The 576,716-nt window shown below is 39.4% G+C and overlaps 12 protein-coding genes and 4 non-coding genes across 28 annotated transcripts; 7 read left to right on the top strand and 9 right to left on the bottom strand.

The window, feature by feature from the left end:
* Positions 1 to 49,664: 49,664 nt before the first annotated feature.
* Positions 49,665 to 101,407, bottom strand: adamts9 (ADAM metallopeptidase with thrombospondin type 1 motif, 9). Of its 2 annotated transcripts, none has more exons than XM_088424018.1 (39): positions 101,311 to 101,407; positions 100,744 to 101,147; positions 97,303 to 97,453; positions 93,968 to 94,302; positions 92,541 to 92,624; positions 92,309 to 92,433; positions 91,690 to 91,730; positions 91,482 to 91,587; positions 89,670 to 89,816; positions 88,279 to 88,420; positions 87,198 to 87,302; positions 86,019 to 86,164; positions 84,900 to 85,081; positions 84,669 to 84,805; positions 83,755 to 83,872; positions 83,544 to 83,639; positions 82,258 to 82,424; positions 81,744 to 81,873; positions 80,408 to 80,534; positions 79,874 to 80,084; positions 78,727 to 78,891; positions 77,891 to 78,052; positions 76,358 to 76,477; positions 72,813 to 72,920; positions 72,570 to 72,737; positions 70,653 to 70,901; positions 68,709 to 68,870; positions 68,269 to 68,445; positions 59,793 to 59,963; positions 57,238 to 57,414; positions 54,918 to 55,088; positions 54,630 to 54,824; positions 54,373 to 54,507; positions 54,141 to 54,254; positions 53,028 to 53,122; positions 52,815 to 52,948; positions 52,226 to 52,317; positions 51,137 to 51,241; positions 49,665 to 50,548 (listed from the first exon to the last, which is right to left on the bottom strand). In XM_088424018.1, exons 1-39 carry the CDS (start codon positions 101,405 to 101,407, stop codon positions 50,459 to 50,461), a joined length of 5,841 nt encoding a protein of 1,946 aa, XP_088280144.1. In that variant the 3' UTR covers positions 49,665 to 50,458. The 2 variants fall into 2 exon arrangements, with proteins under 2 accessions (XP_088280144.1, XP_088280145.1); XM_088424019.1 differs by having other exon boundaries at positions 54,141 to 54,235; positions 54,378 to 54,507.
* Positions 101,408 to 150,601: 49,194 nt separating this feature from the next.
* On the bottom strand, positions 150,602 to 257,023 carry magi1b (membrane associated guanylate kinase, WW and PDZ domain containing 1b). Of its 2 annotated transcripts, none has more exons than XM_088422791.1 (24): positions 256,280 to 257,023; positions 215,896 to 216,012; positions 196,360 to 196,479; positions 194,961 to 195,200; positions 192,587 to 192,812; positions 191,770 to 191,852; positions 191,355 to 191,390; positions 187,952 to 188,009; positions 186,973 to 187,079; positions 185,499 to 185,612; positions 183,030 to 183,215; positions 182,224 to 182,886; positions 174,145 to 174,176; positions 173,704 to 173,748; positions 171,263 to 171,509; positions 167,431 to 167,522; positions 166,229 to 166,421; positions 164,553 to 164,930; positions 161,946 to 162,149; positions 158,722 to 158,815; positions 157,553 to 157,640; positions 156,802 to 156,945; positions 155,674 to 155,812; positions 150,602 to 152,482 (listed from the first exon to the last, which is right to left on the bottom strand). In XM_088422791.1, the coding sequence occupies exons 1-24, from the start codon at positions 256,578 to 256,580 to the stop codon at positions 151,278 to 151,280; spliced, it is 5,112 nt and encodes a 1,703-aa protein (XP_088278917.1). In that variant the 5' UTR covers positions 256,581 to 257,023; the 3' UTR covers positions 150,602 to 151,277. The 2 variants fall into 2 exon arrangements, with proteins under 2 accessions (XP_088278917.1, XP_088278918.1); XM_088422792.1 differs by having other exon boundaries at positions 161,946 to 162,113.
* A 5,901-nt stretch (positions 257,024 to 262,924) lies between these two features.
* Positions 262,925 to 274,363, bottom strand: pfkfb4a (6-phosphofructo-2-kinase/fructose-2,6-biphosphatase 4a). Of its 4 annotated transcripts, none has more exons than XM_088423381.1 (14): positions 274,192 to 274,362; positions 269,634 to 269,750; positions 268,942 to 269,038; positions 268,796 to 268,862; positions 268,634 to 268,708; positions 268,458 to 268,514; positions 268,267 to 268,388; positions 267,874 to 268,081; positions 267,643 to 267,789; positions 267,461 to 267,565; positions 267,118 to 267,247; positions 266,713 to 266,775; positions 266,571 to 266,635; positions 262,925 to 263,898 (listed from the first exon to the last, which is right to left on the bottom strand). In XM_088423381.1, the coding sequence occupies exons 1-14, from the start codon at positions 274,244 to 274,246 to the stop codon at positions 263,839 to 263,841; spliced, it is 1,368 nt and encodes a 455-aa protein (XP_088279507.1). In that variant the 5' UTR covers positions 274,247 to 274,362; the 3' UTR covers positions 262,925 to 263,838. The 4 variants fall into 4 exon arrangements, with proteins under 4 accessions (XP_088279507.1, XP_088279505.1, XP_088279508.1 ...); XM_088423379.1 differs by lacking the exon at positions 274,192 to 274,362 and adding an exon at positions 271,664 to 271,937; XM_088423382.1 differs by lacking the exon at positions 262,925 to 263,898 and adding an exon at positions 264,738 to 265,379 and having other exon boundaries at positions 274,192 to 274,363.
* Positions 274,364 to 280,329: 5,966 nt separating this feature from the next.
* mapkapk3 (MAPK activated protein kinase 3) lies at positions 280,330 to 293,258 on the bottom strand. The gene is made up of 10 exons (XM_088424602.1): positions 292,431 to 293,258; positions 288,601 to 288,740; positions 286,547 to 286,611; positions 285,635 to 285,714; positions 285,438 to 285,564; positions 285,183 to 285,258; positions 284,992 to 285,116; positions 284,649 to 284,734; positions 284,481 to 284,561; positions 280,330 to 282,383 (listed from the first exon to the last, which is right to left on the bottom strand). Exons 1-10 carry the CDS (start codon positions 292,734 to 292,736, stop codon positions 282,228 to 282,230), a joined length of 1,242 nt encoding a protein of 413 aa, XP_088280728.1. The 5' UTR covers positions 292,737 to 293,258; the 3' UTR covers positions 280,330 to 282,227.
* A 734-nt stretch (positions 293,259 to 293,992) lies between these two features.
* Positions 293,993 to 332,855, bottom strand: dnah1 (dynein, axonemal, heavy chain 1). Its single transcript, XM_088423174.1, has 78 exons — positions 332,679 to 332,855; positions 332,522 to 332,597; positions 332,055 to 332,223; positions 331,573 to 331,708; positions 331,355 to 331,487; positions 331,132 to 331,272; positions 330,592 to 330,847; positions 330,362 to 330,519; positions 329,289 to 329,500; positions 328,924 to 329,222; positions 328,689 to 328,839; positions 327,706 to 327,899; positions 327,398 to 327,623; positions 326,798 to 326,917; positions 326,548 to 326,630; positions 325,578 to 325,719; positions 325,306 to 325,461; positions 324,400 to 324,598; positions 324,066 to 324,319; positions 323,765 to 323,977; positions 323,519 to 323,683; positions 323,265 to 323,386; positions 322,807 to 322,912; positions 322,549 to 322,728; positions 322,333 to 322,473; positions 321,189 to 321,352; positions 320,998 to 321,111; positions 320,702 to 320,890; positions 319,946 to 320,051; positions 319,531 to 319,644; positions 319,319 to 319,468; positions 319,054 to 319,140; positions 318,430 to 318,616; positions 318,263 to 318,354; positions 318,041 to 318,195; positions 317,789 to 317,966; positions 316,430 to 316,624; positions 316,220 to 316,336; positions 315,915 to 316,073; positions 315,725 to 315,829; positions 315,363 to 315,503; positions 315,120 to 315,280; positions 314,329 to 314,486; positions 314,067 to 314,240; positions 313,895 to 313,924; positions 313,610 to 313,788; positions 312,460 to 312,690; positions 312,192 to 312,388; positions 311,447 to 311,582; positions 311,166 to 311,374; positions 310,281 to 310,452; positions 310,002 to 310,193; positions 309,751 to 309,861; positions 309,490 to 309,675; positions 309,232 to 309,423; positions 308,023 to 308,190; positions 307,737 to 307,928; positions 306,784 to 306,915; positions 306,041 to 306,166; positions 305,843 to 305,962; positions 305,415 to 305,564; positions 304,818 to 304,978; positions 304,165 to 304,390; positions 303,887 to 304,082; positions 303,597 to 303,748; positions 302,223 to 302,419; positions 301,998 to 302,142; positions 300,813 to 300,971; positions 300,583 to 300,711; positions 300,162 to 300,332; positions 299,890 to 300,069; positions 299,474 to 299,650; positions 298,496 to 298,666; positions 298,298 to 298,428; positions 297,936 to 298,080; positions 296,420 to 296,626; positions 295,096 to 295,330; positions 293,993 to 294,868 (listed from the first exon to the last, which is right to left on the bottom strand). The coding sequence occupies exons 1-78, from the start codon at positions 332,853 to 332,855 to the stop codon at positions 294,747 to 294,749; spliced, it is 12,582 nt and encodes a 4,193-aa protein (XP_088279300.1). The 3' UTR covers positions 293,993 to 294,746.
* On the top strand, positions 296,649 to 296,720 carry trnae-cuc (transfer RNA glutamic acid (anticodon CUC)). Its single transcript has one exon. It is a non-coding gene; the product is annotated as a tRNA-Glu (tRNA).
* A 5,204-nt stretch (positions 332,856 to 338,059) lies between the features above and the next one.
* Positions 338,060 to 347,878, top strand: draxina (dorsal inhibitory axon guidance protein a). Of its 2 annotated transcripts, none has more exons than XM_088423631.1 (7): positions 338,060 to 338,188; positions 344,601 to 344,989; positions 345,220 to 345,407; positions 345,951 to 346,071; positions 346,186 to 346,278; positions 346,352 to 346,441; positions 347,047 to 347,878. In XM_088423631.1, exons 2-7 carry the CDS (start codon positions 344,629 to 344,631, stop codon positions 347,157 to 347,159), a joined length of 966 nt encoding a protein of 321 aa, XP_088279757.1. In that variant the 5' UTR covers positions 338,060 to 338,188; positions 344,601 to 344,628; the 3' UTR covers positions 347,160 to 347,878. The 2 variants fall into 2 exon arrangements, with proteins under 2 accessions (XP_088279757.1, XP_088279758.1); XM_088423632.1 differs by having other exon boundaries at positions 338,063 to 338,188; positions 344,604 to 344,989.
* Positions 347,879 to 349,922: 2,044 nt separating this feature from the next.
* On the top strand, positions 349,923 to 358,799 carry agtrap (angiotensin II receptor associated protein). 2 transcript variants are annotated; one of them, XM_088423711.1, is made up of 5 exons: positions 349,923 to 350,071; positions 350,975 to 351,009; positions 351,168 to 351,276; positions 351,832 to 352,042; positions 357,312 to 358,799. In XM_088423711.1, the coding sequence occupies exons 1-5, from the start codon at positions 349,934 to 349,936 to the stop codon at positions 357,431 to 357,433; spliced, it is 615 nt and encodes a 204-aa protein (XP_088279837.1). In that variant the 5' UTR covers positions 349,923 to 349,933; the 3' UTR covers positions 357,434 to 358,799. The 2 variants fall into 2 exon arrangements, with proteins under 2 accessions (XP_088279837.1, XP_088279838.1); XM_088423712.1 differs by lacking the exon at positions 357,312 to 358,799 and adding an exon at positions 356,071 to 357,304.
* Positions 358,800 to 361,788: 2,989 nt separating this feature from the next.
* rnf207a (ring finger protein 207a) lies at positions 361,789 to 379,456 on the bottom strand. Its single transcript, XM_088423735.1, has 18 exons — positions 379,329 to 379,456; positions 378,302 to 378,492; positions 372,855 to 372,987; positions 372,598 to 372,742; positions 372,121 to 372,202; positions 371,936 to 372,011; positions 371,237 to 371,362; positions 370,897 to 370,943; positions 368,788 to 368,860; positions 368,517 to 368,585; positions 368,362 to 368,430; positions 367,491 to 367,597; positions 364,852 to 365,029; positions 363,890 to 364,075; positions 363,768 to 363,819; positions 363,469 to 363,586; positions 362,525 to 362,620; positions 361,789 to 362,361 (listed from the first exon to the last, which is right to left on the bottom strand). The coding sequence occupies exons 2-18, from the start codon at positions 378,490 to 378,492 to the stop codon at positions 362,301 to 362,303; spliced, it is 1,809 nt and encodes a 602-aa protein (XP_088279861.1). The 5' UTR covers positions 379,329 to 379,456; the 3' UTR covers positions 361,789 to 362,300.
* Positions 373,716 to 375,992, top strand: zpr1 (ZPR1 zinc finger). Its single transcript, XM_088423736.1, has one exon. The coding sequence runs from the start codon at positions 373,862 to 373,864 to the stop codon at positions 375,191 to 375,193; it is 1,332 nt and encodes a 443-aa protein (XP_088279862.1). The 5' UTR covers positions 373,716 to 373,861; the 3' UTR covers positions 375,194 to 375,992.
* Positions 379,457 to 380,581: 1,125 nt separating the features above from the next.
* On the top strand, positions 380,582 to 382,609 carry rpl22 (ribosomal protein L22). The gene is made up of 4 exons (XM_088423737.1): positions 380,582 to 380,666; positions 380,951 to 381,064; positions 381,833 to 381,957; positions 382,429 to 382,609. The coding sequence occupies exons 1-4, from the start codon at positions 380,655 to 380,657 to the stop codon at positions 382,568 to 382,570; spliced, it is 393 nt and encodes a 130-aa protein (XP_088279863.1). The 5' UTR covers positions 380,582 to 380,654; the 3' UTR covers positions 382,571 to 382,609.
* A 529-nt stretch (positions 382,610 to 383,138) lies between these two features.
* chd5 (chromodomain helicase DNA binding protein 5) lies at positions 383,139 to 415,964 on the top strand. Of its 3 annotated transcripts, XM_088423149.1 has the most exons (40): positions 383,139 to 383,309; positions 383,464 to 383,674; positions 388,313 to 388,461; positions 390,961 to 391,176; positions 392,485 to 392,603; positions 393,528 to 393,763; positions 393,908 to 394,020; positions 394,094 to 394,223; positions 394,473 to 394,639; positions 395,310 to 395,537; positions 395,685 to 395,894; positions 396,559 to 396,770; positions 397,730 to 397,861; positions 397,925 to 398,027; positions 398,101 to 398,292; positions 399,530 to 399,730; positions 399,810 to 399,947; positions 400,807 to 400,928; positions 401,015 to 401,188; positions 401,975 to 402,116; positions 402,181 to 402,312; positions 403,243 to 403,360; positions 403,452 to 403,576; positions 404,257 to 404,506; positions 404,714 to 404,886; positions 405,140 to 405,314; positions 406,107 to 406,193; positions 406,525 to 406,613; positions 406,734 to 406,867; positions 407,491 to 407,635; positions 407,716 to 407,875; positions 408,676 to 408,746; positions 408,823 to 409,039; positions 409,116 to 409,268; positions 409,595 to 409,703; positions 409,776 to 409,908; positions 410,941 to 411,136; positions 412,265 to 412,428; positions 412,499 to 412,625; positions 413,559 to 415,964. In XM_088423149.1, exons 2-40 carry the CDS (start codon positions 383,608 to 383,610, stop codon positions 413,675 to 413,677), a joined length of 5,928 nt encoding a protein of 1,975 aa, XP_088279275.1. In that variant the 5' UTR covers positions 383,139 to 383,309; positions 383,464 to 383,607; the 3' UTR covers positions 413,678 to 415,964. The 3 variants fall into 3 exon arrangements, with proteins under 3 accessions (XP_088279275.1, XP_088279276.1, XP_088279274.1); XM_088423150.1 differs by having other exon boundaries at positions 383,139 to 383,674; positions 406,128 to 406,193; XM_088423148.1 differs by having other exon boundaries at positions 383,139 to 383,674.
* Positions 415,965 to 416,968: 1,004 nt separating this feature from the next.
* On the top strand, positions 416,969 to 534,633 carry LOC148418779 (rho guanine nucleotide exchange factor 10-like protein). Of its 4 annotated transcripts, XM_088423867.1 has the most exons (27): positions 416,969 to 417,201; positions 430,854 to 431,105; positions 435,285 to 435,312; positions 440,392 to 440,486; positions 441,569 to 441,640; positions 441,718 to 441,848; positions 443,266 to 443,361; positions 446,122 to 446,230; positions 446,770 to 446,870; positions 446,999 to 447,076; positions 449,108 to 449,287; positions 451,381 to 451,497; positions 454,443 to 454,535; positions 454,818 to 454,988; positions 458,108 to 458,253; positions 459,695 to 459,867; positions 465,040 to 465,155; positions 466,569 to 466,696; positions 480,766 to 480,866; positions 491,705 to 491,826; positions 507,902 to 507,988; positions 517,727 to 517,944; positions 518,761 to 518,918; positions 522,977 to 523,119; positions 526,927 to 527,098; positions 531,309 to 531,431; positions 532,124 to 534,633. In XM_088423867.1, exons 2-27 carry the CDS (start codon positions 430,859 to 430,861, stop codon positions 532,636 to 532,638), a joined length of 3,720 nt encoding a protein of 1,239 aa, XP_088279993.1. In that variant the 5' UTR covers positions 416,969 to 417,201; positions 430,854 to 430,858; the 3' UTR covers positions 532,639 to 534,633. The 4 variants fall into 4 exon arrangements, with proteins under 4 accessions (XP_088279993.1, XP_088279994.1, XP_088279996.1 ...); XM_088423868.1 differs by lacking the exon at positions 443,266 to 443,361; XM_088423870.1 differs by lacking the exons at positions 416,969 to 417,201; positions 430,854 to 431,105; positions 435,285 to 435,312; ... (1 more) ...; positions 441,569 to 441,640; positions 441,718 to 441,848 and adding an exon at positions 442,703 to 442,843 and having other exon boundaries at positions 532,124 to 534,632.
* Positions 430,387 to 430,459, bottom strand: trnat-agu (transfer RNA threonine (anticodon AGU)). The gene has a single exon. It is a non-coding gene; the product is annotated as a tRNA-Thr (tRNA).
* trnat-cgu (transfer RNA threonine (anticodon CGU)) lies at positions 430,690 to 430,762 on the bottom strand. The gene has a single exon. It is a non-coding gene; the product is annotated as a tRNA-Thr (tRNA).
* On the bottom strand, positions 433,614 to 433,686 carry trnat-agu (transfer RNA threonine (anticodon AGU)). Its single transcript has one exon. It is a non-coding gene; the product is annotated as a tRNA-Thr (tRNA).
* Positions 534,634 to 576,716: the final 42,083 nt, after the last annotated feature.

Here is a 576,716-nt window from a genome sequence, read left to right as displayed (position 1 = left end):
AAATCAACTGATCCTTATCGAGAGCGCCTTGACCTAAACAATATGTGATCAATGCCTCAGATGGATCAACATGGCTTAGAACACTAAGTCCCAGAGAAACAAATACTAAGACAACAAAATTATGGTAATACATAAAATTTCCCTAGGGATATATGACTAAATTGATAAACAGTGTTGGAGAACTGTTTGTGATGACACAGCATGCATTTTCAGAGTGTAGATAGTACTGGTTGCAATATTTGAATCCTTCACATCTGGGAAACATTTTGCAGCCATGTGCAATGTATTACATATTTTTTTTTGTAGAAGAAGTCAAACTCAAGTCTGTAATCTGTTTATGGGAGTTTATTCCGACTATCCATTTTTTGGCCTGTTGTTCCATCTGCGTCATAAGCATGAAACATTGGCCAACTAATAGGTAATTAAAAAAGGTCTACTACAGATTTAGATTTAATAATAATAACAAAATATAAAAAAACAACAACAACAGAAACCAACCTTTAGTATTAGCTAGTATGCTAACAAGGTGAGCGCAACTCTCCCATGAGTAGGCTGCATTATGTCGCTTAAATCCTCAGCAGTAATTGGCTTTTTTAGAACTGAGGGGTGAAATTTGGCACACTCCTGGATGACAGGGTGAGTAAACTTTAGAGATCCTGTGTCAACTGCAGACCCATCATCAACTAGAGGAATCGCGATTAACTTGACAGCTAATAAAGTTTTCACTCTTAACTTGTCAAATTTAAAGGGATCCTTTACTTATTTTTCAATTTTCGGCAGTAGAAAGGTGATATTTTGTAAAAATAATCGTAACAATTATTCCATGAACATTATTTTAAAGTACTTTTTCAATTTACCAATAAAAAATAAGTTACCTTTAAGAACCCATTTTGCCACTTGCTGTCGACTGAAAATGACATCATACGTAGTGATGGGACAACTAAACTTCATGAAGCACTAGTGATATTTTTTACTCCACTTGATGGTGCTCTTGGTTTACACATACACACTGGTGCAGTGGAAAGGTATTACATGACCCTGCTTTTTGAATCGAGAGTGCCATCTAGAGGAGTGAAAAAGTGCTTTATGAAGCTTCATTTGTCCATCACTAATCAAAGGTGCTTGGAGCTCATGTCATGACCAGTTACTGCTCATCTGTTTTCTGATTGGTTACCAGAGCCCTGAACATATGTATCATTTACAGTTGACATAAAGTAGCAAAATGTGTTATTGAAAATATTAACGTGGACCTTAGGTGCTGAGAAAGAATAAATCTCTCTCTACGTTGTTTATCAAGAAAAAAGATTTTGGTTTTGCTGGTTGTATTAAAGCAAGCTTATCAAAGCTGGGGGAACATATTTGTTGAGACAGTGATTCTTGCCAGCAGGTGGTTTAGCCATGGCATTGTTGACAGCGTGCCTTGCTGCCATAGATCTGGAATCTGTGTGTCAATTTTATTTTTTTATCATATTCTGGCAAATGTGAGTCACCCTCACAATTTTCCGGTCAAAACCGACGATCCGTACTGCAGTTATCTCCACAAAACGGGTTTAACCACATTTATAAACTTGATTTACAGCAAAACACTATTGGATGCTAAATGTTAACATTTTTCAAAACACAGATTTATGATCAAAGTGATTATAGACAAAATGTTCACTTTTTACATCTGAAAATCTTAGCTTCTTAGTGATGTTATTTTCATGTGCATACATCAGAGAGAGCGACAGTATCCTCTCAGCTCTACAAATTGTTCTTGCCTTATAACGCCATTCAGCAGCATTAAAAATGAACAGCATGACTCCAAACTGCTGGCATCTACCGCCAACCCATGACTAGGGTTATAAATTCTAAGAGGCAGCTTAAAACACCAAGACAAAGTGAAAAGGGACTTTGATAAAGTCAGTTAACATGGTACTAAAAGATGCCCTCCCAAAGCCCATCTGAGCCCGAGTTCAAACCTCAAGCCAGCATGCTGCTCGTGACTCATTATTGTGCCAAATGGCTTTCTGGGCAGAGCGCTAACCATGCGGGCGGTGGTGGTGAGGCCAGTGGCCAAGCAGCCACTTGTTAGGTCTGCGGGATTAGACCGCCGCATGTCTGCCTGGACTCACACACAGCTCCACCTTGGTTTAGTTTTCCGCCAAACCTCAGAGGTTTTGGGAGATGACCAGGCAAGGGGGTGTATCCGTTTATGTGTAGAAACATCTTGCACTTCCATTCAGACAGACAGATAGGAATGTGTTGGTGATTTGAACGTGTTGTCAATCGGTCACACCAGAAATTCCGAAATGAAAAATATTTTCAACTTCGCAACAACTGGCAGAGGTCAGTTTCAGTAGTTTCGGTCTATTGTTAGAGTAATGTTTTAGAGTCTCTTTTCCAACTTAGTTTTAGAGTCAACTTTCCAAGTCTGGTTGCTGAGTCTTGTTTAAGAGTGTAGTTTCAGAATCTAGTACTCTCTAGTACTCTAGAATCTAGTTTCAGTTTCTTTTTAAGTGTAGTTTCCGAGTCGGTTTTCCAAGTCTAGTTCCCAAGACTCGTTTCAGTCTAATGTTCGAGTCATGTTTTAGAGTCTATTTTCCAACTTATTTTTAGAGTCAGCTTTCCAAGTCTAATTGCTGAGTCTTGTTTAAGAGTGAAGTTCCAGTTTAGTTTCAGTCTTTTTTCCAGGTCTAGTTTCCGAGCCTTATTTGCAAGTCTAGTTTCAGCGTAGTTTCGGAGTATAGTTTCACTTTCTCTTCTAAGTCTAGTTTCTAAATCTCATTTCAGTCAAATTTTAGAGTGAAGTTTCAGAGTCTCTTTTCCAAGTATAGTTTTTGAGTCAGTTATCAGAGTCTGGTTCCTGTGCCTTCAAAGTCTAGTCCCACGTCTAGTTTTCGAGTCTTTTTTCAGATTCTACTTTCAGTTTATCTTCAGAGTCTCGTTTCAATCAACTTTCCAAATCTAGTTCTTGAGTCTTGTTTGAGAGTCTAGTTCCAGTTTAGTTCTAGTCTCTTTTCCAAGTTTAGTTTCCAGGTCAGTTTTCCATGTGTAGTTCCCGAGTCTCATTTCAGAGTCTCTTTTCCAAATCTCGTTTCCAAGTCTATGTTCCGATGCATGTATAAAGATTTTCAAATGTTTTATTTATTTATTTTACTTCACTTCTGTGTCCTGTCGGCTTCTGGGTGCAAATCCTCTTCCTTGGGGGACAGGTTGTGTGTTCAGAGAAAGTTCTGGTTCAATGACTGCATTCTGTTCTTCACAACATGGTTCTTTTTCTCCTGCCATTTCCATTGACTTAATGAGTTACAGCGGGCCTTGAAGTACACAGGCTAGTAATTTTTTTGTGTCCGGAGACGAAGGAAGGGGGTGTGTGTTAACGTGCCTGGGTTCTGAACTGTATTACATTCAATCCATTAATTGCCTGAATCTGTTTTCTATCATGACATCTGAATGCTTGCGAGTGGGGGTCAACCACATGTAGCGCTGCGCGGGGTTGCGGTTTACTGCGATGACATCAGATGGAGGACTATTTTAAGGTCAGTCCCAAACAATGTCTTGCAGTTAAACGCGCAGACGGCATCCAGGAAGTTAGTCTGTGTGAATGAGATGTTGTGTGGGTGTATAGAGATAGAGGAAAGTGTCATCAAAATTTAACAATCTGGAGGTCATTGTTTGACTTCAAAGGACATGGCGCCCCACACCCCATCACACACTATGCACACACCAAGTTTTACGATATAGATGCTATCAAATAGCAACAGGCACCAGCTTGGATGGAATGATGGATGGACGGAGGTTAAGGGGGGGTGGGGGGGGGGCAGAGAGGGTGGTCGGGAGGAGAAAACCAAACTTTCCTCTGGCTAACATTGACCCAGTGTAAACAGTGGAGCCTTTCTGACTTGTTGGTGGGGGGCTGGGGGCTTCACACCAGTGGCTAATTTTACACCTAAATGTCACCAGAATTGGTGTTAATGTGTATGTTAGAGGTTCAGCAAAAAAATAAATAAATAAATAAAAAATAAATAACAGAAAAAAGCGAGGAAGTAAAAAGGATGAACAGAGTGGGGAAAGATACGAAGACATAACATTTCCGTTTTTTTTTTTTTTTTAAGTCGGACAGTGGGCGTATAAAGATAAGAGCCTTCCATGGGCAGCGACTGGAGCTATCTAATCTATGAGTAGTTGGGCTTCGTCAGAGACTGTGGGAACATTCAGTGGAAATGTGAAAAAATGTGACTTCCAATATAAACAGAAAATTGCAACAAGTTGCACCTATTCAAATATTACAGTAACTCATTCAATACCAGGCTTTTTCAGACCCTCTTTTACCCATGTGCCTTAAAGAATTCCTGGGAATGCATGCCTCAGCTATAGATATGGCTTCAGTGTTGCCTGTTTTAATAAAGGGCGAGTATCGATACCAGGTATTGGTATTGGACCGATACCCGGCCTTATTTTAAGGTATCAGTCCTCGTGAAAGTGGCTGATACAGGCCGTTTTACAAAAATAAAGGTATCCTTGCCTGACAGAAGCCCTTTAACTAATTCAATTACCGAAGGTAATTAAGTCATATATCAACCAATTATTTTATGTAATTAAGTACTAAGTTACCTTAGCATATTAGTACATTATTATTACCTAAGTTTAGGTGAATAAGTAATTGATTACTGTAATAAATAACTGATTACTTAACTCTTTTAGAAAAAAAAATAAGTATGAAAAATTACCAGTGGTATCAGTACTTTGTATCGGTGACTAAGGATTGAGCACTCGTTCGGGTATCGCTATGCAAAAATGGTATCAAACATCCCTGATATACATATTTACAATAATTGCATATTGATAAGCATATGTGAGGATTGACCATAATAGAATAATGTTTCCTAGAGAGCTGTGTTTATTTGAATTACTACAGCGTTCTTATCATTTCAATTCATAAATGTGCAGGTGAAGACAAGTATCTCATTGTTGAAGTCTTTACACGCTAAATTCCAGCACACCTTAGCGGATCGCGTATTATACACGGCGCCTTATCTTAAGTAATTTGTCAATTTGTTCACCAATAAAAACTCACAAAATACAGAGCAATTTCCACATGATGACCTGAATGTGTGTGCGTGTGAGTGAGACAGCTCTCTTAGCCCCATCTCAACAAGGTCTGCGCTAAGCATTTATGAGCTAATTATGGTCTGACCAGGACTGGAAAGCTGGTGATAAGCCCTGTCTTAGGCCCACGTATTAATGTTACATGCTCTGGGGTTTACACACACACACCATGTGCCGCCACATTGACTGACAGATGTGCAGGCGCACATACACACAACACAGTCAAGTCTGTCCTCCAAAACAACAGCAGCAGCACTATTCATAATTAAAAAAGCCTTGTAGACCGATGTCCCTGATTTGTGAGAGCGGGGATTCTTATTAGCTGAGAAAAACCAGAAAGGGAAAGCTCTGAAACTCTCATGCATGAATGTTTAATATGCAAACCCGCGACCCAAGTGAGGATAAGCGGTTGGGAAAATGGCTGGATGGATGAATTATATATAATACATTTACATTATGACTGGTTCTTAAGTGTACTGTATTCAACAGCTGCAACCATCTTGTCTCCCTAATTCCCTCCTTGAGATGTAGATTTCCTCTCCTGCATTCAGAAAGACTTAAAAAAAAAAAAAAAAAAAAAAAAAAAAAAGCTAAAAACCTCAAAGAGGCAGATACATGGCAGGCAATAGCACAGTTTGTAAAAATAGAGAAGCCAGAGAGCACTATGTGGGCTGGTGTGCTGGAAAGACAACTTGTTTGGAACTAAACCAATCCCTGCAAGTGTGAAGCCAAAATACACACCACACACACCTCCACTGAAATCAACCTGTCAGGCCGAGCGCGACAAACACTGTATGACCATGTAAACCAAAAACCGAAAAAATCCACACTGTTGTTGCTATTTGCCAGATCAAAAAACATTGACATCACACAGGAGGTTTTTCTGCCTTTCTATCAAGTTTTACTTTAGCCTAACATGTTGTTTCTCGGATATAAAATACAGAAATTGGCTGTGCTTTTCCACATTCAGCTCCATCAGCAGAAGTGCCAAGATTCGTTACACGTGATGTGTAAGCAATGTAAACATCACAGCGGGTGAAGTGCAGCACACTTCACAATAAGACATTTTTAACTATTTGCTTCTCACGCGAACACACACAAACTCCACCTGTCAGCAACTACTGTTTCTCTTAGAGTTATTCGTTGTGCAAACTACACCTCAATTAATCGTGTCTATCCAATTAAGAAGATTCACATACAAAATATACTTTCCTCAACTTGAAAAACTTAGTTTTGGAGTCATACTTTGAAGTAAGCAAATGAAATATCTGTTAAAATTCCTTTTAATTGTGATCATAAAAGTTAAAAAATTTGATTTAGCTCATGGGATGTAAATCATTGTTTTTGAGCTTTCAACGTTAAAGCAATTTATTGTGCTGGGGAAAAAAAGTCGACCAAATCAGATCAGTCAACTTTAAAAAGTTCCACTTAAGTTTAAACACGGAATACTGTATTGTTGAAGCATTGTCTGTAAGTGACTTTTTGGACAGTATTATATGTATAAGGTAGACCTAACAAAATGTCAGTCAGTGTTTGTTGACCTTACATTGTATTTGCTAGCATGCCAATGTTAATCGTGATCGCTAACCAGTTAGCATAGGCAAATTCTGTTGACGTCATGTTGAAAAAATGGGAGTTTATTCCATAGAACAATCAATAGGATAACTGATTGTAAAAAACATTCGATAGCCCTTCAATTTTATCACTTTGGCAGTAGCTTTGTTTAAGTGAGCTTATATTTCCCTTAACTCTGAATTTGAGAAATCTTCCACAATCACAGGTAACCCCTATTGCAAATCACTTCCTTAGGCTATTATTTAAAAGTAAAAAACAAAAAATGTCCAAATAACTCCAGATGCATTGTGCTTTTAACGGTCTTTTATCAAAAGTCAAAGCAGACACCACCAGACTTTTATTTCAACTCGGACACGCATGCGTCTCGGTTGCAAATTCGTCTTGGCCTTTGAGCTATGTGCGGACACACCCCTTCCCAGAAGACCTGTAGCTGCTCAGCAACTGCTATACACATGAGAAGAATAACTTTTGTGCTGTTATTCAGAACCTGAACAATACTTCAGTTCTGTTCGCCGTCTTTAAAGATGAAACTTCAGATTTACTAGCTCACTTGTGCGTATTTATGAATCGACTTCGGGACCACACACAAAGCTAGTTTTCTACCAAACCAATGCCGGAACTCGGAGGTGACCTCATAGAGTGATGTGTGATGTGTGATGAAAACAAACTTCTTGTTATCATCGTCTGACTGCACTTTGTTGTTGATGCTTTCAGATCTAATGGTTTGAGGGCAGGGGAAAATCTGAGGTATCAACACCCCGTTTGCCTCAAGTCTAAGGTTACAATAATGCAAAGGATCTTATTGCGTTTGATGATGAAAGTACAACGTTGTTACTAATGTTCCAATTTACAGTTCAAGTTTATTTCATGAAATTACAGCGTCGCTAACACAGGAGACCGATACTGGTGGCTTCCACAGATTCCTCTATGACACATCCGCGCCAATTATGTCGCACATTTGGGACCCATTATGGTGGTGACGTTTTTAGACAAAACCTCCAGCCCCAGCCACGCCTTACAGTTGGCGACATTTATTTAAACAGTCGTGGCCTTTAATTCCTACCTGGGCATGTGTGGGAACAAATATACAAAGTATAAAGTATAAATACAAAAATAGAAGTATTAAGTCATTATCATTACTAACTATTATGGAAGTTTCTTACTAAGTAGAGCAGTGGTTTTCAAATCGGGGTGCGTGTGACAGGGAAAGTGTGTTTTCTTTTCAAATAGAGAACAGATTAATTGGAACACAGTTATTGCAAAATCGTGTTACAGTGACTTCTTTGTAAAACGTTGTAAAGTTTTACACAGGTGAGCACTGTCATTAGTGATACAATTTTCCCACAAATGAGCCAGAAATAAAACAGATGATTTATCTTCTGGAGTTGCTCAATCAAACATGCGTAGAGATACCAGTACAGGTTTAGATTTATTATTATATCAGGCATGTATGGCTTATTTATTTAATTTAAAATCGCTTTGGACTGGTTAACCCTTGAGCGATATTTTGTCCAGTCCCTTGTTCTTGAAATCAAAGGCATTTTACTTTAATTTTACATTTTATTTTAAGACAAGAAGGAGCTGAAATTTCATCCAGATGGTGACAACATGTCAAAGTTCACCATGGCACGAACACTTAGTTATCACACTACCAGGAAAACCCAAACAATCGTAAATAAATAAATAAATACCAAGGGCTGAAAGTCTTTGGGAGTTAATAAGTTCATTTTGAATTGAATACCTTGCGCAGTATTTTGCCCAATTCTTTCATCTTTATATGAAAGACATTTCATATCAAAGGGAAAGCATTGAAAGAAGACACTAGGAAGCTGAAATTTCACCCAGATGGTAGCAACATGTTAAAATCCAATATGGCACAACCATTTTGTTATTACCACTACCAAAAATACTGTGAGAATGATGTGGAAGAAAATGACTCAAAATGGTTAAAATACTGCACCAGGGTAATGCATGTTTTGCACAAGCTATTATTGTTAACTTGATGTCAAACCTGATTTCAAACAGGTATACATTATTGCAAGATAAAATAGTTAATTACATTCCTCCAGAATGACTGGTGAGATTTTATTTTTGGACCACATCACCCAGACCTACTTCAAGAGTCACTTTACACAATTTAAAACACACCGTGCCGACTTTTTCAATCTGTCGAATCTTGCTTGCTTGTTTTCAACGACTCCAAAGTCCATGTAAGAACACAAGAAGCTTTAAATTGTTTGTGATTTTACACAGATGTTCCTGCATTGAACCATCACTAACAATAGTGTTTGGATTTTTCATAAGAGCTGCGTCTTTGCGGTTTGAGCCTCAGCACCGTTGGCGAAGGTCTCGGCCAAGCAGATGTCTGTACTTGAAAGAATGAGTCACAAGTTGCTCGGGAGACGGCTGGTTCGCAGGTCACGGTCCAGCCGATCACAAACAGACAGAGTAAATGAAAAAACAACACAAATGTCTTGCTAAGGTACCGAGCCATGTCAAGACACCAAAACAGTTAAGAGCACCTTGGCTTCGTGTCTGAAACTAAATGGAGGAATTCCATGGTTTCAAAAGACACTGCCTTATATGGGGGAGAAGAATATTGACTAAGTCTCCAATCCATGGAGTGAGGCATTGACAATTTAGTGGAGCTTACGGCTATTATGATACAAATTTTTCACTGAGACATAGGGAATCGTTTTAAGCCTACAATTCTTTCTTTGTAATCTATTTCTGCATTTATATATTGCTGCCATCAGGCAAAAGCCTCATAAGTCACATTTGGGGGAATTAATGTTTTTTTCAAACATTTATACTATTTGATAGTCCATACGTGTAGGTGTTATTTTAAAAGACGACTGAGTGAGCTTAAAGTGATGGAAATGGCTTTTTTTTCAGGCTTATGCTATAGCCCTTCCTAGGGAAATGGTAGAAGATGATTTTTTCCCCCTGTGTTTCTCACTTTCTTATCTATGATCTCAGCGAGCTGCACAGCGGCTTGCTGTTCTGTATTTCCCTGTTAGCTTAGTTTTTGTGTTAGTTTCGTTTTTTTGATGGGCCCTTGCTAGTCTAAACACACCATTCAGACATTATTGCATTTGTAGAATATGAGTTAAACAGCCAATTCCGCCCGTTTTTAAGCTCTCAGGCCATTTTGCCACTTGCGTTCGACTGAAAATGACATCACAATTGCTTAGGGCTAAAGTCCAATCATCTGCTTTCCAGGCTTGGTCATGTGACATTATCAAGCAGAGCTGTGATTAGTTGTTTACTCAGACGTCATTTTCAGTTCACAACAAGTATATAAGAATGGTTGGTACTAATTAAGCTGTTGATAAAGTGGAACTGACGAGTGACAACAACTTTTTTGCTGGGTAGTTTTCCTGTTCGGTATTTTTAAATTAAAATATTTTCTATTTTCATTCATTTCGTTTGTGTAGATGACATGAAAGGTGTGTTTTGAGGTACAAGCTGGTTTGTGGAATAAATTGAACTTGTAAGTCAAGCCACCAGTGTACCTCTCTATAAGTGTCAATAAAAACTAAGCAGCACTTGGATGTTACGACCACTGAAATGATCAGTGCATTTCCTGAGCTGAGCACTCAGCTTGTAGATGTGCAGTATGACTCAACCCTTGCAACAAAAGACACCTCTTTTCCACTGAACAATTGTCAACTATCCAAACTGAAGATGTATTGTTAGAAAGTGTCAGGCTGACACTCGGCTCATTTGGTGACAGCGGCGAAAACCACGGGACATGTTTACTGCAATAGAAGAATCTACCATTTGACATAACTTATGTCAGATGATTTTGTTTTTTTTCTGTGTGGCGAACCACATGTCTTGCCTGCCTTAGACAGAAGTAGAGATTATGCTACGAAACACATTTTTGTCACCTATGGGACTGGATGCAGAGACAGAAACTGGAGTCATGTTTAGCATGTGTTAGTCCTTGTGAGATGGTGATAAAGCGGTTGGTGGCATAACACCGATAATCACATCAGCCAAGGAGGTTATGCTCTCATGGGATGTCTGTTTATGTGCATTCCACTCTCTATGATTTGTATACTAGAAAGGCAGTAATCAGATTAGTTTGTTGTGCTTATTTTTGATTAGTATTTTTTTTTTTAAACACCTGAGTCTGTCACTTGTTTTTGAGGATCAGCGGATAAATACCAAGTCCTGATTCAAAACACATAGAAATTTGTGAATTGATGTTTTGTTTTGTTTTCTACAACAATAATGCCAACATGGCACCAATGATGGCCAGTGAAGCATTGCTTTAAATCAAGCAGTCTAAAACATTTGAAGGTCCCCCTACTGGCTGTTTACCTCTGCTGTGTCCGGCTATGTTGTGATATAGCGTATTGGATAAAACAGTAGCATGAGTAACCCTGGGGCTGCGTGAAGACACTTCAGGGGGTACATGGGATTTTAACAGGTCAGCAAATCAAATATAATGCTTTTAAATGCTATCACATGAACACTATGAGTTTCTTTTCAACTTGAGAGATAATTAATTAGAACATTGAGAAATGTCTTGCTCTACTGTTATAGACTTTAAAATAAATAAAATAAAAAGAAGTTTTCTTAAAACCCAAATCTTTCCCCCCAGTTTCGATCACGTGTACATGATTATGGGGCGTGATTTCCGATCACTTGATCAGGGTATCCCAATAAATCAGCGCAATTCTTTTGATTCAGGAACCTCCTTTTAGATCATCTGCTCAGTGATGAGTTGTGTCTGGTTTCAAAGCTTTATTCTGAAACCTAATTCAAATGTTGGTTAAACAATGTACATGAACGCATGTGCGTATCAAGCAAAAATCCCGACGTGTGTGTTCTATTTGCATGATTGAGCATGTCTCCTGGCCCTGTTGAGGCTGCGCTTATTCAGCCAGAGGCAGAGGAGCACACACACTCCATTATGGCCTCATTCATCACCTGCGGGACAGCTTGGCACCCACAATGTAAGAACTTCCTTTTTAGACTCCTCACTCAGCATCTCTACCAGTTTCCCTTCTCCTCATTGTCCCACCAATCACATTTCTTACTTTTTTGTTAACTGATTAACTTCAGTATTTCAAGATTACTTCACGTAGTCCTTCCTTGACTCTGCCCTCTTTTTTTAATCAACCTTCAAATCATCCATATCATGCTGTCTTGAGATACAAGCCCAACATTTTTTTAATTAAATCCAGTCAGCCATCCATCTTATAAACTTGGATCATTTATATTCCTTCTATACTCCCTCCTTTCTCTCAAGCATTTTCTGCAGTATTAACATGCTCTTGCCGTCTGTAACTCAAGATCCATATGTACTAAATATCAAAGGAAACGGCATTTGTGTATCTCAAAACTCAGCAATTTTTAAGACAATGTTCATCTAAAACGCTCAAACTTAGGACTCTGGCCTAAAGCATGATTCGAGGATGTGCTTGGCTTGTTTCACAAATTTTCCATTTCTCTTGAATTTGCACTGTTTGTCGTGTATGTGCGTGCATATGTGCGGACCACATGAGTGGGGAGCCCTACCTGTGGTTTCTTATAGCGGGCATTCAGCCTAATTAAAGCTTTTGTAGACCTAAAAAGCTGTAGCGTATTACCATGAGCGCCATTGCGCCGTACTTATGGAAACTTGGCGTTATAAACTAGGACACAAGTCTAATTTCTTTGAAGCCACTATAGAGACCAAAGAAAAACTTGAAGGCGAAACGGCAACTAAGCCTACAAAGTACGCTGCCGTGGTGACCTCATGAACGTAAATACCACCACTGTCTTTTCTATAACTTAGCCACCTGACAATAATGACAGGCAGTTCGGAGATGAAGAAGATTTGCGTTGTAATTTGCATTCTTGCCAGATACATAAACAAGACGGCTGTTTTTGGATGCTGGTGATTTTCCGAGGACTTTCAATACAGGCAAGTTACCTAGTCCTGCTTGTTGCTGTGAGAAACTTTTAAACAGAAGTTGCTGGGTGAAGAATAACCCAGGCCTCAACCCCATCACAGAGACTTTGAGTTATTGGTAACTATGATTTTTGGAAAATATCGACGAGAACTCTTCCCTGGAAAGTCCTAGGTGCTGTAGCTCATTTTATGGATGTACCCTTGCACTTACACTCAATGATACAAATGAAGAAAGACAGCTATACGGTCAACAAAATACTCCCCTGTAGGATTTGTCACTCCTTGTCCTCCAGCCAAATAACACCATATATCTCTTCAACAAGCTCATGGTGGTCCCCAGATGAAAACATACAAGAGTTAATCATTAAAACACAAGCTTAAGTTAGCTGGTTGACAAGCCACCCTCATTTTGCCTGTATAATGACCACACCCCCCAAAAATTACCAAGTGCGAAGCATCAATAAGGGCCAACATTTACAAGACCAAAATATCACCCATTCTTTTCACTTCATAATTACCCACAATTCCAACTCTAATGAGTTGTGTGAGGGCTGCAACTTCCTCCACTCACAGTGAAACCAAAAATAGCTACGTAATGTAGCACGTGGAGCAGACGGGTGGAAAACAAACCCAAATTTCCCCCGTAAAACTTCTCCGCAGAGGCTGCTGATCAAACATGATGGAAAACATGGGAGGTGTGCAAGCAAATCAAATTAGCTTTTCCGCTAATGCTATGGCTCAGCTGCACGTTCATTTCCTGATTAATCCTCGCAGGAGCGCGAAGGCCGCTCCACATCTCATGAATCTCCAACCCATCTCCTCCTTGTGTAATGAACGATACGAGACCGGAGGCCCTCAGCCAAACGAGCGCGACTCGGGCCACTTTCACAACAAAGTCAAATGATGGTGAGAGCAGATAGGTGAAAACGACATCTGGGCCTTCTTTGATCACCAACAAACCTTCGTGGGAGAGACAAAGAAAAGGGGAAAAAGTGAAAAGCCAAAAGCAAGCCTGAACATGTTTCTTTTCTTTTCCGTGTGTACACGGTATGCCTTATCGAGAACAAAAAAATGACTCAGGGGTGACGCTGTTGAATTTACAGCCCAAGCCACTGTTAATTTTCTTCTTTGTTAGCGGGAAAAAAGTTTAGGCAGATAGGAGGATACTGAGGCTTGTGGCACTTAGTAAGGACATACAGTATGCACCATACAGACACTTTAAATAGCTGAATGATTTTTTTACATTGTTGCAGAAAGGGTCAAACCCAGGGGTGGGCAATTCCGGTTCTTGAGGGACGGTGTCTTCCATGTTTTCCAGTTTTCTATGGTGTTGTTTTGAACCTCTACCTGTTTTGACAATCTATATCTATAATCTATATCGCTATCTTTTTTTGTTAGATGTGTCTAGATCAATAATCAAAATGGGGTGGAAATTGACACAGAGGGGTTAAGGTCTAAGCGTCAAACTCCATTTTGAGGGTCTATCTCCCATGTTTTCCAAGTTTCTGTTTGCAACACATCTGATTTAAATGATTACTTCATCAGCCGGCTCTGCAGGAACTTCAAAATGATCCTCATCATTTAAATCATGCAAAGATGTTGCATGGTGTGTTGCAAAGAGAAACTTGGAAAAAATGCAGAACACAGGCCCTCATGGACTGGATTTTGATGCTTTCAGGCCTTAAAAGCCAGGATGGTTTACCATATGCTGGCCAAAGAGCCGCTTTTGCATCATTTCAATATGTTTTTAACCTCTGGACTTGCATTGGCTCAGCTGGTAGAATAAATGATCAGGACAAGTTATGAATTACTTAGAAGAAAAAGAGGACTCATTTCTGGCATATTTGACAAGAATCTAGGGCTCAAAAGAATCCTGGAGTAATTGGAGTACCTCCGTTCAAAAAATGCTTGAGGCATTTTTTTTCTTGGCATGGATACCCACTTATTAGTGTACACATCAGGAAAAAAGATGCCAATAGCATCAACAGTTGTTAACGCTCTGCATGACAGGAAAATATGCCAGAAATGTGGTGAGAGGGCTAACTTCAAAACGAAGATTACTGTACCAAATACTATATGGACATGATGCTTCGGTTAACTTTTATTTTTAAGTTGTCACAGGTAAGATATTGTGGCGAATGATTCGCTGGATTTGTCGTCGCAAACTGTTGCACACGAGCATTCTGACATACCAATTATGGGTGGCAAAATGGTGGTAGCGTTTAACTTTGGCTTGGGCACAGTTATAGCTGCGTTTAGCAAAAATTTGCTACTAGACAGCAGCACACACTGGTGTGATAGATGTAAATGACCGCACATTTGGATGCTTACAGCATGACAGATTTGCTGCGCCTACTGATCACTTTTCAAAAAAACATGTTGACTCAATCATGCTATTTCAGCCAGCAAATGTGTCTCTCTGACCAAAATTTATAGGGAGAGAATTGTCAAATATTTAATATTTCTAGAGAGGAAAGTAGTTAAAATTAGAGTAAAAAAAAAATGTTGATCAAAATGTTGTAAAAGTTGAAATTGAAATGTGTTATCTGGTCTCTGATTTTCTTTTGTCTATTACTGCTTTTCTCCAATCAAAGAAATATGTTTAATTTCTCAATTTTTTAAGATATCAGAACGCCAAAAATACTCTATAGCTGCAGTCCTCCAGGAATATCAAACAAAAACGCATGACCTTCACACGCGTCCCAGAATATTAATTTTTCCCTTTTTCCAATTTTCCCATTTCCATTTTGCCATTCTTTTAATGAAACCCAGCATGCTCTGTTTTTCTCTCTGACCCTTTTGCTTTTTCCCAATTCAATGGCCTCAATCCTCTTATTCCCAGAACACTCCATATCTGTCTTCCTGCCTCTCCATCTTTCCTTCTCACACTCCTCGTCACTAATCACTCCCATCGCTCTCTTGTGAAGAGGGGGAAGTAAAGCTCTTATGTTTGACGGACGGGCCCTGAGTGCAGATGTCTCCCGTGGTCGCCCTTATCACTGACCGAGCTTAGCAACATTTGAGTGGCAACCCACTTTTACCGGAGGCACTTTCCACCTTGGGTAGTCTCCAGAGCTCTAACTTTGTGGAGTATAGTATGCAAATATGTATGTGTGGACATAATGAAATGTATAAGGATTTACTTCGGTGGCGCGGACTACTTTCACTGTATAATGATTGCCTGATGTTTATATGAAATACGCGACATATCAGCAGTGGTCCAAGATGGATGATACAGAAGGGGTGCAACAATAGAAAATTAATCAAGCACTGTCACCAGACAATATGTACAACATCTTGCTTGGCAAACGCAAACAAAAACACTACACTTCCCTGGCCCTAGCTCAGTTGGAAACAGACGTATTTTTTATAAGCCAGGCGTAGTCAAACGGGGGTACGTGAAAGCGCTATCTTCAGCAGACGGAACACGCCTGCATGTTTAGCACCGGCATATTTTCAACATAACACCCACAGAATACTGCAGAGTAGAGTAGTAGTTGAAACTCAAATCAATACGTTCCTAGCATCTTCTTCTGTCTCCCTTTATTGAATTGATTAATAATTTTATTGAACACATAACCACATTGCACGTAATTCACATATAAGTACATAGACATATACTGTATACACATTTCTAGCAAATGTACACATGACACACATTTGATTTACTGGTGGACTGCCCCCTGTTGGCTAGTACATAAAACTGCAGATAAGCCACAAAGGACTGACTAAAAGCCGCAGGGCTCAAATCATGAGAAAAAAGTCTGAATTTTATGGCGCTTAAACATCTTTTGGATTAAGATACTGATCAATGCAGGTCAAATTTTATGCAGAACTGCAAGACAGCTATTTGACATTCTGGCAGGAGGAGTTAGTCAAGGGGGTGGGTGGATGGATGAGAAGACCACTCACCAAATCAACTGCCACACTCGCTGCCTGAGGAGCAACTAAAGATCCACTTGCATTCATCATCAATCCCTCCACTTTCTACCCCCCACTCTCAAAGTGACATCAAACACTTAGCCTCTTTCGACTTGAGTGAGCTCAGCAGAATTTAGTCTCTTTTCCCTGGAGGAACACACAAGAGGTTTCTTCTGAGCTCTGCAAAGAAGGACTAATAGGATGACATGGCAGCTCTTCCAACAACTGCTAACAAAACCCTTTGTCAAGTAACGTGATTCCCCAAATATAAGATACAGGCGTATATAGGACGCACACTTAATTTTTGTATCAAATTCTTGTATTCTCTATGTTAGCGTGTATACGATGCACCAAGAGTTTGCTGACAATGTAAAAACGACAGCAAAACATAATAAATCTCATCTTTGTAAATTCTTCATATTATTTTGTATTCATTTCCGTAAGCTATATATATGTTGCTTTGGTTAAGTGTGTTTCAAACGTGCCGGATTGTGAGTGATCAGTGTAACATTAAAATGCGCTCAAAGAGGTTGTTTTTCCTTTTCCTCGCTACACAGCTCGAATTCATTTTGCTATAAACACCCTAAGGTGTGCACCATCTGTGTTCCACCAAGTTTATGATTGTGATCACAATTAATAAAAGATAATAAATATGTTTCTATGTTTTATAAATGGTGTACACAGGGTTCATACGTTGCCACTATTACTTGAATCAGATGGAGACATAACCTGAACTTAATCCTCTCCGTTTTAGTAATATTCCTGTGTGTGTGAACAAGAATGGACTCGGATGTTGGTTCAGTCTGCTCACTTCTTTTATTGAAAATCACGTTATAACAACCTCAGCTAACACAAGCTGCTGTTAGCTGCAACAGGCGCTTGGCTGCTAACAGCCAACTGACTCTCGCCCTTCAGCTCGCCCAGTTATGGTAATTACTGTAAGTAAGAATATAAAAATTACATCTGTGCATCAAAACTTGGTTTATGTGTCAAATTAAAAATAAAATAAAATCTTTAAGTTATAGGACACACCCATATTACTGGTATTCATTTTTGGGAAAAAAGTATGTCTTATATTGGTATAAGTACGGTATTTCAACTCCAGCGCTCATAAAAACACTGTTTGCATCCAAGGATCACATCCATTGCGCACTGGGTGAGTTTGCAGCCCAGGTGCAGAGTATTCGTGGGAGGCGCAGGAAGAACAAGATGCTGCAGGACATTCTGTATACCAAACACATTTTTTTCCAGCCCTTGGTAATCTTTTACCAGCTTCTCACACAAGGGTGCCAGCAACAAAGCTGGCAACATGTCTGTGTGGAATGCACTGGGGCAATTTACAGACACACGGTCAACAAAGATTGCTGAGCCAGCTCTGGATCTCGCACGTGTAAACTGCTCTTAAACTTAGCACATGTGACACGACTTGTGGCACAACGCACACAAGAGGCTTCACCTATTTGCTTTCCGAGATGAGTTACGAGATCAAAGTTGACATATGCAGGTGTGCGCTGATCCCCAGTAGCGACTAACGCAACATGCCAACCAAAACACAGACAATAGTGGGGACGGCGCCTCATATAAGCGCCTGGGTTAAAAATAAAAAAGGAAGGGAGGCATGTGGCACAGCTGTGAGATGCATGAAGTTTTGTGTGCTGTCAGCTTACTTGAATCACAACAGCTGAGATGACAAAGTGTCGCCTCTCAACTGTCTTTCTCTTATCCTTACTGCCATCCACTTGTAAACTTTGATGCAACAAATTATTGGACAACCCATGCATTTTTGAGTGTCTCCTTTATTCTCTTTTTCTTCCCTAAAACAGTCGTTCCCAACTTTTTTTTTATTGAAGTACCTAGTGACAGAGATGAAGCTTCATGAAGCACTTGTGATTTTTTTCATTCCTCTAGATGGCAGTCTTGTTTCAAAAAGGCAGTGGAAATTTTTGTATCGGTCCACTTGGTGAAAATGCAAATTTTAACAGCGACTGAGAAAAGGATGAAAAACCAAGAACTGATGTTGAATATATTGAAATTATATGCATTAATTTGTCACGCATTTGTCTATGTAATTCACTATTTTGTAGCATGTTTCCATCACGGCATTAAAAAGCAATCAATTAGATTTGCGGACACCCACAGAAACCCTGACAAACTCTCATACACCCCTGAAGGGCCTTCATGTACCCCCATTTGTAAAATGCTGGAGCAGCACAGACACAAGATATTACAGACACAAAAATAAAACAGCAAAACAGAAAAAAAATGAAAAGACCTCAAGGGTCTACATTTTCAAGCAACGTCAACATTGTCCTATTGAAAACAAATCAATCACTAAGACGATTATCCAGCCAAGGTGAAGGTGCCAAATGCTTCATTTATACCACCCAGGGGGCAAATCTTGGCACCCTGTCAAAAACAACTCCCTACCAATCATAGATTCAGCAGCCAGCCAGCGCAAATCAGCAGCTAAGAGGATGAAAATGTTCAAAAAGTTACTCACCGCTTCCCGCTTCCCCCCCTGACTGTGCGAGGAATGAGGACAAGAGGGGCCGGAGAGCGCAGCGGCAGCCCCGAGCAAACACTTTCAACGGCTTTCCCTAATTGAAAAAGTCTGTTTTCATGTCTCAAAACACTGACTATGAGAGAGCGGAGGGAAAAGAAATGACGGTTGACAAGGTTAAGAGAGGAACGAGCACAAGAAGGGACCCAAAAGAAGTTCAGGGGAACGGCAAGAGTTTTTGAGGTGACCACTAAGTTGGTTGCTGAGAGGGCAAACAGCATGGACCCCTCCCACAGCCTGCCAAGTGGAGTCAGCACTTTTGCATTAGAGCCCATTGGCCTTCATGCATTCAGCCCATAAAAAGTCTTGGCAACTTTTTTTGCACAGCGTGTACAACGTCATTTACAGTCAGCAACATTTCCACGAATTTTACACTTGTTTTAGTAAAATAATACAGGAACATGGCCTGGAGATTCTCAAATGGGAAATGTTCCTCATTAAAGTAGGCAGTTATGATGCACTAAAGTCGAGTTTAAAATTGCTTTTCGCAGGGATCGTTCTGTTACAGCGGGAAACTGGCATCTGCCGTGTAAAGAAAATCAGCAGTCTGCTGGCTATTGCAGATGGAGAATATTCACATTTAGCAAGATCTTTGATGCTGGTCAAAAATGGGACTGAGCCCATATCAATATTTGGTATTGGTAATTGTCCATCGTCACAAGAAAATGTATTAAGAAAACACATTTTTCTTAATTTACCACTATTGTTCATTCTGTATTGTTTAGTGGTAAAAACAACAAACAATATCACACAAAAAAGCACCGTTCCTGTACTCATCAAATGTTTTGAAAATGATTTGTTATTGTTTTTGGTGCTTTTACTGCTGTAAGTGAAAGCAGATGTTTGCAAAATGACTTATTTAGATCAAATATAAAAAAGCTAATTTGTCCGTTTTCATAAAAAGACAAAAACATCAATGAATACTAATGGAAGATTTTATTCATACACATTTTTTTAATCAAAAGACCTGTGTGACTATTGAATGATTTATTGTATCAAAATTGCTTTAATATAAAAATATTGTGTGACTAAAATAGCAGAGGTACGGGCAATCTAATACCATTTCAAGATACTTTCTGTAGATTAAAAAAAAACTATATTTTATTAAATATCAAAGATGATCAGTCCGTTTTATGAAAGACTACAAAAATTAATGAAAACTATTGCAAGGCTGAAACGGCCCTAAATGATTACTAAATTGTTAAAATACAGTAATTGTCATTTGATAACTTACTTTTTAAAAAACAATTAATGGCAATAATGTTCTTTTTTGGTCACAGGTGTAAGCTCAAACCACCAAGTGTTAGTCTACTTATTGAGCGTCACTCCCATAAAAACGATCAAAGATCTCGAGCCATCACTGACACGTTCATTTTATAGTTCTCGAAAATCGACTGAATGACTAAGATAGTTCGGATTGTATCCATACATAATCACAGTGTGTGTTCAAACAGCAACAGATTCTCAACGTTGAGGACAAGACAACAGCAAATGCGGTTGCGGTTGCCGAGAGACTCAACCATAATTACCTAATGTAACTTCTTTTTCAAATTTAGAAGGACCACATGAATGCCTACGCTTTTTTTTTTCTCGCAAAACACTGACTCATGCGGCGTTCTGCCTTATCCGCACTACAACGCAGTATTTGCACTGTTGTATGACTTTTGTATGTCAATGTTAAAACAAATGCGAGTTGACGGAAAATCAAGGACAGTACTTGTGTAGTATTCCCTCTATAGCAGTCAATCAGTCTTTAGCTTGACTTTCAAGCCGCGGGGTCGAAAGAAACATCTGCTGGAGTACTTGTAAAACTCAGGTGAACTGTTCCTAGGGTGGCAGATAAGTTAAATCAGGGCAAGTTTCGTTTGACCTTGTGATGAGTCTCTGGATGCAAAATCTGAAGCAAATGGCCAACTCCTCTTTCTGATAGGCCGATATCAGTTAAAAACAGACAGAGAAGTGGAGAGAGAGACGAATCTGTTCACCACAGGTACAAGATTGAGGTTACTGGCAGCGTTCATGACAGTGATTTGAAACGATTATGATCACATCCTCTGTGGGTTTTTCACTGCGAGACCACTGCATTTACGAGCAATTGGCAGACAGCGTGAAGAGCCTCGAAAGATATGTGGAGCGACGGCCATCTATTTTGGAAGATTTTATCCAAGCCGAACCACAAACGCATTTGCAGGATCTTTCAATGCAAAATAGTTGTAAGCGGGTTTTCGATTTTCAATTTGTTAGAAAGTAGGTTACTTCCTGAAAGTGCTACACAAAAAAAATAATCCTGTTTTAGTCTGGTCATTCCTGTTCTATCGCGGCCATAGATTGCTAGCTAATTTATATAGTAACTTTACTTAAAAGACATATATATATATATTTTTTTTTCACAATTGCTGTCCCAGCTCTTGAGATGGTACAAGCCAAATCTGGAGTCAAACTGGCCAGGAGTCCATATACAGTCACAATCATTTAACATTTCACTGAATTAATACTTACCAAAATATGAATTAGGATTTAGATTTTTCAAAATAAGCAATTTTTGCCACGATTAAACAAAAAGTGCCAGTGAATTTAAGTCCATTTTCTTTCATCAAAATTATCTGCACATACTTTTTAAGAAGATGTATATTCTTTTTAAAAACACATCTGGTTTCAGATGTTTGTGTTTTGTGCAATCACATATATATATATATATATATATATATATATATATATCTACACATACATATACACACGATTTTGTATTTTCTGTCTAAACCTGCACCTGTCAGACTATTGTTTTATTATATTAATAATAAAATACAATAATAATAATAATAATATTGATTCAGTTTGAATAAAAAATATACAGTGTGACTAAAAGACTAAAATGCAAAAGTAGTGGTGGCCTAATACTTTTGCAAGATACTTTCTGGAGGTGAAACGTAAAAAAATATATTAAATATTATTTTACAATACTCTTTTGTGCAAATGGCCAACTGCAGCTCACATCTTTCAAATATGTCAGCGAAATCTACAGTCGAACTAAAAATAGGATGAGAATCATCCAGCTGTGCTGGGGACGATTGGACTCAATGATTGAGCAGAAAATATAACAAATGAGTAAGAAAACGCCTCACCTGGCCTTCACACATCACTTTTCTAGCGAGCAACTTAATGTTTTCAAAAATTAGACCATTTGTCACTGTTGAAAAGCAGACATGTGTGAAGAGGACCTTCGGAGCTTCTAGCAAGTGGGGAAAAAAATATCGACCACTATTCCTCCAGCCACATGCAGAGAGGATATCCTGCACTCAACACCCCATTTCAGTAAGAAAAGAGATGTTATCAATCAACCTTACACTGGGACTAAAAGGACAAAAGACATTAAGCGGACCAAGCTGAAACAGCTCAAATACTGCAGGAACATGAACACTGAAAATGAATATTGGCTCCAAATAATAGTAAATAATATCTGTATTGGCACTAAAAAAAAAAAATCAGTCTATATTGAGTGTACTGTATACTACACTGTACATGTGAGGTCATAAATTTTGCATGAAGCGCCAAAGAAGTTGAGAATTTGCCTTGCAATCTGGGTCATCTGTTCAGCTCGCTCACTCCTCATCTCGCAGTTTTTGACAGTTAGTTGGCTCTGCTTATCTTTCTGGCTAAGTTTCTCGCTCTGACTGGGTGATGAGAGGAGCTACCATGAGTTGAGGTTCAGCCAAGAATGATACAGACAAAGAAAAACAAAAGGCTGCAAGGTTGAAAGCAAAAAAAGACAAGCAAGTTGCAATGTAGTGGAGGGGTGGGACGGGATGAAGATGTTTGGAAGTGCTAATCTTCTCTTTTCGCCTGGCGGTGATTCTCGCCTCAAAGAGGATTTTTTTTTTTTTTTTTTTTTGGCAAAGCACATCATCCGCAAAAGACAAAATTGCAAAATTTCAGCCCAGTGAATCAATAGTCAACGGAATCTGAGTTTATTAGCATAATTTTTGCAGCTGTTTCGGATCGCTTTGTGTTTTAGATCCGCAAAGAGGAATTGAAATGTGGGGAAAACAAAGAAAACGGAGAAGGCCAAGGAAGAAGAAAAAACATCAAAGCATCATTGAATGAACAGTTTTACAGATAGAGAATGCCTAACAAAATGGAGGCCGCTGATGTTTAATTTTGACACTGTGTTGATTTCTGATGGCATGCTATTAACAACAATGTTGTTCAAGGTCTCGGTAGTCTCCCACTGTCTGTAAAACTCCACAGAAACTTTGGAGGGCAAAGAGCAAGACATCCGGTTTCATTTAGTGGGCTAAACATTACAGATGTATCTGACGCAACTATCCATGCTTTCATCACTGCAAATTGCAAAAAGACCCAAAACTAAACCCTTTCTCAAGGGATACATATTGTCTCTAGTTCAGTCTTTGGTCAAATTTCACAACGTTGCCTTAAGGGTGGGTGACTGCATTTAATCCAATTTCGATTTCTCTTTTGGGAAATGTCTTTGATACAGAAACTATACTTTGTGTGATATTTTTCTTTTTAATCCAATAGAACACCAGGCTGAAATTTTAAGTTTAGTTTCATTGTCAACTTAATGGATCTGCACTGCACAAAAACACACCCACACAGACGCAAATATTTTCCTCTTAGTCAATCACTCTCCCTTATGAACTCTTCAGCTCACCTCCTTTTGAGGACACAACTTAATTACCATTACACAGTGGCTGTCAAACTAAATAGACAGATCATTAAAACACTGCAAACACCTACTGGCTATTTGCTGACATGGATTTGATAAAACCCTCACTGTATTTTTGACCGACTCAACCTCTTAGGAACACAGAGTTCTCGAGACGATTCACCAACTTGACTATTGTGACTAAAAAAGAAACAATTCAATCCCCTTGTGAAAATGTCATTTTTGTGGTATAAAAAATGAAACCAAGCTACATGATTTCAAAACGTTTCTGCATCATTGAATGAGCCAAATAAAAATGAAAAGGGTAGTAAACTCATAACTGCTGTGTTCAGAATTACCCAATCACATTCAAATTTAGGCCTATTGAAGACTTAGGCATGTGCCGTCCTAAAGTAAAATGTCTTCTAAGACAATAAGAATAGTCCAGTTGTGATGGATTCAATATCCTGTGGAAAAAAACAAACACACAATTTCTTACCGGGCAGCAATATCAGTAAAAATCTCTTTTTTCTGGGCGTCAGTGGTTAATATTTGAAAAGCATAAACCACAAAAGCTCTGTACATCCTGTAAAGTAGAACTGAACCACTGTCTGGACTTGCAGACAGGAATCTGATTTTCACATGAGGCATTGAACACACCACATCCTCAAATGAGATGAAGAAAGTGTATGTTGCATTCAGACACAAACAAATATATATATGTCTTGACCTGAGTGAACCCTGCCTTGTTTAGATTATCGATGTGTGGGGTCATGGAGTGTGCGCATGTGTGTATGTGTGTCATGCACACATAGTCACCACATTCTAAAACAGAGCGTCTCAGTGATGTAAGCATCCCCTGGTCTGACTGTTACTCATTAACTCACCGCATACTCCTAAACAGACTTTTTTTCTTAACTTAAAAAGGATTGCCTGTCTGCCATCTGTGTACAGTGAGCTCACCTGTGTCTGGATTTGGGTGCTTAGTGTTCCCTAAGATGCGATGTTTGAGTGACCAAAGCCACACGGCTGCAAAGATGACCATAGCCAAAACCTCTCCTTCCTTAGAACTCAGATGAATCAGGAAAATGATGGAAGCCTTTTTTGCTAAACGCTTCCAAGTGCAAAACTCCAAAGAAAAAGTACACAGAACACATGCTTGACTCTCGCATCTCATTCGCGAGCCATCTCATCACCGTGTCATGCATCCAAAGAAACACTGTCATAAACTAAGAGCGGGGTGGAAGGAGGAGAAAAAAAAAAATCGGGGCAACACATGATGGAGGCTCTCACTTATAGGTGGCTTCAAAATATAACATTGGTGGAGTGTTTCCAAAACAGGCGCGTGGCCCCCCGGTTTTGGAACAGCTGCGGCACAAACACACACATAAACATTCTCCGGGGATCTGCTCTGCATGCTACGCTGGCACAATCAATCAGTGGATATTGCTTTTATTGACAGTTCCCAGAAGAGCCTCCGTCTGTTTGATGAGATTTTGTCCTACGGCCTTTCTGGTTTTGGTTTGCTTGCTTTTTATTCCATCATTTTTGACCATTGAGAGAACATCCTAGTTCAGCTCATTACCATACACTCTGAAGCAAAGGCTCTCTCTTAAAAAAATCTGTTAACATTGCTTGATTTGATCATAAAAGTTAGAAAGTGAGGCCGTTTAGCACCTGTGATGTAATTTAGGGCCAGGAAAAGTTGACCAAGTCGGGTAGTCAACTTTAAAACTAGGTGGACTAAAATGATCTCGAAGCTCAGCTGGAACCAAGATAGCACCCCCATTTTCTACGCAGACATGTCTTGCAAACACACGTAATGTTGGAAAGGAGGCATGGGAGAAAAACTGCCCCCATAGAACACAGGATGATCACATGTTTGGGATAATTTCCAAAAAAAGTGAGAGACAACGTTAAAGTTCAGTTATTGTAAAGTGGAAAAGGCACACCAGAGCAGTGCTTAGTGGGGGTGCACGTGTACAAAGACCATCTTAATATATGGCTCTGTTGCAAGTCTTTTTCAAATTTTAACTAGGAGAGGGCAGTAAAGCACAAACCTGCCCAGTCTACTCGTTGAGAATAGAATAGAATGGAATAGAATAGAATAGAATAGAATGCATTTGTTGTCATTGCACACTGGTATACAATGAAACCGGGAACAATGCCCCTTTTGGTTCATATTTTCTACACGTGTGTAGAAAAATACCAGTATTTAGAGAAAATTATAAATAAGAGTAGGTAAATTCAGTTCATGTTAAACCTTAGTGGGTTATTAAAAACAAAAATGATGTTCAACCTTAGCAAATTATTAAAAATATAAATTGGGGGGAGCGAAGCCGATTACTCAAAAAAGAAAAGAAAAGTAATCCTTTGATCCCAATGCAATCAGACAAAACAAAGTCATTTTTTCCTTTGAGGGTGCAGGTGAGGTAAGATTGGGGACATGGAGATTCATGAATATTTCATCTACAATGATACACTTTCTGTTCCATGAATAATGCAGACGGTGTTTAAGGATGAAGACTGGGGGCAGGGAGGACCGAAGCTGTGGAAATGAAATGGAAACGTGAATGGCACCAGTCAACATTCAGTTTGCACACAAACAAGCAGCGGCCGCATGCAAAAGTTGACTTTTGAGCTATAAAAAGAAGGATCCACTGTTTGAAAGTGATTTGCGAGCCGTCGCCATCATGTGCGCTGTAAAAGATGACTCAACTGTCATAATGGAAAAGTGATTAAAGTCACACTAATTCTTGCTCCATGAGAACATTTGATGTAGCTATAAAATTCTGATGACAAATAATAAAAACCACAGTTATTTATGATTAGCTCTCAACTGTTTCTGATGGGCTTTCTTGTGACCGCGTCATCGAATCAACAGACCAATAAAGCGTGAAAAAAATATGTGAACACTTTTTTTTCCTTTTCTAAGTAATGCGAAGTAGCGCTCTTTCTGCCACAACTTGTCTGAATAGCAATGCGTAGCTGTTAGCTTTGCGTTAGCGATGCTAGATGCCAGCGACGTACTGCGCCAGTGACCTCTGCACTTAAAAAGAACGTTAACATTTAAAACACTGTTAAACAGGGTCAGTCTCTTCATTTTCTTTCGTGTCAAATTCCTCGACTTTATTGGGGGCGATTCAAATGTCATGAGGAGCCACTAAGTGGGATTATGAGAGGAAGAGGAGTCAAGTAGCCCGTCTGTCAGACACAAACAAGGCAATAAGCTCTTCTGGCAGCAGGCTGTCATTTTAACAAGGTTGATGCTGGCTTTCCTCCATTTCACATTGTATGATTTTTTTTTTTCCACATTAACCATCATTCTGCATCTTGCTTCTTTACTATACTGGTTCATGGGCCAAAAACATTTTGTTCAAACCTTTGATCTTTAAATCAAATGGAAGACATCAGGGAGCTGAAATTTCACTCAGACATCAGCGTTCGACATACTTAATTATCACGCTTCCAGGAGTGTGCCATCCCTTGGCTAAAATCCGGTGAGAATGATGTGGAAGAAAATGAACCCAAAATGGTCAAAACACTGGCAAGGGGTACATCAAGACCACGCCACACCCCTAACCTTCCAAAGGCCCAAATACATGAGGAAAACAAAGCAAATGTGTAATGTATTTCCGTCACAAGGGATGTCCACAATCCAATTCCAGCGAAGCAGATGTCATATATCAACCCCTCTCTGAGGGAAGCCACACTATGAAGGCAGGATGGGAGGGAGACGGGAGGAACAAAGGAGCAATCAGGGACCTTTAGAAAGGCAGCTCAAAGTCACACTCCATGTGATTCAATAGCAGCGAGCACTCAATAAAAAAATGAAAATCAATATCACCTACATCGCGTTCCACTTCTAAACCAAAAACTGACCAACCCCCGTTTTCTCTTTCTCAGAAAAACAATAAAATGTATTAGTGGTGAATGTACTCATGTTTCCAGTGAAAGCTAACACCACAGGCTATTTTTTTTTTTTTTTTGCTTTCAGGCTAAAATGTCTCGTAAAGCCTGTCACGGGGCCTCATTATGATTTGTTGGCGCTGAGCAGCAGTCATCATTTACAACGGAAGGTAAATGGGCTGCTCTTAGAATGTCATTGCTCTTGTCTTCGGATCATTTAAAAAGTGCTTCAGAACACTTCCACATGCACATTTATTGAGTAATGGCAATGGCAGGGATAGATTTAGAGAGCGCGGATGATGGAAAGGGTACCTTTGTGGAAATAAACATCACTTTAACAAACCACCGGGCAAGAAGTCTTAGAATTGTTGTTTTAGCGACATTGCAATGATCACAAATGACTGTACAATGTAACACGCCGAACCTGGAAGACTGCTAAAAGTCTATAGAATTGTGGGAATTTTGTTTATCGACGACAGGCTGAAATGAGTCCTCGTGTAATTCAAGTCCCTCATTTAAACAAAATTCTGGTGGCATTTTTCCTCGCCTCAGATAGGCGCTTATTAGTGTACGAAGCAGAAAAAATATGCTGGAAACTTCAAAATAAAGCTTAGTTATCCAAATAATTTACATACGCGAAGGTATGCTTTTATTTTGAAGTTGTTCCTAGCAGCTAACTGAAAGACTGTAGTCTTTCAACTTGACTGTTGCTCAGGACTCTTGATACAAACATCACAACGTTGTTCTGAAATGATGATTCATTATGCTAACATTGATGTAAATTCATCTCCATATTGATCTATCTATCTATCTATCTATCTATCTATCTATACTGTATAATTTTTTTTTTCCAATTCAACTACTCAATATTAATTTCAAATTTTCTGTAGGACATCCGAATACTAATGATAAGAAAACGAAGCTTCACGAAGCTTCTCTGCATCTTCAAATAAAAAGTGCCATCTAGGAGTCAGAAAATACCAAACCTCTTCATGAAGCTTCAACTATCCATCACTACCGAATACCAAAAATACTTGACAGTTGCCGCTCTTTTTGCCTTAAAACATATTTTGTCTTTTTTTTTTTTTACCTTCTGGAACAAATCAGTATTTAAATCTTAGTTTATTTATGTTGTTGGATCGGGAATTTGAAGTAATGTCGTTTTAATCATAATCGATTAATATATCATTAATATCAAAATAATCAACAGATTAATGAATGAATAAAAAAAAAATCAGTTGTTCCAGTCGCATTTAATTCCAGTTCCATTTAACTATTGTTTGGATTACAAGTTGGAAGACCATGTAGAAACCCTCAGCAAGAGCATTTTAGCCCGCGGACCGCATGTTTGACACGCAGCATATTCCGCAATCATCTATTTCCATAAATACCAACAACATCATAAAGCTCTTCCATAAGAATACAGAAGACAGATGGCGATTCCAAGGCAATCCTTCCAGGAGTTGACTGCAAATAGAAATATATAACGCTTATTAAAAAAGAAAAAATGACTGAAGCGCTGATCACAAAGGACAGAATTAAAGAGTCGAAGTGTGCATCTGTCAAAGTATGACAGTGATTATAATTCTCCCCATTGTTTCTCCTCCTCCCACCCTCACATTCAGCCCCCCACTGTTTCCTCCCTTCCACTCTTTTATCCTCCCCTCTGTCGCTCTCTTCATCCTCCCCTGCCTGTCTGTGCCGGTGTCTTGTCTGTGTCCAGGCTTGCTCTTCATGGTTCAGGGCCTCTCTCTTCCTAAGTGAGTCCCTTGTGGCCCCATGAAGCAAGATAGAGAGTGGAGGTGTAATCAAAAGAAAAAAAAAATCTCATTAAAAAAGGATCATTGGCTGTCAACTGTGCCAAATTTACCAAAGCCAAGCACTGGCACAGCACTAAGACAAATGTACATAAACGTAAGACTGATTCAGAATACTGCTATCATAGTTTATAGAGGGAGTATGATGCAAAACCTCTTGGTACTTAACTCATTTCATCCCAAAATACAGTAAATTTCGGATATAAATGGCCTTACAGTTCAGTGCGGCGTATCCATTTTTTTTACTAGGCTGTAGAGGGCAACCTCCCTATAAACAAAGGGAGACAGGAGAAGACACTATTGATGTTGAGTTTGAAGTGCAATTTTACTTACCACCAGGGCCACTCTCCACTAGTAAACACAATCAAGCGCGTTACTATTGTGTTGGTGCAGTATTTTAACATTATGCGTGTGAAGTGTGATTTTGAAAAAAAATTGGTGGTGCTCTCGTTTCTAAATGTGCAGGCATGTTAACGCTGTCTTGAAGGCATAATGTTGCTGTAATCAGGCACTTTGAATAAAAAGTTGCCAACAAAACCAAACATGGAAAAACCTATATGTAGCATTTTTCTGCGTAAATATTTGATGTTACAACCTGTGGATTATATTCCATTTAGGTACGAAAAATACAATAATCAAACATTTAAATGTTTATTGAAAGGAATTTCTGAAAATAGCTTATAGTTAATGAATAAAGTATTAAGGTAATCAAGTACTTTATGTAATTATCTAAAATACTAATCCATTACTTTCGGTAATTAAGTGCTAAATAAATTGATCAGTTTAGGTAATTAAGTACTACATTTAGTGATTATTTTGTGTGATTCAGTACTAACTCAAGTAATTGATTATATTAGTTACTGAGATTCTAAAGTAGTCGATTAATATAGGTACTAGAGTAATCGGTTACTTTAACACTCCACTAACTAAAGTAATTTATTATTTTACTACCTATAGTACTTAATCCAAGGTACTCCTATTTTTTCAATTTTCTGGAGGGTAAAGGAGGGTCTTAAAATGACTTGTATTCAATGAATCAAGTACTAAAGTAATCGACTACTTTAACACCATTACCTAAAGAAATCTATCACTTTATTACTTGATTCATTGATTGCAAGCAGTTTTAAGCCCCCCCAAAAGCAGCACAAAGCAGGAGCACCTGGGAGTAAATATCTTGACTCCTGAAAAAACAACAAAAAAAACGTAAAACTACGTTTTAGGATTGAATGGGTTAAAAAAAAAAGTGGACCACATCTACTAAGAGATAAGCCAAACTTATTTCGAAACAAAGGCATAATTTACCCGACTGTTTTTTCCCAGCCTTCTCGAACTCTTACTCTCTCATCCAACCCAGCCCCAATTGTTCTAATTAGTCACCCTTCACGTTACGTTTTTTGGGGAAGAAAAACAAGCCTTTGATCACCCAACTCACAGCAAAGTCCAACTATAATAAGTTTTAATTTGTATCCTTTTTTTTGCCAAGTCTTGCATGTTTGTTATTGTAGAAGAAAGTGCATCTTCAAAAGCCCCTCCAAAAAATCTTTCACAAGAGCCTTGCTGCCCTAAATTGTAAATGAAACCCTCTCCCCAAATTGAATTGCTAATTTTTACCTGACAAAGGTTGCCCTCATTCCAAAATCTTTTGCTCACTAGCATTAAAAACTCATTAGCAGATATTAAAGTGAGGGATCCAATTCAAACTTCAAAGCGATTTTTCCTTCTGGTGGTACATTGAGTCAACATTTTTATACAAAAAAAAAGCTCAGCAGCCACCTGGAAACCCGGCAAATATTCTCACACGTCAACACTCAACATGCATTTCCTTCGCTACTTCTCCGTTTTTGTGAAAGTGGAGGCTAACAGCCCTCCAGGGTTTAACCCACTGAAAACTTCTACTTCTGCGTTTTCTCAAAGTCCAGCAGTGATGAAGTGTATTCTCCTCCCTGGTGCCTCCCAGTCAGGACTCATTTCCTTTATATCAAAGTCCAACCCGTAAGCACTGTTCGGCTTGGACCAACCATCAAACTTCTTAGGTGGTTTAATCCAAACTGATGCTCCAATAAAGTGGACGCATTGTGTGGCTTTGGCAAGGAGAGCGCAGACATCTCCACAAACTCTGACATGTTTCCCACTTAAAACATTTTTTCCTACTGTAACCAGGAAACCATAAACCGCTCAGAGTTCCAAACAGGCCTGACAGCAGATGAATCCTTTGCGACTCATTACATCCAATCGCGCCGATAAACGCAAGTCGACGAGGACAGCCAACCGGGACCTTCTGTTCAAAACGACACGGCATCTAAGCCGGGCCGGCCAACAGTTTGTATTAGCGGCTTGACAAACAAGAGATGGGATAAAGACTTGGCACATTGGACTGTAAGCATAAGTGAGGCTGTGTGGGTTGAGCAATAAACTAACCATAGTGAAACTGTGTGTGTGTGTGTGTGTGTGTGTGTGTGTGCGCGCATGAACCATATGGAGAATACATCAGATAAGGCACAAATCACCTAGGAGTCCGCCCGCAGTTGGACTGGCCTTGGCCAGTTGAGTTGGACTGGCCTTGGATGCTTTTCCTGCTTTGGAAGGAGTTCAAGTGGAAGGCAGTATTACATGCATTTTACCCATCCATCAGATACATGTAAGGTAAAGTTAATGTATATATATATAAGGACGTGATTTTTTTTAAATGAAATACTTCTCCATTGCACTAGCATGTATCTTTAAACCACTGCTATGGACAAAAATTGCAGAAGGATGCCTAAAACTGTATCTTTTCAAACACTACCAAGGGAAAAAAAAAACAATATAAATCAACTTTCAGAGGGCCCGCCCCACATTTCAGAAGGGATGCTTTAAATCAAGACCACCATCTAGTAGAGTAAAATAAAAATCGCACATGCTTCATGAAGCTTCTGAAAATTCTTGAAAACTACTTTTTTTCCGCAGAAAACAAAATAATCCTTTTTCACTTAGGGCTGGGAAAATAAATCAATTATTTGACATTTTAAAATCGACAATTTGAAAGTTAGAAAAGTTAGATCGTTGACATACATTCTGATATGTGGTGAGGAAATAAAAGAACAGAACACATTTCACATCAAAATTAAAGAATTGAAAGAAGACACTAAGGAGCTGAAATTTCACCCAGATGGTGACAACATGTCAACATTCAACATGGCACGACCACTTTGTTATCTCACTATCAGCAGTGTGCCATCTCTTGGCTAACATTCTGTGAGAATGATGTGGAAAGAAATGACCCAAAAATGGTCAAAATACTGCACAAGGTTTAACATAATCAACTGCTATAACTTGGTGAAGTTTTTGTATGATTTGCAACTAATTTCAGTGAACACAACAACGCGGACCCCAAAAGTAGCAGTCTTTAGTGTCAGGGTTGCCTCTGGACTGAAATAAATCCCACATGTGCACCTTTGACAGGAGCACAACCTTATTAACCCCAAACAAGCTCCAAACTGGACCTTGCTAATGACCCCATCCACCGTCCCCCCACCTTCGCTTGTCTGGAGCTCGTGGGCTGACTATGATATGCACACACAAACAAACACTCCACATTATTGGGCACGCACACACACAAACAACCCACGGAGGCTGGGTGGTGTGTGATAATTAGGAAGAGGTCAAATAGCAGATGGCAGCCAGAGGATTAGTGCAAGAGTCAACTTCTAGTTAGGAACCCCCTTGACACCCAAACACATGCTTGTAATCAAAATTTCGGGATTATTTATATGCTGTAATACAAATTTCAGGTTGCCATGTAGCCAAAACGCCAAAGTACACAAAACAATACTCCGCATTCATTTCTCCCCTCCCTCTTTGAATTTGTTTACGCAGCATTAGCGCGTTGCTGCCAGGCGCCATTAAAATCTCAACTCCAGTGGGAAATTTAACAAAGCTTGAGATGACATGCAACTGTGACAGAGCAGACAGCGAAAACAAACATTGTCATGGGCATAAAAGTTAAAGTGATCGATGCCTGCTCTCGGTCACGGTCAGCAGATGACTTCAATCAAGCGAGATTAAATCATGGATTGAATTTAGAACTAAATTCTCTACAACTGAATCATATTGCGCAATAATGTCAAGTTTGACAACTAAGATCTGCCTGCTAGATCAACAACTTCTGCTGGATTGTTATGGCGGTGACAAAATGTCATTTCAGGAGTATCATAATCGTTTTGGAGCGACACTCATGTCAGAACAACACAAGAAATATTCGACGAAGAGTATGTGCGGGGTCAGTGATCCTTCTGTGGATCTTCGCAAGCTGTCAGAAAGACTTGAGAAGTCATGAGGAATATCATTTTGTCCTTTGTGGAAAGGAATTTCCAGCTCAGTGCCCACAAATGCATCGGGATTAGATGGCTACAGAGGCACCATCATGAGGTACTAGGACTAAGACAAAAGTAGCACCACCAGCCCTCCTATTCATTTTTGACTCTCTATCTATTTTTGTAAACAGTGTTGTAATAGTGCTTTTTTTATCATAGCTAGTTTTTAATTAAACTTTGCCATTTGGTTTTAAAATTCAATTATTTTTACTTAGCTTTTAGAGTGAGTTTTCATTTTTATTACCGTAGTCTGTTTTTGCAAATTGCGATTTTAAAAAACAAAAAAAAAAACCTTTTGCTTCTATTCATTTTAGTATTACTTTTAGTTTTCGGTATGAGTATTTCTGTGAAGGTTTAAAGACATTTTGCTAATTATAGTTAGCTAGCTATAGCAGGTAGTTATTACTAGCTAATTATATTTAGCGATAGTTAGCTGCATTGCTAAGTCAGTTTTATGCATAAAGCATACTTTCAATCATCCAGCAATAGTTAACAATAAGCTAGCTACCTAACTAGTTAGTCGTATAAACATAAAGCATACTTTCAATTCTCTAGCTATAGTTAGCTAGCTAGCTTCAAATCAAGTTAGCTAGCTAACTGCTGTTAGTTAGTTTTATAAACATCAAGTATGCATTCAATTATTTATGTTTTTTGTTAAACACTTTTTTAAAATTGTCATTTAATAGCTCACGGAGGTGAGTTTGTTTCTCTTTAGTAACTAGTATACTTACTTTACGGTCAAAGTATAAGCTAGGAAATCTGTGTCATTAAACATAACAATTTCCATTGGAAAGAAAAGACCCAGTGAATTACGGAGATCAATATTTTCCACTGGCTTGGTAATTAAAGGTCAGAACAAAGAGAGCTAGAAGGTCAAGTGTCGTCTTCAAGTAGACGCAAGATGCAATTTCCATCATACGCACTCGAGTAGCATAACAATTGGATCTTCTCCACATTTTGTATAGTGGCCATTATTGAACAACAGACTGGATATGAACCGAGGCACGCTTCATGGCTCAGGTGTCAAGCTGTTAAATATTGTAGCTTTCAAGTCCGCTGGGGTGCCCGTAAGCACGTGCGAGCGCATGTCCATATGGTTTTTGCCTGGGCACCTGCTTCTAACAAGTTAAACAATGTATCTTTTACATCTAACACCTGTTGCTGCACAAACACACGCAAGCATGGGCACAGTACATATGCCACTCGTCTGCATCTCTCATACGGACGTCATGTCAACAATGACCCCCCTATTTACATTACAACCCATCTAAGCTCATTTAGCAATCACGGACAAGGGAATCAACTTGATTGGCTGAACGCCACTTCAGGAAACAAATGCGGCAGATGCGGATCAAGACCAGTCTTAAAAGTGATCTAAGAAGATGAAAAAGCCCTTAAAACACATTCAAAGACAACCAGATGGGAGCTTAAATATATGCAAGCTCGATTCCCGGTTCCCACATGACAGGAGATAAGACGTTCCGTACTCTGCTGGGTCTCCCTCCTGTTTCATCGACAGAGCTGCAGGCAAACAATTTACATTTCTCTCCCAGTCTGCTGCCACGGCGCTCATTATATATCATTTAGTGTCTGCTCGGATAGCACATTCAAACGGCTCCATAATGAGGAAGAAGGGCTTTGGTTTGAGTAGATGAATAAATAAAGTCATTGATAAATGAAAGGGCAGGCTGGGAATAATTTCGGCACAATCCAATGAGAAAACAAATTACACCCCGAGCCCGCTTGTAAATATTGCGGGCTTTGATCTTTGCAGCAAATGAGTGATTCGCTCTGTTGGGGGAATGATGAGTAAATGTGATTTTGTGTGTTATCCTGCGTCAAAATCTTCAACAAAAGGCAAATGTGAGTTGATTGGAGAAAATCCATCATGTTGATGAAACTTCAAACTCGTTCTAACCCCAAAACGAATTCAAAGTCTCTTTACAGAGTCCAGACATTCAACCCCAGGAACTTATTTACATTAAAAAAAAAAAAAAATAGGTAAAAGAGGGTCTGAAAAAAAGCTGGTAACGAATGAGTTCATGTATTAGGGAGCACACGCGTTGCATATTGTCAAAATATGTACATGAATGGGTGAATTCTATCCCCAAACCATGATAGGTGAATGCTGATTTTTAAATCGCAATTAGAAGACGGCGAGAACACTTCAAAATAATTAGCCTAGATCAGTATTGCTCAATGTTTTTTCAATTCCCGTATTTGCACATCCGTATAACATTTCATAAAATATAGGCATACGAAATTGTGTAATACAGTCACTAGTCAATATGATAAATAAACAGTACATATACAAATATATATACACATACATACATATGTATACACATACATATGTGTATATATCTTTTTGTTTTTTATGGTGGCTCATAATTTACAATGAACAAAATTGACTGGAATGCATAGTAGCTTCATGTTCCAATCAATTTGCTCTCAATTTGAAAATGAACCTATAATGTAACGTAGCATTGAATTAGATTTGCTAATACCTGCGCAAACCCTGTTAAAATTTCATGTAGCCCCTGAGGTGCCTTCACGTACCCCCAGGGGTAGTCATAACCCCATTTGAAAACTCTTTTTCAGTTACTTCACGAGAAATAATGGAGTAAAGTGAGGTACAGAAAACAGTGGTCCAATTTGTCTGGTACTTGCAGAGCTCCTTGGAGTTCGGTTGTTCTGATAGGAGTTGTGTGATGTGGGAAACCCCTAGGACATTGGATTAAAATGGAGATCGGGGGATTTGCTGGTTTAAAAGTGACCTCTGACTTGAACATACAGCAGCCTTTTCATTCCGATTCAGTTTTCCCACACGGGGCTCTGCAGCGCCTCAAATGTAAGTCAAATTCACTGTCACGGCCAAGCAGGATGACGAGGCTTTGCATACAAATGTTGCGTGACAGCAGAAGAGGCCGGGATTGGAGTCACTTTGACATTCAGACACTTTTTTTGGGATTAGGTTTTTGTTTGATCCAGTTCAGTCAATTGGGAGATGCCTGTCACTATTTTTAAGGATCATAGTTTACATTCGTTGTGGATTATAACCCTAACTAATTCTATTTGTGCCATAGCTATAAAACGGTGGCTTGATATGATTTCTTCCTGTTCAGCTTGGCATTTAAGTCCCATTCTTTTATTTCACTCGTGAAAAGCCCCTCTGCTTTCAATACTAACACACGAACACGCGTTGAATAGATGGATCACAGCTCATTCTGTCAAAGATATTCAGCTTTGACTCATTCAGAGCTGTGAAAAGAACGAAGACGTCACGTCGCCTACACTGCAGACCATGAATTATAAGGTGACAGACTAAAAGGAGAGACGGGCAGGTAAAACATGCCCACGCTGATGTATTGGACAAAAAAGTGCAATGATGAATTGACAACTATTTTTTAAAACCAGCTTTGATACTCTTTGATAATTATTTAGAGGCATAAATGTGTCTGAAGACTCCGAATTTATTCAGGAAATATTGCCTTTTGTTTTTTGAGTTTCAGATGAAACTTATTGTTGTGTTTAATTAAAGTAGTGCTTCTCAAATAGTAGAACGGGCCCCCCTGGTTGGAAGTGAGGTGATGCCAAGGGAGGCGGGGATAACCCCAGGGAAAAGGCTTTTTTTTTTGTTAAGTGAAGTATAATAGCATTACAATTTTCATCCTTTTTTTTCTTCAAGCACTTTGATGCACTTGGTTATTTATTTCTGTTTTAGACTAAGCTGTAATATAAATGCTGTAAAAACTAAAAACAGTTGTTGAAAGTTGATTTATATATATATATATATATATATATATATATATATATATAATATATATTATTTTTTTTCTTTTATTAATGTTAAAAAGGATACAGGTTTAGGTATACTTATCTTAATCTTATCTATAGCCATAGTGTTGAGTAAGAGGGGCACGGAAATGTTTCTCTTTCATAGGGGGGGGCTTGACAAAATATAATGGAGAAGCACTGAATTAAAGGGATTTTTGCAATAATCTGCTTTTATTCGGGGGGAGTCAACAAAATCCTATTTTTTACCGTGTAATTTTGACAACTATATCTTGATGGATGCGAACATGCTTTTAAAAATGGGATTAATCGATTACTAACACCATTCAACCAACTGGATGTACTTTCTGATTCCGTTTGGAAGCTCTAATCAATTCACTCAATACTGGAAATAAGCCATGTTTTTGTTCTTAATGTTCTTAAATCTAATCACACTTCAGTATTAGTCTATTCTTTTTGGTCAATAAGATGATCAATTATAGGCACAATGTTTGAATCAATAAGTCAATCAACTATGTTAACACAAGTGACACATTAATTGCTTCAGTCACACTTTGGACAAATGAGTTTTTGCTTCCACTGGGATTTGGTGTCTTTAAAAGTAAGAGGATACACAATTGATTGGTGTGTGTGTGTGAGAGAGAGAGAGAGAGAGAGAGAGAGAGAGAGAGAGAGAGAGAGAGAGAGAGAGAGAGAGAGAGAGAGATACTCCTCTATTAGAGGACTTCTGAACAGTTCAAAGTTTCATAAGAAATATAATTACAGTACTTTAAATTGGCATTCACACTGATCAGTAGAGTCCCTTCAAATAGACAAACACAAGGAAATGTGGGGAAGACCGTCAGGAGAGCTTTTTGGTAGTAACGGACAAATGAAGCTTCATGAAGCAGTTGTGATATTTTATCACACCTCTAGATGGCACTCTCAGCTTGAAGAGGCAGTCATAATTGAACATATTTTCACTGCACTAGCATTTATCCATAAACCAAGAGCACCATCTAGAGGAGAAAAAACAATATAATCAGTGCTTCATGAAGCTTCATTTCCATATCACTGATTTTTGGTCTATAGCGTTTGAAACATTTAAGCTACCTTACTAAGTTTTACCTAATTTTGCTATCTTGCTGAGACAAATTGAACACAACAGTGGATACAAATGGGTACACGATAATATATTGCAGTTTCCTGCAAAGAACAAAATTGTCAATCATACCAAAGTTTGTGATTAGTGAGAAAATGAAGCTTCATAAAGCATTTGTGATTTTGTTTTGTTTTTACTCTTTTTAGATGGTTCTCTTGGTTTACAGATAAAGGCTAGTGTATATGATATGTATTACATTTCCCTAGCTTTATGAAGCAAGAGTGTCATCTGTGGAGGAATAATATATCACAAGCGCTACATGAAGCTTCATTTGTCTGTTTCTACTTTTGAATGGAACCAAATTTTGTCAAAGAGAAGCAAGGGGTTCTAAATTTCCCTATGGCGTTTTGCATTTTTACTAGATTTTTATAAGCCAGCTAATGAAGACAACATTAGTGGTATGTAAACAGACATTCGTCTTGTGTTTCCTAAGATGTTCTACTTATCGATTAATAGTGAAATCAGCCGCCCAAGTTTCTCCTGCTGCCTGGTTGTTGACGTTGATAAATGAATTTCTCAAAAGAGCCAATCCCAGTTGGCTCATCTCACTCAACTCATTCAATGGGAGAAACCGTGAAAACAAACTGATAAATGTAATTGCTGTGGCTGAAAGCTTATGCACCTGGTGGGAGAGCATTGGTGCTCCAACAACAGAATCAGAGTAGAAATGAATGCGAGCAGGTGTTTAAACAAAATGAAATCTGTGACGAAGCAGTGATAATTGCTTTTCAGTTTTGTTATTGTTTTTTTTTTGCTTTTTTAAATTCAAGGCGGAAACAAAATGCTAAATTATTACACAGCTGGAAAAAAGCGATGATATCAAGCCACCAAATGGTCTGCACATGCATTCAGAGAAGAAACAGCAAGGATGCCTTTCGGAAAATGACTCTCCTCACTGAGTTGCAATTGAAGGTCTGTACAGTACTCAATAAATGTCACCTTGCTGTGCAAATGTCACCGACGAGGCGGCGTCTATTTTTTCTCAATGACAGTTCAAAGGCAATTTATACCGCTAAGCCTTCATCAAGGCATGGATGAGCACAAGGGCAAAATCGAACCAAATTTGCTTTGCAAGTTATAGGGCATTGCAGAGGTGTCAACCATTCATATCAAGCCACGGCTATTTTTGTCATATGGTATCTTGTATATTGTATTATTCTTAGCATATTCTTATTTTCTTGTGTAAGTAAAAGCAAAAATCATCAGTCTGAAATAAATCTGAGGATAATTACTGATGAAAATTAAAAAATTTGTGGATTTGAACCATTTTAGATTAAAAAAAGAAAAGAAAAAAGTATGAGGATGCTTTTTTTTGATGACCAAAATAATTTTTTGATTGATTAACCGCTGTGGCGTTACAATACATAGTATTTGTTTTCAAGTTAACATGAGAAAAAGTAATTACTTTTCTTTTCCCAGACAGTCCAAAGCTGAAAATTCCCAAAACATAACACACTTATAGCTTTGCGCTTGGCGACTGCTTCTAATCCAAATGAATGAGCACCTGTTAGAGATGACCTTGATAAAGGCTGCTAAAAATGCTGGAGATGTGGGACGAGGTGACTGGAATTAATGCCGCAGCTTCCAGAGGCCATTTGAGAGCTTTACACAGCTGTCTGATACAATAAAGCTCAAGAGTGTCAAGAAAAACATGCTTAGTTTCATGGCAAATTCAAAACTGGCGCAGTAGAGATTCACCCCATTGTGTGCTGTATCCATGGATCCAATCGCGTAAGTGTTTTCCCTGACATGTAGGCAAACACATACAAAACATACTCAGATTTCACTTTTTTTCCAGCATGCTTTCTCATCACATTCAAAAATGCATTTTTATGTTCCCAGTGGGGAATTGCTGTATTATGTGGCAAGGTTGCAAATGTTAGACAACTTTGCCCCCTGCTGGTCATTTAAGAGGAAAGCAGAGCTGTCTGAAATCCAATGAAACCTGAGATGAGCCATAATAATGCAAAAGCAGATTCATATACGGTTTTTATTATATAACATTTTGAATGTAGTATTATCAATTTTGCAATGTGTTTGCTAATCATTTTCTGTCCTTAACACTGTTAGCATGGCTAGCTTGTCAAAGCAACAATTAGAAAATGACTAATGACACTTAAAGTAACCACAACAATTACAAGCACACAGCAGTGTAGTAACACAAAACTTTGACGGGTTTCTGGTTACAACTCTGAAGCCCCCTTGGTGTAAAATGATACTGCCCTATGTTGTGTAATCCAATGCAGAGCTACAGTATATAGCAAGCTGACACCATTGTTGTGTGGCGATACATTTCAATCAACTCACACCAAATTTTATGGGATGTATATATATATATATATATATATATATATATATATATATATATATATATATATATATATATATATATATATATATATAATTTATTGGAATTCAGAAACTGAATGACTGAACCCCGTGGCTCACCGAGGCTAACGCGAACCTTGTTTTCATGACAGCAATTGCATCATGCACTCATAGTACAAATCAGTGTTCTCTGTGTTCCCCTCTGAACTAGGAGATTCGTGATTTGAGATTCGTGATTATCAAACCACATATTAAATGATTTTCATCCCAATCACTTCAAACACATGTTCAGAATGCATCTCCTAGAAATGCCAAAGCACACCATTTAGACAACAAAACCCCCAGTTTAAAAAGCCCTTTTTCTCCTAACCTATAGATGTGCTGCCATGCTTTGCCAATGTTCTACAAGAGACGCCCTGGGAGGAGACAGCAGGACGCAGAGTGTTTTTCTCCCATTACAAGAAGAAACCATGCTACAAGGCTTATCGCCTCCTTGCCAACACACACACAGCTTTAGCTATAAATCTGCAAAGTATCTATTGTGTGGCGCCGACCACCAGTGGCTTCTTGTGTCTCCTCAACCACTGCCCCACCTCCTCAAACGGACTCTTCTTTTTTTGCTGCCGAATAGCTAAAAGCCATTCATAAGCCTTGGCGCCCTGACAGCTTTATTTGCCCAGCCATCTTGTTAACACAATGGATAGCGGGCCAGGCTGTGTTATGGAGATGGCGCTAGGTTACCGAGGGGACAGACATCAGGAAACCATTCAGGGTTGGGTTAAAGCTCAACCTCAAACTTCCAAGTGCTGAAGCAGTCGTCCTTCTCACTCCAGTAGCTCCTTTGAGGCAGTTTAACTTTTAGCTAAAACTATGTTGCATTCAGGGGCAGGCTTTGTCCAGGACCAGTCAGCTCTACCATCCGGAATCTGAAGTAAAACTGGGCTATTAAAACCGCCTGTTATGTTTGTTTGCAAGGAACAGCAATAATGTCCATGGGTCATTTTGACCCGGGGCGTCTTCAGTCACTCAAATGAGTCTGAAATGTGGATAACCCAAATACAATGGTTTGCTTTAAGCAGCGATTCATGTTAATTTCTCAACAGCAATAATGTCTGGGTCAATATGACCCGGAGTTGTGTGTATTTATCCAAAAGTGTCAAAATCTCAAAATGAAAAGCCGCTCACAAAGTAAAAAAGGCAGTACTGTACTTAATTAATATGTTTGTGTTACTTATCTTTCTCTGGAATAGTAATAGTAATTGGATATGTAGATTATACATATGCCAAACGGGGCTCCTGAACAACAATAACCGTCAGTCAATATTTGCTTAAACTTTCAATAGGGTCAGTTTGACCGACAAAACAACAAGACGGTTAATGAAAATTTTCATTGTGCTACAGAATGGAAGAAATGCCGAATGCAAAAACGGCAATATCTATTGAAGTCTGATTCATGCCTGAGCCTACCAAACGCTTGCCAACAATAAGAGCGCCCTATCCAATAGCATGTTCACCATGACACTTGTGGTAATAAACCTGGTAATGAGTCTCATTAACTCGGGCAAGCATTAATAATGAAAAAGGAGTGTTTTGTTCAAGGGAAAACTCCTCCTATTTCTAACCCGCCTCAAGCGGCCAAGTGAGCTTATTAAATTTCAATGACGCACATGCAAGCCTGGTAACAGAGATTCTACATCAGTTGGGCATCCCTTTTAGTAGTGACAGACAGATGAAGCTTCGTGAATCACTTGGGATATTTTTACACGCTGGATGGCAATTTTGGTTCAAAGAGGCAGTCAAAATTTAATACACTTCCATCCCAATAGCACCATCTAGAGGAGTAAAGAAATATGCATTATGAAGCGCTTGGTGATATACTATATAGCTATATTTTACTCTTGCCTCCTCTCTACCGAGATCAGATACCAAGATCAAAATCAAAAGTGCTTCATGAAGCTTCATGAATTTTTAGATGAACTACAATAACCCCCAATACAGGAATATTTTGTCTTTAACAAGATATGATCATGTATGGCACACTTGGTTCAAAAAGGAAGGGGGAATTTTATGTATATATTTTTCCTGTGCCTGCATTTATTGGTAAAACAGGAGCACCATCTAGTGGAGTAAAAAAATTTCCCAAGTACTTCATGACGCATCATTACAGCCTCACTAAAATTTGGTGTCACTACAATCAATAAATTAGTGAACGTATTTTTTAGCTTTTTACAAGAAAAAATAACAGAAAAAATGGTTTGCTTAATTTTGTTTTGTAATTGCCAATTTATGATCATTAATGAGCCTCGAGTAACTTTGTTTTTAAAAATGGTCAGCTGACAAATATTTGCGCTTTTGGTTGTGAATGTGGATGCTGTTCAATTAGTGATGGGAAAATTCATGAAGCACTTGTGATATTTTTTTCTTCTCCTCTAGATCGGGCTCTGGGTTTACAGATCAATACCGTAAATAAATTGTATTAAACATCCCATGCCTTTTTGAAGTAAGAGTGCCACCTAGAGGAGTCAAAAAATATCACAAGTGCTCATGAAGATTCATTTATCCTTCACTATTATTAATTGCAGTGACAGGCCCATAATTTTGAAAATCCTGTGACAGTTGTAGTAAATAACTAAAATATGTAAACCATAAAAAATGTATTGTTTGCTTGATTTTAGTGTGAATTACTGTCAAAGAATTTCAAAGTGGCCCTTGCATGCTTCCGTTTTTCTAAATACAAAGGTTTGGACACTCTGGATATAGACCAACAACAAACGTCCACTAACGTGGACACAAATAGGCTGGTATTTAAATAGCTCTCAGGAGGATATCTAACCTCTTCTGGGTCACATGAAGTCCACCACATTCCACAACACATAATTACACCAGGAAAAAAAAAACAACAAAAAAACCGACAAAACAAGTTTATGTTAGCTTGAAATTGGGTAATAAATTCTTTGGGATGCAAGCAACTTTTTTTTGTCTTGGACAAAAATTTGTTGGCGCTGTAAAACAGACAGCCAGCCTCCAAAAGTCTGTGTCCACAGACAGCATTGATCCCTGTTTGCTGGAGGGGAAAGACCTTGATTTCATCGTGAGCCGGCAAAGACGGGCAATTAAAGGCAACATTCCTGCGCCTGCTATTGCACCTATACCCGTTTGAATGATACCGACTATCTCATTCTATTGTGGATTTGACAAACTCAGAGCTGCCATATTTGTAAAGTTTTAGGCTTGGCATCACCAAGCTGTTTGTTTAGTGGCATGGGGACCAAACAACAACACAATAAAGAGCCTTGCCATACACATTGCCGGCCGCCACTTTCTAACCAGTACATTTTGCACTTCTGGGGTTTTTGTTATAGACACAAAGTGTGCTTGAGATGACACTTGAAAAACCCGCAACATTCTTCCCACAACATGAAGTTGAGCGTGTGTATTCTTGGCAGGTTATGGGAGTCAGCTGATAGTGATCAACGTCAGCGCTAATGTGATGCTTTGCGTTTTGCATTGCTAGAGCAGAACTAGACACATTAGTCACACTTTCACACACTAACCTGAACCACCTGTGCTTCTTAGCGGGAATCACCGTTTTTATTCTACAGTACACAATGCCTAAGTAAATGCATGCTTTTCCAATGTTCCCTCCTGTGGCTATTAAGAGGAAAACAATGGTCTTCTCTGAGTAGTGTAACTAGTTAAATGTTTTAGGGCCTTTGACGAATGCATAAGGGTCTAAATGAATTCAGTAATCGCCGTTGGGGAAGAATGTACAGTCACATGACAGTGCAAACAACGACTATTAGTTTCTTTTTTTAAACCATCTTCAAAAAGGAATTCCAGAATGAGTAATAAAGTTAGAGTATAATTAAAAGCTTAACCAGCCACTTGGTTCAATAGTGGGGAAGGGGAAATTATTATTTTAAAGGGGAAGTGAACCTGAAAATAATTATTTGCAGTAATATATTCTAGTAGTCTAAACACTGAGCTTTGAGTAATATTTTATTTGTGAAAAATGAATTAAGACGCAATATTCACACGTTTTTATCCATCTCAGGAAGTAGGAATTTTGACACTCCTGGTGATAGAACAAATGAAGCTTCATGAGGTACCTGTGATACTTTTTCACTCCTCTAGATGGCACACTTGGCCAAAAAGGCTGGAGGAAATTTAATACATTTCCATTGCACTAGTATTTATCTGTAAACCTAGACCACCATTCTAAAGGAGTAAAAAAAAAAAAAAAAAAAAAAATCACAAGTGCTTCATGAAGCTTCAGCTTCCCCATCACCGGAAAATTGCTTTTAATTTTAAGCCCTTTTAAAGAAAATGTCTATATTGGAATCATGGCTCATCTGTTCTCTGAGTTTGGTCAAGTGACATTTGCAAGCTGAGCCATGAATGTTTGTTACCTGAGCACTAAGGAAAAGTGCCGTCACTTTGAGTATTCTTTTCTGTTTCAGACTAACCTGTAACCTGTTTAACCCCTGTAAAAAGTAGTTAACGATTGTTGAAAATGTTGATTTTTTTTCCCTTTTATTAATATTAAAAAGTATACTCTTTTAGGTATACTTTCACCATTGCTATAGATCAGCGGTGTCAACGGAATAACAGTAAAGTCAAATCAATTTTAGAGTTTCTCTCACACTTACCTAGTTATGAAATAAGAGGTCAGTAAAAAATGTTCAAAAGAATGTTGTTTTTTACCCCAAAACTTTCAAAAGTTGAAAACAACTTGCAAGTTTGGTATTTTAACCAGAAACCAGAAGTCAAATCAGCATTTCGCGGGCCGCATAAAATGATGTGGCGGGCCGGTTCTGTCCCCTGAGGCTTGAGTTTGACACCTGTAGATAATGATCTTGTTTTTAGTCACCATGTTGAGTGGGGGGCGCCAAATGTTTTCTCTTTGGTGGGGGGGGGGCAAAAAAAAATAATGATAATTGAGAACCACTGTAATAAGTGGTGACGTAATGCAGATTACCTCCATTTGTGCAGGGTGAAGCCAGGACACTGCTCTTTAGAAGTAAGGCAGGACAGTTTGTTCTGGGGCTTTTCAGATGGCTTCAGCTTGAAAAACACATAAAATGATCCTTTGAATTTTTTTTAAACAACTCTTAATCGAAGTTACGTCCACCATAAAATTTTAAGGAAAAGCCAACATGAAAAGCTGAAATGCATTTGAGCAACTTTTCTAGATTAGATAGACAGATAGATAGATAGATAGATAGATAGATAGATAGATAGATAGATAGATAGATAGATAGATAGATAGATAGATAGATAGATAGATAGATAGATAGATAGATAGATAGATAGATAGATAGATAGATAGATAGATAGATAGATAGATAGATAGATAGATAGAATAAACTAATTGTACTTTGGGGACAAATTGTATTTTAAGGGTATGCTAGTAAACAGCAAACGTAATTTGATGCCACTACTATAGCAACGGGAAACAAACAACCTCAATATCTATTGAGTAGAATTATTTGATTAAAAAGTGGAGTGATTAATTAGTGAGCTATTTCAATTATGCAAAAAGGTGTCAAAGAATAGCTCGTTAATCATACCTGTTGTCTTTGAGAATCTCTCTTCTTCAAGCTGCGTCCAAACATGTCAAGCTGATTCCAAGTGGACAGTCGGGCAGACAAAAGACATACAACGGGAGAGTCAGGGTGCCTGATCACTTTACGACTTCCGACAAAAAAAAAAAAAAAAAAGGAAGAAAAAAAAGTTACATTACCGTCAAGGGGCAGCCTTCACAAAATGAAGTTGGGATGTTCCGCGTCGCAGCTCCACCCTGTGTGCACATAGACAATCAAGACAAAACAAAAAAAAAAAAGAAAAGAAAAAAAAAGAAAAGAAAAAAAAAGTAAAGTACTGGTCAAGAATGAAACTCATTACGCTGAACTGCTGGAATTCTGACATCGAGGCAAAAACAAAACAAAAAAGGTACTCTTGATATGATTCACTTCATCCATACTTATGATTTGTCTATTTCCTATTTTATCGGTCATTTCATTGCATAGCCAATGGATTCTGTCTCACAACAAACCTTTCAGCAATTGCCATGTTTGGACGCAGATCAGTGGCTTTCGTGCAAGATCATCTCAGTTAAGTAGCTCGAGATTAATGTGAGGAATGATGAGGACGTCTGACCCTTTGCCAGATTGCTATAAGTCCCCTCATTAACTTCGAATTAAGGTGTTTAAATTCTCCCCAAGGGAAAGAAAAATAACTTCAGGAAGTGGAGAGTTGTACACCCATCCATCTTTATGTCCATCAATCGTAGTGACGGACAAATGAAGCTTCATAAAACGCTTATATTTATATTTATACTATTAGTTCAAAAAGCCAGGGAAATTGTAACATATTCCCATTGCATTATCATTTATCTGTAAAAAAAAAAGCACACCATCTTGAGTGAAAAAAAAATCACAAATGCTTCAATTTCCCATCATTACGATTGACTAAAAATTACATTACAGTTGCTCAGGCCTCAGTTAACAACCAATCAGGGCTCACCTGTATTCTGAGTTGCATCATATGACATCCATCCTTCATGAAACTAAAAAGGAGCTGTTCTGCTTTACTTCACGTCGTCTCCACTGTCCCACTGGCTAAGTCTGTCAGCACTTATTGAAGTTCAAAGACCAGCATTCTGCAAGCTGGTACCCAACGTGACACTGAGAAAGTGTTGGGAACATCAAGTGCAGACTTCAGCAGCTCAGCTTTAATCCTTGTGAGAAGGTCCGCAAAAAAAAAAAAAAAATGGCACAGTCACAAGGAAGACAACTTCTTTCCTATATATATATATATATATATATATATATATATATATATATATATATATATATATATATATATATATATATATATATATATATATATATATATATATATATATATATATGGAGACATATATCCCAGCTTTACTTACACTTATTAAAAAAATAAAAGAAATATTTTGACATGAATTAATGGCAAAAAAAATAAATAAAGCTTGCAATACTATTTTTTAACAACTTACTACACAATGAATTTGAAACAAAAACCTTATGAAAAAAACATGAGATTTTCATTGATTGTGTGGAAAACATTTTATTTCCTTTTGACATTTTTATTTTGCAGGCTGTAGAAGATAAATCTATCTTCTCACATATGGAAATGCAAAATCTGTGTTTTAAAATAATTCAGAAGTGAATTAATTTTCAGGCTATGAAAAAAAAAAATCTCAATACTTGCATTGGAATTCAGTCAACTCCAAGTTCATATACTATACATTCACAAGGTTAAATAAATATTTCAATTTCAAATAAAGTATATATTATACTGCAAAGTATTTAACTGAAAGGATACTTTTATAGATACCTGATTTATAGTGATGGATAAATGAAACGTCATCAAGCATTTGTGATATTTTTTTAACTCCTCTAGATGGCACTCTTGGTTCAAAAAGGCAGGGAAAATTTCATACACGTCCACTGCACTACCATTTATCTTTAAACCAAGAGAACCACGGAGAGGAATGAAACAAAATCACAAATGCTTCATGAAGCTTCATTTTCCCATCACTACTGATTAACATGCAGCACATACATAAAAACAAGATCAATTCATTTCAGTATCACAATAATTCCCCATTGATGCGACCTGAGAGCCTGTTGGCTAAAGTTCATACAATAATACATACAATAAGAAGTGCAGAATATTGTATGTGACAAAATGTTTCTGTCCCATGTTTTTTTTTTTTTTTTGATATGATGGCAGACTTTAATTTTTCCATCTTAAAACAGTCAGTCACGAGTACATCTGTGCTACATTTTGATGCTATCTTCCCTTTATGGATTAGTTGAGGAATGGGTGATAGAAATAAGAACACAAAAACACAGTGTATCCTGATTGGTTCATAAAAGGGACAATTATTAAGAGGAACAATAGAAGATGTTGGACACTTACAATAAAGTACACAAGTGTTAACATCATTCAGGTGTAAAAATCTCACACTGCTGTGACTACTTGTGAGGTCTCTCCATGGACGGAACTGTGGAGAACATCTGCAGGGAATCTACCGTGCTTTTATGGGCTGGAGGTGAAATCCTTCTTTCAAGCTATATGAGTGAAGATAACCTGTGTGTTCTCTTAAGGCCCATTTTTTCTACATCTAGACACAGAACACTGAGGAATTTGCTGCACATTGTGTCTGGAAATGTCATCTTCAATTTTCTCTCGTCTGGTGTTTCTGTGTTGCTTAGAATTGGTGTGTGCCCCAATATATTTTACTACATGTGTCAAAGGTCTGCAACCCATGTCTCCAAAGCCACAGCCTTCTGCTGTGTCTGTTGATGACTTTAGAAAGTAATGGGTTTTTGTTGAAATTACAGCAGTTTGTTGATAGTGACAGATAAATGAAGCTTCATGAGGCATTTGTGGTATGTTTTTGTCATCTTGATGGCACTCTCAAATTAAAGATGCAGTGTAAAATTAACACGTTTCCACTGCACTAGTGGTTCTCTTCAAACCTAGCGCATCATCTGGTGGAGTAAAAAAAAAAAAAAAAAACATCACAAAGTGCTTCATGAAGCTTCAATTTCTCATCAATATGTTTGGCTTTGTGACATTAGCTGAGTCGTAAATGGTTCCGACCTAAACCCTGAGAACATCATTTTCATCATTTTCAGATGACATGCAAGGACGTCAACAGGAACCCTACAGAGGAGCACCAATAACTAGCGACGAACAAATGAAGCTTCATGAGGTACTTGTAATATGTTTACCACTCCTCTAGATGGCACACTTGATTTAAAGAAGCAGGAGATATAATGCAGTGGGATAATTCCACTGCATTTGGCTTTAATTTTAAACCAAGAGCACCAGCTGGAGGAGTAAAAAACAAAAACAAAACAAATCCACAAGTGCTCCATGAAGCTTCATTTTCTCGTCAGTATTTGCTGGTTTTCTAAATGTAATACTAAATGTGAAGATTATAGTTATAGCTTGAATGTTTTGACCTCTTAAAATATGTGATTATCTAAAAATAAAAGGTACTGCGGTGTCCAAATCCCTAAATTACATCACATTGAGAATAATAATAAATGAGGACTACAATAAATAAGACATACTGTGTATTCTACATATACATATTTACAGCAATTATAGCAAATGAAATAACACAAGGTAAACAAATAAACAAAAGAAGAGGTCGTGATGGATGGATTTGAGCCATGTGGTGTACTTAACACCAAAATGGAGGGATGTCCGGACATGAGCAGCTGCATGACATCATTTTTGCAGGCCCCGAACGGCAAAGAATGGTAAAAAAAAAGAAAAAATGGCAGAGGTAATATCTATTAAATGGTATAATGTATAAGTGCATATACCTGACACCAGAGTAGGATTTAAGACACTGAAATGTGCAGAATAGAAGGTGATTCTGGAGTACATTTGCCACAGTATCCTCCACACGTTCCTACCACTCTGCTGCCATCCTGTGGCCAAAAAAAGAATAAACTCAGTTATGTTTAACTGCATCCTAATGAATAAAAAATAAAATATAGTAACTGGGAACAGTGGGAGTCCTGTCTTGTCCTCTTTGGAATCCCCCACTCCCTCCTCACACAACTTGCCGTGATTTAAAAGTGCCTTCAGTGGCCAGATTGAAACGACTGGCTATGGATATAAAACTGTGAAGATGTCTTGGCATCTCAGCTGCCTTTTGCCAAAAAGGCTTGCCAAAACCCAGACTCCTAAGCTTGATTTTCATATGAAAAGAAAAGAGGGGTGGGCACTTGACAGAGCAGCTGCCTAATAAGGGTCTTTTCTCCACTTGTTTATGAGGACAAGCTCTTGGAATACAAAACTACTCAGATGCAGCCAGACCAAAAAGGGTACATGGAAGAAAATGGCTCAAAGGTGAAGCCAAAATTTACTGTCAAGGCTCATGCGTTTACATACCTCTAGGGTATGTAAACTTATGAGCACAACTGTAATAATAGGCATACTGATGTCTACTATTAAACAGCAGCTAAGTAACCCAAAGTTTCAAATAATATTCCCCATGTGACCCTGTAATATACCTGTGATTTCTGTATATCAGCCACAGCATAATTGCCTTGAGAGGTCCACAAGGTGTCTGCAGCGACTTTAAAACCTGTCCCTGAGAGGTTGATGTTGAAGCGCCCCTGTAAGTACCACAAACACAACCAGTAAATTATCCTTCAATATTTAAAGTTCTTTAAGAACAAATGTCTGGTTGGCCGTATGAAAAAACTATTTATATCTAGTTTTGCAAACAGTTTCACAAGAACATTTTATGCAGACAATTTTAGGTCAATCTTCTGTCATCTGGCGGTATTTAATGTCTCTGCAAGTCTCTTAAAGAATACTAAACGCATTTAACCATTTTGAGCTATAAAAAGTATATGTTTTGTTTGTAGTTAATATGAGAACTCAATTATTTTTCATGCACAGTTAAGACTGTTAAAATATAGTTCACTCTTGCTGTCAAACAAAAATGACAAAATGTGCTCAGACCTCAGGGATGGGCCAATCACAGCCCACTGGTTCTGGGCGTTATCAAGCTGATCCGTGACTGGTTGTTAGCAAAGCCCTGAGCACATGATGTCATTTTGAGCGGCGCTGACATGATAAGACGTTAATAGGAACCCTGCTGAGCGACACCATTGATTGGTGACAAATGAAGCTTCGTGAAGCACTTGTTGGCATCTTGCTTCAAATATCTGAGACGTAACAGCACCATCTACTGGAGTAAAGCAAATCACAACTCATTTTTCTATCACTACCATGACATCAGTGTTCAAAATTATTTTAGTTTGCATTCAGTTAAATGCATGCAGTTGAGATGTAATAAAATACGGTATTAAGGTATTAAGGGGTATTAAGGTAAGTATTAAGGGGTTAAACAATGTTGAAGGAAAAATGAGGCTTCTTGAAGCACTTGGGGTATTTTTTAGACCTCTACATGATGCTCTTGGTTTAAAGCTAAATGCTAATGAAGAGGAAATGTATTAATTTCCCCTACTTCTTTGAACATAGTATTTTATGAATTTAAGTGTTAGGGCCACGGGTGACATGGAACACATTCCATAGAATTTTGTGCACCTTGGAAATAAACGGCTCAGCTGAACAGCTTCTGTAGTTCTCACCTGCGGACACTGAGAGGCGCTGTAGCAGTCCCCCGCTGTGCCAAAAGGAACCTCGTTGCCTTCACGAGTCAACGCAAACTGCCAGTCTGTAGCTAAATGATTGAGAATAAAAACAATATGATGTGACAGGCTTTATTAGGACCCCCCCCCCCCCCCCACACACACACACACACACACACACACACTGTATTTAATTTGAATTCTCCTCACATGCACTCGACTGGCAAAAGTTGATCCCACAAGGGAAAAGCTAAGGTTATTTACTTCAAATCTTTAGTTTGCTCAGCACTTCTGCTTCTAGGGTGTGCAATATCAATGTAACAGGATCTTGGCCATCCCGGCCTTGTAATTGAGCGTTGTTTAAATGAACATTGAGGACATCTTGAGTCCATTAACCCTTCATGAGCATGGGTGTAATTAAATGGCAGGGGATGCTCTTATTTGAGAGTAAGGCAGGATGTTTTAAAGTTTTGATCACATATAGTGAGAGTGACGGTATACATGCCCTTAATTATCTCAGGATGTTGTTTTGTTTGCGCCACCCTCATTAAGAGCTGGGAAGCTTCACACGTGGGCTCGGGCAACTCACTGATGATATTCATCTTGCTCGGGTCCAGGCGGACCTTAGAGAAGGTGGTGAGGCCCGCAGCGGGGTAATCTCTGCGACAGTCACAGTCTTCTCTTCTGGACCCGTTGGCTGGACACTGGAAGGGATCATTAAGCCTGGAAACACACATACAAACGCACACACACACAAACCTGAGATCTGTTGTACATTTGCCGCTGTTAGCTTGCAGTTTACCTGAAGCCAAAGAGCTCAGAAAAATTTTCTCCCTCCCCTGTTGTCAAGGTGATATACTCTCGTGGATTCTCTGTCTGCATTCCTGCACAGTAGACCTGAGGATAAAAATGAAGAGTAATTGAGAAAACAAAATGGAGGGCAGAAGAGGCTAGCGAGGAATTTAAAACCAATAGCATGATAAAGGAATTGGATCTTCAGATAAGCACAATTGCTTTCTTTTCTAAAGAAGTCAAACAACTGGCCAGTCTGCAAAATGCATCCTGTGGTATTTCCCCTGACAGTGTTACAAAATATGGTCCAGCCAACAGTTATGAAAGAGGCAGATGCGCTGTTTGCAAACATATTGTTTTACCACGACTCAAAACAATCAATATCTATCATTAGGACTGGATAGTAACTCAAATTAACTCAATTAATCCATCGTTTTAAAAATTGACAAAATGATTGAAAATGAACTAAATTGTGAAATTGAGGATTTCCACAAGTGGCAGAATGCTAAAGTAGTTACTAAATACATCGTTTAGGCATTGAAGCAAGATGTGAATTTTAAGTTATGTTAGTTAAATGAAGCTTCATGAACCACTTGTGATTTTTTTCTCCACTAGATGGCGCTCTTGGTTTGAATATAAATGCAAGTGCAGTGGAAATTTATTACATTTAAAATATTCATATTTTTAAAATTCCTTATGGCACCTTTAAAGGATGTTTATGAATGAAGCTCTGACATTTTTTTCACTCCTCTAGATGGCACTCTTGTTTCAAAGAGAAACATATTTTATATATTTAATATATTTAATATATTTCCACTGCACTAGCTTTTATTTTTAAAGAAAGAGCACCTAGAGAAGTAATAAAAAACATCACGAATTCCTTATTGTGCTTTTTAATGAAAATGACATCAGTTTCTCAGAACCCAGGTAACGGCCAATCATGGCTCAGCTTGTGAATGTCACATGACCTCAGAAAACAGGTGAGGTGTGATTGGTTGAATGCTAAACATTAACATTTGTGTGATTATTGGAGTGACAATCTTACTGTATAATACTTACTCTGTATTTTCCTAATGTATGTATTTATTTATTTAATACAATTGAACAATATTAAACAATTTACCTTGATAGCATTTCCTTGAATATTCAATACATGTTCACCATCTGGGAGCAAGCCATTCATTTGACGTACATCTTGGCAGGTAGATGGCAAACGGCCTTGGGATGAAAAAAACAGGAATGCAACTAAGTACGATTGGTTTTAGGTATGAATTAGATATCATGCGTTCAAAAAACTCATTATAAAAACAAATTGGCTTTTGATGCCTGTCAATTTCTCTTCAGGGGAATTGGGACTCACAGCTTAAGGTTTTGCAAACTTTTCTGGCTTCTGGCATGGCATGAAGTGAGCATTTATTACTTTGCTGGCCATCTTCTTTCACACACTGCACCATCCTCTCCATCAAGCCATCTCCACAGCTGGCTGAGCACTACAAATGTGGTGGACAAGAGTACAGAAAAACGTGATCGTCTTTCATATTTTTGATTTTTTAAGATCTAGTTTTAGATTCGGTTTTGTGTGACGAGCTTCATGTTTATCGTTTTTACTCACTGCGCCCCATGTTCCAACCCTCCACTGGTGCAGAGGTGGACAAGGCTCCAGATGACAGGACATATACCTCTCAGGAGGTGTCCCTGGGCAGTTGGAAAGAGACTGATGACCATACTCATAGTTCTCATCGTCCATGTGCACCTCGCTGCAGGAAATCCGGCGCTGACGGTAGCCCTGGCCACAGCTGGCTGAACACTGAGAATTTTTTTCAAAAATGACTAGCATGAAAAAAGCAACAATATCAGCATGAACAATGGTTTACACGATGCAGGCTCGTATAACGCTCACCTCGGTCCATTCTCCAGTGATCCAGATGAATTCACAGGCTTGGACGATGCAGCTTTCGATATCTGGCGGTCTAATTTGGTTCACGCAGTACATTTCATGGACGTCCTGTTTGTTGTGGTCCACACATTGCAAAACTCGTCTTCTGTGACCTGATCCACATGATTTACTGCACTACAGTGGAGACAGAGGACAAATTGGGTTAACAACAATAAAAAAAAAGTACATTTTATAATCATCTCAAAGTATTACTGCAATAGCTTGTGGAAGGGGTTCTCAAATAGAGCAGCAAATCTAATTTAATGCTGTGACAGGAAAAGTACATTATTCTTTTCAAATTAAGAGCAAATTGAATAAAACATGAAGCAACATCGCAGAACTGTCTTATAGGGACTCTGTAATAAATAATTTTACACTGTAAGAAAAAAAAATCGCCTTCCCTCAATCAAAACAGATTACAAGCAATATTAATAATTAAATGTTAATTAAATTTGACCTTTAATAATCCGTATATAGACATGAAAAATATCCCAAACTAATTTATTAAATTTAATTAATTTGCTTTTGTTTTCTATTCAGAATTACTCATATTTAATGATAGTTGTTTAAGGTTTCGTTTAATTCCTAAGTACTCAATGCTAAAAAGTGAATTTTAATTAGTAATATTGCTTGTGATCTGTTGCCTGATTTGAATTGAGTAAATCTGATCTTTGTTTTTTTCTTACAGTGCAGGTCTTTATTTTGTTAGGTCTTAAATGATGTATAAAAGTTTAATAAATGAGACATGGATGGCACAGAACATTTTTTTTCAAGTGCAAATTGTGAAAAAAGTATAGAAAGAAATGAGTGTGTATTTTCAAGAAGAACCAAACTAGAGCGCCTGGTAATGATGGGCAAATGAAGCTTCATGAAGCAGTCGTGATATTTCTGGACGACTCTAGATGGCACTCTTGATTGAAAGAGGCAGGGGAAATGTAATATATTTCTCCAGCACTAGCATTTATCTTTAAAACCAGAGCACCACCTAGACTAGTAAAATAACATCACAAGTGCTTCATGAAGCTTCATTTTCCCATCACTAGACACGGCCGAGACCTGACAGATGTTTTCATAAATGCGTATTTATTCAACACTGTTAGTGAAATGTCTTTTATCTTCCATGATCTCGCATCAAAGGATGGATTTATGTTGCCGTTCGAACGTGATACGAGAGACTGGAGAAAGCTCAACTTGCGTCACACATACAGCTGAGGCTGATTCCAGCTGGGCTTCATCGCTTCATGCGCAGGACTCATGTCAAACAACTAAAATACCTGGAAATGTTATTAAGCTGTGCAGCTGTTGCGAGGAATGAGAATGAGCTAACCCTTTACAACACTAACCCTCTGGGTACTTAAATAAAAGTGACGGTAGACCAGTGATGAGTAAGAATAAGCTTTGAAAATATGTGTGATTATTTCATGATTAGTATTTTGGGCTTCAAAGCAAATTCTGCATCTTTTAGGTGATGGGGGGAGTATTTAGCAACATCTAATGAAGAATGAAAACATTATTCGTTTTAAAAACCCATTGAACTTCAGTAATATGCAAATAAATGTGTTGTATTTCCAACAGAACAACAAAGAATAAGAAGATAGTTTACATGCCAATCGCATATAAAGGAATGAGGAAGAGGAGAAAACGAAAAAAGATGGTTTGTATACTAATCGCAAATAAGGCAAGAAGGAAAAGAACAAAATGGAGAAGGAGGAGGAGCAGGAGATGGAGAAGAAGAGGAAGAAGGAGGGGTAGGAGGAGAAGAAGGAGGAGGAAAAGAAGAAAGCAAGAAGAGGAGGAGGAAAAAAGAAAGAAAGAGGAGAAGAAGAAAGCAAGAAGAGGAGGAGGAAGAAAGAAAGAAGGAGAAGAAGAAAGCAAGAAGATGAGGAGGAAGAAGAAAGAAAGGAGAAGAAGAAGGTAAAGAAAAGAGGAAGAAGGAGGATAAGGAAATGGAGGAGGAGAAAAAGAAGGAGGAGGAGGAGGAGAAGAAGAAGAATGACAATGTAGCTCCGCCCCTGAATACGCCACTAATTCGTTCCACTGAGCATGTTCGAACATCTTTGCCGATTAGGTGACCAAATCAGGCTGTTTTGAAATGAACTTTTTTTGGGGGGGTTTCCTATCAGTGAATAAAGCAAGGCGTAGCCCTCCTCCTTTTCCTGGCTGCCGCTGCTCTAGCAGACAAGCCCGCGGCCTCAAAACCGCATCAGAACTTTCTCCCCACAAGCTCCAATAGAAGACAAAAAAAAAAAAAAAACAATTTCCACACAGAAAATCTCTTTCTTACCGCCTGCCAGTCTCCTTCTCTCCACCAGTAGCGTGAGGGACACTCAGCGACCCGGCAGCTTTGACTCGACGGCGGACGCGAGCGCTCGGGGCAGTCGGTCTCGATCGGGCTCCTTCGGGTCCCGACCTGGCACGTGACCTCCCGTCGCTGGATGCCGTCGCCGCAGGAGGCTGAGCACTAAAGGCGGAACAGGTACCGCTTCATAACAACTTACACTTTGTAACTTTTCTGTGCGTGGCACAAATATATGAATAAAATATAAATATGAAAACAGAGTTCATGCTGTATTTGTGTTGCATGTTTTGTGTGCTGCTACTTTCATCTTTCTCGGCAGTATTTTTTACACACATTTATGTTTCACTTTATTAGGTACACCTGCCTTATTTAAAATTGAGACATTTGTTTAATGTGTTTGTTACTCTGGGGCAAATGTGTCTTTATTAAAAGCAAAGACAAGAATGAACAGAGCAAATGTGTGTTTCTTATTAACTTATGCAATAATTATGAAATAGGATTGAAAAGGTGTGAATATATTGCTGTATTGAAAAAGAGGCTATGATGATATATTATAAACCTGAGAAACCGCACAGAATCAATTATTCTAAAGTGTTTGAGCTACACTTGTTTCTGTAAATGTGTTACATCTGTCTCGATGGCAACTATTTATTTTTATTTAGGCTATATGAATAACCCGCTAGTGTAACAACAGGACAATTTGTATTAATTTATTGAGAGATTTATATTTATAATTTATGGAGAAGAAGCTGCAGGACTAGATAAATTTTTTGTACTTCTTCTTCTCTTTAGTATATAAATTGTACTGAGTGATACAGTATGTTTGATACAGTATTAAAATCATATTTTTTTCGGATTCTGTCTGCACAAAATTTGTCTTTATAAGTTAACAATAGTGATGGCTCAATGAAGCTTCGTGTGGTATTTTTTGACTCCTCTAGATGGCACTCTTGCACAAGCTTCATGACGCTTCATTTTCTCATCACTGGTTCACAATCACTCAATTTTTGAGTAGTAATGAACTCAACTATTACGCTGTCAAGTCAATATTGATTATATTACTCCTGAAAAAAGACATATACTTATGAACCGATGATGTATGTAAAACGGTAGCGAAAGTAAAAAGGACACAATGATTTGTTTTGTCTGGTTACTTCTCATCTACTCATGAACATTTCATTCGTATAATTTTTTATCAGAGAATTCAATGCGGTCTACTTTGTTCATTGATCATGTTCAATAACTTTGATCTATTTTTCTTTCCAAACAGATGCTGTTAATAACTCCAACTCACAACTAATAACTCCTTGAGTTCAACGTGGGTCCTAATACCATTATTCATTCATTTCACTTGTATTGATCAGGTGTGACGTTTCATCTGTCAAAGCAAAAAGCAGTCTCCTTTCAACCACGTGTTATCATGCTGAGAGGACAATGGAATATCATTTCCTCCTGGCCTCATTCCTGCGCTGCAGCTGTTCTGCAAAGACGCACATCCTTTCTGATGTACGAGCTACAGATGTGTTTCTGTGCTTGGATGCCTCTTGGCCAGTGGGGGGAATTCCAAAAAAGACTACACACGCAAGCGCTTGAAAAGATAGATAAACAGTTGTGTAGTAAAGAAAAGTGCAGCCTTGTTCTTGAACTAGAAGCAAGCAACTTGCCATATGTTTTCTTTTCAATAGAGAATGAAGAGGAGAAAATACAGACGGTTATGAGAGGTCATTTGTGGTTTTCCGAGTCTTCATGGCATTTAATCAGGCGATTAGAAGGACAATTTCAAAACAAACCTTAGTTTGGAAAATTACATATGGACACAGAAGCCAGAAATAAAAGCCAGAAATGCTTTTATTTTGAAATGGTCCAAAGCATCTTGCCGCCGCATGACAGCTTGACGGATCTATCTATTGCGCTAGATTCCCGATGCGAACAACACAAAGCTGTTCCAAAATTGTGTTAAATCGATAAATGAGGGTGCTAACAAACAACTTAGATACGCAAACATTTATATTTGACATCTGCTGCCTGTGTTTACTAGTGGCTCAGGCGCCAGCATAGTTGCATCTAGCATAAATTAGCCGCTAGCTAGCAGTGGTCTAGTGCTCCAGATAGGCTGGCATGATATTTGTAAATTACTCTGCACGCTTTGATGCTGACAACTTGACGCAGTTTATTCCTACTGATTACATTTTGGCCATGCTGACTCAAATGTGGTGTTTTAGCGGGCAAATTCTATTCAGACCAAATTTATAAGGAGAGATTTGTCTAAAATGTAAAGTTTCTAGAGAGGAAAGTAGCTGTTGGTTAGCACAGTTTAAATTTAGGTGAGCAAAAATGACATGTTTTTATTTTCGTCCGAATTTCTTCAATAGAGGCAAACCTTCACGCAGATTTTTACTACGCTGGAGTTGCACCTACCTTTTGTGGCATGTGCACTACATCTCTGCCTAAATTGATAGGCGCTAAATTTACAAGCAGGCAAAACTAATAATTCTCTTATTATGAACATTTATTTTTATGGGTGTGTGAAAGAAGCCTACCTCCTCCCAACTGCCAGTCTTCCACTTGGGACAGCGACCACCTCGGCAGCGCCTCTGTTTGCGAGGTTTGGGGGTCAAGTGATGGCAGTTTTCGTCTTGGACAGGCTGGCCTGAGCTGGTCATGCAGCGCACCTTGCGAGACTTGAAGCCTCGTCCACATGAGGCTGAGCACTGAAAGATATCAAGAAAATTAAAAAACAAACAAAAAAATACTATTTTTTTCACATACAATTGATACACTTGAAAATACATTTGTTTGACTTGCTGTCAATTAAAAATGACAACAAGACATGTTTACAATCGATAATATATACTGTATTTTGTCAATCATTAACAGGTCTAGTACCAGATATTTTTAGACACTCCGTCTTGAAGGTATTTTTTCAAAATATATAAATAAATAGCAGGCATTAAATGAAATGAAATAAATGGGACTAAAAACATAAAATTGCGTCATTGGGATTGAATGAGTTCATTTGAAAACAACTTTTTTTGATACTTACAATCAATATCATTAAAAACACAGTTTTTCACTTTTTGTCGACTGAAAACAACAAGACATGTTAGATACTAACTACTTAGTTGAGGCATTTAAAGGGATAGTCTAGCTATTTTTAGCAGAAAAAAAGTTAGTACAAAGTTAGTTTTAGTACTTGCCTTTCTCAGACACTACTTTAGCGTAACACTTGGAGATATTTCAAAAAAATATATAAATAAGTACCTGGGACAAATGTCTGCACTCCTAAAAACGTAAAATGACATATTTGGAACTGAATAAGTTAATTGGTTACCTTTTTTTTGTTCATAAATAATCAACACTTTCAAAATCACGTTATTTCACTTCACTTAAAACGACATCACACGCGCTGAATGCTCAGGTAACAATCAAACAATCACAGTTTAGTTTATGAGCATCACATGACCAGCAGGTGAGCCATGATTGGTGGTTTTGGGATCATGAAATATATTCAAGCACAACAGACGAGCTATTGCATTCCTGCATAACTTTAGCCGGCCAATGACAGTATGCGCCGGATCAACCCGGCAGAATTTCCTTTCACTTCCAGGTTCACCGAGTCACTGAAAGCCTAACTTGTTGTGACAGGCAGACACTCATGCTCACACACACACACACACACACACACACACACACACACCATGCAGTGTTACAGAGGGCTGGGAAGGGGGCTGGACTGAGCTCGGATAATCACAGGGGGCGTAGTACAGTATTTTGGGATGGATGAAAAGCGACAGGCTGAGAGTTGAATGAGTACGTGGCCCAGCGTGCAGTGCCGTCCCGTGCTGCAAGATAATGTACTGGACAGGAACGCCGTGTGACCTTTCACCTCATTTAGAACTCATTCATCAATGGAAAGGCTAATAAAAAATGTGATTTTTTTTTTGTGACAATAAAAGTATGACTTTCCAGAAATTTAGTGGACTGACTTCCTCATAAAACACAGTGACTTATTAATCTGATATTGCAGGTCAGTGTAACCATAAGACAATATTAATATTTCAGATGATGAGGTTGGAAGTGAGTAGAGGCAGAATGTTTCTGCAATCTAGGTCATCCCTCGAGTTTTATAACCGTTTTACGAGGGTTTTCTTTCTGTTGTTATGCATTGAAGTGCCCTCAGAATACCCTGAGACACGCAACCGTTGGCTCCAATTGAAACAACATGTGTGATAACTGTAAATGAGCACCCATGTGCAGGCTTTATTAGCTTCTCTGGAGTTCTGTAATTACTGTATACAGAGCAGCACACACAAATGCGTGTACTGTACATGTGACCTGTATGAACACACAAAAACCTCCGCACATCCTTTTTTTAATCTCCGATTTAAACTTTTCGTATGGTGATATATCGGTCAGTTACACCCTGAAGTGAACACTGATTAGCTGTCATTGTGATTAACTTTAAAACATTGCCCCAGCAACACCTTCGATAAAGGTAGAGTGATTCTTTGTAAGAAGAATTTTGATTTCCACAGAAGCAGCTCAAGTTGAACTTACCGCATCAATGCAAAGCAAAAAGCTGTGACTGAAGCCACAGCTAACGATAGCAACAAAGACGCTATTTTATTGCCATTGCATAGCTCTTTGCCCAACTTAAACTCGATTGCAAATACAGCAAATGCAGCAGAAAGTAAATAGTTACAACTGGTGATGGGAAAATGAAGCTTCATGAAGCACTCATGATTTTTTTTTTTTACTCCTCTAGATGTTGCGCTTGGTTAAAACATAACTGCCTGCACAGTGGAAATATATAAAACTTCCATTGCCTCTTTGAACCGAGTGTGCCCTCTAGAGGAGTATAAAATATAACAAGTGCTTCATGAGGCTTCATCTGGCCATCGCTAGTTAGAACCACATCTGTAAAAGAAACTAAATGCCTGAAGCCACAACTTAAAAAAACTGCTTGAGGGTTTTTCTAAGACATTTTTAGGTGAGATCAAAATGAGATTATTTAGATCAATTAGTTACAGATATTAATTAACTAGACTAATATTTCTAAATTCTTTACAGCATTAACTGTCTTTGGTCTAAATCACAGGTGTCAAACTCAAGGCCTGAGGGCCAAATCCAGGAAATTCTAATGACTATAAGTTTCTGACTAAAATACCCAAATTTACAAGTTGCCCTCAACTTTTATCTTTAACGTCCACAGACGTCAATGGTCGTGAATGAGTTTAAATTAAAACACGCTTCGTCCTCCCCTCTCCAAATCATGACTCCGGTTTCTCAGAAGTCCGTCAGTAGTATATGGGGAGGACAGGGAAGGGGCCCCGTTCCAGATCAAACGTGATCTTTGACCCTGCCAATACACCCTGGCATTGTCTTGCTGACGACCCGCTCCATTCCAGTCACTGTCACTGGCCCCCACATTTGTACACTGACTAGACCAGAGCGGAGGGGGCCTGACAGCCAGGGGAAAAGGACACTGGCGGCCACATAGCAGAGCGAACATCCGAATCCCGAAAGGGCATTAAAGTGAATAAGCACGGTAAATAAGCCGCGAGGTTTACGGAGGCATTGTCACGCAGGACAAAGATTTACCTTGATGGGAAGAGCTTTGAACGCCCCCGCCACAGACGGTAAAATCATGATCGTTCAGAGGGGTCAGCGGAGGCCCTGACCGCATAAAATAACAGTGAGATTGCTCAGTGATTTGTGCGGATTCATTCAGGAAAAACACGCCATTCAGTAGACTGCTCGGGGGGAGCTGGCTCGCTATTTGACCGGCATTTCTTTTGAAAACTTCTGTCCCAAGCTTTACATGAGATCTTATACTCTGAACAAAGTTGGGTCAAAAATAACCCAATTGAATGAGAAAAAAAAAAGACAAATTCATATTTCGGGGCTGTCTATAGTTGGGTTATACAAAGAAAACACATTTTGGGGGATTGTTTAGATTACGGTTCATTTTGTTGTGGTACAAAATCTAATTTAGGCCAAAAAGATGTCAACATGAAAACCCCACGAAACAACCTCAAACTGTGTTGTGTTGTCAGTTATTGAATTTTTGAATGCAAAAATTTGGTCAAAATGAATGACCTACAAAACAAATAAAAAAATGGATTTTTTGCAGGTGTTTCGTTTTCACCTACCGTTCTTTTTGACCCCCTAAAAAATGACCGAAAATTTTGGGTGAAAATGAATAACCCACAAAACAACCTGACTTTTGTAGAATCAAAATATTTTTCGGGTCGAGTCAACAAAACCCAAAATTGGCTTTTGTTTTGTAGGTTATTCCTTTCACCCGCATTTTGAGTCAAAATGTTCAGGGGGTCAAAAATAAAACTGTGTGGAAACGAATAACACAAATAGCCCATAAAACAATGTGAAACCAGGTTATATTGTGGCTTATTCATTTTCACAGATTTTTGCAGGGGTCATCAAATCATCAAAATCTTTTTGGGACAAAACGCATTTGGTCAGATTGAATAACCCACATAACAACCCAAAATTGGGTTGCCATATTCGCCCAAATGTTAAAAGTCATAAAAAGTTAGGTCAAAATAAAAAACCCACGGTGACCCAAAATTGTGTTGTAGATTATACATTTTGCATTTTAAAAAGTCATTTTGACCCAACTCAAAATGAATAAGCAATAAAACAACCGAAAACTGAGTTGGTCTGTGAGACAAAAGATTGTGTGAAAATGACACTAAAATTGCTTTCATGGCTTAAATTGTTGGATTTAGAGAATAACATCAATTTTGCCTCCATTTGGGTAACTTTTAAACCAATAGTTTTCGACTGTCCTATGTTCTGATAAATGCTGGAGTATCATTGCAAAAAATAATAAAGAATACTTAAATAATAAAAAAAAGCCTTAAACATGACCTCTACTTCACTTTAATTATAAAATGTTGTGGGAGTGAACAGAAATCCAACGAATCCATAAAAAATTAAATATTGACACAACATTATAATGAAGTAACAATAAATACAAGTAATTACATAAATGTACAGAAAACGCTTCTTGAAAAAAGACTAATACTGCCATTCATGGATGCGAGACAAACCAAACGCTTGTTTCAAGAGCCTGTGAAATTGACGACAGTGAAATGCTTCTATGTGCAGCATATAAACCAAAGTATCATCGACTGAAAAATTAAATAGGACAGAAATATATGGAAAATGAGCGAGTCGTGGTAATATTGTGTTCAATTTCCACCAAATTGCTAATAGGCAACCACACGTGTGAATCATTACGAGCAACAGCTCTCATTAGCAGATGATGTGCAGTACAAAATGTAGCCACTGCTGTGATAACAGGCCCTTAAAATAAAGGTGTGTGGTCACTTGAGACATTTATGACCAACTGGGTGGGCTGCAAGCAAAAGCTGTCCCTAACCGCAGATTGGATCACCTCTCACTGTCCGCAAAAAAAGTATTAGCAGGTGGGAAATGAGATGAGCCCCAATCTGTGTTTTGCGCTCATCAAGTCGGGTCGACGCGAGGGAGAGAAAGCTGTGGCATGGGGACTATCATAACAGAGACTGAGGTAGACACACTAGGTTGGCTCAGAGTCAAGAGCTCTGGATACAAATAGTATAAACTCCCCCTGTGGTCACATGGTTTATGTACTGTATTTCAAATGCACATATTAATAGGCCCTTGTTAGAGTGACATTCAAAGACACGTCAACATCATGATACTTTTGCACCTCTTTGTATTAATCTACACAACGCTTCACGACATGACGGGTCGCTTGACGCAATGGTTCATTTCTGAAAGGTTTGGAATCTCCCTTGTGTGGTCAGAGCACCATCTTAATTAGTGACGGCAAAACGAAGCTTCATGAAGCACTTGTAACATTTTTTTTCCCTCTAAATTACGAGTGTCCAATCTTTTTCTTTAGGGCTGCATAAAAAAAATAGGACGATGAAAGACTCGTGATAAAGTTTTTTTTTTTTTTTAACTGTCTCATTAACTCATTCGATACCAAAGACATATTTTTACGTTGTTTAAGAGTCAGCACATTCAATTCCAAGTACTTAGAACATATATTTTTTTCTACTAATCACGTCACATATGTGATGTTTTTCTCGAAGTGCTACGAGACATACGGGACAATGCGCCGCCTGTCAAGTCCCTCATTCGTAATAAAAGCCAAACGTTGTTAGAAAGCCAGCCAATCCTTCAAAATAAAGTGTATTTCTGGTCCGAGTAGCGTCTGACTCTATTGGCCTTGGAGGACGCTTTTATTTTAAGTTCCTCCCGGAAGCATAGTCACGACAACCAATGTTCAACCAACTTGATAATCGTTGGCTTCCAGAGTGAACGCCATGATTTTTTTTCTTGACTGATGTTCTTTTTTCAGCTGTTTTAGTCATTTTAAAAAGTGCTACGTCCAGACTTTCTGTTAAAATTGATGAGTAAATTAGTCCCCCTCCCACATTGCCTACCATCAAAACGTTTATTACTTTTTTAAAGGACATGTCAAAATGTATTTCTAAAATATCCCGTGGGTCCCAGAAATGTGGATAATGGACCCCAAATGGCCCCAGGGCCTTCATTTGGACACCTCTATGCTAGCCAATGCAAAGTGTTAAGTGCTTCATGAAACTTCATTTGCCCAACACTAATCTTAAGGTCATACTTTCATGGCAAGCTGAGTTTGTGATGGTTTCGCGTGAGGTATTGTTGAGCATAGCATTTTAGCAAATCCAAGTACTGTATAGAGCAAATACTGACATGGATACACTCGGAGCACCGTTGAAACAGAGATTGGAGTTTTACATACCTAAAGTCACACTAGAGAAAGTTGCGCCAAAGCCCTCTGCAATACTTGAAAAAAAAAATGGCTACGCGCACTTATGAGCACAAAAAAAAAAGTGACACTTTATTTCACAGCGCTGGTACTTTCTATATGGACATGCAACAGCACAACTATGTAAGATTAATACTACATTTTGGGTGTAACACTGATGCAATTTTAAACCGACTAATCAATTACCAAATTACTTAGGAATAATTTGAGAATCGCTTATTTGGACCTACAATTGTCCAAATGTTTTCATCATCGGAATTTCATCATCTTCATCTGTATGGCAATAATTTTCTTGAATCAAAATAAGATATTTGAAAACATTTACTTTTACCTTAGAAAATAATTATGACAAGCTGCGGCCAAAACTAGCAAACAAATCATTGCCTCAATCATTGCCAATGACGGCTATAGACGTCAAAGATCTATTTTGACTGGACTGGCAGTGAATATGTTAATTATTCACTATACATCGCTGGCATATATATGAACACTAAAATGCATTTCTTGCAGTAACTGGATCTGCCATTTGGCGGAAAAGCATTTAACTCATTCACTGTCACGCGTCTATCAATTTAGACATCGAAGAGAAAACGATGTTTTTTTTTTTTAAATCAAGGTTTTGAAATTCAAAATGTTTAAAAATCAGAATCATTGATTAATCAACAGATTATTGGATAATTAAAAGTATTGCTTTCTGGTTGGGGAAGGATAAATATCGTCCTGTGACACATCCTCTTCATTTGTCCACTGTATTGGACATTTGTTTTTGGTCTTTATTTATTTATTTTTATTTTACTCATTTGAGCTACCGATTTAAGTTTGAGTTCGCTCAGTGTGAAATTCTTAGAGGGACATCCTGAACTTTCCAACGACAACCCGGCCTATTCTTTTGTTTCCACTCTAGCAGGCGTTTGTATTTGGTGTATGTATTTTGTTCGATTCATTCAGTCCCAATGTGCTCGGTAGAGGACATCCCGGCCTTTCAAATGATGTCTCATGGATGGAATGCAATTTACGGTCTTACTGAGACAAAATGGTGGAGACAGACAAATGAAGCTTCATGAAGCATGTGTTTTTTTATTTCCTTCCTCTAGATGGCACTCTTGGGTCAAAGAAGCGGGAGGAATTGCACTAGCAATGATCTTCTAACCCAGGGCACCATCTTGAGGAGTAAAAAAAACAAAAAGTGCTTCATGAAGCTTCAATTTCTCATCACTACAAAATGGACAAAACAGTGGACACAAACGAATAGGCCGCAGGAGGAACTGTCAAGTTGTCAAATTGCATGTACGAAAGGAGAAAACGGTACTCAACTGAAAAATAAAGTGTCATCATAACCCATTATCTAACGAAGCACACGGGCCTTAAGATAAACTCACTTCTTGATAAAATAGCCATTTCGAATAGGCACACTTATTTAAAAAAAAAAAAAAAAAAAAAAAGTAAATATAGCACACAGCACAAATGGAGTCCCGGGTAAGTTGTTTGTTTAAATGCGCAAATCGGAACATCCAAATGTCAAATGAAGCACCGCACGTCTAAAAACACGGGCCATTCTTTGGCTAAAAATGAACAATGCATCATACTGTATATTCCTGATATACAAAGACATTCATCAGTATTTGCACATGGAAAAACAATTGGCAATGTATTCGAATACAAAGAGCTAAGACAAAATAAATCACTTTTAAAGTTAATGCTATGTACAAAATGATAAACAGGAGGAAAAAAAATATCTCAATAAATTATGTATTCCAAACAATATTTTACAAAACTAACTCTGTGATACAAAGTGATCCTGACGTCTTTCAATACTAACACACAGCCCAACTAGTGTTTTTAGAGGAAGTCGAGAAAAAGAAGGTTCTTCTGGTCACAGCTGTCACTGAAGCCTTTTGTAGTGATGTACTGTCTCTGGCAAATTGCAGGAGAGCATATCTTTGCCATGTAAGTGCAACACAAATGGATTTTCCAAATGTCTTGAGGAAACGTTGCAGGAGCGGGAAGCCGAGGGGACTTAAAAAGTCTTAAGGAGCGTGCAGTTTTTGTTTTGTTTTTTTCCCTCCAATGCAAAAGCACCACAGAAGCCCCTTTTCAGTACGATTGTGACCGAGTATCGCAACTGGCGAAATGTGAGGTTTAAAAAAAAAACAAAAAAGCGGCATAGAGTGTTTTGGTTTTTATGAGCGTACCGAGCTCCATGGGTCTGTGCTCCAGTGGGGGCCAGACGGGCACGGCTGAGTATTGCACTGCTCCCGATCCGGCGGCTTGTCGTGGATCTCGCAGCTCAGGTCGTTGAAACGTTCGCCGTTTGGACGTTGACAGACCACCAGTCTCGTCTTGATCCCGCCTCCGCACGGTTTGGTGCACTGAGGAACAGCGGGGATAGCGAGCTCACGTTTAAAAAGCCGCTTGACAAAAAAAAAAAAAAAAAAAAAACTCAACCGAACGCTCATGCTATCCCGTGGGAATCACAAAGAATGCGAAATTGAGCTTCAGGTATTTTCCGATGTCCTTTTTCTCATGCAACCTTCACAAACAGTCAAAGTAATTATCCAAACATAAGCATCCCAAAGTTTGGTTTTCCCACTAGCCCTTTTAACACCAGTAAAGCTGTGTCTGTCTGCCTTACCTCTCCCCAGTTGCCATAGATCCACTGCGGACATGGGCCCGACTCACAGGATCGCTGCTCACTGGGCCGGCTGCGATCCTCACAGCTGTTGGCAGGATAGCCGTTTTCGTCCTGGCACACTACCACCCGCCGCTGGAAGCCTCCTGCACATGTGCTGGAGCACTGTTGTCAAAGAGAGAGAGCCGGGGTAACCCCGCTGTCAAATGGCTTCCCGCGCGTTGAGCAACCGAGTTGCAGATATTCTTGAAGCGGTGCAATTTCAAGTTTGACAGAATATGTAAGCAGAAATGTCTCCAATGTCTCCCAAAATTGATACTCAAGGCGCAAATCGGTGACCATTAGAGATGCTACGAGGTCTAATTCGGCGAGATCTCGCTAGGTTGAAATGCCACAAAATTTCTCGACCCCGCATAGCATAAAGTCTACCGTAATTCCCCAACTATAGGACGCAACTGTGTATAAATTGCACCCTTAAATTTACGGTCGAATTCTGATATGTTCTATGTTACAGTTTGGCAATGATGTAAAAACTATAGCAAAAAAGAATCAATCTCGTCTTCCGAAATTCGTCACATTTTCTTGCGTTCATTTTCATTGATTGCATTATTTGTCGCTGGTTATGTCAAATTTCCCACATTGTGAGCGGTTTGTAAACGACTCGTCAGTTTTTTGTTGAACGCGCGCCAAGCTGTTTTTCATTTTCTCGCGACGCAGCTCGAGTTCATTTTGCCATACATACCCGAAGTTGTGCACATTTCTATTAAGTTTATGATTGTGTATATATATATATATATATATGCCAAAAGAACGCAATTAATAAACGAGTCAAATGTAATACCACTAAACGGTGCACTCTTAAATGAATCAGCACATCATAACATCATAACCCTTAAATGAGCCTCTTCATTTTAGTAATTTTCTGTGTGTGAACAAGGATGGACTCGGACGATGGTTCAGTCTGCTTGCTTCTTCTTCTTTTTTTTTTTCTTTTTATTTCAATAATGCCATAACAACCTCATCAAACACGAGCTGCTTTTAGTTGCAACAGGCACTTGCTGCTAACAGCCAACTGGCATGTACCGTTACGCTAATCATTCAAAGTGAGAATACAGCCGATAGAAAAACGCACATCTGTGTGTCAAAACTCTAAAGACTTATGAGGCCGACAGATCAATCTTCCTCAAACTTTGTCGGAAAAAAAAAATATCTGATTTTTAAGTTACTACTTATAGGACACACCTGTACTTTTGGCCTTCATTTTTGGGGGACAAGTAGTGTGTCTTATTTTTGAGGAATAATAGTAATTGCGCTGACATTTTATTGTACAGTGTTGAGGACAGCATCAAGCATTAATTAACCACTAGCTAACAGGACTCCTCTGCCAACAAGAGCAGTTGGATTAAATTTCAGAGGCAGTTTAAAAATCAAAACTACATTCTTCGTTGTTGACATCCTGAAACGGTTGCTGTTGCTACTGATAACTTTTGAAAATACCTGGTTGAGTCAAATGTGCCTTCAATGCATATGACATTTTTTTGTTGAACGAGTTCAGCAGCAGCTAAAAAATGAGGCTGTAACAAAAGTTTCATCAATTGTAATCAATTTGTTTAGTATGCTTTTCAAATATGTCTAGTTAGTAACTGTGAGCTTACTTTGCTCACTATATTTAGCAACATTAGAGAAGACTACAGTATATAATACAGGGTGTCCTCAGTTTATGACTGTGTTTTTAAAATGTCAAGGGAACCAGAATTTGTCCATTTATCTGAACTCTTGGAGCGTATGCTCAGTCAATAGTGAGTTCATGATTATAGTAAACCACTTGCAGGTCACATATCTAAAACAGCCAATAATAAAAATGGGAAATGTGCACGTTGAAACGTTATGGAATCGTAATAAAAAGAGCATTCCCTGTAGCCTGTAACTTAGCGACCGTTCACTCACCGCGCCCCAGGGTCCAGTCCGCCATTGGTGGGATTGGCTTTGAGGAATGACGTTCCTGGCGCTGCTGTTTGGCGAGGATGGAAGAGGTCTGGAATCACCCGAGTGGGACGGGCACTGAGACATGGCGCAGTCCTGTTCCGTGCTTGGCCGATCATCTGGGTCGCACTCGTTGGCGTTCACTTCTTGATCGCTGAAGTTGACACACAACACTTGCCGGGTTGTTTTCCCTTGACCGCAGGTTACTGAACACTGGAAACAGTTTCACATTGATATGTAACTACACTTTACATACAAAAAATACACACGCGAATAAATGCACACCATCACACATATTATCGGAGAACACAATACGTCTGCCTTCAGATCCACCAAAATCAAATTATACCGCCTGGGCCACGAATTGGACCTGCTTTCACCCTGATCTAAATCCTAATGTGCTTTCGGTCACCAAATTGTCAGGCGCATCGAGCTGTGTGATAGAAAACACATTTGGGCCGCCAACAATGTGTACTGTGATCTGCCAAATTTGCAAAAAGGGTAAACTAGACTTGCACAAGGATGAAACTGAAGAAAAATAGATGTGCATGTACAGTATTTTCTTTTTGTGACCAGCCTTTCAGTGGACCAGTAATACAAGTGTGCTGATGAAAACCATCTGTAAGCAAGGGCGCAGCCCCTTGGATCTTTCATCTCAAAAAATGCGTGCCTCTCCACTGCAACTCCACTACCAAGCACACACACAGACAGATACACACACAAACACACACAAAAGCAAGCTACTTAGTTTCTTTTTGGGCCACCGTCAACTAAGTTAGCAGACCTGGAGTACCTATGAAGTAAATGTTGGTTTTGGTATGTACTACACTTCACACAATCAGAATTTTCATTGCCGATCGCAATCGGCGATGAGAGGGTTTAAAAATAACCAATCACCGATCTGATCACAAGATGGGGTAAAATGCATAATTAAACTTTACTTACTGCATATACTTGTGTACAGTGTATAGAGTTTCAAGAAAAGCATATCAAGTATATCAAATAAAAAGGACTTGAGACAGAAATAATGGCTGCAACATCATGCTGTCATGAAATAATTATATAGTAATTACAGCCCATTATTGAGTTTGTAGAAAATTCCAAATATCGGTGTAAAGTCTAGCAAACACATGTACAAAAAAATAAAAACAAAAACACATGTTGACGGCGACGGCAATAAAAATTAGATTGTTGAATACCAATTTTTTCAGACCTATACCCGTACAAGTACTCAATTCTCGAGTAGGCACGATACCAAGTACCAATACCAATACTACTTTTGATACATAACATTTTCTGAAAAAGAAACCTGATTTTAAACCTCATTTTACAGACAGACAGACGGTATATATCGTTCTAATTTCTAGTTTGTATCGTATAAATGCCAATACAAATACTGATACCTTGAAATCAGGTAATAATGGTTCTAGATAAGATCAGATGTCCTGCATTACCCCTTAGATAGTATATGTTTCTACAGCCTGAGACCACCTTAGGATCCTTTCCCATCCTCTCCTTCTGGATCTAATTTCCATTCAGAATTGTTTGCACATTGGGGGATGTGTAAAGGTCTTCCTGCATTTGGTACTCGCCCATTTTTGCATTAAAAGTAGAAATGGAAGAATGAAGGTTTGTGAAGCGTCTACGATTAATTTTTTTAACTCCTTCTGGTTTAAAGATTAATGCTGGAAATGTAATTAGTTTCCCCTGTGTCTTTGAACCAAGGGTGCCATCTAGAGGAGTGAAAAAGTATCAAAAGTGCTTCATGAAGCTTCATTTGACCATTACTACAAAAGTGTCCTGAATTGGTATTTGATTCATTATGACACTTTGATGAATGTGTAGAAGTAAAAAACAAAAAAAATGGCTACATTTTCTTACCGCAGTCCACTCCAACACTTTCCACTGTCCACATGCAACAACGGAACACACTTCTCTGGCAGGAGGTTTTGGGAGCTGAGCACATGCCGACTCGTCGGCCACGCCACCGTGGTTGTCACGGCAACTGACATAACGCATCCGGGTCCCTTTGCCACAGCTGGCACTGCACTATTAGAAAGAAGAGAAAAGGTAAGATCATGCAGAAAAAGTACAAAGACAAATTGATGGTTTTTGATCACTAACCTGAGTCCATGAACCAAACCGCCACTGGGTTTTGTGACCTTGATGGGATGGGACTTTGGTCCCTGGGGGGACAGGGTGGTTGTTTGGACATTGGACCACTTCACAGTCCTGTGGAACAGCAGGTATACACATTAGAGTCCAAGTCAAGTCAAAGTTGACAAAGAGAACCTCGATTTTTTTCCCCTCCGGATTTGATCGGATTTCCGAATAAATGTTAAGCTTTTCATAGTATTATACTTTTCAGTGCGCCACGTTACAACAAACAAAAACCATACTTCATCGCCCGTAGATTTTTATTTCGAGATTAATCAGGCTTTCTTCACCCCATTTTTTGTCATAACTTGGGACAGTAGTTTTTCCACTAACTTTAGCAACAGTATAAAACGCTACATTTACTTCAGTAGATATTTTGGCTTTCCCTACCCTGATGGTAAAGAGAGCGAAAGCAACAAACACCGTAAAGATTTACGGAGTCAAGTCTTGAGTCTTTACTGGACGAGTCTAAGTCAAGTTGCAAGTCACCCCCCGAAAAAAGTTACTTAAGTCTCTCATGAGATCGAGTGCCCATCTTTGATACTCATGCAATGTTATAAATACGACAGATCCTCAAACATAAAACACTGGTGGGTAAATTATGCAGCAGTATGCAGCTGTTTGAGAGTGGTTATGTTTCCCATCAACGCGTACTAGCTTAGCCAAACAACATGAGGGGCATCTCCCTATCAGTTCAAACTATGGATTGTGGCAGTAAGCCACTCAGCATAAAGCCCTGATCCCTGTCATAACAGGTCATAGTGGAGTGGTATTCAGGGGTCCAATGCCCATGCTGGCATAGTTCAAAGCTCCGCCCCTTGTCCACCCCCTAGTCCCTAACCTTCCGCCCTTTTCCCTTTTTCCCTCCCATGCCCTGTTGCGCCCTCTGACCCCAGTCTTTAGGAATGAGAGCCTTAGTCAAATCTCGCAGGCTCCACATTCCACACTCATGGCCGCATGGAAAGCGGCTCCAGACATGCAAGCAGCAGACACTAATAAATGGTCAACCATCCCGACTAAGTGGCTAAAGTGCAACTGTCTTTAACCTTGCATTTAAAAAGACATCCGTCTATCTGCACCTCTCTTTCTAAGCTCAACTTGGTCGCTGCTGGGACCTGCAGCTCGATGGATGACTTTATGGCTGGTTGGTTAGGATCACAACAAGGTGGGCCGACCGCTTCGGGGTCACTGCTTCCGCTAACCCAGGCACCGGAATGAAGAACCGCTGAAACTTACAAGGGAAATGGCCTCATACGCTATGCCCTCAAAAAGTTTTCGTAGCAAAGTATAAAAAATATGAATACATTAAAGTCTTTGTTGACATGGAATGGCGGAATCAGAGGACAATTAGGTTATGCCAAAAGAAAAAAAAAGCATGTGTGATGTTTTTTCACTCTTCTAGATTATACTCTTGTTTCAAAGAAGCAGGGGAAACTTAATACTGAGAGCGCCGTCTAGAGGAGTAAAACAAATATCACAAGTGCTTCATGAAGCTTCATTTTCCCATCACTATAAAAAAAATGGCAATTTTGCATTGCTCTTTGGTGACTGTACAATCAGGATTCATTCTCTCACTCAAAAGCAGAGGTACTGTACGTCCCAACCTTTAACCGTTGCCCAGCTCTGACCCTTTTGACTCCCTTTCCTGGTGGTGATTCCTAAAGATGGATAAATGGAGCTTCATGAAGCACTTGTGTTATTTTTGACTGCTCTAGATGGCACTCTGGATTTAAAGATGCTGTGGAAATTTAATGTTTCCATATCACTGGCTTTCATCTTTAAACCAGAAACCATAAAACATTTTGCTTCATGAAGCTTCATTTTCATTTTTCATTATCTCTAGTGATCCCATGAAAAGGAGGAATCAAGATTTAAAATGTGCCCAGTCGGGCCCCATGGGAGTAGGCCTGGCCTCCAGGCTCTTGCCATTGAGCCCCTCCTCCTTCATGTCCTGATGAGGAATAATGGGTTCCAAAAATGGCCTTCATCCAAAGAGGTTTAGAGCTTTATTTTGTCTAGTTTCTCACCTATGACCTATTTGCCCAGGATGACCCTACCAGATGCATAAAACATCGGCTAAGATAGCTCCTACGATCAGGCGGACGGACAAACCCACCACACCATGATATATTTGTAATATTTTGCAGGGTCTTCCTCATATACAATTTCTTCACTCAATCTACGCCGTAGCATGCTCAGAATGTAAGTCTATTAATTTATTACTGGTCCATTATTACTGTTTATTGCGTTTTTACTGCCTTTTTTTTATTGCCTACCTCTTTATTTGCTTGATTATGGAATGCAGTCTGCTCGGGTAAGTGAACAGAAAAAGAATTTCATTGTGTGGTATTACTATACTATGCATATGACAATAAAACTCTTGAATGTGGAATCTATTGATAACTCAAGGTGGAGTCATTTTAAATTATGTGCAAAACACTGCATATTTGCATGCCCTTGACTGAGTCCCTAAGCTGGGCTAAAATGATCAAGCTATAGAGTTGGCTTGTTTGATTGCATTGCCTATCTCTGACTCCACTAGGCATGGCGTCAAATTTGGAATTCACATGAGACAGAGGCGCCTTGCTTAAACTGAGTAATTTCAACCATAGTGTCATAAATCGATGTTAAGTATTCCGTAATTCTTTCTCCTTTGTGTATTTTGATGAATAATATTAGAGCAGAGGCCTTTCAAAACCTGGGAACTTTTAGAGGCCACCTATACTACACATTCAAGTGGAGTTGATCAATAAATTGAATTATTTGATGAATTAAACACTAAAAATTAGAAATGTGAAAATAACAGTATTATTAACAATATTAATCGTGCAATTGAGGTCTTGCACAAGCAGGAGATTGCTTACTAGCTATGCACAAGTTATGAATGTTACGTTTACGTTAAAACTCATTCAAAATCAGGAAACAGCACTTTTTTGTTTCCAAACATTTTGTGCAGGGTTTATTTTTTAATAAATCAAACCTTAAGAGACCTATCCTTGAATGTATTACTTCCATTAAAATCAATTCAAACTGTAATTGTCAAGAATGACTGAGATAAGTCAAGATGGTATTTTTTGGCCTTATCGCTCAAAACAACATTCAAGACTCATATTGTTTCTTACATAATGCAGAACCATTTTAATAACATCCAGGAGAATCTGTCTGTCTGAGTGCTGTTTGACTATGTGGGACAATGACGTATACTATTTTCCTGCCTTTCTCTGTAGACTACACCAGATCAGACAGCTTTATTGAGACCAGGTGGCAATGATACAGTATGTTTCTGTCTGTACCGACAGGCATATGTGCACAAATATGGAGGATGTCTCCAGCTCCACTAGAAAGTCATTTTGGTCGAAAAACGTCTTAAGTGAAGAGAAATAAATTTCAAAATGCGACCATATGCACGGACACAGCACATTTAGCACACATAAAAAGAGGATTGTAGGAACATATGGGTTTAAGAATGGGAAAAAGGGAGAAAATGACAAAAAATATTCACCCAAACTTACCTGGGTGTCAGTGGGCCTGGTAGCAGCATTACATTCATTGTCTTCCATGACAGCACCATAAGCTCCAACAACACACTTTACAGCTCGCATCTGATACCCGGGCCCACATGAGGTAGTGCACTGGGTTCAAAAGACAGAGAAAATGAGTGATAGTGGATAGCAAAATATATAGCACATACTAGCCAACACAAGTAGTTCCACACTAAACATGGTCAGCACTGGAAAAGACAACCTTAGATGAGAATTTCAGGGGCACAAAACTACTTGACATAAATTAAACTATACAATAGCAAAGTCAAAGGTTCTATTTTGCACTCTTTTCTGCCTCACTAGCCCCACTGAAATAGGGTCAAACTTGTTTGGCAGACACTTCAGCTACCATTTGACCGCGCTTCATTTAACAGCTTCAAATATACCTTCAAGGCGAAATACAGTCAAAAATGTCTTTGCAGTAATATTTAATGCAAACGATTAATGTTTTGTTTTTAGACTTAGAAATGTTGTAGTAATTCATCAATGTGCAAGCAACGACATTTAGCGAGGAAACCTCATCAGTCAGGGGACCGAAATGAGTGAATTGACTTGACGATTACCATAGTTGCGGAGTATCACACGTTAGCACAATATTGGGAATGATTTTATGAACATCAGTCAACGAGATGTGCATCTTTTTTTAACTGCTTTTACTAAAGTTCAGTGAAGAGGAAGTCAGCTCTTTTTTTTAAATAAAATGTTCTATGCAGTCTCACTGATAGTAACAGACAAATGAGGCTTCATGAAGCATTTATGATAGTTTTTCACTCATCTCCATGATATGCTTGGCTCAAAAAGGCAGAGGAAATTAAATACATTTCCATTGGACTAGCAACAAAGAGCATCATGTAGGGAAAAAAAATATATATCACAAGTGCTTAACGATGCTTTATTTTCCCACCACTTCGCACAAGTCTAAACATGGCATTCCGATTAATAATTGCATTTGTGGAATATGATGTAAAAAGAAAATGCCACCTATTTTTTTCCATCTCTTGCACAACTGAAAATTTTTGATCAGGTAACAACCAATCATGGCTCAGCTTATGAATAACACATGACCAAACTCAGAAAAAAGCTAAGACATGATCGGCCATTACCTGAGACCTGAGCAATTGTGATGTCATCTTTAGTCGACAGCAGGTGACAAAACGGCGCCCCCGGGAATCGATCGAAAAGGCTTGATTTTGCTGCTTAGCTCAAATCTCAGAAAAGCAATATTGATCGAAACGACGTCTTGGACTAGTGGGGGTGCAAAAAGCAAAATATTGTAAAGAAATTTTTGGGGTAGACTTTCCCTTTAAATATAAACCAGTCCATCTGAAAAATTACATGCTCTGTCAACACAAGCACCACTTATTTTACAAATGGCAAAATCCTTACCCTCAAAAACACCTTTTCAGATGAATCACGATATTGTAAAGAACGGATTGGGGCGTCGAATGTGATCTTCGTTAAATCTGTATGTTTAGAAAAAGTACACTATTCAGTGGTTCCTACCTGTCCCCAAGGTCCGACCTGCCAAGAGGCACACTCCTGCTGCTGGCACGTCTGAACTGACTCAGGCTTTGATGAACCACAGAAACGGTCATCGAGACGGTCCTCACCGAACTGGCACCATGTCGGCCGGTGCTTGTAACCTTTCCCGCATGTCACAAGGCACTGAAAGCAAGATCATGCAGGAATCATTATAACACAAACTAGCAATACATTGCTTTGTGTTCCAAATGATTTGCTCTCAATTTGAAAAGAAAATTCCATTTGGTGTGCTAATACCTTCAGAAACCCTGCTAAAATCTCACGCATCTCTGAAGTGCTTTCACGTCTGTATGAGAGCGGCTCTTATAGAGAACCCAACAATTTTGCCATTGAAAGCAAGTGTATATTTTCCTGTCCACAAGGGATACGCATACTGCATGTACAAATACAATGTAGGGGAAGGCATATAGTACAGTGTAGTGGTTTGTATTTGGAGGCACCCACATGGGAGATGTAAAATATTTCTGGAATGTAACCCAAAGCTTTTCAAGCTCCTCGGTCTACAATGCGGAAACTGTGCGGTGGTCACTCGCAGACTATAGTTCAAGAGTTGAGTAAAGCAATGGGATTAAACATTGGAGTATGGCAATTAAAAGTATTTACAGCAGGCACGGGCGACTGCACGTGCGGCCTAGCGTGCCGAGATGCTAACCAGTTTCCCCACTTCCTCCACCCACAAAAAAATTGTTAGACTATATGCCCTAAGATCACAACAAAGGAAAAAAAAAAAAGGATTTGATGACAATGGCTGTCAATGGCAGGAATGAAGTAAGTGTTTCGCTAACTACTCAACGAACCTCAGACCAGTCTCCAGTCTTCCATTGTGGACAGAGGAATTCATTGCAAGGTTGGACGGCCAGCTTGTCCCGCTGACTGCACTTGCTCTCATCGTTCTCGGCGTCTGCCGCCTTTCGACAAACTGCCCCTCTCCTGCGTGTGCCCCCGCCACAACTCTTTGAGCACTGCACAACAAGCACATCAACATATTATGTCAAAACAAACGTTTGATTCGTTTTGACATGTCTTCCTGAGACCCAGCCTATTAATTTGTGTCCAATGTAGTGGACATTTGTTTTTGGTCTATATCTTTTGACTCTTCTGAGCTATCAGATTAAGTCCTTAGGTATTTTAGGGCAAAGGTCACGGTTCGCGGCCCGATGCCGAACACATGGAATAATGATAACGGTTCATTAATTTGTGCTTTGTTTAGCTTGATATTTGTTTTTTAGCGCCACCTCTGGAGGCTGTTAATATTACATTTTGTAGTGAGGAGGGAAGGTGTGGCTTCAATTTAGAGCTGTCACTGTTGGTGACGCACATGTTGTTCTGTCTCTCTGGAATTTGGCATACAAGTGTCTATAAATTGTACTTTTTTGTAAGAATGTTGTTATTTTTGATAATATGCCCCACATTAGTTTGTCTGTTGATCTAACAACTTGTGATTGTGGCGAACATGCTACCTAATGTTCTTATCTTCATTTCCGTTTAGTATATTTTAGAATATGCTAAGGTTTTGCACTGATAAATTCTCATTTGCATCTAATAAACGTTTTGCATCGAAATGAATAGAATTTGTAATTCAGTTATACAATTGATTTAATTAAAGTCATTTGTGTACATTTTGCACATTATTTTTTACAAGTATTTTCAAGACTCAAGCAACTTGAGGTTTCCCATTCGTTTGTCGTTAATGGTGAGCTCATATTTTATGTGCACCCTCCCCCGCTCCACAATAAAAATCTTAAGCATTGACCGGTCAGTGGTGATAAAAAGATTGAGGACCCCCGCTCTAGAGGACATTCTCATCTTTCCAAAGATATCTCACGTGTTCAGATGGGACGCAATTAACTTTGCTAGTGTCTTATGGAGACCAAATGGACACAACAGCCAACAACAATGAATGTGCTGGGTCTCAGGAGGATGTAACAGTATTTTGACGTTCACCTCTGACCAGGACGAGTACTCCCATCCTCCAGGGTTACAATCTCCATGGCAACCCTCCTTGTCCTCGGGTTTGCGCTGCCCGCTACAATAACGATCGTCGACCTTTTGGGTCTTTCCATCTGCGAGGCTGAATTTGGCACAGAATATATCCAGGGTGCGATATCCAACACCACACTGAGCTGTGCACTCACTCTTTCGAGCCACGTGCCACCTTCATGACATAGATAATCAATAAATAATCAATATGAGAATCAATGTTTACATTTGTCCCTCGTGCAGTATTTTGACCATTTTTGGTTCATTCTCTTCCACATCATTCTTGCAGTATTTTAACCGAGGGATGGCACATTCATGATAGTCTAATAACTAAATGGGTGTGCCATATTAAATGCTGTCACCTTCTGGGTGAAATATCAGCTCCCTACTGTCTTCTTTCACTGCTTTCCCTTTGATGTGAAATGCTTTTAATGCAAAATACCGCACAAGAGTTAAGCAGAAAACATGACAGGGACTCTTGAAAATGATGACACAAACCTCAGTTCACAGTCTGTGTTACAGGCCTCAGGGTTGACTGCAGGTTTCGGTACACCATGGCACCTCTGGTCTGACACCACCACTCTGTCGGACTCTCGGCTACAGAGAACTTTTCTCTTCCTCTCTCCTAAGTAGACAGCAGCAATCAGGTCGCTCGGGTGGATTGAAATTGCACATCTCAACAACTAAATCACATTTAACATGTATATCAAATTTCTAGACTGCCTAATCACGACTTATATCATCTGATCCATGTCAACAGCCCTCTTCTTACACATTACAGATTATAATCAAATCATTGTACATTAAATTGATATATCATGTACAGTACCAGCCAAAAGTTAGGAAACACTTTCAAAGTCACATTAGGACATCAAAACATTCTAGAAAATGCTCGATGATTGAGAAAAAACTAAGATGTGAAAAGCTTTTACAGAGGCCTACCTTGACGGATATAAAATATAAAACATATCTTGCTTTCAATAACTTTTTTAACTTGAAAACGACTGAGTTGCTGCTTCACAGACATGCAACTAACCAAAATTTTAACTCTATTATTTTGTTGATTATTTGATTGATTTAAATATTTTAGTTTCCTTTCATTTCTTCAAAAAGACGACATTATTTCAAACTCACTAAACTAAAATGAGAAAATATGATGCCATATCCCAAACCCAGGCTTAATACATTTGTTTTGAGTTAGAAAATGTGAATTTTCAACACAGATGTCCATTTTGGGATTTCTACAAAAACAACCTCCTTGGGTCTTGACTGTCATTTCCCAGCAATTGTAATAGAAGTGTATGAAAATAAGGGATTACTAGACGATACGTACCATAAGGAAATGATGATAAAACTGTTGAATTTTGCAGGGATTTAGAAACTTATGAGGTGTACTGCATATTTACTGGAATCTAAGTACAGTATTACTAGCATGGGCTCAATGGACTCAAACAACAAAGTCCTTTATGTTAGCATTTTTTTTTTTTTTTTGTAACCCAAAGCACTGAGATTTGACTCTTGCCATTTTCCAGACTTTCCCAATAAATCAAAGAACTGCTTGTCATTGTGTTTTTTTCAGGCAGGTCCGTTTCAAAAAGGGAAACACGAGACCGACAAAGCGCTGGAGCCATGAATCGAAACAAGTTTTGCCATCCGCCGCCTCACGCCCACGTATTCGCTTACATATGCGCAGGCATGGCACGGATAAGTAATTTACAGCATGTAACTCTGTGAAGAAGAGCCAAATTTCTGCACCTAATATAAGCTTGCCAAGTTTTGCTCTACCTTTCCCATCTATCATTCAAAGACCCGTTCACAGACTGCTAAGCCTCACCTTGGCACAGACGGCTGCACTCTTGCCACGGACCATAGGCGTCCCAGAAGAACTGCTGAGGTCGATCCTCTATGGGGATGTTGAAGGAGTACCTGACATCTGGGTTGTAAAGGTTCCCCACAGACAGTACCTACCGTGAAGACATACATTGTAAAAGAGATTGAATGCAGGATTTATGACCCTCCAGTTCTCACGGTCAAGAAGAGCTCAAAACACACCAAGGGATTTGAATTCACTAGATGAGACGATAGATGTAAGAATCCCGACACAACTGAGAATCACAAATAATTATTTTTCAGCTTCAAACAGGAAGCAGTTTTTGCATACCCTCCCAAGACCCAGCCTGTTCATTTGTTTGTGATCTATATCTTTTGGCCCATTTGAGCTAATAAGTCCCGATGTATTCAGTGGAGGACATCCAGCATCCGTTGATGTCTCATGTGTTAACTTTGCTTGCTGACGCAAAATTGACACAAATGAATTGGCTGTGTCTCACGGCAGAAACAAACTTTACCTGGACGACGATCTCCTCTTCGATGCGCTCAGTACAATTAATCCTCTCAATGACATGGTCCGAGCCACTGTATTCGATGACAGCATTCCCGACTTTAATTTCCCTTTTGAACATGCTGACTACAAAATCTCCGTTAAGCAGGAACTCTCCTCGGCTATTCGATATGGCTGCAGGGACATAGAAAAAAATTGGTCATGCGCCGCTTTATCCCAAGTGAGCTCAAACTAGCTTTATTTAACTTGCATAGTACAATTGCAGAAATAATGTTGTCTTATTAAAGTTCAACACGAGTTTGAGCTAACATAAATTGGTGAATAACTGCATTTGAAAATACGTTTCATGAAAAAAGCTAAATCCCACATATCCCAACCTATGCATGTCCAGTCCTGTTCTTCTAAAGCAGTCTGATCGCTGCACTTACTAACACTAATGCGATTATAGATTTGATTTCCTGCTTTTAATTTCCCCACAATTTCACACATTGCATTAATATGAATGCCATTATTTCAGGGACGCATATTTTGATTTCATAAAATAGCCTACAGAGCCCTATATCCTCCTGAGACCCACAGTATTCATTTGTGTCCACGGTTGTGGACATTTTGTCTCAGCAAGACAGCAAAATTAATTGCATCCCACCAAAACACTTAAGATACATACAAGATATAAAAATGAAGCTTCATGAAGCACTTAAAATTTCTTCACACCTCAAGATGGCACTCTTGGTTCAGAAGCAGGTGAGATTTAATACTTTTCCACTGCCCTAACATTTATCAGTAAACAAACAGCACCGTCCAGGCAGACAAATGTCCACTTTATTGGACACAAAGTAACAGACTGGGTCTCAGGAAGATATAAGCTGAATAACATTTTTTAAGGATTTTGCACAAGTCCATAACCTCCATATAATGCATATCATCAAGAAGAATATGCATCCATAAATTGTACTCTCATGCACACGGAAGACATGTTGATCTTGACAGCGCTTTAGCCTAAGGGAAGTCTGAGCGCTGGTTTTAGCATGCCTGTGACAGTAAGATAATTCCACATCCCCGCTGATGTGAAAATGGCCTACTCATTTATACCAACTCATCTAAAACTGGAAAATAATAATAACCCTAACCCATAAGCCTGCATGTTAATGAGAAAGCAGCAGAAAGTCAACTATCATATAACAGAACAGAAGAAAGTAATGATGGGGAAAAAAGCTTCATGAAGCACTTGTAATTTTTTTTTTACACTCTAGATGGTCTAGAATTCTCAATCAAAAAGCAGTTAGTTCGTACCGAGGTAGTTGTCATCCTCTGGTTTCCCTGAGTAGCTGTGTTGACGAACATCTATGTTTGTAGCACCACTAGGTATTCGCACGACTTCATTGTAGCCTGTGTATGAATGTACATTAAAGATATTATCTGCTAGTGCTACAGTAAACACATCTTCTGTACATAGGGAGACATTTAAAACAACAGCAACAAAAAAAAAAAGATTCTCACTTACCATAGCGTACAATGTTGAATGTGTTTGCCACAGTTTTACAAGAAGAGTTGTCACCACCACACACACCACACTTATCTCTCCTGGCTTTGGAGTTTAATACATGGTCGCAGCCAGCTTGCTGTTCAGCAGTGTGGTCAAATGAAGAGACGGGGACAAGTATACAGTATGTGTAAGAAAATATGCACATACTTATTACATTGATTATGCTGTGTAAGAAAATGTGATCATCCCAGATGACTCGGGATGAAATGTTCCCCGAACTGCTCATCAGTCAATCATAAGCTTCTACACCTACGGGCATATTGAATCTCCAGTTTGAACATCCATCCATCAGCCATCCATCATTGACTATGTAATATGCAAATGCTATTGCTATATTGACAATTACATCTAATTAAAAACATAAATTATTACATAAACACATAATTATTGAACACTTTCGTGTCTTTCACAAAAACAGATTTTAGAGGACTTAACAATGTATTTTTTGTTTTGTTTGATGAAAATGAAACTTTACCAGTGACAAATGTTTGCCATCAACCATTAAAGTTTTATATTGACTCATTTTGCCTTGCCCGGTGACATATACGCAAACATCCAGTGTACTGTATGGCACTTGACATATCTGACTCGTTCCAGTCTGAGCAGTCTCCCGTCTGAACTACATTTAGCCTGTAACACACCATTAGAGATGGCATATAAGCTGAACCACATGTAAGTGGTTTCAGCAAAACATTTTTAATATCTACAAGGATGTATGGTCTTAGCCAAGTAAAACGGGATCAATCAAACACCACTTGCCAAGACCAGTAAATCCATAGTCAAAGGCTCTTTAACCCAAACATTGTGTGCAGCTTGGACTTCTTCAGCCCACCGTATGATGTCGAAGTGCAACCGCACACCGAGGAGCTCACCCTGCACAAGCCTTGGACGCAGATGTCGTTGGTATCGGGTCCGCACGGCGTGCCGTCGGTGACCCGGTCCCTGAGCTGATAGTAGACCGTGCTGCCTGCTACCCTGCAGAACAGCTTACATCTGTCCTTCATCAGGACTGCCCACGGAGACAATAGAAAGGCGAATGTGTTTTAGTCAAACAATGTTATGAATTTAAAAAAAAAAAAGACTCCAGCAGGGACAAGACTCACTTCCACTGTATTTGGGCACCCAGCGAACATTAGGAGGTAGACCGTTGATGTTGAAATGCCTGCCGTCGAACGCAGCGCACTGCTCCTCTCGGAAGTCCTTCTTCTGCTTGGAGCACGGCTCAGAGTTACAGGAACGGAACTTCATCCGGCGACCGACGCAATACGGCCCTCCATTCCGTGGCCTAGTGGGGACACGACATCGGACAGGAAGAAGAAAGAAATATTTTGAATTCAATTCCATTTGCTGCCATTGCTAATGACATAAGTAAACTACCGGTAGTTGATTGATGACTTTAGCACTCATAATTCATTGAGTACCAGTCAATTTTAGAATTTCCTTAAACTTGAAATTTTGGGGAAAAAAAAAAATATAAATTTGCTTGGGATTAAAATAACAACAACAACAAAATGACTGAATTAAAGGAGTAGTCTGCCCATTTTTTTTTCAAAACAATACATTGTGTGAGCCATCACAAGTAGAAACACGGCGTTCTGATTAACATTGCATTTGCGGAATATGAATTAAACAGCAAATCCAGCCATTTTTATCCATCTCAGTCATCAACTCTCATTTCTTCTCATTTCTCGGATAACAACCAATCACGGCTCATCTGTTTTCTGAGTTTATTAATGTGACATTCACAAGCTGAACTGTGATTGGTTATTACCTGAGCAAGTAATTTTCAGTCAACAGCAAGAGAAACAAAGGCCGCCCTCTGAGACAAGGAAAAACCTTTGCTTCTTAATGCAAATTCAACAAACGTCACGTTTATCAGAATGTCTTGTTAAATATTGGGGCTTCATGTAACATATTCTTGGAAAAAAACAAACAAAAAATATTGGGTGGAAAAATGCATGCATAAAAGCAAGGATCGTTTCCAAAAAGACACTTCCACAAAAACATAAACATTCTCTGCATGCCTTTTGCCTAACTACTACAAGATTTGCGTATTTACCGGGAAGCAACTCTCTAAAATTGTCCCTCAGCGAAATCGCGGGTGAACATTACTTATGGCAAAAATTCCCTTAGGGTTGATTGATCTATGGAACATTGACTTTGGCATCTAAAATGGAGACAAGGTCCAGCGGGCATGCGTGACTACATAGAGGAGTGCTCACACGGGTCGGTTGCATTCGCGCTCTGCGATCTTGATGCCCCCGCCGCACGATCGGGAACAGGTACCGAAAGGGCTCCAAACTCCCCACGCGCCCTCCACAGGTGTTGCGTCATGCTCTTTGGCTATACACAGCCCGTGTTTGCAGTGCTGCAGAGGACACAAAATAAGGGAAAGGAAAATAAACAAGGATGAGAGAATAAAACTGAGAGGAAACCAGAGTGGGAGAACTACATGAAATTATTTTCTTGGAACAGGCCAAACATCTGCTTTGCTGGTCTTTGATGCTAATCTGAGAGAAATTATAAAGTCAAATATTTCATGTCTGCATCTGTCGGAATAGAAGACAAGAAATGTCAAACAAGTCAATGAACATCTCAGCTCATAATCGCGGGATAATCACACTCCATTAGACAAACGCGGTTTAAAAATTTCGTGTGGTCAGCATAAGCGTGGTATGCGGACGTGTCGAGGGTAGTGGTTCTCAAGCTTTTTTTTTCAATGATGTGAAATATTTTTCAGCCTAGTAAACCCCAAAACCAGCACAAAGCATTATTCTGTGAAAAAAAAAATTGACGGGAAAAAACAAAGTGCTGTATCGTGTTTAGTTTAATACACTTCAGAAGTGCATTTGTAGTGGTATGTCTTGGTGTATTTGACACAACAACAGAAGATAGAACGAGTAACAGCATTGCAACACTAATGACTAGTAAAAGACAAATGAAGCTTCATGAAGCACTTGTGAAATTATTGACTCCTTTAGATGGCACACTTGGTTCAAAGAAACATGGAAAATTGAGCTCATTTCCGCTACACTAAGATTTATCTGTAAACCAAGGGCACCATCTAGAGAGTGAAAAAATATCACGCGCTTCACGAAGTTTCATTTTCCTATCAGTACGAAAGACAATTCAGGCATATAACATTTTACAATTCACCAATACATGGCGTCAAATGTTCCAATCAATTTGTTCTTAATTTCAGAAAGAAAGATGTTCAAAAAGCATCAAATTAGATTTGCTGATACCGGCCTGTTCAAATCTCACATACCCCCTCAAGTGTCTTCCATTTACTAACATGTTAAATTTGTGTATGCATGTACACTTCTTAATCCTCCAATGAAAGTGATCTCATTAAATATATTTCTCATCCTCTATAATGAATGCTTGTACATCACATTTACCTTTCCTGGGGAGCAATCAGTGCCGTCAGCCCACGGCATGTGCTGCGTCCTGCAACCTCTCTGAGCGCCCTCTGGGCTGGAGCACCAAAGTCTTCGACACTGAGTCTGAGCACACACATATTACTCATTGCTAAATATTTGGTCACACAGTATAACTCGTCATATTTGCAAGGTTTTTAATTGCTAAATCTTTTTTTTTTTTGCAAGGTGGCTTCATAAGGCCCCTGAAATAACATCAAGATATTATAGGTGTAATACATGTAGGGCTGTTGCTATGGATTAATTTTCCCTAATGGATTATTCTACCAAGGATTCCGCCGATTAATCATCATGTTGATTAACTTATCATCATCATCATGTTGATTATTATTAAAATAATCACATATCATTCTATTGGCCGAGTGTTGTTAAAACTGTGTACGCCAAAAAAGTTTGAAACTGATTCGGTCACTAGTTCAGTCATTATTTTCAAAGCAAAAGCAGATGTTTGAAAATGTCGTATTTTGATTAACCCTTGTGCTGATTTTTTTTCCAATCCTTTCATCTTCACATCAAAGGCGTTTCACAAAGGTAAAGCATTAAAAGAAGACACGAGGAAGCTAAAATTTCACCCAGATGATGACAACCTATCAAAGTTCATCATGCCACGACTACTTATCACATTACCGGGAGTGCGCCATCCCTTGGCTCAAATAATGCGCGAATGACGGGGAAGAAAATACTGCACACTTGTTAAAAATAAAAGATCATTTGTCTGGTTTCATGAAAGACACAAAAATTTAGAAGCTGAAATCAGAAGAGTTGAACAATTTAAAGTTAAACAACGACTCTAAAGGATGACTCGATTATTTAAATTTCATAATCGATTAGTTTCTGATTAATGGAGGAGTTTTGACAAGTTAATTGAGGAAAAATAAGACGCCCTACCTATTTGATCCGTCAGTCAGAAGCAGATAAGTAGAGTATATAACGATGCTACGGTGCTATTTTTGTATACAACAAATGACTACACGGGTTTCAAATTTAGCACAGCCAGCTACACAAGCTGTGTCTACAGCATCACAGTTTAGACTCCACTTACCATGTAAGGGCACACCTGTGTTCCCGGCCCAAATATCAATTCACACTGTTTATTGACATTGTATATCCGTCCCGGCAGCTGCTGCGAGAGAGCGTATGGCCTAGAAACGGGCTCGTCCAGCAAGCACTCGCCATAGCCTGTGCTATTGAGAAATGAAAATAAAATGACTTGAAGAAATAAAAAGACAAAAAAGACAGAAACAGACAAAAAAAAGCACATCCATGTTATTTTTTTTTTGCACATGTATAAAGCGCCGCAATGTTTAGACCGCGTGTGCTTGTTTACACATTTCTGACTATTATTCCATTCCATCAGTGTGTGTTTAAGGGGGAAGAATAAACGTCAACTGACGGGGTGAAGGATTTTGGACCGTTGCCAAAGACGATTCCGTTTACTTTTGCTAAAGAGCTCTCTCATCGTTTTTATTTGTTTGAAGAAACAAGGGGGCTGCTACAGTCTTGAGGAGCCAAGGTAGTGTCATCAAGTGTATCAGTGCTCTCTTTTTTATGACGAGCACAAAACGACTACACTCACCCGCTGTCACCCCAGTAACTCAATCTGAACATTTTAGCAGCATCTTTACAGCCCTTTCTGTTAAACGCAAAACATCTGAAACAACATGCAACGTCGAATACGGCCTAAACTTGAGTTGTTGTTCGCGGTCTCCCCCGTAAATCACAAAAAGAACCAGCAAATCACAAGAACCACAATCCTGATCTTGTTGGAAGTAAGGCTGCAACAAGCGTTTATGTAAATAATCGACCAATCCGCCATTTTTTCTGATTGATCGATGAATTAAAAGCATGTTTGAATTTTCATCTTTTCTATTATTTTTTCCAAATTGACAATGCAAAAATATATTTTCTTATTATTGCGTTGCCTGTTTGGTCATAACTTGCCAGAAAATTGGCAAAAATGTTGTTCATTGCTCTCCAAAATAAAAAATGTGTTGGCAAAGTTTTATTTTGATTTAACACAATGACAGTCAATCTGCTTTCATAGAAGACAAAAAAAAAAAAAAGGAGAATGAAATTTGGACCATTTGGGCAAATTTAGGTCTCCAAACAATTAATCAACACTCAAAAAGAATTAGTGATCAACTCATTCACTGCCAGAGGAAACAGATCTTAATGGCAGTGAATGAGTTCTTCCATGTAATAGTAATTCAATCATGGACGGATTTTATTTACTGCAATAATTACACTTTTATTTTTTACATTTTTGTATTTTGCCAGTAACATTTTGTAGCAACTAGAATAAGAAATTAACTCACTCACTGCTACCCCAATAAAAATGTATCTTTGACGTCTATGGCAGTGAAATAATCGATTTCAGAATCACTGTCGAGTAATCATCGGGGGTGATCGAGGTAATCAAAGAGGGTGACATACTCAAGGAACTCTGTGATGTACTTCCTACTACATTTGGACCACATCCAAGGATTTGTGTTGTAGTTAAGTGTGGGAGCCATCACATGTTGCTGGACCTTTACGCCATCCTCTTTGCATTTATTGCTGTCATCGTGAGGCATGTTGAACCTGGAGAAGAGAACGCAGAGTGTGTTAGATAAATTGTGTACAAAGAAAACACAGATTTTGACAAATGCGGTGCCAAATCGTAAAGAGAGTTGTACATGCCAATTGAATAATTAGCACTGTGAAATGAATTTCTCTGTCAGCATTAAGCCTTATGGTCATGAATTTGGGTCAAAAAACAGACAAAAAAAGTCTTTATTCCTTTACTCGTGATTAATTCATTACCAACACATACCTTGGAATATTTCCGTATGCATTCATTTTTTTGTGATGCTAATGATGTTTTTTTGAAAAGACATTAACGTATTCACTGAAACAGTCAAACTGTTTGCACTAATTTGCACTAGACTCCAACAATTCACACTATTCTGTTTACACTGTTAACAAGCACCTTAAGTATACTTCTGTACTGGACTTATGTGTATCTTTGTGCATTTTATTTCTCATATTTTATATCTCGACTTGAGGATACTGCTGGAAATGTGAATTTCCCTACGGGGATGAATAAAGTATCTATCTAATCTATCTAATCTAATCTAATCTAATCTAAACTGGGTGGGTTTAATATAATTTGTTAGGAGTGTTTTACAGCAGTAGTGCTTGAAAATAGTATATCAGTTATAAAAGCTGTAACCACTGCAAATAACTGTTCTTTCAATAAAACCTTCTGCGTCACACCTAAATTTGTATCTATCTTAGGCCAATACTCATATTAAAAATTTCAACCTAGTTTCGCATCCCGCTCCAAAAAAGCCCCAAAAGGTTTCTGTATTGCGGTTGATATATTACCAACACATACCACCGAATATTTTTGTGAGCATGACTTTTTCTGTTGATACAGATGTCAAGTCCAAGATATTTTGATGGATTTGGTCATTAAATAAGAGCATCAACTCCTGAAAATAATCGTTTCATCAATAAAAGCATCACCGCTCGTACCCGTCGCCTTTACCTCTGTTGACTGCTGTCGCAAATTTGCTCCAGAATGCAATTTTTGATAATGCTATTAAATATAATATCACGATGCAAGCAATCACAATGTTGTGGCTGGTCACCAAACAGTACATACAGTTCCATCAAAGCAGACGTAGCAGGAGATAAACGCGACGAAATAAAAAAAATCACTGAAACAAGTACCAAAGCACTTGTCTAGTGAACACATAATGGTTGTAGTCAGTGGTGGACCTCTTACACGTTCACCCTCTGAGCTTCTCAACGGTCCACCCGACAGGTACCATATTACACTGCTAAGCCGTTGCTGTGCATGTTGTCACCGCTTGATGCGGATAAAAAATGGAATTCAACAATCCCGCCGTTTGTTATTGGTTCGAAAGAGCATTTGTTCAAGATGATGAGGGTCTGTAACAGTCTCCGCTGAAGTAGGCTAACGGGCCCGTGCTCTGGCTGACTCAAGACTTTGGACGAAAGGAGAGTTTGCGCAGGCGGTTAAAGGTCAACCGTTGTGCTTACAGTTTATGTAAAAAACAAACAAAAAAAACAAGCGGGGAAAAGTGATCTGTTGCGCAAAAAGCAAAGTGGAATATTTGGGGGAAAAAAAGAAAGGAGGTCCAGCTGTTGTGTCCTTGATCCCCTCCTTCACACGTGACTTCCTAGAAAGTGTTTGAAGTGTAAGGAGAACCAAACGGGCCGCTCACATGCGCCACTTACACGTGGCCGAGCTCATGGGCGATGGTGAACGCTGTGCTCAGGCCGTTGTCCTCGCTGATGCTGCAGCTCCTGTACGGATCGCAAACGGTGCCCAACTCGGCCAGTCCTCAAAGATAAGAAGATCAGAATTTATTAAATGTGCAGGTGAGGCTGGTAAATGGTTGCGTTTCGGTTTGTGATGTTGATTTAGTTTTCAATCGCTACTTACCTAAAGTGTCACACTTGTCCCTTGCTCTGCAGATATCTTGTCTGGGGAAAAGTAGAGGAATCTATTTTCTACAACTCTTGTAACATATTTATTGAGAAAAATCTTGGAATTAATGTACAGTAATTTAATAAAACTACACAATCTGATTCATTCTTACAGACATTCTTTTGAGTCTTCTAGTAGAACTTGAAACTTGAGGGGTGAGTATTGAGAGGTTACGCTAAAGTGTGTGAGTTTGGCTTTGCAAAATGCACAACATTTGTATTTTCCAGTAAGCAATTGAGCAACCTTTCAAATAATCGTTTTCTATTTTGTACCAATAATGTCCTCTAATTTTGGCTGCAAAGTTAGCAGAGCTCACCAGCAACAGGAAGTAAATAATTCCAAAGATAACTTTAGCTTTAACTTCGACATTTCTGATGGATGGATGGATGGATGGATGGATGGATGGATGGATGGATGATAGATAGATAGATAGATAGATAGATAGATAGATAGATAGATAGATAGATAGATAGATAGATAGATAGATAGATAGATAGATAGATAGATAGATAGATAGATAGATAGATAGATAGATAGATAGATAGATAGATAGATAGATGGATTTTTTGTGCACCTTGTGATAAGGATGGCAGTGTCATGGTGTGAGTGGTGGTTATCATCCAGGACATTTTGACCATGCTGCCAAATACAGAAGTTCTTCAAAGTGGTTTGTGCGTTAAAAGAAACAAGTGGTCCATCCTAAAAAAAAAAAAAAAAAACAATGACAAAAAAAGAACAAATCAAACTATAGGCAGAAAATGTTTTGTATGTGTTTGACTCTATGGATATGAATATTCAATATTTACCTGCTCATTGTTTATTATAACTAACTTCACAATCACAATGTTGATTAGATTGCCAATACTGGGGTCCTTGTAGATGGAAGACACCTGAAAGAAAAAAGAAATATAATAGAAAGATAATTATTTCAGATATGCAATATGGGCTCTGTGGTTGATACAGTTTATGAGAGCGTTTGGATGACTTGAAGATCAAGTTGATCATGGTTTAATTCACGAAGCAGCTTTTGCCAATATTGGTATTTTTTTTTTTAACATTCATCAAGGCTGTCAATTAGATACAGCTTCAGCCTGCCCTCTTTTCCCCTTGGCTGTTTGAAAATTGTGTTCATCTCTGCCCTAGGCAGTCCTTCTCACTCCAACAACTCGCCAAACCTCAAAGGCTATGTGATGGATTCATAGGGTAAAAGATGCGTTCAATTTACAGGGAAAACAAGTCAACACGCCCCTGTTTAAATGACGGGATTTTGTGATATACAAAAAAAACCCTCTCAAAAAAAAATAATCACATTACAGCTCTACAAGGAACGCATTAAATTCAAAATCAAGGTCAAGAGTAGTAAACAGAAACCTGCCACCATTTAAAGTGCATCTAACCAACCAAAAAAATGTAAATAAAAATAATAATAATAATATAATTTTAGTGCCATTATTGTGAGAATCTTGGTTAAAAAAAAACTTGGTCCAAAGAAAGCTTATTATACTGTGTATACAAGCAAAGAGCTCCCAAAAAGGTCAACATTAAAATTGAAGGAACTCCAGGAATTTCCGGCAAGTAGTAGTTATTTATCTTCTTCATATGTCTTGACTATGGAGTAAGGTGCCAAATCGGAATCTTATATTTTCCCAAAACATGCTATAAATTTCTCATTATATTCCAATAAAACCAAGGTTGAACCCTTTGGCCATAATTCCAAGTTATGTTTGATGCAAACATTGATGGAGCTAGGGCCTTAGTCGAGGTGGAGGCACTTATAAACGAACGCAAATAGCATGTTGACACAATAATAACATCAGGACTGTGTTAAAAGCAAAAGCATGTCGTGAAAAGCCCACTGGAACTTATGAACTTTATTTGGCATTAATCGGAGCACTTCAAAGGGTCATGCAGTAGATGAGCTTGTTTCACAAGTTTGAATGTGACTGGTTAATTCTGTCCACAGTCACTTCAGCAGTTAAAAGAGAGGGTACATACTTTTTCAACTATATTATCCTTGTTATTTTTACCAGGGAATGGGAAGTACCGATACAAAGTATTGTGTCTGGCCAATACCTGGCCTTATTTCAAAGTATTGGTACTGTACTCTCCATACCAGTATCAGGCTCTCTACTTGAGTGCTGTATTATGATCAGAAATTATAAATTACATCTTAGAACGTCTCAATATTGAGCTCATGCGATTTTCCTTTCAAAATTAAATGATGCAGACTTACTATGGACATCAAGGTGAGTATGTAGTGCTGCAGGTTTCCGCCGTGATGCTCCATCATCTTGCTGTCGGCCACCAACATGACTTCAACAAAACGCGGGAATGAGAGGAAGCGTTTGGAGCGCTTGTGAGGCGTCGAGTCATCACTTCTGCTTTCGTTTGCAGTTTTGGCGCCTGTACTGCTGCTCTCTGATGTGTGCAAGGCATCGTTTGCCAGGCGGCCACTCAGCAACTCCACATCACTAAATAAACCAGTCCGGGGAAGGTGCACTTTGTCCGAGGTTACCCCAGCTGTTGCCTGTTTCCTCAGAATGTGCCTCTTATGCCTATGTTTGTGTCCTAGTAAAAAAAAGAAACACACATACACACACACAGAGGAAAGGAGAAAAGTAGTGATGAGGAAATGAAGTTTCATGATGCACCTGTCTTTTTTTTAACTCATCTAGATGGCTTGATGATTTTTCTTTTGTCACAAATAAATGATCAAATGTTTCCATGTACCATCTGCAATGTGCTCGCGGACTAAACATTGTTTTTCGGTGCATTTAATTGGTATTTCTATTGATGTTGAAAATGTCCTACTTCTTAAGTGGGCTTTGAAAGCACCTCGAGTCAACGGCAAGAGCGAGTACAGTACTCGCTTTCTTCTACTTCTTCGTATAGTTATCGATTTTTGAATGCCCCTAAATGGACCAACTACAGCAGCCATGGTGGCTTTTCGATTTTAACAAAGTTTTAAATCCATCATTGTCACACATTTTGTGCAAGCCAGCTCGCTAGCGCTAAGCTAAAAACAAAAAACAAGGGCATTTCTGATCCAGCGTCCAGTTGCAAACTTTTTCCGTGCTAGCAAAGAATATTTGGCCAACTGCGGAATAAAGATGATGAAGACGTTGATAGAACACGGAGATGGCCTTCAATGACAATGAGTGCAAATTAATCATTTCCTTCCTGACAACATGCTATGACGCGTTTGAGTTGAAATGGGAACGTTCGGATTCAGCAGTTATTGATTCCTTCCACGCTCTCGCCCGGATACGTTGCTGTCTCTTTCCCTTTTCTTCATTTCAGCTCAAATTGTGCTGAATGCCGCCCGGAGTGCTTTTTTTCCTCCCCCTCAGAAGAGGGCAAAGAGTTCAGGTTAGGTAAACCTGGCATGAGGCCATAAAGACAGTAGCACAAGCTGGAGTTCACACACCAAAAGAAGACCAGTCCAACAAGGGTGTAACTTAACATTCTCAGCACAACTGGAAAATGATTTTAACATTATACTGGAACGAAACTGCAGAATTCTCAGCTTGCATTGTTGAATCAGAACCAACTCACCCTGTGGTGAAATCTCGAACTTCAGAAGACCACAATGCATCACAGTGCATTTAAGAATCCGAATCCAAGTCATAACTTCAAAACAAGTACAAGAATGACTTGAATACGTTACCTCTATCAAACACACACGTAGTACTGAGACTGACACTTAACATCTGGCAGAGAACAAAGATACCATTTAAATTAGTAGTAAACAGCAGCTGCGGGGGTTTCTTGCTCTTGATGGTGTTGTAATGCAAAACCGCAGTCGTAAATTTGTTTGCCATCACACAAGATCACAACTAACAAGCTTGACACATGAATTGAAATGTGAAACACTTTTAGCCGTTGCTAACATTATAGCGTCTTGCTTGAAATGTGCATTGTCTGATTGTTTAGGTCAATGGATCACAAATGACGGAACACAAAAATACTTGTAGGGGTACGTTAGATTGGAACAGGGTTTCTGTATGTATCAGCAGGAACGGTACATTTTCTTTTGAAATTAACTGGAACATGAAGCAACTTTAGGTCAATATTTCTCAACTAACTTGTGTTATAGTGACTCCTTTGCAAAATCTATGCTTGTATTTTGTTACGAACTGCATATTTTATTTTTAAATTGAGAGCAAATTAACTGGATTATGAAGCAGTTTATTGCTGTTGTAATTCTTGTAGTGACTCCTTTGCAAAATGTTGCATGCCTTGATTCTTTTTTAGGAACTGCATATTTTTGTTACAGGGTTTGTGCAGGATTGTAACAGGGTTTCTAAATGTATTAGCAGGAATAGTACATGTTTCTTTTCAAATTAAGAGCAAATTAACTGGAACATTAAGTGACCTACATGTTGCTAAATTTTGTTATAGGGACTCCTTCGCCAATCATTGTATGCTTTTATTTTGTTAGAAACTGCATATGTATTTTTAAGAGCAAATTAATTGGAACATAAAGCAACCTATTGTTATAGTGTTAACTAGTGTTAGTGTTAGCTTGTGTTAGCTAACACTATAGCTAGTGTTGTAGTGACTCCAATTTTATTGCAGATAAGCCAGAAAAAAAATCAGAAAATGCTCTGGTACGTAAGGGGTACATCATTGAAATAAGATGAGAATCGTGATGACCAAATGAAGTGTCATGATGCACTTGCAATACTTTTGTCTCCACTAGATGGCACTCTTAGTTCAAAGAGGCAGGGAACATTTCACACATTTTGACCACATTAGCATGGATTGGTAAACCAAGAGCCCCATCTAGAAGAGCAAAAAAAAATAAATAAAAAGTGCTTCATGAAGCTTCATTTTCCCACCACTGGCTCGGGTGTTCAACAGTGTTTATAATGCACACTCCTATGTCTTTTGGCTCTGCCATGCTAAATTAAAATTAGTCAAAATTGTTGCTTTAGTTCCTCAATTTTGATGATTTGACACTTTGGAGTCGGCACAGGTTTTCTTGGTCAACTCGACACTTGCATGTTCATGGTAGTGGGTCAACCCAGTTTCCTTATCATAAAGTGAGAGGAAGTCCAAGAGTCAACAGGAAGTTCAGACGGTAAACTGAGATGCGATGATACGAGGGGACAACTTCCAAATGAGTCTTCCTGTGTGAGACGAGGAAAACTCGGAGACACAATGACTGCCCACAGATGGTTTTACAAAGCAAATTCAATAAATGTATATTGAAATTAAACAAACTGCATGGCGCTTTTAGACCATAACCAGTGAATATTTTTCAATTTCATGGCTAAGTGGAAAATCCACACTTCTCCTTTACTTGCCATAAATTCCATAGCCAGATAAGCTACACATGTTATGATTACGCTACAATCTCCATTAAAAAAAAAAAAAAAACTCAATAGGCTCAGTTACTATTACATAATCATTTCCTGATACAAGTGATTGTGGGGACTTTGGGAATGACGCAGCTGCTGACATCTGTGGGAACTCACTTGAAGGTCTGACGTGACCCCACAAACACATGCTTGACTCCACGTGAGTCGACCGTACAGCATTAACTCGTCGTGTCATCTGCTTTACCTGAAGTGTCACATGATGATTTGTCTTTCTCAAGCGCGCTCTTCCTATACACAATATGAGGTTTGGTGTGTTCCTCTTCGTAATGTTCTCCTTGATAGCTGTGAAGGGGCTCCACAAAATACTCCCCTTCCGGAGATCTGAAGGTGCCAAACTGAGGAAAAAGAACACAAAACCGGTTAACTCGTCAATTTTAATGGCGCTAGCAATGTATGAGATCATCTCCGCCGTTTACTAGATAAATGAAGCTTCATGAAGCACTTTTGGTATTTTTATTCGACTCCTCTAGATGGCACTCTTGGGTTAGGGATACAACGGAACCATCTAGAGGAATTTAAAAAAAAATACAAGTGCTTCATGAAGCTTCATTTTCACATCACTAATAAAGACATAACATTTTGCAAATGTTTATATTAGGGCCTGAAAGATAGGCACTTTTTTTAGGCCGATATCGATTTTTGGCAGCAGGAAAAAAATGGCTCATTAAATTAGCTAATTACATTTTAATTACATTTTACATGACATCTCAATAGGGGTTAATTATATGCGTATGTTCACAATTTCACAAAGTTTGGCTAAAGAAGTGTCTAAAAATGGCTGGTACTAATCAATCATCTAATTAATTACTTTAGTAACTGATTAGTATTACATCAACTAATTTATTTAGTACTTAAGTACCTGATGAAATTTTTACTTCAGTACTTAAATAGTTGATTACTTTGGTACTTAACAACCCAAAATAATTGATTATCCACGACCAGTCTTTTATAGACTCTTCTTGGATTTTGATCGATCTTGGATTTTGCATGTTATGGATTTGTGTAATAAATAATGATGCTAATGTTACTTGTATCCAACTACTGTGATTACATGAAGGTAAAAGGTTAAAATAATCGACAAATATCAGCCATTTGCTGATGTTCGAAAGGCCATAATCGGCTGATTTAATCGAGCGATAAATCACTCAGTTTATACTCAAACCTCTCAACGGTAACGAGTGATTGACCCAATATCAAGATTTTGTCTAAACAACAGTTGTATCTGATTCAAAATATTTCGATTATACTTGGAATGGAGTTCATTAAACCATAAAACGTTTTAGAGGAATTTGCATGCACATCATAATTGTGCTATAAGTGGGACTAATGATGGTAAAAACCAAGACTGTATATTGTTTTGCGTTCTTGCCAAGCCAAGCCAAAGTGCTATTCTATGTATGAACATGGCACATTTAACGTGGTGGTCTCCGATGCACTCGATAAGGCACATGCCAACGCAAGCATTTTCCATGTGGCGTTCACTGACGTGCGAATGACTTGACGCTTCACCAAGTATGAACCAATTGTGTGTGACATTATGCATCTTTTCAAAAGTGCTTATCCTCAAAAGGGTCGCGGTTCAACTGAAGCCTATCCCAGCTGACTTTGGGTGAGAGGCAGGACACATCTCAGATTTGGACTGGGCCAGGGGAGGACGTACAAGCTCCACCCACACAGGAGGGCCTGAGCCAAGATTCCAATGTAGAACTTTTTGAGTGAGAGGACGACCACGGTGCCACTCAATCAAACTTACTGTACAGCGCTGATGCCAACTGATCCAATTGAATCTAACTCATTCAACTCCAAAGTATTTACACGTCTCTACAGAGTCCCTGGGGTAGATTTTGACCCAACTTGGGCTTTTTGATGTGTAATATAAAAGGAGAAGCATCCCAAAAAAAATAAAAAATAAAATACTAGGCGGGTAAAATATTGCATAGCTTTCTTTCAAATGCCATTTTGCCCCCCCAGTCCCTTCTAAGGGCAAGTAGAGAGGCACAGCCTATAAGTGTTAAATTTAGCCCATGTCAGGTTCATTTACTGCCATTCAAAATTGTAAATATTCTCAAATTTGAACATATTGAAAACCCAATGTTTTAACAAGCATTTCGTCCAATTTTTGCATTAATCCTTTCAACAGCAACTCTCGAACGGGCGCAATAGAAATGTTTGTGCTGATACCCCAAAACCATCGGGTGGCGCTAGTGGCCAACTTATGACATTTGCAGGCCTTTCAATAACTTAGATGACTGGCTTAGCCCGGACTCCCATAATGCAAAAGTCTTTAAAAGTCATAAAAATCTAATTATGACATATTCAATATTACCATTTTAATTTCATAAATATATAAATATACAGCATAGTTACTTTTGCTATTATCACATTTTTAGAATTTTTGTACACAATGGGGGGGCATGCCCTCCGCCCCGATACTTTGAATTTGTTAGGTATCATTCTGATACTGATACTAGCTCATTCCTGATTCTACCAATTATTAAAATAATCTTTATCTGGACTCCTCTTTGTTTCGTAGAGGTGTGCATCCCTCCACAATAGATGATTGAATACAGTTTTTGATATGTGGACTCCAACTCAGTTAACAGATGGTTTCAATTTGAAAGTGGAATGATTCACTTAGGTTCGACTCTATGGGGACTATGATATAGCTCAGTTTGAGAGGATAAGATGCAATTATTTTTGTTATCAGCTTTGCATCCTAAATAAAAGACAATTTCACACACATTTCAATATATATTTCAAAGTGGAATGATTGGATTTGATTCACAGCTTTTAAATCAAAAAAGACTTTCCTGGTTCGCGCCAGCTTATGATATACTTCTACAAACAATGTATTGTTGTTCATTTATGTATGCTGCATGAATGCTTTCGATTTTTCCTCGTGTAAAATGTGTGCTTGTGTAATGAATACAGTCCATTAAGGAGGCATGGGACCAGAGCAGGGTGGTTTCTATTTCCTTTTCCCATGAGAAGGTATCCTCCGAGGAGATCTTTTGTGAGTGTACTTTGATTGACCTTGGCCTCTCTGACAAGTGTCCTATAATAAATAGTTTGGGCCACTAGTGGTATTCCACGTTCAAATAATGTGCCCCAAGAGCTTTGGCAATGAATAACAAACTGTCAGGAAATGTAGCTCAATCCCATCAAATGCTTGAAATTCTTTAGTCGCCTTGGCCGATTTTTAGTCACCGCATCATGAATGGATTCGACTTTCGGGGTACTGTATACTCCAAATAGTTTTCTGGGAGTCTGGGGGTGGGGCTTAGAAGTTCTGACGTCAGAGGCGCGCGTACTCGCGCTGTAGTGGCGTGCGTAAACACGTCAGCGACTACCGGCAGTCGGGAGAGGAGACACAGACCAGAAGGAGCACTTTGCATCGGACAGGGAAAACGTGACGCATCTGCGCAGCCATTTGCTGACTTGGCATTTATTGCGCTGCACAGAAAAAAATAACTTAAATCACGTTTTTAAATGGTGTATTGATGCGCGCTTGCGTAAGGCAAAGATCGCTTATGAAAGTTAGAGCTGCCGGATTTTAAGACGTCACCCAAAATGAACAGGGAGTGGGGGGTCGCATTTACATAAAGTTGATTAAACTTAAACTCACCAATCCGGAGCACAAACTGATGACTGCGGCGTGTTCTGAGTTCGCATTTACAAGTCCTTTATAAAAGCAGTGTCTCAATTCGGTGTCCTCTTCCTCTTCTTCCTCCTCCTCCTCATCATCCTCCCTGACCGTCCCGTTATCTCCTTTGGGTACTCCAAGTATCGTCACAGTGTAAAGCGGAGCGATAAATCCCGAGTCCAACGTGAGGTTAAGGTGATAGTTCTGTCCAAAAGCAGAAATCCTGTAGTGAATATTTGGAGAGGCCCAGTGCTCCGTGGTGTTGTCGCGCGTCTCGTCCAAACTTCGCCGCTTCCTCTTGAAGTGCACGCCGCTAGGGAACTTGTCACCGGCTCCGTTCACTCGCACCGGTGTGACAATCTCATAGGCGCCGATCTCCTCTTTTACTGCGCATGCAAACGCAACATTGTGGAAAGTTAGAAAACGAAAAGGAAGAAGAAAGTTGACAGCGGTGGAAACTGCAGTGGTACCTTGACTCATTCATTCATTCATTCATTCATTGACATATCTTACAGTCATGAAGAAGGCCGAGTAATCATAAATACGTACCTGTGCTCGGATTTAATAACAGTGTCCTCGTGGATGCGTCTGCGGCTAATAAATCAGGGAATAGCAGGAATCCCAAGCCCCATAAGAGCACATGCATGATTGTCCACGTTCAGAGGAGAGCGGCAGCTTGGAGCTCCTCCTGTAATCCCAGTCCTAATAATAACACCGGCAATGTCAATGAGAATAATAAATACTAATAATCATCTATTCCCTTGGCCAGGCCAGCATTTCCGCCCGTGGTCCCCCCCTGTCACATCCAAGTGAGTGTGTTATCCTCGACTCCCGTGTGGATGTTCTCTTGCCGCCGAGGTACACTGCTGCTGGGACGTGAGAGCTCCGCAAGTTCCCAGGCCAACATGCATACTGCACAGAGGGGTGGGCTGCTCCAAAAAGGTCTGCTCTGCTACAGTGTGTGTGTGTGTGCGGGAGTGTGTGTACTGCAAGTCGGCACCAGCTCTCTCCCCCGGCGAGGGGCGGGATCAGGCAGCCAAGGTACACTTTTGCACAAGCCACTCCCGGAAACTGGACCGAAGGGTGGTCGACTCGCGCGTCCCTTTTGGCTCTCAGGTGGTAGCGCACTGTGCACAAGTGTGTGTGTGTGTGTGTGTGTGTGTTTTAATCACCGGCAGCCAGGGGTCCCCATGATCACACCGGGCCTAAAGGAATTCTCATAAGAAATTCAAATAATGGGATAATAACTTACTTTCAAAAGTGTGGGGTTAATCTGGTTTTAAAAGGAGTGGGAACTTGCAGCGGTGCAGAACAGTGACCATGACAGTAAAGTAGGGGCCCAAATAGAAAATACCTGCCCTGGAGCAACTGGTGACTTAATCTTAGCATGGCGGGAGACTTAAACGTTGATGGGAGTGAGAAAATGCAAACTGGCAAGCCGCAGCACCATATACAGTAGTGGTTGGGGGTATTAAGTAGGTGCTGGAAAAGGGATTGAGAGGGGGATCATGGTAATGGCTTTATGAGCTGGAGCCCCTTCAATGGGACAATACAGCCCGTATGGATGCCTTTACAGATGTTTTGTTATGTGGAGGATCAAAGAGCGGGCTCTCCTGCACCGTTCATGCAACCTGACAAGTAACCACACAGTCACACAAATGCAGGTACAGGCCTGTTTTATTTTGATACTAGTATAAAATAGTTTTTGTGATGAGAAAATGAAGCTTGATAGAATGCTTGTGATTTTTAATTTTACTCCACTGGGTGCTAGTTCAGAGGTAGTGAATTTCCTCCTGCCTCTTTGTGCCATTTAAAGGAGTGAAAAAAATATCACAAGTGCTTCATGAAGCCTCATTTGTCCATCAATTGATATTTTTATGTACAAGGTAAATTCATTCTATGATCAAACTCTAACCTATATATCTTGTACTCTTATAGATGTACATTTCTGTCAAATCTGCACTGAATAAATAAATAAGTAATCTGTACAGCATGGTATGAACCTGTGGTGAGGGACCACCTTATAAGAATATGCTTTTCTTGACATCTGTGTAGCTGACATAGATGCCAAGAAATAAGGGTTTCAATTTTGGTCATGAAAAAGCGGCTTTCTAGTGGCAACATTTTTTTTTTTTAGTTTGCTCCAAAACTGCTGTAATTTAAACCGACCGGATGGCGGTTTTGATTTCCTGAGCATTAAAATACACTTAGTGAGCTTGTTAGTCATGACAATGTAAATTATTTAATCCTTTCCAGCACCCTTAAAAATTATGTTTATCTATTTTCTGGGTTTTGTCATGCGGCATTCGCAAGCTGGAATCAGAAATTGTGATGTCATTTTAAATCCACGGCAAATGGAAAAATGGCTGACTAGGGATGGGTAAAAACAGGTGGATTTTGCCGCTAAATTTGTTTTTCACAAATGCAAGATTAATCAGAATGGTCTGGCTGGACTAGTAGGGTCACACAAAACATATTGTTGTCAAGAAAAATTTTGACTTGACTTCAAATGAGTCAAAAGATATTGCTCAAAAACAAATGTCCACTACAGTGGACGCAAATACATAGGCTGGGTCTCAGATGGATATGCACCCAAATTTCTGGTATGAAGGAGAAAAATAAAAGTACTTATGTTAGGGTTCTGGAATTCCAACATTCAAAATCTCTAAATATGAGGTTGATTGAGGTCGTGAAAACTGCCTTCATAATCAGCTTTTCTAACTCCCGAATCTGGACAGCTTTGTAAAGAGCTGGCTGCTTTCCTCATTGCAGTAGAGCGCTACAGGTCAAACCTTTTTAAATACTTTATCCTTCAGCCCAACTGATGCATTTTCTTTGAAATCGCCATAAGATATTTTACTGTGGATAGATGAGTAGAGATAGCAGGGATCAGTATTAGGCTCAGGCATTAATACCTGAGACATTAGCATTCTTTGTAAGAAGGAACTTGCTTACGACAGATGCAGTTTTAGTTTAGCCTACCACATAAATGTGAAGCACCAAGCTAGGGACTGCAGCCACAGATAACATATTGCAAAGATGTTTGCCAAAACTTAACAAACTAAACCGGAAAACCCCACACATTTGAGCATGTTTGCGATGGACAGGATGGACGATGTTTTATTTTGATGTTATTTAATGTCAGCCTGGCCTTTATATCACCCAACCTGGGCTGATGTTGAAAGGGTCGTGACATTGTCAAATTTGAAAATAGATTTACTTTCAACCCCTCAAAATAATCAGCCCTATCCATACTTATATACATTGTTGAACACACACACACACACACATATATATATATATATATATATATATATATATATATATATATATATATATATATATATATATATATATATATATATATATATATATATATATATATATATATATATATATATATATATATATATTGTTGATGGGGGGACCTTAATGTACAAAAATGGTAAAAATGCGATCATAGCAACAGTAACTCCGCTGTATAATATTTATGAAATTGAAATAGGAATATTCTTCATGTCATGATTAGAGTATTGTGACTTTTGAAAACGTTTGCATAATGGGAGTCCAGGCTAAGCCAATCATCAAAGTCATTCAAAGGCTTGCAAATCATAAATTTGCTGCTAGCGCCACCCGGTGGTTCTGGGATGTCAACACAAACATTTCTTTAATATTTTCAATTTTGAATGGCAGTAAATGAGCCCAACATGGGCTAAATTTGACACCTAAAGAATGTAACTCTCGTTTGCAGGCATTTAGAAGGGACGGAAGGATGCCATATTGGAAATTGTCATGTTTTGACAAGCTATGTAATATTTAAGCCTCAATTGTTTTTTCGTATGATTTCCCTTTGATATCACACATCTACAACATCAAAAAGCCCGAGTCGGGTCAAAATTTCCCCCAGGGGTTATAAAGACATCTGAATGAATTCTTCTTTTTTTTTTTTTTTTTTACGTCAAACACAAATAAAACCCACTAGCATTAATGTGAAAAAGTGGTATGAATCCACTGATTTTTATAACAAAAAAGGTCACAGGTTAAAAAAACAGTTAGGGAATATTTTCTAAGTAATGTCAAGCTGTGTTCAATTTGTTATAGCTGAGCCAGTTTTGACTTCCTGCTTCGTTGATATCAAAGAGTAAATATTTCCCATTTTCTCTTGGGTTGCCATTTCTTCCAGGAGCAATTTAGCGAGGTGAATAAGGGTACCTTTTTAACTTTAAATGTCACCATCTCCTTTCAGTTGACTCCCTTCCATGTTTCTCAATGGGGAAGTCATTACAGCTGTGTGTGTGTGTGTGTGTGTTCTCAATGGTCACCGAGGTCATCAGAGTCATCCCACTTACTTGTGTGCAGGCTACATCATTCAGGGCATTTATCAGCAGTGTAAACTTTACTTCCCCTTCAGATCAGATAATCGGTCCGCAGGGAGCGCAAAACTTGAATGAAGTGGCCAAGCCCGGCCTGGGATTTCAAAGAGATACACTTTAATTGTGCGGCTTTCAAAATGGCTTTTTACTCTCTCTCAGCCCCACCCAAGTTGATGCTCTTGGCCCAGTGAACTTGTCCTCATGACAAGGCCGCCTCTCTGTGCAAAAATGGCATATTCAAACAGGTAACTGAAAAAATAATCAGTACTCTTAATCACAGCAAAATCTACAGCAACGAGTTATTTATCAAAAGCCACTTCTACAGTAAAATGTGTTCATTGTATGAACGTTATTTAAAAATATTATATAAAAATATTATATAAAATATCTCAATCATCATGTTACTGACAGTAACAATGCTCCAGGCCACCGTTAGTTTATAAAAACTAATGAGAAAAAATTGTGAAAACATTTGTCAAAAAAAACCAACTGCTTTTTAAAAAATATTTGAAACCACAAGACTACAAAAAACTACAAAACAAAACTATTATTTCAAGCAAAAAATGTCCCTTTTGTTTTCGTTATTGGCAATTGATATAATCGGATGTTGTTTCGGAGTTCAATTTTATATCGGTATTACTTTTTGGTTATACAAGAGGAGGAAGGTGAAATAGTCTGTAAAGTGTAGCTTAGCAATGAACAAATCCAGCTTCACAAAGCACTTGTGATATATATTTTTTTACTTGAGAGTTCTTGTTTTATTGATAAATACTAGTGAAGTCAAAATGTATGAAATTCCCCCCACCTCTCAAGGAAAAAATATCTCAAGTGCCTCATCTGTGATCTCTGACGAATATCTCATATACAGTACTGTACATATATCCTCCTGAGTCGCAGCCTATTTTTTGCATCCACTGTTGTGCACATTTTGGCTCCCCAAGACAGCAAGTTTACCTGCATCCCATCCAAGTGCATGAAACATCATTGAAAAGGCACATTGGATTATGGGGCGCCCCTTCAATAAATGGCCTATTTTAAAACTGTTTCACTTATAAGGCGCACCACATTATAAGGCACATAGAATAGAAGCTACAGAAGCCACGAAACAAATCAATCAGATGAGTCACTCAAACCATATTAATAGATAATCAGAAAGGAAGAATAAAAATGATTTGTGGAAAGTACTGCCTAAAAAATATCTTGATTATATTAAAAAAAAAACTGTTTAGATCAATGCCAAGAAAAATCAAGAGTTTCAAGACCAAAATTATGATTCAATTAAATATTAAACATTTTTTAAAAATCAAATTGCAACTAAAAATCTTCAAATATATTAATTTGGTGATTTAAAAACAGTTTCTGGATTTTATAAAATTGTGATTTATTTTCCCCAAATTCATTTTTTGCACCTTATCCCAATAAAAATTGCTTCAAAATTGGAGCTTATATAGCATATCAAAATTTCCAACGGGGTGTTACAAAAACTTTAATTATAAAAAAAAATCATTTATAACTGAAATGCAGAGGTAAAAATTGAAAAATCTACATGGCAATTAAGCGATTTAATGTTTTTTTTATCCCTCAAAAAGAAAATTGAAGGCTTTTAGGTTGATTATAGTGCGAAAAATACGTTAATTAAAAAAAAAAAAAGTGTTGAAATGAGCTAAAAAACTTGAGTATAAGCCCGTCCCAGCCTGCGCCATTATCTGCCACATGCATGTAAGTGTGTGATGTCCTTAATGCTGTTTTTCATTCCATGTGTGTTAAAACATTAGTAATGTGGCTGTTCACTTAATAAATACATCATTTCAACATGTCAGTAATTGCTCTCATCCACAATGCTTCAGACACATACGGCTCCCCAAAAACCTCGCGGGCACAGACGTACAACCGCAGTCAAACACATACAGATGGGCGCCATCAAGCTACGACGCATGTCCTCATTCTAGTAACGAGCCCGCGCGAGCGCTTAGGGGCTTTCGTGGCGAGAACGCGGCCTGAGTCGCGACGGCCTCGGACAACTCAACATCTGAAGAGCAATTAGCGTAGCCGCGTATTTGAAAAGCTCACACGTCGTAAGAGAGGGTCCCGGCCGGGCGCAGCCGTCGGCGGCTCCCGCCCATGTCGGAAGCTTTCCAGATCGGCTCTCCGTGGATTAGACGTGACAGAGATCAAATTAATCAGTACTAGAGAAGAAGTCAGCAGAGCGGCGTGGCATGGCTTCGATATGACGTACGGCATGGCTCAGGCGCGCGGAGTTCCAGCAGCCCTTCAGTACTTCCGAGAACTCCTTTGTTTACAGCAGTAGAAGGCGAAGTGAGTCATCGCCTTCACTTGTTAAGCGTGTATGGCTTTCTTCATAACACATACATGTTGAGTGTAAGGTGACGGCTAGCCGATTAGGTTACAGGGAGTGGAGAACATTAGAGGTGAAAGTGCCCGTTTGCTTCAGTGATAGGACTGAGTGCAGATTCTTAGTGTCGCGATGCTGTTAGCGGCTAGCAGGCAGAGCACTCCGCTATTCCACTGATGCTGATTTTGAAGCTCTTTAAAGTCAACTGGTGACGAGGAAATGAAGCTTCATGAAGCACTTGATATTTTGTGCCTCTAGATGGTTGAAAAGGAAGCTTGTTTTTTTAACTGTATTCAATTTGACCCCTGGGTTAGAGTTAGGGTTATTTGCACGAAATACCGTAATTCACCAAATATACGATGCACCTACTTATAGGATGCACCCTTATTTTAGGGTAAAATTCTGGTATATTCTATGTTATCGTGTCTAAGACAAACAGTTTGGCCACAATGTAAAAACTCTCGCAAAACAGAATAAATCTCATCTATCTGAATTCATATTTTCGTGTGTTCATTTCCATAAGTTATCCACTTAAACCTGTGAACCTGGAAGGGGCCTCCTCCCACCTGTGGTCCCTTTTGAAGGTTTCTGATTTTCCCCAAATTGAATTTTTTGAGTTTTTGCTTCCCCTTCTGGGAGCTTTGACAAGGGATGTGTATTTATGATGACTTTTTTTCAAAAAAAGTCTCGACATGACCTCTTTTCATCTCTGAAGCCCTTTGAGACTTCGGGGATTCAGGGATATACAAAAAAAAAGATTGATTGATTGATTGATTGATTGATTGATTTGTTGTGGGTTAAGGCTTTCAGATTTCCCACGTTGTGAGCAGCCAGTGAACACTGCGCAAGTGTAACGTTGAATGCGCTCGAAGCAGTTATATTTTCCTTTTCCTCCTTGGATGGACTCGGACGTTGGTTAAGCCTGCTTGCTTCTTTTGTAGAAAATAATGCTGGAACAAGCTCAGCTAATACGAGCTCGTCTCATTACAATAGTTATTAACAATAACTATTGTAATATAGTATTAGAACTAATATAGTATCAGTATAAGTATTAGAACACTTCCTTGGCATGCAAGTAGGACATTTTTTTCTCAATCTCTTCAGCCATTAAATGAAAAAGCTCGGGCGCTCCTGTTCTATATCTTTGCATTGTTGGTATTCTGGGTCAAGAGCTCCATTTAGTGTTTGCCGAGGCTAGTGGAATATGTTGGCCTGAGTCCTGCTGTGAAAGGGTCACTGTGGAAATGGGTCATCTCGGAATACGAAGGGCCAACAAGTTCACAATAGCTGACAGGCACACACACGTCAGACTGCAGTACTACTCAAGCTGCTTGGAAGGGGATCCACAATAGTTGTTCAAGATCAAGACTTTCTGTTAAAGGTGATGAGGCAAATTGAACCAAGCTGTTGTTACTTTTTTTCTTTTAAACCCTTGTGCAGTATTTTGACCATTTTGGGTTCATTTTCTTCTACCTCTTTCTGAGAGTATTTTAGCCAAATGATGTCACAGTCCTGTTAGTATAATAGCTGAGTGGGCGTGTCAGGTTGAAATTTGATGTATTGTCACCAACTGGGTGAAATTTCAGCTCCCTAGTGGAGTGATTTTAACTAAGTGCTGAGCAGTCTGTGTCTGATTTATTAAACTTAGGGACTGTATTTGTGGTGGTATCTTGACATTTTATTCATCAAAAGAATCGTGTAACGTCATCTGTTTAATTTCTGGTTTATCTGATGAAATATTGAGGCACAAATGACAATATACCTCCGTGTGAGACTTAACAAAACAAAGGCAAACAATGGTTTTCAAAGGACTCACTATAACACAATTTATGTTGCTTCAACTTAATTTGCTCTTAATTTGAAAAGGAACAAGTACCGCCATGGCAATGAATCAGATTTGTTGCTACCTGTTAAAATCTCACATACCACCTCCAGAGCCTTTCTGTACCCCCATTTGAGAGCCACTGTTCTAAAGGAAACCATAACTACAATGGGGTGACATGAATCTGACACCCCCACAATGTAAATGTTCAAAATGAACATCAAGGCATGTCAAACACAGTGGACCACTGGACGAAGTAGATGGAATAATGTGGTCAGAAAAAAATACTTATTAATAAATAAAGTAACATACAGCTTGTTCAGTTGTTTTTATTTTCCCGAGGTCACCGCCACTGACATAAATCAGTCTACGTAAATGTCAGAAACATTAGCCCCTTGTTGCAAGTTTGTGCTCAGCATTTCAACAGTTCCCACCAGTCTGCATTTACAAATGGCAACATTCTGCTCCTGACATCATGATGTCACTTTACCGCCTTCTTGCTTTATCCTCAGGATCAATTTCAATCCTTTTAAGTGTTGGCTCCTCACAGATGAGGTCATACGTTTGAATTATCTTAAGCTTTCTCTTGTTGGTGTCTGGTGGAACCCTCGCATCTCCAAAATCATCAGCTTTTAGGAGAACCCCCCAAAAATGCCTTTTTTTTTAAGCAAATTGCACCGGATCGTATATACAACAAGTGATTTTAGATTGGTTAGTAATTTACTGATCACATCGGATTACTGTACTGATAGGTCATGAATTAGCTTTTATGATTTTTTTGCTGGAAATCCAACCCGGGCTGTGCTAAGAAAAAATTTGGTTTCATAACTGTCAAACGGATTATGTAGCCAGTGTGACGGGAAGTTACGAAAATGGAATATTCCAGACATTTTCAATAAGTCAAATTGATCAATTTTATTTAGCTATCTATGGAGGCGGGAGTGTGGAGTTCCTTATGAAAAACAGCCCAAAAAAGTCCTGACAAACGAGAAAGTCACTTTTTTGTTTGCTTGTTTTGCAAAGACACAGCGGAGTCACGGTTTCAAGCCAACCGTGCCTAACTAGCATGAAAATTCATCATAACCATGTGTGGTACCTCATTGTTAATCACACCCTTTCAGCACTGCGCTGCAAAAACATCTGTACAAGAATGTTTTAATATTACAGGAATGCAAACTTTGACACAAAACACAGTGTTAAACGTGAGAAGCAGCATGTGATTTGACCGAGTCTGAAGCAGCACAAAGCGACATTCTTTGGCTATGTGTGGGAGGCTCTGCTTTTGACATTAGTCGGGAAAAAAAAGTTTCATCAGGTATCTCACCCTAATATGTCAATACGGTATGTTGAACAATATTGTAGCAGGCTCAAAAAAAACACTAATGGCCTTCTAAATCAGTGAAGAACAACACTTTGATTTTGACACAGATGTGCCCTTCATAAACAACTGGATTGAGTTATTGGCAGCTCACGGAGAGTGAATCGAAGTTCCCACAAACACATATAACAGACTTTGGTAATACGAAGCAGAGACACTTATTTGAATGAGGAAAAAAAACACTCAACTTAAGAGCTGTAAAACTTAAACAGCTGCCTCTTTTAACAAAATTTTGTTTTGTGGTAGAAAAAAAAACAGCAATTTTGCTAGCTCTAAAAGATCCAGAGACAGTTTTCACATTTTGGTACTGTAGGTTTTGCAATGTCTGAAAAATCATACAAGTATGACTTTAGGAATCCATACTAGCTTAAAATTAGTACATATAGGAGTGACAGTCGTGGTAAATTTGGGAGAATCTTGGAAACAAACTCATTCAGTGCCATAGACGAGAATTCTCGTCTTTTAATATAGTAATGAAAGAAGAGATCTTACAATTCTGTGCTTTTTTATGGAGAGGAGCAGACAACCTTGACTAATGCTTACTTATAATCCAGTTGAGCTCTGTAGTGCTAACTGTGACCATTGGATGGCAGTGTTTCCACCCATACAGCACAGCTGTTGCCTAAATGCAAATGTAATTTAAGAATGGAAGTCAATCTATCAATGGCAGCCCTCATATTTACATGGACAAAGTACACGATATTCTGTTGGCCTTGAAAGGAGAGTGAGAATGCTACATCTACCGACCCTCGAGAGATTTCCTTTTCCATTTACACTTACTGCTGAAAGAGTTCAAATCAGCAAAAGGACAACTTTTGAAACAGGCAAAATTTGGGTTATTAATATATTTAAATTGATATAAAATTATGTATATATTTGTGTAATTTCATGTTATTTTGTATTAAATTGTGAACATATTTATTACTCTTCGATAAATTCAAGCAGTTTAGTATATTTTATACAATGTAATCATTTTGAAATTTGTCAAAATGTGTTTTGTGTTACAACTGCTCGCTAACGAGGCGATAAAGCCAGTAAAGCTCATTTTGTAATGCTCTTTTTGCCTAAATAATTGTAAATCGAGTCGAAACCGAGTCGAAATCGGAACTTCTGACCGGTATTGCATGTAATGGGAATTTTTCATATGTGATAATGAAGAAAAAAATGAAGCTTCATGAAGCATTTGTGATATTGTTTTTTGTCCTCTAGGTGGTGTTCTTGAGTAAGGGATAAATACTAGTGCAATAGAAATGTATTATATTTCCTCTTGCTTTTTGAAAGAAGAGTGCCACATACAAAGGAGTGAAAAAATATCAAGTGCTTCATGAAGCTTCATTTATCTGCCAATACCTAGAAAAACGGTTGGGTTAAGAATAACCCCAATTATGGGTCAAAGCTGGACAAACTTTATATTTGGATCAGTTTATTACAACTCATTTTTTTTCTCTCTCTACAATTTATGAAGTTGTTTTTTACAAAATGACCTAATTTGGGGGGTTGTTTTGCAGAAAGTTTGGTGAAATTGATGCAAATATTTGTTCAGTCCTTTTTTGACCTGTAATTGGGTTATTTTTAACTAAACTGTTTAGACATTGCACCACCACCACCGCCCACGTGCACACACAAATAAATGCACACACACACCTACATACACTCACACACACACACGCACACGCACACGCACACATATTTTAGTCGATACTTCCATATTCTGCTTCGTCAGAATCCATGATATTCTAACACAGTCCTGCTTACATATCTGATTGCTGGAGAAGAATCAAACATGCAACACATTACAGATTTCTTACTCCTTCCTGTGTGAGGAATTCAGATGTTTACAACTTAATTTTCCCAACTGAGACGTTGCTGATGTGTCGGAATTTTAAGCGACGAAAAAAAAAAACATTCTTGATTCAATTTACCCGACTTGAAACAACTTGGCGGCTCGTTTCTCTCCCCTTGCCGTGCAGGTTTCTGTTCTGTTCTCTCGCCATTGCTTGCTTGCAGTCTGTCGGACATCCTGCTGACACTATTTTAGCCCCTTTCACAAGGGTGTGCTGACCGCAGCCTGCCTTTGTAGTTTGTATACTAAATGCACAGCAGAGAGGGATCCCTTTTGGGGCCGTGGTTTCATGAAACAAGCCATCTGCAACTGCTCCACTCGCGAAACGTGGCCTGGGGAAAGGAGGATAGACCCAAATAAATTGGATTCATGAACTCAGCGGGCCTCAAAAAAGAGACGCTCCGACTGTGTTTTTTTTTAATCTTTTTATGGGCTCCGCTTGTGGTGAGGCTGATCTCAGTCAAAACTATTAAAAACCTTAATGCCACATTTAGCTCTTAGGGTTAGGGTTAGGGTATTTTTTTAAATTTATTTTTTTGTTAACATCTACAGAGCACGAGAGGTGTTGCTAGAGGCCTGAAGGAGATTGTATGCCCAGCATTCCCAGTATGGTTGACCAAAAGATTACCGTATTTTGAGCAACTTTTTTTCTCATGATTTGAGACTTGCGGCTCATAGTCCGGTGCGGCTTATCTGCAATTTTTTTTGTTTTGTTTTTTTTGTTTTGTTTTTAAGCTAGCCACCAGGAGACTATACACTGGTAAAGCAAATGTGTGTATTTGTTCAAGGTGTCAATTTATAGAAAAACTATGAAACAGAACTGAAAAGATGTTCTCAAAGAGTTTTTAAAAATATAGTATTAAAACATATGTACAGTATAAATAATGTTATTTATGTTTGAATGGAATAAGATCCGAATGAGATACGTATAAGATACGTATGTATGACTGTTTTTGAAAATTATGTGAAACGTGTTTATATGTTCACCAAAACAATCAAACAAAGGGAGACAGAAGAAGAAACTATGGAAGTAATCATTTTGATTTTGAGTTGAGTATATAAGCTGAAGCAGCAAGAATTGCGCAAAAAAAAACAATTTTTCTCACATTTTATTTTTAAAGACCTGCGTCTATGCGGTTCATCTGTGAGAATTTTTTTTTGTGCTAAATTTTTGCTGCTGCAGCTTATATACCCTTGCGGCATATAGTCCAAAAAATACGGTACTTGAAGTGAACTGCTTACAACTAGCATTTATGACATACCTTTTGTCTTCATGTCAATACAGGAAAAAATAAAATCCACTCTCAATCTCATCAGGCGCACACAAACGCTACTTGCCAGAAACGTGCTCAGCGAGGGTCCTCGTGCTCGTGTGACTGGATTCTAAATGTCTTTCAAATTTATTCTGCTCTTATTCCATGAGCCTGTCGAATTCCACGGTTATTCATTAAAAAGCATACCTCGAATTGTGAAGCAAATCCTATCATTTTGTTCAGCTCAAATTGAGATTTATTTGGAACATAACAGAGAAAAACACACAATAAGATGCGTGCAGGATAACAACTTGATTCTTTACCCAGCATTAAATGAAAATCTGAGAGTATTCCACTAAGTCAACATTGACCACAATCACATTATTAAAACGGCAAAAGCCGAACACACCGAAATCGGCTCTGTAAGCGACTGCGTTCATGTGTTATTCTTGCCAAGTCAGTCATGCTATACAGAGTCAATTTTAGCGACAGCCACAGTCCAGAAAAAATATACATTATCCACGTATGTGGTCAAACCAAACACACGCACACAAAAACTTGGGATGACTTAAGGTCATATGCTTTACTGTTTGAACACGACATGCATTACTCACCACATGGCCCCAATGGGTGCAAGAGATTTTGGCATTCTGATAGAACACAGATGAACCTAATTACATCATTTCCTACTCATCAGTTTAGGGCTTTTAAAACTTCAGTTTCTGCTTTTTATCTGGTCGCAGAGCCAACAAAGTGCCCTGTAGCGTCCGGGGCATTAAGAGCTGGCTCACCACCTAAGATTAGCCATCATGTTTCTGTCTGAGGTGGATGAACCTGAAACTCAGATGTTGACCCCACGTTTAGGCTATTGAGCAACGCTATATAAAGGAAAAGTAACTTTTTCGAGTGACATAAAAAAAAGTCAATTCTTCTTTGAAGGGACAGTATGTTCTCTCGTAAACGCTAATGTTTTTATCACAGATACTAGGAGGGTAAGAAGAATGTTTAGCAATGCCCTGAGGCATTATTAAAGGTTTTTTCTATTTTTCCTTTGAGAGATAAGCATTGTGATCGAGAACTACGCAATCCTCTTTGTAAGGAATTAAGCTCAACACCAAGACTTGCGCTGTTTTTAATTGAAAGATTAGCATTCTGCGCTTCATCAAAACTCTGTGAATAGCTAAACCAACAATCATGGACAGTTATTAAATCTTTTTGGGCTGGATGTGTTAATGTCACCTGCACACGAGAAGTTGGTGCTTGAAGCAAGCAAAGGGCTACGTATCTTGTAGTATTTACTTAGCACTTAGTATTCCATTTCGTAACTTGAAAATAAACGTAAGTCAGGGACGCCGTACCCCGGGGGTCCACTGTAATGCTAACTGCTAAGTTAACTTAAGATCGACCTTTGTTTTAACAGCAAAATTAAGTGCTTAGCTAATCAAATCACGTACATCTGATTTCAGCCATGCTACAGCAGAGCAAATCCAAACTTGAACAGCCATACAGCACTCAAATGAACGTCTAGACCACTGATTGGAGGAAAATTATTTCAAACTGATCCGAAAAGAATGGCCTATAATCTTGATGCTATACTATATTCATACAGGCATGGATATACATAACTCGTACGCAGGTACGCATGCACAACAGATATCATTAATGTGTAATGTCACATGCTTCACTGCAAGCATTTGCGTACCATACCGAACTTTCACTCATGACAACAACCGAGCCTGAGCTGAATATTTTTGTTTCCTGAAAAGGGATTTCATGATGTACCGTGGCTTGATGCACACTTAAATGTGATGAAAGTTTTAGCGCACGTGTCCTCAGCTAGCAGACAAAACAAGTGTGTTTGATAAAGGGTCAAAATCTCTCTGTCATCCTTTATTTGACAAGTATGAAAAGAGCATGTGAATGTAACGCAACTTATGGCTAGGAAACAAGCTAATCGAAAAGCAATAGCTAATCGCCATCTTGCTAAGTGGCGAGACAAACTGCAGGAACAACACAAACTCTATGTAAACAGTTGTATCTTTGCCTTTGATAAAGCTAAGCGCACAGAAGCTTTACATTTAGAGCCAGTACATTTGAAAATTAATGTTCAACTTTAATAATGATATTTTAGCATACTGAGTGTCAGTTATTTAGTTTTTAAATATGGCGTAATTTCATCTGTAATTAAATTAGGGCTGCTGTGGTGTACGTAAGGGTTACATTAAGTGGTGGTTTAGTACATTTGTTCAGGTCTACATACAAACCACATGTTTTTGAACCATGTAAGGAGCCACAAATCCCATAGTGAACCCACAAAAGCACTGGGAGAATATGCAAACGCTACAAAGAAAGGCTTTAAGCTACAATTCAAATCCTTACTGTTGTAAGGCGACAGTGCAAACCACCAAACCACCCTATCATAAACATTGTCAAATGTATTTCAAATTCATAGAAATTCTTTGATATGTGTCCATTCTGGCCTTATAACCTCCAAGAATGTGTTTATTGTGGCTTTCGTTTTAAGGAAACCAACTTTGAAAGTATTTACGTCCATTAACAGGAAAATACGAACGATGCCAGATGTAACCACACATCTCATGCTTTATCATGTGCCTTGAAAAATGAGCTTGGGTTGAACTGCACGTACTGGCAACATTTTTTGAGGGTCTTGCTGCAAAAAAATTAATGTTAATTCCCGATTTGATAAGTACTCAATTAGTTTTACTCAATTATATAATAAGTACTCAATTAGTTACTCAATTAGTAATTATTAAGTAATCAATTACTTTACGTAATTAAGTGCTAACGTAATCAATTATTTGATTCATTAAAGTAATAAATAGGATTTGGGTTTCTGAAGTAATCCATTACTCATGTACTTAACTCTTTCAGTGCCATAAACAAGAATTTTTGTCAAGTAAAATACTTAGGTAGTGTGTCACTGACAATAATTCTTATCAACTATGTTTTTTTTTTTTTTTAATGAATGGATAGATGCCAATTGAACACTGCTATAATGTTCTTATACACATACAGACACTCATTTTGCCATCAAAAACACATTTTCACTCTTTTTGTTCTTGTTTTATCAAAGGGAAGGACTGTTGAGGTGTTTCAGATGCTCCGAAAAAAATATGTGCCAAAGTCACTGGTGCGCACATCACACACGTTTTCCCAAAAAAGCTCATTTTCTCCTATTGTCCAAAATTGCTTGGTGTCACTCAAATGACCTCAAATGAGCTAGATCTAACATTCTTTTTCGAGGTAAAGAAAGGAATCTGATCTTTCATATGGTAGCGCCTATGTCCACATAGTCAAACAATAGAATATCGTCGGCCTTGAAAGTTGCGTCAAAACGCTTGAAATTAGCTGGCACTCGGGGTTGCCTTTTTCAAAGAACAAGAAAAAGTGTCAGACTACTGATCAACCAATCCCAAAAGCCAGATGAACTCCCTGCACTCAGCCTTGCCTGAATCATCACCTCCCTCGCCATGGTCCCGCCCCCGTTCCTTTTGGCAGCAGTGACAGCACTGCTGGTGAACAAATCGCTTCCAGCTCAGGTCATATTCGGGATGTTTAATCTGGGGGGGAAACCAGATGTGCTCTGTGAAGATGTACACAAGCAAACAACATTTCTTTGCTTTAATGACCGGTATCATTTTCCCCGTGACAATCACAGACAACAACGACAATAAACGCTAAATAGGCTATTTACTTTTATTATCGGCCCTGTTTGTTGCGTATGAGCACACATGACCAATTAAAGCAAACACTCAGCGATTCAAACTTCAATGGACAATCAAACGCAAACTCTTTCATTTACTTTTGAACTCAAGATCTTTGTCATGGCTGACGTAAGCTGCTAGCGTGATCCGCTGTTCGTGCCCTTGCTGAATTGCTAATGAAATGTGAAATAACTTTTCTCTTCAGAACTCCTGTCTCTCCGCTTTAATGTGAATGTAGACAAACTTCTGTGGAAATTTTACTGTAAGCACTTCTTTGAGTCTTTCTCTGTATTTCATCGTTCGTGCCCCCTCGTTGGCCTTTGGAGAAAGCTTTACTTATTAGCAGGAAAGAGGAGAGGAGAATTGTGTCATGCAGCACATTGCGGCTGTGACAAAGCTAGCTTGTTGCGAAAGACAATGCTTGCATCTCTTTCCATCTCCTCCAGGGTTTCCTCAAGGTCGCTAGAGGTTGCCAAAATGTCACCAAAGATCGCCGATAGGTCGCAATAGTTTACCTGCGACAAAAACAACATCTCGCGATCTTTCGGGGACCTGTGGTGGCCTTTTGGGTTCTTCTGGTGACCTTGGATAAAGCCTGGAGCAGATCAAAGGAAATGCTTCCTTCGCCAGCGTTCACCTCGCAGTGGGGCAGTGGCTCAAGCAATGTTTTTCTTCTTCAAATTATGCAATTTCTGATCACAGCATGAGCAGTATTAGTCGTCTCGACTACTCTTAATAAAAAACATCCCAAATCCGCTTTGGTTATAAAGGTTTCCCGGGAACCTTTTGTCTAATTCTTTTATGTTTAACGCTCGCTGTGTTCATAGTAATTACCAGAAAACAGCATGATATTCGTTTAACTATTTACTGTATGCCAGAAAGATAGTGTCAGCTTCACCTGTTGGGCATTTGTGAGGAACCACACACAAACAAGGAGAGAAGGCATTTTTTTCTTTCTCATGCATGAGGAGAACGTAGGAGGATTGCCCAAGGTCAATTCTACAGCGCTGTGAAGCAGCTCCTCTGAATTCTCTCTTTTTATTTGATTTTATAAGTCTCCAATTTACATAAAGGTCCCCACCCAAAAAACAAGATGGCTGGAATCCTGTACTCGTGTCTCTCTGTGTGTGTATGATGCGGCAACATCTTTTGTAGATAACAAGCAAAGTGACATTGATCGTGGCCAAGCTTGATCAGGCTTTCCCACGGCGAAGTTTGGGACAGCAACCGTCTCACAACAACCTTCTCGTAGCACACTTTGTTTTCATTTCATGCAGTGCATCTATTGCAAGCAGTTACATTTATGATATGGCAAAGCATTTCTTCATTGCAAGGAGTTGTATTTGCAAGGAGTTATATTTCTTATAGCAAAGCACTTTATTTATTCAATGTATTTACTATAACTCAAATGTTCTTCGGGGGTTAAAATTAAATCCATCAATTCCTGTACTTCTTATCCAGTTTCATGTTGTGGGAGGAGCTCAAGCTTATCCCAGCTGATAGTTAGGATCCTGGGATAGACAATCACAGGGCAATTATATGAGGGTGTTTATTGAGGTTCCAACCCAGCTTCAGGAAGACGGCTTCCACAAAACTACTAATTTCCATATAATCAGATCAAAGGACATATTCCAGTGGAAGTGTTTCTTGGAAAGGGGTGAACGAGGCTAATGAGCTCAAAAGCAGCACAGAGCCGAGCCATATGTGTCCCCAAATCTGGACAGTTCTTGTGGGAGCAGCAGTGTGTGCTCCCTGCAGCACAACTTGTGCCCCAGCAGCGCTGTGGATCTGCTGCACACATTCCCTCTCAGTAAATTCATGTCGAGTTATTGTTTTTCCTAAAGAAAAAAAAATACCCTGATTGAAATTGTCAACTTGATAGAAACATGGAAGTTAAGTTGGTCAAAACTCAGCATGCTTGAGTCAGAACACTGAAGGTTTAAAAACAGAAAGGCTCTTCAGACCCTCATTTCCTGAAAGATGTTTTCCTGTCATTCTTCTGCTTTGTGTCCTACCAAAACAATGCACAAGAAATCTGAAAGCCTTTCTGATCCCGAGTCGGCCAACTCTTTCACTAAGGTCCAATTACTGTGGTTTTATACATGTATTTCGAGAGAGACGCTTGATGATGGTATATTTGGTGTTTGTGTCAAACTGTTTACGTGCGGCTCGCCTCCATTTTGTGGATTTTTCTGTGTGCCCTAAACTCGAGCTTGTGAGACAATAGCTGGGTGTGGAAAAACAACTGAGCGTTGTCAAAAGAAAAAGCAGGGAAAGACCGAGTAGGAAGAAAAAAAAAAAACAGCATTGGCTGAGCAGATTTTCAAAATTAAAAACCGATGCACTACAATTTCACAGGCAATTAAATGCAAGAAGCGCACACTAGGAGTTTTTTTTTTTTTTAATAAAAAAATTAATCGCCTGTCCATCTGGTAATCTGTGATTTTTCCTATTAATTTAACTCATGGTCAATGCTATTCAGGGTGACAGTTCAACAGAGCTTAACAAGTCAATGCACTCAGCATTAGTCAACATTAATACAATAATAATAATAACTAGAGCTGCAAGCAGCTATAAAGGGCCCTCGCAGACCTGTGCACGTTGGGGTATGAACAGGTCGGGGTATGAACAAGGACTATGAACGATGAAAACTTAGTTGTAGATGACTTCAGTGCAGGACTCTTACCAAATTTGTAAACTTTAGACAAGGTGGGACAATTTGGGTTGAGTTACTGCAGCTTTTATTGTTACAGTTTTGTGACTCTCAATGCCGTATGGGCCACACCCACTGTGGAAACATCGTACTCATTTGTGGAGGGCATAAGGCATGGCCACTGGCTTTTCAGAAAACATTTAAGGGATATCACTTCAAGGGGCTCAGCAGAGTACATAAAAACGTTAAGGATTTGCTATATTTTTTGCTGCCACTAGGTGGCGCTCGTACTATGATAAAAAATAGGCTTGTAGGTGTGTTTCACATTGGACTCCCATCCCATATACGAAGTTTTAAAAATATCAGATCATCTAGGTCCAATTACAGCAACTTTTACCGTTTTCGCGAGACATCGAATTTTGAGTTGGCATAGAGGCCACGCCCTTTATTGAAAAGTCATAAAAGTTGAGAACCTTAATGTTCCAATGTGTCATAGCTTTTCTGACCATTTTTTAGTTCATTTAGTCAAACAGGCATTTCACAGTACATAAAAGTATAAAAAATGAGATTTTTGTCCGCCACTGGGTGGCGCTGTAAATGATTTGAAAGTTTATCACATAGCTGTATTAATGCATGACTTTTAAAGTCCCAGGAAAGTATCAGATGGTTTGAAGCTATCATAGCTGAGTTATTAAGATTTTTGTCACTCTTGGCGAAGGAAGTATTAAACATAATTTGAAGCTCCGCCCCCATCTTTTATGTCAAGAGATCTTCACGATATTTGGACTTTGTGTGCCCCTCAGTTGGATAATGATTCATCCCAAAGTTGAAGGTAATGGGGTGAATCGTTTAAGGGAAAAGGCACTAGTTTGAGACCAGCTAATGTCTAAGAATGGGACAAAACATCACATTAAAAAAATTCATAACATTTTTTTCTGTACATCCTAGCACATCACTTCTATTGACTTTTTTGTAGGTCTTACAGTCCTTCATTAGCCTACAAAGTTTCATAGCTGTAGGTCAAACCAAACAGGATTGACTGTAATCTTTCGACTAATGACTTTTTTTGCAGCCACTAGGTGGCGCTAGCTTTAAACTGGAATATATTTTTGTCGCTATGTTCAGGAGAATATTTTTATCCAATGTGTGAAATTGTGAGAAGATCAGATCATCTGGGTCAAATTACAGCAACTTTTACTGGACAGATAAAGCTTCGGAATGAAAATGGTCATAGAAGACACGCCCATTATCGAAACTTCGTAAAATTTGGTGGAGGTCAGCAAGGCTATCTAGAGGCTTGTCAGACTTAATTTCAGCGATATTACTTCAAAGGGCTCAGCTAAACACATAAAAACGTTTAAAGAATGCTATATTTTTGGCTGCCACTAGGTGGCGCTCGCACTATAGCAAAAAATACGTTGATAGGTGTATTCCGCATTGGAAATCCATCAAATATGTAATGTTTAGAAAAGATAAGACCATCTGGGTCCAAATACAGCAACTTTGTTCGTTTTGGCGAGACATCAGACTGACATTTTTGTTTGCCACTAGATGGCCTCACAAGCAATTGAAGATTTGTTTAACCACTTGTGTTTAGGGCTTGAGTCTCCATGTGTCTGTGAAGTTTCAGATTTTTCTAAGCTTGTAAAGCTGAGTTATAAAGGTTTGTTTCACATGTGGCAAAGTAATCATCAAAGGCATAATATAAAGCCCCGCCCCCAACATATTTGTTGGCGGATCGTCACAAAAATTTGAACAATTGTGCCTCACAGTCAGATAAAACATCACAGCAAATTTGAAGTCGATCGGGTCAAGCGTTTGGGAGAAAAAAGGAGCAGTTCGGGACCTGCAAATGAGCAAAAACGGGCCAAAAGTGCACATTCAAAAATTCATAACTCTCTTTCTGTACATCTGAGCACATGGCTCGCGCTGACTTTTTTGTAGGGCTCGAGGTCCTACATAAGGCTACAAATTTTTGTAGCTTTAGGTCAAACGGGCCGGGAGTGAGAGGCTATTTTCCACTCATAAGGCCATTTTGGGGCCAATTTCAGCCACTTTTTTCGTTTTGGCGAGTCATCTGACTTTGAGGTGGCGTGCAGACTACGCCCATTATCGAAAAGTCGTAAAATTTTAAAACCTTAATATTCCATGTCTTAATGATATTCTGACCAATTTTCATTTGTTTTACTCAAACAGACTGAGCACAATACATGAAAGTGTAAAAAATGACATTTTAATCAACCACTAGGCGGCGCTAGTAGGTATTTAAAAAAACTTTTTTCAAAGGTGTTAAAGACATAAGTTTCCATGTGTCTATGAAGTTTTAGATTTTTTTAAGCTAGTACATCAAAGTTATTAAGGTTTATGTCACTCTTGGCGAAGGAAAAATTGAACACATAATTTGAAGCCACGCCCCTATCATATATGTCAGCGGATCTGCACCAAATTTTGCCCACTTGTGCCCCTATGTGTGAATATTGACCACAGCAAATTTGAAGGTGATTGAGTAAAGCGTTTAGGAGAAACAAAGAGCAGTTTGGGACCTGCAAACGTGCAAAAATGGGCCAAAAATGCACATTCAAAAAATCATAACTCTTTTTCTGTACATCTGAGCACATGGCTCGCGCTGACTTTTTTGTAGGTCTCTAGGTCCTACATATGCCTAAAAATTTTCGTAGCTCTAGGTCAAACGGGCCGGGACCAGGTGCACTTTTTCGACCTTAGGTGGCGCTGCAGAGCCATTTTTTTTGCATTGTTTTGGGAAACACAAAAATATCCAATTTTTCACCGGGCCCGACAAATGTGCAAATTTTGGTGACTTTTCGTGCATGTTTAGGCCCTCAAAAATGGAAAAGCGCTGCACAGTAAATAATAATAATAACTAGAGCTGCAAGCAGCTATAAAGGGCCCTCGCAGACTTGTGCACGTTGGGGTATGAACAGGTCGGGGTATGAACAAGGACTATGAATGATGAAAAAGTAGTTGTAGATGACTTCAGTGCAGGACTCTTACCAAATATGTAAAATTTAGACAAGGTGGGACAATTTGGGTTGAGTTACTGCCGCTTTTATTGTTACAGTTTTGTGACTTTCAATGCCATATAGGCCACACCCACTGTGGAAACATTGTACTCATTTGTGGAGGGCATAAGGCATGGCCACTGACTTTTCAGAAAACATTTAAGGGATACCACTTTAAGGGGCTCAGCAGAGTACATAAAAACATTAAGGATTTGCTATATTTTTTGCTGCCACTAGGTGGCGCTCGTACTATGATAAAAATAGGCTTGTAGGTGTGTTTCACAATGGACTCTCATCCCATATACGAAGTTTTAAAAATATCAGATCGTCTAGGTCCAATTACAGCAACTTTTACCGTTTTCGCGAGACATCGGATTTTGAGTTGGCATAGAGGCCACGCCCTTTAATGAAAAGTCATAAAAGTTGAGAACCTTAAGGTTTCAATGTGTCATAGCTTTTCTGACCATTTTTTAGTTCATTTAGTCAAACAGGCATTTCACAGTACATAAAAGTATAATAAATGAGATTTTTGTCCGCCACTGGGTGGCGCTGTAAATGATTTGAAAGCTTATCACATAGCTGTATTATTGCATGACTTTTAAAGGCCCAGGAAAGTTTCAGATGGTTTGAAGCTGTCATAGCTCAGTTATTAATATTTTTGTCACTCTTGGCGAAGGAAGTATTAAACATAATTTGAAGCTCCGCCCCCATCTTTTATGTCAAGAGATCTTCACGATATTTGGACTATGTGTGCCCCTCAGTTGGATAATGATTCATGCCAAAGTTGAAGGTAATGGGGTGAATCGTTTAAGATAAAAAGGCACTAGTTTGAGACCAGCTAATGTCTAAGAATGGGACAAAACTGCACATTAAAAAAATTCATAACAATTTTTCTGTACATCCTTGCACATCCCTTCTATTGACTTTTTTGTAGGTCTTACAGTCCTTCATTGGCATACAAAGTTTCATAGCTGTAGGTCAAACCAAACAGGATTGACTGTAATCATTCGACTAATTACATTTTTTGCAGCCACTAGGTGGCGCTAGCTTAAAACTGGAATATATTTTTGTCGATATGTTCAGGAGAATATTTTCATCCAATATGTGAATTTGTGAGAAGATCAGATCATCTGGGTCAAATTACAACAACTTTTACTGGACAGATAAAGCTTCGGAATGAAAATGGTCGTAGAGGCCACGCCCATTATCGAAAATGCGTAAAATTTGGTGGAGGTCAGCAGGGCTGTCTAGAGGCTTTTCAGACTTAATTTCAGCGATATTACTTCAAAGGGCTCAGCTAAACACATAAAAACGTTTAAAAAATGCTATATTTTTGGCTGCCACTAGGTGGCGCTCGCACTATAACAAAAAATACGTTGATAGGTGTATTCCGCATTGGAAAGCCATCAAATATATGAAGTTTAGACAAGATAAGACCATCTGGGACCAAACACAGCAACTTTGTTCGTTTTGGCGAGACATCAGACTGACATTTTTGTTTGCCACTAGATGGCCTTATAAGCAATTGAAGATTTTTTTAAACACTTGTGTTAAGGGCTTGAGTCTCCATGTGTCTGTGAAGTTTCAGATTTTTCTAAGCTTGTAAAGCTGAGTTATAAAGATTTGTTTCACATGTGGCAAAGTAATCATCAAAGGCATAATATGAAGCCCCGCCCCCAACATATTTGATGGCGGATCATCACAAAAATTCGAACAATTGTGCCTCACAGTCAGATAAAACATCACAGCAAATTTGAAGTCGATCGGGTCAAGCGTTTGGGAGTAAAAAAGAGCAGTTCGGGACCTGCAAATGAGCAAAAACGGGCCAAAAGTGCACATTCAAAAATTCATAACTCTCTTTGTGTACATCTGAGCACATGGCTCGCGCTGACTTTTTTGTAGGGCTCAAGGTCCTACATAACGCTACAAATTTTTGGAGCTCTAGGTCAAACGGGCCGGGAATGAGAGGCTATTTTCCACTCATAAGGCCATTTTGGGGCCAATTACAGCCACTTTTTTCGTTTTGGCGAGTCATCTGACTTTGAGGTGGCGTGCAGACTACGCCCATTATCGAAAAGTCATAAAAATTTGAAACCTTAATATTCCATGTCTTATTGATATTCTGACCAATTTTCATTTGTTTTACTCAAACAGACTGAGCACAATACATGAAAGTGTAAAAAATGACATTTTAATCAACCACTAGACGGCGCTAGTAGGTATTTTAAAAAACTTTTTTTAAAGGTGTTAAAGACATAAGTTTCCATGTGTCTATGAAGTTTTAGATATTTTTAAGCTAGTACATCAAAGTTATTAAGGTTTTTGTCCCTCTTGGCGAAGGAAAAATTGAACACATAATTTGAAGCCACGCCCCTATCATATATGTCAGCAGATCTGCACCAAATTTTGCCCACTTGTGCCCCTATGTGTGAATATGGACCACAGCAAATTTGAAGGCGATTGAGTAAAGCGTTTAGGAGAAACAAGGAGCAGTTTGGGACCTGCAAACGTGCAAAAATGGGCCAAAAATGCACATTCAAAATTTCATAACTCTTTTTCTGCACATCTGAGCACATGGCTCACGCTGACTTTTTTGTAGGTCTCTAAGTCCTACATATGCCTAAAAATTTTCGTAGCTCTAGGTCAAACGGGCCGGGACCAGGTGCACTTTTTCGACCTTAGGTGGCGCTGCAGAGCCATTTTTTTTGCATTGTTTTGGGAAACACAAAAATATCCAATTTTTCACCGGGCCCGACAAATGTGCAAATTTTGGTGACTTTTCGTGCATGTTTAGGCCCTCAAAAATGGAAAAGCGCTGCACAGTAAATAATAATAATAATAACTAGAGCTGCAAGCAGCTATAAAGGGCCCTCGCAGACCTGTGCACGTTGGGGTATGAACAGGTCGGGGTATGAACAAGGACTATGAATGATGAAAAATTTGTTGTAGATCACTTCAGTGCAGGACTATTACCAAATATGTAAAATTTAGACAAGGTGGGACAATGTGTGTGGAGTTACTGCAGCTTTTATTGTTCAAATTTTGTGACTTTCAATTCCATATAGGCCACACCCACTGTCGAAACATTGTACTGATTTGTGGGGGGCATAAGGCATGGCCACTGGCTTTTCAGAAAACATTTAAGGGATATATCACTTCAAGGGGCTCAGCAGAGTACATAAAAACATTAAGGATTTGCTATATTTTTTGCTGCCACTAGGTGGCGCTCGTACTATGATAAAAAATAGGCTTGTAGGTGTGTTTCACATTGGACTCCCATCCCATATATGAAGTTTTGCAAACATCAGATCATCTAGGTCCAATTACAGCAACTTTTACCGTTTTGGGGAGACATCAGACTTTGAGTTTGCATAGAGGCCACACCCTTTAATGAAAAGTCATAAAAGTTGAGAACCTTAATGTTCCAATGTGTCATAGCTTTTCTGACCATTTTTTAGTTCATTTAGTCAAACAGGCATTTCACAGTACATAAAAGTATAAAAAATGATATTTTTGTCCGCCACTGGGTGGCGCTGTAAATGATTTGAAAGTTTATCACATAGCTGTATTATTGCATGACTTTTAAAGGCCCAGGAAAGTTTCAGATGGTTTGAAGCTGTCATAGCTGAGTTATTAAGATTTTTGTTACTCTTGGCAAAGGAAGTATTAAACATAATTTGAAGCTCCGCCCCCATCTTTTATGTCAAGAGATCTTCACGATATTTGGACTATGTGTGCCCCTCAGTTGGATAATGATTCATGCCAAAGTTGAAGGTAATGGGGTGAATCATTTAAGAGAAAAAGGCACTAGTTTGAGACCAGCTAATGTCTAAGAATGGGACAAAACTGCACATTAAAAAAATTCATAACAATTTTTCTGTACATCCTAGCACATCACTTGTATTGACTTTTTTGTAGGGCATGCAGTCCTTCATTTGCCTACAAAGTTTCATAGCTGTAGGTCAAACCAAACAGGATTGACTGTAATCGTTCGACTAATGACATTTTTTGCAGCCACTAGGTGGCGCTAGCTTTAAACTGGAATGTATTTTTGTCGATATGTTCAGGAGAATATTTTCATCCAATGTGTGAAATTGTGAGAAGATCAGATCATCTGGGTAAAATTACAGCAACTTTTACTGGACAGATAAAGCTTCGGAATGAAAATGGCCGTAGAGGCCACACCCATTATCGAAACTTCGTAAAATTTGGTGGAGGTCAGCAGGGCTGTCTAGAGGCTTTTCAGACTTAATTTCAGCGATATTACTTCAAAGGGCTCAGCTAAACACATAAAAATGTTTAAAAAATGCTATATTTTTGGCTGCCACTAGGTGGCGCTCGCACTATAACAAAAAATACGTTAATAGGTGTATTCCGCATTGGAAACCCATCAAATATATGAAGTTTAGAAAAGATAAGCCCATCTGGGACCAAACACAGCAACTTTGTTCGTTTTGGCGAGACATCAGACTGACATTTTTGTTTGCCACTGGATGGCTTTATAAGCAATTGAAGATTTTTTTAAACACTTGTGTTAAGGGCTTGAGTCTTCATGTGTCTGTGAATTTTCAGATTTTTCCAAGCTTGTAAAGCTGAGTTATAAAGGTTTGTTTCACATGTGGCAAAGTAATCATCAAAGGCATAATATAAAGCCCCGCCCCCAACATATTTGATGGCGGATCATCACAAAAATTTGAACAATTGTGCCTCACAGTCAGAAAAAACATCACGGCAAATTTGAAGTCGATCAGGTCAAGGGTTTGGGAGAAAAAAGGAGCAGTTCGGGACGTGCAAATGAGCAAAAACGGGCCAAAAGTGCACATTCAAAAATTCATAACTCTCTTTCTGTACATCTGAGCACATGGCTCGCGCTGACTTTTTTGTAGGGCTCGAGGTCCTACATAAGGCTACAAATTTTTGGAGCTCTAGGTCAAACGGGCCGGGAGTGAGAGGCTATTTTCCACTCATAAGGCCATTTTGGGGCCAATTACAGCCACTTTTTTCGTTTTGGCGAGTCATCTGACTTTGAGGTGGCGTGCAGACTACGCCCATTATCGGAAAGTCGTAAAATTTTAAAACCTTAATATTCCATGTCTTAATGATATTCTGACCAATTTTCATTTGTTTTACTCAAACAGACTGAGCACAATACATGAAAGTGTAAAAAATGACATTTTAATCAACCACTAGGCGGCGCTAGTAGGTATTTGAAAAAACTTTTTTCAAAGGTGTTAAAGACATAAGTTTCCATGTGTCTATGAAGTTTTAGATTTTTTTAAGCTAGTACATCAAAGTTATTAAGGTTTATGTCCCTCTTGGCGAAGGAAAAATTGAACACATAATTTGAAGCCACGCCCCTATCATATATGCCAGCGGATCTGCACCAAATTTTGCCCACTTGTGCCCCTATGTGTGAATATGGACCACAGCAAATTTGAAGGTGATTGAGTAAAGCGTTTAGGAGAAACAAGGAGCAGTTTGGGACCTACAAACGTGCAAAAATGGGCCAAAAATGCACATTCAAAAATTCATAACTCTTTTTCTGTACATCTGAGCACATGGCTCGCGCTGACTTTTTTGTAGGTCTCTAGGTCCTACATATGCCTAAAAATTTTCGTAGCTCTAGGTCAAACGGGCCGGGACCAGGTGCATTTTTTCAACCTTAGGTGGCGCTGCAGAGCCATTTTTTTTGCATTGTTTTGAGAAACACAAAAATATCCAATTTTTCACCGGGCCCGACAAATGTGCAAATTTTGGTGACTTTTCGTGCATGTTTAGGCCCTCAAAAATGGAAAAGCGCTGCACAGTAAATAATAATAATAATAATAATAATAATAATAATAATAATAATAATAATAATAATCTGGAGAAAAACAAGAGGGCTCTCGCAGCGGTAGCTGCTCGGGCCCTAATAATAATAATAATAATAATCCGGAGAAAAACAAGAGGGCTCTCGCAGCGGTAGCTGCTCGGGCCCTAATAATAATAATAATAATACAATGGAAACAATAATAACCGTTTTACAGTCACCTCCTGCAATGTTCTCATGTACTACACAGTACTGTGTGTGTTTTAGTGTGACTGACATGCAGATGGCCCAAGACAATTGCTTTGCTGGCGGATTTTTTTTCTAACAATTTTTAACGAAAAGTAGGCTAGCTCAATTTCACATTGGTTGAGCATTTGTGAAGATGAATCTTGATGGATGGGTGACTCGCACAGTTTATGATGGGAGGCAGCTGGGATAATGTGTCATACGATTTTACAGAATGTTGTGCGAGTGATGGCCACTGCATAGACATTAGGAACAAGTGGCACTATTCTGTCAGGAGTCTGATGTCCTGGATTTATCACAACAACAACTTAGAAACTTGTAGAATGATAACTAAGTATAAGGCATATTTGTGATTCTTATGAATTGTCATGAACGATGTCATGGATGCAAGAGTTTATTTCAATAAATAATAATTGATAGTTTTAACCATATCCGAGCGAGAAATTGGCATTGTGCCTACACATTGGCATTGAAACCTAATCAATACAATGCGACAGCTGAATAGTTTAGCATGGTATTGATTTTTGAATGAACAGAGACAATTGAACCCATTGCAAAAATGCCCCCCCCCCAAAAAAAAACAGCATTTGGTAAACAAACATCACATGAAAGACATGAAAACAAATGGGTACTGACAGTGGATCAGTAAACACACTCATGAGCACATGCACACACAATTTTTGGGGTAATAGATTCTATGTCACCACTATTTGTATGGTTTCCCCAGTTGATATATTAATATTGGTGAGTCAGGGGCATACTGGCATGTTAGTTACTCTTTTATATATATATATATATATATATATATATATATATATATATATATATATATATATATATATATATATATATATATATATATATATATATATATATATATATATATATATGAACATATTTTATTCAGCAGAAGAGAGATTGTATAATGTAGTTACAATATCATCGGTTTTATTTCTGGGTCATCTGCTGGAAAATTGTATCACTAATGACATGTGCGCATTTCTATGAAAACAGAACCAAATAAAGGCATGGCAAAAGTCAACCCTAACCCTAAGGAGTCATTATAACACAATTTAGCAATTAGTTGATTCATGTTCCAATTCATTTGCTCTTAATTTGAACAGGATATGAACTGTTCTAGTGGTGGCATTAAAAAGCATGAGATTATTAGAGTGGTCATTCTGTCTTGCAAAGCAGTCTAGTGAGGATCATGACGATTCTTTGCTCGTGTATAGAGCAGAAGCAGAAAGTCATTTTGAATCAAAACTCGATCAGAATTGAAAAGTGAGTATAAAATTCCCACTCCTAATAGAGCTAGTAACCTAAAACTTATTATCATTTTACTATCATTGAAAGGCACACTTGCTTGAGTCCTACTTAATTCTCCCCCGTCTGCTGACAACTTGTCAGACACAACGGGAGGAAGATATGTTCCTTGAGAAAGAGTAATGAGCTGATAAGAGTCGGGAAAGGGGCATGATGAACCTGTGAAATGTGAAGAGAAACAGGAGCTGTATTTACTCGAGGAATGAGCAGCTGTGCCTTGTGTGTGGAGAAATAAAGCTGGAGGAGGACGAAGGGAACACAGCGCAGTTAGATCAGAGATCATGTCTCATTCCTCAGACTTTGCCTTCAAAGTCCTGCAAAAAGAACAGAGAAAAAGTCACCAACAGAACTTGAGTTTTCACTAACTTAAGTCATTGTGGTAGTGATGGCCAAATGAAGCTTCATGAAGCATTTGGAAGAAAAAAAAATCACAAGTGCTTCATGAAGCTTCATTTTCTCATCAGTTGATCACAAGTGCTTCATGAAGCTTCATTTTCTCATCAGTTGATTGTTAATTTTCAACATTACAGGGCGGTACCGAGTAAAGGCCACAGTAATGGTAGGATAAATAAGAAAATATTTATTTTGCTGTTTCAGAGTCTTCATAAACGACGCCCATTTACGAACCCCTGCTCTAAAAACTTTCACAATACAGGAAAAAAAAAAAATTGAACAGAAAATTTAAAAAAAAAAAAAATGTGTACAGTGTATGATTGTTGCAAAATGTCAGAAACCTTGTTAAAATCTCAGGTATCGCCTGAAGCGTCTAGATTTAGCAATGGATGAATGAAGCTTCATGAAGCATTACTGTTATTTTTGACGGCACTTCTGATTGAAAGATGCAGTGGAAATTTAACACATTTCCGCAGCACTATCATTTATCTTTAAATCAAGAATCACAAGTGTTTCATGAAGCTTTGTTTTCCCCATCTCTACATTCTTGTCATTTGATCAACGGCTGCAGAAAAACAGAAGTAGTGTTGTGTTTTCTGAAGCAAAAGTAGCACTTGGATTCAAAACTTGCTGGAAGTTTTTATTTTTCCAGTCTTTTTTTTACTCTCAGCCCCCAAGCAGTATTCCCACAGTGCATTGTTAGTTGTTTTTTTTTTCCCGCATTCCACAAAGGTATTGTCTTATTTTGTGTGTCGAGGTACACACCAGAGATTTCCCACTAAGTGGTGTAATGAGCAGGGGCTGACAGGGGAGAATTACTGCCTGTGGTGTCTCAACTGAGAGCCAAGCAAGGCCAAAGCTTTTGTCTCCAGCAGCAGGCCCGAGTTCTGAAGCCATTCGCAGACATCTTCTTCTCTGGTGTCACTACAATAATCCCTTCATATGCTCCTCACAAAGCTTTTAGCCCCGTCTTGAGTCTGTGTATCATCACTCAACACTTTCCTCTGGAAATGGAGGGGGTGCCAAAAGTTATGCAAAAAACACTGCGAGCTCAAATCTTAATGAAAAATTACATTGGAAAGCAGGCAATACATCAAACCAGTCAGCCAGGATTAAAAAAAAAAAAAACTGACCTGGCAGTTACTCACCATCAGATATCACTTCCACCGAGATTAAATCTTCTAAACATCTTTTCTGGGATGGGAGGTAGAAAAGAAACCGGTGGTGTGGCAAAGGACCAGAGAGGCAGATAAAAAGCTTTGTCGGCTGATAAGGGATTCAAGCAGACTGGATGATGAGAAGCTATTCAGGAGAGTTGGTCGCCAATGGGGAAATAGTGATTGAAAATGGAGTGTTGTGTAGAAAAGGCATTGTATAGAATGCAGAGATGTTCATATCAACAGAAATGTCTGAAGCAAAAAAAAAAAAAAGTTTAGTGCATTTTTTTCACCTCCACAGCAAAATTTTTTTGGGGTGGAAAGTCAAACTTCCTAATAGCTAATTTTATTTGGTGCCCCCTCTATTGACAATTTACATACATTTACACAAGGCTAGCCTTAGCCAACGTGAGTGTGTCTTAATTTTACTCAAAATTCACTTTTTTTCCATAACAAATATGGCTATCATGGTTGTTTTAACATTTTAATTTTAAAAAATGTATCTACATCCTTACTTCTTTATTTTGACATTTTTTTAAAACAAAAATATTATTTAAACCTATGTTAATCAATAATGGAATCATTTCATTTTCATAAATCATTTAAAAATCAACTTAAACAAAGCAATTAACTCAGATTTTTGAGGATTAATTCAGCATCAGCTGCCACTCTGCCTGAGCAGGAACGTTGACTTTCAAATGAATTCACCGTGCGCCTCATTTTTAATTTCAATTTGAATTATTTTTTTGACTTGAAATTCAGTATTGATTCCGTCACGATTGAGTATTTTTCTCTCGATTATTTCATCGATTCATCAAATTGACAGATTATTTTTCAGTTTGCATCAAAATGTATTGCAAGACCATTTTTCCAATTTACTTATTAGACAATTACTGTTTTAGTATTGCTGAGTAGGGAGAAACAAGTATCAAATAAAAGTTCATTTTGCATTGAAGTGTATTGCAACACCATACTGTCCCAATAACTGTCTATTCACCAATTATTATTTATTTAGTTTTGTTTAGTGGAAAAAACAACAACTAAACAACAATCAAGCAACACGACAAGAGAGAGGTTGATGTATTCATCAAACTCTTTGAAGCTAATTCAGATACTAGTTTGGTCATTGTTTTCCAAAGTACAAGCAGATGTTGACAAATGCCTTATTTTGATTAAAAACAAAAGATAGTCCATCTGCTTTCATAAAAGATTACATAAATCGGAACATAGTTACAACAAAGGGGCTTAAATCAGAAGATTTGGACACTTATAACTGAAACAATTGCTCTAAATGATTATCCGCGATTATTGAAATAGTTTTCACTCAATTTGATAAGCAGAATAATTGATGATTGAGTTAGTTGAGCTCTTTACTGTAGAAATAGTTCGTTTGAATACATGTTGAATGTGAATTTTCACCTGAGTTTTGGCGTCCCCTAGTGTCTGGTGCCATTAGCATCTGCCTATCTCGTCAAACGGCATTTGCCAACCCTGCACTGATACCGATGAAAAGTACCGATTCCCCTCATATTTATGACATTTTATGAAATCAAAAGTTGTAATTTGATATCACAAATGTCTTGCTTGCTATTGTAAAACTGCTCCGCGGAAGCCATCAGAAGCACAGATAGCTTGAATTTAGGCCAGGTATCAGCCTTATAGCGATACTTGTACCAGTGCTTGAATCCAAGAAGCGTTATTGTTCAGGAAATAAAATGATGAAACATAGCCTTGATCTTTTTCTTATCTCTGCCTTCCTCTTGCCGCTCCGTCAGATCAGGTGTTGATCCTAAGAGAGTCGGTCGTAATGAGGGAGATGTCAAGACCAGGTCTGATTGCCATCACTGGAGCTTCAGGGAACCAATTTGTGACATGACACATCACAAAAGATCTGCAGCTGCATACAGTCTGTTTGTGCTGGTTGAATTCACCCGACATCCCAATTTAATGATTTTTGTTGAGGAAAAAAATAACACAAGTGCTTCATGAAGCTTCATTTATCCATCACATGAAGGCACTTCAAGGGGGTACCTGAGATTTTAACAAGATTTGCAACTATCTGCAACTAACCACGAATCTTGCCTAATGTTTTTTAATGCAGCGTCAAGAGCAGATCATGGTTTTCTTTTCGAATTGAGAGCAAATGACTTGGAAAATGAAGCAAGTTACTGCTCATTTTTGTTCGTGACTCCATGGCAAAACATTGTATGTTTACATTTTTAAGTTTAATTTGGATGCAAATTGTCATTGGTGGCATAATTTTCCGGCAGACGGGCCTGAAAAAAAACAAAAAAACAGATGAAATTGGTCAAAGCTGTGGTTTCACTTTTTAACAGATTTCCCAAGCTACATGAAACATATTTGAATTGACTAAATTATTCAGTTCAACTTTGTTATTCACCATAATGTAAGAATCTCACACAGATAATTCCAGCTAAACATTTTAGCATGCTGCCATGCGTGGCATACTGTAAGATACATTTTGGTCACTACCGGTGCACCAAAAAATCTGAGAGCTCCTGGCAAGCATCAAAACTGTGTTAAGAGGCTTACATTTAAAAGCCCTGTGCACAGGCGTGACTGACATCAAGGTCAAAGGTGATTGGAAAAAGCCTTGTTGAGCAAAACCACAAAAGAAGCACACACACACATTATATTACAGTGAGGCCTGGAGAGAGGGGATCTGTTCGTACTCAAGGGGGACTTGGTCCGAGCCGTGTAGGCGTGGGGGGTTGCTGATTCAGCGTGGGACAGCTTATTTGACTACTCTCAGTCTGATGGGGGCGCCCATTTGGTCAAGGCTTAAGCTGCTCCGATAGCGTGTTGTGATAACCTATGGCGACCTCTGTCCCACATTATTATAGCAAGGTCAAACAGGGTCAGCCCTGGGGGGGCGACTGTGTGTACAAGAATGGCGGATAACGCATGTTATACGACCAAGTAGAAATGCGTCGGGGGGTGAGTACTTTATAACGCTATTATACTAACTTCATTGTTGCTCAAAAGTAGTGCCGGCAAGTATAAAAATGATTATTTAAGAGCTGTGATTAATTGATATAATTCCTGTATTTTTCGGACTATAAGGCACCCATAAAATGCTTTACCTTAAACAAAAATTGTAAGTACGCCTTATAGTAAGCTGTGCCTTATGCATTGTTGTCAAGTTGAAGTTGAATAAAGTTTGACTCATTTGCCGTACTGTATTTTTGTGTTTTTATAGCCTGAATAACCTAAATCATGGACACAATTCAGACAAAATGAGAGTTATATTCCAGTGCGACTTATACATGGAAGTTTTCCAAAGACACATTTTCATTGGGATTTTGCCTTTAGGATCCGATTTACTTTACTGGTCCAAAAAATGGTATAGCAATCTTTCGTTTTTCACAGTTTGTCTCCCATCGCGTCTACCTAACAAGCTTATGAGAGTGTCTTGAGGTGGACGTGCACTCCTACAAGACACGTGACCACCGGTGCGACTACACGCGCTTGTTAGATCGAAACAATGGCATCTTTGTTGCTATTGTAAACTGTGGTTGCAATTGCTGATGGGTGCTTTGCATTGATGCGGTAGGCTGAACTTATAAAGTTTGACTCATTTGCCGTACTGTATTTTTGTGTTTTTATAGCCTGAATAACCTAAATCATGGACACAATTCAGACAAAATGAGAGTTATAATCCAGTGCGACTTATACATGGAAGTTTTCCAAAGACACATTTTCATTGGGATTTTGCCTTTAGGATCCGATTTACTTTACTGGTCCAAAAAATGGTATAGCAATCTTTCGTTTTTCACAGTTTGTCTCCCATCGCGTCTACCTAACAAGCTTATGAGAGTGTCTTGAGGTGGACGTGCACTCCTACAAGACACGTGACCACCGGTGCGACTACACGCGCTTGTTAGATCGAAACAATGGCATCTTTGTTGCTATTGTAAACTGTGGTTGCAATTGCTGATGGGTGCTTTGCATTGATGCGGTAGGCTGAACTTAAACTATGGAAAGCAAGCTCCTTACAAAGAATGCACATGCGATATTCTACTTTTATCAAAGGTAATCAGGGCATATTTTTCAAAGTGAAATTTACAATTCGTCGAGTAAACAACTCTCACATGATCTTCCATTTTCAGGTCTTCCTCTTTTTTTTTAATTTGGTGGCCCAACAAGGGTTTGATTGACCTTTATTGTGTAACACAAGAATTCTAAAGCATAAAAACGAATCAGAATAGAGAAATCTTAAAACTACACCTTAAAAATGAGTTTAGCGTGATATAAAAAAACATTAACACTTTCACTAGGACTGTAATTGATCACAAATAAAGATGACAGCCCTGATTAAATTAGTGTAGCAGTTTAACTAAAAAAAGGTCTTGTATAGTTCAAAACAATCGTGAACGTGAAGCTACTGCAGTGATAACATCCACCCGCTTCTCATGGTCATGTTTTGACTCAATGGGACAGCATAACAACAGCAATAAGCCGAGTGCACTTCTACTGACGTCACCGCACCCCGGCGCATTCGCAAGTCGGTCACGTCAGCAGATTGAAGCACGAGCGGGAAAGACGGCACAGACGTACTCTTCAGTGCCTGATTTGTCAACATAGAACTCACTTTGGGAATCTCGCAAGTTTGGGAAGATTCGCTGGAACTTTTATGACTCTTCCTGTACTGTACACAATGCGCTCATCTAACAAGACTTACTTGCATAATCGGGTGAAAAAGGGAACCCGACATTCTCTACTTAGTGACCCGGTCCGAAATCATGGACACAATTCGGACAAAATGAGAGGGACTCTATTTTCTGCAAAGGGTCCTCTGGGGTCCCTCCCTGGAACAAGCCACATAGGTCACGGAGCATGCTCAGTGCCATTTTCCCACAGAACCGGTGTGGTGAGCTTCATGTTCATGCCGTGCGACCCAAACTGTTGTCCCAATGACCTGCAAACTGGTTTGGCCTGCCCTTCTTTAATGATCCCTAAGGCCCAAGACCAGTGATTCCCAAACGCTGTTGGCCTGCGCAATTAGTGTGCTGTGACAGATGATCACGTATGTGGTGGGAAATCATTTCATTTCACATAATTAATCACCAAATATTGTAATTACTTAATTTTGACACATAATGTGTCTTTATTTCTGTGCAAATCAAAAGCCAATGATAAGGTTGAACAGGATCAAATTGATCAAACGTGAACAAATTAATGATAGCAATTGACCCTGGCAGTCTTATGAACTTAATGCTGCTGCAGGAAAAAAAAGCTGGCGCAACATGGTGCAATTGTCTCAAAGGAAAAGGTGGATTGCCCTGGTCACTGTAGCTATACTTTGCCATCAGCACAGAATACTGTGGAAAAAACTGAAAAGAAAAAAAAAAAGACACGGCTGCAGGCAATTGTCGCCCCATCATTCATTGAACATTTAGTACATATATCCAGATAATCATATATCCAGATATACAGTGCATACATGCATACAGATATATATATATATATATATATATATATATATATATATATATATATATATATATATATATATATATATATATATATATATATATATATATTGTATGTATAGCTATACATACATGTATACCAGATAACATACATATGTGTATACATATATACGTATATGTATGTATACAGATACGTCTTTTACAGGCAGAGTTATTATATTTGTGGATGCATCACCATTTATAAAATGCCCATCACTCGTGAGTTGAGTATCAGTTCATCCAAACCAAAAATTCAAGAGGACGTTTAATATGTGAGACATTTTACTCCACCCATCTCCACCCGCATATGAGCTCTACATTGTCCTCCACAGGATGGGGGACACCTTTCCTCTTATGAAGCAATTTTACACACCCACGGTCAGTGTTTGGTCACAAGTCTGAAACACCCTTTCACTCACACCCATCATTCATTATTTAGTAAGGAAAAAACCCGACCACATTCTCACTCATGCTTACTCACTCTGCCTTTCAAGAGGATGCAGTGAAGAATTCATGGAAGGAACACACGCACACCCACCGCTCTTTGCAGGTGGACGTCAGCGCCTGCTAAACTTTATTGCTCAAGAAACGTTACGAATCAACGCTTTTGGCACAAGATAATGCAGGAAATGCTCATGTTTGTTCTTCCTGTCCTTGTACATGTACTTTCTAACGTTCCCAACCACAAGTTACGGTCAATCCCTCCCTACTTCCAGTTAAATGCCAGGCCTTTGACACAAGCAGTTTCTTCCTGTTCAGTAGTGTCCGTATTGGAGTTTTACTGTAAATATAGAACACAGCGACTGAATATTCAAACAGACTACAGTTTTGAAATGTAAATGATAAGATGATTGTAAGATGATTGGACTTTTTCAAGGAAATTGTGACATACTACTTTTGATTATTTTTTCCAGCTTTCCTTTAACGACAGTCAGTTCCTTTTATTGGTACAGATTTGTGTTTGACATGAAAAGACAAATATGAAAGCAGGGAGTATCATTTGCACGTGCACAGACAGCACTGGGGTGGACCGATAGAATTTTTCTACAGCCAGATTCCGATTCTGATATATGAGACTATTTAGCCCAACTTTTAACTATTCATGTTAACTATTCCTTGCTAGCTAGCGCTAAGCTAACAAACAAAGTTTTCTCTGGTCCATGGTTAACTCCCTTGGTGCTTGCATCAAATAAGTGAGCAAGAACGAAACGAAAGACCTAAATGTCTGCCTAGATGGGCTTCATCAATTGATGTCCTTTCATTTTGATATAACGCTAATTAACGGCTAAAACATCAACACTTTTGTCTGAAAGCAATATGTTATGGCGCTTATGACTACGCAATTCGAATCAGCACTGCTTCAATACATGCTCTGGTAAATAGCAATATCATGTGAATTAGTTCATTTTGAATTAAATTAGTCAAGCATCACTTAGTGAGCCACCAAAAGTTGGGACATCAACATGAATAACATTTTTAGTCACGGAAATACACCATTATACACCACATCGTCTTTTCACATTTTTAGCAATTACGCTAAAAAAAGTTAAATATACTTCAAGACAAATCAACGAATGGCCTTTTATAAGGTCGTTAAAATGTTAATTTATGTATCCAAAATCCATGTTTTTTTTGGAGGGGGGGGGGGCTGTAAATAGACGGTGGGCTCCGCGTAGAGCAACCTGTTTTAGTGACTGATATAAATCTGAACAAAGAGGCGAAAATGGGGAACAGATTAAAAGATAAAAAAGACTTGTTGGCCTCATTCTTCTCTGGGTGTCAGCGGGAGAGATGAACAGGAAGAATACATTGAAGTACTTTGATGACGCTTGGGGAAAATGCTGTCGAACACATGGACAGAGCTGTGAAATGAAGGGACTGAAATTTATGGGGAGAATGCAACAATTTAATTAAAAGGCAGCCCCAGTCCACCTCAATATCATGACTTTCATTTAGTAGCCCTCGATACTAAATTAAAAAAATAAAATAACAGCTCATAAGGGTGCCACGTATATTGGCTGAAGAGGTAAATAAAAAATAAAAAAATCAATATTCATATAAAAACACGACAAAATCTTTTTTCCTAGTGGCCAGCAAAATAAATGATCATTTCCTAATCAGATTAAGTGTAATATTTTCAAACTAGAATACGGGCAAAAAAAATGAAATTAACAACATCAGTACACATACAAAAGCTGACTTTCCATCACAAAAAGACAGCAGCCCATTTAACATCACGACAGCTCATTTTGTTGTCAACTATAGCTTGTGTTAAATTATTACGCTGACACGCTGCTATTCGTGTGTTGGCTCAGCATATTTCTGTGCTCGGCCCACGTTAGAGGCTCTTTACCTCGTCCGTGAAGAGGATGAAAACGTAACACTTTGATGTGGTGATGCATGACGGCATGGCTAATGTGCACCATGCAGTGACCAGGTCGTAATTCAACTTGAAAGCGGCAAAGCCATGTGTTGTTTGTGAGCGCTGAAGAGACATACGATATAGTAAACGCAAGAATGTGGGTTATTATTTTTTTGTTGAATAAACTTCCTAACATCAGAAAATATACTTAGTGTATTTTTTTTTTTTTTACACCATTAGCAGAACTGAATTATTCGGTATCATACGATCGATGATTCATTGGGTTATAAGGCACAATATTTTGGTGAAGCAATGTAAGTTAAATAGACTTCGCTAACTGGACCGTGCATTTATTTGTATGGGGAAATGACGCTTCGTGAAGCACTTGTGAATTATATTTATAACTCCAATCGATGTTGTTCTTGGTTTAAAGATAAATGCTAGTGCAGTGGAAACATTTAATTTCCATGCCTTTTTGAACAAACGGGGTCATCTAGAGGTGTCACAGAACATTACAAGTGCTTCATGACGCTTTTTTGGGCATTACTATAATTTTTTTGGTAGAGTTAGCACTACTATGCTCGGTTCAGACAGGACATGAAATATTGGGTAGCGTCCCGTTTTACTTGCATTTGTGGGCTTGCTTACTGAATTCTATACTGACAATTAGAAGGAGTTCTGTCAATTTTTTGAGGAAACATAACTTGTAATGAAATGTGCTTTACATATATTTTATTTTCCTTATTAGTGTACCGTACACGTCAGAACATAACGTGTCAATATGCCAGTCGCAGCAACAATAGTAAATGCTCTGCATGAAGACAGTAAAAGATGCCAGAAACACAGTGTAAAGGCCAACTTCAAAATAAAATACGTACACACTTTGTACACTTTTATTTTGAAGTCGATCCCGTTAGTGTGTCGTTTTATATCAGCTCGAGGAGTCTTTCGATCTACTGTAATCGTTCCCGACTCTGATACAAAGAAAACAATATTTTACAGCAATTACGTTCAATCGCCAATTCAGGGTGCTAACAAACGACTTAATGATGCTGATGTTGACATACAAAACCTGTTACTAGTGTTTAGCAGTAGCTCAGGTCCTCTTATTGTATGGGCTAGCATAAATGGTCTGCTAACTCGCTAAATCACCATGACATTCACATCACAGTACAATTTAGAGCCGGGTAGTAATATGATGTTTACCATAAATCTTTCTGTTCATTTCACCATGTTCAACTCTCCAACTTAGGAGTAACTTTTTAAAGACAATGTGGCCTGAGTTCTGGCTACAATTTAAGTTATGTAGCCAGTACATTTGAAAAAAGTCTGAGAACGCTGACCTGCGCTGCCCACAATGCGACACTTTCTCAAGCTTGGCTAGACTCAATCAATATGCTAAGCGGGGCAATCAGTGGCTATCATTCCACTGTGACCCCCACCCCCCTGCACAAATACGGCACAAATTCCCACAGCTTGGCATATTGATTCCAGGTCCTTGGCCTTCTGTGCCATCTCATTTAGCAGCATCACTCATTTTGGGTGTGACTTATCACTGGGACGTGATAGCAAGGGCGATTCTGGGGTCAACCTTTAGGGGTGCTAATATTCAGGCAAGGTAAGGTAAGGCAAGGTAAATTGAACTATTTTGTACATTTTAATATGAATTTACAAGTTGATGGAAGCCAATCATAACAGATTTTGGACATGGGTATTCATCAGTTAACTTGTCAGCAGAACATTGATTTTAACATTTTAACAGCTAGCTTTTCCTATTTCTATTCAGAGGAGAATGGTGCTGAAAACAGTTTTTGGTTAGAAAAAAATGTCAGCTAACGCCTTCCAAACAACATGAGCAGTGAGCTAAAATGTATTTCCACAACAATGAGGAGTGATAATAATAACCGAGTACTGGTAAGGGTACTGCGTTGAAGAATGTAGGAAATTTTTCATGTAGCCAAGGTATTTACTAAGTATGTTATATATTACTGTAAGGTAATGAGTCATGCTTTTAGCTAACACTTTCTACATTGTCAATAAATCATCGAAAGGCACCATATTTGTCTATAAAAATTGGGCTGTGAAAAGTGGCAGGCGTTGAGTGGAAAAGACCATTTTTGAGGTGGGGGCCACATTGCAGTAATTTTCCCATTAAATAATGTATACAATTTCAGTATACAGTACTATAAGTTCATGGAAGTAGTTTTCGAGCTTGTTCAAAAAAGACAGATTTAAAAATAATCAAATTAAGGAGTTGTTGAGACCCCCACCCCCCCACCCCACCCCACCCCTCACCCCCCAAAAAGAGCTTGAAATGCCCAAGCATGAGAGAATGTGTCACAGGAAATAGAGAGATGTTTCACAGCTACAAGTCATCACACTGCTTGTTGACTTGAGGGTCAGGAGGGTGAAGATTATGACAAATACTCACCACTGGACGGCACTGTGGGACATGACGCTGCTGGTAGGGATGACTGCATGGATCTTGTAACACAAAATCCAGTGCAGCCAATCAGAGTTAGTCTTGAGAGCGGAGAGGGCAGGACGGTTCCTCTCAGTGCGAGCTGTGTGTAAATCAAGGTGGTGGCTCTTTGAAAACAGCAGTTGCATTTCACAAAGCCACACAGTGTTTCACTGTCAAAAGAAATGGATCATTTGTTTTGGATACCGTTCATCCTTTCTTCTTGACGGCAAAAACTGAAAAATGCTTGATTTTTAGTTTGTTAGCATCTTAGCCGGTAGGTTTTGTGTCAGAACATTTCACTTGGCTCAAGGTAACGACGAGACGTCATTGTTTGTTATGTTGTAGAATTGTAGACTCAACAAAATGTTTTTTTTTGTGTGTACTTGGTGTTGTAGTGGTGGCGTAGTTTGAAATCTTCCATGGCTGATGGTGTCTCGAAGCAAAACTGTGTAGAAAATCTGTGAACATACCCCCAAATCCAATTTGTACTAGAGATTGGCAAACGAAGCTTTGTGAAACACTTGTGCTTCACGAAGCTTCACTTTTACATCACTAATTTCGACCATTGATTGAAGTTCACAAAAAGACAAAAGAACCTTAATTTGACGCAAATTGGGGAAAATTGCATCATACTTGTAGACTTTAAGTGAGAAAATTGTTGGTGAAGTGACGATACTCCCATTTTTTTGGACCATTGCTCAATACATAAGGCAACGGGTAACAGCAGCTAATTACAGCTAATAATGAAGCATCATGAAACACTTATTTTGACTTCACTAGATGGGTTTATGGTTTAAAGCCAATGGAAAAGCCAATGCAATTCATTGCCACTGCATTCACATTTATGTTATGAATCGAGAGCACCATCTAGTGAATCAAAATATATCACAAGTGCTTCATGAAGCTTCACTTTCCCATCACTACCGACTCCATTTGAATACCCTACGTCTCCTGTCTACACTCCAGTTAGCGACCCGCAACATCACAAGGCTGTATTCTACAATGGCGGTATAATTAACTCATGTGTGTGTTTAAATTGTTTTAAATTTGGTAAAAAGATTTTGCAAATCGTCTCAAGCATGCGTCGTGTTTAGTGGACACTCTTGATATCACAATTTCCTGCAGCTGGAATATTTTTACAGCTAGTATCAAAATACATTGCACTTGCATCTGTGCTTTTAAAAAATATACAGTATATCATTGAAAGGGTTCGAAAATGCATTAAGGCTCCATATACAATATCTTCATGCATAAAGGCTTGGATGCAATATTGATTTTTACTATATGCTTTTGATCCCTGGCCACGTTCCCGTCAGGTTGCTGATGGAATGCAGCAGGACCTTATCAAAGCATCAATGCATTCTGCGGCCTTGGTGTGCCGCCAAATTCATTAAAAGCTGCTGTTTACTACTGATAACGTGGATTACAAGCGGCACTATTCAAGGTGACTTATTTATAGAAGACACCTTGTGAAATCAATCTTTTTGGTGAAGCAGAACTGTATATCTTCTTGAAACTCAAGTTTATTTGTGTCCACGGTAGTGGACGTTTCTTTTTTTGTTTATCTTTTAACTGATGAGAGCTACACTAATTTGTCACAGTGTGCTCAAGGGAGGGCATTTTGCTGAGACAAAATGGACAAAATAGTGGACACAAATCAATAGGCTGGATCTCAGGACAGGGACACTCCAGAGTGTTGCATCATTACAATTATAGTTAACGATTGAAGAATTTGAGTTTATGTTTGGGTAAGTTAGAAAATATACTTTCATGATCAATGTCCTATTGCGTCCCTTTTATGTTGCCAAAATAAAAGACTCAAGCAGCCTGCTTTGCTTGTCTTTTTTGAGCAACTTGAGAGCATCAATATTTAACCTGACATTGGTGCATCTAAAAAAAGAATTGCTTCGAACAAGGAATACCAGTGTGCCTCTAAACCTGAGCTTAACATCTGACTGATATTGCAAGGGGCGGCCATTTTGCCAAGACACTTTCGTGCTTGGAGCTCAGGTAACAACCAATCACAGCTCTCCTGAGTTAGGTCATGTGACATTCGCAAGCTAAGATGTGATTGGTTGTTATCTAAGCATCTGTCATTTTTTTTGTCAACAAGTGAAGCGAGAAAATGGCTGCCTCCTGAGATTTAATGAGTACATTTTGCTGCTTAACTCATTTTCCACTAACGCAATATTAGCCAGAATGTCTTATTTAGAATAGTGGGCCTTCAATGACGAAAAACTTTTCCCTTTAAAGCTCAAGAAACAATCTTCATTAACTGAAGTCCAGATGGATGCCACATAATGCTTGCAAATTATAAGATAGAACCCAAATACTCACACAATATAGTTGAATGTAATGAAAGAAAATGACTTTATGCCAGGAAGTCCTTATTTTGAATATAATTACTTTTTTTTTCAGCACAAAAGCAGAAATGTAATTTTCTGGACTGCTACATAAGACGTTGCCCTACAAAAGCTCCAAATGAATAGGACATTTCAAGCCAAATTAATTATGACCTCAAATCGTCTTCCTTTTATCTGCGAGTTCCATGTTCCTACACGCCGTAATCGCAGCGCAACCAGTTGAAAAAATGGCTACGGGCCAATGGGAGGAGACCGATTGGTGAAAAAACACATTTTACAGGGGGAGTGAGAAAAGGATATCGTGTAATTTTTCACGCTATTTTCTACAAAATTGACTGTTTTGAAGTAGTGAAATCCTGAAGAGAACTGAATATTACAATGCATTTCTTCTGTTTTGTCTTTTTTCTAAAAATGGGGGAGGGGGGGGGGTGGCTATGGAGTCGAAAAATTCATAGAAGAAATAAAAGATCATTTGGACCTTGGGTCTGGGGCAAATCTTTTCTCCATGTACAACCAACAAAATATACAAATGTAAATGAATGAAAATACTTTCTATACTAATTCATGTTATTTATCAAAATCAAATACATTTCCATACTAAATCATGTTACAATTGTGATTGATAATGCTCCCAATATTTTCACAGTTTTATAATTTTCCATGGTCTCACTTTAGCTGCTCACAAAGTTTTCTTTTCATATCTTGTTTTTCATAAATATTCAGGAAAATATTAATATTTTTCTTTCGGACAAGGGTTTTTCATATATTTTGGAACTGCCATTTCTTGTGAAATGACGTCTTATCTTTTTTAGTGATAAAAAGCACTTTATTTTTGTTTAATTGTATTTTATACTATTTAAGCTAAACAATTTATAGGTAGCTTCAAAGAGTAGCAGTAACGTGAACACGTTTTTGTGGGAAAATGCTTTTATAACATATCGAAACTTAATAAATGTAAAAAACAAAAAACAATAATAAAAAATTGGGAGACGGAAGATTCCTACTCATGCAATGTAGCATCAGGTTACTTCATACTACAATTAATTTGCTTTTAATTTGAAAAGGAACAAGTACTGATGCCGTTACGGCAACGTCATCTCTTAGTCACCAATCACAAACAACGTTCGGGAAAGAAGTCACTGTAATACAATTGAAGTGTCTCCATGTTCCAGTTAATTTGCTCTTAATTTGAAAATGTCCTTGCAGACCACTGCTTTAAAATGATTGGCCAAATATCGACACCTATAATTGGCACCGGCCTACCCCTCACACGGTGTCATGTGTGGGAGTTGAAAACGAAATGCGGCTGAGCTCTTCCCCTTGAGCACTTGTCAACAATTACCACACACTGTTCTCGAGAAATTACAATTGATCCACAGGCCACGTGGGAGTGACACAACAAGCTCTTAACTAAAGTTAACACTTATTTACTCGTGTGTTACCGGCCGCCTAACAGATGTCAGACGCCGTCATTTTTGTTCAATTTTAAAGGCACAAACTCGTCGGGGTCCATTTCGTTTCAATCTCTCAAAGTGCTAAACGGTCCTTTGCCTCTGTCAGCTGTCCGCCTGCATTTCACGGCGAGTACAGACCTCACACGAGGCTAAAGAAACAGCTTCGCTTCCATTCATGTGCGTATCCCTTCATTTTGTCATGATGTTTGGAGAAACACTTGAAAATATCAGGAAACTTTCCATTGTAGTTCCTGTTGATTTGAATGAAAACAATGATAACGTCATCGATGAGGCCTAACAATGGAGGGCCATTCAGACCTAGAATAATTGCTAGTCAGCGGTAAGCCAAAATCGCTTCACACTCATTGGCGTCTGCATGACATGTGCCGGTCTCATAGGCTTGCGCGTCAGCACTTCGCCAACCAACATGTTATTAAAACGACACAATACATCTGTGGAGCAGCCTCCCCGGCCCCACCGTGACAGAACATTGATGGGTCAAAAGGAGGGCATGCAGCATAATTAAGTGACGGGGCCCACGCACTTCTGCGGTCTGCTAAAGGAGTGTGAAAGCCGCAACCAAAACTAAACAGGCACCCTGAAACGCAATGTCATATTGATGATTTACATGATGATTTATATGATATATATAATTCCATCACTAATATATATACACAAGACATAGATAGATAGATAGATAGATAGATAGATAGATAGATAGATAGATAGATAGATAGATAGATAGATAGATAGATAGATAGATAGATAGATAGATAGATGGATAGAGCTTTGCTATGGCTTGCTACTTTAACGTCATGCTGGTATTGTTAACTATGGCTATAGTCCGAGCTGGGTGCTTTGTATTGATGCAATAGGCTAAAATGCTTCTTAAAAACAATGCACATCACTCACCATTTATCAAAAATGAGGTTTATAAGTTGAATTTACCATTCATCGGACCGACAACTCATGTTCTTCAGTTTTCACAACATCCCTAAACCCCTGAACTTATCCTCCCACCCACAAGGGGAGCCTATCAGGTAATGACAAACATGATGACAGCCAATCAGTGTCCACTTCAGGTTGGGACACTTGGAGGACATTTGTTTTCCAATCCACAACAACTCCAGAGCAAGAATCCTGGTGCATAAAAACAGATCTAACTAGCATACAGAAAACATAAACTTACATTTAAAAAATTTGATCGTGAGTTAAAAAAATAATGCTGTAACAACTGAATTATATTGATTGCAATGAACCAGAGATTTGATTACACCTGGTCTAGACACGACACATTGAAAAAACAATGCACATTATCAGCATGGAGCACCCAACATCATCGTTGAGGTCTCGAAACATGACGTGAAAACATGTTAACAACCCCGGCACGCGCTTCTCCCGTTTCTGCTTTTTTCCCTCAGCCCTGTTTACACATCTGCAACTTCAGTCTGCCCCTCTGAAGCACGAACCATCTGCATCAGCGTTTCCACGGCAACACGGGAGTCGAGAGTCTCCAAGGTCGGCGCGGGAGCACCTGGAGCCGAGCCGAGAGGAAAATGGAAGCTTAACCTGGCGGGCCGGCGCCAAAATCTTGTTGCTAGTAGACGTTTCATTAGAGTCTCTGCCTCCTGCCACGGGCCCAGGTGATAAATTGTCACCGCCTTCTGGTTGTTCATCATCTCTGGGGTCGAACAAGTAATAAAAAACAGGGCTCCGCATTTGATGACGAGGAGGAGCCGAGCATGTTCTGATAAAGAGGCAGGGTGAGATTTAAAGAGAGGGGAGGAGAGTGTTTCTGCACTGGAAAGCGTATTACATCCATTATTTATTTATTTGCTGCGCCTTCGAGTGTGTGTGTGAAAGCAAGAGGCACAATAATTTATATAAATCTGCATGACAAAATGAAAATAATAATCTGGTGGTGCAAAATTTACATCAGCATCTAAAAGTGTATTTACTATGCAAAAAAACCACAAATGTTTAGCCCATAGAGCACACTTGCGTCACTACTGAAGACTTTAAGAATCAATTATTCTAGCAATTATTTTATCAATTAACTGGAAAATCTGGTAATTACATGTTCCATTCAAGTGGATTGGTAAACTATTCTTTCTTGTAATTGCTGTTTATTAACCAACTACTGTTTATTTGGTATTTTTAGTGGAAAAAAAAAATCAGAATTTGATGAAAGACAAATCATGTGCATATTTGTGTATATACACACACACACACACGCACACACAGATATATATATATATATATATATATATATATATATATATATATATACACACACACACACACACACACACAGTATATACATACATATATATACACACACAGATACATTTAGTCTTAAAATCATTTGAACACTTTTAATACATGACCCTTGGAACAAAACATGTAACATTATTAGCATGGTATTGTTAGCTAAGGCTAATTTGTGCAGCCCAGAAAAGTCAGTGCAGCTTTGCTTACCTTTTGACTTTATTGTGATTGTAGGGGCTTCGCTCCCATGGGAGAATAGTGTGCAATATCCCAAAAATGTAAAAAGGAGGAAACAATGGTTGAAATAAAAAAAAGGAAAATAAAAATTCAAGTTCCAATCAAATGTTAATCTTTTATGAATGAATGAAGATATTTTAACCGGATAACTAGCGTAACTTTTAGGCAGATTTCATTCAAGTTGCATTGTGAATGATTTTACTGTGATATAATAATCGTTTTTTACATTGTTAGCATGCTATATTCATGACAAACTTCTCTCAACCAAGGTCGTTCACCACCTCACGAAAGCCTACACTGCACATTGCACAAATTGAAATCCACAACCTACGCTTTACATTCTTTTCCCCTTTGACGACTTTTTTTTGTGGAGATCTGCGCCACCATCTACCGCTTGATGATTTGAACAAAGCTTTGGCGATGATGGAGGAGGAAGAGGGCGAAGGGGCGCCGGCGCGCAAAACTAAAGTGAGCGGCGAGAGGATGTGAGCCTGACTGCACACACGTGAGCTTTGATGTGGGATAAAGATGGAAGCTCTTTGCTTCAAAGACTTTTATCTCCACAAACACGTTGGGCTAACAATGTCATCATCCTCTTTCCTTTGTCTTTGTGTGCTCAACTCCAGAGCTGGGCCAATATGGATTTTGACTAAAAGTATTGCCGTGTCCATCTGGTCAAAAATTAGTTATATATTAGAAACTACACAAAGGCAACTTTCCTGTTTTATATGAATGTGTTTTATATGAATTTTCAGTTGACATAGACAGGCGGACAACAAAAATAGATTTCCTATGAAGTAAAAATAGAAACCGTTTGAGTAACGAGTCTTTTTTAGCCTGTTTTGAAGCGTGAAGTCACTTACTACAGTGGCTTCAGATAAAAAGCTTTGTACCCAATTGTCAAAGTAAGGCGTGAATGCATTTTACTAGTGGTGGCTAAATGAAGCTTCATGAAGCACTTGTGCTATTTTTTATTTATTTATTTATCTCCTCTATGCTTGGTGCTGAATTTCACAAAAAAAAAAAAATCATGCCAAAAGTACATTAGATAAAAACCAAGATCACTTACATTTATTAGAGCTATTTTTGTTAATCAAAGGACATGTTTTAAGGTAGCTGCTAGCTAGAATGCTATTAGTGAACCACTAGCAAAAATGCAAGTAATTAACAGACAACACAAGTAAAAATCATTGACAATAACCACTACAGTTTATTAAAAAAAGTTTTTCAAATAAACTTCTTTATACTCTTGTAATTTATCTGTTCAAAGAAGATTGGGGACACTGCAATTGGTGTGCTTTGTGGGTTTTTTTTTTTTTTTAAATCACTGCAACGAGACTTTAGATAAAACTAAGGTAGCTCACATTTTTTGGAACTATCTTTTTTCCAACGAAGTACGATGAATTTTGAGGCAGCTGCAAAGAAGAATGCTAGTTGTGATCTGCTAGCTAGAATCCTAGTGGTGAGCCACTCGCAAGAACACTAGTAGGAAACAGACAACAAATGTAAAAAATTATTAACTCATAACAGGTGCTGGTTATTTTTTTTTTTTACTGATCAAAACTCAAAGGTGTAATTAACCCGATTTAAATAAATGGGTTTTAATACTGAAGGGAAACTGAAGCTTCATGAAGCCCTTGTGATACTTTTTACTCCCTTACATGGTGCTGTTGGTTTACAGATAAATGCTAGTGCAGTGGAAAATTATTACATTTCTCCTTCCTCTTTGAACCAAGAGCACCATCTAGGGAGTGAAAAAATATCACAAGTGTTTCACGAAGCTTCATTTGTCCCTCACTAGTTATCTGTATCAAGACGCGTGGGAAAGAAAAATCTGCAATTTTCACCATTTGTTGAATATATTATTTTATTTGAACATCACCATCATTATAGTTTAACTTTAATTTCCCCTTCATTCATTTAAAATGATCAGCTCTGAATGTACACATACTGCAAACTGTCAAAAAATATACAAACAAATGCAGGCTTGTGCTATAGTCTGGTCAAATGTCTATAAAACAGTGGCATGAGAAAGGGGTGTGGATCGGGGGTGTGGGGGACAGAGAGAGAGAGAGAGAGATTGAAAGAGAGCGCAAGATAGCAAGAGAGAGTGAAAGAGAGAGACCAGTAAAGACATGCACACCATAGGATCCTTGTGGAAAACTACAGACAATTCTTTTATCCCCATTTCATCATGTGCAGCACAAAACGCCTGCTGAGTATCAAATAAAACAAACATATGGTTGTTAATGGAACTTTTAGGCACATCATTGTTTTATGGTTTTACATTTTATGAAAAAAAAAAAAAAAGAAAAAGTCTGGATTGTTCTAAATGTAGAATTTCAATCCAAATCGAGGGAAGGGGGATACAATAAAAAACCGAATGTCTGTAACCGAACATTGTTACATCAATTTATCAAATCCGCGTGCAAGTGTTGTGTGTTTTTACGTTCAAATAGCTTCATGGGCGTGGATACTTCATGTGTATGATTGGTAGTGGCTGTGATTGGATGACTGCTGTCCAATCAGATGCTCAGGTCTCTGGGGTTGTCCTTGTAGGTCTTCTTGGGTTCCGGGACCACCGGTCTGTTAGAGCGACTGTTGTCGTTCTTGAGCGCGCTGTAGTACTCTCTCACCCTCTCCGCCACAAAGTTGTCGTCGTCCTCTTCGTCCTCAGAGTCTTCCCTTCTGGGACTCCTGATCGGGGAGATGTCTCGCCCCAGGCTGCGGGTTCTGTAAGGTTCCGGGGTGGATCCTCTGCTGGGGTAGTTCCTGTCCCTGTCCGCCCTCTCGGGTGACCGCCCCCTCAGGAGCGAGCTGTACCTGTGGTAAGCCAAGTCGGAGTCGGGGGTGCGCACTCTGGGCAGGGAGGCGTTCCGGTAGGTGTCTCTGGGGTTACGGGAAATGTCCCTCAGTAGGCTGTCCCCGCCGAAAGCTCTCTCCATGGTGGAAGCTCTGGTCAGGAGGCTGTCGTTCACCAGAGGACGCTCGTCCCCGGCCTCCCGGTTGAGGCGGGCCAGGGCGGGGGCTTCGCGCAGGACGCTGTCCTCAAAGGCGAGGCTCGGTTCCGGAGACCTGGACGGCTCCTTCAATACCGCCTCGACGGCGGCGGGCTTCTCGTTGCCGCTCTGCCGGGCTCCCTGCGGGGAGCCGTATCTGCGGTAGGGGTCCTGGGAGCGGGCGCGGTACCTGTCGGGGGAGCGGTGGCGGGAGCGATGGGGCGACCTGTAGCGGGGAGGCGAGCGGCGAGGCGAGCGGTGACGGGAGCGGTAAGGGGAGCGGTAAGGGGAGCGGTGACGAGAATGGTGGTGCCTCTCGGGGGAGCGTCCGTGGCGGCGTCCCCCGTGACGGCCGTCCAGGGCGTTCTCGGCGCTGCGCGAGCGTTTGTACCCCCTGTCGGGAGAGCGGTGGCGGCTGTGATGATGCCCGCTGGAATGTTGGCGCTGGCCGTGTTTTCCGTCCTTCTTCTTCTTGAACAGATTGATCTTCCCGGGAGATTTTGTCCTTTTGTGTCTTCCTGTGCTGGTTTTCTTATGAGGCGAGCGATGGCGGGAACGTGAATGGTGCTTGCCGGTGCCCGAAGAGTGATGGGCGGGCGCCTTCCTGGTCCGGGATGAGATTTGGGGTTCTGGGTTGTAGCTTTGCTCCGACGGCTCATTGAAGGGCACCGAGCTCACTTCCGCAGCGTTTTGTAACCCTGAGGTTGTGCTGCTGTCGTTAGGGGTGCCGTCTGCAACACAGTGCGACATTCAGACCGGGCCGGGATGCTCACGCATGCTTTTCAACCATTACAACGTCACCATGCTGAACGAAAGCCATTGGGATGCAGTTGCGGTTGTAGATGGCACAGCGGCAGATTGAAAGAAAGAAACGGAGCTGACGCGTTCAAATTAAAAGGCAAACGGCACATTTGAGAAGCCAACAACAACAAACCTGCTCCCAGGTCTACTCGGCCTGACCGGTGGACGTCGTTACCAGTTTGTTGCTTGTTGATGACTCAGCTTGACTTTGACCCATTAGCCATGCTCTGTCATGCACGATCATGATGTAGAAGAGGCTAATCAAAGCGAGTTCGGATCTGAAGACTCAATGAGGCGAGGGGATGTCATGATTGAGACGGTTATGTCCACTCTTAATCTTTTACCTCAGCCTGTGAGACAAAAACGTGTTCTCACAAGAATAAGTAGGGAGTCATCTTAGATGTACAGCTGTGCTTATAAGTTTACATTACCACGTGGCTAGGGTATGATCGCAACATTAGATCCTCCTGAGACCCAGTCAATTCATTTGTGTCCACTGTTGTGCCCATTTTGTATGAGCAAGACAGCAGAGACTGTACTTGCATCCCACCCAAACACATGAGACATCACTGGATAGGCCAGAATGTCCTCAAAGCAGCAAGTAGGACTTAGTAAGGTAGCTCCAAAAAGTCAAAAGAAGTAAAACAATAAAACATGCTCATAAGCATGTTAACTCAACACAACTGTACATTTACATGACCATCTGTACTTATACATACACGAGTTTATTCCATCAACAGTTATGCACTTATGTTTCTGAAACATGTCTGTGCATATATATTATATATATATATATATATATATATATATATATATATATATATATATATATATATATATATATCACACACACACACAGTTGTGCTCATAAGTGCACACCCTCTAGAAATCTTGTGAGAACAAGTTTTATTTGTCTAAAACCTCATGGATTTGCTTCTTAAGTACTCAGGAAAGTGTATTTGACGGCTTTGGATAATGACAAGAAAATGAAGCTTCATGATGCACTTGATAGTTTTTTTTTTTTTTTTTTTACTCCTCTAGATGGTGCTCTTGGTATAAAGACAACAAAGGCTCGTGCAAGAGAAATGTGTGAAATTCCCACTGCATCTTTAAATCATGAGTGCCATCGAGAGGGTTGGAAAAAATACGGCAAGTGCTTTATGAAGCTTCGTTGATGCAGCACTACTGTAGCTTTAGGTGAAACATGACCACAGCAAATAAGGTGGCACGGGTGCTGCCATTAGATTTTGGGCGGATGGAAGATGGGGCTAGAGCACAGGCAGGCGATGCCACAGCACACAGACTTCATGATGGATTGTGGATATGGGGGGGGCACTGGAGCAGAGGACAGTTACAAACCGTGGTTTGATTTTGGAGGACAGAAGCCTCCCCCATCTTGTCATTTCTCAAACATGCAGTGAGATGGGGAGCCACCACCCCTGAAGGAAGACAACAGCCCAGCGCAATACCACACCGAGGAGGATAGAAACAGATAAAAGAGAAAAAGAAGTGGGTTTAGATCACTCAGAAAAAAAAACAAAAAACCAAAACAAAAAGAAAGGACAATTACTGTCTGAATTGATTTTCAATGGAAAAAAACGTTTATTTGACCACCCAGTCGTTCCGATTAAAGAGACAGTCCAGGAAGTAAGCCAAACCCTTTAGTGGAAACCAGCATTTACAGAGAAAAAACCCGCAAACAAGTTCTCACATAATTCCACATACCCCTCCACCACGCACACACAAAGCCACAAGCAAACATTTGAACAAATAAGCAGCAAAAAAAAAAAAAAAAAAGTGACACCCGCACACACTCACGACAACGGCAATATGAAGCAGTTTTACATCACTGACAGGAATCAACTGAAATGTAGGCAAGGCTGTCAAAGCTTGTGTCGATGAAAAATTACAAAAAAAGAAAACAAAAGAAATACAAGGTCACATGATGCCATCGTTGCGCACGAACGGACGAGCACGTTTGCAGCGCAAATCAACTTCTCAAGACAGGCAAAGGTAGCGAAAGCAAACAAAAACAAAATACTGTACAATGAACGTGACTATTACGACAGCTCGAACAATAATAAAAAAAAAAAAAAATCCATAAATATTATGGAAAATAGACAAAAGGAAAAAGATCCAATTTACACTGTTGACAGGTTCATGCAGAAATAGACTTTTTCTCCGTTTATATGTGGCTTTGCTTCATGGTTCTGTACACGGAACAAAAATACTTGTAAAAATGCCTCTGTTTGTTCATCTCTGTACAAAACTCTATATAGTGGCAACAACTTACTTTTTTATGTGAATGGTCACAGGTTTTGATATTAACAGTGGGTGCAAAAAGATGAAATTAGTGAGTCATGTCAAGCAAGGTTGTCTCATGAGTAGTGATGAGGAAATGAGGCTTCATGAAGCACTTGTGGTCATTTTTTTTTAACTCCTCTAGATGGTGCTCTTGGTTGTGTAGTGGAAATGTATTGAATTTCCACCGCATCTGTAAATCAAGAATGCCATCTAGAAGACTGAAAAAAAAATACCACGAGTGCTTCATGAAGCTTCATCGTCACTGCTCATTAGCCTTGCATTTTGGTTCCCACTTAGAATCCTTACTTCAGTAGCTTACATTCACCTTCAATAAATATCATAAATATTTTGTGACACGTCCTGACAAAAGCTGTGTTCAAGAGTAACTCCCATGTTATTATGGGATGCATTGGTCAAGTTTATTTTGTCCTCCTCAAGCCTTGGTTAAGGTTTGATGAGGAGCCACCACAAGAAACATTTTTTTTTCCACTTTTGGCTCATTCAAACCTCGGAGACAGTTTGTCCGGTCGCATGACCGCCACCCATCTGCAAAGTCCCAGCAGAGAGCTTCTGCCCGAAGGTGAAAAGTGACAGTGGGATGACATGGGAAGTGGGTGTCAGCAGAGCGGGCGACGGCCCCCCGGAAATCCCGAAGCGCAAGCGTGACCTCCACCAGAAAGACACCAGACAACACCCGGCGTGTCCCTTCCGTCCCAAGAGGCGGGCCGAGGTTCCCAGGGAGGCGCGGCGCCGTCCGTGCCCCCGGCTCAGGGTGTGAAGATGGGGGAAAATGGAATGTTTTCATAGATTGACCCACCATATTCGGGCACCGAGCCATCGCCCCTCTTGAGCACCAGGTGGACACGTCGGCCTCCGTTCTTAATGAGCTCGATGGCTCGGGAGTGCTTCATGCCTTTGGTGCTCTCGCCGTTGATTTCCAAGATTTCGTCGCCGACCTGGGGAAGCGGAAAGAGGGGAAGATGAGAATACGAGTGAGTGGGAGGATGGCTGACGTGGTGTGACAAGCGGGCGAGGTGTGAATCAGAGCGAGGGGAGGCAGGAACAGAATAATAGCGTAAGGGGGAAGAACCTGCACAAGAAGAAGCTTGACAAGCTCAAAAGAGACGAGGGAAACAAAGAAGACACTCAGGTTACACAGCCAATAGTCTAAACTTGAATTCCTCATCCCAAAACAAGGCTTTTTTTTCCCCAAAAAGAAGCAAATGTGATGCAGAGAGAGAAGCGGGTAATAAAATGGAAACACATTTTTGGAATTCCCCATTAGGAACGAATGGGTATTTTTCAGTAAAAGTCAGGAATGCGAAAAATAATACCATGGGAAGTGTGAATTTTCTGAACGTGTTCAAGTTGGAATGGTTTGAATTGGGCAAGAAATGTTGAAAAAGTGGCAAAATATGGCGGAAAAAAGCTCCATTCTAAGTAGCAACAACAATAATTATAATATTAATTATGGGTGGCACAGTGGAAGACTGATTTGAAGGTTCCAGTGCAGAGGTTACGAGTTCGCCTCTGGCTCCTGTGCATGGGTTTGCATGTTCTCCCCATGCCTGCGTTGATTTTCTGCAGGTACTTCATAGTGCTGGGTGTTTGCGTCTTAAAAGTGTATTGCCCTCCTCCTCTGCGGCCATCTTTGCTTTGGCTTCACTCGAAAGGTAATGCACTGTAGCTTTTAACGTGGTGTTTTTGAAGCGCTTGGAATGATTTACATGTAAAACGCGATTCATAATATGACACAAATCACGATACGAAAGCCAATCCAGAGCGGACTGATTTAAAAAAAACAAGTTTCATGAAATAAAGCGCTTCAAAACCGATACACGATGTACTGGAAACAATGTCGCATTGCTACACGCGTAGGATTCCTTCTTGTGATGCTAATTAATGAATCGCCATTTTACCTTTGTAATGATTTGACCATACATACCCTCATTTTCCCGTTGCGGACGGCTGCTCCGTCCTCAGCAAGTCTGAGTACGTAAAGGTCCATGTTGTATTCCCTGCCTCCTCGCAGACTGAAACCAAAGCCTTTGCTATCTCTCTCCAGGTCTGCTGAGTAAAACTCTGAATCCTAATGGAGGCAGAGGAAAACAAAGTTGCATCAAGGTCACTTTTATCAATCAGATGCGAAAACTTTTTTTTTCCTTTTCTTTCAGGTGGTGTCCGTGGAACAAAGCCCACCCTCAGTCAGTCGGAGCACACCTGGGTGCGCGCTGCATGTGCGGGTATGTACAGGAATACATCAGGTGTAAGGATTGTGAATAATTGATGCGGCGAGCTGAAGGAGGGGAAGGAGAGCGGTGTCGCAGCGCACGGCAAGGACGGTCCGACAGCTCCTCTCCTCCTGGCAGCCTCCTGATCTTCTCTGCCGAGCGATCAATGCTATCTGGGGGAGCCATCTCAAAATGGCGCCGCATTAATTCAGCAGGGTTCAGCGCACTGAGGGGTTACTTTGAAAGCATGCGGGATTTTCGTAATGCAAAAAAAATATATATAAATACATCTGATACTGCCAGAAGGTAAAATGAATAAGTAAATAAAAAAAAATACACCTTGTTTGTCCTTGGGTTTGAAAGTAGAGGGATTAGTCGATATATACCGAGTTTTAGAGGACAAAATTGGCAGGAATGTGATGCATGGGGAGGGCACTGCATACTATAGGTGGTTTCATTTCTTACCTGGGCGGAAACTTGCGTTGGAAGCTGGGGGGGAGGCGCTTGAGGGGCTTTAAAGTCAAACGACTCCTGTTTTGGTTTGGTATTGTTTCTGAAACGGAAAGATTGCAGGCGTGATTGGCTTGGATTGTAAAGGTGGCAGTCATATTATAAAGCTGTAAAAACAAATCAACAAGTAATCCATTATCAAATTAATCAGGAAGCAAACTGTGAGAGAGTATGGTGTAAAATTGTCTTAGGTACTCGTATTTGACAGTCTTTCATTTTGATGAATTCATTCCAACGGTTAACAGGATAAACAATATGAATATTGGATGAATGGATCATTTTCTTATCCGTTTTGGATGGATCGTTTTTCATACTGTCAGACATATAGCAAAATTGCCTTTGTCATATTTCAATGTATTGGGTAGACAAGAAGATGTTTTTTTGTTTTTTTTTTTAAATGCGCTGGTGTATTTGATAAAACTTAAATAGGTGTGCAAACAAAGCAAAGAAAAGCAAATGAAAAGATCCAATAAAACTACAAATGTGGCCACTAGCGACATAGAATAAATGCCTGATTCATATTTGAATATTTTTGTAAACAAAAAAAAAAACATTTTCTTTTTTATTATACATCAAATAAAATACTTAACCAGGTTTGTAAACAAGCAAAACGAAAACAAAATAAGATCCAATAAAAATACCAATGTGGACACTAAAAATGGTGTTTTTCTTTGTTTACAAAATAAAAAAAACATTAAGATAGGAATGCCAATTATGCTACATGGCCAACAATACCCTGATACCATGATGTAATAATTTATTATAGTAGCAATGGCCATTTACAGCTAAAGGATACTCATTTACCAAACAAAAATAAATGCGGAAAAATAGTGTTTCATATTTGCCCTGTGAAAAAGATTCATTTTAAGACCTTTTTTCCTGGGAAGTATTAACGACGACTCCACTGAAAAGGCTTTGTTTTTACCATGTGAATAAAATAAGGATTGGATACTTTCAGGGACTTTGATGCACTTTTTTTTCCTTTTCAGTTTTAGACTAACCTATAAGCTGTAGAAACTACATAGCAATTGTAGAAAGTTGATTACTTTTTTCTTTTGTTGACGTTAAAAATAATACAGAAAAAAAAAACAATCTTGAGTGAGAGAACCAAAATTGACATCTACCTGGCCTCCGGTGTTGCCTGTTGCTGGCCCGTGTGAGTGGTGGTTATGGTAGCAATCTTCTCCGCATTGGTCAACAAAGATGCATTTGATGACTCTACAGGTGACAGCAGAAGACATTTGCAAACATATATAAATCTATAATTGGTCCCCAAAATGGAAGAAAGTTGCAAACGTCTAATAAGCAGCGCACGACAACTTGTGTTCATTTATTCTGCCGAGCTGTCTGTCAAATAGCATTTTATCTGCAAGAGGCGCATGTTTCACGCTCAAACTCTTCCTGCCAAGCGGTGATTGATACAACAACAAACATGCATTTGTATCCTGAGGAGACATTCAAGCTTTTCGGATTTCGCCCTGTTATAGTCGCACAGCGTCAATCACGATATGTTATCAGTGAATCCGAATGAGTTTCCACTTCAAAAACGGGGCGCCGCATCATTATTCTTGCGACGACAACAATGTCATCTTAATCAAGGGTCCGCAGGTAACCTATGATTGGAATTCTTCCCTCTTCTTCTCATTTCTTTCTTTGGCTTCAGTATTCATCTCCTCATCGCAATCTGTTGTCCTCACATCCAAAATGTATGAGATGAATTCTTCCGTTTGGTACTCGGCATGAGGTTCTGGCAGAAAGCGCCCAATGTACCATTTTCTGGCTTTGCTCTCATAAAATGGCCGCTCGTCCGAGTAAAGCCTCTTCCATCTGTTCGTGGCATCAATTTGACCTTCGATCCCGCCTTCTGTTCGGCTCGCCTCTCCCCCCAGCTGCCCAGGTGCTTTTTGTTCGGAAATTAATTGAATACACTCTCCGCGCTCCTCGACATGTTCTTCAAGCTGCTTCTCTCAGATGTCATTTACGTCGGCAGCGTGGAATGAGTGAAACAAAATAGAGGAGGAACAAAAGGAGGAGGAGACAACCGAAAGCAAGAAAAAGGGGCCCGGACTGCTATGGATTTTTATTGGCTGATGAATTTTTGGCAATTAATCCGCTGATTAATTAGAAGAAAGATGATGATTAAAATAGCAGTTGTTTCAATAAAAGCACTTCAATATTAGCGCTTTTTCACAATTCACGAACCGACCTGGTACCCACAAAAACAGAAATTATATTGTTTACAAAAAACTTGACTTTTTAGTTTACAGAATGCATTATGTGGTGAATTGAATAGCGTTATAAAGACAGGAATTCTTGTCATGTGTGTCGTACAGTCGTAGAATGGGTGTCATATATGACATATTTCGCCGAATGTATGTGTCACAGTGTGTGTGTGTGTTAAGAAAATTGTGACTGTGTAAAATAGTGCAATTCAGGTCAATTCTTTGACAAGTTGCTTGCTCACTTCATCGCCGCTTGTAAAAATTGAGATTTTCTTTGTTTTGAATGGCAGGCGAGCACAATGAGCTTATCACCAATTACAGTATATGTGTAATAATGACAGCAGTGTTGTTTAAAACTGCTGATTAGAATACATAAAGATAAAAAGTTGGGAACATTTTTCAAGTATTAGCTGATCTTTGAAGGGCCATAAATTGGCTGATTTAATTGGATGGGCCCTATGACAATGAGTTGTTTTTACAAGCATGTTATTCACAGGAAAAAAGGCAATACGGAACTATAGGCCATTTAGCTGATTATTTTTGCTGATATTTGAAAGGCCATAATCATCCAATTTATTCAGCTGGGGCCTATGACAATATAAGCTGTTGTTTTTACATGCATCTCATTGTTGAGGGAAAAAAAAAAAACATTTACTGGACATTTTGCCAATTATTGGCAGATGTTTGCAGGACCATAATTGGCGGCCTATACATGATAACACAATCAAAGATGCTGTATTTTTATCTATCTTAAATAGAAAAAATGCGTGATTAAATCATGCTGGAAAACAAAAAGTGCATTGCAAGTCTATAATGGCTGTAGGTGGTCACCGGGCACAAAAAAGCAGTCCAAAACGGCCAGTCATGAGCCAACGTCAGCAAAAACCACCCTAACCTCGATTATCTCAGAGGAGTCTCTTTGCTCTGCTATTTATTCACGTCAGAAAGTTAAGCGAAGTGAACAACAACAAAAAAAAAAAGACCTGTTCAACCATGTGGAAACAGAGAAAAAAATTCGACACCCTGTCCACAGTCTTCCCTCGATCGTCTTTATGTGCCGTGTCAGTCTCCACGTAAACGCCAACTTTTCAACAAAAACGAGCAGCCATTTTCCTCCTCACGCTTAGCTCCTACTTGTTTGTCTCCTTGGCAGAACAATTTTGGCTCACTGTTCTCATCAGCCCATCAGCAGGCCCCAAGAAAAAAAAAAAAAACCTTCAACCATTAGAAACGAGCTGGAAGTGAGTGGCGAGGAGACAAATAGCTCCAATTTATGGCAGCGCGCAGATTGACAGGGACTATTGGCTTCGTTGCGCTCACAAATACACTTAAACAATATTTGTATAGCATGCCAGATTTATCTGTCAGCGCAAAGTGAAGAGAACAACAGGCACAAAATCGACAAAGTTTCCATAAAAGGGGCATGCTTGAACTGAAAAAAAAAAGGTGCTTGGATGAAGGTCATGTCCATCACTTCCACAGTAAACCAGATCAAGAAGCACAATTGGTGTCTTGTGCTTCCTGAGACTGCTGTCCTCTTTTGCACTTTGAATGAAGCTCTAATAAAATTACTGCTAAGGCAGCTAATGATGAGCAAATGAAGCCTCATGAAGCATTTGTGGAGCAGTTGTGATAAAAACTAAATAAACGTTACGGAAATCTGATTTTTTTTTTAAGAAACAGATGAAGATATTTCCACAGTACTAAGAGAGTATATTATAATATATAACAAGAATATGTCTCAAATTTATTAATAAAAAATACATTGACATGATGCAAATCTGAAAGGGTGTTCAATAATCAGATTTTAAGAAAGATTTGGAGATTGGATTGCAAAAAATAATAATGTATAACATGGACACCCATATTTTCCTGTTTACTGAAAAACAAGTATCTGTTCCCAGTATTGATTATCAGTTTGTTTGCCCACCAATACTTGGTATTGGCCCTGAAAAAAACCCATTGGTCTTTCCCTAACTTATATTTTGGAAATTATTCTTTTTTTTTTTTTAACGTGTTCTCCTTTTTGTTAACAAATGTCAGGAAAATTCAATTCTAAGTGTTTTTTTCAGCCATGCTTACAATTGAATGAGCGAGGCCTGACCGAAATATGAAAATCTACTCACCGTCTCCGGGAATGATGCGTAGCGTGACAGTATTCCCGGCCTCCTTGATGAGGTTGACGATGTCCGAGTGGGACTTGTTGGTGATGGAGCAGTTGTTGACGGCCAGGATTCGATCTCCCACCTTCAGCTTGCCACAGCGGTCTGCGGGGCTTCCCTCAATGATGCGGCCTATTTTGTGAGGCATGGCCACACATGCATTGCCAGCTATGGTCATCAATGATCATGTGATGCACAGGTCAGGGTGTATGTATGGATTATAGTGGTGTGGGGAGGGGAGAACAAGATAGGTGGGAAATAGGGAAGGGAGCAGAGAGGGTTAGGCGTTAATTCACCGGAGCCAAGAAAAAAGCCAAAGACACAGAGGAGCTGATCAGAAAACTAGCAAAGCAGAATGCGATTGGCAAATGCAGAAAAATGCGCTCGGCAAATAAATCATCCCCCTATCGAAAAGCCTCTTTTCCGCACGCTTGCCTCGACATTTTAAAATGGAAATTTTTTCATGATCGTCTCTGCGGTGAAAATCTGATTATGAAAAAAAATAACCTGTGCGGAGAGTCTCACCTGCACGACGCAGGAGATGACAAACATACATCTGAGCTGAAATCTTCCCAACTGCCTTCAGGGCTCTCCGTCTCGCTTTTCTCTTTTTTCCTCACCGAGGTCTGACAGCTGTCACTGCAGAGTGCACTAACTCTATCGCCATCTTGCTTTTCATCAACCAATCTACATTTTCAGCCTGCTAAACGCGGGGAAAAACAACTCGGGCTGCAAAATGTCAAGTGGCTTCTGCATAGGAAAATCTGTTTCTACTAAGACCTGGACTTGCAGCCAAAATCAGCAATCATTGTTCTCACAATTTAATCACAAATCCATTCGAGCTCAAGTAATTTGCCAAAAAACACAGCATAGTTGAACAAAAGAAAAATCAAATGTGATCATAGTGGTAATTGGGGTGCACTTTACAACATATGTTGTCTAAAGCGCTTTACAGACGTCGCCATGTCAACCTATGGCAGTCCTTAAATAGTAGGTCAGGCCAATGGCTGTAAAAGATATACTTGCATTTTTATATTCTTACTGACAATAACAGGATGAGCAAGAGGACTGACATTAGTAGGCTTTGAGCACCAAGTGCCTGTTGCAGGTAACAGCAGCTCACGTTAGCTAAGGTTGTTCTGGCATTATTTTCAGAACAGAGGCGAGCAGACTGAACTAACGTCGGAGTCCATCCTTGTTCACACACAGGAATATTACTAATACGGAGAGGATAATGTCTCCAGCTGATTCAATAAAAAGTGGCGATGCTGCCAAGTGCTCCGGTTAGCTAGCACTAAGCCAACTAATGAGGTTATTTCCAATTTCAACTTTGCTAACGTTCTTCATGCTATCACAGATGCCAACTGCCAAGTAACAACAAAGGAATTCAACACTGCCTAGATGAGCGATTCATTGAGAATTTGCCTTATGGTTTACGAATGCTCATTAGCTGGTGAAAACATAAGCACCTCCTCCCTGCTGACTAAACACTATGACACATTTGAGTACGAAAATTCTTATTCAGACTTTAATTTCCCAATGCTATATTTGCTACTCAATACAAGATAGCGCAGATTAGCTCAAGTTTCTACCCACAGGAACTATTTATTGTGAAACCCTTCCTCAGCTTTCCATTTGATTTTATATACAGTACCTTTTAAAAATTAGATAAAGCTTTACAACTGGCCGGCATAAAAAATGTGGAGAGCTGTTCAGTTTTTTTTAGTCCACCCACACATAGAAGGCAAGCATGGAGAGCAGTAAAATACCTAAGTGGTGTAGACAGGAAATCATGACAGTAGGACCAAGAGTGTTACATAGGAAAAGAAAAACATTGCTTCTGAAAAAAAGGGGGAGGTAAGGTCTAAAATGATACCTGTCTGTCTCGAATCAAAGTAAAAGCTTGTGGAGCCAATAATTCATTTTGTTTCGGAAAAAAAACACACACAGTTCTTCTTACTATGTAGTCTTTGTATTTAGCTTGAGCTATGTAAGTTGGGCTGAATAATATAAGTGCCTTATGTAAGGCCCACTTTACTTGCAATCAATTATGAAGGTTGTGTGTGAATAAACCAGTAGCTGCAAGCGGAGAAAAGGTTGACAAGTTTGACTCATACATGACTGAAAAATTAAAATTTCTCTCGCTGGAACACCGTACTGTGGTTCTTTAAGGATGACAACTGCCCGTATATATATATATATATATATATATATATATATATATATATATATATATATATATATATATACACACACACACGTGTGTGTGTGTGTGCAGTATATACACACACAGTCATAAGCGCACCGCCTTTATGTCATGCCATGACTGACTTGATACAGAATGACGAGGTATATACAGTATATACACACACAGTCATAAGCGCACCGCCTTTATGTCATGCCATGACTGACTTGATACAGAATGACGAGGGGTGGTTAAGTTCTAAGCAAAAAGTGACTTAATTCGCGGGGCTGAACAAGATCGAGTATTAACAGGCTGTTAGACTGCTTCAGATTCAGACTGAGCGTGGGAGTGTTTTTTATATCAGTTCAAGTTGAAGCTTGACTTACCAAAGGTGGTACCAGCCTCAGGACGCGACACAGACGACACAATGACGAATCCAAATCCTTCATTTTCGCCGCGGCGGATCTCCACATCATAAGGCTGCAAGGCGGATGAGGCGTTGGCGCCGGAGTTGACGTTGGGAGGCTGTGACGAGGCGGTGGCAGCCGCGCCGGCCACCACGGTATTAGAGCTGCCCCCGGCCCCTCCGCCACCTCCCCCGCTGCCGATGCCGGAAGTGGAGCCGCTTCCGGAGCTGACGGTGTTGAGGGAATTCTGACTGCCCTGCGGAGTTCGCTTTCCGATCTCCTCCGTCAGGCTGGGGGCCTGCGTGCTGCTGTGGTGGGATGAGGCGGGCGATGGGGGCACATCTCCCTCAGTTTTAACTGCAGATGGTAGAAGATGCGACTTATTGATCATTTTCCAACTTCCTGACGTATTATGAAACAAGTCATTTATCTGTATCATTGTGCATTTTCTGTACTGTCGAGTGTAAATACTGTTTTACTTTTTTGAACAGGGAGAAAGCAGCGAGAATATAAACAGAATAATCTATGTAAAAAAAATGTTAGACACAGCCTTACTGTGGACACGAGAGAGGCTGATGACAAAAAGAGGTAAGAGCTTCAAGTGATTGGAAGCGCACATTGCAAGCTCAAATATCACCTACTGTGTGAGAGTGCTTTACCGTCTGTACCGTACGAAGATAAAAGCCAATACAGAGCCATTACCATCTTGACATGACTAATTTCTGCTGACAGTTGACCTCTTTGACCAGAAAAAAGAAAACGGCCGCCTGATGCATCTAGACATTTCAGTCCACTTTTCATTTCCTGTACAGCTTCAAACGGAGGGCATTTCATATTCTTGATGCCGGAAGGCAGATGCCGTTGTCATCAGACTTGGCCGGTCACTCCATCATAATTCTCAGCCTTTCTTTACCAATGTGCCGAGGAGCCGAAACTGACACACATATGGCCGATAGCAAACGCTGCTGGTTCCACTCATGGTCTTGAGGCCTGAGTGCAGCCATTTTCGGTGCAAATGGAACTGACAATTTCAGGTATTTTCATGCTGAAAACTTTTAATGCCGGAATACGTGTATGCAGTAAAGGGAGCCTCTCAAAGAGCAAACAAAAGTTTGCATTGAACAGAGTATATTATATCAATGTTCTTACTCATGATTATGTTTACAGTGACTCGTGATTAGGTTTACAGATTGCAGCATTTTTTTTTCCTAAGGGGCTTTGGTTTTATGGGGAGGGATTTGTGTTCAACATTTGTGCTTAAAATTATTCACACAATTTTCATGTGTTTTTGAAATCTATAAATTTGTGGTTTTCACCAGTGACGTGAAAATGAAGCCTTACGAAGCACTTGTAATCATCTATTACTCTTTAGATGGTGTGCTTGGTTTACAGACAAATGTTAGTGCATAGAAATGAATCCCATTTGGCCTGCTTCTTTGAACCAATAGTGCCATCTAGAGCAGTGACATCACCAAAGCTTCATGAAGCTTCATGAAGCTTCATTTGTCCATTACTAATGTTCACATTTTTTCAGAAGCACAAGCATACTTGGAATATTCACGAGGGCATCACCATCACAAATATATCCACAATTTTCACGTCGATGAAAAAATGAATTACAGAATGAAGCTAACAAATTTGCTGTGGATTCATACCCGCGTAACTGGTTTTGCGTCGCACGGTGAGGTTGACGTGACCCTGCTTGGCCGCCTGCTGCATGAGTTGCACCACCAGCTGATGCGACTTCCCCACCACGGCTGTGCCGTCCACGCATATGAGCTCATCGCCGGACCTCAGACGTCCGTCCTCGTCTGCCGCACCGTGTTTCACGATGTGGCCGATGTATATCTGAAAGATAAACATATACACCAAAAGATAGCACATCTAATTGCTTCATTTTTGGCTCTCATGCTGGAAAATTGAGTCACTAACAACTATATAATACTAAAGCTGTTAAATTAATCGATTAATTAACAACTAATCAATTGTAGAATAAATCAACAATTATTTTAATAGCTGTTTGACTTGAAATGGTCTAAATCTTCTCATTTTTAGCCTCTCGGCAGTGATTATTCTCTAACTTCCGTAGTCTTTCATGAAAGCAGTGATTCTTTTGTGTTCTTTTCAAAAAAAGACATTTGCAAACATCTGATTTTACTTTGGAAACGATGACAATGAGTTTTAAAAAGGTGAGTACATCAATCCTCACATGCGGCATTGTTAAATTGTTTGTTTTTTTTCCCCACTAAAAAATAATAAACACTGTTATAGAGGGGAAACAATGGTTTTGTAATGTACTTTAATGTAAAGTAAATTTTGTCTGAATATTTGATTAATGGATAAAATAAGTGATACAGTAATTGATTTTAAAAATATTCAGTGTTGACAGCCTGCAATACTTAACAAAATAAAGGCATAAAACATTTTGCAAAGGAGTCACTGTAACACAATGTCAAAATAGAATGCATCACGTTCCAATTATTTTTTTCTTAATTTGAAAAGAATTCACTGTTCCAGTTATGGCATTACACAGCTTTAGATTTACTGATAAATGCAGACACCCCCTTCAAAATCATGTATCCTATTAAGTGCTTTCACGTACCCCCAGGACTACTCATACACCCTTTTGAAAACTGCTATTCTATTTCTTTCACTCATTCACTGCCATTGACGTCAAAATGTCAAAGATCCAGTTGGACTGGGCCGGATGATAAATGAGTTCACTTTTTCGCTGACGGCCCAATCAAACGGACCACTGATGTCTATATCTGTCAACGGCCGTGAATGAGATAATAATCACTACCACGGAAAACTTAAAAACAACTCATTTAACTAACATAGAAAGTGATATACTCACAGGCTCTCCTTCCTCGTTCCCTCCGAGAATTCTGAAACCAAACCCTGTGTCCTTCCTCCAGAGGAAAATATCCTGCTCCTGGAAGTCTGGAACTGTAAAGATCGACACATCTTCATCAGCAATCTAGAACAACAAATTATTCTAAAAGTCAGCCGAGGGATGGATTTAACACTCCCATGCCTACCCCGCTTAATACAACTGTGACATGAATCTCAGGAGGGGAGGTTTTTCATAATAATAACGAATGCGGATATTGATCTGCCTATAAGGTAAGCAATGCTCACGGCGAGGAAAACCAAGCGTGCAAATAAACACCGTCAAAGCTCTGAGCTTTGTCAAAAAGAAATAACTTTGAGCAAACAAACTGTCTGGATGCTTTGATAAATATGCAGTCTATCAAAAACTGACGATCTAATTTAGATCTTTTGTCTCATTATAATAACTACCATGTTTTCATTCATGTTTATGAAGCTTTTTATGAAAGACAAGTCAGGACCGGAACCCAGTTTGGCAAAGGTCATGGTCCACACATAAGAAAAGAAGCTTGCAATGTTGTGTGGGTGATTACTACAAAGACTGCGCAACAATAGAAGGAATTGCAATGCAGCATCTGACAGCTCATTGTTAATTTAGAGTAAAAAAAAAAAAAAGATGGGAGCCTCAGGGCGTGTATGTCTTTGTGCTGTGTCCTCTCTGCATAAACAGTCATCAAATATATACATTCATGCACATAAACGCATATTTATGTACATGCGTTTATAAGGTTGGAGCTGCGCAGACTTTTGGAGGAGGACATTTCCTTGCCAAGGTCACCGATGCCAAGAAGAGACATTAAGGCGACAGAAGGCGAAAGCAGTCTGCTTACAATTCTTTCGAGGACGACGGCTAAAATCCCAGCGGAGTCCGGCGATCACTTTCAATCTATCGCCACGCAACAGTGGAGCGGAGGCAGATTCAAAGGGCTAACTGTCACGAGCTGCACCCGCAATCGCAAAAGGTCAACTCTGCAGTTACACTCTGCCCTTGTCCATTAGTAAGGACATAAATTAGCCACAACATAGGCAGCTTGGATCAGATCATATTTTATGTGAATGAAGAGCTTTTGCTTTTATAGCTAAAGGCTCACACGCTGAGCATGCGACAACTTCAGGGACTTTCCGAACTGAAAATATGTTTTAGCTAAATTAGCTTATATTGTTAATTGCAATCTACATATACAATTGATACACGACTAAGTTCAATTCTTCCAAATTGTATTTCACCGTTACAGTGGCCTATAATAGGTACAACTCGATATAAAAAAAATAACTAAGGTGTAAGTACAATTAAATGCGAAATTATTTGTAAAAGTGTGCACACCAACATAATCAGGGACGCGGCTGTGTTTAGAATTAATGTGTCGAGAAAATGAGCTTTCAAAAAGCACACGTTTTGTTTCTTTTACTCGCTAGATGGTACCTTTCGTCTATTATCAATAAAAAAAAAAAAAAATCCACAAATACTCGATGAAGCTGCATTTAGCCATCGCTAGAATTAACCAATTATGTTCAGGGTATATTAGTATGTATTTATCTTATTTTAAATTACTCTAATTTGTAAGGCGCGGCACTTTTCAATTGAAATGGTTTGTGTACCCCAATGCACTGGACGGGACTATATGTAACGACTGTATATTGATTTTTTTTTTTTTTGCCGGAAAGAGCAAAAAAAAAAGTTTACACATAGCCAAAAAAATTGTTGAAAACATCGTACAACAAATGAAGATAATAACAATTCCTCAATTAACCACAGATCTGAAATAATCTCTCATTTTTTAAAATCTTTTGCCAGAATAATAATGATAATAATAAAGCTTTTTATGAGTGACGGATTCTTTCCTACTAGAAGATCATTTGCTGAGATCTTGTTCACCAGAGGAAAAGTTTTCATTTCAAGGAACCTTACATCCAGAAATGTATTCGCTTCAGTAAATGTCTGAGCCTGACAGGGTGAATATTGCAGGATTTTCGGGCACAAAAAGCTCAATGCAGCGTGAGGAAAGCCAGGATTTTTAGCCCACTCCTACAGGCAGGTCAACTTCTATCCGCAACCTGCCTATGCTATCATCACTTTCCTTCCTATTCAGCATCCTTTCAAGGTCTGAGAGTTTCTACTGGGTTAATTGTATTTATAATTGCGTCTTTGTTTCTGATTCCTTCATCCCATTAGTTTTGTTCAACAATGTAGATAACAAAGCGACTCGCCAACAGGCTTGCACTTGCACAACTAGCCCATGGTCTTGCCCCTCTTTTCTTATTCGTCGTCTAAATAATGGAAGGCTTTGACAAGTGATGCCTTCCAAAAGGATTAGATGTTAACGTTGCTCAGCCCTTGAAGAATGTTGCTTCTTCCATCCCCCCATTTTTTGGGACACTAGATCTGAGGGCTTTTTAATTAGAAGTTTCTCCACGCTTTGGTAAGACAAGAGAGAGAGAGAGAGTGCGAGAGAGTGAGGCATGCAATCCACTGACATCCACTCCACTATTGGAACTAATTATACATCTGGAGAGAGACGGCTGGGACATCAGAGTCACTGACGGAAACTCAAGCACGGTCAGACCATACGTTCCAACAGACTGGACCGAGAACATCCTTAAGATCAATTTATACGGTCAAATTATAACAGCAAAGCGAAATATATGGAAATGATTGTAGTGGAAATCAAACAAGTACAAGTATGGACTTTATTTGAATGTAAATGACAGTTCAGAAGTGTCTGTCCATCAATTAAAAAAGGGATGGGCCCGCACTGACACCTGGCCTTATATGAAGACATTACAACTTGCGATGGCAGTCAATACTACTATCGCTCACTCTCTTAAAGCAGTTTTACGATCACAAACATAAAATCGTCATTATTTTTATGAAATTTCAAAGGAAAATGCAATCTTCTTCTGAGTGCCAGCCCATTTATTCATTTGTGACCCATTTTGTGTTCATTTTATCTCAGCAAGACAGCAAAGTTAATTGCATTCCATCCAATTAGAATGTCCTCCACTGAGGACATGAAGACCTAGAGGAGCAGCTCCAATGAGTCAAAAGAAATACCAAACAAATGTTTTGTGTATCAAAAGTATAAGTGGTGTTCGTACTTGAGTTTGGTGATTACTCAAGAGCTAAACACTCGCATTGTTATCAGTCAGAAAACCAATGACACACAAGGAAATGTTTGAACAACACAAAAAATTCAGCTCGCTGCTGTCTGTCAAAGCCATTCTAAATCTTACAGAATTTGCACAGATTTACCATATCCTGTCAACAGCCTGAGTATGTCGCTTAGAGGTTAGTTAGTCACAAATGAGTAGACTGGACTTATGTGTATCTCCTGGCATGACGAAGACCCCAAATTAGTGACTAATTAATGACGTTTCATGAAGCATTGGTGATATTTTTTCACTCCCCTGGATGGTTATCTTGTTTCCAAGGGTAAATGTAATACATTTATTTTTCAACCAAGAGTGCCAACTAGAGGAGTAAAAGTGCTTCATGAAGCTTCATTTTCCCATCACTGACTAATATAGGAACCAGCAGGGAGTTGACTTGAGATTCAGTCAGGGAGTTGACTGCTACGTTTTTTGACAAGTGCAAAGTTAAGCAACTCAAAAGCCATTGTGACCATCTCCAACTTGGAACAGGCACCCCCCCCTCGCGCTTTGCAAATATGAGAAAGGTACTTACATCCATAAGCATTAATCCTCATCCCAATTCCTTGCAAACCCACCGCAGGCCTCCACCAAGCCCCCAGATCTACATGCAGCACTCATCCAACCGCCACCAAAAATATCATACTTACGCCTACTTTCATACATGCTCCTGGACTGGGCCCAAATCTTAAAAGGATCCGGTTTTCTCTGGATGGTCCCGTCGGTCGTGGAGTCCTGGGGTGGAAGCCCCGGCAGGGGCTGAGACGGAACCGGGGGAGCGGCGCTCTCGCTAAGCGGAGGCGCCAGGGATGAGTGCAGGGGCGAGTCCGTGTGGGCGCTCCGGTGGCTGGAGACACTGAGCTGTGAGCTGTTCTGACTGTCCTTCCTTGACAATTGCTGTTGGGGAAGCAGATCAATATAATTGGCCTAGTAGACATGCTTGACAGGACATCGTAGACCACAAAAAAAAAAGCACGCCAGCAATGCCTTGGACTAACTGACAGGTAGGAGGGAAAAAAATGCTAGCAACTAAACAACAGAGGGGCCAGTGGGGCCACAATTAGGAGCTAATATAATATTAAAGCTACTGTCTCTGGGGGAAAATATCTTCATATTATTAAAATCATGCAGCTGCAGGTTAAAAGTGAATGAACACATTCCTTCCATTGCTTAACCGCAATGCAATAAATGCTGCCTATCCTGCGGCTTATGTAGAAATATTCACCAAAAAAAAAAATTAAAAAATCGCAAAAAAATGAAGGATTTTAGTGGCACAGCCACTAAAGGAGAAAACTCATGAGATTCCCACTTGCCTCCATAATATCTTGCCACCTGCTCAAGGATTTAAAGACAAAAACAATCATTCGTTATCCTCCTTCATTTTCATCTCATATCATAGGCCTGCGTCGTTCATAAAGAAACTCGTGAGTGCGAAAAGCAAGACATTGCATCAGACAGATAGCAAGTGACAGCAATTGCATCTCACTTAGTATGACCTCCCAGTTCTTTGACCGTGGAGGACAAAAACACATCACGGCAGCATTTGAAGTCGCTAACCCCTTTTTGTTTTTAAAATATGCTCAGATTGTGAGATCCTTCCATTTTACACCTCCATACCTGTTGATAGAGAATCATTTCTACAGCGGAACACTGATCACAAGAAAGAAAAACAACAAAAAAAAAAAAGAAATCCCTGGTAGATTTACTTTAGAATTATATCCATTCCTTCTGTGTATTCATAGTGGTCGCTCTCCAAAAGGCCGATAATTAACGAGCGAGAACATTGAGAGGCTGAGGGCTGGCTGGATGAAAACAAACCGATGGCTGACTCAGCCTCAGTCCCACTTTCCATCATCAAGGTCCATTTTACTTGGCTTGTATTCCAATGCAGCCTATCGAGGCGTTAGGCAGCGATCAACTTCTACGCCGCGTTCCAAATTATTATGCAAATGATTTCCCTCAGATTTTCCTAAAAGTCCACGAAAATGGATGTCGGCATAATTTGAGCCCCATATGTGATAGCAACTTCAGGTTTTGATTGAACCTGTGATCTTATACAGATTTTCTGCTTGAAATTCTTTGTAGGAAATTAGATTAACCACCAAGAGTTGCTGCTTGGATGGAAACCGCCTCCCACACTCATTTTTTTTGCTCAAAAATGCTCCATAGGTTCTCAATAGGGTCGAGGTCAGGAAAGCAAGATAGTTTCTCTCCTTTTTATATCTATAGCATCCAATGACGCAGAAGTATGACTTAAAAAAATATGAACTATAGGAAAATCTTAGAAGCGTCAAGTGCAAAATACCATGTAATCCTACAATAACTTCCCCAAAGACACCCTTAAGAAGCAGTTTTTTCTCCATACTTGTGCATACTGTACAAACTATGCTCCCCTGATTTGCTGGCATCCTTTATAACTTTGACGTTTCAATTGAATATTTGAAATCTTTTTGCTTTTTAGACAAATTTCTTCCCATTGATCTTTTCTTCCCATTTGCAAATTTGCTAGTTTAAAGAGGACATTTCAGGAACACTAGTTTGTTCAAAATTGATCAGTAGGGAAGTGTGCAGTCATTTACATCTATTAAACATCTTTTGAACAGTAACTAGCTAGCTGCTAATGCCGGGCAGGTCACGGAACACTGATACAAAGTCATTGCAATTGGTTTTGTAGCATCCTCATTCAGTGCCATTACTGATGATGGAAGTCAAAGATTAATTTTTACCGTGCGCCACTGAAGAAGTCAAAGGGGAGGGGGGTGCTCTCGTGACTTGAAAAATGCCAGCCATTACACTGTGCTATGGTGAGGGATTGCTTCATATTTCAGGAAAAACATTAAATTACATAAATTTGCCCCTTTTTAAACAACATCTCGGCGCTGGTAAATGCCTATAAGGTCATTTGTTTTCAAAATGAATTTGTGTATAATACAACGGGACCTTTTTAAATCATTTCATGTGGAAAAAACATGGAATTTATTCATGGGATCTACAGTAATCCGGAACACAAACCCATCACCATCACCTCTACCCAACACCATCATTAAGTCATCATTCCAAATACCCACTCCACCCAAATGACATGACGTACCCTCCTAGTGTAATCTCTGTACGGAGGAGCCAAGTCATAATCATCCTGCAAAACAAACATTGACAAACACGTCCGGTAAGAGCAAGTCAACAGGCTCCCTTCATTAATGCAGCACGCATCGCAGGATGAGGTCTTCTCTCTCGCCGTCATCACATATTCAACACTCACACAGCGCGCTTGGTACCATCAACAGAGTGTTAGCAACCCAGCTCACAGCGCATCAAAGCCCCTCATCCAAGCCCCCCGACGGAGAGGAGGAGGGGTGGCGGCTGCCAAGCTACAGGGATCCCACCCCCGCACAACATAGCATGTCTATAAACAGACACCTGACATCCAAACAACTTGTACCTTACGCAGTTAAGCGGAGAAATGGAAAGTGATGAAAGTCATAAAAATGGCACATATAGAACGGGAGAGCAAAAAAAAAAAAGGAAAACTTACCAGTTTCGGGCTCTTCTTTGCAGGTGCCACCCCTGTGAGGAGCAGAAAGAGGAGATAATTACCGACGCGGCTTTTCAATTGCTTTAAAATGATTTCAAAACAATATCAGAAGAGTGTAAAGTCTAGCTTTTGCAAATCTCCTCTTCTTCCCTGATGCCTTGCCTGACTGGCATTTAGTGAGATTGTGTGTAGTGGGAGTGCGGGCAGCACAATCTATCTGCATCACTGCCGCCGCCAGCGCTCGCTTTGACTGGTGCAGCGTAAGAGCGGGGCCAGCCCGGGGGCTAACCCTGCACTCTTTAGACCCTGGCTATTCGACAGAGGCGCATGCATGTGCGTGTGAAAGCAAGTGAGTTAAGAGGAGAGGACAGAATCCTGGAGAGCAACTAAGCTGGAGAAGAAAAAAAAGAGAGCGAGAGAGCAAGTGCAGGCGAGGAGCTGTGCTCTGGATTTCCTGGCCGTAGCATTACCCATGGAGAAGGAATCCAAGATACTGAACATTAAATTATAGGCAACCGTCAGTTCCCCTCTTACTGAGACCATCTTCCCGCGTCCGCTGAGCGCCACGCTCCACTGTCGAAGGCTCCAGCATCTATAGGCAGTTGCCGCGGCTTCCTCGTCTCTCCCTTTCCAGCCGCCTTTTCCTTTTTTCACCCGCTCTCTCTCGCTCGCTCGCTCCTTTCCTTGCGCACGGTCCTCCCTCAGCATCATCGGCCTCCCTCTCTCACGCCCCTCGACATCAGAGTCTCCCTCCCACCCCGACGTTCTGGTAAACATCCGTGCGGCTGCGCACGCCCCGTAGACAGCTTCATACACCGCTCGATGCACAAATCAAAGTGAGCTTAAAATATAACAAAGGGCCTTTTGCTGAATGATCAGTGACCAGAAATATCATCAGCGAAGACGAGCACACAAAGGAATGAACGGTACAAGTAGAATGCTAGCGCAGCCCAAGTCAAGCGGATAAATGTGCTCTTCAAATTGAAGTTGTGAAATGAGAACAAGAGATGTCAAAAAGAAAGTATGCGGAACAAGAAAATGTGGTACACCTCTGTATTAAATATCTAAAATGTGTGAAGCTTAAAAAAAGGGTCAATACTGTTGTTGAGTTCTTTAGATAAGATCTTAACCTCATTCGTGAACACTAACACCCCCTCCACCCCCAAACATTTCCCTCTGCCTCACTGTTGCTCAATCAATAACCATCCTGGAGTTACTGTACAGAGCAATCAGATGTGCAGCTCTGTAGTGTCAATCACACCACGGGCTTTCTCTCATCCAAGTCCCAAGCTAGCTTCGGATTATGCATCACTTAGCAGCGAGCGGTAGAAACAGCTGGTCATCACTTGGTCCCCTCTCCATGCTCTAACAATCCTCACATAAGTGACGCAATTCCCCATCAAGCAACATTCAAAGTGATTCAGCTAACCCTAACAGGATGTTTGGGGAAAATGACATTTCTTTTCATTCTGTTTCTTTTGACTTAGTCACTGCTAGCTAATTTAGAGCATTGTGATCTTTTTGCACAAGATAGTTGTGTTCAATGACAATTGTCATGGAAAAGAAAGATTCACTAGAACATTTTCTTGTTCAGTGACCACCTGGTTTTTGTTTGGACAAAGAATCTTTAACTTAACATACACCTTCTCATGTATGTCAACTCTTTCAGACTCAATACCGTATTTGTAGACAGACATTGAAATGTCTGTCACGACCATCCAATGTTGCTTTTAAAGCCTCAGCTCTTAAATGTAAAATGTTATTTTACTAGTCAAATCTTATTGTGTACAGTATAATGGACTATTCAAAATGTGGACCCTTTAGGCACTACATTTTATATATCTGATTTTTGGGATTAATGACCTATCAAACATCAGAACATAAATTCACTGAAGGCGCATCATAAAGTATGCAGTATATCAACATCTTGATAAGCTTGTTGCATAGCCTAGAGCAGTTGCTGATTTTTTTTTCCCCAGACAAGTGCCCGCTAACCAATGCAAAGCATTTTAAGATTTAAAACAAAACAAAAAATGACATGGAACGGAGTGCTGTGCCATCCATGTTTGTTTTTTTAAACTTTGAAAATACATAGTGATCAATACCTTTTTTTGTGTTATAATCAGCAACTCCAGAATATAGATTTGTGCATCTGTATAGAACTTAACAAAACAAGTGTGGCCGTATCTGTATTTGTCTGTATTTGGTACATGCTGCATCCACTTCAACCTGTGGGCCTGGAAGGGGGCTGGCTCCTCCCACCTGTGGTCCCTTCTGAAGGTTTCTGATTTTCCCCAAATTGGGGTTTTGGAGTTTTTCCTTCCCCTTCCGGGAGCTTTGACAGAGGATAATAAACCGCTGGCCCAAGGAATAGACAAAAAACATGTCACATGCAGTTTGTGACATCACTGATGATTAAAAGTAGCATTCGTATGAAATTACAAACTTGTGATATGACCGGCTGTCACTTAATTATAGTGAACCATGGAGAGTAGTAATCACCTGATGGGAGTAAATGTTAATAATCATCAAGGAAGTAAAGCGTTACACAATTTTGTTCAAGCCAAAGTGGCGCAGCGGCAGCCACTAATAAGCAGATTATGATGTGGGCTCACAGTGTCTATGTGCGCATATTGGCACAAATATTACAGTGGTCTCCAACAGCCAGCTCCATCTGTCACCATAGCAATCAGGGCCCGATTACTGCCAGAAGGTCTCCCAGCAACAGTTGTTGTGATAAGTTGCTCACCACTGCATAGTAAAGGAGTCAAAGGTTCCTGTCAACATCCTTGATGTCTGGATGTGACTGCTACGTTTTGCCAATTAGAGCCAAATTACACTATGGATTACTCTTGCATTTTTCTTTAGGGATCTATAAAGTAGAAAAACACTGAATTATTTTTGAAGGGGGAAGTATAGCTTCTTGCATGGCTTGTTTTTTTTTTAAAGGGGTGAAATCCCCCCCTCCCACATTCGCACACGTCTCCTCACCCGCGAGACCCAGCTGGAGATTAGCAGCAGAGCAATTGTCATGGAAACAAAAGATTTACGATTCAACCAGCCACTGTGGAGGTGCGAAGGCGGTGAGAGATTGGCCGGGCTGAGGAAGACTCACCTTGCCCTGCGCAATAAGCCGTGATTCACCAGCTCCAGCCTCCAGCATCCCAAATGAGCAGAGGTGAATTGCGAGCATCGAGTGGCCGGCCGGCTCCCCTACCGCTGCTTCTCACAACCGCAATGCTGTTGGTTATGGTGCCATTGGAAGGTGCAGTCAGCAGAATTTTTAATGCAAAGTGGGCAAGAACGATGCTTCCTGCCCGTACAGTGAATTGATTTCCTGCTTTGCTCTGCACAGGGGCTCATCATCTACATTTATCTCTTCGGAGTGCACTCCACTGTCCGCATTACACAGCTCTTGTGAATGGGCATGCCCGTAACTGTAGGCTTTTTTATATGGGTTATATAAAGTTCACGTCAGTGAGCACGCCAACGCTAGTTGTGTACTTGTCCTTCATTATGCCAATAAAAAGTGCGCAGGGAAAAGATCAACTTGTTTTCCTCCTGTTGAAGACACGCCTCCAGGACAGACAGAGAAAACACAATGTTTCCTTCCAGGGTGCAATCAATCTCTGTTAAAACGCACTTTACGGAAAAGTGGGAATAAGAAAACTAGTGATGGGGAAATGGAGCTTCATGAAGCCCTTTTGATATGTTTTTCCTTCTCCAGAGCAGTGGTTCAATAATGGGGGTACTAGTGACCCAGGGGGTACTTGAAGGGGTACTCGAGATTTTCAATAAAACGAACATGCAAAGATCCTTTAAAAATAATTATTGAATCAATTAATAGTTTCAGGAAAATAAGTTCACACAACAAATTTTATGTGCTAGAATGGTTTGACCCAACTTGTCACGTCCACCTCTCGTTACCTGTCAAGTTAATGATTTATTTTTGTCAACACATCTCTAATAAGATCTAATAAGATTTTGTGAACACATCTCTAATGAGATCCCAAAATAGGACTCTTTAAGTTGAATATACACACGCACAGTTCATGTTCCCTTATTTTCTTCCGTCTTTTTCTCAGCATTTCTCCATTACAGTGACCAGCCAGGGGCAGGGGCAGGGCCAGGGGCAGCTGCTGGAGCCAAGCAAAATTACCTTGAATTCATTGGAGAACCATAACCCTCATAGAAAAGCAGAAAGCAGAAACAACAAGGCTTCATGTTAATGAGTAATAATAAGCTTCTGGGATACTGAGAGGCTATACTTCAAGGAAACCCAAACAAGGTTTTGCTGACAAAGGGCTATTCTGTAGATGTATGTATCCGTAATAGACCCGCTAACTTTTCTATCTATGGTTAAAAAAGGAACAGAAATTTGAATTATCTACAATCGGGGGCTCAACAAGGCAACAAGTGATTTTTTTTTTTTTTTTTTGGTCTTCACCCCCCAGGACTTTGCAACTCAGACCTCCCAGTTCAAAAGGGTGTTTGAGTGCTAATCGGAGGTCGTAAAATTCCAATTTCCCACTTTCCTCGAATGCAGCATGTGATGTGAGTACTGATGGCTGAACAAAGCTTCATTTAGGATATATTTTCACTCCTCTAGATTGTACTCTTAGTTCAAAGAGGCAATGAAATGTAATACTTTTTCTCTGCACTAGTCTTTAGCTGTAAAGCAAGGGCACCATATAGAACAGTATATAAAGTATATCACAAGTGCTTCATGAAGCTTTATTTTCTCATCACTAATAAATAGCTACAGTAACAAGGCACAAGCCTTCGGGCTAAACGATGTCATTCTAAAAGAAATTTGGAACTTCGTTAACGCACCTTTCAATGGATAATTTCCTAAAGTTAAAGTTTTTAAATGTATTATCGGCCATCAGGATTTGTTGTTTTTAAATAAAAGTCCAATGCCATTTTTTGTCAAATGGAAAATATCTGAAACAATCGTCCGGGCTGATTTTTTATAATCGGTCTGTTAGTAGTACATTGCTGCTTCCAAATAGAAAACACGCATGACCATCCTAACTGCATGCTAACTGAACCAAGCGGCTACTAACACATCTATCCATGCTCAGATGGTTTTAATGAGACCAAGTAAAGATTGTGACCGTGAATCGTCCTTAGACCGATTACTGGAGGAGGAGGATAATCAGTGACACAGGCTGATGTGAGGAGTAAAAGTGAATGAGGGAGCACAGCACTGGCGCAGCCATAACGATCATGCCGCCCCCCATCTACTACGTGGGCGAATGTAGAATGTACATAACAGCAGAGGCAGGGACGATTGTACAGAAAGCGATCCATTAACTAAGACATTTTCGGTTGACCATCGCCGCGTTTTATGGTGTCGAACTGTGGATGCACACACATGCCGCAAGTGTTGCTCAATGGAGAAGAAATCTTTGATGGATGGAAGTGGAGAGCACCAAAACAGGGAGCGAGAAGAAGATGTGTGTATTTAATAAGCAAAGCTGACATCTGGACCCCAATTAGAAGCCAGCGTGCCTTGCTGCTGGTGGAGAGAGCAGGACTCCAAAGGCAGACAGTGGAAAGCAGGAATGTAATTAAGGCACAGTGATACTGTCACATAAATGCTAAACTGTGTAAGCACAAAATCTACAAAAACAGTTCATACGCTATGCAAAACTTGATAAAAAAAAAAAACATTCTATTAGGGCTGGAGGTAATGATTATTTGATTCGTTGAATAATCCGTCAATTATTTTGTTAATTAACTAATTAATCTGATTTGGAAAATTTATGAGACGTGTGTGTGTGTTTTTTTTTTCTTTTTCAATTTGGCAGAGCAGATAATTCACTTTTTCACTGATCTGGTCTGTAACATCAGAAAAAATGCAAAAATGTGGATTGCTGTTTCAAAAAATAAAGCTGGATTTTAATAATTTATTCAGCTCTTGAATAGGTTTGTTGACAAACCGATGAATGTGATTTCAACAACTATGGTTTAATGTTGATCCCTTAACTAAAAAATGTTTTTTTTTTCTAATATGTGTTACTTGTTTGATCCGAAACATGTGAGCATATATGCCAAAATGCTGATCATTGCTTTCCAAATTAAAGGTAGATTTTAAAAGATTAATCTGTCAATTATACTCTAAAAAAACATCTTTTATGTTGATCGCTTTATTAAAAATAATAAGGGATTTTTCCATTTTTTTAATAATTCTGCTACTGATTTGGCCCATAACATGTAATAAATATACAGAAAAATGTTGATTATTTCAAATGATAAAGGGAATTATTGATCCCTTTGTTGATTATTCTGTGGGTTTATTGATGAATCAGATTTGTGTTTTTTTTAAAGCATGATTTAATCTCTATCCTCTATTTATTTATTTTTTCCTTCAAATTGGCAGTGCAGAAAATGCTGGTTTGGTCCATAACAAAAAAAAAAAAAAAAAAGATCATTCAAGTAATTGCACAACTTAGTCAAACAAAAATACTGCAGTAAGCATTTCTGGTTAAAATAATCGATTTTAAACTGACATGCAATGCTGGTTCCATTTAAACGCATTTATTTCCCACATGGTATAGCAATCTTAATGCGCGACAAAAAAAAGAGATAAATCCAGTGTTTACACAGGCCCAGATAACTGCTACCTTGTGTATTGAGACTCCCTTCCTTTAGCACGTAATGATAAGTCATTCCCATCAGGTGATAGTGAACTGCTGCATGTTCACATAAATAGCACTGACAATGAAAATTCACAGTGAGAATACAAAATAAGATGAAAAAAAAGCATTTCATCCGACCAGCTTCTTCCATACACACTTACCCACACATACATACACAACAATATGGCATAGTTGGTTTAAGAAGCTCCAATAGCAAAGTATGGACAGCTTGACAGAGAAAATGGTCCAATTTTTATCACACAGCGATTTCAGGGCTGATGAGGTTTGAGAGAGTGTAAAAACGAAGATAAAATTCTGAATTTTACTCCACTCCCCATCACTGTTACTTTGTTTCCATTCACTGATTCCGTGTGAATCCCAGGGTCATTCAAAAGCGATGACAAAAGCCAGGTGTTGAATAGCTGCATTTACAAAACTTGTCACCATTTTCACAGTTGTCTACAACAGCAAGAAATAAAACGGTCACGCATTCCAGCGCAAGTGGCGGAAAGGGAAACCGAGATGCTCAAAAATGCGAGAAATGCTCTTAGAGGCAGACAAAGGACAGAGATAATGGAGGTGCGTTGAAGAAGACTTTATATGGAGCCGCAATCCTTGAAGCTCCCACATAAGCCCCAGCTTCTCTCAAGCTGAGACACTCCTTTTTAATGGTGCTTCACCTGCGATTTTATCTAGTGAACTGTTCCATAATGTCAGTGTCGTTCAATGCACAGTTCATATTATCTCCGAAGGTCTCTCCACACTTGGACAATTTCAGCAGTCCAAGCAAACCCAAAAGTGATCAGTCAGCATATTTATGAGCATGTGAACACACCAAAACGTGGGTCGCACATGCAATTTGGATTCCAATCAGACTAAGCTTCACTTTGTTACTCGCAGCTTATTTACTTTAAGATATTTTGTGTTGAATCACTGAGATATTTTAACTGAATTTTTTTGAGGGAAGTTAAAATGTTGTTGGATTCATAACACATTCAAACAAAACACATATTCTACAGTATATTTGACTGGTTAGCACGCACTGGTTAGCACGGAGGTCGTGGGTTCGATTCTGGCTCTGGCCTTCTTGGATGGAGTTTGTATGTTCTCCCTGTGCCTGCCTGTTAGCTCAGTGTACTCTGGTTTCTTGTCACATTCCCCCAAAAATGCATGATAGCTATATTGGACACTCCAAATTGTGTTTGTGGGTGTGAACGGTTGGTTGTCTCTGCGTGCCCTGTGATTGGCTGGCAAGCATTTCAAGGTGTTTCCCGCCTACTATCCAAAGACAGCTGGGATATGCGCCAGCGAGCTCTCGACCCTTGTGTGGACGAGCGGTTAAGAAATGAATGTGCGGATGGTTGGACATTTCGCTGTCTTTAACTTGGAAATAATGTTTCATGATTGCCAAAAAAAAAAAATCGTTTTCACTCACCTCTCTGCACCAGCATGGTGACCTCACTGCCTTTTGGACACTTGCTGAGCAAGTCCACCACCTGGTTGTGAGACATACTCTGTACGTTCCTCTTGTTGACCTCCACGATGATGTCGCCCTCTCGGAGGCCACGGCAGCGCGGGTAGTCCACGATCTGTTTGACCCTCTGCCCTCCGCCTCCCAGGCTATCTGCAATGGTAAAGCCGAAGCCCTTGTCTCCTTTCTCCATGTGTACGGTGATGAGCTCCGGTTGGGTGGCGATGGACGAGGCCAGAGTGACCACGTCGCTGGGGTAGCCGTGTTGGGACGCGGTGTCGGAGGCCGCGTCCGCAGAGGGGCTGTGAGGTCGCGGGAGGCCATTGAGGGCCGTCCCGCCATTGCTGGAGCCATTGTTGTTGTTCTGACTGCTGTGACTGGGCGGCAAATCGTAGGTATTGTTGGAGGCCTCTTGACCGTTGACAATGATGGGCTCTTTGTTGTCCAGGATGGCGACGGAGGTAACCAGGCTTGTGTTGGGGTCATCGGGGTCGAAGGGCAACGGGTAACCCCGGCACAGCTCCAAGTTGACCATAGAGCCGATGGGGATCGACTGGAAGATCTTCACAACTTGCGCGTGGGTGTAGCCGAGCACACAGGTGTCATTGACGCTCACGATGACATCGCCTTGGGAGGGGAGACAAGGGGGAGACATTGGCGTCAATCTTTGATCAAGTCGCGACTTTGCATTCGGACGTAATCGGCACCCGGAAAATCTCATTAAAGCAGCGTTCCGTCTGTGTGATCTTTGATCAATAGAGAACCCCAACCTGTCTCCATCTTGCCATCGAGGGCGGCAGGCCCATCAAGGACCAGACTCTTGATTTGCAGGAATTCATCTGGCTCGTCGCCTCCCACTACGGTGAAACCGAAACCTCTGCGGCTCTTTTTCAGCTTGGTATTGATGAAAGTCCCCTTTAGTTCAGATCGGTTCCGGGTAAAGAAAGGCTTTCCTCCTGAAAATAAAACATCGAGTTACCGGTAATTACGTTTCAATGGAACAGATGTAGCGCTGCAAAAGCGAAAAGTGAATTACTCGGCTTGGGATTCTATTTGTGTCATCCAAGCAAGACAAAAACTATTTTCTACAAGACATACTGGTTGACAGTTTGATTGATAATACACACATCCAAAGAACATGTACTGTAAAATAACACAAGAGTGACATAATTAGCCTGTCAATTCAAAGTAAAAGACAAAATGAAAACCCAACACAAGTCAACACTTACACACAATCTGGAGTAAGTGTGTCCAAACTTTTGAATGACTTTATATATCAGAGGAAAAGGCGAATGGAAGATGTGAACCAGTTTCCCTGAGAGTAATTTGCAGTAAACGCTAACAACCGGTGTCGTTTGGCGATGTCAGCGTAATTCAGTTGCAGTACAAAAAATATTCAAGCTTGTCACAGCTTGAAGGACACGCGTGCTGAGAACTAACTTCTAAGAAAAAGTCTACCAAAGCATTTGTGTCTATTTAGTATGTGGGAAAATAAGGTTTATTCTGGAGTTGGCCTTCTTACCGCATTTGCAGTGTTTTACCGCCATGCAGAGCATTAACAGTTGCTTTTTTTTTTTTCCAAATGATTTGCGATTGGTTTGATATTGTTTGGCTACACTAATAAGTAAGTATCCAGGGGGAGCAAAAACCAAGATTCTCAAATTACTAGAGGACTTGTTTCAGCCCTATTGTTCAACATCTATCGACGAGCAACGTGATAAGTGGCCGCTACCTTAGTGAAATTTTCGTAAAAACATGGAATGAACACGTCCAGTGCTTCAATTATAACCACTAACAAATAAATTTGCAAACGACAACAAACAATTGATTGTATTCCTACATGGCCTAATCGACAGCCCATGCTATTTTTTCTCGTAATAATAATGATCATAATCTGTTTTGGAGGAGAAGCGTTGGTACTTGAAAAATAATGTTAATTTTTGCCGCATTTGCATCTGTGAATTTGGCTTGCCCGATTTAGCTGAAACTTGTCAGGCACTCGATGGAAGACTGACTAGAAAAAGAAAAAAAGGGTGGAAGAAGAGATGAAAAAATTGAGAAATAATATAATCATACTGTGTTTGAACCAAATCTTCTTGAGCCATTATGACACAAAAACATTTTTTGAACACAACAAGGCTCAATTTGCCTACTAACTTTATCACAAACGTTTTTGTAAGCATCAAGTCACAATTGCTGTGCAATCACACATGAGTTCTGTCTGAAATGAAGAAGCTAACAAATGCTGGCGGCACCATTAGCCTCTGCAGCGCCAACTTGTCAGGAAGCAAGGCAATGTGAATGCAGCTAAAGGTAAAAGGTAGCTCAAAGAGAATGAAAGAGCAACACGGACAGACACAACGGTAGACAGAAAACCAAATGAATAAGCCGCAGTCACCCACAACAAATGTCAAAAGGAGAAAGGGAAGACCAAATCAAACAAAAGAGAAGGTGAACACTGTTTATCCTCTACAAAGGTTGCACGGAATGATGCAGCACCACAACAAAAACAACCGAGGCAGTGTGACATTGTGATCGAATTAAGCGTTGACAAGAACAGGAAATGCGAACGGAACCGGAATCACACTGAATCAAACCAGTCAAATCAGTATACTACTTTAAAATAAACCGTCCTTGAATTGTATAGCACCCCGTGGCTCGAGAAATTGTATCAATATTGTATTTTTTTGACAGACTTTAAGTGCACATATAATACTTTAGTTTTCTCAAAATTTGACAATGCGCCTTGGGTGGATATTGAATTTTCAGTTTGTCACCTTTATATCAAATTCCTGACTATTCCATCCGTCTTCTCAGTCTCACACAATCTCATTCGTTAGTTTATGTCAATGGTTTTGTCATACCGGAACTAGAACTAGCTCTTGTTTCTGTGTCTAAGAATCATGGGAAATATAGGATCAAGCTAACCTAATGCTGCGATCGACCCCACGCAAGATGAGCTTTGGTGGCCGCTTATTGTCGATGTTTACAATATCGGATTGGTGCAAGGTAAAAATAGCGTGGGACCAAGCAAAACAAAAAAACAAAACAAAAAAAACACACTAAATACTGGTGAGCATGTTGACTCGTTCACAGATGATGAACAGTCAACAGAAATAACATTTGCCCATCTGTGTGAAGATCCCGTCCTCTTCTGCACTCAAAGCATGGTATATATCAAATAAACATATATTAAATGAGGGGTCTTGTTTGGCCTGCTCATCAACAAATATACTTACGTTTTTGTCCCATTGGCACTGTGGGCCCAGTTGGAGGGTCCCTGTAGGTCTCTTGGTGGTTGGCAGTGTAACTTGTAAGAGGGGACCCAGCAAATGTTGAGTCTTCAATCCATTCTGTAATAGAGAGAGACACAATACGTTTTCTAGTAAAGTTTTGGGACATTGTCTTCCAGAACACTGAGCAAAACGGAGGCAAGATATACTGTATTTTACTGTAGGTTATGGGACAGGAACAAAGAGTAAAAGGCTTAGAGAAGGTGGTTTGAATAGAAAATGATATAATTATGTACATCTTAAATCTACAGTTTGATTTCCTGAGTCCCCACTGAGCAACATTTAAGTGCATATGTTCAGATTAAAATAGGCTGTTCAAATGTCATAAAATTTTGAACACTTGTCGTCTCTACGTTGAATAACAATGCATAAAAATGGAATGCCCCATTTCTTCATACCATCTTTGATTTATGACATTATTACTGTATAATGGCACAGGCTAGACTACTACCGCATTAATATTCCAAAAGCAAGGCAGTGTATAATCAATGGCGGGGTGAAAAAGTAGTTGAAGGTATTGAGGGTTGGTGGAGGGATTGAAAGTTTCAGATGGGAGAACAGCCAGCTGGTAATCGAGTGCAATCAAACATTTTCTGCTGAATGAGCAAAAGTCGGAGCATAATAGGACAGTTCCCATGCATATATAATTACTCGTGCTGTAAGGTGTCATTCAAATAAATAAAACAGCTTTAGTCAAATATTGACTTGCGTTACAACATCATTAATTAATGTGATGGATATGGATGTTTTGAGGCAGATGCTGATTTTTGACAGAAAAAAAAAATACCAATTACCGATTAATCGTCTGAATAATTTAAAAAAGTCATACTGAATAAAATAGTATTTGTCTTCTCCCAATGCATTTGCGTAGGTGTTAATTGTTTGCAAAGTTTCACTAGCCACAGGGCAGCCATAATAGCACAGGTCAACAATAAATTTGTTGTAAACCAACTTTCCTTTTCAGTCTACAGAATGCATTGCATGACAAAAATTATTGGAGTTTAAGTGCATTAACGTTTATTATATATTACTAGCAGTTGAATTGCTGTTCAATGGATGTTACATTTAGGTTGCAGGACGTATTTTATGATATATATATTTAAAACAGTGATACTTTTTTGTGTGTAAAGCAGTGACATCCAGGTCAGTTATTTGCATAACTTCCTTGCATTACTCACCTAATCATCGCTTGTAAAAATTAACATTAGCTTCAGGTCCGCAGAATGACCATCAGGCTTCATATGTCTTTCACTATATCTTTAACAGAACAGTAAAGTACCTGGCAACCAAATTGTATGTACCGAAAAATGAGTGAAAAGACGAGCAGAATCTCACGTGCGCATACAGATGCAATCACTCGCATTAATTTAAAAAAGAAAGGATGCCCATATATGGGCAAAAAATCTGAAGTCTTGTTCACCTTCAGGTGCCTGCTGGCTTTGCAGTTGAGGTTGTTGCTGCTCCACTTGTCGGCGCCGCTTGGCCTCCAATACGGGATTCTCGTACTGGGTCTTCCTGTTGATATGACTTCAAACGCAAAGAAAGAAGACACAGAGGTGAAAAGGTAATCATAATGTGTAAAAGACATACAAGAGGAGTAAATGACCAAAAACGAAGCTTCATTAAACGCTTGGGGTAATTTTTGCTCTTCCGTATCCTGCTTTTAGCAGAGAAACGCTAGTGGGATGGAATATATTAAATTCGCTCTGCCTCTTTGAACCATGAGTGCCATGTAGAGAGTGAAAAAATATCAAGTGCTTCATGAAGCTTCATTTGCCCGTCACTAATAATGACATGTAATATAAGAAAACTTCAAGAAATGTATGCTAACGGAACATTGCAGACTCCTACACATAACCTGTAAAGATACTATAATTGACAACAAAGATTAGGAATAAGTGCGACGAAAATGGCAGACGCAGGGGGGCCTATGAAATGTACAGTATGTAGTTGTGATGCCCAATAGCTATTTGATCAACATCACAAACGAATAAAACATATTCAAATTTATGCTCGTTCCCAAAGGTCCCACACAAGGGAAGCATGCAAGTGCAAGCGCACGCAGACACACACATTACCACTGCACATATTCCAAAATGACAAGGAGACAAAGTAAATGGCCTACATTCCAGAAAAACACCAAAATAGCTGACGTGAAATAAGAAAACAACGAATCTTTCTTCGATTAACTAGCGGTGGCCACACGAAGCTTCGTGAAGCACTTGTTTGTTTTTTTTTGTTTGTTTGTTTTTTTTACTCTTCTGGGTTCAGAGGCAGTGCACTACCATTTATCTTTAAACCAAGAGCATCATCTAGTGGAGTAAAAAAAAAAAAAACACAGGCGTTTAACAAGGCTTCATTTCCCCATCACTAGTATTTACTAAATGTGAGTTACTTACTCAACATAGTAGACCCCATACACTGGATCATCTATTTTCTCCCATCCAGGCGGAAGTTCTAAAAAAACAAGAACAGCCTTGTGAGAAAGGAAAAAAAATACATGAAGAAGTTAGATGACTTGTATTGAGTAGGGAACCTTTCTTTTTTTTTTTTCCCTGTGAATTGTATTTATGTGTCAGTCAGTCTCCAGGGCCAGAGTGACCCCTCAGCGTCTCATGCTGTCTGCTTGTCCCTATGTCCCTGCACACTGCTGACATTTCCACACATCAGATAACAAGTGAACAAGGCACCCTTGGGCAGATGGACAAATGGCGCAGGAGGCTGGGGATATGAAAGACGGTGGGGGGCGGCGTCGCGGCAAAGCGACGCTTCAGAGCAACAATGTCCACAAAGGTGAACATTGCTCAAAATGTCCGCACTTGAAAGTGTGTTAATACCTAATCATATTTGTTTTTTCTGTGATGAAGTGAAATGTAGATTATCACAAGATCTTTTATTAGCATCATGACGATGTGGAGGGAAAAAAAAAGAATCAAAGTTAAACGACTGACACATGATTATCTTATTTTGTGAGGGGAAAATGAAGCTTCATGATGCACTTCTGATATTTTTGTACTCGTTTGCAGAGAAATGCCAGTGCAGCGGAAAAGTATAAAATTTCCACTGCTTCTTTGAACCAAGAGTGCCACGTAGAGGCATGAAAAATATCACAAATGCTTCATGAAGCTTCATTTGTCCATCACTACTAATTACCATGCTGGACTTCACGATAATTAAAAAATATTGGAATGCAATTAGAGTAGTACAGAAATGAATTTAATTTATCTGGGAAAGTTGAGAAATAAAGGCTGTTATTCAATTATTCGTTGATTAGTGGATTCAATTCACTGATGAAGAATTTGTCAATTCACTGATGAAAAATTTGGTTTAAAAATGGCCACTCAATTCAGTCAAGAGGCACAATGACAATAGACAGCATTCAAAGGACTAAAAAATCTGAGACTATTTTCACTTGAGAGACTGAAACCCTGAGAATTTTGGCATACAAAGATTCATCGATTATCAAAAATAATTACCAATCAACAACTAATGGATAATTGAGATTCCATTTATCATTTAAAAGCCCTAAATTTCACTAAATCCTCAGAATTTGCATTTGTGACAAAGCCCACGTGAAGGTCAAAAACTCGGGGTTACGGCGCCGACCATGAGGCGCGCATAAATCGTGATCCAAACGTATTCAAGTGGAACATTAAACAGAATGCAGTGCAAAATTGTAATCACCCGTGTGATTTCGCACGAGTATATTTGTGCGTCGCTCGTTCACCATTTTCTCAAGGCGTACCTTTGTCCTTCAAGGCGCCACACACCATCTACTCGCCGTAAGTCGAGCGGTGATGAATTCCACGTTTTGCTTGCATCTCATTTCTCTTGATACAGTGGCGCGATTGATTTCTCTTGAGGAAACGTGCGCCTCCGGTGTGCACGCATGAGCCGCTGACATTCATAAAGTGCCAGAGATGGCTCATCTTCGCAGAGCTGCACTTAATTGCATTTCTTTGCCCACCTGTACTGGCTGGTGCTAATCGATAATTATCGAGTATGTTCATCGAGTCGGGGATGTCTCACAGGAAGGAGCTCTGATGATTTTAAGATGGTTGCTGCTGAAGTCGCTTAACAAAAGGAGCTGCACGCAAGACTAAAGTCAATTATCAGATTTCCCACTTTCCTTTTCCACTTTTGTTGCTGTTATTAATGAGCGTGCTGATGCTGAATGCATCACATGCAAACACAATAATAATTAAATGTCAAATTATAATTGGTTTCATATATATTGATTCAGCAGCTTCACGGGATGATGACAACATAAACATGGTAAAAACACAATCTTTTTTTAAAGGATGATTTAGTGAGGATCATCCTTAACTCCTTCAATCCCAAAGACACTTTTTTAGGCTTTGTAAGAGGAGACGTTCAATCCCTGGTTCACCATTTCTTTCTATTATTTTTTACCCAAGTGTTTGGCTAAAGGAGGGTTTAAAAGTGGCTGCTACAAAATGAATTATGTACTAAAATAACCAATTACTTGAGGTAATTGAGGACTCAGCTGATCGATTACTTTAGGCAATTGCCAAAGTATTTGATTATTTTAGGTAATAAGTGTGACGGTTAAGGATCACTTTATGTAATTACAAAAATATCACTTATTAGCTTCTAAAATTCTATTGTAATTGATTAGTTAAGTCCTTGATGTACTAAAGTAAGAACTCACTTCAGTACCACAAGTACTAAAACTAAGTAATTACTATTAAGTAATTACTCACTTACTTACTTTAGTACTCAATCAACTAAAGTAATTGATACTTTAGTACTGAATTCATTTAGTACCAAGCAGCTTTAGACCCAACATTTAGCAAAAATGAAAAAGAAAACAATAGTAAGTACCAGGTATTGAATGTTTGAACTCCTATAAAAATATACAAACACACACACACACACACACACACACGCACACACACACACACACACACACACACATGATTAATACAGTAAGTGCAGCTATTATCATTAATCAGAGCTAATCTAAAAGCATAGTCTCATGTTGAGTGTCTTCAGACACTTCCTATCACAAGTAGATGATAGGCTAGTATGCGGCAGTAGGTGTCAAAAGCAACACATGTTCCCATTTGCCTCAAACAAAACACCCATTAGGAAATTCCAATTAAAAATCGACTGCGTTTCCCAGATGAAGACTTTGATGTGTGAAATGATGACACGATCATTTCGTGTGCGTGCGTACAAACATGGCGAGGAGGTGGCACACTATCCAAAAGGCCATATTTGTAATGGCAAAGTGTGATTGTGAAATTCAAAATCCCACAGAGTGGGAGTAGAAGGTCAAGTGTGTGTGTGGCAAAATGTCTCAGCTAGTGACGTTATGATCTTTTCCAACCAGGTTTCCTGAATTATAAACGGAGATAGTGTCAAGATGCTAAACGATGGCAAAAAAAAAGGAAAAATATTGATGTGCATCTGTGTGGCACGATGATGATGATGATGATGATGTTCTTAATGTGTAACTTAATTTTCAGCTATGGCTAAAAACTCAGAACTGCATAAATAAGCAAAATTAAACAGTGGAAATGGACTTACTGTAGGTCTCCATTCAAGCTTTGACTACTGTAGCTTTAAAAATAAATAATTTTCATGGTATTATCTGCTATGACCTGATCTAATAATTCAGCTAATGGGATGAATAATATTGTCGTGCAATTGCTACATGGGTCTCAAAGTGACTTCACCAGCCGATTCATACATCTAACATTCAGAAATATTTTTGCGATGATGGATTTAATGTGTTTCAATAAATTCTAAACTGTGGAATGATACAATGATACCTACCAAGATCGTTGTCCAGTTCCTCTGTATGAACCCCTTCTACTCAGCAGATGGACACCAAAGCACCACCACACGTCCCAGAGAAAAGGACAAATTGATATAGAAGAGTATTAGTCAGTTGCAATAACAACATCTTGCCACTAGGTGGCAAGAGTCCATCAAAGCCTGTTGTGCGCAAAGCCTCTGTGCCAAACAAACATCCACAATCAAGCTTTCCTTCCTGAATGTTTGACATTTTGCTCAAACAAATACTGTAGAAAATGACACACAGAACAATTCTTCCTTGACAAAAGTCCATTAAAACTGAAAATGTGTCATTGGCAACTGCTGTGATACTGGAATGAAGCCCTGCTCTACATTGGGAGTCTGAAAGCAGAGTCCAATAACCAAAATAGCACAAAAGGACACAGATTCATACCGTCATCTTCACATTCTTCCAAGGGTTTCTGAGGTTTGTCCAGGCACCGAGGGTCTATCCAAGAGGTGGTCTTTGTGTTGTGGCTGAAAAAATACACACAAAATTACCCAGAGGAACACCAATAATGTAAAATGCTTATGAGGGCTTCAAACAACATCTATTATGATGATATATTACATGATTTAATTGAGGACATACTGTATATCTTCTTGAGACCCAGTGTATTTATTTGTGTTCACTGCAATGATCATTTTTTTTAAATAATAGTAAGATTTTATATAGTATTGTTATGGAATAATTTACATGTGAAAGACCTCTAGACCTCTAAAATTTTAGGACTGACCGATTATCGGCCAGGTTGTTTATCTGCTATTTGGTAGTAATGGACAAATGAAGCCTCATGAACTACTTGTATTTTTTTTTTTTTACTGCTCCAGATGGACGTGACTCACTGGAGCTACCCTACTAAGTCCTCATGTGCTCTGTAGAGGACATCTTGGCCTTTCCAATGATGTGTCAATGTGTCATGTGTTTGGGTGGAATGCAATTTAATTTGCTGTCTTGTTGAGACAAAATAGACAACAGTGTATACAAATGACTAGGGTTATGTCGTGACGTCCAATGAAGCTTCATGAAGCAGCGGTGATATATATTTACTCTTGGTTTACAGATGCTAGTGCAATAGAAATGTCTGAAATTTCCCCTCCCTCTTTGAACCAATACTGCCTCTTGAGGAGAGAAAAAAATATCACAAGTGCTTCATGAAGCTTCATTTAGCAGCCCTTACTATTTTGCTAGCGCAAGGAAGTGTCCTTACTCTATAAAATAGACCTCCCCGTTCTCAGTGTAGGCCATCTCCCAGTTGTCAGGCAGAGGTCCCTGAGGGTCCTCCGCGGGAGGATGGCTCAGGTTAGGGTGAGTCTGCTGAGTGCTCTCCGTGGTGGCCGGTGGTAAGGGGGTCGTCCCAAAGTAGGATGGGTCACTCTGGCGAGGGGTGAAGGGTCTCACCGAGCGATGGGTATCGTCAAATGCACTTGATTCTCCTGGTAAGAGTCCGGAAACACGATACGGTCAGTTTCTATTGTCATATGAATGTCTTCAGTTTGAGGCAGTTTGTATTTGTCACCGGCCACAGCCATTGACTTAAATTAAGACGCCTGAGTGGGCAGTTCACACGTTGTGGCAGGAGGCCCGTGGAGTGCTATCACCTTGCTTCCTGTTATCTCATTCTCACACTTGACTGGCACCTTCACAGCTCACACAGGCGCACAGACGGCAATAAACAACTTTGGGTGCCACCTCCGAACAACACATTGTAAAAACAGATTAAGGCTGGCTAAACTTTCACAAAAGGGCTTGACCTACTAACACATTAGATGAAATTGCACACATTTTCACAACACCGTAATAGCAGGCTAATTTAACTCATTCAATCCCAAACATGCATTTTTACGGGTTTTTTTTAAGTGCAGACATTCAGTCCTAGGTCCTTAGTTTATTTTTAATTCCTTTTTTTGCCTAAATGTGGATTTAAAATAACTGGTTCTAGGTAAATTAAGCTCTAAAGCAATCATTACTTCAATAATTATGTACTGGTGGAATGGAATAAATGGAATGGAATGGAATAAATTACTTTATTGGGTAAAAACAAAAACAAAAAAACAAAAAAAACAGTTCCATGCCAAAAAAGGACAAATACAATATTTGGGTCAATTTTAGGGGAAAATTTGACCTAACTTTCTGGGTTGTTTTATGCAAATCAACTGATTTTGGAGGTTGTCTAGTACAAAATATCACATTTTTTGTGCCAAACCACCCAGAGAAATGGCTCAAATGGACACACATATTAGGCTGGTATTTGTTTTTAACCTATCATTGGGTTATTTTTAGCCAAAATATTTTTGGTGTTATTATCTAAAGTAATTGATAATTTAGTACCAGACGTTTTTGGCCATCTTTTTGCCGAACACTGGAAAACAACAGGAAAAGAAAGAAAAGAAAACATATAAATAAGCACCTCGAATTGAATGTCTGAAGGGAAAAAAAACGTAAAAATATTTCATGTCAAACTAGAACTCGTGCTAATCTTATTGCTCTCGCATCATTTGAAATGAACCACAGATTAGCGACGCTAACCGGTCTGTCATTCATCCTCTTGCTGCTTTCCGCCAGATGGCAGTATTTCACTTTTTTGAGTGGTTGGCTCAAAACAAAGATTTAGCCAAACCAAGAAAAATCCTTCTACTTACCAATCAAAGAAGCTCTTCTATCTTTAAGTGCTCTGCCACAGTTCCTTTGCTTTATTTTTAAGCTTCTCCTCCCTCGTTGCCTCTACGCGACTCTGTAGTCACATTCTTTTCTCACGCCTTCCCAACCACTCCCACTTTTGCTTTCATTTCCTGCCACTTCTCATGATCGCCTCCCACTTTACCCATCAGTGCTCAAAACCTCCTGCTGATTCCTTCTCAGCGGAGCAGCGTGAAGATAAATCCCATTCTCCTGTCGGAGTCTACATTAAAGAGAGTAGACCATGACTTTTTGTCAAGTTCCTGTTGAAGGGGAGGCTTTTTTCCCAAAAGTTTGTGCACTCTAAGATTAAAGCTTTTTTTTTTTTTTAATGACAGCACCAACTCATAAATGTGGAATATCAAGTTAAGTGTGTGTTAAATAAGGTTATAACTAACAAAAGTTAAAAAAAAATAATAGTAAAATGTTTTAGTTGTCATTCCTTTATTTAAAAACTAGGGAAAAACATTTTATTCATTTATCATTTGGTTGCTGATTTGGTCTGGAACATGTCAGAAAATCAAAAACTGTAACATTGTTTTCCAAAATAAAAGCAAATGTTTACATATTTATGATTCTGATTCAACAAAGTCAAAAAAAAAAATAAATTCAGAGAATATTTTCAGTCGAGAGACTGAAATTCTATTGGGACAATTTTAGGGGTACTTATGAAAAATCAAAGATGAATTTGATAATCGATTTATGGCTGCGATTTATTGTTGCTCTGCTGATATGCAGCGAATACAGTGAAAGATGTATGAAATTGCAAGTGTAAACAGTTTTGTGGCTGTGTTTTGATTGGTGAAACGACTGACCTTTGTCACCTGATATGAACGCCCTACCAGCGTTTACGTTTCGCTATCTTTGCCGTTTTCACGCCTCGTTTGAATATTTGCCAGTCCTACCTGTAAAGCTACTGTTCATGTCAGGGAGGTCCTCGTCGTCCTCCTGCGGCAGTTCTCCAGGCACTATTCCAGCATTGTGCATGTCATTGTAGGACTTGGAGCGTCGGGGCGTGGAGTCTTGCGAGCCTGGCAGGCTACTGCTGAGCCCGTCTGGCCGTGGGGCATCACCGCCGCTGCTATTGATAATCACTTTCCCACCGGGGGGCTGCACCGGCGGCTTGGGTGTCCCATAATAGTTGCCTAGGCGACCAAGAAATGGGAAGTGAGGAGCGGGATTAAAAAAAAAGAGAGAAAGAGGGTAAGAGGGGGAAAAAATGAGGGTATTTTAGTGAAAGGACAACAGGGGAGGGGTTAGCGTTTTTGTTTTCCTGTGTGTGTGAAATTGAGCGAATGAGTAAAGGGGATTTGCCAAAGCTTTTGTATGCAAATATAGTTTTGAGATGGCAATCAATTTCAAGAAAAAACTTTTCTGAATTCTTTTAGCTCAGTTGCTCTCAAACTTTTTAAGCCACACCCCCGCAATATTGCGGGCACGTGCACTAGTGATGAGAAAATTAAACTTCTTGAATCACTTGTGGCATTTTTTTTTTTTTTACTCCTGTGGATTGCGCTCTTGGTTTGAAGACGAAGGCTTGTGCAGTGGAACTGTAAATATCCCCTGCTTCTGAAAATAAAGAGTGCCATCTACAGGCGACGAAAAAATACCACAAGTGATTCATGAAGTTTCGTTTATCCATCAGACTAATTTGCACCAGAGAATTAAGGGAAAAAAGCAACAACAACAAAACTAGAGGAAGCCTGTAGTGGCCATCTTTAACAAGGGAGTCAGCGGTCATCTTGCAGCCATTTCTTGCATTCATTTGTATTGAGGTAACTGTTTTCTTTCATCAAGTTCCCAATGTTCACTCATTCACTGCCATTGACGGCTAAATAAGTTCATTTTACCTGGGCCGCATGAAATGAGTTCATGGCACTGGTAATTTTGTAAAAAACTAACATTTGCATTATTTTAAACGTCAGATCAGCCAAATTACCTCATTAACAAATTTCATGACATATATTTCAAAATACAAGGTTAGTTTTAAGGATTTTTGCAATGTGTTGACCTGATAATCAACATGACACTAGTGTTACTTGTATATAAATGCAGTAAATGGTTAGCGTACACAAAGGTAAAAAGTTAAAATAATTGGAAATATTGGCCATTTGGCCAATTATTTTTGGCCGATGTTGAAAGGGACAGAATCGTCCTATTTAATTGCCTGGCTGAATACCACTGCAAACCTCACCACGGAACTGAACAGCTTAGAGGAAATGTAACCTTTGGAAAACTACATTATTAAAAAAAAAAAAAAAAAAAAAAAAAAACATAAATTCAACTAATTGATTTTAAACCTACCTTCATATGTTCCTATTTCCAACAGTGTTCCACTCTTTTCTAACTGCAGAAAGTCCTGAACTGAAAGGAAGTTGTAGTCCACACCAGGGACTTCTCCTTCACGAGGGGGTCGGGTTGTACCTGAACAAAAAAGAGAGTAGGACAAAGTCTCAATTTTCTCTCCAGTTGATATTCAGAATGAAATATGTGGCTATTCCGTTCACACAAAGTTGCAGGAAGCCTTGACATTGAATGAATGAAAACTAGCCGCTAACGCCAGACACTTGTGCCATATCATACAATGACAGTGTAATCAAACAGCAGGTTTCTTAGCGTGATTAATTATTGATTGAATATAATTTCAGGACTGCAATGTTTTTATGTGGTAATCAACCATGTGATTGCAAAAAAAAAATTTAATACGACAAGCCGAAATTTCGAGAAGACTAGTCAAGCTAGCCGTCACGCGATGAAAACATGAAACAAAAGCGATTTAATTTGCATCGGTGTTATTCAGCGAGCTTTTATTTTGAAGTTAGCCTTCGTGTTGGTACTATGTTGAATTTCCTTTTTTTTATTTGACATACGTGATTGATATTAGATGTGACTAACATAATCTGGGGATGGTATTAAGCTTCTCTGCTGCTAAATGGTGCCTTCTCATGAATGCGCACTTTTTAGTTTTTCTTTCTTTTTTTTTTTTTTTAAACCAATCCACAAAGCATGTGTAAAACAAACTGAAGCGCCAAATCTGTACGGATCACAGATCAGAGATATGCCATTGAACACTACTATTTACATGTACAAGTAATTACAAAATGACTTGCGATCAAATTAGGTGCCATGATACCCTGGGTGGGAATATTACGTTTTACAGCGTAGTACATGAATGCTGCGCAATGTCTGTTTACGTTATTCCTTTACACTGGCTCAGAATGTGAAGTTATCAACGTAGCACTCCCATGAAGGTGCTACATTTGCCATATGTGACACGGTGCAAGTGCAGTTTGGCATGTAAATAGTGCGACCTGGCGCTTCCCTTTAACAACTGCTGATAGCTGGCCAGTGTGGTGTCAATGGTAAACATGTTTAAACAAAGCAAAGCACACTAGTGGTGTTCTCTTAAAGGGGGCCGTGTCGAGAAAATTCAATGTTTTAGATATTTCAACTATGTCACAATGTTGATTTCTAACCAAAAACACCCTCAAATTGTCAATTACATTCATTGATGCATTTCTAAGCGTTCCTTGCTTATTCTGACCATACCAAACACTCGTACAAAACTAAACACACACTGATTTTATCCCGTTTCAATTTGGTTCCACAGAGAGACTTGGCACCGAGTCGGCCAAGTAAACAGCAACGTTTCATTTATTACAACGTTTTACTGTAGAAAATGTCAAAGTGATGAATATGTGTATTTGGGATCACACCGCCAAATCAATGACAAAAGTAATTAATTCACCCGCGGGTGGAACTGTTGTTGTGAATACTAGTTTCCCATGGGACCAATTTGATAGGAGGATTGGCTCTTAGTGAGTCACTGGTTTGCATTTTAATGGCATAAAACGCCTGTTTTGGCTACTTTCACTCCGCTGGGACAGGCTCCAGTGCTCCACCACCCTCATTAAGATAAGCGGTCAAGACGATAATTAGATGGATGTTTTGAACGGTGTCATGAAGACTGCAAGGCACCGAGATGGTGAGAAGTGCAGCTTCAGTAAACAAGACGTTTCACTCCTAGTTAGAAATAATGGTAGCATAAAAAAATCTATGTTTATTTCAAAATTAAATTGTCAATGTGTGAACGGTAATTTATAAGCATATATATGTAATTGATGTGCATAACAGTGCAATGTGGAAAAAAAAATACTATGATGTACAGTACTGTCGGTTCCTTAAATGTCATGTAGAATTTTTCCAAGTTCGCTTCGCAAAGCCAAATTTTCCTGTCTGTTCCATTTTTGTCAATGGTTAATAAATACAATTAGTAATGCAAATAAGGCAGCCCCAACCTCTGATTAAGCGGTCTCATATCACGATCACTCTGTTACAAGTGTGTTGGTAATAAACTGGTAAAAATAGATGTGTAGGGACTTTGGGACAGCCTCCCACTGCAGCCATGTTCAGTGACACAAGTGATTAATCACAGATGTGTGGATGCGAACTCTACATTAGGCCGAGGCGTGCAGCACATGCAAAGGCTTGCTGAATCTCTGTCATGCAGCTCACACTTTTGTCACCTTTACACATTCATTTCTATAAATCCATCATTTCAGAATAAGAATAGCTAGCCGCAGAGACAATCTTAGTTTTAGCTGACATCCTCTTATATGTCCTGTAAGACATCATGTTTGTAAGTATAGATGTTTGAATGGTTTATATTCATTCTTGGAGGATGACTAAGATCCATCCATCCATCTCATGTGTCCATTAAGTACAGTTTATATTCATGTTTATTTTACATTAATAATGTGAAGATTTGATCTCATTTTAGTTTAACTCTGTGTATGATATTTTATTTGACGCTTTGAAATGCCATCATTTCCCGCTAAAGAAATGCAATTTAATGTTAAAGAGCAACAAATAAATCCTGTTTTGGCAGTAACCGCATTCATTTTGTTGCTTAGGTAACCTATCAATTTAAGGCCTAAATCTAAAGTTTAATTCATTCTGTTTATGCTTTTTAGCATGTTTTTGTACTTGTCAATTCCTAAATTTAAAAGTTAAATGCTAAAAAAGTTATTTTAAAATCACTGCATCAGAGTGCAAGTATGGTTTGGCTGGTTGTATTAAATGAAGCTTTTAAAAGCTGGGAAAATATATTTGTCAAGACAAGCGGCACGCGGCCATACTTGCCAGCAGGGGGCGGAGACATGACACAGAATCATTGACGGTCAATCCTTCCTTCAACTGTCTTCCATTTGATTTCAGAATCAGAACTGATTGATTCTGGAAAATTGTGAAATAGACTCAGATTCATCAAATTATGACCAAAAAAATTACTCATGAATGCGAGGCAGCCAGACCTGTAATGAACAACGCCTTGCCCCCTTCAGGCAAATATAGCTGTCTGCATTTTGTCATGGCAAATACATTTCCCCAGTTTTTATAAGCTAGGTTTAAATAAATCAGCAAAATCAAAAATATGTTTGAATGCAGTTTTTCTTGGTAAAACACATATACATTTCCTTTGCAGCAAAACTTGAAGGGATTTACGAATTGATTTAGTGTTTATTAAATGCAGTAAAAATATATTGTCAAAAAATGTCCATTTAATTTGATATTTTTTTTGCCAAATATCCAAACAAGCATCTGCCTGAAAATTTCCAAGCTCAGTCAGACCCAAACTAATGTACTAATGCATACATACGCCGACTTAGACATTTCAGCAGACAAAAATGTATACTAATTCGATGCCACACACTACAACGCAAAACTAAACAGGAAGTGGAAATGTGAGCCAGTGTTTCAGATGGGATGAAAAAAAGTGGTACCTTGGCTTAGACCCCGGAGGGTAGACACTGTCATCTCTATAGACTTAATTAATTCAATGCACCCCCACAAAAGCTCCTTTGACCAAGCTGTTAAATAGAGTGTAGCGCAAAGACAGGTTGGGAGTCATGAGAGCCATGCAAGAGCGACGCCTGCTAAGATGGGCCCTGATCTGTCCGAAAGAAAAAAAAAATTCTTCATGAAGGATAAAAAAGCATTTGAGAGGCTTGTAACAATGCGAAGATGAAGCAGAGTTTGTGCGTGTGAGTCAGGCATGGAGGTCACGACAGCCTTTGTAAGTGGAACAAACTAACAAATGAAGTCTGGAGCAAGAGCGGCGTTGGAGACATTTGCTGGTAATAATAACTTTCTGTCAAACGAGCCACACAACATGACGCTGGGCTCTCGTTAATGGTGATCTTGTAAAATATCACAGGAAAAACGAGCTGAAGTGTCTGTCCTTCCTCCACTCTTCTAACAGCGGATCAAAATAGGTGCTAACTGCTTCACTGTGACAATTAAAGGGATGGTCTACTTATTAAGCCATTTTTGGCTGTAAAAGGTTAATATTTTATCAAGAATTAAGTATTTTAGTCCTTTTAGCCTAACACGTGAACATATTTGAAAAAATATAAATAAGTGCATGAGATTGAATGTCTGAACGCTTAAAAACCTAAAATTATCTCTTTGGCATTGAATGGGTTAATTAGATTTTTTTTTCCACATACAATAAAACTTGACTAATAATTTAATGAAAACACATTTTTTCCCAATGCTGTCGACTGAAAAATCCTATCGCATGTGTTGAAGGCTCTGGTAACGACCAATCAATTACAGTTTAGTTTACAGTTTAGTTTATGAACATCACATGACCAACAAGCGAGTCATGATTGGTTTTTACCCTTGAGCTTGAAGCAGAGGTGATGTCATTTTCAATCGACAGTAAGAAGAAAAATGTGTTTTAATGTATTAGTTGGACTTGAAAAATAATTTAGTAATCAAATAAATTATATAAAAAAAAAATTACTACTAAAAAAATGACTATCTTTATACAAGTTAGCACTAGTCACTATTTTTGTCTGAAAAATGTCTTCTTTTTTTTTTTTTTTACCATAAACCAACCCTTAAAACAAATGTTTGTTAGGTTTATTTCATCCATTAAAATCATAACTGTCCAAAATGATTAAAAAAAAAATTCTGTCATGTTGCCCAGCTCCACTAACAGCAGATGACAAGATACCATCAAAGAGTGTTTACAACTGGTTCATTTGAAAGCTATCTGCTAAACTAAGCTGAAATACTAGCTAAGTGAAATACATAGCTGTTTTCTTTATATTCACACGATCGATAAATAAGGCGGAAGGGGTATTTACTGTATGTACTATGGGCTTGCTTGTGGCTTTGCAACATTAACATCATCGCCGACATAGGTGGGTGGCGTTGAAAATCATCTGCATTTCAAAAAGTGGATCAGAGAATCCAGTGGTGAGATATTAGAGGTCATGCTGTGGCACATGGAGTTGGAAAGCTTCATAGAAATACACTCAAGATGCACAAATTCGGTTGTTTTCAGACCACTGCAGTCAAGAAATAGTTTACAAAAAAAACACTCGGTCATTTCTTATACACCTTATTCTCTTCTGCATCACATTTCAGTTTATTTGAATCTTTAGTGCACCAAATTTACTGTAGGTAGAATATGGTTAACAAGGCTAAAGTCATTAGAATAATTGTAAATATGGTGATTATACATTTGCTACAATCAATATAGCTGCTTGCATTGAAGACATGTTTTGCTGTGAGAAGGTTGCTGCAACAAGTTTGGCCAAGCTCAAACCGCAGAAAAATGTCACTTTACTTGTGATTAAAAATATATTGCAGAAAGATTTGCTCCAATATTGTGCCATACATGTACTAATCTTCCACCTACACATGCACACACATAGATGAACAAACACACTGGCTGTCTGGAACCTTCATGTAACCCAGGGACCTCTGAACCAAAGAAAAAGTGAAGGTTCGGAGACTGCTTTAGGACGCTGCAGAATTGTATTCGTGCAGTCCTTCTCCATTCTCCTCATGCAAGAGCAGAAAAGAATGCCTTTTCCCCTTCTTTGTTTATAGTTTTTCACAAATGTCTATCAGGTGAACCTGACAGTCATACAAACAGAAAACATGCATACGATTCCATGCTGTCCTTTGGCTTAACATAAAAATATGAATAATTTAGGCGCATGCATGACTCAAACCGATTGATACCCAAGAGAAAGCATACTGTATAAGCGATGCATACATGAAAAATGACAGAAAAATGAGAGCAAGTGAGAGGGAGAGATGCCGATGCAGTCTATGTTTTAAGAAAAATATTTAAATGTGGGGTTCAATGTGTGCTTATCGTGCAAAATTGATTGTGTGTTCTAATGAGGCAGGTGTTGCACTCATCCACAAACTAGGACTGGGCAATATGGGCCAAAAAAAAAAAAAAACATCTCGGTTTTCTTCAGTCATTCTAGACAATTATAATCTTAATCTGTTTTAAAGCGAGAAGTAAACCTAAACAAACATCTATTAAAATATTTTGAGTTGAAATGTTTTGTGTGTTACTTGCTGTCAAATGAAAATAATGTACGACCAATCACGACTCACCTTGTTAGCCATGTGACCTTCATAAGCTAAACCGTTATTGATTCAGCACCTGATGTCATTTTCAGTTGACAGCGAGCACAAAATTTAGTTTTTAAAAGCAATATTTTGACAAATCAAATAAACGTAGCAATGTATTTCATGTTGCCCCAAATCAAAGTGCATGTCCCAAAATGTCCTGTCTACCTTATGTTATTTTGATCATTTCAACTATCAAACGCTTTTATTTCATAGCGAGGGTCACAATAGTGAGAAGTTGAAGTTGACGATCCCTTATAGCGAGCGGAAACAAATAAGCAAAACAAAAACAATAACACCGTAAAATGCTTCCATTCCAAAATAAATATTAATAAACTACCTTTGGTGATCTAAGAATAACCAGGGGAAGACTTCAACCGGACCCACTTAACCCCTAATAAAGATCATTCTCTTGAGATAATCAAGGTCTCAAATATATATAACCTTTCAAAAACATAAACAACAAAAACACATCTATTGGGAGTGTACAAAGACCTTCATCACTTCCTTCTTCAAGCACCGTGTGCATTGCCAACAAAATCCAAGCACCTCATCTATATTTAACGCATGGTGGACTATTTTAGGGACGCGTATGTTCTTCTGTTGTAGATGTGCGACTAAAGTAAAACTCATTTTGTGAAAGCACACAAGTCTTGCATTAATACAACCAAAATCCAGATTTTGATAATGACGTGTTTTAAAAAAAAAAAAAAATCAATTAATAATATTTCCCCAGCTCTGACACATTGATTGGAAAATGAAGCTTCATGAAGCACTTGTGATTTATTTATTTATGTATTTATCTATTTATTATTTGACTCCACGTGATGGTCCGGTGAAAATGTATGAACTTTCCTCTCCCTCTTTGAACCGAGAGTGCCATCTAGAGGAGTGCAAAAAATATCACAAGTGCTTCATGAAGCTTCATTTGGCCAGCACTACTCCAACCTACATTTAATCGGATCCTGATGAACAATGTTGGGCATGACTCCTTGGATATTGAATTCATGGCCGGATGCAGAGAAGTTCTGCCTGTTACCTTATTAGATCCTGCTTGAAATTGTGAGCCAGCCTCGCTCCCAATATCGCCTTCTTTTCTGTCAAAACATGCGAGGGAACCAGACTCATACACCTTCCTAAAATTAGTTCCAGGCTTCTTTCTCTTTTTGCGAACTCCAAAACAGCCACAAGGCAACAGAGAGGAAAGGCTAAATGTGTCCATATGTTGGTAATCCAAAAGAAAATAGAGATCCAGGTCAGTGTGTCCAAACATTCTTGAATCTGATGACGACTTGAGCGGGAAAAAAGGAGGCCCACACTTAAATAGATTTCCGTTTACATCCAACTGATCAGATGAAAAACATGTTGGAACATTCACTTTTTCAGAGTTACTTAAAAAAAAATCTCTTGATGACTGATCCATGGGTGGAACTAGGGGAGTAACCTTAAGTTTGTTTACATAAAAAACTTGGGAGGAGGACCTCACTATAGCCCTGCGGCTCCCAAGATAATTGCGTATTAATGGTCGAAAGATAACTCCGCCCAAAGTAGGCTTTGCCACTTCCACGTAACAACACATGTGAGGGTGACAATGTTAGTCTATTCATTTATTAGTGCTTCAATATCACTGCCCTTCCTGCCCTATTGCAGTTTTTTTTTTTTTTTGTTTGTTCTTGTTATTGCCTACTTTATTATTATGTCTATTGTGTGGAATGTAATTCTGCTCGGGGAAGTGACCAGAATAATTTCATTGTGTAGTGTTGCAATGCATATGACAATAAAACTCTTGACTCTTGTATATACAAGGTAGGTCAAAGGTTTGGTTCTGTTTCACATTAATAATCACGGTTTGGATAGTCAGTAATACTGAACCTTTATTTTATGCTACTTGCTCCAGCATCCAAAATTTTATACATTTTCTAAATGTGTTTTTCATTGACAGGAAGCTGCACTGTGTCATTCGTTCTATACTGTAACGATTTTAAATTATTTTATCATACATTTTGCTTCTAAAAAAAAAAAAAAAAAAAAAAAGACAAATGTTTAAATGTTTGATTTTTTTTAATGAATTTCTTGAAAAATAATTGTTCAAAAATCTTCAGAAACAATAATGTATAATGATTTTTAGGGCTGAACATTATAGCCAAAAAATTAAATTTAAATAGATTTTATTTGAAGTAATAAAATCAAACATCATATTTAAGTTTCTTAAATGTCACAATTAACTTACCCAATTTCAAAAACATACTGTCACACAAAATGGATGGCACTGAATGAGTTAAGTAGTTAATTCTCGTAGTAGTAGTTAGCACTATTGTATGTACTGTATGTAACTACACATCCAGCATTCTGCCTTTTGTGTCAAATATCAATTTCACAATTTAGCCCGTTGTTATGTGTACCCTTGCCAAGAAGTCACTCATATTAAGTCGCTAAAACTTTATTTACCATTTGCAAACACTGTTTATTATTATGAATATACCCCTAAGAATAAAGTGATTAAAAGAATAAAACAGGTCTTGTCATCATCCTCTGCAGTCCTGCTACCAATACTATTAAAGTCCACTTAATCCAGCTCACCCTTAAATAGTGTGATACTGTTAGAGTCGGTGAAAATGCACCCAATCCTCTTGATTTACACCATTATCACAGGAGGAACGCATTACAACAGAAAATGTGGGATTATTTATTTTTTGAAAAGGTAAGTAGCTCATCTGTGAGGGTATGAGCTTGGTTTTGCATGTGTGTGTGTGTGTGTGTGTTAGTTGAATTTTCCCTCTTTTGGAATTCAAGATATGTCACAGCAAGACAGCTGTGTGATGCAAATGTCATAAAAGCACCGCTAACGAATGATGAGATCAAAACAAGAAGAATATCAAAGCTTCAGAGAAAAATAACTTTTCAAATCATACTTTAGTTTAGACAAAACTGCCAATTTCACGCAATCCTTCAACCTGTGACTATAGATGATATACAGTATATGCACACAAACAGATCTGTGTCCAACAACTTGAAATGTTTTTGCTCAGAAACTCAGGTTAGTGAATTTAGAGCTAAATGATAGCTGTCAAGGCAAAACTGCAAAAACTTGATTTGGATGATGCAATTAAGATTAGGTACTGTAACATTCTAACATAAGGAAGCCAAAGGAGTTTTTCTCGCTCCAACTCAAACACGTGTCATCGAGCCAGGAACGCTTTATATCTTCATTTTCACTTATAAACAAACTAACATCAAACAGCAACATTATGCTGCATTTGCTGTGGAAATTGATTTTTTTTGTAACATGTTAAATATGAGTCTGCTTTAATTAACTGGCTTTAAAGAGTTTGAGATAAAAATAAAGCTAGAGTGAGTCTAAGAATCGTTGCACTGTATTCAACCACCCAACACAAATCGGTAAAAAGAAAAATAACACCGCCGCAATGATTAAAAAGTAGGACATCACAAATGCGTTTGGCAGTGATTCATTATCATAATTGTTCTATAAATAGATACCTCTATTCTTATTCATCTTGTGTGTAGGCTTGCAGGTCATTCAGGACATGACTTATTTGAAAGAGTGCATTTTAAGCAGTTTGGGCTATGTGTGACAGTGCTCATAAATTTGCATGAAGACAAAACATAATCCATAACGTGTACATAAATAAAAGTTATGTGCAAAGTTATATAAGGAGCTGTTATATATAATTCTGGCATGAGTAAACATTTCCAGGAAAAGCACAAAGTGGTGTAGGACTGGTGAACTAACTAACTCCCAGGATATTTGATTCCATATTGTTGTCAGGATTTTTTGGGGCCTCTTCAACAATAAATTGCACTTGTATTAAATGACATTATTTCTATTTGATAACTGATAACTGCTATTGTGAAATCTCTAGATGATTATTGCATGTGCGATGGAGCTAAAGTGCCCCTTCTTTCATCATTTACTATTGGACGACTAACATGTACTGTGATTTAATCTTTATGTGTAGTGATTAAATGAATGGATGAGAGATTCAAAAGTTCAAATGCTGTTTATGCAAAAGGAGACAGTTACAAGTTTCTAATAGAAAACTATTAATAAAAACTAAAGCTGTGATAATGAATGGATGAATCACAACAAATCTATTATCAAATTTACCAGCCATTTTTGATATGGATTCAGCCTTTTTAATACATAGATTCATTTGAAATTGTCCAAACCCTGTGAAGTACATCATCTCAACTTTTTTTTTTTCTGACGTTACAGACCAAGTGCCATTTCACTGATTAATCGTGAAAATATACTTGTTTTGTTAAACTATCGCTGTTTGGTGGGTGGGTGTACGTACACGCATATCTATTACGGTCATTCAAATTCAGTAGCAAATTGGCCGTTAAAAATGAATTCTGAATACAAATTTCCCTATTTTGAATGAAATGTCATTGCATATTGTCATTGATGAAGAACGGTTTGTGTGAGTTTTATCAGACTTATAAACATCATATAAAACAATCAACCAATGCAGGTCTACGAGACAGTTTACCAAATCCTTTTTTGTTACTTTGCTGTTGGCCACTTACGACTTGTTAGAACAAAAAAAGTTTGCCAAACTGGGCATTGGACCAGAGAAAACCTTTGTGTGTTAGCATAGCGCTAGCTAGCTAGCATTACATGAGCAACACGGTTGGATTTAAAAGTTTACTAAGTTTGAAAAAACACTCACAGGGTTTTAGAGGTTAAACTAAGCAATTTTTACTTAAAAATGAAAACATTTGCTTCGTAAATTAGCACAATGGCCAGTGTTGGTACACTACAATTATGTTTTCGAAAAGTGAATATGACAGTTTGGTCAAATGCTTTAGACAACATATGGTATATATATAGTGCACGTGATTTACCATTATGATCAATTTGGATTCTTCATTTGTTCGGTTGACATTTTGGGGGGGAAAATTACTGATTCAAAAAGATACAGGATTTTTTGGTAAACGTCTTTGTGCAACGTGTGATTGATGATCTCGGGTGCAAGTATATAAATACATAAGTAAACATGCATGCAAAATGAATTTATATAAGGTTCAATTTAGCACAGGTGCAGTTGTCATAATTTGGGATCAGTCTAGAGCGATTTGCGGGCTAAAAAATAAAACATTCAAAAAAGTAAACTCTCCTTCAATGTATTCCACCATAAGTAGGTAAGTTAATGTATTAAATCCTTTAGTCAAATCCATATACGATGAATCTGACGGATTGTAAAGCAACATACTTCAACAAAGAAAATCATATGACCAAAAAAATTTAGATTCTAAATTTTATACGTGAGGCTGCCACTTATCAAAGGCAAATATGAAATATGAAAACACCACAGAACCAACTGTTGTGCGGAAGCTTTTACAGAAACAATTCTCTAAATAACCAAAATAAATATGCTTCATGGATAAGCGTGCCAGTTTTTTCCACATTCTTCAGGAGAATACTGAGGCATGGATACACACATGTACACACAAACACTACATGCAAGGGGAAGGCCAGCAGACTGTCATCATTCTCCAAAGCCAAAACAGATCCATCCACCATCTTGGCCACAGCTAGTCTGGCAGTTCTTTTGGTGGCTGTTTTTTTTTTTCTTCCCTCCTCCCTTGTGTTACACATGCACGCACATACCCAGGATGACAAGCTGACTGGGGTTTGTTTGCTCGGCAGGGGGATGAAGCCATCTGTCCCAATAAAGGGTTAATCCAAGCAAAATTACAGGCCGCACAATCCAACATTTTCCAGTCTCCTCATGGCCTTGCTTGTTTTACTTGTCGGGGAGTGGGGGGTCCGGACTATCACCATCAAATCTCACAGCTGCTTTAACCCCCCACCGAAACACCTGATACGGCAAAGCCCTCAAGAGAAGTCCCTTCATGGTGCTTGTGGAGTATTTGATATCAAAGTGGCTTTGGATTTTTGGACATTGGCTTGGAGTCGGGGGGGTGGGTCACTGCTCCGGCTGACCATGCATTCACACACGACCAAAAATTAGGGAGCAAAACAGGCCTTACACTGCTACATTTTCCTCTCATTTGCGTCTCCGTGACCAATGCTTTGTTTTCAAATGACTCCTATGAGAATAAGAATGAACGATGGGCCTAGTCGGAGGAAAAAAAGGTAGACAGATTAGAGAAACAAAAACCTGAAGGGCCAGTAGTGCAGAGTAAAGCTAAATCAGCCAGAAAGCTGCCGGAAAATGCAGCCCCCCCACCCCCCCATCTCAAATCAACATGCACACATGGCCTTTTGTCTTTTGATTGCACCCAGTAAAAAGCACCGTGGGCTAGCGGGATACCTCCAGCAACATGGAAATGGAAAAGAAAGGCTCTAAAATGATCCATTTAGAGGGGCGGGGAGCTAGTGGGGATGGATGGAGAGAGACGAGGAGGGGGAGGTCATGCAGTCATAAGACTGATTGTGGAGGAAAAAAAAATAGTCTGAAAAGAATAAAAAGAAAAAGGGAAGAACAGACAAACACAGATGCCGTAATCGCTTCCAATTATACATACCGTGTCAACAGAGCACATTTCTCACAGCCTACACAGAGGCTGGAGTGTTTCCAGAAGAAACGCATATGCATTAGGGTAGTGACACTTTCGTCTCGGGCATCTACCTGCGAGAAATGTTAAGACAGACAATACCTGCGAGGCGGCGCACACGCACAGCTTGAGTTTGACCACAAAACATCAGCCTCCATTACTGGCGGCAATGTGCCTGCGCCGCCGTCTCCCCCTGCTCACTCCTGATGCCTTCCGCCTGATGCACAGCCATCCTCCCCAAGCTCTCCATCCCAACCCCCAACCATTACACGGCAGCATCCCCTTTTCAAATCAAACACAAAGCAACATACCGCCGTCACTCAGCCTCCCTTCCGTCCCCTATCGTCCACACTGCGTCGACAGGAGACACAAGGCAAGAAAATCCATCCAGGTGCGGAGGAAGAAAAAAAAAAAAAGCGGCGCAGATTTGACGCCTCACCCTCGCCAGCGTCTGTCCTCTGTCCGGCTTTGTGATGCTAAGCTAAAGTGAGCTAAGCTAAGCGGTGTCCACACATTGGCGTCTCATTCCCAAACACGGCAATGCTAGGTCGGGCTTGTGTCTGTCTCTCTCTCACCGACTGAGCCCCGCTGTCTCCCGTCTCACGGGCACCCACATGCACCCGCCCACCTCCCCTCTTTTCCTCCCTCATTCTGGCCCACCCTCCCCTTTTCCTGGTTATTCACCCCCATTATTTCCTCTTGTTGGTTCTCACCGACCTTTCTCGTCCACAAAAACTCCCATCCCTCCCATCAAGGCGCAACAAACATCGTGGACCAATTGGTCAGCTCACAAAGACCGAGCCATGAAAAGCTGCAAGTTGGACTACAGAGTGCCCGTGTGCAAATACACAAAATGCAAATGTCCTCCCGAGACACAATCTATCAATTACTAATATTAAGTGTCCACTGTTATTTCCATGTGTCCAAGCGAATTGCAACCCACCAAAATTCATCAACGGAAAGGTCAAAATAGGCCTCTCAAAATAAATTTAAAAGCAGTACAAGGCCTTATCTTTTCATAGATACAAGTAGCAAAATATCACAGTGCCCACCATTGTGCCGAAAATATACATGAGTCAAAGTGACCTTTTAAATCTATACAATGAACTTTTGAGTCTTTTGAGGTTTGAGCTACATAACATTCGTGAGAACGGAAGTGTCAGAAAAGATTGTCCACACCTAGATGTAACCTTTGTAAGATGTATAAGTCATTACGGGCAAATTTATATAGGGAAAAAAAGTGGGTTATTGGCAGAAAAATGACAATATGTTGAAATGCTTGGGGTATCATACCTCCAATGCATCTAGTCCTATTATATTCTATATTCCACCAATGCATCTCCACAGATGTCGAACTCCAGTCCTGGAGGGCCGGTATCCTGCATGTTTTCCGGTTTTCTCTCCCCAAAACTCTTGATTCAAATGATTAGGATCATTTTTAAGTTCTTGCAGATCTTGCGAATAAGCTAATCATTTGAAACAGGTGTGTTAGGGAGAGAAAACATGCAGGATACCGGCCCTCCAGGACTGGAGTTCGACACCTGTGGATATGTCACACTTTATTGTGCAATATTAGCAATTCATAATGCATGTTGTGCCGTGGGGATTACGATCAGTTAATAAACCACATATAAGTTTGCACGATAACAGGTTTCTATTAGTGCAAGAATTGCTCGTAAAGTTTGTTGTTTATTTACTGAGTAGTACGAGATAGTGTGAGTACATGACTGTGTGTGAGTAGAGCTGATGGAGACTATGGATCTCGGGGTGCAGCTCCCATCATTCATTCTGTTTGGCAAGTTTCTTTTGATTCAATTTGACTGAAGGCGCTAGCTTCAAAGAACTTCCCTGGCCAGCATACAGCACTTTTGGGTCAACGACATCTTATGATTTTTATCATTCAAACAGAATTGTTTTAAGATGGGTATCTCTCTCGGCCTATGATTGCTACACAATAGATATGCATAAATGCTAAATGTATTGTTATTATTTAAAATAGTCATGTTTTATATCGTAATGTAATAATTTCATTACGAGAGCTCTAAACTTTAGGGACTGACCAATTATTGGCCGGCACAGTGATAGGTGCTTGATTTACTGCCAAATACCATGGGAAATATATACTTGTTTCGCTTGACTATTTTTTTTTTTTTAACTCCGTGAAGCTTTTGATATAAAATTACAACATGTATGTTGTCTAAAATCTGTTTTAAAGGATAAATACAAAAATACACAATATGAAGATCAGACAAAAATGTTTAGTAAATACTGTATGTGAACTAGTGAAGGATAAATGAAGCTTCACGAAGCATTTGTTTGTTTTTTTTAACTCTTCTAAATGGCGCTTCTGATGCAGTGTAAAAGTAATACATTTCAACTAGACTAGCATTTATCTTTAACCCAAGAAAACCATCATTACAAGTAAAAGAAGAAAAAAAAAATATCAAGTGCTTCATGAAGCTTCATTTTCCCCATCATGAATTCAATCCGAAGATCATTTACTTCATATTGCTTAAATGTCAGTTTTTGTGAGTTTCCTCAGTATTTTTGCTTCATTTTCATCACTAAATTCAACAACAGGAGTTTTTATTTTTGATTTAATTTTAATTTTGATGTCAATGTTTTCCCTTTAACTGCAAATGAATACCGGCTCGCTTGACGACTAATTATCGATATCAGCCCTGAAAACAATATATATCGGTCCATCTCTACTAAACCTTTTGAACAATCGCTACCCAACCTATTTATTTTTCTCCACTTTAGTGGACCATGTTGAAAGGTTTAAATCTTTTGACCCATTGGCGCTACGCTACAAACTCCTAGTGTGCTCAGTAGAGGACATTCTTGCTAAGAAGGACTAAGAAGTTTGATGTTAATGTGGGGATTCAGTTTACTGAAAGACAGAAATGAATAGGCTGGGTCTCAGGAGGATATATGAGCATTCACAAAGACACACTATGAGGCAAACATTTAAAAAAAAAGTGCAAAAAAAAACAAGTTTTATAGAGACTAAAAGGTAGCGCTGAAGTCATACTGAGCCTGTTTTATCTTTAGCTTTGATCCTAATTTGTTGCTCAAGTCCACCATCATTTCTAAATGAAAGAGCACTTTTGTTCAGGCGACACAACGAGCATGCTGGTGCAATTCTCAGCGGGCACACCACCAGCTTGTTGATGCTCACACAGCCGAGTTCAAATGTTTACCTTAGCGTTGCTAGCAAACTGAAGCCAGCATGCATTGGAGTATGTGAGAGTGTTGTCGCATCTCTCCATCTGTCTCTCCTCCTTCATCTCCCATTTGCTGCCCCCCCCCCTCCCTTCACACACCCAAACTCCACCCAACCCCCATCTCCATCCTTGCGGCTTCAGCGCCCCCCCCCCCCTCCCTCTTAGCTGTCCTCTTAGCCTATATACAGGCCGCCCAATCGTCTGCGCCACGATGCCTCACTCAGAAAAGCACAAGCATTCCAGTGTCTGCAAACATCTCTCATTTAAGAAGATCAAGCCACCCACATCCCTCCAATCGCACACCCTTCTCAGTTTGTCTGCAACAACTTAACAAAAGAAGGAAGAAAGCAGCCATCCCAAGGGAGAGAGGCAGGACAAGAAGCCCTGGTGTCGTGAGTTGGGGTCAAGGGTCATCAAAGAGAGCGGCGAGAGGGAGTGGAGGGTCGGCAAAGATAATGGGTGTGCTGAATGTGCATTTGGGGTGACCACGAGGGATGTTGCCTTGGATAATGGGGGAAGGGGGGCAGAGCAGTGACTTTTTATGTTGGAGAAACATCTGAGCTGAAAAACCTCTCGTAGCGATTAGAACACCTACTTGGCGTGCCTTTTAACTTTATTGCATGTCACTATTCGTGTCTTCAAATTAACCAATGTTACAGCATTAACGTTTGATGAAACTGCTGTAGTTTTCCAACTATAAGCCGTGCCGATGTTTAAGTCGCACCAACAAAAATGTGAAAACAGAAATGTTATTTTTGTCACGTACAAGCCACAGTGGACTACAAGCTGCATATTGTAACATCAGGTATTTATTATATTTCAAATATGATCTTAAAATTTGTGTTATTGTTTTAAGCTTTTGTTTTTTTCTGCTCGGTTACACCAACATCAATTCCTTCAACACAAACTGAACATTTAGAAATAAGAGCATCACTAACATATTTTAAACATTAAACCACTACACTCATATTGTTAGAATACTACACCAACACAACAGTATCATGCCAGATCATCTTTACGATTGGAGAGTGCACAATACTGGTGAGTAAAATAGCAGTTTGAACTCAAAATCAATGCTAAGTCTTCTTCCTCTCCCTTTGTTTACTGTGAGAATTCTCTATGGTGGCTATTAAAAAAAAGTCACAGGTTTCAAAATGTGAGAAAAAAAAGTATTGGCTTGTAGTCGGTAAATATTGTTGCATTAATCATATAATTACTCATGTTAGCGGTACATTGAATATTGATTTTGAAAGCAAATGTTCAAAAATGAGTGAGAATTCAACAACAACAAAAAACAGCTCAAAATATCACGTTCTTTGCTCCAAATATTTTGGAAGGAAACCATCTTTTATTGTGTTCTATATCGATTAACCAATCTATTCTTTCAATTGGGTATTTGGACAATAAAAAGGCCCATAAAACAATAGAGATTTTGCAAAGTTAAACGTATTTGTGTACATTCTTTTATCCCTAGTATATTTATTATTTTTATTTTCTCCTGTTATTTTGATTCCTTTTTTCTGTGATATTGTTTATGTTCCACTGGATTTTGCTTATTATTTATACAATTCCTGAAACTGTATTGAAATTTTTGCAATAAACACATTAAAGGTATTTAGCGTACGTGAAAAAGTATTTATTTATCAAAATAATTACAGACAAAATATTAACTTTTTGCCTCTGAAAATGGCTGAAGAAGATAAGTTCTAATAGGTAGTACTAACACTATAATGTGTGAAGAAGTGGTTTACATAGAGCAGAAGAATGTGGTGCATCCAGAGTTTTGGGTATTTTGAAAAAAATGTACTAGTCATTGTCCTAGGGTGTCATAAGACCAATATTATTGTTGACCCAATAGAAAAATGTCATATTGAGATATGGAAAACCATATTAAGTGAAGCTGCGAGTATGCTCTGGTGCAAGACTCAAAAGTAAACAAATATCTCACAGTAATTTTACAACCATTTGAAAAAACAAAACAAAAACAAAGTGAATAACAGATGTTCTTGCATATTTCCGCAGCTCCACAATAACACAAGAAGCAAATCCCCTCACTGATCAAGCGCGCAACATTTTAAGCAAATTGCAGGTAAAAAGGAAAAGGAACATCTTCGGTTCTTGTGTCATATACTTTTTTTTTTTTTTAATCACATTTTTGAAAAGGGACACCTCCACAGATTCTAAATGTGCTTTGTCCACCTGCTCATGTGCACTAATCACCAACAGAAGCCCATCTGACAAACGTCCACATTGACCTCTCACAACTATTAACAGCAATGCCATCACACTTAAGACCTAACACCGCATAAATGAACAGATGCTTCCTTTTATTTATTTATTTATTTGATTTACTTTGCCGGCCTTGTATGAAGCCTATAAGGAATAATTTATTTGGCGAGGGGATGCGAAATCTGCGATACATGTAACCGTGCGAAAGACGGTGAATATGCAAATGTTTTATGGCAAGACAATTGGATGCCAACAAAGCAATATGGCCCGGGGAACGTCTTTACACTTCGGTTGGAGCTAACGCCGGGGTTTTTTACGAGAGAGTCATAGAACACTCAGCGATTAAACTGGCCATTACAGCGAGACCCCCACCCGACACAAGCGGTGTCTGCCTGACATATGGCAGAGGATGTAATGCAGATAAAGTCTCCTCAACAAGCAACCGGAAAACAGTTAGTAATTTACCGTATGAGGCGGGCTGTGAATATCCTCAGGCTGGACAATAAATCGAATTAATTTGATAAAATCATAATTCTACAAAATCAACAATGTGAAAATGAGCTCATTTGCGAAATAGAGGTTTTGCATAAATGGCAGAATGTTAGATGGGTGGTTTAGGAGACATGTTGTCTACTTTGCTGATTTAATTCAAAAGATATATTTTGTTCCGTTCTTCAAGAATTCAGACATTTAACCCTTGGTGCTTGTTTAAATTAAGAAAATAAATAAACAAATAACTGTTTTTTGGCTAAATGGGGTCTAAATCATTCATTACCTCAAAAATCAACAATTTGGAAATGACCCAAATCATACAATATATGTTTACAATAGGTACTAACCGAGGGTTTACAAGAGGTCCTACCTTAATTAACTCATTCAATCCCAAAGACATATTTTTACGCTTTATAAGAGTCCAGACATTTATTCCCAAGAATTCATGCGTTCTGATTTTTTTTTCAAGTTTTTGGCTGAAGGACGGTCTAAAAATAAAAAATAAAAATAATAATTGCTGCTACTAAAAGAGTTTAGTCAATAATTACTTAAGGGTGTTTTTGCTGGTTAAGGTTGGATTTAATCACTTTAGCACCAAGTTATTTTTAGACCCTTCTTTAGCCAAATACTTGGGGGGGAAATGGGGTGAAAAACTCTTACTAAGCCATCATCATTTTCTCACAGAAAAATTAAATGACTTCTTTTGAATAAACAAAAAAATATAATGAAACAACTTTCACGAAGGACAAGACAAATCAGAATCACCACGGTTGAGAAGCTGAAATTTTAAACTAGACAACGATTTACTCGATTATTAAATAGTTCAGAGTCGATTCATTTGATCATCCATCATTCGATGAATTTCAACAGCTCTACAAACAGAAGAAAAGTACAAAAATCAAAGACTCACAAGGCACGGCGTGACGATAGAGGTTGTCTCGGATAATTTGCTGCAGTTCGTGGTCGGGTGAAGACTTCTGGAAGCGCTGGCTAAGATAATGCTTCAGATCCTTGTTCAGCTTATTTCCTGCCATTGTGGACACAAACAGGAAAACATGTGGTTACCGTTCCAAAACAAATCATACCAAAAAAAAAAAAAAAAAAAAAATCACTGTTGTAAAATTTGGCTGCTGAATAAAATAAACAGGTTGGCTTTGTTGTACTAAACATGCATTGTACACTTGCCATTACCACTTAAAAGAGAGGCAGATTCACCCTCAGCTTGCCAGCTAGCCAGAACTCTTACGGCTAGCATTACAGCTAGCAATGCGAATCAGTCATCCTACCGCTTGACCATCTGGACCCAAAAACACTTTAGCCCACTGAATGGTGTGAATGTGCATGCGTGCAAGGGTGTGGGTTTCTTTCCAAGTGCCTTTGTGTGACCGTCCACATTACTGACCATGCGAAACACGTGCAAAAGACAAAAACGTACGATGACAGGTAATAGCTCAGATTTTTTTTTTTTAATGATTGAGCTAATTATGGTGCATCATCTTGGAAGAATTTGCACCATATGTCTTTTTTGTCATCTTTGCATTGCTGTTGAGGCCGCCTTCGGTTTTCCTGGGCAAACAGCTATAGTCATAAAGGCCCAGGATTCTGTTTCCATGGAAACTGTGTATGTGCTTGTGTGTTTAATAACATGATTGATATTGTAAGCAGACTACAGGGAAGCATTATGCACTGAATGGAAGTGTAGAATATCATCAAATCTGCATGTATATCCTACCGGCGTGATATTTGACGCACCGGCTTCATGTATTACGTATACGTGCACCTGACTTTTTTTTTCAGTAAACCATGAATTCATTCTATCAGTTCCAAATTCATCCATTTGGAGGCAAAAGGTGGAGTCTGAGCCCCGCAGCCTACGCGACTCCTGAAAGGAATCCCCGCTCCTGGCGCCGTCCCATCCAGACAAATCGCAGTGTTGTAATCCTCACCACAGGTCACAGGCAAGCACTCGGGCCAACAGAGAGCGCGTAACACACATACGGCAGCCTGCTCTTGTAGACACCAGTTACTGGAGAGCGATGGATATTATACCACCAATAAAAACGTGGCTGTGTGGCCCAGACTGAATGTGAGGAATCAACAACAAAATTAGTCGAGTAGATCGAGTTTATTCTCCCAAACTACTTTACGTCAACTAAATCGGAACACGCCGTACTTTGTTGATTCTTGTGAGGTAAACACACTTGGCCTTAAGGATCGAAAACAGGACAACCTCCATCTCAAAAAAACATGCGGCTCATGTCCTCTTTAAAACAATTAGTCCATTCAAATGGCTGCCAAGTAAGTTAAGGCCGTAAACCAATTAACTACCACCACAAAACAATTACTGGACTACAACAACAACTGAATGGAGCACTCTGTTTTTGGTAGATCAAGAAACAGTAAGCTTGGCCTCATTTTCTTCCTCAACCCAATATACAGTCGGCCCCCGCCTTACGAGCACCCTGATTTACGAACAATTCGCCTTACGAGCGTGGATCAGGGGGATTTTAGTCCTCCGCTTACGAACAAACCTCTCGCCTTACGAGCATTCCGACAATCCAGCCATTGAGTATGTAGAAATGTTCTCGCTAAACTGCGTCATCAATTTCAACAGGTGCGTCATCTAAAATCATCAGTAGATACTTGTGGCGATTACGTGAACGCTATTGGTCTTACAACGTCACACTGACTGTCTCACTCACGGTGTCTAAATATAATTACCATTTAAGTGTAGTGTTTGTACAGCTAAAGGGAAAAACAGCTGACATGAAATTAAATGTGCCGATTGCAGGACAAAGAATTGTCATTGGTTTAAATGTGTGTTTTTTTAAAAATTAATTGTCAATACATTCCAACCGTTTAAAAAAAAAGTGCGAATAATTATCAGTCAGTCAAGGAGACGCCAATATGCTATTGGTCGATTAAGGTCACCCGGTCTCACTCACGGAGATGCTATTGGCCGGCGTCACACGTCAATCACAGAAATGCCGATATGCTATTGGCCGAACGCCTTTATCTAGCTTGATGGGACAGGATGGAAGGAACGAGAGAAAATGAGTGAAAAACGGAATGTTTTGAAGACTTTGCAAACTTTATCTGTTAGACATAGCTTCTAAAATTACTAGCAGCGGTAAAGGAAGAAATAAGAGGATGATGTTTTAGTATCTGCGTGATTTGCACCCTGACTGAAAGAGTTACTGTAACACTGTAAGACCAATAGCATATTTGCGTCGCCGCGTTGAGTCCGAGCGATGGTCTGCTCTCTTTTACGGGTGGTATTACGTTACCATCTAGTAGATGACTGACATAACTGCAAGTCATGTTAGTCGTGGAACCTCCCAACATGCTTTGAGGCAGCGACACTGTTGCAATACTATGAGCTGAACCGACCAGTAAATTGATGCTCGAACAAGCTGTAAGTGTGGTGGCTTGTTAAAACAACACACAGAAACCCTCCCCTCCGCCACCACCCAGCTCATTTGACATCGGGAAAAACAGCTGACATGAAATTAAGTGTGCCGATTGCAGGACAGAGAATTGTCATTGGTTTAAATGTGTGGGTTTTTTTTTTAATTAATTGTCAATACATTCCAACCGTTTAAAAAAAACGTGCCAATAAGTATCAGTCAGTCAAGGAGACACCAATATGCTATTGGTCGATTAAGGTCACCCGGTCTCACTCACGGAGATGCTATTGGCCGGCGTCACACGTCAATCACAGAAGTGCCGATATGCTATTGGCCGAACGCCTTTATCTAGCTTGATGGCACAGCTGGTTGGGATGGAAGGAAGTAGAGAAAACCCTGACTGAAAAAGTTACTGTGACACTGTAAGACCAATAGCATATCTACTTTCCAGTGTTGACTTGTGCTTGTCTCAGCTTAAGTCATGTCTTTCCAAAGGTAAAAGTCATTTTTCCTTTGCTGTTGTTATATATTGCAATTGTACAGCAGATAATGTTACTCAATATCATTATATGTATGCAGCGTAATGTGTTACCCAAGGCTTCTGCGCGCGTTGCACGCATTCACGAATTAACATGGGTTTGGATTGCCCGCTATACGAGCAATTCGAGATACGAGCGTAGCTGCTGAACGGATTAAGTTCGTAACCCGGGGGCCCACTGTATCTTCCTGCGAGCCAGCCTAATCGTTTGTGTCCACTATTGTGTCCATTTTGTCCCAGCGAGACAGCAAATTTAAACACGCGAGAGCACAGTAGGGCTTAGTAAGGTAGCTCTAATTAGACAAAACGTAAAGACCAAAAACAAATGCACTACAGTGGACACAAAAAAAAATCGTCTGAGGAGGATGTGCATACACACTGTGTACACAAGGGGTAGTGATGGAAACTTAGGGAGAGCGACATAAATTGTAAGGGGCCCACGTAAAATGATGCCAACACACAAACGTCCACCGAAAAATGCTCACATGTAACCTGTTACTCGTATGCACCTGTATTTAGCTTTTAACCCTGTTTGCTTTTTTTTTTCCATGTCATAAGATGTCATGCTACTACCTTTGCGATCGACCATGATCAACGAATTGCGCACAGCGGTGTACATCATCAAGCATAAAGCCAACAAGTGCTAACGCAGTGGATTGACTCATTTGCATCCAGCGATAATCCTCATGGCTACAATCTGAAATTCTACAAATCCAAGTGCAATTTCTAAATCATTGGTTTGAAAGTAGGCACAAGCTAGAAGAAATCCACCCACCCCCAATTCTTTTTGGAGGATGATAATTAAATAAGACATGTCTTTCAAATGCTGCACACCTGTTATACATTTTCCATAAAATGTGGGGAGGGGGCCAATAATCCATGAGAGAGCGAAAAAGAACTGATTTCGCTACAGAGAACACAACAGCCAGTCAGGCAAAACATGAGTGCATTTTTTGACACAAATTAAAAGTGAAAAGTTTTGTACTTAACAGGAATGTCCTATTGCAAATGCCAAGATCCCCCCCCACTACGCTCCCCACAATCACCGGGCCAAGGCCAGACAAGGCACCAGCCAGGCCTTCGCTGTAATTGGTCACACTTAAGGAAATGGAGACACCAGCCAAACCCTACACTGAAACTTGACATCTGTATTCACACTAGAGGGGGAAAAAAAAAAGTCCTCGCTGAAACTCTATCCGCAGATGGTGGGGATGGGTGGAAACCAACAGTTTGGAAGAGTTTTGTGTGGCTTTAAGCGCCAAACTACAAAATGTTTTAGAAGCAATTATAAATATAAATGCCCTTGGTAATGTTAATTGAACAAAAAAAACGTAGTTAGATATTGTCTAAGGTTCTCAACCATTGTTCAATGCTGGAGCCCATTGGAAATATTTTATAGCCAAGTGCTCGCTAAAAAATGTGTTTGGATTAAAAAAAATAACACCTAAAACAATGCTGTGCCATCAGGGTCAAATTTAATAAACTTTGAAACTACATTTGTATTTTATTCAATAGATAGTGTAACATCTTTATTTCTGGCTCATCAAAATTGTGACACTAATGACAATGTGCATCAGTATAAAACCAAAGTTTTGCAAAGGAGTCACTATAAGAATTTAGCACAATGTTCCTTAAGGTTCCATTTAATTTGCTCTTGATTTGAAAATAAAAACTAACTCTTCCTATCATGCCAGAATATGGTGTTGCTAAAGACAAAGCGCATGCATAAACAAAATCAAGTTTGGCAAAGGAGTCACTATAACACAATTTAACATTAAACTGTTTCAGTTTCCAATTAATTTGCTCCAAATTTGAATAGAAAAAAAATGTTCCTGTCCAGCCAGGAAATTATGTCTCTAAAGACAGTGTGCATCCGTATAAAACAAAATCAAATAGTTTTGCAAAGGAGTCATTATTACACTATCTATATGTTACTTAATTTTACAATTAATTAGCTCTTGATTTGAAAAGAAAGATTAACTTTTCCTATCACATCAGAAAATGGCGTCACTAATGACAACGCGCATCCATATAAAAACAAACAAGAGGTTTTGCTAAGGAGTCACTATAAGACAATTATCAATATGTTGCCTTATGTTCCAATTAATTTGCTCTTGATTTGAAAAGAAAAACTGTTTCCGTCTCACTAGAAAATGGTGTTGCTAACAACAATGCGCATCCGTATAACCCTGCACTACAGTTTGCCAAACTAGTTTGGCAAAGGAGTCACGAGTCCATGTAATATTACTAGCAACAACCATAATGTAGCACCAACTTGAAATCCAATAACATTTCCCCAAAGTAAGTTATGGCGAGAAAATAAGCTTCACGACCGATTGGATTTCTGCACTTCAATCCCTCTCTAATTTGAATTTGGTCTAACCGCACATTTTTCCAAGCTATGTCAAGACTAATCAATCTCTTAAGTGAAGACTTCATCCTGGGCTGCAGTTAATCAGATAATCAGGCCTAATCACCACTTAATTGATTCAACCAGTGGTGGCTATGTACAGTTAACATTCTGCATCATTCTGATCAGGGCTTAACCATATGTTCTAGTCAGAGAACAGGAGCTGAGCAGGAACTTCTGTGACACTTAAAGAGGGGAAATCTTAGGTCATACCCACACATACAAGAGTTTTTAATCGCCAATAGCCCCCCCCCCCCCCCCCCCTAAAATAAAATCTTAATGAGAAATGAAATTTCATTTGTAAGAGAAAGCAAAACGACATAATGAGATTTTGGGCGAGTATAGCTTTCCGATGCCGTATCTCATCTAATAGCTGAGAATTAATTCATTGTCTACGGTCATCTGTTAAGAAATTATTCAATCTCAGGTAGCGGTGATGAATTACAGATGCACAAAGCGTGACGCCTAAAACCACAAGGGCCCATCTTGTCTGGGATTGGAGGAAGGGCAGATGGCTGTGCCCTTCTGGGTCTCTTACACCTAAAACTGACTTTGCTATTCTGAATAAGCAGCTTCACAAACACGAGACAGGTATGCAAGCATGTCTGTATCTGAGATTATCACTGCAATGTAAATCCCTTTAATGTGTAGCTTATGTTGCAGTAATGGCGGTGCTCTGTATCCATGGCAACAGCTGCCAGATGCGTTAAAACAGTGGCAGGGTTATCAGCAGCTTCAGTCCATCATAGTCTGCTGCCACCCTCTGGACAAACTATGCATTACAAAAACAAAAGACAAAGAGGGCACATGACAACAGATTTGGGGGTGAGATGACGTCATCCTTGTGCACAGACCTTAAGCAGCGCCAAGGAATTCACTACGTGCTGTGCCTAAATGATGTTACGTTATCACTAAATGAGACTCATAACTACCAAGACAAAACTGGTTTTTATTTAGGAGGAGGTTCAGATGCCTCTCAGTCCACACACACACACACTCCAAAATGACAAATTTTGGTTTGTTATTTTGGATTGTTATTTTAAAGGACATTATGAAGGTGAAGTTAACAGTTATTAAAAAGCAGTAGCGCCTTCACTATCGAATTTTTTTAAATAGTTCTTTTGAATAATTCAATCAATTATTTCATGCCTTGACTGAATAAGCTGAGTACATTTTGTTGTGTATTACAAATGTATTTTTTCCTCTGTATTACTGTCTGTTCACCAGTGACTTTGTATTTAGTTTTGTTAAGTGGAAAAAAACAATTACAGACATGTTCCAAAATTTTGTGACAAGAATAATCACTAAAAGAGTTGGAAAACATTTGTGAACATTTGCGAGCTTTAGCAAATAGTAATGCAAACGCATATTTTACTACTTCTGGCAATAATTGAAAATGTTCGCCCCTTGTGAGCTTTTATTCAAATCTTGCTCGCAGCCAACTCAACTTTTTGGCCCCTCATTGACGTAGTCACAATATTCTGTATTGTACTTTATAAAATCTTAAACCCAGTCACCTAATTTTGAATTTCATCCTGATTACCTCCAAAGGATTCTTGTCAAGACTTACAAGAGGATGCGAAAGTATAGTAGCTTTGGATAAGTTCAGAAAAGCCGCAGAGGGAAAAGGCCAGCCATAATGATATTTTACATTTAACGAAAAAAATCCCCACAGACCGGTAAAAGCTAGAGCAAACCACGATTAACCTCCTTGATGCAAACTTACTGTCAGCACCAGCTAATGATGTGATTGTGGGACTGATGTATAGGCGAGTTGAAAGCCTGTACTTATAAGGTTAATGACGGCACCATTGGGGGCTCTTCACCGACAGACAGTATTTCAACGCCAACATATTAGTCTCGTGTGGCAAGCCATCTGATCGGCTGCCAGATTTAATGCAGGCCTCCAGCAAAAAACCTAGTTCAGCATTTTTACACGGAGAAAAACTGAAGAACAAGGCATGTCACAAAACAAGACCGAGCAATACCAACCTTGTCACAACCTTGGGAGTGGCATGTATTAAAAGAAATGCATTGAAGAAGATAAAAAAAGTCACAATTTCAGGGCACCTATTGAAATATTGCACGGCATGCCTCGTGAGGAGAAACTACAGAAAATAAATGTATTCAGGGTACGTGGTTGATTAACACTGCCACCAGGGGGGGTGTGTTGCTTAGTAGTTGGACAGTGGACCATCTCACAATTGTTTACTGGTGAATCAACTCCTAAATTGATGGTTTTACGGCTGTTCTAAGTAAAATGTGTGCAAAACGGAAAGACAGCACCCTATAACTGTCATTTTGGTCCACATGAACGTGGTATTTCATTCTCAAATGTTCACATTGCTCTTAGTTGAACTGAAACAACTGTGAACTCAAAATTATTTAATAATTTGATTATTGCCAAATTAATAAATAAATTAAATAGGTGTGTGAGAAAATCACATTTGCAAAGATGTGTTTAAAAAGATGTGTAAATATTAACTTAAATAAGATAAACAATTGAGACACACACGTTTACCCAAATATAAGGTTTTTATTATGACAAATTCCGCTAAGTAGCTTTTTAAAACAGTATTCAAACATTTATAACTGTTGAATGGCTAATAAGAGGATATGTTAGATCAGTGGTTCTTGTCTCAACCTTTTCTTCACTTATGTGGCCCCTATAGTGTTTTTCAGCATAGAGCCCCTTAACCAACACAAAGCATTTTGGGATAGATAAATAAAAAATAATAATAAATAAATAAATAAATAAGGGTGTTGTGCCATAACTGTCCAATTTGTTAAACCTCCAAACTTTTTTTTTTTATATAATGGTCTATCCTCAAATATTTAAAAAAAAAAAAAAAAAAAAAAGTGTCCTCCTTTCAGGACCATAGCAAAGATCTCAAAAAGAAATCAGACTTTATTCTAAACATATTTTTCAAACATTTGACAGGTGGCATATGACAGCTTGGGCAGAACCATTTGGATGGGGGGCCCTGGATTTATACAATTACAAAATTGAACTAGGGATTTTTGCATGGATTTTTCTAAAATATATTTTAAAATCTCAGTTACAGCGAAGGACAGTCTAAACATACACCTTGTGACCAGGATGAAAATGATAGACTCTGCAACCCTGATATAATTTTATAATTTACTGAAGCCCTTTATTTATTCACAACCAAAATTTCTCATCTCAAAAGTTGGGACATTTTTTGACCAACTGTCACAACTAATGGGTAGAAATCATAAAAAAAATTCTGATTATTTATAACATACAAAAAAGTTGTGGCCATGTAGGTATATTTTCATTCATATTTGCTGCAAACTATTAGCATTGCTTTAGGTCTGCTGGGAAATTAACTGGGATGTTTATTATGAGCTCGCGTGGTTTCAAATGTCTGACCAGTTCTATTTTCCAACTTAAAATTAAGTCCTGAGGAAGCCTAATCGTACTGCTGAGTCCAAGCTTCTCATCCTCCACTTCTTGCCTCCCCTCCACTTACGTAATCCCCTGCTAATGACCCCCAAACTCATTTCGTTTTCTCGGCAGCACTCTTTGAACCACAAACATTCACCTCGAATCATCCTCCCGCACATATCCACCTCCGTCATGCCGTCAAAGGGCACAACTGACCCATTTCTCAATCGTCCGTCACCCCGTCATACTGCTGACTCAAGACTCGCTCAAGCTGTTGTGCGAACACACACACACACACACAAATACAGCCTTGCTCATGCGCATGAGTACATTTGGCAACACATGCACACAAAAGGGACTCAACTCTGCACATCTGTTCTCTGATCTAATTTTAGAACGAAGATGGGAACACAAACGAGTACTCACATGAACAAGCATAAATGGGGATAAAAGAGAGCAAAACGTTTTTAAAAGGTGAGTCATTTCCACTTCATCAAAAGACCAGCCCCCCACTTGAGTTATTATCATCATATAATATTCGCAGTAGTGCATCTATTAACACTCACATCTTTCATCTGAAAGAGAAAAATAGCAAAACAAGAAAACTGACCAAAAAAAGCAACCATTAATTTTCACACACAAAGCTGTATGTTCCAGTGTTGTGGGCTAATGTGCGAGCAGTCACTGCTGATTACATCCACAGTCCTTTCTGGGTCAGCATCAGGCAACACTCATCCCTTGCATCCTTGCATCCCTCCGCAGCCGACTGCGGGTCAGACGCGGAGGCACGCGCGCACTCAACAGTTAGGCTGTTATATTCACTTAGAACCAAGACCAGTTGATGGCGGAGCAATATAATATATGAAAAAAAAATATACACACACACATTAAAATTTTTTTTATATATATATATATATATATATATATATATATATATAAATATAAGCTAACGGTGGAGGCTAACCACATGACCCCAGGGCACACTTAGGACCACCCCCTCATTTGAACAATATTTCATGTTGACATCTTCAGCAGGAAAGAAAATAAATGAGGAGAGTGTTTTTTATGCACTGATATTTAGTTTTGTTTATATTTTTGTCTCTATCTAGACATTTATTTTATTTTTATTTTGAAATGTCATATTTATTATGATTTATAGTTATTAATGTTGTTTTGTTGTTTATTACATTTATATTTATTTAAAATCCTTCTAATCTGTGATATCAAAATATAACCTGAATAAAACATCATGTGTATGATGTGCACTTGTAGTTATCGGGCTTGGTAATAAGTTGAATTAATTCAACTAATTTGTCATGTTAAAAAATTAAATATTTTAAAATTTGCTTTTAAAAAAAATTGCTTAATTGTGGCATTTTAGTTCTGCACAATAATTTTTTGTGTATAAACTACAAATAGATTTATATTAAAACAAATTGGTGTTAAATATTTTCCAGAAAATATATTTATTTCTGAAATCAAATTAGTGTCCATGACAAGCGAACAAGTTCAACAGAATAAACAAAGTAGTTGCTTGTTGGACAATTGGAATTCACCCAGGCTGATGCCTTCATCCCCACGGAGGCCTCCTCCCACCACGCCATGGAGACGACAATGCGACGGAGAGACACACCCATCAGTCACATTTTAATTCAAATTTACTCAGCAATCTTTAAATGACAGAAATAGTCAAGCATCATCAGATTCCACAATATTAAAAAGGCTTTACACAACATACTGCCTCATCCAGTTTCACGTGGCATTTTAGTCTGTAGTGGGTCTCGAGTTCTTTGTCATGCGTCCAACTTGAGTCACTTAATCACAAACCACAATATTTTCACTTGTTAGTGTGCCTGCCACAACCACAATGTTTGGTAGCCGGACCAAACTTGAACATTCTTACTTGTGTTGGTGATAGTTTGATTTTAAAAAAGACAAAATAAAAGCCTTTTCATTTTACTCACATGCTAGGCAACACATGAGCAAATGTGACCATGTTTTCAACTATACCAATAAGGAAAACTATTATCTGAGATTATCTCATTCACAACCATTGACGTCTATAGACGTCAAAGATCCAGTGCAATTGTTAACTCAGTCACTGCCATTCACAATTATTGTATATACAGTCATTCAAAACTAACTTCAAGACTCAAAACAAGCAATTTCTTGTTGCTGTACGCTTGTGTAAATTTTGGAATTTGCACCAAAATTGTTTTTTGGAAGACAGTTCATTTTTGTATATATATATATATATATATATATATATATATATATATATATATATATATATATATATATATATATATATATATATATATATATATACATATATATATATATATAAAAAGCCTTGAATTTTGTGCCAAGCGTTATCTGAAGGGCCAATCCCTCAAGTGCCAGATGATTTGTTCATTTTGATGCATTTTTCAAGCCCAACAGACTATTGTATGGTATGACATTGAGGTCCCATATGAAAGATTGGATTCCATTCTTTACCTAGAAAAAAAATGAAGAGTCTACCTTATTCCGTTCTTTGGAATCACAGTTTGAAGGTCTTTTGAGTGCCACTAAGCCATTTTGGAAAATGTGTGAAAACAGTGACTTTGACACATTTTTTTGTAGCATCTGAAACATCTCAACACCTCAATCTCAACTTCTTTTCGATAAAACATGAACAAAAACAGTGAAAATGTGTTTTTGATGGCAAAATAACAGTTTGCGTATGTATATTACTATATTACAACAACTGACATGATATTAAGAGTGCTGGCCACGGGTGTCATCTATCCATTCATTAAAAAAAAAAGTGGATAAGAATTCTTGGCACACAACCTAAGTATTTTACATGACGAAAATTCTCATCCATGGCACTGAAAGAGTTAACATGTCTGACAGTTAAAATGGGAGTTAAACATGTCCTGTCATCAGATTTCAAGACAGCAAATCAAAATTGAAAGTAAACAAACGAAGATAGCGGTGTCAGGAAGACACATATTTGTACTTGAATAATGCAGAGAAAGTCTTAAAAAAGGGAGGGATTGTTAAACAGGGAGTAACGTAAAGGGTCTGGGGCTGTTGCCAACGGAGGGGGTGCACCACAGATGTGCCCCGAGTCCTGCACCTGAGTGGGAATGTGCTTAGTGGACAGAAAGTACACACATGAAAAATGAGCTAAAGCCAAGTTTTCCATCATGCGGCACACTTTAATTCTACTTGTCATGCTATGGTTTGGGTGAGCCCTGTTTCCTGTAAGCCTGATGGCAATAGTTACGTCAGCTACAGTACATGCGCTGAGAAGTGTGGCTGGAACAACGCAAACAAAGGTCAACAATGGAGGCTTTCTTTGCATATGGCTACAAGAATTCTACAGTTAACCCTATTTATCGTGGGGGATATGTTCCAGACCCACCTGTAATCCTTTATACCCGCTCATGTGCAACACACACACCTAAACTCATTAAAACGCACTAAGCCCTTGTTGTCACATTTGCCTGTACAATTCTCCAAATAATACAGATTGCGTGCTTCAAGCTGCTGATGTCACGTCACGTTTAAATTTAAAGTAATACTAACTGCTATCGAACTAATCTAGACACGTTAATAAGAGAAAAGAGGCAAAATTCATCGTCATAATAGCAAGTTACACAAGAAGCAAAATACAAATAATAAGTAGTATATATAAACACCAAAATGTTTAACAAAATCACGTAATTTCATCTAACTTAATCCTAAAATTTAATGTGAAAAGCTACAGGTGAGTTAACAGAAATTAGCATAGATGCTACATAATTATAAACCTGAAGAACGACTACATTAAAGCACACAGCATACTAGCTCGTGGCGCTAGCTACAATAAAATTCTGTCTCTACATTCAAATATGCATTGTGTACTATTAAAAAAAAAAAAAATCACCCCAAAAAAACAACAACAAACAATCGCTTCAAAATCAGGTACGTATCCTCCAGTGGCACAAACAATGACTCAGATATGCATAATGTGCCTTTTAGCTAGCAAAATACAAAATATCAAATATTTGCTGCAGAAGGATCAGCCCGGATCAAAAAATTTACTGCAAATATTTACCACATTTAGTTGGATTTGAAAAAATATTTGAACATTTTCAGGGTGTATAAAATGTAGTGTAACTGTAAACAAAAAACACTTGTCAGGCTTAAAAAAATAGGCACCGTAGCAGGTTTTTAATACATTTTTATTTATGGTGTTTTTGTGTAGTAGTGATCGTTGTTTTATTACCTTTAGAGGTGTGGATGCATCAAAACGGTTACATAATACAACATAATCATATGAGCTTTTCGGAGACTAAGGCATTACTCCTGGATGAAAAAGTCCAAAACTGGAATATCCATGAGTTGAAAAAATGAAACCTGTCTTGCACTTTCGATGGCTTCCCTCTGTGAGATTTATCACGCTGCCATTTCACGTTAGCTGCATTTCTGGGCCTTTTGTGAGCTGTGAAGGCTAAAGCTTCACCATAGCATGGATATTTAGAAGATCAGAGGCATGGCAAACATACAGTAAAAGTCAGTTGTACTGTAGTGAGCTTAGTTGTGGGGAAATGCTTGCGGCTCAAGGGTTTGTGGCTGGTTTAACCGGTTGAGAAGCAAATTATGTTGGCGTTTAAACGCCAAACCCATAAAGCAATTTACCTTCACCCTGATATATTTGTAAGTACATCTTCTCACCATTGTATGTTCCTAAACAAAGAAAATGTTTGCCCTCTTAAAAATATCATCGTCAGCCTTGCTGACGGTTCCTGGACTCTTCTTACACTTACTGTAAAATAACCAGAAATCTGACAATGACACTTTGCTGTAAAGTTGTAATTTTTGTGGTGTGGAACAAGCACATTTATCATAAGAGACATCTTGTAAAACCAGAAGAGGAAGTATTCATCTTAGCTGACAGCATGATTCAAGTAGTCATTCCAAGAATCAGGACCACAAAATTGGAAACAGAAAACATGCTCGTAGAATCATGGATCAGTATTGTGAGAGTTTAGTTTGGATGGTTTTAGGGCTGTCATTTATATGAGGGTGTATTTTTTTTTAAATGAGAAAAATATTCAAAAATATTCAGGCTATTCAAAAAGAACGAGGATTCATTTAAAATCTCTGTTAATGTAACCTTAACATTCATATCTTGTGCATAGCTTGCTCAAAGGGATAATGCATTTGATTTCCCATTTTTAAGCAGTAAAAAGTGAATATCTTGTTGATAATTTATTTGATTACAAAATTATTTTTAATGTCCAATTAATACATTTAAAACACATTGTTGTACTTACCGTCGCCTGAAAATGACATCAGCTGTGCTCAAGACTCAGGTAACGACCAATCATGGCTCACCTGCGGGTCATGTGACCTTCGTAAGCTCTATTGTGATTGATCGTTCATTTCATTTTCACTTGTCATCAAGTGACAAAAAAGTGTCTGTGAAAGGATTAATTGTATGTGAGGAATAATTTTTGCTCATTCAATCCCAGGCACATAATGTTTTTTTTTTCAAATATTTGCAAATTTTAGGCTAATTGTGGGTCTAAAATTGGCTGGTGCTAGAGAAGTTAATTCAAGATGAAATATGCATTCAAATTAAGCAATTAATACACGTCTTGTAAACCACCTAGTCATCATTTAGCTACTTATTTAAAATCGAAATTGCACAATTTAATCTTCCATTTTTAACACGACTAATTGAATTGAATCCTTTACTGCCCAGCCCTAGTACGCATCATTATTAAAACTCTTTAAAATCCTCAAATGTCATATTAAACTGCAGTTTACTGTTTCCGATCGACATCGACGTTTCAAGCGATATTAACAAAAGAGCCGACCAAGAACGAATCCAAATAAATGAATATCAAAGAAAGGCAGAAGCTCAGTGGCCAATCCGCGATCAATACAGCGGACATTCTGTCCACCACTCTGACTGATGTGCTGACTGGATCTAATCACATTCACGTATTGACTCAAAAAAACTTGGATCTCCTTCAGCTCTAGTTAAGCCCACAGAAAAGACCACAATCAGCAAAAAAAAGCCAAAGCGTGCAAAGCTGTCAAATGGAGAAGATACAAAACTACCGGGGCAAACCATTACGTACGCTTGTAGACCAATATATGTCTTTTATAACTGATTGCAATTTTTGTATCCAAAGCAAAAAATTCCTAAGGGTCCACTCGGTATATCCAAAGTCAGAAGGTGAATTAAATTCAATAAATTCCACACAGCAAAACAGTTTCATGTTGTTGCAACAGGCTACAAGTCAGAAAACATCACAGATGAAAAATGTGGGTCACGATGGAAACGAGCCTTGAGTTAATTCTCCAGTGAGGGCTTATGGCGTTAGCGTTAGCGCTCCAGCAAAGTCCCGAGACCAGTCAGAAGCCGTAGCATTAAGTTCAGCAACATTCAACCCAAAGACCTAAAGCCAACTCTGTACGGCGTGGTTGCTGTGGCTTACGGGGTGTTTACCTTGGAAGCTGCTGTGGCAGAAAGAGAGGTGTAAAAAAGCCACGCTCTCAGCTTCTAAAAGAGGAAGATAAACACCGGGCCTCGCGAGCGCTGACGCCACATGAAAAGGCCTTGATGCAAACGTGCAGCCACAGTTGGAAATTGTATAGCTGTCTGGAAGCAATGATAAATGATGTAACACAAGTGAGGAAATGGCGAGGTAAAATGAAGCCAGATTTTATATATACTGTATGTATACCATGCAATCGTTTAAGTCCTATGTACGGGATTTGACCACTAGGGGTAAAACAAGTCTTTCAGTAATGTGCGTACTTGAAAAACATTTTTTTTTTTTTAGTTTCATATTCCTACAATTATATTTATTTGATGCGCGTCAATAGAACAACAGCAACATAACAAGCTATCAACATGCTAGGTAGGCTAACTCCAAAAGAAACACTCTAAATAATAATGCATGGATGACAATGCAATAGGCTAAGCAAGTTTGATTTTGAAGTTTTGACATTTCTGTTATGATTAGCATGAAACGTTCCCGCGATTCCTTTATGCCAAATTATCGCAATCACGTTACATAACACGGTGCCGTGAAAGAATCACATTCAATCCTGTTGTTATGTGGGTCAAATTGACCCATTTGAAAGTTAGATGTTGACTAATTTTCAGTACAACACTTGTGCTTGGCTTACATATAAATAACATATAATTTAAAAAAATAGCTTTGGTATGTATTCTTGTTGCAATGTTTTTTTTTAAATGTTTTAAATTTATGGAACTTTTTTGACAAATAAGCTAAGCCTGGGTCAAAATGACCCAAGAATATTTGGGTTTCTGATGGAGGAAATAAGGAATTAGACGATTTGTCTTTTAGCAGAATTGCACAAAAAATTGTTTGTGAAACTTTTGAAAAGTAAAACATGAGACCGGGTCAAATTGACCCAGACTGGTATTACTATTCCAGAGAAATAAACATAACATACAGTTCTAAATTAAGTATTTCCTTTGTTACTTTGTGAGAGTTTTTGAGACTTTAGGATACATGCACCTCGGGTCAAATTGACCCAGAGACATTTATAGTTTTTGGAGATTTTTAACATAAATCAATGGTTAAAACAAAATATTGGATTTAGATTATACTCATTTTGTACACGCGTTTGTGTGAGTAAATACACCCAGGGTCAAAGTGACCCGCGGACATTAATGCTGTTCCAGGAGAGTTAATGACGCTAAGAAATCCCTCATCAGTTAAACAAGTCATTGTATGCTATGGCAATTAACACCGCTAGCCGCTAACGTGAGAACGGGACATATGGTGCATTCAATGCAGTTGGACATTTCAAGGTCAGAAAAAAAGAAGGCCACTGATGCATTAAATATTATTAACTGGAGAAATCATCATCATTTGTTTAATTAAAAAAAGCAAACATTGCCTCAAGTCTGGAGACTTAACCTGCAAAAACATTTTCCATAAAAAATAGAAAATCTCTCCTGCCGGAGGAGTCACGTGAGTCACAAAGGGTGGGAGGAAAGGGTGTTAGTCAGGAAAAGGGAAAAGAGGGTGGAACCGGTTCGGGGGGTTTCCAAAACTTTATATTGGCATTGATTCACTTTACCCTCCCAAGCAGACAGACTTCAGAGGGAAGTGTGAAAAGATCTAAATTTCATACTATTCAAAGTTAGTTCAAAGAGATGATACATCCCAACAGATTGCTGTCAATCTGGAAGGCTCTTTTAAAACAAAATTCAATGTCAATTTATATGCAAATGACTTCCCATCAGTATTTGCAGTTTGGGTGAAGTGAGGTGTGCCTAACCCTCAATCCAACAGATTAATTTCTTTATGTATATTCGTTTCATAGGAGCGGGCAGGATGACATCTAGTAGTTGTCTACTCCAGTGGTTCCCAACCATTTTAAGTCTTGTGTACCCCTAAAACGTTGTCACAGCACCCTCTCACTCATACATGTAGATGATTCTCCAAAAATAGAACATAACCAATTCCTAAGTGAGTATTAGTTTTTAATCTCCTATAACCAATTCCAAAGTAATGTCGGTACCTCCTATATTTGAACATTTGAGCAATGCACATATGTATAAAAAAACAAAATGAGATAATACAAATGTTGTGAAAACGTGCTACATGTTCCAATTAATTTGATTTTAATTTGAAAAGGATAATGTAATGTTCCTGTCGCGACATTTAAAAAACATTAAATTAAATTTGCTTTCTGCAAAAACCCTGTTAAACTCTCACACATAGTGCTCTCCTTGTACCCACATTGAGAACAAAAGAAATAAATTTCATCTTAAAAATGATTACATATCACCATTGTTGAAATAAAAAATTTCAGACAGTATACGCATTCCATCTCATGGATCTCAAGAACATCAAACATTCTGAGAAGAATGATAGCATTGTTAGCGTACCTCATGCAGACAGCATACTTTTGACCAAAGAAAGTTAATCCTATAATGTTTTAGTGAACCCTTCAGAACCACAAGAATGGACCTCAAGCTGAAATCACAGGCGGCACAAGTTAAAGAATGCGGTGAATTCCAATGTAGAAATAAACACTAAAGGAGCGTATAATCCTTTTGATTGTGGCTTGGACGGAGCAGAAAAAGGTGCTTGGCTTCCGTCCCTTTGCAGCGCTCATTTGTGCATGCGTGCATGATCAAGTGTGCATTCCAGATGACTGAGGACAGAAGCACTCGAAGGCCAGATGATGCGGAACGGCCGAGACGTGAGACTTGTGCACGGTTAGACCGCATTACAACAATTAAAGAGCTGCACCCCCACAGCTCCCATAACGCCCCCGCCCTTCCCCACTCACTCCACCCTGCAGCCTATTGAACTCAAATTTGCTCTCCAAAAAACTGACAAACGAACCCCTCCCATTAGCTCCAGCTAATGTTGTCGATCGTTGTTTTTTTCAAGTGATCGCCAAATAACAAAGCTGTGTATAAACTGAAGCATTGATGATGGATGGCCCTTTCTGTTTTACATATCAACATAGACGTAGAAAAGTACAAGAATGTAGCCAATCGTGTGCCCCCCAAAAAAAAAGAAAGAAAGAAAATTACTTCATCTATGGGCCTGAGTTGAAGTTGCCAGACTAGCACGGGGATTTTCAAATGGGGGAACATGACGGCACCCTAGGGGTTCGTGACATTTTAGACAGGGTTTCTGCAGGTATCAGCAAATCTAGATGAATGCTTTTTAACTAGTCCTGGCCCGATAACTGAGTTGAAGGTTTACAGAGGTGTCAAAAACTCAATATTTATAAAACCATATACATATAGACCGGTAATATTTTTTCAGCCAAGTACACTCTGACTGTATTTAAAAAGGCCTTTAAAAGAGTCACTTTGACACAGTTTACCAATCTGCTGCTTAATGGTCCATTTAATTTGCTCTTAATTTGAAAAAGGTCTTATTTCATTAGAAAGAATTGAAGGTGATTTGCTAATATCTGCTGAATGTTAAAATCTCATGTACCCCCCATTTAAAAACTGATCTTTTAAAAAAATGGTGCACAAAAGAGTATATTTTAGATAGACAAACTATTGATAATGTGGCTTGCTATTCTGCACAACCCCCCGCATTCTCAACTAGCTAATTAACAGATGACGCCCTTTGCTGTTGATTTGAATAGGCTGCATTGGTGTTACACATAAAGATGGAGGAGAGTGTATAAAAATATTACTCGGCAGCCGCAATTGGTAGGGAAGGCTGGCAACTGACCAATCGTAATTCATTGCCTCAGGACAACACAAAAGTACACTCCAACATGATTCAGCATGCATCTGCATCATTCCTCTGTGTAATACATCTATCCTAAATGTTATTTTTGCACATTCCTAATTGCAATCTTGGCTCTCTCACTGAACAACCAAAGGAGGGAGTAATTTTACGGCCAAAAACATACACCAAACTTCACTGCATCATCTGCTCATCAAGTCCACTTTGGGCTGTTTTGAGTCTGAATTGACTTGCAGACCGTCAGCCCCGTACCCTCCTAATGAAGCTCTTTAATGAGTCGTTTAACATGCCTACTAGCCAGTGATGTTTAGCCTCTGCTCTCTCTGATCAATAAGAGAGGCCAGTTCTGTTTTTAACTCCTCTAATCATGTTTCGAGGGGGACAGAGAGACAGTTCTGGCAGATTTATTTCAGATGACAGTGTCCCCGGGAAAGAAACTGAGCATTACCTATAACGAGCATTCTTCACAAACATCATAAAACCGAGACATTTAAACTAATCAAATGAGGACAGCCAGCAATTGATTGGTGTAACTGTCGCGTGACATTTTCTATAGATTGTTCTCGCACCAAGCTTGTTGACAGTATTAAATGGCCAGCGGCTACAGTGTTCCCCATGTGATCAATTAAGCACAGAAATGACAGCCAAACAATTTATAAACATTCCTGTCCAAATAACCTCGGGAGGTACAGTTACTAGGGTTGTCCCACATTCACTTCTGTGAAGCCCCCTGAGAAAAAGCCTATTCATTTGTCCACTTACGTGGCCATATTGTCTCCCCAAGTCAAGAAAGTTAATTGCACCCAAACCTAAACACATACAATGGTAAATGCAGCACCTCCAGCTGTCCGTAATGAAAAAGGGTCTAAATCTTACATACGATCCCTTTAAGAGCAGATGTTCATTTTTGCTGCAGCTCACTCGGTTGATCTTTCAGTTTCTGAATTAGAATTGACAAGACACTTCACACGGACACATTTGCCAAACCGTTTATTGTCAAATCTTATACTAGGCCAAAACTGAGGCACCATATGTTGTCACTCACAGCCACAGGGTCCGGGTGGGCCCCTGTCCACCACAAATGGACACGCATTCAACGCTCACCTACTTTCGGCGACACAAAACTGAATTGTGAAATGACTGATTGCACATTAGCTTGATGAACACAAAAAAGTAAAAGCCCTCGGAGAGAAGAGCGATTGATCATTGCTCGCATTTGAATTCAAGTTGAACTTTGTTTGCTCTCAGCCAGGACGGTACAGGTTAATTTGCTGGCAGCTCATTTTAAGCTAAGTGCTGTGGAATATTGCCAAAAAACAAATTTACTGGTTTGATAGTGGTGATGAATAACAAGGCCTTAAACAAAAGGCTTCCATTTCTTTCTTTTTAACTTTTATTACTAACCTGAATTAAATAACCAGCCAAGAAACTATAAAAGTCTCATTTGCTACATATAGCCCAATGAACTTACTGCAACTTGTATCTGTTCTAAAGTTCATGACACTAAATTACCGCCCTCTGACGGGTTTGTCATTGTTTTGTTTGTATCTTTTCATATCTGCGGTAATTTGGGCTGCCCCTATCGAATCTTTTTCAAATTGCTTGTCCAATTGATTCTTCCAATGGGTTATCTAAAAGGTTTGAACATGATTGCAGATAGCATTAGGGCAATAAGCATTAGCATTTAAGGTCAACAAACACTAATAAGCATTTAGTTGACACAAATTAATGTTATAAGTACATTACACACGTAATAGTGTCCTTAAAGCCAATTAAGTAATTCGAGACTCGAGCTGCCAGTTAGCTACTCTTAGGTCAATAACTTCCTGTTCTTTTTCTTCTTTTTGACGAGCAGACATGTGCAGACTTGACTGTCTACTACTGCTTACAATTTCAACAATTAAAACCTATGTCCTAATTACAGATTGTTTTTAGTGACAGGTTATAGTCTCAGCTATTACAGCCCTGGTGCTTTTTGGAAGTTATTTCTATTAGTTTTGGAAGCTCTATGTGCTTATACTGTCTTTAATAACAACTACAACTAACTACTAAAAGAGTTACATTTAATTGAACCGACTTGACTTTTTACCCCCGGGTCTAGTGTATCGGGGGTAATGATGTATTGAGTATAATTAGTAAATTAAATACAGTAAATTAGTAAACCAAGAAAATTAAAATAGTGACTTACACTAAGTCAGTTGTTTCTGGAACATTCTTGTTCAATTATCACAGCTAGCAGTGCAGTAAGACAGTATTATAAGGAGAACAGAAAATTGTCTTTACTGTACCCAAAGCACTGATCATTGACAGATGGTAAATACAGCTAATGAAAGTTTTTATTTACCTCAGCTCATGCCCCAGGAAAATGTCAGAAAGTCTGACCTCACCCTCAGTCAGCCAAAAAGGATTCTTTGTGTCTCTGTAGTGTGGGAATTTGGGAAGAGATCAGATGACTTTCCTGCATTCTCAGCAAATCAGCAAGTGAACATGTGCAGGAGGTAAAAAGGTGGCTGGCAGTGTGTACAAAAAATAAAAATGGATAAACATACTCCTCTTTCCTGGTGGGAAGGGGAGTTTAAAGTATGAAAACATCATCCATGCCCTTTTAAAAGACAAACATGTCAGCTGCAATCAGGGACATGACTAAAGGTAGGTGGGGTTTTGTTTTGTTTTATTAATTTAAGAAAAAGTGCAGTTCTCGCAAAATATGTCTCCTGTTAAGTAATGTCAAGAGGTTGAGAACATACCATTCTTTGAAAATGTAAGTGGTGGTCTGGGAACTGAGAGCACATCTGTTGTTTGTGCAGCTATTTTTCCCCAAAGTTCATAAGAGCGGAATAGGAAAAAAAACCTTGAAAGCAGCCTCAAAATGCAGAAACACTTGATACGATGGAAGATCAAAGACGGCGCAGGTCAGGAAATTGAGCGCATGTATATATGAGTAGTGAAACTGAAGCTGGGCTGAGCAGTGTGAAGACAGAAACTATCTGTGTGTGACATCAGGCAACTAGCAATCTAGAAAAACCGGTCCAACAATAGACAGCACCTAACGTCAGCATACTTTACGTTTTTGAATTTTTTTATATAGTAAGCCATTTTTCTACCAATCACGGTGAAATAGCTTAAGTCCAACTTAGGGCTGGGTAGCAAATCAAATTCATTCAATTACTTTTTCATTTTCTAAGATTTGAAAAAAATAGCTAAATTGAGAGATTTTGCAAAAGTGGAAGAATGTTGAATGGATGGTTTACTAACTAAGAGGTACTAACTACTTAATTGTGACATTTAAAGAAATAGACCACTTTTAACTGATAAAAATGGTTACATAAAGTTTGTATCCCTTTAAAAATAGTCATCCAAACGTTTTCCTCGCATACAGATAAATCAAAAGATGCAAGGGTCACTGTTTTTTTTTTGTTTGTTTGTTTTTAACTGGCAAATATTTTCAGCATGAGCCGTAGGTCCTTTAAAAATGGACTGCTGACTACAAATCGCCCCCGGGCCAAAGTTTGGACACCAATTGTCCAGTAGAATCAACTCATTAGATGGCGTCTGAGTCCCTAGAGAGCAATAAATACAGTATGTGTCTCCTCAGGATATACTGTACAACACAGAAGACAGGTACATTAAATCTTCAACTAAATCTTATTTTGAAAGGCCCGATTCAAGTTTATTGATGGGGAAGTCCTCGTTTTTCCAACCCGTCCACAGGGGGTGATAAATGTGACGCTATTAGCTTACTAAAAGCAATCAATCAAAACCAGTGTGAACACAGTAGGTGGGGGGGGGGGGGGTATCAGACAGACATGAGCGATTAAAAGTGATTAAAAGCGTTTAAAAGAGGAAGACCACAAGCTCACAACCCCCCAGGAGAGTTCCAAAAGGGAAAAGAAAGTGGTGGTGGAGAACTGGAAGACACAGGTGGCATCAAATGAGACAAACACACACGGTTACCATCTGCTGGCTGCAGTGGTCTGCTGTGCCGTCCTCAAATAACCTTGCTCTCTAATTAAGCAGTGAGGGGAGACCTTGCGGTGAAGCGTGCAACAATGCAAAGCAGAAGTCCCCTAATTAAAAAGTCACACAGAAAATGTGTTAGGGTAGGGTCGATTCTGTTTCCTGATTCCTGAAAAGTAAAGCTTTTGGAGACAAGGGCTCCCAACGCCAGCAATTTTTAATATAATGTTCGTTCAGACTCATGCATATGTAGTTAAATGCCTGGCAGGGATTGTATAACAATTCATACATTTTTAAGTACTAATTTAATCGAATAAAAGAGGCTAAAACCAACCGTGTACTTACAGATTTTTGGTAGAGAGAAGACCAATCCAAACAGTGAACTAAAAGGGCACATATGAGTGAAATTCTGATTTGCATTGCATTTTTCAACCATTAAACTACAGGATACCTGCCCAATGCAAGTCAGGAATAATCCACCAGGGCTGCAAATAGTTCTTATTTTAATCCATTCATTATTTTGTAGATTAATAATTTGGGGTTTTAAAACAGTTTGACTTTCAATAACAGGACATTATTTCAACTTGACAGTGCGATTAAATAATTTAAGATGCAGCTAATTGTTCGGTCCCCCGGCCTACCGCCCAAAGTCAGCTGGGATGGGCACCGGCAAGCCTGCAACCCTTGTAGGGATAAGCGGATATAGAAAATGGATGGATGGATATTCGTTTTGTCCATAACATGCCAGCAAAAAAACAGACATTGATCATTAGTTTTTCTAAAGTATGAGCAAACATCTGCAAAATTGCTAGTGGAATTCAATACAAAGATAAGTCTGCTTACATGAAAAACGAAAGGGGATTTAGAGGGTTTAGACAATTTTACATGCTGATCAATAAGTTGTCAATTTGGGGTGGGCACTGGTCCTGATTCCAGCAGATACTAGTTAAGCCTCGTTGCGTCTCTCTTCGAGCAGTTTTATGATCACTAACGAGAAATTACGAATTAAAAGAAGAGAAAATTGCCATTAGTTTCACAAAATTTGAAGGTAAAATGCTACATTGGAATTGAATAGTCATTCTTAAAAACATGGGGTATTAGTGACTCAAAAGTTGAATGCTTACCATTGTAGCACTCTAATTTACTATAACACAAAGAATATACATAAAAATATGGGTTGTTCAGTATCAATTCCCGATTTAAATGGATGAAAAAAAATAGCAATACATCAATGTTTAGATGTGTGAATTTACAATGGTAAATTCGAGTGAAGAGGAAATGAAGCACCATCAACCACTTGTGATATTCTTTTACTTCTGTAGATGGTATTCTTGATTTAAAAAAGACAAGCTGGTACATTGGAAACGTTCACAAGCTTCATTTTCTCATCACTAGTAATTCATACAGTACAAATCCTTGCGGTCAAAGTACAGTACTACTGATACATATGCAATGTGTGGACAAAAGGGAATGTTAACCACAACACAAACCTCATATTTGAAAGAGGAAGTCGTTCACTGATGTGAATTACTGTTCATCTTCCTGATTTGAGTTATGGAGCAGCTAAGTCAAAAGAAACAGAGGTCTGGTATCCTTCAGTCGGCCCCTCTCTGTAAATACTAAATAAAAATTCAAATCACCATCAAGCAGGCGTTAAAACACTCTTTCTGAACAACTTCATCCTTTCCCACTATCACCCTTCTTTGACCTTTCCACAATCAAGCTTTGCCTGCTGTGTGAGAAAAAAAAAAAAAAAACTGACAGGTCCTCAAGAAAAATGTCAACATGGCCACTGTTTGGTGTGGGAACACAAAGAAAGACCAACACCCATGGCAAAGAGGCGGGGCCATGAGGTGACGCTGACCCAAGACACATGCCTGGGGATGAGGGCCAAATGGACTAGAGGATAATCTCCCTTCCCTTTAATAGTAGACGCAGTAGCTTTGAAGCTAGCATTCTTTCAAACCAACTTTGCCCTCATTAGATTGCAGCCACTTTTGAAGAAAGGATGATAAGTCAGGAATGAAAGATCCAGTTGCGGGAATCGAGGATAAAAGAGGGGGAGGCACCCAGAGTGGCAGGGATTGATTTCAGTTCTAATGGCGGAATGTGTCTCCGGGGAAGGGGGCGGTATTGGTTTGATAGGTGGAAACACCCTGATGGGAGAAGATTTTACTTGTTTTTAGCCTTTAGTCTATTACTACCAGCGCATCAATTTTACTTAAGCTTGCAATTAATGCTGAGTATACCTTTCATGGCCATGACGGCCAGAAACAAAGCTAGCGCTCTGAATGATATACAAGTGGCTTCTACCTCGATTTATTAGCGTACACGTCAAGCCAATCGCAGCAACAATTGTTAATGCTCCGCATGATAATATTTCTTACTGTAAATTTCAAAACAAACTTTAATTTACCAAATAACTTATAGGCATGAACAAATTGGTATGCTTTTATTTTGACATTCTTCACGACAGCGTGTTGCGGCGTAGTAACGTATTTCTCCCGACTTACGGTACACCGTTGTTCCGAAATCACGTTCAATCATCGGTTCGGGGCACAACCAACTTAATTATGCTGACATTGACATACGGCACTTGATGCCATGGTTTACGAGTAGTATAAGCTCCATTATAGCTGCATTTAACATAAATTGACTCCTAGCTAGCAATGCTCAAGTGCTCCATTACGCTGACGCTGACATTGACATACGGCATCTGTTGCCAGTATTTATCAGTGGCTCGAGCTCCTTTATAGTTGCATCTAGCATAAATTAGATGCTAGCTAATGAATAAAATGAAGCCTTATAAACCACTTGTGCTATTTTTTTCACTACTCTAGATGGTCCATTTTGTTTACAGATAACTATTAATGAATTAGAAATGTATTTTATTTCCGCTGCATGTTTAATTTAAGAGTGCCATGAAGGGAATCAAAAAATATCAGAAGTGATTCATGAGGATTCATTTTCCCATCACAACTAGCTCAAGTGCTCCATATAGGCTGGCGTGACAGAAAGTACCGACTCAAAAAAAAAAAAAAAATGCAGGTGCTTCATGAAGCTTCATCTTCTCATCAAAACTGAGTCAAGATTGGAGACGTGAATAGAAATCCACTACAGCCTGCTCCCATTTTCAGATATGGGACAAAAAAAAGATCTATCCATCTAATTTCTCATTTAATGGGTAGGGCCTAAACTGTTCATCAATAATCAAATAAAATGTTTTTCACAGCAGGTCCCTTTTAACGCATAACGCCTACATCCTTCTCATCCTGTCAGTTGTTCCACTAAAAATAGAGTGATTGGACATGACCCGGGTCCCATGTTCAGGTGGACTGAAATACCTCCAAGTGCAGCTGGCACTCAACTGGACGGAAACAAGCAGAAAAATGGATGGATAAGCAGACCCACTTATTAAACTTTTGAAAAGCCATCTTTTACCTCTAACACAGACAGATGGAAAATATGACGACCAGTTTGTTTATGTATCATGCACAAAGTACACCATGGTTAACAGTATACACAACTGCCCAAAGTTTGGGTGTGACCCTTTGGGGGCACAGAGCTTTTGCGGGAGGGGTGTACAGGTGCCAGATCCCTATCTGACCAAATGTACACAAACCAGGTCAGCAGTTGAGTGAAGATTAACAGAGTTTATCAAAGCCTTCTTTTAGAGTGGAGAGCAAAGCTATGACATTGTTTGTTTAAAATTTGTATTGAATTATAACTTCTCAGCATAAGTTTGCCTAGTGAAGGCAAAACCATTAAGGTAGTCCAACATTAAACTTTTTTTTTATTCATCTTAATTTTTCACCAAGAGGAAAAAAAATGCATTATTATGTTGTTTTTTGTTTCTTCTAAAATGATTAAAAAAAAATACACTTTCCTCAGTCTGTAGATGAAAATAAATTACCTGCCCTAGAGCATCTTGTCGCAACAGATTGTAATCTGCTTTTAAAGAACATAAACAGGGATTTCTCAACCCCCCTCCCATTTTTTTTTTTTTTTTTTTTGCACCTGAATGAATCACCTGATTTGGAGGACCTGCCAATACCAATCACCAATCTGATACCAAGTCCTGATGAGATACCTCTGTAATAGACTGAGGATGGAAAAAAATTACTACGTTTCATCACGAGCTGCATTTATTTCTGCTGTTCTTCTGCTGATTTCCAATCATGTGATCGGGATCACAATACATTCCTATCTTTTTCATATCACAGAGACCCAATTCACTAAGGCCGAACAGATTAATTGGCCGTCAGATTGAATCAGCAAATTATAGCCCTTCAAACATTTACTAAAAAAATAAAAATAATCAGCCAAATGCCCAATATTTACAGATGATCACAACTTTTTACCCTTATGTTGAAGGTGAAGTGTACACTATTTACAGTAGCTGTGTACAAAAAATACTGTTATTGTTATTGATTACATGTAAATCTATACCATAACCTTGTATCATTAAATAAACTGTATTTCATGAAATTTGTTTATGAGCTCATTCATAACAAAGCAATCCTTCATTTTTACAAGCAATAATTAGGTGAGCAATGCAAGGGGGTTGTGCAAAGAACTGACATGGATTCTTTACATTAATTTGCAAACAAGTTACATTTTGTTTGAAAAAAATATTAAAATATAAAATTCATAGTGCAACAAAAATTAAGCATTAAGTGTTAAAAATGACACTCATTCAACTATGAGTAATATAAACACATTTGGCAAGAATTACTTTCCTTATAACTTAACTATGCCACAAAATGCAATCTGTGAACAGAAATAGATTTTTTTATTATATTTACTTTTGACACGTACCCAGCACGCCTGTGAGTAGTCAAACCTCATATAATTCACGCCTACTGAAATACAATTGGAGGTAACAAATTTAATAATATCTGTACTTTCTTTTTCCGCCAAAAATCAGCATCAACCTGAAAAAATTCAGCACTAATTCTTTCCAAATTTCACGCTAATCAGAGCCATGCAGTGTTTATTTGCTGTAGATTTATATTGATTTTTTTTTTTTTTTTAAGAATGCCTTCCCGAAATCAACAAACTCTCCATTTATCAGTCAGTCTTACATCAAAGTGACGCTCCACTCTAACCAGATGTGGATAACAAGTCTGCTGTGCCTCTCTGTGCAAAGAAATGACAGGAATGTAGTCTGTCCATACTCTCAAACTAAACAAAGCTATCTGCCCGCAACATCGTGAGGCAGAAAGCTTCAATGTTTATCTACTGCTTCCCAATGTTATGTGAATGGGAGTGTGCACGCATCCCAGAAGGAGTTATTTAGTTATCAGCCGAGCCCCTGTAGATGACCGGCGCCTGTGGATTTAAGCGCTCGTTGCCGTGGAAACCAAAGGTCACCTGACACCAATCGCTATATTTGCACGCAGTAAGTTTCATCTATATAACAAGGATGGGGACCCATCTGCTACATCTGTCAAGTTTAACCTCCACTGATATTCTTATATCATCACATGATATTCTTAGAGTTAATTAAGAAGAGTTCATATTAATAGACCACAGATGATTGTTGGTGTGTGTGAGTCACCTTTTTCCCCGATAACATTGTAGCGCCCGTTTCCCCGCCCCTCCCCGCTGCATTCTATAGGCCAGTGCTGCCGCTGACAGGTGCAACAAAAATATGCTGCAGTTTCACTCCAACCTGTCAGACTTGCTTTGCAACATGGATATAAAACACTTCCACCAAACATGACGCGATGAGTGATCAGTTCCAAAAAATGGCGACTCCTTAATAGTTTAGCTCAAACCTTAATCTTAATTCAGTGTAATTAAAAAAAAAAAGTTGTTGTTAGACTAAGTAAGAGTACATACAACCTTGTTCTTTTCAGTTTTAAGTACAAAGGAAATGTTGTTGTGTAATAAAAGAGGCAAATAGGCACTTTTACTCCACATGTTGTTGATCAGGTGAATCGTTTTTGTGAGGGAAACTAAAAGACTTCAAACAAAGTGCAGTACTGTACATGTCCCATTCATTAAGCCTTGGAACTACATTTTTAGTCTCTAGGCATACTTCATTCAGCAGTTCCAGACAATAGATCATGTGACATCATCTGCTTTATTTGTGGCTGGTCTGCCAGAAATTTAAGTCACTGATGACAACGTGCATCCGTATAAAACAACAAATTGAAAAAAGTGCAACATTTTGCAATGGAGTTATAGCAAAATTATACTATAGCACAATGTAGCATTCATTCAGCCTTCATTTATATTCCATTCAATGTGTTCTTAATTTGAAAAGATGAAATGGACTGTTTAACGGAATTGAACAATATTGAATTAGATTTGCTGATACCTGAACAAACCCTTATAAAAATATCACGTAGCCCATTTGAGAACCACTAATAGAAAAACAACCTACATGTTAAGTCTTTGTTGGCTACTACTAAAGTTCATTTTAATAACCAATTGAATGTAAACAATTTTATCAATTAATTAGCTTTTTATATAATAAAAAGTTTTAATTTACATCTCTTTACCCAAAACAGAGGACTGTTTCAAATTGACAGTACAATAAGTAAAGATTCTGAAGAACAGGACAATAACATTGATAAGTTTTTCCAAAGTAAATGCAGATTTTGTAAACATTCCATTTTGATTCCAAACAAACAAAGTGAATGAAAACTTTTGAAAGACTAAAATAAGCTTGGCATCAACATTATTAATCACTTTCTAAAAATAGAAGTGCAGAATTTGTGTGATCATCAATTTGTTGCCAAAGATTTGTTGTAACTAAATTTCTTCCAAAGGAATATTTGAACTGAGCCAATGACAGTATAATTGTTGAACACTTTAGGCCTAAATGCTGATTATCCAAACAACAGTTGGGTAGAGTGTGCCTCAAAATCGTCTTTTTATTTGGGACGCAAATGGTGCGAGTAGTGACTTGAAGCTGTGAAAACGAGAAGCCTTTTTGCTATCGCTGAGTCACTCGTTTTATTATCAATACACAAACAACACCAGTCACTTTTCAAATGACGGCTGTGATGTGAGGAGTCACGATTTTGTAAGACGTCACATGATCTTACTGAATCAAATACTTTGTGTTGCCAGATAAGTGCAAGTATGTGTAAATAGTCCATGTCCTAACTGTGTGAAAACCTCCGCCCTGGCGTGCAGGAAATGCCATTGTGCTGCCTCCTGTGTAGGAAGAGTAGGAAGGCAACACAATGGTTTAAGGAAGCAAGGCAGGAATTGGGGGTGGAGATTTAAAAAAATAAATAACACTTGAAACTGCTCTCAAAATCTTAGACAAGAGGCTTGAAAAAAAGAAAATGACCCGTCTTATCACCTTCACACCTTTTTTTCCAGCTGCTGCCTCTGTTAACATTGTTTATGGGTATGGGGGGAAATCTGAGTGGCACTGGGGGAGCAACACAACCCAAGCATTTTTTTTTTTCTCCACTTATGAGGAGACATCAGCAGACAGCCCTGTCATGTGCACTGGTAAATCCCCAGAGTCGCGGTGACAAAGTACGACTACTACACGGTGACTCAGCACGCAACGACACAACAATCCAGCTCAAGCAATATTCTTATAAAGCTATCAACATCAACATGAATACAAATCAACTGCCCCTGAAAAGAAACTGTGCATCTCTGTGCCTGAAAGCCCAACAGAGAAATTTGATTTCTTGTCCAATATATGAGTTCCTAAGCCGAATGAGGACATTTAGAGACATCCATGATTTGTTCATCAAAGCGTTATTAAATAGGGAAGGGACAGAGCAAATTTCACGAGACGAGATGTCTCTCGAGATTGAGTTCACGAGAACAAGACGGGATGAAGTTTTCACAAAATTTGTAATAAATTGTAAAATAATGCCTCATGTAAATAAATGATAGTTTTCCTTTTTTTTTCTTTTTAATCAAACATAAAATTAAATTGCAAACGTGCAAATGTAAACATAATCAAGCATTCAAATGTAAACATTATCTGCCAGAATTTTACAATGCAAAACCAAAATATCGCTACACAGGGCATTTAAAAATAATCAAAGCATCCTGTATTTTTTTCTGTAGAGCTGCAGCTGTTAAATATTTTGGTATTCAGATAAAACTTTTTTTTGTTGCTGTTTTTGCTTGGTGAAAGATAAATATAAATACAGATGACCAAATAACAATTTAAACAATTATGAATGACCATTTTTTAATTTAATTTTTGTTTTTTTACAATCAACTTTTCTATATTACACATTAACTGAGATTTTAGACAAATTTCACCATAGGTAAGGGTCAATGACATAAAATGACGACCACAGGATACATTTGAGTCAGACTGGTTAGTTCAAAAGTGATCAGTATGAACAGTAACCGTCAGGCCAGACGATATTGAGCAATCAATTGCTGCTGGCTAGCGGCTAACTTGCCCTAACAACGCCAACAACATTGTGTTGACTCCCGACTCCTGTAGCAAATGTCTCCGAGTCAGGTAAATCATTGCCGCGACATGCTTCCAGGAACAACTTCAAAACAAAAAAAAACCAAGGTACTCATGTCATTTTATTACTTATTTTATTACTACATTACACCTGTATCACGCTCAGATTCTCTAGCAAATTGACAATGGGAGATGCTCAGGAGATGTCAGTGACACCCAGCAGACACCTAAAACAGTAAAACACTGACGTCGGACAGCACCGGCTGTGTAAACAGTGCATTCCTGAACAGTGCACAGCACAAGGAAAACGCTTTTGGTGTGTGCGTGCGTTTGTGTCCATGTGTGCTCTTTCATGCAAAGTTTGCATGCATTGTGGTTGCTTAGGATTCAGAGCAAAGACATCATTTGTGTGGTCATTCATCAAGATCGGCTACAGCTCCTGATTGAGGAAATGTGTGTGTGTGTGTGTGTGTGTGGGTGTGGGTGGGGGGGGGGCTATGTGTCAAATCATAACGCAGCTTGGCACCGTTTCCATATGGGTATCAGAGCGGACTTGTCATGCTGGCTACTCCCAGCAAGACACACATCCCCCATTCAGTCTATGCCACATTTGTTGCAGCTGTCACTTAATATTGTCCGTAAAGCCAAAGATAAACAACAATGGCGGCCGGGCGCCTATGTATGACATGGTGACTTGTGTCAAGGTTCATGTCTGGACTGAAACAAAGAAAAACCAAAGCAGTTTACACAAAACATTTTGACACAAAAACACATTTTTGAAAACAGTAGTGAAGGCCAAACGAAGCTTCATGAAGCACTAATATTTTTTGACTCTCCAGATGACACTCTTGGTTCAAAGAGGCAGCGGAAATTTGATACATTTCTGCCTAATTTCTGCATAATTAAAATAATTATTCAAATGGAAGGTTTTGTATCCGTTTAAATTTATGCCAAATAAGGTATTCATATGGGTGGTTTCATTCCAATTAATGTTGTTTACTGCTTTTCTTTTAAAGTACAGCATACTTGATTGACACGATTTCCACATGAGGCTAACCATAAGAGCGAGTGGTCATAAACAAATGCTACTTTTCAGCACCATACATAATTGTGATGCCCACAGCGTAGAGAAAAGATGCCTTCAAGTGACCTCAGAATCAAGACTCAATTAAGGTCCCATCCTTCCCCTGTCTTGACTAATTAGACGCCGCTTGTCTCATTAAGATTCTATCATTTGAGCCGTCACGCTTTACACACCCTGCGTCGGTTTACGAGAACCTGGCACGTATTTAAAGTGAACGCTTGGGTTTTCTGAAAATTAACAAAAGTATTTCTGTTGTAGCAATGACTGACAGCTTAATGTTTGTGGTTAGGCTGCTTGGCGTTACAAAGAAAATTCTTGCACACACACGACACTTGGAAGAAATATAAAAAAAAATATTCTTTTGCAAGACATTTCTGAGACCAATTTGATCTTATGTTGAAATGTACTTTTTAGACTGCACAAATTTTAAATGCGCTCTAAAAGTTGATACAGTCGATACACTGATGGTTTCCATGGTTGCCATTTGCACAGACAAGATTTGATTATATCCTCCAGAGAGTCTTCCTACCCATTTGTGTCCACGGTTGTGTCCATTTTGTCTCGGCACAACAACAATATTAATTACATCCTACCCAAACATGAGACATCATTTAAGAGGCCATTATATCCTCTACTGAGCACACAAGAACTTAGGAGAGTAGCTCCAATGAGTCAGAAGGTTTATAACAAAATCAAATGTCCACACCAATGGACACAAACAAATACAGTGGGTCTCAGGAGGACATTTGATTGACTAGATGAGTCCATTTCAAATTTGAATGCAGTGTTTTGCCTAAATGCAGTTGATTGGCTGACAAAGATAAATATGACTGATCTCAAACTCATACAATCCCAAAGACTTTATTTTACGTATTTTAAGACGTATGTATTTTAGGATTGATTTACAATCCTTACTTTGAATTGCATGTAAGTAATACCTGTTTTATGTGTGGAAACACTGCCATCCAATGGTCACAGTTGTCACTACAGTGCTCATTTGGCTTATATTTGGTAAGCATTAGCCAAAGGTCTCAGCTACCCTCCATAAAAAGCACATTTGATGAGAATTTTTTTTTATTATTGTTGTTACTATTTTGAAAGATGGGAATTCTCGTCCATGACAGTGAAAGAGTTAATTATCCATTTCTAGAGCCTTGTTTAGTCAAAAAAGAAGTACATGGGAATGAAAGTCTAGACTCCTTAAAAAGAAGTAAAAATATGTTATTGGGATTGAACGGGTAAATCATTTGTCACAAGACATATAGATGAACAATTAGGGTTGACAGCTTATAACTAGAGATGTTCAGAAAGTGTGCTCGGACCAAAAATGTCAACTGCAGTCTAAATCAGGAAATCATCCAAAAGATGGACCTTAAGATGAGACGTCACGCTACAGTTGAGTCGCCCTTCACTCCATACTCCGCTGCAGCTGATAGCTAACATATGTGGATCTGTCTTTCGTTCCCTGCTTCAGATCTTCGATGGCTTATTTATTTTACAGCTAACCTAACAAAGTCTCCCTTCGCTACCACCCACATGAAGATGTATAACGCATGTTGCTGTTCACTGTCAACCATACCAATTGTGAATGACTATCATGTTTCAAATCCTATTCCCATTTTTCAGTTTACATGAAACGAACATTTCACGTCAAGCAATCATTCGACTTTCTAGCTATGCCCGCTAAAAGCATAGCAGAGTTCTCAACTGAGTTTTTCAAGTCGCTGAGCTAACTCAAGCACTTGTTCACATTAGCTTGGCATTCTGAGAGCATAGCCGTATGATCCCATTCCTGAAAGGGCACGCTACACAGAACAGGAATGCTCAGACCATGTGACAGTGCACAATAAAAGGCTGTGAAGCGTCCACTGCTAGTTTTGCTAATCCATTTTCAAAGGTCTCGGTATTCAGGCTTTTTTTTTTCCTATTAACTGTCGAAATCCGCATACTTTGTTGGACGTGATGTCTGCGAAACAAAAAGTGGACTGCTTCATGATTCCAAGACTCAGTAACAAGTTCATATGACAAGAAGAAAAACTCGATTAATTGATTACCAAATCATGTACAACTATTTTTGATTAGTTGTTCACATAAAATAAAACTGTCCAAATGCTCAGAATTTCAAACTCTCGAATGGCAATAGGCACAGATTTTTTTTTTTAGTCCTGTTTGAAAACAGACAGAGTTGAATCAAAATAAGAGGTTTGCAAACAACTGCTTTTACACTGAAAAAGAATTATGACTATTCTTGACAAATTTCTAATGCTATGGACCAAATAATTAAAAAAAAAATCTGTAATGTAGAACTGGGAAATGAATCGAAATAATTCGATTTGTTTGTCTTAATTAGCTAAATAATGAATAGAGGTTTTATCATTTACAAGCTTTATTAACTACAAAATTGGGGCAATCAAGCAAGCTATCCACAAGCTAGGAATAGCAATTTTTTTTGCAAAGGCTATGAATAGGCTTATGTTAAAATTGATTTTACATCGGTAAACATTGTCTGAATATTTTGCATACAATTTAAAAACCATTTTTTGTTTGTTTTTTTTAACAAAACTTCTTTAAATAAATATTAGTTGGGTTGATTACTTTGATTAAAATCGTAATTGTCCTGACTTAAAAAAAAATTAATTAAATTAAATTAAAAAAATAATAATATTTTTGGACCATATTATCCAGGTCTACATTGATGTAAATTAAAAAAAAAAAAATCATGTTTATTTATACAATAATTATTAACTGTGGCATTTAAGCAAGGTATGCATACAAGCTGTAAATACAATATTTTTTTGCACAAGCTATGAACGTTGAGTTTGTACAAATTCTGGTTAAAAAAAGACGGTATACTTTTATTTAGTTCATTTGATTTTATTCGTGAAACAAATGCAATTTATTATTTATTTATTAGCTTTCTAGATTCTATTCCTATGCATTTTCTGTGAGTAATGCGATTTGTTTTTGAACAAATCAAACCTTAATAAAAGTTTGTCGTGTTTATTACTTAAAATAAATCGATTAAGATCCTACTCATCCAAAATCCATTTTAAAAAACGTGAATTTTATTTTTGGGGTCATATTTTGGTCTAATTTGATTACAATGCATTTTCACTGATTTGATACGTTAAGTGACTTGTGCATCCCGTTACCTTTTAAATGAAGGCTCCATCTATGAATCCCAAAACATGGCTACTTTTGGTCGAAAAAGTTAAAGCATTTTGAGAACTTGCGTAGTTTCAAAATAGGTTTTAAGGACAGCACACAAACGCAGGAAAAGGAAACTCTGGGTCTTCATTCTCCCCATCGTAAATTAGTTTGGCATTCTTCTCCTGTGACACAGTGTGTAACTAGAAGTGCCAAGCATGACCAACTCTTCTTCCTCCACAATACAATTGCCTCTAATTGAGCTAATTAGGGAAAAAAAGTCAATTCTTCAGCAAACGAGAGCTCGGCTTTGCCCGTGTACATCTTAGAAAAATGTGCGGCATTAGCGCAAGACCATTTGATGGTCTCTTTAGCTGAAAAGGAAGCCTCCCTCTCCTGTGCTGGATTTTAATGGGGAGCTTAAAATTAAGTGCCGACACACACTTTAGAGACAATTTCATCCTGAGGTAGGTAAGGCGCTTATACTTAACACATCTTACGTTTCTCACTCCCGTCCGCATGCTCACGTAAAATCACACGGACGGAAATTAAAGCCAGAGATCCATGCTTGGAATAAGGAAACGGGAGTCCTTGAACTGCGGTCAGAGGATACAAAGGTAGAAGAATTGTTTAGGGAAAAGAAGGGGTGCCTAACGTCCTCCTGAGAGAAAAGGAAATAAGCACTTCCATATGCAAACCCTGCCAAGAACATTGGCATGAGTCCACATACGAGTAACTAATGGAATTATCCAGAGGCGCTCTAATTAGCAAACCACAATTTGAAGAAGACAAATAATTTAGCCTTCGGGATGTTTATGGATAATGGGGTGTTCCACATCCTCACACCATCTTGGGAAAACACTCCCGTCAAGCTGTGGATTCTTCATTCCAAGTCTGGGATAAAACATGTTTGAGGTTACATGAAGACAGCTCATATTTTCAAGTGTAAAAGTGTGGTTTCATGTGTCAAAATGTTGAAGACTTTACACACACCACACACACACAAATTCCTTCCAGGGAAGCCACAAATCGTAGCGTCGTAGTTTTGAAAAGTCCATTTCACTTTGGAGCGATTTTGAACAGTTTGCCTCATGAAATCCAACATTTACACTTCTGCGAGCCGTCCGATTCATTTGTGCTCACTATAGAGAGAACATTTGTTAAAGGGCTACTCTGTGCTGCATACCTTTTTATACACGCAGTCCTACTAAGTCCTAGAGTCCTCAGTAGACATGCGTCCTTTCTAATGATGTTTCATGTGTTTGAATGGGATGCAATTACTTTGCTGTCTTGCTGAGACAAATGAACACATTAGTGGACACAAATTAATGGGCTGGGTCACAGGACGATATAACTATTATCTGTTATTTGATTGACTGATTTTGGTGTGCTCTGTAGAGTAAAATCAATTCAAATTGGCCGTAGAATCCTGTGATTTTTTTGCGTGTGGTCCTTAGAGGAAAATGTTTGGACACTCCTGGTCTAAACAAAGGCACTTCTGCTTGAATGTTTTGGCATTTTTACCCGCAAGCTTCTTCGTGTAAACTGGGCCTGATACGATATCGATATTGCAGCCTAGAGGTGTGTCTGATACAACATTGATCCGATATCAATGGAAATGATACATGCTTTCATTTATTTTCCAGTCTGAAATGTTAGAAGTGACTTCATCGAGCGATACCACAGTGATACTCAACAAAGAATGATATTCAGCAACAGTAGTTAGAAGAGGGGAAAAAAAAGCTCAATCTGGAATGGTCTGTGTGCTAAAAAAAACTCTGTATGTGTGCGTAAGCCACAAGAGAAGTTTTCTGTGTTGACTGAGTGATCCCAAACAATTTAAATGAAGTGTTGGGGTTTGTATTATTTAAAAAAAAAAAAACACACATTTTTACTACAATCAATATTCCTAAATTTCTTGAAATTAACATCTGCTTTAATTAACTGCTATTGGCCCCTTGACTACTGATAATCGGTAGTGGTATCAACCCTTTAAAAAAAGCATATCGGTCCATCTCTTATCAATGCTGGATGGGTTATTGGACCTAACTGGGACTAATAAGACTTTCAAATAGTCTGCTGGTGTTGACATGTTGCCAAGTTTAATCCTGACATGGATGTCTGCTTTCAAATGCAGACCAACGTTTCATCATACACATACAGTATGTACACTTGTAGCTATGAAGCATCACGCTGAGGTCAGTTGCCTGTTACATAATCTTTGTAGGATGAATACACAGTGAAATGGACTGCTTGTTCATGTGCTCGGCAGCATTGGAAGCATGTGAGTGAGACCCAACATTACACCTTCAACAAATCTCCAAATAGAGTTGGCGGTCAGCAAGCGCAGTTTCCTGAATAGTAGGAAGCCACCCCAGACGTATTCCCTCTCCACAAATCACTTGATTAAAGTGAGAAACTGGCACACAATCTGAGTAAAATTAGGTCAACCTGATTTTACAGATGGCCTTCATAACCAAGCATATTTTCCCAATTAAAAGCGATTAGGGAAGGAAATTCCCAGACAGCGTGAATTATTAAAAACTTCCAAATGGAATGAGATCACGTGACATTATATGGCAGTGACACCCAAAATTCACAGATGGGCCCTAGAAAAGATGCGGCCCGGAGCCACAAAGGTAAATTTTCTTTTCTCTATGTATAGTGCTCATCATCCTATGATTTTTTTTTCATGAAGAAACCAAAATGAAAACATTCTAAATTCAAAATGAATAGCTTTTGACGATCTTTTTTTTTTTAACACAAATGATAATCAGTCCTCTTTCATAAAGGTCAAAACAAATCTGAGACTATTTACTGATGAGAGGCTGAAATTCTGAGGATTTGGACAATTTTAGACTTCTAAAAGATTATTTATCAAAAATATTTATAAGTTTGATGATCGATTACTCGATTAATTGTTGCATGTCTAAGTATAGCAATACTCTCTAATGTTCGCTCTGTTTAACGTTTGAATGACATTGAAAGAAATGCCACAAAAATAGATGAAAGTCAAAGTTTTTGTACACTTCCAGTGTCTGTGTAAAACACACATTTGAAACAGAATCCAAATAAAACTGTGATCCGTATCTGAGCACAAAATGTATGCTGCGAAAAATAATTTCCGTGTTCATAAATTGTAAAAGTTGCCCTTGAAGAACTGTAGCTCTTGTGACTGCCGCAATATGAAGTTAGCATAATTCCGAGCGGAATCCCGCATATCCCTTCAGCACTTGCCATGCTTTGCTGGGAAGCTGTCACAACAGCTCAGTGTCAAAACCATTGGGCCCTGCCGGGTCAGGATGACCATGAACAAGACAGGACAACCACACTTAGCTTGCTGTTCCCTATTCTTGTTAAAAAAAAATGTCAAGTCTAGTCAGCTACTAACAGAATCCACAGGCCTTGGCTCTTTGCTTAATTAATCAAAGGGGGCAAGGAACAACGTGAACACCATTGGAAAAAGAAACATCTTAGTCAAGTACCTAGTGGTGCACTTAGATGGAAAAAAAAATTCTTTGTGCGATTAATCAGTCATTTTTACTCAAGTGGGACTTTAAAGGGTACGTCAACGCAAATATTTTTGACCATTATATATTCTATGACCCCACTAATCTAAACAATGATATTCTGATTATCATTGCGTTTGTAGAGTATGAATTAAACAGCAAAATCCAGACATTTTTATCCATCACAGAGTAAGTCATTTTGTCACATGTTGTCAATGGACAATAACCACGCAGTGTCACACATCTTTACCAAGAGACTGAACCAAAAGTCGCCAGTGCCTTGACCGAAACGAGTGGCACTAACATGGGGCGCAAGGACATCGAGAGCAAAGCAGCCTTGTCACATTTCGCAAACTCGCCACGAAAGCCACTGGGCCACGAATGTGAATGCAACTTTTCACTCTGTTGCAAACAAATAGGATTTGACTGGCATGGATCGGCCGATTGTGGCCGATAATGCTCCCAGGTACATAGATTAACAACCTTGCAAATGTTTCCTTTACATAACTGTTCACTTGAAAGTTTATTTTCATATCCTGTCTCTGATGAACCTAATGAAAAATAATCCTATTTTCATTTGTGCAATTTTTTTCACATATTTTGGTACTGCAACATCATGTGAAATGATAATAGATCTTGTTCTACCTAATTTAATATACAGATGCACTTTAGTCTCAAAGCTATACAATTTATAGCTAGCATCAAAGAGTAGCAGTTGTACACATGCAGTTTTTGAGCAAGATGGCCTTATAAATCAAAACTTAAGAAATATATGAAGAAATTATACTTTGTCTCATTTTCACATTCCGTCTTGCAAAGCCGACTGAAGTAGTATGATGGAGTTTTTTTTTTTTTTGCACTTCTGTAGAATGATGCTGATATCATTTTTAATCGAATCGAATCTTTTTGAATCGAAAATCGATCTTGGATCGAACCGTAGAGCCCAAAGTCGACAGTCAAATATCCCCATCGCTACAGAACAAAGATTCGTCAAAATAGAACTATTAAAGTGCACCACTTGATGAAAGGCGTTTGGTTAAACATGGAGGAGTGGCCCCAAGCCCAAATAACTAGCTTCGTCTCTGATGCACCATGAAAAAAAAAAAGTGTCATGAATTGTCACGGAAGGGAGCAACTTCAAACTTTCACGTGCACCGCATGAGCGCTTACCTGGCCTGACGGTTTTTAACCTAACGGGACCTTTGCAGCTCTTGATGAGGGTCTGCACATCGTACAGCGGTAATCCTGAGATGGGAAGGTTCTCCACCTCCAAAAGAAGCTCTCCTTCATTTAATTTTCCACCGGTGTTGTAAAGCACTTGACTCTGCTTGAGTTGCCCGATGAAAGCGAACTCTCCGTTCTCCGCACCGCCGCGCAGTGGTACGTTCAAGGCCCCGTGGGCATCTTTGAACACGGAGCACTCGTTCAGCCGGGAGGTCCAGTGGTTCTTCCTCAACGCCGGGTTGGACATGTTGGGGACAGCGGCGCCCGAGCCGACGGACGGTGCCGCTGGGGTGTGTTCAAAGAGTCACGAAACAGTGGCTTTATTTCCGAGTGAAGCGCAGCAAACTTTCTGTTGCGTCCACAGAAACATGAGCGCCTTTGGCAGTAGTTTCGCACGCAGCGAGGAATCAAGACATTCCCGTCCACCTGGAAGACATTTCTCACGCCGTGGACACTCTTGTGTCTTCTTCAAACATGTCTGTTGCTTTGGTCCCCCTTTAACGAGGTCATACAAACGTTACATCTGCCGCGATCCCTCTCAGCAATTACCCCACTTCCGTCTTCTAAACTCACTTCAAATTCGGTTTTCTTCACTTTAGACAGAAGCGACGATTGCCGTTGACTCCTCGATCCCGGGATAAATGCTGGTTCGACCAGGTACGACGCTGGTTCTGCTTCTGACTCGCAGCCCCGCACAAGTAGAGCACAGGGAATGTGCTCTGCTCGTGATACATTCATGTGCTGTGGGAAATAGTTGCTTCAAGGTGTGTGCGTCGGAAATGGTCATTGTGATTAGTCACGGGTAAAACAAACATTCGGTTTGAGTGGAAACACTGTGCATCCGTATCACAATTTTGTGGGTGTGTCATGCAAACACTCGTTATTCGTTCATTGTGGAGAAACCTCTTAACTTTAAGTCAGGAACTCTGCGAGTGACTAACGAAAACTAACGTGAATTTACGACGATTAATTGCGGTATATTAGACCGGAATATCGAGTGCTGTGAATGAATTTTCTTGACTGAAGCAGCATTGAAGTAAATTCTAATTAAATAAAGATATATATTCACAATGAACAGTGACATCTGGCGTTTGAGGTGACGTGTGGGGTTAATTGATCATTTTCATTCATTCCTTAAATCTTCATTCATTCTTATGATTTGCAATTGATAGCCCTTGAAGGCACCATCCGTGCAAATACGCATGCGTGGCAGGCGGTTCATATAACGTGCGAAGGGCATGTCAGTCGATATTACACTAATATAGTTGCCAATCTGGCCCAGTTATTTTATTGTATTTATTTATTTTTATAAATGTTATAGTCCATATTGTGTACACATTTCAATGATGTGACCAACGGCAGCATGGAGCAATTGGGAATTTATCCATTATTGATATTTGCATGAAGACCAAGTGGCACTCACTCACTGTGATCCTGCTTGACAAGATTGTTGCATTTCAGGTTGCACAAGTTGAAGTGCATTTTTCGCAATGAGTGAAACCTGCTGAGAGACACACGTCTGTCTCAACTCTACTTGTTGTGCCCTCTTACACTTGCTATGTTATTTAATGAACCGAGGAAAAAAGAATACTTTTTAAAGTCCTCATTGACATATTTTCTTATCTACATAAAGACAGATCTGCTAAGATTGTCACAACATGAACTGGTATTTGGCTGCCTCAAACTTGAAACTTCATATATGATATATACTGGTCTTTAAGATATTACCTACTAAATACTCACTGTATATGTGTATCGGTGACTACTACACTCTAAAACACTTAGGATGAATATAGCCCAAAAGGAACCCATTCAATAATTAGTGCAGTAGAGATTTATTAAAGTTTCCATGCCATCTTTAGACCAAGAGTGCAATCTAGAGTACTGGAAAAATATCACTGTTGCTTCATGAAGCTTCATTTGTTCGTCATGAGAAACGTATTACATCTCTTGTCACATTAATTTAAAACTCCAATGTGCCTGTGGTCATTTGTCTCCATGTGTCCTTGGTGGTGTTTGGTATCGGTTATCAGTAACTACTAGTGATGGACAGATGAAGCTTCATGAAGCATGTGTGATATTTTTTTCACTCTTTTAGGTGGTGCTCTTGATTTACAGATAGAGTGCCATCTAGAGGACTGAAAAAAATTACAAGTGCTTCATGAAGCTTCATATGACCATCACTAGCCTAATGATGGGGAAATGAAGCTTCATGAAGCACATGTGATATTTTTTCACTCCACTAGATGGTTTTCTTGGTTTACAGATAGGGTGCTATCCAGATGAGTGAAAATTAGCTTCACGAAGCTTCATTTGTCTCACACTACATTGACAGCTGAGACAGGCTGAAGCACTATACAGAAAACGGGTGGATGGCTAGTTAAAATAGAAGAGACAAAATGAGCTGAATGCTAATCAAATTGTGAGAATTCTCACCTAGGGAACCTCAGATGAGCTTTTCTCAAATCTGAAAATGCCACTGGAAGCATTTTTGGGGGGTTAGTGTTTGGGGGGTGGGGTCCAAATAAGGGTAAATACTAAGCGTTACAACCTGATCTTTAATCATCATTATCAACAGTTGGGCTATTTAATCATCATTTGAGCTGGCAAACGACCCTTTAAGGCAGCTTAGAAACAAATAGAAAATAACGATTATCGAGAAAGACACTTTGAGCATAACCCAAGGCGCAAGTATGATAAATTATGAACACCCTTGTTCTTGTGCAGAAGACTATTGTGTAAAACAGCACTTACTGGGCTCCGATGATGAAAAATACATCAAGCAGAAGAACTACAGAACAGTGCAAGAAACAAAAGCTTGTGTGCCAAATTGCAGTCACAAGTATCACCCAAATCACATCGACAGAAGAAGCCAGTGGCTCCAACGGTCTTCCTTTTCCACATCCATCACTCCGGATTTGTCAACATATTCTTTCTGGCATTTGCTGCCTCACTGACAGTCCGTGTCACGCCATCACCGTCTTTTACTCCCATGCTCGCGTTTATGAATTTCATCTTTGTGCATGCACATCTGCGCGTTAGGTCTTCCACGTGAATTACGTTAAGCTTCGGCGGTAAATTGCATGCTTAGCGTACGATTGGCCCGTATGTCAACATCTTCGGCGTGACACGTAATGTCGTAAATTTCACAAGTGAAACATCTGCAGAACGATCATATTAAAATGCTGCAAACCCGCCATGGAGTGTTGTCACTGAATAATAGCTTTCATATTGCCAATATTCAACCCGTGCAGTTTGGTGACAGCATAAGAAATGAGGAATTCTTGAATGGTTATCTTAAACTGTCCATCCGTTGTTTCCTTTCCCTTTGGCCAGTGGGACAAGAAGGAAACAGACAATTGTAATAAGGCTGCTTTCACATGGTTTTTTTTTTGTTTTTTTTTGGGGGGGGGGGGGGTGTAGTAAGCATCTACTATTTGCATCTACTATTTACTATTATTCATTTTAATTCTGTGACATTTGTGTCTACTATGGTGGACAGTTGTTTTGTTTTATATCTTTTGACTGATTCAAGCTACTCTACTAAGTCCTCGTGTGCTCACTCAGGGACATTCTGGCCTTTCCATTGATGTTTTATGTGTTTGAGTGGGATACAAATTGTTGTCTTGCTGAGACAAGACAGATACAAATGTGAACGCCAATGACCAGGCTGGCGCTCAGGAAGATAAATGTAACATTATGGTATGGTTTTAACGTCTAATAAAGAATATGTGTACGATTGCAGTAAATGGTTAGAGTGCATCAAGGTAAAAACAATGGGCAAATATGAAACGGGCCATCCACGTATTCAAGCGTATGTATTTAATGCCATAAGCAGGCCGTAGGCCCCACGTGACGTCGTAGTCAAAGTGGCGTGACTGTGCGCTGATGCACCATTTCGCACATCCTTAAAGCCGCATCTGCATCATTCATAAATAAGTCAAACCACGCAAATGCTCTTATTGCTGAAGCCTGTAGCTGCACTATAACATGACTCGACGTAAGCCCGCCCCCTCACCCCGTTCCAATCACGTGAGCCTTGTTGAAGTCACTCACCCATGATTTATTTGCTCATCGCTTAACACGAGCCCTGTAAATGAACAGAACTTTTTTTTTTATGCCTAAAATTTTACTTTAATCTTCTTTACCTCCGTGGCCAGATAATGCCTTATTCATTGTAATAGCCACAAAGCATTAGAGGGAATGAGAGAGGAGATTGGGAGAAAGAGTGCGAAATCCTTCTTTGAACCAAAGCACCGCTGTAAAAGCTCAGAACTGCTCGCTAAGATTAAGGATGAACCGCTCGGGCCATCAGATAATGAGAGTGGGTTGTCATATCGCCGCCAGAAACTGCAGGCCTTTTTTTGCGGCGATATTTCTACTATTGTAGTGTACTGAAATTATTTTTAGAAGTTGGCCTCACTGAGCTTCATCCCGGAATGAATTATGTGCATGATGCGCCAATTTTGATTACTTACATTCACGTTTGCAGACCTGGCAACCATTTCGGCAATAAAACTTCCATAGGAACTGGAAGCTGCACATATTTAACGCTTCCATTACTTTAATGAAGCGCAGAACAGCATTTTTTTTCTAATATGCCTAAATATTGTAAACCTGCACATGCTGTCAGTGGTTTAACCTTTGTGGAGTATTTTGTTCAATCTTTTGATATTTATATCAAAGGAATTTTGCTTCAAAGGGAAAGCATTGAGAGAAGGCACCAGGGAGCTGAAATTTTACCCAGATGGCGACAACATGTCAAAGTTAAACTTGGTACTTTGTTTTGAATGACAAGCTCACAGAATGTTCTCATCAGCAAATTTCATGATATGCATTTAAGGATGTTGCATGGAATTATGTGTAAGAAATAATGGTACCATACAACTGTTGTAAATGGTTAGTGTTAGTAAAGCGATAAAATAACGGACAAATATCGTCCATTTTTCGGCTGGCCAGATAATCTCAATTTAAAATTGATTTTAGTAAAGATACAATTCTTTAGTACTGCCTGCGGAACTACTGCATTTCATGAATGTTGAGTTTGATCTAGTTTTAGTGCAGTTAAGACTAATAAATGTACAGTATCTCGGTTGAACTGCGATTCGAACTGAACAGAATGTGAAACCAAGATCTCGTGACATTGTTTAACTGCTACTGTACGTTTGCACAGGGAGTTTTCTGTCTGTCAACAAATGATGGTTGTGTTCACATGTTCAGCCAAGGCACACCTACAGCGCATATAGTGATCTCACCCATTACACAGGGGCAGATTTGCAAACAATGAGTTTTGTTCTGGAAGCTAGCTAAACCTATCAGTTAATGAAAATAATTATTTAAAAGAATGTTTTTTTTTCAAATGATAGGATCCATGCAACGATACCAAAATATTAAAGGTTTGCTAGTAAGTTATAATAACACTAATTGAGTCACTAATGACAGTGACAAGAGCCCCCTTGTGGCCATGAGGAACAAAGCCGTGAAGAAACGGTCCCCCTGTATCCAACTGTCCCCACACATATGGCTTTGGATGTGCTCAGTTGATATTTCATCAAGTATTTCAAACATTGACACAATGATATGTTTTTTATAATTCGTGTTCATGAAATTGTCGCCGCTGCCTTAAAGGTGCAATAAAGATTTTTAAATGTTAAAAAAACAACATATATTCCAATACACGTGCTCGAACGTTGACTTGATGTCATTCGTCATTCGATTAGGGTGGGAAATTGATTCAATCTCGCTCGGATTTTGCCAGTTTCGACCTCTAAGCGTTTGTGGTGAATGTGAACAACAAAGAAAGCTGATAATGACAATTATTATCACTAGAAGTTTTATTTTGAAGTTGTTTTCTGACTTCGCAACGCGGACCTCACAGTTCAAAAGGGCGTTCAAATGCACTTTTGGCAGTTGGATGATTCACACTTCCCACTTTCCTCAAACGCAGCATATGACATCGTAGAGGCATTCATGGTGATGGTTCAGAACAGGTTTGAGTTTGAAAACAGACCCACTGCTGGTTTCACATTTACTCGAAGGGAAGAGGAGAAATTTACGCGACAAACAAAACACATCACCTGCACGTGATAAATAGACACATGTTGGTTGCAGTTACGCGTAATGCCTGAGGATGTCGTCGTTTTTCTAGCAAATTATAGCTTCATTGATGCACGTTTAAAGCACCATTTTTTAAGCGAGACTGAATTTCAAGTGAGGTGTTTTGTGCCCAAAACTGGCCTGCATGAGATTGAAAAACTACCAGTCACTGTGCCCCCGTTATTGATGTTTAAATAAAAACAAGGGTACGACGTTTTGAAGTACTACAATTCTTTGGTGGAATGGAACATCATAAAACCTTCAGTTATTACCCAAACAAATCCATTTGCTTGGGTAATAACACGTTTTATGATGTCAAAACAGCCTTCTGCTTCAAATATTAGCCGGGATATAAAGATAAATCCTCACACAAGACATGGGAAGGCACGAGAAGTAATTTATCAATTAATGTTGCAAAATAAATGTTGCTTATGAAATGAATTACAGTAACATGACGCAAGGCAATAACATTATTGAAGGTAACTGTCACATTCGTCATGATGTAAAAATAATATCTTTATTGTATTTCAGGGGAGATGCATTCACAACCTTGTTTTTTTTTTTTTTAACTTTTAGGACACACACATTCTTGACAATTTTCCATCTAGATGGGGAATAATAATTCATCATCTAATGGCAGTACATTTGCTTGAGGTGACACTTCATGACAAAAGACAAGTTAGTTTAAACAACCACGGTGAGTGATAGTTGTTCATAATAAGATTCCAGTCATTTCATTCACAAGTTTGTGAGAACTTCATAAAGATAAACAATTTCATAGTCTTGTCTTCCAGGTACAATATATTAGGAACCTTCAAATTGCACATAAAACACTGAGGACACTGTAACAAAAACAAAAATTGCACGTTTAAGCGATATGAAGTAAATGATCTCTGGATGGAATTCGTGATGGGAAAATGAAGCTTCATGAAGCACTTGATATTTATTTACTCCTCAAGTTGTGCTTCTGGTTTAAAGATAAATGCTCTCGCAGTGGAAATGAATTAATTTTTCAGTGCCTTTAGAACAAGAGTGCCATCTCAAAAACTGAAAATGAATCACATGCTTCATAAAGCTTCATTTGTCACTAAATGAAACCCATTGTGATCATTAAAAACAAACATAAAAAGAACATAGCACCTGATTACAACGTCTACTGCACAAAAAGTACAATCAAATGGACACACTGATACCATGCGGGGACAAACGTGACCACAATGTGCAAAACTTCAAATAGGCTGAACTCCTTCAAATCGGACCTAAAAGCTACAGAAGTGTGTTTATGTATCAGAGGAGGCACTTTAGCCTGGCCGTCAGCCGCGTGAACAGGAAGTGCACCCAAAGGAGAGGAAAGGCGACAACGGGGCACCTTGAAGGAAACGCGGGGTACACTGGGGGCCGCAGCAGGGTCAGAGGTGAGCAGGGACGGTCTGAAGGGCGTCCTCAGTGGTTCGATGGATGTTCACGTTCTGGAAAGAGCAACGCATCAGTGTCAGAGGTCTTCTCAACCTGAGTTGGACACGTATGTCAGCTATGATTGAAAGCATGATGGATTTTTTTTTCCTTACTTACAGTGGCTAGACTTCTGTTAACACATTCGCAGAGATATCTGAACGAAGCTTCATGAAGCACTTTTACTTTTTGAATCTTCTAGGTGGCACGCTTGGTTCAAAGAGACATTGGAAATTTGAACAAGCATTTATTTTTAAACCAAGAGCACCATTCTGATTTAAAAAAAAAAAAAAAATCACAAATGCTTTATGAAGCTTCATTTACTCATCACAACTCATTCATCACCAGCTAAGTAAATATGGATATGAAATGTATAGCTGTTAATGGCAGCCATTTAAAAATTGATGACACCTTTAACAGTCAGTGGCAATGAATGTGTTAATTGATTTTGTACATTTGGGTATTTTTGTGTCTTAACTTTATAAAAACATTTATTTCTTGTGGTATTGGTATCTCAAGTATTCAATTCAGGTGCAAGAGTAGCAGCGTTTGCAAATCAATTCATTAGATGTGGTACTGTTCGATATGTAAAAGTAGTTTTAAATAATATTGTGATGGGAAAATCAAGTTTCATAAAGCACTTGTGATTTTTGAACGCCGCTAGATGGTTCTCTTGGTTTAAAAATATTAAATGTTGGTGCAGTAAAAATATATTGAATTTTGATTCTTTGAAATAAACGTGCCATTCAGAGGAGTTAAAAATATCACAAGCACTTCCTGAAACTTCATTTTTTCATCACTGATATTTTATCAACAAATATGTTGAAAAGTATCAAGAAATAACTAACGAGTGGGCTTGTAGAAATGCTGAGTGAAGGAAGTTTATTTGGAAACAGTTAACATTGTCATTGTGTCAGTGATTTGAGGAAAAAAAACAAACATTTTCAAATAAATACTTTTAGCTAGACTTCAATGATTCGTAGCGTAAGAATGAGACATCCTACACATTTTGGTGAAGTGCAAAAAGTACAAGTACTTTGTAAAAAAAAAAAGAAGTAATACAGTCACATCATAAGGGGGAAAAATATGAACAAAAACTTGATAGGATGACGTACTAGTCATGTTACTTCACATTTGGGAGCCTTGATGTCCACAACAATCATTTCATTTGTTCTCCGAAAAAAGAGAGAACATTCATGACACGGGGTCCGTGTCATATTATTAGAAATAATCAAGAATGAACTGGATTCCAGTCAGCTATCAGCGTCATCTACCGTTAAAGGACGCACGAGTGCAGGAAGCGCAGATGAGGCTGGAGAGGAATAGCATGAGAGGAAGGTGAAGAGCAAAGAGCTTGGCAGGTGCAGTGTGCATCGGAAGGCGCACAGCGAGATGCGTGTGCAATGAGGGCTAAAAAAATAAAGGGGGGGGTAGTGCCTCATTGGTGAGCTGGCACTGTTAGCAGAGCCTCCTCTGACATCCGTGACACCTCTACGTTCTGTTCCATGGTGAGGGGGGAAAAAAGCACACACAAATGGGGAGGGATCAAAACGATGTGGGCAACATTCAGGGTGATATTTGCCTAACAACTGTTAGACTGGTAAGCCATGATTCCAACTTATTCGACTAAAAAAAAAAAAAAAAATAGTGGGGGGTGTTTTGGACCAAATGTCTAAGTGGACATTTGGCAAAACAATGGTATTCCCACAACACAAAAAGATGTTTAGTTTTAACCCCTCGATGCCAATTGTCACAAGAACTCGCCACCAACCCAAATACATTACCAAAACATACACTGGAACTTTTTGAAACCTTAAGTTTCTTTGGTTGGATGGACTGGCTCATGCTATGCAAACCTGTGTAATATATTTTAAAGTTCATGGAATACCAATGACAAGTATTTTTGAAAATACTTGATAGATTCGGTTTGATACAAAATCACGACAGTCAGCCACAATAGCTTTTTGACGTGCTCGCTATTAACGCTTTCAGTGCCGTAAGGATAGATAGCAATCTTTCATACGATACCACCCATATTTACACACATAGCAAACGATATTGTGTCAGCCTTGAAAGAGGAGTGAAAATACGAAATATAGTGGCCCTTTGGAGGTTTCCTTTGGCACTAAAAGAGTTAACAGTGAAAGGTCAAACTGAGTGTGAGCAAAGAAAAGTTAACTTGTGTTTTACAATAGTACAGTTGTTTTAAGTATTGTAATTCCTGAAAATAACTTTTCAAACAAAAACAAAAGACTATACATACCAAGATAGGAACAGGTGCCTTTTTTTTTTTTAAACAATCTATTACCATTGTTGCCTGTTCATTTAAATCTATTTTTTAAATCTATTTTATGTGCTATACTAAAACTAACACTCAATTTAGTATCTATTTGACAGCAAAACAGACCTTTTTTTTAAACTTAATAATTTTAGGTGCCAAATGTGCAGTTTCATTTTTTTTTTTCCCCCCAGATACACAAAATACACAGGCTTTGTGTGCCATGCACGGACAATTTTGTAAGAGCCATTTGTGTCTCCAAAGTGTGAAGTGTGCAATAAGGGAGTTTTTTAACCCGATTACCATGCCAAGTCTTGAAAAATAATCATGTTGCAGCTATTCCGTTTTGTCCAGTTGGTGTGGGTCATTTGGGGTGTGTGTGGATGTGTACGCATGAGCGATCGTACGTACCTCAGGTTTTTCTCTGTGTGTGTTAACCGCGTCTACATTGAGGCCGATGGACTCCACCTTACAGCCTGGCGGCAGGGGGTTAAACTTGTCAGAAGAGGGCTGGCTACGGTTACAAACGTGTAAATGTTTGTCAGAAACCTACCGTAAGCTACTGGAGTGAGCTTCAACACGGTGTGCAGTGGGCACTTCAGGTAGGGCAGCTCCTCTGTGTGAATACAAAACACACAGGGACACAATCATGAGACATGACACAACCACTTCAAAGACATCTTGACCTATTTTTTGAAGTTATGAGGTATTGCTTGGTAGAAATTAAAAGATAAAACCTAGTGCAGTGAATACATATAAAAGATAAAACCTAGTACAGTGGATACATAGATCATCTTCACTGCATCTTTAAATCAATAGTGCCATCTAGAGGAGTAAGAAAATACCACAAGTGCTTCATGAAGCTTCATTTGTCTATTACCAGCACTGTGTATTGAGTCAATCAAGTCAATATCAACAGTGATAAGCTTCCTCACATGGTCCAATCTACCAGACTGACCTGCGGTCTTGTCCAGGAAGTAAGCCAGCAAGCAGCGCATGACAGCCTGGTGACAGATGACCAGCACGTTCTCCTGTCTTTCCAGCTCCATGATGACCGGTTCCAGGCGCTGCACCAGGTCCTCGTAGGACTGAGTCAACAACAAAAACAATTACAGAAAACTACTCGTCCAGTGGGAATGTATTAAATGTCCCCTTCTTTGAACCAAAAGTGCCATCAGTGAAAAAAAAATATCACAAATGCTTCGTGAAGCTTCATTTGTCCATCACTAGTTTACCCCAAAGTCACGCATCCTATCATTCATGCCTACATCCACAATTGTAATATTTATGCTGCAACTGACCTCTCCTTTTGGGTAGCGGTAACGGTACTTGTCTTGGTCTCGCAGCGCAAATTCCAGCGGGTAATTATCTTGAATCTCCTCATACATCATCTCCTCGCACACACCCTGAAGCGTCACCAGAAACGCGCATTGACCAACGCTCTGCACCGAGCGCATGCTGTAAGCTGGAGCGCGGCACTCACGGCGTCAATCTCGTTGAGGACCTTCCACTGCTCGTACGGAACACTGAGAGCTTCTGCCGTCTGGATGGTTCTCTTCATTTGACTGGTCCATACCTTCAGGTCACTGATGCCTTGAGCCTGGATGAACTGGCCTAGCTTTTTGGCAAACTGCAAATCGGGAGAATACAACAGAAAAGTTGACGCAAACGGACGGTGACAGATTTCTACTTTTGGCGGGCGTGGCTTCATTACCTCTTTGCCTCTCGACGTGAGACCAGAGTCGCCCCCGATGCAACCCTTGACATTGAGCTCACTTTCTCCATGGCGACACAGGTAGATGGAGCGAGGCGTGATGTGGATGTTCATCAGATAATAGACGATCCGACTCTGGATGTGGTCCAACACTCGGTTGACCAAATAGCGCTGACCAACATCCATGATTTTGATGTAGGAAAGATCTCTAAATGGAGATCAGCAAGGAACATTGAAATCGCGAAATGTTAAATTTGTTAAGTTGGGGAAAAAATGGGATGTTTACCATAAACATATCTATTGTTCTTATTCTTTAGACAAGACCAGCAGGAAACTTGTCTGGTGTTTCGCTATGCACGGTTTGATACACACAATTATTCTGCCAAACCTCACCTGTCCAAGACCTCATCCAGAGTCTCATAAGAGTTTTCATAACACTTGATCCTCTTCATAAAGTCTTCCACCGCCTCTTCGGTATTACAGTTGGTGTAATCAGGGCTGCCCAGCTTCACTTGCTAAAAACACAAAATCCAATGAGGGCAACTCGCTAAACAGTAAAATGAATTCTAAATCTACATTCTCACCACAATGTTCTCCTGGATTACATCTGGGTCTTCACACACAGATTCCACAAAGAACACCTGAAGCAAACACGCAAGAATAATTGTGGATTATAATATGGATTTAAGACATTACAGCCAATCACAAACTATCATCCAATCGATTTAAAGCCTATTATTAAGACGGCTTTGCTGTTTACCTTGAAGCCATTCTGCTCAGCAAACTCAATGATGGTTTCCCTCCTTTCTCTGGTGGTGTTTGTTGCGTCAAAAACCTGTGCGCCACAAATAGAGAAGTGACAATGAAGGCACTGCACAAAAAACTGAGCAGCATCAAACGCCTAAGCCAACAAGGGACCTACCGCAACTTGGCCTCCTTCTTCTGTGAGGTATTGTCGTACATCGTTCAAAGCTGCCGAAGCACATTGTCTGCGAACGTCACACGTAAGACCATTTGATGAGAATCAAAGACTTGTGTGTTTTGAGAACAATGCTTTGAGACTCCTACCTTCTGATCTTTAACCCTTCCTCATTGTCTGGACGGAAGAACTCAAAGGACTTGTAGATCTTCACACACTCTCTCCTGTATTGTCCGACATTGAACTCTGGAAGAGTCACAAGGATTATGATCAACTTTACCATTGTTCCTATTCCTAATATAGTCTTCTTCAGCATTGTTCTTCGTTATCCTTTTGTAAATTCATGGGAAGGTAGAAATGAAGCTTCAGGAATTATTTGTAATATTTTTTCACACTTCTAGAAGACACTCTTGGTTCAAAGAGGCAGGTGAAATGTAATACTTTTCCACTGCACAAGCATTTATCTGTAAACCTAGAGGACCCTCTAGAAGAGCGCTTCAGGTATTTTTTGCAAAGACCCTTCCAAAGGAAAGGAAATATCTTCAATGTTTAAACCTGAAGAAAACGTTTTATATCACATTAATCATTACCGTGTTTTCAAAAAATCTTGACAGCAATTTAAAGCTTCTAACCCCTGCAGATTTGACAATGAGAGCGCCACAGCACCACTAGGAGGTGTACATGTGCAATTACACTACACAGAGCAAAAGCAAAGCCCGTTTCCCTGCGTTTCCCCTGGGGCGCTTCCCACCGTTTGAGAAAGACTGTTCTAGAAGAATACAATAAATACCATAGGTGCTTCATGAAGCTTCATTTTCCCATCACTAGCAGAAAGATGTACCTCTGGTGGGAACCCCTATCCAGTTGAGATAGCGTGTCAGCTTCTTGGAGATGTAGGTCTTCCCCCGAGCAGGAAGGCCCACCGTCACAATCAGGGTAGGACAGTTGGTCATACATACTGAAACGAAAGAGAAATTGGACACTTGATCATCTTGCTGCACTACGCCGCTCTTAAATTTGGTGAATCATCTCAATGTCATCTCTGTGAAGAACGCATCAGCATCAGGCATTGTGAAACAGCACTTTTACGATCCAACACATGTGCTCATCATTAGCAGTTGCCTAATCGGGTCAGCGTTTGCACAGATGACTGGGGCAGGGGGCATTGCAATTGTTCAATTGCTCCACCTCAAGACAGAAAATGGCTGATTAATGTAGAGATGCCAAGCACTTAAAAAAATACTTAGGCTCCCGTGCTATTACCTGCACTGAAATATAAACAAATCCAAGGGAACAATTGTATAGTTAAGATACAGTACATACCCAGATACCAGTGAATTGTCACAAGATAACATCTGTTTTCTAATAGTACTAATGGGACATCAATAACATGTTCCATGCAACCCCACAAGTCTAATTATGGAATTCTGATTAATATTGTGTCTGTGGAATTGTGAATTTCTTTTGAGGGGACAGGCATTTTACTTAATGATGTCAACTGAAAATGACACCACTCAGAACTTGTGAACGTCACATGCCCTAAATCAGAAGACAGGTGAGTTGTGATTGTTTGTTACGTGAGCAACTGTGATATAATGTACAGTCGATAGTGACAAAAAACTAAAGACAAAATGGCCACCCCTGAGATGGAAGAATGGTGGTTTTTACTGCTTAATTCATATTCCATAAAGACAATATTAGAATTCTACCTTTAGACAAATGTGGTGTCACAGAGCATATGATTGTAAAGAAAAGTGTTGGGTTGAAGACAACGTGAAAATTTTGTGTTTCAGCTTTGTGTTTGACGCCTGTGCTTGAGTTAGCTCAAAATATATTAAAAAGATACAACTGATTCATGAAGCATTTTGAAGCCTAATTTTCCCCTTACTAGGGCTAGCATAAATGTTTAAACAACTTGCCATAAGCGAGCTTCTATGGAGAGTTTAATTATTTTGCCATTTTCAGCAGTAAATACAGTCATATTTGTCAATAATTTGATGATTTCATTGTTACATTTAACACATGGCAAAACACAACACATTTTGCCCCTCCCCGTCGACTTAAAATGACATCACAAGTCGCCTCGATATCAACCAATCATGGTAAAGCTTGCTAATGTCACATGACGTCCACTTATTTAGCCATTTTTAACTGAAACGTTTAAAATTTCCCTACTATAATTTAATATTATTTATTTAAAAAAACTTCCAAAGTAATCAAATTAACTAATGAATTAATTAAAAAAAAAAACTTTTAAAACACATATTTCCACTTGCTGTCGACGTAAAATGACATCACAGATGCTGAAGACTCAGGTAATTAATAATCAAGGGCTTCTTGTGCATGTCACATGATCAATAGGAGCCTTTAGCGTGATGTCATCTTCCATCGACAGCAAATAGAAAAAAAAGTTTTAAAGGTATTATTCACATGAAAAATATTAAACAAATTTGTCAAATCTTAAGTTTTGGAGCATGTTATTATTATAATTATTATTTATTTTATTTTGTTTATAAATTGAATCTGGAATAAATGTTTGATGGTCTTATTTCTCATTCTAATCGTATTCAGACCCGTGGACAAATGTCCGAATCACACAAATAGACCACGTACTTGTGATTCACCACCGGTCGTCACGTCTCTTTTTTGCTCAGCCAAAGAGTCTGACGTAAAACGCAGTAGGACCGAAGGACCGCATTAGCAGCACTGGCGCTAACGGTTCTTAAGCTAGCAGCACATGACGCGACTCAAAGCGAGACTGACTGGTTTAGCGCACTGCGTTTAGCAAATTTTGCAAACGAAAAAGGAGCATTCTGAATTTAAAAAAAAAAACGTGGATCAAAACCACGCCGTCGCCATCGCCATACGCACCCCTCCTTTGAGAAATGTGCCTCTCAGGAAGGCCATTTTTACACGGCATCCAAATCTTCTTGAGGGGGTTTTGCGTGAGTTCCCTCGGATTCGGCGGCGCCGTTTCCTCCATTGCGTCTTGAGGAGACGAGGAGGACGCCGCGAGAGGGACGCGGGGTCTTTTCCCGTGATGCTGCTCGGAAGGCGACCGGGGTTTCATGGTGGAAGGCTCGACGAGGATGCAAGCCACCGACCGTCTCAGCCTCCCACTCGATCGCGCTATGTTACGTCACATGCAGTGTAGCCTCGCAGGAGACGGACCGACGGGGTCGTAATGACCGCAATGAACGCGCATTCATATTACCGTAATCACGACACGCGGATTATTGCTGTCGCGGGTCTGGTGAAAATTTTCACGAATCAAAATATTATTTCAGTTTAGTTTTTCTGTTATTTTCATTGTTGTTTGTGTTCGGGTTGATCACTTTTCATGCATCCTTGTTTTTAAAATGTTTTTCTGTTTAAATTATGTATGTCCCAGTCACATTTTTTGCAACCTAGTTTGAGATTTGATGTTGAGGATCTGCCAATACCGATACCTCGGCAGTGTATCAAGCACGAAGAAAAATATCCAAATTGCCATTTTAAATTTTAAATATATTTAAACATAGATAGATAGATAGATAGATAGATAGATAGATAGATAGATAGATAGATAGATAGATAGATAGATAGATAGATAGATAGATAGAAGAAAAGTCTGCTAAATCCTGCTAAATTGACATGTTTTGTATTGTACACATAAATATATCGTTTATTGTAGCAATATTAGTATAGTTTTTTGGTTTGTTTGTACTAGCTAATTTTAGTTGTTCTGTTCCTATACTGGTTACTGACCTAAATTCAAATATCCCCACAACTAATGACAAATGTTCTTAGTTCATATGTTTAAAATCAGGAACTTGCCACCATCTCTGGCTCGGTTGTCAGTACAATAAACGTTTTTTTTTTCTTTACACAGTACTGTAGTAAGTAGAGAAGCTCATTGTAAACATTGACCGTTAGATGGCAGTACTGTACTTTCTCCATGACACATTGCATGTTGATGCCGACTTGTTTAACATTAGCGTTGTCAGCGCATCAACCCAGAAATAAATTGGGCCAAAGTCCTATAACTATTTTTGATGTATTGTCTGCCTTTCAATGAAACACAATACCAGTAAACCATCAAATAAAGTCATATTCAATATTCGTTTACAGTTTTTTTTGCACCACAACTATTGCATTGTTTTACACATACGTACAGTGATAAATGATTGTTGTATTACTATAGCGCAACATGTTAAAATGCTTTTATCGTCTCGTTATATATTAAACTATGTGCGACCTATATATGACGTGATACCATAGACTCAAATGTGCCAGCACGCTAACTCTTGGCCAATTTTAGAAGATAGGATATAGGCCAACCCTATAGCCTCCTGGTGTTCAAAAGGGTGTCACAGCAAGACCACACATATATATATATATATATATATATATATATATATATATATATATATATATATATATATATATATATATATATATATATATATATATATATATATATATATATATATATATATATATATATATATATATATATATATATATATATTTATTTATTTATTTATTTATTTATTTATTTATATATACCAAAAACAAATGTCCACGCGAGTTTGACACCTGTGGTATAGCAAAAACTGAGTTTGCGCAGCGGCGCAAGAATACTTCCCCACTGAACGGTTATCGCCGGTACCATTTCCATTTGATCGTTTCACATTTATTATTTCGCAGTGCAGAAACATTACGAGTCTGCCTTTATTACTGTCGCACTTTTTAAGGCGTTTGGTCCTTACATCCACATTCCGATTAGCCTCGCGGTTATCGCCCGTACGGTTTTAACTTGATCGTTTCAAATGTATAACTGCGGTGTTTTTCTTACACGTTACGATTCTGACTTTACTACTGTCGGCACATCTTTTAGTGTTGGGTCTTTAGCCTCTCCCTTCCAGCAGCTAACAGCTTTTAGCCCAAGCTGGACCAGAGTCTCCAGTCCCCTCCTTACTGGCAATGAAAGCGAGCGACCGTGCCAATCATGCATTTCTATGTAAAACATGCACGAATTCCAGTAAGCTCCAAGCAGCGTATCACGCTACAAGCGACGCAATCAATGAGCCATCAAAATGAGCGAGAAGCTTTGCATGAGCAAGGCGAAAATCAAAAGCTGCAATCGAGTGTTAATACGGTGAAATTTCAACAACTACACGCACTGTCAAATATATGTGTTGGAATACGAAGCATTTCGCGCAACTGCGCGTGCGCTTGGCAAAAGGCAGCGTCGGGAGCTTGTTGTTGTTATGTAGGGTAAAGGTCTCGGTGACAGCGCCAGCGCGGAGACATCACGTCCACTCTTGTTTACGTCTACCCGCTCGCGCGCTTCTGTCCCACGTTTCGACGCAGCGTTACAGCCCCGCCGCTACAACGGCAAGCGGAAAGCTTCTTACCGGCTCTTCCCTGGTTCTGTGGCGGCTTGGATCGGCCGCAGCAGCCTCTCATCATGGAGCGTCTGTGTACGGATGGAGCCGCACTGATGCTTATTATGGGAGCGAACGCTCACGCGCACACGCGCACATCGAGTGTGTGAAGAGAGACGTTGGGCTTCCTGCAAAACTGAAAGGAATTAGGTAGCAGTACCTGCCCCCCCTTTGCACCCTCCCACAACACGCACACATGCACACGAGATACACACACCCTCCTACAGCCTCCAGGGAAGTGTCCCCACTATGATGACAGTTCCCTTGACAGTGATAGTTAAATATAGCAAATATGCATTGCAGGAAATATTGTATTGTATAAACATAATGGTTTAGTTATTAACTGCTAGCAACACAGTTGTCAACTAGTTCAGTTTTTTCCTCAAACGTGACCCTGAGACGCAGCCTTTTCATTTGTGTCCACCTTTATGTCAATATTCTCTCAGCAAGACAAGAAAGTTATTTGCATCCCGCCAAACACTCAAGACATCTTCGGAAAGGCCAGGATGTCCTCTACTGAGTACACTAGGACTTAGTAGGGTGGGCTCGAATGTGTCAAAATCTATAGGCGATGGATCTCGATTTTCTTCAATAATTCAAGACGATTACGATTTTAATTGAAGAATAAACTAAACAAACCTTTATTTAACCCTCCTATTATGTGAAACAACCATTTTCAAAGTTAAAGTAAACGTTTTTTTTCCTTACATCTGCTTGGCTTATTATGTTGCCAACATATCCATTAAAAATGGCATTTGTGGACATTTTTGTGAGTGCCTTTTTACAATAGAATGCTTTGAATTTTTGTTACAATTGTTTGAGGGTGTTCCCTGCCTACTGCCCGAGGTCATCTGGGATAGGCACCAGCAAGCCTGTGACCCTTGTTAGGATAGGCAGCTACGTAAAATGGATAAATTAATTTCTTTGCAACTGTTTTTTTGATTACAAAGCAAAACCCTGGTCAAAATGACCCAGAGATATATTATTGCTATTATTGCCCAGGAATATTAACCCCTGGGTGTCCGGGGATTTTTCACTAGCCTGGCCTCGTTATCACCCAATTTGGGCTGATTTTGAAACGGTCATAATTGCAAATCTAAATATATATTTACTTTCAACCCCTCAAAATGTTCAGTGGCATTAACCCTATCCATTCATTAAAAAAAAAAAAAAATGTGTGTGTGTGTGTGTGTGTGGGGGGGGGGGGTGTCTACACTGCTTTCTTTACAAAAATTGTAAAAATGTGATCATTGCAAAAGTAACTACGCTGCATACACTCAAACAAATGACATCGTGAAAAAGGCCAGGATTTTTTTCTAGAGCACACTAGTCGCTCAAATATGTCAAAAGAGAGAGACCAAAAACAAATGTCCACTACAAAGCACAAAAATGAATGGGCTGAGTTTCAGGAGGGTGTACCCTGTACCTCTAAGACAGAGCACACAGGTACTTGCGCATGGATATTAAGATTATTTTTTAGTGACACCGGCAGTGAGGGAGACATTTGACACTGTTATTACTGTAATTTTTCGACTCGCACCCACATTCCTAAAACGCATTGGGTTAATTGAAGCTGCTAAACAGCACACCGGTGTGAATGCTTCTGTTTACTGAACAATTACTTCCACCCAATGAAATGAATTCATTTAATGAATCCATTAATAATCAATAATTTTGTTGATCCCATGGGTATTTTTAGCCCATCTTGGAGGGTGCCCGAGCATTCGTAAATGCAAACCTAGCACCTCTAAAATTTAAGAGATAAGATTTTTTTTTCTATGCTTCAACCTGAGATGCAATCTATTTATTTGTGTCCACTGTTGCGGACATTCATTTTTCTTCTGTATCTTTTGACAATTTGAGCTACCCTACTAAGTCCTAGTGTCCTCAGTCAAGGACATTCGAGCTTTTCCAATGATGTATCGTGTTTGGGTGGGATCCGATTAGCCGGCACTGGTCCGAGCTTCCCTGCAGAACTGCTGTCATTCGGTAAAATATACTGTATATATTTTTAAAATCCGAAAACTTTGATTAGAATTTTCTGTAGAATATCCAAAGACCAAAAATGCCAATAAATCGATTATTAAAATGATTGTTATCTGAAGCCCGGAGTCAAATTGCAGTGCCTCATCAACGTACAAGAACTGCTTGCCTCTTGTACTAATTTGAAAGGGAGGCGGCCTGCTGTGTACACATCCACAACAGCGCAAACCGCCTGTTTCTAAATGCAACAATTTACATGCATCCGCGTAAATACCAAAACTTGGTTTTGCCTGGCCCATTTCCACACAATATGGCCTCACTTAGTGCCCGATGTGCTCAACCATTACAACAGGCATCTGCGCACGTCGCAAGACACGTTTCGTGCAGAGGAAAGGACAAATCAGTTCTGGAGAAGCGATGACATATATCGTCAGAGCTCCAAAGGCGCTTAACTTGACCGTAAACACATTCTTCCAGAAAGGCCAACATAACCCAGTCCCCTTTTCTCCCCCGCGCTTTTCACCCCTCACTCCCACTCGCCGCACACCCACGCCTAAGGCAGCAAGCCCCGCACACACCTACACACACCCACACAGACACACACCACAACATACCAGTCAGACCAGTCTCACTGTGACGTATCGTAGTCAAATACAAGGCACTTGTTTTTACCCAACATCGTCTGGACATTCTCACGCTTACTGTATGTGCCACCAGAACGCTAGTTAAAGAACATTCTCAAGTTACGACATCATTGTCATAGTTCGGATGACTGTCATAAGTTCGTCGAGCTTCTCTGACCCATGCTAGGCAGCGCGAAAGTCAGCAATGACACAGGAATAGGTCACTCATCTTTTTTTCGGTTTGGACTTCCACAACAGGTGACCTCCTGACTTAATAGCACCGCTATTAGCAGCGCTAGAGCAAAAAGCATATCATAGCAAAATATTCCTTTTTGTAAATTCCATTAACAGTCAATAAACATATTTACTAGTGACAGACAAATGAAGCTTCATGAAGCACTTGTGATATTTTTTCACTCCTCTAGATGGCACTCTTTGTTCAAAGATGCGGGGAAATCTTAATGCAGTTTCTTTGCACAAGCCTGTATCTGTAAACCAAGAGCACCATCTAGTCGTGACGGACAAATGACGCTTCATGAAACACTAGTGCTTCATGAAGCTTTGTTTTCTCATCAAGATTCAATGACTAGAAATAGTTTGAATGCTCCCAAACAAATGAGTTCTCAGAATAAATATCCATCTAATATCAAAACACTTTTGCAGGGAATCGATATCAGGCAGAGTGTTTAAACATTTTTTTTTTAAATTTTGAATATATATATATATATATATATATATATATATATATATATATATATATATATATATATATATATATATATATATATATATATATATATATATAATTGCCTCCCTATCAAACAAAGGTACTAATGCATTTTTAATTGAAAATGGTCTGATTTAATAAATATTAGAACTATATTTGTTGGAGCATCTCTAAACATATTTCATTCAGCAGCTCAAAAAGGTAAATTGCGTAACATCATCGGTTTTATTTCTGGCCCGTCTGCCGGAAAATTGCGTCACTATTGACAAAACGCTTCCTTCTAACATTCCTTATCGCAAAGTAAGAGCATACAACATTGTGCAAAGGAGTCACTATAACAGAGGGCAGAAAAAAATAAAAATAAAATAATAATAATACATGACAATAATAATAATAATAAAGAGTAGTTAAATATTTGTGGTGTGGTTGTAATTCACAATTTTAAAAAATGGAATGGAGTCCGTTTGTTCCAGTTGATTTATTATTAATTTGAAAAGCAAAACGCACTATTTATTCCTGTCTCCAACATATGAAAATGCAGCTGGATGTGGCATTAAATTTCTTTTGAGAGGCAAGAAAGTTATCAAGAAAATCCTTAGATTGACAGTATTAAAAAGTAGTGATGTGAAAGTAAAATTTTGAGATTAATTTAAATTCTATAAAGCGTTAACTTTTTTTTTTAAAGGTATTATTACAGTCTTTTTACTCGTTCAATGCCAAGGGCCTTCTGGAAATGAATGTCCTTAATGTACTAAAGTTTTGATTTAATACTTAAGTATGTAGTATTTAACGTCCAGACTAAAAAAAAAAACAAAAAAAAAAAAAACAACGTAAAAATATGTCCCTGGCATTGAACGAGTGAAAAAAGATCATATTTTTGATGATTTTACGTGAATTCCAAGATTGTTGTAATCAAATCTGTTAGAAACATCACAGAAAATATTTGTTGAAAATGTGATTCATCAAGATTGATTACAGATAATTACAGAAAATTTGGTGATTAATTGGAACATTTGAATGGCTTGACAGCCATATTAAAAGCATTCGCTGATACATGTAGAAACCCTGTTAATATCAAACATATCCTCAGAAGTGCCGTCACGTACCGCGAGTAACCCCGTTTGATAACAGCCTAAATAGAACATGCAAATTTGAGCCCCCAAACTCCAAATTGTATTTGAGCCAACAACGATTGGTCCCCATGCTAAGAGCGGGGAGTCCAATGGAATATTACAAGCGATAAATATGAAACATTTGTCCTTCCCGTTGGCGTTACAAATGTATGTCGTGGCCGGACTTGTCACGCAATACGTCTGAGTAATAACGGAAAAAATACAAAACCGAAAAAACCACAACGGTGACAAAGGAAGTCATGGGCAACATGCTGTAAAATTCCACACGTAACCAACAGCGGGCCTGCAACTTGAGTATCTTCCTTGGCAGGAGCGTCTCTGTGACAATGACTCGAAAGTGGCACACAACAGCTGAGAGCTCATGCTCTATTTGGGCCGCGTCTAATCATGGCCGACATCGCGTATTTACACCAGTGATGCCAAGTTAGTTTTAATGATCAGCTTACTCCCAACCCTTCCCCTAAATACTGCAGAGGACCATGTGATAAAAATGGGGGAAAGGTACTTAGGTTAAAGTAAACATGATTGCGTTGACCTTTTAGTAAACCGACTGAGCCACTGCCTAATTCCAAGCGCACAATTGAGAGCAATGGTTCTCAAACTTTTTCAATTATGTAACTGCCTATGCTTGATTTTTTTTAAATACGTTGTTGCATGTTCCATTTGATTTGCTCTTAATCTGAAAAGAAAACTGTAATGTTCCTATCACAGCACCAGGACATGACATCTTTCTTTCTTCCAAGTAACTCCAAACCATCACAAAGCGTTAAATAAAAGCTTTAATTTTGTTACATGATTTAGAAATGAGTTTTGTCATGTTCCTTATAATTTGCTCTTAGTTTGAAAAGAAAATGGTAATGTCCCTGTCACAGCAACATGACAGGACAACATGACATTTTTTTTACTTCCAAGTAGCCCCAAAACCAGCACAAAGCATTAAATAAAAGCATTAATTTTACAGAGAAGGAGTGACCAACATGATTTAGTAATGAGTTGTTTCATGTTCCATTTAATTTGCTCTTCATTTGAAAATGAAAATGTTCCTGTCACGGCAACATGACAGAACAACATGACACTTTTTTTTTTTTTTAATTCAGCCAAGTACCCCTTAACCAGTGCAAAGTATTAAATACAAGCATTCATTTTGCAAAGGAGTGACTGACATGATTTAGTAATAACGTTCCTGTCACAGCAACAGAACAGGACAACATGACATTTTTTTCCCTCCAAGTGCCCTACAACCAGTGTAAAGCATTAAAAAAATGCATTCATTTTGCAAAGGAGCAACTAACATGTTTAGCAATGAGTTGTTTCGTGTTCCATTTGATTTGCTCTTAATTTGAAAAGAAAATTGTAATGTTGCTGTCATGGCAGAAAAAGCATTAAAGTGTGTTCACGGCCTCCAAAAGGTGTTTAAATATCCACAATCTTAAAGCGCAAATAAAGAGCAACTGTGCAACCATCTTGATATGGGAGCACCCACTCTATTTACCTGTGTGCAACATTTGCACAAACACAAAACCCTTTTCTCAACAAAATGTCACAACTCACCCATGTCGCACAAGCAAACCACACCTGACTTGTGCAAAGCATGCTGGCGGCTGGCGTAACACTGGCAGGAAACACACAAGTCTTCCAAAGCTCACATTTTGTTTGGTCATTTTATTGATTTTTTTTTTTCTTAGGAAAAATACTCAGTCAAGGGTTCAGGAAAAGGACACACGAGTCAGACTTTGCGCTAATCTCTTTGACAAAGGCATTTGAACACAGACAACACAGCACAAGAGTGCTCCGGTTTCACAGTTTGTCCACACTTGGTTTGATAATAACAGTCCAACTTCCAAGGTCAAACAAAATCTGTTTTGTGATGCTGCAATTGCAAGAAATGAAGTATTGTGAATATTTTTTTTATTTCACAATGCGCTTGTCACCCATCTAGAGCCTTCAGTACCTGGACAGGCAATGGTTTGATCAACATTTTGAGCAAAGTATCGACAAAGAAACGTTAACCACTATAAAATGAATTTAATCAACAAATGGAAATCTGTGCAAAGCAAGACCAGTTGTATTGATATTTCATGATTCAATGTGCCTAAACCATAAAATATAAATCCTTAACCTGCCTGGCAATGATTCTTAATTACTAAAGCAGTTCGTGCATCGTCACAAATATATTGATTTAACTTTACTATAGAGCTGTAACAATTATTTGACAACTAATTGATGAGCAAAAATGCCTTTAATGCCAGCCATTAAAAAAGACAACATGCCAACCAATTTCAAACATTCTGACTGACCATGGCACATTTAGTTTATTTTCACTAGCTAAATGATCCAGAGTTGCACAAACCTTTTTTGCACCCCCACCCCCAAAAAAAATAAAAATAAAAAAATAAAAACATGTTCGACGTCAATTGACGTCAATGACACACGTCGGTAAGGTTACATTGACGTGATTTCACGTCAGCGGCGCTCAGTGTTAATCAAAAACTATTTTTGATGATCCACTCCTCCGCATCCCACCTAAACAAGTGAGACATCATTGAAAAGGCCAGTATGTCCTCTACTGAGCACACTAGGACTTAGTATGGTACATTCAATGAGGTAAATGATATTGACCAAAAATAATTTTTTTAAAATGGAGGAAATTATCCTATTTCTGAAGTCCTTCATGTGAAAAAAAGCAATCATTTGCTTTCAAATGAATAAAAAAATAGCAACATTTTAACTTTGTGCTTATTTTTTTTCTGACATTACAGACCAAAGCAGTAACCCAGTTTTAGATGACGCATCAATTTGAAACAATGTCCTGTTTTTGAACCAAGGGATGGAAATTAAATGTTTTTTTTTAAATCAGATTCATTGATGAATTCATGAAAAATAACAATCGATAATTAAAATTATCCTTAGTTGCAGCTCTACTTTATTGCTACTGAGCATGGCACAATGGTTAAAATGTCTGCCTCAACATTTTGAGGTTCGAGCTTTGAATCTTACCTCCTGCCTCCCTATGTTGATTTTGTAGGTTTTTTTCTGCTCTTGCATGTTTCAGCCGGGTTTTATGACTTCCTACCTTGACTTTGCCCAAAAGTCAGTTAGGATACTAACAAGGGTAAGGAGAATATTAAATAGCAGATAGCTACTGATGACTAATAAAACCACACAAAAAAAAAAAGCCAAAGAGAAAAATAAAGCAGTTTTTGAAGTTAATCCTTTTGACACCAAAGGTCCATAACATGTTGGAGGAACCACAAAATGCAAATCTTTGGAGGTTCCTCTGTATGTGAGCAATGCTCACTGATTAGTGCATGGTCAAAAATGACACCTCAAATATAAAACATACATTTTTGCACATTAGCGCTCAAATAAAGGGGCGGGGATCTTAAAATGTAATAAAAACCATTCACAAAAATATTGGCGCAAAACGGTACAATCAGGACAATTTATGTCCCGATGTGTTCATAATTGCGTAATCCAAATCTTTTAAAAATACTAGCAAGGAAGTCTTTGCCCTTTTTTTGTGAGGGTGATCCGCCGCCTTCACTGACTTTGGCAGACGGTGGCGCCGCCCTTGGCCCCTGCAGCAGCTTTTTTGCGCCTCTTCATGAGGAGCGGGTTGCTGGACGTGTCCAGGTCCTTGATCTTCACCTGGTCGTAGTCCACACGCATGGTCGCCAAGGCGCTGTTCATTTCCTCCTGTGACATTTCAGATACACAATCTGTTTACTCATTGGTGCATTTACACCAGCAAGACATAGTTTATGATTCTCAAATGGGGGTAGGAAAAACCCTGAGGGTACCTGAAGACACTTCAGGGGGATTTTAACAGTTTCAAATCTAATTGAACCGAACACATGTTTTCTTTTCAAATTAGGATCAGATTAATTAGAACATGTAGCGACTTCTTTTGTTTTTTAATTGTATTACATGGACTACTTTTGTTAAGTTTTATATGAAAAATAAATAAAACACATCAATAAAACACAACATATGATGTTGAGAATCTATTTTCTGGAATTGTTGAATAAAATGTCTAGTTCCCACTACAAATGTACACTCTTAAAACAGTTGGGTAAAAAAATAACCCAATTATGGGTCGTAATATTTGGATCAAATCTACCCAACTTCCTGGAGTGTTTCATTCACTTATCTTGTTTAGTGTTGCATTTTCTACTGAGCATCAATGAATAAACATTAATTAGGTAATTAATAGTAATAAGGGAAACTAATTGTTTTGCAATAAACTTGAATGTGAAATGACATTTTTATCAGCTTATTCTAAGAATTAATACAATTATTGATTGAACAATGAATTTTAATTATATTCAAAAGTGACAGACCTAGTGACTAGTAAAGGGAAAATGAAGCTTCATGAAGCACTTGTCACAAGTGACTTGTGATATTTTCGTACTCCTTAATTTCCCGATCAATGAAAGTTCAGTGGAAACATATTCCATTTCCACTGCCACTTTGAACCATCTAGAGCGGTGAAAAAATATCACAAGTGCTTCACGAAGCTTCATTTGTTTGTCGCTACTAGTGACTACTTTGAACATCAGTGATGTGGCATTGTCGCAAACTTTATTAAATATTTTCACTAAAGCAATTATGCCACTCAGCTCAAATATATATTTGATATATATATATATATATATATATATATATATATATATATATATATATATATATATATATATATATATATATATATACTGTATATACACACACATTCTAAAACCGTACTGGTCTGTCATGTTTGAATATGGGATGAAGTAAGAGTTTAGCCTGAGCTTTTTTGAGAAGTAGTTGAAAAGGGAAACATTTGCACAACCTACATTACACTATTGCAGAAGGATCCGCTATTGTGAGTCCATCATTGAAGACAATTGTATTTTCTGCTTGTTACGTCAGACTTCAGCTCTTGAGGACTGCTACTATTTATCCATGACTTTACTCACGCACAATTGCACCCATTGAAAAGGTCTGATTTCCTAATATAATGGTATGAGAGAAGAAAAAAAACGCTGTGTGTGTGTGTGTGTGTGTGTGTTAGACACTTGTATTGTACAGTATTTAGTTAGGGCCTATAGTCACTGCCCCCCTCTAGTGAACACAGGCGGTATTACGTGGGCGTCATGACGTCATGTGTGTGCGTCGGCACAGCTCATACACTTTAATCGAAAGTGCCTTAGAAATGGTGCAGGGGTAAACCTTTCTATTAAAATACAGAGCAAACAAGGAAACAGTACATTATATCATTTATTTTTCCTCTCTCTCTATTTATTTACCTGAATTTGTTCTCACCTTTCTTAGAAAATGCATATTAATGATGTAAAGGGAACAGCACCTTTTTCTTCGCAAATTGAGAGCAAATTAATTGGAACATGAAGCAACTTAGCTGCTAAATGGTGTTACGACTCCTTGGCAAAATGTAGGCCTTTAATTTGTCACATTTTATCCGGATAAAGATTACCATTAATGATGCGATTTTACAGATAATGTTACACAATATATTTCTTGAGTCCAAGCGCAAGTCTCCAAGTTCACGTGGATCATGCTGTCTTTGTTTTTGAACTGTATTTCAATTAGATCACAAAAAAAATCAAGCATTTCAATCATATTTTCAAGTACATCTTATTTTTAGAATTTCAGTCTAACAGATCTTTTATTGATATGAACTCCGGGATTTTTGTAAATAAATTGGAATTTAAAATCTGTCAGTCTAGAACGTTTTTTTTTTACTTGTAATTCCACCCAGTGGCCAGAAGAGGTCAGTGTTGTTGCGTTTCACACCTTAACGTCTTCCCACATTTCTCGGTCCTCAGTCAGTACCCGGGAGGTGTGGAGAGGAGTGGACGGGACCACCATGGCTTGCTGTACAACACAAACAAATAAATAAATACATTGGAAATAGTACCAGTTGTTTCAAAAGTGTGTTGTGTCTTGGGTGTGCAAACTTACACTGATCCAAGGGTGTTTCATAAACTGACTGATGGTCATTCTCTCGTTGGGATCTGTCTTCAGCAGCTGGTGAATCAAATTTTTGCCTATAGGAGGACCAATTTGCAAGTCTTTAAATTTGATTGAATAAATTGTCTTGAAACCAATCTTCTTCGAAATGATAGATTTTTTTTGCTACATCTTTTGTTAAAGGTTATACAGCCAATCAAGGATTCGTCAGGGTTATCAAAACACTTTGAAAACTTTAGTATAGCTGAAAAGTGACAAATATAATTGTAGTCAAATTAAAAAGGGCACTGATGTCCCGCCCACATGCCAATTTGTGAAGGGTAAATGAACACACCTTCATGTGAAACGTCAGCCCACTCCGGGTTGGGAAATTCATATTGCCCCATCCTGATTCGCCGCTTCATCCCCGGTGAAATGGCTTGACCCGTGTTGGAATAAAATGGAGGGAAGCCACACAATCTAGGGAAGAACAACACAGCGGTAATCCCTCCACTCTTTCTTCGGCGACAAACGTGAAATACTCACAGGATATACATGATGACGCCCAGCGACCACATGTCACATGACTTGTCATATTTCTCCGGACCCAAAACCTCTGGCGCTGATCCGCGACAAGAAAAACTGAATTAAGTTCAACTCTTGTATTTTGTCCGATCATTTGATCTTTACATCGAAGCCCTTTCACATCAAAGGGAGAGACTACGCCAGGGAGCTGAAATTTCACCCATATGGTGACAAAATGTCAAAGTTCAGGATATTTGTAAATAAAGAGGCACTAACCCACGTAGTAGGGTGTGTAGCAGGGGGTCTGAAGAGGGTTGTGTTGCGTGGTCTCCTTGGCGAAACCAAAGTCTGTGAGCTTGAGAACTCCATTCCTGTGCTTTGAGGTGTACAAAAGATTCTCAGGCTGTAAAAGGGGGGCAGAAAATGAGGTTACTATTTGTTTTCCAAAGCAAAATTGAAATTGTTGAGCTCACCTTGATATCTCTGTGTGCAATGTTAATGCTATGCAGGAACTCAATGGCGGAGCCGATGTCTCTCATAATCTCAGACGCCTCTGCCAAAGGGGTGCAAAGACACGGTCTCAAACCGGAAATCAATCAGATGTGCGTGTCACGGGGCGTGTCAAGAAACCAGATCTATATCCGCGGCATATCGCAAATCAAACTTGTGCAGAATGGAAAATTCGACATAGCCGTTTGATTTGTGAGTCAACTAATATATTTACAAGACTTTTTCGAGGACACTTCGAGGCTTTCTCTGTTGTAACCTGCTGATGATACTCTGACGCTGGAAATTCAGCGGCCACTTCCCTCTGATAACATCCTGTTTTGTGCCTCGCAGAGCACCAGGCATCCACTCGTGTATGTTTGAGGGGAAGCATTCATTCAATATTCTCAATATACTCTGTATTTCATATCGGTGGTAGTCAACTTTTTTTCAGAGATGTACCCCATGTGAAATATCTTTTCATCCAAGTAGCCCGCATTTTTGGGTTTAAAAAAAAATAAAACATAAGAACGAACTTTATTAATAAATATTGTTCCACAAAAAAAAAAATCAATGTTAAATGTCAGACCTGTTTGCAAAAATAAATCATTATTTGTCCACAGAAAAATATTCAACTTGAAGTGTCCTCTTATGAATGTATTTATTCAAGTTTAACAACGATGTACTTTGTCAGGAATAATTATTACTAGTAGAAATTTTCCTGTGGACGAGCATATGGAAACATGAATAAAATCCACCCACAGATAGCACTACAAATGTAGCTCCCGAAAGTCTATTCTGTCTATATATTTGTTCCAAATGGATGATGTACAAGTTAATTAACATTCCTCTATTTATTTCTTTGTTTGTTTACTGTATATATTCATATTTGATCTCACCTTTCTCAGTGAAAGCCTGGTCTCCTCGGGCCTGGATGCGGCTGAACAGTTCTCCCCCCTCCATACTGCAGAGCCACACGAATGGACACACACCCACACAAACTGAATTTTGACATTTGAAATGGAAGCATTGCGCTTAGGTTATTTCATTCATCAATGAATCCGTCTATTATTTTGTTGATTGATTTATGATTGCATTGCGGTGATTGAGTTGTACATTGAAGAACACTTTTTTCATTTTACATCCCTTAATTTAAAAAAAAAGACATTATTTCAAATTGAAATCGCACATTTTTGTCATAATTAGCCTGCTGGTTTGATCGCAAGCATTTCATACGATTGGTAAAAATGCTGATAACCGTTTGTATCATGAGTTTGCCTTCATACTAAAAAAAAAAAAAAATTTGATTTGATTAATTTTTAGTCTTAAAAATGATTAATCAATTAAAAATCCTTATCGATTAATTTGGCGAAAGATCAATTGTCGATTAATCGTTGCGCCTCAACTTCATATGCAATACAGGTGAAATTTCCGGTGACAAAATATGTAAATGGTCTTAGAAGTAAAATGGATGCCTTATCTTATCAAAAAGTTAGCAAACATGTCGTGTCCATTAAGGGTTTTACAAGAACATCTGCTTGGTAACATCTGTGCAAGCAATTGATGTTTAATTAAATGTCTTGCTCATATTGTACCGAGCAGATAGACGCTTTGTAACGCTGATAAGTGATAAGATGAACATTTTGTTGATCGTCACTAAATAAAAAGATAAGCAAAATTGAATTGTGGGATGAAGCTGATTTCAACCTCACATTTACCTAAGGTGGTAAATATAAAATATTTGACCTTTGACTTTCGATTTGATTATTTGATAGGTTTGGTGACATGTTTGCCAATGAGGATGTGTTCCCTACACCATTAGAGGACGGAGAGAGGAAGCGAGAGGAATAAACACGCTTTTGTGCTCGAGTGACAGAACTAAAATGTCGAACCCCGCTGACCTCCGCTGTCACAGGAAGCAGCTAACAGCAGACTGAGATCACTGACTTTCGCACACACACAAACGGTTACTACAAACACGAGAACACAAACACTGTTGCCATGCCAGTACATTTAGGCAATAAATAAATGACTGCCCCAAGATTAAATCCTCAATAATTTGAAGAGATCCGTTTCAGTTCACGTTTGTTTGTGCGGGGCCATTTTTTAAGTAGCTAGCTCTGCTTGCATGGTAAATTACATGATTAGCACACACAATCGTGGTTGTTTGTTGGGTCATTGTAACCTAATGAAACAATACAAATAAAGATTTGCGGGATTTGAAGGGGAGAGTCTTTAGAATTTCGTGCTATTTGGTGATGAGCTAAAAATTCATTTATTCATGATAAATTTCAATATACAAAAACTATGTTCTATCACATACATTTCTTTAAAGATAATTTTACATACACAAAGCTCATACTGCCCCTAATAGAGGGCTGACATGTTTTGCCGCCATATTTCGTTTCCAAATACCCAAAGAAGAACTATGCCATATTCGGCCTGCAATCCCTTTTTCAGGGGCCCGCGGGATAAAATATACAACAAAATTAGAATTTGATGGGCGAAAGGACGAAAGAAAGTAGAAGGGTGGCAAGGAGAATGAGAAGAGAGTATGCCCCCCCCCCCCCAAAAAAAAATGGTAGTAATGGCCAAATGAAGCTTCATGAAGTGCGTGTGATATTTTATCACTCGTCCAGAGGTTCAAAGGGTACTTTCATACATTTCCACTGCGCTAGCATTTATCTGTAAACCAAGAGCACCATCTGGAGGAGTAAAAATAAATCTCAAGCACTTCATGAGGCATCTTTTTCCCATCACAGCAAAGTGTCCCTTGCATCCTTCCGTTTTTTTGCATGTGGTCCTTAAATGCAAGTTTGGACACCAATACCAGAGTGTGATTCAAAATTGTTGCATTCTTCTAATTCACCACAAGATGGCACTAGATTCTACACACAGACCCTTAAATTATGAGTTGAAATGATACATAGCAAGCTAACAAGGTACACGTTACCACTCCATGATGATGAGCAGGCACTTCTTCTCATGATACAGGTTCTCATACAGGCTGAGGATTCGAACAATATGCGGACCGCCAGACACCCTCCAGTGAAGTTCCACCTCCCGCCTTGCTTTGGGGCTGTCATGGAGGATCTGGAAGACACAATAGGGAAAAGACAAACCACCATCACTTACAATTAATACAGTCCCATTATGATCGAATTGGGTTCTTCGTTTGTTGGATTCTGATATGTTTTTTTAATGGATTTGCTGGATAAACGGTAAGCAAACAGCGATTTGCCAATTTGGCGTACGAATCCAGGCCAGACAGCAGGTGGATGCTGACATAACATCCATGAGCAGTAAGTGCGTATTTTTGGATATGACAGCCAAGGAGTGATCTGATGTTAACAAGAAGGCTGCTCTGCTCACCGACTGGGAAAGACTGACTCATGGACATGTGAGCGAGACACACACATACGCACGTACACGTGCACGCAAACTGATTCTGATTATGAAGACGAGCAGCTTGCTTGTTGATTTATGACAATTCTATGTCACGGAAGACATTTAAGGAGTTTCTTGTAGTCCCATTGAAGATGTCAGTGACTGCTCTTCACTATGAGTGTGTGGATGAGGAAGTGATAACTGGAAGTCTCAGGGCACACTAAAAGTAAATGTGACCGAACGTGACTTTCACGAGAAACTCATTTATTGCTTCATAATGCTCATTACGTGCAGGGCACTGCCATAATAATAAAAGAGTACGAATGAAAAACGACAAGCAATATAGCGAGCTACAGAGACATTATGGCGACCGCATACACACACACTTGCCCCGATTCTGCTCTAAACCAATTAACAGCCTCCTCACACTTCTGCTGAAACCTCGTTTCTCTAGAAGTCACTGTTCACACGAAGGCTCTGTGCCTAAAAAACAGCCTCATGGAACAAAAAAGCTCATTATTTTATATATAATACATATTTAAAGACACATATTATTATGTAGACATATTATTTATTTACATTATTTCTGCTCCAGCAAGTGACAGCTCTGTATTAAGTCTGTTCATAAACGTGGTCGTATAAGGTGCACTATTAAATGTATTTAACCATTTAAAACACTATAAGGTTATTAATTTAACCTATAATTCATTTGATGAGTAAATTATTTTTCATCAACAAATGATTAAAAACACTTTTTTTTCCCACTTGCGGCCATGTGCTCAACACTAAAGCAACGGCTGATCATGGCTGGCCCATTTGGTCATGTGTCAATTTCTGTCGTGTTTTTAAAATGTATTCATTTTACATGAAAAATAATGTAGTTAATATTAACTTTTTATGTTGAAAATTGCTAACTAATAGTGACGGGAAAATGAAGCTCCATGAAGCATTTTGATATTTTCTTAACTGTGGAAACGGGGAAAATATCCCCTGCCTTTTTGAACCAAAACCAGTGCCCTCTGCAGGAGTGAAAAATATCACAAGAGCTTCATGAAGCTTCCTTGGTCCGACACTACTAAACAAGTTTAGTATTTTTCTAAAAGTGTCTTGTTTTTGTTACCTTACAATGATATTTAATTTTCATTTTCAACATACAACCAAGGTTACTAAAAACATTGTTACTTTTTTACATCTACTTTTTTCCTATTTTCCTTGAGCATTAATTGTAAAGAATGTTGTGAAATACCTTTTAATATGTCTATTAAAAATATATATTCTGGTCACATGACATCCTGGAACTTCAAAGTTCCAATTGGAGTCGTCTAAACAAGAATTTAAGCTTTAATGAGGGTCACTGGAGACTTATTAACTATTTAACAGCAGTGGTGGGTTCAAGTGAAGAGAAAAATGTTCTTGTCCCAAAAAAATTCAGGGTTTTTCTTTGATGGAAATTTTGACTGTCTTTAGGCTTTGCTAGTTAACAAACAAGCGTTTTTAATATTGTCAAAGGTTACGGAGGTCAACAATCAGACAAATGGGGCTAAATGGAATTCTGATGAGTGTAAATGGAGTGAATGGCATCCATCCAGCTCTGCTACAAAGTGGATTAAAGCTATACTCATCCATTATGTTTAGCACCCAGATGTCTCGCTAATTAAAAAGCTCACAAGGTGGTCAACTCCACTCAGCACCTTCCTTATTAGAACCTCCTTATCATGTCGCCTTTGGCTTTTTATATACCCCAATTGTTAACTTAATGACTTGGAGCGACAATAGGGTCATTTAAAAAGTCCACTGCGTCCAAGTCGGTTGTGATTTTTTATTATTATTATTTTTACAGCCAGGCTCACCATACAAGAGACAAACATCTTTTATTTAAACTTGTTTGAAAGAGAACTGATTCAATACGCGCACAGGAGGTTGACACACTCCCCAGGACAGATTGTGTTTGTTCTCAGAGGTTCCTCTCAGTTACACGATAGCTGAAATATGATCGTGTGGCCCCCTCTCACTTTTGACATGTCTCTCAGAGAGTGAACACAATTTCCTCTGCGGGATCAATAAAGTTTAGTGAATGTCAAGATAGGGACTGTTTACACTCAGGCACTTCATTAAGCTTCATTCGCAACCCAAGCAGATATGATTATAAATTGTATCAGGAAAAAAATAGAAAAGTCTTTTATTGTGTATTTATGCGGAAAGCATTAAAGTCAACGTACTAGTACATTGTCCTAACCAGTGAGAAAATTCAGTACACGAGTATGACTTCTTTGTGCTTCTAGAACATTTTTTGTTTCCATTATAAGTGACACTATTTGACTACAAGTATGTAATCATCAAAAGTTGCATTTTATTGTTAACTTTGGTTATCTGATATTTACATTTGTTTGACGATCATGGCTCGCCTGTTTACCGAGTTTGGCCATGTGACATTATCAAGATGGGGATGATAAAATTGTGAATCAGATTCTGAATCAGAGACTGCAACGAGGCAAAAAAAAAATCCTTTTTTTCATCTCAGGGGGCGGCCATTTTATCACTCGATGTCACCTGATGATGACCTCACTATTGCTCAAAGCTCAGGTGAGAACCAATCATAGCTCGGGTGTTTTCGGAGTTAGGTCACGTGATCCTATCAAGCCGGGCCGTGACCGGTTGTCACCCGAGCAACTGTGATGTCATCTAAAGGCGACAGCAAGTGGCAAAACAGCTGCCTCCATTATGAAGAAAAATGTGTGGATTTTGCAGCTTAATTGACATTGTTTGGAGTTGTGGAGTGATACCTATTCGAATTATTAACCGTTCAAATTATTTATAGTCAACAAATTAAACCCTTTTAAATTGTATGATGTAATTGGATTTAAAACAGCTCAAAATAATGTGTAAAGTATACATTAAATCTTGCCACGGTGTCCAAAAGCTGTTCAAAATTAGGGAGCGTTGTTACGTGCTAAGAGGCGTAGGCATTTTTATAAAAATAAAGACAAGAAAAAACATTAAAGGGACAATGTGTAAGATTGACCATTTTTCATTACGGCCAGCAGGAGGTGCTGCACGTGTTGCATTTACCATCGTCTGCAGCAATAACAACATGGCCGCCTCCGGAGGAGTGCCCCCCCCCCCCCCCCCCCATGTAATATCATTTAATGATAACTACACCTATGATTATATTTAAAATATACCGGTGGTCATTAAGAACACATTCATTTGCAAGTTATTGAAATTCACATGCATTTAATTTATTCCTTTTTAATGAAAAACGTTTGAAATCTGACACACTGTCCCTTGAAGTCACTAAAGTGTTACGAAAGGCCGTTCAAAAAAGGGCAGAGGGGCGCTAATGACCCCTTGGCCATAGTTTGGACAACATTGTTGCAACGTGCAGGTGAGTTGTACCTTCAGCGCACACTTCTGTCCAGTCTTCTTGTTGAAGCACTGCAGAACTTTGCCGTTGATTCCCAAACCCAAAACCTGGCTGGAGACCTTATAGTCTTTCGTCACTGCGTGCTTTTTGATATCCAGTCTGGTGTTTCCGGGCAAAGGGAATTGGGTGTCCTCGGCGGCTGCAGCGGCCGCCGCAGGGGGAGCCTTCGGCGGAGGGGGCGGAGGCGGTTGCAGTTTGGCGTCCCCCGAAGGCGAGTCGTGCTCGGGTTCGGCGATCGGCGCTCGCGGCGGGCTCTTCCCGTTGCCGTCCTGCAGCATGTTCGGGCGGGAATGATTCACCAAATCACGCGATAATTATCCGATATACGCGGATGGTTGTCCTGAACACCGCTGCAAAAACTTTTTATCTTCTCATTCCTTTGTGAAAAATCCAAACTAGTAAAGCTTCTCTGAGTTAGTTATTCCCCCAAAAGGAATCCAAATATCCCGCGGGTGCTGACATGGAGCCAAGCGAGTCCAGATAGCTTTGACATGGGATCGGCTTGAGTTCACATGGGCCAGTGTCAAAGTGTGTGGAAGTGGAAGCGCTCATAAGCGCCACCCTCCTTCCACTGACTGATCTCATTTCACAACTCGACCCCGGCGGCTGCTTTAAAGGTGCAGGAGCCTGGCAAATGTTGCCAATGCTAATGTACTTCAAGTTTGGACAAAAGGAAGATTGTGTTACAGCATGACAAGATTTTACAGTGCAAATGTCTTTGCTCACCATTACCCTCTATATAGCTTAGTTTTAATTTATTCCGTGCCAGTGATCTTGATCCAAACATTGTTTTCTCATTGAAGTAAATTAAAACGACTTTATAAATTCCATCCAACCATTTATGATCTTAACCGCGTATTCCCGCCACCCCCAAGTAACGTTATTTTTCTATCAATAAATCGAAAATATAACCCGTGTAAAATAGAAGCGCGATGTCACATTAAAGTCTTTGTGCTTCTGCCTTTCGCGTGCCACTGCTAGTAATTCAAATTTGAATTTACTAATGTAGAAAATGACCACTGTGTGCAGTAAATTATATATTTAGAAACTCTGTAATGGCTATTGGTAACACAAATAGAGCTCAGACAACTGGCAGTGCTGTCGCGTTCCGATCCTTATTCCAGCACTGGCAGAAGCTTGATCGGTTTTTACCAATAGTCATTAGAGTTTCTAAATACACAATTTACTGTACACAGTGGTCATTTTCTACATTAGTAAATTTAAGTTTGACTTACAAGCAGTGGCACGCAAAAGGCTCGGTGACTGACAGCATCTCCTGACGTAACTTACTAGCTCCGCCTCCCCAAAGGAGCATCGGACAATGGTGCTGGTTTTTGGTGGAAGAGCAACAGATGGGCCGTGGCAAGATGACGATCTTAAGTGAACAGTACCATCTGTGACTTATTCATACGCTCAAAGTAAATTCGTCTTTTCACATATCAAGACGCTCAACCAAAATGCATTTTCCGGGAATTCCTGATATATGATATCTTTCATTTTATTTTTTTTTGACTGTTGTAGAAGACACAAAAAATCATTTGGTGACCCAAACGAGAAGGCCTGTCTGGCTGCAGAGTGGAAATAAAGACCCGTCTCAATGATGGGTGGAGCTAAATGGTTGACTCCGCTCACACTGGGTCCAAACGCCTTCATTTCATTATTTATTTATTTATTTTTGGTTTGTTAAACTATTGCTTGGTGGTATTAATTAACCACATCTTTTTCAACGCTTTATTGAGCATTGGATATTACAAACTCAGCGTTAACTATACTGTTAGACAAAGTGGTTGTAATGGCCATTTAGACGTTGATTCTGGGTGTATAGAGGGTAGTGAAGCCACAGAAGCATGTTCAGGGGTCCTGGAAATGGGGTTCCACTTTGGTTGTGTGTGTAGATCATTGGGTTCAAAGGTTTGGTCAAAAGATGTCCTCCACATAGAATTGCATGGAATGGGTGCAATGCCACATGTCCCCAGCAGACAGCGCATTCCTTGAATGATTAAGGTTTGTACAGAATTTGGATTGGGGCAGTTCGTAATCTTTGAGGTTCAATAGTGTTAAAAATAAATAAAAGTAAACAAGCGTGACCACCACAAGATGGTGCATCATTAAGCCGCCAAGGAAAAAAGGAAGATGCTAAAAGTTGGCGACTCCGTGTGGGCGGAGTCAAACATTTAGCCTCACCTACCATTGAGCCACGCCTAAATCTGCACTCAGCAGGCAGGGCTTACTTGACCCAAGACTTTTGCACAGTAATGTACTATACATTTACGGCTCGGATGGTCTTTTTAATAGTCCAAAGCACAAATGAGGGCCACTCCCCGTTTGATCCAGTGTCCTGGCGTGAGATCTGTGGGCAGCTCGACCGCAATCACATAGTTGGTAGAATGCCCGGTAGTGGACAGGGTGCCTGAAAGAGCACATCAACACTTCAGCGTCGGCACAGCGCAAGGTGACGGCGCTGTGGAGCGGGTGGAAAATACAGAGCTGCACTTTCTAGGCCATGAAACATGATACTGTCTGACGTCAGTCTATTTTGGGTTGAGCAAAAGAACCGCGCCGCAAAGGACATTCAAATTCGGCAATACACGCACTTGTTTAACCTGAATAGATCACCGTTCGTGTTGAAATACTGACCGGCCCGCGTCAGGGTCTTATAAATGGGGCAGATGTAGATCCCGGAGGTGGGCGCTTTGCGGTTGGGCGTGGGGATGAGCCAGATGGCGGCCATTTCTGTGTAGAGCTCCTTCGCTCTGGACTCCGTGAGCAGAGCGGCGTCATTATCCCAGCGAGCGCCCTCGATGAATAGGCCATTGATGTAGCAGCCCGTGTCGGGCTTTTCGTGTATGTCGCATACGGCTTTCAGTACAACCTACAAAGACAAACAAGCCCGTGGTCAAATGCTTGCAAACAGATCTCCAGTATTGAAAAGTATTATTTAGTATTATAAAGTCATATTTTTTGACTCCTCTAGACCCAGAGGGTCCGTGGCCTGACTGCAGGAGGTCGGTGAAATAATTTGGGTTATTAACCCTTGTGGCATTATGTTACAAATGATGGAAATTCCTTTGATTTTTTTTTATGATATCATCAAAGAATCAATGGGGAGAAAAACACGACGGAGCTGAAATTTCCAGCAGATGATTAAACCATGACAATTTTTAAAATGCAATGATTTTGACGTCTCTATGTGATTGCAGCTGGACGTGCAACATTTTCTGTACAAACAGAATCATTGTCCAAATTTTGGACCATATAAAATCATTATAATTACAATTTTTGAGATTTATTTCAATATGATTTATTACATTGATTTTAGTGTGATTTTTGCAACATTCTGTTGAGCGGCAGTCAAACTATGTCAGCAAACAGAAAAAGTTTTGTTGACTTGAGTTTCACCTCAAGACAGTAGGTGGCGGTAGAGACCAGTTGAAGTGTCAACAAGGATACTTGTTGTCATCACCAGTTATCACAAGTGATTCAAGAAGCTAAATTTCCTCATCATTATTGAAAAGCCACTTGATATTTTAAAATGTCAAGGATCGATGCTGTTAAAAGATTAAAAATTGAGAGATTAATTATAGGCACCACCAGCAGGCCTGCAACCCCATTGAGGTTAGGCGGCTACAGCAAATGGATGGATGGAATTACTTGATGTAATTAATCTTTTTAATCTCTCCTAAAATGGATGGATGGACTGATGAAAAGACTGATATACAACAACGTGTCTTAAGTCATTTTGTTAATCTTGACATAAATTAACCACTGTAATTATTTACTTTCTGCTGTATTTGAGATTAGACTAAAATTATGTATACAATGTTTAGTATCAATAACTCTGCACGCTGCAGTTTCAGATGGGTGCTTCGCATTTATGTGGTAAACTAAACTTACCACATAAATCTGTGGTAACAAAGCTTCTTCTAACAAACAAGTACACAAGCAAAAGCTCGCAGCTGACCTCAAAGTCAAATCCAATGGTGTCAATGGAGATACCGAAGCGGCGGGCGTAATTCTGCAGGGTTCCTGTGAGAAACGCTTGAGGGAAATAGAAGCCGCTAATCCAGAAGACCGGCGGAATACCGTTGTTGACCCAGCCTTGGAGAAATCGGATCCTCTGCAAGAGATCCGACACCCAGGAGGCCAGGGGCTTCAGAGATGGGTAGGCCTGAAGGGGAAGTCGTAGTCAGTCCCTGGTGGTCTAGTGGTTAGGATTCGGCGCTCTCACCGCCGCGGCCCGGGTTCGATTCCCGGTCAGGGAAGCTAGCTTTTATTCTTTTTGAAGCATTTAATTAGTCAGCCGGCAATGGAAAATTGCCACTAAAAATGTGATTAGACATTGTGGCTCCCATGGAAGACTAGAAGTTATTTAAAAATGTAAACATGAGACAGTGTATTGTAGAAATAAACCGTTGCATATTCACTGTTCTTCCACAAAATGGCAAATGAAGTCATAACAGATTAATAGTAGTATTATTTAATTACTGCACATCATGCATTTTGTTTTTTGACCGGTAGACTATGTCGTTGGGTGATTGAATCCCAGAGATGTATTTTTATACAGTATATATTTCATGCTTCTAGGCATTCAACTAGAATGATTTATTTACATATTTGTTTATTTCATTATCAAGTTTTTGGGTGAAAAAAAGGTTTAGAAAATGTCATGCACTGATAGAGTTTAATTTACTGCCTTCCCAATAAAAATCTTTTGGCGTTTATATCCGTCAATGGCAATCAATGTGTTTTTGTTTCCGATTTAGTTGAAACATTGGGGATAATTACTGTAAATCTATAACATGAGCAATATTTTCACATAGACGAACATTATTATTATTAAGTCATTGGCCCCCATTACAGATGTCAAATTTGCATTTTTACTGGGGCGGCAGTGAATGAGTTAGCAATAATCTAATGAAAGGTTTTCATATTTAAGTCTTAAGGAAATGATGGTAAAGATGAAAAGACCTCTCATTTGTCTTGGTTATCTTGCACAGTAGAACAAGGTCAAATGAAGGAACGAGAAGGCGGAAATTAGATCCACCCACTGAATCATTTCCTGAGCACTGCCAACATGCCTTTGAGCAATGAGCAAAATCAGATGAAAAGTGGGGAGATTCTTTTTTTTTTCCGTTTAAGGCTAATAAAGATAATTTTTGTTTTTGTTTTTTGAGGAAGTAACTTTAGGGCGTGTTAAATTCAATCAACAGAGCAAGCTGCAAAATTCATTGTATCTTGCATTGTAATCTTCAAGCATTTTTTTTTTTTCTGAATACTGCGAAATGTTTTTAAAACCTAAAATAAAAAATCATCCAATCACGAGACAACAATTCATTAACTGTGTTTGAACCAAGTTACGCAACAAACACATGCAATGTGACCTTTGGAGCCTTATATCTTGCAGAAGATCAGAAGCGTTGTAAATGAGATGTGTGTGTGTGTGTGTGTGTATGAGTGTGCGTGTGTGTGTGTCTTGCCTTGGCCTTCCACATATCAGGCACACTATTGTTAAACAGGCTGTTGGCCATCAGTTCCAGTTCTGAAGACATCACCACTAAACCTTTCAGAGCCTTCACAATATCACGAAGACTCACAGCAATGACCGCCAGCAAATTGTTGTATCTGAAAGGTGGATAAGATATTTTTAAGTTATGTTTTTGCCTGTCGATGACCGGAATTAAAACGACTACTGGAGTTATACAATAGAAGCCTCATGAAGCATTTGTGATGGATTTGTCACTTTTTTAGGACACTTGTTAAAGCCTCGTTTGAGGTCCGCTCTTTTAGATGCTGAAATTTTTGAAAAAGATGAAAAGGGAAGACCGTCAGTCGGGCTTACCTGATGATCTCCTGCGTAAGCACTGTGTTCATGGACTCTTCATAGAGCACTGGGTACTTTTCCATCACAGCAGGAATATCAAAAGGTTGTGGGACCTTTACCACGATGCCTGCTACTATCTCCTCCACTATCTGTGGTTACATACACAGGTAGTGAAATCCAATGCTAGCATACTAGTGATGCGGGGTGGTGAATTACCTCCTCCAGGGTTTTGCCTCCAGCAGATGCCGTTCGAGGCTGGAGGCGAAGCAAACAACCCAGCAGCGCAAACGTCTCATTCTGGGCAAAGCTGATGTTAGCGTTGTCATGGAGACCAAAGATCTCAGGCGTATCATTAATGGGCAGACTGTGGACGTATGCCAGGTAACCCTAAGGTGAGAAAATATGCAGTCAGTATTCAGGACTTGATCGAGGTTTGTGAAGTCTAAGTAGCGTATTTTCCACGCTATAATACGCACCAAAAAGCCTTCAAATACCGCGAATAAACCGCAAAGTTTCAATTTTGGGGGATGAAAAAATAAATGACTTAATTGACATGTAAACCATTCAATTTTTACCTCAGTTATGAATGCATTTTTTACAAATACATTTTATATAACATCCTGTCTGAGATTTTGATATACAGTATATGCTCTAATTTTGAAGCAATTTATATGGGGACAAGTTTTTGGAAAAGAAGGTGTGGTTTTATAAAATAAATCCAGACACTGTTTTTAAATCAAAACAACTATATATTTTTTTAAATTTTTGGTTGCAATTTGATTAAAAAAATTAAGTTTAATATTTAATGAAATCCTAATTACATTCTTTCTAATGCCTGATTTATCTTGGCATTGATCTAAACAGTCTTTTAATGTTATTAAGTTATTTTTTTTCCCCATTCTTCAGCTATTACTTTCCACAGACATCTTTATTCTTAGTTTCTGATTGCAAAATTTGACTGTCTTATCTGCTTGTTTTGTTGACTTTCCCTTTAGCGCAGCTCCATCTAGTGGATGCATAACGCAACCCCAGCCACTATTGTAGCTTCTATTCTATGCGCCTTAAAATGCGCTGCACCTTATATATAAAAAAGTTTAAAATAGGCCACTCATTGAAGGTGCGCTTTACATCCAAAGCGCCTTATAATGCGGAAAATACGGTAGAGGTTTGAATTGCAAAACTGGCGTGTCAAACCTTGACATCCACATTTGTTTCAATCTGCCGGTAAACTCCAGATTCAGAGTAAATATGTTCCTCGTTGAGAACGGCAGGACAATAGAAATCTTCCAGCACACTAAGGAGACAGCGTCTGTCCCACTCATCTGTCACACGGCCCCCGTAATTGATCTCCCCTGCGGTGTATTTCAGCACCTAGATGGAAGCAGGGCTGTTAAAGGAGACTCAATGTGCACTAGTGGATAACTTGAATTTCCAGGAAATGGAAGGGTATTTTTTTTTTTTTTTTTTTTTTTTTAGAATCAAGTCTAGAAAATGCAGACGTAAAATGTTGAATTCTAAATGATTTTCTGAAGGTTCTTATGTAGATTAATGAGCAAATGTGACGTCATTTACGACCCTATTTATATTGATTTTTGATTTATCTAGCTTACCTTGTAAGGAACGTTATCGTACTCGTCCAGAAACATTTTGAGTTGGCTGATGCAGATGTTCAAATCACCGTCGGTGAACTCATAGGGAATATTAAAGCCCAACGGGCCAAACTTCCTTCGCTCAAGGGCAATTCCGTGGAACAAACACAGAGACAAGAGCAACGATTTCAAGTGTGAAACCTAAACAGAAGAAAACAGACATGATGATTTGTTTTTTTTCCTCAAAATAAACGGAGATTAATTATCACAAGAGGACAGAGGGAAAGCAGCACCTTGTTGGAGGAATTGATAAAATCATTTGTGAGCTTCAGGTAAGTTTTCTGTAGGTTGGCCTTGATTCCTTTGGGAAGCTCAATAGTCATCTTAGTCCCGTTTTGTAAAATGGACACTGGGAATCTATTGCTTGGGAGACTTGTTAGCCATAAACGAAAATCTTTGTGTACCTGTGACATAGCGAGGACAGTCATTTGAACAGGTAAATTCAGTGGGGTTAAAAGTATTTGAAATTCGTGATGGGAAAATGAAGCTTCATGAAGCACTTGTGATTTTTTTTTTTTTTTTTTACACTAATAGATTGGGTTTTTTGGAAAAAATTCTACTCTGGATGAAGATTGACATCTGCAGGAGTCAAAATGATCACAAGTGCTTCATGAAGCTTCATTTGTCCATCACTAGTTTCACCCCTCCAGATACCTTAAGGTCGATGTTCTCAATAAGACTCTCCAGTGTTGGCATCCAGCTAGGTGCCAAGTGACAATTCTGAAAGAAGACCCACTGACCTCTTTCCATTGCTGTTCGCATCAGAGCTTCAGCCAAGGGGCCCTGAAGTGCACATAAAGCAGAGAAGGACAATACAGCTGAACACAAGGTTATCACAGAAATTACGACGTGGGTTTTTGTGTGTATGTTTGTGTGTGTTCAACCTGGCCTTGGCCCAGAGAGATGGCAGTCATTTTCTTGGAGAAGTGCATAACATCAGCAAACTTGTAGAGGTCAGAAGCAGGGTCGGTTCCGGGAGACAAAACAAAGATGAGAGGGGAGGAAGGGGACGACTCCTTGAAGACCACCGCTAGGTCTGACGTCTAGAAAAAGACGTGGAAAATACCATCAGGCAACATCCAACAGGGCTGAACAAAAAATTAAAAGGTTGATTAAACAAACAAAAACAGTAAAAATGAAATTGGTTTGGATGAAATTGATTACATTAACCCTTGTGGCATTATGTTACAAATTATGGAAATTCCTTTGATATTTTTATGATAAAAGAATCAATGGGAAAAAAAAACCATCAGGGAGCTGGAATTTCCAGAAGATGATTAAAAATTGTAAAATGTCAAAATGCAAACATTCTGACATTTCTATGTGATTGCAGCTGGACAGGCGAGATTTTGTGTACAAAAATAATGATTGTACAAATTTTGGACCATATACTACCATTATAATTATATTTTTTAGATGCATTTTAATGGGTTTTATTATATCGATTTTCCTGCGATTTTTGCAACATTCCGTTGACCGGGAACTATGTCAGCAAACAGAATTTTTTTGTTGACTTGTGTTTCACCTGATTTCACTGAACAATTTGAGAGGTTGAAAGAAAAAAATAAATGATAAATAAATAACTTTATTATGGCTTCAAAAACATTCACAAAATTATGAAAAAAAAGCAATGTGTATATTTTGCAAAAAGTGTGCACAAGGGTTAACCAAGAAATTGGTCAACAATGGGTTATGGAACTACCAACTTTATTTTTTAGCCAAACAATCAATAAAATTGATTATAGAGTACAATTATCTACCCCAACTGTTTGGCAGTAATTACAGTATGTATAGTTTGTAGGGGGAGAGTATATTGTAACTCGTTCAGTTCCAAAAACGTCTTCATAGAGTCCAGATATTCAATGCCAGGTACTTATTTTCTGATTTATTTATTATAGGGTTAAAGGAAAATAGTTGGATTAGAAAGGCAAAGATTCATTATAATTCATTCGTTTTATTTTACAAAATCTTATCAACTTATTTGAGTTGTTTGCTGTTAAATTATATCCTATTGATACCCACCCAAATATAGTCTGAGAGACTTAAGACGATAGGGAAAGGAATCATACCTGGGGTTCTATGAAGCGCTGTCCCAGTTTAACAGCGACAAAGTCCTGTATGCCTTGAACAAGGCAGTCAGCCCTCAGGCAACGCAAAACTAACAGCTTTTGAAAGCGGTCTAGTTTGGTGTCCCATTCTCCAGGCAGAGGCTCTCTAAAATCCAAACAAAAACACACTTGTTACATAGACTTCAATAAATTTAATATGAGCAACATCCCCGCATTAATATTTGCCTGTGAGGAATGTTGCTGTCAAAAATATTCTTGAAGGCTGGCAGATGTTGGTCAAAAGTCGATGCGAGGTCTTTGTAGGTGTCCAGGCTACTAAGGCCCAGAATGTCCTTCCAGGCTCGGTCCGACAGCCAGCTTATGGCAGGGTTCGGAAGTTCCTGGCTGGGCATCCCTCCAGATAACAAGTTACGCCACTCAGCCTGACATTAAAGCAAAAAAAAAAAAAAAAAAAAAAGAAAATGGATGGCACTCATTCATAATCACTTCGACCAATAGAAAATACATATACCTTTATAAAAAGAACTTGTAGCCACTAGGGGCGCTGCAGTGCAACACAGGACCATTCTGACCAATCAGATTTTTTTGATTTATGATATTCGGACGATAATCTTTTCACAACAGCAAATTTTTCATTTTCTACAACTACAATTCATTTTCTACAACTTACTTTTGCATCACTCATAACTAGGGCCCAACTCCATTAATTATTAGGCCTTCAAACATTGGACGTAAGTAGTCTGCCAAATGGTCAATATTTACCAATTATTTACAGTAGTTGTATAAAGGTAACACTGGTGTAATTATTTATTACACAATAACATGTTTTGCAAAGGAGTTACTAACCACATATTAGAATAATTTATAAGTTGCTTTATTATAAATTTAGAATAAGTTGCTTCATGTTCTAAATGATTTGATCTTAATTTGAAAAGAAGTTATCACACTACCAGGAGAGTGCTATGTCTTGGAAGAAATTGACAGAAAAAAATATGAAAATACTGCATTAGGTTAAAAAAAACACACTTTGCCAATTGTTGCCATGTGAAAACTTCAATAAATGCACTCAACAATCACAGCTCAGTTTGTGAATGTCACTTAACTAAACCCAGAAAACAAGTGAGCCGTGAGCATGGGATGTCAGTTTCAGTCGACAGCAAGTGAAAAATATTTTTAAAGGTATTAACATTGGATGAAAATTGAAAAATAATGAACTTGTAAAAATAATTATTGACAAAATATGACTTTATCAACTACTGAAAATGGCTGAATAAGTTTAGTACCCCGTTCAATAATAAACAACACTATCATGCTAGTTGCAATAATTCTGTTTTTTTTCCACAAGCATTGATCAAATTTCAAATTAAAGGGAAAGCATGGAAAGAAGACACCAGGGAACTGAAATTTCACCCGGATGGTGAAAACATGGCACAACCACTTAGTTATCACACTACCAATGACCAAAACAGGGTCAAAATAGTGCACATGGGTTAAAAAGTGTCCCATTGGATTTGCATAAACCCTGATAAAATCTCACATACCCCTTGAGGATCCCTCAAAGACCCCATTTGACATAACTCCATTGCGTTATGTACTCACCATGTCAATTTCCCCATCATTCGTGAGGATGCGAGCACAAAGGAGAAAGGCAAACATGAGCTTGTGCTTTTCAAACATGCTGCGACACACATTGCAGTACAGACTGAAGGTGAAATATTTATTGATGTTCTCGATTCGCTGCTCCACCGTGTCTGGAAGTAAAAAAGACGCACTCAGCAGATGCCTCAAATTATGCTATTCCGAGATCTTTGAAACTGAATTGTTGAGTCCGCAACAACATAAATTACACTCGAGGTCTTAATTAGATTTTCAGAAGCTCATCTTTCTACCTGCTCTTTCGGCGTTGTTGATGCCAACCATGAAGATGCCAAGGAACCACTCCAGGGAGTATTGATACATGGGATCAACATTGGACAAGTCCGATACACAGAAGAAAAGAATCTGTGTGCGCACGGCCACCGGTACATATGTAAGACGGGTGGTGTCAATGTCCTTCTCGGTCTTCTCTGCAACAAGCACTTTGGCCTGACCAAAGAAAAAAAAGTGCTGTGCGGAGAGGGTTTTGGTTTGTATTTCACAAGAAGAACCAGTCCTTCTCGTGTCTGACCTGGATCTCGGCAGCTTTGACTTTGGAAGCCTCCAACACTTGAATGAGCTCCTCGTTGTCCACCGGGTTTCCTTCTGAGGAGCTGAGACGGAACAGGATCTCATCCTCGATATCTTTCAGCTCCTGCTTCATTTTGGCATTGCTGACTATCAGCTGGTTCTTAGCCGTTTCCAGTTCAGGACGTTCTGCTGCAACCACCTGGGCTAGCAGCTGGTCTTCCAAACCACTGAAAACACACGGTGTAAATTTGAATACAATTTAATGATTTCATGCAGAAAATAAAATTAATTGGACTAGTAAGAAGTGTATCCTGTTTAAACCATTATATTTTCCGAAAACATGGATTTTGCCTAGAATCCTAATTTTCAAATTTTGTTAGAATATTCAAAAATATAAAGCTCTTTTTTGAACTCATCCAAGTGGCACTTGGTTCAAAGAGGCAATGGAAATTTAATACATTTCCACTGCACTACCATTTATCTTTAAATCTAGAGAATCATCTAGAGTAGTCAAAAAAAAAAAACACAAGTGCTTCATGAAGCTTCATTTTTGCACCAATAGTTTTTAGCAGTGGAAATTTTTTTTTAAGCATGGCATCTAGAAGTGTGCTTTGAACATAAAACAATGATTTTAATGAAGAATTGAGTGTTTACCTTGGTGATAGCGTGAAGTTGATGAGAGTGACTTTAGTGGAAACCTCTGGAGAGTAGTGCGGGTTTGGTAGCTTGGTGGTGATGTAAAATTTGAAACTCTCATGGTACGGGATGGTAGAATCGCCCAGCTTCAGTTTTAAGCTGCCTTGCTCCTTAAACGTCTAAGGACCAAAACAGGTCTGTTCAAAAATGTGATGTCATGCAAAACAGCAACAAGAACAATGGGTGACGGTTGACCTGACGACCGCTGTCCTGATCCGAAACATAGAGGAAAAACCGCGGAGTGTATTCGTTTATGTCCACTGGAAAGGACGTTTGTTTTTGGTCTATATTTTTTTGACATATAGGAGCTACCCTGCTATGTCCTGGAGGACTCAGTAGAAGACATCTCGGCATTTCCAATGATGTCTCATGTGTTTGAGTAAGATAATGGACACCACAGTGAAAAGATTGGGTCTCAGGGTCTCATAGCGCTAATGCTGATTAGCATGCATGCTGCTTACTTGCAGGGATGATCAATATTTTTGCCAGGTCACGAAGTTATCTCACCGATTGTGGTGCGAAAAAGTTTGGCCACCCCTTCTGAAGAGTATTTACCTGCTGCAATAGTACAGGTTCAAGAGCAGGATCCAGGTCTTCTTCTATATTCTCAAGTAAGCAGGGTTTACCAAAGCGGATTGCATTTTCAAGACTCCGAAGGAAATCTCGGTCACTGAGCTTTATAATCTCCAATCCGCTGTCCCGTTCCTGGATGACAGCATTACAGATCAAACATACGCAACAGAATGCAGTTCAAAGACCTCTTGACTATTAATGGGGAAAAAGAAGCTTCATGAAACACTTGTGATGAGTTTTTTTTCATTCCTCTAGAAGGTGCTTGTCAGGATCACCTAACAGACATTTGCGAAAAAGAATTATAATTCCCCTGTGAAAAAAAATATCACAAGTGCTTTGTGAAGCTTCATTTGTCCATCATTACTATTTATAGATAAAAAGTGTAAAATTAGTATGAAGCCGCACCGTACCATGGATTTGATCCATGTGTTGGCTTGACCTTGAGGATCAATGAAGAGAGCCCAGCGGAGAGAATACTGGGCAATCACGGCATTCTCTACTGAAAGATTGTCCTTAGGTAGACCTGACAGCTATTTACATAAAAAGACAACAGCGTGACCCCAGAGATGATTAGGTGATAAAAAGTAATCAATAAAGACAGTTCTAACCTGCCAAGAACGAATTTTAACAGGATCTCCCAGAGTGGTCATGAGATTGGGTGCGTCGGTATGTGGGACGTTTAACTCCTTGAAATTTCGCAGCCACTCCTCTGCCATGGCAGCCCGATAAGATCCCTACATGTACAAAATCAAAGCGTGTGTCCTTCCATATACATGAAAGTCTTTGAGCTTTTAATTTTACCTAACAAAACGTAAAAAGTACTGAGTGAATCGCTTCCAAAGACCCAGCCTATTCATCTATGTCCACTGTTGTGTCCATTTTGTCTCAGCACATCAAAGGCATTAGACAAAATTGGAAAAGCCAGGATGTCACCTACTAAGTGCACTTAGTAGGATAGATCACATGAGTTGAAAGTTATAGAGATCAAAATACAAAAATGTCCAACCCAGTGGACACAAAATGGATAGACTGGGTCTCAGGAGGATATAACAAAACATTCTAGGGCAGTGGTTCTCAACCTTTTATCAATGATGTACCTATCCCCCTGTGAAATGTTTTACTTCAACCAAGGTGCTTCATGTTTTAATTAATTTGCACTTAATTTGAAAAGAAAATGTATTGCCCTTGTCACGTTATTAAAAAGTATTCATCTGGATTTGCTGACACCTATAGAAACCATGAAAACTTCACAAACTCCCAGGGGTGTTTGAAAACCTATTTGAAACCTGCTGTCTTCTGATTTGATTCTGATTTGTTCTTGATTTCCTTCTTTTTCTGTGGTGAGACTTACAGTGAAGGGTCCCAGGTACGATACATATCCTGCCGACATCAGCACGTCGCCTGCAACATTACTGACCATGTATTCCAGATGTTGCACCGTCTCTTTCCAGCGTGTTTTTTCATCTGCCAGCCCGGCTATAAGCTGATGAATAAAGAGGACCATCAATGTGGACCAGCCAAGTCAAAACCAGTGATCAAGATGCCAAAGGGAAAATGTATTACTGTAGAAGTTTTAATTGCGTTATGGATAACAAAGTGCTACCACATAAAAACATACAAGGCATAAAAAGTTTCGCAAAGTAATCACTATAACTAGTGATGAGGAAAATGAGGCTTCATGAAGCACTTGTAATTAATGTTTTACTCCTTTATATGGTGCGCTTGGTTTAAAGATAAAGTCTAGTGCAGCGCAAATTTATTACAGTTCGACTGCATCTTTAAATTAAGTGTCATCTAGGAGTGAAAAAATACCACAAATGCTTCATGAAGCTTCATTTATCCATCACTAACTATAACCCAGTTTAGAAATAAGTTGCTTTATTGTCAACCTAATTTGATCTTAAAATAAAAAGATTCTGTTCCTAAAAGCATTACATGAATTTAGATTTGCTGATTCCTGCATAAACTAATCACAGACAAATTAAGCTTCATGAAGCACTTTTAATATATTTTTTCAATCCTCTAGATGGCTTGGTTAGAAGAGGCACGGAAATTTAGCACATTTCCACTGCACTAGCATTCATCTTTAAACCAACAGCACCATCTAAAGATGTAAAAAAGAAAAAGAAAAAACATCACAAGCGCTTCATGAAGCTTCATTTTCTCATCACGAGCAGAAATCTTCGGAAGTGCCTTCTCACAAGCCTGTTTGAGAAGCGCAGAATAAGAGTCCAACTAAATTCGTCACTCTACAGTGTCAATACATTTATGTTGAAAACTAAATCTCCATGTCCCTGCCCTCACCTTGTCTGCTCGAACCAGGCGTATCTCACATAGTTGATACTTGTTGTCCAGCTCATTTTTTTTGGCCAGGCAGTCTTGGTACTTGGCCTGCAATGCGGCAATACCACTCTCAACAGCCGCCTGCATTTCTTTTGCAGCTTGCAAACTTCTCTGGGACTCATCATATTCCGCCTGGGCTGCCTGGAGAGCTTGCTGTTCAAATATATGCATATACGCTTAAAATGGCATGGCATACTAAATGGTGGGATCTGGACACAATGACCCAAAGCGAGATTCCATACTGTACCCTTTTGGGCTCCACCCCCTTGGCCACAAAGTGATAAAGATGCATGGCTCGAACCCATTGACAAATTGAGGTGCAGGCCTTGGAAACTTTGGCAATTGCGGCAGGCTGGAATTCTTCATTATCAATGTAAGGCTGCACCAAAGAAATCACTCTTTCTGGGATGTTGTCCTGCAGAAATATTAGGCAGGGGAGATACAGTGTGCCACTTTTTACATTCAATAGTAAAACGTGAATGCTAAAAAAAAAAAAAAAAAAAGGAATATTTTGCATTAACGATTGACAATTTCTCTAAGCATTTACAGCAGTTGTATAGAAGTAATATTGGTGTCATTATTTATTACACACAATTCTATACCATAACCTGCCGACTTGACATTCAAAATAAAGCACATTTTCATTTTTACAAGCAATGATTTGGGAGGAAATGCAAGGAAGTTGTGCAAAAACTTGACCTGGATGTCACTACTTCACATACTTCACCAAAAGTCAGTTTCTTTAAAAGAATTAAAAGTAAAAAAATATATAGTACAACATAAATTGAGCATAAATGTGTTAAATACGACTGACACCCATTCAACTACTTGTAAGCCAAACAATGATGACAAGAATTATTGTTTTCATTCACCAGTGATGGCAAAATTAAATTCATGAAGCACTTGCCATATTTTTTTCCTCTAGATGGTGCTCTTGGTTTAAAAAAGTAAAGGCTAGTGTAGTGGAAACGTAATAAATTCAGACTGACTGCCATCTAGATAAGTCAAAAACACCACAAGTGCTTCATGAAGCTTCATTTTTCTATCACTACATATTTAATTAATTGCACCATGCAATACATTTTTTTCAAACAATATATTTGCAGTATTTTAGCCAAGGGATGGCACACCCCTAGTAGAGTGATAAGTAAGGTGTCGTGCCATGTTGAACTCTGACAGCTGGGTGAAATTTCAGCTCCTTTGTGTCCTTTTTCAATGCTTTGATATAAAATGCCTTGGATGGAAAGATAAACAAAAAATACTGCAAAAAGGTATTAATTGTAAATGAAAATGAGTTATCAAGTTAAATGTGGGTAATATATTAACTTTATACTGCTTCAAATGGTTAAAAAATGTGAGTGTTTGTTTAAATCGTCAGTGGAGCTTCCTACTTTGCCCACCCCTGATATAAGGATGAAAAATTTATGAAGCACAATTAGCTAGAAATTAAGGTTACCTTATCATAAGCAAAAAGGCTTTCCAGAAACTTGCCAGGGTCCTGCAGCAGAACTTTCCCAGGTTCCCAGTAGTCGTCAACCTTGGATCCAGGTTTTTCGCCGGGAACCTTCTTTGGTTTGACATCCTTCATAATGCACACAGCCTCAATGACCAGCTTCACCCCTGCAGGAGGCCGCTGCATTGCTCGCACCTGTGGAGGAATTCCGGAATGTGGAAAAAAAGAAAAGAAAAACGCAACATTGAGAACGTGTCTAACCTCAGTGACGTCATTCTTGTTGAGTGATTTGAGGCTGTTGGTGGCGGCATCCAAGGCCGGCAAGGCCTCATCCAGATCCCTCTGCGCGTCGCTGGCAATTTCCCCCGCCACGCGGGCTTTCTCCGAAGCTTTGGCCTCTTCTTCTTGCACTGACTTCCGGGTCTCCTCCGCGATCACGGAATCTTTCTGACGACGTAAGCCAATTTACAGTCCAATTGAGTTTGGGTCAGCGCACATTGGGGACGTAGCATGTTTGCTTACTTTAATGGTTTCCATAGTGACCTCGGTTTCCCTCGCCGCCTCTTCCAAAAGAGGCCTCATCACCGCCTGCTCCTCTTGCATCTTACTCACATCCTCTGCCGTGCTTAGGAGCTACACAATATATATATATATATATATATATATATATATATATATATATACATATGTATATATGTATATATGTATATGTGTGTATGTATGTATTGCAAAATGAACAAACACAGAAGGTGTCAGTTCTCTTGGGGCCTTACCTTATCCAGGCCAGTGCTCATGCGCTCCCGAGCATGACACAACTCTTGCTTCTTGCGTCCGATGAGATTGGAGAAGATATTAAGCAGTTCCAGGTAGCTCTTTGGCGTCACGTAGTTTTGGCGTGAAAGCTCAGCTAGGAACTGTAGACACTTCTGGGCTACTATCTGGTGGATATTCATGCACATAATTGTCTGGAAAATATAAACCCAACAATGATAAAACACTCAATTTGCATTCATTTCCCAGCACGATGAAAACGAGACGAAAAGAATCCTCACCAGTCCATCCATGACTTCGGGACTCGCTTCTAGCTCGTGGAGCTCATTAAGAAAGGAAGTGGCCACAGCTTGCAGCGCCTCATCTGGCCACGCACTGAACCAGTCAATGGTGCAACATGTTACAAGTGAGGGAAACTGCCTCAGCCTTGCACGAAACACTTCCCCGATAGGACTTGAAGCACAAAAGGGAAACAGACACACTTCCGTTTACTTGAGCGGATTCAAAAAAGAAACAAACTGGAAGGTAGTGTTGACAAACAAAGCCTAATGAAGCACTTCTGATATGTTTTCTACTCCTTAGATGGAGCTCTTGGTTTAACGCTTGTGAAGTATTTTTTTCCAATCCTTTGATCCTCAATACAATGCATTTCACATCAAAGGGAAGGCATTGAAAAAAGACACAGGGAGTTGAATTTTCACCCAGATGGTGACTACATGTCAAAGTTCAACATGGTACTACCACTTAGTTGTCGCACTACCAGGAATGTGCCACCCTTGGCTAAAAATCTGCTCGAATGATGAGTAAAAAAAAAAAAGAAGACCCAAAAATGTCCCTTGAGGTCATTCGGGTCCATTGCAAGCATTTTAGAATGAATGCATGGTGCCATTTTGAACCTCTGTTTGTTTTGACTATCTATAGTAATTTTTAGTGTCCTAACGTTTATGTTCTAATACTTTTTGTTGGATGTATCTCGATCAATGGCCCAAATTGGGTCAATATTAACACCTAGGGGTTAATTAAATCAAAATACTGCAGAAGGGCTAAAGATGAAAGCGAGTTCAGTGGAAATTCAAGAGTGACATCCATAGTAGAGTCAAAATATGCCACAAGTGCTTCATGAAGCTTCATTTATCCATCACGCCATGAAAAAAAAAAGTACTTACCTCATGCAGAGTACAGTGTGGATATTAGTTCGAACTCTTTTAAGGTAAGCGGCCATAAGGTTTGATTTGGTTGGCTGCTGGGCCAACTCTTGGACCACGGGCTTCATGGAAGCCAGGATGCGCTCCTGCTCATCAGACGCATACAAATTGGGAACGTCGCCAGAGTTCAAAATGCTGTTGATGTCCTCCAGGAAGGACTCACTTTTAATCTGGCGAGGAATTAATCCAAATAAGACGTATAGCCGTGCAATTCGGGAACAGTGCAGTAAATGCTATGCAACCTGAGTGTCGACAAAGAGGAAGGTGATCTGCTGGTTATGAATGCCAGCTTTCATCATGATGCCTTTAATGTCTTCCCGCCACTCGAGCTGACCGTAGTTTTTCGACAGCTCAATCTGGAAACACTTGTACTCAGATCTAAAAGGTAAATATTTTGTGCAGAAAGCATTTGAAAGGTCAAAGTCAGTGCAAAACCTTTCTTCACTTTAATATGTTATATGCAGCCCCCACTAGCTTAAACACGGAATTCCGATGATCTCATCCAATTCAAAAGATGTATTTTTACGTCCAGACATTCAATCTCAGATACTCATTTATATTTTCTTCCAATATAGGAACTTTGTTGATAATGTCAGTAATTAAGTACAAATCAACTACTTCATTGCTTAAAGTAATTGATTTTAGACCCTCCTTTAGGCAAACACTTGAAAAAAAAAGATAATGTGAATTAAGCAGTAAAATCTACCGTCTTAATCTATCGCAGGGGTCATTAATGGCTGTCACCTGAAAATGACATCACAATTGCATCAGGTAATGACCAATCACGGCTCACCTGTTGTTTTAAGTTAGGTCATTTGACATTCACAAGCTGAGCCGTGATTGGTTCTTACCTGAGCTCTGAGCGATCGTGGTAAGTCGCAAGACAGCCGACAAAGCTAATTATGCTAACACGGATTAGCATTCTATTTACTTGCGGTGCTAAGCTGTGAATGAAGCACATTTTTATGTGTAGTGTATGATTCTCACATATACGAGGCAAGCTTGGTGAGGGACTGGCGTCCACTGCCGCCGACTCCAAGCAGGAGGGCGTTGCCCAACGGCTGGCGCAAAACACGAGCGATTCGGCATACGTGCTCGATGGCATCCATGAAGAGAACGAGTTTCATTTTGGGTGTGCAGTTTTGGTTGTAGTCTTCCATGTACTCCATCATGATATCTTCCAACTGTAAAATATAATAGTGAAGTGAGAAACTCAACAAATTTCACAGTTGATATAGAGGCAATATCCGGTCACCTTTTCTTTGTCATCAATGAAGGTGTAGACTTTGTGCAGTGCACCAGGAACCATGAAATCCCCATATAAGACAGGCTGACAAGGCACTACCACGTCAAAGTCACAGCCAAACTCTTGAATGAATTCTTTTAGGAGATTGTTGAACCACTCCCTATCTTCCGCACACACCAAGCGGTCCTGGAAAACCCGGCAGTTTTCGTGGTACCACAGCTGAAGCAGCATCTCTTTAGTCTAAGATCGAGCAGAAAAAAGAAACACATTCATCCATTCTATTTAAACGTTTGAACACTTGCTTTGTAAGGCAGAAGGACAAATGCAGACATTAAAGTGTATTTTTTTGTTTTTACATTTATTAAGTTTTGAATTGTGAAGAAGTACGTTTTTCCACAAAACAGCATGTTGTGGTCCCAACTGCTAGACTAGTCTTTATATTGATTCGCTGAGATACCAACCACAAGCACTGAATTGACTTTGATAAAGTTATATTCACCATTGAAATAATAGAAAGCCCAACACTTTAGATATTTGCGATTTTTAAGGTTTGAATCAAATATGGAGCTTTTTTTCTGTTTGAGTTGAAAATGTCCAACTTCATTTGAATGCATCGATGACGTGGGAGACTTGTGCCGTATCGTACGTCATCGTAATTGACCAGCGGTTTCTTGGCATCCTTAATCAGCAATTGAATACAATTCTTTTACGGCGGTGTGATGATGTTGGTAGGTATGTGATGAGATAACAAAATTTTGGGATAAAAGAGGCGGGGGACAATTCAAGCTTGGGGAAAAAGTCCAAATAAAAGCTTGCTGGGAAAAACTTCAAAATAAAAGCTTGCTAAGACTATTGCCTTGACGCCAGTGTATCATATGTTCATTTAGTTCATATGTTCATCAAGTTGGTCTTCGCAGAATAATTGTTTTATTTGCTCTAATTTATCACATTTGATAGATATAGATAGATAGATAGATAGATAGATAGATAGATAGATAGATAGATAGATAGATAGATAGATAGATAGATAGATAGATAGATAGATAGATAGATAGATAGATAGATAGATAGATAGATAGATAGATAGATAGATAGATAGATAGATAGATAGATAGATAGATAGATAGATAGATAGATAGATAGATAGATAGATAGATACCTCTATCATGCAAGTCTCAGCCATGAGGATACCCTGGAACACCTTGGAAAGGTCTCTGAGGTTAAAAGTGTAGTGAGACTTTGTAGGAGTTGGGAGAAGCTGCGAGCAAATCGTGGTGTATACGCGGATGGTGACACTGACAATTGCGTTGTTTAGTGGGATAATTTCTGGCACTGTTCCTGATGGGGGAAAAAATGACAAAAAGGTGTGAAATTGAATATTTTTATGAAATTCGTGTTTTTAAAAAGTCTGAAGGTATGAAACACTCAGCATCCATTGACTTACTTCCCGGATTCTTTTGACTCATGTTTCCATCTAGAGGGAAAATACATTGAATTAGAATATGATCTTGTCCACAAAGACAGCACAGAGAAGAAACCGTGGAAAAGTTTAATTCCTCCCAAGAGCTACTGTACTGCATATAATAAGTTAATAACAAAGTGCAACAATGACTCACTCATCCAGCTGCCTAAAATGGTGGAGAAAATCTTTTTCATGCTGTCATCCTCCAATTCAGTGAAGGATAGAAAACTGAAGTGGCGTGTGAAGCGTGGCGTGAGGGGGTTGCGGCCTCCACCTGGAGGTCCCATGGCACAGGCAAAATTGATATCCACTATTTGCTTGAAAGCCCCTGTGGCGCAGGCAAAATAGAAAAAAAAAAAATTAAGTTATTTTTTTAAAATAATATGTAATGACCCAATATGGCCGGATGTGCTCACCAATCTGCTTCCTGTCATACCAGCCGGTGTGATCCATCCACTGGCGCAGCAACTCAATGGGAGGCTGCGCTCCGTACGTCTCCAACAACGGCATGTTGACGTCGTCAATGAAGAAGATGAAGAACTTGCCTTTAGGAGGTGCAAACACACCTTTGCGCCTAACACGCAACAAGCAGATGGTGGATTACGATTGGCTGTCAGAAATATGTCATTCAATCCCCCAAAATATTTTTATGTTTTTTAAGAATCCTTTCAGATCCAGTTTTTTTTTAAGTGTTTTTAAGTGACGGTCTAAAAATGGCTGCTGAATTTAAAAAAAACAAAAAACAAAACACTAATTAATTGAGGGACATAATCTGAATACTAACTACTATTACTAGAGTGTTTATTTTAATTACTAAAGTAATCAATTCCTCTAGGTATTTAGGTATTAAAGGAATTGATGACCAGTCCCACGTATTTTTTTGGCCTGTGAATTAAGAAATTGTAATTAATCATTTACTTTAGGTACTAAAAGTACAAAAGTGTTTATTTTAGGTAGTAAATTCATCAATTACTTTATGTATGTATGTGCTAAAGTAATTTATGACCATTCCCAGGAATTTAGTTTGGCTGGTGAAATAAGGAAAAAAAGTCCTAAAGTAACAATTAATTTGAATACTTAATTTTTCAAAGTCATTGATAACTTCAGTATTTAATACATTTATTACAGCCATTTATAAAAACTCCTAAAAAAATGTAGAAATATGTCTTTGGGATTGAATGAGAAAATATGTGAAGAAAAGGTATACCTTTTGTCCAGCTTGCTGTCTATAAAATCTTGGGTTTGGTTGGCTGAGGTGCGTGCTGAGAACATGAGGAAGTGCGTGACATATTTTGCATGCATGTTCTTTAGTAGTTTGTCGGACAAGGCAAGGGTCTTCCCTGTCCCGGTCGGACCGATACAAAGCAACTGGATCACAAAAAACAAAAATTGGGCTAAAGTGCATGGACCAGAGTTTTGACGTCACCTTGGGACATTTCGTGTCACTTACAGGTTTCATATTGGTCAAAAGCATATCCATTAGGAAAGTCATTCTCACGGTGTCAGCAGTGGGAACTATGATGTCAGAGTAACTTGTTTCTGGGGTGATGACAACACTCTTTGCGTCATTAATCCACTTGACCCACTGCACCTGTTGGATATACAGTAGATCTTAGCAAGATCTTAGCAGTCCAAAAAAACGATGATGTGCCTATCCGACTGAAATGTAGCAAAACAAATGCTTGCAAAAGCATCCTAGGTATGTGATGGCCATGTAACAACCCGCAGCGGAGGAATGCAACAGTTATTTCTGGCTCTATTTAATACGGAAGAGGTTTGATGCAAATTTGCGACAATCATCAAGAGTTTAACCTTTCTATCCTTTTTCTCATCCTCCTCTTCATTAAAGCGACTTATGCCTGCATCATCAATCCGGTAGTCATAGACCAGGCCTTCTTCCGGGAAACATAAAGAAATCTGAAGGAAAAATACATTCACATCAATTCCAAATCAATCTGCTAAATATTGGGTTATTAATGCAGAAGCAGAATTGTGATGCAACCTTTTCTTCGGACATTTTGTCTTTGAGCCAGGAACTAAAGCGCTGACCGCTGGGTCCATCTCCTGTGGCACCGACACTCCATACCAGGGAGAAAAAGAACCACGGCTCAATCAACTCATTGACGCGGGCAAGCTTGCTTCGAGTAGATGGCTTGTCATCCTAAGAGAAGAGCAAGGACTCGTTTGCAGTTACAAAGACCACAGTGCAGTACATGCAAAATAAAGAAAACTATCGCGAGAAGGTAGGAGTTTTGAAAAGGTGAAATAGCAAATACATCAAACTACACTTTTTTTCTACATACAAACCGGAGAAATGAATGGCACGAAGAAGCAGTCCATGAGTTTTAGAAGGCTAAATGTCAGATTGCTGTCCAGTGATGTGATGACCTCCTTTACTGATGCGCGAATAAAATTGACAGAGTCCTGTGTCACCATAAAAAAGAAAGATCGCACATATTGTGATACATACTGTACATGCCTTGGAGCATCTTTTTGCCATGTTCTTTTCACTCTCACCTGTAGGAAGCGTTCAAACAAGGAAGTAAGCTGCTCTATGAACGGTTGGATGATTTTGGGGACATTCCGAAGCCAACACTCTGTAAACGGGATGAGGCCCAAAATACTGGGCTCCAGGTAGATCATACCACAGCGAGACACTGTTGCTGGTGACGCCACCGCCAAGTCTTGCACCTCAAACATCATAGTCATGCACTGAAAAGAGTAAGATGATGATGTCATTCATTGTAAGTGATTTTGTTTTCATGAGTTTAATTGACTGCAAACTTTTTTCTTTCCTCGTTGATAGTTATTAAAAAGTTAGGAGGGAAAGAAAGAAAGAAAGAAAGAAAGAAAGAAAGAAAGAAAGAAAGAAAGAAAGAAAGAAAGAAAGAAAGAAAGAAAGAAAGAAAGAGGGAGAATGACATAAAATTATAAATAAGAAAGTGAAAAGCAAGTGAGAATGAAAGAAAAGTGAGAAAAAGATAATTAGAAACAAAGAAAGTGAAGAGACAAAAACGAGAATAAGGAGGAATGAAAAAGAGCAAAAAAGTAAGAAAGCCATTGACAAAGTGAGAAAAAGAAAAGAAATAACAAAAGAATGAAAATGAAAAGAAAGAATCAACAAAGAAATAAAGTGAGCAATAGGGAGAAAAAAATAAAGCAATAAAAAAGAAAGTGAGAAAAAAGAAAGAACAAAAGAGAATGAAAACGAAAGCAACCAAGTAGGAACAAAACAGCAAAAGAAAAAAAGAAAAAAGCAAGATAGAAAGAATAAAAGCCAGAAAAAAAGTGATAAACAAAAAGGAAAACGAGTACAAACATGAGAACCAGGGAGAATGAAAGAAAACCAAGAAAGAGAAAGAAAGCGAGACAAAGTGAGAAAAAATGAAAGCAAGAACAAAAGAACGAAAAAAGGAAAAAAGAAAAGATTTTAAAAAAGAAAGCAAGAAATAATAAAGCGATTTAAAAAAAGTGAAAACAAATAAGACCAAAAGAGAATCAAAAAGAAAGAAAGAATAAATGAAGGAAAGAAGATTAAAAAAAACAAGAAAGTGAGAATTAAAGACCAGCGAGAAAAATAGTGAGAAACAAAGAAATAAAGAGGACAGAAATGACAACCAGTTAAAATGAGAAAGCAAGAAAGAAAGTGAGACAAATAAAGAAAGTGAGAAAAAATGAAAGAAAGGACAAACAAAAGAATTAAAAAAGTAAATAAAAACTGACAAAAGAAACAAACAAATAGAAAAAAAACAGAAAAAAGGGAACAAGAAACTAATCAAGGAAAGTAAAATCATAGAAAAAAATGCACGTGAAAAAAGGATAAATGTAAGCAATATCGGTGAAATCTGTCTAAACACAACATCTATTTGAGCGTACTTCAGTGAGCTTAATGATTTCTCCGGAGCTGAGGCAAAGTTTCTTGTTGTCATCCAGCACCGTGTTCATGTTCTCAATCCAGACGGCGTCGACCGGACCATCGAACATATACCATTTTTTATCATTATCCATAACTGACGTCCCCATGCGGATTAAAGAAGAGAGGATGCCGTCCGTCCTATAAGGGTCGGCGTCAATGGTCATTCCTCTGCCTTGTCATTTTCATCTTATATGGAGAACGGTGCGACTTACCATTCGTGTGTGAGTAAGTCATACTCCCCGTAAAGCTGGCCCATGGTGATGGACTTGGGGTTGAGTACGTATGTCTGAACTGCCTCATACAAATCCCCGCTGGCAGAGGGCTCGCCTTTCAGAGCTGTTAACGCCGCGCCGAGAACTTCGTAACACTAAAGCACGACACCGTGGTAAAACATAAATACGTGAACCCAAAACACGGCGCGCAAAAAGACTCGCCTTGGTTTTACCCGATCCGGAGGGTCCTACTAACATCAGGCCGTGTCTGACCACGGTGGTCTCGTAAAGTTGAATACACTTCCCGATGTATTCTGCGATCACAGACGCCAGTTGTCAACACGCTCCGGCTCAGAAAACGAGGCGGAAATAATCGTGATAAAACTAACCATCGACATCTTTCAGGTTCATCTTCATACATATGTTACGCATGGATTCCTCCAGCGTGCCATAATCGATTGGCTCCTGTTTTGTATATGGGAAAAGATCCGATACGATACCGTTGAAGAGCTTCAGGTCATCCCGTAAAAATTTCGGCACGTTCACATCTCTGATGGCCCTCAAGCAGATCAACTCCTGTGAGTTGGCACCATTATTAGCAAGGAGTTGGTTGTTTGACCCAGGCAAGTCATCCCAAAAATGTTTATTTAACAATAAGTTATATGCGCCCCCACTAGTCCAAATACGGCATTCTGAATAATATTGCAAAATCCACCCGTCAGGAGGCGGCCCTTATGCTGTTGACATCAAATCACATCACAGTTGCTCAGCGCTTAGATATTGACTAGGGCTGGGGGGAAAGTGGACCAAGTCGGGTAAGTAAAAAATAGGACTGAGCCGTTTTCTACACAGACTTTTCTTGCAGTTTCATGCAGTGTTAGAATAGCAGGTAATAGTAATCAATAAATGCCATGTTTGGGCTTGTCCGGGCGCATACAACATGATACGGAAAACAACAACAACCTTTTTGTTGACTTCCCCTTTGAACAAAGAATAAAATAAAAACACCATACCTCATTCATATTGGGATTTTCTCGCTTTAGATTACCGGCAGCTGAGATTACAGACTTGACAGATCTCATTCCAAAATCATAGTGATCCTGAACATAGAACAAAATAATTAATCTCTGCATACATAAATTGCAATTAAAATGACATTTGTGTCCCATGAAGTGGACACAGTGTCTCAGAAGTTTATTATGTAGCAAAAGAAGCAGAAACAAAATCTGCAGCAAGAATAATTGTTTAAAGTCTTGAGCTGTCTTTCCTACAGCCTACCTGAGAGCTAAGTTGTTCCGAGGACAGCGTGAAAGTACTGGTGATTTTCTGAGAGAGGACTTTGGCGTCACTAAAGCCAAATGAGTACAGTGAGATCTCAGCAATCATGGCAAAGTTAGGGACCATCATGGCCACCGGACGAAACAGGGCCTGTAAGAACAAATCATTACATTTGTTGGACGGAAATTTCACATTCAATCTGCGCTTTACACCTTGAGATTGTCGGGTAACTCTGTACGGCCAGCGTAACCGGGATTCATGGTGATGAATACAGCACAAGAGGGGACAAGCGGGATCTCAGAACCTTCAAAAACGAACCTTTCTGCCTAAAAACACAAAACATGCAATCTTATGACGATCACATCTACGACTGACAATTTAGGTGGGAAAACAATGTGAATACTACTGAAGCAATGAAGCTTCATGAAGCACTTGTGATTATTTTTACTCCACTAGATGGCGCGCTGAAAACAGTAATACATTGTTACTTTTTGAGGTATCAAAAAAATGTCGTAAGTGCTTCATGAAGTTTCATTTGTCTGTCATCAATAGTAAACACTTGTATGTGTCCAAAACAAGAATATTTTCGAACAAACTTAGCTTTACAGCTGTCCTGCAGCAACCTACCCTTTGCTGTTGAGCCTTTTGTATGGTGGTAATCTGTTGAGCAACCACGGACAACACCTCCACATCAATACGATTAAATTCATCAAAGCATGCCCAGGCACCCGAGCTGAGAAAACAAAAAAAAAAAACAAAGAAAACACACACACACTTTTCATATTCAAAACCAAGACGTCTTTACACATAGTATGTGTCAGAAAAGTTACAGGATTGGCATCACAAAAGATATTTTTAAAATCCAATCTACAACTCATATATCCCACAGAAAATAAACAATAATGAATGCAGAAGACCAAATAACACATTTCAATTTACTTATGAATGATCAAATTATAAAATTTTGATGATCAACTACTTTCCTCTCCAGAAACATGAAATTCTAGAAAAATCTCTCCACATACATTTTGGTCTGAGAGACAAATTGGCGATCTGAAACCTAAAATTTATGTTTGTTGCAGCTTTAACAGTTGTCAATGTCAACGTATTTAAGTAATTTGTTATCACCCTGAATTGGTGATCTATCGTTTCAGAATTAAGTTATATTTGTATGAGAACGAAGCTTCATGAAGCACTTGCTTCATGAAGCTTCATTCATCCATCACTATCGGGAGCAACAATTGTGTTACGCAGTGACATGCTGCTGGTAACAAATTCCAAATAAAAGTGTAACAAGGCATTTATGTCTGTTTTTTTAAACTAAGATTTATTAAGAAATGCATTAACAATTTTAGCTGAGATTTGCCAACATGAGTTACTTACCTGGCTAATCCTTTGAGGAACTTGCCCATTGCCATAAAATCCAGCTGGTCAGAGCAGTTGAAAACCACTGTCTGAACGGCAAGAGCCTTTCCGAGATCTTTGGTGGTTTCTGTTTTGCCTGTGCCTGCTGGACCTGCGGGAGCTCCTCCAAACTTGAGGTGAAGGGCACCTGTCAAAGTGAGGTAGCATCTAGCAGAGACAGAAAAGGGATATTAAAATTAGGCTTGTCTGGATCTTCCAAACATCTTGAGGAGCTTGCTCATGGGCTTTATGTATAAAAATGAGAGGAAGCATACTTGTCTGTGAGTGGGGTGATGACCAATCGTCCAGAGTTTCCAAGATACTCATATCCATACAAAAACTCTGCATTCACAGCTCGGATATAGAGGTCCTCTCTGGCCCAGTAATATCTACAAAACATGCATACATAAACATCATGGAGGTGGACGAACATGCCACGAGTCAGAGAAGCAAAATCGAAGTGAACCTGAGCTGACTAATCCATTCAAAGTCATTGACGCTCAACACTTCCATCTCCACCAGTTTGGCTGCTACATCTTTGGCGTGCACTTCAATGACAATGAGGGCGGATAGGACAGCTCGTTGCATTTTAGATACGCCTCCTCTCACCAGGTGTACCAGATTACCCAGCTGCACAAAAACAACATTGTAAACGCATTGTCTGACCTATTTACATCCCACATTTGTTTTACAGTGTTCTAAATGAGTGGTTCTCAAGAGTGATGGGAAAATGAAGCTTCATGAGGCACTTGTGATTTTTTTTAATCCTCTAGATGGTGCTCTTGGTTTACAAGTAAATGCTCATGCACTGGAAATGTACTAAATTTCCCCTGCCTCTTTGAACCAAGAGTGCCATTTAGAGCAGTCAAAAAATACCACAAGTGCTTCATGAAGCTTCATTTGTGTGTCACTAGTTCTCAACCTTTTCTAGCCAAGTACCCCCTAACCAGCGCAATGCATTTTTGTTTTTTAAAAAATAAATACTTTTTCGAAATAAGTGGGTCTCATGAGTGATGGGGAAATTAAGCTTCATGAGGCACCTGTCAATTTTTTACTCCTCTACATGGTGCTCTTGCTTTACATTTAAATGCTCATGCAGTGGAAATGTATTAAATTTCTCCTGCCTCTTTGAACCAACAGTGAGTCAAAAAATATCACAGGTGCTTCATGACGCTGTGTCACTGGTTCTAAACTTTTTCAAGTCAGTATCCCCTAACCAGCTCAAAGCTTTTTTCAGGTGAAAATAAAATAAAAAAATAAAAGACTTAAGACAGACTGCTGTGCCATCTGTGTTGGATTCCCTAATCTTTGGAACTACATTTGTAGTGGTATTTCTAAGTATATTTTATCCAGCAACTTCAGAAGATAGGTCATGGGACATCGTCAGTTTTATTTCTGGTTTGTCTACAGGAAAATTGCATCACAAATGACAGTTTGCATCTATATAAAACTTAACAGTATAAGGCACAAGTTTTGCAAGGAAGTTGCGGAAACCCAATTTGGAAACATTTTGGTATTTTGTTCCAATTGGTTTGCTCTCAATTCGAAAAGAAATATGCACTGTACGTACCCCTATTTGAGAACCATTGTTCTAAATATTCAACATGCACCTGTTTCTGCAGCTGAGGAAAAACACGGTCGGTCAAGTCCCCGCGCTCCAAACCATCTGACACTTCCGCAGTCCAGTAGACCTGACAACCGGCTATCACCACTTGCCCGGGCCAGGAAAGCACCCACTCTTCGCGGGGTTTCTAGAATGACAAGCAGGCACAATGAGCACACTGAAAATGAATGGATTTCAGTGCTTGGAAGTAAAACTCACAGACCTCAGGGTAAACTTGGAGCGAGCGATCAATGTTATCCCTGACTGTAGCCGTCATGGATTTTTCGACCTCCCTTAGCCAGTCCTCCACATTCCCAGTGGGCATAATAGTCAGGAACAGCTTTACCTCTTCTCCTTCTCCAGAGTACATATGTGTGATAAGCAGATCTGGCTGAAATTTAAGCTGTGGAGCAACAGTGATACGATCTCAAACATGTTCGCAGTCCTGAGATCAGATTGGAAAAACGGTCAGGAAACTAACCCGTGCAATATTCTCAAAGCATTTGCGCAAGTGCGGCTGGACAGCAGTGGCATCTTTGGTCTGAGACAGAATCTCCAGAAGCTCATCATCTGACAGAAAGTAGAACCTGCAAACAAACATTTATTGAATGTTATCTTGATCAGTGAAAAAATTATAAATTCAATAACACTAGAGAACAATTGGGAAAAAAAAACTGTTTTTGTATTGACTGAAAATTGCTGTGCAATGTTTTTCTATCTTGTCAAGTAGTTTTCTCCAAATCTCAACCTTCAGATGATTAAAATTTCCACTAATTTGCTCAAATATGATTATATTAAGAGCTAATCATGATTGGAATCATCTACAGCTACATGCCAACTTGCTTCGCTAGACACAATTGAGACAATTTGAGAGGTGAGAGGTGTGTACAGCTCCCAATAGTTAAGTACTAGAAATTGGCACATTTTGAGAGGGTTTACCTGGGGAAGGCATTCCGTTTTATCTCCAAGTATTCACTGAGACCCTTTTGCACCTGTTCTAAAAGGACATTGCACTTTTTCAATTTGTCTAGCAGGTGAGGACCAGGGCAAAATTCAATTATCTGGAGATGAAAAGGAACAGCAAATGACTTTTTGGTAAGTTGTATAATTAGTTCCAAACGAAGTTACAAAAAAAAAAAAGTATATACTGTACATACATACATGCCACCTTGATTTTATTCAGACTGACTGACCTTTGGGTTATCAAAAGCACCTTTCATGATTCTCTTCCATATTTCCTCCATTTGTTGGTATCTCATTCCCTCCACAGGCAGTTGTTCATTGATATCATCCGAGCTGAAAATGGGCTCCAAGTAGAGCCAAGAACCTTGACATAACAACCACTCCTCCAGCACATCCTGCAACCACCACAAGAGGGCAGTAGCACACCACGACTAGCAAACTCTTGATCCAAAACCTCAGCGAACTTGTACGCTTACTTGAGTTGTTCTGAGTTTGCTCTCCCATTTATTAATGTCGGCTTCAAATGCCTTCTTATAGGGAGAGAAGGACATGCTCTGTGTCATGACAATGTGATCATCGAGCAGCTGTAATGCTTCATCGGGACTCTTCAGGATGTAAGTGCCGGTTTCCTTGTACGGCATCAGGTCAAAGAGAATTGACGACCACTCGTCTTTCATCTTATTAAGGGCCTGGATGAGGAGACACATTGCCGATGTTTACTCTCAGACAGCTGTGTTTCAATATTTTCATCCCCTCTGGAATATTGCATAAAGTTACCTGTTCAATGGTGTACTCTTTCCCAGCTGTCTCAGCCACCTGTGCGATGGCATCCATGTGGTTCTGTAAGCCAAGCTCCAAGCAGCGGGCTAAGGTAAGTTTGGCTTTGGGCACAACTTTTATCTGTATGGTCTCCGAAAGTGCTTCCCAGTGGTGCATTCTCATTCCTGGGTTCCTCAAACCCTGAACCAGAGGAACATAAGGACGGAATTCCTCAATCCTGGCGCGGATTAAAGATGCCACCGTTTTGCATTCTAGAGCAGGTTGGAAAAAAAATCAAAGCAAGTCAGTATCAACCACAATTTTATAAAGCATGAATATCGAGGTCACTCACCGGGATTGTCCTTGAACAGTTTGATACATTTATTCATAGTATCCAGGGCTCCTGTAACATTGCGCTCAAGCAACTCAGGGTCAATGGAGGTCAGTGGATCATTGAGCCAGCTCTCATGCCGACTCATCCAATCAAAGGTGGTGGTCCACAGGTCATAGAATGGCTGGAACTGCTTCACCATTCTGTGTAGACGATCATACTGATACAAGAAAAACAGGTTATTATTTTGGTATAGTAGTGATGGATAAATGAAGCTTCATGATGCAGTGGGAACTTAAAACCCGTGTCTCAATTTTGACCCAATTTGGGAGTCTTAGGAGGCTACAAATGACTATAGATTGGGATTTGAGACTACAAATTACTATAGATGATCAAAAATGACACCATGTGGTCATTCCTAAATGCTTGCAAATGGAATTTATTTGATGGTAAAATTGAACCGTATGACCATTGACACACAGGTTTTAATACATTTCCAAATGCACGAGCCTTTTTCTTTAAACCAAGAGCCAGGAAATAATTATTGATGTTTTTTCTCTATATTTTTTAGAAGAGATTAAAATTAGATTAAATAGATCAGTTATAAAATATTTAATTTTCTATTTTAACAATCTTAATGGCACACATCATTACATTAGAGCACAGAAATGACAAGAAACCTATGTATTGACAAGTTGCCATTCACTAGTGATGGATAAATGAAGCTTCATGATGCTTTACTCACAATTCAAAAATGCAGTGGAAATTTAATACATTTCCCCTGCACAAGCCTTAATTTTTAAACCAATACCACTACCTAGAGGAGTAAAATAATCGCAAGTGCTTCATGAAGCTTCATTTTCTGGACACAAACGGATGCTGACAGCTTTTTATTTTGGTGGGCATCACGCATGTTCCTTTACTTACATTTGTGACAGGAGTACCAAACAAGCGTTCTCTGGTGTTGTAGGTCATCGCCAAACTTTGGCATTCTTTTAGTTCCTTGCTTGCACGCCGTACCTCGTTTGCCAGCTCAGTGGCATGGTCAACATCTGCGTATCCCGTGAACTTTCCAACCAACAACTGCAAAGACAGAGGTAACTTTAATCAAATTATCACAAACATAAAAAACAAAAATACTTTACACATCATGCCTGCTACTTCAGATTAAAAAAAAAACAAAAAAAAACTGTTCAGACCTCCACAGATTGAAGGCGCTGCTCAAAGATATCCTGGTCGACTATCTGGATCTTCTGGAAGCGTTCTTCTTCTTCGACAAGACTGGAGGTCACATTTTCAATCTGTCTAATGATCTTTTGGGGCCACTCAATAGCTTGCCATCTGGGAAAAGAAATAACTGCCATAATTACTGGAAATATAAGAAAGGCCATACATCACATAATTATCATGTATTAAATACTAATATAACCAGATAAATTACCGATGTGGGTGAAAAGGCAAGTTCAGGAGCAAGAGGAAGACGTGAAAATGCAAGAGCATGTGAGAGTTGCAGGTCCCATGGATGGTAATTCAACTATTAAAAAAACGCCCCAACAACAACTTGGACAAAGGTAAAGTGATATGCAGTCGTTGTAAGAAAATTGCAGACCACAGAAGCGGCTCAACTTTAGCTTACCACATAAATGCAAAGCACGCAGGTCCAAGTGCAGCCACAGCTAACGCTAGCAACAAAGACCCTAATCCATAGCAAAGCTCTTAGCCAAACTAAATTCAAGAACAAAATTAGATAAATTAGATCAGTCAATTACAGATTTTAAGTAATCTCTCAATGTTTTTTAATCTCTTGATTGCACTAGTTTTTTTTTTTTTTATTAAATACCAGAAAGTAGAGAAAAATGATGCATCCACCAGTTGTCATTGACTAGTGATGGCTAAATGAAGCTTCATGAAGCAATTATTTTTTTGACTCCTCTAGATGGCAATCCTAATTTAAACATGGTGAACATTTAATACATTTCCACTGCACTAGCATTTTATCTTTAAGGCAAGAGCATCATCTTGAGGAGTCAAAAAACATCAACAAGTGCCTCATGAAGCTTGATTTTCTCATCACAACCATTCCCATCATGGTGTGTCAGTTTTAATAATATGTTTGCGTGATGTTGAGACCAGTGAGCATTAGTTAAAAAAAAGAGAAAAAATACATACTTTTTATTGAAATCCTCATTTGATAAACTGTAGAAAAATTCTTCAAATAGATCATACTCTGACAAAACTTTTGCCACACGTTCCTGGGGAAAAAGAATATTATGATGAGGAAAAATGACCTAAATCTATAATCTATCCGGGTGAAAAATCTTTGACAATATTTTACTGACTTAACTCATTCACTGCAATTGATGGCTATATAAGTCAAAAATCCATTTGAACTGTGCTGCAGATAATGCTCAATTAGCACCTTGCAACTTTTGAGCTGGTCGGGGATTTGTTTCATCCAGTCACGCTTCTCGGTCAGATCCTCGATGGAGCGGGGGCTCTCGCTTAGCGCGTGGCCTATCTTGTTGAACTCGTCGCACTCCTGGACACCCACAAAACGACTTGACTTTCATTTGAAAAGCTCAATGTTGACGCATTAAATCCCAGAGACATCTTTGAACCTTTTATTTGTTTTCTTTTTATGACCCCATACATTCAATATGATGTACTGTACTTATTTATGCTTTGTTTTATTTTTTATTTTTTTTCTCCCAAGTGTTTGCCTAAAAGAGGGTCTCCTAACATCTGGTATGAGGGCTGGGCAATATGACCAAAAAATAAAATCTACATTTTCACCAGTCGTTCTGAACAATCACTATTTGAATTGATTTTAACCGAAGTAATAAACCCGACAAATAGTATCTTTTTAAAATCAGATTTAAAATAAAATTAACATTCATAGCATACGCATACAGAAGCTTTCTTAAATTTAAACAAATTATTTGACATTGCCCAGCCCTAGCAGGTACTAAATAAATCACCTTAGGTAAATAAGTACTAAAGTAATTCCGTTCTAACTTACGTCGTCCAGCTGCCTTCTTAGCTTCTCGGCATGATGTTCCAATGTTGCCACGGCTAAGGCATGTTTTTTGGTGACCAGGTTCTTTCGTATTCCTTCCACGTGTACGATAAATGCACCAATAATGATAGAGGGCGGCAGGGACTTCTGGAGCACTTCCTTTTCGTTCATATGCTGTTCCACTTCTAGTTTCACGACCTTGGATGTCTTCTCATCATCTGTAGTGGGTCTGCAAAACAAGAACATGTTTATAGCTTGATGAATTCCTTCGTGGAGCGTTGTCAACGTATTTGATCTGAAAAGACAATTACGTGAAGTGATCGTCTATGTTCAAGCTGTACAGATCAATGTATTTGGTGTATTCTGAAGCGTATGCCTTGAGGGGTATGACCGCTTTCTTGAGAGCCATGCAGATCTTCTCTCTCAACTGGGATACTTTTGGCTCACTAAGATGGACCGACTCCAGCAAAGGATCGTCACCAAATAACAACCTCTTCATTAAAAGCTGGAACAGAAGGGAGAGAATCAAGTAAGAAAAAAAAGATTTTATATGTATATACACACACACACACAACATGGTGCCCTTTCAGCTTACTGAAATCTAATTAATCTGATTTACATCTCTATCTGCTTTATCGCTACATCTTTACAGCACAAACTGCAATCAACGTAATAATAGTCACTGTGCAGCACCACCTGGGTTCAATTCACTACTTGTCATTCATAGCCATAACACAGCTGATTTTAATGGAGATTTATTTGTAGTCGCTTCACTTCATAGTCCTGGTTTCATTAACCAAAACTCATAATACTGTACACAATCTCGCCGACCAAAACATAAAGATATTGCTTGCTAATGAGAGCATTTTGGGATGCGTTTACATTGCAAGGCGATCCCTCTTGTGGATTTCGTGTCCAAAAATAAAAATTGAGATATTGATAGATTCCAATTCTACACTAATCCCCTTTCAAGTAATATATATAATCCATGGAGGTAGCTCATAAAATTACAGTTACAGCAGTTTGAATGTTGCCAAGTTAACATCCCTAGTTTGGAGAAAAATGTGCTTTGGCACGTTCATCTGTTAATGGTGCGCATCATCTACTAATCCCTTATTTTCATACACTTCAATTACAATTTGAACCTTTTGGCTGCTGGGAAATAAAAGTCGAGAAGTTGTTTTTGTAGAAATCCCATCTGAACATTGGTGAAAAATTCCGACTCATGAATAACTCAAAACTAATCTTCAGACATAAAACTGGTTTTGTAAAAAGGGATCATATTTCGCTTTACCTTGTCTAGCATTGGTATACTGTGTGTGACCAGGACGCCCTCATTAAATAGATTTAAAATGGTGGCCTCAAAATTCTCCAGAGGTGTACTGTAATATACACCTGTCTCATTCAAAATTAAATCCACTTGGAACAGAGGCTTGTTCTTTGGCCTGCATAAAAAAAATGAGACATGAAATTGCAACTCAAATTATTATCAAACGTTTCGAGATATATGAATGTGTGCACTGCCTTACTTGTAGGGGCTATTGATGTAGTCATCCCCCCACACCAGGTCATCGGGGCAGGTGAGCACACTGCAGCATGCATCTAAAATCAACTTGCTCAGACAATGTAGGGAGTCCTCCACAAGGTTGCGCAAAGTGTCCTGCAGGTTGTAGTGCACCACAGCTAACAGTTTGCTCAGCTTGGAAACTTTGTGCATACCCCAGTGAGTCTCGTTCATGTTGTACGCGCCTTTGCCGATCGTTTCGAGATTATGCCGCAGACTGTAGGTCACGGTGGGCACCCATGCCTCCCGGAGAAACAAACTTATCTGAAAGACAAGTTCGAACATCAGCGAGAGTAGCTTACGCGAATTGAACGGCGGCAATTAAATCACCTGAGTTTGCATTTGGGTTTGGTTGTTTTCAAACTCATCCAGTCGCATGGGTTTGGTTAAGGAGACGTTGAAGAGTTTCATGGTTGCTAGTTTGTTGCACTCAGATCTTATTTCTGATAAAGTGCAGATTACTTTGGGTTCTGTCAGCATGGACTTGCTGATGAAAGCAGCTTGGGTCTTCTTGTAGTCAAAGGCAGGAACAGTTACGCAGCCTGTATGAGGGAAAACAGGTTCTCAGTGAGTAGCAAGAATAAAATAAAACCATGAAGCACTTGAGACGTTTTTTTTTTTTTTACTCCTCTAAATGCTCGTGCAAAGGAAATATAATTACATTTCCATCACATTTTTAAATCAAGAGTATCATCTTGAGAAATCTGAGAAAATGAGGCTTCATGAAGCACTTGGTTTAATCTTCTTGTAAGTGCGCTTGATTTAAAAATTAAGGCCAGTGCAGTGGAAATGTATTAAATGTCAACTGCAGCTTTAACTCAAGAGTGCCATCTATTGGAGTCTAAACATACCACAAGTGCTTCATGACACGTCATTTATTCATCATTAGCATTAAAATAATCTCTTTTGTTTGAGTGCCATCTACAGTAGAGCAGGGGAGCCCAAACTATGGCCTGGGGGGAGAATTTACGGCCCTCCATCCATTTTTAAGCCATGGCAAACCCTAAAAATACAATTGACGACTAATCGGTTTGTTTAGTATGCTGTAGAGCTTTTTATGTATTAATTATTTATAATTTAACATTTCTCTTCAGAACACTCTAGGGACTGAAGATAATTTTTACAAACAAGACGGTTTCCTCCACTTTCAGCTTTGTTGAGGCCCTAAATTTGAATATAACGACTCCAAATTAATTGCTTAAAATTGGTGATCTTATGATAGATTGCTCTTGTTTTGCATTTTTTTCTTACTGGGGCCCTTGGAGGAAAAGGTTTAGACACCTCTGAGCTAGACAAATAAAAAATAAAAAAAAACACCAAAAGTGCTTCATGAAGCTTCATTTATCCATCACTATTAGCAACCCAAATCTGGATTTAAAAAAAAAAAAAAAAAAAACTCTTACCATTCAGTGGTACACGCTCGTGTTCCTTCTGTGGCACCACAATATGTGAAAACTCCTGGGGGTGGCTTATCACACTTTTATCCAAAATGAAGCGATTCATAGTACGGTCATATTCCAGCTTTACCTCCTGGGCCAGTCCGTCGGCACATGGTTTAACACTGCATGACAACAGTTTTTGTGTTTTGGCAGTTTTGGTCTTCCATAAGGAGACAACACTAAGTTTGACTCACATGTCCAGTTTGAGGCCGGAGCCTGAGAGAGCCCGACTTTTGATCCGGTGGAGACACTGAGGATCAATAGATGGCGTCTCATCCCAAATGGGCATGCAGTCCACAATCAAGTTGTAGAGAATGAGGGCCTCCGAGCTCGCTCGCAGGTGCATGGCAAACAAGATCCGTTGGACAAAGACACGCGGGTCCTCGGCACTGAACAACAGCCTGATTCTGGGAATCCAGTGGCGATTGCCCGTTTGAAGGCAGTTGACACCTGAGCAGTGGTGAGGGAATGCAAACGGGTCTTTGAGACAAAATCCAAGCCTGGTGTACTGTATTAGTGATAGGCAAATGAGGCTTCATGAAACACCTGTGATTTTGCTGACTCCACTAGATGGAGCTCTAAGCTTCAAGAGAAATGCTAGTGCAGTAGAAGTGTATTCATTTTCCGCTGCCTCTTTGAACCAACAGGGCCATTTAGAGGAGTCAAAAATGACCCAAATGCTTCGTGGAGCTTCATTTGGCCATCGCTGCTGTAGATGTCCCCCGAAAATTTACCTTGGCTAATCCGCTCTCCTTGTTTGAGCTTGGGGTTTGGGAAAACCTTTTCAACCAAGTACTGACATTTCTCCATGCTGTAGTCAAGAACTCCCACTAAATGCCAGCTATACTCCACTGATGGGGGAGGTTGGCCATTTTCTGATGAGATGAAATTAGTTTTAAAATTACTCTGGATTATCCATCTACACGCAACGTTAGATTTTTTTTGAAGGGATTTTACCAAATGATACTGTATCGTCTGTAGGCAGTAATGCTTTTGCCGGAATTGGTTTACTGAAAGGCGATCCTTCGCATTGACCCAGTACAAGCCAGTCTTCCTCAGTACGGCAATCAAACTCCACGTTGTCAAATATCTATGTGGACAATGTGGGGAAAAAAAGTGAAAATTAAAAAAATAAATAAAATAAAATGTTGCTGGCTACTGAACCCCCGGCTCACCTCAAGTGGAAGATACGGTGACGTAGTTAGATCATCATCATAATTATCCCAACAACGTGGAATGAGAAGATTAGAGTCAATTCGTTTTTCCGCTAGGAGCTTTTCAAAATTAATCTTCAAATATTCTCTTCGACACCTTTGGGGAAGAAGGAGTTTTTTTTTCACAACAGCTTTAACATACAGAATTTATTTTAGGGCATTTTCATGTAAGTAGCTAAAATTGTTATCATAACCAGAGCGGGAAGAGTATTGTGCAAATGATGGTCACACAAGAGGTAATGATTGAAAAATGAAGCTTCATGAAGCACTTGTAGTAAATTTTAATTTTTTGATTCATCTAGATGACACTCTTGATTTAAAAATGCGCAAACATTTATCGGTAAACAATGGCACCATCTACAGAAAAAAAATCTTAAAAAAATAAAAAATAAAAATCACAAAAGTGCTTCATGAAGCTTCGTTTTTTCATCACTATTCCATACCTCTCTTTGGTTAAATCGCGAGGGCTTCTGCCAGGAACGGTTTTGTAGGGCTTTTGGACCTTGGGCGTGTCTCCACCACGATTGAAGTAAGTCGTGAGTAATTGCTTTGAGAAGGTGCCATAATATTCCTTGTCATCAAACTTGTATTTCGCAAATGGAGACTTGGAGTCTGTGTTTAAAAATACAAAAATAAATCACAAATGACATTTGGAATTTTAACTTTGATTGATTTGGATTTAGATTTGATGCCATTTTTTGCACACATTTTTGGTAGAAAACCAGGTTACTCGTCTGCAATCATATTTTTCCTGAAAGTACACAATTATTTGCAGTTAAAAAAAAATACAAATTGGATGGTGAACTTGAGATCAAATTTGAGTGGAAGTGGCACCCGAAATAAAACGAGTTTGATACGCCTAGGTCTTTTTTCGTTTCTTTCGTTTTAATTAGCCTTAAGGGTTTCTCACCTGAATCATCATCGTCGTCATCATCATCATCATCACTCACGTCAGCCACCTGGGTGTCTGATTCATCTGCAGTACTCTAATAACAGGCACACCAAAATTATATTCAAATATTCAACAAAAATATTGCCAAGTAATTGCATTCTGTGCATTGTTTTACCTTAAACATTAAAGTGGTGAAGACATCCGAGTAGAGACCTTTCTGTTTATTTTTCGGCCCTTTTCTGACAGGAGGTAGTATTTGTCTCTCACACTGAGATGGTGGCTTCTCTTTTGGAGGTGTTGGGGTCAATTGGGGGCCAAGTGTCCCAAAACCAGGCAAACGTTTACTCTCCATTTCAAGCTTAACTAAAACACCTTGTGTATGAACAAAAAGCACGAAAGAACAGCAAGTTGAACAAAAATTACTGACACACAGGAGTTATTTATATCATCTCAAAACGACCATTATTGCAGGCTAATTTTTTGGAGCAATACAGGCTAAGTACCTTCACAATAACGACTTCATAGCTCGTAGATGGTTAAAAATGTTGCGTTGCCAACACCATGATTAAATTACACGTACCTTATTTTGCTATTTAGGTTTGACGTTCACTGTTTGTGTCGACGTAAGGAGCACAATACTAGAAAACACTTCACACGCCCATTTCTCTTGTTTAGTCTTCATTGGCCTTTTAGCAAACGTTAGTCTTGTTTGGCCACCCAAACAGATGTCTCATGTTTTTTTGTTTTTGTTTTTTCTTGCTCACTGCTGATCAGTCAGCGATTACGTCATGTTTTGTAAACGCTCTCCGTCATAGTTAACCTTCCCAAACACGTCATTCAAGCCACAATATGTAAATTAAGATGAACATGCGAGAAAGAAGTGCTAGCTAACTAGAGCGCAGACGGAATATTTGAGCACATTTAAAATGTAAAGCATACCTGAGGTGACAATTAAAGAATCGGAAAACGCAGAAAAGCAAGCAGGCCGTCGCTATTTGGGCATCAGATGACGTAAACGGTACGTCGTCATTTACATCGTTGAAAAAGCACGAGCGAAGAGACGGCTCTCATTTTACCACCTTGCAATGAAACATCTTTTGACTACACTCACTCAACTTCAGAAATCTCAGTTTCCTAGTGCGAGGTAAACTTGCAGGCGACAACGGTTGTCGTGGAGACGGAGTCACGTGACACGAAGCAGTTAGAAGAGGACATACAAAACACAACACCTCGTTTTCGCTCCACGCTTTAATTATGACGACCAAATTATACAAACGATTAAGATATATGAAAAGATAGGCTCTCATTTGGTAATCAAATGAAAAGACAATTTGATGTTGCATACATTACTCACACACTGCCTTCAGAAGGAATGCTTTTCGTAAACAAACCATGATTCATTTCATTTTCATTTATTTCAGTCGACGTTTTTAATTTAAGCAATTTCCATTCAAACAAAATATGTCACCGGAGGTAAACTGCATCTAAAGGAGCATAAACGCCAGCCAGTATGATTCTATCTAATTTTAACAGATATATTACTGGAAAAAAATGGAAGGTCATTATGGAAGGTCAAACATTCTTTAGTGAACATTATGGTTTAAATAATGACTGATTTAGTTTTCTGTCGCTCCGATCAATGACAGCACATATGTGCTATTTTGACGGTGAAATGCGCTGTAAAAAAGGTCACCAGATGTCCATCTTTTGAGTTAAGTGGATGTCACGGTATAGCATCACCAGAAATTGACTGAAAACACATTTACTGTATGAATAAAAATGCCATCTTTCGACTAGTATGACTGCACAGAAGATTTTCCTGAAAAGAAAATTTCGTGGTTGACTTCCCCCTCATGCAGCTGATCTTATGAAATCACGTGTCATTTTTCACATATCTATACTTCCTCATAATTGAATTGTGTGCGTCTTGTGGCTGATCGAAAAAGAATCACTTGCAAAAGGAACTGAAAGGAAGTCATCTTTTCCACACGGTGGCAGTGTTGTGCTCCGATGAACGAAAAATATCACCCGTAAATCATTCGTGATCATTTCATGTCCCTTTATTCATTCTTGTGAAAACGAACATTAAAAATCGCGGTCTTAAAAATGAACTACATATTGTATCCCACAACAATGCACAAGTACATTTTTAGTCTTTTAATCATGCATCAAAAGCATGTTTGCTTCATTGTTCGTCTTCAGATTCACTTTCTCTAAAAGGAAGGCAAAAAAAAAAAAAAAAAAACTGAAAACATACTGCTGTGTATTTGTGAAAGTGGATCACAAGGGAGGGCGCCCAAGCCCGTGATGAAAGCTTGACACTGCGCCATATGAGGCGTTTGATGCCTGCTGTGGAGCTGCGAGCTGCAAATTTTGGAGGAGCCCCACCAGGGGGTCTTCCCTGCTCTTCATCTTGCACCACACGCGCACACACACATTCTGTCTGGCACTGGCAGCCAAATTTCCCATCACCACTGGGCGAGTACACTGCATGTGAATGTGTTAACGTTTGATTCAAAAGCAAGAAATGATGACTTATGATGTCGACTTACCACAAGTCACAACATTGTCATCAATAGTTGAGAGAAAAACAGATCAAAGCAACATGTACCCATCTTTATATAATTTCAAACTCATGTAGAATTAAAATTTAAAAAAATACAGAAAATGACTCACAGATGATTTCAAAAACGACCTGGAACGTTTGCACATGCCATGAAGAGTCTCAATAATTTCCACCAACAACCCAGGCTAAACTTGTCTCCTTCCCAACATACACACTTCTGTTTCTTAATTGAGCTGTATCACATCAAAAATATTTTTTTCACACCAATTAACAAGAGATTTGGAGCCATTTTGCAGGGCTTGCCAGAAATAGCACAAAAATTAGCTGACATTTTCAACAAAAATTGTGAAATAGGGAACCACTGAGAGAAGGGATGTCACAGTTACGGGAGAGGATTGGAACCAGTGAAAAACACAAATGTTCAGCAGCATTTTCACATAGAATTCGGAGCTTGAAGTCTGACTTTAAAGTCCGAATTCTAACTTTAAAGTCAGTGAGAATAGTCATAATTCTGAATTTGGAGTCAGACTTTTGACTTAAACGTAATGATTGTGAGAATAAGGTCAGAAGTGGGACTTAAAAGAGAAGTCAGGATTAGGACTTTATTCTTAGGATTCTCACTTTAAATCAGAATTCTAACTCTAAATCAAAATCCTCACTCAAAGACAGTGAGATTAATGAGATTATTTTATTTTTCAATAAATGAAAAACTTGAAATGTTTTATGATTAATAGTAATGTTAATGTTTTATGATTAATAGTGATGTTGGTACGAAGCTATTTTGGGCAGTATTACAAAAGAATAATACATTTGAAGTTGTTCTTTTGAAGTTAAAGATTTTAGCCCACCTGGGAATAGATTTTCTATCATACGACCCGCAAGCTTAATCGAGTTTGACACCCCTGCTTTAAGGTGAAAATTGTGACAGTTCTAAGGATTTAGTGTCACTTTAAAGTGAGAATTTTGAGAGGTCAGAATTCTGACTTACAATGAAGATTCTGAGAATAGTCAGAATTCAGAAAAAAATGAGAATTTTGACAACCTTTGTTTTGTTTTGTTTTGTTTTTTTAGTCCTAATTGTCTTCATTACAGAATACTGTCCTCCATGTTCTTTATTATAACCAACAGCCTTCAATCTCAGAGGCCCCAGTTTTATTTACTTGGCCGTTAGATGCCAAACTCAAGCTCAACAGACAAATGTATTTCTTATTTGACAGAGCAAATTGTTTTCCTTCCACAAATATACGCTTGTGGCTTCAAGGTTTTCAGAGGAGATGCGCTATTGAAAGTAAATACCGTACGTGACTTGATGTGCAAATTAAATTTCAGACAAAATGTACTCCCCAATCCGATTGGCGTCTTTTTAGAAGTGTTAAGCGGCTAATAAATGAAAAAATAGAAAAATACATGACAAAGAATCCACTTGAGTATACACACATGCATGCATGCACACGCACACATGCAAACACACACACATGCGAGATACTGTATTAGCATTGCTGCGCTTGACTCAGCCAGCGTCTCGTTTGTGACAGCATTAGTGCTTGCACTTGTTATCTGTCCCGAGCAGGCTGCCGTATTACACTCCGCTTTTAGCATTTCAAGCAAATTAGCAAGCCTAAATAATACTAACAACTATTTCGGACATCTCCCAGTCTGACATTGGAAATGGCAAATGTTTCCCTCCAGAATTCCCTGTGTGTGTGTGTGTGTGGGGTTTTTTTTTTCATCCTCGGAATTTTGAATAAAGTGATATCAGAATTATCACTTCAAAGTCAGAACTCAGTGGCTTTAAAGTCAGAATTTTGAGTTTAGTCTAAGAATTCCAACTTGAAAGTGAAAATTCTCGCTAAAGTCAATGAAAATTTAGAATTCCTAGTTTAAAGTCATTCAGAAATCTGTCTTTGAAGTCTGAATTGAATACTCACTCTCAGAATTCTCACCCTAAAGTCAGAATTTTGACTTTATTCTCACTCAAAATTCTCAATTTAAAGTAAAAATCAGAAGTGAGGAATCTTTTTAATTGATTCTGGTGGCTCTTCTGCAAATAGTTAGAATTCAAAGTGAGACTTTTGAGAAGTCAGAAGTTTGAAGTCAGAATGCTCGTCTCTCTGCATCCACTCCGAGCCTCTTATCTCTTTGCATTCCGTTTAATATGATCTACTCATCCCTCCGCATCCATGATGCGATATTCATCTCTCTGCACCCAGATTTAGACACTCTTCTCTGCATCAACTATAAACTGCGCTTGTTTCCAGATCTCTGACATGATCATCTCTTTGCATCCACTTTGAGAAGCTGGCCTCTCAGCATCCACCTTTAAAATGCTTGTCTCTGCATCCACTGTGTTTGTATTCGGTGGGATGGGATCTGCTCGTCTCTCTGCATCCTTGATGTGATGCTCATCTCGCTGCATGTGGAATTAGGCACTCTTCTCGGCATTCCCTTCGATTCATGCATCCACTGTGAGCTGCACCTCTCTCCAGATCAGATCTAAGAGATGATCATCTCTCTGCATCCACTCTGAGAACCTTCTGGTCTCTGCATTTGGTGTGATGGGACTTTTCCAGTTTGTTGTCCATCCACTGCATTGAATTTGCTGGAACAAAATTATTGCTGTGTATGTCTTTCTATAATCAGGGATGTTCTTGTCTCTGCATCCCGTAGACCTCTCATGTCTCTGCATCGACCCTGACGTGGTCAGCGTTCTTTCGCCAACGTGGCCAATGATATAGTGGACCACTACATCTACTGGGATGTCTCAGCGCTCAGCAATCAAGTGATGCTGTCATCTCTCTGCATCCACATTGCACATCAATCATTTTGCAGTAACCTTCCTCCATGTGACGTCATTTTCTATCTCATCCACAACCATGACGAGCGGATTGGAATCAATTGGAAAAAAAAAAAAAAAATCAATAATGACCAGGCCACGCCTCTTTTGGAGAAAGGGGTGGAGGCGCAAGCGCAAGGCAAACCGGGCAGACTGTCTCCCTCGCTGCCTGTGCACAAGAAGCCGCTGCAGAGCGTCGATGCTCCGAGCCTGACGCTTCCAACAAAGGTTCCGCCCGCCCGCAGCGACGTCACCGACACACAGCTGCTCCACACGACAAACGCAGGTCAGGCGCTCTTTTGTGTATATCTTGAGAAATCGCTCATCGTTCCGGTAGCCCCTTTGGCAACACATTTCAATGATGCTGTTTGTCTACTTATTGACTTTTTTATGTGGAGGAGTTCATCTTGCATTAAGTTTCTGGTGGTGGCTTTTTTTCTCTCATCCCAAACTATTGTGTAAAAACAACCTGATGATGAGTTCAACTTAGAAAACGATCCAATATTGATGTCTGACTAATCGAGGCATTTCAGGGTACAGTGCTGAGGCGGTGAAGTGAGCCGGCCAGTGAATTGTGAATATATATGTATGGCATATTATAAATTCATTCGGAGTAAATGTTTATATTTTTTCGTTTATTTGTTGTTTTGGTTGATTCTTTCTCTTCACCCCCAATTAATTAAAAAAACACGCCGATTACCCACCTATAAACTGGTAGGTCAGATTATTTTATATATTATTTTATATAGATTGAATGGGGCACTGTAATTAGAATTGTATTAATGTATATCAACTTTAGCCACTAAAAGTAAGTCTTAAAGAATTTTTGACTTTTTTTTAATAGGAAACTTTGATTTTTGTCATTTCTAACTACAAGTTAACTGTTGTATCGTAGAACAAATACATTCACAATTCACTCTTCACTGATTTACTGTCAAACATTTTGTGCTCTTTCAATAATCCTCGAAGTCACTTTTTCTCAAATGCGGGTACATGAAGGTACTTCAGTGGGTATGAGAGATTTTCTGATAATATCAGCACATTTAATTGAATACTTTTTAATACTGTCAGGAAAAGAAGTTTCCTTTTCAAGTTAAGAGCGAATGAATTGGAACATGAAGAAAATGGTATAGTGACTCATTTGCAAAATGATGTATGCTTTTCTTTTGGTAAGTTTCACACCGACGCATTGCCATTGGTGACACCATTTTCCCACAGACAAGCAAATGATGATACACAATGTATCTTCTGGAGTTGCTGAAAAAAAACAACCACCTAGAAAAAACTCTAGAAATGTTGTTCCAAAGTTTAATAACTCAGGCACCTATGCTTTATTTATGTTTTTTTGTAATCCAAAAGGGCTACTCAGCTGACACAAAATGTTTCATAGGGATTACATCATTGAAAAAAGGTTGAGAGCCACTGCTTTAGTTGCCACAGGATGATGTCAAAGCTCTGGCTGATGTTGTAACTGGTGTTAAATAAGTATATTGCGTAGATACATGCTAATAATTGAGAGACTCACCTCTTTGCATGTCAGCAAACAGCTAAGTTTAGCCTGGAATGCTCTAGGAACTTTTGGAGAGTCTCAGTCAGTCTTTCTTGTATGGAGCTTGCTGGGCTGGAGTAGTTCAAGAAAACCCAGACAATCACAAGGAGCCATGCTTGCGTGGGTTTTACCATCCTCTCACACTCCAAAAAATTCAAAACCCGCCCTGATTATAATTACTGTCAGGTGTAACAATAAGAGAGACAAGAGAAAAAAAACATCCTGTGTCAAAACTTGTCTTTTTCCAAAGAAGAATGGCTTTCAGGCCAACTTTTCTCTTTTGGATTATGTTGAATTTGGATATCTGTGAATTTGAGAATCTTTCAAAACTCTCAACAGTGACCTTTTCAGTGAATAGCAAGGGAGTTATTATAGCTAAAATATTATACAGAATAGCTTTTTTTCCACAAAAAAATGAAAATAGGTGAATTCATAAATAAACACGCACCAATATGCGATGGATTGCTGCATATCTTATGACGAGGACTTGAACTTCACACCCAGGAAAATAAAATGAGATTTTTCACGCCTCACTTGGTTGATTGAAGTACCCGTGTTGAACAGGTGTCCAAATTTCACAGGCAGCGAAGCGCAAAGTTTGTGCCTGCTTTGGTAAAAAATAAATGATAATCCACAGACATGTTGTATTTCAAAACGGCAGCCTTTGACTTCTTTCTCTTCTTCCTTCCTCCTCCATCTCAATCCTTTTGTCTCTTGGGGTGCTGTTGGCCCGACGGGGGGGCGTTGGTGTGTTGGAACTCGCCCCGGCGGGGCGGCTCTTTGGGGGATGTTCCCCGCTGTGCGTGCGTGCGCGCCGGCCTTGGCCAACGCTCCATAAAGGGGCCGCACGGGGAGATTTCGCTGATACCGCCGTGCGGCAGACACAAAGCGCCTCGATTTGGACCTGACGCCACGTTTGGTTCTCCACGGCTTGCTTTGCGAATCGCTTGTGGACAGATGGAGCGTCACAGTTTTGTTTTTTTTTTCTTCTTGATTTTAATATTTACATGAAGAGCCATTACACTCTTAATGGCTGTTAAAATGAGTGTGAAGACAAACTGCTAAATTGTGAAGGCGTTTAAGGCAAATGTGCTTCACTGCTGATTTCAAATCAGAATGTTCTTTGGAGGAACTAAAATGTGTCTGCTGTGTTTTGGGGCATTTTACACATTTTTGCTGGGCCATAATTTGTCGACGCCCTGTACCTGTTTTTGTAATTTAGACTGCCATTTTTTTACAAGCCCAACCAAACTAACCATCAGTCTGTTAAACAAATAGTCTTTGATTGCAAAAAATAGGTCCTTCAAAATAGTTAACTTTCCTTCAAGCTTTACAAAAACGTTTTTGAAAGGACTAAATCGCTAAACCTGATGAGTAATTGATTTGGATGTTTTTTAGATAAAATGCGAGCTTCATCGATGCAAATTTGGGGGGATGTTAACAAAAACACATAGGTTAAATCATTGAGGGGTGAGGGGTGCTCTTTGCTTCTGCATCCTTTTGTCTGCAGCATCCTTTTCGGTTGCTATGAGAGATCCCAAGAAGAGCAGCAGATGGCTGCTGGAGGTTTGCCGTCACAGCAGGTGTTTTGCTTTTTTTTCTCATCTTGTGCCTCTCGCTCGTCTATATATTTTTGTGGCGCTTTCTCCCCCCACCGCAATTGTCTCTGGCACTTTCTTGCAAGATTAGCTATCACTTCATACGTATGCGATGCTCGCCTTCCCGGAGGGCCCCCCCAAAAAATGCTGCATTTTCAAGCAAATAAAAACCGTTTTATCATCTCGGCGCGACCGCCCGTGTTATCTACAACTCAATTTTCAAGATTTCATTATGTTGTGAGTAGAGCACCTGCCTCATAAAGAGCTTAACTGGAGGTTTTGATGACATCTGTGTTGGGAATCCTAAAGGGGCCTCTGGGGAGGGCTGTGAGATGAGTGACTGTTGCGCTGATGGCTACGCTGGTGTGAGAATGAAAGTCATCAGTTCCACACCAGCGCCTTGGCCCGACATCTCCGGAACAGATGCTCAACCTGCTGCCTAGCACACACAAGCGCGCACACACGCACACACACACACACACACACACACACACGTACATCCAAGCACACACAACTTGAAAGCCACCGGGCGCCAGCGCGTCATTTGTATTTTAGTGTATCACATTAAAAGCATTGGTGAAAGCCCTAAATGCCTTAAAAATTGCATTTATACGACAGCAAAAGATCCACAAAAGCACTTAGTGTGACCTTTGATTTTGCTCCAGTGGAGACTAGGTACTAAGCAAGATTGCCTCATTCAATCCCAAATACATTGTTATGTTTGATAGTCCAGACATTCAATCCCATGTCATTCATATAGCATTCATTTTTGTTCAAAAGTCTAAAAATGGTTTCTTTCTTAGTAGTACTGTAGGTTAGTGGTCCCCAACCACCCGTCTGTACAGGCCTAAAGTCAAAAGCAACTCTTGCAATTGATTATTAAACGATGTTTATGTTTTTGTGCTTTTCACATAAAGTTTAAATGAATAAATCGCTTGTACATAGTTGAGCAAAACATTGTGGGATGCCTAGGAGGTGACAGCATTGAAGTCACCAATGGGTACAATGCAAAGTGCCACTCTCACAATCTCATTCTGACTGACTTTCAGCCAAGAAATGGGAGAAATTGGGGTTTTAAAAATCCCCGCTCCAAAAATAAAAAAATAAGTTATCTGGTGAATTAAGTTCAGCAAAAGTCGTATACTTACTAGTGGGCATTATTACTTTTTGTTGTCTGATGCCAGGGTTATCAATATACTAATGTACAACATACGTACTGATGCATGACTTGCCATGAAGCGCAGAAATCTGTCATCTGAAAGACCCCTCCCTGAAAGAAATCGCAGGCCATACCCTCTGTTGACTAAAATAACATTCTTTTGACACCCCCTCACCCATTCCAAAAAGGTGTCAGCGCAACATCTCGCTGACCATGTTTGCGGGCTGCACAGCTGCTGCTCTTCCCCGAGGTGCACTTGTACCCTGCAAACCCCCCCCCCCCCCCCCCCCGCACACACATACGAGCTGCCAAGTAACTGATAAGTCACTGCTAAAGATTTCCTACGTGATGTGTTGGTGTAATGACCCTTCCTACCAGCCCACCATGCATGTGCACACACACACACACACACACACACACACACGAGCCATCAGCAGCAGATCAATACTTCTATTTTATTGATTTTGTGCACCACCACTCGTCTTTTCACACCAAAAAGGCATCCACGACCACCTTGGTGTTGTGCAATGTAATAAAAAAATCATCATCTTTGGACATGTGTACCCATTTTTCAAGGTAATATTTTCTAATCTTAAGTACATTTTTGGAGGTGGAGTAATGGGCACTAGAGAAATGTTATTGGACTTTGGTAGAATGTAATTAAATGAATATTTCTATTTGAAAAACATCTAGTATGTTATAAAATATTTGACGCTTAAAATCTTATTTATAAAACGACAGTTGACTATTTTCTAGAAAATCTTTTGAGAAATAAAGTCATATTAGGAGAAAATGAGTTTTATTTTTATAGTGTACATTTCAAAAATGCAATTTTAGCAACGTATTCGTTTCTTTAATTGTTTACATTTTTTATTTTAAAAACACATTGGTACGACTAAAAAAATATGTATAATGATCAAAATCATTTTCAAGAAGAAAGGGTTCCATTCTTTTAGTGAAGTAAAATTTTTCAGAGGAAATGTAGAGACAAGTTTTTTTAAGTTTATTTAAAAAAAAGAAACTGTTCTTTTAACAGACATCATTTCCTCAAGAAAAACTTAAAACTTATTGTATATATCATATAGTATATTATGTTTTTGTATTTGAAGCTAAAATTTCAAAAGCATTAGCTCATTTTTGCATATTTTGGTACATTACAACATTATGCAAAAAAAAAAAAACCTGCTTCATGCATGTGTGTTCCTCAGAAACTATATGTTCAGTTTCTTAAAGTATGCTGCCATGGTTGCTCATGCCAGCGAATGCATTTTGCACGGCTTTCTTTGGTGAATTCTAAACATGTCCTGGAAGTAAACAGTTTGCATGAAACGGCACTTGGAGCTGAATGGAAAGTGGTGCAGATAAAAAGGAAAATGGGTTTCCTCTGGGAATGCAATGCAGACATCCCCTGGCCCATTTGGGCTCCGTCACACCTCGGTGAAGTGTTGACTCGGGTAATGAAAGCCCGACCGGCTCCGGAAAGGACGCGCGCAGCCACCGCTTTGTGTCATTTGGTCGGCAAGTCATTTTGTGCACGGACGTCTCTCTCTCGCTTCCCTGGGTCGGGTCCAGATAAATGTCAGAACAAAACCTGGAGGACCAGGTGATGAATATCGGTCGGGGCTTTGTGTTCTCTGCTGTCAAAGGCTGAGAGTTAATGTTTGGATATTTTATTTATTTTTTTTATCGGAGGCTTCCTTCCCGTGAGCGGCAAAGCCAAGATAGATTGCCCGCTCACTTACAAATGGCCAGCCTCACAGCAAAATTGCACCAGTCTCGTTTGAAAGTTTTTAGAAAATAAGGGTAAAAGAAAACTTCTAATAATTACTATTTAACTTATTAGAAAATAACATCTGTAATTCTCATTGATATTCATAACCATTTAGTTGAAAATGACTTGGGCAGTTGTACTATTCCGCTAACTGGTGAGGCATCATTTTTAAATAATAATGACTATCCATCCATCCATCCATCCATCCATCCATCCATCCATCCATCCATCCATCCATCCATCCATCCATTCATCCAACCATCCATATTCTAGAGCCATTTATCCTCACAATATTCGCAGGCTTGCTGGCGCCTATCCCATCTCGCTTTGGGTAATAGGCAGAGGATAACCTGAACTGGTTGCCAGCCAATTGCAGGGCACACATACACAAACAACCATCCAATCCACGCACACAATCACACTAAACGACAATTTAGTACGTCCAATACACCTACCATGCAGCCCAGAAATGTGAGGCGAAATGCAGCAAATAAAGAAGTCATGAAATTAGACAGTCATTAAATTAGATTAGTCTTGATCATGTATTTATATTTAGAGAGAAAAGAGTAAAAGTGTTTTTCTGGGAATATGTTTTTGAGTGTTGCTGTTTTCTCTTCTCAGCAGGTGGCGCTGTTGTGCTCTGGAGACAATGGCACCCTCCTTGTTCCTGACAGTGGTTGTGATTTTGGCACTGGTGTCTTTTTCCCTCTTCGCTGATACTTCGGGCGTTCCTCGCGGCAAGAGGAGACGCACCTCTGGAGGACGATCACAGCACTCCCTGCGGACATCAGTGGGCTATGGCAACTCAAGGGTGGCGCGGAAGGGTCGGGGCGGAGGGCCCACTCACCGCCTGACCTGGCCTGAGGACGACAGAATGGGCCTGGAAGGTCTGCGTCCGGTGCGGATGGAGGCAGGACCCGGCCAAAGCACCTTGAGAGAGAACCGCTTGGCAGGCACTCACAAGGGAAGGGGACACGGGGGGAGACAGGTCAAGGGACGACACGGCCAAGGTGAGTGTTGGCGGCCTTGAGAATTGCTTTTTTTTTCCCTAAGTTTATAGAATGTAGTCTGTGAAAAAAAATCAATATTTTGCAAACTAAATCAAAGACAATATACCTAGTCTTGCAAGGAATTTTTATTTTTACGAAAAAATGCCATTTTGTGAGAAAAAAAAAATCACAAAAGAAACCGTCATCCATCCGCATGAGATGAAAAAGAAAACCAACCAACAATTTTGCAGGATTAATTGCAGGACCCCAACTGAGCCCCCTACTGGACAAGCCCCCTCCTTCGTCCTCTTCTTCTTGGTCGCCTCCAGACGACGGCCCCTTCCCCAATTCCGCAACTTTTGGCTCCGGTTCCTCCATGGTTGTCACACTGATCAACGAGCATCCACCGACGCTAACCCCAGCCTCCACAAAACCACAGGTGAATTGAGACGAACCCCAAAAAGTACAAACATCATTTACGAGTACTACAGCTATTTAAGAGACACATAGTGTTAGTTTAGCTAACTAAACTAAGTAACCTGACGCTAACTCCAACTTCAGCTTTCACAAAATGACGAGAATTATGACGAGCCCCAAATAGTCTGAACAACGTTGAGGATTTACTTGTACGTACTACTGCTATTTGAAAAACACATAGTGTGAGTTATGCTAACGAAGTAACCCAATGCTAAATCTAGCCTCCACAAAAACACAGATGGTTTGAGATGAGCCTCAAAAAGTCTAAGCAACAGTGAAATTCTAATATTGGGTTTAGTAAAGAATAAAATCCGTCCTTTGCCTTGCCCTGATATTTTATAGATGAGCAGCGCTAAACCAGTTGACTCCGTCTTATTGATATCTTTGGAAGTGCTATCTGCCAGAAGGTGAAAGAAAACTGTTCTGGGAATAACTCACTTTTGATGGCTGCAAATATGGATGTTGTGTTTTGGCTCGATATTGGCGAGCTGCTGTCTTCTTTCAGCGATCCGGACAAGGAAAAGAGCAAGGCGAGGTAATGCCCACCCTGGACATGGCGCTTTTTGACTGGACGGACTACGAGGATATGAAGCCTGCGGATGCCTGGCCATCCTCCAGGAAGAAAGGTCTGTCTCCAAAATCTTGGAACAGACTTTCCCTTTGTTCCGGTTCAAAATTCATTTTCTGCTTACTGTAGTTTTGAAAAACTGGTTTCATTTTGTCATCCTCTTCCTCCACAGACAAAAGACGGAGTAAAAACTTCAGCAGCGGGAATGCGACGGCAAGCGTTGATGACGTCGAACCATGTGACCACCATCTGGACTGTCTTCCCGGTTAGTCATCGTCCAACAGAACTAATTTGTCTTTGAAGTTCTGATTTTGAAAGCTTTGCCATGTCCTCTGAAGGGTCCTGTTGTGACCTGAGGCAACATGAGTGCAAAGCTCACAACCGAGGCCTCAACAACAAGTGCTACGACGACTGCATGTGTGAAGAAGGTCAGACTGAATCCCCATTCTGGTCCTCTATCTCATTTTTGTCTACTTGCATGTTCCCCAGCTTATAAAATGCTTTATGAAAAGCAAGGAGAAAATGATTACATAGAACGTGCTTTGTTCCTGCAGTTTGTCTCACCACCCAGCAAGAAGGCGATTAGCTATAGCTTCTTGATTAGCTTGTTTGTTAGTCATAAATTGTGTTACATTCACATGCTCTTTTCATAATTGTCAAATAAAGGATAACTGAAAATTTGCAACACTGTATCAAACACAACGGTTTTGTCTACAAAAAAAAAGTTCAGCTCAGGCTCGGTTGTTGTCATGGGTGAAAGTTAGGTAGGGTATGCAAATGCACACACAGTGGAGTTACGCATCAGCAATTTCTGCCGTGCATGCTTACCAGTGTACAAGTGCGTTATGTGCACCCCTGCTTATATGCCAATCTCCTGTTCCGCATCTTAATGGGCCAAGCCCTTGTTTCCCCATTTCCTGTAGCCCATTTTCTTGCTCCTAGCCCAACATTTTATGTCAGCGGTTCTTCTATCCCAGCTTTCATTTATTGAAACATAATTTTCCAATCGGGACTATTATTTATGACTTCGCAGGCTTCCGTTGCTATGCTAGATTTCACCGCAAGCGGCGCGTGACGAGGAGGCGTGGCCGCTGCGTGGTGCCCGAGTCGGTCAGTAGCGACCATGGAGGCTTCATCAGCATCTGAGGAGGCCAAAGGGCTCTTGTGGAAGACGGCGAACGTGATCGTTCGGACACGGGCGACACGTGGATGCAAAGAGACGGACATTTTCAAGCACAAAGGACAGCTCAACCCATATGGCTGAGCCCCAACTCCTTCCCTAGTTACCTTAAGTCGAACCCTACCCTGACAGTCCCTCACCCCTACAAGTGAGTGCTTATTTATCCTTTTGGTTGTTTAAAATGTAGAAACATATCTTTGTTGATAAAATGTATGAAGGTACAGAATATCATTGCTGTCAACTGGAAACCACATACACTGGAACCTCAGTTTTTGAAATATTCGGTTTAAAAACAATTTGGTTGGTGAACAAGGTGTTTTTGTTTGTTTGTTTCCTGTAAAGTTGTGATTTTAAAGATTCAAGCATTATATCCGGCAGCGCCGATTTATCTTTTTGTAGTCTGCCCATGTACTCAATTGTTCCTTTTCACGGTTGTTTACATTCATCTCACATTCACACAAGCTGATATCTTACACTGAATATTATCTGCAAGCCGATTCCTCGAACAAAATAGCATTTGTAATAATGAAGGCGTAACATATTTTCCCTTTTCAATTTTTACTTATCGATTTTTCTTTTCCACTCTTCCTATAGTGCTGATTTATTTATTTATTTATTCTCTGTACTGTGCTTTTGCACCCTCATTTGCATTCAAGATTAAACTATCTGTTGTGTAACAAAGGAACCTGCACTCAAGATGTTTTCATTTTGTTTTGTTTTTTTAGATAATTTGTTCATCCTTAAGACTTAGAAAATCTCTGTTTTAAATCGCCTTTTAACATTCTCGGTTACGTTCCAATAAGCATGACACAGCCAAGTACTGTATCTTGTAACCGCTGATGTGAGGAAAGACACGGCACATTCAAATGAAATCAGATATTTCAAACTCATACATTGACGCATCGAACAATGTATCGGTTCATTTATTTGAGGAAAATAAAATCAAATAAAAGTGATGGGTGGATTGGTCTTTGGAGAGACCATGATGTTAACTGTTAGTGGAAAAACATTGATACAAACTTTTTATTGAAGAGAAACGTGAATCATCAAGGAAAGAATTCATTTATTTGGTGATGAACTATTTGGAGATCGCACGTTACAAAGCTGAGTGATTTATTGATGGAAATGACAACTAAGTCTGATATTTTTGTTGCTAGCAAGATGCTATCATGTTGTTAATGTGATATTAGCTTGCTGTTAGCATGTGTGTATTAATAACTACTATTAATACAAATAATAAGAATAATAGGGCCGCATGGTGGCAGAGGACTAGCACGTCTGTCATAGTTTGGAGCTCATGGGTTTGTCTCCGGGTCCGGCCTTTCCCTGCAAATTTTGCATGTTCTCCCCATGCCTGCTTGGGTTTTCTCCGGGTACTCCAGCTTTCTCAGAAACATGCATATACAGTATTGGACACTTCAAATTGACCTTAGGTGTTTTTGTGAGTGTGAAAGGATGTTTGTCTCGGTGTGCCCTGTGATTGTCTCTTAGCCAGTTGTGGTTGTATCCCCGCCTTAGACAGCTGTGATATGCTCTAGCACGCCTGCGACCCCCGTGCGGACAAAGTGTAACATGGTATTTAGTATATATGGTGTTTTCATTTATTTACATTTGTTTTCTGTTTTGAACGGATGTGTTGTTAACCGTGTGCGAGAGAGAGCGAGAGAGAGAGAGAGAGAGAGGTGCGTCAGAGCGAGAGTGACGTGGATTGAATTGGGAAATGAAAGAATAAAAGAGAGTGATGTGCATTGAATTGGAAACAAAAGAATAAAGAAGAGAAGACTTGACTACACACCGGTCCTGTCGTGTTGTCCCATTTAGTCGGAAGACAGCAAAATTAGGACTCAGGGCTTTACTCCTGCTTCCTCCTGCCCCTTTTAAGGTTTACAACCATTAGGAAAATGGATGGATTGATGGATGGATAGTAATATTAACAATCATAATAATTGTTAATAATGTCATATTGTAATGTTTAACCCTCGTGCGGTATCTTGATTTTGGGGTCATTTTCTTCCAAATCATTCTCGTGGTACTTTAGCCAAGTGATGGCACACTCCTGGTAGTGTAATAAGTAAGCGGTCATTCCATGTCGACATTTGACGTGTTGTCACCATCTGGATAAAATTTCAGCTCCCTAGTATCTTCTTTCAGTGCTTTCCCTTTGATGTGAAATGCCTTTGATATAAAGATTGGTGCAAAACAAACAAACAAACTTCAGGTCCCTGGGATTAACCAGCAAAAAAATTCTATACACAATTGGAAAATTGTTCCTCAAATTAAGTCACTGACTCACAAAATTGCTCTACAAAAAAAAAAAATCCAGTCTTGAATTGAATGTCAAAATAATTGAATTTTTTTTTTTTATTATTCATAATAGTCAAAAAGTGTAAAGGAAGCTGTCACAGGCCGCGTTAATTACGTTCCATTTTCAGTTTCATGATTTTGACACTTCTCTGCCTTTGCTGACAAACTTCTGCGGTGGCTATGAAAACTTAAAATCAATTTTGCAGAAGTCTCGAGAAATTTGCTGACATCATCTTTGAAAAGTTATTTTTGTTTGCGTATTCTTCCACAGGTTTTCAACGATCAGAAAAATCATATACTGTACCTGACTTTCTATTCTTAAAGCAAGGAAAAGAAGTGAGGCGGAGAGTAAACGGTAGTGGTGGGGGGTGAGTGGGCGGAAAGAGGCTGTGAGGGTGCGCGTGAGTCACATGGTACGCAGTCAGGGTGCCGTCACATGGTTTGTGTTTGCAAGCCGAGGCTAACAAAAGCAAAAGACAAAAGTTTGCGTGCCACACTCTCCGTCTTTTTCCAACCAGAAGACAGCTTTGAGCCACCGCTGCCTGCTATGGAAATCCCTGCCATCAATCTTAAGGTGAGTCTGCTTTTTAAACTCTTGTTTTCGTCTCCCCTGGCCTCTCTTGGCACACCCCCTTAAAAAAAAAAAGTAGGAGGCTTGCCAGCCAGTATTAAGAATTGTGACGTTTTCAAGACGACAAATGTTGGCCCCACAGATTCTTCGGGAAACCTTGGCCATCACTTGTGTACGAGGGCAGAATTGACAAACTGGGGCAAATGAATCTGAATTGTATTTAATTTTCATTAAATATATTGAAATTATCATCACATTTTGAATAGGTTTATCAGTATAGCCTCTTAAAAATATAAATATTTCAAGTGTATTACATTTATCTCAGCCAAGTTTATTAATCATGTGTTTTTTTATTACAAATTAATTTTATCACTATTATTAGTATTTATGGATTATTTGGGGGGATGGGCAAGTACCAATACAAGGCATTGGTATCGAGCAGATACCTGGCCTTGATTCAGAGTATCAGTACTTGCAATGTCTAAGTAATTGTACTTGTATCAAAAATGATTTTGATTGTTGTTGTTAAAGGCTTGCTATTGTTATGTGTTTTGATTTTTTAGTTGTCAGTATTCATTTTTAAATTTTATTATAAACAGTCTAAAGTAATCATAGTAATATATATATATATATATATATATATATATATATATATATATATATATATATATATATATATATATATATATATATATATATATAGTATTAGCTATGTACATCAAATTAATGAATTATTTGTATATTTTGGGGGTTTTCTCAAAGTTGTATTTGTGAGAAGTATAATAATACTAATCGGACAACATTTTCATGTTGTTAGAAAGTTATTAGTTATTACTGTCATTTATATTTATAGCTATTTTTTATTAATTTAGTGTTCATTATGATGATGATGTGTTTGCCTGTCAGGCCATCGTTCTGGTACACTGGCTTCTTACAGTCTGGTGAGTGAACACGTTTCTCTTCACAAACTTGAGGAATTTCTCTCCTTGTCGACCTCTAGTAGGTCACAGTGAACACACACACACACACACACACACAGACACAATGTTTGTCAACGCTGTTTACAATGTGTAGCGTGGTGAAATGCGTGTGTGTCTAGGGGGTGCATGGCGTGGCTTCCCACCTCCTTTGCCTGGGGCAACTTCAGCGTTCTAGCCATAGGGGTGTGGGCCATCGCTCACAGGGACTCCATCGACGCCGTGCTTATGGTGAGTGGACCATATTAGCGTGGATCTCCCATCTATGTGTAGGGCTATACTGGTTTGTCCTATACCGGACCTCAGCTGTGTCATGACAATAAACTTCTGTAAATATAGTAAAACTGCACTCTACAGATCATAGAAAAAATGATCCTAGTACATCCTATGTGGTGGGTGTCCCATATTTTGATCTATGGAAGTACTTTTTATACATTCACATCTCGCAAGCGATATCCTCTGGACATGTTTGGAATCCTGGCAGACCAAGTACCTAGCAGGTAGAATGAGGGACTAAGGTTGGGCTCTCATTTGAAGTACGGTTAGGGTGTACAGTTGAAATAAGAATGTACTGTAATGGTAAGGGTTATTTTTAGAGACAAGATCAGACATAGTTGTGGTGTCCCTTTCAATACAGGTCTAAGGTTGGATTAGAAACTTTTAGTTTTCAAGAGAGATAACAACCTTTCTGGATCTCTGAGATGAAGTCATAGAATTTTGATGTATTTCACTTTTTCAAGTAAGAGGGCACAGCTGAACGTTGTCCTTCCTTTCCGTCCTGTGCAGTTTCTGATCGGGATGGCCGTGACCATCCTGACCGATATCATCCACTTTGGCATCTATTACTCACTGAGTGACCTGGCGTCGGGCAAGGGTCGAGACGTGTTCCGCTTCAGTGCCGGCATGGCCATCCTCAGCCTGCTCCTCAAGCCCGCCTCCTGCTTCTTCGTCTACCAGATGTACCGCGAGCGTGGGGGGGATTACAACGTCAACTTTGGTGAGTGGCGGAGGACCGATCTTGTTGACCCGCAAGTGAAATCAAACTCATTGGTTATGCCTGGTTCATGATGAGACAATACCGGCGTGGACCCCTTGAAACATGAAGGAGACAAACTCCATCAATCACTACGAGTTCATGAAGTGATTGAATGGATACAGGGATGAAAGATAGTGGATAGAATAGTATAGAGTGGAGCAGAGTAAGGTAGGACAGGGTAGGATAAGGTAGATTAGGACAAGAGTAAGGTAAAATGAGGGTTGGGTAGAGTCCAACTCCTACGGTTTGGGTTAATACATAGAGTTGGTGTTCAGGTAGGGAAAATAAAATTTGGTTTAGGTTGAGGTAAGGGTTACAATGAGAACTACTCAAAGAATGCTCAAAGATTAAATCTCAAGTCCTATGCATTAGATAACGTCTTGACCAACTCCACCAAACCGAAAGCTGTACACTTGAGGAAGATCTGGGTGCAGGTCAAAAGAATAGGACTAGTGAATTTCTTTCACTTTCTTTTTTTGTGTTATATTTTTTTTGTTCATTGGACGTAGCGAAAAAAGATACAGAAAACCCGAGGTTGAAATTGCATTTGGTTGTTTTCTCCAAGAATGTTTGAACTTCACAGCGCTGGATAAGAAAGACGCAGAACAAACTTTGGCGGAGTAATATTCAGTTTTTCTTTTTTCACATTTCAAAACAGTGCATTTGGTAGAAAATAGCATGAAAAAAGGACTGACGCTGCTTCACTGTCTTCCACATCGCTTGTTGGTGTGTCACCGTGTCCGTGATCTTTTCTCGTTGACCCTGATTTGTATCGACATGTGTGGAATGCTGAAGGAATGCCCATTCCATTGAAAGTGAATGGGGGACTTTTTAATACAAAACAATAAACTGTGGGAAAACTGTAAATATGTCGAGTGAGAAAAATACCAGCCTGCTTGATGCAAATTATTGGTATATGATTACTTTGGAAGGGAGAATATCCAATGTACTATGTAGGAGTTAAAACGAGACAAAAACGTGAAGGAAATAACAAAAACGTAGTAAAGAGTCAGAATTGCAATGAATCGGTTCCCAATGTACAATTAGTAGTGTAATGCTTGGGCCTGCACCATGAATTCATTTGCGATCTCTGTGCTTTTGACATGCTGTTTGTTTTATGCTGACAAATGTCATTATTTACAGTCACAAGACTGTAAATGCCATGAAACATCTGAGGCACACCACGTGAAGTCACTTTTCCACGTGAACACGGAGTTTCCTGCAAACCATTTGCGATCATTGTTTCGATCCCATGTGGATTGATATGCACAGTAAATGCTTGTCTTCACAAAGGGAATTTATGAACCTGTTTGATTCAGTGCAAGTGCACTTGACCTGAAGCTTCTTATCCTATTTTTGTCTTTCCACATGCTGGATTTAGTAGTGTTCTTCTCTCTGAGTTATGAGTAGAAGGAGGGTGACGGATACGGTTAGATGTAGGGTAATGGATAAATGACAAGGAATTAGATATAGGGTAATGGATAAATGACAAGGGGTTAGTCTGTTAAGGTTTCAGGGTTAAGGCCGTATTCCACTCAGCAGTGAACATTACCAAACACTGCGAATGCTAAATACACCAGCAGTTTGCTGATTTGTACACAAACAAACACACGTTTGGATATATATGTACAACATGTCTTATTGTTCAAAATGTCTCTTTGTCGCAATGGGGAAAAGATCAAAATGATTAGTTAGGAACACAATTGCATTGCAGCAACATAACGTAATACACCATCAACGCGCTATTTTGGCCAATTCTTAAATGAACGCACCAAATAATACAGATATACATTCATGAAATACCCTTATCAAACTTTTATTTTAATGTTTTTCACCGGAGAGCGTTCCGATTAGCTTGACACGCCCAAGTCTCCCTCTAGCTACTAACATGAGGACCCATATGGAATATTCAAATGCAGTCAGACATTTCATACTCATACAGAAAATAAAGGCAATTGATGCAATGAATTAAACAATTTTTTGGATCATTTATTTGAGCAAAAAAGTCATGAACTCTTTATTGTTCATATTTGGCGAGAAAATGTAGTCATCATTTGAGGAAAAACATGAATAGAAACTATTTCTAGAAAGAAAATGTGAATCATCAAGAAACGAGTTGATTTATTTGAGGGGTTACATAACAGTGACAAACTATTTGGGCTGCTCAAATTACAGGTTATTGTGAGGTTATTAAGAAGGTAGCAAGATGTTGGCATGATAATAGCTTGCTGTTAGCATGTGTGTATTAATAACTGTAAGACTACTACTAATACTGCTACTACTTTAACTAATAATATTAATAGAAATTGTTAATGACATCATAATATTAAAGTAAACAGAATAGAAAATATGCCACAAAATTAGAAAATTGCTCCTCAAATTAAGTCAGTGAACCACAAAACTGCTCTGCAAACAACAGATTAGCTTACTGGACTCCGGTGACAAAGGTAGCGTGTGAATTTGAGTGGAGAACAGTCGAGTTGAAAATTTAGCTTTAGGTTGGGGTATCGTGCAAATATTGTGGTTTTCACCTGTCAAGAAAAAGAGAGAAGGGAGTGGAGCAGAGGCTGGAAACGATTCAGCCTGACAGAATTTTGTGTCGCACTGCCTGATTTAACTGCATATTGATGTTCTATGCTAACGCCACCCAGCAGGAGAACCCAGCCAGCAGACTTGAGATTATTATTAGCAGTTAGCGACTGATGCATCTTTTAATTGGCCCTCCAATGCATCCATTAGCATTTAGGAGTTCCCTGCAGGCCAAAGCGCTTTAACGGCCTCGCAATCGGGCGCCTGCCGCTTCATCAGGCGGCTTGACTAACTATCACAACAACGCTTGGGATCTGATGTCACGCATTCGTGCTTTGAAGCAAGCGTGACATGGATGTGGAAAGAAGGCTTTCAAAAGAAAGCTTTCACAGGCTGCAACTTAGCGACAGATTAGGGATGTGAAATTAGATTGAACATAATGTTGCTTCAAATTAGAGTTGGAGGTTTCAAGTGTTTTCGACGAGATGGGATAAAAGTCATTTTTAAGAAGAAATGGTTTTATGTCAGTCCTTGTAATTGAGGGATTTCGAATGTAAGGGTAAAATCAAATTAAAAAAAACTCAAACATGAGTAATTCATATATTTATAAAATATATTCAAGTATTAATATTCATAGGTGATGTAATAAATATTCATTGTGGAAGTTGCAAAATGTATTTGCTGACTTTGGGATTAAATTCAAAATCATTAATATTTTTCTTCATTAATATGAAAAAAACTGTATGATCATTTATTTATGGGGAAATAGAATTTTTGATTAAAATATTTTGGATTTATAGGGTTTTGGGTTTATATCAAGATGACAAACACGGATATCATATCAATGAATAAAAAGGTAAATATCATTTTTACATTTTAAAGTAAGTCATATTTCAATAAAAAAAATTTACAATGCTCATTGTCATTTTATATTGCTATTGTAGCAAAAGCTTCAACTAGATGTGTGAATAATTGAGCAAAAGCAAAAAGACCTGATTAAAAACACACACACAATGGGTTCTAAAAAAATATTTTCCAAAATCTTTCAAAATTTTGGAGAATGATATATATTTGAATATTATTTTAAAAAATAATTTAGTGTGAATTACATTTTTTGGCTAAACTAGTATTCAATTGTTAATATCAATATCAAACGTAACATAATTATGGCAATTATACCTAAAAATGATGAATAATCAGATCACTCCTTTGACACATAAATATAGAAACATGAGTTTTGGGAAATTAATAATGATATTAAAGATATTAAGCTGATAAAAAAAAATAATAATAATGTTTTCAAAGAATCTTGTGTGGACGTGGCCCCCGCGTGAATGGTTCCCTTCCCAGCATGCCACGTCGCCTTCGTGTGGGTCTTGTCTGGGAACGTTCTCATTTCCTCATTTGTCTCCTCCCTCCCCCCCTCCCTCCCTTCCCCTCTTTCACCTTTGACCTCTTAGACTTAGAGACCTCAGTGGACAGTCGCTGCACCACGGACAGTGCTGACAGTGCATTTATCGGCCGCCGCTATTGACCCCCCCTGCCCCGCCCCTTTCTCTCCCTGCCAATCATCTCCCTTCCAATCCCCTCTGCACAGGAAGTGAGGTCATGAACAGGGAAGGACAAGGAGGACACTTTTTACTTTCTGTTTGTTGTTTGTTTGTGTACAGTATTTATGTGTGTGTGTGTGTGTGTGTGTGTGTGTGTGCATGTGCATGTGTGTTTTTCTTTTCACACCTTGTTTGTGCTTGTTCTCATCATGTATTTTTCAAGCCTCCAATCTCCAAATAACTTGTGTGTGTGTGTGTTTGTGCAAATCTCTGTGTGATAATAAAAATACAGTGGTGCCTTGACATACAAGTAACCTGACTTAAGAGGATTTGTTAGATACGAGCCAGCATTCATTTAAATGGAAAGCTGCACTTTGTGGAATTAAAACTTTGCAAGGGTTCATTTACATTTGACTTGACGGTTGTCTTGGTCCGACATTTCTCATTTGTGGGCAAACAAGCAAAGGACATCAGTTTGACTTGAACTTGACGAGGACTCCATAAAAAGGGACTTGACTGCACCCTTGCGTATTTGCCAGGCAAAAATGTTTACATTCGTACATTACTGAATGTTTTTATAATGTCAAATATTATGAAATGCTATTCTTAAAAATGTTTTTTTAAGGGCGGTGGGTGCAATTTCCTTTCCTTTGAAAAGGGAACGATGATTGAAGATTTAGATTTATCATGAATCAAATCGAAGAAGCATCTCAAGGCACCACTGATGATGATTTCGGTCCACTGTGAAAAGTTTCGAATTGAAAGCATGTTCAGCTTTGTACGTCAGAATAAATACAATGAAAATTTTGCATTGTCTTCAAGTGATGATTCCAAATATGTAACAAAGACATAAGTGCACCATGACAAGAATTGACAGGATGTCCTCTATTGTGGACACTTGGACTTTGTAGTGTAGCATGAATCAGTCAAAAGCAAGAGAGCAAAAAGAAATGAATAGGCTGTGTCTGTCTTCAAAACACAACCAAATTAAAATGAGCATAACTAGGATTGCAATTATTTATAGAAGGACACCAAAGTGACATGATGATTATGAGTAGCATATGACCTTCACTGCATAAACCTCCAGCAGGTGTCAATGTGTCTTCATTGTCCTGTGATGGTGGGCGTGTATTTGCACACCCCTCTCATAGGTTTCCCCTCCATGAGCCGAAACAGAGAAGCGTACCAGTCCATCGACCCCCAACAGGACGCGTCCACCAGTGCCGCCAACCCCTTCAATCAGGCGCAAGACACCAAGGTGCGGGCCTACTGATCCCACCGCTTGCTAGCGCCACCTGCGTCCCGGGACCATGTGCAGTTCTACTACCCGCTCGCTGTATCCATAGTGTTGTTCTTGTTATTATTTTTGGGGTGTTTTTACTTATGTGTCATTTCTTGCCAGTTACATTTATTTTTAAAGAAAGGCTTATTGTCATGTTGGACCTAATTAACGAAATGCATTTCATTTATTGCATATACTTTGTGTACTGTTGAGTATCTACTAAAGTGATGATGAGAATTGAGCATTTTTTGCCTCTTGAAGGTATTCAAAAACTGGCCAGACATAAAATGAAAGTTTAGTCATTCTCTGCAGATTTATTGCAAATAATAGGCATTTTTGCCCCTCAATACATTTGTACATACAACGTATCATTTGAGGAGCGGATCACTGACATTTTAATGCAACTAAAGTAAAACAGTAAAAAAATCATACAAGACAGCACTGAGCATTTTTAGTCTCTTTTTACTTTAGTGCAAAGTAAAATAGGAAATGTTATGTTTTTTTTTTTTCAAATACGAGCATCGAGTAAAGTACGAAAATGGTCCAAATGTTAACTTTTTTTTTCCATTTTTTTTTTCATTTTTTCATTTTTTTCCATTTTTTTTTCCATTTTCCAACTGTTTTTATTCTTTTTTTACATGCTTTGTCGTTGCGTCCATTTTTTTCATGTAACTCGCTTGATGTTATTTTTTCCACCTGTTCTCCTCAACACTTTCCCTTGCATTAACCAATCAGCTTCCTGCAGCCACTCAAGTCTGGGTGTGCTTTGTTGTCTCATCAGTGTGCCTGTATTTAGTATTCAGGGTTATCAATTGGAGAGACTGGAGATAAAGAACACAGCCTGAGTCAACTTGTCTTTGATAAAAGCATAAGACCTTTGCATTTTCTGACCGAACCATTCTGAAGAAAGATTAAATTCTTTAGCTTTCATTTCTTGCTCAAGCAGGGTATGATTCACAACCGAAGACCATAGAATTCGCCTCCAGGCATGTTACTTGTCCCCCCCAACTTGTAAGGGACTTTCCACACTCTACAGTATATTGAATTGAGTCCTCCTTTTGTTCAACATTAGCTGCCTACAGCTGCCTCCCATACAATCAACAATCAAAACGTTTGACCACACCCTGAGCAATTACTCATAAGTGACTACATGTGTTTTATGTTTTTAAATGAGATACGTGTTTTTCCATTGGTTCACTTGTTTCTCTCAATCTTTGTTGGATCACCGTTGCGGTCATATGTCAAGTCAAGTTTCTTCAAAGCCTGTTTTTTAGCTTTAAATTTGTTATTTTTAGTTTATGAATTCTTCCACGCACCTAGTTTGCATTTGTTGAAAATAAACTCTTTTTGGAGACCATGCTTTGCTCCATTGCCTTGCTTACCGCCGTTGATAAATAAAAAGTCAAAATGGGTGAAAGCATGTTTTTTGTTTGTTTGTTTTAGCAGTAAACAAACGTGATTACAAATGTGGTCAATTTTTTAAAAATATGAACGCGAAGGGGGTGAGTGGTTAGTTAAGCGACCCGTATTCATTTTCCAGCTGGCTCCGCCTTCCTGTATGGAGTTTGCATGTTCTCCCCGTGCGAGTGGTTTTAATTGTGTTTACTTACACTGATCCTATGATGTAACGCTGTGTATTGTACATATAAATATTTTTTTCAATTATAATAAAATAGAAATCTTTTTCCCGGATTCCAATCAGTTCCAAACGCGATCGGGACTGATTTCCAATCATGAATAAGAATAAGAATAAGAATAAGAATAAGAATAAGAATAAGAATAAGAATAAGAATAAGAATAAGAATAAGAATAATATAGCGATATCACGAAAACCTGTCAGCTTCTGTTTTTTACTTTTTGGACTTTGGGTTCGTTTACTGTACAAGGCTAGGCAAGAAGCTCATCGGTTAAATTGATTATTGGCTAATGTGTAATAGGCCCTCACAATTCATTGGGGAAGCCTGAGGACGAGAACGTGGAAGCGGGGAAGGTTTGCTGCAAGCAGCCCTTGATTAATAAGAGCGACTTTGACACGGCCTCGCACCCGAGCGTCCTCCCAGTCAAGGGCGCGAATGCCTCTGGCTAATTGAGGCGGGATGCAATAACAGGAAGTCAATTTGCCAACTTCCCCAGAGAGTTTTGTACGAGGCGTTCAGGAATACACGGAAGGACTTCATTTACACGCAATGCTGTGTTACAACTGATTACATTTTATTCAGATATGAAACAAGTGTACAAATGTTGTTTTTTGTTTTGTTTTTACAAGCGTAAAAAGATAGCAAAAAATAAACTGTATACAGTGTTCCCTCTTTCCCCTGTTTTGTGCTTTTTTTTTTTTTAGGTTCATTGTCTTTGACATCACTTCTTGGTTGGTCCCCGCGTCTGCAAACATTTTCCGCTCCCCTGTAAAATTTGCGTTTTCACCAATTGGTTCCCTCTTGATGGCCTACACCCATTTGTCACACTTAATTGTGAATTATAAGCAAGAAATGAAACAACTTGACAACCACCTTGGTCAGTTCATTCCTCAAAAACTGAAATTAATACCCTAATACCATATTTATCTCACTTTCTGTTGCCAAATGAATGATACAAACGCTATCAAATATATTTTTTTTTTCTTGTTTCACGAAAACTGGATGATAACATGGGCAAGTATGCTATTAGGCTAGGGGGAATGTGCTGTTTGAAAAGTCACTTGAGGTCTTGTCGGCGTGCTGCTCATTATACAACCATGTGTGTTCTTCTCTCTCAATCTGTTCTATTTGCTGTAATTGTATTCTTTTCTTTCTTCGCTGACCCAAATTCGCCTTCATGAAGATGATTAAACTTTCATTTTATCATCCTCTTCCATCTTTAATGCTCAATTACGGGCTGAAAACGTGCAGCGTTGGTTATCGTTTGCCCCGGAACTTCAAAACGCATCGCCAAAAATAAACTTTCCCGTGGCGTGAAATAACCTTGCGAGTGGGAGCTTAATGAAGAGCGAGTCGGTGGACTGTTGGGTCGGCGTGATGAACGAGCGCGGGGAGGCAGGGGAGCGGACGCGGGAACGTGGTCATTTGTTACCGAGCTGTCACAAATGTATATTTAATGAACATGCACCTCGAACCTTCTCGGTGCTTCCCTCAGGCCAAACAACTGCTCGATACTATCCCAACTTTGGCGGCCATCGATGCAATGCAAATAAGCTTTTTTTTCCCCGTCCGTTTGTCACGACCTCGTTATTACGCTAGCAAATGCTAGCACTTTTATTTCAAGGAAATTTGGACATGGAGGAGGCAAGGGTAAGGGAGACAAGCCTTGTGTTTCTGCAGAATTATCATTATTGAAATGAATGTATGTTTGTATTTGCCATACATACTGAAATGCAAATGAAAGTAGGTATGCCCTCAAATCCCCAAATTCCGGAAAATTCAGCCCCCAAAGCCAGTTGTACTTAGCAAAGGGTAAATTGGTAAACATGTCCACAAAAAATTAGAAGAAGAAACCATGCCATTTTGCTCAGAAGCAATCATTTTAGGATTGTATGGGCCTCCTTAAAGGTCAGATTACTTTTCAGGGTTTTCTTTCTTTCTATTTTTTTTTTAATTCAGCTTCCAAGACAGCTTCTAACTAGCAAGATAAAATTTGCTAAGCTTGTCTCTCAAGTAGACCCATATTAGACCCATAAAAATTAAAGGAGCCATTCCTGAAAAGGTACAGGAAATTTTGCTTTTCAGCAGACATATTTGGTTTACGTTGGTCCCAGGTCTTTCAAGGACAAACTACATCTCAGGATTAGTCTTAACATTCAGTCCCTGAAGTCAGGTCGACATAGCAACATAAAATTTGGCCAAAATGTCTTCCTTAAGAAGACCCGCAAAAATGTCTCAAGAAGCAACGTCTAAAAGGATGCAGGAAATCTGTAATTTTCCTCTAAAGCAGTATTTCACCATTATTTTGGCTTCAGGTCCATAAAGGAAAAAGTATTTCTCAGTTTGCCTGTTTTTATTTCAATCTCAAAGCCATTTCCCTCTAGCAGGATAAAAGTAGATAAAAGTCTAAGTAGAACCATAATAAAGTCTTGAAGCCATATCTAAAAGACAAAACAACAAAAGAGATATGTAGTTTTGCTCAGAAGCAAGCACTTTACGATTATGTTGGCCTCAGGTGCTTCAAGGACAAACTACTTCTTGGGGATATTTTTTTAATTCAGCCACCCAAGATAATTTCACTTTGCAACATGAACTCAGGTGGACACGTCTATAAAGAGCCATGTTGAAAAAACATAGAAAAACTGCCATTTTGCTGTAAGTTATGCGCTTCTACTCCCGTGGCGTTACAGAAACAAATGCTGTGTTTTTAAGCATTCGGCTTGGATGTACATTGGAACATATTTGCAAGTACGAAAGAACGTGTCTGAAAATACGTTCAAATTTATTATACGCATCCGAACTCATTCAAAGTTACTAGCAAGAACTTTCCGTGCAAAACATCTTCCGTACAAAAACACACAGCAAATCTCATTAAATTGAAATAAATTGGAGCGTTTACAAATTCCTGCTAAGTGAAGCTCATCGTAGCTTTACTTCTCTCTGCATTATTTCTCCTGGGGAAAATTCATTCTCAAATGAAGTTGTTTGCCGAGTGAGGGACCACAGGCTATCTTATTAAGTCGTTAACACTTGGCCTGTACGGCGCGCCGCTTCTTCACGGCGACAATGAAGTGTGGTCCTGACAGCGGCGTGACCTGGGCCACTTAGCACCCGTACGCAGAAGCTTTCTCTGCCGCTGACAGCCCCCTCCTCGCAGCCTCCCTGCTCGGGGAATGTCACGTACACTATCTGGCGCGGCTTCAGGTTTGGTTCACGTGGTGTCACTGGAGCATGAGCGGACGGTTGCACTGGTCTTGTTCTGGGACGCATGTCTGCTTGACACTAAACAACAAGAAGAGAAGATTTCACATAAGCTTTTCATTTTTGTTTTCTTTTGCGCTATTGTTGCATCACATGGACTTTAAATTAGAATATTTTATTTTGCGGGCCCAAAGTTACATTTCTGGGGAACAGGGACCCCAGTTTGAGAACCTCTTGCGTTTACCTGTCTTGACTCTCTGCTGCTGTCGTTGCGCAGTCTTCGTAAATCTTCAACATGGTTTCGGTGCGGTCGTCACAACGTTCTTTGCTCTCCCGGAGTCTACATTGTATTTAAAGATATGTTGTTTCATTTTAGTCATGTTGCATGTGTGTCAAGTCATGTGTTACAACGTCGCTTCCGGTTGCCCTAGCAGTGGATAGAGTAACTACACCTGCCGCACCTCAAACTTCAATGGGTTCGGAAACACTCAGAATCAAATCAATCAATCAATCATTTAATTAAACTACAGTATGGTGGACAACTTTCTAGACATGACTTATATACTTGCACTACAACGCATATTAATAATGAAAATACAAATTTTAACAGACCCTATAAAATGTATGCTCCCTGGCCAATAAGGTGACTTGTTGGACTTAAATGCATAAAACATTTTAAATCACGTTTTAAATGAGTTGTTTCAAAATGGCAAAAAAATCACAAAAATCTTCCACTCAATCTGATCACCTTTTAAGTTTAATAGTTGTCCAACACACACCAACTTTGAATTTTTCTGGTGCTGAAATTTGTTATCTTTAATTCACACAAAATGAAGGTATCAATTTGTGTTTAAAGGGCCTGTATCACCGAAACACTACCTTTAGAAGCTTTTAACCATCTTAACATCTACAATGTTAATCTATCAACCTTAACACCCCTAAAGTGTTATTTTCATTCACTGATGCACTTCTAAAACTTTCTTGCTTTTTCTGCGCTCTCATCACTGACCCCCGCCCGAGTAGATAAAAATAGTCCCAAAGGTAAGTTATTATGATTTATATGCATGTGGAATGTTTAAAATATCATTATGGGCTCTTTTGAAGAAGTCTATATTTTTCACTACTCTGAAAGACAAGAATGTGAACACATTTCAACTCCAAAAACCTAAAGTTTGAACAAGCCAGCACCTGGGTTCCAGTCTCTCTTTGACCTTGGCGATAGACAGGATGTAGGGGCTGATCTGCCTGGCGATGGTAGTCAGGTAGGAGTTCTCCTGCTTCAGCTGCATCAAGTCGTGAAGCTGCGCTGCAGCGGTCCAAACGTCACAGGTAGATCAGATTTCAGACAGGATATGGAAACTAACATCAAAGTTGCAGCTATGTGAACATAAACGGCGCGGCAACACATATAGAGAGACAATATACCAATCATTACACATTTTCTTGCATAGACTAAAAACATCTCCTATTTGTTAATAGAGACAAACCTTCATAGATCTCCTGTTCATTGGTGACTCTCTGAAAGGTCTCCTCCCAAATCTGCCAGGAGAAAACAGTGAGGGTGCGTTTGACATATGTCTCAACTGGAATGGATGGAAAATATGAAGACCTCTTCAAACATGGCCCTCATGGTCTCCACCGTGGTGTACTGGGATGCGATCCGGGTGTCGATGTGAAGCGAGCGGTCTAGGATCTCGCCCATTTGGTCCGTGTTGATGACGGAGTGGTGCTTGGTCAGGTCTCGGTGCAGCTCCTGGACCTGGTCCTTCAGGCTCTGAATCTCGGTCTGAAGAGTCTGCATTCACGCACCCCGAGGCGGAAGATGAGGGGATTTACAAAGTGAATGTTTTCATTTTTTTGATTACTGTAATTCCCCAAATATATAAGATGCACTTTTTTCCCCAAAAATTACGGCAAATATATTGGTGCGTCCTATGAATGGGAACTTGAAGATTTTTTTTAATCCCACACCATTCGAGGAAGATCGGTCCGTCAGCCACATACGCCGAAACTGGACGCACAGATGCGCATTGTTATATCTGCCGCATTCTTAGTTACAATAATTACCATAAAGGGACGAGCTAAAGTGCAAAAGTGCCTGTTGCAGCTAACAACAGCTAGTGTTAGCTGAGGTAGTTACGACTTTATTGTCAATAAAAGAAGCGAGGCGACTGAACCAACATCCGAGTCCATCTTTGCTCACACAGTTCATAGTAAAAGCAAATGTTTTATTTTTATTCAACACAAAGAAAATAAGTCTTCTTTATTTAGCACTACAGAAGTGTTCTCGTAATTCCCTAGTAATTGACTGGTGAAGGCAAAATTTCTGAGGATTTTGACCATTTTGAATCAAACCAGGTTTTAGAATGATTATTCTATTATCAAAAATGATTATTAGTTAATATGAGAATTTATTTGTTGTCAATTAATTGATTAATCATCGTAGCTCTACAATGAACTAAAAACTACATTGACCGCACAAAAGATTTTCATTTTTTTGTTACTATTTCTTAATTTTGGCTGTAGGAGACTTAAGACTGCTTGAAGGTGGAGCACGGTTGGCACACTCACCCTGTAAGAGTTTTCGTAGTTGTTACAGTGTTTGGTGAAAGGCGTCTCTCGCCCCTCGGCCAGCAGAACCTTGGTGCAGATGTTGCGATGGGACGTGGGCCTCCGACCGAAAACGGAACCGAGCGGCATCTCACTGACCGACAGGGAGCGGCAAGACATGGAGAGAGGCGACTGGAGCCTGCGGTAAGAACACCTATCACTGCGGGTCTCATCATTACGTACATTCGTTACATCCTATTAAACAATGGTCTCTCAAATGGGGGTACGTGAAGACACTTTAGGGGCTATGTGATAGCTTAACAAGGTTTGTACAGGAACAGTTTTTTTCTTTTCAAATTAATATTAAATTAATTGGAACATCAAGTCACTCATCGCTAAATTGTGTTCTAGTGTAAAATTCTGTAGGGCCTTTATCTTGTTTAGTTTTCATAAGGTTATAACAGAACAGTAATTCTTAAATCGAGGTGAATGTACCCCAGGGGCTACATGAAGGTGTACGTGAGATTTGAACAGGGTTTTTGCAGATATCAGTGACACAGAACTCTGTTTTAAGCCTTTTTTAAAATTTTTTATTGTTGGTAAGAAGAAAAAAGTGAACGGACCAACTACAAAGAAGCAAAGATTACTGTTTATCACTGGAGAGACAAGTATGTATCTGTCTCAGCGAAAGAAAAAAAAAACTGTTGAATAAATCTGCAGTTGTCATGAACGGCATTCAAATTTAATCAACAAGTATAGTCACACTCAACAAACAATCGAGACTCCATCCAAAACTCCACAGCGCCAAGAGACAAACATGCACAGCGGCGGTAGAATAACTCACGCCGATTAATCGATCGGTCCGTCACGGATGCTTGAAGACAAAAGACTGCAATAAAAAAAATGGCAGCAAGGCTCGCCGAGCTGCTTTTAAGAAATACTTAGCCCGCCCATCGACATCAAGCGGGCTGCAGCAAAGCCGACGCGACGTGCCGGCTCACAGATTAATTCCAGAGGCTTCTGTGAAATTATGATAAAAATAGTACCGCCCGATCCCCAGGCCTCTTTGCGCGCAGAGAGGTGAACAGTGTGATGGAATTACACGTTGCGAGGAACACAAAGACTTGATTGTTTTGATTTGATTTTTTTTCTTACCAACAGATGTACTGTATATAATTTTATTCTGTTTTGAAACAGTGTGTAGCCTTATTGGGATTCTTGTTTTTACAGAATACAAATATTTGATAAATGTATGTACTTAACTACCCAGCCAAGCTAAAATGGGTTTTTGGCGATTATAGTCAGCAAAAGGCAGGTAAATCCATTTTTAAGAGTATTTCACATTGCACATAGCTGAAACCGTTTATTAATTCATTGCGTATATTATGCCAGTAGACATAACAACAATTAATTGACTAATCAGTGGGAAAAAGTTCCTTGTTAATTTGGCAAGCAATTTCCAAAAATGGGAAAACTTGCACTTGGAGCGCAGTTGTTATTATGTGTTGTCGTAACTACCCCACTGCTAGAAAATCAGCAGTGTAAGGTTTGTGTTTTGTCAAAATATAAAGTAATAATGCTCAAATATAATGAAATCAAAGGGAAGTCACGGAAGCTGCATCTGTCGAATATTAAAAATTCTATTGACTCGTTCATTTGGATGAAAAATAATGTATAAGTATTTCAGCATATATATATATATATATATATATATATATATATATATATATATATATATATATATATATATATATATATATATATATATATATATATATATATATATATATATTTTTTTTTTTTAAGCAAATATTAAACTGCATATAAAAGATTATTTTGCACTCGATAAACATTAGTGAGATTTTAGAGAACTATCTCCTAATTCTGTTTCTATTCTTATTCAAAGTAACTTCAAAACCATAGCAACATTTTTTGCTGGCTAACACGGCACATTTTAGTGAGCCTGCTTTATTCAAAAGTCATCAGTAGGAACGGCAACTGCTTCTTTTAAGTCATTCGCATCTATTAAACAGCCTTTATAAATCTCACGGCCCTAACCGGCCTATAAGGGGATGAACGTGTAGAGTGCTGCTAGCTACTAACGCTGCTAGCATCTCATGCTGCTTGCCATTGCTAGCCACTGCTCGCCGCTTACATTGAAGCCGTGGTTATTCGCCGGCAACTGGCCCTGTATAGTATGTTTTGTGACCTGAGGTACTCAAATTACGTGAGACTCGTTTCATTTTTAGTTGTGGATTTCAGATTTTCTGGTTGGCATGCATCTGTCATACCCCCCCAAAGATGCATGACTATGTATTTTTCTTAAAATGATTATCAGTAGTTCTACTTAATAAGTACATTGTGAGTATTTTTTCCATCTGTACCTCTTTGTGGGATGTGCTCTATAAAAAAAAAAAAAAAAAGCTTCATTGCATTTAAACTCCTTTAGCATCCACTTGTCGTGTCCAACGCTTAGTGACAGCGCCTGTCATCGCTCCACCCTCAGCCAGTGTAATTGCAAACCATTCGAGGATTTCAAGTCGGGATGCCTCGTAAAGTGCCAAATGTTCATCCCCGCCTCGCCGTCTTTCCCGGAACAAAGGCAACGGCGCGACGCCACAGGGGATACACGGAAAACAGAATATCGGAAATGATCTCACCTTGTGGCCACGCTGGAAGAGCCGGCGACCGAAGGGGCGCAGCGCTGGCCAATCACAAGCAGGGGCTCCAGACAGCGGGCAAACTCGCTGCGGTAGTCTGTGTTGATCTGATGGGACGGTGGAGGGAGCACGCAATTTTATTGTCATTGTATCGTGTATGCATATACAGTATTCGATACAACTAAACTGTACATTGCTTGTGATTCTTTGTACATATATACAGTGCGTACAGTGAATTTGTATACATAAGTATAATACACATGTGTATATATGGACTTGTATGTACATATATGCATGTATTATGCATGTACAGTAAATACATCTAAAATGTACATACGCAAGAGTAGGAATATTCTTTCAACAACAAATACATACAGTATATGTATTGTATATGTACATATACATGCATACATGTACAGTATGTATCGATTTACGTATACATTTATGTATATATTAAATACAGCTAAACTATATATTGGCTGGGACTTTTTCAAATGCACATACATACAATGTATGTTTATACATATATACATGACAAGTATATATACACATACAGTATACATAAATGTAGATACATATTACACTCTATCTATCTATCTATCTATCTATCTATCTATCTATCTATCTATCTATCTATCTATCTATCTATCTATCTATCTGTAGTTACATAAACAGTACTGTGCAAGTGCATTTAAATGTATGTGTGTGGGGGGTGGATATGATGTAAGAAAATATACAAAATCCTTTTTTTTCTTTCTTTCCTTTACGCATATATCAAATTAGCGAGATATGCAAAGTAGCATCATTTAAGAGTCTGTTGGGAAGCCATAAAGGAAAAATGTTGGCTTTCTTGGCAGTACTTTGCACTCACTTTGCTGCTCTGCACTGGACGGAGGCGATGAGGAAGGTTGACGATCCGCTTCAGTCGTTCCATCAGTTGCTGCGGAGGGCAAAAATATCTTGATCCAGATGGACTGGGTCCACTTTAGGACTGGATGTCCATGCATGTCCAAAATACACACTCACATAACCCATGTCCAGAAACTCAAACATGTTGGCTGAGCTGAGGAAGGCTGAGCAGGTGACTAAATGAACCTGCAAACACAAAAGTACAAAAGAAAAACATGATCAAGCTACAATATACTTTGAACTTTTTATGGACATGTAGTATGGCGACAAAGTATGAAGGCTCAAAGTTAAGGTTTCAAACAACTCTTCTGAAGTGTCTTTGGGTTTCAAACTGGTTCGAATTCGAAGGTTTGAAATCCTGGTGTGTGTATTTGTGTGTGTTGACTACCTGCAGTGTTGGCAGCAGTGAGGTGAGGTGCGAGAGCTGCTCTTTAAGCGCTTTCTCCTTCTCCTCGTGTTGACTACACACGAAAACACACACACGTACACGAAAACACATGCTCCGTAATCATGATAAGGTACATGCAATTTCGAAAGTGGCTCACAATAGTCTTCACACAATCACTGTAGAGTAATTCTCCAGTATTTATTTATCAGTAATCGTTTCAACCTTGAATCTAATATCATCTGTGATAAAGAAATCCCTTTGTCAATAACGCAGCTTTGGTGAAATATTTTTTCAGCCAAATACAGCCTGACTGTGGTGTATTTGGTGTATTTTGAGCCGTAATGCTACCTGTAGTGTTGTCATGCAGCTCCGGGTTGCCTTTTGTTCCGACTACGCGCTATGCTAATAAAGAGTTAACGGTACGTATCATTGTGATATTAAGCAACAAAAAAGAGTGAAATATATAACTCTGACTAATGTGCGTCACTAATGGCAATGCACATTCATATAAAACTTGATAAAGTAACGGAATACAATGGTTTGCAAAAGAGCCATTTTAAAACAATTTAGCAAAAAGTTGTGTCATGTTCCAATGAATTTGCTCTTAATTTGAAAAGAAAATGTTAATCACCCTGTAAAATTTTCATGTACCCCAAACAGTGCCTTTATGTATCCCCATGGATACACTTACCCCCATTCAATAGCCACTGAAATAGATCCTGTTTTTCTTTTTCACTTTTGGACTCTACCGTTGATAGGTACAATATTTATCACCGCATATTTCAAATATTTTGTACAATATTTTACTCCATTTTATTAATATATTTATGTTATTTTATTTCTTTGTAACTTTGCGGGTCAAATGTCACACCTGTACATACTAGACTGACCAATAAAGTTTATTTGAATCTGAATCCGAATCATCTTTTCTTTATGTGTGGCTTTCATGAAAGAAATTTGCATCACTAAGCTTCTGATAAAACTTAATCAAAATAAAGGCATGAAATGTTTTGCAATGGAGTCACTATAACACATTTGACCACAATGCTTCTACACGTTCCAATTAATTTGCTGTTAATTTGAAAACAAAATGCACTGTTCCTGTCACAGCATTAAAACACATTTAATTAGATTCGCTGATACCTGCTGAAACCCTGTTAAACACTCCTGTACACCCTGACATGCTTTCACGGACCCCCATGGGTACACACAACCCCGCTTGAGAACCGCTGGACTTGCACACTAGACAGCTGACAGTGATTGTCATCAAGGACCATATTTCCACGAGCGAATCTGTCAGCGCGCTCCTGTAACAGCACTCAGGTCGGACATACAAATGCAGACTCAAAAAGCCTGGACAGGCCTTCCAGGAAGCGGTGGGCTGGCATTTCGGCGGGCCCGCTTCCAAGCAGTGTCTCCAAACATCCAAACAGAGCGCAACCGTTTTATTTTTCTTGCAACAAAACAATCTTAAAGAGTAACAACATTGATCGGTCAGTTGAATCAAGCAAGTCGTCTTTGGTGACTAATAACGGCAATGGCTTCAGTGGCATGAAAAATATTGCTTTTTACTTATTAATATTCTATTGAAAGTAGATGTTTAAAAAATATATACTTTTTATTTTAATCAGTTAGGTAAACAAAAGAAGAAAGCGGCTGGGTGAATTGCTACAGAAAAGATACAGTATTGTATCCTAATTTCACTGTCCATACAGTTGGTCTATTATTGATTACTATATTGGTCATTGGTTTATTATTATTATCTTTTATTAGTAGTACAATGACTATTACCGGCATTTTTCTTCTTGCGGGAACCTTGTACAGTACTATCAGGCCATCTCTAGATGGTCTGAGTGAAAATAGTAAAATATATATGGGTTGGGCTGTTTTGTTAAAAACTGATAGCCGGAATGCTTGGTAAAGTGCAATGCATTTTAATTGAGTTAATTAATTGTTGATGTTGAAATTGTGCCTCATATTACATTAATTGGCTCATGGTATGTTATTTTCAGTTCACTTTCAATAATAAAACTGTCTCTTCTTATGAAAGGACTTCCAAAGAAATTATGTTGGTCATGATGATGGTACTTGGCGCTAGACGTAGCCTACCTCTGTGCAGTCTTCAGCAGAATTTTCTTCCTCTCGGCTAGCTTCTCCTGTAAAGGGAAACAAGTATTGCAACACTTAATAAATTCTGTGAAGTATAAAAAGTAGGAAAATACTGTATTCAAACGCGCCTTTCTAGTTTCTCGTCACAGTTGGATCAACAGAGACCTCTAGCGGTCACAGTGATATTAAAATGACATTTGTGATAGTTCCCATTATACAATACGGGCCAGAAGCACATTGGTGCAAGTTTCATTTCTTGTTCAATCCTTAACACGACATTTTAAACACGTTTCATTTGCATCGGCGTAGGCTTGATAATGAAAGTGCACGACTCGAAAACCTGCAGACTATTGAAGAGCGAACAGATAGCGCTCTCTTCCTCCTCCACGTTCAGACACACTTCTCCAATCATGGACCTCAGCAGGAAGATGGCCTCTCGGGTGGACGTCTGCAGCTCCTTCACCACCTGCGTTTGCAAAAATACTTTCAATTTAGTCGAGACGCCCTACGTTGTGCGACCAAGAGTTTTACTGAAATATATTTTTAGGCCATAGGGTTTTTTTCCTCCATTGTAACGAAATTTTAAATTTGCTGGTCACCCCAATGTCTAGTGTAGCTAATTTGTTTCCAATAAATGTACAGTGTGGACCTTGAAGAGCCTGCGTTATTTTGTAAGTGTAAAGTTATGTTTCATTGTGAAAAGCAAACCGGTTGTTATTGCGTAAGGCAATTTTGTTTGAATTATTGCAGAGGTTACCAAATTTGTTAAATTGTATTTGTTTAGCCACGCACAGCTTGTATATGTGTACCAGTGATTTACAAAATGAGGAAAAAAAATGTTTATTTCACCATTTTAGGATGAATTAAGATGATCTATCTTAAAAAGGTGTTAATAGAAAGAGATGAAGCCCATTGCTGTTAAATGCTTGACCATTATTGAGACCCTTAAGGGTATTGAAGGTTAATCAGTATACTACTACTGTCTACTTTCACCAGTTTTTTGTTTTTTTTCCACACAAGTAATTTTTCCACCTCTTACCAGCACGGCCTGGTCCAACATCTCACATCCTTGCATGTAAGCCGTCTCAATGTCAATGCAGTGAGTGCGACTCTCCCTGTGGAGCACACACACACATACATACACACACAAACACACAGGGAAGGTGATGTAACAATTATGCCGCTATTGCGTAGTCATACATTTTTTGCAGCACGTTCACTCACACTTGCATATCTCTGAAGCACTTGATGCAAAGCATAGACTTGTTCTCGGTGGAGAAGAGGATGTAGGGCTCCTCGTGCAGAACTGATGATATAGACACCGATATAATTACTGAGTTTAACCCAAAAATTACAAATGAGTTTTGACATAATGCATGGCTTATTGTGGGGTGGAGCTTAATATTTGGCTCCACCCGAACATTGCACAAACAAAAAAGAAAAAAATGTGTGGATAAGTGGCTATAAAAAAAAGGATGGATGGAAGATGCGTTGACGCTTTGTGGGCGGAGTCAAACTTAGCCATGCCCCACATTGAGCCATGATCTGAACTTTCATGAGACCCTGCTAAAATACATTTCAATTTGCTTGGTTAATGCTGGTTGGTTGGTTATGACAGTCCTATGGCTTAAAATAGTCCAAAAGATTTAAAAAAAAAAAAAAAAACCGAAGTAGAGCTTCCTCCACATGTCCAAACCTCACCACATTTCCTGTGTTTGGCTTTGCTGCGCTTAGACAGTGAGACAATTTCATGGTGGGCAAACATTCGAGCTTTGTGTGTGAGCTCCCTGCAGGCGCAGCACAGCGGCTGGTTACACGTGTTGCAGTAGAACATCACACCTGTGTCCTGGATACAAAGAAACATTGCAAAGAAAGGACACAGTTGAATAATCATTACAAATCCCAAAATAAAACGTAGTAAGGGTTTTTGTTTTTTTTGCTGTGATGTCAATTTGAACCTTTTTGTTGCTCTCCTGGTCACAGTTGGCACACTGGACAATCTCTTCGGCGTCTGCATTGTTGTCCACCAGAAACTTCAACAGGCGGTCCTCTGGTGGAAGGCCATTGTTACCTTTTATGATAGACGGGTACCTGCAAGAAGCAAGACAATAGCAACTGTGTAAAGGTAATAATTTCATCCATACAAAACCTATAAATTTTGTCAAGAATAGAATATTTGACTGATGTGGAGCCAATCAGTTTCCTTTTAATTTAGTACTACTTCTATAAAAACTACTAGCAACAAAATAATAATGACAAAGGACATTACTTCAGTGTACGACTGAGTCAAACTTCCCACACATACAGACACAAGGTGTATTTGAAGTCAAAATTTTAATAAGAGGCATGCTTAATAGTACAGTTAGTGAATAAAATGTAAACACCTCTGTTCCAATACCAGGTTTTGTGAAATAACAAGACTAACACAAATAACTTAAAAACGTTTATCATATTTTATGTGATCTACATCTTATAAAACCTATAAATTGTTTTTTTTTTAATAAGGAAAGTAAAAGTCAACAACCTCGCATGTCAAAGTATCTCTGAAATACTGGTAATAATAATTAAAGTCCAAATGTTGTAGGCTTTTTTTTTTCCTTTTTAGGGATAATGGTAATAATAGAGACAGCACGTGTCTTCTCAGTTATTTATTATGTATCTAAATTTGCTAGTGAAAAACTTTTGGTTTGAAAGGGGAAGATTTTGTGGAGATAAAAATACTTGGGTTCATAAACGTTTGAAGTGTGAAAGAAAAAAAAATAGTTGCAGTACTCCGCAGTATGTAGAGGGCAGCAGAGGCGTTGATACTTTCCTCCACCCCGAAGAAAGAAATGCGGAAGAAGCCGTGCAGACGTCACAACTAGCATGTGCTGATGTGTGCTCTCTAGAAACTTCTCGTGGGTCACCGCTGAACGGCATTCAACCCATTTCGGTCTGCACGAAACATTATTATCGAAGCAACAAGATGTCTGTGATCGCCCAGGAACACGTTCGAGGGGGGAGCGTTTTTAAAGACCTGAGCGCCGACGACGAAGACTGGCAGCCCACCGAAATCGAGAGCTTGTGCATGAACTGCTACCAGAACGGTACGACTCGTTTGCTTCTCACGAAAATTCCCTTCTTCAAAGAAATCATCGTCAGCTCGTTCAGTTGCGACAAGTGCAGCTGGTCCAACACCGAGATTCAGTCTGCGGGACGTATTCAGGAGCAGGGCGTGTGCTACACGCTCAAAGTTACAAACAAAAACGATCTCAACCGCGAGGTGGTCAAAATGGACAGCGCGACCACCAGGATTCCCGAGCTGGATTTCGAGATCCCACCGTTTACACAGAAAGGCGCCCTGTCCACCGTAGAGGGCATTCTGGACCGAGCTGTGGCCGGATTGGAGCAAGACCAAGCGGCCAGGCAGGAGGCCGACCCCGAAGTGGCTGATAAAATCCACAGCTTCGTCCAGAAGTTGAAGAAGTTAAAAGACGTGGAGGTGCCCTTCACTGTGGTGATCGAGGACCCGTCGGGCAACAGTTTTGTGGAGAACCCGTTCGCCCCGCAGAAAGACGAGGCCCTGACAGTGTCGTGGTTCCGCCGCAGTGTGCAGCAGGAGAAACAGCTGGGCTTGCGGGCTGACGACGAGCCGGATGACGAGCCCCCGCCCGGCGATGACCTGGACACCATGCGTGGCGAGGTGCTGGTCTTCAACACCAACTGCCCCGAGTGCAACGCGCCGGCCTCCACCAATATGAAGCTGGTTCAGATCCCCCACTTCAAGGAAGCCATCATCATGGCCACCATCTGCGAGGCCTGCGGCCACCGCACCAACGAGGTCAAGTCAGGTGGCGCCACAGAGGAAAAGGGCACCAGAATATCACTGCGCATCACCTCCGCCTCCGACATGACGCGCGACCTGCTCAAGTCGGAGACCTGCTCCATCTTAATCCCCGAGCTTGAGTTCGAGCTGGGCATGGCGGCGTTGTGCGGCAAGTTCACCACAGTAGAGGGCCTCCTGACAGACATCAAAGACCTGGTGGTGGCCAAAAACCCCTTTGTTTGTGGCGACAGCGGCGACTCGGCCCGCATGGAGAAGCTCAAGGAGTTCGCCGAAAAAATCGACAGCATTATGGCCGGGCGCATGAAGGCCCACCTGATCCTGGACGACCCGGCCGGGAACAGCTACCTGGAGAACGTGTACGCGCCCGAAGCTGACCCGGAGATGAAGGTGGAGTCATACGAGCGCACCTTTGACCAGAACGAGGAGCTCGGCCTGAATGACATGAAGACGGAAGGTTATCAGAATGACTGATGAGAAGAAGCTGCTCCCCCTCCCAAAAAAACTCTTAAAGTTGACCTCGTTTTATGGCAGCACATTTTTGAGTTGACACCATTTTAATCCTCGCAGGACAACCTACGTTATATGGGAAGCTGCATTTATTTCATAAAATGTTATCGGACTAGTGCACTTATTCAATCCCAAACACGTTTCTACTGAGTTTTTTTTCCAGAGTTTAGACTTTCAGTCTCGGGTACTTTGGTTTTAAGATGTCATTTAGTAGAATGTTATATTGCATGCAGAAATAGTAGTGGTCTCACTATTTCATAACATTCTACTAAATAACATCTAGTGCTTCACTTGTTGTACCAGTAACTTGCAGACGTCAACTTGTGCACTTGGTTGTCTTCCCGGTATAGACTCAGAGCATATAAGGACATAGAAAATTAACTGGAGTAGGGTATTAATCACACCCCCTACCAGCTTTGTATTATTCTAATTCATTGGGTGGGAAGAACGACTTGGGTATTTTGGTTACGGCGCAGCAATATCTCACAAGAGGGCGCTCCAGGCCTAGTAGTGGTCTACTTTTAGATTGGGCTGTATGGGCATAATTTATCAGTGAGTCGGAATTCAAAACTGAACAGGCTATTTTTTTTTAAATACTGTACCAGTCGCATTATTGCTCCGTGTTTTACTTGAACAATGCCCTACTGCTAATGTTTGCGACCTTATGTTTGATGTGAGGTGATGTAAAGTGTACTTATCTTTAGAAGATTGTGTTGACATGGAAATTCAAAAATAATTTTGAAATAAAGGTATGTCTAATTTATTTTGGCCGTTTTATTACTAAAGTCAAACATATTTGACAGATACCCACTAAGATCTAATTTCTGTAAGTATGTGTCTCAATAGAAAATAAAAATATTTACTAACTTCAGGTAATAAAGGAAAATGCTATAGTATGTTTTTTTAATGATCTTTTTTTAAACAAATTTAAATTTGAATTATATACCTCTCGACTGTTAGTTAAAACGGTATTTTTACTTTTGTAAAGAAAAGATGAAAAGTATTTGCACGCAAGTATTTCCTATAAATTAATTTTGAAATATGATGGAGGGATTACTTTTTCTTTTGCACAGATTACAAAAAATCCTTTTCTAAGTGGTCCTACAAGTCATAACTGTTAGCACAGGCAGCAGCTTTTTTTTTTATCAAGCAAATAAAAATGAGTATTGTTAGCTTTAATAGAAGCTCAAGTCATATTTGAAGAGTTTTGAAGAAAAAAACAAGTGCTTTGATAGTTTTTTTAATTGATATTGTGGCAGACTGCAATTTAAAACGAGTAGCGAATTCATCAATCTGTTTCTAAATGTATGACCCTCTCGTGAAGCTAAATAAGATGAGCGCACCTCTCGTGTGAATTGAAAGCAAAAGTGTACCTAATGAAGTGCCCGTTGAGAGCTACTCGAATGAAGTTAATAGCGTAGCATGATAGAGCAGAACTTTTGGTACGTTTTGCCATTGTCTTTGATGAAAGGCAACGATATCATCACACTCAAAACCCAACGTGACCCCCACAGGTGGTTAAAATTAGCACCGCCGGCCTGAAGGTCGCCTAAAGACCCCGTGTTGCTCCTTGATAGGAATGAACCCCATTGCTATCATGTGATCGCATTTGATTTGCTGTAAGCTGCCAGCTATGTTGCCAAATGCCACTACGCTTTGTTTGCTGTGTGACCAACCGGGCTAAATCTGAGACCGGGGAGACCCCCACCGCGACAATTCCTCCTAGCCGGCAGCTGTTCCGGCCACTCGGGCCTGAATGAGCCAAGCGGGACGTGCGGAAAACCAAAACACAGAGCCAACGCTTGCCAGAAGCCGCGGGAATCTCCCGCAATTGTCCAATTACGCCACAATCCATGTGTAGATTTGAGAAAAAGAGGTAAGGTCAACTCAGATTGCATCGTTTGTTGTCAAATGTCATCACAAGTACAAACACACGTCAACAATCAGCCCTCGACCTTTCACCTCTGACTGGTAACACTCGATCAAAGGTGGAATTCTCAAAGGTAATGATCATTTCCCATGCACTTATACTGTGTTCTAGGTGACTTTTGACCAAGGGCAGGAATGGTCAAGTACTGTTGTAAAACACAATACTGTATGATTGTAAAACACAATACTCCAAGTCAAAAAAGATACAGTAATGTGATGGCTTGGCTGGAGGCCACTTCTGCTCAGAAAGGTCATTTTTGTTGTCAAAGCTTAGTGGCAGAAACTTGTCACACTTTACATATGTACATATGAAATTATAAATATGGTCAAGTATGATTGCAAAACACAGACTATATACTGTTTTATATCTTTTGGCTCAGTAATGACAGCTGCTGTTTATAGTGATGATGCACCCATGTTCCATTGTTGCCAGGTAAATTCGGCAGTTGGTAGCAGCAGATCATTAATTAATTGGTAATTAATAAGTCTATAAAAAGTAAGTATATTATACCATACTTTGAAATAAATGTCTGAAAGCATTTGAATGCACCTAATGTCTCGTGCACATCATGCGAAATCATCAGCAGCTAACCAGCAACGTCAGAGACTTCTGGCGTATCCTTCAACAAAGATGTAGTTAGCTTGAGGTTTTTGTTTTTTTTTTTAAATATTTTTAAACGTTTAATTATTTATTCTTGTGCAAGAGAGAAATGTAAGAAGCTGTAAACTCATGAAGTCATGGTACATAATTTTAAAAAATCCAAGTTGTTGGGTTATTTTCCTTATTTTTGTTTGCTGTAAAAAAATGTTTCCCATTAAGTTTTGTCTATAATTAATTTGAATTAATCATTTTTCATGCACAATTAATTACTTTAAAAACACAGTCTGGGGTTTATCATGTGACATTTGCAAGCTGAGTTGTGATTGGTTGCTACTTGTTTCCTGATGTGTGATGTAATTTGTACTCATTTTAGTGTTTTTTTTTTTTTTAAACAAATTAAAAGTACTGTACACGACAACAAATTCAGGTCACTAATCATAGACAAAATACTATGTTTCATTGCTGAAAATGGCTAAAGTATACTTCATAGTTTTGTAACTATAAAGTTATGTAAGCTTTAGAGTCATTCTTCCATGTCTTACCCGCATAAGGGGCAGCTGAGTCGGCTGTCGTTAGTTCGGCCCAGCAAGCAGCGGGCGCAGAAGATGTGGTAGCAGTCCAGCAGACACGGTGACTGGTACTGCTCGTGGCACAGATGGCACACCAGAGGGTGCACGTTGGCGCAGTCCACATTGCACAGGTTGTCCAAATTGCTGAGGATTCCTCCGGCCATCTGCCACGCAAACCGACAATGAGTGAGCAAGTTCTTCTTCTTTTCCTTTTTTATAAGGAGTGTTTAATAAGTGTTTTATAAGTTTAATTTAGTTTTCTTGTGTTTCTGGAGCTTACCCACACATCAAGTGCTAAATGTGTATCGTATTGTAGTCAATCACCCAAATTATGCACAGTTGACATACACACCAGAAAGTTGTCTGGTTGCACACAAAACACAAACTGACATCCAGAACGTGGTTTGAATTATGTTGGAGAATTTTTTCTCCTACACTTTCCGTAGCTAAAAGAAACATGACTGCTCCCATCTGAGCAGCACTCCTCATGTAATATAAACAGCGATTACTTGACCTACGAATTTTTATAAAAATAATAAATAAATGGTTGTAAAGAACACATTTATTTACATCTTATTGACATTTTTAGTGGGTTTTCAAAACAAATAACGGTCTAAATATTACTTATTGTCACTTAGTCATGTGACGTTCACAAGGTGAGCTGTGACTGGTTTGTTAGTTGAGCAACTGTGATGTCATTTTTAATCGACAAATATCAGAATGGCTACCTATCCAGATGAATAATAGCAGGTGGGTTTTGCTGCTTCAATCATATTCCACAATCAACAATTAGAATACTGTATCCAGATTCCTGAGGTTGCATAGTACATATTGCAAAAAAAAAAAAAAAAATGGGGTTAACTTCTTTAAAAATCTCATCGCTGAGACAAAGTAGGAAACTAACACATTTCATGGAGTCACAACTAGCTTGTTGCTAGCTTGTATCAGGAATCAAATAACACGCAGGGATTAAAATAAACTGCAGGAGCTGAGATTTTACCTTGACGTGGTTGGCCCCCACAGTGTGAGAAAATCCACCGACGACTCAAAAGAAAGTACCTCCGACTGAACAAAGCCGGCAAACACACTGAGCGCAAAGGACTGTCACTGTCTTACCTTTCAGCGCCGCTATCAGCCTGCCTCCAGCAGGAATGACAACAATGCTTGAATACTAGGCCCGAGGGCAGCCTCTGCCAGGCAGCTGACGGCACACACCTCGTGCCCCCACCCCTCGTTGACACCCCCCACCACCACCGCAACCAGCAAAGTGCAACCGCAAACGTGACATGCAGTTGTCCAAGTGACAACTTAGACTCATAGGGGTGCTGATGAAGGCGTAGAACTGATATCGCTGATATCGAAGCTTTAATTGAATAACACAATTTCAAATGGTTGAAAAACAACATGAGGAGTTAACAAGCTGCATATTCAGCATTTAAAAATTTGTATCTATTTTTTGAGAGAATTATCTGTCCTCTGTTGATCACTTAAAAACTCATCTACTTGCTGTTTTGCGCTCAAAGCAAAGCCCAGGTGGAAAATATTTTTCGGGCCCAAACTGTCAGTACTCTCAGATGTTTGCCATTCACCGTGGGGTGCCAAAGTATAAATCGAATACGGCATACAATAAAATGAGGCGGAATATTAGTTTATCTGTCTGTATTCTGAAGTCCTGAGAGAATCTTTTTTGTGGAGTTTGCATGTTTGCCTTAGGACCTTGACAAAGCCTAAAACGCGCATGGATTTTCTCTAGGATTTTCTCTTCCTCAAATTATCAAAACATGCCTAAGTTTCAATTAAAACTCTTTAGCGCATTAGCTAAATATTAGCAGCTGTAGTTACAAAAGCAATTTACACTACTATTGATAAATTAAGGGCCGTAAAGAGTATTAAAACGATTTATCGGTTTAGCCTGAGCGTAATGTAAATCAAAATGGCTGAGGTGTATCACACGTCACATTCTGTAAAGTAAACTCAAAATTGTATAAGATATTTCCAAGATAAATCTGCAGATGTCTTAGCAGTTTAAAGCTGTGTACATTTACATACAGATACAGAAGAGTCTTATTTCAATATGAGTCAAAGAACAATTCAAATTTAAATTAGAATTCCATTGAACAAAGAGGAATATTAACAGGTAACATCGATGAATAATTTTGAATGAAATTTATTTAAAAGTGCGTGGATAGACAATAGCTTCCGTGACATTGCCATCACTATATGACTTAATCGAGCACCGAGTCATCGATTGAAGATCGATGTCTTGGGCAGACATTATACGTCCTGTGCAGCGCCTGCTTCTTCCTTTTCGCTAAACGTGTCAGCCATGGCGCCGATAGTGAGTACTTCGGCGACAAAATAAAAGTGCACACTCATCATACGTATGATGTTTCCACAAGGGGAGGGTGTCAAAATGTAGCCCAGTGTCTTGAATGTCCTTCGGGGCAGTTTTGACACTTCTCGACGTCTCCGTTTCGCGTTCGCTTGGCCAACATGTTCTCGCTAATGTTAGCTTAGCCACAGCCAAAACAACCTAGCTTCATGTTTCGTTTACATAAATGTCTCGTTCATTTGTCAGTTGTGTGTTGTGAATGTAACTGGTAGTGTGTTGTGTCTCGTTAGAAGAAGCACTTGATGGTCAAAAAGCCCGGTGGCAAGAGGAAGAAGCAGGTCCTAAGGTTCACTCTGGACTGCACGCACCCGGTGGAGGATGGAATCATGGACGCAAGCAACTTTGTGAGTTGAGATTTGTCAAAAATGTGTGACACCTGTCAATCACTTTATGACATTTAAATTATTCTCCAAAGGTGACATACTTATCTCTATGGCAGTGGTTATTTTGTTTTTTTTTTTTCCCAACAAATTAACTCTAACTCTTAACCAACGCAAAGCATTTTTGATGTAAAAAAAAAAAAAAAAATAGTGCTGTGCCATTCGTTTCGTATCTATATTTTATTCAGCAACCCCAATTGGTAATGGATAAAACTTCTGTTTTATTTCTGGCTCATCTATAATGATAGCAAAACGGATTAATAAAAAAACAAAATTCAAGACAGACTATATTGCAACTTAGCAATCAGTTGCTTCATCTTGCATTTAAGTTGCTCTTGATTTGAAAATATATTATGTACCTGTTACAGCATTAGAGAGCATTGAATTAGATTTGCTGAATACCAGCAGAAACCACTTTAAGATACTAAATACCCCTCATGTCTTCATGTTTTACCATTGGAAAATTGCTGTTATTTTAGTACCTTTCTGAACACTAGGGGACATCAGGTAAAAAGAGTACAAATAGTAGGTAAATGATTAAGAAAAAATGACATACATGGAAACATTTTGCATGCTAGTAGTCTGTTTTGGTTTTTACTTGGATAAGTTTCTGCACACAGTTTTTGTGAAGTTTTGTAGGAATTCTCTATGTATCATGTCCACAACACGACTCTAACGTCCTGGTTGGCGTTGGCTGGTGTGCATCATTTCATGTCGTCCTGTCCGCAACAGGAGCGATTCCTGCAGGAGCGCATCAAAGTCAACGGTAAAGCAGGAAGTCTAGGCGGCGGTGTGGTGTCCATCGAGAGGAGCAAGAGTAAAATTGCCGTCAACTCGGAAGTTCCTTTTTCCAAGAGGTACGTTCGTGTATCATGACCACTACTTGTTGATGTTGAAAGTGATTACAAAGTGTCCTACGTTTGACCCAGAGTTTTTTTTTTTTTGAAAGAGGCACAGGATAATTTTCATAATAAAGCTTACTCTTTGATGCTCATCAATATAATAATTTCATTGTGTGTGTGCACATATGTTAAGCGACAGATTGATCAACAATATCCAAAAGCAGTCACAAGCAGCTTTAGTTATCATTCTCATAATAATTTTAGTGACAGTAGTACACCATTGTATGCGACCAACAGTCGCCACTAGATGGGGACACAGTAACGTTTGATGTTTGGCCTCGTCACCATGCTGCAATTAAACCAGGTTCTGGAATATAAAGTACATTATTAATGCAAATCAAAATGTGTTTTTGTGCATTTTTCTTATATTTGACTGCTGTGCCTTATCATGGCCGTCTATCTCACATGTGGGCGTACTCGTGCCAGGTACCTCAAGTATCTGACCAAGAAGTACCTTAAGAAGAACAACCTGCGGGACTGGCTGCGCGTGGTGGCCAACACTAAGGAGAGCTACGAGCTGCGCTACTTCCAGATCAATCAGGACGAAGAGGAGGAAGATGAAGACTAAAGCCATCGTGGTGTTAAATAAAACGTTCAAAAGATGGAATGTAATCCTGCTTTTGTTTTCTCAATACACCTGCAAAATATCGGACTAGTCAGTCGAAAATGGTGTACTGTGTTGTCTGCATAATGTATATAAATAATTTATGTACATATGTGTAATATATATATATATATTTACACAAAACAAATCACTTTTTTTGGGCTACATTTAAATTCACCTTAATGGAGCACTGTATTGCACATTTTACCCTTATTAACCATTGTTTAAAAAAAAAAACACCCCTCAAATGAGAGTGTTATCGAGGTGCGATTTTAGGGGCATCCCTTGTTGATGCTGCGGTAACCTTGACAACCAGGCAGCCTACCTCCATTTTGGCTTGCAATATTTACAAATAAAAAAAATAATTGAAACATACATGCACTAGCTGCCATGTATAGACAAGCATCCATATATGGCTAGGGACGGTTAGGGGGAGGGTGGCGGGGGATGCTTTTCTTTCAGTCTGCAGCAGAGAAGTTTGGTGCTCAATTCTGCGGAGGTCTGGCGGGAAAGCCTCGATTGGCGCCTGTTTTTTTGTTTTTTGTTTTTTTCATTTCCCGTGTGCACCCATTTTGCATCCTTTTTTTAATTATTGATCATTTTTGCACTAATAGTAGAACTCTGCAGGCATGCCGAACTAGTTGTGGCTGAAATTATGGGCTGTATCGTCATGGCAACAGACCAGACGTCACAAACTGGGCATGTGTGTTCCATTTTCCCCCCTCTTTCTTCAGTGTGTGTGTTTCTTATTTTTTTCCCAGACTGACAGTCCTCTTCGATTTTTAGCACTGGAGACACGAGAACAGAGCTCGCATCTGCGTAGTTGAATGTTTTTTTTTTTTTTTTTTCCATCACAGAGCTGCGGATTTAGCGACGGCTGACGAGAAGAGCCAGAGGAGGAGGAGGAGGCGGCGGCGAGCGGCGTGCCGAGGGTTAACTTTCACTATTGTCAGCCTAAAAGGGGGCTTTTTGGAGGAGGAGGAGGGGGCGATGAGATCAAGATGCCCGGGTCGCTGAGCAATGAAGACGAGGCGCAGGACGACATGGATTTTGACGACGAGATGCCAGGTGAGGAGGGAGGGAGGGAGAGGCGGGGGACGAGGGGGGAGGCGGAGTGTCCTTCAGCTTATTTAGCGACGCTTTGAATGCTGGCCCAAAGAGAAAGGGCTTGTCCGAAGAGGAGGAGGAGACGGGCTGCAAAAACACAAAAACACGCACAGTCATGCTGTTATTTTTGCACGATCTGGCGTCTTATGAAACGGGATATTGAAGAAAGGGCTGTCTTTGCATGATGGAAGAATGAAAATTGAAAAAAAAAAAAAACATGCGTGCATGCTTTGGGAACCACTGCCTTCCATTGCAACATTAGCCCGCAAGTTTTGTCCGGCTGGTTTGAAATCCTCTTCGTGTCGCCCTTGATGATGCATGTGGATGTGTGTTGTCAATGGTGGTGGTGGGGGTGAGGGATGGGTGGGGGGGCACTTTAAAGTTTACTGCAAAGGGAGCGAGACCATGAATTCGGCTTTATCAAGGACTCTCGTGCAGTTTTTAGAACAAGCTAGTCGACATTTCAAAGCAATCCTCATAAGAAATGTTTGATAAAATTATCATTTTATCTTGTGAAGCGGCTAATGTTATTAGTGCCATTTATTAATGGCTTCTAGTGTCTAATATCTCATTGGTTCTCAAATGGAGGTACGTGTACGCCTAGGGGTACATGAAAGCAGTTAAGGGGCCCACCGAGATTTTAACAGTGTTTCTGTATGTAAATCTAAACGAATGCCTTTACATGACCACTATATTTTTCTTATCAATTCAAGAGCAAATTAATTGGAACATGATGCCATTTATGGCTCAGTTATATAAATGCGAGTCCTTTGCAAAACATTGTATGCCTATATTTTGTTCAGTTTTACACGGATGGGCAATGCTGTTACTGACACAATTTTCTGGCAGATAGGCCTGAAGTAAAACAGATAGTGTTATACATTCTGTTTGCTGATATATGCCTATAGAGATAAAACTTCTAATTTAGTTCCAAAGTTTAGTAAGGAAGGCATGCGTGGCAAATCACTTTTTAAAGTATTTTTTTTTAAATTCAAAATTGCCTTCTTCTGGTTCTGGAGTGATGGTATGAAAAAAGGTTGCGAACAACTGTACTTGCACAATACAAAAACACAGAGAAGTGAAATAGTGAACCCACTGATGCTCGCTGAGCGAAGTTCTTGTTTTTCTTTTTATGAGGCCTGTTTATATTGCAAACCAACTGGACAGTTTTTTACAATTTTTATTTATTTATTTAACCTTTTTTCTGGAGACCTACATCACCCTACCCACCTGAATGTAACCGTGTCTATTTTTGTCCGGTCTCTCTGAAAGTTGACATCGTTTGAGTCCAAAAGCCGCTAGTGCCGCATTCACATTCAATCTCTTCCCTCTGATGAATGTGTGATGCACATCACCGTTTGATGTACTCAGGCATTGTTGTCAATGAGAGCATTTCAGTTATATGTGAGAGCATTGCAGTACTGTGTCAATAGATGTAGTGTGTATCAGAGCATTTTAGTAATATTTGAAAGTGTTTCTTTACTGCAGTGGTTCTAAATTGGGGGTATGTGAGAATTTACTCTTCAAGGAACTGCGCTTTCTCTTTTCAAACTAAGCAAATAAATGAGAACGTGAAGCAACTTATTGCTAATTTATTGCTAACTTATTGCTTATTGTTAATACATCTTCTACAAAAGTACTGTATGATACAAGTTGCCACCAAAAATGTGACAATTGAGCTCCACTACTTTATGGTATATTTTGCTGTGAAATTCTAGGCCAAATTCCAAGGCTTACGACTTTATTTATTATTCAGTATAGATTTTCCGCGCGGCGGGGGCCAAGTGTCTTCACTGCGGTGGTCGTCGTTAATCTCCCCCGGCTGATTCCCACAGCCGGGAAGGTCAAAAGGCAGTCTGTCGTCTGTCCTGGCTGTACAAGGCTTATTATCCTGCCTGAGCTGCTCTGGCTCCCGTGACTAATACAACCTGCTGCTGACCTTCACCCTTTCCCGCCCTGTCGTCCCGTTCCACCCCGTCGTGGCGCGCTCAGCCGGCGGAGAGAGGATGTTGTTCCCTGAGGGGATGTCACGGGCCATTTAGCAGTGCAGGGGGAAGGAGAGGGGGTGGGTCACCAGCGTGAAAACAGGCAGGTATTGAAGGCATCGAATTACCGCTGCTGCTGTCACATTTTGTATGTGAGAGAGTTTTGTATGAAGTGCTGTCAGGGATGTCATTCAGGATTGTCTCAAACACGACTGAAACTCTCTGATACAAACTATGGAACCACCCAACACGTTTTTTGTTGCTCACACACTACTGAAATGATCTCTCAGTGTGGATGAGAGTGCTTCAATGGTCTGTCTGTGTGAGAGAGAAACAGGAGAGTATTTCTGTAGTGTATGCGATCCGATTTTAGCAGTGTGAAAGTGTTTCAGGTAAGTTTCTGAGACTTATTCTGTTGTATGTGCATGAGAGAGTGATAGAGGAGTGCTAGAACAGTTATGTGTACAAGACCCATTTAGCAGTGTTTCACTTATGTGTGGGAAAGGGGAGTTTCTATGGAATATTAGGACCAGTGAAGAAGAAAAAAAGCCAGGATTCTAAGTGCTATCTCAGAGTGTTTGTGCAGTTTGTGATAGAATTTCCTTATTGTGGATGAGAGCTTTTCATGATTGTGTGTCATGTGTATCAGAATCAAAATGTGTTTTATCCCCCCCCCCCACCCCCCCAAAAAAGTAGTGTTTATGAGGGTGTCTCAGTAAAGTATTTGGGAGAATGCTTCTGTAGTGTGGGAGATCATTTCAGTAGTGTGTATGACAGTATTTGAGACATTTCAGAGTTGTGTGCAATGGCTTATCAGTTATTTGTGTGAACATTTTTACGTGGTCCATTTGATTAGGTAAAAAGCCGATAATGGATTTGACAGCCTTTTAGTCCGGCATCTTCCAACCTGGTTCACGAGGGCAGCTACCCTCCATATTTTTGATGTTTCCATCTCTCCCATCACACCTGATTGAAAAGATCAGCAAGCTTGGCAGAAGCCTAAATACGATCAGATGTCTTGAAGGAAGGAAGCATCAAAAACATGCGGAATGGCGATCCTTGAGGACCTGGTATAGACACCCCTTCTTTTAGTATTATGTGAAAGCATGTGGGCATGAGTGGTAAATACTTAAGTTTGCATGTGAGAACCATTAATATAGCAAATTCTGATTTATGTCATTCCCTGGGAGAACACCCGACCCCCATTACATTTAAAGCACAGAGAGGTAAGCAGAGCTGCATTGAGTTTTGATTCATATTCCAATTCATTTGCTCTTAATATCAGAAGAAAGTGACAATATTCTAAATTATTACACTAGATTTGCCGATAAGTGCAGAAACTGTGCTTAGAATGTCAGGTACCCCCTGAAGTGCCTTCATGTAAATGGTAAATGGACTTTCGCTTATATAGCGCTTTTCTACCGTAGGTACTCAAAGCGCTTTACACTAACTAGTCATTTACCTACTGATTACGCAGCATCAGGAGCAACTGGGTGTTCAATGTCTTGCTTAAGGACACTTAGGCATGGTCTTGATGGTCGTTGGATTGAACCCACGGCCGGGACACGAGCACTCTACCACCGAGCCATCCGCCCCCATGTATCCCTAGTGGTACTTGTACCCCCATTTGGCTTAAATATTTTCATCCAGATGGCATTCCTGATTTACTGAGCGCCCCCAGGTACCGAAAACAATCATCTTGTGGCCACTTGACGACTCCTGACGTGTGTGGAAAGTGATGTGTGACTGGGGCTACCTCGTGCTAGCGCTGCTAAACGGTTTGTTTTGGTGTGTCTGCTTGGACCGGGTAGTCCCCCTCCCCTCCCTTCCCCTCCAGGCCAGGCAGACGAATGTTGGCAGGTTGATCCCTCGTGCTGTATTATTCATGCCGTGTGTTTGTAGCAATGTAGTTGGCCCGGGACAGCAGCCGCGCGGGCCGGCCGGCTCAGCAAGTGCGCTCGTTTGTACGTAGACGCTTTGACAAGCGGCAGCTGGGAAAAGCTCAGCGGGCCCAGCGGTCCAACCCAGGGAGTCCCCCGCTCCCCGCTTAGCGCTTCATTTCTCTCCACTCTGACGTTTTGTTTTCGCGTTGTCCGCTTGGCTGTCACACAAGCGGTTATCGACAGAAATTTGCACTCGTCCACGTCCATTCTGGACTTAAATTTGCAATAATTCCCATTCCGATCGGGGCCGCAACACTCGGTGTTCATTTGTCCTCTGTCAAACGGAACCAAATTGGAGCATAGTCTTGTCTGGCTGACTTCCAGCTTGTTCTAATTTCACTATTTTGCCCCCTTTGGAAATAATCAATCCACCCATTTTCTTTTGTGCTTGTCCCCATTAGAGTGGCAGTCAACTGAAGCACATTCACAACAATGGACAATTAGAGGCTTCTGTGACACCAACGTGAATGTTTTTGGAATGTGGGACAAGGACAAAATACAGTCAAACCACCATGCCACTTCACTGTAATAAGTATTAAATACATACATGATAAAGATATATTATTTATAGTGAACAAATATTCGTATGCTCGCATTATGTGAAGTACTGTGTAGTATGTCTAACATTCAATCACTGACGTGTGCATGTTTGTTTTTTTTTGTGTGTGAAGACGAGGAGGACACGCACCCGGCACTGCCCCTGGCGTCCATTGGTGGCTTCTTCTCGGATGACGACGATTCGCTCAAGCAGCAGAAGAAGAAGAAGATCAAGAAGATGAAGGAAGGAAAAGTCGCCAAAGTCAAGAAGCGGAAAAAGGAGGTCAGCTCTCTCAACTAATCATTCTTTTTCAAGTCCTAAATAACTATCGATCTAATGATTTAAAAAAAGCAAAATAAAAGTGTGTGTGTGTGTGTGTGTGTGTGTGTGTGTATATATATATATATATATATATATATATATATATATATATATATATATATATATATATAGTGTTTATTTATTTTATGTATATTAATGTGTTCCTTCCTTCCTTCCTTCATTGTCGTCCTTCATTTCCTTCCTTTGCTTCTTTCTTATCATCATTTTCTTACTACTCAATTTCCTTCCTCTGCTTATTTCCTTCCTTCCTTTGCTTGTTTCCTTCTTTCATTTTCTTCTGTACTCAATTTCCTTAATTTTCTTACTTGCTCCATTTCCTTCCTTCCTTGATTCCTTCCACTTTTTCTTGAGTCAAGGATCCAAGGATTTCCTTGTTTATTCAATTGGCAGTGAAACAAAGACAATCTCGTGAAGCTGTTTTGGAAGCAGGCCTCTGATCAGCCGGCTGTGTTGATTTTTCAGTTCAGTTGTGAGGACAAAGACTTTTTTTTTTTTTTGCAATCTGACTAATATTCACTGGTGTGCTCATCGGCTGGCGTTCACACGCGCACTTGCATGCACCACACTGCAGTCTTCCCCTCAGAGGCAGGAGCATCTAATTTGATTAGGCTATCAGCAGTTATCTGATTGTTCTCCCTCTAAGGGGGGCCCACCATCCTCCTCTTTTGTCCTCTTTGGCCTCCTGTGCCACGTGCGGGCCTCCTCCATCTCGCCCTTGCCTTTCTTCAGCCGTCCTCCTACATTTATACCCCCCCCTTTTTTTTTTCTTCTTATGCATAAATGAGATTTGTCTAGACGGCGGCGGCTGCCGGAGAAGCACGGGCCTCTGCATAACAAGCTCGTTATGCCAAGCAGTGTGATTGGATGGTGCTGTTCTATTAGCTTCCGTGGATGTGTGTGTGCGTGTGTGTGCGTGTGTGTGTGTGCGTGCGTGCACACGCAGGGTGAACGCAAGGATAGGAAGGAGTGAGAGGAGAAAATTAAATGGTGGTGAGATGTGCAAGCAGGGGAAGTGAGGGAAAATGAACAGTGTGTTTGTGTGTGTGCATTTTTGTGTTGGGGGTTTTGATGAGAATGACAGAAAAACTAGGGAGGGAGAGAGACAGAGAGAGAGAAAGACAAAAAGAGAGAGAAAAAGTGAGTGAGAGAGAGAGAGAGAGAGAGAGAGACTGCTCAAATGTGGTCGCCATGGCAACACTGCCAGGCTGCCGGTAAAGGCTTGGCGGGCGCTGCGGCAATGCGAGCCTTTCCACTGCGCCACGGAGCGAAAACGCCTGCAAGTCCATGTGTGTATTTGTGTGCGTGTGTGTGACTGCAACAGGCTGCACACACACACACGCAAACATACATAGACACGCACATGCTGCATTTTAATATGCACAACATGAAAGAAATGCAAAAAGGAGAGACAGAAACTGCTTGCATTTGTGAGCGGAAGGAAAACACAAATGTGTTAGTATGATAACACTAACACACAATGGAGGATTGAACACATGCAAAAACTCACACACGCACACTGGATGTGTTTTCTAGCACGAAAACACCTGGCCAGAGTTGAATCACGCAGCTTTCCAGATGTCTCATTGCTTACATGAGATGTTCTCTTTGTTCTTCTATCGTACATATACATCGGAGTTGTTTTTTTACTATTGTCGCATAATAACAACAACAACACTAAACAATTTCCTGAAATTCATGCAATAATAGGGTTTTAAAAAAAAAAATCAAAAATTTCCAAAATTTGGGTGTCAAGATGTGTATTGCCACTCCCAGTCTGATCTAATCATCAAACAAAGGCAATCAAATAGTTAAACTCTGTTTGTGGAAAAAGGAATTATGCTGCAAAAGCTACACATATTTTTTTTTAAATCTATCTCAAGAGGTGGCCATCATTCCTCTTGCTGTCGACTTATGTATGTAGAAAAGTGGTAAGCCGTTATTTTGCACACACACAGAGCAGCCAAACATACAAACAAGGAATAGAACAATAATTACGAGCATACTCTATATTTTTTTTGCAACTCCTCTGCCTGTAAACAGGGGCGGAGCTACATGGTGGCTTGGGGGTGCCACCCCTTGTATTGGCCGCTCTTTTGGCCACCCTTTCACCAAGGTTAAAATTCTGATCATTTATCTGCTATTTTTAGTAATCTTACCTGCATAATTAAATTAAATGTAATAAGATAAGATAAGTAATGTAATAAGATTGTAATGTAATAAGAATTAATGTAATAAGATACATTTATTTACCCTGACTGTGCATGCCGTCCTTCAGTGGGGTGGCCACCTCACCCCAAAAATTTCTTGCCAATGGAAACATCAATAAAAAATGATTACTAAAAAAATGTACGAGCCCTTCACCGCAATATAGAGAGGGATGACTGTATAATTGCCAGAAAATGATTCTAAGAAGAGCAACATGTTTTTCTTGTCCATCAGGGAGGCATCCAGGTGAGTTTGGACAGCGAGCATGAACGGGCGTCCGAGGCAGAGGACGATGAGGCGGACCGTCCTGAGCGAGGCTCCGGGAGTGAGAGCAGCATGTTCAGTCCCTCCAAGAAGAAGAAGAAGCCCAGGGAGAAGAAAGAGAGGAAGCCCAGAAAGAAGAAGCGGGACGAGGAGGACGACGATGACGACGATGACGGGAGCATGATAGTGAGTCCGGGCATGGATTAGCCCACGTGTACACTTTTTAACAACTTAAACGATTTTTTTAAGGAGACAACACACATATGACGAGAAAGCCTATGTGTATCTTAGAACCAAAAGTGACCTGTGGAGAGACAGAAAAGAGATTCAAAACTTGCTTAGCATTTTGGCTGTAAAAAAAATCGACTATGATTAATTTCAAAACTACTCGCCACATGGCTAAGCTTTCGAACATCACATGACCAAACGCAGAAAACAAGTGACTCGTGATTGGTCATTGAGCCCTTAAAATCTGTGATGTCGTGTTCAGTCGATGGCAAGTTGATTATTAGTGTTTCTGTTCCTTATTTGAGTTGACGTCAACGTATTGTTGCCTATCGGAGTGTAGGACTAAAAGTAACAATTATTTTAATAATTCATTAATTGACGATTAACACATTAATCAACACACAAAAACATTTAATTTCCATCCCACAAAAATAGCAGATTGTTTCAAATTGATGGTGCAGAAATCATAAATTAATTACGATACAACTAATGCTTTTGGTTCATTTCTTTGTTGGAAAATAAGTAAAATGATTGGTCAATATTTTTCAATGTAAAAGCATTTCTTTTTCAACTCAAAGATTATCTGCTGACAGAGATCGTAAAATATTTATTTCAGCGTCAGCACTCTGAAATTCAAAGGATTTTAGAGGAAAAAGGGTATCTAAACGAGTAGTTCTCAAAAGAGTATCTGTATCTTTGGGGTACATGAGGTTTTAGCAGTGTTTCTGCAGGCATCAGCTTATCTAATTTAAGGCTTTGTAATGACATGACAGGCAGTACGGCTTTCTTTTCAAATTAAGAGCGATTGGAACATGAAGCAACTTGTTACTAAAATATATTAAAATTTGGTGTTTATTTTGTTAAATTTTTAATGGATGTACATTGTCATCGCTGACAACATTTTAGATGTTACACAATCTATTTTCTGGAGTTCTTGGAAAAAACATCTGACATGTATGGCAAGTACTCTTTTTAAGTATTTTTTTTTTAAATAAACAAATGCTTTGTGTTGGCTTAGAGGTTGTTGCCGCTAAAAAAAAATTGCAAAGGGTACATCTTTGAAAAAAACGTTGAGAATCGCTGTTGCTTCATGGATAATCAAAATTCATTATCACTTATTATTCAGTCATTGCCGATTTTAAATTTATAACAAACAAGCCCTACAATGCATATTTGTCTAATCTTTCGAGACATCCTATTATTCACCCCTTCCTTGTAGAAAACACACTTATAGGACCCGATTATTGCTGTGTGTGTGTGCCACAGGAGCCCAAATCGTCCAGCCAGCTGATGCACGAATGGGGCCTGGAGGACGTCCAGTACGGCTTCACCGAAGACGACTACAAGACCATCACCAACTACAAAGCTTTCAGCCAGTTCCTCAGGCAAGCCCGCATGTTTTTTTTGTTTTTTTTTCTCGCTGCAGCAGACACTGCTCCTTTTTGTGCCAAGCCTCACCTGGGGCAGTCTGGAGCACAGAAAGCAAGCGCAAAAGTCAGCGGCTCGTTGAAAGAGTGAGAAGCCAGGGGGCGCGCGCAGGGCCCCCGGGGCTCGAACCCGGCGGTCTCTCGTAGGTCGGCTTGCCAAAGCTCAAGCTCAAGCTGTTGTCTGACAAATGGCAAACATGACACGGCAAAGCTGTTTGCCAAACGGAATGGGCGTTTGGCCACAAGTTTGTTTTCACAATTTGCATGCAGATGCACGTTGTGACCACCGTATGTAGGTGATATTTAATCCAGTCAATAATTCATTTGATGTCTAAGTTCATTTTCATGCACAACTAATGCCTTCAAAACACATTTTCCATTTGCTGTTTCCTGAAAATCATATCACCTGTGCTGAAGGTTCAGCTAATGACAAATCACAGCTCAGCATGTGACTGTCGCATGACCAACAGATATTCCGAGAAAAAATAAAAATGAAAATAAACCACAATAAGGGTTTTCTTTTAGTTTCGTTGTTTTGTTTAGTTTCTTTTAGTATAAAAAATGTAGGTTTAAAAAAACTTAAGAAAAACAAGGTTGATTCATGTTCCAATTAATTTGCTCTTAATTTAAAAAGATATTAATGTTTCTAACACAAAATGCATTATAACTTATTTTCTGATGCCTGCAGAAATTGTTTTAAAATCTCGTGTCTCCTTGAAGTGTCCTCACGCACTCCCAGGGCTACTCGTAGCTGAATTTGAAAACCACTGGTCTAGTCTGTAATGAAATCAAACTTAATTCATATAAGCAAAACAAAAAACAAAAAAACAAAAACATTTTTTCCATGACTGTTTCTGCTGCTGTCGTCTTGTCTCCCGCCAGGCCCCTCATTGCCAAGAAGAACCCCAAAATCCCAATGTCCAAGATGATGACGGTCCTGGGGGCCAAGTGGCGCGAGTTCAGCGCTAACAACCCATTTAAGGGCGCGTCCGCCACCGCCGTAGCGGCCGCCGTCGCCGCCGCAGTGGAAACGGTCACTGTTGCGCCTCCTGCCTCTGTCGGCCAGCTGGGCCCTCAGCTCGGGCCCATCAAAAAAGCCAAAACCAAAGAGGGAAAAGGTAAACAAGTCAATTGCGGTTTCAGGCCACTTACAAAAGATCGTTACAGATGGACGACGATCACATTGGATTGTGCTGGTGTGCCTAATGAAGTGTCTGCTGAGTACATCAGCGGCCATTTATGTGGTGTGCGTGTGTCTCCAGGGCCCGGGGCTCGAAAGAGGAGCAAGAGTGTAAAAGACGTTAAGAAGAAAGTGAAGGCGAAGAAGACCAAATCCAAGTCGGGCCAAAGTGGGAAGAAGAAGAAGGCGTTGTCGGTGAGGCTTGCTGACACTTTTTTTTTGTTCCTGGGGTATATCCGGTCATCGTGAAAATGGCGTTCTGTTTCAGAGTGACGAAGACTTCCTGGAGGAATCAGACTTTGACGATATCAGCATCCTCAGTGCCTCGGTGCTTTGCGACGCCTCGGCGGCCGTCGGCGCCAAGAAAAAAGCCAGAAGAGGCCGCAAAAAGAGGAAAAGTAGGTTGGAGGATCCATTGTGTCAATCAAAGTCCAAAAATGTTCATGTCACCAGGAGAACCACGCTTTCTGTCCGTCCATCCATCCGTCCATCCATCCATCCATCCATCCATCCATCCATCCATCCATCCATCCAACTAACAGCTTTCTAGCTAGTTATCAAACTTTTATTTTTGGTGGGGGCGTTGCTACACTGTGGGCCAATAAGTGACCATGTGTAAATTTGGGAACTGCCTGTTGATCCTGCAGAGGAGGACGGCGACGGCTACGAGACAGACCACCAGGACTACTGTGAGGTGTGCCAGCAAGGAGGCGAGATCATCCTGTGCGACACGTGTCCACGGGCGTACCACCTGGTATGCCTTGAACCCGAGCTGGAGAAGGCCCCCGAGGGTAAATGGAGCTGTCCACACTGTGTGAGTACAAGTAACAAAGACGTATTTCTTTCTCGGGCTTTAATTAAATTTGATGTTACTGGAGGTGTGTGTACTTTATATGAGTACTTTTTAATCTGTTTTCTTTTTGGCTTGTATGCCAGATAATTGTGTCATCAATGATAATGTGCATCCGTTTACAAATAAAGGCATGTTTTGCAATGAAATCACAATACACAAATTAGCAATAACTTCATGTTCCAATTAATTTGCTTTCAATTTTAAAAACAAAACCTTTGCTGTTCTTGTTCAGCTGTAAAAATCTTGAAATTTGCTGATACTTGCTGAAACCTTGTTAAAATCTCGCTAGGCGTACTTTCACCCCCGTTTGCAAACTGCTTATATAAGGCATTTGGAATGGGGTCAAGTGTCTACTCTCGCCTTTTAACATGTTTGAAAGTAATTGCTTCAATTTGAACACAGCCGCAGCATCAACTACATGAGGGTGTGCACACTTATCCTACTTCATTATTTTTGCATTCCCTTTTGATCAAAGATTTTAAGCGATTGATTTTGGTCTCATTTATTTAATATCACAAGAACCTGGCATTTGAACCGGGGTGTCTAGACTTTTTCTATCTAGTTCAAGTTTCCGACAGATGCCACAAGTTGGCCTCAAAGCAATTCCATTATTAAAACGTTTTTCCCGCAGGAGAAGGAGGGCATCCAGTGGGAAGCCAAAGACGAGGAGGATGAGGAGGAGGAAGAGACGGCGGCGGCAGGCGAGGAAGAGGACGACCACATGGAGTTTTGCCGAGTGTGCAAAGACGGCGGCGAGCTGCTGTGTTGTGACGCCTGCCCGTCCTCGTACCACATCCACTGCCTCAACCCGCCGCTGCCCGAGATTCCCAACGGGGAGTGGATTTGTCCCCGCTGCATGGTGAGCCCATCACATCACAATTACAGTACAACTAACTGTACTTGGGCAGTGATTTCCTTTTTCATGTGCCACTAGGTGAAGCCCAAGTTTCCTCTATACTGAGAATCCCTAATTGCAGTTTTTTTTTTAAACTTCTGTTGTTTTTAGTGCCCGCCCCTGAAAGGAAAAGTGCAAAAGATTATGCACTGGACCTGGGGCGAGGCTCCGCTGCCCGCCGAGCCGCTGGCGGGACCAGACGGCCAGCCCCCCGCCGACCCCTTGAGCAAGCCACCCCTTAAGGGCCGCCCCGAGAGGGAGTTTCTGGTCAAGTGGGCCGGGCTCTCCTACTGGCACTGCTCCTGGGTCAGCGAGCTGCAGGTGACAGTATTTGGCACACTTCCACTCAACTTAGACTCTTTTTTCAAATCCCTAACACAAGCTTGAAACCCTACTTAAAAAACATTGTCTATATTTAAAACATTGACTCTCATGAAACCGTAATTTAAAATTCGAAAGCTTACCCAAGGTTGGAACTGGACTTTAAAATACTGACTCTTATTTGAAACCCTAACCTTGCAGAAGAAACCTGTTTTTAAAACCTTTACTTCTGTTTGAATCGCTAATTTGAAAGTCTACCTTAAAACCCAAATATTAAAGCCCAAGACTGTCTTGAAACCCTACTTCAAGCTCATCACTTTTGTTTCAAACCAGAAGACAAGTTTCAAAGCCTAAATTATGACCTTGTACGTGAAAGACATTTTTTAAAAATAATAAATAAATAAAAGAAAAACCTTACCCTTATTTGTATCCCTGACTTGAAGCCTTAACTTGAATCCTTATTTTGGAATGATAAATGTTTCTCAAAGCCCTACTTTGAAACCGTCATGATCATTTGAAACAATACACTGGTTTTTAAACCCTAATTTGAAAATATATGCAATTTGAAACCCAATATTGACACCCTAATCCTGCACTGAACTTTTTTTTCAAACCACATGGCATTTAGCAATGTTGTGTTTATTGTATCTGTGTGCGAGTGCAGTTGGAACTGTACCATACGGTGATGTACCGCAACTACCAGCGCAAAAACGATATGGACGAGCCTCCGCCCTACGATTACGGTTCCGGGGAGGAAGAGCTCAACAGCGAGAAGCGCAAGAGCAAAGACCCGCAGTACGCCGCCATGGAAGAGCGCTTCTACCGATACGGTATCAAGCCCGAGTGGATGATCATCCACCGCGTGCTCAACCACAGGTGCGCCCTCCCGCCTTTTCACGTCGTTACATAATTAGAAGCTCTAGTGAAAAAAACAAAAAAGTCTGACTGGTTTGAAAGCTTTTCTTGAAACATCCTTGTTTGTAAATCCTAACACAGGCTTGAATAGTATGTACGGTGGGCCAGTGTGTTACGAGATTAATCCTTTCCGTTGTTGGGAACGTAAGGCGAATTCACCGTATGGCGAGCAATCCAAACCCGTGTTAAATAGCTAATGCGTTTGGAACCCCAGGTAAAAACATCAAAATTGTACATACAAATTAACAATTGGTTCCAAAATAGTATAGTAAGTGCTATGTATATATAACATACATGTATACAATCAGAAAACATCATAAATAAAAAATATAGAAAGGATTTATTTACCTTTGAGTGGCGCTTGTTGTGCCCATATTCCCTAGTAAGGCTAGCCTCGTATTTCTTGATTATCTCCAGCTTCGTTTCCATATAAATCATCTTCTTACTTCTCTCTTTAACATCATTAGCAATCTTGGGACACATGGCTAACCCATTCAAGTCTGAATTAATCAGTAAAATGCACTAAACTATAAATACGGTTTTGTAACCACCCACAATAGAACAAAGCTTTACCATTCCACCATTTTGAAACAAGTGAGGCCGACCAATAGCAGACCGGCATTGTAGTGATGCGTTGCATGGAGGCAGTTAGGCAACAGAAGAGAAAATAAGTGCAATTACCTAAAAACGCCTGCAGATGGAGACAAAAAAACACAAATACAGCCAACTCCTTAGGGTCGTGACAGTTGTTTTCGTCGCAAAGCGGGGAAAATAACGTAAAGTGGGAACGAAAAAACTCAGTATTCCACATCGCAACATGAAAAAAAACTTAAGCCAGGGACGCTGTACCCCGCGGGTCCACTGTATATATTTTTATAAGTATGAAAAAGTATAAACATTTGTAACCTATATTTCTATAGCTTTGATAAAGACGGGGACGTACACTACCTGATCAAGTGGCGGGACCTCCCTTACGACCAGTGCACGTGGGAGGTGGACAACTTCGATGTCCCCGAATATGACAGCCATAAAGCGTCCTACTGGGACCACAGGTACGCCCAAGTCACCGTCGGCGTCCCGGCCCTCCTTGAAAACTGTCCCGTTTTCTTGTCCAGGGAGCAAATCTTGGGCGAGGACCAGCGCCCCGTCTCAAAAGGAAGCAAGCTTAAGGAGGAGCATGCCAAGAGGGAAATCCCCCCTGATGCCCCAATCATCGACGTAAGCTCGCAAGACGAACGGAAAGAATGGACCAGCGCGGCCACCTAACGCTTTGCCACTGCGCCGTCCGCAGCCCACCATCAAGTTCGAGCACCAGCCGTGGTACATCAACGCCACCGGGGGGACGCTGCACCCCTACCAGCTGGAGGGTCTCAACTGGTTGCGCTTCTCCTGGGCGCAGGGCACCGACACTATCCTGGCCGACGAGATGGGCCTGGGCAAGACTGTGCAGACCATCGTCTTTCTTTACTCGCTCTACAAAGAGGTGATTCTCTCTCATTTTAACACATCAATTGATATCTTTTCAGCAAACAAGTCATCAATGAATTATGGCTTGTTTGTTGAAAAATTGCGTCACTGAAGGCAATCTTTATCAATCATAGCAAAGTAAAAGCATACAAAATTATATATATATATATATATATATATATATATATATATATATATAAAAAAACACTCTAACAAGTTTTAGAAGTTCATTCATGTTTGTATTTGTTTTCTCTTAAAAAATGAAAAGAAAAACTAGTGTTACTGTCACAGGACTGAAAAGCATTAATTCATTCATCAAACCATCTTCCTTTGCTGCCTAAATTAGACTAAAACTTTGCAAGAATAAAGGCATACATACATTTATTACCACTAACCTTGCTTAAATTAAATTCAAACTTAAAAAAGAATGTCATGCAACATTTTGCAAACCAGTCACTTTAACACAACAATAAAGTTGCTTCGGGTTCCAAATAATTGGCTCTTAATTTGAAAAGAAAAACCAGTATTACTGCAATGGGATTATAACATGACATCAGATGCTACGCACACGCAAAATCGTATATGCAATATAAACATTATAATATAAACGGATATAAAATGGATAATTATAATTTATATATTGATATGCATTGGTTACATCAAGCATTCAAATAAATTAAAATTTAACAAAAATAAAAGCATACAATGCATACCATCACTATACTAATTTAGCCATAAGTGTCCTTATGTTTGATTAGCTAATAATTTGAAAATGGAAATTATAGTGTACCTCTCATAATATTAAATTAGATTAAATCTTATAAAAATGGTCATAGACTGTTTTGCAAAATAAGCTATCAATAAGTGCTTCATGTTCCAATTAATTAGCTTTTAATATGAAAAGAAAATGCACTGGACACTTTTTATGCCTAACACTACAATGTGATGTGGGCTAATATTTTTGATGGGTTTTGACGGATAAAGATGGACAAACATAACACCTCAATAATATCCAAATTTTGAGTGAATTGATATTTTTGGGGTTCTGAAAACCATGGATGATAATTTTTAAACCTGAATGTTTTTTCAAACACATTGTTTTACTTAATATTAACAGCATGGGTCCCTGTGTAGCACCGATGAAAAATGATGGGCCCCGATTTTAGTCCCTCATCCCTGGCCAAGCATTTGCTAACATGCTTCCCAAAAATACAAGCTGTGTGTGAGGTTGTGTGTGTGCTGCGGTCATCCAGGGTCACTCCAAGGGTCCCTTCTTGGTTAGCGCTCCGCTATCCACCATCATCAACTGGGAACGGGAGTTTGAGATGTGGGCCCCCGACTTCTACGTGGTGACCTACACCGGAGACAAAGACAGCCGCGCCATCATCCGGGAGAATGAGTTCACCTTCGAGGACAGCGCCGTCAAGCTGGGGCGCAAAGCTTTCCGCATGAAGGTTCTGCCCAGGCCTCTACAATTTTCTTGGTATTTTATGGACTTGCGCCTCAAATCATTATTTTTTTGCCATTTCGCAGAAAGACACGCCCATCAAGTTCCACGTGCTGCTCACGTCTTACGAGCTGATCACCATCGATCAAGCCATCCTGGGATCCATCACGTGGGCTTGCCTGGTAGTCGACGAGGCCCACAGGCTGAAGAACAACCAGTCCAAGGTAAAATTGAAAGTTCTGTCTATCTATGAGGAATTAGGTTCAGAGCTACGCAACCACTAGGGGGCCCTCAAGGGAAATTAACTGACAACAGAGCCGGAATTAAGCACACTTAATTGCCTGTGTAATTGCTCTTGTTGTCTTCAGGCCAAAGCAATAAATTCATGATTTTGGCGCCATCTGGCTGAATCTTGAGTTAATTTCATTGCAAGTGTTTTTGTTTTTTTTGATAGCTTTCGAGTCCTGTTTATTTTATTTTTTTTTTATGGGGGGTGGGGGGCACGACTGTCCTTGAATACACCTTATGCATAGTCAAAATTGATGAGGTCTATTAATTGTTGGTGTGGTCTCATTTACCTTTACCTGGTAGCATTTATGTCAAATGTTGCGTTAATGGTTTACCAAAATAGCATTTGTGTAAAATGGAGGTAGACAAATACTTTTTTCGGGGCCTCGGCGACCCAGTTTGTTAGTCGTCAAAGATGGTAACCTATATGTGGAGATGTTGAAAGAGATTCTGGCATCAAAATAATAGTAATCCAATTTTTATTTTCTTTATTTTTTTTTTGTTTTTAAGCTTTTTAACAACCAGAAATGCTAGTGCAGTGGAAATGTTTTCAATTTGGCTCTTGAGAACTCAAAAATACCACAAGTGTATCATGAAGCTTCGTTTGGCCAACACTACAGTTGGAGCTGGTAAAGACAAAATTCTGGCATCAAAATGTTAAATTTCTTTTTTTAGTTTTTGACAAAGTACGTCTTTTTCGGCTCATGTCCCAAGGAGACGTGATTAAAGTCCAACTTTTCTCAGTGTTTGATGAAGGCACGACTGTTTTGTGTGTACTAAGCTTGCCGTGTGCAGTTTTTCAGAATCCTCAATGGCTACAAGATCTACTACAAACTTCTGCTCACTGGAACACCTCTTCAGAACAACCTAGAGGAGCTTTTTCACTTGCTCAACTTTCTCACGCCCGAGCGCTTCAAGTATGTTTGACCACTTCAAATTGCCAGGATTGCATATAGAGAACATCTTTTTTTATGTATTTTTTTTTTTTTATTGTATCTCGCAGTAACCTGGAGGGCTTCCTGGAGGAGTTTGCCGACATATCTAAGGAGGACCAGATCAAGAAGCTTCACGACTTGCTGGGCCCGCACATGCTCAGGAGACTCAAGGCGGACGTCTTCAAGAACATGCCCGCCAAGACCGAGCTCATCGTGCGGGTGGAGCTAAGTCCCATGCAGAAGTCAGTCACACTCCTGATCACATTTGTGCTTGAGGCGATAATGATGATGGTGATATGTAAAAAAAAAAGAAAAAAATGCCTCTTTTGTGGGAAAAATAATCATAGTTTTTGTTTTACACTTTTATTTTAAATTTCCCATTAAAGTTTTACAGTAACAAAGAAGTGTTTTGATGGAAAGAAATCATAATAATTGATGATAAAAAAAATTCCCTATTTTAAATTTTCAACTTACATTCTGTAAGAACAAACGAGTGTTTTGTTGGGATGCATATTCACAATAATCTAATGATAAAAAAATGTTTTTTAAACTTCCAATTTAATAGTCACAAGAACAATTGTGCTTGTTGATTGAATTAATTCCATGATAATTTTGATAACAAAAAAAGAACACATTTTTAAGTTTCCAATTAAAGTTTCACAATAACAAAGATGAGTTCTGATAGGATGGAATTCATGACAATTTTATGATTTAAAAAAAAACAACTTTTAAAATTCTAATTTGACAAACTAAGATGTGTTTTGATATGATGAAATTCATAATAATTTTACAATGAGAAAAATCACATATTTCACTTTCCAATTTAAATTTCACTATAACAGATATGTTTTGATGGTGTCATGATAATTGTATGGTAAAATATGTTAATGTTACCCCGCTATCTTGCTATTGAAAAATCCTAGTTTACAATTAGAAAAATGACATGTTTTATTCTTGTGCCAACATAATTTCTTGACGGGCAAGCCCATTTGAACCCCTGATGCGATGTTGTGCTTCCTCCTCCTCAGGAAGTACTACAAGTTCATCTTGACGCGCAACTTTGAGGCGCTGAACTCCAAAGGCGGCGGCAACCAAGTGTCCCTGCTCAACATCATGATGGACCTGAAAAAGTGCTGCAACCACCCCTATCTGTTCCCCGTGGCCGCCGTGGTACGAGCGCCTGTCCAAATGTTTTCCGCGAGAGGTGACTGAGGCGGCGTTTTGGCGCTTGCAGGAGGCTCCCGTCTTACCCAACGGCTCTTACGACGGCAGCCAGCTGGTCAAGTCGTCGGGGAAGCTGACGCTGCTGCAGAAAATGCTCAAGAAGCTCAAAGACGAAGGCCACAGAGTTCTAATCTTTTCACAGGTAAGTAAACGCCATTTGTTAGACGGGAAGTCAATTCCCAATTTTTTACATGTGTTATGCAACTCCACATCTAGGCACAGTATTATAGGCATCTTTATTATTATTTTTTTTAATGGTGCTTGTGTGCTGTTTGAGTCAAAAAATGTCTCTGTTCTTTTAAAGTGTGATGACTAAATATTTTGTTTTTTATTTTACCCCTCCTGTTTAGTTATGAGTCAGACTGACCCATTTGAAAGTTAAAAACATTTTAAAAACACTTTTAGAATTTATTCATTTGAATTTATTGATTTTTGTTGAGGAATAAGCAAACTCCGTTTCAAAATGACCCAAGAATGTTATCCCCATTTCCCTGCGACTATTTCTGAAATCCTGTCAACAATTGACTTATTTCTCAATATATTTACAAGAGAATATAACCGAATTTTGAAAAATGCAACCTAATTCTCATATGATTTTGAAGACTGCAAAAAATCTCACCTTGATAAAAATAGTTGAAAAAAATATGCAGCATTTTATAAAAGTTTTTCAAATACTCCATAAATATTTACAAAGAAAGAAAAAAACATTTTTAAAAACCTAAACAAAATGTTTTAAGTGTTTTTTTTTACTCCTTGAAAAATATCAGTTCCTTTCTGTAACTGTTAAAATAAAATAAAATATAACTTCTTAGTTTTCTGTGCATCTAGTAAATATCTGTTTATTTATCTCAGTTTATTTTTACTTAATCTCTGAATAGGTTTTTTTTTAAATAACTGAGTGCTAGGTGCACTTTATATAGCACTTTATCTGGACCATAGAAACTAAATAAAAAATACCTAATACATGCATTTTTTTCATCAAATCAGTCACTGAACTGTTTGTGTTTTATTCGGTCAGCCGTGTATTATCCTGATCGATATCATGACAATATCCTTTTGGATTCCTGCGCAGATGACCAAGATGTTGGATCTGCTCGAGGACTTTCTGGAGTTCGAGGGTTACAAGTACGAGCGCATCGATGGCGGCATCACCGGCGGTCTGAGGCAAGAGGCCATCGACCGCTTCAACGGTGGGTGACCTTCGCAAGTGCTTTCTTTACCCTCAGTCAAGGAATTAATGAATGTTGTGGCGCGTTGTATATTTGCATTGTGGGTCGGCAGCGCCGGGCGCTCAGCAGTTCTGCTTCCTGCTGTCCACCCGAGCCGGAGGGCTGGGAATCAATCTGGCCAGTGCGGACACCGTCATCATCTACGACTCTGACTGGAATCCTCACAATGACATCCAGGTAAATCGTGTTGGATTTATTTCTAATAAAGTGAATTTCCGGCTTTCCGCAATTTGCTACTTGTATGTTTGTTTGTGGAAGAAAGCCATTTTTTTTCTTACTGTATGGTTTTTATTTAGTATGGATGTTCATTGTTTATCATTTAATTTTTCAAAAATTATTTTTGCATATTTTTTATTTTATTTTTGTATATTTTTATATGTCTATTATATTGTTGTCTATTATATTTTTATTGACTTTATTTTTTAACAATTATTAATTATTACATTTATTTTTGTTTTTTCACTTATTACTTTTATTTTTTTTGTTAGTATCTATGTTTTAAAGCCGTGAATCACCTCCCCACTTAATTTCCAGACAGGCATCAGCATTTTCTCAGAATTCTCTCAAATTTCAAACCTTTATCAATTAAAAAAAAATATACATACACTTTTATAGAACTAAAGCAGAAGCCAAACTATTTACTTGAGAGGTGAAAATAAACATGAATTCCTCAATTTTCCACATCTGTTTTGCTTTATCCTGCCTGTATTAATATTTTTTTTTTTTTTTTTTTTTTACAAAGCTTTTAACAGATACGAATTTCAATACGTGGGGAAAAAAGTCACAGAAAAAGCTAGCGCGCAAAGGGTGAACAGAGTTTTCGCGAATGAGCGGTGACGACGGCGTCTTCTTTGCAGGCTTTTAGCAGAGCTCACCGCATCGGGCAGAATAGGAAGGTGATGATCTACCGCTTTGTGACGCGGGGCTCGGTGGAGGAGAGGATCACGCAGGTGGCCAAAAGGAAGATGATGCTGACCCACCTGGTGGTGCGGCCCGGCCTGGGCTCCAAGACGGGCTCCATGTCCAAGCAGGAGCTGGACGACATCCTCAAGTTTGGAACGGAGGAGCTCTTCAAGGACGAGATGGAGGCCGCTCGCAACATGGGGGGTGCGCTGCACGCTGCACAACTATATATGAATAAATATTGTTGTATTAATTTCGAAATGTGTTAAAATTGATCAAAACCTAACTGCTCTATTTCAATTATTTCATGAAAAACAAAAACGGGGAAATTGATAAATAAAACATACATGAATACTAGTCTTTTAAGTATTGTTGTTGAAGTGTTTCTTTGTGCCTCTTGGTCCTGGTCAGGGGACAACAAAGATGGAGAGGAGGGTAACGTCATCCACTACGATGACGACGCCATCTCCAAGCTGCTGGACCGCAGCCAGGACGCCACAGAAGACACGGAGATACAGAACATGAACGAGTACCTCAGCTCCTTCAAGGTGGCCCAATATGTGGTCAAAGAGGAGGACGGAGAGGTAAGGGAAGGAGGAGGACCGAAGGGTGTTTAGGAAGGAAGTGTGGAAGGAAAGAAGGAACTGAATTAAAAGCCAGCAAAATAAATAAGAAAGGAAGGTAAGAAGGAAGAAAGAAAGGAGGTGGGGAGGAAGGATGGAAGGAAGGAAGGGAGGGGGGAGAAGGTAAGTTAGGAAAGATGGGAGGTATGTAAGAACGGAGGAAAAATGACAGAAGGGAGGAAAGAAAGAAGAGCTCATCAAGGTGTGTGCACAGGAGGAGGTGGAGCGCGAGATCATCAAGCAGGAGGAGAACGTGGACCCGGACTACTGGGAGAAGCTCCTTCGCCACCACTATGAGCAGCAGCAGGAGGATCTGGCCCGCAATCTGGGCAAGGGCAAGCGCATTCGCAAACAAGTCAACTACAACGACGCCACCCAGGAGGACCAAGGTAGGTGGCGACAACGCTTTAGCCAGCGTTTCCGTTAACGCCCGTGTTTTTGCTTGAATAGAGGCGTGCCCGAGTAATGTCCAGGATGGAGGGCTTTTTGTGAAAAATATGATGCTATCTGTGGAAAAAAAAAAACTGTAGTCTATATGAAAACTAATTAAAAAAAAAAGCCCTGTCACTACTAAACTATTTTTAAGACAAAGACCTCCTCCTTATTTTCCATGCCAAGAAGGTGTTTTAAAAAACAAATAGTAATTTCCATCGAATTATTTTCCAAGAGGCAGCTTGTTGAGTCAACTCTGCGAGCACTAGTGATACCGTATCACTAGGCCTATTATTGTCAAACTACACCGCGTTTCCACCTACTGTATGTCCACTGTGAGGCGCATTAAACTCTAAAATCCTCTAAAAAGCCTTCAAAATTCAGCGTATTTATTGGCTTAGACTTGCACATCCTGCGACCTGGAAGGCACGATGTCCTACATGACAGTGAACAAGGCAAGCTCAACGTTTTACTCTTGCATTAATAATATTTGATTGAGGAACATTAAAACCTGATGAGCATGTTTCTTCTATCTCTCAGCTTAATAACTCTCAATGACAGCTTTTGACCTCCACGACCGTCATGTTTAAAGTACGCGAGTTTTATTTCGCGCCATTAGTTCTCAGCAAGCATGAGAGGTTCAACAATTTTTGGAGAGCACTCTCGGATTTGCTTAAAAGCCCGGGCCGCCCCCCGGTGGAATCCGACGGAAGCAATGTACTTTGTTGTCTCTGATGTGTGGTGCTCAGAGTGGCAGGATGATGTTTCAGACAACCAGTCGGAGTACTCGGTGGGGTCCGAGGACGAGGACGAAGACTTCGAGGAGAGGCCGGAAGGTAACACCATTTTTCTGCAGGCATTTTTCCCCACTTGTTGGAGTGTGTCCAAACTGGCCTGAGAACAATTTGTGGCCCATCGTACATTTTGTTTTTACAAATGTACTGGTAAACATATACGTGCTCCGAAGACTGCAATTTCTACTAACAACCCAGGCTAAATTTGGCTCCCCACTGACTTGGAATGGGTAAGATGGTTCACTTTAGCTTACTTCTATGGCACCGATTACTACTTTCCTATTAGGCGCCATCTTGTGATAAGTGAAATTTTGAATCACCATGTTGAAACTTAAGTTCTAAAAAGTATTTTATCATTTTTGTTTTGTGGCAGGTGGGCGCCGACATTCTCGCCGCCATCTGAGGAACGACAAAGACAAGCCCTTGCCCCCCCTGCTGGCTCGTGTCGGCGGCAGCATTGAGGTAAAAATCGCGACGTCACAAATATACCCCATGTACGGAAATATTTACCCAATTTCTCATTTTGCATTGTGTCTTTTACGCTTTTATTTGTAATGTTATTATCGATCGATTGCCGTCCAGGTTCTGGGTTTCAACGCCCGTCAGAGGAAAGCCTTCCTGAACGCCATCATGCGCTGGGGCATGCCCCCCCAGGACGCTTTCACTTCCCACTGGATTGTGCGAGACCTCAGAGGGAAGAGCGAGCGCGAGTTCAGGTCACACGCCATTTTGAACTCTCATGACATAGTTACGACATCTATGAAAAACACACCAAATGGTGAAGCAGACCCAAAAATGGACAATGATGTGTTCACTGTAGCCCCTTTAGTCTTTGTGTATACAGCCTTCTGATTAATTTGGTCTTTGTGGATTATAATTTAACGAGCAAGAGACAACTAATTTGCCACATGCTGTCTACAAAATAACATCATAGTAGCTCAAGGCACTGCTTGTGAGCATCAAGCCAGAGAATTTTACATTGCGCATTTAAACTAATTATGGAGTTGCCTTTTGAATGTTTCATAGATTTATGCATATCTCTCATAGTAGTTGTAAGCCTGTATATGTATATATTTTATTTTAGCCAAGTACCCCTGAAACAGCACATCACATTTTTGGATGGGGGAGGGCTTCTATTAATTGAACTTTGGAATTACCTTTTTAGTAGTATTTCTAGGCATATTTTATTTACTCTCCTGGAAAATTATGTCTCTAATTATTTCTCTAATACCTCCTGTTTATTGTGTTTTGCGTTATTTCATACATTTTGAAACGACAACATTTTGCCCGTGTCGCTTTTTCTCTTGAAAAATTACTAATGTGACTGTGATTTGCCCAGGGCCTACGTGTCTCTTTTCATGAGGCACCTGTGCGAGCCCGGGGCCGACGGGGCCGAGACGTTTGCGGACGGCGTCCCTCGCGAGGGCCTGTCGCGACAGCACGTGCTAACAAGGATTGGCGTCATGTCGTTGGTCAGGAAAAAGGTCAGCGGCTGCCCAACTGGCTTTTTTCCTTTTGGGCACTTTTAAATGTCAATGACGGCTCGCCCGTACGCGCGCGACAGGTGCAAGAGTTTGAGCATGTCAACGGGAAGCTGAGCTCGCCCGACTTGATTCCCATCGGCATGGAGCTGAAGAAGCTGACCGAGAGCGTCTCGTCGGACCCCAACACCCCGCTGCAGGCCAGCCCGGTCGCCACGCAGCCCGGGACCCCCAACCCGCCAGGTCAGAAAATATCAGCGCATGCAGTCATTTTTATGGTTTAGTTTTTTTTTTGTTGTTGCTTTGGTGTAAGAAACAAATCACCTCATATACATGCCATATTTTCATATATATATATATATATATATATATATATATATATATATATATATATATATATATATATATATATATATATATATATATATATATATATATATATATATATATATATATATATATATTTAGTTTAAAACTATGAGCTGATATTTTTCTTTTCACTGTTTAATGTTGCCCCTTAGTGGCCACAGTGCGCATAGTATTTATTGCTCAATGGGCTCTGCAGTAGATGGACTGAAATTTTTTCATGGATGATACCGATTAATGGCAGTCAAAAATTCGGCGCCAATATTCATTTTGAGTCAAAAAAAAAGAAGAAAACAATGGGGTCGAATAAAAAAAAATAACTGCACTTATAACTTACTATAACTATTTAACTATATAGAACTATAACAACTAACTGCACTTTTGTTGAAATGCTTTAAGCGGATGTTGTAGATTGATGTAGTAAATTATAGACAATACAGATTGCTGTTGTAAAATTCTCACAACGAGTTCAGGGAGATCCCACTGTCATTAGCATGCCTTCTGAGATGAAATGAAAACAAGCACTGGTAAGTGCCTCAACATACCAAACATCAGTGCCTAAAATCGACCCTGCCCATTATGTTGGTTTATGCTGACAGTGGCTGGATTGTCTCATTTCCCAGGGACCCTAAATGCAGTAAATGTCATTTTTTCATGTTTCTTTTTCACATCTGTAGAGAAGACGGAGGGGCTTGGCGAGGAAAAGGATGTAACTGAGCCAGACAACAAGAAACCGTCAGAACAGGAAGTGCGTCCTTTTTTGTCTTTATTTCTGCAACATGTATCAGAATGTTACACTCTCATTTGTTTGTTTTTTTGCGCAGACATCAACAGAACCGACACACACGCGGGAAGAGGAGGACGACAAGGAAGCGCCCCCTGCTGAGGACAGCAAAGAGGAGAGAACGGGAGGAGACGACAAAGACGACAAACAGGCTGAGAGGGCGACAGGTCAGGACTCGCCCAAAAGCGAGAGTGAGGGCAAAGAGCCGGACAAGCCTCCCGACAGAGGAAACGGAGAGGAGAAGGACAGCAAAGCGGGTAGGCATGGCCAAAGTGCACTCACAATTCAGATTCAGAATTCTTGTTCTCATGTTCTTGTGTGTCGTCGATGCAGATGAGGTGAAAAGCGAGGACGCCGCCGCCGCTGCGGATGCTCGACTGAATGGCGATAAAGACACGCCGGATGAAACGGAGGATGCCAGGAAGGAGGACAAGAATGGATTCAAAACCAAGTTCATGTTCAATATTGCTGATGGGGGCTTCACAGGTGAAAGCCACATTATAAACCCACAATATTACAAACTATATTAAAATTCATATCAGCTTCAAATGTTATTTATCAGCCTTTATGACTACTTTTAGAATCTACAGTGGACTATCTCTAACATATACATATATCCTTCCCCATAATTTCAGTGGGCATCAATTATAATTCATGACTAGTCAAATAGTTGTAATATAATTTCTGAATTTGAAGTTGCATTCCTCCTCACATTCAATCAGTGGCCATCCAAACGGCCAATCAAAAGCCGCCACTCTTTGACACGTGACACGCCCCTTGAAATGAATCCACTCGTTGTGGTCCCGCCTCAGAGTTGCACACGTTGTGGCAGACGGAGGAACGAGCGGCGCTGTCGTCCGGCAAGATGGCCGACATCTGGCACCGCCGCCATGACTACTGGCTGCTGGCGGGTATTGTCACGTATCCTTTGCTTTCTTCTGGACTTTTCGGGGTATATGGGATTGGTTTGTGCCCCCTTGACCCCGAGCACAGGCATGGCTACGCGCGCTGGCAAGACATTCAGAACGACCCACGCTACGCCATCCTCAACGAGCCCTTCAAGACCGAGATACACAAAGGAAACTACCTGGAGATGAAGAACAAGTTTCTGGCTCGCCGATTTAAGGTCAGTGGCGGCTTTATTTATTTATGATTTTTAACCACTATTACCAGCGTTCTTAACCGAGCATCTTTTGGGGTTTAATCGTGACCTCGTCCTCACCCTAAACCAGAGGTGTCCAAACTACAACCCGGGGGCCATTTGTGGTCCCCCATCCACATTTTTATTCTGCAAGTATCAGCAAATCTACAGGAATTTGGGTTCAGGTTTTTCTGTGACAGGACTAGTACATTTTCCTTTTCAAATTGATAGCAAATTAATTGGAACGTGAAGCAACATATTGCTAAGATGGATGTGCATAATTGAAACAAAGGTTGAGAACCAATTTCTTAAAATTTGAATTTGAAACTGTTTCCCATACTTACAACCCTAATTGGAGATGTCAGCCCTTTGTTGGAGCATGAATCCTGATTTGAAACCCTAATGTAAGACCACCACTCTTGTTTGAATCCCTAACCCAGTCATACATTTCTAATTCTGAAACCCTAACCCTGGCTGAATCCTCGATCCAAAACCTGATAATAATTTGAAACCCTAAGCATGATTTCAAACCTTACCTTTAAATGATAACCCCGGTTGGAGATTCTAAGTATGGTTTGAAACCTGATCTTAGACTTCCAAATATAAAGTGAAACACTGACCAGAACCCTAATGTGACATCCTAACTCAGCAGTCCTCAAATGGGGAGGGGTTGAAGGCACTTCAAAAGATATGTGACATTTCAGGGTGTGATAGGAACATTACAGTTTTCTTTTCAAATTGAGAGCAAATTAATTGGAACATGAAGCAATGTATTGCTAAAGTGGGGGGCACATCATTGATAAAAGTTAGTTTAACAAACCCGACTTTAAAACAGTAATTCATTTCTTGAAACCCTTTACGGAGATGCTAGTTGCTAGATCCCTTTTTTGGGGAACATAAACTGTAATTTTAGCCCACCACGCTTATTTGAAAGCCTGGTTTGAAGTCTCGTCATCTGTTTGAAGACGTCTTACTGTTAGCGTAACGAACGTTTGTGTGCGTCGGCGGCGGGCGCAGTTGCTGGAGCAAGCGCTGGTGATCGAGGAGCAGCTTCGGCGCGCCGCCTACCTCAACATGAGCCAGGATCCCGGGCACCCCGCCATGGCTCTCAACACGCGCTTCACCGAGGTGGAGTGTCTGGCCGAGTCCCACCAGCACTTGTCCAAAGAGTCCCTGGGCGGTAACAAGCCGGCCAACGCCGTGCTGCACAAAGGTCAACACCCTCAGCCTCCCTCAACACATTCTTGATATCCACTCGATAATATACACACATTTCAACATACTGACACACGCTAACATAAGGCATAAGGCATAAATCAAATCAATTCGATTAATTTGTCATTTTAAAAACATGAGATAAAATATTTTAGTAAAGGGATGGCACACTCCTGTAGTGTGATAACTAAATGGTCATCCCATGTTAAACTTTGACATGTTGACACCACCTGGGTGAAATTTCAGCTTCCTAAGTGTCTTATTTCAATGCTTTCCCTTTTATGTGACATGTGTGATGTAAATATCCAAGGATTGGACAAAATACTGGACATGGGTTAAATTAGGAAATTTACATCTTTGCGATTGAATGAGTTAATTTGATAAATTATTTTTCATTTGTACTTCTTGTACAATTAATACTTTTTAATAAAACACATTTTTTCTCCTGAGGTCGATTGAAAATGACATCACATTTGCTGAAGGCATTGTTCAGCTAATATCTTTTATTTTTGTTTGCTGAACAATGTTTCAGGTTTGCTGGATTTCATTTTCATTTCAATTTTTTTAGGTTTCAGTCAACATTCATTCATTCTTTGTTTTAAAATTCTAAAAAAAAAATGTTCTGGAGCGCCCAGGGTCAGGAAACAAATGAAATAAAAACTTAAACAAGTAAGCACATTTTCCTTATACTTTTTTTTTAAAACAGAAAATTAAACCCTCAAAAATTTCAAAATAAAAGAAATGTTACAATTTAATATGAATAAAAAAATACAATTGAAAACGTATGGACTATCGACAAGTCATGCACAAGCTGAATTTACAATCAAACTGATTCAAAATCACGATTCATTATTTTTGTCCAAATATTTTCCACAGCATTCCTTTTAAATAAAACAAACTTTTAAAATACTGTTTGTTGAGGTCATTTCATGAATTAAAATCGTGATTGTAAAGAATGATTGAAGAAAAGCACAATTTTATTTTTGGGCCACATGCTAACAGGAAGTTATGCAATCGTTTACATTGATCTTCTGCGATGGCTGGAACAGATTAATGTTATTTCCATTCATTTGAATAGTGAGTGTTGTTTTGAATTACAAACTTGTGCGTTTGTGTGTGCCTGCAGTGCTGAACCAGTTGGAGGAGCTCCTGAGCGACATGAAGGCGGACGTGACGCGGCTGCCCAACATGCTGTCGCGCATCCCGCCCGTGTCGGCCCGCCTGCAGATGTCCGAACGCAGCATCCTGAGCCGCCTGACCAGTCGAGGGGGCGAACCTTCGCCGCAGCAGGTCCGCCTGTGGACATACAAAACACACTTGAGACTCCAGTGTCTAAAACTTCTTTTTTTTTTTAAATCAGACTTTCAGCCAGGGAGGGTTCGCATGCTCCCAGATGTACGGAAGCACGTTTGGGGCTGCGTTCAGGGGCCCCGGGGGTCAGCCCATGGTCAATTACAGTCAAATGCCGCTGGGGCCGTACGTCAGCGGTAAGAAAATCAACTCCGAGCCTATTCGCTCGGAATCATGACACCGATTGCCAGACTAAAGTCTACAAAGCAATAAATGAATAAAATGACATTTTAAAGGGATAGTCCACCTATCTAGCTGTTTTCAGCAATAATAACATAATATAATATAATATAATATAATATAATATAATATAATATAATATAATATAATATAATATAATATAATATAATATAATATAATAATCATTATATTTGTAATGTATCATAAATTTATCATTGAAAAAAATATAACACACAATACAATATAAATGGAAAAATGCAGAATATCTTAGTCCACTTATGTAGCCATTTTCATCAGTAAAAAGTGAATATTTTGTCTATCATTCATTTGACCACCAAAATATTTTCATATGAACTGAATAAGTAACAGAAATGTTAAAATTTCACTTAGCCGTCTAGTTTATTTAAAAAAAAAGAGGTACAAAGCGGTCCTAAGGGTGTGTAAAAGCTCATATCGTATATCATATCATATACCATGTACAGTAAATTGAAAAAGACAGAATAGCTTATGAAATTAAAGCGATAGTCCACTTATTTAGCCATTTTCTGCATTAAAAATTAATTTTGCCTCTAATCAAGTTGACTCATTAATCTACATAGAAAATTAATATTTTATAAAGTACAATACAAACAAAACAATAAATAAATACATAAATGAATGCATAAATAATTACATAAACATTTGGACAAAGGGGATCAGCAGAATCTGTTAAACGAATAGTCACTTTTGTGGTCATTTCCAGCAGTCAAATTTTGTCTTTATGTCTTTTGTCTAATGATTTTAGTTTATTTTTTTCTAACTTGGTGAGCTTGGTGGTGGCTGTTCACTTGTCTTTCGGCTTTTTTTTTCATGGCCCACCTGACATGAATCCCGATCACGTTTGCTTTCAGTGTCCAACGGTCCTCCCGGCGGGCACCTGGACAAAAAGACCTTGGAGTCCCTACGAGACGTGGCCACGCCCGACCTGAAGTCCGGCAAAGCCAGCGACGTCATCTGCATCGAGGATTGAGACGCATCCTCTTCTCTTTCTTTTTATGTTTCTTTTTCCGTTCATTTGCAGATGTATGGAATCTGAAGAATTGCACTTTTACCTTTGCTGAGGTTTTTTTTTTTTTTAACTTGATATTTTGACTGATCAACCTCCTCCTCTGAGATGTCAGGACTGAGGTAAAATGTGACTTTTTCCTCTCGTTTTTTTTTCCCCAAGTGGATGTTTGAGCGCAGTTTTTCCTTTTGTGTTTTTGTCATTCACGTAGTGTTGATTTTTTTGTTTTTTGAGAGCCTATTCATGGATGCAGTAAATGGCCGGCGGTCGCGGTGGTCTTTACCTCACGCGGATGTTCTCGTTGGTGACACCTGCAGGACTTCTGATGCATTGCAGCGTGTTTTGTGAGTACGATACCTGTGATTGTTTCTGTTTTGAATGTCGGCTGCACTATAACCACCGGGGGCGCGGATCCCCGCCGCCCTCCTTGGAACTCATTCATTTGCCTTCAATTGTGGGACTATTTTTACGAAAATCGTAAAGATTTTTCTTGAAATCCCCCGTTGCAAAGGATGCTTTTTTTGTTGTTGTTTTTTTTTTTGTTAGGATTGTTTTCAGACTGTGATGGGACCACGGAAGCTATGTTTTGTCATCTTTCCTCTGTGAATGTTTGGGGTTGTTTCAAATCAAGAATGCTGCCTGTTTTTAAAAGCTTAACTGGAAACCATATCTTGGAAGCTCAATTTCAAAGCCAGCTGCTTTTTTCATTTTTGATTTGTAGTTTTGGGTCAAGTAGGGATAAACCAAATTTATTTTGTCAACAGAAAAAGAACACCTCCTTTTTTTAAAATAATATATTTAGTGTTGAGCTCTGCTATTTTCAGAGAATGATGACACCTGTTGAAATGCATTGAGAGGAAGCATGCTAATTTATTCAGTATCATTTTTAAAAATAACCAGCTGGTTAATTGGTAGTCTGCTCTTTTCTGCCAAAAATCGGCAATGACCTAAAAAAATCAATATGGAGTGGGCTCTGCTAATATATTGGGCATACCACCTTTTTTTCCAATACTCACCTCTTTACTCGTCAACCGATACCGCTAGTACTTGTGATACTGAAAATGTCCTCCCCAAATGCAATTGCACGTCATTTTAAAGGAATTCTACTATAGCATTTTTCTAAAATGTCATCCAATCAATGTTGCTTTTCTATTTTTCTAATTAGTCATTTCAAGTTCCGAATCAAAAAATTGCCCCAAGAGAGCGCCCAAAACTAGTATCAGCTGTCATTGCGTGTACCATATCTTGAAATAAAGCCAGGTTTCCGTGGTATCGGTGGTGATCCACCCCTATATCGAAAACATAATTTGAAAGGCTAACTGGTGGATTGAAGACATCAGTGTGATTATTCAAGATGTGTTTTATATTTTATATTTCTCAAATCATGGTGAAACCTGTTGTAAAGAATTGAAACCCCAATCCTGTCTTGAAATCTTAACTTTCACCGCCAGCCCACTTATCATGGATCTATGGCTTCTATAGCTATCAGTGGAGGCCATTAAAAAAGGATCTTTGGCGTCTATTACCGTCAATGGCACTGAATGAGTTAATATTGAGCTTCAATATCCATTCGGATGGGCTTTGGTGTCCAATCATGAATGCTATCTATATCAAAGTGTTCGGAACCATGCTTTTACAGTTTATTTCTACCGGATTGAAATGATGTCATCTGAGAGATGATTGCGATTGGAAGATCCAATCAGACCTCTCTCTGGCATTATAAAGCCCAACCCCCCAACATACTATTTATTTCATGTGAACTGTATCTGAAAAGCATCTTGTTTTTTTTGCACTATTTGTTGTTTTTGGATCGAGTTGCAGACGAAACCTCAGAAACGTGTATATAAAGTTAAAAAAAAAAAAAAAGAATGTCGGTCGCGTCGTGACCTGGAGGTCCTCGACAACATAAATCTGATTAAATGCAATCAAACTGGAGTCGGGATGAATGTACGGTCTACTGAAAACAAACAGACTTCAGTCTAATATTATAAATATTGCATCTGTACATGCTTCTAATAAACATGGCTTCAAAAGCTCGTAAAGAAATGAAAAGACCTTGACCAGGCACCTTATGTTTCAGCCAGTGCGCAGCTTCTGAAGCTTTTTCTATGGCGCTTCAATTTGGGGTGTATGTCCCCAATATCTTCTTCTGATTTGTTCTCTAAAGCGACTGGATGACAAACTGAACGCTCATCTTTTGATTTGTACTGTGGATTTGTTGCGTTGTGTTTTAATAAATCTTCCGATGACAGCTTGTGCTTCGTGTTGGTTTCAAGAGCGGAAGAAAAAAAAAGACATTTCATTCACTTGAATCACTCATTGCACCACCCCTGAAGTTACTAATTAAAGCTGTTCACTGAGTCCTTGGAGACAAAAATAGTGTCAATTTTAATGCCTTTTTAAAAAGTTAATTAGTAATTAACTTAAATATAAAAGAAAGCATCATCAAAACAAATAACTCAAAACATTAAAACTTAATCATTGATTTAAGTTCATTAAAACGAAGGCAAAAACTGATATCAATTTTGGATCATTATTACACTGATGCAATCATTTTCTTGATATTTTCCTTTTTCTGAATTGGACCAGACTTTTAATTAAAAATAAAATAAAATAAAATATTAGCTACAAAAGCAATGAAGAAAACAAAATCAAATCTCTTCTTTGTGGATTTCGGTAACCCTACTGGATGAACTTGAAAACTGGAATGCTGCCATTATTATCACAAATATATTAACGGGAAAGTTTTCCCTAAGTATGTTTAAAAAATATTAATTCCCCAGAATGTTTATAGCACCAACATTAATAGGCACCAGGATTCCATTTTATCAAGTACTAATCATTACATCACATTAGAAATGATATTTTATTAGTGTTTTGAAACAAATACTACAATAACACGATATCAACACGAGTAACAATATTTTGTTGTTCTCTGTAGTTAAATTTAAACGCATAAAAACAATTTTATCAATGTACAGTATGTTGAATGACAGCCACAGAAAAAGTGAAGCGAAACCCGGAAGTGTCTGGCAAGACAGATTGGTTTTAATTCTTTTCCTCCCGCCCCCTTCTCCCCCACAACCTCTCCCGCTATTGGCCCAAACTCTCCCCAAAACCCCTCCTATTGGTCACTCACTCGCCTTTGGCCTGCCTCGCCATTGGCCGGCGTTGCGTGAGAGCTTCCCTCTGTGGCGAAGCTTTTGTGCGGCTGTCTGGGCAACGGCGCGGGGTCGTGGACGAACGGGCAGTGGGAGGAGGGAGAAGAGGCGAAGAAAAGGACAGCGAGGGATGGAAGTGGGGGGGAAAGCTCTGCTGAAAAGGCGGCCAGGGCTGAGCAACGACAGGCGCGACGACGTGCAACCGTAGCCGGCTAGCGAGGTGGCGAACGAGAGTGGAGAACTTGCCAATAGGACGCCAAACAAGGGACCTCCAATCATGAAAACTGAGATTTTTATGGGAGTTTAAACAAGCAAAAGGACGCAGAGGTGAGGCGATTTCTTTTTTTTCTGTGTATTTTGCAGAGGCAGCAGCTTTGTTCAAGAGAGGGGGGGTTCTTGTGCATATTCGGGGTCCATGGGCCTTGTTTTGGGGGTAACAGTTCCATCCGCGGGAGGGACCCCCAGGAAGGATGGGACTCAATGGTAGGCCTGCGTCCACGGTTGGGAGATCCATTCCCATTCATATTCTTCTTCGATAGATTTTGAGCCAGAGGTGGGGTACATTCTGGACTGGTCTCCAGCAAATCACACGGTATTAATTTAGAGCAACATGCTTCCCGCAAGAACTTCAATGAACCCGACAATCGTGTCGGTCAAATTTAGCCAATGTCATATTATCTTGAATTCTTTTTTGAACAAATCAGTACAATTTCGGGGTATTGAGTAAACAGGAAGGTTGCTGATACTACTCAGCAATACCAGTATCTGTTGCCCTCTTGTGGCCGTTCTATCTGGACTTAAATTACACACACCATTTTTAAACGCTTTAGAATGGTCATTTCTATGTTCGATACCACTTTTCGATACCACTTTTCTTCAGACTGATGCCAGGACACATGTCCTGGGATCACTCAACACCTAAGAAGTGCCGATACCATCAATATTTTTACCGCACAAACTTTGCCATGAAAAACAATGTCATAATTGAAAAAAAAACCTACATATACTTGTAACACATTATTTTTTATTTCATTCAATTTTATATTTGTTTAATTTACATTGTGGGTACCGATATCTTCAAATAAGGCTAGGTATCAGCATGATGCTGATGCTTTGGTGGGACTTCGGTGCTAGCTAGCTATGTTACACTAACACTTGTTTTTTTGTTTTTGTTGTTGTTTTTTTAATTCCAAGATGCCATTACAAATAAAAAAATAACATTAAAAAAGTCACAAATTAATATGCAGAAACAAATACCAAATTGGAAATTACCAAATAAAAATAAACAAATAAACAAACAAATACGTAAATAAAAAATACAAAATAATACCAAATGAGGTTCTAGCTGACGCCAGTGATATGTATGTTTATAAATGTTATATGTACGCTTGGAGTACATTTTAAGTGTAGCTTCAAAATGTACAAGTTTAATTTAGCCATGGCTTTATAATTTTGCTTTTCAATTCATTTTGAATAAAAACTAACACTAAGACTTTTCATTTTTATTTTGAACTTATGTTAATTTACCAAAACTGAACATTTGTAGACTTACATTCTATTAAAAGAAGCGTTTTTAAAAGATTTTCACATCTTCTAACAGAAATTTTACATATACAAAACACTACAAGTATCGGTTACTTCATATTGGTATCAGTGGAAAATGTGGGACAATATTGAATGACTCAAATAATATCATGCTACTTTTAAACTCTAATTTCCTGAAAAAGACAACAACAAAAACATTTTTTGGAGCTGATTCTTCCTGACAGCGATGTTGTGTAAGTTTGTCATGCACTGTAAACTCCATGCTGGAAGGCCGGATTCGAACCCACGAGCAGTACTTTGATGCGGGTATGCTCAGCGGTCTGGTTGTTTACTGTGTAGCTTGCTTCAAAAAAATATAAATGGCCTCCCCGGGTGTCAAGCTGTTTTTTTGGGGGACCCAAGTTAGGGAGAGAGGAGTTAAAGGGGAAGAATTGAAGCCCTGATTTGCATTTCTTGGAGTGGGGGGGGGGGGGGGGGTGCTCACTGTATCACATTGTTTTCTTCTTAGTCACAGTCCAATCCATTCACGCACCCCCGGAAGCCGGTTGTGCACAAGCTTCCATTGATGGGCTTGAAGGTTCGCTGGACAACAGCAACGAGCAGGCAAATATTGCGCAACGGGGGGCGGGGGGGGTGTCCTTGCCTTTAGGAAGCCTTCCCGAAGGATGGAGGGAGAGGATGTTAAGGATTTTTGTTTGTGATGAGCCATCTAAACACGCCTTCATTCACTCGAGACATCAGCCGCTGAAAAGTTAGCAAAACCGCTATACAGTACTTATTCAAGTAAACACTAAATGACCAATTATTCTAAAATATTCAGATGTTCCGCCTGTAGTTCATGTCTTTTTTGTTGTAAGCATTATTGGACACAAACGTATTTTATTCATTTTTAAGTTAATCGGCTTGATTTTTTTTTTTCTTGGCATCTATCTAAGAAAACTCCCTATTGCGTTACATTAATGCCACATTTGTTAGCCAATCTATGGTGTTTTGCATTTTTTGTTAGCATTCAGCTAACAGATTTTTCTAAGACAAAAGTTTTTGGTTTAAAAAAAAAAAGAAAAGAAAAACTGTAATTGTCTTTGTTGCATGTTTGCAGCAAACTTCATTTTCGGGGTGTCTCGATCCAATGTGATATCGGTTCGATATCATCCCAAAAAAGCTCAGATTGTATCAATCTATTGATATTAGCACTCATACACACATCAATTTGCTCCTGCTCATCTATTCACCAGCGTCCTGGGATGGAGATTGCAGATTTAAATTTTGCAGAATTCAGTTTTGAATATTGCATTTCCTCATTTCATTTTCTCATTCTGTAGCTATTTTTCTTTGAGTAGTATCACTTCATCGTCTCTTCTAACATTTTGTACAAAAAAAAACCCCAACACAAGATAAATGCATGCAGTATTTTGCTGATATTGGATCAGAATTGTATTGTATCTGACATTACTAGGTTGCAATATCGATATCGCATGAGTTGGAAAAGTTGTATCGCGACTCCCCTAAACTTATATTTTTAAATAATTTTGTAAAAAAATTAGGGCCTCTACCAACTATTGTGCCGGCACCAGCCTTATTTCAAGCGATTGGTATTCCCGACATCGGATGCCTGCTTGTGGTTGTTTTACAATAAAGGGCTAGAAATTAGAATAATAGAAAACTGACATCAATTTCTTGCAATGTTTTATGAAGATTGCTACTATGGTGTGTCTATACAATTATCTTCCACTGTTTTTTTTTCTTCTAAGAAAGTGGAATCTAAACTCACTATATAGAAGAATGCATTACTGCTACCACTATACAATACTTTTCATAGTTATAATAATGACAATAACAATAATAGTAGTAGTAATGATAGCATATTCCATGATACAGTAGCTGAATGCAAAGTATAGTTGTAAACCGGCTCAAAGTGTAGGGGGCGGGGCTAAGCAGTCAAGGTGAAACTACTGTAGTTTTCCATATAAAATTAAAAAAAAAAAACATAAATCTACCCTTCAAAATAAACAAAGTCTCAATAGAAAGCCCGATATTTCTGTTTTTCTGTTTGTCACGTATCTCATCACACTGGTGACACGCTAGGAGAGCAGTGGGCCTTTGTTCTTCGAGAGCCCAGATGGGCGACCTTCACTTGAAGGCCACACACAGCAGTAACATCAATGCTGCTGCTCCTCCAGCTCATCCATCACATTAGTCAAGTTATTAGCAAGCTCGCCTTGCCGGCATGCGAGCCGATCCCATGACGCTAGCACGATTGCTACTCCGTAAAAGACGGATCGCTTTTGTCGAGCCGAATGCTGACTATGATTACAAAATGTTAATTTAGTGGCGAATTGCAAGAAACAGCACTCGAAACATAAAGTTTGCAAAAATCGCTAATGTCATGTAAATTTATGCTAACATATTTTTTAGGCTCGTATGCTAGCTTATTTCAGTGTGATGTCATGTAAATTTATGCTAACATTTTTTAGATTTTGTATGCTCATGCTGTGTTGAAAAACCATACCTGTGAATCATGTCAATGATCTTGTGTGTTCTTTTTATTGAGGCTTTATGAGCATTTTTATTTTTAGTGTTTTGCTGGGGCGTGTGTCGGCCTTCTGCCTGCCAGAAAAAAAAAGGCAGAACATACGGGTGAGGCTATGGAATATTTTGGAATTCGGATATCAGACTGAAAATTTTTTTCATTAAAACACATTTTCACAAATCAAAGTCTTATTTTTGGATTTTTTTTTTTTTTTTTACTGAATGAAATAAACTACATAAAATTATGGGTGTGTTCTATACACAGATGTTCCCTATGTTAGGGGAATTTCAGTCATTATTTTGGAGGGCCATTCTCAAATATTTTCAGGCTATAAAATGCTGCTGTTGACCTACAAACAAATGACAGTTTGATGCTACATGTGGGTTGTTATGATGTGATGTAATGCATTGTTTTTCACTCTCAATTTTCCTCTTTCTGCATCTACATCTTGCAGCATTTGTCATCTAATAGACCAAAGGCGTAGCCCACTTTTATTTTGATACTGTATACCAAGGACTTCAAATCTGAATTCAGTGTACATTAGTCATAGTGACTCATGGTTTCTTATGCAAGATTGGTGCTGTTAAAATCCTTTCTATCTTGGCCAGGGATTCGTTGAGTCTCCCACTCAGTCTTGGACAGCAAAGCAAAGACGTATTGGGTCTGTCCTCAAGGACTTGACGGCGGGTTGCTAAATGATCATTTTAAGATAAAGATAGTAAGTCAGAGCGGAAGGAAAGGCCGCTGAATCCTCCGCTCCTGGCACCGTTTTGGGGCCTCTTCTGCTGAGTCTTGTGCAATTGTTTGCCCCGAGGAAAGTCCAAAAGTTGCATTTCCTCCTCTGTCAACTTTCTCACATCAGTGCCGTTGTTTGGACTTTTATGGTCACTCGCTGCACTCTTGCTTTTTTGTGCCTAGGGTGGCAGATTTACAGCTGTTTGCAAAGTCTCAAGTGGGCCAGGAGAGAAGGATTTGCTGCTGCTGTTGCTACTGGGAGTGCATTGTTGCAACTAGCAACGCAAACCCAAAACATCAGTCAGCTTGAGGCGCCTTCGCCTTGGGTCCGTTTACTAAGAAACCTCAGCTGGTACACTTTATTGATTAAAGGGATGAGCCGATATCATTTTTTTTGTACCAGAGTTTGCCTCGTCTGATATTTAGGATCTGCTGATATCGAGTCGATTTGATACCTTTGCAATGAATTTAGTGCATCCAATTTGTCTCTTTTTTTCATTCGAAAAAAAAGGGCAACGCCCTAATTTACAGTGTGAAATTGGAGTGGTTCATTTGGATTAGATCTGTCATAATAATAATAATAATAATAATAATAATAATCCAGTTTAAAAAAATACGTATGCAATTTTAAACACCAACAAAATTTGGCGATGCTAACCGGTTAGCAAGCACTATCTGACAATTTTGAGTCCCGCTCTGACACAATGTGTTAAGGTAAAAAAAAAAAAACAGTGAAAAAATCCAAATTATCTCTACAGTTTTGTGATGTTTCTATATTTTCAGTATCACTTTGTCAAATTTTCTCTCTTCATCTGTTAATATGCTGTATTTTCCGCACCATACGGCATACTGTATTATAAGGCGCAGTCGTGATTATGGTGTGTGTTTCCATACTAAGCCATGCTCAAATATACGCAATGAAAAGGAACGTATATAATGTTCTCTGAATGGTTTATCGCTGTTAACACACGTATTTTTATGTAATGTTCTCTGATTGATTTATCACTGCTAGCGTATGTACTGTGCGTGTTCCTTCTATTACGTCAGAGCAGTAAATAGTCTTACCGTCACTCAAGCAAAGGGCTTACCAAAGTCACAAGAAAACATTTTGACTCATTTCGGTACATACACAAGGCGCACTGGATTATAGGGCACACTGACAATTATTGAGAAAATTAAAGGCATCCAATAATACAAGTGAAGTACCTTAGCAGTATTTTTAGGTTATTTACATCTAATCAAGCAAAATGAAACATTACTGTGCACCAAAGCATTACTTGATGACAAAATGTATGCCCCGACCTCGTTCACAGTGTGGGGACATTTTTCGGGACATTGAATGTCTTCTTTAAATGTTCATCTCAGGATGCCTGCTACTGTATTAGAGTAACCAGATAGAAGTGTCAAATTTTCAAAGGTACGTCATATTCCTACGCTTGGCGGAAAATGCGGAGATAAATGCAGTCATGGCAACAGGCTCGATCTCTCGCTGGTACGTTTGCGCGTTAAGCAAACTCATTTGCATTTCAAAACCGTCTTTAAATGTGCAGCCAAAGGGATTTGTAAGAGTTCACTTTGGCGCTAATTGACGAAGCACCATACCAAGGCAGAACGCTTGGTCTCACACTGCACCTCACTTACAGTGAGAGATCTAACGAATCCCTTGTGAGCCCTGTCAGCAACAGCATCCACTTCCCAGGAAGGTAGCTTGAATATTTTACTTTTTGTTTTCATTTTTTATTCCTGCGCTGGGAAATAAAGTACAAGGGAGCTTGAAAAACAGCTCACATCATGACAACTTTGGATCATGCCACTGGTTGCTTTCGTCTGTTTTGCTGTCCGGCTTCTTGTCCATCCAACCGAGTAATCATCATGTCGCGGCATAGCTGCTGATTTATGGCTAACATAATGTTATCCTGAAATCAAGTTTAATTGCTAACTATGCTAATGAAGGATGCCTCAAAAATACTTATTGCATTTTTCCAAATAAGAGTCGAGTTTTTCCTCATTTTCAGGGGGGGTCGACTTATAACTTCATAACTCAAAACCGACCAGTTTTTTTTTTTTCACATATCTGTGTTTGAATAACATTAGAATGATTATATATACCTCTAATGCATATAGTATGCATCTGTTTTAGAGTGTTTGCACTGACCATTGCAAAATGCACTTTTGTGAAGCGCCTAATTGCCTCTTTGTTGTCAAAAAGGAGGTTACATGACTCATTTGGCGGATTTTGACACATTATGAAAAGGAAAAGACGGCATGTCTCCTTCAGCCCGTGGACGTGTGCTTGAAGCCGGCATGGTTGTCGACAGGTGGGAGGAGAAACAGCAAAGGGCAACCTTTCCGCACTCTGATCTCACAATACTCGTCACTTTGGTAAAGAATATCCCAAGTAAGATGATCAGCAAATGATCTCTGAAGACCTCAACTTCAAACTAATTGGATTAGACCAAAAATGACTACCCAGGGAAGACTTAGGAGGATATTTGAACACCTGATGAGAAGACAGGAGAGGACCTCTGGGGGTTAAATGGAAGGCATGTCAGATAGACATGATGACTTTCAGGGATGTTAGACAAATTCATATTCAGCTGTGTCAAAAAAATAAAGCATTGAAACTTCAAATCATTTTATTAGTTTCAGCATTTGGGTCCACGTGCATGTGTTCTTTGCCTCACATTCTTGTCTCGCTTAGTCCGGCAATGGTTGGGGTAGCTAGTCCCAAAGTTTTGTTGAGCTATTTGACCCATTGGACCACTTTTTATGACTGTGTCACTCCACATATTACCACATCTGCTCAACAATGGGGGTATTTTATTTTATTTTTTTCCAGAGTTGAATGTAGGTCAGAAAATGGGTGTGTAGGAGTCGGTTTCATCTCCATTCTGTCATCTTTTTTTCCCCCTCTCAGAAGAAGAATAGCTTTTACACTGTTCACTCCCGGGGCTCTTTGTTTTGTCCGAGATGGAGTCTTTTTATGACTCATCCAAAAGACTTTTATCCCCAAAAATCTGCACAGGCTACCTGTCAGCTTAATTCTTCAAGTTTAGCTTCAGAACCTCTCGGAAGACTCGGCCTGTCTATCTGCGTGGACCCGAATGGCTTATAAAACGTATTTTTCTGTGTTGTCATTTTTTTTCTGTGCATTAAAAAAAGTAGCATGTGGATAAAAAGACGGTAGAAAAATATACGTTTGTAAAAATAAACAGAGTGAAGTGGACTAGAAGTCAGCAGCTGTTTTGTTTCCATACAGTATACAGTCATGTGAAAATGTGAACGTATCCATTATAGCTGTCACACCTCACTCGCATTCCACTGCAGGCTAAGGCGGTCCACTCTGACAGAACCATCCAGAAATTAGTCAGCAAGACGCCCGGGACGTGTCGGAGCTCGTCCTCAAAAGTCAAAACGGGAAGCGCTCACGTGATTTTGACTTGAGGGGAATCATCGTGAAAATCGTTGTCACACGAGATGAGACAACAAAGTGAAATTCATCTTTCAAAGTCATGGCCAGCAATAGATAGCTTGATGGGTCTGCAACCTAATCAGCGCTAAATTATTTTTTATTAGATTCGGGATGGACCAGTACCACTACCGAATATCCTATCGGGTTTTATTTCAAGGTAGAGTGTTAATTAATTGATTATCAAATTAATTGATAATCATGACTTAAAATGCTAACTATTCATTCAGTGCTATTGTTTAACTTAAAATTGTCCAAATATTCAGATTTCTGCCTTTTAGCGTGAATTATTCTCTCATGTCTGTCGTCTTTCATGAACGGACTGATTAACTTTTGTGGATAATGAAAATAAGACGTTTGCAAACACCTGCTTTTACTTTGGAAAAGGATGACAGAACCAATAACACAATTAGTTTCAAAATGTTTGGAGACTACAACATCAATCCTTCTCATTTGGCATGGAATGATTGTTGTTTTTTGTTGTTGTTGTTTTGTTGCTAAACAATGCTAAATCAATGGTTGTGAGAAAATAGTTTTGCAATACACTTTGATGCAAAATTATACAATTTATCGATTAAATAATCATCCAAAGACCTATATTGGAATATGCAGGTCTTTCTTCTAAATGATTTTGGATTTTTGGGGGAAATTTTGTTTGCAAAACATCATTGATATTGGTACTAAGTTGTGGTATTGGTGACAACTCAAGAATTGAGTGCTTGTAATTGCTTCCCTATTCTGGCTAGGTGCAGATAGGAACAGAGTTTATTTAACATTTACTGACATTTTGTCTTTTTCCACCAGGTCAGATTGTTTTCATTCCTGGTTGTGATGGAAACCAAGCTACAATGCTTCTGTGACACTAAAGCCACTAGAAGATACTTTTGTTCAAATATAACCAAGTGCAAAAAGGAAGCGTTACCCTCCCCAATATATATGTAATTTAGCTGTCAAAACTAATCGATTAATTGACGATTTTCCATCCATTTTCTAGAGCTGCTTATCCTCACAAGGTTCGCCTAAATCCTCAGTTTAGCGAGTCCATGTGTTTGGATGAGGCGCCAAGTCCAAAATTCACACAGCAAACAGTCAAACCGCTTATTTCGAGCCTTGCTATAATACACTATTTCATTCTCAGAGAGAAAAATATTGTTCAAGGGCTTCTATGGAGATAGACTAGCGTGTCCACGCACAACTATTTTCCTTATTTGGTCATATTAGTCAGGATTCAAATCTGTGCCATCCAGCCCCCAAGCCAAAAGTTGCTTCTATTATTTTGGACTTCTCTTTGACCAAGAGGAAGTGTCCTTGTACTTTCACACGAGTGGCGTCAAAGAACAGCGCTCACAACCGTGGCCCAAATGACCCGTGAGCTAATGAGTAGCGCAGTGACCAATGAAGAAACAATGCTTTTTTTCTGCAGGCCCACCAGAGGTTTTTCTCCCCACACAAGGCTCATTGTTGCCGGGTGGAGAAACTCGGAGTATGGGACTAGCCCTAGAGTTTCGTCTGCTTGTCAACACAAACAATTTCTTAAGCCATTACTTTTCACTCTTTTGGTTTCATTTGATTGGAAAACATTACAGTGGGATGTAAGTCAGATTCTTATGTGGCCCCGCAAAATTCAAAATTGCACAGGCCAAGAGTGGTGCCGACCGCTGTAATGAGATACTGAAAGACATTTTCTTGAAGCAATATGTGCTGATATTAGCCGATATTAGATTTTGAAAGTGTGATAACCATGAGCAAAAATATCCCGGTGTCCCAGTATCACTGTATTAAAATCACAATTCTATTTTTTTCCCACTGAACAAAACAATGAATAGTTGGTGCATTAAAAACGTGTAGCATGTTTAGTGCAAATTAACAAAGAAATAAATCCATACATTAACATTCTTTTTTTTTTTATTTAATGTTTTTTAGCAAGTCACAGTGTCCCGACTATTCTCCATGCATGCCAAGAAACTAAAAAAACACAAGCGTGATTGCCATCTAAATGTTTTCAAATGCAGTTTGTTGAGTCAACTCTGCAAGCACCAGTGATACCGGCTCACTAGTGCTATTCTTGTTGAACTGCACCACGTTTCAACTTTCCACAAATGTGTACCGTGAGGGATGCCGACAAACAATTTTCTAAAATATTGTAATACATTTTTGAAATAATTTCACTTGTAAACCTCAAAATTATGCATAATACAAGTTTGTTTGAGTATCATGAGCATAAATATGTTTTTGTTCAGAAATTAACAAATTCATTTGCTTTTATGGTCGTGTTTTGAGAGCCGTCTTGTAAGATCCAAAAAAGGCACAGAGGGTGTGCTAAGCGTCATGACTTGATTTTGATTTGTCAGGTTTCGGCCAATCATCTCACCTAAGTGGCGACATTATCAAAATTCAGCGTATTTATTGGCTTGGACACGTGAACTTGTCACGTTCCCCAAAGTGATGCTTAGGTCCGTAGAGATTAAAAGTAAGACCTTTTCCTTAATCAACTCTGCAAGCACTAGTGATACCGTATCACTAGGAACACTAAGAAAAAAGCCCTCATCACAGTCTTATAAGTTATTGAAACCTTGTCTTTTTAACATCACGGTAAATAGTCAAAACGGATATTGCCTTTTCCTGAAAACATTTTTTTTTTTAACAATTGACACATACGTCATTCCGCCCTGTAGAAGTCAAAGAATGTTTTCGCATGGGAGGCGGCTCATCTGCTGATTAAAATGCAAAGCAGATGCAAATGTCTCTCTGGGCGCTACGCTAACATGAGCAGAGATGTTGTCATAGAAAATTACCGTTTTGTACACTGGAGAAACTATTCTTAGCGTGTGTATTACTGTTGTAGAGCGCAGTCTCAAGATACCAAAAGTACAATGTAACCGTAAGACTTTATTCAATTGCCGGAATTGTTATGTCATTGTTGAAGTAACAACATGATTTCATTGTCAGTGAGGTCAATGTTCCACTCTCCTTTTATCATCCCATAAACCGAGGTTATATACCATCGTTAACCTTCCAGATCTTTATGTGGCGAGCCAAATTGACCTGTTCTGAAGTTCAAAAATAAGAGAGGAACATATAAAAAAAAGATTTTCATTTCTGTCATTCACTTGAAATAATGTTGAATTATTCCAAAATTCCAATAACTGTCATAATATTAAGAAAGCTGGCAAATCTCTGGCTAAATTGCTATTCCAATTATCGGCACCAATATTTGTTTTGTTTCTTTTTCATGTATTTATTTATTTATTTTTTAATCTGATGGCTGATAGTAGTGCAATTTAAAATTGTATTAGCGTCAAGAAACCATTTGTTGGAGTTTTTAGTTAACATGACATGACATTGTAAGGGATTTTACTGACCTTTAGGGCCTCTGCAACTGTTTTTTGTTCGACATTTAAACAATGATAAATGACATTTCTGTTATTTTAAAATGTTCTAGAACTTTGTTTGTTGTATAGAACTATAGGGAGATACTACATATACCTGATTAATTTCTAAATCAACTTTTCAAGACATGATGAGAACCCTGGGAGTTGAGAGACCTTGAACTTTTAATCATTTTAGAACAATTTTTAAATTCCTTTTCTGCAACTTGCTTCAATAAATATATCAAAGAGAATTCCCGCAAATTAAGTTAGAGTTTCTGTTTTTACATTTTTTGACACCTTTTACTGGAAATAAACAGCGGCTTTAAAGATCAACTATTGGCCCCCTAAATTGCTAACAATCACTATCGGGGTTAGCCATGGAAAAAGAAAAGTATTGCGTTCATCGCTAATATCTAATTCTTTACTTAATTTTTACACTTCTTATTAAAATTTGACATCTTTTGAGATAAAATTAGCTATGGTATTGGCCCATGACTAAAAAAAATAAATAACAGAAGGATTATAATAGTAAATGCAGTTCAGGAATATTTCTACATATAATAATGAAGCTATTTTACTGTGTAAAGAAGAAATGTTTGCCTTGAAGAAACAACACCGTCACGGCACTGACGCTGTCGTTAGTATCTGTGGGGACGTCTTAATTAATCCGCCTCTAAGCTACCTTAGACTTTTTGATTCAGCTAATGGACTTGCTAACCACCATATGTCACACTAGTCTTGCTCATTTCGTACTCTTACATTCTACTGCTCGTATAGCTTGTTAATTACCTGCACTAAACTCTGTGGCTGAAGTGAAGTTTTTTTAACAGGCCACTTTATCACAAAAACATTTTTTTTTTTTTTAAATGATTTGGTTAAGAAGCTTAGGACATTCCGGCCCTTGCAATCTGTCTGCCTTATTCCCTCTATCCATTATACTCTTATCAGGGATGATGGAAATAATGTTTTTCTGTATGTTCGGTGACTAATTGAAAATCAGCTTTTAAATGGTCTGCTATGACTTAGCAAGTTTGCTTTGGAATGCAAAGTAATATTTGTGATGCTAAATTACATAGTAACAATAACAACAAATTCTAGGGATGTCCTGTGCACATTTTTTGCACCTTAGTTTGAGTTGATACTATCTATTCTTATCAGGGATGGTGGAAATAATGTTTTTCTTCTTCTTTGGCTGCTCGGAGGGTGTACCGTGTCTGTTGGATTTAGCCTAGAGCTGCACGATCATGGCCAAAATAATAATCACGATTATTTTGGTCAATATTGAAATCACGATTATTCCTTATGTTTGGTCAAACATGCCTATTTAGTGCCTTTTTTTTCTTTTTTTTTTTTAACAAGCAGTACATAAAGCCTACTTGGAACCAAGCACATCATGTACTTTTAAGCAAATTTTAATCAATACAGCAGTCGAAATGTCATTTTTGGTTGAATTTTTTCCAATTTTGGGGGGATTTTTCAAAACGGGTCTCAATTGACAGCTAGCATGTTATATATTAGGAATCAGGTGAGAAACTCAATGCCATTTCACACTGATGAATAATACATTAGGGTGAGAAAAGCAGAGGCTTTTGTCATGCAAAAATGGGAAACATTGCCCTTGATCGCCATGGAGTCTCGGTTGGCTTATTCATTTTCTTTAATGACTTCACGGATGTCTTTCTTTTTTGTCTACTATGTCTTTGTTGTCCATTTCTTCTTTGTTTTCGCCTTTGTCTTCATTTTCGTCATTCGTATTCATTTTTTTTAACAAGGCCAGCATGGTCTAACCTACTTTGAAGCCAAGTTAATTTGAGAGAGCTCGGGATGTATGCATGTGAACTTTAACCAGAAAATTCATAAGAAGGCCTCAACGAGGATTGAACTCATGACCCCTGGTTTACTAGACCAGTGCTCTGACCACTGAGCTATGAGGCCTGTCATGTGTTCCACAGGAACGCCATTTTTTCTTTTTCAATATATCAAATAGTGTTAATTAAAGGCACTTTGCAATTCAAGACATCATGCAATATTTGAACAAGATCTCCACATGTATCAGCAAATTGAGTTTAAGGCTACACGTACAGGGCATTTTTCTTTTCAATTTAAGAGCAAATTAATTGGCACACGAATGAGTAATAGAAGACTTCCGCTGTTCTTAAAAATGAAGGCCCTGGTGAGAATCGAACTCACGACCCCTGGTTTACGAGACCAGTGCTCTGACCTCTGAGCTACAAGGCCTTGCCCCCTAAATTTTTGTTTCGCAATGCACGCGTACCATCGTGAAAACGGCTTCTGACCCGCTCTTTCTAAATGCGTGCATCCCCTTTAGGAGCCATGTCCACCACCTTGTCTCAGCAACTGCCCAAGCAGGACAAGGAGGTGGAGGAGGAGGAAGAGGATGAGGAGCAAGGCGAGGAGTTTGTCTTTGACGACAGCGAGGACGAGAAGACCCCGGGAGACGAGAAAGGGTTCGCCTGCGACTCGCTTCAATTGTCAAAGCCGGACGTCCCAAAGACGTGTGAGGGCGCATCGCCGGCCGTCAAAGACGTCACGCCACGGGAAGGAAGTGCCAGCAAGGATGGTGAGACATTCCTGACTTGCATGTCGGACCTTCAAACCAGGGGTCAAATGTTGACCTTTTAACACATGAAAAAAAAACTAAAAACGCACACACAGGGAAACCCAAGATTAATTTTCAAACTGTTTCGGCTGACTTAACCAAGGGCTATTATTGTAAAACTCCCCTCATAAAAGTTACCCCCCCAATCTTTTATATGGAACGAGGTTCGGGCTGGGTTTAGGACTCCGAATGGATTTTTCCCCGGCATCACCTTAGGATTGTCTTTTATAGTTAAAATATTTGCATAATCGTACATTCTGGGATTTTACTGAGGGGTGAGATGGCCACGGTGTGCCGTTTTAAAGATGTTAATGGGGTCGTAACTTTTTTGGATTAATCCCACCTCCCGGGATGCTGAGCAAGCTACTTTTTACTGTTAACTTTTCGGGGCTTGTAAAGACAAGAGAAAATAGCGACAAGATGATGAAGTGCCTCAACGGCTGTTTGTTAGAGACATTGACTAAGCCTTGCCACAAATAGTAAAAATCCATGAGTGGCGTTCACACAATCAAAAAGGTTTGGAATTGTAGGTAGATGTCACACAAATTGCAAAAATTTACCTATTGGACAAAGCTTAACATTCCTAGCTTATGCATAACTTAAGTTTATCACTGATTAAGTTGATCACTCATTTTTTTTCAAGGAGATTTAATACTTTTCAAAAACACATTTTTGTACGTGCTGTCGAATGAAAATACCGTCACTAGCACTCAAGGCTCGGGTAACGACCAATCGTGGTTCACTTGTTGGTTGAGATACATCCAGAATATGAATTGTGATGTTACATAAGGTTTCAGCACATGTGATGTCTTTTTTTAGTCGGCGGCAAGAATAAATATGTTGTAAAAGTAATGATCGAGCATTAAAACGAGTTTTGTTATCAAATTACCTCATTCAATGCCAAAGACGTTATTTTATGTTTTTTAAGAGTTCAGCCGTTCAATCCTAGGTACTTATGTTTTTTATGTGTTTAGCGAAAGGAGTGGCATGTACTAAAATTATAGACAAAATATTCTTTCGTATTTCTAAAAATGGCTAACTTTGAAGGCCACAATTGAGTTGTTAGTACCTATTGTAAACATGTCTTGTAAACCATCCTGCATTTTGTCCTGTTTGCAAAATCAAAATTTCATGATTTAGCTAATTTTTAAATCTTTGATTTTTAAAACGAAAAATTTGTCAAGTTAATTGTGTTTATTTTCCAGGTATTGCACAGTAGAAGCATTTGAAGAGCTCACCCCATTTTATTATTATTATTTTTTTTTAGATAATTCCACACATGACAATGCTGATGCAAGCATATTATGCTAGCACATTTTTTCCAAAATGACTGGAAAAAAAATGGCCACATGGATCAGCCCTAGTCCCATGATTCTACAAGGTCGCACAAAGTAATATTTTTCTGTTCAAAGTAGCTTAGGCTATAACATTTAATGCTCACAGCCACTAAGGAGCACTTTTGCAGAAATCTAGCGTTTTCGGCTAGCCACTGAGGAAAACGCAATTTTGTTCCGCTTGATTCATGGCCCGTGCTCCAACAAACAATCGTTTTGTTTTTAATTTTCCTATCCTGTGTCGCAATCCGCGGAGTTGAACTTTGGTGACGCAAAGGGGAATTCTAATGAAGTTTGGCAGGGGGCCTGTTATGTAAGAATGAGTACACTCGCGCCTTCTCCAAATGACCCACGTTTACTCCTCGAGCTCACGACGGCAGTTTAACCCGCCGTTACTCTTGTCAGATGCAGTAAGGTTGTCGGAATGAGCGCACAGCTGCGCGCACATCCTCGTGCTGCTCAAAATAAGCTCGCTGCTTCTCTGCAATCACTCAGAAAAGGTAAACACGTCTCAGGGATGCTTCGCCCTTCGGCGCCAATGTTGCGTGTGTTTCGGCCGAGGGACTAAACCAAAGCCAGAGGGATGACATCATTGGATAGGTTTTCTCAAATCTCACAGTAACAGATGGAGAAGGAAGAAAAGTCCTGGGGAGATTTGAACTCACAACCACTGGTTTCCAAGGCCTTGTGTTTACGTTTCACTAGCATTGAGCAATATACATCTCCCTGCATTTAAACCACCAAATTGACTTAAAATAACCCAGACCAGATCTTTTCAAATTTTGAAAGCCCTGACAGGAACGGTGCAAGTTTCTTTCCAAATTAAGAGCAAATTGATTGGAACTTGAAGCACCTTTTTGCTAAATTCCACTCTAGTAACTTCTTTGCAAAACAATGCATGCCTTTAACTTATATGGATGCCTATTGTCATCAGTGACACACTTTTACAGCAGATAAAACAATAGGTGGCGATGGAGACCAGTTTCTGGCTATATCTTAAAGGGTCAACATCACATCACATACAGACCAGACCATTTTTCAATGTTTTTGGGGTGTTAATAAATGTAACCTACTGTACATATGTATGGATGCAACTTTTACTTTACAAAATTACACATTTAGGTTTTAGAGGTACAGACCTCAGTGAGAATTGAACCCACGTCCTCTGGTTTACTAGACCAGTGCTCTAACCACTGAGCTACAAGGCCTTGCACGAAGCTCCCCATGACCTTCAAACAAGCAAACGAATCTGGTTATGGCTTCCCCAGAATAACTCCCAGATAACACAAAATACAGAAGTAACAAAAGCTCCTTTCACACCACAGGAACTTTTATCAGGAACTATCCGCCGTACCCTGGTAGTTTGACTTCCCCTTTGACCCCCCCAATTCCAATCGGCCGAACGGTCATTGGACCAGATAATAGTAAAATCTTTGTATCTCTCATATGAAAGATAGGGCCCAGTGCAACTCAAACTCCCAATCCCTGATTTACCAGATCAGTGTTCTAACATCCGAGCCAACACCCGCAAGGCCTTGTTTTGAATGCAACGCGGCGTTCAAAACAGCAATTTAATCTTGTGTTGCCCTACATTGCTTTTATCCAGATCATGATTAAGAGGGCCAGAATTGTCAGAGTAATAAGTATTATCACAGCAGCAAGCAACATTCATTTCCATGCACGCGAGACCTTCAAAAAATTGACTCCCAATGATGAAACACAATGCAAAGGTTTTTTAAACCTGTTGGCAACTGCATGGGCTTTTTTTTTCTCCGTCCTGATTGGCCAGTCAGTATCCGATTCATGCTGTGTCTCCTGTGCATTAGGATGAAGCGGCACACCCAGAGCAGCTCAGGAAAATGCGTCGTAACCCAGTCATTTCCTAAATTAACTGGATTCAAATTACATTTCCTATTTATGAAAATGATCATACTTTTAAAATCGAAAAATGTTACTACTAAATGATGTATTTCAAATAAATACAGTCATCGGAAAAATCTAAATGATAAATTATAAAATGGAAAAATAAATGAAAAAAAGGAAATATAAACATAAGAAGAAGAAAACAATATAACGAAAAAGCATAGCAAACAAAAAGCAAATATAAAACAACGAACAAATAGCAAATATAAAACATAACAAATGTATAAAAATGCTATAAACAAAAAACACGGTATAATTATAAAAAACAAAATACATGAAAAGGATTAAAATGAAAAAATATACTGTAAGTGAAAAACAAAAAACAAATGAAAATTACTGTAAATAGAAATACATTATAATAATGAAAAACAAATGAAAAAAGAAGATATTAAAAATATAACAAACAAATAATTCACTGTAATTGAAAACGTACAATAAAAAAACATATAATTAATAAAAATACTGTAAATGGAAACATTTACTGTATAATTATGAAAAACAAACCACAGAACACTTATGATAAAAAAAGTTTATAATGAAGAAAAATAACATAACAAATAAAAAAAGTACCTATTTAGTATCAATGAACACAATAAAGCAAAAAATATGATGAAAAGACATTTATAATAAAATATATTTTACATAAAAAATCTTTTTAACAAGTTACAAACATAAATTAGAAAAAAAATCAATCTTGATTATTTTTTTTTTGAAAAACAACTGAAGTGAGCAATGTACTATCATCCAATTTTATACTATAACGGTTGCTTTCCTGAGGGTAGTGAAGGGCCTGGTTTACAAGACCAGTCCTCTCAACATTCATCTGCAAATTTTTTCTATTGCTAATTTTAATAATATTTCTGTCTTTTCCTCTTTCCAACAGACATTCCAGCTGCTAATTCCGCCAATGGGTAAGTTGCTGTCGCAGCGCAGAAACTACGTACGAACACTTCAAATAGGCATCATATGAATCGAGAAGGTGCCAGGCTTCCACGCCGCAATTTGCGCTAGCGACAAGCGTGTTTGTGACAGTCCACGTCCATGCCAGATGGCGACAACCTTGACTGCGAAGTCACAATGAGGATGACTTCATGTCTAAATTTGAGTTGAGGTGGCGATGACAGCATTATTCACGTGATTCTCCGTTTACTAATTCTGGTTTTCCCACTTTGTATTTTGCCCCAAAAGGTGAGCTTCAAGGAAGTGTGCTCAGAAACCTTTACTCTTATAGCTAGGGTTTCTATGGACTTTCCTGTGCTAGCAAAAATGGCCCAAGTGCAGGTCTTTTCGGGTGTGGCGTGTACTTGTTGGCCTGGGAGTTTTGTACTCTCTTTTGTGGTCTTGTTCTCCTAGTTCTCGTTAAGTTCAAGTGAGTACAAAACATATTTGGTAAGTAGGAAATTCGTCTGTGTAAAGACTATGAAGCTTGCTCCCATTTTAGGTCATGGGTTGGTTTAACAACATTAGCGATAGCATTGGAAGCTAGCAGGAGATTAGGAAAAATTAAAGGTTCCATTTATCTGAGACATATATTTTCACTGTGTTGGAAAATGGGTTGAAAATGGACTTTTACAGTGAGCTAGTAGGTTCGAATGTTTCGTCCCCCATATTGTGTTTATTTGTGGCGCTTCATTTGCTTATCACTTGCTAATCTGTACAGCTAATCTACTTCCTGTTTACATTCTTGTGCCTAATAAAAAAGTGAGGTCAGTGGGTTTTCTGTGACACATTTTGTAATTTTAGTGAATCCAGCGAGAAATGGAAAGTATTTAAAAGCCTTCAACTCATTTGGACCAGAATGGGGGAAAAATCTACTACAAACTATGTGGTGATTTCTTATTTTCTATAGCAAACAAACACTAAGCGCTACTTAGGCCAATTTTCAAATAAGCACTTCGAATAATATATGGGCGTCAATGCAATAGGTTTATCAAGTTTTTGTTTTGAAGTGTTTCCTCAGGGTGATATTTGCGTTCTGATTAACTTGACAGGTCCAAAACCTCTGTTAACTGCTGACATTAGAATGACACACATGGCACATTCAAATGCAGTCCGACATTTCATATTCATACCATTGTCTTCAGTATTAATTTGTGATTGTATATTAAATAAAATGCAAATGTTGCTTTTGTTGAGTCAAATTAAGATGTTTCTGCATGCTTTCCTCAAATATAAACTTAGTGGTGTGATTTATTTGCTGTTAACAACTTAGGTCAAAATTGCACTAAATAAAAACGTTTTAATTAGCTATTTCGCTCAAAAACGAATAAAATGTGCTAAATATTGCAATTGTTTCTGAATATATAGGTGATTATCTCTGTAGTAGTTGATTTTTGTGCATCTAGCGTGAAATCTGAGGATTTTATAGCCATTTTAAATTTTGATATATGAAAAAATAATTAATGAGGATTTTAGTAGCGAATGACCTTGGATTTTTTTTATGCTTCTGCTCATGGAGACTTACCTAAAGTAGGTGCCTGTATTGGTTTTAGATCGCTAGCTGCTTTGGGTTTGAAAATATTCAAATTTTAAGTTTTTCAAAATAAGCCCCCCACTGATAGGCCCTGGGCCCCGTTTCCAGTCAAGTAATAGTGAAGTCTATGTTCATACATAATAAAAGGCCATTGATCCTTTCTCCATTAATAACCGTAATAATAATGATAATAACAGTAATAATAATATTTTTTTTCTCACCCTCCTTATATCTTTTAAAGAGGCATAGGTTAAGTAATTGAATGTAGTTTGCTGACTGTATGCTTTATGTAAATGTCAGGGCGACACAATTAAATGATCACAAGCTCCAGTTCAGGTGTGTGTGTATGTTTGTGCGTGAAGGGAGTCACAAAAAGGTCCTGGCTATTTCTCATGCAGGAATAATTTGTGCTGAGTCCACAATTTCCACTTTGCCTCAGTCAATAAGCGAGGCTCCTAAAACGGTACGCTATCAATAGCAACTTCCCACCATCGAGGTGTCAACACTGTCAGCACATTTTGGAAAAATATAGCAGGGATTACTTTGCTATTGTTATTGTCGATATACTTCTTTCTTTTTATTGCTATTATTAAACATAAGGCAGCGCTTCATCCTTTCCTTAAAGCCAACGTTTACTTTTGCCTCCTTTTTTTCCCCGTTGACAGATAGTCGTCATTAAGCACACAAAACGGCAACCATGACAACTGAGTGTGCATGCAGAGTTATTTTGAAGCACTTTTTCTCCTCCACTCTTTTTTTTTTTCTCAAGAAGCTCATTTTAAGTGCGTTTATGCTGCAGCCCTCACGTCACCTCGGCTGAAAGCGCTGCACAAGCAAAACAATCTACGAGTGAGCTAAAGGAGCAAATGTGTTGAATAGAATAGCAAATATTATATATAAATGATAGTAGAAATTTCCCGGTACCTTTCTACTTTTACCTTTTAGAAAGTAAAGACTCGGTGAAGGAATATTTTGAATGAAAGAGCATAATGCTCATGAATCTCAAATGATCAACACCTTGAATTATGCTAGCTGTCTCTGATTGGTTGATTTTTTCAGATGCGTTGCTTTCTTGCAAATCAAATTAGATTCACAAGATGCGGCCAGAGACTAGGTGTTTCCCAATACAACTTTTTCACTTTCAATTAGGGGCGCTACGATCCGATTATTAAGAGTGGAGCTCGGTTCGCTATCGACATATAAAAAAAACAAAACAGTACAAATCTTCTGGATGAAACGACACTTATGAGCCAGCCTGGTTGCAAGGTGATGGTAGGAACAGAAACTTTATCAGTCACTCATTTACATCTAATTACTTACGTCAATGTCAGCGTAGTTAAGACGTTTGTTAGCACCCTGAATTAGCGATTGCACATGATGTCAGAACAACGTTTTGCCCCCTGGGGGGCGCGAAAGACCCCAGGGAGAGAGCATTTTGCCATGTGAAGTTTAATTGCAATTAAAAACAATTGCATTTCGATACACTTTTTTCAGTTTTAGACTAACCTTTAACCCGTATAAAGGCTGGAATAAAGTCGTTAATAGTTATTGAAAGTTGAATCATGTTACTTTTTTCTTTTTTTAATGTTAAAATGGGTACACTTTTAGGTTTTTATAGATAATAATCATATTTACAGTCTGCACGGCTAGTGGGGTTGCAGATAGTTTTCTCCTTTTTCAATTTTAGACTAACCTGTAACCTGTATAAACGCTGTAAAAAGTAAAAAAAAAAAAAAAAAACAGTTGTTGAAAGTTGATTTATATTTCGTTTTTTTCTTTGTTAGTATAAAAAAGGATACCGTTTTAGGTATCCTACATTTTTTTATGGATATCTTCTTTATAGTTGGCACGGAAAGTGTGTGGGGACAGGGCGGGACACGCTGCTGTTACAACTTCAAAGTAAGGCATTCATGTCCATATATTGTTTGGGTTGGGTTGGTTATATTTTGAATTTAGCCTATGTGTTTATTTATTAAATCCCAAGACTTTTAGGTACAGAATGTGAGGACTTTTGCCACCCGCATCTTTTGACACTTTATTGTCGGAGAGGTTGAAAAGGGAGGTGCTGTCAGTCAGCATCAGGCCTGAAAAAAAGCACAGCTGTACCTGCTGGAGGCCAGGAGGGCAGCACAGGAGGAAGGGTGGCGGACTTCATGAAAACAAATGAAAGTCAGAGGAATTTCGCTTCCATTTTTGACCCGCGCTGTGCCCCGACTCGGGGTTATTTGCATTGAAGGAAGAATTCCCACGCCTCCTTGAGCTCGCCGCTCTGCAAACAGGCAGAGTTTGAGTCAAATGCTTTGGGGTTATAATTTGTGGTATGTATTTAGATTTTGAGGAGGGCTTCAAAAGTAATCGTGTAATCGACAAGCAATAAACGATTAAATTGATCGGGAACTGTTTTCATCGTCGAGTAATCATTTTGGGCAATTATTTAACTTATAATTGTCCAAATCCTGCAATTTCAGCCGCTCAACAGCGGTCGTTCTGATTTCTAATACCGTATGTACATGTACATCAATTCTTAATTGTTTGTTTTTTAAATCACTAAATAATACCAAATGAACAACAGCCGTTGGCAAATAAACTAATAGAGGAAACACAGTTTTGTAATATGCTTTATTTCTTAATTTGATTTATTGATAGAATCTTCTATAGAATACTCTTTTGATAGCGACAACCTTACTTGTAACATCACATTTCTATTGTTTGAAATGTTTAAAAAATGTGAGATTTTATTTGCCTATGTAATAATTTTATAAATAATTGTTGTAGCCAAGGTTCAACTTCTGTCACATTTTAAGTGTGACATGACAACAACTTAGCATTTCATTGTAATCTTATGATTCTTTTAGTGTTTGTGAAGCTAAAATTACACTTAAAACAATAAATGATATGTAAACTAAATGGGTTTGTAATGCACTGTAATGAAAAATATAACTTTATCAAATTATATGAAATATTCAATAGAATAATGATTTATGCAAATACTCGATAGTGACAGCTCTACTTGTACCATTTAATTTGTATAGGTAAAATGAAAAAAAGTGATAGATTTTCATTTAACATTATAGTGATTAAAAGAAAACATTGTATCTATGGTTCAACTTTTGTTCCTTGTTTTTAAAGTGTTTTGTCTCAAGAGTTTAACATTCATTGTAACCTCATTGTCATTCAGAATTTTTTTGGTTAATCACTAAACAGTACTAAATAAAAAACAATAATCAGTAAAGTAACTGGGAAAAAATTCATGATGGAATGCACTTCAGTTAAAAATGAATTGGATCATATATTTGTTTAATTGATGTTAATATTTGATAGAATAATCCTTTCTACAAATATTCGATAGTAACAGCCCTAATTCCGATATTTCTCAATATAAAGTTCAGATCACCGATTCACCGGCCGATTATTCCAAAAATATATGTCACGACAAGATGACTTATTTTTTGGTGTTCTATACGCTACCCGGTCCTCAGTGTTTGCCTTACGGCGCTGTTGTTCCGGTACTTCACAGGGTCCCTGCAGCAGTCCAGCTAATAACGTCGGACGGTGCCGCAAGAGTCGTCGATGCGGAAACAGCCAAGGAAAGCTCCGGGGACGTCCCTGAAGGTACGCTACTCCGCGACTTTGACAACGGGAAGCATTGGCCATGAAGGCCGCCGTAGATTAAAGGCAAACTCGCCTCGGGATTCCACTCCATTCCGACATCGGGATTGGATTGTTAAAGCGCCGCTCGGCGCGACTGCGGGCGACCGCACAATGACACGGGCGGCGGGTGAGCTTGATCCAAAGTGGCAGAAGCACCTTGGCTTCATCTCACACTTTATTGATTTCTGCAGAGAGAAATAGGCGGCGGCTACAGTGCGTAATCCTCTGCCACCATTTCAGGCTGGCGCAGGCTCGAGCCCTGTTCCTTTCATACGGGGTGAGGATCAATAGGAAAATATTATGATGCAAGAAGATTGCAAAAAAAAAAAAAAAAGTTGGCCTAGAGACAAGAGACCAGCACCTCCGGGGAAAAATTCAATACAAATTGATATTTTATAACCATATCATTCCTTTTACTTGGTTTGCATTACTCTTGGGGGCCTGTATTCTCAAGTTAATGGGCGATACATGGAATTAATTTGATAAATTGTGCATTTTAAAAATTGGAGATTTGTAAATGAGCTAAATCGTGAATTTGAGATTTTGCAGAACTGGGATAATGCAACATTTATTTATAATGGGTACCAACTACTTCATTGTGGCATTTAAAGGGATAAACCACTTATAGAGCCATTTAGCAATCAAAAAATAATATTTAGTCTTTGATTACCTCCTGCAGTACCAGCCAATTTTAGCATAACACTTGAAAATATTTGAACAAAAACAAACAAACTAGAAATAAGTTCTTTTGATTGAATGTCTGGGCTCTTACAAACATAAAATTATTTTTTGGGGATTGAATAAATTAGTTTGATATCTAAATTAGTTTTTACGTATTATGATTGCTTTTAAAGACAATTTGTTTTCCCTTCCTGTTGACCAAAAACGACCAATCAATCAAGGTTCAAATTAGCTTTGAACAAAATATTACATTTTTACTGCCAAAATAAATAAATGGACTATCCCTTTAAGCAAACTATACACAAGCTATGAATGTTAATGTTCAAATCAATATTTAAAACATTGTCATATTACTCCACCAGCCTCACATGAAGTTGAAGCCGAAGTCATCTATGACGACGTCCCGTGCGAGGAGCCCCTTTCTCCCGATGAAGGTGCGTGGAACATGTGCCCAACCCAACTCGGACCCTATTTGAGATGTTTCTTAGGAAACGCTGCGTGTCTTGTGTAGATACGCTGTACGAAGATGTCCAGAGGGACTCGTGCGGTCCATCCGTTGCAGGCAACGGGTGGAGCTCCAGCGAGTTTGAGAGCTACGATGAGCAGTCTGACGGCGAGAGCAAAATGCCCACACGCAGCAAGGTAATGACAATTTGGTACCTCTGCCAATAACTGATTTGTATATTGTCAACTGTAGACATTAAAGGTGCATATTTTAGTCAACCCAAAAGTTTTCTTTTTTTATAACATGTTCAGTGCATCGCTAAACATCATATTCTGATTTAGTTTATGTTTGTGGAATATTAATTAAGCGGCAAAATATACTCGTTTTAAAAATAATAATCTAAGGGGCTGGCCATTTTGTCACTGTTGCCTGAAAATAGCATCGTAGTTGCTCAGGTAACAACAACCAATCACAGCTCAACTGTTTTTTGAGTTAGGTCATGTGATGTTCACAAGCTAACCTAAGTTGACCTTAAAGGGACAATGTGTAGGGTTTAGAACGTTTTTCTTTAAAAAGGAATCAATTAAATGATTATAAATTTCAAAAACTTGCAAATAGATTTGTTCTTAACGGCCTAGAGTATGTTTTAAATCCTGTATAATCATAGGTCTAGTTATCATGAAATTATATTACCTTGGGGGTGGCACCCTTCCGGAGGCTGCCATGGTAAGTGCATGCTGCTGTCCGTAATGAAAACTGTCTAAATCATACCCATTAGTCACATCACTTTCTGTTCAGTTGTGGATCACAGGCCTCAGAGACTTTTTTTATGCATCCTGTTATTATAGACATTTCAGATATTCAAGGTTGTGCTTTTTTTTTTTTTGTGGGTGTTGTGTTCGGGAACCGCACAAAACATCCTTCTAGTGAAGTTCGGTCACTTGAAACGTCTGTCCCTATATCTACACGTCACTACCTCTTTCATCCACTGAGTGGCGCTGTGGGCACATATCACCATTGGGCCTCTTTGTGGAATCCATGCGAATATGAGCGAGGTTATGCTGAGCCTTATAACCATTTTTTTAGCCATCTGCACGCACGTGTTTGTTATTCAAGAGAAGCTCAGTCGATGGCAGAGTAAAGAGGGGGAAACAAAAGCGTGATATATGTGGACACACAATGACTTGCTCAGGTAATTAAAGCGCCCAGGCCTTTGGGAAAGTCTGCACTTTTCAGTCTGCTGAGCAAAGAGGAGAAGACTTTAAGAAGGACTGCCGGAGTAATTACTGAGGAAACATTAACTTTTAGGTTTGCTAGTTCCAAAACACATTGCTTTTAATTAGTTTCACCCGATTAACTTTTTTTTTTCTCAATGTGGAAGTTGGCTTAATTTTTTTTCCCTTCACACTTGACCTTTTTTGACTGCCAGCGGGTCTCATAAATCAAACTCCCCGCAATGCAATAACCGCTCCCATGCTTTCACTTCTTGTCGCGATTCCGACTCCCATTTTGTGTCGCTTTGATCATTTTTCTCGCCACCGCCCTCCCCCCCCATTGCCTCCCTATTGTTTTTTTCCTTAACACTGGCTCCGCACCACACCCCCTCACCTGCAGCTGTCCCCCGAAGTGCGGCGGCTGCGGGAGCGCTGCGCCAGGACCAAGCGTGAGCTGGCTATGAAGCTGTCTGGCAAGCACAACTATGACATCAAGGTATCTCCAAAATGTCTTTACGGGTTTGCCAACAAGCACAGCTGACTCTCTTGCCCTTTTTCTGGATGCCTTTCTGAACTTGTCTTTGTCCTTCTTGGCACCTTAATGATCAAATTAACCATATTAAAAGGCACAATTTCTGCTAATTTCTCAGCAAAAATATCCTCCTAACCTATAGTGGGCAGCGTACTGTTAAATGAAGCTAATTAGTGTTTTTAGTTGCCGTCCAATTTGGAGCAGGGCTCCTAGGGACTTTTTTTTCCCCTTGTATATCTTGTTATGCTAGAGCAGTGGTTCTCAAATGGGGGAAATGGTACCCCTGGGGGTACTTGAAGGAACTCCAGAAGGGTACTCAAAATTTAAAAAAAAATAAACATGGAAATATCCTTTATAATAGTAATTATTGAAGTAATCAAATGTTGCAGGAAAATATAAATTCATGAAAGACATTTTATGTTCAGAAGGTTATTCAGTTTCATTATTCTAAAAAGCAAGACTCCCCCCATACTAGAATGGTTCGACCCAACTTGTCGCGGGCCACTCGCTACCTGTCAAGTCAATGATTTATTTTTGTGAACACATCTCTACTTATATCCCAAAACAGGACACTTTGTTTACTATTTTTCTGCAGACAAACATTTATTTAAAATGCATTCATTTTTAGAACAGGTCTGACACTTTTTGTTGAATATTATTTTGGTTTAGAAACATATAATAATAATTAAGTGGTTGCTTTTTGATGACATATGTCTTCTATGATCCAAAATGAACACTTTATGTTGAGAATTTTGTTGTGTACCGATACAAATGAAGTTTTAAAGGTTCTAACGTTTAATAAATCAGGCACTTATGGCATGCTATAAATCTTTTTTTTAACAAAAAATGTTTTGCACTGATTCAGGGGTACTTGACTGAAAAAATATTTAACAGGGGTACGTCACTGAAAAAAGGTTGAAAACCTACTGTGCTAGACTGTTTTTTTTTTTTTACTAGCTTACCAAAAATCCTCAAAATAACAGTTAAAATTATTATATGACATTTTCTGTCCAAATTACACCGCGTAGACTAAAAAGCTTGGCCCTTTAGTGTCACCCATCTGTCTAGTATATGTGCTTCTAGTCGGGACTCACTTTAGCAAATTACCCAGCAGGTATTTTTCAAAGTAGAAGCCTAGTATTTCTCTGCCAAAATGGCAGACTTGCTTTGCAATTTTGGGCAATGGCCTGGCAAGGGCTGATTCTGCCTGCGTAGTAGACAGTGTAGTATACGCCAAGACCCTATTTGAGAAACGTCGGGATCTGTTTTTGTTAAGTTGCGTATCACGACAATCTCTGGATGGTGACGAATAGCATCTATGATATAAATTGGGCATCCAAACCTAAAGGGGTTCTGTGGGTTGAGGCCTTAGGAGGAGGCTAGCTTGTTTAAGAATAAAAAGAGTTTATAACGCAACGTGCTAACAGCTAATTACAAATGAAAAATAATTTAGTTGTCAAAATTATCCACATTTTGAAAGCTCACGCCTGGAAGTTAATCCATTCTAAATAGTACAGTAGATAGCACAATGTTGTAAAAAGGTTTTTGGCACTGTTGTAGCTCACCTCCTAAGCATGACTGACCGTTTGGTTACTATTGTTACGCATCGCTGAAATAGATAGGTCCTCCAAATCAATAGTGGGCAGTCTTTTACATTTAAGTCACTTTAAACAAAGTCACTCTTCAGCAGGAAGTCCATGCAAAATTTAGTTGATGATCAAATTAGGACAAGTTCGTCTCATCGACAAGAAAGCGGTACTGCTCGATGACACACGCACACACACACGTTAGCTAGGTAGTTTGTTCATGTCGAGTAATCACCAGCTTTGAAGCTTGCAAACTACTGTTACTATTAGATAAAGGAACTTTTCATTGCGCTTTGATTTCGTGTGCAGACTTATAACAAAGTTATAAGTTTGGATACAAACTGAAGTTTGACAAAATTATTAGCTGTAGGCTCTTTATTTATTTATTTTTAACCAGAAAGTGTAAAGGAAGGGGTAAAATAACTTGAGTGGGGGAACAGACTAGTGTTAATGACTACCTAGTTCAAGAATACAGTGAAAAAAAGAAGTTAAGGTACAGCTCTCCTAACTTCCTGAGCGTGGCATATGCTAACATTTCATTATTGAAAGTGCTATTTTGAGATGAATTAAATTGCAATTTAGCCAGTCATTTGTGAAAATTAGCTTCTGATTTGTACCAGCTAGATTTGTGGAAGCTATTTGTACCGTGAATGCTAGGTTGGTTAGCAATCAAAGTGGAAGTCTCTTTCGTCTGTATTATTTTCTTTTAAGAAGTGTAACGCTCGCTTATAGCATGCTTATCTCTGTAAAAGTAGCCCACTCATCCTATTGTACCTTTTTTAAATTTGAAAGTTTCTCTACTGGATGCTATTTTTGCATGTTTGTCTTACTGCTAACACTCTTTCAACGAATGACCTACATTTGCCAGCGTATCATCTAAAATTATGACAATGATGTGATGCACCGGTGTATTCTGGGCCCCCACGCGCTGGCACGGTCGCCATGCTCGGTGGTGGACTTTAAAGCGCACACTCAGCCACAAACACGCCTCCCCGCCACCATCTCGTTCACCGTTCTGATTAGGAGTCGCGGGGGAGCCGCAGATGGGAAGATTCCCAGCGTGACCGCGCCCTGAGAGTAAGCTATGGAGCCAATGACTGAGCTCTGATACCCTCCCCTCCCCTTGCACCCCTACCAGGTGCAGCAGCTCATGAAGGCGGCCAGAAGCAACACCAAGGATGGACTTGAAAAGACCAGAATGGCCGTCATGCGCAAAGTCTCCTTCCTTCACCGGAAAGAAACCATCGGTAACTTACTTTCATGTCTTTCTATAGTCTTTAGCCTCAGCAGTTTACTATTAGCTATATGATCTTTAGCCATTTGGGGGCTCTCGAGCCTACCTCGGGCGCTGACTTCAACAAATTTGTGCATTGACCTGAAAAAGGATTTTTTTATTAACTGTACACGTGATAGTCTAATTCCCACGTTCCTGACCTTTATACAAGTTTAAAGAAGAGGGTAAAAACTGTATGTTAGCTACCTGATCTTAGAGGTCTTTGAACTACCCCTCCTACTACTGAATTGCCCATTTTTGAAGGCGATACCAGATTTTCTTCAAAGGCCGATACTGAAAATCAACAAAATGCTCAATATTTCTGGCAATAATCAGCCCGGTCAATACTCAGCCTGACCAATAATCTGTTTATCCCTTAAGTAAATGCAAGTGTGACTTTTATTCTTTTCAGACTGGGTCCAAATAAAAAATGACAGTATTCTCTACTCTTCTACTCGAAACACTTTTAAATTGCACAGGTATTTATGATGATCTTTTTTCCTTGGGGAACAGAGGAAGAGGATGACGCAGGTTACCTGGATGTGGCGATATCGGACGTGACTCATCCGCCGCCGCAGCTGAGCGCCATGCCGGAGGGCCTGACCAGCCACCAGGTGGAAATTTTTCAACATCAGTCCATCTCTGACTCGAACTAAACAATGATATCCAGTAGCATCAATCCGCAAAGCCCCGGCCCCATCGCATCCTCTTGGAGCATCACCAGGATCTGTTTTCTTTGCAGGTTGTCAGGCGCCACATCCTGGGCTCCATCATCCAGAGTGAGCGTAGCTACTTGGAGTCCCTCCGGAGGATCCTGCAGGTGAGCCGAGGCCGTCCCCACCGCCGCACTCAACGGAAACGTGTCAAATGATTAATGGGATCGCTCCTCTTGCCAGTTTTTCGTCATTATTGCCACCTTGAAGGCTAAGAACAAACAGCGCTGGCACTTGATGTAATCCACAGAAAAAACAACAACAAGAAAGGCATTAGCGCACGCATTCACCTGTGGGCACATGCACCTGGTACAATGCAATCTCTCCTCTTGGTTGGTATTAATCATAACCTTGATCTTGTGCAATGGAAATGGCCATTACCCAAGCCTTGAGCACAGATTGTGGCATTTTCTTTTTAAAGTTAATAAATGCACATGAACAATTAGGTATTTGTCAAATTATCCTACTTTTTGGACTAGAAGGCACACCGGAGTATAAAATGAAACTACAAAAATTTAACAGTCATTATGTCATTATGTGTAAGCCGCACTGCACTATTAGCCGCAGTTTCCAACATTATTTACACAGAAAGTTGGTAGATAAAAAAGTTTTTACAAATTTGTTTGTATTTAAAAGTTTTTTTTTTCTTCAACATATTTTCAACATAACACCCACATACTCAGATTGTTAGAATACTGCACCAAAACAACAGTAACATGCCCGATTGTGTTTACTAATAGAGGGTGCCCCCTGGTGGTAACATAGCATTTCATCAGTGTCATCTGTCTCCCTTTGTTTACGGGGAGATTGTCCTCTGGTGGCTATTAAAAAACAAACACCGATAAGCTTCACTGGACTATAAGCGTGAGAAAAAAGTTTATAGTCTGAAATTTACAGAAATTAGAGAGAAACTTTTAACTTTTCACTGCTAAAAATGGCTAAGTAACTGAGCTATCCTTACAAATGCAAATTTGCAAATGCAAATACTGTAACTTTTAAATAGATTTCCCTGAAGTCAATACAGTTTCAAATTGATGCCGTTGTTTGGTGGGTGGCATCCTGAACATCGCCGCCGCTATCGGTCTACCCCTGTGTACGTACAACTGCTGGGATGGCTCCTCCTGACAGTCATTTATGATAACTGTCGCCTAGCACAATAGAAAGCAAAGCGAAGACAATCTCGTGACAGCTTCATGAGCGATTGTTCACACGGGACAAACAAACAAACAACAGCCAGATGGGACACTTTTCGATGTGCAGCTCGCTGGAAAAATGTTCGTCTTGTCACAGCGTCCAGTCGAGTGGTAAAAGGCGGCGTGTCCACAAGCCCAATTAGACTCTGAAGGTTGTGACGTTCTTCACTGCTGGATGGATTTCTTTTTGGTGGGTGGGGGCGGAGAACCTTGCAGAAGAAAACAAAGAAAAGGACCGCATTATGTCCACTTGAAGACATGCGGCAGGCTCCTTCTCGGAGCCTTTATCAACATGTGAGTGAGTCCGCTGCTAGGCTTTTACCTTTTACGCCTCACTCACCTTTACTTCTAAACAAGTTCAAGTCACTACGGTCCTCCACTTTTTTCTTCTTATTTTGAGGAGCGTTTGTCGATTAGAAGACTCCCAACTTTATGCTTTTGTGAGCTAAATTAAGGGACCACTTACACACACGCACACACACACACACAAACTTCTACAAGGTGTTATGCTATCCAGATTTTGCAGCTTCTCTCTTTCTCTCTGAAGTTCTCGGTTCTAATCTCAGGTGGTTGCCAGTATTTTTTATTTTTTTTTTATGGGTACTTCTTCTTCCTGCTGCAATCCGAAAACATGTATGGTAGGATCCTTTTTTTAAGTGGCTAATTTTTCCAGAAGTGTAAGCTAATTGTTAATTGTTGCTTAGCTAAGGTGTATGCTTATCTGGATGATGTATTAAAAAAAAAAAAAAAAAGTACTCATTCAAGCAGCCACAGTTCTGCAAATTGGATAATGGTAACAATAATAATTAGGCCCTGACTGATATTTTCAGTTTCCAGAATGCATCACTATATGCCTGGAAATGCCTACAAATGTAGCTCCAAAATGGAATAAATCAGACAGTTCATGTTCATGTTGACTGATCATGTCATACTTTCTCTGTGTAGGAATACCACAAACCTCTGCTGGAAGCGGAACCACGCATCCTGAGTCCACGTAAAATCCGGCCCATATTCTACAGAGTGCGGGAAATCACGCATTGCCATTCCATGTTCCAGATCGCGCTGGCGTCGCGCGTGGCTGAATGGGACAGCTGCGAAAAAATCGGAGACTTGTTTGTTGCCTCGGTAAGTGTCAAACGTCCACAATCTTCCTTGTGTGTTCAGTTTTTTAATATTAGTTTGTTAATGCTGGCCGGCAGAGCAGCTGCACTTGTTAGCATGTTGTCTACAAAGTTTGGAGGTTTCCGCACCGGCCTTTCTGCGCATCAAAATGTTTGCATCAAATGTCTTGGCATATCTCACCCTCATAACCGATGTTGCATGCCAAGATTTACAAATTAATCTTTTTCTTCTGCTCAAAAGCTGTGCTGATCTTAAATCTCAAGCAACGCTGTCGTCGGAAGGGATTTGTTAATAATTCCTTAGATAAGCTTGGGCGAGAACCTCTTGCACACATAACGGTTGAAAAATACTGCAATACTGCAATACTGCTCGGCAATAAATCGAAATCGTTCAATTAATTAGTCTCTTCACTCAATCAATCAGTCTCTTCCGCCTTCCAGGGTTGAATTCCAATTGACGACTATAACCGACTGTCGCATTGGATGAGTTAACTTCTCAGTATAAATGATCTCGGCTGTGCAATGTGTCCAAAAATATCTCAGAACTGAGCATTACCTCTACCAAGGAGGATTGTTTATTTGTTTTTCGCATCCAGAAGTTATATTTCCACCTTTCGCGGGGCATCGTGCCACCAATTTTTTGACTTCTCAGTGAATAATGCATGACATTTGCTCCAGTTACCCTCTACTCTAATGAGGACAAATGCTATAGATGGATAAAGTTTGAGCTAAGTTACTATTTGGGTGTTAAACTACTTCTCTCTTGCTAACCAAAACAGGGGCACCTTTCCTATCCAATTAGAGGTCTAGAAGACCTCCGTTCTGCGCGCTATATTTTTCAGTGAAACTTTGCTGATGAAAAAAACATCCTCAATAACCTCTGAAAACTGAGCATTACCCGCACCCGAGGAGACTTGTTTATTTGTTTGCACTTGCCATTTTTTTAAGAACTTTAGATTGTCCTCTGCCACAGTTCAAGTGAGCTGCAAGTGTTAGATTGAGAAAATTGGCAAGCGCGTATCAGTAGGAGACATGCATTCTGGCCTGAAAATGAACACATTCAGCGGGACTTTTTCATTGTAGAGTTCTGCACCCATTAGGTCCACTCATTATTTGTTCATCAGCGCCAAGGGTTGGACCCTCTAATTCTCTGCTGGGCATCATGCGGTTCTGCTTTATTGCTGTCCTCAGACAGACTGAGCACCAAATGAGCCCTCGGTGGAAAAGAAAAGAAGGAAAGAAAGTGCTAGGTGGAATTGACCTTTCTTTTCATCCAGGAATAAAGTGCAAGGAAAGCATAGTGTGTGTGTGTGTGTGTGTGTATGGGGGGGGGGTAGTAAAGTAGAAATACCTTCTACGTTTCTCGGGGATCTGTTAGTGATGGGCGAGTACCGATACCAAGCATCGGCATCGGGTCAGGTATTGGTATTTAAGATCATTTAAAATGATCTGTCGTTGTTTTTTGGGGGGGCGGATTTTGTATATCCGGAGTAATAGGGGTATCGTTTCTTGGTATCGGTGTGCATTCAGGAGTAGTGTACCGCACTGATATCGGTCTGAAAGACAGCGGTATCGAACATACTAAGTTTTGTACTAGGGATAGGCCAATCAGGCAGGCCTATTATTGCTGGTGACATTTGGCATTTTTAAAAAATCGACCATCTTCAAAAATCCAATTGTTGATAATAGATCCATTTAAAACTTATTCAGGGCATAAATTCAGGGAACTATTTATTTTGGTTTTAATTTTACTTTATAGAGATTCTGCCGACTGTGTGGGAACACATTGTGCCTTCAGTTTTTTTTTTAAGACAAAGATAATGAAAGCAAGTAGCTAGCCCTTCAACAGCAATAGTATTTGAATTTTTCCTTCCTTGTGCACAGAATGAATTGAACTCATAAATTAAGGCACTGCTACACTTGTATTTTTACTCACGTACAGGGGGTGAGTACTTTTTGTCACAAATAAAGATAGTTGTGTCTGAAACTCACTCTGAAAGCCCCCGCAGTGAACACTTTGCCTCACACCTCAACATGGCTTTGTTTGTGCCACAAGTAAACACTCATAAAGACGCTTTCTCCTCGGTGTGTCCTCAGTTCTCCAAGTCCATGGTGCTGGATGTGTACAGCGACTACGTGAACAACTTCACCAACGCCATGGCGCTCATTAAAAAGGCCTGCCTGTCCAAACCCGCCTTTCTGGAATTCCTAAAGGTGAGATTTTGTTTCATGAGACATTTTTCCCCCCAAATAAAGGATGTGTTGTTTCTTTTCCTGGGTAGCGTTTTGAGCCAATTGTGTCTCGTCTACCCCCCGCCCCCCCAAGGCAGGTGGCCCTTTAATAATGCATACGTCTTGGCTTTGTCTAATACTTTCCACAACTTACCTTTTTATGTGTTTTATAAATGTCCTGCTCTTGTGAAAATAGGTCCTATTAGATGTAGGCTCTTTTTATGGTTTGGGAATATATACTCCATTTTCTCAAATAGTGGCCAGGGGCAGTTTATTTACTAGACTGCAGCACCGGGTGTTTATTTGACACAGGTCGACGGAGAATGGTTACTTCCGTTTTTCAATGGTAAATGTCTTTCTGTCTCACATTATTGCCTTTTTGGGGCCCTTTATTGCTAATTACAGTCAATGAAAGTTGTTTAGTTAAAGTCGAAGATAAGATGAAGTTAAGCAACCCGTGCGTGTTACTTTTGTTTTGCTGGGGTCACTTGAGAAAACCACCTTGCTTTGAATGAGAAGGAGACACTCAGGCAGGTGTCTGGGAAAAACCTGAAAAACAAAAAAACCAACAATATTTGAAAATTATTCCTCTAAGTCTCGATTCACAAAACGTCTCTGCAAAAAGTGCAAATATTACTACAAATGAATTTGAGTGCAGTGAATCGCATATTGGTTAGGGCTTAGACTTCCCTCCTTCCTTCCTTCCTTATCCCTGAGAAAATGCTCCACAAAAATAGAAAATTGCTCCTCAAAGTCAATGATTCCCAAAACTGCTCTGCAAAAAATGCAAATATGCCTATGAATGAATTTGAGAGTAGTGAACTGCATATTGCTGAGGGCTTGGGCTGCCTTCCTTCCTTCCTTCCTTCCTTCCTTCCTTCCTTCCTTCCTTCCTTCCTTCCATCAATCATCCCTTCTTCATCCTGCCTCCCTTGCTTCCTTCCTTCCTTCCCTCATTCTTCCCTTCCATCCTTCCTTGTTTTCTTTCCTTTTTCTTCCCTTCTTTCTTTACGTTCCCTCCCGTTCTGCAGCTTCGCCGCTCTTGCCGGTCCCCCGAGGAGAGGGCACTCAAGCTAATGTTGCCGGCGGAGCATTAGCGCCTTGTAATTTCCGTGGCGTCAAGTCGCATCTTCTGCCGGCGTCCGCCGCTTACGTCCTCCCGTCGCCAAGCCACCTACAAGTGACTGCGCGATGAATAACAAATCATAAATGAAGCCCGCCGGGTGTCCGGCCGTAGACTGTGACTCCGCTTGATGCCTCGCATAAATGATTACTGGAGGCAGGATTACTGGAGGTGCGGCTTTTTGTATTGGCAGAGAAATTCAGGTCCTGTCCTCAGTGTTCAGTCAGGTGAAGTATAGTCTCTGAGACAGTCCCGGGGCTTTATCTGCCATCTTTGTTAAGCCGCTGAGCTTGAGCATCACTGGCCTGATTAAGAAAAAGCTATGTCTTCAATCACTGCCGCTTATGTATTTTCTATTATTCATAGCTTTTTGAATTATTGAGAAGCTTCTTCAGCGGTGGAATTGGACGGGCTCTGCAAGCTTCTATGTATCTTGGCTCTTTTTAGGGCGCTAGTCAGACCCCAATAAGTGTTTTGCTATTCACTTATGGCTAATAAGTTTACATACTCAGAGGTCTGTAAACGTATGAGCAAAACTATTTGTCTGCTAACTAGTGGTTAATGCTTGCACACGCAATTCTGTTCATAAGTTTGTATACTCGAGCAGTGATTCTCAAATGGGAATGCGCCAAGGCACTCCGTGGGGTCCGTGAAGAGTTTATTGGCAAGTCCGATGTGATGCTCTGTCTTGATGGTGAAACGACCTGTTTTCTTTTCAAGTTGAGACCAAATGATTTGGAAAATGAAGCAACATATTGTTGAATTGTGTTAGACTTCTTTGCAAAATTTTAGATGCCTTTATTTAGTACATTTTCTACAGCTGTTCATTTCAATTAGTTAAGCAATTTGGTAGGGGGGTACAAGGTTGAAAAACAATATGTCAAAGAGAGTAAATCAATGAAAAACTGAATTAGCCCACTATAAAAATTAAGGGGTATTCAATTGCTATATTTTTTAGACCATGAGGTGTGTCAAACAGCTCTGTTTTAGCAAATTTTCAGTGTATAAGGCACATTTCTACATATAAGTTATTGTAACTGTATTCAACTGAATGATTCCATACTGCGCTTGTTTTTCTGTGTGACCTGTCTTCAACTCAATGTTACACAGCACCTCAGCGTCCTTACTTGACACGTTCTTTTCTTAACTTCATTCATAATCCTGTCAGTCAGTTTCCCCCTTGTAGTCTAGACCAGAAGCATATGCTCATTTTCTGTTATTAATCATTAAAAAAAAGAAAAAAAAAACCTGTCAAGCAAGCGCAGGAAAATAGATGTCAATAACTTTAATGATCTATTATGATGCCTTCATTCACCGGCAAGAACATTACCAAACTCCTCAGTGTTTTACTCCAATTTTGAGTACTGACGTTTTTATCTAATTACAGGTTATGGCTTTTAGAAGTTATTCATGCGTCTACTCATCGGAAGACTCACAGATAGCTTTGTGTTTTTTGTTGTTGTTTTTTTTTTCCTTGAACAGATTTTGTATTTGAGCTCATTAGATTGGGAAATTGATTTTATACTTTAGTCTAATTGGTGTTCAGTGATAATGTAAGAGTGATCCAGGGTCTAGTACCAGCACAAATTGGGCTGAGCAAAAATGAAGTTATTTTGGTTTCTTCCAAATTGAAATAATCTTAAATCTTCATTAAAGATGCTTAAAGAGATGCCATGCCAATAGAATACTTAGAAGTGTTTTAAGTATGTTGTTTTGTCAGAGATTTTTCGCCAAAATTCTTAGTCAGGGAAACAGTTGATACATTTTCTGTCTATGTGACTCTGCGCCGTTATCGTCCCCACAGAAGAAGCAAGCGTCTAGCTTGGACCGCATCACTCTCTACGGCCTGATGGTGAAGCCCATTCAGCGATTCCCACAGTTCATATTACTTCTACAGGTACATTTAACAAACTACGACACTGGGGGTTGAAGGAATGCAGACATTTTTTTTCCAGCCAACACCAAGGTGATGATTGTTGTGATGTACAGTATTTTACTTTTTTTATGGTGCCAACTCACTATTCGCACACTTAAATTCACGATTGTTTATCTATTATAATTCCAAAGTAATGTGTCTGCTGCTTGCCCCACATGCACAGATCTGTGCTATGAATCCAAATGTGAAAATGCAGCCTTTGCGAGCCGTAATACCAACAATCACCTTGAGTGCCTCCTTCAGGACATGCTGAAGAACACGCCAAAGGGCCACGTGGACCGCCTGCCCCTGCAGCTCGCCCTCACCGAGCTGGAGACTCTGGCCGAGAAGCTCAACGAACAAAAGCGGGTCGCCGACCAGATTGCCGAAACTCAGCAGCTGGCGCGCAGTGTCAGTGATCGTCTGCTCAGTAAGGTGACCAATCACAACAAACCCACTCGAAATGTAAATATCCCGTTTATTGGTCAAAAAAAATGACCAACCCAATATTATAGCAGTCAATTTTACAATTTTTGTGCATTGTTTAACAGTAAACAGCCTGAGTTTTGACATTAACTTGGAACTGTTTTCTTTTTACGATGCACTAAAACATTGCTTAGTGATACCATTATGGTAAGCGCCATATGAATGAAAACTCACACCCGTAGATTTTTTTTTTCGTGGAATGCAATGTCCTGTGGCCGACCAACCATCGAGGACCTTTGCTCTAGAAGATCGAGAAGATGTGTTTTATTTCAATATGAGGTTAAACATACTACGTCCAATGTGGTTCAGACGTGTAATGACTCAGACATGGATGGCATAGGAATCTGTTTTAATTAAAAAAAAAAAAAAATCCATCCAAAAAACGTTTTGTATTGGCTTGGGGGTACTACTTGGCTGAAAGAAAAAACATCACGAAATACATCATTGATTGCCCTTAAAGAATCATCCTCTCATGTTGTTTTTCTTCCAAGGAATACTTCTACTTTTGCTTTAAGACGCAATTAATCAACAATCAATTCCAGACAGTTGCCTGAATTCTAATTATCATCAATGATCTCTCGCGGGGGGATGTTTTTTTTCCTCCTTATGATAAACTCTTGAAAATGATGCCTGCTATCATAGCCACTCTCCATTAGTGGCCCGGAATGAGGTCACGCAGCTGCACGTCTCAACAAATGCTGCACTGTATAAAAAGAATTAGACGCTAAATGACACATTTAATTGGAAACTGTGAAGCGTGCAAACCCCTCCCCTCACTACTTCCTCCTCCCAGTCACACAACCCATACATTCCGGGCCTCAGAGATGAGCCGATTGGACCGGTCCGCCTTTATTCCTCGCGCCCGATTCATTGCAGTGACACTGCAGAAAGGGAGCCTGCCTCTTCTTCTATTGCCCCCATAACAGTTCAATGAAATATTCATTCTTTGCCTCAAACTGTCTACGCTGGCCAGATTGAACAGATAACAGTGAGTGTGCGATCGCCCCCTCACACACACACACATATACGCGCACACACTCGCAACATACATAAATGTGCCGCAAAGCCCATTGTGCCCTGATACTGACAACTTTAAGAATACACTCTTACAGGAAGGAAGCCATTAAAGCACCCATCACTCCCTTTATGGGCCCAGGCCTCAAGCGAGTGGCCGCATAGACGTTGCCATTGTACGGATGTCCTCCAAGATGCTTCCCCGCAATGCAGATGGCCATACGGGCATGGTATCATGAAAAGATTGAAAGCTATATTTGAAGGAGCTGTATTGTGAGACTAGTTTCAGATAAGGAGTAACACAAGTGCTTACATGTTATAATGTTTTATAAAGTAAATATCATAGAGTGCCAGTTTCCTTTCCTTCCTGAACATGTGACTACAATGAATCTGAACTGATACTGTATATACAATATCTGTTTTGATATCTTGGCACAACGGTGGCGGGGGTCACGCAAAAGCATTTTCCCTCTTTTATGAACTTGCTTTGTGCTCATACTGAGAAAAAAAGCTTGACATCCATATTTGAATGAGCTCCTCACTGCTGGCAGCATTGAGAGCCCAGCTTCAGATTGGCGCATAATGCATAAAAGCGGACGGACGTATTGATTTAGACACTCGTAAAAGAAGCAGGATAAAGAGATAAAAATGCCTCCCCTTGAATAAAACTCTGTTATTGGGTGCTTAAATTATAAACATTTCAAACCCGATATGCAGCAATCTATGCGCCCATTATTCCATGCACATACCATACCTGCATGACACGTCGATTGGAAAAACCATTAAAGGGGTATGAAGCCAATTGTAACTTGCTCTATCGATCGTCTTTGAGCTTTACAAAAAGCCACATTTACATAAACATCAGCTTCATAGAAGCCCACTAAAAAGTAAATGGTCTTTGTTTACAAATCAAAAGTGGATCCTAGGTTATCGAGACATTGTTGATGAGGTTATAAAATAAAAACGTATGCCAGGTTTATGGAAAACTAACTTGTCTTGGATTCTTTATAATGTGTTTTATACAGCTCGATTCGTCTAAATGCGGCATTCTGAATACTATTGCATTTGTATAATTTCATTTAAACAGCAACATCTATTTTCCCACTTGCTGTCCGTCGAAAATGACATCATAATTGCTCAGAGCTCAGGTAACAACCGATCACAACTCAGCTTCCGAACGTCGCATGACTAGACTCAAAAACCAATTCAGCCATGATTGCTTTTTACCAGAGATGGAGCAACTGTGATGTCTTTTTCACTCTTTCACTTTTTCACAGGAAGTTGAAACTAGGGCTTGGCAAGGAATCAAAATAATTTGTTTTTTTACACTTTTTTTTTTCCAAAACTGGCCGGATGCTGGAAATGTGCCTTACAAGACATGTTTACAAAATGTTTTATTACTGCTACTGTACTTCCATGTGTCATTTAAAGGGTTATTTCACTTATTTAGCCATTTTTAACAGTAAAAAGTTAATATTTTGTCTCAAATTAATTTAATAACAAAAATATTTTTCTATTTACCGTTAATACACTTGCTGATGACTGAAATTGACATCACTCAGGTACTGACCAATAACAGCTCAGCTTGTGAATCTCACATGACCAAAAGGTGAGGCATAACGGGTGGTTACCCAAGCCTTAAGGTTTAATTTTATGTTAAAACTAATTTTAAATCACTATTCATTATATTTGTCAGAATATTTCCCAAAGTTTGTTTTGTTTAGTCAATAAATCAGACCTTCAAATAAATGTTTGTTGGGTTTATTTCTGCCATTAAAATCCATTAAAATCATAATCGTCCGTCCATCGTTAATTTTTTGGCCGTATCGCTCAATTCTAGCTTCGACTAAGAACTTAATTGCTCACATTTAATCTCCTATTTTGACACAGCCAGTTGAAAAAAGAGCTTAGAGCTAAAATGCCACCTTTGCCTCACTTCAATAGTTTGTTTTTACAACCTTGAGTTGAACTCTGAAGGATGGTGACTTTATTTCGCCTCGCCATCCCCCCCTCGGCGCCTCGACTGATCTAAGCCTTGCGAATATCCCTTGCAGCAACTAAACCTGGAGCAGGGGTCCCTGGTCCAATGCGAGACACTCATTGAGACCGTGTACGGCGAGCGGGGACAAGTCCTCAAGTCCAAGGAGCGCAAGGTCTTCCTCTTTGACGACGTGCTCATCTGCGCCAATATAAATGTCAAGTAAGTCCTGTCGGGAGGAGCAAAATCTCCACTTTTTTCTCTTTGTGTATTGGCGGTGATTTGAGGTTTCCTCGGGAGACTGGCGGCAAATGGCAATTAGGTTAGGTGTGAGGATATTCTGGCGGAGCGCAGCAGATGTCTGCGAGGGGTTCTGGGTGCTATCAGAGCGTGCAGGAGTTCAGTCGGCTTTTGAAACAAAACGCTAGAATGCCTAACGACAGCTGCGGAAGCCCTAGATTACTGACTTGGGCTCTTTCCTATGAATCATCTGTGACAGAACAATCCGTCTCATCTAGTAAAGCAGAGAGGCATTTCTATTTGGATTTTTTTTTTTTTCAAAGCTGCCGCTCGCAGCCCTCATGTCAGAGTAATTATCGCTCCATGTATCATTCCACTGGAGAGTCCCAATGTTGACTTTGCCTGCCCTCTAATATCTCGACAAACTGAGCGCAATGTTGATTGTCTGCGTGATTGCATGAATACATGAATGACAATGAGCTTCTCGTCGCAGCATGCAGTCCGCTTCTGGTTGGGAACATGCGTGATGAGCCACATTCTAATTACAAACACACTCGCGTGAAATTTAGAGAAGATGCTAGATTCTCTTCAAACGCATACCAAAAATACTGTCGTAGGCTATGTGGAGGAAAAATTGTCTATGCTTGATGATTTCAATGGGCATGCCTGAAGTCAGTGGTTCTCAAATGGGAATACTTATACTTCAGGAGGTACCTGAGATTTCAACAAGGTTTTCGTGGGTCTCAGCAAATCAATTTCAATGCTTTTTAATCCTGTGACAGGAACAGCAATGTTTTCAAATTAAGGGCAAACTAAATGGAACATCAACTTATACTTAAAAAAAATGATATTGTTTTGAATAAAAATACATGTAAATAAATAGATAAATACATATGTATGACTATTTTACTGGTACTTTCTAGGATTTTAAGCAGATATCTCCCCGTTGCTAAAACGTCTTCAGTGGGAACGGCTACAGTGTCAGTTGAGTCACTTGAAGTCTTAAACTGCCCTTTAGAATGAAATCTGACAAGTCTCGCTAGTCTATATGAGAGCTGAGAATTGGCATTAATAGTAAATGTACTGGACAACATTGTGTTGTTGACCTTGGTGTTGAGTGAAGTGTATTTTGACATTTCTTGATGAATAGCATGAACACTTGTTGCTGTGGTTTACCTTGACTTATTCCTGAGTAAAAAAAATAAAGATATACTTAAGGCGGAAAAAAAACAAAACACATTTTCTGATTCAAGGTACTTTTATTACTCAAGGACTTGTTTCGGCTCTTGTTTATAAAACCATTTTATTCATAGAAGAGAAGTCGCCTAACAAAAATACATGTCAGTCAGACATGGTCTAAAACACGGTTATTCAAATGAGTGGGTGACTCCACCTGGTTTACCAAGTTGTCATTTCCCACCAGGGGGTCTCCAGACATCAGCAGCCTGGTCCCGGTAGGGCCCAAGTACACCATGAAGTGGAGCGCCCCCCTGCAGCAGGTGCAGGTAGTGGAAGTGGGTCAGGAGGCTTGCCAGGGCAAGGACGCCGTCTTCCAGCAGAACGCCAGCAAGCGGCAAGGCGGCGGCCACGCTTCAGGTGAGCCCAAGCCCAGATCAAGCGCCCCTCATCCGTTTCATCCATTTGCCACATGCCTATCCATCAAATTCATCTCCGTGCATCCAAACATTTTCCTCCGAGGGCCACTCGGTGAAAAATAGGAGTCGGCAAGCTTCAGTTTCTTCAATGGCAAAAAGCAAACTATCGAGGCAATTATATATTGTGACGGTGGAGCTTTGAGATTTGTGGACTGCAAATGTCATCCGGGCCGTTGTTTGGACACCCCTGAGTTAATCTCATCACTCTTCCTGACTTTTGGAGTGACTCAGCACGGCTAATCAGTTTCTGTCCTCCAGCGTTTTGCGGAGGGCCGCAGACGAGTCGGCTCTGCTTGTCACTCTGATTGAGGACGATGTTTGCGAGAAGGGATAGCGATGACGGCCACTTGTTCCCGCGCCAACCCCCGGGTCGCTTTATCTCCAAGAGAAATGCGAGGGGAGACACCCCCCAACCCCCGCCCCTCCGCCGCAGCGTCACCGCCGTCTCATTTCACTCTCTGATAGACCACAAACACGTCGGCAGCGCAGTCATCAATCTGCCCAGATTGCGCCGCCGTTTCCCAGGCCCAATTAGGGAGCCACGCGCGTTAGATAGGAGCTGGCGCCCCAGCCACACTTCTTACTCTTTGGGATGCGTGCACAGCTTCACCAGATTTCCGACGAATGTAACGCTGGACATATGCCGCCCATTGGAACAGTAAACCCTGTAGGAAAGGGGGGCGACCATTCGGCTTACGTTTGCTTTCATTTTTCGTGGCGTTTGTTCTCAGTCACCTTGTGCTTTTTGTGATATCATGAAATAAGGCCAGCTGTCTCTACTTGCCCTTCCATAATTACTCAAATTGGTTATTACTATTTTTATTGCTATTTTTCTTTGCCTACTTGTTCTTGTTCTTCTATTGCTTCTCCTCCTCTTCTTTCTTTTTCTTCTTTTCCCTTTCCTCCTTATGCTTCACTCTTTCTTCTCCTTGTTCTCATCCTTTGGCTTGTTTTTTGGTTATTTTTCTTTGCATTCTTTTTCCTCTTTTTTTTTCTTCTCGTGCAGCTTCTCCTTGTTCTTGTTCTTTCTTTTCTTCTCCTTCCATCTGTTCTGCTTGTCATCCTTTCTTTTTCTTCTCCTTTTCACTTCCTTTTCCACTTTTTACTTCTCCTTCTTGTCCTCCTTTTCCTTTTCTAATTATATTTCTAGTTATCATTGATCACCAAAATTCACATGGATACAAATGCGTGAGCTCAAATTTTGGAGGTTATGGACATAAGCAGTTTGTGACGCATTTCACTATCGCCATTTACTTCATTTACCGGATACCAGATAGTTCCTCTCAAATTCGCCACTGTTTAGTTGAATACATTGCTATGATTCCGCTGTTCTGCCGGACACATTATGTTGGTAGCATAGATATATAAACATAGATACAATTACCACCTACCCTACTGGAGTGCTTTTATTGTCCGATGCGTTCCCGAAGCTTTTGGATACAGATCAGAAGAGGGATTACATTCACCTATATTCCCGTGATGACGCTGGAAATCCGCCCAAGAGTGTGAACACTGTCACACCTACGCGACTTAGTGCGGAAAAAGCTGATGTTTGGACGGAGCGCTCTGGGCTCTGGCCATTTGAGAGCGTGAAAAGCTGCATCCGGGCCTCACAGGATTACGCTGGATTACAACTCAGCACATTCACCTCAGGAGGGGTTTTTCCCCAGCTCAAATTCAGGCAGAGGTGATACTGTTCCGATCGTTCGCACAGGAGTGTATGTCTGGCTTGGACAAACATGAAATACAGATATATATTAAATGCAGACCTTTTTTTTTGGTCTGGTTAGTAGTCAGCATTTTGTTGATTTACGTTTTTTTTTGTAGTAAATTTTAGACAATTATTCGGGTTGTTAAATCTTAACAGAGCATTCCCAGGGTCGACAGTTTATCTTAAAATGAAAATCGCTTCTTATTTTTTTCTTCAGCCATGTACCCTCTAATCAGCAACTTTTTTTGTAGCTATATATATAATACGTATGTCTAAATTGAACGGCTAGTAGTTGCCCGAGTCACAACCTTAAGAATTTAGACAAACAATGTAGTGTTCCCTCGCTACATCACAGTTCAGTTATTGTGGTTTCACTTTAAGACTGAAGATTGAAGAGTTTTATTGTCATATGCATTGTGATACCAAATTCAAATTGTGATATGACGTTCTTTTTCTGTTTACTTCACTGAGCAGACTACATTTTATAATCAAGCAAATAATAAACTAGGCAATAACACATAAACAAAAGAAACAGTAATAGAGCAATAAGAGTGGTAATAATGAACCAATAACCAACCAATAAATGAATAGACTGAGCATATTATTGTGGATTTTCATATATCACCTTAACAATTTCTATTGTAAGTTGTAAGTCAAAAAAGACAATCATTCTTAAACATATGGCTTTTCATTCATGATGATATCTCGTGGTGTACCACGCTGTTTGTCTTGATCTATTTCCTCCTTCGAAGTAGGACCAGACAGAAAAAAAAAAAAACAATTTTAGGTATTTATTTCTTTAACAAAGAAACTAAAAACAAATGGAACAGAAACAAAATAAAAAAAGTTAAGTTTACTTTGCAGATTTAAGTTCTTGTGGGTATGTTTGGGAACGTAACCCCATGATAAATGAGGGAACATGTATTTAATCTGTGCCTACTACGTTCTTTATCCTCTGTGTTGACCGACTAAAATTACTGCACTGCTTTTTTAAGGGGCTGTATACTGTATGCATATGTCTATTGTACTGCTAGCGGTAGGCCAGGTGACACGCATCAGAAGGAGCAGCACAATAAAAACTTAGACAATCAAAGTAGCAAAATCTGTGGATTCTCCTGCGATTGTCCCAAAACGAGCTGACAATTTCATAGTCAGGAAAAAACCCTGATTTGGTAAACCTGTTTACACGTCCACATTTTTTTTTTGCACTCACCTATTGATTTCCTTGCAGCCATGGCGGCAGCCATGAGCTTCTTGTGTCCGAGACATCATTAAAAGCAAAGCCTTACCATAGTGGCTCCTTAAGTGAACATCTCAAGCCCATCCAAACATCCTCTGGCTTCCACTCGTGAGGATAGACAACAAGTCCCTGGAGGACGCGCGGCTAAGCCCGGGTACAGCCTGTGATCTTCTTTGTTTATTACACGCTGGCGGTGACGCCGCGCGACACCTCTGCAGTCAAATGTACCTTGCGGATTTAATTAGGCGCCGGCGAAGGCGCGCCATCGATTGGCGGCGGTTGGCGAGCGAGACTTTGAAGGTAAGCGCCGCCTGCGAATCGATGCCGTGTTTTGCGTCTAATAAGACACCTGCGTTCCTTTTGGCCCAGCAAAGGGCATCATAACCCCCAATAACAGTTTCTACATTCCGCGGCTTCAGCTCCACTCCGTAATGATGAAGATCGATCTAGCCGCAGCACACCACACCTTTTCCATTTTTTTTCTACCGCTGCACTTTGTGAAGAACCCAGATGCTGTTTTTTAAACTTCTAATAGATTTTTTTTTTCCGTATCTGCCAAATCCCTGTTCATTAGCCCTGTGTATATACATTATTTCAAGAAGGCGTACTTTACTCCTGTTTGACATGATCCCACAAGCAACACAGTGGAAAAGTGCTGCATTATTTATTAAACGTAAGAATCACATTTGCAGTGGTATCTATGAATGTAGTTTGTGCAGCAGATACGTACTGTTCTTGTAATATCAGCCATTTTATTTAGATCTAGTCTGCCGGAAGACTGCGTCACTAATGATAATACATATCCATACAGTATACAAAAAAAAAAGGCATCCGTCCATTTCTAGACTCACTTATCCTCACAAGAGTCGTAGGCTTGCTGGTGCCCATCCCATTTGACTTGGGGCAATAGGCGGGGGACACCCACAATTGTTTGCCAGCCAATCACAAGGCACACAGAGATGAACAACCATCCACGCACCCAATCACACCCTAAGAACAATTTAGTATGTTCAGTACAAGTTCCATGCATGTTTTTGGAGTGTGGGAGGAAACTGGAGTGCCTGGAGAGAACCCACATGCGCTCGGGGGAGAACATGCAAACTCCCTACACGAAGGCCGGAGCGAGGTGGATCTGAACTCGGATCCCTGAACCGTGATGCGGATGTACTATCCACTGCCCCAGCGAGCCGCCTTAAGGCATACAATATTTTGCAAAGGACTCACAATTTAGCAATTTGTTTTTATGCTCCCATTAATTCGCTCATAATTTGAAAAGTAAGTTGGAAAGTGCCTCTCATGACATTAAAACGTATGAAATTACATTTGCTGATATCTGCAGAAACCCCATGAAGTACCTTCACAAACATCCAGCTGTACTCGTACCCCCACTCTTACCCCTTTTAAAAACCACTGGTTGAGCATGCAAATTTCTGCACACAAATGCACCTACTACCAATTAGCTTGCAGATGGAAAATTGCACCACTGATGACAATGGGTATCCATATACAGTAAATCAACACAGCAAATGCATACAACTTTTTGCAAATGTCACTATAACATTATCTAAGTTGCTTATGATGAGTTGATTATGATGTAGGTTGATGTGTGCGTCTTTAGTTACCTGCGTGGGCATGGACGAATTAAACGTTTATCTCATTGCACCATCGTACGCAGCGATACAGTGCACAACAGTGTTAATATTACGATAAGATGTATATTTTTAGGTATCTTGATGAGCCAAATAACTTTGGTTTTGTGGACTTCTGCAGCCGCATGCAGCAGCCTCAATTTGTAGCGATTCACCACTAATTGACAATTCACTCCTCTGCCAAAATTAATCTGTCAACTTTGTCTTACTTATGTGAATAATTTTACACCATTAAAATGATTATTCAAATCGCTGTAAGAGTACATTGTGTTCCAGAGGAACATCACGTCGCTCGTTCATTAAAAATAGACCCATTAAGTTACCTCCTGCGACCTCATATTCAGATGTGCTGTGCATTAATGAATAATCAAGTGTTCAAAGAAAATTACCCACTTGCAAAAATGAAAACAGTTTCAAAGTTCTTGCCGCTCAGAATCTTTATTGTGTGTTATTTTTTTTAGCTCATGTGTCATTTTTTTTTTTTTATTCTAATCTGACTGCTGTATGTTTTAGGGAAGTCCATCTTGGGCCCTCCGCGGCTTTACCAAGAGCTGCAGGAACTTCAACATGACCTTTGTGTGGTGGAGGACGTGACGCTTTTGGTGGGCACCTTGGAGGGGACGTACCAGGTATTGGGCCACAAACTCACCTTACACCATTAACCTTCAACTGAAATGCTTCGCATATGATTTGACCATGAAAGGAATACACCAGAAGTAAAACTGCATTCACGTGGCAAAGCCTCTCCCTGGCTTGCATTGATAACCCAGGCTAAACTCAGCTCCTTATTCAAGATGTATCACTTCAATATAACTTCCCTGTTGATACCAACTAGCAACTACTGAACTATTTTCCTGTTTCCACAGTGCTTTGGTAGCTTTTTTTTTTTTAAAAAAAACACTCACTTTTAAAAACTCAGTTTAAAAACTCTCACTTTAAACTCAGAAGTCTGATTACTCTCAAAGTGCAGACTTTAAAGTGAGAATTTTCACTGAGATTGAGAATTCTGATTTTATTTTCAGAATCCTTACTGTAAAGTTTAAATTCTGAATTTATTTTCAGAGGTCTCATTTTAGTCAGAAATGTGGCAACATTATATATATAGTATCTACAGTATCTACCTTGAGTGACGTTTTTGTTGAGTGTGATTGAGATTCTGCCCATGTAAAAAGTGTGCCCTGACTCCAAAAAGTTGTGATTCAGTGCAAGTGCTCCTCTATCTCTTCATCAACAAGGCGGGGGCGGTATATGGCACCCCCACTGATGCTCAAGTCGTACTCGCTCGCTATGCCGCCGCCCCTCCTGCAGCGTTCAAATTAGGACACTTCCCAGTAGTCGCACTGCTGTCATACGCTGCGTCACGCAGGTGGAAGGAGAGTGGAGGCCATATCTGGCAATCACACCAGTCTCTCAAGCTAATGGTGGCACCTTTTGCTTCCATATGCTAATAGAGCACAGTGTCCTCAGGAGACTCCTGGACTGCCAGTCAAATCGGCAAATTGACTTCTGGAAGTACGTTTGATTCTGTTTGATATGAGATGATATGAGAGTACGTGCACTAAGGCACTAAGGCCATTCAAACTGTGGTTGAGCTCATAAATCGTCGTTTTCGGCTGATTAAATTGAATTCTATCGTTATCATTCCTATTACAGTATTTTTCATTTTTATTTTTAAGTGCCACAAAGCAACACAATACTAAAAAGTACACAGTACAGATATTGGCTTTTTACCTACTCGACATATAAATGCTAAGGTAATGAATCGGGACTTTGTAATGGCAGATGCTCAAAATAAGCGATCCTTTTGAAAAGAAAAAATAAACAATGTTTTAAAGGATATCCCTTTTTGCTTGTTAGTTATGATAGGTGTCACCTTGTGCAATAAAATTAAAAAGGACAAATTAGAAAATCCAATACATTTCAAAATGTAGATTCTAAAGTGGGGACCCCCTTGTTTCAAACTGTGTCAGATGTTTACGATAACACTGTGGGCCGTTTGAGTTTGTTCCCAAACTCATATGGTGTTTTGTCTCCCATCAAAGAACCTGAACACCACAGTGGCCCAGGACTGGTGTCTGGCTCTGCAGAGGCTCATTCGTATCAAAGAGGAGCAGATCCAGAGTGCCAACAAATGCCGCTTACGCCTCCAGGTGCCCGGAAGGCCAGACAAGTGAGTGCAGTAAAACACGCAGCTAACACTGGGCTTCCATGTGAACCGCGCCAAAGGCTTTTTAATCCAATGCATGTTTTCAGTACACTTCAGTGCCATTTCGCTTTTTAAATTGTAAATACTCTCAATTAAATACTGAAATCAGCCCTAGGAGCCTGTTTTGCTCTGTAACATAATATCTAGCTTAGGAATACTATATATGAATAAGAATACTGTATAGTGAATCAGTTAATCACAATTAATTAAAAGATTCAGCGATGTTTTTTTTTTAAAGAAGATTATAACAGATATATAGATATATATATATATATATATCCGATGTATATATCCGATATATATCTGTATCCGATATATATATATATATATATATATATATATATATATATATATATATATATATATATATATATATATATATATATATATATATATATATATATATATATATATATATATATATACTTGATTAAAATCCTATAATTTACATAAAAACACCCAATCAAAAATATCTTTTTTCAAAGAATCGCAATAGTTTTGCTTGAGATGGTGCATTTTCGGCGTACAACTAATAGGGTGTTTTGAATTTGGCCTTGCAAAGTGCACAATTTTTAAATTTTTTTAATGAGCTGTCAAGCAACTTAAGTGAAACTAAAAGTGAAACTAAAAGTGAAACGTAAAGGTCCATCTTTTTCTGGCTTTGCGCCTGTAACTGTCTTCTAAGTTTGGTTGCAATGTTAGCAGAGTTCAGCTGCCACAGGAAGTTAATAGAAACCGAGTTCATTTAACTCTATATAAAGTTCATCCCCTAAGTTAATGTTTTGAGTTTGAACGCCCTAAATAGAAAGAACTTTCTCAACAGGTTTCTTCAGATTGCCATGTAATTTGAACCTCGTGGTGAAAAAACTGGCTATGCTAAACTGTAGAAATGGTTTTTGTCATTGTTTGCCTGTATGGCACACCTGTCGCTCTTTGATTGTGCAAGTGCATTATGACACACAGAATTAGCAATTTGGACACGGTGATGTCGTATGTTTGGGTTTGTACCTCTTTTTTTCGTATGGATAAATGCTCTTTCTTTCACAAACCACTTCCACAATCAGCAAACGAGAAATACTGAATCAAATCCTAATGGGTTGTGTGACCACCTGTGTGTGCGCTCCATGAGAAAAAGGCAGTCAACAAAAGTGCTATTTTGGACGATGCAAGAAGTGGGAAAATGAAATAATGGTGGGCTGATAATGGATCCCATTTTCTGGCCCGTTGTAGGGGAAAGAGCAAGAATGAGACGTGTTGAGGGACAAAAAAAGACACTGATTGTGACGCAGACGCTTGAGTCTTTCTGAAAGGAACTATAAGAAGAAAAAGACGATAATGATTGACCTCCGCAGCGAAACACTCGAAGCACGCTGACCACCCTGGGTGCCGAGCTGAAGTGTCAGCTTGAGCGTACACTTCAGGTGCACCGCATTTCCCGTTTTCCTTCTCGACTTTCACAGCGGTCCCGCTGGGCCGATCTGCCTACTCGTTCACGTGTTTGATGGCGCCAGATGTTTCTTTCACGTGAGATTGCCTTAAAAGGGAGGATTTCTTTAAGCAGGGGGTTTTAAACTTTTGGACACTTAGGGACTAGTTTCCAAGGTTTCTTTTTTTTTTTTTTTCGGTACACCTTTATTTTGAAGTAGATCCCGGCAGTGTGTGGTGGCGTAGCGGCTGACTTGACTCAGCACCAGTGTTCTCCTGAATATCAAGCCTCAGTTTCTAATCATGCCAATTAAGACTCCATTAAAAAAAAAAAAGGCTTGATTACACTGACATTTGATTTTACATATTTATTATGATTCTATTGCTAGTACTTAATGCAGGATGCAGCAAGTGCAGCATGGAGGAAAATATCGTCAAGCAGGTCAGACAGGTAAAATGCTATACTGTATATCTAAAATACAATTGGTGTAATTATATGTAGATTTTGTCTCTAGCCTGGACCCAAATAGCAGGGTCAGCTGTAAATATCCAGAGGAATGAAAATGCCCCAATCAAAATCTTTGGTTGTACAACTTTATGCAGAACAGAACAGAATTAAACGATGCTGTAATGTTTCATTCTGGACACTGTGAGTCACCCACGTGATAATATACATTAAAAACAAACAAACAAACAATAAACTGTGTGGTGGTCTTGGCGCCATGTTAAATACATTTGAGCTATATAATACAACAGGACCACAGGTGAATGTGGCCCAGATGACGACCCTCGCCCATTGTGAATCTCTTCATTGTGATTTTACCTCCAGGCCAGAGCAGTAGCACGGCAAAGCTAAATGCTAATGCTAACGGCAGTGTTCCACATTATGTCAGTGAAGCGTTGAGAAAGCAATTTGGCGCAAGCGTGGCAACTGGTCACTTCTGCTTGTAAGTTGCAGTGCTCAGAGTTTTTGCGTATTATTAGGTTCGTTATCAAGCTCGAGGAAGCCTGCAAAGGATGATTCAGTCTTTATGGATTTGCAGCTGACAGCATCTTGGGACGACGTGCTTGTTGATCGCTTTTCTATTTTATAAGTTGCAATGCTGATCTTTGCATTGCTTGTGAGACGTACGATATTTTTGCGTATTGTAACATTCGTCGTTCTTGCGGCAACGCACAACTATTCTTTCTATTTTTCTTTCAAAGCACGACTTGATCAGTCAGAACAACGACTGAGGTGAATCCTTTGACAGCAGACTAATGGGTTCGGTCTACTAATTTTTTTTCAGTGCTTCACGGAATCATCTTGCGGGCCGGATTAAACGTCCTTGTAGGCCAGATCCAACCGTATGTTTGACACCCCTGGCTTAGTGGCGCCTCCAATAATACCAGCTAACAGCACTGGCAAGTAGCACTAGATGCAAATAGCTTTAGCAGCTAGCACCACACAACTACCCAATTTAGGCAAGCAAGAGCCATCGGTCGCTGTTCCCACTGATAACTTTTTAACATAGCAAAAAAAGCGATTGTTCATTTTTAGCTAAATCCCTAATTGTTTCACAGATTGTTTCAGTAGGATACAGAATTACCAAACTATTTGATAGTGCAAAGCTATTTCTAATGAGTAATTTTATCATTAAAATAGAAAAAAGACTCTATTGACGCAATTTCCGGGGCATGCAGTCAGTCAATTAATTCATTCACTGCCATCGACAGCAAAAAAACAAAACAAAAAAAAACATCATATGTGGACTGTTTAAGCAGAATTAATTCACAGAGTATTGTTTCATGAAGAAATATCAGAATTCAAGCCTGTATGCCAGATGAAGATGCACTAGCCGCAGAGTTTGTCTGTAGAGGTAAATGGCAACTCCAAGGGAGACCTCTCCTGCCAGGTGATGGAAGCAAGTCTGCTTTTGTGTTTACGACGTAATTGTGCTGGGTGGTCTTTGGACCCTGGTGGTGCGGGCAGGAGGGGTGACAGGTTGCACAGCGGGCACGCCAACCTATTCTGACGCTACCCAGGGTACACTGATGGCAGATTGCAAAGGGAGCGAAGAGCAGCAGGAAAGCTCACGGAGGCGCACAAACAAGCTCGCCTTCGTATACAGGCCTTGTTGCAAGACCGAGAAACAACTAGCAACGTGAAACCCTGGGAATTTAAAAAGTGGCAAACTTTCCAGGACCTATTTATATTTCAGGAATATAAATAGTGGGAAACTTTCCATTAAAAAAAATTGGCAACTTATTAGAATCATCTGCAAAACCACCAAATTGCAAAATATATAAATAGACATGATCATTGTCTAAATATTTGTCACAGTATTGTTTTAATAGATCAAACTTTAAATACAAGTTTGTTGAGTTTAGTACTTCAATTAAAATCATAAATGTCCAGAAAGGTGAAAATCAAGATTTTATGTTTTGTCCACATTCTCGATGCATGGCATTGGTACCTTACTGTACTTACTTTGTCGCATTCTTCTGGCATCTATTTCCCTTTACTCACAACTTTAAAATGGGTGACCAGGAGTTGTTCTTATACTGTTCATCCATCCATCCATTTTCTATAGCCGCTTATTCTCACTTGGGTCGTTGGCTTATACTCTTGATTCCAAAATTCGTCATAACACTCACTGCAAAAATTTCCATTCCTTTGTTTCCTCAGTAAAAAATGTACAAAGTTGGCATCCTGCTTCTCAAACAAGTCAGAAGCAGAACGTGGGACCACAGCAGGGACCTCCCTGTACCCAGTGGCTCCGTTCCTGTCTGGCCGCGAGCAATGCTCTGTAGTCAGGCAGACACATCACAGACTGCACACGGCAAACACAGGCAGTACGTGGCGAGAATCCCGACCGGCCTGCTCAAAGGCGGCGAGCGGCCTCCGTGTGACAGCGCTTCATTAATATGGCCTCTTCTGGCGCCACTGCGGGAGCCACCGATACGCACTTCAAATTTCACCAGACGTTGCCGTCGCTTTATCTTCCTTTTGCTAATGGCGCCTCGTTGGGAGTTCATCCAGGCAGAGAGGCTCGTCCAAATAACGCCGCCCTCCCCACCTGGAGGCTCCCTGTGATCTTATCTCACCGACTGCATACTACGACTCGTGACTTCTCGTCGCGAGGAGAGAACCGTGGCTGGATAAACGGACTCCCGTTGTCCAGCTACGGAGATCTGATAGTTGAGTCAAAGGAAATAGGAGTAGTGTCCTTCACTGTGGCTGTCACAGGTAGTGGAAATTCGACTAGAATTGTCCAGGACTTGATTTAAGTTAAGCGGCATAGAAAAATTCTGCTTCACTCTGGATAGTTCCGGAAACACTCAGCGAGCCAGCGTCCGTCTTGACTATATTTACCGGTAGGTCTTACCCCAACGTTAACATTTTAACATCTATTCTTTGTTTCATTGGAAGCCTAAAGATTTTAGGATTGGTGTGGTGTGGTGTGGTCTAGTTTTCTGATACCAATAAATCCCCAAAAAGAGTCAACAAATTGGACCAGTTGAAACGGAATACTCTTACTACGCCTTTAAAGGAACAAGTTCAATTCCCTCTCATCTTTAGCAAGGCTAGTTTCGACTTTCCTGTTAGCCAGTGCTTTGTTGGTATGTTGCGGCATCTCAAAGTGAGAAAAAACATGGTTAGGAATGGGCAGATTTCTATTTCTGACAAGCACGGCGTATGTGCTAAATTGAGAGCCAGTGAAATAACTGACAGCGTTTTGCTCTGCCAATCTGCGACCCAATAAAAATCGACCTAAACCGCAAGCTTTGGGAAGGACCACTTGAGGGAGAGGCGGTCAAAGATCAAGCCGCGCCGTGTTTTCGCCGGCGTTGCATTATTAAAGAAAGCAGCCATAAAGCAGGCGCTGGTCCGCATGCATTATGCGGCGACCCCAACCCGGAGACAAAATGGAGATCGGAGGGAGTGGGGGGTGACTTTTAGCCCCGGCAAAGACATCCAGTGCGAGTTCTTGCATTAACTTTTCATAATGTGAGTAGAGGAGGCAGAAAATAATTCAGCGCCGATGCCAGCAGGTCAATGGCTGCGGGCTGCTGTCGGCCCAAACGCCGCCGCTTCCAACTTGGAAGCTTTGGCGCGTTGCTCTTATCCATCCAACCGCCCCCACTCCCGCAAGCGGCAAAATAAAAAACAAACAGGTACAAGATTTTCGCGGGCCCATCTGAAGATTTGATGAACGGCCTGACACGAGACCTACTTGTTGTGTTACATGGGGAATCGCTGTGGACAACTTCCCCTTTTTTTTAATGGCCACTCGTTGAAAACATTTCCCATTGAGATCAATTATTTCTGGGGAATCTATCATAAACTCTCAGCATCAGGAAACTTGGACTTGTGCAGGTATTTTGCGTGGCCATGTCTTTAACACGTGTATTTATGATTGAATTGAAGTGATGCGTCCTCTACGGAGAATACAGTCTCATATTTTATCGCCCGATAAATAAGTTACACTGTAAAATGAGGCTACAGATTACAGGCCATATTTCTTATATTTCTCATATTTACAAGCCAATTTTCATACACCTTGATTACAATATGACCTTTTTGGCTGTCGGGAAAAAAAAATCATAATTAACTAAATTGAAAAAAAATTAACAATTTTGTCAATAACTAAAAACTAATATCCCTGACGTAGGCCTCGTTTTGTAAATGCGCAACAAACACACACACACACACGCACGGATACTTGTTCACTGAGGTCTAATTTGGAAGTGTTTCATGTTTTTTTCTGATTACTATAAGAAAAAAATAAAGCTTGCAATGGTTAATCACATATGGTAGTTTTGTTTTACAGTATTATCTTCCAGAAAAATATTTATATTAAGATTACCATTGTCGTTTATTCAATGACTTCATGTTCATTCCTCGATTTAAGTAAATATTTGTTCATCGAAAATAGTTATTAAACATTGGATTAGTCTTGATTAACTATAGGAAATTTTGCCAGCACTAATATATGTTCATGTGTGTGCATGTGAGTATAAGTGTATAGTGTATACTGTTTTCAAGCAATTAATAATCTCCAATTGGGACTCTGAAGCTGCGTTTTCACCATTCCGAGTATGGACTCCTTGATTGAGCAGGTGAACGTCGGCCCGCCGTTCTCTGCCGCGTCCGCCCCGGCGCTGCCACGTCCTTGCGCATGAGCGTCTCACGTTCGCCTCAATGCTGGCCTGCCATCATAAATCAGGCCCATCCATCCACTTGTCCCCCTCCTCCCTTTTTCTCTCCCCTATACCATCCAACGCCTTGATCTTTGATTCACATTCACTGAAACTGTCAATCATCCAATCAGAGACTACGCTTTCATGTTTGAGGCGGCGTGGGCTCGAGGTGTCGCGAAAAGGAATCCAACCGAGAGAGCGGTTGTTTCCGTCGGGCGCCTCCCTCGTTTCATTACTCCGTTTTTCACAAATCGCCTGGGCTATATTTAGAAAGCAAATGGTGTGAATGTCTCAGCTGCAATATACGCTGCATCATCTTATGCTAACCGCAAGTGTCGAAGAAAAAGAATATGCCAAATTGGCATGGATTTGATTGAAAATATCAAACTTACATTGTTTTTTAATATATATATATATATTTTTTTTACATCGCAACTATGACATTAACATTGCCTTCGGGCCGTAGTTTGGACATCCCCGATCTAGCTAGCTAATGTTAGCTAGTAGCCACTCAAACCGGTAAATACTTCCCGATGACTTTTGAGAAAATTTACTAGAAACTAGCGCGGTACAATTAATCGAATTTTTATCACGATCACAATATTGGCTGCCGCGATTAATTGAGCTGATCCGCGACGATGTTAACATTTAATAAGCCGCCTACACTACATGTCAAATCAAACACTTTGTCATTCTACTGCCAGGGGGCAATGTTTCACACATGTTTGCATAACAAGAAGCCTCTGCTTTTCTCACCCTAATATACCGTATTATTTATATACCACGCTAGTCGTCAGTTGAGACCCCCTTTGAAAAATTTGAAAAAAGGGCAATAAATACACATTTTTGACCAAACCTGATGATTAATCGTGATTAATAATCGTGATTTCAATTTTGACCAAAATAGTAATGATTATTATTTTGGTCATATGAGAAACGTTTAAATATGTTGATGGTGGTCCCAATTAACTAGATGTATGAGTAGTTGTTTTGACTAAAAAATTACCAATAGAAATGTAGGAATCAACACATCGGCTAATATTGTTTCAGTCCTGCAAAACTACACTGCAGTGTTAAACATTGATAACAGAAACCTGAATCTTAAAAGTGAAGTTTAAAAAAAAAAAAAAGAAGAAGAAGTGTCCTCCACATTGAGAGGTCAAGAGGCTGAGTGAGAAAATGATGAGCGTCTGTGCCGTGGCCTTGGCGGTCACTCGCCCTCCAACCCCATTAACCAACCGTGAAAGATGTCAGACTTCTAAAAGAATGGATCAAGTATGAAAAAAGTGCAAAGTCACTGTGGTCTGGGCCATTGAATGAAATCGCAATGCTGTTTTGAAACTCGTGGGATGACGTAGAACACAAAGAAAGAAAATTCTTTTGCCATGAATTTTTTTTTACTTGAATTTACTATTTAATTAAAAAGTAACAATGACAGACACTCAGAAAGTTCCTCATTCTAGATCAGATCTTCTCAACCATTTTTCAAGGATGTACATAAGCCATCCAAAAAAAGTAACTTCTAATTATCGCAAACATTTAAGGATGGGGTGGAAGACTTGAGACAGAATGCTGCTGCCATTCCTATCTGAATAATTAAAATTTGGAACTACAGTACATATGTAGTGGTATCTCTTGGTCAGAAGATGAATCATATAACACCATCTGTTGCATTCTTGAAAAAAAAAAAAACATCTGTATCAAACTGATAATGGTCCTAATGACTTATCAAATAAGTTGCTTCGTGTTCCAATCCATTTGCTCTTAATTTGAAAAGACTACGGATTCCGGAGACATGACAGCTAACGCATCTACATATAGATCCCATAGGAATGTCACATAGTCGCAAGGCTTTTAGTTGACATTCTGCAAAATGTTAATAGTGATTGTTAATTAGATTGGCTGATACCCACAGAAACAGAAACCCCCAAAGCACTTTAACCTACCCCGGATTTGAGAACCAGTGGTAGATAAGTGAAAAATGAGACTTCTATGGTGAGAATTATGGTTATGTGCAGTTCCAGGACTAAATAAACAACACATTTGCCTCTTGTCAAATTCACCACTGCAAACAAAGAGCCTGTGTTTTGAGCATGTTGTTGTTGTTGTTTAAGCCTCCAGTCAAATATATTTACATTATTTAAGGCCGATCATATTTCACCATCATTACAAATAGAAAGAAATAATGGCTTTAGCATGGAAATATATGCATCCGTCACTTGTCCGCGTGAGAAACACAACATCTGTCTCCCGAGAACGCCACTCAAATGAATCTCTTTTATTTATATATATTTATTTAATTTTTTGATGCCATCGCTCATTAAATTTGAACATATACCCGCAGACCCCTGGAGATGCCAACCTCTGTCAAAATTTGCCTCTCTTTTCTCACACCTTCCCTTTCCCCGAGCATAATATGCATGTGTTATTTGTTTTGGGCATTCTCGCCAGCAAATCTCATCCAGACTCAAATTCCAGAAATGCAAATCCATTTGGCAAAAACTCAGCAAAGAGCATAAATTATGTTCACTATTCCACCGCTTGTATTAGGGCCAATATTTTCGACTCATGTGGAGCGTGCATATCTTTGGAGCTACTTTGACACTGTGGCGAGTGCCCCGTGCCTTTTGCTGGTAACCTTTTGCCAAAAGAACACAAACCAACGGCCCAAGCTAACACAGGCTTATTTATTCTACAAGATTTTAGTCTATTTTTCTAAGCAATTATAGTAAAAATGTTGCTATATTAACACCCACACCAAACAATATTAATGCTGGGTATTGTGTCTTAAAAGTGTATCGCGATAATCAAAGGCATACTGCGATACATATTGTGATATATTGGGCAGCGTTTTCGCGCTTCAATTTTAAACAAAATAAACGGGAAAAAAATATGCGGCAAAAACCAAGAACAAATCTATTATCATAATTTATCATGAAACCCAGAGATATGGTTGCTTCTGTCCTTTTTTTCCCTTCATATTACGAAAGTGTACTTAGCATATGCAAGAAACAAAATACAACTTGAAATAACAAAATTCCCTCTTCATTTAAACGCAACATGAGAGTCTCCTGCTCGTCAATATGGAGGATATATATATATATATATTATATTATATTATATTTCCTAATTGGATTACACACTGGATTCTCCATAATGCAGCTAACCAGTGGACTTCGATGAAATGTATTTAGTCCAGCATTGGCTAGCACACACCGGCCCACAAGCTAGCCTTGTGGCTAAAGGCATGTTAACCCATTCTTGCGGTCGTAAGAAGCAAGAGACCCGGTACTTGACTTGGACGTGCGAAGACAAAAGGTCAAGTTGGGCTTGTAGCTCATGATGAAATGCAGCGCGAGCACACACCCCCACACACACACAACCAAACTCTCACACACACAGTATATAGCGTGCAAGTGTGTGTCTTCACCACAGGCCAATTTACTGTGTCTGGCCCGTGTGATTGTCACAACCTGTCTTGAATGGCGTGGACTCGGCTGCACGCCGGCACTCTGGAGTGACAAGAGCGCGATTGCCCTACCGACAGAAAATTCTGTGTATTAAACTTAAAGTCCCATGAAATGAAAAATGTACTCTTTCCCCCCGTCCCTCGCTCCACAAAAAAATGCCTCCTTTTGACTTTCTTCTCGCTATTGAAGTCCTCCCGTGATATCTACCTTGCTTCCACAAGTGGATGACGGGATTGTTGTGCACATGAGTGTGTGTCTGTGTTTGTGTGTTTTCTTCCTGGTGCCCTTCTTATTCACACAGGCGTATGCAAGAAAACGATTACTTATTTATTTATTTATTTATGTATTTTTCTCCTGTGTAGCTTTAGTACAAAAACGGGCTTGGTTGCTTATTCATAAAAGGTTTTTAAGGACAAAAATGCGGGAAACAAGCGTAAAGTTGTTTGACTCAAACTTCCTGATGAAAATACAGTATGTCCTTGCAAACAAAGAATAAGCTTATTTGTGCATTGATTGGAGATATCCAACCTTGGTTAGATTTTTAGTATTTCTAGTGAATTGTTCTTTAAGGTGTGCATTTTCTAAAAACATGCGTCACCCCCTTACCTTAAAAAATACTTTCTTAATGTTCAAGCCAGTGATGAAAACGACATTTACAAGTATTTGATTTTACTTTTTTTTTTTTCCAGCAAACTCAAATGTTGGGAATAAGGAAATGTTTATTTGTTTGAATATTAACAAATCATTGGACGCTGTAGAAAAAAATTAGGCATGATTTTGATTATTTTTTCTACATAATAATATGGCAATTGCCAGTGACAAATAGAGCTGGATCAATATGATTTTTTCAGGGCCAATAGTGATAGATTATTAGTAGTCAAAGAGGTAAATAATTGATATTTGTAGCCGTTTATGTTTTTCAGTAAAAAGGAAAATATTGGCCTCAAAATTTAAAGAAAATACAACTTTTCATAAAATTCCATCTGTCCAGCCATCTGTCCATCCATCCATTTGCTTAACCGCTTGTATCTTATTTAACTATGTTTTAGACAACATATTTGTTGAGAAATGTAAACAAAACAAAAGGTCCTTATAGTTTTCTACAGTAAATAATCCCCCCCCCCCCCCCCCCCAAAAAAAAAAAAAACCTTTATGTCTGGCAAACATAAAGAAAAAAAATCAAAGAACTTAATTATTTCATCTTGTTAAAAATCGGCAATTTAAAATGAGCTAAATCATGAAATTGAATTTTTGCACTATAGTTTACTGTAGTTATTAATTGCTTAAGGCATTCAAAGTTATGCAAACATTAATAATCATTATTTTTTGATAGATTTACAATAAAACAAATTCAAAATGTTTATTCAGGATATTGCTTCGATTACAAACTGATGGATTTTTTTATTTTTATTTTTTTGGGGGGGGGCGCATATCACCGAGACCTTCTGTCATTTAACTTCACACTATTTTCAAAAGCAGCACAGTGTACCCAGGTTTCGCAGAATTCCATTTAGTTAACTGAAAATTCAAATGAATACTTCCCTGATTAGCGCCGTTTCAAATGTGTTTATTATCAGAGTTTTTAACATGGGGCCAATGCTGATATTCGTCAAAATGTTGAAAGTTAATAATCGGTCTATCTCTAGGTATAACTAACCACACTTTTCGCCTGTTGGTTAGACAATAACAATTTTCACAATGTTAGAGCTTTTTGAGGTTGACATGAAGCAAAATTAGTTGGTAATGGCTGCCTCCAAATTTGGTATGCAGGAAAAACACAGCGGAAACATCAAGAGCTGTTTTTTTTTTTTTTTTTGGCTTACGTTGAAGCACATCCGCGAGCTTGGCAGCCGGCTCTTTGGCTTCTTGTCAATCCAGCTGTCCAAAAATCACACGGAGCACATTATTAATGTATGGCTCGTCTGTGTACTTTCCATTACCGGTTTGTCCCGGTTACGCCATTACCGCCCACGGGACGGACCAAAGATTAATGAGTGATTGTTTCTTATGAGCGTCTGTCATCCACTGCAGCTTAGATGTGGTGCTGACACGCTCCCCCGTGTTGTCCTGTGAAATCTTCTGATCTGTGGCGGGTACCGGCGCCATCTGTACACTGAGCCACAAAGCAGCCTCTGATTAGCGGCGAGAAGAACGCTTTCACCTACCAGATACAAAAAACATCTTTGCTTCGTCCGAAATGAACGCTTGAAATGGTACAGTTTGGCATCGAATGACATCAGACGTGCTTCGAAAGCTGTCGTTTTAAAATCAGAAAAAAAGCAATGTAAACGTAGGCCACTTGCTTTGTCACGGTGAAGTATTCCAATAAAGAAATAATGGCCGCTTGCTCGGGAACATGCTACTCTGACCTCATCTAACGCAAGCGTTTTGCGCCCGTTTAAAAATCAATAGCACTCCAAACTATGGTCGCGAACCCCTTTCATCTCTCAATTACCAATGAATACCTGTCCTTTTCTTAGCGAGACGTAGAGAAATAAGACCTCTTGTTCCAATTGTCTGACCGACTCACAAAACTAAGCCCTAGAAGGGGGATAATCAGCAGAGATGGAAAATTACCTCCTGGACACAGCGTCCATTTTTTTTTTCTTCGTTTCTCCCACCTTTACAAAACACGGCACAATCACGACATATTTTGCACTAATATGATATTTGCACTATATTATTAGCACCATTGTTTCTGTTGTTTTATTGCAATTCTTATTGCTATTTATTTATTGCTCCAAAAGGGAAAGTAGTCAGCTACTCGGAGAAGTGAATGGAATAAGAATTTAATTGTGTGGTATGATAATACTACAGTACATGAATCAGAATAAAACTCTTGAATCTTGAATCTACATATTCCTTGCCACATACAGAAAAAAGAAGACGCTAAGGCCACTTCTGCTTTAATTTAATAAACATGCTCAAAACAAGCAAGCAGGCGATAAAAATAGATTATTTTCTAACTAATTTAATAAATACCTGGCCTGAATTACAGTTCCAAATTGTCCCCCCCAAATTTTTGCGTTAGGTTTATTTATTTATTAGGGTTAGGGTTAGGTATATATATAGTAGTAACTCCAGGTATGCAAAAGGGGCAAAAAATCCAATCAATTAAATAATACATGTTATTTTTGTTTACTGAAAACATTGAAAAACGACTCAGGCAATAAGCCTTGTTGGCTGTCAAATTTGTTGGGACAAATGTTGTCCCACGGCGGCAGATTGGACACCGCACAGATAAAGACCAAGCCCTGCTATGAAAAACCAAAATCTGCCCGTAATTGAAAAGGCTTATAGATGTCAAAAGATTAAGTAATTGTATTCCAAAGACAAACAAGAGTGAACATCTGGACAAATCTGGATAAAACTATGTCTTTGGGATTGAGTGAGTTAAACGAAGGAATATAGAGAGTTCCTGATCTGTAATCCAGGTTGTCATAGTTTGCCTACTAAATCAAGTGTCCCCCGCCCCCCGTTTGTCGGCCAAGCTGCGAAGCCTATTTTTTGGGACCCCGTGTTTAATGTGTGATCTTAACGGCAGCGCCGGAGGTATTTCAAGTGACGGCAGGGTCACGCTCCAATCATTTGGCAGTCGTAAGCCTCACCGAATTGTTTTAAATATGCCAGAGGCAAACAAGGCCTCTATAAACAAGCCAAAGCCTCTACAAGGCCTTAAATGCATCATTTGCCGTTGCGTTTAGGCCTGATTTATTGGCACATTTCAATTCTGTTCTATAGCATGTTTGCTATATGGATCGTGACAGCGTAAAATATAAATGGCATGTGGGAATCAGGACCCTTCGAAAATTGATTGAATGATTTCAACAGCATACGAATGTGTCAACACTCGGGATTAATTTTTGCTAGCCTTCGCAACGTTTGCCAATGAAACTTTTGTCTTCTGTTCTGACTTTAAAAAGAATAACTTTTTAAAATGTTTCTCTCCCAAAGGTCCGGTCGTCCCGTCAGCTTCATGGTGGTCTTCAATACGCCCAACCCACTCAGCAAGATCTCCTGGGTCAACCGGCTGCACTTGGCCAAGATTGCGCAACGTAGGAAGATGCACACGCATGCATACATACGTATAAGGATTTTGACTGTTCTCAGAACTCTCATCCATGGAAAAAGTGAGAATTCTTTCACTGAGAAAAAAATCAGATTTCAAACTTTCAAGTGACATTTCGCAGAATTCTCACTTTCAGTCAGAATTCTGACGTCATTCATTTCTTCAATTTAGATAGGAATTCTTAGAATAAAGTCAGATTGTGACTGTCAGAGTTTTCCATTTTTTAATGTATGCACTTACCAGTCAGAATTCTGACTTTATTTCTCATAATTCTCACTTTTTTCATTTAAAATAAATTCTGAGAATTCAGAGTTTACTTTAGAGTGAGAAACCTGGCTGTATTGTCAAAATTTTGACTTCAAAGCATGAATTCTGACTTTATTAACTGAATTTTCACGTAATTCACAATTCAGACATTAGTCAATTCTGAATTTAAAGTGAGCATTCTAAGAATAGTAAGAACTTTCACTTGCAGGTCTGAATTCTGAGAATATTCAGATTCCTCACTTTAAAGTGAGAAAGTAGTTTATTACAGTACTTCATCCTCAAAATTCTCTGTTCTAAGTGTATAAAAAAAGAATTCTGGGAATTGAGTCAGAATCAGACTTAATTCTCAGAATTCCCACTATTTTGAGAATTGTATACAATCTGAATTCTCGCTTTAGTGAGAATTCTAGGTCAAAATTCTCACTTAAATGTGAGAAATCTGACTTGTCTGAGAGTAATTCTCTCTTTTTTCATATACTCTAAATCAAATTGAGACTTCTGAGATTTGAGTCGGGAGAGTGCCAAGAAGCTTTATTTTTTCCTTCACTGACTGTAACTCTCCTACTTTGAATATTTAGCCATTGTTCTTGGGACAACTTAATAGTAGTGTTGTTTTGAGGAATGCATGGAATTCCTCCCGAGGACCTGTTCCGTACGCCATTGATGCAAGCGCACCGTCACTCCGCCATTCCTTTATCGCCCTGAGCCAATCTTTTCAGTTGTTTTCCACCACATCTTTTGCCTCTCTTACTCCTGCGTGCTCGTGTTTGTGTGTTGCTCACATCTCTTTGATGCCTTTTCGCACATCTCTACGGTCACGCCAACACACGGGCAAAGGTATTCATCCACCTTTTAGCCAATTAGATCCAGGTGGGCTAGGGTCAAGAGAAAGCGGAGAAAGATCGCTTTCTTTTCTTTCTTTTTGTGGGCCGGACGCATTTTTTTGCAAAGCGATCCGTGGGCGCCGAGCTGCCGCCCCTTCAGCGCACAATGCGAGCCTTGGATGGTAGCCACGGGCTCGCCATCCGCCGGCTTGAACCTTTTTATCAGGCCAACAGCAGGCTGCTGGAGGGGAGCGCTGGCGGCGGTGCGGCACGTGCGTGCGGGTGATAGACGGAGACAGAATAATGCCGGTCATGTCAGAAGAATACCAAAATAACGGCACAGGGATGCCAACAATTATTCCAGTGTGCCATGGTTGCGCTGCGCTAACTATTTTGTAAGTTGTAATGCTACCATGACAAGAGCAAAAGTCATAATCTTACAGGAGTACAATGAACTTGGGTTACGTTAAGAAAAATAACCACATTAACCAGGATCAGCAAGTAAAGATTTTTTTCTTTGCTTTTGTTTCCTTTTTTATGTTGTTTTTGTGTTTTTATATATATAAATACATAAACTCTGTATTTATTTTGACTGGTTTGACTTACAAGGAAAAAAATATGAAGTAGCAAGAAAATCTGCAATGAAAGTGAGCCGTAATAACCAAAACAGGATGATCTAAATCTTCACAAGTAATCAACAGTCTTAATTAATTGATTTTTTTTAAGCCAGATAATCTTTTAGAAATCTAAAATTGTCACATTTTTCAAAACTTTCAGTTTCTCAACGAAATATTCTCAGATTTTTTTGGTCCTCTATGAAAGCAAACAGATCATCTTTGAGTGAAATCAATGTAAGACTTTTGAAAGGATTTGCTCTTATTTTGAAAAACAGTGACCAATATTTTAGTCCATTTTTGACATTTTCTGTTTGTTTTTTTTATTTTAGTTTAAAAAGGTGTTGTTTCTAAAAGGAATAAAAATGAAAACATTTAAAAAAAAATGGTTTTTCGATTAAGGGCGGCTGGGTGGAAGAGTGGCACGTCCGCCTCACAGTTAAGGCACTCGAGTTCAATTCCAGATGGATCTTTCTGTGTGGAATTTGCATGTTCTCCCGAGCCTGTGTGGGTTCTCTGTGGGCACTCCCAAAACCACGCGTGGCAGGTGTATCAGACACACTAGATTATCTTTAGGTGTGATCGTGTGTGTGAATGGTTGTGCATTACCATTGGTTTGATGGACATGGTTGAGTTAAACTTCACCGTTATGTCTTGCTCTGAATACCACAAAAAATAAAAAGATGCCTAATTTTCATTTTTAAAAAATTGTTTAAATGTTATATATGATTGAAAAAAACGTGCCACATTCTTGTAGAGAAAAACATTCAAGTGCTCATTTTCAAGTAAAGCTCGTCAAAATAAGGTCATTTTAATACAACACATATTGTTTTGGGGAGCCACTCAAAAAAGTCATAAAAGTATTTAAAGATAATTATTTACCCTGAGAAAAACCCGCATTCTCTGCCAACCTGTGACGTGCTAACCACTAGGCAAGCGTGTTGCCCTTGTATTCCTGACATAAAAAATACAACAGCAGATGCCTTTCATAAAACGACTGTAAAATAAGTTTTTATATAGCTCCATCAGCAGCTTTTAAACTTCAATGTCACTCAGGAAGGCGAGTCAGGTTCTTTCCGACAGCAATGCTCACATATCAGGTAAAAACAAAGTGCTTGACCTTGGCAAAGAAATACTAAGTCAAGGAAGAAATGAAAAATCAAGTTGATGATTGTCCATTTTTAACATAAATGAAAAGGTCACCAAAAATACAAAGCATATAAAAATATAAAAATGTGTACTAGATTTGGAAGAATCAGTGAAAATCAATTTAGAAAAAATGCCACACAAGATGTTGACGTTATTTTAAAAGCTAACACAATTTTCTGGATTGTTGAGCTAACTATTTTTCGGTCCCGTTAGGGCGAAGTTGGAAGTTTTCGGGAAACGAGAGCGGGCACTCACGCTCTCATTTGGAAGTCAATCGCCACCATTATGGTCAGCCTGGCAACATGGCGTTAATTGTATTACGCCCACACGTTGCCTTCCCATTTAAGCAAGTGTAATTACAACCGGGAGTTGTTGATTCAATTTCACGGCTTGTGCGTCGTCACAGGAGTCCGATCTTCAGCTCTGACATTCTGCTTGATATATTTGTTCGTCTACATGTGAGATACATGTGTTCTTTTATAGACGTTCTTTTGTTTTATTTGTTTTTTTGTTTGTTTGTTTTTGCCGTAACTGCGAAATTGACCCTCAAAACTTTGGTTGAATTTCATCATAACACATTTGATTGGCAGAAAATCGCCTAAGGAAACTGTGGTCAAAGGTTATATCAGCGCTGCAGGCGATTAATGGCAGATCGCTGCACCCCCTGCGGCAGTCTTCTGGCTAAATTGCCATTTAACGACGTAACACCCCTTCCTAACGCTGTGACGCTTTAATTACAAAATGTTACAACCTGTTGTCTTAGTTATTTTAACTGAATCCTGAACAGAATTTCAGTCATCTTGCGTCTATAAAGGATATCAGTTCCTTATTTGCGCTCATTTGGACGAATTCCCTAATATCGTGACTCTCCAAGACAAATTTACTCTCTCTAGTGGTTCGCCAAAAATGTTGCGATGAGTTTTTTCATCCCCTCTTTACGGTATGTTATCCGCTTTGCGTCAAAAAGAACTGTCATGACCCTAGGAGTTAGCTGTATTTGTGGTGTTTTGTCTCCATCTGCAGGCATTTTTAGGTAATTGCACTTATTTTCTGTTGCCGTCAATGCCTCCATGTAACGCGTCACTACAATGCTGGTCAACTATTGGTCAGCGTCTCCTCATGGAGATGCTGGTCTGCTGGTTGGCCTCTATTGTTTCAAAATGTGGAATGGTAAAGCTTTGTTCTATCGCGAGTGGTTCCAAAACCGTGTTTATAGTGCATTTTACTGCTTAATTCAAACTTGAAAGGGTTAGCCATGGGTTCCACCATTGCTAAATTTGTTAAAGAGAGAAGTAAGAAGATGATATATATGGACACGAAGCTGGAGATAATCAAGCAATACTGTACGAATCTAGCCTAGCCTAGGCTACCCTAACTAGGGAATTTGGGCATAACTAGCGCCATTCAAAGGTAAATAAATCCTTTCTATATTTTTTATTTATGATGCTTTCTTATTGTATACATGTTTATTATATATATGTAACACTTACTATACTTTTTTGGTACCAATGTTTAATATGTATGTACAATATTGATGTTTTTACCTGGGGTTTCTAAACGCATTAGCTATTTAACATAGGTTTGGATTGCACACCATATGGTGAATTCGCCTCACGATCGAAAACCGCGGAACGGATTAATCTCGTAACATGGTTGCCCACTGTATTACAAATTGTGGCCTGGTGTCTGAGGGAAGATGTTAAAATCAAAAATGAAATGCTATGTAACAGTTCCTCAAGGGTCTATCCCACTGAGCGGCGTCGGTGAAAGTAGCAGAGGTTCATTCAAGGTCACAAATATTTGCCAAAACGTCCGCCTACTGTATTGTAAGGAAATGTAGAACACGTTCTAAATTTTAAACTTATTCAAAACTTCCTTGCAACAGGAAAAAAAAACATTCAAACTGTTAGCAACCATTTGGAGAACGAAACAAAAACATTTACAACCTTTAACAAACCCTGACATGATATACTCACAGGTCACTTAAATGTTTGCATTTATTTAGAAATATGAACGACCTCACCAAAAAATCGGATTTCACAAAATATTTCGGAACTGAGCATAGAGCCCTTCGGTGTGAAGCTAGACTAACTAGCGTTTGCCAATGAATGACCCGGAGTCTCCCGTCTTGAGCAACTTACATAAATTGAATAAGCGACCATTGAAAATGCAAAACGCCAAAATCCTGAATTTGGGGTATAAATCTACGCACTGCAACTCTGCTATTTGCCAGGGGTCCTTATGAACTAGCCTGAGGCATTGCCTAATTAATGGGCTTTGCCACTTGCGGAATGAATCGCTCCCCCGCCGAGCTGGGGTCTAGGTCTCAGACTTTGACGGCATCGTGGGAGGGGAAACACGAGACGGGGGCCGTTGGCATGATTGAGACTGCAATCAGCCCCACTGTGGGGAGGAGAGGGGGCAGGCAGGGGGTGCTCGCCTGTGGCTACTTGCCTTAATATGCCCCTCGCTTGCTTAACCCATCACCCCTTCAAGATAAATTGGAACTCTATCATTCTCCGTTCCCAGAAGATCGGAAATGATTGTGTAGCTTTATCACATACAGTAAATATGATACATACCTGTTATCTTTTTTTAACCAAAGAAATTGTTACAGGAATGAAGTTAACAGACATATTTGGGGGGTGGGGGGGGGGTGGGGGGGTAATCCTATCTTTACTTCAAAGAATAAAGGTGTCTTTCCAAGAATAAAAAAAAGGTGCAGTATTTTTGAGAATACAGTTTTATTTTTGAAATTGATGACTTTAATATCATAATATTACGACTTGGTCTTGGAAAAATACGCCTCTTCATATCCTGACCAAATAGAGTAGATACTTGTGCAACTTGACATATTTGCAGCATTTTTGCGCTGGACATATCGAGATTTGCCCTACTGATATTTTACCCAACGAAGACTGAGTGTTGTAGTCATAGCCAAATCGCAGCAACACATGAAGTTTTGCATATTTTTTTGAAACCAAGTCTTTTTTTCTTCCCTTTTTCATTTTTCCACTTCACACATCAAACATTTCTCAATTCACTTGTACATGTAATAGTAGACGTTAAAGTGGAAAATATAGTGCGGAAAATACGGTGTGTGTGTGTGTGTGTGTGTGTGTGTGTGTATATATATATATATATATATATATATATATATATATATATATATATATATATATATATATATATATAGTTTTGATGACTTTTTACTCTTCTAGATGGCATTCATGGTTTAAAGGTGCAGTGGAAATCCAATCCATTTACATCATACCAGCTTTTATCTTTAACCAAGAGCACAAAAATAGCACAAGTGGTTCATGGGGCTTCATTTTCTCATCACAATTGGACACTTGTTCCTCTATTGACAATATGCATATTGTTCCAATGAATTGGCTCTTATTTAAAAATGAAAATGCACTGTTCCTATCAAGGCTTTGAAAATTATACACTTAGATTTGCTGATGCCTGCAGAAGCCGCGTTTAAAACTTCCGGGCTCCCCTGAGTTGCATTCACATACCCCCATTTGAAAGCCACTATCTAAAAGAATCATACCAACAAAATAAAAAACTCTGATCATTTATACGAGGGTGCAAACACAAACACGAAGCGGCACTCCTTCATAATCCACTCCTCAAAAAAGAGCCCCTTGCCCACATCCACCAAATCCACACAGTCCCGTTGCCTTCGAGGCTTCTTACTTTCCATCAGCCGCAGAAATTCAGATTGCTCGGTTGCCATGGCGACCGCATGAGTTCAAACAACATCAGCTTAACCTCACACGTAACGCTTATCCATCCTCTTTTGTGCTGTTGAAGCATATCTGCACGTTGAATCAACTCATTTTTCGACTTTTTTTTTCTTTTTTTTTTTCGTCCTTCCAAGCATTAAAGGCAGCAGAACAAAGCGGCTTTCAGCGAGCGTGCGCTTGAAGGATGTTTGCAGAGCCCAGAAATTAATCTGTCAAACGGCTGCGATTATCTCACACACACGCCCTCCCCATACACCCCCCCCCCCATCCCTTCATCTCGCTATGCTCAAACGTGGGAAATGTTTATGATGAGTAAACATTATGAAAGATTTAATTAACAGATCCCGCACTCGCATTGATCCATGCTGAAATATCAATTGCACTGGTGTATTTAATTAGTCCATATCGTTGGCCTTTGTGTCATGGAAGCGGGGAGGAGGAATGAGAAAGTGGGCTCTTGCAGAATAATCGTGCTCTGCAAATTTATCTTTTTCAGCACAAAACTCCAACCGGAGGCCTTCTCGCCGTTCTGGTGGCCAAGAAGGTGCTCGTCCTAGTTAATACTTTTCCTCCTCATTCAGTTAAAGCTGAGGAGACATTTGTTATCTTCCACATGAAATGACTGCCTTAAGAAACACTTTACTGTATATTAAGGATAAACCGAGGACCGGCCAAGTTTGGGCGTTTTGATTATTATAACAGACAGTATCAATTCCAAATGGTGTCAACCTCAGCAAATTATTTACAGTGTTCCCGCAGCTCATTTATTGCAGCTTCACGATTTTCAGTTACAGTATGACTAAAACTTTTTCTATTGTAGGTTGACATTTTCATTTTTCTTGAAATGTTTCCTCTATTGAAGTCAGACCAGTCCAAAAATATTTATTTATTAAAAAAAAGTCAACTACAAGGATTTTCTTTCATGACCATATTGATTGACCTCGCTGTTTTTTTGGAAGGAATAACATATAAAAAAGCAAAAAAAAGTTCAGTTTCTAATTTTACGCATCACAATCATTGCATTCTTTTATTTTACCACTAGATGGCACTACATTTACACATTGTCACTTTAATTCAGTGCTTTTCAATTATATTTTTGCCAAGCCCCCCCTCCAGCAAAGAGAAACCTTTTTGCGCCCCCTCAAACGATGCACTGACTATAAATAAGATTATTATTATTAATATTAATGTTATTATTATTATTATTATTATTGTTATTAAATATATTAATCAACGTTCAGAAACTATTATTATTATTATTATTATTATTATTATTATCAGCATCTATACGAGTTACAGCTTAGTCTAACACAGAAAAAAGTAACTGAATGCATCAAAGTGCCTGAAACTATGAATAAATAACAAAGCCTTTCCTCTGGGGGCATCCGCGCCAATCAGCCCCCCCCCCCCCCCCCCCACGGGGGTCCCAACCCTCTAATTTAGAAGCACTGCTTTAATTCATATTATTTATGTCAGTTTTTTCAGAGAAATATTGTGTATCAAAAGCAGTACTGGTATCACTACATGGTATTGGTATCAGTATTGGTCTGAAAGGTAGTATCAAATATTTTGTTATTTAGTATTTATTTTTCAAATTTGTGTTTGTTTATTTTGTGTTTTTTAGTGTTATAATATTCACATTTTCGACCATTTGTCTTTACCTGCAATTGCCATAAAATAGAATGACACAGAATTAGAAATAGAACCTTCATTATCATTGCACATTGACGGAATTGCATTATGGGACCGTTGTAGTGGCTTACGGATGAGATTTGTGTGTGTGTGCGTGCGTGTGCGTGTTAACGTGTGTGCGGAACTTTGACTTTGACTACTTTCGTGGACAAATTCCACATTAAGTTAATTGGGGGCATTTTGTTCAATTAAGGCCCAAGTGTGAGTGTCCCCAATTGGGAACGTGCTGATTTTTTTTTTTCTTTTTCAGGTCAGCAGCTAAAGGTTAGTAGCCGCGTGTCCTTGGTTCCACTCTTTAAAATTTTAATACAAATAACATTAAATAATATATTCATTCAATTATAATTGCGTTGCACACTTGCTTGATTGCTTGTTATCTCTGTGCAGGCACGCTCGGTCACATACGTGTCCTATAATTATCAGCAGGAAGCTGACATCAAGGCCTCTTGATGGCAAATCTATGCTCGTCACAATCATCTGCGTCCATGCATTTGTTCTTGTAAGACCGATATGTGGCACGGAAATAGCATTGATGTTTTAATCGTCGAGCGGCGCTGTCTTTCGCTCTGGACAAAAAAGTTCTTTTTTTTTTCCTCCTTCCTACCGTTTCCAACATCTCTTTTACCTTTCTTTGCCTTGTAAAAGGCATGGCAAAGTTGAAAAGCGGTGAGGTGGCCTCTCTTCTTTACAAGGGCTTTAAGAGTTGTGCCGTGGAAAAAAAAAAAAAGAAATCCTCCCTCGCGTGTGTACGACACATTCCGCTGCTCGAGAGCTCGTTAATGTTGTTTACTGTTATTCATCATCATTACCAGGTTGGGAAGACTGAAGGTCAAGGCTAATTTGTGTTCACCGCCGCCTTCCTCATGTCTTTTCAGCTGCTGCTTCACAAAAGGACTGATGGGGGCGCTGTGCGGCTCCCAAAAAGGAAAAAAAATGATGAATGATGAAATGATGCCCAGGGCGTGTTTATTGACCATAAAAAGACATTACAAACAAAACCAAAAGTGTACCTTTTACGTATACAGATAATTTTATTCATATTCATAATGCATTTTTCAACTCTAGCACCTTTTTCCATTCTATTTCATACTCATTGCAAAAATTAACTCCTTTTTTTGTTCTTATCTTTGTTTGTTGTACATAGAAAACCAATATGATTAAAACCTGAGGCCTACATTTTGTTTTGTTTATTTCTTTGAATATTTTACATCCATAGCTCTGGGAACTCCCATTTCGAGAACAACATAAAACAAACTTTCTTAGCAACATATTAAGGCTCATTCGGTATTTCAAGCTTCAAAACAAGGGAATTTCTTGAAACTAGAAAAATGAACCAACACTTGCTGAATGTCTTTGACATTTCTTCTTGGTTTTTCAGCTTTTTCTTGCTCCCCTGTAAAATTTGCGTTTTTACCAAGTGGTCTCTCCCTTTTGGACCATATATTGGATTTGTAAAATATGGAGTCAGCAGCAAAATGCCCCAGTTTTTATTAGGGCTACACGGTTATTTCCAAAATAATATAATATAATAATAATATAATATATAATAATAATAATATCATGATTATTTTGGTCAGTATTGAAATCACTTTATTAATCACGACTATTCATCAGGTTTGGTCAAACATCTCCATTTCCCTTTTTTTTTTTAAACAAGCAGTATATAATCAAGGCTTGATACTTACTAATAATTTTAATAGACTAAAATAAATAAAGTAAATAATAATTAATGGCGAAAACTTGGAACACAGGGCAACACAGCTAACTTACTTGCTGAAAAAATTAAGCCTACTTAGAACCAAGCATGTTATTTACTTTTGAGCAAATTTTGATCAATTAGCACTCAAAATTAAATTTTCGGTCATTTCAAACCGAATTCATTCCAATTTTTTCCCAATCGAATTTTTCAAAATGGGTCTGAATTGACAGCTAGCATGGTATTTATTAGGAATCAGGTGAGAAACTCAACATTTCTCACCGGTAAATAATACAGTACATTAGGGTGAGAAAAGCAGAGGCTTTAGTTATTCAAACATGTGGGAAACATTGCCCCCTGGTGGTAGAATGACAGTGCTTGATTTGACATATAGTGTAGCCGGCTTTTTAAATGTTAACATCGCCGAGGATCGGCTTAATTAATCTTGGCAGCCAATGTCGTGATCACGATTAAAACGCGATTAATTGTGTAGCCCTAGTTTTTATCTGTCTGAGGGGATGCCCATTTTGACACAGGCGGTTGACTGAAAACGACATCAGAGTTGCTCAGGACTCACATAATGACCGATCGCGGCTCAGCTTGTGGACATCACAAGAACCTATTAAATCATTCAATGCCAGGGACGTATTTTCACGTTTTTTGTTAAGCGTCAGGAAAATAAATCCCGCATACTTAAGTAATGAATTGATACTTAAATACATTTAGGACATTGAATGAGTCACCATTTATCAGTTTATTAACCGATTATGTATAATCAATAAGATGTAGCTTAATGGTTCCACCTCTACTACTTCTCTGCATTTTTACAGGTGAGGAAAATTCGCCCGGCTGGCTGTACGGCGAGCAGGAGGGCAAGACAACCGCCCCGTTTTGGTGTCCGCTCCTGGCCTGTCACATGCCCGTTTTTGCTACCAAGTCCCCCGAGAGAAAGGTAAGTCTACTTGGTTGTGCTTAGGTTCTCCTTTCCGTCACCTTTCGCAACACAATGACGACAAATAGAGCAAAACAGCATTTTTGTTCACACATTTGTTCGTCTGTGTATTTATCGTATGATTCATAGATCGGTCTTCCCATTCATTGTTTATCTAATCTATAAAGGTCATGTTCACTGTGATTACTATTTGACAAGAGAATCTCTCTTTAGGAAATGCCTAAGAATGAAATACCAAACCTATTTAAATTGAACACCCCTTTTCAACAACTTCTTAGAAATTCATTTATACGCCGAGAAATCAGGTGTTTATTGAATGCGTAAGACAACTCTGCCAGCCTGTTTTTCCTCCCTGCCCTCTGCCAGTGTGGGAAATGAATCTCGCCGCCATGTTAAATTGATACTTCCCGCCACTCCCCCGAAGTTCAATGCCATTTCCCTCACCTCGTGCTTTTCTCTCCGCTTACTTTGCACTCAGACCGGCAAGTGTTTTTTTTTTTTTTTTGTAATCGTGCTGACAAAGACGAATAACCAACATGGGCGATAACCTAGCCTCGCTAGTTCAAAAGATCTGTTTGAAGGTGTTCGTCTTTGTCCGCGATAGCTCACCGGGCTTGCAAAGGTTCTTTGAGGATCCTTCCTGATGAGATTTTTTCTTTTACTACTGCCATTATCCTCTTCATAGTCACTTAATCTTTAGTCTACTACGCCTTTTGAAGATAGGATTCATTCGCCTCACATCATTGCTAATTAAAGTCAAGGCAAACTTATTTGTCTTAAACAGTGGTTCTCAAAACGAAAATATACCATACGTCAGTAGTCCTCAAACACTTTTAAATGTTGTACCACCTGTGATTTTTTTTTTCAGCCAAGTACTCCATAAACAGCTCAAAGCATATTTTTGCATTTTTTTAATGATGCAACGAAATTTGTAGCGGTATCTCTCTGCCTATTTTATTCACATATTTCAGAAGATAGATCATGTAACTCCATTTGTTTTATTAGTTTTATGTATTTGCGTGTATTTGCTGGAAAATGTTATCACTGTTGCTTCACGTTCCAGTTCATTCGCTCTTAGTTTGAAAAGTAACATGTTGTGTTCCTGCCACAGCATTAATTAAGATTCTCCCATGCATGCAAAATCTCAGTTAAAATCTCATGCACCCCGTGAAGTACCTTCACGTACCCCCAAGGCTACTTGTATCCCCATTTGACAACTGCTGCTGTACACGGAGACGGTCTCTGCTCCTGCTTTAGCAGTCTGTGGAAACGTTTTTAAATGACTTTGGCTCCTGAAAGGTGATATTTCCAATCGTATTTGCAGTCCCTCTAATGCGTTCTTGCAGAAGCTCTTACTGAGCACGATGGGAGATAGTTGTTGAGGGAATGAGGCAAACGGAGCTAGTCAAACGACTTTGGCCACCTGAGAAGAATGCTACAAAGTAATCAGGTAATTATCTTAATGGCTGAGGGACATCCGAGCGTAAATCAATGTTTCTACATTCGATTAAGGTCTGCTCGTCCGCTGACTTCACCAGTGAGAGGCCAAGGTTAGGCGAGGCATCAGCTGCGAGTGTGCTAGTTGTGGCGAGGGGGATTTCCCAGAAGGCCTCGCCAGACGTAGCCTCGCCAATGTGCGTTTCACCTGACTGCAAGCGGCGGCAAGTCAATTAATACGTTTCCAGCCAAGTCTCGCAGGATTGCGCTTGTCTTCTCCACTTCTTGCACAAAGAAATGAAACACCTGAGCACGCCGGCGCAGGCCATGGCTGAACTCTGATGAACTCCTGGTCTGAGATGTATCCGGCTGATGATGCAAGCTGTTATTCACAACTTGTTTTTCCAAGATGTCATTTAAAATGGATCTCAAACAACAAAACTTGCCAAATTGCACTCCGCACCTCAAGGAGCAGCACAAAATCAAAGCTAGCCCAACTACCGCACATTGTCCGCACATTGGACAAATTGTTAGCACGTCTGGCTCTCAGTTTTGAGGTTCTGGGTTTGAACCTGCGCAGCTTTCATTCAGAAATGTGGAAGGAATAGTATTATTTAAGTGGGGAGAATGAAAATGACTCATCACGTGAATGGCCTTAATGTACGCTTAGATGCAAGGTTGTGCAATTTGCGCTTGGCGGCTAGGCCGTGGGGGCTTGTCTGGAAGTTAGCGGCGGTATTACTTTCCCATTTTTGACTAAAGAGAAGGTGGCATTAAATGGAGTGACTCTAAGCCCTTCATGCAGAGCAGACGGTGATTAGGGGCTTAACTCAGCAGAGGCAGGCCACCCCTCCGCCCGTCCCCCCGTCTTCTCACGCTTTGCCTCCACATCTTCACCTCTAGGACACAAACACCCCCTCACTGTGCAATACCTTCTTCCCCAGGCGCCTCCTGGCTGGTCAACTTACACACAAAGACAAAGCAAAGTTGTACAATAAGGCTGGAAAGAGGCCTTTAATCAAACACTGATGGCATGTTTCAAGACTTTAGGAGTACTTGGTTGAAAACATTTTTCACAGGGGGTACATCACTGAAAAAAATGTGAGAATCACTGATTCAACCAAGTTATTTTTTATTTTTATTCAAATGCCCGATTATTTCATACATTCACGTGGTTCATGAAATACTAAAATATTTGATAGCTGCAGCCGGAGCGCAAATTGAGCTTACGCTCATTTTTTTTTCAGTAATTTTCTTTTGTATATTTTATTTGGACTCTGTTTTGCCTTAAAAAATGTAATTTTGATTATTTCAACTCTAACTCTTACTAATATTTGTTAACGGAAGCGGTGACCATGTCGACGTTTCCTTGCGCAAGATACTGAACCCCCAATTCCTCCTGATGTTGAATGATCAGTTGTTGAGTAAGTCGTGACCGGTAATGCGCTTTGAGGGCCTTTCTAAACTAGAAAATGAATAAATGAAGTACAATTTACCAAGTACCATTTACGATTAGGCCATTAACTAAACAGTAGTTCAATTAGTGCAGAGATGGAACCCTCCATTAAAAGTCCAAAGGGGCCCCCAAATGATTTCTGAGTGAAAAAGATCTAAAGCAGCCGCGGCAAAAACAACGCGCGCCCCGGAGGGACACAACCGGCAACTGGGAGAAGCTCAGTTGGAAGCGAGGCCGACCGGGCCAACTTGTTAGCCGGCAGAGATAAACCTTATCAGAGTGGTGCCGAGTGGAACTCTCCATTTATCTCTTTCATTTTCTCCCTCCCCCTCTTGCAAACTTTCTCGCACTGTGTCGGCGTTATCTGCGAGCTCACGGTGATTGTTTTTCGAGTCTACGTTTGCTTTCTCTGCCCTCGTTGGCATTTTGAAGGATGAAGACGTCCTTGGTGGATGGGTCTGAATGGACTGAGGTGGCAGGGATGCCTTCAGGGAACACGGCTCTGGCATGGGCTGCATACGTAATGTACTGAAGCATTTTACCCATTTGATGCCAGGGACATATTTTATGCTCTTTGAAGAATCCAGATATTCAATTCCTGGTACATATTTATATTTTTCGCTTTAAACGGTTTTAGAAGCATCCTTTGCCAAAAACAAAAAATACTGTATGTGGCATGGAGCACTTATCGTTCGGGCTGATTTTTAACGTCGTTTTTTTGGCATTTTGAAGAACCAAACATCTGATTATAAATTATTTTAAAACTGTTTAGTTCAGGGAACTATATATTTCTGTAAATTTTAGAAGCACTTCTGCTGAACCTGGAAACGCTCTACATCTTTTGTTTTTGCTTGGAATTTTAATCAGAAGAGCTATCGACGTTATTGAGCCGCTTTGGAATTTCGCAAGCTGTATGAGCGCCGATACGACTGCCACATCTCAAATGGCAATAACATTTCAATGAATCGCCCAGCCGTATTGTACGGTGGCCATTTCCCGATAAAATTCTGATGGTAGCGCCGGTAACTCAATTTGATCTCGGCTCGTCTCTTCTTGATTTGTGATGCTCTTACATGGTCGAGGTCCATGCTTGGCTAAAACCTGGACTCCAAAAATGAGTAAGGAAGCCAACAGTCTGTCAGCTCAGCAAAAATGATCTGCTCCTATTTCCTTTCGCTGTATAATTGTATCAATGCATGGGCAGATTTTTCCAGTTCGAGGCTCTGAACGGAACTCTGCTTTTACAGTAGGAAGCCGCTATCCACATAATGAGCCCCAAATTCCTTGGCTAAACGCCTCCTCTTCCTTGGAAACTCTTAAAAGATTTCAGCCAGCCAAAGCCGCGGAGAGCGTACGAGCAGTCGAGGCATATGTTCTCCCTGCGCACTCCCGCCTGACCGAGTTTATGAGGCATTAGGCCCGCCTTGACAGCGCTCCTCTAATACCCCGGGGGGGATTTCATCATGTACGCTTTGAAGTGCGCGATGACTAACCGCTTTGGGCTGCATCGGGATTAGGAAGCCGGCCCGCTTCTTCTTCCCGCATCCTTATCTTTGATATGTCCCACTCGAAATCGCGTCACCGTTTCTTATCGATCTGCGTATCACTTGGAATTTGCTGAAAATTTAAAAAAACAGAGGGGTGACTAATTATTGTTGTTTTTTTGTTATTCTAGCACCGGATACAAAAGAAATGGCAAGACTTCATGTATCATTTTTTGGGTCAGAAATCAAGCAAGTGGTCACAGAACTTAATTTGGTTTTAAGATAATATTCCTTGATTACATCACAGTTCATTATTCACAATTCCGCTATATCATATTTTATTTTAAAATGATCACCATTTATGAGTTTTTATTTGGGAAGTGTGAAACCATTTTTTTTATTTTTAGACCATTACCAGTACATGCCATCAAAATTTATGTAACTAGTCACCAATACCTATAACGAGTATCGATTCCTGGTATGGGTACTCGCCCATCCTTAGTTTTTACATCTGACTTACTGTGATCTATCGTTCATAGCACAATTATTTATTGTTTAGATGGGGTGCACTAAAACCACACAAAAAACAAATTCAAACAGTGCTGGGCCATCTGGCTTATTAAACGTTGCAGCTACATTTGTGGCGGTATCTCGAGATATATTTTATTCAGGAACACCAGACGATAGATGGTGTAGTATCATCTGTTTTATTTCTTTGTTAGTAATGATAATGCTCATTCGCATGAAACTTAACAAAAAATAATGCATACATTTTGCAAAGAAGACACTGTGACACAATTTAGCAACACACTGCTCCGTGTTCTATTTCATTTTCTCTTAATTTGAAAACAAAATGTTTTGTTCTGGTTCTCACTTTAAAAAGCATTAAATTACATGATCTGATATCTTTACTTTTCATTATCTGATGTGCCTTCATGAGTTGCCCCCATTTGGCTGCATGAGGCCATGCCCCTTTAAGACACACTTACAACACTACTCATTTTGTTGTGACATTTTATTTGCCCTAATAGCATAGTTGAACTCAAATGATTTTGTTTTTGGGAAAGGATTTTGTGTTTATATAAAAATGTATGTAGAAAAAATAGTGCTACACAAAGAAACAATCTTTTTTAAAATTGTTCCGTCTGCAGATTAAAAGTAAAGAGGCGTGATAGAGAGTTTTATCTATTTTGTGGAGCTCTGCTTCTGTGGTTGTTGTGCCGTGTGGGCCCCCACTTAACAAGCATTCACAGGTGATTTCTGCTTTTGTAAAGCAGACACAATCACACCGCCCAGGTCGCGAGGTCCAGACTTCTTTAAGCGGGCGCGTGTTATTGGGGAGAGCATGTTGCACATCCGTCATCCCCTGTTGATGGACTGATTACGCAGCAGCGTGGCGCATCAGCCGCAGAAAACGGGGGGAGGTTGGGGGTGGGGGGGGGGGGGGGTCCAGTGAGTGACGGATTTATGAAGCTCCCAAGTACGAGATGAAGATTTGTGTTGTAAAGCGCAGATGTTATGAACAAAGGGACTTGTAGAAATGCTGCTGCAACGCCTCGCTTTTTTGCCGTGTCCTTCTGTGTTTCTCGAAGGTCATTATTTGCTTCATGCTCTCAGAATAAAAGATTACTTCAAGTAGTCCTGAGTATTCTGGTGGACTGCATCTGCGGTCAACACACCTTGAGCATCTCATTTTTTTTCCACGCCATCCACCATTCACTGCATGAAATGTGTAAATGCGAAGTGCAGAAACGTGACCGTTTTCTTGATAATCCACGGGGGTACAACATAGTTCAAATGACCTTGTGTGACTACTATGGGTATAGCTTTAGAATATTTTGGTATTCAGCTAGTCCACTGACAATTATGTTGAATAATCAAGTTTGAATACAGTACACATTAAAAACATGACACTTTTCCCTTTTAATAATAAATGTATTTTTGGGGATAATCGATATTTATTTTTACTTAAACGCCGTGTAGCAACAGAGTATTATACTCTCTCGAAACACTAATGAGATTTTAGACCAATATCTCCACATTTGGGGTATGAAACGAAATGTCAAAACCACATTGGTTGCGAGCAAAAATGGCAGATTTGCATGAACCTACTTTGTTAAAAAAAAATGATCGGTAACAACAACCGTGTCACTAGTCACTTACGACTGTTGAACTGCCTTTGAATAGTGTGACGGCCCTCGCCGGCCGCTTGAGTTTTGCTAACACTTCTAGCATCTAGAGCTGCCTGCTATTGCTAGCCACTAAAGTTGGTGCTGCCACTGATCGCTGGCAACAGGCTCTATATGATACGCTCTCAATATAATTAAGTCTTTTTTCAACCATCCCTAATTAGCAATCGTGAGCCACTCGCTACACCGCCACATGCTGATGGGATTTACTTCCAAATAAAAACGCGATTGTGTCACTTGAATCATTTACGTCTATTAGACTGCCTTTGAAAAGTCATGCGATGACTCTTTCCTGCCTATATGAGGCTGGTGAACGCTGCAAGCCATTAACTGTGCTGCTGGCGGTTGCTAACGCTGCTAGTTGCTAACGTGGGAGTCACCGCTAATCGCTGGGAACAGGCGCCGTATAATGCCGTTATTAAGACTTTTTTTTAGCACCCATGACTGTTTAACACAGTTGACGTCTATTGACGCTCCTTAGTAGGGTTTCTGTTAACGTTCTTTCATGTCAATGGCGCTCAGTGTTAATTAGCATCATTAGTAGTTGAACTTGCCGTTACGCCCGACACGCTGCCGGCATCTAATTCACAGTAAAAGCGTACCAAGGCATTGATGTCGATGAACATTTTGGAAAGATTAAGGTTTTTTTTGTTTGTTTATTTGTTTATTACCATTTTATCGTCATGCACAGCTCGAACACTTGTTGCTGGCGTTAGCTTGATTTCTTTTGTACACTAAATAAGTGGCTACCCAAGGCAGAAAAAAAAATAAGGTGCTCCAATTACTTGAGGACTTGTTTCGTGCCCTACTCATAATCGATTGGCGGTCGAGCACAATTCAAATGACCTTGAGTGAGAATGCGCCTCGAATATTCTAAGCCTGAGGAGGGTAGCCAAGTAGATGATTGGTAGACAAATACAGCTTTCTCGTCACTCGTCCTGATCATTCTTCCCAATTTTCTTGATGTATTGACGTTATGTAAAATAGTGCTGCAGTGAGGTCATGTTTGGCCACCACAGTCGGCAAATATATGCGCTGTCGCCCCTGCTCGCCAGCCGGGAACGCTACAGCGGTTTCTCGAAGTTTGCTCGTGCGCTTATCGAGATGAAACCTGAAGTGTATTGAAATAAAAACGCATAAATAAAGACCCCGAGAGACTCCGCTGCCATCAGCATGCAAATGTTGTCATGTCATCACGGCCCGCTGTGCGACTAAATCTTTAATTAATTCACTAAACAGCTGGAGCAGGGATGGAGAATTGGATTTGGGATTTTTAATTTGCGACTTCGATGACAGTTCTAATGATGAGGTGTGCCCCCCTCTCCTCAAGTAATTTCTTGCTGTAACTGAGAACTGGAATTGTGTCAACTTTATGCGACCTACTGTGAACCACCACTGTGTGTGTGCGTGTGTGTGTGTGTGTGTGTGTGTGTGTGTGGGGGAGGGGGGGGGGGGGTACCGATTCCTGCTGAATTTTGCAAAACTTCAAAAATTATTGCCCACAGTAAGTTTCTTTAATTGCTTCTAGATGCCACAAAATGTGGCTAAAAACGTAAAGTGCACATCACAGGTGCCCAAGCCTTTCTGGCGCGAGATCTACCTTTCCAGCAACACACCTCCCACGATCTACCACAATCTCTTGAATCTTTGTGAGGATCTATTGTTGATATCCCAATAATCAATGATGCAAATACACCAAAGTATATTCAATGATCATCTTCCTCTTTTTTAGTGATATTACAGTTTAGTAAACGCAGTTTAGTAAACTCCATGAATGAAACTGCACAATCTGGGCCGTTTCACTCACATGTTCAGATTTGTCCAACTGTAGTGAGAGACAGAGGCTCAGTCGCACAGCTTATTCTTTCAGGCAGGGAAGAGTAAAACATCATAAAACATCAAGATTAGCAGGATTAGCATATAGACAGTCGTGGACCCATGGTACATAAATGACTAAAATCTGGAGTTGAATTAGTCAACACAAAAAGAAGCCACCTCAGCATCTCATCGATAGGACTAGCTAGCTGCTAACATACTAGCCTAAATCACGTTCAGTCGGAAAAATGCGAGCGTATCGGGGTGCGTGCTGAGGACTGTTCTAGTTAGACCGGCTCAGAGGCACTTTCAGGCGACGTCTGAGAGTGCAAGTAGACTCCCGGTCTGAAACAAATTGTCCACTCAGAAGGGGGAGAGAGTCTAAATGGTCTTAATGTGCTCATTTGCTGCCATTCTTGCCCCCTGATTATGCAACAGTGTGGAAAGTGGACAATTATTATTTGTCTGTCTGTCTATTGAATAATAATGACATCAGCCTCCCGATTGCCAGCCTATTCATTTATGTCTCTTGCCATCAAAAATAATTGATGAATCAATGGGTAATCAGGCATCACATTTATTAATAAGTGAGTATAATTTCGTGACATTCAACATAAAATTGTCCTCCAAATCCTCCATTCGGGCTATCAGCAGTAATTATTTAGATTTCTATAGTCCATTATGAAAGCAGACTGATGATTTCTTTCTTCAATTGAAATCTGTGACCGCTTTGCAAGGATTTGATTTCTGTGTTTATTTGAATTCCTCAATAGATTTGCAAAGATTTGATTATAGTTTGGGAAAACGATGACCGTACCAGTAATTGTCACAACTCTATTTGTTGCCACCGTAGTGGACATTTGTTTTTGGGCTCTATTTTCTGACGTAAGAGATGCGCTACTACTTTTAAGGCCTAAGGTAGTCATTGGAGGACATCTGTCCATTTACAATCACATCTCGTGTGTTTGGACCATATGCAATTCACTCAGACAAAATGGACACAGCAGCGGGCACAGATGAATAGGCTAGTTGTCAGGAGGTAACACTGCTTTTAAGACATTCATTGTGGCTGCATGTGTGAATGAGCATAGCAACAGCACGGAGACGAGAAGAAAGGCTCCAATAGCATCTTAAGCGCAAACGTCATTATTTTGTTCATGGCGGCTGCGGCGTCGCCGTGGAGACAGCGGACCGCTGGCATGATTATGACATCAGCACGCTTTTCAGCCCATCACATTGCTGACAGCTGCCCCATCAAGAGTTAAACTTCAGGCCTCCTCATCTTGCTCTTCTTTTTTTTTTTTATTGTCTTGGTATGACTTTGAGTGCTGATGCGAGAGCGCAGCGGGTGTTCTGGCCTTTGATTGCTGCACGGGGATGCTGGCGGAATTTGAATGCTAGGCTTGCGGCCCAAATGACCAAATCTTAACGTCAAGGAGCAACCTTGACGCTCGTTGCCCTGCTGCGCGAGCTTCATTAAGGAGCGGGATGTATCGGACATGGCGTAATGAGCAAACAGCAATTTGCAGGCCCAGCGTGACACTTGTCATCTGCGCACATGTGCGTTCGCTGTCTACGAGCCGAGCAGATTATGCAAAAAATGATAGCAACGAAATGTATCGGTCTGCTGCAGTGGAAGCTCCAACACAATGATTCCCGACTGCTGTGTAGCATCACATTAGTGTTTGGTCCTAAAATGTTTTCACTTGGGCTTGATCAATATGTATTTTTGAGGACGATGCTGGTTTTTGGCAGAGAAAATATACAGAATACCAATTAATAGGCCGATTAATTTGAAAATCAATAATGAATAAAATATCTCCACTGCATTTTAATCGGCTTTTCAGCATTAACGGGCCACAGACAACGCATTAATGCTTAGTTTAAGTTGCACTATGAATTTCATGATTTTTTTTTTCACTTTTTCAGAGAAACTAGGACTTCAGGTTGATGTTTAAATTAGTAACATCCAGGTCAATTCCTTGCACAGCTTCCTTGCATTGCTTGTCAAAATTAAGATATGCTTTGTTTTGAATGACAGGTCCCCAGAATGACTTCGTGAACACATTTCGTTATATACATTTAAGGATACAAGGTTATGCTATGTATTTATGTCTCATGAATACCAACAGCAGGGTTACATGTATACAACTGATATACAGTAAATGGTTAAAATAAGAAAAGGTAAAAAGTTAAAATACTGTAATTGGTAAAGATTGGCCAATTTGGACGTTGTTTGATGGGCCATAACAGGATGATTTAATTGGTCAGTCAGCTCCAACTGTAGGACCAATATTATTATTTTTATTTTTTTTTAAAACCAATGCCAAATTTGGCAAATTTCAGAAAATGAATGATTATTTTGTCGTATTACACAGTCTCTAGATGGCCATGATACACACACACATCGGAAAGTATATTACAATGCCCACTGAGTTGAAGCAAAAACAAGTTCCTTTAAATGGGGGTACAAGTACCCCTGGGGTTGCATGAAGGCACTTCAGGGGTATACTGTACGTGACATTTTAACAAGGGGTTCCGCAGCTTCAGAAAATCCAGTGCCAGGCTTTTTAACGGTACGGCAGGAAGATCACATTTTTATTTTCAAATTAAGAGCAAATGAATTGTAAAATGAAGAAACTTATTGTTGGATTGTAATATAGTGACTCTTCTGCAAAAACCTTTTAAGTCTTTATCTTGTCAAGTTTTATACAATGTGCATAGTCATTAGTGTTGCAAAATTAAAACCGATGATGCTCCACACTTCTGCAGCGACGAAATAAAATCTGCCTCGAAATACCACAATAAATGTAATTCCAAAGTTTAATAAGCCAGACACTGCACTGTAAGTCTTCTTTTTATTTTCCATCCAAAAATCCTCCGTGTTGTTTAGATGGTTACTAAGCTGAAAAGTCATTGAAGTCATTGAATAAAGGTTGAGAACCACTGTTCTATTTAATTGTATACGGTGCTATTTTTCTTATTTAAAAAAAAAAAAAATACAAACACTTTTGTTGTTTGTTGGGAAGGCTGGAAGAGATAAATGGCTTCCCAAATTACACTCATATTCATATCACTCTTGGAGCGCTGCGTTGCCGAATGTTACGCAAGACGCTTGTTTAACATGCACAAACCGCAGCCATGCTCTGAATGCGAGTATTTTCTGGACTGTTGACTCGCGCCTTGCATGTAGCCCCGAGGCGGAGACACCGTTGGGGGGAGGGAGTGGTGCCATCACCAGTCAATTGGCACTTAATAAACAGTGGAAATTTTCTATTAGTGCTTGTTAGGGCGTGTAAAGAGTGTTGTTGTGTGGAACCGGAGGGTCAGACTGACGCTGAGCTGTCGGAAAGCTCTCTGACTAAAGACAGGGAAAGAACACAAATGTATATGTAGCGTTGCAGGCTATTTTATCACAGTGGTTCTCCAGTGGAGGTACCAGTACCTCTGAGGGTACATGAGGGCACTTTCAAATAAACAAGGAAACATCGAGAGCCAGTCTTTTGGACGGCTCTTTTTGTGAACGGCTCGAGAATGAACGGCTCCCTTTAAAGAGACAAAAGTTCCATCACTAATGTCAACGTTTTTAACAACAGATTGAAAATTGGTGAAGCTTGCTAGCCAATCAGAGAAGGATGTTCCCTGAGGATGCTAGGAAGACCCAAGTGGAAGAAGTTAGTAGAACGTTGAGACGTTTTCTCTTTTTAAACCAGATCAGTCAATCAATAGGTTTCATATCAAACAAAAGCATTCCCCACAAATGCCCCCAAAATGATCCATTTCTTCCAAATTCTTTAATGCGATTTTCAAAATTCTTCTAAGTTGTACTTTCCAAACACACTTTGCATTTCAATTTAAGCGCAAATAAATTGGAAGATGAAGCAACTTTTTGATCATTCTCGTGACTTACATCACGTTACGTGTCTTTATTTTGTTATATTTTATACGAATGCACATTATTGTTAGTGACACCATTTTACGACAAATGAGCTAGAAATAAAATGTTATACAATCTACAATATCTTCTGTAGTTGCTGGATAAAATATGTCAAGAGATACATACGCAATTTGACGGAATAGAATGCCTTTATTGTCATTGTAAATCAGGCATACAACGAAATTGGGATAAGAAATATAATAATATAATTAATAATAAAAGTACTGTATATCATAACTAATGAATAAAGCAAACACATTGCACAGCATCGTTTTTTTTCACCCCAAAAATCTTCGAGAGAAACAATATTTTACTAAGTTTAATTAAGATTGAAAAGCACAGTATTTAGGCATTAGTCATCAGTGAATAATAGGTATACCATCTTAATCCCACATTCCCAAAACCTGCTTTATGTGCCTTATTGGCTGGCGTCCAGTCCGGGGTGTCCCCCGACTTCCACCCAATCAGCAGTGGTAGCCTCTTATTCACCCGCGACCCTAATGACAAAAAAAGGATGGATGGATATCCGGTTCCCTCTGTCTCACAGCGAGTCTAATCATAGACATTCATCTCCCTGAGAAGCAATGGCCGCTGGTCTGCAAAGCACCTGGCTCCAGCATATGGGGCGTCCCGGGGTAACGGGGAGGGCGAGGCCTCGGGGTCTGCTCCCCGGCAGCTGGGGGGCCGCCCCCTCGTCACGTCGACAAATCTCCCTTTAATTAGCTCACCTGCCCGCTTCCTCATCCTTTTCGGCTCCGTTTTCACTTTGCCGAGCCCCCTCCTGTTACGGACCTCGCCCTCCCCCATCATCGCATCGCACTCTAGAAACTGATAATGAGCTACGACAAAGTTCAGATTCTATGCATTTTTAAGCGGAGTACAGTAGCTCAGTGGTTCTCAGCCTGTTTTCGATGATGTACCCCTGTGACATATGTTTTCAGCCCATTACCCCTTAACCAATGCAAAGCATTTGGGGGTTTAAAAAAAAAAAGGCTTAAAACAAGCAATCACTGATTGAGATTTATTAAACTTAAGAAGAACCTTTCAAACTTAATTTTGTATTGGTTCACATCAAAATATTAAAACGGCCTCTTTTGGATCATAGAAGAGATCTGTAATAAAAACAAAAGTAATTATTCGTTACTAAAAATGTGTCCACAAAAATAATCAACATAACTTGTGAGATTTGTTCTCAAAAGAAATAAAGATAAATGGATATTTGTCCACAGAAAATTATTAAATATGAAGTGCCCTCGTTTGGGACTACACTAGAGGTCTGTTCACAAAAGATGATTAACTACATTTTAATTAAATATTTGTCCACAAAAATAATCAACATAAAAGTGTCAGACCTTTTCTCGAAAAGAAATAATCTTCAATAAATATTTGTCCAACTTAAAGTGGCCTCTTTTGTGATCATAGAAAAAATCTGTTCAAAGAAAAAAATCATTACTTTGACAGGTAACGAGAGGTGGCACGCGACAAGTTGGGTCAAACCATTCTAGTATGGGGGAGAATTTTTTTTTAAATAATAATATTGAATCACCTACTGAACATAAAATTTGTTTTATGAACTCATGAAAACTTAACGAAACATTTAATGAATCCGATATTTTTTTGTAAATAATTTGTTGCATGTTTGTTTGTTCTCTTTAAAATCTCGAGTACCCCTCGGAATTCCTTCAAGTACCCCCAGAGGTACCCTACCCCAATTTGAGAACCCCTGCACTAGCTAAATGAAACTCCTCACTTCACTTCTTCTTTGGCTTTAAGACACTGAGCAATATTTTTAGGTTAGACATAGACAAAATTTGTAAAAAAAATAAATAAATGAAAAAAAGAACTATCCCACTAAGCACGTTAAATACAAGCTATGATTAAGTTTATGTTAAGTTTACACTAAAACTAAAACTTTTCTCATGATCCTACTGCAGAATTTGGCCTTTGAATTCCACGTGACTACTCCCCTACCGCAATTATAGGCACACATACTCCGGGGACTACTAACATAACAAACCAATTTTAGCTCAGGAAAATTGTTTGCCATTCTCACATGGCTGATAAAAATCCAGCACCGGCGTCCGCTGGAAAGTGCTTGTCCGGCTTCCTCTGCTCACCTCCATATGGCCGCAGGTAATTAATCAACTGTAAAAAAAAAAATTAAAAAACGTCCTCTCTTGTGACGTGATGGAGGACTAGCAAAGAAGGGGAGAGGTTAAAAAAGTTTTCCGCAGGAAAGAGTAAGGTCGTGCTGCGCTTAATGATGGAGACAGACAGTCGGGCGTGCTGCCGGTGGAGGGATGTTGGTGGGCGGCCGCTGACCTTTTTTGTTTACAAACACACCCCGGAGAAGAGGAAAGGGGGCGGGCCGCATTTGCCGGGGACGATAAATCACCTATGATTGATGCCGGCCGGCGAGGACGAGGACAGAGAAAGGCGCAACCGCCCCCTCTGCCACGTCCTCCACCCGCTGATTAGCCGCCTTGTCTGACAGTCACACTCCAAATTCATAATAATCAACCCACTCCAGATTGCTTGCTAGAATGGCATCCACAGTGGCTGGGGGCTGGTTGTGATGCATCATCTGCAATATATCTGTGATATGGAATCAGGTGGGTTTTAGCAGCCGGACGAGTTGCTTACAGCAGCTTTTGTTAACCAAGGTTGCATCACGTTATTTTCATTAAAAGAAGCAAGCAGACCGAACCAACGTCCGTGTTCGCAAACGGGCATCAAGGTGATATTTATTCTGTGTTAAGCGCTCCAGTTTGTATTGTTTACTTACCTGTGTTCTCTTATTTTGAAATATCTGCTTTTAATCTGGACGGCCGCGCTGTATTTCCTGTTTACGTTCGTCATTTGCCTCTTAGCGGTGTTCGCGTAAGCAAAGGTTGTTACCTTCTTGGGTCCAAGAAAAGAACTAACAGACTGAGCCAACGTTTGAATCCATCCTTGCTCACACCCAGGGGCATTAGGATGACATTTTTTTTTTTGTGTGTGTGTTCAGAATTCTTCAAGCGCTTTAGTTTTTAATGTTCAGTTGTATCTTACTCTGAAAGTGTGTGCTTTTAATCTGGAAGCCTGCGCTATATTTCCGTATCCCGTGTTTCATAAAATGAACCTTAAAATTGTATTTTATAATACATATTTAATGTACATACAGAGTTCTTATAAAAACTGACATGTTTTGACATGGCAGAAATACGACAAATAGGGCAATTCGATTAGGGATTTGAGACACCACTTTTATTCAGAAAGGTATGTGATTTCTTACTTTTCTATTTTAAATATATTTTAAAAATGTCAAAAATGTGTTTCACGTTGTCATAATGGGGTATTGTTTGTCGAATATCGAGGTAAGGGATTAATGCGGTTTGGAACGAGGCTGTCACATGACAACATTGGAAAAAATGCTAACTTTCTGAATGCACTTTCTATTCGGCAATGCTTTATGGACTGAATGGAAAGAGTCCAGTTTTGATGTCACTTCCCCGTTTGGTTTCCCTCCAACCGGGCTGGAGTGTCATCAGTCACTCACAGGATAACAGAGTCCTTAGCAAAAGCCCATCCGAAGCTTTGAACCGAATCGAATTTGCGGAAAGTGTCAGAGGCGGCGCCAGTGCGTGTGTCGCTTTGATAAAATGCTGCGAGACAGCTTGGAAACAAGCAAGAAGAAGCAGAATGGGGGAGGAAAAAAAGAGAAAAGAAGGTGGTGAAGTGATGTATGAGAAATCAATATTGATTTTGTCTCCTGTAGCTTGAAGCTGCCATCCACAATCCTGTTCAGTGTGCGATGTTGGGCTTCTCGGCAGCCAGCACATCCTTACCTCAAGGCTTCCTCTGGGTAAGTAACGCACACGTACGCACGCACACACACACACACACACACACACACACACACACACACACGGAGCAACATTAACCACAATCAATGAGAGATAAGGGGATCCACTGTCTAGTCTTTTCCTTTTTTATAAGCATTTCAGCTTGATCACCACAACTTTTCGACAAATGTTCAATTAGTGAACAAGTCCAAATTAGGCTTGCTTCAAGGTATTTTTGTGCCATTCCCAGTTGAAGTTGATTGTCAAACATGACGTTAAACGTAGATTTTTGCACAATAACACTCCTGCAATAGTTTGACCTTTTTTGGGCCGTTTTCTTCTATAACATCCTTACAGTATTTTAGCCATGGAATGGCACATTCAGTGGTCATGCCATGTTGAACTTTGACATGTTGTCACCATCTGGGTGAAATTTCAGCTCTGTGCTGTCTTATTTCAGTCATTTCCCTTTGGTGCGAAATGTCTTTGATGTAAAGATAGAATTGGAAAAAATGCCTCACAAGGGTTGAGTAAACATTAAAAGCCTGTGAAATTCTGCTAGCTCAGTGTTTTTCAGCAGAACCAATATTTGGGTCAGTTTCACTCATCTTGTCTTGTTTTGTTTTGTGTAAAACAACCAAATTTCTAAGTTGCTTTGTACAAAATGACTCAATTTCTATTTTAACAGAATGTTGAGTCAAACTGACCCAAATATTGAGCCAATCCTTTTGAACATATTATTATTTTTAGCTCGAACTCTTTGAATAGGATGTGATGTGCCCCTTTAAAATATTTTTTTTCAGACCAGATCCCCTAACCAAAACAAAACATGGATTTAAATTGTGCCATCCATATCTGATTTCTTAAACTTTGGAACTACATTTGTCGTGGTATCTCTCATCATATTTTATTCAGGGATAAACCATGTAAAATTTATTTTTGTTTTTTTTTTTTCACTAATGACCATGTGCTTCCGTATAAAATATAACAAAGCAAAAACATTCAACCTTTTGCAAAGGAGTCACTGTAATGTTTAGCAATATTTTGCTTCATGTTTGAAATAATTTCCTCTTGAATTCAAAAAAAAATATTGCACCTGTCACAGCATTAAAAAGCGTTACATTAGATTTGCCTGCAGAGACACTGTTCATATCTCACGCAACTACTGAAATGTCTTCATGTAAGTGCAAAATATCATAATTTAGCAAGAAGATGCTTCAAGTTCCAATTAATGTTCTCTTAATTTAAAAAAATATACTGTTCCTATCACAGTATTAAACCGCATGCCATTGAATTTTCTGACACCTCCAAGAAACCCTGTTCAAATCTCACGTTCCCCCTGAATGTCCCCTACATACTCCCAGAGGTACTCATACCCCCATGTGAGAACCACTTACTGTTGGTCACATATTAAGCTCGTAAGTCAAGGCACCACTGTCATTCCCAAAGCCCAAAGCAGGCAGATGTTGCTAGGTAACTGTGAGTGGTGTAACATAAAGGTAAGTTTCCGATATGTGTTGCCGGGTCTTTGGTGAAGTGCGCGGCATCCCACATCACAAGGCTTCCCGACTTGTGGGAGTTCAGCTGCAGCTGCCTGAAGAGAAAAAGAAAAAAAATATGATGCAGTATTTATTTTGGGACTGTTTGTGGTGGGTAGGTGGGCAGCTGATCAGGTAATCCTCTTTTGGCCCAGAACACGGCGAAAGCTGGCGTAGGCTGGCCAAGAAACGTGGTGCGGATCAGTGTCCTCCTCACTTTGATGGCTTTTGTGGCGCTAAGTATGTTGACATTCCTTGGGAACTTTTCCAATGACTGAATAAATGCACGCGCAAACTTCATGTTATCCTTCAGATGTGCTTTGCGCTAGTCCACGGTCTCCATTTAACTACAATGGCGGCCGCAATCTCCTATTGTCCACCATCTTGATTGTTCTTACCGTTGTGATAAATGTGGCATATTTTGGGGGATAGCCTGCTTTACTTTGTGAAATGAGAACCGAATTTGCGAAAAAAATTAAATGGTTCTAGTTATCAGTATTCCAACTGTTTGTGAAGGCAAAGCAATGCAGTCTTTTTTTACATAGCATAGCACTTAAAGTTAGCATTCTGTATTTTAGTCCTATGTTTTAACCTGCTCTCTGGCTAATACAGTAGCTCTAGTGGTGGATATAGTGCATGCCTCAAGCTTCGTTAGGTTTGGAAACACTGGGAAAGTGTCAATAAAATTAGGGCTCCACCGATATATAACAAGAGTATTATTTGTATATGACTGCTGTAAATCGAGTACATAAAGGTAAAATGTAGGACTGTCAAAGTTCAAGCGTTATCTTTTTTAGATCAATTCCTGTTAGAAGTGTTTTCTTTAGAAGTTGCTCAACAGTTCACTGGAATATAAAAACAAAAAAAAATCACACGGTTTTTTAAATATACATTTTTATATATTCATAGGTTTGACTTAAATATGTTACAAGCTTCACAGAAAGTGAAAATGTACTTAATTGTAATTAATTATGAAACGTTTTGTGATTAATTATTTCTTTCAAAAATCGCTTGACTGTACTTGAAAAAAGTTAAAATAATTGTCCATTCGGCCAATTATTTTTGGTCGATGTTTGAACTATGCTTGACAACTTTCTACAAGTGACATGTTTATTTTACAAAACATATTACCAAAATATGATCTTTAGCAGACTCAATAAAATCTTTGCTCCCTGACCTCTAAGATTTTTTTAAGAGTTCACTTCAATCATGAGCAAATATGTTAATTAGGCAGCATTACCACGATTCGGCCATGTTTGAACGATGTGATCGATCACCCAAAATTGGAGGTGAGAATCAGCTTCACGTTAATTTCACCTGTTCCACAGCTCCGTTCTTTTTCGTAATGTGTTTTTTTCTTGGCGCCTGAATGTTTCTCATTCTGCACTTGACTTTTTCATTAGACACCCTATTCATAAAAAATGGTCAGCTGGGGTGTTGGCGGGTCAAAGAACTATTAACCTTGGCCGCTGCTTGCCAGAGAGAAAGATGAGCGTGTACACAGCATTTCACGCTGTTATTTCCCTAAACGCACGTTATTTTCTTTTAGCCATCCCTAACCAGACCGCCATGGGGGGGAACTGACTCTGTTGCGTCTTGACACTCTATAACTCAAAAGGGGTTCTCATTCTTTTCCGTGGCTGGCTTACAAAATCAAAGAGCGATATGAATGAAGCCCCGAACGGTCAATAAGGAGCCGCTTTCATCTGGGTCCTGCTGGGAATTTCTGCATCCTTGTTCTAGCCTGGCGCTTGGTCGACGACCATTCACGGATCAATGCTGTCACTCAAGTCACCTTGACTTTCAATGCTTCTTCTCTTGGGAAACTGTACACATTGAACAATATGTTTTTTTTTTGTTTGTTTTTTTCGGTCCGATACCATTATTGGTTTTCAAGAAAGACTGGTTATTGGAGCCGATAGACATTTTCAGTCAAAGGGAAAAAAATGAGCTTTAAAATGAGAATCAGAATTGTTCAGTGTTGATTTTTCAACTCATTTTTCAATAAAATAACTTAAGACAACATACATTTTCTTTTAAGTTTTAAGTTCAGAAAGCTCCCAAGTTCATCTGCATGCTTTAAAAAGTTCCATGAAAGTTAAAGAAAGAAAATATTTCAATCAAAGGGTATAGAGTGATCCCTGATAAATCCCCTTATCAAGTGAACTGAAAGTTTAAATGAATGTTTCCCGGAAGTTAACAGTTTTAAAGTGATCTCTTATCGGCCATCAGATTTAAAAATAAATAAATAAATCAAAACGCCAATGCCGATATTCGTAAAAATGCCAAATATCGGCGCTGACAATCGGTCTATCCTGAAAATACGGTAAATTTGTGTGTGTGCTTTGCTTTTTGTGGAAGCTATCCTAAGACTTCAGCCATCCATTTTCTACCCTCCAATTTACCTAACATCTTAGTAGCATGTGTGTGTTTTTTGCTCTATTGAGTGGCTAGTAAAATGATCAGGTTAAAGCATGATGGAGGTCTTCTTATTTTTAACAGTTGTCATATTCATGGTTTTTGTGAATGACATAAATAGAAATAAAAAATAAAAAAAGCTATGTCACACTTGATATTGTGCAGTTGACACCAGCTGCTTGTGAAAAAGGACCAAGCCCGACTGCATTTAGCAAATTTCCACAAATAAGTTACACCCTTTAAACAAATAAGTTACACCCCCTAAAATTGATCATAATTGCCAATATGAGGGTACACGAAGGCACTGCATGAGATTCGAACAAATTAAAAGGCTTTTTTTTGCCATTAAAGAAAGAGTACATTTGTCTTTTCAAATTAGGAGTAAATTAATTGTAATACAAATACAAATACAAAGCAACCGTTTGCTAAATTGTAAAACAGTGACATGTCGAGAAAATAGGGGCTCGTGACGTAGAAACAATACAAACGAGCGTGTATCTGTTTTTCTTTTTTCCCTCAACCCATGGTTGCAGTAATCTATGTCAGCTGAATGAAGGCAACTGGGCTCTTTTTGTTTAATTTGTTATTGTATCTAATAGTTTTGTGGAGGAAATGGCTCGAGTAATTATGTTGTTAGCCAAAGGAGTTGCTGCAGTGCAGCATGGAAGGTTCGGGGTGAATCCGCTAGCGCCAGCGTCCCTGTTTTTAGGAATATGTCGACCTAATAGATTTGCCGAAGCAGCTATTAATGTGCACAAAGATTTTCATAATGCGGCACTGTCATTTCCCTTTGTGACCATCAAAGCACATTGCGTGTTTGCAGGTGCGTGTTTCAATCTGGCCTTGAACGCCGCCATTCTATAGCCTACGTCTCATCTCGCACTGCACTGAGGGACGGAGGCGTCGCAGCACATAAGCAAGGCCTTGCTTTTCTTTCTATTTTATTTCTTTTTTTTATGGCTTCTGAATTGCTAGAAGTGCCTCCCCTCTATGTTACTTTAAAATGACGCCGCATTTGTGGCTTCACTTGCATGGGAAATGTGCCAAACACGTTGGCAGCTTTGCCAAGCAGCTTTTTCTGATGTTGCCTATTAGCCTCTTTTGCACTAGCCATCCAAACCAAATTTATTTTGGCTCACTCGCCTGTGTGGAAGAAGAAGAAGAAAAAAAACGATCTCATTACTACATTTTAACGTAACATGCACATCTGCCATTTTGTTGTCGTCGTTTACCCTTCTTGTACAGTAGTAACAATAATAATAATGTATTAACCCCTTCACACTGGCCATCTGTGTGATGTTTTGATGGGGTGTCCTGATACAACCACTGCACATAAAATAAATGTATTCAGATAAACCTGTCATTTTCAAAATCTGACGAATTGAAAATTAGCTCAATTGTGAAATCGAGGTTTTGCGTAAGTAGTAGAATTCTATATGACGAGTTTACAAGACGTATTTACAATACTTACTACACTAATTATTTAATCATGGCGTTTAAGAAAGTTATAAGCTATCCAATGCTATGTTTTCGTTAAACTTTCAAATCATCATACATTAGAGGACATTGTGGCCTTTCCAATGTTTGCATGGAGTGAAATTCGCTTTCCTGTCTTGCTGAGACAAAATGGACACAACTGTGGACACAAGTTAATAAGCTGACTCTCAAGAGGGAATTTTTAAAATATGCTGTTGTATGAAAATATTGTTGCCATTTAATGTCGCTCTAAGCAGAGTAGCTTCATTTTATGGGGCCATTGCCTTGTCTAATAGGACGAAAGTGATTTTCTGCCAAAATTGTAGCACTTTGCACTCCAGTCACCCGCCAGTAGTGGCCATTTACTTGATCAGTATCATTTCCTTTTGTGTCAACATTGGTGTGTTGAAAAGCATCAGACAACAACTGGTGACCCTCGTCCCTGGCCGGCTGGCTCGCGCGCCTCCACGGTCCCCCGCTCTCCAAAGCAATCTAATTAACGCTGGCAAAGCTTTTGGGAAGTCGCCGCCTCCCCTCGAAGGGGCGAGCGGGACTCGGTCCAGATCATGAGTCCACATCGCTAGTTTCCCTAAATGAGTGGCGAGCTCTTTGCCAGGAACGTGGCGCCGTCTGTCACGAGGGGGAGAAACGTGAGCGTGTGAATTTGCCAGGCGAGCGGAAGCGCGTAGGTGGAGAGGCGCCACTTGAAACCATCTTCTCCTTGAGCCCCTGGCGGCGAGATAAGTCCTCGCTATCTTCTTCGCAGCCTGTTCAACAGACCATTATTTGTTCTGGCTCATCCTCCGGCGCCCACAGGATCTCTCCTGTCCAGATCCTTCGCGCTGATACAAATCAAACAAATGATTGCATGCAAATAAGGGTGAGCGTAGAGGAGAGGGGCTAAAGACTAAATTTAGCCCCTGTCACCATCGCGTGACTTGATTTAGGCGGGGAACAAATCTTCGCTTTTCTCCCCGCCGAGAAGGGAAATGGTATTTTCGTGCGACGCTCCGCAGAGACGCCGCGCAGAAGAGATTAATGAAGCGATACGGACCTTTTCACCATGACGTCGTCACGTGTACTTCGAGGTGGTAAGAGATGGGGCCCTTTGCTATGGCGTCACTCGTAAACAAACTCTGTCCACGTCATTTGACCGAGGAGGAGCTGCGTTTCAGAAAATCGCCTCAATGGCTTCAAGTCAACTGAATTTACAGATCTGTTTTTAAATGATAAGAGCTTGATCATCACATTGATCAACAACTAACCTTGTTAACCTTAATTCCCCAAATATGGGCACACATTTTTACCCAAAAATGAGAGCCAAAAGTATGGGTTCGTTCTATAAACGGTAACTTAAAGACAAGATTTTTTTTTTTATACAATACCACTCAAGGAAGATTGGTACGTCAGCCTCATGAATCGAGTTTTGATGCACAGATGTGCATTTTTTATATCAGTCATACGTATTCTTACTTAAAATAATTATCGCAACGGGATTAGCTTGAGGGTCGACGGCAGTTGGCTGTTAGCAGCCAGTGCCTTTTGCAGCCAACAGCTTGTGTTAGCTGAGGTTGTTTCTGTGTTATTTTCAATAAATGAAGCAAGCAGACCGAACCACCGTTCGAGTCCATCTTTGGTCACACGCAGGAATATGACTAAAACGATGTTAACATGTAAAGGTTAATATTTCTCCACCTTATTCAATGAAGAGTGGCAAGGTATAGAGCTGTGTGCACCGTTTAGACAACATGGAAAGGTATTCTATTTGACTTGTTTATATGTCTTTTGACATATACACACAATCATAAACTTGGTGGAACACGGATGCTCCACAACTTTGGCTATTAGTGGCAATTAATGAACTCGAGCTGCGTCACGAAAAAAGAGAAAACAACAGCCGCTTCGAGCGCATTCAACGTTACATTGGCCCAGCGTTCACTGATCGCTCCCAATGTGGGAAATGTGAAACACACTTAACTTACATTTATGTATATGAACACAATAAAACATGAAGAATTTTACAAAGGTGAGAGTTTGACTGTTTTGCTGTCATTTTTACATTGTCGCCAAATTGTTGACGCATCCCATACATAGTAACATAGAAAATACCAAAATTTGCCCTTAAAATGAAGGGTACGTCCTACTATATACATAGTGCGTCTTTAATTGGGGAACGACATCAACTCCAATTGTTTGAATCATCAGTAATTATTCATTGACTTTTGTAGTCTTTCATGAAAATTGACCAATTATCTTTTAGTGATGAAAAAATGAAGCCTCATGAAGGACATCTGAAGCACTACCTTCTAGCATAATTATCAGCTAGGAGCACTCAACTGCTCCATCCTGTATAGCTTAGCGATTGCAGTCAGATGACTTTTTAAAGGCGGTTTAATAGATCTAAGTGAGTCCAGTTGGCAGTGCCAACTGATCACTTTTTAGCGAACCAAGCTTATTCAAAGGAACTGTTTTAGACATAGCATTAACCACTACTGTATTTTTTTAGTCAAAATCTGATGAAACTGTTTTGATATTTTTTCACTCCTTTAGATAATATTTTGGTTTAAGGACGCAGTGGAAATTTCATACATTTCCATCACCACTTTGGTGGACAAAAATGGATGGGCAAGGGCCCTCCCGTCACGGTTTACCGCTAATTAATATGACTTTGCTGTGCAACCTTGATCATACCTTAATACCAACTCCAACTTTCAAAATAATGTCGGCACAAGTGGTAAAAAGAAGGAAAAGTTCATGAACTTTAGCGATCAATTCTTTCTTGACCCTTTTCACTTGCTGCGCAACACTGATCCTTTTCCAGAACTCACTTGAACTTTTTCTCCCACGATGATGAAAAAGACGGCAGACTTGGCCGAGATGACTTTGGGAATGTATTATATGATAATGTATTTAACATTCAAGTTGAGCAGCCGGCAGCTCCAACTGACAAAATGGGAAGGGATAATTGATTTGATATTTCGTTTTCTTTAAACTGCTGACAGGAGAAGGGCGTCCAATCAAACATGCACGATTCCCATCAAAGCGGTGAAATACATTTTGAACACTGGCTTAACTGCGCTGACACACACGTTCCCGTACGTGACCGAGCATATACTTTTGTTATTCTACTGTGAGTAATTCTCGTCACTCAGTTTATTTCTTTTGCGCAAAGTGGCAGTTGATTAACTAAGCAAGAAAATCGATGGCTTTCATTGTAGAAGACATACATAAATAGCACGTAGCGGTGAAATGCTGGAGGCTGGTGCTCCTTTAAATCACTAATCCTCACATCTATGGCATTTCTCACTTGAGCGAAAACGACTCATTCGAGTGCCCTAGTTCAAAACAAATAACGATATCTGTTTACCTGTTTATTAAGTGAACAGAGTTCATGCTATGAATATGTCATACGTGTAAGTAGTTCAAAGATTGACAAAGTTACAGCAGATTTGAATGTTACCAAGTTGAAAATCCATATTTCCATCAATAACTCAATACTAATCCCTGCAACATAAGCCTGGTTTTGTGAAAACTCAAAAATATGCCTCAAAATACTAAACACTTACTGCATTTTCAGACTATAAATTGTAACTTTTTTTTTTCATGATTTGAGCCCAGCGGCTTATAGTCCAGTGCGTCCTATCTGAAGGTGTTTATTTTTTTATTTTTTCCAGGCGACAATTTATGGAACACCTATGAAATACAACTGAAACAATGTAAATACGTGTCTGTGATCAAAAAGAGTTTTAAAAATCTAGTATTAAAAAATGAAGATAATAAAAAGAATAATAAACAATGATAAGATCTTTTATAAAAGTTTGTGACTTGTAAATTTGATATTTATGATTGTACATTTATAGTTATGTTTATATAGATGAATTATGTACAATGTCTCTAAGTAATCAATCAATGAAACAGAAGAAGAAGACGGTGTGAAAGTATTGATTTTGAGTTTCAACTGCCATATAACTTTCAGTGTTCTTTCGGGGTGATGTTGAAAATATGTTTAAATTGAACAAAAAAGGTTGATTACATAAACATGTTTTTTTTTAGTGGAAATCTAAGCAAATCATAGTTTTGTTTTTTAAGCGGATACCCGATTATTCCATAGAATTAACGGCAGCCTGCATATCAAAATATACAACAGCCTTACTATTATAGCAAAACTAGTATAAAAACTTTTTTTTTTACATTAACATTGGAAATAACAGCATACGGGCATCAAATGTATTGTGTGTTGTTTTGCAGGGTGCGCCAAAAGAACTTATTTTTCTTTTTACTGGAGCATCTCAAAACAAGTCGATTTTCCTTCATTGCTCCCTGCAGGTGGCCGCTGGCGGGGAGGAAGCCTCTCAGGGCCAAATTGAGATCTTCTCCCTCAACAGGCCCGTGCCCAGGGCCGTCAAGAGCCTGCAAGTGGGCTCGGCCGTCCGCTGTCTGGAATACGTGCCGGAAGCTTCTCCCGGCGAGGAGGCGGAGGACGAGGCTCATAAGGCCCCGCCGGGAAACGGCGCCGGCATCTGTGTCGGTTTGGATGACGGACGGTGAGATCATAAAAGACACCTCAACATTACAGTTGAACATCTCATATAAAACAAAGTATCGTTCCGGATTTATCCGAAATTGGTGAAACGTGTCATCTGAGAAGAGACCGTATTTAAAAAAAAAAAAAAAAAACATTATCAAAACTCATTTTATGAACACATTACAAATTTTTGCCGCGGAAAAAATTGCAAGCAAAAAATTCTATACTATACTAAATCTACAAGACTTTTATAACATGGATATTGACACAGTTGCTAATGCACTTTTCAGGTGTTCATTATTGTACATTTTGAATTATAAGTCGCTACTTTTTTCTCATGCTTTGAACCCTGAGTTCCGTGCAGTTTATCTGCAGTTTTTTTACTAGCCACCAGGGGGTAATCATTAAGGTAAAGAAAGGGAGACAGAAGAAGATGCTATCGAAATATTGATTTTGAGTTTGAACTGCTCTTTTACTCACCACCAGGGGGCACTCCACTAGTAAGCACAGCCAGGAATGTTACTGTTATTTATGGTTTTTTTGTTTGTTTGTTTGTTTTTTGTGCCAATCTTTTCACTTTTACTGAAAATGAAGATCTGCTCCAAATATCACTTTTTGGCCTTCTTGACTGCCAATAATCTGTATCAGTCCTGAAAAACAAATTGGTCTATTTCTACTCAACAGACTCTTACAAACATTCAGTATTTTTTGAACTTTTAAACCACGCAATGTTTTTGGAGTTCAAAAACACTGCCCCCTGTGTTACCTCTGTCTGATGTGGTTGCTGAATCCCTCAATAGACTTTCAACCAAACAGTCATCTCTTCGCTTTTTAGAATTCTGGTCTATGGCAGCGTGGACACGGCGGCTCAGTGCCTCTTGACCCTCAGCAACCCGAAGGGCTGCCCCGTGCTGTGCCTGAAACACTCACCTAACTTCCTGTTTGCTGGCCTGCGCGACGGCACCTTGATGATTTACGGGAGGAAAAACAGCGGTAAGCTTCCAATGCATCCACATGATAAGTATAATATGAGCGCATTACTCTTTTTCTCAATTTGTAACTATTTATTGGGCCATTTTTACTGTGTGTAAATTGCCACATTCAGCTGTTCAGCCGTCATGTAAAACAAATTTCTATGACATTAGATGTTCCGTGTTAGAAAGGCACCTTGATGATTTTACGGGAGGAAAAACAGCGGTAAGCTTCCAATGCACCCACATGGTAATTATAATATGAGCGCAATCCTTTTTTTTTCAATATGCAAATATTTATTGGGCCATTTCTACTGTGTGTAAATTGCCCAATGGCATTCAGCAGTCATGTAAAACTAATTTCTATGACATTAGATGTAGCTTGTTAAAATGTTTGTGTTCATTTGCATTCCATTTGTGAATATTAGAAGCCTGGTATCCATGGAGACTTGGCTCCACTCAAAAGGATGAAATTGTGGTCTTCTAGACATCCCCGCATTATATTATGAAAGATTGTTTATTGTTCTCCTTTTTTTACAAAAAAAACACATATGGCCAAATTTGCTGTATATACTGTATATTGTATATCAGTATAAAAAATAGAATACAATATTGTGTAATTTCATTTAAGCATACAATTTTTCTTGCAGGTTTTTTTCACTACTTTTCTTTCAATTTTCTTCCTTTGTAGTCAGACGTTAAAAAAATAACCATTTTATAAAAAAAAAAAAAACCTCTACTACAGGGTTTTTCATTGAAAACCTTTTTTTGTAGCTTTAACTCGCAGTTTTTCTCAATATGTACCTCCCAAGTCAGAGCAGACCAAAAAAAATGTAAACAGCAAACATAAGCAAACAAAAAAAGTTCGATCTCTACTTCACGAATTTCTGTTACTATACACAGTATAACTGGATATATTGAAAAAGCACATTAAAGATAGCTGTCGTCTTGGACATCTGACATCAACAGAACGACTGGAAATAATAACCCAAAACCAAAAATAACACATCAACTATTGGCCGTAAAAAATGGGGAACATGATTAGACACCATAAATGCAATCGTTCTTCTCACCAGTTAACCCTGATAGCTTCCACCACGTTGTGCAATGGAAATGAACCAAAGAACTCAAATCTCATTCATTCCGCTCATATGTTATCTGCCACATATTTGGAGTGTCTCACTAAATCTGTAGCGCACCACCTTTCCCTTTTCATCGATTTTGGAACAACATGGCAGGTGCACTGAGACGTTACATCACAAAAAAAAAAAAAATCTCCGACTTCATACCTGGATGCTGTACTGTATCACATCAAACAGCCCCCAGCAAAAGTAAAAGGATGATTAATTACATGGAGGAGGGAATATTATTGGTTGAGTGTTTCAAAAGGCAGGGCAGAAGACTCGAGAGAATTTTGGCGCATCTGTTCAAGAATCATGGCTGCCTTTGACTGCAGGGAAGCCGCACTCCAAAATTTGCGTGCACACAGCATGCTGTTGCCACGTCTTGTCAGTCACATCCATGGGTCTGAAAATGACCTTTACATCTATCGCCACGACATCAAAAAGGTCTGTTTTTAGATCTTTTTTTTTTGTCTTAAATTTAAACTGTGCATTGCAGCCGACTGTTTTACTCTCTAGAATCATTGGTGAGATTTCAAGCATTTCCTCATTTGCTTAATGAAACAAAGTGAAGAAAAAACACAGCAATAATTTGTGTTTGCTAAAACAGCACATTTGAGTTAGGCTACTCTGTTAAAGTGATCAGTAGGAATGGCAGCTCTGGCACTTATGTCATTTACTTAAGTCCGACTTAAGTCAAATAGGCTGACTTAAGTAAATTAGGCTTCCTTTAACCCTTTCACTACAGATTCTTTTTTTTCTCGAAAAAAAATGAAACAAATTTGGCATATATTATATGTTTGTGAGCCTAAGATACTTGAAAAATTTCATTTAAAAAAAATCCTACTTCCATATATCAGGTTCCATGCCCTGGGATTTTTTTTTGTCGCATCGCTATTTTATAAAAAAAATAAATAAATAAAAAAAAAAGAATAAATAACATAAATGTGGCAGAGAAGTAAAAATGATCACCAGACGCCTACAATAAATCAATATAATCTATAGTAACACACTTATACAGCACATATTGTCAAAATATTTTCGCAAAACTAGATCGTTAGTTCACGAGCAATCGTACAACGCAACCTACCTTGTTGACAGTTTGCCCAGCACTGGCTTGTTGTTTAAAGAACCGCTGGGATGCCATCTCATGTATTCCTATACGCACTGCAAATATTTTGAAAAGCTGTGGGGTGCATTGTCCCAACGGGAGTGCAAGGGTTAAAAAGTTATCCCTTTGAAAAGTCATCCGACAGCTCTCGCCAGCCTATATGGAGTACTTGAGTGCTGCTAGCTGCTAACGCTTCTACAATCTAAGGCTGCTTACCACTGCTGCTAATGTTGATGCTAATATTTTTAAATAACTTTTTTTGTTTTTAAACTGAGTAGTAGCAAACTACTTTACTACTGAGAAACAATATAGAGATTTGAGACAAATATTGCCCGTTTGGTTTACAAAACAAAGTAGCATTTCTTCTGAGTAAGCCTGGTTTGTCAAAAAGTGATTAGTAAGAAAGGCAAATGTGTCAGATGAGTCATGTACAATATATTTCACTGTTGTTCACTTTTGAAAATTAATCAGTGCTGCTAGCTTAACCAACACAAACATGAATAAAAGATTTAAAAAAAAAAGTAACATGTAGCTACTGTGAAACACAAAAGAAGCTGGATTGTGTTCTGCCGCAGGTTTGCAACATGCGGCACAGCAGGCTTCACTTCTGAGTGGATTTTGAAAAGGTGGTGAAAATGACCTTTTCATCACGCCAAGCAATTAACCTGCTGGAGTCAAAAGGCATTGTAATGCAATGAAAGGCAGAAATAAACAACTCAAAATGTTAATTAAATGGCCGGTTGCAGCCCACTCTCTAATTTGACTTCATTAATGCGCAGCAAAGGAAATGCTTATGTAATTCAATTTATCATGGTGGCAGGCGTTAAAGCGCGCCTTGTGATTAATCCTCAAAGGAACGAAAGGTCCACTTCCTTCGCGCTCTGGCCAAGCGAAACGGCGGAGAGGTGGCGGCGAAGAAGGGCATCTAAGCGAAAATGCTTTTTTTCGCTAATAAAAGGGCAGTGTGTCATTTCTTAACAAAATGCAGTTTAGCATGAAATCACTGGACACTGGCTCGCAGGTGCGCAATACCTCGTTAACTTGCTAACGTATATCCATTACATACACAAATTAAATTTAAAAACCGATACTAATGAAAGCAATATAAAGCTGGAACGATACGCCTTCTTCCATTATATAATCGCTCTCAAACAAGCAGCGTTCTTTCTTCATTTTTCCATTATTTATTTATTTTTACACAGTCATTCATTTGACCTGTTCACTAAACCCGTGCCTATTAGGGCCGGGCAATAAATCAAATAAATTCAATGAGCTGTCATTTTAAATATGGCGGATTTGAAAAGTGGCTAAATTGTGAAATCAATGTTTCGCAAGGGGCAGAATTCGCAGAGGTTTACGCTACAGGTTTACAAATGTGACTAACATTTGAGTGATTGGGTGATAGGGCGACATCTGTGGGACGTGTTTGGTGCCGCGGGACACGAAACATCCAATTCAGGAAGATAAAAACAGGAAACAGAAATATAGCGCGGCCTTCCAGATTAAAAGCAGACATTTCCAGCGTAAGATATAACCGAACATTGAAAACTAAAGTGCTTGAAGAATACTTAGCACAAAATAAATGTTATATTAATGCCCCTGCATGTGAGTAAGTATGGACTCAAACGTTGGGACATTCTTCTAGTTCTTTTCTTGAAATCAGGAAGATAACAACCTTTATTAAGACAAACACCGCTAAAGGCTAAATGCTTTATAGCGTGATAGCTTGAGTCTACTGTGAAGTTTTAACAAGGAAGGAACAACGTCAGTATCAACCAGTATCACAATATGGGTTGTGTTTGATGTACCATTTATTCATTGCATTATTTTTTATTAATTGTTTCCCAGACGATCTCTGGGATCCCGATTCTAGCCGAAGCGTGAACTTGGGTTCGGATCCAGTGCGGACGCTCTTGGTGCTGGATGACTCTGTGTGGGCAAGCTGCGGAAACACGGTCACGGTAGTTGACATCTGCACCCTCAATACTCAGGTAACTAAGTCACTGTCGGTATTATTTTTATCTTGTTGCTGCAAATATCTTGACAAGTTTGTGAGTTTTGTGCTATTCTGTGAAAATCCGTTTCGGCGGTTGCTTTGCTACACCTGGGACCGGGTGTTTTGAATCCGTGCTGGATGCAAAGAAATCTCTACTGTGAAGTTGTGGTGAAACGAGTCCTCCAATAAATCGAGTACGTTGGTTCACAAAATGCGGCATTTTTTTCTGCCTTGGGTACATATTTATTTAGCTTACACTGTCAGCAAAAAGTCAGGTTACTAACTGCAGCAAGTGATTCCTGCTATGCATGACAACACACTGCTAACCCGTTGAGAAACCCTCTTCAAAATAAATATTACCATCTCAATTATTATAGGTCCCCAGCCGCCAGTCAGCGGACCAGTACTGGTCTGTGGAATAACTGGTACCGGGTCGCATGGGCCACACCCGAAATAAATCACTTGTCATGGCCTGTAAGAGTTGGCTTTTTGTGTTGTTTTGCCTCCCTCTTCAGGTGTTTTGGAGTAATTAATCTAATTTCAGTTCATTCCAAATGAAAAGCATCGCTTGTGATTTGTGTTTTTGATTTACAAAATATAATCTTCAGAGATTGAAGACAAAGTAAACACCTCAAATTTATTTCAGCCTTTTCTTTTCTGGACAGAATAGAACTATGTCAGTTTTATGTATCATCCGAGTACGAAAACTATTTTATTTTGAAAAACCTTTAATGTTGAAAATTGGCCAGATTCCCTTGGATCCGTTTCGGTCACTTTTGCGCCAAAATTTCACTCACAAACAAGTTAAATGAGTAATAAACAGTCGTCTTTGGGCAGGAGGGACAGTCCCAGTCAGGATACAAGTGACAAGCCTACAACTTAACTAATGATGAGTTCATAATTTATGTGCACTTTATATTCGCTATTCGACCCCCCATCGACGATAAAATTGTCAAGCGTTGACATTTCCCCACCCCCTATGCAAAATTGTTGCCTTTACTGTCTTTGTATAGCTGTTATTCAACAAAATTGTGAATGCGCTCTAATTAATGTACATCAATAAAATAAATAGAATGCAAATGGGATCAATCATACATCAAATAGAATATAAATAATGGTTTCACGGGAGTGCAAACTGTTGTTTTTAGTGGGTTCTTGTTTTGTTGTCATTCAGAGCATTAATAGCTCTGGGGAAAAAGTTGTCTCTGCGTCTGTAAGGTTGTTAGGCTTTTTTAGCCCCGGCGTTGAGTATTGACCCAAAATGCTGGACCAAAAAACAGTCTGAATGGACTGTGACAGGTTGGTAAGCTGTTACTCCTTATGTTGCCATCCCCGAAGGGGAGGACTTAATGAGCCAAGTTGACCACAGAGCTTAACAGGTCAACGCTGGTTACTTGCGAGCTAACATCGTCTCCCTCCCTAGAGCGCCCTCGGCGGGGCCGACTTGACATGGCACCGGCTTGCGCGTATCATCTTCTATTTTTTTCACCTCCACACTGCAGCATAGCAAGTCGACATCAATTTTGCCGGCCGCCAACACGTGTCTCGTTTGACGCCACTTATCCCCGGAGCCTCGGAAGGGATCGGCGGCGACGCGCGCTCTGGTTTGTGCGTGCAACGGGCGCACAAGTAGCTAGCTATACAATCACGTATATTGCTGACAAAGCTTCACACGAGTAGAGCGAGGATTGCCAGGCATGAATAAATCATCAGCCATAAGGATGGAGATAGCCTGTCATAAGCTCCCAGAGCCTCGGGATGATTTTGGAAGTCATGTGGATTATGTGTCCTCTACTTGTAATATAGTCTCACAGTTTCTGTTGTTGACTGAAATCTAAAAGGTTGCTTGATATAAACCATTTGCGTGAATTTTTGTCAGACCTCTATCGGTTCCCTCATATTGGCTGTACCCGTCATATTAGGTTAAAACGGATCCAAGTGGTGTTTGGACTGTTTATCGTCTTCAAGACGCTGCGGGAATAGCCTAGCTAAGCGCTAAAGCGCTGCTTTTGCTCACACACGCAACTCATTGACGACTGTTTACACCAATCTTTAAAGTTCTCCATTGTAGTTGTTCAGATCTGCGAACTAGAGCCCGACCCATTCATCAGTCGACTGATTCGTTTAGCCTATTATCGCCCTTCCAAATAATCGTCACAGATCATTTAAATCAGCAGTTATTCTCGGTTCTCGGTTTCTGTCAATCAATGAATCACATGTGAAAGTTTGAAATTTCACACCCTGTCTAAAAAGGACAGAACATTATTTACGAATGACCGCAGAAAATGCACAAGCACTATCATGCAGTTACTGATTTTTTCTGTAACCTGTCAAGAAATGTGCAAAAATGCGGATCGTAGCTTTCCAAATGTTCGTCAGAGGTGGGCAAACTGCCACCAGACGTCCTAAAGGAAAATTTGAGCGTTTTCAAATTTGCTTGCTATAAGAGCAGTACAGACAAACTGAGTAGATCAAAAGAGCCGCTATCTTTGCGGATACTCGGCAGGGTTCGCCCTTCGTTGCTATTTAGTGGACTTAAGATGATCAGTCTGCTTTCTTGGAGGGCTACTAAAAGTCCAAGGACTTTCAAAAAATCAATAATTAATAAATGATTTATTGATGATCAAAAATAAATGTTTATCTGACAATCAATTAATCGTTGCACCTCTAGTATTCATTTAACTTAACAAACAAGACATGCTGTTTTACGACAAAGGTGTTAGCTTACCAGCTCCAGATACCGCTTATCGGCCTTCTTTGCTACAAAAAATTGACCCTGAAAAAAATATCGATCTCTACTTCATACGTATAAGTCTTTATCATCCACATCAAGCATCTCAACTGCTAATCGCTTCAACATTAGACGTTTTCTTCATGTGCGGGGCTCTCGTTTAGCGGCCGTCTCCATGGTGCGCGTCAAGGTTTTTTTGACGCTTACTCTTGAGCCGCCCGCGCGCAGGCAGCTCAAGTCGCCGCCCACTGCAGAGGAGCCAATTAGAAGAGAAAACACATCAAAGGTGGCGTTTCAAACAAAGAAGCGCCCGGCGGCAAGGGCGCCCAAACAGGTGCTAATCCCTGTCGGCGCAGCACGCATGTGATGTCTGCGTTCTCATCTCGCCTGGCTCTTTTTCGCCCGCTTAATTGCGCGGCCTTGGCGCTGACAGCCATACCGGCGCCCGGATGACACCCCACAGCGGGCCTTGTCATGCCGCCGACCGCAAGGGCTGCTTGTGTTGCCGCGATAAGGATAATTGCGTTTGTTTTTCAGCCGCTCATTAAACACCAGAGCCCCGAGACGCTGCGCTGAAGGAGATGGAAGACGGGAAAGTGACGCAAAAAAAAAACAAAAAACAAAAAAAAAAAAAAACTTGCTGCTGCTAAACTGAAGCATGGGGAGGCAAACGTGAGTCACGGACTCGCTGTTAGCATCGTGATCGTGAACAGAAAACATAAAACGGAATTTTAACCCTAACCCTACTTGGTTCAAAGAGGCAGTGGAATTTGCATTAACATTTATCTTTAAACCAAGAGCACCATCTACAAACACAAACAAATTGTGAAAGTGCTTCCATGGTCACTTAATCTCTGAAAGTTTACTGAAAATTCAAACAAATTGTTCCCAATCCCGATAATAGGCAATAGGCGGATAATTGATTTATCTCTATACTGTACTGCAGTATCAAAGACATGTTAAAAGTCACTTTTCTTTCTCTTTGATTTGATCTCACGAAACTGGTGCTAGGTGTACCCAATATTTTGGCCAGTGTGTATGTCTTAAAACAGCTGCTTTCCTTTGTTCCAGAAAGTGGAGGTTCACCCCGACCCGATGGTCAGCGTGGCCCACGTGGCTCGCGCTGGCGGCGGTGTGTGGATGGCCTTCTCGGAGGGCTCGTCCATCCGCCTCTTCCACACCGAGACGCTGGAGCTGCTGCAAGAAATCAACATCTCTACGCGCTCCACGTTGCTCAACACGGGTAAATGGCCCCGCTTCATTCATGACTCCCGTTATTTGCCGTCAAAAGTTCTCTCTTTCTCAAGGCATCAAACTTGCACAGTTGAAAGTGACAGCTATAGGATGCGTTCGGTGCGACAGACACAAAACGTGACGCGTGACAGCCAATCAGTTTGGAGAGGTGAAAACAGGAAGCAGAAATATAGCGCGGCCTTCCAGATTGAAAACAAACATACAAAATAAATAGCCTTGCTTGTGAACAAGGATGGGATGGACTCATGGGATGGCTCAGTCTGCTAGTTCTTTTCTTGAAACCAAGAAGGTAACAACCTTTGTTAATACGAACAACGAGGTAAATGATGAACAGCAAACGTAAAGAGGAAATCCAGCACGGCCTTCTTGATTAAAAATTTCAAAATAAGATAAGAGGTAAGTAAAGAACACAAACTGGAGCAGTTGGAAAGTTCTTAACACAGAATAAATCTCATTTTAATGCCCCTGTTTGTGAACACAGATAGATTTAGACGTTGGTTCGGTCTGCTTGCTTCTTTTAATGAAACTTATGCGGTACCTCCTTGGGTAACAAAACCTTCTGTAAGCAACTCATCTGGTTGCGAACACCCAACTTGATTCTATCCACTTCCACTCTCCCACTCGCCCCATTACCCCATGACCATAATTATCGTAAAAATACATTTTTGACACACACACACACACACACACACACATATATATACATATGTAAGGTTGCCAACCCCTGTACTAGAACATAGCCATTATTGGTTTGTTTGTTTTTTAATACCCACCTCCATGCACACACACACACCAATTTTGTTTTTAAGTTTGTTTATTTCTTTTTAAGTGTCTTAAAAAGTGCCCTGGTTGTTTTTTCCAACCCCTTACGGGGGAATTTTTTTTAATTCAGAACAACTTTTGTGGTAAAATGTATATAGACCCTCATACATAAAACTTGGAGCAATAGATATGTGAACAAAAGTTGTGCAGCAACACAGTTAGACAACAATACTCACAGGAATATAGTTTTTATTGTTAGAGGTGTCCCAATCCAATATTGATATGGGCTAGTTGTCTAATATAAAGACATATGTTTGTCTTTTCAATGTCCAAGCTTCATTCCCAAGTAGTTAAAAGGTCAAAAGGTTCAGCTTTTGTGAAGGGTTTGAAAACGGTTTCAAGTGACTTAGCTAATAGGAAAGACTGTTGTTTTTCTTTGGAAAATTGTTCAAACACCTTTAGGTTTGAATATTGAATATATTACATGTTGAATATGTAACGTCAACACCTAGCCAGTTGTCATTAGCTACAGTAACTTGAAGTTTGCCGCTGTTGTTATACGCCACTCCTGGCAGCACCGGGCGTAAAACTTTGCCATAAATATTTCATGGTTGACGACGAGCGAGAGGCGGCGGGTTACGTGTGGCATCTTAAACGGACGGCAGCCAAAGAAAGGGTGGAAGCGGGGTGGCTGAAAGGATTTACAGCCGAGCGAACGGATGAGATGAAACCAGCGAGCGGGGAAAAAGAAAGTAGGACAAACACGGAGCATCACATTAACTCAAAGCGGGCTCGTGTTTGGAAAGCCAAGCAGCGGCGCGCAGTAGGCGTGGAAACGTTCGTCAGGTGTTTGCGCTCGAGCCCCCGAGGAAGCCTTTCTTGCCGGCTCCCAGGTGACTCTTTCATTCATATTAATTCCCCGGCTTTCACCCCCGTGTCTCGGCTGCTTACTTATTCATGGGGCTCCCCCCGCACGCGAGAGCGGCGGGGCCAACGTGAACCAGATGGGAATATCGGTGAGAGGGAGGAAAAGGGGCGTTGGCGGTGTCTTGCCCGCTGGCCGGCTTGCTTTTGGTACCCGGACCTACGGGTGGGGACTTAAATGACTTAGTAAAACGCCGGTTATAGAAATTCCATTCATCAAGAAATGCTTTCGATCATCAATAAATAATCTAGATACCTTTGGGATCCAAAACTTTGGGATTTCAGCTTCTTACCAGAAAATACTCTCTGATTTCTGTGGTGCTTAATTCCTTCAATTCCATATGCTCTTTTTTTTTTTTTTAGTTCAATTCCAGGAACGTATATTTTTCTCAATGTATTTATTTTCAACAGTTTGTGTCTTTGGGATTTAGGGGAGTTAAGCATGGTCTTCTAAAATCTAAAGTTCTAATCAGAAACTGCATAGTGCATCAAAATTAAACAAAGATGCGGTCAATATGATACCCATTCAACTACGAGTTGTAGAAAGAAATGCTAATGTCACAATATACAGTACATTACATTTTACATACCTTTTTTGTCTTGCAAAAATTTGCCTGTTTTCAAACGATGGACATACAGTACGTCAATGCCGAGTGTTGTTTTTGTTGCCCTGGCAACTAGGAGTGGAGCGGAGGAATTGACACTTGATTGAAATTCATTGGGAAAAAACAAATGTTATTCTATCCATTTGAATTATTCAATTAATTGGCAGAATATTCAGTCATCTGCATTTTTCTGCCCAAAAATGCAAAAAAAAAAAAAAAAAAATGTTGATATGCAATTGATATGTCTATTTTTCTTTACTTCTTAGTATTTTTGAGAGAGTGCCGCATGAGAAAATGGCCGACCCCGGGGGTCTTCTAGCTGAGGCGTGGCCTTGAAATATACAACAGATCCCATGGTGGGAGTGTGTGTGTGTTGGGGGGTTAAATCCCTGAGGAGGCAGTACAATGAAGTCTTGCCGGGTTCGGGGGCGGCACACTTTCTTCGGTTTGGTGGAGCTCAGGAGAAAATATCAGCCAGTGCAGTAGTACCGGTGCTCTCCTGCAGGGCGGTGACAGGATGCATCTTCTGCAAACGAACATCATTTGCAAATGATGGCAGCTATGTGATCGTGCATAACATTGGGCTCAGGCAAACAAGTCACTTGCAGTAAGCACTGGAAATAAGCATTGTCGTCTGTCTCGCAATCATACGAGCGCCTCAATTACAGGCATTATGCTTCGTTCCTCTACAGATCACCAGGCTTCAACGGGAGCCGACCGGAGGAAATGCAGAAAATAAACCGGAAACAAACTATGTTTTTCAGCCCTTTGTTAGCTGCCTGAAAGCCTGTGGATAATAATACAGTCAGAGTGCGCAATTATCTCATCGAGCTGCACAACACACTCACACAGACGTCAGTAAACTGCTCGCTTCATATTCAATGACGCCGTAACCATTTGAGCTCTAAACAAATGGGATCCTTTTCATTGTCATTTGGAGAGGTTCGGCTATATCAAAGCAAGTACTTGATGGCTAATAGAATTTACTGCTTGGTCTTGTGTAAAATGTTATAGTTTCAAGGTTGAAAAAGTGCTAACACTTGAGGGGAAGCCTTTAACGGGCTTGACGCTGTCCGCATGGAAAACCGTACCTTTTCCTGTTGTAAAAACCTCTACACTTGTAGGCTTTAGGGTTAAGCAATAAATCGAATTCATTTGATTTAGTCGTCTTTTTAAAAAGCGTAGATTTGAAAATGAGCTAAAATCGATGTTTTGCAAACGTGTTAGAATGCTGGGAGAGCGGTTTACAAGAAACGATCACGGATGTTGATACCTTGGGACACTTTTATTTTGGAAGCCTGACTTGAATCGACAACACGACGTTGTCCCCGAATCAAGTTCAGTTGCTAATTTTGCTAATTAAAAATGCATGAAAAATACTTGATCACACTCACATTGTATTGTACCGGTGGTTCTCAATTATTTTTTGTAAAGCTCCCTCCCAGGAACGAGAACCCCCCCCCCACACACACACACACACACACACACTCGCCGAGCTAAAGCTAAGCTTCTTATCTAAGTACTATTTGAATTAACTTTCAAAAACTATTAACTACTTTTTACCCTGTTTATGCAGGTTACAGGTTAGTCTAAATCTGAAAAAAATACCAAGTGTGTCTAACTGACTGAAAGAAAAAATGATGCCGATCCTTATTTTATTGCAATTATGCTTCACGTTGCAAAAACAAAGCCTTTTCCCTGGGGTCACCCGCGCATCGCCTGGGGAGCCTGTCCTACTATTTGAGAAGATATTATAAGGTGTCTGTTGGCAGCAGCCAGTGGCAGCTCAACATTAGCGGCTAGCTGCGCTAGCAGTAATGTGCAACTCTAAATGCTAAATCAATCCCAGGAGCGTGAGCTGTGATGATTTTGATTTGAGCGCTCCCTCTGCTTCTTTGGATGTTTCAGGTGAGCAGAACATGCGAGTGAGCAGCCTGCTCATCTGCCAAGGCCTCTTGTGGGTCGGCACCGCCCAAGGCCTCATCGTCACTCTGCCCGTTCCTAAACTGGAGGGAATACCCAAAATAACAGGTCAGTAAACGAGTTAACTACGAAAGAATAAAATATCTAGTTTGAAGAAGAGCGTTTAACTCATTCAATGCCAACGACAGCATTAGACGTCAAATATCACAACAAAGCTTGGGATTGTCACATGGCCAACAGGTTCGCTATGATTGGTTGTTACCTGAACTTCGAAGCACATTTTTGGTTGATGGAGAAATAACCGGGTATCGTCAAATCTAACTGAAGTCTTGTTCACGCCGTGACAGGAACCGTGAAGTTTCTATTTCAAATTAAGAGCAAAGGAATTGGAACATGAATCAACTTACTGCAAAATCGTGTTAATATTGTTAAGTTTGCGGATGCAGATGACTTTAGATCATCCTATCTATTTATTCTGGAGTTGCTGAATAAATCATACCCTCGTCAGTACAAATGTGGTTCCGAAGTTCATTAAATCAGCTAACTTTGACACAGATGGCGCAGCGCTCCGTTCTAAGGTTTCCATTTTTATTTATTTTATTTTAACCCAAAAATGTATTGCTCAGAAGTAACAATAACCCACGTAACAAATCCAGAGGTAAACTACTGTCTTTCCTTAAAATAGCTCCCCCCCCCCAAGAATAAAATAAATCAAAAATTAAAAGATCATTCTGCAAAGAAGGTCTATCAGAACGATGAAGATTAGGTCCCCCTCATTGGAAGCGCTTTCCCCCGTCCAGGAAAATGCCGGATCTCCCTGAACGGCCACGGCGGGCCGGTGGACTTCCTGGCGGCCGTCAGCGGCACCCTGTCCCCGGACCTCCTGAAGAGGGACTCGGTTGCGGACGGGCCGGACTCGGCCTGCGGGGGCGAGGACGCCAGCGACGCCTCCTCCCAGGAGTCGCTGCCGCGGCCGGGCGAGTCCCGCGGGCGCGGCGTCCTGCTGCGCTACAAGCTGCGCTCCACCTCGGGCCTGCCGGGCCGCCCGCTCACGGCCGACGAGGCCTCCGACTCGTCCCTGGAGTCCCTGGGCCACAGCGTGGAGGACGGCTCCATCTATGAGCTCAGCGACGACCCCGAGACCTGGGTGCGGGGGCGCCCCTCGGGCAGGGACGGCAGGGGCAGGGACGCCGTGGTCTCGGCCGCCGTGGTCTCCGGGGGGCGGGGCTTCCGCAGGCTGCGGCGGGGGGCGCCCGCCGGGGAGCCCTCCGAGGAGAACGTCCTACTGGTTTGGCAACTGCCACTGACCGTCTGATCGGCGACGGCCCCCCCCCCCCCCCCCCGAACCGATTGTTCGGCAAGTGACAGGTATTTAAATACAAAAACAAACAACATTTTCAAGATAAATAAAATGCTTGCAAATCATCGTCGTGATCGAAAAGGGAAGCGCGCAGCCTCGGGAAATTTCCAAACGGATTTCGCGGAGCGGCTTGGAATCGGCATGAGACGCCCCCTGCAGGACAGGAGTAGCATAAAGCCGATCGCCACACGCAAACGCTAGCGCGTGTCTTACACTAGCTGATCCATCACCACTAAACACAAGCTAAACTGTTGCACATTTTTTTAAGACTGTTTTTTTTTGGTAGTTGTGTTTGTTTTGGTTTTTTACCTTCCTTTCCACTAAAATTGTTTGAGCATTTAGCACTTGTTTTGTGTCAAGATTAGGAGCATTTATTTATATGCATATGTTTTTGGGCCACACACTGGAGAGAGGAAGATGAGGAGGATGGGGGGGTTGCGAAAACTTTTTTCTCATGAAAAATTTGCTTTTGGAGAGGCATATCAACATATATATTTTTTTTTAATTAAAAAAATCTAATACTTTGAATTCTGCCCCCCCCCCAAAAAAAAGCCCTGTTCATTTGTAATATTGTTCCGCCTCCCTCCAGTTTTGATACTGAATGACTCATCTCCACTTATAAGGTACATGAATGAAAATCCAATTGTGTTTGTTTTTGCACATTGTGGGCCCCTTTGCACCAATCAGTGCGTCTTGTGTTCAAGGCTGCATGAGCAATTTTGAATGATGGTTGATTGTTTGAGGAAATTGTATACCATCAGCAACACAAGTCAACAAATAAGTTACTTTAAAAAAAAAATTGTTGACAGTAAGCATGTTAAAAAAAAAATTGGTGAAAAACACTTAATTTGAATGAAAAATGTCAACATTTCTTACAGAAATAACCTCTTTTATTGTTGCTCTTTTACTTTGTACAATTTAATAATGTGATAACAGCATGAATTTATGGTTGAACTTGAGAATGACACCTTAAATTCTATGACTGTGTTTCATGGAATAATCTCTCAAAAGGATGAATTGCCAATAAATGTGACATTTTTTCCTCAGAAAAATGTGACCTTTACCTTTTTAATCTCAAAATGACTGATCTCCAAATGATGAATTTCGCTGAAAAAAATGCATTGTTTTCCCTAAAAAATGTGAGTAACCAAAAATGGAAATTGTTTTTCAAAAAGTGGATTATTTTATATTTATGACTTCTCATAATCATAACCTTTTTTTGTCAATTTGTTTCCTAAAAAACTTTATTTCCCCAAATTTTTTCTCTTTGTTTGAATCTTTTGTTCACAAAAACGTATCCCCCCCCAATTTTTTAATCTAAATATTATTTTTTGAGATTACAATGCATTTTTTGGCATTTTCTACCAAAAAATGCCCCTCCAAAAAGGTAGTTTTTTTCCCCTCTAGAAAATGTGACATTTCACAAATGCGCACCTTATTTTGTATTTTGTACTCCCATTCCAAACAAGTTTACCTTCTATAAATTGACATTTACACCATGTTAATTCCCTTCACATTAGATTTTTTTCTCCCCTTTTTACTTTTTTATTTTAATTTTCCTTTGAAAAAGATTTTTTTTTGTGCCCCCATAATACTGTAATTTGCTTCCTCTCCCAAAAATATGTCTGATCACAAAATACTCAAACGTTTTTTTGCTCGAAAACTTTAGTTTTGATTCTTGTTTTTTTTTTTTTTTTTTTTGTTATGTTTTTTTTTTTAAATGCCTGTCAAAAAATCACCCTGTTCTTCAAAAATGTGTTCTCAAAACATGTCATGCATTTTCCCAAAACCAGGCTTATGTCGTTGGGATTAGTTATGAGGTATCCGAGATTCAAGCGTTTTATTGTCATATGCATAGTAATACTACACAATGAAATTCTTCTTCTGTTCACTTCCCCTGGAAGACTGCATTCCATAATCATTCCATTCCATAATAATAAATTTAATATATATATATATATATATATATATATATATATATATATATATATATATATATATATATATATATATATATATATATATATATATATATATATATAGAGAGAGAGAGAGAGAGAGAGAGAGAGAGAGAGAGAGAGAGAGAGAGAGAGAGAGAGAGAGAGAAAAAATATATTATAAGATAAACAGTGTTGACACACTTCAACAGATGTATTAGTTTTGGGATTTCTATTATAAAAACCTCTTTTATTTTCCGGCAAACAAAAAGTACAAATTTGAATTGAAGTGTATAAAAAAGGATCTAGTATATGATTGCACCGTTGATAATTGTGCCAAAAGCTAAAATTATTTTTTCTCAAAACTAGGGATTTCAACATAGTAACAAATTACTGTAACCTCTTTTTAAGCTACCAGTATTTATCGTGTATCATTTCAAAGTGAGTTACAATTAGCGGTGTAACGACATCTTAATTTTTATCTTTGGAGACATAGGCCTGATTTTGTAAAAAAGGCATCACACACGACTTGTGATTTCTTTTGTGGGATTTCAAATGTGGCCATTTACGTGACCTGCGCGTTATCAAGCCGGGCTGCAGTCCATCCTCCGATGTTCCGATTCGCAAAGTTGCCACGTCAGCGTTTTTTGTCGGGAAACGGAAACACTAGTAAAGGATCCGTCACGGGCCCCGCGTCCGCTCTCGCCAGCGCGTGCCAAATCCGAGCTTTGCGACCGGCGGCGAAGGTTGCGCCGCCCGGCGCGCGCTCCTCCGCTCCGGACTTAACCTTATCCTCTCATCATCCCTCCATCTCCTGCAAGCGTTGCGCGCAAAGCCGCCCGTCATCTAAATGTAAATGCGGCCGGCAAAGGTAGGGACGGCGATCGTCGCGGCCCGACACCCCGGCGCCCGGCCGTTTGCTTCGTTAATAGTCCCGCCGATGAAATATGCCAATTGCGGACCGACAAGGACCTTGCGCTTATCTCTCGGAGCAATTTTGACTTCTGTGTTATTGGCTAACCCTCATGTGTACTGTACATACAAATAATAATAAAGCTGGAACTGAGTTATTAATATTTTGTGTTTGATTTGAATTTTCCGCCTTGTCCCGTCGACAAGCAGTGACGTTTTGCATACGGGAGTGTGGATCTGATGCTTACAAAAAAATTGCTTTTTTTTTCCCCGATACCGGTTCGCAAAATTGTTCGAAGCTTCATGGTGCTTCATTGGCTCTATGGCGCCATCAAGTGGTGCAGAAGCTCAAGAAATCAATAGTGTTGAGAATTCTAAGGCGATTTAAAAAAATACAGCAATTGCTAGACGGATAATTCATTTTTTATTTAGAAATAATATAATATATATATAATAAATACTTTTCCACGGTTTTTTGCTACCTTATTAGAACCAACCAAATCAAAATCGAATGGAATGCCTTTGTTGTCGTTGTAGGCAGGTATACAACGAAATTGCTCTGAGTGGTGCGTTTGAATAATAGGACCAATGAATGGACGGTGGCGGACCAGCAAAAAATGTAAAAAGCCTACCTCTGCATAAAGCCATAAAAATGATGAATAAATATTGATCAAACTTAATATTCCAACATATTATTTTCATGTAGGCTAAATGCTAAGAAAATGAACATAAGTCGTGGCATGAGGAAAAAAAATGCTGAACGGACATAATAATAAAACAATGATCATTAACATTTGCGTACCTAATTTTCAAACGTGTTAGTCTAATGTGGGCCAAATGCTTTTGTTTTTTTTCTTAAATCGCGCAATCAAGTTAAACAAGAACTCTCATATTTGAGCGTGGGGCTGCCCATGTAGAAATTTTGGCCAGCAAACTAAGTCGAATGTACATGTAGGCTAAATGCTAAAAACATTTTTTTGTCCTGATAATGCCGCGAGATATTGACCTGCGCATGCAAAAATTAGGGTTGGAAACCTTCATAAGGTTTTAAAGTTTCACACAAGTGTTAAACTGTTAAGAGTTTCGAGGTTGGGTTTTAAACTAGACTTACAGTTTCAGAGTAAAGTTTTAAACGGTTCAAAGTATGGTTTTAAAACTAGAAACGGTTTTAAACTCGAGTTATGCTTTCAAAGTCGGGTTTCGGTTTTTGAATTAGGTTTTAAATGAGGGTTAGGTTTTAAAAATATGGTTTGCGCCGTTGCGGGCGTGAGCACAGCTGACTTGCTGATCACTGCCTTTGGAGATCGCCTCCACGCCGATCGGACGTCCGGACCAGCTCATTGCGATTTTCCTTTCCGGTGGGCGGTGGGCACGCTCATGCAACAAAGCCATCCTCCCCCAAGGGGGCGCCACCCATTGTGGCTCCAGGTTGCGGATTCATGGCATAGAGCTGTGCTATTTTTGAAGCTCCTGGCGCTTTATCTGCTCCTGAAAAGCGGGTGGCACTTCGCATTTGCATGGGCTTTCATTTCCGCAGGCCTGCTCGCTCGCCGGCGTGGTAGCGATAAAAGAAAAAAAAGCGGAAACCGCCGGCCGACAATAGAGAAGCCCGCCGCTCATTTGCATCGAGAAAACGCACGACGCTTGCACACGCACGCGTGCGTGTATGTGCAAGGATACCTGGCATCCACTTATCAGCATCCTCCATCATGCCACACACGCACGTGAATATTATTATACCGTGAGTGACCTCTGGTTGAGTTCCACATGATGACAACGCCATGAATATTTGAGGAAGATATAAGGCCAGCATTGTAAATAAAACATAAACGGCTTGAAGAAGACAACGCTGCATTCCCTGGGGGAGGTCCTGTTTTAAGTGTACAGCCATCCATGTGACAAATCCACTGAGATCGCACCACAAAAGCTGCATCAAATGTTTTCATTATATTATTGGCTTGGAACTAGCGATGGCAAAACGTAGCCTCTAAAGCGCTTGTTGTATTTTTTACAACTATAGGTTTAGTGCAAGAGAAATGGGGGGAATTCCCTACTTTTATTCTTTAAAGCTGGAGGGACAACAAATGATCAAAAGTGTTTATAATGAAGCTTCATTTTCTAATCACAACTTGAAAGGCTAATTTGAAAGCTTTAAATTAATAATGGACAAATAAACAAAGCTTCATAAAGCACTTGTGATATTGTGATATTTTTGGACTTCTCTAGATGGTACTCTTGGTTCAAGATGCAATGGAAATTTAATATGTTTTGACTGCACAAATATTTGTTTTAACCAAGAGCGCTATCTAGAGGAGTCTAAACACATATATATATATATATATATATATATATATATATATATATATATATATATATATATATATATATGTATATATACATGTTATAATACAATATAACATATTATATAAATATAAGTACGTAAAACATGCATGAAACCCAAAATAAAAATCCCTAATTTAACTGGTGTGCAGTATTTTGATCAGTTCTTTGAGCTTTACACCAGAGGCATTTCACGACAAAGTGAATGTATTGAAAGAAGACACTAGGGAGCTGAACTTTCACCCAAATGGTGGTAACATGACAGAGTTCAACATGGCAAAACCTCTTAGTTATCACACCACGCGTGCGTGCCATTCCTTGGCTAAAAAAAAAAAAAAAAGCGAGAATAATGATGAAGAAAATGACCCAAAAATGGTCAGAATACAACAATAGGGTTACAACCGTTACCCTGGCTAAAAACCTTACCTAGAACCCATAAACTAAGCAAAAGAATCATTTGAAGCTCTAAACTTGATTTGAAGCCATACACCTGGCTTGAAACCCCATTTCGAAACCCTAACCCAAAACCTTGACCTTACTGAAAACCGGAGTCTGACGCTTAATCCTGGTATTGAAGCCATAGTTGGAAAGACACGTATGATATAGGGACTTCAAACCTGTATTTGAAACTGGCATCGTGGTTTGAAACTCTATTTTACAACCCTAACTTGATTATGTTTGCGTTTTCCGAGCCAGACGACGGTCAGCGAAGGGCGTGGCCGGGAACCGGCATTTTCGGTGGCATCGGTCCGCTCGACAAACGGCGGCAGCTTTGACAGCTGACACGTCGGAGACGCAAAGAGTCCAGCGGTCGCACTGAGCAAACAGTCAAAGCAAACTCCAAATGAAATCAAGTCCCAGGCAGTAAGGTCTTCACTTGAGTGTGACGGAGCGGAAGAGATGCCAGCTGCAATATTTCTCTTGCTTTGGGCCGCTCGCCCGGCTCTATGTGCTACGATGTACGCTTCAAACCAAATGCTACGCGAGTCAGAAACAAAACCAAGTGCTTCTAACTAACTACAGTAACTGACAAAAAAACTATGAATTAACTATATCAATGTGTGTTGTGTTCTCGTCATAAATAAATAAGTGAAACAAAACATAAATACAATTTCTCACTAACCTATAAAATGATTCAAAAATAAGAGAAAAATAAAGAAATGACTACAACTAACTAACTAAAAAACATATAAATGAATTAACTGTATCAATGTGTATTGTTTTCTCATCATGAATAAATAAATGAAACTAAAAGTAAATATAATTTTTTACTAGGTAACTAACTAAAAAACTTATAAAATGATTGATAAGAAAGAGAAAAATCAATAAATGACTATAACTAACGAAAAACCTATAAATGATTTAACTGTATCAATTTGAATTAATTAATAAATAAATGAAACTAAAAGTAAATACATTTTTACTAAGTAACTAAATAACTTAGAAAATGATTGAAAAGAAAGAGAAAACTCAATAAATGACTAAAACTAACTAAAGACATAAAAATGAATTAACTGTATCAATGTGTATTGTTTTTTTCTTCATAAATAAATTAATGAAACTAAATAAATACAATTTTTTACTAAGTAACTAACTAACAAACGTATAAAATGATAGAGAATTAGATGAGAGAAAAATCAATAAATGACTATAACTAATGAAAAACCTATAAATGATTTAACTGTATCAGTGTGTATTGTGTTCTCGTCATAAATAAATAAATGAAACAAAAATAAATCAACTAAAAATGATCAAAGAAAAGAGAAAATAAACAAATGACTAAAACCAACTAACTAACTTACTAGGGTATGAATTAATGAACTAACTGAATCATTGTGTTCTCAACATTAATAAATGGATAAATATATAATAGAGAAAAAAAAAACCTTAATATCACCAACTTACGAACTTGGAATCACCACCAACCACACCCCACAACACACTCAAAGCCTCACAATGTTGTTGTTGCATTCTGGCCCAGTAGGTGGCAACAAATTCAGATTTTTGCACATCCGTTGAACGTGGTGCTGCATGTTCCTCACTTGGCCCTACTAAAAGCAGGCTGTCACAATGAAAAGTGTCAATATGGATTTATTTTCACAGATAGGATAGCATACATAACATAGCATGGCATAACAAAACAAAATAACATAACAATGTAGCATAGCATACATCAAATATAATGTACAACTGCATAGCATATCAGCAAAGCATAGGATAACTTAGCATAGCCAAGCATAAAAATTAGCATGGCATAACAACACACTACAGGGTAGCATATCAGTATAACATAACACAACGAAATATAGCATAAAATAACATAGAATAGCATATAGCACAGCATAACATACTATAGCATTGCATAAAATAGTATTAGCAAAACCGTTACAGTTAAAACAAAAAACTATAGCCTACTGTGAATGGTGGAATTGACGGCGCAGAAATGTGAATTCAGCGGATTCCGGGGACGTTCCTTTTTTCGGTTCGTCTTTGCGACATTTACTCATTCGGAAACTATACTGTCCCGTGTTTCTGCTGCATGTTGCCAATCCGCGCTTGGCCTAGCATTCAAACATACCCGTCTGATTTTGATCACAAGTCGTTGAGTGTTAGCGCGTTTTGAATAAAAATCACAAGTGTCACTGCATGCATTGATTCCCGATAGCTTTGGAACAACTAAGGCTCTTAACTGCTCCCCGCCTGTGCATTCATTTTGATTAAGTGGGCAAATCAATCTTAATGAGCCTGCGCCAGTCGTCCTCTTTTTTCTGCTTGACATTGGTCTGACAGATCAACATTGAGACACCTGAAAATGTTTACTCGTAACCTGAGAACCATTTGCAATTCTCTCTTGATCTTCACATGCTGTGTTATACGCCATTCTATGTTATTTTTTGCTATGTTGTGTTTTTGATGTCATTTGCCAACAAACTAACTAACTAACTAAATAAACTTACTAACAAACCTACAAGCTGGATACCATTGCCTAATATGTTTACCCTGGCCGTGGCTACGAACTAACTACGAAGCTCTATATTCGCCTTTGAATGGTCCAGTCAATCAATCAACCATCTAACTAACTAACTAACTAACTAACTAACTAACTAACTAACTAACTAACTAACTAACTAACTAACTAACTAACTAACAACCACTGGAGTTTTCTTTAGACAGTCAAAGCAAAGCAACCACCCATGCAACATTTAACTCACTCACTCACTCACTCACTCACTCACTCACTCACTCACTCACTCACTCACTCACTCACTCACTAACTGTGAAACACCTTATTCTCCTTTGAGGGGATTTAATCAATTTAGGTAATTAGAAGGATGCAACCATCCATCTAACTAACTAACTAACTAACTAACTAACTAACTAACTAACTAACTAACTAACTAACTAACTAACTAACTAAGTACAAACAACTAATTTCCTTTACACAGTTAAAGCAACCATCCATGCAACATATAACTAAACAAATGCTAAGCAACATATTCTCCTTTGAATGAAACAAACAACAATGCAACTTAGTACTTATTAATTAACTAACTGCAAACCACTGATTTTTGTTCAGCGGATGATGCACCCAACTATCTAACGAACTAACTAACTAACTAACTAACTAACTAACTAACTAACTAACTAACTAACTAACTAACTAACTAACTGTGAACCACTGTACTTTCCTTTGGACAGTTTGAGCAACCAAGCATACCACATTTAGCTAACTAGCTAAGTATGAAGCACCGTGTTATCCTTTGGACAATCAAACCACACAAGAAAATACTTTCACAGGATGGCAATGTGATTTTTGGTTTGTCACCACTACTGAAACAAATAAATAGGATGATGCTGAAAAAAAAAAAAAGTAAAACTGTAAAACTGAAGCTGTTGCGTGGGCTGTGTGCAAAGCCTTTCCATTTACTAGCAATTCCTTTCCTTTACAGTGACATGAGAAAGCATGCATTTGAATGCATTCTATGCTGGACAAAGGATAGCTCATCTCATATTGAAATCGACACGACGTATAAATATTGCTATTTGTGGGGATAAAAAGACCAACATGTGAAGGAATGACAGAATGAAAAATAACGCTGACATTTGTAGTCGTGTATTATCAAGGGTGTAACCTCAGCAATTATGCATAACGCCGTATATGCGTTTGATCTTTGCCGCTGATAATGAAGTGCCTTCGGAAGAGATGCGCGCCTTCATCTCAAGGTCGGCGCACGGTGCGTTCACAACTCCTCGGTGACCTCGTTGCTCGCACGCTTCTGTGTTTGTGCCTTCCCAACACCAAGAATTCATTTGCACGCTTTTGGAGCGCCACCGCCTTCAATTATACATTGGTATTAGCGCCACACCGTACACCGGCGGGCTCATTAAAAACACTTGCCTGTCTCGTTTTGACAACGCGGAGGACAGAGGTTTAATATTCAAATGGATCATTTTGGGGGGAGGAGTTTCATATTAATGTTTTTTTTTCCCCTCTGATTTGCATCAAAGTCTGTTTTCACGTTATCTTGTAACAGAAGAATGCTGACATTCCAAGGTCAGCCTGCAGATATTCCAACATCAAAGAGGACAAAAGATCGCATGATTAAATATGGACTGGAATTGTTAGTACATTTTCAAATGTTGAGGTTTTGAGACATTTGATCATTTTGCGGGATGGTTTTCAAGGCATTCATCACATGGCTGAAATGTATACGTGTGAATAAGAGCACGGAACAAATTGCTGCTGACTTGATTTGAGTCTGGAATCGGGAGACAAATCAAAATTTTCAGATTTGACTCAAATGCGTCACAGAATATTGATGGCAGGGAGCAAGGAGAGACTAGAATAGAATATCTTTAATGTCATTGTGCACAGGTGTGCAAAGAAATCGGGAGAGTTTGGTGCATATTGTAAATTTGAGCAATAAATATAAACAAAGAATGCATCTAGTAGAATGAAATCATAGCCTCACTGAAGTGTAATCATTATTGTTATTTTCAGTGTGTTCCTGTTTTGTTATTATTGAAAGTGAGAAAGCTAGTTTTGAGTCTGTTGGGCCGGCTTTTTTGAGCCCCATTACATTGCCTTGGTACCATGAAGAAAGTTTGTAAACTTGGAAACTAGATTTAAAAAAAAAAAAACTTGTTTGTTATTGTTACATGAGCTAGCACATAACACAAATAAACAACAAACAAGAAGGAAGACAAGGGCTTCTTACTCGCGAGGAGAGAGGAACAGAACCTGCACCTCGTCAGGACTCCTTCCAGACTTCCGTCCCTTTTTTATTCATTAGGGCTGGCCCTAGTTACAAAACCACTTGCTGCCCTAAAAGGTTATGGGAAACATTATGACAGAAAAGCAGTTTCTGATAGTGGAGGGACTTAGGTGGAAGTCCAGAGACCATCAGTCCATGTAATCACTGCTACAGTATCTTCTTTCTCAGGAACATGGCGACAGTCTCCTTACTGTTCCATCCTGTGATTTGATCACCATGCCACTGATTCGGTCCTTACGTCATCACGCCTGTGAATCAAAACAGCTACAGGAGACATGACGATTTCAACAGAAAATATACATAAACAAATGGAGGATTACCGATACACAATTATTCTAGCAATGAGGTGGTAAACCATACCCCCAAAGAAAGAAAGGAAGCTTGACTCAGGCTGTGTTCCTTATCTCCCGTCTCTTGTATGGATAACTGACTATGGGAATTTAAAATAAAAATTGCATTACCAGTTTGCATTGGCGTAAAACAGAATACAATGGAAACAACACCTATAGAGCACATCCAATCTAACCGTGGTAACTGAAACTGTTTTTTTTTCAGGATTTTAAAATCACCCTCTGACGTCTCCAGATAGATCCGCTCTTACTTCTTCGAGGCTGACCCAAGGTCCAGTACCCGGCAAGAAAAGTGCACCATCCTCATAAGTGGATAAAAATAGAGCTGACCGAGGTCAGTTATTGTATTGTCACGTTTGAATATTTCTCCGAGCTGGATTGCGAATAGAATTTTTCACTCCGATTTTTAAACTGCAGCAAAGAGACGAGCAAAGCCTGAACCGGCGCACGGCGGCGTCCCCGTTGGTCATGGCGGGCTCGTTAGCCGCCGGGGCCATTTCATTAAGGGTCATCCGATCATCCATTGAGGGAGCAAATGAAACAAAGCTGCCGCCGCCCCCACAATGGGTGCCAATGAGCCGCCGACCGCCTCGGGTTGGCCCGCTCGCTCCTCGTATCGGGTGATGATGATGCCTTGTCAAAACACCGGCTCTCCTCCGCGTCGCCGTGTGGATTTACAGCACACTGGAGAATTTATCAACTGGCACACTGTAGGGCTTTGCGTGATTCACTGAGCACGTGCTATGAGAAAGAAAGGCGGGAAAAAGACTTCGGGACGCGGACGTTGCCGTGCCGTCGCAACCTCGCCGAACAATGCGGTAAATCGGGGATTCCGCGGCTCTAGTTCACAGCGAGTTCACTTGGTGGGTTTGGATAATACTTGCGCTTCTAGAAGGGCTTGCTACTACTAGGGCTGCACGTAACGATTATTAACTGGAATATGGATTTTTCCCATTTTTTTTTTCTTTGTTCATCTCCTTAATTAAAAAACAAAATGCTTCTTACAAGTGTAGAAAATGAACCAACACAATTGGATTCATTCTATGGAGTAACATCAGAAAATTTGTCGCACCATTTCCACAGTAAAAGTACATGTTTGGAAATGCTACTATTTCAGCTATGTCCAGATCCAGATCCCGTGATCGAAAATTAGTCCCGATCCCATTATTCTCAAGCTAATCAGAATCAAGGGAAAAAGATCGGGATTAGAAAATTATCATTTTATTTTGTTGTGATTTCTTTTTAATTTTTTAGAGCACATTTGAAAATTCTTTATTGACTCCCACTTTATACAGAGTGAAATCTAAAAATACATTTTTAAAAAAAATTGCTGGCAATATTTTCCCTTTTACTGAAAAATGAATATCATCTCTAAAGCTCCATTATTAGTCTCAATGCTAATAATCGGTATCCGCCCTAAAAAACACCGGTATATCGCTAGGTTTAAAAAGTAGCAAAAAAGAGTTAAGTATAAAAGTAATTTTGACAGGAAATTTGAATAGGGAATGGCATCAAATGTCTTGAAGCACCTTTTTTTCCTGAAAATGTGTTAACTGCCAAACTAACGCTTGTTTTGACGTCAGAACGAGAACAATAAAACACAATTGGGTCACCTGTATAATCAGATAACCACCGAGCACACACACACACAAAAAAAAAACAAAACATGCACATTTAACAGCTTAGAAAACTCCAGAGTGAGTCCGATCTTCAATTCAAGAGCAATTCAAGAGGAGCGTCCCGACCCGGTTCAAACGGGTTGGCTTCAACTTGCTCATCAAAATTGACGTTCCGCTTTCATCAACGGCCATCTCAGAACGCGGTCCTCGTTATTCCTTCCCAAAGGCTCGCGTGGATGCGCTACCTGCTGTCCAGAGAGCTCTTGTTAAAATATAATTGGCTGCTCTTGTAAGCGCTACTCATGCGTTCACGGGCCGCTGTCCCAGAACGCGTGACACACTAACCTTTTCCGCACACGGCTAAATGGCAGCCGGATGAAAAGAGAAGCGAGGGGGCCGCCTTTGCCTCTCATTTACAAACACGGCTCTTGGTGCCACCATCTATCACCTTTTCCTTCTAAAATTGGAGGGGGAAGATCTCGATTAAAAGCTGTCTTGAAAACTCATTTAACACCCTGACCCAAATCCTGAAAGTGTCTTCAAAGTCTTCGTATTAAGCCTAGATGGAAACCAAAATTGCATAAACACACATTGTGTCCCCATAGCTATGTGCTCTTCGTCCTGATTGGCTAAAGGACTGGAGGCCATTGTCAAACAATCTCCTCTATGCCTTGTCTCATAGGCGCCAGGAAGAAGAGACAAGCTCCGAGGAGCAGTGAAATACTGTATGCTGCATCAACCATTATTCATATTTTTTCAGTGGGCAACATCATAAGTCTATTATTAACTCATTCATCCCCAAAGACGTTTTTTTGTTTTGTTTTATTGTTTTTGTAAGAGTCAAGATATTCAATCCCAGGCATATGTATGTATATATATATATATATATATATATATATATATATATATATATATATATATATATATATATATATATATATATATATATATATATATATATATATATATATATATATATATATATATATATATATATATATATATATATTTACAATTCCCCAAAAGTGTTTTTTAATCTACAAAGTTTTATTTTTGAGTGTGTCTCTAAAAAAAAATAAATCTGAAAATGATTAAAAACACCAGGAACAAACTTTGTAGGCAGAGGTTTTACTGTCCCTAAAAAAAATATGGTTAACAAAAACATCAAACATTTAAAAAGAAGTGAAACACATGAAGAAAAAACAGTCAATGGAAAGAACATGCTGTATAATGGAAAAACATAAAAGAAAAAACGAAAAAAAGTAAAAAAAGTATCGGTATTTATGGTTAAGATGGGGCTCTAGAAAATGGATGGATGGATTTAAACACTGTAAAAAAAGATATAGTATGATAGTACATCAAAAATAATTAACAATTAAAAAAAGCAATCTCGAGTTTCAGATTTCAGATTTCTATTATTTTGGGATTCATATTTTACGTTTTTCTACGTTTTTTACTAAGCGAGGCAACGTTGTATACGTAAACAGATAATAGATGGTAAACGGCTGATAGCAGCGATAAAACATTTTGTGTGATTAAGCTAATTCTTGATGGCATTGTTTTGGTAATGTCATTATTCTGGAATCATGCAACAGCACAAAAGCGTGCAAGTAACGACGGCTACTATGTACGCATCGCTCTCGGTTGGGCTTTGTGGCGGTGAGCCATTAGCATTAGCATGGTCTCTCCAGATGAGGCCCACCATCATTTAGCGGGACCTCCCGTGGGGCTAATGGGCTCACGTCTCATAATTTACCCATACGGCTCATCGTATGCGGCGCCTTGCGACAATATTTATTATTCATAAGATATTTCAGCTGATGAATTTGGAGATCCGTTAACATCTCCGAGAGGTGATAGCCATTCAACACATGTATTACAGCCTCCCATTTGGAGATAATTGATGTCATTTATGTAAGATGAACGATATGATAATAAATGATTACCCCAATTACATAATAGGCATTTTGTGAACTATGTGTGATGTGCCGTTATTGTATTTTAAGCCATCTTTTTTTCATAAATCCAGCCATCATTTTTTCATAGATCCAGTACTCATTAAGTACGTATATCCGATCATCTTTCTATTCATCATCAATCTCTATTTCATCAAGAGTTGCAACGGTAAATTGAATATTCAGCTACAGTAATTGATTGTATAATTAATTAGTAGTATTAATAGTAGTATTAATTGTATATCTGATTAATTATTTAGATACATTTAATGATTTACTATTGTTTAAATCCTCATATATTGGGCTTCTCAACAATGTCCAATCATAGTTTGAATGAAGTACTTTTTGTATTCCAATATTCTACAGAAAATTCTAATCCAATATTGAGTATTTGAAAAAGAAAAAGGACGAAAAAAAGCAGACTGACTAACATGTTGATGAACAACCAACTTTCATAGATTTTTGATGATAATTGTTTTTCTTTTACTTACGACATAATACTTTCCTCCCCTTCCTCTAAATTCGTTACTTTAAGGGACAAGTTTTCCTGCTGAAAAAGCTCGCTTGAGTGAGCCGATTTTTTTCAAATGTGATCGGTCGGCCGTCAGCATCAAAGTATACAGTCATTTACATCTATCACACTAGCCTACAGGGAGCATTCCAGCGCTGCTAGCTAACGGCTAATTTATGCTGGATGGAGCTAAAATTGCGCCCGAGCCACTGCTAAACATTGGTTTCGGTTGCCATATGTTCAAGTCAGCATAATGAGGTTGTTAGTTATGTTATAAAAGTGATTTCAGAACAATGTAGTGTTCTTTGTATCAGAGTTTGGAGTAACACTTGCAGTAGAAAGACTAGTCAAGCTGTTACACCACGACACACTGCCAGGAACAACTTCAAAATAAAAGCATGTCAACACTGAAGTGTGTTTTGAAAATGGCTTTCAAAACATGTTTAAACTCATGCAGAGCATTAATAATTGTTTCGTGAATTTTTTCGATAGTGTCTCCTTCTGTCTCCCTTTGTTTAATTGAGTATTTTATATATATGTGTGTATATATATATATATATATATATATATATATATAGATAGATAGATAGATAGATAGATAGATGGATATAACAGATTTATCAAATTTAGACATAATATATATGTTATAAATTATATATTAATATATTACACATAATATATAATATATATTTACACATTTTATATTTAATTATATTTAATTTTATGTTTTTAAATACGATATTTTTTTAACTCTTTTTTAACATAGCCATTGATTCAAATATTTTCAATTCTATTTCGTAGTTGTTCTGTATATTGACACCTTGAACAGATATTCACATTTGCGTCACCGGTAAAAAGCCCCCTGGTGGCTAGTAAAATAACTGCAGCTATGCCGCATTGCACTACAAGCGGCAGGGTTCAAATCCCGAGAAAAAGTCGTGGCATATAGTCCGAAATTTATGGTATTTGAGGACTTGTTTCAGTCCTAGCTCGAAAGCACTTTTTTGATACGTTGACAAGGTTGGCGCGCTGAAGTCGTCGTCTCTTCTCCCAGACGAAAGTTCCCCGTAGGTCTTTACACTCCCCAATTAGCTGTGCGCCAACATCTTCCTGTCAAGTTGACAAGACACCAACGTCCTTTTTCCACCCCTTCTTCACTCCTTCCGGCGTAACAAAGGCCGTGGATCCTTTTGGGCGTCCGAATGTCATGCGCGCCGCACCTCAGGCTGCCGTCTTGTGCTACCGAAACTCTCTGGTACTCATCACTGAGAATTCTCATGCATTCATTCCTCCGAATTCACTCCTGGGAAGCTTGTTCTGCTCTCCGAGCCATTTGTTCCTTAATAGGCCAAGCTCCTCTTCCTCCTCTGAGCGGACCGGGCCACTTATCTCCATTTTCGACTGCACTACGCCAAGGCTTCCTTCATCAGACCTCGTTGAATGGTGTGAAAGGGATTTTCATCTCTCTCGCTGGGCAGAATGGCGTTTTTGCTAGCACTTCCAGTTGGTGAATTATCCTGATTCCCCAAATAAAGGGTGCGCCTGTGTATAGGGCGCACACTTGATTTAAGGGTCAAATTCTGGTATTTTCTGTTAGTAAGCGCGCCAACAGTTTGGCAATAATGTAAGAACTTAGGCAAAACAGAATAAATCTCATCTTCTTAAATTCTTCATGTTTCTAGTGTTGTTAAGTTAGGTGTGTGTCTGATTTCCCACATTGTGAGCAGTCAGTGAACGCAGCGGCAGTGTAACGTTGAATGCGCTCCAAGCTGTTGTTTCTTTTCCTCGTGACGCAGCTCGAGTTTATTTTGCCGTAAATACTCAAAGTTGCGCACCACTACTGTTCCATTAAGTTTATGATTGTGTATGTATATGCCAAAAGACCACAATGAGTCAAATGGAATACCTTTCCGTGTTTTCTAACCTGTGCAGCCGGCTCCATACTGCGCCAATCTTGACTGAACCAGCTGTAGACATCCATAATCTTCTCCGTTTTAGTAATATTACTGCATGTGAACAAGAACGGACTCGGACATTGGTTCAGTCCGCTCAGTTCTTTTCTTGAAAGTAATGCCGTAATAACCTCAGCTAACGCAACCCGCTGTACATCTTATGGGGAATTACAGACAGTGCAAAAATAATTTTATTTTTTGTTTCGTAGGACCGAAACGAATCACAATCACGAGATTCGCCGTCATTGAGATGCACGGGCATCCTCATAATTGCTTGCGCATCAACTGCACATTCAGCATAATTCAGTTGAATGAAAGCCACCGTATGCGGCCCTCGCCAAGCGAAGCTGTCACAGCTCAGCTGCTGTGTGAGAGACTTTGTAATAGTCTGCCTCTGTCTAAAGAGGATGTAGCTGTCAAATCGCCGAAATGACTACACGCCGGCGTGGAGGTGAGAATGCTGGCATCGGCAACATCTGTGATCATCTCCCAAATGAATCCACGCATGGCTGCCTTTTGGTGTCTTTGCGAAATGGAATTATGCGGCGACAACGTTCGCTAAGCTCAAGTCGAGCTCGGCCGACGCGCCCAGTCTGTAAAATTAGTTAGTTGCATTGCTGGCCAAGGGTTAACAAATAGAACGCTGACTATTTCCAGGTATCGGCCAATGCTATTTGTAAAGAGCAGATTTATGAACTAGAAACAACAAGTTAGTCAAATGGAATACTGCGATTGAGTTCATGAAATTTTAAGAAAAAAAATGCTGTACTGGAATTGATAGGTCTTTCTTTTGTAATGTCATTGGTTTTCCGTAATGGGTACGAGCATTGGGGCTACCGTAAATTTTGCTTTTTTAAATGTATTTGTATTTTTCTTAATCAAAGGGAGGGACTCTTCTCTTTGATTAAACACGAACGAAAATAGTGAAATTGCGTTTGATGGCAAAACAACAGTTTGCGTATGTATATTACTAAATCACTACATTACAACAGTGCTCGATTGGCAGAATATTAAGAGGAGCACTGGCCAGGAGTGTCATCTATCAATACATTGAGGAAAAACAACAACAACAACAAAACTACTTGATAAGAATTCTTGTCACAGTCACACAACCCAAGTATCTTACGAGACAAAAATTTTCATCATGGCACTTGAAAGAGTTACTTTTTTGTTGGTGCAGTTTATAGTTCGAAAAATACGGTAATCAAGAGTTCGTACTTGCATGGGTCTGGGAAAAGGGGTCTCAAACATTTGTGATTTTGCTAAACTTGTGGGGTCAAATTAGTGTTTCAAGGCAGGATTGTTTTTTTCTTTTGCATTTCAAATCAGGGTTTCAAGGCAGACTTAACTTCTGATTAAGCAAGAACCCTTAATCAGAGTTTTAGATCCCGAAAGCGCGGAGATATTTCCGAGCAATTTCCCGACTGTTGAGTCACCTGTTGTAGTTTATCATTTTGTCAACCGTCACTTTCACTGTCATCACATTTTGACATATCTGTCAAAAATTGTCATATTAATATCCATGTGGGAGACAAGTACGTCGTGGAGTTAAATGATCATCCTGCTGGAAACTTTTTGACAAAGGCCATATATATTATTGCCGAGTCTTGTGATCTGCTATTTTGATGTATATGGTGAAGATGTGCCCGCCGCGCTTGCGCTGCTTAATGGGCTCTCGCCGCCTCTTGACTGTTCATAAATCAGACCTTCAGCTTTGGCACTATAACAAATTGAGTCATGCAGCAAAATGTGTGTATCCATGAATCTTGAGTGGGAACGTATACGCGAAGGGACCAGACAGTTGCAAAAGAACAGTCGGCACTATTTTGCATGTTAGCTGCTTGTTGGGTCTTGATGTGTGGCACGCCAGTGTTTTCAACCGGATTCTCGTTGTTGTTGTGAAATGTTTGGCTTTCTTCTGGTAATATTTTGCGGGCGTGTGCGATTTCACCATTTGAGTACGATTCTCGCGACACACCACGTTTTTGCACGAATCTCTTGTTTGGATTTGTGGGACCTAAGGATAATGTATACACATTTTTACTTATGCTCAAATAATGCTTTTGTGGGCCATTTGTGGCCAATTTAGGTGTCATTTTGTGAAGCTTCTGTAACAGCTAGTGACCTCTGCTGACGGAAACAAGCACTGCAGCTGTTTTGGAAAACCCCTTTTCTTTGAGTTGCATACACAAACGCCTAAGTGCAATCCTGTTACGTTTGATTGAGTATAACGTTACCCAATTTTGTTTGATTAAATCAAAGTGTTTTTTTTGTCTTGTGTATGTGTGTATGCATTTTCCTTAAGCCAGCAAAAACGTTTTTTTTTCTTCAAATAATACCCAATAAGTAGTGTAAGTTTAGCTAAAAAAAAAGTATAAGTGGAAATATTGTTTCTTTGTGCGTATTCGTACATTTTGTTTACTGCAACTAAAATGTTTTTATAACACTAATAACCAATCACTCAATAGAACATTTCAGTAAGCCAGTTGAATGAATAAATAGAAAAACTGACCTAAAAATGTGTTTTTGTTTTTTTAAAGTGGACATGTTTTTCTCGTAAATTCATGAATTTCTTTAAACCAGCAAATATGTGTGTGTGTGTGTTTTTAAATACTAATACCCAATTGTTCAAAGGAATTGTCAACAGAATATCCAAATAGCAAATAGTTTGATAGCTGCAACTATAGTGTACATCCAGGATGATGTTGTACTTTTTAAAACTTGCGCTTTTGTGCCGATCTGTTGCAGTCCAAACAAATGGTCCCGTATTGATTGCTGTGTACAAGGAAGAGAGTGTCTTAATGTCGTGGGAATGAGTTGGACTCGAATAACATGGTCTCTTCATCATGCTTTTTGGGCAAACAAAGAGCGCTTTAGAAAGCAGAACAAATATGAGGCAGTGGAAATGCAATTGATTTTCACTCCATCTTTGGTGTGTTCAATTATTGAGTTGCCGAGCTTCTCTCCTCCCCTTGTGTGTGTTTCCCTCACATTTTGAACATTCAACGTTACATTCTGAACTAAAAAGATGCGTGGGACATCAAAACATGGCCGCTGCAATCATGTCGCATTATTTTCATGCACTACTATACGAAACCGCAGCAATCTTCTTGTCTTTATCGATTAAGTGTAAGATCTCCTAAATATTCTATACAAAATTGAAATTTTACAAAAAACTTCATGAAACATTGTGCAATATATATATATACATATATACTATCTAAACAATTAAGCTGCATGCGAGTTAAAATGACTTAATTAGGGCTATTTAGGTTGTGCACAATTTGGCCACCGGGGGCGATAAAAGCCATGAAAGGACTAACCAAGAAGACTTTCACCATTAAGCTAAGTGAACATTAGTTCCTCACAGACAATAAACTCTTTCCTGTTCCGATACGATATTGCAGAATACTGTCCGACACCCAGGCGATACAATATTAGCAGATAAGATACATGCTTTTAATTTGTTTGTTTTGTTTTGGAATGTTACGCTTGATCAATGGTTACTGTTCAAAGAACAGTTGTCAGCAACAGTATGCATTAAAAAGCATGACATCTATCTTAGCTAGCTGACTAGCTAATTGTAATATATATATATATATATATATAAATGTTAGTAACAACAACTGGATTATCTCCTGGGGGTCCGCATCGCCAGTTCAGGTGGGCGAGCAGTACAATCAGTAGGTGGCAAAATGTCCACTCGGCCTGTCGGCCGCATGTCACATACTCAAGCCAAAACTCGTAGCGCACACACGAGTGTGGTTTCCATCCGGCGGCTGAAAGGAACAAGCTGCTCCTTGTCTCGACTTGGGACCCAAAGTCTGGAAGCAGTTCAGAAGGAGAAAAAGATGTCAACTTGTCATTTTGAGTCAAGATGATGGACGCTAGATGATTCACACTTGTCATGTTACACAAAGTCCAACTTCAAAGGCAGAGGAAAGCACTTGCCCTTTTCAGGCCAAGGGTAGGATTTCAAAGACTGGGATGACTTTAAATAAGCATTTTCAAAATAGGGTTCTTATTTAAGAGTATGGTTTCAAAAGATTTCCATGCCATATTATACTAAGGCTTTTTTTACTGGAAAAAAAAATCACCGTTTATTTAGCTTTTTTTTGGAGGGGGGGGTAACATTGTAGTAACACACTGAAAATAGATAGATAAATAAATAAAGGACTACGTAAAGTAGGGATGTTCAAGCCCACGTTTATCATACCAGTAAGAGTAGTGTAAGGTGGTCATGCCGTCTTAAATTCTGCCATGTTGTCACCATCTGGGTGGAATTTCAGCTCCCTTGTTTGCTTTGCCTTTTACGTAAAATGCCTTGGATGTACAGATCAAGGGATTGGCCAAAATACTTCACAAGGGTTAAAAAATAAAAAAAGATTACTGTAGATATTGGTTGTGGACTGTAACCCAGTAAAGCTCTTGACCTCTAGCGACGTGACATGATTTCCTCCTTGGCATTCCTCATAACAAGACAACACAAGACAATCTGTGCAGAAGGCGTGCGTGCGCTAGCCGTGATATACACCCTGACATTATGTGCTGATCAGAATTGGCCGGCTTGGCTTGAAGTATGGTATTGTGGTGACAGGCCCCCCTCCCTTCTCCTGGAGATCATTTACACAGCCACCAGCTCAGGCCTGACATAAATCTCACCAGCGCAAAGTGCAACCGAGGCACAACGCGCCAGGGCTGCCTTATCTCTTATCTACGTTTACACCGCGCCTCTTTTAATGCCCCTATTCCCATTTAGGACCTGATTTCTTTTGACGGTCTAATTATTTTTACTTTCAAGTCCGCCTTGTCCAGGGGTTCATCCCGTTTTGGTGTGTGTCGTTATTCCACAAGAAAAGAAAGAAAAGAAAAATGCTGGGTTACTGCTACTATTCTGAAAGCTACGCAAACTTTTCATTTCTGTTGTATACCTGCTGTACAATGGCAAGGACGACATGTTTTTTTTTCAAAAGCAAAACTATGGAAGTATCTCACTGTGCAGGCAACCTTTTTCATCAACATTTTTTTTCCTGGAAAACTAGTTTGAATGTTCTTGTAGGTAAATGCCAGAAACTAAAGATCGGTGGGCATGCGCCACAGAAATCATTGACGCGTAATGTCGCGTGCTTCCTTTTGCCTATTTGGATACCCAACTTTCACCCATGACAACAAATGAGCCTGAGCTGAACTTTTGCGTTTGATGTATGGTTGAAAATTTTCAATCATCCTTCATTTGACAAGTATGAAAAGAGCTTGAGAATGTCGCACACCTTGTGGCTAACAAACAAGCTAACTGAAGAGCAATAGCTAATCGCACCACGAGGCGGCGAGACAAACTGAAGGAACAACGAAGGCTCTGTGTAATAGTTGTTTCCTTATCGTTCATAAAGCTAAGCACGGATGTCCCGTGTCTTCATATTCTGAGGATGTTTGTTTGTTTACTGAAGCGGCCTGGACTGCGCTACGTACCATTCTTGTTAAAGAGATCCTTTATGTTGTCACTTATGTTGACAAAGAATTTACCTCTGACTTCCTTGGACTGTCACACCGTTGACGAAGCATTTACCTCTAACTCCCTTTGACTAATAAAACAGTGTCCCAAAGTAATCCGGTAAATATAATTGATGAGGACACAGGCTGGCTGTGCGCTGCTATTGTGGGCGCGACACTGAGAAGTACATTGAGAAAGACTGCTTTTAATGAAAGAATACTATGTCCTGGTACTCATGTGAGTAACCCACAATATTTTTTTGCGCCCCCCCCCCCCCCCCCCCCCCCGCCCCGGCTATGGGGTATGCACATCTGCACATCAATCTCCCGCTGAAAAGCATTAACGAGAATGTTAAAATGTGTATGCCCAAAATGGAGTTTTGATGCCATCTACTGGTGACTGTGCATCAGTAAAGTTGTTTTCAAGATTGAAAAGTATTCCGGAATGGCATCAAAAGCTCCTCTGCCCATCCCCAACAACCGCAATTGACAAGTATAGCAGTGAATGTGTTAGAAGACTTCAAGGTACTGTATATTACATTTCCTGACCCAACGAGAGTGGAGAAGAGAACTGTTGAGAATCCAGCTTGATAAGCACGATCTATAGAGGAAAGGGAATCTCGTTAAATAGTTCTCAACTCCCATCCCTGTCAAGGGACGGCAGTGCGAGTATTCCGAATGAAGTGCCCGTCTTAGGAGTTGCGATCCAAAAGTTTGCCCGTGTATCAACAGATGCTCTTTACCTGCTCAGTCTTGGGTGACGCCAAGAGCCAAAAGCGGACAGCTTGATTAAAATCAGAGTATCTTTCTCGGGGAACGGTAATGCAGTGACAATCACGCGCTGTTTACTTCAATCAGCCCAGCTTTGTAATTAAAGCGGGCCCGGGCTGACTGCGGAATGGATGTTTGGACATCTGTTCGCTTTCTTCGCTATGCCGCCGGCGCACAAAATCAGGGTGGAGAGTTAACGTTTTGGGGAATATTGATTTGTAAAGAAGTCAACCTGGACTTTTACACAGGAAAGAAATATGACTCATAAATGTTAACAAGAATTCTTGGAAATTTTCAATGCTGGTTTCATCTAATGAGACTTTAAGATGGGTAATGACCAATGAAATGAACTTTTTTTTCTGAGTGTGTGGAAAAGAAGCAAAGATGTGCTTGTTTTTTGGTTTGTCAGAGGTCCTCGAGGAGACAAAAACGCTTGAATGTGCAAATTTATGATTTGGATCCTCACCAGAATATAATGACTTCTTTCTTGGCCCATGCAACGCCTCGGAAGGAAGAAGAACGTCATCAAAACGCTCACCGATATGTGCTTGTCACACCTTTGTACGTGCTCCTAATTCCTCAATGAAATACCTAACATTAACTTGAAACCTTAACCTTACCGTATTTTCCGCACTATAAACTTTATTAATAGACAATCAGAAATTAAGAATGAAGATGATTTGTGAAAAGTACTATCTGAAGAATGGCGAAAAAATACCACTCAATTACATTAAAAGAGCATTTAGATCAATACCATAATGTATCAAGAGTTGAGAAGAATATAATTATGAACCAAACAATTACTGAACTTCAAATTTTTAACCATAAACCTTAAAGTATATTGTTTTAAAGATTTAAAAACAACTTCTTGACTTATCTTCTAAAATTACACTTTCTTCTCATGCCTTGTCCCCCATATAAATTGCTTCAAAATTGGAGCATATCATATCATTTTTATAAAAAAAAAAAAATATATATATATATATATATATATATATATATATATATATATATATATATATATATATATATATATATATATATATATATATATATATATTATGGTGAGTAAAAATCCATGTAGTTGGGATTGCTTTAATCTGCGATAGAGTGAAGCCGTACACTGTACTGCACTGCGGCATTAAAAACGTATATGACAATTTGGTGACGGAAAGTAGACTTCTGATCATGTATTAAAGCTAACACTGATGTAGATTAGAACCGTATTTCCTCCTCTGCGATCAATTACGAGTGTCAACCAGAAGTGTGACATATTAGTTATCCATTTAATTAAATTACAGAAACAGGACATGCATTTAAAAGTGCTCGGGGACAAAGCAAAATTCCAGATGACGTCCTCCACCACCCATTGACCATCGTGCCGATGTACACAAGCGCATCAAGCCGCCGCTTCGTGGGTGGGCGGGACGTCACGCGGCGCTGGCCTTCATCTGGCCCGGCAGGGGGTGCACTGGCAGAGTCCCTCGCCCAAGTAGCCCCACTTATCTACTCAGCCAGAGTGTCTGGCTCCCGTCCGGGTTCATCCTCCACGCGCGTTCCATTGTGCGGACGACGGCTAATACCTGAGCCGGGGAGCATCTTATCGCGCTCGAGCAAGCTCCCGGCCCACCGGCGGAGGCGGCTCGCGTTGGAGACGCGGGCCTCAGATGCCTTATCTAAGCGGACGCAGCGCTCCTGATGTCCCCTGGAAGTCGGCATGAGCTTCCTAGATTAGCGCCACCCCCCTTCCCAAAAGACCTAGGGATACACATCATTATTGTGATTATTGCAGTTTATCGGGCTGATGAGCAGAGAGGCGAGCGCGAGGGCCGGCGCGCGCACAGAGCATCTTTGTTCTGGTCCCGTGTTTGTTTGGTTCAAGGCTTTGTCACGGAGGTAACGAGGATGCCTATCAAGCGTGTTCTAACAGGCCTCCGGGGGATGTGGGGGCGCTCCGGGGGACTGCTTTCATTCCGACGGGAGGATTTGAAGCAAGATCAAATTTACCACATCCTCTATCCGCTTTAGTGTTTGAGCTTTTTGCACAATGTGACACGTGTATATTGTTGTTTTTTTTTTTTTTTTTTTTTTTAACAGATACCCCTGTATGAAGATCCTTTTTAATCTTCCTGAGGCCAGCCACACAAGAAGCAATGCAACCGAGCATGATTGAACTAAGGCTAGGCAAAAAAAAATGAAATCATTTGGCTAACTTCTCATTTAAAGAATCACAAATGATGAAAGTAGCTACATGTGATTGATATAATAAATCATAATTATATTATGTGTGCGCTATTTTCAGTAAATTTGAGATCACGGATTAAAAGGTTGTTTTAATCCAATTCATCAATTGATTAAAGTTGTCTAATTTTTTTATATATATATATATATATATATATATATATATATATATATATATATATATATATATATATATATATATATATATATATATATATATATATATATATATATATATATATATACTGTATATATATATGGAACATTGAAACAGATTTAAATTCAGTATGCATTGTTGTAGTCTGAACACATTGTACAGAATTTATTCTCAAATAAATCCAGCTTTTAAATATAGGTATGTTGAGTTTATGAAATGGTTTAAAACAGATTAAATTTAGAATTTATTTAAAGGTTTAATTTACGTATTAAAACATAAATAGCATGTGTAAAATGTCGAGACAATGTTGTAAACTGATTTAAAATCAGTTTCAACATAAACCTACCACTTATAGCTTGTGCAAAAAAAAGGCTCCTTCATGACTCTCTTTTTTATTGGTTATGGGTTGCAGGATAAATGATTTAAAATTGAAAATAATAAATATTTTAAGTGAGAAAACAAGTGCCAAGTTTAATCTCCACTTCATTTATTCAATTATTCATTTATTGAATGATGATAATTTAATATTATTGTGTCATACTTGCTGTCGCTAACATTTAGCCCTCCACATAACTGTCTTGTACCAGGAATGAAAAACTATCCATTCATCCATTTTGTAACTGCTTGTCCTCACAAGGGTCGCGGGGCTTGCTGGTACCTATCCCAGCTATAAGAGAAAATAATTCAGGGCGACAGATTAAGGAGTCTTTATGCGCTTACACAATGCATTAGAGGTGAAGCGTTCAATTAAAGCACGCTGCTGTTGTTTCACGCTAAACAAACAGTGGGGCATCTGTTGGTATATGAGTACAAACAGACATCCTAATTAATTCAAAGGGGGCTTTAAGCAAGGAATTATTCAAATCAAACTCGGTGTGAGGAATTGAGTTGGAATGCGTTTGAAATACAGGAAGTCAAACAGTGGAAGGGGAGAAAAGGGGTTTAATTAAATCCCTGTCGTCGTCATTAGCAGTGGCCCCGGTCACAGATTTACATGTGACGTGTTAAAAAGCTGACAAGCGCTTTTATCCCAAAGTTATTAACTTTTTAAGCACCCAATTACATGGGCTGTTGTGCCAGCACACATTGTATAATCTTCCCTGGCAACTTTGGATGCAGGGGGGGCGGGGGGGGGGGGGTCATTGGGCCCACCCCCTCCAGTGTGGCCTGTCAAGCCCTGCAGAGGCTCACGTTGCTCATCACCACAACCTGATGTCCGTAATTTCCGTTTGGGCTCAAATGAAAAGAGATCTGAGTCATCGATTGGACCTGCAGAAAAAAAGTGTCTATCAATATTATTATTTTTTTCTAATAAAATATTGGTTGTCCATTTAAAAAAAGTAAACCAAAATTGTTTACGATGCACAAGCTAAGCAGAGACACTATGGTGCTGGGGAGGAAAACAGGTTTGAGGAACGGGCGTCGTAAAGTCGAAATATCATGTCAAGTATGTCGAAACTTGAGGAATGCCTGTATGTATAAAATCTATGTTATCCTCACTTTAGATGTCAAATAGGTTTAGTGGTTCCCAGTGTTTTTATTTTCCATGTGGGAGACCCCTGTGCTACACCTTAGCATTGTCTCCAGAACGCCGAAAACAAAAGATGTTTGGGTGAATACACGCACCTAAAGGGAGTGGCCTGATTTTTCCAATATTTTTGGATGCCATGTGCGTTTCAATAAGAGAGACTGGAGACAAAGGAGACAATCTGAGTCAAATGTGTTTTATAAAAGGAAAAGGGTTTTGCCTTTACAGACCATACTGTTTTCAATAGTGCCTCTACACCGATATGTTTTATTCCTTTTTCAAACAGGTTGTAGTTTACAAAGTGAACAAAATAATTCATCCGCCTTTTTGTTAAACAAGTTCCTTATCTCCTCCAAACGGTTGGGGATCTTCCACTTGTTTTTGCATTCAGCTGTCTCGAGTACAACCAACACTCCAATTCCTTTTACCCTGTATTTATATGTGTTTAAATATTTTTATATTTATCCATCAGCTGCACTCTTAAAATGTGTCAAAAGAGGTTAGCGACCCCAACTAAACTTCCAAACGTAGAAAAAAAATATTTTGGGCTATGAATGAAAACGTTAAGTGGGATTATGCGTGAATATTTCCACTGTGATCCCATCTTCCCGAAGAAGGACTTGCATGCAATCATACTTTGCTCCATTAAAAAAAAAAAAAAAAAATGGAAACGTTCCTCTTTCATTCGAAATAGGCAATGCGGAGGCTCACTCAGAGATCCTGTAACAAAAGGACACTTACTGTAATTCCTCCGCTAAGCTACACTTGCAAATGGGCCTGACCACTTTAGAATGACGTGAAAGTCTCACCCAAAGCCTTGCCTCGGCAAATATATACACTATTTGCTTTTAATCTTCTTATTGAGTCCAACTCTTTTGCCGGGCCACATGGGATAAAAAATGGAATTCACATACAAATGAGGAGGAATTCTAATTTGCAAAGTCTACTTGTCAATCAGCGAGCGGTGTCCAATTTTTTGAAGACGCGCCTGGTTGAAGTGGTCAGCGCGTATCGGGCGGAAAAGCTCCATTCCTTTTTTGCACTTTGAATGCTCCAATTATGCGCGTGTGTTTCCGACAGAAGCAAAACATGCATATTTACACCTTTTCAAAAAGGTTATCTGTCCATTCGCATCAAAAATCAAAGTGGATCTTAAAAGTCTACACACCCGTCTTCAAAACTGAGGTAATTGTCGTATGAATATACAAAAACAACATGCGCAAGTTCATTCCAAACAAAACTGATGAAGGGAAGAAAACTAAGAAAAATGTGGTCGCACATCCTAATAAACCAATCAAATTCTAACCCGTGTTTAAGATCATGGGGCGAAGATGGAAAAAACATTTTTTTGAGACCTTCAGAACCTTTAAAAAACATATCTGTCATTACATAGTGATTAGATCAGGGTCTCCAACCTCCGCGCTGTCTCCTCTTCTTCTCGCCACCCTCGCCCTCATATCTGCTGTATATTTCAAGGCCACGCGTTGGCTAGGAGACCCCAGGGTCGACCATTTTCTCATGCAGGAAGTGTATGTTCTTTACAGTCTTTCGGTAATACTAAGAAGAAAAAGACAGAGAAGGTTGTTTTGGAACAACGTGATTGCATATCAACAGGAAAGTGGCCAGCTTTTACCTGAGTCGTTTGGCTAATGTTGATTTGTTGAAAGACAACAACAACAACAACAATAAAACTGATTACTTATTAATAGGATGATTCATTTTGAAAATGATAATGAACACATACGGATTTTTTTGCACCTAGTATTTTTCCCTATGCGTTAAATATTAGCTCCGTTCATGAGCCAGCCTGGTATCTATTCTCCACGACTAGCAGGGGACACAGGAAAAAAAAAAAAAAGTTCACAGAATGCATTGCGCAATGCAATTAATGAAGTCCTAAGAACATTAACTCATTCAGTGCCATGGGCAAGAATACTCATCTATTAAAATAGTAATAACAATAACCACTTATGAAATTCTGATCAAATGCGATTTTTCTGGAGAAGAGCTGACACCCTTGACTAATGCTTACTTAATAAAAGCCAATTGAGCACTGCAGTGCTAACTGTGACCATTGTATGGCAGGGTTTCCACACGGTTAGCTACATGCAAGTGTAACTGAAGAATGGAAGTCGATCTCCCAATGGCAGCCCCCATATTTACATTGACATAGAGCGTAATATTCTGTTGGCCTTGAGAGGTGAGTGAACATGCTAAACTTTTTATATATCGTGCCAAAAGTCGGCATTGGCCAAAAGACATTCTTAGTAGTTGAGCCCCGATTATAATATCACTTCTGGTGGCCCTTACAGGGATAAAATAACTACAGTTTTGATTGGTTCAGAAAGGCGTAGTTAAAACATAGTTTTTAATCAAAAGAGAGTTGAAAACTTCTTAAATATGATGTGTGTATTACAAAAGATATTAACGATGAAATTATGCATTTTAGCAAACCCTGTGAAATCTTTCTTCACTGAGTTTTTAACGGCACAGAGTGGTCTGCTCCAAAATCAGGATCCGCCAGCATTTCCTCATCATATTTCTTTCCCTTCACACATAAAGTACAAGTACAATCACATATACATCAAAAATGTACATAGCTGCACAGAAATTTTGGGTTGTAGTCAAGCGGTTTTTAGGTTTTTAATAAATCCATGTCTTGTTGTTTTGCACAGAATGTGCATGGGGTTGATTGTATAACTGTAATAAACTCCACATATTTGAACTCCTGCGAATTATGGATCAAGAACTCTGATTGCACGGCACAGCAGTGAGGAATGCAATTTCAGCTAACGCGTGGCCTTCAACACGGACTCGTCTCAGCCATTTGATGAAAACTGACATGGAAAGGAGGACTAAACAGCAAGCAATTGTTTAAGCCGCACGAAAAGCTGATACTCATAATTTTGTTTCTATGGCGATGGCGCCCCGACGATAAGGGCGCACAGGCGTGTGCCAAATAAACTGAAAGCTCAAGCGGGTTGCAAATGGGAGGCCATTTGTTACTGAGCACGCTCAGATCGCTTTTGGTTGCGTGCCGCTGAGACGTGAGCGTGTGTCCATCACGCATGGCGGATGAACTCCAAACAGGATGTGGTCCTGAGAATAAAAAACAACCGGAACAAAAAGACTACTTTTTAACTTGCATGTGAATACTCAAGAATTTCATCTTTAGACCATCCTTTAAAAAAACACTTTTTAAAAAAAAGTATGATAATATATACCTGTGAATAAGTACCTTGGATAAAAGGTCTGGACTTGTTAAAAAAAATACAGTGAATTTTGGGGGACTCTGAAAGGTATCTCTAATCTTTAGAATAATGGTTCTCAAATGGAGGTACTAGTTTCCCTGGGGGTACCTGAAGGCGCCTCGGGGTTATTTGAGATTTTAACATGGCTTCTGCAAGTTTCATCAATTCGAAAACAGTTCATTTTTCTTTTCAAATTGAGAGCAAGCTAATTGGAACAAGATGCAGCATTGCTAAACTGTGTTAAAGTGATATCTTTGCAAAACTGTATATGATAAATAATAAACTGTAATGAGTGATTTAATTTTCCGGTAGAACGTCAAATAGAAGAGATGATGTTTCCAAATTTGAACTAAATTAGAACACTGATGACAGACGTCACTGATGTCTTTTTTTTCCGATCCAAAATGCATTTGATTGTGGTACTTGTGGTAAAAAAAAGAAGTGGTACAACACTGAAACAACAAATATGGCGGTGAAAGACAAGAAGAATAACCGCGGGATGAAGCAAGTCCAAGAAAGACAAAATCTCTCTTTTAACATTAATCTGTTTTGCCAGCTCCCAGCGCCGTTTCCACCATTTTTGACCCGTGATATTTACACTCATTTGCATAATACTATTAGGATTTTTTAAGATGATTTAGCGTGAGGAAAACTCATTTAAAAAGGACTCAGTGAGTGGGGTGGGGGCGGCGGCTTACGTGGTCATAATGGCCATCCAACTGTGTAATTGGTCATTTTAAACTGTTGAGGCAATTTGATGACGACGACAGTGCGGCGCATTGAAACTGACTGACAGTTGAATGGAGGAGCAACATGGCCGCCGCTGAAAGCAGATTATGTCAAGATGTCGCTTAAAAAAAACAAAACAAAAAAAAAACCGACAAGACGTGTGATTCATGATAACACTGTCACACAAGCTCCAAGACAAAAAACGCTCATTCCTCGATACTTTCTTAACCTTTGTGTCTTTTTTTTTTTTTTTTTTTTTTTGCAAAGGGGATTAGCTGTGAAGAATCAGAGTTAACTACGACGCCAGAAAGACAGCCGGTTTTAAAAGGGTGAAAATTGCTGGCGGGATTTTGCTGATAGCATCCGACACGCCGACTTCTGCGCTAAAAAAGAGCGTGAGGGATTGTGACCTTATTTCTTTCATTGGTTTGACAGAGGTCACTGCATAGTTGACGTATGAATACATGCAGTTGCTGCGATTCCAGCAAGTACTTAAAACCACCGCTGTAGGGGAAGAATAACCTTTCGGCAAACGGGTATGTCATGTGTCACGGCCTTATAATAGGGAAGGAATAGGCTTACACCTCACTACTCAACGAGGATCACGTTTGACAATATGACTCTCGAAGGTTTTCGGAGACTGACTTTTGAATATTTGGAGTAGAATGAATCTTTAGGATGGAAAAAAAAAACAATCTGGATGGGGCCAGTGTTTGAATATGTTGGAGAGGTAAGTATCGGTTGAAAAATTTAGTTGAAGGGTGAAAAAGAGTACAAAATATATACATATTTTGGTGAAAATCTCACATTTTTGTATGAGTGATGTTTAGGATTTTTTTAAAATCATTAAAACACTGCCAAAAGTGCTGGACCAAATGGAAAAAAAATCTAAAAAAATTGGCAACTTTTTTTGTTTTAAGCAAAAAAATCTACCGATGGGGTAAAAATTGACTTCTTGCCAAGAAAACTAAATTCAACACCTTTTTTCTTAATGTTTTTAGGAGCGATTTGAATCAGAAATTCCTTCATCAGCAAGTTGCAAATTACATTTAAGCAAATATTGCTCAAGATAAGGCAGTGTTTCTCAATTATTTTTTTGCCAAGCCCCCCACAGAGAAGAAAAAAAAAACCTTTTTGCCCCCCTGACGTGGTGACTATAAATAAGATTATTATCTATAAAAATTGTATATCTAAACCTGTATCCTTTTTAACATAAACAAAAGAAAAAAGCAATATAAATCAACTTTCAACAACTGTTAATTATTTTTTACAGTGTTTACATGGGTAACAATTTAGTCTAAAACAGAAAAAAAAACAAGTGACAACTGTTTATTTTTTACAGCGTGCGGGTTAATTCGCATCAAAGTGAAAACGTGTGACAAGTGTCTGAAACTAAAAAAAAAAACAAAAACAAATGATGAAAATTCTTTTTTTATTGCATTACACTTGTTGGAATTTTATTTCTAATTCAACATAAACTCAAGTTAGTAATCTGACTCCAAATGTGACCTTACCCAACTGCCACTCATCCAACAATTTGCGCGCTCGTTCTGCAATAGAAAGGTATCAGGAAGCCGGCATTTTCACACACGAGTGGATTTATTCCTAACACGCAGATCTAATACAAGCACCTGGGTCTCGGGTCCCTCTCAATACAGCCCTGTACGCCGCTGTTGCCACCAGCAGACGTACTCTCATCCGAGTTGCCCAGCAGTGAGTTATACCACACAATATGCAAATGGCACATCAACAAAGGCATCCTGGCATTATTTTATTGGCTATGTGTATACTGCAGTTAACTTTAGCTTGCTTTCATTGGTCTTTCTTCCTTTGCAGAATCGCTTGCTTACTCCTCCTGGTTGTAGTTTTCCTCAAAGTTGTTTTTCACCAGGTGCCAAGGCCATCTCGTCCCCGCGACTAGCACCGCTTGCTCTGAAACATTCCATTCTTACACTCCCTTGCACCCCATATTGTTTTGTTCACTTTACAGTCTCACACTCTCATACACAGAATGTAGCAACATCTAATGAACTACTTTAAGCTCAAACTCTTATATTCCTTTACACTTCACAAGACAAAAACAAAGCCCCCCCCCATGACATTTTTAGGTAAGTTAAATGTCGCTTCCGGGCTTAGAAAACTACTCATGGACCGTATTCATGAAAAATTTTTGTCCCAAACTTTGAATGGCTTGCCTAAACACATTTTCTTTTATACCTATTTGTGTAATTTAACACATGATTGGTTGGACAGGCACTCCAGAGACTTAAATGTGCACAGATAAGCAATTAAAAATTCCCCATAACATACTGTATCCATGTATGACCGTTACCTTCGATAGTGCAGTGCAAAATAAGATGATACAATCATGTGGAAGCAGTGGGAGAAAGTGCATAAAACCTTGAAGACGCATCTAACATCCACACTCCGGCAGCACTCTAAAAGCGTTATCCGATAGCTAATGACGCACCTGCAATAACGACGGCGCACCATTACTGTAAAGGGATTACCGCCATCTGGATCTCAGGCAAGCTGCCGATTTGGGCTCTCCAGCTTTTCTTGGAAAGCCAAACAAGTAAAGTGTATGGGAAGAATAGGAGAGAGCATTATCACATTACACTCGGCTGGAAGGAAGTAAGGATATTTAAGCCGGCAAGGATTTGTAAAAGTTCCCGTCAGAAATGCCAAGATATCTTCAGTGGCATTTTTCCCGCCCAAATTGTGCTGACGTCACAAGCGGCCGTCGTTAATCACTCAAGGCTGGTGACAGTGAGAGCTTCGGCTCGCACCTGACAACAAGCCTTTGAATGATTCTCGGTACTGGAGGGGCAGAGACAAGATGGACAGAGTTAGCAAATCATGGTGACGTTCCATTTATGAGAAAAAATATTTAAATTCAATACCAACTGAGAATTGTCAGGTAGGAGTTAGCAACAGTTCCTGCTTTGAAACACAACAATAACCCCATGTCATGGTCGAACATGGTGGGAGGGGGCGTGGCCAAGGGATGCAGGGGATCAGGGAGACTTCAAAAACAATTAATTTAATTTGGCGCAGAACAGCACAACAGAACTAACGGCACATCGACAATGATTCGACAAGAACCGAAAGAAAGAAAACTAAATACACTCGAAACTGATGAGACAACAAGGATCACCCGGATACGACATAATAGGTGCAGGGAGCTGATTGGCACACACAAAATGGAAGCAGGTTAACGAGGACAGGTGGATGCAATCACACTACAAGATACTGACACATGGGGAACAGAAATATGAACTTAAATACACGACCGGAACCTCAATCGCCAAACCCAGAATGTGAATATACAAATCAAAAACCCACAAAAGCTCAGAACAGAAAATAAAACCCAGATACCAACCCAAAACAACAGATACCACCGCAAAACAAAACACCCTACAGTAAATTCTTGACTACAAAACAATGCACACCTGATTGAAAGCTAAATATAGCCATAAAAACGTTTTATACACTATTGGGCTGTTTCATATTAATAGCCGAATAACATATTCTTTGCATTTGCAAATAAAAATCTTACACATGGATTGAAAAAAAAATCATAATTAGATACTTTTTAATACTTGTCAACTCTCCCTTTAAAGGCTATCTAACGCATTCTCACGCAAATCTCCAGATGTGATGCCATTTCCCCCACAAATCTCCTTATTCCCCCACCACTAGCACAACCCCCCGACGATTACGTTTTAGCTCGTCACGCGGTACTGTCAGCACCACCCATCCTCCTCCAGTCGACAACTAAATCTCCTAATATTTCATGCCTCAAGGTTGCCAAGTATGCCTTTCCTTGTTTTCACACGAGGCAAATTTGTCACTGAGTTTTGACTGGCTTCGCATTGCAGAGATGGCTGCATTTATTGCACTTGTTTTCTATGTTCATTCAACTCGAGCAAAGATGCTTTTCGTCTCAACAGAGGGTGGACAATTTTGTTAGTCCAATGTGACATGTTTGATAGTTTCATTGGTCCGATGTGACGAGACTGGGTAACCATAGTGACTGCTTGAAGCTTTACATTTAAAGTGGATGAATAAATGGCATCACATTAGAAGCGCTCAAAGAGCTCAAAACGTGGGGAAAAACATAATGGCTTATAGTGCGGATTTTACAGTATTTCCCATAGTTGGGGTTTTTGCGCAATCGGACATTCTCATTCGAATTAGAGATCAAATGAAATGAATCTATGAATGTAATAAACGAATTAAACACATATCTTGAGGCATCACTTTACAAGAAAAAGGTTTGGGCATCAAAAAGAGCATAGTGAATAGAAGAGCAACATCTAACTGAGCTACTTTTGTTGTGCCGATGCTGGTGAAAATCAATTGTGTTTTTTTTTTTTTTTTTTTTTGGTCGAGCAAAGATTGCATGCTTGTAAGCCGTACCCATCACGCAGGAAAAATAATGTCTGCTTTTTGCTCGGTCATTTAAACAGGGCTCCTGGAATGTTTGTATGGGATACATTATTTTGACTGTTTTCTTTTCAAATGAACAACTCTGTGTTGCCCATTCTGCCCGTCTTTTATGTTTCGTTTACAAAGCCTCTGAAGGCTTCTTCGTTGTCGGTGCTGAGGTAAAGTTGGAACGTTGATGTCTCCTTTTGTCAGCAACAATTACGTTACATATAAATTCTCTGCCTTCTTGCGAGTGAATGACAGGCAGGTAAAAATGGTGGAGGCCCGAGTGGAAGGTCATTGGAACATTCACTGTATAGTGCTCTTTTTATCTTTGTTGATGGGCTGGGAAAAAAAAAAAAACCCAATACATTTCATTTTATATGAATACGATAGCCTTGAAGACAAGACCATACGAATAAAGACCAAGATATTTTCGCGACTGAGCGTATGAGACTAATGCAAGACCAAGATTTTTGGAGATTGAGATAAGATCAGGAATTCTGGGGATCAAAATTGAGACATTACTAAGGCTTTTGGTGAACTGGACAGAGACAAGAAAAAAACATTTGGAGGTCATTACTGATTTAAGACCAATACATTTGCAGGTTGAGACTGAAACAAGGCCAAAACCTTTGGACCTTCTGACCAACACAGGACCCCAACCTCCTTTGGGGGTTCAGACCCATTTAAGACTAAAGCATTAAGAAGTCAAGGCCAAGACAAGAGCAAAGCATGCCGAGACAATCCAAGACGAAAATATTTGAGGTTGAGATCGAGAAAAGACCAAGACTTGTGGCAGTAGATCCCTGGGTTACGGCGTCCCTGGTTTACATTTTCTTCACAATAAATCATATACTACATTTTTTTTGTCCCCTCTTTCCAGCATTGTGCATTTTAGAGGTTAATTCTAACTTTAGTTGGTTAGGCATGAGTCCCAAGTTTGCCAGTGATTAGTATGGAAACAAAGATGGAGGTAATCAAAAAATACAAGAAACTGTGGACCTGGGCTGGGATACCCTTGCCAGGGATTATGGCTGTAAGTAGCTCAAGTCAACGTCCCTCAAAGGTAAATTACATTTCAATTTTCCTTTATATATATTTTTTTATGATGTTATATGATTGGATACATTTATATTATTATTTTGGAGGTGAAGGCTGAAATAAACAAGACTTTTGGAGTTTGGGACAGATTCAAGACCAAGCCTTGTGGAGGTCCAAACCAAGACAAAACCAAGAATTCTAGAAGTCAAGATGGGTTCATTACAACAACTTTTGGAGGTTGAGACTGATTAAAAGCCGAGTCATTTGGAGGTCAAAATTTAGACAGAACCAAAACTTTTGGAGGTTGACATTATTTCAAGACCAAGACTTGGAAGGTGGAGAAATACATTTGATTCTGAGACAAGACCGAAACCCTTAAAAAGTGATCTTGAGACAGGTCTTGAGACCAAGACCAACCTGGAGAACTACCTTACTACAATATGGAAAAAGTACATTTTAGGTAATAGTTTTCAATGAAAAGTTACCATGGCAACGACCTGTTTAGCTCATACAGGAGCAGCAACCTCAAGCCATTCGTTAAGATTTTTGGCACGCTTAAAGATTTGCGGCGCGGGACATCACTTGTACTTTTCCAGCGTTGACATTTGCAGTCAGCAAAATTCCGGCCCGACTATTGACAGTTATTGACCGTTGTCAAAATTACAGAGGCTCCAAAGAGGAAGGTCGCCCTTTTTATTACCGCGCATCTATAATCATAATTATGCGGCAGCAACATTATGCGCACTTCCAAAATTGCGCCGCTCGCAGCCAGCTGCAACCCCCCCACCCACCCGGTGAAATCAATGCAGCACTGCTAGTGTGGAAGCCCCGCCCGGAGCTCTGACTGATGTTAATAGACGTCTGATGGCTGGCCTCAGCGCTGGAAGCTTTGCTGCATTAAGCCATCCGTCAGTTCTCAATCCTCCTGATGTGCACGCTTGCCGTACTGGATGTGGCTGATGACTTGTCTTGCTGTGCACTAAACTGCTTCTTTGCTCTGACCTTGTATCTTGTGTTGGAGAAAAAAAAACACAACTCTGCATGCCAAAAAGCAAAAAAAAAAAAAAAAACTTCACAGGTTAAAAGGAGCGATGTGATTTTGGAGAGTGCTACAAAAGGCTCAAATGAATCAGAGGTACAGTGTGTTTACTGTGGCTATTATCGGGTTCACGCCAACCAATCCTGCAGATGGTGCTTTTTTGCTGAGTGATTTCCATTGTGTATGTCAGAGGTCACCAAATGGGAATTTGTGTGTACCTCTGGGAGTACGTGGAGAAACATCAGTAGGTATGTGAGATTTTAACGGGGTTTCTACAGATAGACGCATATCATATCAATCATGAACAGTACATTTTTCTTGTCAAATTAAGAGCTAATTAAGTGGAGCATGTAGCTTTAATTTTTCTTTTTTTGGCTCAACCGTTGTTTTAGTGACTCCTTTGCAAAACATCGCATGCCTTTGTTTTGTTGTAATTTTACACAGAGCTGCATTGTCATTCGTGATGCAATTTTTGGGGGGAGCACCCAGCCTGAAATCAAACGAAATATCACACAATCTATCTTCTGCAGTTGCTGGGTTAAAAATGCCTAGCAATACCTCTACAAATGTGGTTCAAGGCTCAATAAATCAGACGCAGATTGCATACTTTGTTTATGTCATTTTTTCCCCCATCAAAATATATTTTGCACTAGTTAGAGGTTGAGAACCACTGATATAGCTGTTTACCGTTTCTCCTTGTCCTTTTTCTTCTATGTAAGGCAGCCTGGCAAAATGTACCGGTCGTTATTTTTGAATGAGTGTGCTATGTGATACTAAGAGAAATGACGTACAGTTATTTGCTTATTCCAGGCCACTACCTGCTAGGTTGCTAGGCAACCACTTCCAAATGTATTGCACTGTACTTGCAAATAGGTTTAACTTACTCATAATCTAAATGGTAAAAACAAAGTATTTTTTCTTTTAATGTCACCGGGTGGTAAACTGGCCCAGAATGTTGATTTGGGAGTATTGCTATCTTGTATGGCTTACTTTGCCACCTGCTTTTTCCTTTTTTTTTTTGGACAGCCTTAAAATTTGAGCCATGACAAGTGTCGTTGCTATATCCATTGCAAGGGGTACCGGGTGTGACATGCCTGCTACAGTTATCGAATTTTTCTGTAAGGACAGTTAAGCTTTGTAAACGGGTTACAGAGGTCTGAAGGAAAAGTTTTTAATCTTGACCTTAAACAGCCTAGCAACAAGTTGGAAGTTATATCTATCTGTGTCGCTTTATTTTCTGTTGCCAAAGTTTTTGCCTATTCTCCTTGACCTTTCACTGTTGTCTGGGGAAGCAATGCTAGACCAAGACTTTTGGAGGTCAATACTGATTCAAGATTAATATTTTTGTAGGTCGAGACTGAAGCAAGGCCAAGACTTACGGACGATCAGAGCAAGACCAGACTACTACCGATTTAAGACCAAAACCTTGGCACATGTCCAAAGGAAACTGCATAATGATTTTTTTTTTTTTTTGGTTTAGCTAGCTAATACTTCATTTCAGTAGTTAAGTGAAGTGCTCAGTATACCGTCGGTGCTTTCTGCGTATCAGCGACATGATTCATCTGTCTTACATGAGCCCAAACGTTGAAAGGTAGATTTTTCTTCATTAAAGAAAATGAGCTGGAAAATGAAGTTTGAAAGGCGGCAGCCCGAGAAGCTGCCAGCGTAATAAGTGAGTCATTGGTATTGATCAACAACGCTATCAGGTCCCCCTAGATCCATTATGCTCATTTTGCGCATCAGGGAAGCAGAGATCATATCGCGTGGTTGTAATCTTGGCTTTGAATATCAGCAGAGTAATTACCTTCCTTTGAGGTTGAGGCGGCGCGTCTTTCCAGGCGTATTAGCGGTCGGCCTCGACCCCACCGACGGGATCGCGCGTCCACGATACGTGCTTGGCAGCCGCCTGGCCGTTGATTGACTCGTCTCCAAAGTGGGAGCCATACGTCTCTGTCAACCGAGCCGGCCAACGTCGGGACGTTAGCTCTTGTTTTTTTAGTGCGGCGCATTAAAATGCAATCAAGGTGACTTACGGGTGGTCGGCGGCACATTTGGACGGGGTCAGCGCCAACCTTTCACGCCATTGACTTCGTGCTGGACACCAATTTCAAGGTCATTAACAGCAATTTGTTCTCACGTCTGTGGGGCTGTAGATGCGTCCTGGCGGGAAAGTACGATTTTCTCGCTCTCCCATCTGTGATTTCATAAATTGAAGCGAATATACAACACATTTGTCCAATTCCGCCATTAAAAGCGAGACCAGTGCTTTACTGCAATTTTCTTCTTTGGATTTCACAAATGGACAAGTGGGTGGGGAGTAGTACTCGAGTAAGGACTCAACACAATCTTTGGTTGTCTTTGGAATTGACTCTGAATTAGAGATTGACTGATATGGGTTTTTCAGAGGAGGCCGATAACCGATATTTGGAGTGGAAATACTTTTGCGGTAAAAGTGTAAAAATTGGTGTAAAAAAAATAGAATAATGTAAACACTGAACTTCATTAAACTTCATTGAAATGTCTAAAGCGTTTTTATTGAACCACACAAATAGAAAATAGTAGCTCGAACCCGGAAAAGGAATTCCGTCAAAACCGGAAGAACTTCTATCGGCAGAACGGTGAAAATTTACCTTAATATCGATAGTCATATGTGCGAAACACTATGAAATGAAACTTACGGCATTCCTGCCTGATAATTCGCCGAGGGTGGTGTCAAATAGCATGCTTTTGGATGAGCGCGGCATTCTGCAAACCCAGAAAAGGAAATGCATCATCGGCAAACCCGGAAGTACTTCTATCGGGAAAAACCTTTCCGTTACACAAACGAAACAATAACTATCCATCGCAACACAACAATCACTTAACAATATAAAAACCATTTTCTTGGCATTATTTGAAACAAGAACATCCCGTTGAATCTTTCTTAAAGGCAACACATTTACATTGATTTATTCATATCAGATAGTTGGATTAAAAAGAGATACGTCAAATTTCCAAATATCGGCCTCAATATTCGGGCCAGCCGATAATCGCCCGATCTCTATTCTGAATCCTAGATATTTGACTCAGACTTAGCCTTTTGGACTCAAATGTTGTTAGCGACTGAGCCCAACTTTGTTTTATTCATGAAAAATAACATCCTTCCTTCTCAAGAAACTTGAAATAAAGCTTTTATACTGTCCAAATCATCTGATTGGTTAACCTGACCACAAGCGCCAAAGCACATTGTCTTTTACAGTCAATGATTTCTTTTCACCTAATTTGGTTTTACCAACCATAGAGAAATGTTGTTGGCCTAAACGTCAACGCAACCTGCTGATTTTGTAAAATGAAAATGTCTTTTTTGTTTGTTTTAATTGTTAATCTGTATATATGGTTAAAAAATCTAATATTTCCATGCCATCTAAGAAGAGTTTTCAGCATAATATTCTTTTAGTTGTGTTGTCATGAAAATAGTATTTTTCTCTCTTAAGGTTTACTCATGATCTCTGGACTTGTGGGCTCAGTTTCGACAGACTCAGAATTTTGTGACTTGTATGGGAATTGAACTCGGACCTTTGTGACTCAAACTTGACTTGCACTCGATTTGATTAAAGCCCTGGGGGGAGTCCTTTTCATCACTGCTTGGAGCTTTAATTGTGATTAGTACCCATACATTGTGAAATTAACAGTTATACAAGAAAAAAGAAGAAAACAGTCGAGTACATTAGCTCCTTGATTAAAATGCCAAATTATATTTATTTTCTTTCATGCGTTCCTGAACAGAAGCTGTATGGAATTAAAAATGTCAGCAGGGAAGTGATCTGTTGGACATTTTTGTTCTATTTTCGTAAAAAGAAACAGTTCTTTATTCCATATAATGCAGTGCAGTAATAAGGTTGGTTTACCGTGTGTTTACTACGTGTTTAATTACTGTTATCGGGTTCGCAGAGACCAATCCAGCAGATGGTACTTTTTCCTGAGTGATTTCAATACTGTATTTGTTTCCTGACACTCCCTTGTGTTTTTTTTTCTCCTGCCTAAAAACAAGTGAGTTATTTTTTAGTTGACAGGGCCTTTTCACACTGCACTCAGAAGAGTGAGACAGAACAGTCTCTTGTGGTTTGGAATACAGTAGTAGAAAAAATGACTTATGATTGTCAAAAAAGCCACCGGGTTACTTCCTTGTAGACACCTAAGCAACCACTTCCAAATATGGGCAAAATAGCACAACACAGTTGCAATTGGGCAGAATGGGGCAATTGGGGGTATGTAAAGGCACTTCAGAGGGGTACGTGACATTTGAACGGGGTTCTTGCAGGTATTAGTAAATCTTATTAAAGATTATTTTATATTGCCTGAACAGGAGCCATATATTTTTTCATTTTCAAATTAAGAGCAAATGAAATGGAACATGAAATAGCTAATTGCTGAATTGTGGTATAGTAACCCCCTTGCAAAATGTATGCCTTTAATTTTGTTTAAATTCAAGGCATACAGGAGATTAAGGAGATAATTGGATGAAGCTTGACCAATCAAAATCAAGTTATGATACATAGGACGCCCTCTGAGCCCTATTTTGTTACTTACAAGATGGCTCTCAAAAGCCAATTTCAAAAAAGGCAAATGTAAGTGCTAATATTTGATCAAAAACACAAATTTATGTTGGTCAAATGAACTTGCTTTCAGCATAATTTTAAGGATTACAGGTGATACATTTTGACAATAATTTTTTAAATATATCACATCATTATTTTAGAGGATTTTAAAATGTCTACCATGCCTCACAGTGGACTTTTGTGGAAGTGCGGTGCAGTAAGGTGCTATGGTATCACTAGTGCTTGCAGAGTTGAGTCAACAAGCTGCCTCTGAAAATAATTAGAGGGCAATCACTGTTTTTTGTTTTGTTTTTGAACTTCTTAGCATGCATGGAGAAGAAGGAGGAGGTCTTTGTCTTAAAAATAGTTTACCAGTGACTTGCTAAGAACAACTAAAAAACAAGAAGGTTAATGCCATATTTATTTATATGTAATAATGGCACAGATTTCTTAAAAATGTTCCAAATATTCAATATTTTGTTGAAATGCAAAGTAGACTGTGTTCAGTGGGAATAAAAATCGAGTTGTAATATTAATCCCGTAATAGTGTGATAATTTTACTGTCAGAATTTGAGATCAGCCATGCCTAATGCGCAGTCAATATTATTGAGTGGCAAACCTGCAAATACTCTCAAACCCCCGGGGCTGGAATTAAATAATCAGTCCACCAAGTACTGTACTTTTTAAATACAAATGACCAACATGGGACCCTACGTTGATGATAACTGATTGAAGTATTTACCTTGAAAAAGAGGGTGAGAGGCCTTTTCATCACTGCTTGATACTTTGATTATGATTAGTCATCATGCATTAGAATTTAACTGTTATAAAAAAAAAAGAAAGAAAAAAGTCAAGGACGTTATTATCCCTTGATTAAAGTACTGGCTGTTTACTTTCATGCATTCCTGAACAGAAACTGTATGGAATGAAAATCATCAGTAGGTAAGCAATCTGTGAGAGATTATTTTGGTTTGTTCCATTTTCATGAAAACATTTTACACCAAATAATGTATTTCTGTTCATCTTTCTTTGCCAGTGATTTGTGATTTTTGCCTTGTGAAAGGCAAAGTAATGAAATGCTCTGTTACTTGAAGATACAATTTGACCTGTGCATTCACCTCCTGCCATCCTTACAACAGAGTTATTGCTTTGTGTTCAAAAAACAGGCGCAGATCTTACGCCCAGGAATAAAATTCAGAGGAATAAATGATAATACGGTGTGTTAAAAATTTTAAAATATTTTTGTACCATGACAGCTTTCCTAATGTAAAATGTGTGCCATGATTTGGAAATTCTGATCATTTTCAGTAATATTGTGTCGTTGGAATATGAATTACAGTGTTCCCTCTTCACTTTGCGCTTCACTTTTTGATGTTTCAGTGCTTCACGTTTCGTTTTTCCAAAAGACCGTCACTTTACTGCAGTCCAACAGCCTGTTAATGCTCGGTCTTGTTCAGTGTCAAATGAAGACACTTTCGCTTAAAACTAAACCACTGGTCGTCAGTCTACACCTTCAGAGTCATGGGGAGAGTTAGCAGCACTCACCACATTCTGATGCACTGTGTGTTTTGTGTTGTAAAAATAAAGAGAATGTGTGCCCAAAAAGAGACACATTGGTATTGTCACATTACTGAAAAAAAAAAGTTGACTTCCCCTTTAATCAAAATTGTTAAACAGGGCTGATGTTTTTTTTTTCCTAGACAGTGTTTCACCATAACATCGTGAACAGTTTGAAAAGAAGCTCACATTTGTTTCAAGAAAATCGCCCGCTGAACACGCTTAATAATTTACCGCTGACATTTTTCCAGCCGCACTGTGTTTCACACACTCACACACTCGCGCGGCAATCTTGATTCATTGGCCGCTGGATTGAGAGGCTTCACTTGCAATTTGGGGCGAGATAATGTAATCTCGGATGGGCCC

The sequence above is a fragment of the Hippichthys cyanospilos genome, chromosome 9 (assembly GCF_059441005.1).
Source record: "Hippichthys cyanospilos isolate Australia breed blue-spotted pipefish chromosome 9, RoL_Hcya_1.0, whole genome shotgun sequence".
Classification (NCBI taxonomy): Eukaryota; Metazoa; Chordata; class Actinopteri; order Syngnathiformes; family Syngnathidae; genus Hippichthys; species Hippichthys cyanospilos.
This window is presented reverse-complemented; position numbering and strand designations above follow the sequence as displayed.

Excerpts from the sequence above, each read along its gene's own strand:
- adamts9 (XM_088424018.1), bottom strand. The coding sequence starts at position 101,407 with ATGCATGTGCTCTTATGGGGCTTGGGATTCCTGCTATTCCCTGATTTA. Across the intron at positions 101,148-101,310 it reads GTTATTAAATCCGAGCACAG|TAAAAGAGGAGATCGGCGCC; the intron begins GTACGTATTTAT and ends TTGCATGCGCAG. Across the intron at positions 51,242-52,225 it reads GCGCCTCTCAGTGTCCGCAG|GGGCGCTTCAACATCAACCT; the intron begins GTGAGAACTACA and ends TGGTACTTACAG.
- magi1b (XM_088422791.1), bottom strand. The coding sequence starts at position 256,580 with ATGTCCAACCCGGCGTTGAGGAAGAACCACTGGACCTCCCGGCTGAAC. Across the intron at positions 167,523-171,262 it reads GAGCATGTATGAAAGTAGGC|TTCCAGACTTCCAGGAGCAG; the intron begins GTAAGTATGATA and ends CGATCTTTACAG. Across the intron at positions 164,931-166,228 it reads ACGCAAAACCAGTTACGCGG|TTAAAACTGAGGGAGATGTG; the intron begins GTATGAATCCAC and ends TACCATCTGCAG.
- pfkfb4a (XM_088423379.1), bottom strand. The coding sequence starts at position 271,862 with ATGAAACCCCGGTCGCCTTCCGAGCAGCATCACGGGAAAAGACCCCGC. Across the intron at positions 268,389-268,457 it reads TAATCCAGGAGAACATTGTG|CAAGTGAAGCTGGGCAGCCC; the intron begins GTGAGAATGTAG and ends TTGTGTTTTTAG. Across the intron at positions 267,566-267,642 it reads TCCTCAACGAGATTGACGCC|GGTGTGTGCGAGGAGATGAT; the intron begins GTGAGTGCCGCG and ends GTGACGCTTCAG.
- mapkapk3 (XM_088424602.1), bottom strand. The coding sequence starts at position 292,736 with ATGCTGCAGGACGGCAACGGGAAGAGCCCGCCGCGAGCGCCGATCGCC. Across the intron at positions 286,612-288,600 it reads CTGCTCATCATCATGGAGTG|TATGGAGGGGGGAGAACTGT; the intron begins GTAACGTGTACC and ends GTGGCTCTGCAG. Across the intron at positions 285,565-285,634 it reads TTGCACACAGAGATATCAAG|CCTGAGAATCTTTTGTACAC; the intron begins GTGAGCTCAACA and ends CCCCTTTTACAG.
- dnah1 (XM_088423174.1), bottom strand. The coding sequence starts at position 332,855 with ATGGAGAGTAAACGTTTGCCTGGTTTTGGGACACTTGGCCCCCAATTG. Across the intron at positions 309,862-310,001 it reads TGAGCACTGGCCTGGATAAG|CTCCTAAGCACGGCAGAGGA; the intron begins GTAAGGCCCCAA and ends TATATTGTGTAG. Across the intron at positions 300,070-300,161 it reads TTATCAATTCCTCCAACAAG|GTTTCACACTTGAAATCGTT; the intron begins GTGCTGCTTTCC and ends TCTTCTGTTTAG.
- draxina (XM_088423631.1), top strand. The coding sequence starts at position 344,629 with ATGGCACCCTCCTTGTTCCTGACAGTGGTTGTGATTTTGGCACTGGTG. Across the intron at positions 346,279-346,351 it reads CCATCTGGACTGTCTTCCCG|GGTCCTGTTGTGACCTGAGG; the intron begins GTTAGTCATCGT and ends TGTCCTCTGAAG. Across the intron at positions 346,442-347,046 it reads CGACTGCATGTGTGAAGAAG|GCTTCCGTTGCTATGCTAGA; the intron begins GTCAGACTGAAT and ends ATGACTTCGCAG.
- agtrap (XM_088423711.1), top strand. The coding sequence starts at position 349,934 with ATGGTTTGTGTTTGCAAGCCGAGGCTAACAAAAGCAAAAGACAAAAGT. Across the intron at positions 351,277-351,831 it reads CCATCGACGCCGTGCTTATG|TTTCTGATCGGGATGGCCGT; the intron begins GTGAGTGGACCA and ends CGTCCTGTGCAG. Across the intron at positions 352,043-357,311 it reads GGATTACAACGTCAACTTTG|GTTTCCCCTCCATGAGCCGA; the intron begins GTGAGTGGCGGA and ends CCCCTCTCATAG.
- zpr1 (XM_088423736.1), top strand. The coding sequence starts at position 373,862 with ATGTCTGTGATCGCCCAGGAACACGTTCGAGGGGGGAGCGTTTTTAAA.
- rnf207a (XM_088423735.1), bottom strand. The coding sequence starts at position 378,492 with ATGGCCGGAGGAATCCTCAGCAATTTGGACAACCTGTGCAATGTGGAC. Across the intron at positions 372,012-372,120 it reads TGCTTCAGAGATATGCAAGT|GGAGAGTCGCACTCACTGCA; the intron begins GTGAGTGAACGT and ends TGTGCTCCACAG. Across the intron at positions 364,076-364,851 it reads ACTACGAAAACTCTTACAGG|ACTCTTCAGACCGAGATTCA; the intron begins GTGAGTGTGCCA and ends GCGTGAATGCAG.
- rpl22 (XM_088423737.1), top strand. Across the intron at positions 381,065-381,832 it reads TCATGGACGCAAGCAACTTT|GAGCGATTCCTGCAGGAGCG; the intron begins GTGAGTTGAGAT and ends TGTCCGCAACAG. Across the intron at positions 381,958-382,428 it reads GAAGTTCCTTTTTCCAAGAG|GTACCTCAAGTATCTGACCA; the intron begins GTACGTTCGTGT and ends TACTCGTGCCAG.
- chd5 (XM_088423149.1), top strand. The coding sequence starts at position 383,608 with ATGCCCGGGTCGCTGAGCAATGAAGACGAGGCGCAGGACGACATGGAT. Across the intron at positions 388,462-390,960 it reads TCAAGAAGCGGAAAAAGGAG|GGAGGCATCCAGGTGAGTTT; the intron begins GTCAGCTCTCTC and ends CTTGTCCATCAG. Across the intron at positions 394,224-394,472 it reads AGGCCGCAAAAAGAGGAAAA|AGGAGGACGGCGACGGCTAC; the intron begins GTAGGTTGGAGG and ends TTGATCCTGCAG.
- LOC148418779 (XM_088423867.1), top strand. The coding sequence starts at position 430,859 with ATGTCCACCACCTTGTCTCAGCAACTGCCCAAGCAGGACAAGGAGGTG. Across the intron at positions 440,487-441,568 it reads CTCCGGGGACGTCCCTGAAG|CCTCACATGAAGTTGAAGCC; the intron begins GTACGCTACTCC and ends TTACTCCACCAG. Across the intron at positions 465,156-466,568 it reads CCTTGGAGGGGACGTACCAG|AACCTGAACACCACAGTGGC; the intron begins GTATTGGGCCAC and ends CTCCCATCAAAG.